Here is a 572,068-nt window from a genome sequence, read left to right on the forward strand (position 1 = left end):
AGTTTGTGATAAAGAAGTTTCGAGTCCTAACTTAGTGAAGCAGAATAAAGTAAATTAAAAGTTAAGACATAGTTAATCAAAATTTAAATAATTAACATTATATTTTTACAATATATTACCATTTTGAATCTCTCCACATATCATCAACATGAAAGTTCTACAATAACAGCCTTAAAACAGATTTTTGCAAGATGTTGCTAGTGGCTTCCTTTCTGTTTTCAATATTTTGAAAGCAGAAAGAAAGTGTTTCTTTGTTTACCCATTCTGATCTGCATAGAGAATCCTGCAGTTATCAACTCAATCCTGAGACCTTAGCTTTCTTCAGTGCCTTAATGAAAAAAATTATCATGACTTTAAGTATAAACAAATATGGAGAGATAAGCATGAAAATGAAATGGTGATATAATTTTTACTTAGTCTTCAGGAGCAATGACAGGTAATCTTGCAGTGTTTGTACTTTTTGTAATTATACAAAAAAAAACTTAATAAAAAAAATTTGCAGTAGATTTAATTTTCATACAAATTTTAATTCTTATCAGAAATAATACATGAATATACACACCTGAATTGTTTTAGACTTTTTTGTTCCTTCACTGCCAAAGTGGAATATGCATTTCTATTAACAGAGAAAATTCATGCTTGAAAAGTCAGATATAAATGAATGTATGCTCCCTATATAGTGTAATCAAACGTACTTCTGCCATCAAAATTGCAGTGACTCCCAACCAAAAACCAATATGGTATCACATTACACATAATATAAATCCTAGATGAACTATTCAGATTTTTTTCTTTTATATATTTTTTAATATTTAAAATTTAATTTTAATTTATTTTTAAAACATCTAACTTTTCAGGAGTGACTTTTCTTTCTGGATAGTATAGATAAAAAGGCAAATGCATAAAAGCTAGATTTTATGCATTTCCTGTTGAGGAATAAGAAATACAGGTTACTCTCATATAACATGATTTACAAATTGTAGTAACCCTTGTTCATGGTACTTATACAACACCATTTCGATATAACACAGTCTACAAATTGTAGCAAGGTTTTATCTTTTCATGTATTTTTCACCACGTGACTTAAAAATAAAAATTTATCTTTGTTAAATTTGTGTCAGCCCGTATTGTGCATGTAGTTGTAAGTGGCAAATTTATATTAGGGGAAATACTTTTTAGCACGCATGTACGTCAACTGTTTACTATATAGTGTTTATTGTTGAAAATTGTCTTCGTTTTCTGCCAGGAAAGCACATTAAAAATCATAAGTGTGTGTTAATTTCAAGGTGAGCACTTTATTTTCTGGTGAGTTACATACAATATGTAATGCATTTTTTTATGTAAAATATTTATTTTTTACACAAATAAAGTGAATTTAGTGAAAAAAATTTAGTGAATTAATTGATGGGGAAATAGATTTAAATGAAGAGGAACTGGTACAATTAATAGATGACGTCGAACCAAATGGCAGGGAAAGTTCTGCTGAAGATTCTGATTGTGATGAATCCATTAAAGAATTCAGTTTAAAGAAATTAGCAGAAGGATTGGACTTGGCAAGAAAGTTAGGAAGTTATTTTATGGATAATGATCCCTCAATGGAGTACTCCGGAAAATTCACAAGACAATTGGATAATTGTTTAGCTGATATTATGAACTTAATAAAAAATCAGCACAGTGGTAAGCAAGGTCTTATTACTGACTTCTTGATAACTAAACCAGCCGAAGTATGCAACGAGAATTATACAAATGATGTCCAAGAGATTTCAAGTGATGACGACATCCGGCCACTCGTAAATAAAGAACATCTTCGAAATGTTAGATTAAAATATGCACTTTATTTTATTTTGCCTAAAACATTTATGCATTATGTGTGATTGGAACATAACTACTTTTTCTATGTGATATGAGTCTTGAATAAAACGATTTATACAACGTGGCATTTCTATGGAACCTAACATCAGGTTACCTGTAGTTTCCGTATACATGTTCCATATATTTGTTATCATAAATGATTTTGGTTTACTACTGAAAATGCTAGAAACTAATTATGTTTTTACTGATTCTGTATACAACTAAAATTAATCTTTAAAAGTAGAATGTTGCGAGTTTTGATGAGTTTGAGTGGTGCACATCAAAGATGCTAGTCATTCTCTCATAAATCCTTACTTATTCAAATCAGCGTATTAGTCAGAAGAAACAGGTACTTGAGAATCTTTAGTGGCAAGAAGAAGACGAGGTCTTTTGAAATTAATGTCCTCAGAAGGCACAGGGGAAGAAGAAGAACGTTTTGGTCTTTCACTTTGCATGACTTGATAAAGTTTCTGCTGATTCAATTTACATTTACGGATTGTGCAGAATGGTACCGGGCAGTGATTTTTTTGCTGAAAAAGTAAAAGTATTTATAATAAAAAACACTAATTCTTTACATAGAAAGTATATTAAATTTCTGCTAAGAGAAAATATTTTCAAGCAAATTAATATATTGCATAAACTAAAAAGAACAAAATTATTGCATGTTCTTTTATACTTCATTTCATAAAATTTTACTGCAGAATGCAACTGTCATAATATATATACATCATCATCACACCTCCATATCAGCATGTATGTCGTTCATCATTGTATTTTTAGCCTTTCTGAACATGCATTCCGCTAGACCAGTGTTTTGTACAGTGTGGTCACTTCAGGAAACACTAAACGAGAACTGGTCCTCAGAAAATATAAAAATTCAAATAAGGAATGATCTGCTGATAAAAAAAAAAAAATTAAGCTATAAGTAATTAGAAAGAAAATTTAATAACACAATTCAGACTGAGAGCCACTTGCTTAATTGATACTAATAAAAATATCAGATATTTTTACTGGTATAACAAATCTACTTATTTAATTCATGTTGGAGGTTTAATGTAATATTTATAGCACTAGGAAAGGATTAAAAATATTTTAACGCTTCCAATGTTTTGTCTCAGTCACTGAAGCATCTTCAGGGATTACAAATACGTCTTGTAGCATGCACGCACGCACACACACACACACACAAAGACAACATTATACTAAATGAAACATGTGGGTGACTAAGTCCTATCTAAGTGGTGAGCCCTCTATGGGAATTTGTAGATGGCCTAGGATGTAAAGTGGGACCTCTGACAATTAGTGTCTCCCAAATTTTGGGAAGTTTCATGCATCCGTATTTATTCAAATTCGGTCGACTTCTGAGTGCCACTGCAGATTCTAAAAACAGTCTTTCCTTTTTGAATTTACTATGGTGGAGCAAAGTGTTTTTCTTCCAGGAGATTCTGTGGGTTGTATCCAATGCATGGTCTACAAGGCCAGATTGACCATAGTTATGATCACTGATGTATGATTTACATTCTTCTAAATGGATGGTCATTGATTTGCCTGTCTGTCCGAAGTAAGCCGCTTGCAGGAACAGGGTACTTTATATACTCCAGGCACAGAGAGGAGGAAGTTGATATTTGGTAGAATGGATAAGGGTAACAAGTTTCCAGTAGGATTTAAAAGCCATGTAGAGGTTGTACTTTTATAAAGACCTGGCTATTTTTTCTTATGTGCCACAAATGTAAGGGATAGTGATGGCATTTCTGAAATCCTGAAATGATGACTGAGGAATGGGGAAGGAACTAATTATTTTTTTAAATTCTTAATCACTGTAGCCATTGGAAAGGTAGGTGTGTATGTGGCTGAGTTCTGTTGAAAGAGAGGATCCATTGGAACACAGATTGTGGGCTCTATTGGTTAGAGTTTTAATAATGTCATATTGTTCAGAGGGGTGGTGGTGGGAGAGTTTGTGAATGTATACACCTGTGTGAGTGCGTTTTCTATATACAGTGAAGGAAAGGTCACCATTATGAAGGTGTGTTACTAAGGTGTCTAGGAAGGATAAAGTATTGGTATTTTCCTTTTCCATCATAAACTGGATTCTTGGGGTGACTGAGGAAGGAGTCTAATGTGTCTGGACCATGAGGCCAAATCAAGAACGCATCATCTACATATCTTAACCAGATAGATGGGTTGAGAGGGGCCGAGTCTATGGCTCGTTTTTCAAAATTTTCCATGTAAAAATTGGCTAGAGGAGAGAACCCCTAGCAGTTCCCTCTATTTATTTGTAAATTTTGTTCTTCCAAGAAAAATAACCAGAACTGATGGCAAAGGAAAAGAGATCAAAGATATCAGAAGAAAATTAGTTTTTTTAAGAGTGTTAATGTGTCATTTAAGGGAATATGGCAAACAGTGAGGTGATGTCAAAGCTTACCAATATATCTAAAAAAAAAAAAAAAAAAATCAGCTAACGCCTTTTTATTCCTGTATACGGGGAGTAGGCGAGTTAGTTAAAGTTAGATTTTCAATCAAGGTTTTAAATGTGTAGAGTTTTTATATAGGATATGGCAAGTCCAGTGAATGGGATAAGAGAGTTAGCCAGCTGTTTTGACAATTTGTTGTTGCATGATGCATCAGTGGCATCTACTATAGGTCTTCGGGGGGGGGGCACAGGAACCAAAGAGTTTGATTTTTTTTTGTAATGTGTGACATCTAGGAAGATACATTTTTAAGTAACTTTTTTACTTTTTTAACTTGTGGGATCATCTTGTAAATTTTCTACCACTGTTCTGACATGATTATTTTATTTAAGTCTTTCAAGGTGATTACTGAGACTTCTAGGATATCCTCCAGAACATTTTGCCACCTTCATGTTATTTACCTTCTATATTCTTACCAAAGTTTTCCTGTGACTTTGTTTAGCTACTTTTACACATAACTCAGTTATCTTACATTTTTCTCTATATTCTTTAAGAGCATCTGCAGAGTTATTTGCTAGGAACTTTTTTTGTATGTTTATATCAGTTATCAAGGCTTCCTCATTCACCCTTTTGTCTGATCACCTTTGATAAACTATACGGCCAGATTCTCGGCGGGAAGGGCGATATGACTCAGGAGCATAGCCAGAACGGACGGCATTTATTTGGTTCTTCCATCGCACGACATCTCTCAGCTATCCTAATCTTAGGAAATAGCTAGACCCTTTTCAACGCTGCGACAGGCGAACCAATGCCTTCCACGGCCAGCTAGGAACTTCTCCGTCGAAAGAAACAAAGAGGTCAAGCAAACTCCACTCATGGGGTTTGCTTGACCTTTTTGTTTCTTTCTTTCTGCTTGGCGTTTCTCGGCTATCACAATGCCCACCAATGCGGTTACGTGGGTTTACATCATGGTGTCCAGCTCCCTCTATCACATCGCACACGCGCTTGCTGTGTTTTTCTTGGAAGGCACTCTAGTTTCTCTTTCCTATAACTACCTCCCCCCTTTTTTGGTATACGTAACACAGGACGGTTAAGGTGACCCTTGGACTGTGGCTTACAGGCTTTGCCACTTTGTAATGGGGTTCTTAAATAAATTTAACAGCTTTAATTAATTTCTTTATCTGACCCACATGTATTACAGGTTAGGTCTTACAATATTTCTTGCACCTTATCTAGAGTTATATACATAAATTTACCTTTCTAGTCTATAGCCAACATGCCACATTCTCTGCCTATGTTTAACTAAAGTTGTGTCCTGAATAATTCTTGTTAAAACCTTTCTTAGTTTATTCAGGACACAACAGTAGCAATTAGTGAGACACAGCTATCAAAATCAAACATACTAACTAGTATTGAGTGTAAAGGTACAGTATATTTAGGAAAGATAGACAGGATAGGAGAGGAAGGACATGGTGCTGATGATATCGGATAACTTAAATCCAGTTAGTGTTGAGACCTATAATTGTAATACCACTAATAGGTTTCATGTGGCAGTGAGTTTGAAGGCACCTGGTGAGGTAGAATCTAATAAGATAAAATACATAGTGGGGTGTTGTTACAGACCAGGTGGACTGGTTGCTAGATGATGATGAAATGCATTACTAAATAAAGATGATGGGTGTGAAAAGAATAATCATAATAGGAGACATTAATTATCCAAACACTGATTGGTAGCATTAAAATCCCATGAAAAGAATGAAACCGAATTTATTGAGCTGTTGTGAGACAAGTTTCTCAAGCAGCATGTGACAAAAGGAACTCAAGGTCAAAGAGTGTTAGATTTGATTTATAGCGTCAGAGTGTTTCAGTTAAAGATGTTACTATTTTTCCTCTTACTGGTGACAGTGATCTTCTGGTACTCACTTGGGAAGTGACTAAATTTATGAATGTTCCATGCTAAATTACAAAGCAGGAAATTATGACCAACTGAGAAGTATACTGAGTTCAGCGCAATGGTATCAGTTGCTGGATGGAAAGAATATCGACAGTGCATGGGAAGCATTTAAAAAATACTTAAATGATGCAATATCAAAATTTGTCCAAGAGTTTCAAGAATAAATAGGGTAGGAGTCAAATGGATGTGTAATCCTATCAAGCAAGAGGATGATGTGGAAGGAATACCATGTTCATAAGGATGTCACAATTATGAAAATCATAACTAATAGGCCAGAAGAGTCATAACTGTTGTATAGAAAGCTGTCTAGTAGGAAAAGAAACTGACTCTGCAAGTTAAAGATAGTGTATCAGGGGCGAATATTCCAGGTGTGTGGTGCTCATCCACCCAATAACAATATCACCATTATTTATTTTTGCATTTATTTCTGCCAAAGACTCCTAATTGTTTCCAGACTTCGTGTGATTCCTAAAAGTAAACAAAATACACTAATGCATCATGAAGAGGACACTTTTGACATGTAAACATTGCTCTAGAAAAACTTTTATTGGGATTATATTGATCAAGTGTATATTATAAACAACTAAGTTATGCCAACTAGTTTCACCAACTAAGTCTGTTGGCATCTTCAGGGTACATAACTGATGTAAGGCACTAAAAAGTAAAAAACTGTTACAAACTAAAATCGACTGATTCCAATTATATTAAACAAAGAACAGAGCACATACAATACATTCATAGAGCGATTTTTAACATGTAAACATTGCATCGCATTCGCGTTAAGAGATGTACAGATGGCACAGCAGGTCGAATTCTTAGCATTCTAGTAGTTTTAAACTGCTCAGGTGAGGCTGGATGAGCTCTGAGACAATAACACCTAGAGGCTGTGACTGGTTATTGTGTCAACCAATCCAATTGACTGTTCATTTGTCATGAGTTGCTGTTTTTTTTTTTTTTTTTTGAGTTACATCTGTTTTGTGTGTGTGAAGTGTGAACTGATGTGGTAGACAAGTTTTTAACGTATAATTTTTGATAAATTTATAACTTTTTTCCCTATATTTACAATGGGAAACAGTATTGTAATCGAAGGAGGTAAACTTTGTCCTCCTCTTCCAAATTTTACACCTTTGAGTAATTCAAATATACCAAATAAAATATAGCATTCTCCTTCATTATTGTTTTCTAATATACAGTATCTTAAAACAAACACATTGTCTCCCACTCTTTGCAATTAATTGATAGATTAAAGTATTCAAAGTTATGCTACAATTAATTGCTTCTTCTCTTCTTCTTCTTCTTCCTATCATGGAATATAGGCCATGTGGCCTGTTCCGGTCTCATGCCAACTCTTTCTTGGTCTTCCGATTCTTCTTTTTCCACTTATTTTGTATCTGTATAATATTTTTGGTAGTCTGCTGTTGTCCATTCGATTTAAATGATCTAGCCATTTTTGTTTATACTGTCTTATGTAGTAATTAATTGGTTTGATTTTTAGGGATTGTAAGATTTCTTCATTTGTTTTGTGGTCCCACTTAGTATATCCCGCTGTTTTTCTGAGGAACTTCATTTCTGCTGTTTGAATTCGTTTTTCATCTTTCCTTTTCGTGGTCCATGTTTCGCTTCCGTATAGTAGAGTTGGTTTTGACAAGACATTATATAGTCTGATTCTAGTGTGTTTTTGTACCAGGGATGGCTTAAATATACTATTTATTATGACATTTACTTTGACAAAGTTTGATATTTTAGTGTCTATGTCTTTTTCTTCTTCGTATGATAGATCACATCCCAAGTATCTGAAAGTGTTTACTTGTTCTAGTATTTTATTGTCTATCACTATTTTACTTCTTATTGGGTTTTCTCCTTTGAATGCCATTATTTTTGTTTTTTCTTTGGATATTGTCATATTATATTGCTTTGAGATATCATTTAATGATTTTAATGATCTTTGTAAGTCATCTTCTGATGTAGCTAATACTATTTGATCATCTGCAAATAGTAGTGTATCTATCTTCATTTGCGGGGTCATTTGTATACCAAATGGGTTATGCTGTTTCCAGACAATTAATTGCATTGGACCAATTAAGATTGAGCACCTGTTGTGCTACACACACTCTTAAAACTTTCATGCATCGATAAAAATGCAATCATACGGTCAAACTGATGTGAATTTTGTAACGTGGGTTGCATAAGCAATGACAGCACACCCAACTGAAATGGGCACACAACGCCACTGATATATGTATAAAGGAGGGCTTAAATATATATACAATCAAATATATAAAAAGAATACATATAAACAAAAACCCACAAAGAAAAAAAAAATTGCATAAGCATTGCAGATACACATTACATTTTACTCCAGAATTAACACCCGACCTGCACTACCTCTACAATCTATTCTCATATCCAATATTTATCCCAATGCATGGAAGCAATCTCATATCCATTATAATCCAAAACTGGTGAAAGAAGTCTGTCCTAAAACTACTTAGCAACTGCCATGTTACATCAGTTGTCTCCAAAATAATGGAGAGAGTCATCAATAGCCAACTCCTCCACTACTAGTTTTAGTGGACCACCAATTAATCAGCAACCACAAGTGCTGATTCTGCCATTCAAGATCCACAGCTGACCTCATAGTTACATCACCCACCACTGGACCTGTGCCATGGGAATGTTCAGAGAAGCTTGTATACTGATGCTCTCGACATTTCCAAAGCTTTCAGGCATGTGTGTGGCATCATATCCTGTAACAAATTGCCACTCTTTGGTTTCCCTGCCATCTTCTGTAATTTAAATTTTTTTTTATTTTATTTTATTTAATTTTTTTTTTTATGGGTAATCCATCTACAAGAGTTTGCATCTTCTGAGTTGATCCCCCCCCCCTCTTAGGGAGGATCAACTTAGATTTGGAAGCAATATTCAATGGTCAAACAGATTTGTGATTTGCATAGTCAGGAGTTGTTTGGAATTAAAGTAATCCTTCGAGCAAAAAATAAAACAGATTTTTTTGAAGGCAGAGATGGCAATATTTCTAATATGTTTATGCTAAGAGATATTTCAGATTAATGTTATTTGAAAAAGATACATGCCATAATGCATGGGGATTTGGGCATTGTCAAAAGTAAGGCACGGCAAGAAGGGTTTCTTTTTTTGTGTGTTATAAGACAGAGTTGTGTTTTGCTTGTGCAAAAAACAAACTTCTGCATTTGTCTTACCAGAGAGTGTACCAGATTTCTTGTTCCTGCATTCTCTCCCATTGTAACGATAAGAACATCAGAACATATTGAATATATCCATTTCCTCCAAGCTGAGAAATCTGATGTTGAAGAATATGAAGTTTCTACTAGCCACTAGATCCTATGGGACAACATAAAAATTCTATTATTGTTATTATTATTATCCTAACACTCCATGGAGTCAGAATCATCTATTAGGACCTTTTGCCATACAAACAGTTCAAAGTCATAAACACATTCAAATTCTCTGCAGATACCATGCTCTCAGGCAATGCATTCTCATTCACAACTCTACATGCAAATAATCATCTTCTCACTCACTTGCTCACAACCTCCTTATACAGCTTTCAGGGACAATCTCTTGTTCTCCCCCAATCTGACCATTTTATAAAAAAGCTCTTCAACATTAATCCTATAACAACCCCTTACTAACTCGTACATCTCTATCATATCACCTTTCTTCCTATCTGCTAGACTCTACAAATTGCATCGTCTCAACCTTTCTTCATATTCAACATTCCAGAGATCAGAAACTATTTTAATCAATTGCCCCTGGGTCCTTTCCAACATCTCTTCATCCTTTTGAAAACCAGGTGACCAAATCTGTGCAGACTAGTCCATATGTGGCCTAATCAGAGCCTCATAAAATGGAACCAGAATCTACTTACTTCTACAAGTCATACCTTCCACATCATTGCCAGAATTCGATGTGTTGCCCTCACAATTTTCACAATATATCCACTAAATTTTAGATTGTTATCCACACTCATCCCCAAGATCTCTTATTTCCTCCACCTCCAACAATATACCCCCACTAAAAGAATAAATTCTACATTTCACGTTCTTCTAAATTTTAAAACTTTACATTTTGCAACATTGAACTGGCATCCCCCACTCCAGTGCTCATTCACTCAGTCTACTCAAGTCTCCTTGTAAGGCCACAGCATCTGATCTACTCCTCATATTTGTCACAACTTTGCATCATCTGGAAACAACTGTAAATCACCATTCAAATCTTCCCCATATCATTAACATGCAGGTTAAACAGCAACGGCTCTAAAACAAACCCCTCAGGCAAGGCCACCACTAGTGACTATCCTCTTCAGACATATTGCTCTCTCATATAAACTTGTTGATACCTATCAGACAGGCAATCACAATTCTAATGCACTAGTCTAATATTCAATTCCATCTGCTCTAATTCGATTATCAACTTATCATGTGGTAATCTATCACAAGCCGTTGCAAAGTCTCAGCATACTACTGTATATCCATCTCCCACATCCAATGCTGCTGTCACCTTATTATAATAAGTAAGTTGATTACTAAAACATGACCTCCAGGTAACAAAACCGTGCTATCCACCAAAGATAATACCACTGTTGGTAATCCAATTCTAGATCCTGATTCTCCAGTTTTTCCAGCATTTTAACCACAATAACTGACACACAGACAGGCTTAAATTTGATGCTTGAATTCTATCACCTCTGTTATGAAGCAGTACAATCTTGTCTTCCTTCTACTTCTTTGGAATTTGACCTGATGCAAGGATGTGTTTGCATTCTAGCAGTTAGAAATGTCGCATGTAAGAGACCGTGGAATATGTCTGCATAAGATGTCGAAAATGAAAAGAAATTCATGACCTTTATCGGTTTAGATTTAAGTAGCTGGGGTAGCAGTGTATCAGAAGCAGAGAGAGAGAGAGAAGCAGCATGATTGATAGTGATTGATAGGAAGAAAGATTATTATTATCAATGGACACTCCCATGGTTCAATGAGTCAAGAGAGTCATTGTGGGAGGTCCCACTCTCACATGCACAGCTCATCGTGACTCGACTTAAATGCATTCATTGTCCCTGCACTTACCACACTCTCCGACAATGCATTACAATCGCCTACTACTCTTCACACAAAAAACCTACTCCTTACTCTTCCCCCTTTGCTCACACTACCTTATGCAGCTTCCAGGAATGGCCACCCATTCTTCTCCAGTCTTCAGATTTTCTATGAAAAATCTCTTCCACACCAATCTAAGGTAATTCTCCCTTACCAACTTACACATCTTGATCATGTCTCCCCTCTTCCTTCTATCCATTAAGCTGTAATTTTCATTCTCTCAATCCGTCCTCATATTCCACATTCCAGAGACCAGAAACCAATCAGTCAATGGTCTCTCAACCCCTCCAACATCTCTTCATCCTTCTGAAAACCTGGCAACCAAATCTGTGCACAGTAATCAATATGCAGCCTGATCAAAGTCTGATACAATGAAATCAAAACATCCTAACTTCTATATGTCAGTGTTCTCTACATTGTTCTCATAATCTGCTGTGCAATCCTCACAATTTTAGCAAAATGTCCATGAAATTTCAACTTCCTATCCACCATAACCTCCAAATCTTTCATCTCCTCCACCTCCTCTAAAATATCACCGCCAATCCTATACTCTGCATCCCATCTTTGTTTCTCAAATTTTAAAACATTACACTTTGTAACATTAAACTGACATCCCCACACACTTGCTCATTCAAATAGTCTATTTAGATCCTTTCGCAAAGCTACATCTACTCTACTTCTCATAACTGTCCCCAACTTTGTATCATCTGAAAACAATTGTATATCACCATTTCAGCCTTTTCCATTGTCATTTACATATAAAACTAAACAACAATGGGCCCCAAAACAGACCTCTGTTTTGAGTCCAAAAAACTAGTGACTTTCCTATAATAAATTTAGTTTAATCCTTTATCCAAGTATGAGCAAACAAAGTTTGTGCCTGAAAACATCTTCAGGACTGAGGTAAGGTAGTACAACATCAGGAAACTCACAGCAAAGGTGGAGCAAGCTCTCAACTCCTTGTCTCAGTATCTCCCATAATGCACAGCACATCTCGTGGATGTGTATACTGCTGTGCATTAAGGGGGGGCCACTACCGATACCGGTTTCGACCTTTATTGAGATCTCGTCAGTGGGAGCCAGGCCCAGAGTGGAGATACTAAGGCAGAAGCAATAGGAGAGGTCATCCTTACCTACAGGAGTTGACAAAAGGTGTGCCACCTTATTATTAAATTACTCTGGATTTAGAGAAAGATGTTGAAAGTTTATTTTTCACTTGGTTAGACTATAATAAATTTAGTTTAATCCTTTATCCAAGTGTGAGCAAACAAAGTTTGCACCTGAAAATATCTTCAGGACTGAGGTAAGTTAGTACAACACCGAGCACCTCGCAGCAAAGGCGGAGCAAGCTCTTAACTCCTTGTCTCAGTATCTCCCATAATGCACTGCACATCTCCTTGGGGACGTGTATACTGCTGTGCATTAAGGGGGGAACTACCCATACTGGTTTCGACCTTTATTGAGGTCTCGTCAGTGGGTTTGGGATATCACTCCCCTCAATACACAACCTGCTGATACCTATCAGACAGTCAATCCAACTAATTAATCTACAATCCAACCCCACCTGTTCCAGTTTAACTACTAGTTTGTCATGTGGCAATCTATTGAAAGCCTTTGCAAAGTCTAAACATACTACTGTATATGACTCCCTCTTGTCCAATGTATTTGTTGCCTTGTTACAATAAGTAAGTAGATTGCAAAAACACATTCTTCCTTTAGCAAACCCATGCTGTGCATTAAAGAAAATTCTACTACTGTCCACCCAGTGCTGAATCCTTGTACTCACTAGCTTCTACAACACCATGACCTTGAACTCCAGAGCCGATTGACCTAGAATTTTTGAAGCCTTAATTTTATCGTCTCCTTTATGAAGTGGAAGAATGTTCCCATCTTTCTATTCCTTTGGGACCTGGGTTAATCTATGACACATGTTAAAAACGTACATTAAAGCTGTTAACTCTCTGGAACATTCCCTCAAGACATGTGGTGAAATATCAAGTCCCATGGCCTTGTTGACATCAGGTTTACTCGATTTCTTATATGCCTCCAAGAACATCATGTGGAAATGGGTATAGTAAATTTAGTGGTTAATGCAAGAGTAGGTTGCTTGGAGAGAGAGAGACAGAGAAACTGAGAGAACAGGTGGAATGTTTGAAGAATGAGTTCAGAAGCATGAAAGAAGGATATTTGGGTGCTGGAAGGCTGATTGGTGTGAGATGAGAAAGAGTGAGAGAGGTTTATGGGAATGATAGAAGGGGGGGGAGTAGTAGTAGTTGAGGGCAAGGGGACTGGGAGGAAAGTAAGATAATGTAGAAACTAGGAATGGAGAGATAAGTGGGAATGAGAGAGAGAGAGAGGGATGCAAATAAGCAAGAATGAATGGAGCAGTGAGAGGTGTGATGTATAAAGATTCAATGGTTTGTAGAGTGCAAGACAGAAAGCTAGAGGAATGTTTGCTTGGAGGAATGATAAAGAGTGTGACTATTGCAATTAAGTGAGGCAAAAGAGTAGATGACATGATTTTGATGATGGGTACAAATGACCTGCAAGGCAGTGTAAATCGTGTAGCAAGAGATTTGAGGTTTATGCTTGAGGATGTACAACAGAAAGGTGTGAGAGGAAAGATAGTCAGTGTGCTACCTTGATATGATAATGAAGAGAAGAGCATTAGTAATGATAGTAACATGATAGCAAGATAAAGTAGCAGCATAAATACTCTTCTATCCTCAAATGCACTCGGTGTGCATTTGAAGATAGAAGAGAGATGTATGTGAGGGATGGACTGCATTTCATTGGGGAAGGATATAGGCATCTGGAGAGAATGTTATTCTCAGAGCAAGTGGGAGTAATAGTGCCGGTTAACTCGAGTTGTCAAGGTGGAAGCAGGAGTGGCCTTATGGGAATAGACACTTAGGTGAGATGGGGGGATGTATCGTGTTATGCAGAGTCAAACAGAGTCTGATGTGAATAATAATAGATGTAGAATTACTCACAATTCATTGCTGTTTCTTTATACAAATGTCAGGAGTATCAAGAATAAAGGACATGAATTAGTGGCAATGATAGCCTCAACTGGACCAAAGATTACTGGGATCAGTGAAACATAGTTGAGGGAGAATTATCTGTATTTTGACAGGATAGGATGGGTAACACAGTGGTGGAGTATTGCTTATGATGAGTTACATCCACTCAGACTGGAGGAATTAGAGGACAATGGAACTGGTTTTGAGAGTATATGGTGTGAGGTGAGGGTGAGCAGAACAAAATATTTAGTGGAATTGTGTTGAATTTTTTCTTGACTATTATTTATAAGACTATTACACTTTTTTTATATAATGTTCAGGCATCTTCAGGGAATACAAACTAGTAAGCTATATGAAGGTAACAGACTAGGTTATAACTGATGATTCTAATTCATACAAAAAATTAGCTAACCTTCTAAAACCATATAATATCAGAGTAGCATTTAAGCCAATTAACACTATTCGGAAATTTTTAAGATCACCGAAAGATCCTCATCCATTCTACAAGTACTCTGGAGTATATAATATACCTTGCTCATGTGGTATTAGTTATGTAGGTCAGACCTCTAGAAGCTTTGAAACGAGAAAGAAAGAACACATAGAATACGTCAGAAACAACAGACAAGACATTTCAGGCCTTTCTTGCCACTTTGCCTCTAACCATCACATTGAGTGGGATAAGAGCCTTATGCCCTATATAGAAGATAACTACCATTCAAGAACCTTCAAGGAAGCAGCTACAGTCGCCCATAAAACTGAAAACCTAAACAAGAATCAAGGTCTAACCTTACCAGAAATTTGGAAAGCTTTAATCAGATCATTAAACATCAAAGAAATGAACTTTCATGACAATTACATCATGAGCCATAACGAATAAATCACGTTCCCGAGACATGCGCATTGCCTCGTTCAATACTAATTTTTTGTATGAATTAGAATCATCAGTTATAACCTAGTCTGTTACCTTCATATAGCTTACTAGTTTGTATTCCCTGAAGATGCCGATAGAAAAAAATTGGCAAAACATGTAGGACAATAAAATAAAGCTACTTGATGAACATTATATAAAAAAAGTGTAATAGCCTTATATTTAGTGGAATGTTGCTATAGGCCAGGGAATACAGAGTTTGAGGAGCAGGAAATGTTTAGACAGTTGAGTTTGGTAATTGCAAAGCAAATGATCGTTATGGTAAATCTTAACTACAGCAGCAGCATAAATTGGAAAGAGGAAACATCATGTAGCAATAACGGAATGGAATGTCTGGAATTCTTGAGGGACAAATTCCTGAGGTAAAATGCAGTAGATGAAACAAGATGCTCAAGAGTTTTAGATTTGGTCCTGGCATCAGAGGACCTGATTATAACCAAAATGTCATCCCTGCACCCAGTTGGAGAGAGTGACCATGTGGTCTTGACTTGGGGGGATGAGTAGGCATGCAAAGGTGTCAAAAAGAAAGGAATTAATGTAGAAATATAAGGAAGGTAATTATAATAATCTTAGAAGACAGCTTGGGGAAGTTCCATGGGTGGAAGAATTGAAAGGGAGAAGAGAGGCATGCCCAGTGCATAGGAACTCGTGAAGAACTATTTATTAGCAGCAATGGCAAATTGTATACCTTGATTAAAAAAAGAGAACAAGATTTGGTGTAAAGTGGATGATAACAATAACAAACAGAAACTGCAGATGAAAAGAAGGCTATGGAAAAAGTATAAAGAGATGGGTGGAGAGCAGTTGCGCAAGGAATATAAGATGCAGGCAAGGAAATTGACTAGCATGGTGATGAAGGAAAAACTTGAATATGAGAAGAGATTAGCCTGAGATTCAAGAAGAATATGAAGAAATTCTTTTGTGATGTATCCAGAAGGTGGAAAATGATTGTGGAAGAAGAGTGTGTTACAAATACTAAGTTCTCTGGATGTCAATAAGGCAATGGGATTTCACCAGGTGTTTTAAGAGAATGTGCTAAACTGACAGTTTCATTAACTTGGCTCTTTAATGAAAGTCTGGCTATTGGAAAGCTACCTAAGGAGTGGAAGGAGGTAAGATTGTTTCATTGCATAAGGGAAGTGGTAGAATCGAAGTATCAAACTATAGGCCAGTTTCTCATTGTGTAGGCTTCTGTGGAGAAAGGACATATCAGAACTAATTATTTCTGGTATTAAACCACACAAAGATGTCAAACAGAAACTATGTTTTAATCTGACTAATTTTAATATTTTTCATTAGAAATATTAACTGTTATTACTTTTCTTCTAATTTTTTTTTTTAATTATTCATGCTATTTCCTAATGAAGTGAAACAAATTTTTTTACAAAACTAGTCAAATTAAAACACGGTTTCTATTTGACATCTTTGTATGTAGTTCAATACTGAAATAATTAGTTCTAATAGAGCCCAGTTGGTATTTCTGTAGTTGTTAAGGTTTTGGAGAAATTACTTTTTTTTTTATTTCACATGGGCATTTAACAGGGTGCCATATGATAAGCCTGATAATTACCGTATATGTCGGCGTATAGGACAAGACCTAAATTTTAGGCTATTTTTAGGTTTTAAGCTTATGTCGGTTGTATAAGACGACTCCCAAATTTCTTCTTTCTTGTATTAATGCAACATTAGGTATTGTTGTTATATCCGTTATTTTTATATCTATGCATATCCGTTATTATTTTGCATAGCATAGATTTAGTATTTAAGCAAATTACCCTAATTAAAAGTGATTAGCCCCAACTTTAATTATTAATTTTGAATGTTTTTAAAATTCTATGTTTATTAAAATTGTTATCATTTAAAATCATGGACCCAGCAACAAAACAAAGAAAGTATGAAGCTCTATTTAAAATAAGAGTAATTGAAATTGCAAAGCAAACTAATAACTGTGCTGCTGCAAGAAAGTCTGACATAACCAAGAAGATGGTAAGAGAATGGAGGAAGAAAGAAGATATTTTAAAAAACTGCCAAAGAAAAAATGTGCGATGAGAACAAGGATCACCCGATGTCTGCAACTGGAAAATCACATTGCAGAATGGGTATTCGAACAAAGACAGAATGGTTATCTTGTTACAAGAAATACAATTAGAGCATATGCACTAAAATGGTCAAGATTAAATCCGGATGAAAGTATAGAATTTCAAGCTACTTCAGGATGGTGTAATCATTTTATGAACAGACAAAATCTGGTAATACGACAAAAAACGAAAATTGCTCAAAAACCCAGCAGATCTTCACCACAAACTCACCGGTTTCCATAAATTTATTGAGTTGAGACAAGAACATAAATTTCTGTGTAACAAGCATTTAAATTTCTGTGGCAGCTATTGCCAAATATTGGAAATATGGATGAAACTCCTATGAGCTTTGGTATGATAAGCAATAAAACAGTGGAATCTAAAGGTAGTAAGAGTGTGCTAGTCCAAAGTACAGATCATGAAAAATCAAAGTTTACGGTTGTGTTGTCATGTTTGACTGATGGAACCAAGTTAAAACCAATGATCATCTTCAAACGTAAAACTAAGATAAAATTTCCTTTAGGTGTTTTTGTACATTTTCACGAAAAAGTATGGATGGATGAAAACAGTGTGAAATTATGGATAAATAATGTGTGGAACATGTGACCAGGCAGTATAATGAAGAAACACAGTTTATTAGTATGAGATATGTTTTGTAGTCATTTAACTGAGAATACTAAAAGTCTTATAGAAAAAAATAACACAAAAATTGCTGTTATACAAGGTGGTTTAATATCTATATTGCAGCCACTAGACGTCTGCTTGAACAAACCATTTAAAGATCACATGCGAGAAGAGTGGAATAATTGGATGTTGACTGGTGAAAAATCATTTACAAATGGTGGATCTATGTGCGCTGCATCACTTGATATGTTGTGCAATTTTGTAATCAAAGCATGGAATAAAGTAAAAGTAGAGACTGTAATAAAATCATTTAAAAAGTGTGGTATTATCTCTAATCTTATGGATGGTATGGACGATGATCTGTTATGGGACACTCATGACAATGAAAATGAAATCAATTCACCTGATTCGAACTGGGATCTATATGACGATCATTTAAACAATGAATGTGAAGAATTATTTTCAACAGATGATGAAGAAAATTAACATGAAAATTGAGGTTAATAATTATTATTTGTTTTTTTTTGACTTACATCTTAATATTTTAAATAAATTTATGTAACAAAAAATTAATCTAATTTGTTTATAAACACTGCCTATTTTCTTATATAACGATGTATTGTAACTACCTATGTGTTCATCCAAGAAATTAAGCTTCCCTTTTTATACTGGCTGTATAAGATGACCCATGATTTCGAGGGGTTTTCTGTAGTATTGGAGTATCGTCTTATATGCCGACATATACAGTAGGTTTCAGAATATAGGTCTGGATATTAGGTTAGTGAAATGCATTGTGCATTGGCTGTTTAATAGATATCAGAGGGTTGTGTATAAGGGAGCAGTATCAAGGAGACAGAAGGTTGCGAGTGGAGTCTCTTGGGACTCAGTACTGAGACCCATATTGTTTAACCTTTATATCAATGACACACTCAATGGATTGCAGAGAGATATTCAATTGTTTGCAGATGATGTGAAGCTAGGAAAGGTTATTAGTAATAGTGCTGATGTGGTAGCCCTTCAGGAGGATATGAAGAAGCTGGGCAGATGCATATTCTGTTGGAGGAACTGTATACTAGATGAAGTGGAGGATGCAGGGGACCTTGGGGTGATGACTGATAGAGACTTGAAGTTAAGGGGACATATAGCAAAAGTGGCAAAGATAACCCAGAAGATTGCTGCAATACTGAGACGGACTGTGATTAGAAGAGATAGAAGGGTTGTGGTTCCGCTATAAAAAGCTCTGATTAGACCTCACACAGATTGTGCCTAGAATAAGGCAGAAGTGTTTGAGGAAAGCAATATCAGACTGCAACACAGCAAGTGGACATTAAATGAATAAGTAGCAATCATCAAGCAGGAGTTGCAAGAAAAGAAAATGTGGATGAAACATATAGAGAACTGCAATCAGCAAGCTCATGAACAGTGCAGACCTTGATTTACTTGCCGGTAAATCAAGAAGGTTTACCAGCAAGGTAACCATAGGAAATTAAGTGATCCAAGGGAAATTTCAAAGGATTCTTTTGTTACATGGCAAATAAAAGAAGCATTCATTACCATAATCACAATATGATTATGGTAATAAACATTGATGGCAGAGAGGTGACAGAAACGGAAGGAACAGTTGAATTAATGAGTAATTACTTTGTGAGGGTGTATTATTCCAGTTGAGGTACAGTTGACTATCACTATAGTAAACTCATAGACCACATTAATAGTTTGTTACAATGGCATGTTTGATATATTAGATTTCTCTTTTAGCATAACATTATACCTACACAAGTGGTGACACCTAGTATTTGTGTGTGTTAACACACAAATGCTAGGTGTGGTGTATCAAAGGAATAAGGACTAGATTTTCTGCTTGAGCCAGAAATGGCTGTGAATTTTCTGTCAGTGAATAAGTTTCAGGAGCAGTATGATACTGTTCACTGTGTGAATAGTATTTGGCCTCCCATGACAAGTCTATGCACTTGGTGTAAGCCCATGTAATAATAATAATTAATATATTACTACTTCTACTACTGTTGATTGCCTACCTCTTAGAAACTAGTATAGGAAGTCAACTCTAAACATATACTTTTCATTTAATTCAAGTTCATATTCAAAATATCAGACGTGTAGATAACAATCTAAGACCTACCTACCTACAGGACAGAGTACAAAATGGGGGAAAAAGGGGATTCAAAATCAGGTGGCTGCCATCTTGAAGAATAAAAAAATAATTTGTCTGAAAATGCAAATAAGAAATCAGAAATTGGACAATTTGGAAATAAGTTGATTAATTTTAAAACTTTCTGAAACTACGAATTCTGTGGATCTGCTGAATAAAATTGGTACCATAATTAATAGGATACTATATATATATATATATATATATATATAAATCCTTTGATCTCAAAGGATAGGGTGACAAATAACTTGCTTCCAACAAAAATCAAAATATGTGCATCTTTAGTGCCATGGTCATGATTTCACTTGATCACATGGAAGATGATTTTCTGTGCTCAGTGTTCTATGCTCGTAGAGGTTTCCAACCTTTTATGAATGACATCAACATAACTGTAATCCAATCTTCTTTGCCTGCAATATCTATCCAAGTTGCTGAATAAGAATCTCACATTTGAGTCATTCCTTAAAACTAATTTGTTTGCAAGTAATGCAAAGCATCATCATTAGTTGGAAATTTCCCTTCTCCCCTCTCAACCTGCTAATTCTAAATCATATTCACAAGCATATCAACAGACAAGATAAACAGAACAGCCTAAAGACAGAACTTAGTGTCGATGCACTTAACGTACTCTTTTAGACACTGCTCAGCTATATCTCCTGACTAATTACACAGCCACTCTCTTTTCTGTCCTCTTTTATCAATGCCTATCAATCAATCAATATATATAAATAATTCTAAAACTTTATTTAAATAAATTTTCATCACAAACTGATTCCTTCAGAATTATCTCAAACATAATAAAGAACTGTCATCAACACCTGAAATATCATACTAAATATAGCAAAGCATAGAATAAAATCAAAAACTGAATGTTATTTAGATGAAGATCAGTTTAGATTCCAGAATGGTAAAGGAACTAGAGAAGCAATACCAGCAATAAGAACAATAATAGACCGAAGAAGTGAAGTAAGTAAAGCTACGTGCATTGCTTTTATAGATTCAGAAAAGGCATTTGGTAATGTACAGTGTAACAAGTTTTTACAAATAATGAAGGAAACTGGAATAGACTGGAGAGATTATTATCATCACTATTTATAAGGATACTCCATAGAATCAAAATATTCATCACTATAGACTTGCACCTATCCATTATTCACACAATACTTATCATACATCTTCTTAAACTTATTCACTGTTGTGACACACACAACCACCTCTGGCAATCCATTCCACTCATTCACTACTCTCCACACTCTCAAACAACTTCCAAGTGTGACCCCATGTACTGAAAAATTTATGTTGTGTCAATCTTACAGAATCCCCTTAGTAACTTATAAGTGGCTATATTATAGACACTTATAAGTTATAAAGGGTATTATAGTGGATATTATAGACTCTATAATATCCACTCTACTCCATCTGTCAGCTACCCTTTACAACCCACAGAACCTCCAGTCTATCCTCATAGGAAACATTCCACAGACCTGTCACCAGCTTGGTCACTTGTCTCTAAATCCTCTCCGCCACTTCCCCAGAAAATCAGATGACCAAATTTGTGCATAGAAGTAAACATGTGGCCAAATCACAGCTTTGGAAAGAGGGATAACCTCCCCATTTTTGCTTTATCAATGTCAACATCCTAGTAATCCACTGTTAGATCCTAGGTGAAGGAATCTTGGAAAGAAATCATTCATTTAGGGTCTAACATATAAAAATTGCAAACATAGAGAAATACCTGCACATCAGTTGTAATTAAAAGTGAAACTTCCTCACTTTATGTAAAAATTAGTATTCTTTATTTAAGCTATTGTGATTAATTTGAGATTTCACTTTGTATGTCTTAAAAAAGAGGGATAATGTGAATTAAATTTAAGCCTTACTTAAGCTATGTAAAATCTATTGCGAGTCATCATAAAGCTGTTAAGTATTAATTCCTGGAAGGCCTAAAGCTACACGTGTACAGCATAACGCTGGTGGGTATAGCTTATTCGGAAAATCACGTAACCATGTATTCTATGAATCCGAGTATATCAGCGTCGTAGAAACGAAGGATAAGCCAAAGGGTGAAATTAGTAAGGATCGTGTGCAAAAAGGGGCTGAAAAAGAGGGCGCTCTATAGGAGTATAAAAGGGGGTTGGGCCTGGAACACAGGCATTCTCTTGATCTCTTGTCGTATCGTTTTCCTGTTGGGTGGTTCGGAAGTTGGCAGGCAGCTTCGCGTAGGGGGGGGGGTGAAGTCTGTGATGTCGGGCAGCGAGCGTTCGTAAAGAAATGAAGCTGGATTCTATTCAAAGCTGTAGGTAAAAATTCCAGTCCTAGCAGAATCAAGCCATCGCTGAAAAGCCCCATCAAGTTGTTCCTGAAACACAAAGATTTTGAGTCCGTTTCTGGCAGAAAGAATGAAAATAGCGTAACCCCTACGTTGGCGTAGAGACAGCCAAAATAGATGAGAAATATCCAGACAAACATGTGGTGCAGAACAACGCGAAAAAAGTCAGTAAGGTGCAATTGCTCTAAATTTTGTGTGAATGTTCATTAGAAGAAAGAAGATTGTTTACGATTGTGAATTTTAGAACTTTATTCTAAGGAACTCTGTGAACAGTCTCTACTTAGAAAGTTAACCTCGTTTGTGAGTGAAGAATTGTTTAGAAGAGATCTTTTGTAATTTGTATGTGATAGGATTAACTTGATGCGATAAGAAAAGTAGAATTTAGTATCTCAGTAACATTTGAATGGTTGTTAACTTTGTTCTTACGAGTAATACTACTGAAGGGAATTTGCTTAACTTAATATCATTTACTTTATATCCCAATGTGTAATTATTTAGCTTGCCTTGTAATATTTAATTAGTTTGAATGTGTTAATCTCTTAGTTCGAGTTTTATTTAGTATTGAGCATAATTAAGTGTATGAGTTTGTATTGTGTATTAGATATTTATTAGATATTGTGTATTAGATATTTCAATAAACATGTCATATTTACCTGAAACTGAGTCATGCCTGATTACGATTCCAAATTACCACTTATAAAAATAGAACCGTAATCAGGCATGACTCAGTTTCAGGTAAATATGACATGTTTATTGAAATATCTAATACATTGTAATCTAATCTAATGTAATCTAATTACGTAATCGTAATCTAATGCCTGATTACGATTCCAAATTACCACTTATAAAAATAGAACCAATTCTACTATACGGAAACGAAACATGGACCATGAAAAGGAAAGATGAAAAACGAATTCAAACAGCAGAAATGAGGTTCCTCAGAAAAACAGCTGGATATACCAAGTGGGACCACAAAACAAATGAAGAAATCTTACAATCCCTAAAAATAAAACCAATAAATTTCTACATAACACAGTATAAACAAAAATGGCTAGAACATTTAAATCGAATGGACAACAGCAGACTACCAAAAATATTATACAGATACAAAATAAGTGGAAAAAGGAGAATTGGAAGACCAAGAAAGAGATGGCATGAGACCGGAACAGGCCACATGGCCTATATTCCATGTTAGGAAGAAGAAGAAGAAAAATAGAACCTATTTTGGCGGAAAGGATTTAGAGAGTGAATATAAAATATAGATTTAGGTCACGACTGCAATAATCTGAATCTATATGGCAGTTAAAATAAGATATTGTGTAGGTAATATTCAGACTCTAGTATTGTATTCCTGAGCAAGGATCTTTTCTGCTATAGGATACTGGCTGGCACAGCAAAATATAAATTTACCAGTATCCGAAGAGGAAACAATCTTAGATATAAAAATAAGATTAAAGTAAGAGAATAAAAGAATAAATAACGAAAGATAAATATATAACACCACTGAGCTATTTTGCCAATCTTTGCAGTATGTCCTCTGAATTTCACATCTCTATCCACCATCACCCCCAGATTCCTAGCTTTATCAATTTCCTGTAATCTAGTACCATCAATATGATATGCAGTACAGTTAGGTCACAATTAATGTTAGTGCAAATAATGCAATATTCAATTTTGTGTGAATTGGGGTATGATACAAAGTTCTGTTTAATGAAAACCAAAATTCAATTAATGCAAGTCTAGCACCAGTCAAAAGTACCGAGTTACTGTTAGAGTTTTAGACAATGCTACTTCAGACTGCACATTTTTAAGCAGATATGTGCCAATATATCGGCTTTGCTTCAGTATTTGGCTGCTTCGGCATGTGAATTCGGCTGGCTCACATCATAAAAATTATTACACGCATCACAAAAATGCAACCAATCGGGAAAAACCTCCCCTTATCTTGTGTGAACATTCAAATGTATCAAATTCCTCATGAGTCATCTCTAGGTGGATGCATAATAAAATATTCAACTATAGAGCTAAGAAGCTTATATATGTCTTACATAGATACTGTAACAGTCAATATTACAAATTCATCTATATTTTATAGCAAAATGTGGAAACAAATGAAAGTAAGAAATCCAGAGAAATGTTCTTATTTTTGAAAATTTACTGGAAGGTTTGGGAGAAAGTTATGTTCTTATAAACTATCTGATAAATTTTCAAAAGTTTTATTTCTACATTTTGCTATAAAATACGGATGGATCTATAATATCTTTCATTACAATATCTCACTTATTTTAAATTGAAGCTTCTCAATGCTATATTTAAAAATTGGATAATTATATTTAGGGAAAGCAAAATTTAACATTCCCTTTTTATCAAAGAAGATCCTAAATGTCTTCATTTTGGGAAATGTAAAATAAACAGAAATAGGAGATATGAAAGCTACATTGTCCAAAACTTGGAAAGTTTTGAACAAGAAGAGGGAGGTTATGAAAATGCAGTCAGAGTTGCTTTAGTTGCACTACTTAAAAAAACTTTCCAAGTTTCTTAAGTAGTGCATGAAAACATGAATTAATCTTTTTTTCTTTTTTTAGGCTGAAATGAATATATTTAGGCTCTTCTGTTATAATTACTTTTAAGTACTGACTGCTGTTCACTAATAAAAAAAAGCAATACTCTGAAAGAGAACTGCTTTGGCATTGAATGAGGATTTATGTCATTTTAAGGCTTTTGATTGATCTCCGATGATAACCAACAGTTCACACATCTATCAGGCCAGTGAAACCTTAACATGTTTGCTGCCAACTACGAGTATACTCGTAGTTGGTATACGAGCTTCACAAGCCAACTACGAATATACTCATATGTCGACTTGTACTGACCTTGAAGAAGTGAAATTGCTTGGTGTGCGGTACCAAACTATGACCGAGGAGTGTGGCAGCAAACTAAGAGCCTCACAAGCCAACTACGAATATCCTCATTTAGCAACTCGTACTGACCTTAAAGAAGTGAAAGTGCTTGGTGTGCAGTAACAAACTATGTGCGAGGAGCGTGACAGCGAATGTGTTAATCAAAAGAATTAATAATAAATGAACGTATGGACGCATTGACAGCATACATGTGTGTGTTTTAAGTAGTGCAAGATAAGACAACCTCCAATGCTGAAGACTGTATTTTCTCATAAGCTCTATGGTCAGTTTTTGAAACTACCTGTGTAATATTTTCATCCTGAAGTTCATTACATTACATTTTGCAACATTAAATTGACAACCATTGTCCTTTTCCCACACTGCAAATTTATTTAAATCATCCTGCAGGATATCAACATTAACTTTATCAACTATTTTCTTTCCGCTTTGCATCATTAGCAAACAACTGAGTGGCCCAACTTATATCATTAATGTACAAATTAAAGAGTAATGGTTCTAGTACAGAACCCTGGGACACTCCACAAGCTATCCTCATTTGTTCCTTACCTTCTGACATCTATCAGCCACTCCCCCCCCAGCACCACCACCAACTATACCACCAGCCCCATATCCATTTCCATTTGCTCCAATTTATGTGATAGTTTACCATGTGGTATTTTGTGAAATCCAGTAGTGAAATTATCATGCAGTAGCCATTTCCTTTATCCAATTCTGTTGTCACCTTATCTTCTTCTTCTTATGGTGTCATCTTCTATGGAAGGTCAGCGACCATATTCGAGAATAAACTACATTCTTACGTTGATCTGAGCAGTTGTATGTTCTTTCCTGTCCACATCTTGATGTAGTCAAACCCAGATATTCCTTTTCTTCCTCTAGCTCCTTTGCCATCAATTTTTCCTACCAAAATAGTTCGTAGTAGCTGATATTTGCCGTTTCTCATGATGTGGCCAAGATATGATGTTTTTCGTTTCTTGATTGTTTGTATAAGAGCACTGGCTTTGCCAATGGATTTTAAGACATCTTCATTAGTTAATTTTTCTCTCCATGATATCTTTAACATTCATCTATGTAGCCACATCTCAAAGGCTTCAATTTTCTTGATGGTTGTTGCCTTTAATGTCCATATATCAACTCCATGGAGCAGAATAGACCAGACGTAACATTTCAGCACTCCACATCTGACTTCTATGTTTAGATCTTTATTGCAGAATAATGTTCCCATTTTCATGAAGGACTGCCACACAGCTTCAATTCTTGTTTTTTATATCTATTTCAGGATCCCAACTTTCATTAAGCCTTATTATAAAATGTGAATAAATTACTGAGGCAGGGCCTCCCTTTTACAAAGACATGCTGACTTCCCTCCCACATAACATATTACATTTCTATCCACCCATTACTGAATTTTACTTTTAACCAACTTTTTCAATATTAATTGCCAGTCCAGAGACACTAATTGGTCTGTAATTTTTTACTTCTGTCTTCAAGCTAACTTTGCATAATGGAAGAACCATTTTACCCTCTTTCCATCCACCTGGAACCTTGCCAGAGCTAAACTACTTTGTCAGAGGCACTGCCAGTTCACTTGCACATTCTCGTAGCACACAAGCAGACACATCGTCCAGGCCCACTGATCTATTCACACTGATATTTTTCAATACACCGTACCTCTAGTTCATCTACCTCAATGCTCATATCAGTCTCTGTGACCTCAATAACTGCAAAGTCATCATCTGGATGATATACCCTTGCAAAGTGTATATCCTCAGCACCCATCAACACTGAGTAAAGTTAACTTTCCATAATCATTCTTTCTCTTACTTGCTATGTAGCAAAAAAACACTTTTGGATTTACTCTAGCCTGCTTAGTTAATTTTCTCTCAAATTCTGATTTAACCATACTTATTACCCTTTTTGCTTGTGCTTTATGTAGCTCATGAGCATGTTGATCACCTTTTTTTTGTTTATATTCCTTCTACAATGCTATCTTTCTTTGCAGCTCCTATTTTATGTTGCTACTAAGTTTATCCTCCTGACCTTGGATATGAAAGTCTGACACTACCTTGTGCCCTTTCCTTCTTCCAATCTCTATCCCCCAACTGAGTCTCCTATGACAATTGCTTAGCCTGCAATCATTGTGCTAATGCATTCATCCACATCTTCTTCTGGACCCTCAGGTCTATAGCAGAAACCAACTATATTTTGTCATATTGGCTCTATATCACACCAGATAGTCTCGAAAGAATCATTTCCCTCAAATCTAAAATCCTCCTTAACTTCTATTTTTGTTGGTCGTAGGTCTTGAGCTATCATTAATAATACCCCTCCACCTGGTCAATTTCCTCTATCTTCTCTGAAAATACAATATCCATTATATTCTATCACAGTGATAGAATGTAATGGATATTGTATTTTGATGATGTACTCAGAGATGATGATGTATTCAGAGAATGATGTACCACATCATTCTCTGACAACGGGTCTCACTGATGCCAATAATTTTTGGCCAAGTCAAGCTGAATGTTGAAAAAAAAACTCCTCTCCTTTATTTCTGATACTATGGTTATTTGTGTACATGCATTTCAACATCCCTTTGGGTTAATTTTTACCCTTACATAATGTCCTTATCTGCATATTCAGATTCAAAACCTGAGAAACTGTACCCAGCTCTTCACAATCATTCCTGCACTCACACTCATCTATCCTAGGGGTGGCTATTTCTTCACAGTCATTCCTGCATTCACACTCATTTGTAGAAGAGGTGGCTGGACATCCTTGGTTGCCCTCAATATCTCTACTTTCCCTGGTTTTGCACTTCCAAACTCTTACTGAAAACAACACTTTCTACAAGCATCTAACTCCAAAACCATTCAAATGCAGTCCATCAGGCAAACTAGTTCCTTTGTCCATCAAATTCACTCATATATAAATTGCAATTGTACACCATTCCTCCTATACAATCTTCTCATTGACAATCATGACCATTCTTTTCATTTCTGTGCTATCATACCGAAGTGGCAAACTCGCAATCTTTACTTTCTTACTCTTCAGTTTTGCTTCATCCAACAACTTTTTCATATCATCTCAAATTAGAGATAGAAGACTAATTAAAAAATTGTATCATCCATCCATTCATTGGATATCATCAGATGCTGTATTGTCATCACTCAATTGCTCAGTGATGTGCCACAGCAGTCCTTGCCAGGTGGTCCTGTTGTATGTTTTCTGAAGGATTCGAGTCTCTGAAGATCAGTCATTCCAGACACACCATTCATCTCATTGATGGTCTACCTTTCCTCTTTTTCTAGGAACATTGCTTTCTATTACTTTGAAATTGTATCCCCCATCCCATTCAGGTGCCATCTCCTATCTAGGAGGTTGACTCATGGTTAACTACGAGCGTTACAACATATGGTGAGGACCCTATCTCTTCCACATATTGTCATAAGTATTCGTGATTGTAAATCCATGTGTGCTCATGAGGCTAATTTACCTGTTCTGGGGGACGAAAACCCTGAGTTTTCGGATGAAAAAACTCTCTAGTGTAAAAACTCAATGTTACAAAAATTAATAAAATCTCTAGTACATCGATTTTTACTGTAGGAACACACCTTAAAAACCTTGTATATAATGTATCTATGTTTTGTATGTTTAAACTTTGTATAAAGATCAAAATAAGCCCAAAGGGAATTAACTCACTCATTGTTTAAGAGCAGAAGTAGGATGTTTGAAACCAAGGGTAGTGTCTGTAAGTCGGCAGTTCCTTTTGAAACATATTTACGAGTCCTGTAGCAGGTGACCTTCAAGGTCAATATTGAAAAGGGATGGCCTCCATCAGTCAGAAAGTCCCATAGGCCAAGTAGCCAAATTAAGGACAAAGGGGAAGAATAGGATTTGTTGGCGAAAGTTCGAGAACCGCCAGTCACGTGCTGTTGTATGGGATTCTCATAACTACGTGCAAGACATGTACGGGGACATTTGGGGTCCAATAAACTTAACCCAAAGTGCAGGGGTACTGAAAATATAAGGCTTGGAATTTTGGTGAGAAGGGCTTCCTGTTTTTATCTTGCGTGATCTGTCCACAAGAGGTCGAGAAGGAGAGGTGCCGATTAGTTCCAGAGGGGAGAAATGGGAGTCAGTCCACAAAGAGTTTCCAGTCCGATGCCAAGGATAAACCAGAGGTTACAGTCTAAAGGGGAAATCTTGCCGTATTGGTTCAAGCCTTGCTGCTCTGTTTGAGTAAGTGCATGCCCATCAACCTTCCCACACCGGTTTCTTGGATTCCTTGGTGGTGCCGGAAGAAACCTACCTAGTATCCCAATGGCTGACGCGATTCTTCGATAGTGCCCTGTGACTCCCATCAAGGAAAAGAAGAAAAACACGGAACAGAGAAGAAACCCCTGAAAGGAAAAGGAAAAGTGACAAGGAGGGAAGGCATATGCAAGACATTCAGAGACCCACGTGAGTCTGATATGTTAATTATTTTATGTTTGTGATTTAAGAGAATTCCCCTCAAGGAACTGCTGATCTATTTAATATAGAAAAATAGTGGTTTAAGGTATATGAATCGCTCGTAGATTTGTGTAAAAATTATTTTTGAATTTAACGTGAGTGTAGTTAATTTCCCTAAGAAATTAACGACTCATTTATTAACGAGAAATTAATTGGGCTAGTTAAGATCTCCTTGGATTAATGTGTGTTAATTTAATTGCTTATTATCACATCATACAGCTGTTTTAATCAAAGGGAATGAAGTATGCCAATGTGATTATCAGTCACTTAACTAAGTCTTTAAAACGAGAATCTAAGAGTCATGTAATGTGTGTGTGGTGCATGGTTGATGACTAATTACGATTGTTAATGCGCACCTAGAAATTTCTTGTTCTGTGTGAATAATATTTAGTATTTGTGATATAGAATGCATTATCTGAGATTTAATTAGAGATAAAAAATGAGAGAGTTCACTAAGTATTACATTTGGGATTCAAGATTAATGAATTTCTTGTATGAATGAAGTTTTGATTTCATGTATTGTATAGTAACTATTAGATCGGTAATTAAATATTGTTTATATATTAGTACATATTGGTTTGGTCTCAATTTTTTTGTCTTTTGCAATGCACTGATTCAAAAATAATTTCGGATCTGTAAAATGGGAGCCCAAAGGTTTTTAGAGTCTTTTTGAGATAAATAGAGAGTTTTAGGCCATGACTGCAAACCGTGACAAGGTTATATAAAGTACATAAGCCTTGTTCAACTAGGGTATTAATGCTTTCTTGTGTCATAAGGGGAAATTCGGAGGCGCAGTCTTGAAAAATCAAATAAATATCCGGAGATCCCAGGCAAGAAAAATTATACTTATGGTAGAACAATAAAGAAGGGGAAATAATAGAAAACGAGTATTACGTTAAAGAATCATATATGTGATAAGAGATAAAGATATATATATATATATATATAAATAAATGATATATAAGGGAAGTATGAGGTCGTAAAGAAACATATAACATATAAGAACTAAGATAAAATATAAGATATATAACATATAAGGTAACATAATGAATTAATATATAAGAGAATATAGAGAACAACCCCCCCCCCCCCCATTTTACACTACATCCATATGAGACCAGATAACTCACCTTTGGTCAAGGGAGACCAAATAAAGATTCCTCATATAATGGGCGGAAATCAAACCCAGGTCTTTCCAACCAAAGGGCTTAGTCTATACCGACTGAGCTATGAAGGCTCTTGAAATTGTATACTAGTCAGAAAATAAATATATAAATACAGGAAAATGAAGCAACTACAAAAATCAAGAAAGGTGTAAGACAAGGTTCATTGTTACCCTTACTTTTCAACCTGTATATTAATAAAAGAAGGAATAAACAGGATATCTGCACTCCATCTACAGTTATCCCATTTATTCCTTCTTTTATTGTCTTTTTACAAATAATGCACTTTGAGGATGATATAGCTATATTAGCTAAGAATCAAGAGGATTTAAAACAGATATTATCTGGATGGATGATATTTTATCTGATTATGGAAATGCAGCAAAAACCTAAATGATGGTGGCAGATTTAAAGAAACAAAATAAGACAAAATAGTGATTACAGGTGAGAATATTGAACAAGTAAAATCATTCATATAATCTTGGAGGAATTGTTCAAGAAGACAGAACGTGTAAGCTGGAAATCCAAAGAATTGCTATGGCAAAAAAAGTATTAAAACGAGATAATTTATTACTAATAAGATAAGTAAAGAAATAAGGAAAAGATTTATAAAAATATTTGTTGAGATCATGAGATTTGGATTATAACAGCAGAAGACTGGAAAAAGAATTGAAGCATTTGAAATGTACTGTTGGAGAGTACTGTTAAGAATAAACTGGAGGGAAAGAAAAATTAACTGAAGAAATATTGTTTGAAATAAAAGAGAGCTGAACACTGAAGAAGACAATCACAGAAAAAAAGATAGATCAAATTCTTGGGACAACATATAGAGACAAAGAATGGATTATATATATATTAGAAGGAATGATACCAGGGAAAAGAAGATGGTTGAAATATGCATTCTTAGATGAGATGTTTAGTTTAATCAGAAGAGGTCATAAACCACTAAAGAGGAAATAGGATGGCCTGGAAGAGAAAATTCCCCATAGCAACAAGGATTGTCCCTCAGAATGATGATGATGATGATGAATAAAGAACTACATTTTTACTTAAAAATAATGCTAAAGAAAATTAAGATACTTACTGCACAATTTTTTACATGATAGTTGCACAGAGCTGTAATCGCAAGACAAAAATTACAACCATCAGTTTTTCCTTTTGGGCAGTTATTTATATGCTGAATGGCAATTTTCATCTTTGGACAATAAAGAACACTGCAGCTGGCATCCTGGCATTCAGCAGCATGTTCAAGATACTTAACATAGACTTGAACATTAGAACTGTGAGAGCCATGTGAAGTACTCTGACTCGAATCAACACTTGAATCTCCAATTACTGCATCAATAATTTTGGCATCATCAATTTCCTCATTATCATCTAAATCCTCCTATTCAGAGAGAAACCTTTATAAATAACCAGTTTAATTCCTAAAATAAATAAATATAAACAAATAATTACTGTAAACATTAGATTTCAAACTCAGTTATAGGCTCCAATTCTTATCTTCTAAGTTTCACCTGACACTTCCTCTACTACATTAGAGATGACCAAAAAGTTTTTGAAACTTTAACATTTTAAAACACTATAAAATTACAAGTAAAAACATTACTTCACAAAACCATTACATTTCTATTGTTTGCTCTCTCTCTCTCTCTGAAAGTTTGATCAGACTTTGATGCTAAAATAAGATCAAAGAAAAAAAATAAATTACACCTAGACTCATCTTTCTCAAGTGAAGTGAAATGCAAGAAGTGAGTCATCAATCAGAATCAAAGTGATAATCATACAATAACTGGTCTAGACTATATGTTGGATGCAGGAGAAGCTTCTTTAATTTTCCTTTTTGTCCAAATTACTTTAAACAAAATGTTTTTTTTTTTTTTTTTTTAAATCACGGTTTAATAAGAAAATAAATAAATATGGGAATTGCATGTGAGTTTAATGCTGGCCACAGAGGGCAGTTAAATAATCATATAATGAGAATAAATATGCAAAATAACACGCATTCACTGTTGTCAATGAGAACAGAGATCAACAACAATTACATGCCCTTCTGGAACAATCTCAGAGCAAATTATTGTACTGAAATTGCACCAAATGTACAAAATGACCACATTTTGAGCTGATATCTTATCAGAACCTAAAGTGCTGCTACCCAGGGCCGATTTTGTCATGACTATGCAGTAAAGGAGATGGCAATATGGGAATTGCATGCGAGTTTAATGCTGGCCACAGAGGGCAGTTAAATAATCATATAATGAGAATAAATATGCAAGTTTTTTTAAGAAAAAAAAAAAGTATTCAAATCATATTTCCAATAATTAGTGTTTTATTTGCTAATTAATTATTATTAAGTGACACCACCAAGGAATCCAAGAAATCGGTGTGGGAAGGCACTCTACTCCACACAATCTATATCTATACACTATGCCAGCTTAGCATAGCAACTCCACTGCCTCCAAATGAGATCAGCTAATAAATCGCATCAGTGAAACTTAATACACATCAAAGACTTAGCTGTTATGTTTGTATACAAATGCTAGAAGTATCAGAAACATGGAAAATTAAGTGGTTGTATTGATTGAGTTCATTCACCCAAAAATTGTTAGAATAAGTGAAACATGGTTGGATGAGGAAGAATAGAGATGGAAAGGTATCATGTCTTTCATGAAGATAGAAAAAGTAATATGGGAAATGCAGTGCTACTGATGAGAGGAAAATAGTTATATCCATACAAGTAAGAGATGCAAGGGGGAAATAATGGTCATGGTTTTGAAGCAGTATGGTGTGAGTAGAATGAAATAGAATGAAATACTTTGTTGGATGTTGCTACAGATCTGATAATGTGGAGAAGCGTAACCAGGAAATGTATAAGCAAATTAGCCAAGGAAATGAGAAAGGAGTGATAATTATTGGTGATTTGAAGTATGGCAATATAGATTGCGATAATGAGATCGCAACTAGAAGTAAAGAAATGCGCTTCTTGAGTTTTTGAGGGACAACTACCTCATGCAGTATGCAACAGAGGGCACATAAGGATTGAGGGTGTTGGATTTGAGCATCTCATTAGAGCAGTATTTCTCAACGTTTTTTGGATAATGCCCCACCTCAACGTCTCAAAGATTTTGATGCTCCCCACCAGCATAATCGTCAGCCAAGTTCTGAAAAAGTATAATATAAATATGTACATGTACATTTTCAAATTGCCCCATGTTGAGAAACGCTGCATTAGAGGATGTTATTATAAATAGGTGTCAAATCTAGTTGGTGAGAGTGACCATGACCTGATTACGTGGGTGGTTGCCAGCCATGTCAGGAAAGGTTATGTGGAACTACAACACTAGTGATTATGAGAAACTCAGGAGACAGCTTGGAGCTGTAGCATGGAATTGGGATGAGCACTTGGATGGAAAGGAGATAAATGCTGCTTGAGTGATATTCAAGAACTATCTAGTAAAAACAATGTCTATATGTACCACAAAAAGTCAGAAAGTTAAATAAGGTATTGGAAGTTTATTTTCCACTTGGTTAGACTATAATAAATTTAGTATAATCCTTTACCCAAGTGTAGGCAAACAAAGTTTGCGCCTGAAGTAGTTCATGACTGAGGCAACTTATTCGTAGTAAGTTGTCTCAGTCCTGAGGCAACTTACTGGATTGGTGCACCTTTTCTACTTATTGTAAATAAGTGTAAAGGTGCACCAATAAGGTAAAAGGCACCTTTACCTTATTGGTGCACCTTTACTACTTACTTGTAGTAAAGGTACACCAAGCTCTCATCACTCGTTGTCTCAGTATCTCCCATGATGCAAAGCACTTTTCCTTGCGGGCATGTATAAAGCTATGCATTAAGTGAAGGGCCACTACCCAGACCAGTTTCGACCTTTATCGAGGTCTCATCAGTGGGAGGCAGACCCAGAAGTGGTGATACTAATGCAGAAGCAATGTAGAAGTCATATTTAGTTATATGAGTTGCCAAAAGGTGTACCACCTTATTATTTACTCTGGATTTAGAGAAAGATGTTGGAAGTTTATTTTCCACTTGTTTAGACTATAATAAATTTAGTTTAATCCTTTACCCAAGTGTAGGCAAACAAAGTTTGCACCTGAAGTAGTTCAGGACTGAGGCAACTCGTAGTAAAGGTGGACCAAGCTCTCATCACTCCTTGTCTCAGTATCTCCCATAATGAAAAGCACATCTCTTTGCAGACATGTATAACGCTATGCATTAAGGGAAGGGCCACTACCCAGATCGGTTTCGACCTTTATTGAGGTCTCATCAGTGGGAGCCAGACCCAGAGGTGGTGATACTAAGGTGGAAGTAATGGAGAAGTTATATTTACCTATACCAGTTGCCAAAAGGTATCACACCTTATTATTAAAATTCTCTGGATTAGAGATAATGGAAATTTTATCACTTGGCTTTGCTACCAATTATATATTTGATTTAATCTTTTATCCAAGTGTAAGCAAACAAAGTTTGCACCTGAAGTATTTTCAGGACTGGGGAAACTCGTGGTAAAGGTGGTATAAGTTCTCATCACTTGCCTTAGTATAATGCATGTATAATGCATCTCCTTGCAGATGTACTTTGCATTATGGGGGATATTATGGCAAGTGATGAGAACTTATACCACCTTTACCATGAGTTGCTCCAGTCCTGAAAATACTTCAGGTGCAAACTTTGTTTGCTTAGACTTAGATAAAGGATTAAATTAAATATATAATTGGTAGCATAGCCAACTGAAAAAACTTCCTTCAACTTATCTCTAATCCAGAGAATTTTAATAATAAGGTGTGACATCTTTAGGCAACTGGTATAGGTAAATATGACTTCTCCATTACTTCCACCTTAGTATCACCACCTCTGGGTCCCATTAATGAGACCTCAATAAAGGTCGAAACCGGTCAGGGTAGCGGTCCTTCCCTTAATGCACAGCATTATACGTCTGCAAGTAGATGTGTTTTGCATTATTTGAGATGCTAAGGCAAGAGATGAGAACTTATACCACCTTTACCATGAGTTGCCCCAGTCCTGAAAATACTTCAGACACAAACTTTGTTTGCTGCACTTGGATAAAGGATTAAATCAAATATATAATTGGTAATAAACTCAGTAGTGGTGTGCCTCAGGGGTCTGCTTTAAGGCCATCTGTTTAACCTGTATGTTAATGATATACACAATGTGGACTGAGTCTCTCATAAACAAGAGCCCATTGACAGATTTTATTGCCATTTTTGTGTTCAGCACATCGAAATTAGTAAAGAATTGATATTTTCATTTCAGAGACAAACTGCGTGTTGTTCACTGTAATTATTCAGAGTTATTTGGTCTGAAAGCCACTCGTTCATTTTCTCAATTTACATTCAATTTCATGTTTCATTCTTTCTAATATTATTCTAGTCAAGATTTTACCAACTGTGATCAGAAGAGATGTTCCTCTCCTGTTTTTGCATTCTGTTGTATTCTCCTTCTTTGGTATTTTCACTCATAATCCTGTATTCCAATTATCTAGCCATTCTTCAGTTATTCATATTTCATTTAGAATGGGATGCAGTATTTCTGGAGATAATACATGTATGTCTGCTTTAAGTAGTTCTGCCTGTATATTGTCTATCACTGCAGCATTACCATTCCTGAATTTCTTTATTGCCTTAGTTATTTCTGCTTTCTCTTATTTCTCATATTTGTTTCTGGTTATCTTCCTTGTTATTTCAAAAAAGTTTCTTGCAATCAAAGTTTGCTGAACCCTTTTATTTTATTTTAATGTTCCTCCCACCAACAAAAGGTTATTTTTGCTAACCTATTGTACATTTAGCACCATATGCAAGTTATGGATTTTTTTCTATTTTTTTTTAAATCAATTTTATATTTTTCAATTTATTTGAAATCCTGGTCTAGAAACCAAATATGGAGCTTTATCAGGCCTCCAATAAGCAAGGCAGTGGTCTCACACTGGGCGATCAAATTCATTCTGGCCTAGAGGTAATCAGAAACACCCATGCCCATGACAGGATTTGAACCTGAAGCCTGTTGGGTGGAGAGTGAGTATGCTAACCAACCAGCCTGTTCTTCAATGAATTTTCTTTTATCATCTCTTACACTTTTCTTTACTTGTCCATGTTTTCTCTCTGTACATTTTACTTAATATCCTTTTCCTCTTCTTTATTTTGATTTTGGAGGAATTTTCTTCTAATTTCTCTTCTTTCCTTACTTAAAAGCATTGTTTCTGCATACTTCCACAAGTGTGTATAAATCCATTATAAACAAGTATTCATTGCATACGTTCAGCAAACGCACGATAGCAATTAATGGGAATTTGGACATTCTTCCTGTAGGCATGTAATGAGGTTATGGACAGTTATGAGGTGGATGTCCCTTGACCTCACCCAATGCTCCAGATCATTCCACAGATGTTCAGGGCTCTGTGGAGGCCAGTCGTGTGGTGATATTCATGTCTGCAAACTATGCAGTTATAGCAGACGCCTTATGACACGGTGCATTGTCTTGCTGAAAGAGAGTGGTCAGTTCCATAGAAACTCCACGAATTAGCAGGCATTGCATTGTCCAGAAACTTCAGATACCTCTCGGAGTTCAGTATTTGTGGCACTACAAACTGAGGTCAGACCAGGAAAAACAGGACCAAGCTATCACACCACTACCTCCAAATTTCATAGTCGGGATTACACACTCTGGTAAGAGACTTCACCAGGGACCTACCACATCTATCCATCTGCTCGATATAGGGTGTAGCATGATTCATCACTCCATAAACACAGCTTTCAAGCTTTCATACCCCAATGTACCACACAGCTCTTTGCAACAATGAAGACAATGCTGAATGCTGGTTTCATGTAATGAGGTGATTGCATGTTGCAGTCGTACCATGGAAACCATATTGTGAGCCTCAGTTCTGAATGTTTTGTGTAGGTTTGTGTTCCAGTCATGGCCTGACCTCCACGTTCAAAACATGTCGGGTGATGAATGCCATTTTTTACATATCCTTCGTAGCGCCCTATGGTCATGTCCAGTGAGTGAGGGTGGGTCATCCTGCAGGTAACACATTAAGTTGATGCCCTGCACTTCCATGTCAGTATGGTATCACTGATTGTTGACCTTAGATGACCCAATTTGTTCAACAGATAGGCATGCAACATGGGATCCTATCACAATGTCTCTTTCAAACTCCATCAGTTCCCTTCTCACAGCCATTTCACCTAGATACAGTTACAATGACTTGGGACCATCATATTCCTACAACTTATACCAGTTACAAACAGGTAACTCCTTTCATGGCATAATGCACCTTGCCTATTGGGGAGGTAAGGTAGATGCATCATGCCATCTGATCTAACTGGTTCCTTTCCTTGTAGTTTAGCTTAATCCTAGTACTTGTATTTTGTATCTATCCAACTCCTTTGCTATTTGATATGCTTTCCCAGATTCATCCATTGTCATAATGTTCCACATCTAATTCTGGTTGCATATTTGGGTGTGACGCTATCCTTTCCAAGAGCTTTCTGCTTGGCTTTTCTAAAACAGCTTTCATCAACCTGCATCATCTCCTCTGGTAATTAGCTGAACTAGTTGAATTTCTTTAAAATCAGTGGAGATGTTCACTTATGAGTATAAACTTATCTTAGCAGATCTTGTGGTCAGTTTTTTGGATTTGGAAAAGATACAATGAGTGAACAATCCAAAATTGATTAAAAAAAGTTGCATTAACTGATGTGTAGACTGCTAATGCACTCCATGAAGGATAAGCAACCACCACCACTGGTGGAACAAAAAAAGAAAAAAAGAACCCACTGAGTTGAATTCAGGACAGATATGCCAGGTACTTTCAGAAGGACTTGGCCTAAAATACATTTGTTTACATTTTGAGTGGGAAAGGTGGTAGAAATTTAGCAGAGATCTTCATATGAACTCACAGCTGGCAAGCATCAGAAACCATTAATTTCTTTGTCAGTGCTTTAACATTGGAATAATAAGCCATTTTTTGAATAACTGTTGGTGTGCAAAAAAATGGCTCATATATAGCAACACCAAACAGTCACTTCACTGGTTATCCTCAGTGAATACGTGCTTGAGATACTGAAGCTCTAAATTCAATAGCATAGAATTTTGTTTGTGTCTGATGGAAGAATACAGATGTGTTCATTTGATGAGAGGTTATATGATACTAATGATCATAGAGGATATCTGCTTAGTACAGCTGCAAAAACAGCTAGCATTAGTTTCACTTTAAGGCCCTGTGTTCCTTCAAGACAATGAAAAATGAATGATCCAGGACAGGTTTTACAGTTTTTTTTTTCGCGTTCCTCAGATATTCATCCCCTAATTTTCACTTTTTCTTATTCCTAAACAATCATATGAGAAAAATAAGTTTCAGAATTGAGAGCACTGGAAAGAGAGTTGAATAAAAAAAATGATTCAACTCTCTTTCCAGTGAACTAGAATTCCTATAAATCTTTCAATTTTAAGAACTCAAAAGTTCTTAAAATTGGGGATTTATAGGAGTGGTATATGCAAATTTGTTTTTAATTAGGAAAGGGTTACGATTTGTAAAGGTGCTTCTTTTTCCAAATAATTATGAACAAAAGCACTTTTCTTATGTTTTATTTTATTTTATTTCCTTTTTTTTTTTTCCAGCATTAAGCATTTGGGAATATCTTGAAGGAGATACTGCATGTCTCTACACTACAATTTAATACATGGATGCGAGGGGTCCACTGAAATTAAAATAATATCTGGGTATCATTAAATTAACATTGATAAGAACCATACATTATTGTGATATATTTCATACATGTGGTCACTTTGGGTAGTTAATGGTAAAGAGTGATAGCCACTGTCACTCTCAGCTATTAGCACTTGTGGTACTGACATCACCAGTACTAATGCCATTAACACTGGTTACATTGGCATTATTTCCAAGCTATCACTGTGTATACTTCAATACCTATCATAATGAAAAAAATTCCCTTTTATAGACTACAATTACCTATCATATTTCACTTTGAACTCATTCAATGTAAGTGTATTCACTTAGGCAACTTATTCCATGCACCTATACACCAAATTATATCTATTTTTCGTTCTCTTACAAGCACACAACTTCAAGGGGATGGCAATGTGTTCAACAATGATTATTCCCCTCTTTCCTCATCTTTCAAGTTTTTTGAAACTACACATCATCATCATCATTGGCTCAACAGCCCTGTGTGGGCCCTGGCCTTCAGAAACTTCTGCCAGCCTTTCTTATTCAATGCCGAACTCCTCCAATTTTTGACTCTTAAAACCTTTATATCTTGCATTACTCCATCTTCCCATCTTAATTTGTGTCTTCCAATTTTTCTTTTCCCTTCCAGTTTAGCATTAAACATCTTCTTAACTATTCTGTTACTATCTATGCTATAATGTGTTCAACCCAACTTAATCTATTCATTTTTATGTACTTAATGTCTGGCTCATTAAATAATCTGTATAGTTCATGATTACATCTTTTCCTCCACACACCATAGCGATAGGGGCAGATATATTTTTTATGTTCACTGAGGTGGATGTCCACCATTCTTCCTGCCTGTCCATAGTAGGTCCAATGACATGAACAGGTCAGGAAGAACAGTGGACATCCACCTCAGTGAACATAAAAAATATATCCGAAGTAGCATTTTGTGAAATCCATAAAAATCATATATGCATTATAAGACTATAATATCAACCTGAAATTAACAGGTCATATCAGCGGCAAGAAGGCTAATATTACAAGGTGAATTATTTAAAAATAATACAAACTATGTGATGGTATAAAAACAACACATTATGTGAGCTATAGTAATAAATATATATATTAAAAGAAAAATGTTCATGCCTGAAAAGGATGAGGCTTTCCAAAATTTTTGATAAGGAGAAGCAGCCATTCTGATTCAGGTCAGACTTTTTATTAATGATGCAGAACTGGTGTTCTTGTAATCTTTTCTCTACAAAAAGTCCAAAGCTTGCCCAAAAAAAGGAAAGATGACATTCATAGAAAACTCAGTAGACGCTAATCAGAAAAAGATGAGATTGTTCATCTTCAGAAGAGAGGAAACCACAAGAAGAGTTTCCTGAATGGAAAAATTTAGACATTAAGTTTATATTGAACCTGGTTTGAAGATGCCAGAGATAGATGGAACTGACAATGGTGCTCTGTGTATTGTTTTGAGGTTGTTGGAGGAAGGTTTGTAAGAATCACAAACATGTTATAAAGTGCGTTTCGAGAAGCACATTCACTTACATAATATATTGGGTGTTTAGTTCTTGTTCATGATCTTGTGGATTGGAACATACAGTATGAATTGCACAATCCATTAGAATATTTACAATTCCAATTTTTATGTATTGACAAGTAAAGCTAGGTTTGTGACAGATGGATGTAGTTTGTTCACCTAAACATAGAGTGAGAGAGCAAAATATATAGCAATACCAGTCTGCTGTCCTTATTTCCATTGTAAAATTTATCCAGCAGTGTAAATATTTCTTTTTGATAGAAAGGTTGGTAATGTATTTTCTATGGGGGACAAATGCAAAAATGTTGTCAAATGAACACAACCAAAAGGAAGGTTGAGAGAATAAAGGTTTTAAAAAGTCAAATGACTATTTTTTTCTGGCGAAGTTAATTAAATTAAGGGGATAAAAATCCCTTATTATTTTACAGCCATTATGTGAAACTCTGAGATTGAAAACTACGATCTAAGAGTTTCATGCCGAAGAACTATTGGCGAAAACAAGCATAAGTGAACACCTAGTAGTACAACACTAAGGCAACTCGCAGCAAAGGTGGAGCAAGCTGCCTCACTATCCTTGATATTTTCTCATAATGTAAAACACAGCTCCTAGGAGATGTAATACTGCCTTACATTATGAGGAGAGGTCACTACCCAGACTGGTTTCAATCTTATTTTGATGTCTCATCAGTGAATAGGTAGACCTGGATGATATCAAAGTTTAAGTGAAAAGAACTTACATACCTTCACTATACGAATGCCAGAAAGGTGTGCCCAATATTATAACTAAGATAAAAAGCCAAATGGCTATTTTTTCTGGTGAAGTAAATTAAATTAAGGGGATAAAAATCCCTTATCATTTTACAGCCAATATGCGAAACTCTAAGATCGAAAACTATGATCTAAGAGTTTCATGCCAAAGAACTTTCGGCGAATCCAAGCATAAGTGAACACCTAGTAGTACAACACCAAGGCAACTCAAAGCAAAGGTGGAGCAAGCTCCCTCACTATCCTTGATATTTTCTCATAACGTAAAACACAGCTCCTAGGAGATGTAATACTGCCTTACATTATGAGGAGAGGTTACCCAGACCGGTTTCAACCATTTTGGGATCTCTGCAGTGAGTAGGTAGACCTGGATAGTGAAGGTATAGTTCGTATAGTGAAGGTATGGAAGTTCTTTTCACTTAAACTTTGATATCATCCAGGTCTATCTACTCACTGATGAGAACCAGGTCAAACAGCAAAAAGTCAGCTACTGGAACAAATCCTAAAACCCATCCCAACTGAACATCATCAGTGTTCAAGATCGGTATATCAACTTAAGAAACCTGAATGGCAAAGAAATGGAGCTAGCTGAGGAATTGGATAAGTACCAGATCGACATAATAGGGATGACAAACAAAAAAAAAAAAAAAAAAAGGCAAAAACTGGCGAGATCTTTCTGAGCAATAAATACAAAATGTTATATTCAGGCAATGACAATCAAGGTAAAGAAGGAGTAGCCATAGTATTCAGCACTAAATACGAGGCTAATCTTCAAGAATGAAAGGCAGTCTCAAGTAGACTGATGTGAGCAAATATCAGAATGGGGAGCTGGACAATGAGACTTATTTGTGCCTATGTTCTCACAGAAGGTTCTACTACGGTAGAAGTGGAGGAATTTTTTGAGGGTTTAGAGAAAGTAACTGACACAATGAAAAAGGAAAAGTTGGTCCTTGTTGGGGGAGCTAAATAGCAGAGTAGGAAATGATTGTCAGACATACAAAAATATATTGGGAAATTTTGGAGAAAAGAGCAAGGTAACAATAATGGCAAATACCAGTTGAATTTCTGCTCAGGACATGGACTGGTTATTACTAACACAGTAGTCCAACATAAAAATGTGCAAATGGAAAGAAAATGCAAGGAACAACAAAAGTCTGATTGACTATGTTATTGTTGATAGTGATGTTTTCTCCGTGGTGTAGAATACCCAAGTGTACAGAGGATTTGAAATTGGAAGTGATCACTTTTTAGTCTTGAGCAAGATAACTTGAATTTCATATTGAAAAGAAGCACATGTAAGGAAGTTTTAAAGCTAATAAAAGTTGGGCATCTCTCAGATGTGAACTGTAGTCTAAACATCATTGAAGAAAAAATGAAAGAGTTTGAGAAAAGGAATGAAACCTTGGAGATTCAGTGGCAAGCTCATCATTGAAAAAATTAAAAAGTTTGAGAATAGGAATCAAACCTTGTAGATTCAGTGGCAAGCTCTGAAGAAAACATTGATTGATTCAGGCAGAGAGGCATGTAGTGAGGTTGTCTGTAAGGATAGAAAAATCAGAATTCCATGGTGGACACAGAAAGTTAAACAGGCAGTGAAGGAAAAGAAAAAAGCATATCAAAGTTCTTGGAAAATAAGTCAGCTTGTGCTCTTAGAGAATACAGAGACAAATGTAAGAAAGCTAACACTGTGTAAAACTGGCTAAACAAGTCATGGGGGGACTTTGGCAAGAACATAGAAAATAAATATCAAGAAGGTGGCAAGATATTCTGGAGGTTGCTGAAGCTCAGAAATGGAGGAAAGAGTGCTGTAAAAGGAACTAGGGAAGATAAAGGTGACATGAAAACTGAAGAAAAAGATTCCTTGAAGTATGGAGTAATTATTTCGAAAAATTGCTAAATGAAACAAGCAGCGATGACAGCACAATGCTAAAAAACTGACCAGGCATGCAGTCAGGAATACATATCCATAGTTGAAGTAAAGAAAGCGATCAAAAGCATGAAATGTGGAAAGGCAGCAGGAGTAGATGATATTCGACCAGAAATGCTGAAGTTTGGAGGTATAAAAATCTTACAGTGGCTGTGCTGCGTAGTTCAGAAGGCCTGGACAGAGGAGTAGAGCTCTCATAATACCCATATATATAAAAAGAATAATAAAACTGAATGTGAGAATTACAGAGGTATTTCTCTACTGAATGTTCCTGATTTATGCCAGCATACTTGAGAAGGATTGTGGAAAAGAAGTTGGTAAAGAACAAGTTGGATTCAGGCCAAAAAGAGGCTGTCAGGATCAGATTTTTGCATTACGACAAATAGTTTAGAAATTATGGGAATATAACAAAGATCTGTATTTAAGTTTTGTAGATCTGGAAAAAGTATATGACAAGGTGCCAAGAGGGAAGCTATTCAAAATGCTACAGTTATATGGTGTCAATGGGACATTATATCAAGCAATACTTAGTCTTTATTTGAGTTGTAAGTCAGCAGTTAGAATTGATGGAAGTACAGAAGATGGTTTAATGTTAAATTTGGTGTCAGACAAGGATGTACATTGTGCCCTCTGTTATTCATTATCTATATGGTTCACATTATAAAGGAAAGTGGTATTATACCTGATTGCAAATTTGAAAATATTAATCTCAGATCTTTGCTTTATGCAGCTGATGTTATACTTCTAATAAATCTGCTAAAAGTCTGCAAGATTCCCTGACTAAAGTGAATAACTGTTGTAATAGATATGGTATGAAGGTCAGCATTAAAATGACAAAGACAATGAAAATAGGCGGAAACAGTGAAAATATCAACTGTATAACCTATAGAACAAGTAAAACATTTCAGCTACTTAGGAATGATTTTTAGTGAAGATGGTAAATTAAATATGGAAATAGACAACAGAATCAACAAAGCTGGTATGGTAGGAAGTCAACTACATAAATTTATATGGAATAAGAGAGAAATTAGTCGGAACACTAAATTAGCTGTATACAAGACAGTGTTCAAACCAGTTTTAACTTATGGATCTGAGAGAGCTGGATCAGAAGTAAAACACTTAACTAAAGACTAGAGACTGCAGATATGAGAGTCCTGAGAAAAATTAGAGGGCATCAATGGCAATATCATATTAAAAACGAGGATATTAGAAAAGAACTTGACATTGTCAGCATCCCAGAAATGCATCAGCAGAGCTAATCTCAGGTGGTATGGTCACTTAAACAGAATGGGAGAGGAAAGATTAGCAAAACAAGTGTTATCTTCTAGGTTGGTAGGAAAAAGACACAGAGGAAGACCAAGAGATATTATTACGGGTATCTCCATGGAGTCAGTAGACTCATCATGGGAGACCCAAACTATCAAAACAATATCTATTATATCTGTTCTTGAATTCATTTACAGAAGAAGAACTCACAACTGAGTCAGGCAATGCATTCCACTTATTCACCACTCTCCAGGCGAAAAACCTCGTTCTCACACCCTTGTTAACCACACTTTTCCTTAATTTCCAGGGATGACCTCTTGTTCTTCCATCACTATCATACAGCTGAAACATTTTCCCTGCATCAATCTTACAAAAACCTTTTAGTAATTTAAATGTTTCTATCATATCCGCTCTTCTCTGCCTATCAACCAACATCTGCAATCCACAAGCTCTCAGTCTATCAATGTAGGGAGCATTTTTTACATCCTCACCAACTTTGTCACTCTCCTCTGAACACTTTCCACAACCTCCTCATCTCCAAGGAATCCAGGTGACCAAACCTGAGCATAGTAATCCAAATGTGGAAGTATCAATGCTTTATAAAGGGGAATAATAACCTCTTTACCTCTGGATGTTAGTGTGTTCCTCAATATCATAGTAATTCTATGTGTAATCTTGGACACCTTAGCAATGTGTCCACTGAACTTCATCTCCCTATCCACCAATACCCTTAAGTCCATAGCCTTATCAATCTCTTGGAGTACACAGCTGGTAATTTTTAATCCCAAAATGCATAACTTTTCACTTTTCCCACATTAAACTGACATCCATAACCTTTTGCCCATTTTGCCAGCTTATTTAAATGATCCTGCAAACTCTCAACATCAGCTTGATTTTTTATTGAGCTACCAAACTTTGCATCATCAGCAAACAACTGAATATCTTCCTTTAAGCCATTTCCTATATCATTTATGTACAAATTAAACAACAATGGCCCAAGCACAGAGACCTGAGGCACACCACTGGTCACCTGCCTCATCCTGGACTCTGCTCCTCCATACACCTTCTGTATCTCTCCCTTGAGCCATTCTCCTATCCATATCACCAGTTTAGTATCCATCCCATCTGCTCCAATTTGCACAACAGATTCAATGGGGGTATCCTGTCAAAAGCCTTAGCAAAACCCACAAGTACCACCATGTAGCTATTTCCTTTGTCCAACTCAGATGTCATTCTATTATAAAAAGCTAATAAATTGCTAAGGCAGAATTGACCATTAACAAAACCATGGTGGCCCTATAGAGTATTATACCCTGATCGATCCCATTCTTGAATTTTGTCTTTAACCAACTTTTCCAATACTTTTACCACCACACCCGAGATGGTGATTGGGCTGTAATTAACTACCGCAGTTTTAGAGCCACCTTTATGCAAAGGAACTACTTTGCCCTTCCTTCCACTAAATAACCAAGTAAGAGGTGTTTGACAATTCCTTTGCACATTCACACAACACCCAAACTGATATTCCATCTAAACCTACAGCACTGTTCGCATTTAAATTTTGCAATATAATAAGTACCTCTGATTTCTTAACTTCAATTCTCACATTAGTTATTGCTACAGGTACAGAGATTTATTTTCACTTGGGTGATAGACTTTCGAAAAGTGATCACTCGGTAACTCTACTACTACATCTGAATTGGTCACCTTGATACCATCAGCACCCACTAAGGTTAGCCTTCCGAAGTCATTCTTTCTTTTACTTGCCACACAGCAGAAGAACTCTTTGGAATTACCCTTGATCTCCTTGTAACGTCTCTCTCATAATCTGATTTAGCTTTTCTTACTATGCTGGTAACTTTCCTTGCCTTGTACTGCTCATGGGTGTACTGATCACCTTTCTCCTTGTAAATTCTCCGTAACATTTTCTTTCTTTGCAGATCAAGCTTGATATTACTACTGATCCATCTAACACCTACCTTGTTCGTCTTCCTGACCATGGGGACACAATCTGATATTGCCTTCCTCAGATACTCGCTGATTTTATCCAATGCACTGCTAACATCTTTCCCTGCAATATGTTCTGCCATGGGACTGCTGCAAGCTCACTCCGAAGCTTGTGATAATTGCCTAACCTGTAGTTCCATATATACCCCTTCTTAAGAGAGAAATCCACAAATTTATCAACCTCTCTCAAGTCACCACATGATTGCTCTCACCAACTGGGAGGTAACAAGGACACCTTACTTATGCATATATCCTCTGAACCAATGACCAGGTCCAACACTCTCACACCAGTAGTCCCTTCAGTTATGTGCTGTTTCAAGTAATTATCTCATAGAAGATGTATGAATTCCATTTCCTTTTTGCCACGTGATATTTCCTCCTTCCAATTGACATCACCATAATTAAAATCCCCCATAATAATCACTAACCCTGCACTCATTGCATTAATTTGCTGATACATGAAATCAATATCACCCCCTATAACCCCTGGCCTATAGCAGCAACCAACTGTATATTTGGTTGCGTTGGTCACTATTTCACACCAGATGTACTATCATCTTGATATACTACTTTCTTTGGCTGCAACTCATCAGCTATCATGAACAGTACTCCTTCCCCCCATTCTATCTTCTCTATCCTCCCTGAAAATACTCTACCCACATTCATTTCCAGTGACCACACCGTCTGCTGACAGCCAAGTTTCACTAATGCCTACAACTTTTGGTGAGATTGCACTGACTAATGCCAAAAATTCTTCCCTCTTATTTCGAATGCTTCTTGCATTTGTATACAAAAATTGCAGATTCCCTTTAGTTCTTGTACAAGCTTTAGAACTGATATACGTCACTAATTTCAGTAGTCCCATGCCCATTTTTATCCCCTCTATTCTACAATTTATTCTGCGAATAAGGATCAACAATTATACAATCACTGCTTAAGTTTTTCCCTCTTACACTCAACCTTTTCAATTTTAGTTTCCCTGCCCAATTACTTCAACTTGTTCAGAAAACAGTAACTTCTTCAATTGCTTATGACCTTCCATGTTCAGATGCAACCCATCTCTTGCATACAGCTGTCTTTTGCCTTCAAACACACTCCAGACATCAACAAATTCCAGACCTCTTTTTTTTTGCACATTCTTGCAATCATATCATTCATCGTCTACTTAACTCATAATTGTCAAAACGAGGCAGTATACACACTATCCTCCCATTGACACTTTTCTTCTTCATGATATCTAACAATGTTCTTAAATCTTTTGCTACCCGATTTATACTACCACTCAGGTCATTTGTACCCACCATAACTATCATTTTTTCTGCATCAAATGCTCTCTTTATTGCTAAAGCCTCTCTCTACTGTTCCACCAGTCAAGCACTCCTCAGGCATACCACTCTCCATACCCTTAATCATAGAATCACCATATATTTTACCACTCATAACTTCATTCAAGTCCAAACAAGAGTCACTCATGGCCTCATTTCCTATGCTATTCAGCATGACTCTCCCAGTTTAATTACTCAATGCTCTTTTACTTACTCCCTCACTCTCACGACATCTCGTTTCTTCTAGACCTCTTGTGCTTTCATTCTGTTGACTCCAATCACTCCCATACTATTTATTTCTTCATCAATCATCAGACTCTCCCATACTTAATCCTGTTCTAGTTACTTCAGCTAGAGTAATCTCCATAGTCCTAATTTCTCTATTCAACCCATTTAACTGTTTTAATTTCAAGAATCCCCTGTATTCTAACAACAAGTTTACAGAAAACCCACTTTCACTGGATGTTATATTCTCAAACAATCTGTCCATCATCCTTATCAAAAAACAGGAATCATAAAATGTTTAATCTGATGAGCTAGAACTTCTCATGAATTACAGAAAGAACTTTCAACTACTAAACATCACATAAGATTAAATGGCTTCTCTGAAAAAAAGTACACAACATCTGTTTGATTCCTACAATCCAATCCAGAACAACAAAGAATCAATATGTCGAGTTCCAATTCCATATATTTCTGGGATTTCAGAACCAATTTCAAGAATTCAGAAAAAATATGATTTAACAGCCACTTATATACCTATTAACAAAATATCCATCTATTTCCCCTCTTCTAAAGATAAACGTTCAACTATGTCTCTGCCTAGTGTGTGTGTGTGTCAAGTTCTTTGTAACTGCAATCTGTCTTACTTTGGACAAACAGGACGCTCTATAGAAAAAAGAATTCAAGAACATCAGTCATACATTCAACACAACAAATCTGATAAGTCTCGATTGGCTCAGCATGGGATAAAGACAAACCACAACATCTTCTGGTCCAAGACTCGCCTTCTACACAGATGTCGCTATAAATTTGAACGCCTATTCAAAGAGAGTATTGAAGCCTTACTTCAACACCCTAACTTGAGTAGAAATGACTGTATATCCTTATCAAAAATATGGGAAAGTTTAATCAGGATAACACATTCATTTTTTTTTTTTTTTTAAATCGAGACTTTTAATTCTTATATTATACTAATGTTATTTATAAATTAAGATTATATGAAATTGTGAATTAATAACTATAATTTCATCATCACTCTGATGAAATTTTTCCTCTCTTTAATGCTTAGCAATGTAACATCACGTGGCTCATTCTACTTTTGAATGAACAATTGTTAATATTCCACCTTGTTAAAAACTGTTCCTATGTAGCCACTGAAGATAGTCTGTTATTTTCAGACTGAAATATTTGGCAAATATTAAAATAATCTTGTGTTTATGTGTCTATAATTCTTAATCCTAATGTCTCATGTCTCTAAAGAGTAAAATAGCACTAGAACAATTAAGGTGATCTTATGATGCAAGAAAACAAATGTGTGTGTGTGTGTGTAAAATGCACCTGTGGTTGAATGCATCTATAAAAACTAATTCTTTGTAGAGTTAGAAACTTCATATAACAAGTCCAACAGGACCACTAAGTGCATATGGCTCAGCCAGATTAATAAAAACCGGACCACCTGTCTCGAGTAAAGAACACTCTAACAGAAGATTTATGGCAAGATGAGTGCTACAATATTCTTATATATATATATATATATATATATATATATGTAGAAAGTTTTTTATCTTGGGTATAATATATGTTAAAGATACCAAGCTATTTTAAACCTGGTTTTACTCCATTTCCCAAGTTGCCTGGACTTGCACTACTTTGCAGGTCACCTAGACTTGCACTACGTGCAGGCGCAAACTTGAGTTATTTGTCTGTTTGCTTACTTGGGAAATGGAGTAAAACCAGGTTTAAAATAGCTTGGCATCTTTAACACACACATACACGAGCGCACGCACGCACACACACACGCACGCGCACACACACACAGTTGACCCTTGAAAAACATGGGTTTGAACTGAGCAGATCCACTTATATCAATTTTTTTTTCAATAAGTATACTGGAAAAATTAAAAATTTTTTTTGGAGATTTGCAACAATTTGAAAAAACTCTCAGACAAACTGCATAGCCTAAAAATTTTGAAAAAACTAAGTATATCTTGAACGATTAACATATATATAGATACTAGTTAATTTTATCATTTTCTATACCATAAAATATACACAAATCTATTATAAAAAGTTAAAATTTATCAAAATATAAGCACACGAACACTTACAGACTGTACATAGTGCCATTCGCAGTCTAGAGAAATGTAAACAAACATAAAGTTGCAATATTAAATCATAACTGCATAAAATTAACTGTTATTAATTGATAAAATTTATTTAATTAATCATCATCATCAAATTCCTGACATGTACCCTCAAGGGGTGTACAGGATATGATAGTACTACATGAAAAATTTACATCATTACTAACTTCCTATCTACAATTTTCCTCCAAATCAGTCTGTTACTTGTCAACACTCCAACATTATCAGATCTTATATTTCTATTGTCTAAGGCACTTTGTACCGTATCAATCCACCTATATCTTGGTCTTCCTCTGGGTCGTTTTGCTGCCAACCTGGCAGAGAACACTTGTTTTGCTAATCTTAACTCGCCCATTCTGTTTAAGTGATCATACCACCTGAGATTAGCTCTGCTAATGCATTCCTGGATGCTGACAATATCAAGTTCTTTCCTAATATCCTCATTTTTATTATGATTTTTCCATTGATGCCATATGATCATGCCTCTAATCTTTCTCAGAACTCTCATATCTGGGGTCTCTAGTCTTTGGTTAAGTGTTATACTTCTGACCCAGATTTCAGATCCAAAAGTTAAAACTGGTTTGAACACTGTCTTGTATACAGTTAATTTAGTGTTCTGACTAATTTCACTCTTATTCTATGTTGTTGCCAAAGTCATCCCATAACTTTTGTTTAGCAAGTTTTACACAGTGTTTAGCTTTCTTACATTTGTCTCTCTATTCTCAAAGAGCACAAGCTGACTTATTTGCCAGGAACGTTTGATATGCTTTCTTCTTTTCCTTCACTGCCTCTTTAATTTCCTGTGTCCACTATGGAGTTCTGATTTTTCTATCCTTGCAGACAACCTCACCACATGCCTCTCTGGCTGAATCAATCAGGGTTTTCTTCAAGGCTTGCCACTGAATCTCCAATGTTTGGTTCCTGTTCTCAAACTCTTTCATTTTTTCTTCAATAATCTTTGTGTATTTTAGTCTACAGTTCACATCTGAGAGCTGAGACTTTTATTCGCTTTAAAACTTTCTTACATGTTATTCTTTTCAATACGATATTCAATTTTTCCTGCTCAAGATTAAATAGTGATCACTTCCAATTTCAAATCCTCTGTACACTCTGGTGTCCTGCACCAGGGAGAAAACATCACTATCAACAATAACATAGTCAATGAGACTTTTCTTATTCCTTGCTTCTTCTCTCCATGTGAATTTGTGCACATTTTTATGTTGGAACATGGTGTTAGTAAAAACCAGTCCATGTCCTGAGCAGAAATCCAACAGGTATTTGCCATTATTATTGGCTTTGCTCTTTTCTCCAAATTTTCCCAAAATATTTTTGTATATCTCACAATCATTTCCTACTCTGCTATTTAGATCCCCAACAAGGACCAACTTTTAGTTTTTCATTGTGTCAGTTGCTTTTTCTAAAGCATCAAAATATTCCTCCACTTCTACCTTAGTAGAACCTTCTGTGGGACCATAGGCACAAATAAGTCTCATTGTCCAATTCCCTATTCTGATATTCGCCCACATCACTCTACTTGTGACTGCCTGCCATTCAAGAAGATTAGCCTCGTATTTTGTGTTGAATACTATGGCTACTCCTTTTCCTTGATTGTCATTTCCTGAATATAACATTTTGTATTTATTGTTCAGAAAGATCTCACCAGTTTTTGTCTTTTTTGTTTCAGTCACCCCTATTATGTCGATCTGGTACTTATCTAATTCATCAGCTAGCTCCATTTCTTTGCCATTCAGGCTTCTTATGTTGATAGTACCGTCTTTAACTCTGGTGATGTTGAGTTTGGGTGTGCTTTCAGATTTGTTCCAGTAGCTGACTTTTCGCTGTTCACTCTGGTTCCCTGGCGAAAACAACGGGGGCCTTGTTTAACCGGGCGACGCCCCAGCCGGCATGAAATTTTGTCATGTTGTACCATCATTTTGTATATTGGTTTAAGCCAATAAGAATACAATTTGGTCGGTTAAATCCCAAATTGCCAGCCCATCTCGTTTGTTCAGTATCCAGGTAGATACCCAACAAGGTGCACCACGAGAAGGTGAGGATTGGACGTTAGGTCAGAAGCCCTAGTCGGTTCTCTGCATTCCTTTAAAGGCTATGTGGAGGTCTCCTCTCAGTTATACAGCTTTGACCCTTAAGCATCCCTGTAAGAACACAGTATATATTATTATTATTATCTAAGACCTCCAGGGAATCAAGGACTCATCGAGAGAGGCTGTAAATTACCCAACCCAGCTATCATACCTACCCTTGAATTCATTCACACTAGATGCACTCACTACCTGGCCCAAGGACTGACCCCTGAGGTACACCACTGGTTACCTTAAATCTGGCAGATTTACACCCACTTTATACTACTTTTTGATATCTATCGATCAACCATCCCCTGATCCAAGTCAATAGATTATGTTTTAGTCCCACATTCTCCAGTTTACACAACAGCCTATCGTGTGATATCCTATCAAATGGCTTAGAAAAATCCAACATTATCATAATGTATCCATTCCGTTTATCTAACTCGGCTGTAACATTCTTATAAAATATGAGCAAATTGCTAAAACATGACCTTCCTTTAATAAACCCATGCTGTTCCCTGCATAGTATAGAATGATTGTCTACCCATTTCTGTATGCGAGTTCTTACCAACTTCTCTAAAATCTTCACTACCATGCGAGAGATACTAATAAGTCGGTAGTTAGACACATCAGTTTTTGCACCACTCTTGTGCAATGGAACTATCATACATTCCTTCCATTCCTGAGCTGAGACTCAAGTTATACAAATGTGTGAAAGGCCTAGCCAATTCAGATGAACATTCCTTTAACAAACGGGCAGATATTCCATCTGTCCCTGTTGACAAATTCTTATCCAAGTTATGCAAGAGCTCTTTAACCTAATTTTCATGAACCCATAACTCTTCATCTAACATAGAAGTAGCACCATGCAACATACACCTGGTTGATATATCTTAGCAAAGTGAGCACTCATTAACTGGACAATCTCGTTAGCTTCCGACACTCGTGTACCATCTGCATTCAATAAAGTTATTCTTCCACATTCATTCTTTCTTTTGCTTGAGACATAAAAATAAAATTCTTTTGGATAGCCTTTAGCTTGCATGGCCAATTTCTTTTTATACACTATTTCAGCTTTTCTCACAATACTCATTACTTTTCTAGCCTGAGTTTCTTTATATATTTCATAACTCCTCTCACTCTTATTCTCATGATATTCTTCCCACATCAACTTCTTCTTGTGGATCTCTAGTTTAATAAGGCTGCACATCCATTTCACTCCCAACCTATTTATTCTTCGAACACTAGGGATACATTCAGATACCGTCTCATTCAAGCACTTTTTCAAAGATTCCCATGCATTGCTGACATTTTTTCTATTCAGTAACTGATACCATGGGAGGCCCAAAGATAGTATTCTTCTAAGTTGATCATAATTTCCAGCTTTGTAATTTAGCATGTAGCCTGATTTTATCAGAGCTTCAATACAAGTAGATACTTCCCAAGAAAGAACAGCACGATCACTGTCACCAATTGGTGGTAAAATAGCCATATTCTTAACAGAGATCCTTTCTGATGCTATGAGCAAATCCAACACTCTTTGACCTCGAGTTTCTTCTTTCACATGCTGCTTGAGAAAGTTATCTTGCAACAATTCAATAAATTCCTGTTCTTTCTGATCATGAGATTTCTCTTCTACCAAATCAATGTTTGGAAAATTAAAGTCGCCCATAATGATCATTTGCTTGGTACCCATAAGGCTAAATTGGCGATGCATTTCTTCGTCCCCAACAATTGAGCTGCCAGGTCTGTAGCAACACCCCACCATATATTTCATTCTGTTAACCTCCACTTCACACCAAATAGACTCAAACTAATCGCTACATGGAACATTGTTTTCTTGTATCTCTACCCTAACTGGACTTAAGTCATCTGATATCATTAGTAGCACTCCTCATCTCCTCTCCTATCTCTTCTGTCATTCCTAAAAATAGTACATCCGTTACACTCGATCCCACTGACCATATCTGATTCTGATAGCCAGGTTTCACTAATGCCAACAATCTTAGGCCGCATTGTATTCAATAAAGCAACAAACTCAACTCCTTTGTTTGTTTCTAATTCTCCTAGCATTTGTGTATAGACATAATAAATTACGACCTAGCTTAATCTTATAATTAGATATGCAATGTATTTGGTCTTGTTCTAGAATTTTCTCTTTTCCCTCCCCAGACATACTTAAAAGGTCCGAACCCATAGCATATTTTTCCACTCTTTCGCCACATACATAACCATGTTCAAAGGCATTCATATCTTTATCTCGTTCGTATACCATTGTTGAATTTTCACACACATTTTCCCCATTCCTCCCTTGATGATCTAGTTTCCCTGACTCTCTGCATATAATACATATAACATACAAAATGTGTGTTAATCAACTGTTTATGTTATCGGTAAGGCTTCCAGTCAACAGTAGGCTATTAGTAGTCAAGTTTTTGGGGAGCAAAAAGTTAAATGGGGACTTTCGAACAAAGTAGGGGTCAGTGTCCCTAACCACAAGTTGTTCAAGGATCAACTGTATGTATGTATGTATGTGTGTATATATGTGTGTGTGTGTGTGTGTGTGTATACACAGAGGATTATGGTTAATTGGGCCACATCAAGCATATCATAAGATGGTCCAATTAAGAAGCTACCCCAATTAAACAAAGTCGCATCTTAGCACTGACCTCCTTAGCTATTGTCAAGAACCAGTAAAATTTTTCTTGATTTCTGTTGTAATTTCATGTCCCAATTCATAAGCTAATTGTTAAAAAATTCCGATACCATCTATGCATTTTTGTTTACACAGTACTGAAACTGGTAAACTCTCCATTTTAATTCCTTTAAAGTAGGGAATGGCAAATATTCAGTTTTTTTTTTTTTTGGTGTTCCTATGGCCAAAGCAGAAAAATTTCCTTTACATTCTTCTTCTCTCTTCAATTATCTATGTCAGTGTTTCTCAAACTCAGATATCTGCGTACCCCTTCTTAAATTTTGATTATTACCAAATACCCACTAATTAATTAAAAAATTAATTTAAAATATTAATTAAAATTAAATATCTATTTTACTTGAATTTATATGTTCATGTAAACAAAAAATATGATTTATTTTTAAATTTTGGTTCTCTAGAGATGTCAGAAGACACACTCTTATCAATTTAATTTGATCTAGATGCAATATCAACGTTTCCTTGTTGCTTATAGCTACTTGTATTTGCCGTATTGCTCTCTTTTTGGGGTTTTATAAATCTAATCTTTAACCAATGATCCATACGTAAGAATTTGAAAGCTAAAAAAAATACTGTATTTACTCGAATATAACTAACTTTTTTCCCGAAATTAAAGATAAAAAATCGTGTTGCGAGATATGTGCGGAAATTTTCGGAAACTAAAGTTTTCAAAAAGAAACTGAAAATGGTGCGACTTACCCAGAAGAGCTCCTACTCGCTATCACTACTTTTGGCATCGAGAAGAGTTTCTTTGTGTGCATCGTCAAAGTCATCTACCCAAATAGCGTCATCTCCTTTCCCATTATTTCAAGCAAAAATTACCAGTAATTTACAAGATTTGAGATAAGTAGAGCACCGAAGAACTGCATATGATTGGTGTGGTATTAACAAAAGATGGCGCTAACCAAAGACAAATTAGCATTTCAACAGTTGAGTTGAAATGCTAATTCCCTTCAAACGAATTCTATAATATCTGAAACACATTCACTATATACTTCTTAGTTTTAACACGTTAACGACGGGGGTCGTGTCAAGCAAAACCATATGTTCAACTGGCAACATATTGTTTTGCTTGGTTTATATAGCACTTTTTGTTGGAGAGGAGATGTGTTTCATTAGTTAGTGCCGTTTTTCCTGGTTGTCTCTAATTGCACTGTTTGTTGAAAAACATAATGACTCCTTTAATTATGCATAGCCAAAAATTCCCACGTACCCCCTAATGACCTTTCGCGTACCACACTTTGAGAAACACTGATCTATGTGGATGATAATGAGGCCGAATGAACTCTTTCCACTTCTGTCTGTCCCGGCAGAATCTGGAGTAAATCAACCAAATTAACAAATGCTGCTTGAAGTTAACAAATAATCTAAAAAAAAAAAAAAAACTGGAAGCAGAAGACAAACAGGCTAAATCTGCGTATTATGTTATGGTGGAAATGATTGCATTGGATAAGAGGCCATACTCAATTGCTCAAAAAGAAAAAAAAAAATAGAATGATAGTACAACATGACAAAATTTCATGCCGGCTGGGGAGTCGCCCGGTTAAACAAGGCCCCCGTTCTTTTCACCAGGGAACCAGGATGAACAGCGAAAAGTCAGCTACTGGAACAAATCTGAAAATAAAGACCAACTCAAAATCACCAGAGTTAAAGATAGGTACTATCAACATAATAAGCCTCAATGGCAAAGAAATTGAGCTAGCTGAGGAATTAGATAAGTACCAGATCGACATAATAGGGGTGACTGAAACAAAAAAGAACAAAACTGGTGAGATCTTTCTGAGCAATAAATACAAAATGTTATATTCAGGCAATGACAATCAAGGAAAAGAAGGAGTAGCCATAGTATTCAACACAAAATACGAGGCTAATCTTCTAGAATGGCAGTCAGTCTCAAGTAGAGTAATGTGGGCAAATATGAGAACAGGCAAATGGACAATGAGACTTATTTGTGCCTATGGTCCCACAGAAGGTTCTACTAAGGTAGAAGTGGAGGAATTTTTTGAGGCTTTAGAAAAAGCAACTGACACAAAAAAAAAATGAAAAGTTGGTCCTTGTTGGGGATCTAAATAGCAGAGTAGGAAATGATTGTGAGACATACAAAAATATTTTGGGAAAATTTGGAGAAAAGAGCAAAGCTAATAATAATGGCAAATATCTGTTGGATTTCTGCTCAGGACATGGACTGGTTATTACTAACATCATGTTCCAACATAAAAATGTGCACAAATTCACATGGAGAGAAGAGGCAAGGAATAAGAAAAGTCTCACTGATTATGTTATTGTTGATAGTGATGTTTTCTCACTGGTGCAGGACACCAGAGTGTACAGAGGATTTGAAATTGGAAGTGATCACTATTTAGTCTTGAGCAGGATAAAATTGAATTTCATATTGAAAAGAATAACATGTAAGAAAGTTTTAAAGCGAATAAAAGTTGAGCAGCTCTCAGATGTGACCTGTAGACTAAAATACACAAAGATTATTGAAGAAAAAATGAAAGAGTTTGAGAACACGAATCAAACCTTGGAGATTCAGTGGCAAACTCTGAAGAAAACATTCATTGATTCTGCCAGAGAGGCATGTGGTGAGGTTGTCTGTAAGGATAAAAAAATGAGAACTCCCTGGTGGACACAAGAAGTTAAAGAGGCAGTGAAGGAAAAGAAGAACGCCTATCAAAAGTTCCTGTCAAATAAGTCAGCTTGTGCTCTTAGAGAATATAGAGACAAATGCAAGAATGCTAAGCACTGTGTAAAACTAGCTAAACAAAAGTCATGGGAGGACTTTGGCAAGAATATAGAAAATAAATATCAAGAAGGTGGCAAAATATTCTGGAGGTTGTTGAAGAAGCTTAAGAATGGAGGAAAGAGTGCTATAAAAGCAATTAGAGATGATAAAGGTGACATGAAAATGGGAGAAAAAGATATCCATGAAGTATGGAGTAATTACTTTGAAAAACTGCTAAATGAAACAAGCAGTGATGACAGCACAGTGGTAAAAAACACTGACCAGGCATGCAGTCAGGAATACATATCCATACTTGAAGTAGAAAAAGCCATCAAAGGCTTGAAATGTGGAAAGGCAGGAGTAGATGATATTCGACCAGAAATGCTGAAGTATGGTGGTATAAGAGTCTTACAGTGGCTGCACTGCATAGTTCAGAAAGCCTAGACAGAGGGACGAATTCCCGATGATTGGAGTAGAGCTCTCATAGTACCCATATATAAAAAGGGAAATAAAACTGAATGTGAGAATTACAGAGGTATTTCCCTACTGAGTGTTCCTGGCAAGATCTATGCAAGTATACTTAAGAAACAGTTGAGAAGAATTGTGGAAGAAAAGCTGGGTGAAGAACAAGCTGGATTCAGGCCAAATAGAGGCTGTCAGGATCAGATCTTCACTTTACAACAAATAGTCGAGAAAGCATGGGAATATAACAAAGATCTGTATTTAAGTTTTGTCAATCTGGAAAAGGCATATGACAAGGTGCCAAGAGAGAAGCTATTCAATACGCTGCAGTTATATGGTGTCAATGGGGCATTATATCAAGCAATACTTAGTCTTTATTTGAGTTGTAAGTCAGCAGTTAGAATTGAAGGGAAGTACAGGAAGGTGGTTTAATGTTAAATCTGGTGTGAGACAAGGATGTACATTATCCCCTCTGTTATTCATTATCTATATGGATCACATTATGAAGGAAAGTGGTATTAAACATGATATCAAAATTGGAGATGTTAATGTCAGGTCTTTGCTTTATGCAGATGATGTTATACTTCTAAATAAATCCGCTACAAGTCTGCAAGATTCTCTGACTAAATTGAATAGCTGTTGTAATAGATATGGTATGAAGGTCAGCAATAAAAAGACAAAGACAATGAAAATAGGCAGAATCATTGAAAATGTCAACTGTGTTGTGAATGGAGAACCTGTGGAACAAGTAAAACATTTCAGCTATTTAGGCACGATTTTTACTGAAGATGGTAAATTAAATATAGAAATAGACAACAGAATCAGCAAAGCTGGTATGGTTGGAAGTCAATTGAATAAATTCATATGGAATAAGAGAGAAATTAGTCGGAACACTAAATTAGCTGCATACAAGACAGTGTTCAAACCAGTTTTAATTTATGGATCTGTTAAGAGCTGGGTCAGAAGTAAAACACTTGACCAAAGACTAGAGACCACAGATATGAGAGTCCTGAGGAAGATTATAGGCTTGAACAGATGGCATCAATGGCAGTATCATATTAAAAACGAGGATATTAGGAAAGAACTTGACATTGTCAGCATCCCGGAATGCGTTAGCAGAGCTAATCTCAGGTGGTATGGTCACTTAAACAGAATGGGCGAGGAAAGATTAGCAAAATAAGTGTTCTCTGCCAGGTTGGCAGCAAAACGACCCAGAGGAAGACCAAGATATAGGTGGATTGATACGGTACAAAGTGCTTTAGACGATAGAAATATAAGATTTGATAATGTTGGAGTGTTGACAAGTAACAGACTGAATTGGAGGAAAATTGTAGATATGAAATTAATAATGATGTAATTTTTTTCATGTAGTACTATCATATCCTGTACACCCCTTGAGGGTACATGGCAGGAATTTGATGATGATGATGATGAAAAAAAAAAAAAAATTCCAAGGCTAATCGAATGCACTTATTCCAGACTACAATCTCTCAGAGAAAACTTCTTTCAGCATGTTCATGAAATTTTTTTCAGAAGGGGAAATCTCCAGCTTGTCCCACTTAAGTGGGGTTGCTGTTAATGATGAGTCTCCTCCACATCCTCCTGGCGTGGGCTGTCACCACATCCAAGTTCTTCATCCTCAAGTCCTCTTCTACCAGCTCCCTCCATCTCTTCTTGTCCACCCACACTTTCTCCTTCCTTGCACATTATCTGCATGACCTTTCTTCCCACATATTCATCCTCCTTTCTCATCACATGACCAAACCATCTCAACCTTGTTTCCTGTATCTTTGCTCCTAAGTTCGTAACTTTTCCTGTTCTCCTCACATAGTCATTTCTCAGGGGATCCTTTCTGGTCACACCGCACATCCACCTAAGCATTCTCATCTCTGCTACCTCCATCCTGCTGATGTTATTTTTCCTCAGGACCATAGCATATGTCATAGCTGGCCTCACTACTGTCCTATAGATTTTGCCTTTCAGATTGATCGGCACCCTCTTGTCGCATAGCACTCCAGCCATCTAACTCTCTCTCTCTCTCCAGTTTCTCCAACCTGCTTGTATCCTGCATCCCACTTCCTTCTCAGCTCCTCCATCTTCTTCCACTGTTGAACCTAAGTATCTAAAGTCCCTCACCTTTCTGATGACATTTCCTTCCAGCTCCAGATCTGTCTCCTAGCTGCTGTCCACTTTGCAACACACATATTCTGTCTTACTTCTGCTCAGTCTCATACCTCTCTTCCAGTACTTTCGTCCATCTTTCCAGTTTAGCTGCCACTTCTTCTCTTGAATCTGCACACAGCAAGATGTCATCTGCAAACAACATTGTCGAAGGCGTGTCTTCTCTCACCTCCTCAATCACAATATTAAACAGAAACGGACTTAATGCTGACCCTTTATGCAAGGCAACTGTTACTTCAAAACTTTCTGTTTGTCCCAGACATGTCTGAGCTCTTGTTTTCACATTTCTGTACACCTCCTGCACCAACCTGACATATTTCTCCGGTACCTTCTTCTCCCTCAGACACCTCCAGACTTCTTGCCTTGGCACTCTATCGTATGCTTTCTACAGATCAATAAACACCTGATGTAGCTCTCGTTGTTTCTCTCGAAAGTTTTCTATCATCTGCCGTAACCCAAAGATAGCATATGTCATTGATCTACCAGGCATGAAGCCAAATTGTTCCTTTGCAACCTCCTTCCTCAATCTTCCATCAAGAACCTTTTCTATGATTTTCATTGTGTGGGAGCCCACGCGGTTAGCCTAGTGGCTTTGCGCTTCGCAACCATATGCATGGGGAACGAGTGTCCTGGGTTCGATTCCCATTGCCGACGTGAGGAGCTTAAGGATCTTCCTCAGCCAAAGCCAAGTTAGCCGGTCTTGGGCGTGGATAGCAGGGTTTTTTCTCCCAGTTTATCTGGGGGTTTTCATCCCGCAAGCAGGCAAACCGGACCAGTTAACACACGGATCTACAGACATAAATACTTAACCCCCCATTAGGGGGCTCAACTCGCCCCAATAGGGACGGGGGAGAAAAGGGAGGAAAACTCCACATGAATAAATAAAATAAATTGTGTGGGACATCAATTTTATTCCTCTGTAATTCTTACAGTCTTGTACAATCCCTTTACCCTTGTAGATGGGAGAAAAGAGTACTTTCTCTCCATTCCTCGGGTATATTTTCCTGTTGGCAAACCTTCATAAACAGGTCCCACAGCAGGTCAATTCCCTCTTTCCCCCAGTGCCTTCCATTTATTTTCTTTTTATTTGTGAATACATTATTCTATTTATTCACAAATTAAAACTTTCATTTTTCATTTTGTTTTTTGAGGAAATGTGTGCAATATCTGTTCTGTATTTTATGCTGTGTTGCTTATAAAATTTAATGACCATTTCATTATATTGAAATGGCGAATGCTATGGCTCTAATAATACTTTATAACACATGTAAAAAGAAACTTAAAGTATAAAAAATTTATTAGAGCTTATGAGAACCTAATTTTTCATATGCACACTTCTGAAAGAAAAGGATAAAGGCTATATGTGGAAGTACAAGTCTGATGATTATGACAATCTCAGGAGACAGCTTGGATCTATAGAATGGAATGAGGAGTTGAGTGGTAAGGAAATATGGTATGGCACAAAAAAAAAAAAAAAAAAAACCTAACTTCCGCATCCACTTCAGTAAATGAGAAATGCCGTATTCAGTACTTTTTTTTTTCCTTTTTCCCAGCTTACTTGAAATGCTGCTTGGGAACTGACAAAGAAATACATAACAGCATCAACGTGTGTGAATGTATTCTGAAAGTCAAAAAGCTGAATGGGTAGATGAAAAATGGATGAATGAAGGGCTTAAGCATGAAATCTGGAAGAAGGCACTCTGGAGGCATTACAAGATGAATAATGGTAATAATCAGTTACATGAAGAGTGTAAAGAACAAGCTAGGAGAGTGACTTGGTAAGGAAAAAAAGCGCAAAAGCGAAAAAAAAGTATTCTCTGTGATTATCAGCATGAGTTTGTTAAAGGTAGATCATGTTTTTAACAAGGTGACAAATTCCTCAGACAGGGGAGATGCATATATAGTGGGAGAGGTATCTCCAGGAAGGAAAGGAATGAGGAGTGGCTTTATTGCTGATAATAGCTGAAGTTCAACCAAAAAAAAAAAGTTGGAGAGCATTTTAGGTTTGAGGGAGATGGTTGATGCTATCTGGTGTGAGATAGAAGCCAATAAGGCAAAATATATTGCTGGTTGCTACTATAAATCTTAAGAGGAAGGGGGGGTCCACAGAAAAATGTATATGGCAGATTAGCATAAAGAGTGCAAACCAAGCAATTACTATTAGGGACTTCAACTATAAGAGAAACATACGAAGAAGGAAAGGGCATAATGCTAAATGGAAATTATACAGCTACTAAGGGATAATTACCTGAAACGTGATGGAGAGGACCAGGGTTTGAGTGCTAGATCTGGAAACAGCATCAGAAGATGTATCCTTAACCATGGTAGACACACTGCCACTAATCAGGGAAAGTGACCATGCAGTCACTTTATTCTGGGAGGTTGCTCAACCTGTGGAATTCTCATTCCAGAAATGAGGTTTGAACTACAAAGGTGGTAATTATGAAACTTAGAAGGCAGCTCAGAGTAGGGGCATGATTGAACTATAAGAAAAAGATGTCAGAAGTGCATGGGAAGTGGTCAGTGATTTTTAGAAATGTTTGTTCACTTAGATACAAAGCAAATTATACTTGCCAAGAAAATATATTCTTGTTTAATCTTTTACTTCATGCACAAAGTATGTGCATAACTACCACGCTACTTGTATAGAGAGGATGATGACTTTACATCAATTACCTTAGTATCTCATAATGCAAAGCATGCTCCACCCTCTAGTTGGTAGATATCAATTTTATGTTTTTCAAGGCAGATGTTGACACATATGTTATTATGTTCTGGAAAAGAACTTCAGCAACATCAACAAAAATCCTACTACTGAAATCGAAATAATGAAAAAATTACGTTGTTCAAAGTACCTAGCCACAAGAATTGATCGATACACAATAAACACAAATAAAAGCATCTATTCCAACATGGCAAATTAAATGAACTTAATTTGCCATGTAACCCAAAACAATGAGAATTCCACTAATTCCAGTTATTTCATAGCTTTAACACAACTATAATTTGTGCTCTGAAGATTCTGATAAGGAATCGATTGAAATATCACCAAGTTCAATCAATTTTCTTTCTTTTTGTGGTGTTATTTAATTGTTCCAACCGAAAGAAAAAAACCAGTAGAACCGATGAAGTCAGCTTGGCGTATAAGACTGATCTGGTATATAAGAATTTTGATAATACCTATCGTGTGTGACGAATGACAGTGTGAGGATGGATGAATGTATCGGCAAAAAAGGAATGTTTTCGAAAAACAGAAAAGTGAATATTACTTGCAGAGGTGTGGATTATTAAAGTGTTCAAAAATGAAAGGCTGATGTTGACAGTTTACTACATTTAACTACAATTACTACAGTTTTTGGATATCAAGGATATCCAAAAACTGTAGTAATTCTGTCTCTGAGAGTATAACCAAACTGAGATCTAATCTATAAAGGGAAGCAAATGTCATAAAATAATTCAGAAAAACCAGCAGGTAAGACAGGACCACAATGACTCTTCTTTTAATTTTCTTGTATAATTTTTACAAAGGGAAACAACCTGTGTTTTTGATAATTTAATAAAAAACAGGTTGTTTCCCTTGGAAAAAAATTATACAAGAAATGAGGAGTGTCTTCAAATGGTATGTTGGTGAATAAGGAAACTCCTTATTCTTAGATGCCAATTTTCAAGGATGAAATCAAGAATATAATTTCCTTGCATCTTACGGTAATAAGAGTTCTGCATTACTTCAACCTTGGTATCTCTTCTGGATCTAACTCCCATTGATGAGACCTCAAGGGTTGAAACCAGTCTAATCATTATGCATGTATGTAAGGATATGTGTATTGCATTAGCCCCTATATAAAAGTAGCCCAGTTGTGAAGTGACTTCATGCACAAACATTGTTTGCTGATACTTGGATAAAGGATGAAACCAAGAATATAATTTCCTGGCATCTTTAATTTATGATATTGGATGATCTGAGTCCATTTAGGATAGAAAGCTATGACACTGCAATATGACAGGCTTTAAACTTACTGCTGCATGGAAAACTGTAAGTTTGAAGCCTGTCATCTGGTGTGAGGCGAAGCCTAACAAGATCAAATACATAGTGGAGTGTTGTTACAGACATAGTGGATCAGTTGCTAGTGATGAAGAAATGCATCACCAAATAAAGATGAAGGATGTAACCAAGAGTAATCATAATGGGGGACTTTAATTATCCAAACATTTATTGAGTAGCAGTAAAATCTAATAAGAATGAAACTGAATTTATTGAGCTGTTGAGAGAAACAGATTCCTCAAGCTGCATGTAACAGAAGAAACTTAAATTCAAAAAGTGTTGGATCTGATTATAGTGTAATCATTCTGCCTCTGGTTGGTGACAGCAATTAGGCAGTACTTATTTGAAAAGTAGTTAAGTTTATAAATGTTTCATTCTATTCTAAAAGTTTATATGCTGAACTACAAAGCAGGAAATTATGACTGCTTGAGGACTATGTTGGGATCTGTGCCATGGTATCAGTTGTTGGATGGGAAGGATATCAAGAGTGCATGGGAAGCATTTCAAAAAGCTTAAATTATAAGCAGCAGGCCAGAATAGTCACAACTGTTGTATGGAAAACTAAGTCTGAGTATGAAAAGAAACTGGCTCTGCAAGCTACAGACAACCATGAAGAATTTTATTGTTATGCAGAATGTAAAAAGAAAGAATATATACAAAAGAATAGCTCTACTGAATGTAGATGGCATATGGGTGACTGATGCAGAAAAGATTGTTCAACCAATGAGTGGCTATTTTGCTAAAGGTTATCTATCAGCCTGGTGTATGTAACATTGAGGAGCTCACTTCTACCTCTTCAGTGTATGAAGAAACTCAGGTGTATGAGGAGGTATTAGAGATGTTGCACAAACTGAATAAGAATTCTGCAGTAGGGATTGATGCGATATCAGCAAGAATGTTAAAGAGTGTTTAGCTGAACTGGCTATTTCCTTTGACCAGGATATAAACTCTGAGTCTCAAGGATGATAGTGGAAACAATGTATGGTAATCCCATTGCACAAGGGTGGTGCAGATTCTGGAAAAGTTGGTTAAGGATTGCATACAGAAATAGGTGGACAGAGAATCTCTACTTTGCAACAAACATCATGTATTTAGTAAGGGAAGATCATGTTTGAGCAACTTGCTCACATTCCACAATAATATTACCACTAAGTTAGACAAAGGAAATGGATACACCATGATACTTTAGGATTTTGTTAAGGGTTTTGACAGAATACAGCACATAAGACTACTACATAAACTGGAGAAAATTGGATTATAAAATATTAGCATAGATGGCTCACTAATAGATATCAAAGTGGTATAATGAGGATGTGACTCTGAAAGATTTAAGGATCATATCTCACTTTCTCCTACCTTGCTTTTACCACAAGTTGGAAACGTGTGGTAAAATCGAGATATATGTCCTGCTTGAAAGAACATATATCTCAGTACTGTTCCAAACAGACAGGGCTATCCATTCAGCCATAAGATCATGGCTCCAAGTGACTCGAACATGACTTGAGTCTACGCAGCTCGATGGGATAGTGATGACTCATATAGCCCAGTGTTGCTTCTGCACCCATGGGGTCAGCATGCGAAGGCATGACACTTTGGTCTCTATTCTGAACAACCGCTTTAAGAACAAAGGTTGGGAGACTGCAGTGGAACCACATTACAGGACATCCACGGGTTTGCATAAGCCAGACTTAGTGATTAAAAGAGATGGTGACGTTTGGGTAGTTGATGCTCAGGTGATGGGAACAGGGCGCCCACTAGCCTATAGCCATAATAATAAGGTAAACTATTATAAGAATAACCAAGATCTAGTTAGTAAGATACGTAAGAAGCATGGGGCAACTCAGAGGTTTACCAGCACCACCATCTGTTTACACAGCATATGGAGCACAGACAGCTATAAGGACTTAAAACAGCTTGGGCTTACACATAAGGATATAAAAGTTCTTTCCTTGAGGGCCCTATAGGGCACACTGGAGGCACAGCATTGCCACTAGAGAATGACTACAATGATAACTAGAACAGGCATAGGGTAAAACACTTGTAAAGGCTTAGGCCTATATCAAGTCTGGACGTGATGTAAGGGTAGTACTGTCTATAACCAGTACAAAGATTAATAAAAAAAATAACCAATGGAGTACCACAATGATTAGTCCTTGGTTCATGGTTATTCAATCTATGCATTAATTATATTTTGTCAAGAAAATTATGTGAAAATGGCTATCAGTTCAATGTTAGTAAATGTATGATCATGCACTTTGGTGTGATTAGATATCCAATGTTATATTATATTGATGGGATTATGCTAGAAGAAACTGATCAGGCTAGAGATCTTGGAATTTTTAGTAGACACGAAGTTGAAGTTCAAGGGTCATATAGCAAAAATTGTAAATACAATCAGAGAATAATTGCAATGTTGAAACAAACCATAATAACATGTAAATATAAGGAAGTCATTTTGCCTCTTTACAAGGCCTTGATAAGACCTCACATGGACTATTATGCACAGGTCTAGTCTCCTGGTTTTCATGGTAACTCTGATACAGTTGAGAGATGGTGCAAATGAGTGTCTTAGAAATGATAGGATTGTGGTATACTAATTACGAGGACAAATTGAGAATTTGTAGACTGCAGATGCTAGCAAAGAGGAGAGGGAGCGAGAGGTGACACGATCCAGACATACAAACTTCTGAAAGAATCTTATAGGATTTCAGCAGATTGAATTTTTCATTTTATCCAGGTGAAAAAAGGATGCAAGAGCATCCTTGAAAGCTGAGAATGAATGATGTCAAGAAGTGGGTGAGGGCTAGATATTTCTCTCATAGGGTGGTGTGGGATTGCAAGTGCAAGAAAGGTGCAAGTAACAAGTATAACAACTACTGCAGATAGTATGCCCCCCCCCTCCAACTCTAGGTATACAGTCTGATATAGCTTTCTTCAAAGATACTTTGACTATCTTCCATGCAGTGCTAAAATCTTTCCCCTCCAAATTCTAATATCATGTCACTTTTCCTGGCTGGCTCCTAAGTTTGTCATAATCAGCTACTTTGTAATTCTTTGTATATGCTTTCTTAACTGAAAATTCCAAAAAAACTGGAAATCTCTCAGGTCTTTCACCTCTCTTCTTGCCTGGTTTCTGTCAACTTTGCTTTGGAAAGAGAGGCCAGTGCTGAGATTATAATTTTAATAAAAATCGAATTCTTGGAATCTGATAAATGTGGCCTTGCCTACCACGTCACTGACACTATAATATAATTTTCTGGTTCAAACCAAAATTCTACCCTCAAAGATTTGATAATCTGTTCTTTGACATGTGCAACACTATGAGAGGCTGAACCTTAACTCTTCTGATTGCATCAGCTTTGGGAAGTAATTAACTGATTAACTGTACATATATATATATATATATATATATATATATTTAGAAAATTAATATTTGTACTGACTAGAACCTGAGAAGTATAACACAAAAAAAAAAAAAACTTTAATGAATCACGACTGGTTTCATTGGTGTCCCGACTTCTTCAGGTGAGTAAGAAATAACACAAAACTTATAAAACTAACAAGGTAAAAAAACGTGGACTTTTCAGCTTAATAAAAAGAAGAAGAATAGCAACAGTCATATTTGAAATAGTGACCGCGTGCTATTGTTAGCATGAATTGAATGTGAGTGACTGATTTTAGAGTGCCAGTACTGGATTACTGCGCAATGGGAATCAGGCAAACTGTAGCTCAGATTCTTGTTCATGTGTGAAGGGTATAGAACTATTTCTTTGATTCTACAATGCATCTTTCAAATTCATCATTGCATATATATAAATTGGTTGTGCGGTTCACACATGAACAATAATCTGAGCTACAGTTTGCCTGATTCCCATAGCGCAGTAATCCAGTACTGGCACTCTAAAATCAGCTGTCACTCACATTCAACTCATGCGGTCACTATTTCAAATATGACTGTTGCTATTCTTCTTCTTTTTATTAAGCTGAAAAGTCCATGTTTTTTACCTTGTTAGTTTTATAAGTTTTGTGTTATTTCTTACTCACCTGAAGAAGTCGGGACACCGATGAAACTATTCGTGATTCATTAAAGTTTTTTTGTTTTTTTTTGTGTTATACTTCTCGGGTTCTAGTCAGTACAAATATTAATTTTCTAAATGTATACATCCCGAGTCAATTCTAATAACAACACACACACACACACACACACACAGTCTCCAGGTTACGAACAAGACACATTCCTGAGAACGTCTTTAAATCGGATATGTACATAACTCGGATCCCTAATGGAACAGTGCATATGCTGTAATAATAACACTATAATGGCTCATATGTGGCAAAAATAATACAGTGTAATACTGTAATAACAATAATACCCCTGTACTGTAATAATAAGTTACAGAAACTATTGTACTCTTTCTTTTAATTCAAACAAAAAGAATATAAAAACAAACTCATACAAAAAGTTTAGATAGGAGAAATTTCAAAAAAGAATATTAAAGGTTGCATCAATGTCTTGCTTACTGGAAGGGGCATATTTGAGGCAAGAAGGTAGGATAACATTAATTGGAAGATGACGATGGAAATGGTGCTAGAGAGGATAGACCTGGTGACGGAGAATTAGGATTTAATTCTGTTTCCGAAGGAGGGGGCTTATCACTGAAGTCGATTTCTTGAAAAAGGTATCAAGGGTTGGTTGCACGACCCTTTTTTTTCCATCATAAATGACCTTGTAGAAGCTGATGTTCTCACTCAGCTTCTACAAGGTCATTTATGATGCTAACTGCATGGTAAACCTTTGTAAACCGCTGAATGTTAGGATCTTGCTCCTCAAGCTTAGCAAATCCTGATTCAATGAGACGAAAGGCTTCAGCTAATTCTTTTGTTGTGAACTTTGTTGGTTCTGAATCTTCTGATTCTTGTGTTTCTATAAGCTGCTTCTCTATCTCCATAAGGTCTTCATTGGTTAATTCCTGTGAATGGGACTCCAGTAAGCCAATGATATCATTTTCGTTAATGGCCAATTGCAATCACAGAATTGAGGGCACAGTTTGTCCAACACCCCTTTAAATGATGATTGCTTCACTTCTTCCAAAGAATCAGCAATGTTATTGATCGCATCATAGATGTTATACTTCCAGAACTCTCTCAAGGTCTCATCACAATCTTCCATGGACCTGCTCACAGGAATGTACGGCGTAAGTAATGTCTTAAATACAGAAATGACTCCCTGGTCTATTGGCTGCAGTAACGATGTAGTGTTGGGTGGTAAAAATACAACCCTTACATTAGGTGAAGGTCATCTAAAGATGTTGGATGTCCAGGAGCATTGTCCAGCACAAGTAGAATTTTAAAGGAAATTTTCTTTTATGAACAATAACGTTCCACAGAAAGAATAAAACAGTTCAAGAGCCAATCTTCAAACATAGCAAGCGTGACTCAGGCTTTTAAATTTGACTTCCAAATAACAGGAAGAGCTGCTTTAATAAGTGCAGGTTTGTTTACATGCACAAAAGAAACTAGTTCCCGAATTATTAATTATCCTTATGGGAGCCTTGGGAACCGTTCGTAAGTCGGGTCATAAATAACCTGGGAACAGCCTGTATATACAAGCGTGGCCTGAAAAGTTCTCGGTCAAACAATGAAAAAACTAATTTATAATTTAAAAATTATTTTTATTTTTCACCATAATCTCCCTTAAGACTAATACAGTTATTCCAACGATGCTCCAGTGCCATTATCCCATCCCTGTAGTGGTTCTCAGTAAGATCTACAAAATACCCCTCTAAGGCTGCAATCACTTCTTGATTCAAAGAAACACGCTGACCAGCGAAGAAGAAGAATTTTAGTTTTGGAAAGAGATAGACATCAGAAGGAGCCAAATCTGGGGAATATGATGGATGTTCCAACAATTCATAGTGCAGATCCCTTAATTTTCCTATTGCCAAAACACTTTTGTGGGCAGGTGCATTGTTCTGATGAAAGATGATTTTTTTTCTTGCAGATTGGCAACAAATAATTTCGCGTAATGCAAAAAAATCACATTAACCGATTAATCACTCGCTTAAAGCGATAAATAGTATCATTCCAGTCAATCACACATATCGAATTCACATTAAGCAAGGTTATCTTATATATTTAAATTAGGAGTATCCATAACTCAGTCAGTATAAATGAAGCCCTTTGGATGGAAAGACCTGGGTTCGATTTCTGTCAGTGATATGAGGAACCATTATCTGGTCTCTTTCGACTAAAGGTGAGTTTGCTGGACTCATACAGAGGTAGGGGGTTTTTTCACCTGAAAACTCTAGTTTTTTGTCTCCCAGAACAGGCAAACCGGCCCTGTGAACATGTCTATGCATTCTCAGACATAGGACACACCAGGAAGCATAGGGCTAACCACCTATCCTAAATAAGGTAGCGGTTAAGTGTAGAAAAATCCTCGATGCCGCAAGGTAAAAGAGAAAGGAAGGAATAAGAAGAAGATATTTAAATTAACGATTTTTGTAAGGCATAATCATTGTTGCTTTTGAATGCTATAGTGTGCTGTCCTATTTACTCAGCTGTAACTGAGATATAAGTAAGTAAATGTCTTTAATGACATTCAGTTTTGAATGTTATGAGCATCCAATCTTTACTTTGGTCCCTGATGATGTTCTAGTACAAGGAAGTAATGTATATAAATTAATAAATTTTACAATTGTTTGCATGTGCTAACTGTTGGTATATTTTGTATATTGAAGCATTATATTTTGTATAGTGAAGCATTATTACAGGGTGCTTAAGGGTCAAAGCTGTATAACTGAGAGGAGACCTCCACATAGCCTTTAAAGGAATGCGGAGAACCAGGGCTTCTGACCTAATGTCCAATCCTCACCTTCTCGTGGTGCACCCTGTTGGGTATCTACTTTGATACTGAACGAACAAGGATGGGCTGGCAATTTGGGATTTCGCCGACCAAATTGTATTCTTATTGGTTAAACCAAAATAAAAAATGATGGTACAACATGACAAAATTTCATGCTGGCTGGGGCGTCGCCCGGTTAAACAAGGCCCCCGTTGTTTTGGCCAGGGAAACAGGACAAACAGCGAAAAGTCGGCTACTAGAACAAATCTGAAAACAAACCCCAACTCAACATCACAAGAGTTAAAGATCGGTACTCTCAATGTAAGAAGCCCCAATAGCAACGAAATGGAGCTAGCTGAGGAATTAGATAAGTACCAGATCGACATAATAGGGGTCACTGAAACAAAAAAAGACCAAAACTGGCGAGATCTTTCTGAGCAATAAATACAAAATGTTATATTCAGGCAATGACAATCAAGGAAAAGAAGGAGTAGCCATAGTATTCAACACAAAATACGAGGCTAATCTTCTTGAATGGCAGTCAGTCTCAAATAGAGTAATGTGGGCAAATATAAGAATGGGGAACTGGACAATGAGACTTATTTGTGCCTATGGTCCCATAGAAGGTTCTACTAAGGTAGAAGTGGAGGAATTTTTTGACGCTTTAGAAAAAGCAACTGACACAATGAAAAAGGAAAAGTTGGTCCTTCTTGGGGATCTAAATAGCAGAGTAGGAAATGATTGTGAGACATACAAAAATATTTTGGGAAAATTTGGAGAAAAGAGCAAAGCTAATAATAATGGTAAATATCTGTTGGATTTCTGTTCAGGACATGGACTAGTTATTACTAACACCATGTTCCAACATAAAAATGTGCACAAATTCACATGGAGAGAAGAGGCTAGGAATAAGAAAAGTCTCACTGACTATATTATTGTTGATAGGGATGTTTTCTCCCTGGTGCAGGACACCAGAGTGTACAGAGGATTTGAAATTGGAAGTGATCACTATTTAGTCTTGAGCAAGATAAAATTGAATTTCATATTGAAAAGAATAACATGTAAGAAAGTTTTAGAGCGAATAAAAGTTGAGCAGCTCTCAGAAGTGAACTGTAGACTAAAATACAGAAAGATTATTGAAAAGAAAATGAAAGAGTTTGAGAACAGGAATCAAACCTTGGAGATTCAGTGGCAAACTCTGAAGAAAACATTGATTGATTCTGCGAGAGAGGCATGTGGTGAGGTTGTGTGCAAGGATAAAAAAATCAGAACTCCCTGGTGGACACAGGAAGTTAAAGAGGCAGTGAAGGAAAAGAAGAAAGCATATCAAAAGTTCCTGGCAAATAAGTCAGCTTTTACTCTTACAGAATACAGAGACAAATGTAAGAAAGCTAAACAGTGTGTAAAACTAGCTAAACAAAAGTCATGGGAGGACTTTGCCAAGAATATAGAAAATAAATATCAAGAAGGTGGCAAAATATTCTGCAGTTTGTTGAAGAAGCTTAGGAATGGAGGAAAGAGTGCTGTAAAAGGAGTTAGAGATGCTAAAGGTGACATGAAAACAGGAGAAAAAGATATCCTTGAAGTATTGAGTAATTACTTTGAAAAACTGCTAAATGAAACAAGCAGTGATGACAGCATAGTGATAAAAAACACTGACCAGCATGCAGTCAGGAATACATATCCATACTTGAAGTAGAAAAAGCCATCAAAAGCTTGAAATGTGGAAAGGCAGCAGGAGTAGATGATATTCAACCAGAGATGCTGAAGTATGGTGGTATAAAAGTCTTACAGTGGCTGCACTGCATAGTTCAGAAAGCCTGGAGAGAGGGACGAATTCCCGATGATTGGAGTAGAGCTCTCATAGTACCCATATATAAAAAGGGAAATAAAACTGAATGTGAGAATTACAGAGGTATTTCCCTACTGAGTGTTCCTGTCAAGATCTATGCAAGTATACTTGAGAAACGGTTGAGAAGAATTGTGGAAGAAAAGCTTGGTGAAGAACAAGCTGGATTCAGGCCAAATAGAGGCTGTCAGGATCAGATCTTCACTTTACGACAATTAGTCGAGAAAGCATGGGAATATAACAAGGTGCCAAGAGAGAAGCTATTCAATACGCTGGTTATATGGTGTCAATGGGGCATTATATCAAGCAATACTTAGTCTTTATTTGAGTTGTAAGTCAGCAGTTAGAACTGAAGGAAGTACAGGAAGATGGTTTAATGTTAAATCTGGTGTGAGACAAGGATGTACATTATCCCCTCTGTTATTCATTATCTATATGGATCACATTATGAAGGAAAGTGGTATTAAACCTGATATCAAAATTGGAGATGTTAATGTCAGCTCTTTTCTTTATGCGGATGATGTTATACTTCTAAATAAATCCGCTACAAGTCTGCAAGATTCTCTGACTAAATTGAATAGCTATTGTAATAGATATGGTATGAAGGTCAGCAATAAAAAGACAATAAAAATAGGTAGAATCATTGAAAATGTCAACTGTGTTGTGAATGGAGAACCTGTGGAACAAGTAAAATATTTCGGTTACTTAGGCACGATTTTTACTGAAGATGGTAAATTAAATATAGAAATAGACAATAGAATCAGCAAAGCTGGTATGGTGGGAAGTCAATTGAATAAATTCATATGGAATAAGAGAGAAATTAGTCGGAACACTAAATTAGCTGTATACAAGACAGTGTTCAAACCAGTTTTAACTTATGGATCTGAGAGCTGGGTCAGAAGTAAAACACTTGACCAAAGACTAGAGACCGCAGATATGAGAGTCCTGAGAAAGATTAGAGGCGTGAACAGATGGGATCAATGGCAATATCATATTAAAAATGAGGATATTAGGAAAGAACTTGACATTGTCAGCATCCAGGAATGCGTTAGCAGAGCTAATCTCAGATGGTATGGTCACTTAAATAGAATGGGAGAGGAAAGATTAGCAAAACAAGCGTTCTCTGCCAGGTTGGCAGGAAAATGATCCAGAGGAAGACCAAGATATAGGTGGATTGATACGGTACAAAGTGCCTTAGACGATAGAAATATAAGATCTGATAATGTTGGAGTCTTGACAAGTAACAGACTGATTTGGAGGAAAATTGTAGATAGGAAGTTAGTAATGATGTAAATTTTTCATGTAGTACTGTCATATCCTGTACACCCCCTTGAGGGTACATGGCAGGAATTTGATGATGATGATGCATTATTACAGGACATATCTGTTTTCAGGAAATTACGGTGATGATTAAATGCATTCAAATATCGTTTATGTTAAAACAACGTTGTGAGGGGGAAGGGGATTTAAAAAAAAAGTTCTTACAACAGAATGTACATGCATATTAGGCCAAGAAGCAGTCTCTTTGCATGTAGGACATCCTTCATCCTGGCCTTTCTGGCAATTCTTTGTATGCTGAATTTTATCTTTCAGTAAAGAGCAAGAGAGAAAATTGCAGTTTGGATCTAGGCACTCGGAAGCATGTTCAAGAGATTTAACAAAAACAAGGCTGCTGTTATCCCAAACGACATCAATCTCATGATCTTCACCTTTTCCATTTGGTACGACATCTGAATCCGAAGTTTCCTGTTTAGACAGAAATCTTTATGAAATATTAAAAGTATAAACACACAAAAAATATTCTGAAATATTTCAACATAAACTTTTGTTGTTTTTTATGTGAATCCTGCCCAAAAATGGTTGTAAATTCCCCTCTCCCCATTAGTGCCATGGTGGGCTAAGAGTTAGATACTCCAGAAATCAAACATGGATTTCTATGCAAACTGCTTTGGGCATCAAATAAACAATGGTTAATTTTAAACTGGGCATAAAATTTACTTCTCACCTAAAGACATACACAAACATCCATGCTAGCAGTAGAAATGAAACATATGACTTATTAGTGGGGGAGTAGAGACTATTCACTTGGCCAACCAAGCCAGCATATAGACAGAACAAAAACTTCTTACTCAGGGAGTCTTTTCCTGCTCCAATTCTATTCAGGTTTGAAAAAAAGTTGTTCATTTCAGAACAACTTTTTTTTCAAACTTTATTTGATGGCTTTTTTTTTTCTATAGGTTATCTGATATTCCTTTAATATATAGAATGTTTACAGTTTTATTGTAATCTAGTTTATTTTTGTTTTAAGTGAGATCTTGTGAAGAATTTTGTTGATAGTATTTTGGCTATAGCCATTTTTCAGGAAGGTATTACCGATAACTTTTAATTCATTTTTAAGTTCCTGTTCATTGCAGCAAATATTCAAAGCCCTGTTTTTTAGTGTGTTAATAACACCTAGTTTTTATGTTGGGTGGTGGTAAGTCTCTGTGCATATATTGGCCAGTATGTGTCGGTTTCCAGTAAACAGTGAAGGAAAGACTACCAGAAGGAAGACATGTGACAAGTGTATCTAGAAAAGAAAGTGTGTTCTGACTTTCAATTTCAATTATGAATTGTATGTGTTTGTTTAGGTGGCTGAGGAATGTCTGTTGGCCATGGAACTAGATAGCAAAAACATTGTCAACGTATCTAAGACAGATATTGGCTTAGAGCACGTTGCTCTAAAGCTTCTATATAAAAGTTAGCAACTGGGGGGGGGGGGGAGATACATGACCCATGGCTGTGCCTTCTTTTTGTAGGTAAAATGTGTTTTGGCAAACAAAATAGCCAGAATGTAGTACATGTGCAAAGACCACTCTGATATTGTGAGGGAATTTGTCCTGCAAAAGAAGAATTGTGTCAATGACTGGGCTATTTGTGAAGAGGGCAGAGACGTCAAAACTGACTAAAAAATCACTTTTTTTTCCCAGTGCGATGCTTTTAATTTTGTTTAAAAAGAGTTGTGTGTTTTTTTTAATATAGGAGGGGGAATGACCTGCCAACTCCTTGAGTGCTGATGCTAGTTGCTTGACTAGATTATAATTCTGGATGTCTATACCTTCAACTATCAGCCAGAGAGGTATTGTTTGAAATGCAATATAGCTTGTCTCTGTGTATATGTGTGTGTGTGTATACTCCAGATGATGACCTTAATATGAAGGTCAAAATGTTGGAAAATTAAAGTAATTTCTTCTAACACAGTTGTAGTCTCCATAATTTCATTACAAGAGTTTGATTTGAACACAGCAGTAGGAATTGATGGGAAATCAGCTAATGTGTTTAAGGAATGTGCAAAAGAATTAGCAGTTCCTAATAAATTAACAATTCCTAATGAAGAAAAGGAGGGAAAGATAATTCCATTACACCAGTATGAAGAGAGGACAGAAGCAACTGTTACAGACTATAGCACTGAAGTGATCATTATGGTGTTGGAGGTTGGTAAAAGTGCAATCTACTGTTAACATGGTATAGTTCTTGCTGTAGCAATTGTTTCACATTTAATAAGAGACTGATTACAGAGTTGGATAAAGAAATGGATATAAAAGAATATTTTAGGATTTTCCAAGGCAGGATTCCACAATGGAGGTTATTATACAATTTTAGAGGGATGGGTATGCAAAACATACTTATGATATGGCTAGAAGAGGGACTGCCCAAGAGTGAGTAATGCATGCTGGTGTCTGGTGTACAAGAATGAAAGCGATCCATGGTGAACATTAGGGTTCTTGTTTAACTTGCACATTAAAGATATCAGGGTTAGTGAAGATAAATATATACAATTATTTGCTAATGATGCAAAAATAAGAAGAGAAATAAGTCACTAAGACCTGAAGGTGATGACAGATAGAGAATTAAAGTTTAAGGTTTGCTGCTAAAATTAACTCATCACATCAAATAACTGCAATGTTGAAGAGATCACTTACCCACAAGAACAAGGAAATTATTCTTCTCCTGTACAAGCAAGCCTTTGATTAGACATATATTGATTACTATAGACCATGTACTGATTATTATAGGGGTGCTTAAGGGTCAAAGCTGTATAACTGAGTGGAGATCTACACATAACTTTAAAGAAATGAGGAAAACAGACCAGGACTTCTGACCTAATGCCCAATCCTCACCTTCTTATGGTGCATCCTTTTAGGTATCTACCTGGATACTGAATGAATGAGGATGGGCTGGCGATTTGAGATTTAGCTGAACAAACTCTATTCTTATTGGCTTAAACCACAAATAAAATGATGGTACAACATGGCAAAATTTCATGCTGGCTGGGGGTGTCATCCTGTTAAATAAGGCCCCCATTGTTTTCGCCAGGAAACCAGGGCAAACAGTAAAAAGTAAGCTGCTGGAACAAATCCTGAAACACATCCCAACTAAATATCACCAGAGATCAACATCGGTACTATCAACATAAGAAGAATGAATGGCAAAGAAATGGAGCTGGCTGAGGAACTGGTAAAGTATCAGATTGATATAATAGGAGTTACTGAAATAAAAAAGAGAAAAACTGGTGAGATCTATCTAAGCAATAAATACAAAATGTTATATTCAGGCAATAACAATCAGGGAAAAGGAGTAGTTACAGTATTCAACACTAAATAAGAGACTAATTTTCTTGAATGGCAGCCAATATATAGTAGAGTGATGTGGGCAAATATCAGAATGGGGAACTATCACCTTATTGTAGTAAATAAGTAGATCACCAAATCATGATACATTTTAGCTGATCCTTGCTGTCAATCAAAGATAATACCATTGTTGTCAACCCAATTACTGATCCTGATTCTCAACAGCCTTTCAAGTACCTGACACACAGACTGGCTTAATTTTGATGCATGAATATGTCAAGGCAGATATCAACTCCCTGGCATATTCCTTCAAACTATGCAGTGATATACCATCCACTCTCAAAGCCTAATTAATATCAAGTTAACTTGATTCCTCATATACCTTTTTCATACTCACAGCCATTCTCTCCTCCTCTTCTGCTCTCAAATTCTCAACTATGTTACATTCAGAAGGATGAAAGGACCTTTATGAACTGCTCATTAAATATCACAATTATATTCTCTGCAGCAGTTGTTCCTATACTATTTTCTCTAATCAATGATAATCATCATCATCAAATTCCTGACATGTACCCTCAAGGGGTGTACAGGATATGATAGTACTACATGAAAAATTTACATCATTACTAACTTCCTATCTACAGTTTTCCTCCAAATCAGTCTATTACTTGTCAAGACTCCAATATTATCATTATCAGATCTTATATTTCTATCGTCTAAGGCACATTGTACCATATAAATCCACCTATATCTTGGTCCTCCTCTGGGTCATTTTCCTGGCACCCTGGCAGAGAACACTTCTTTTGCTAATCTTTCCTCACCCATTCTGTTTAAGTGACAATACCACCTGAGATTAACTCTGCTAACGCATTCCTGGATGCTGATAATGTCAAGTTCTTTCCTAATATCCTCGTTTTTAATATGATATTACCATTGATGCCATCTGTTCACGCCTCTAATATTTCTCAGGATTCTCATATCTGCAGTCTCTAGTCTTTGTTCAAGTGTTTTATTTCTGACCCACCTCTCAGATCCATAAGTTAAAACTGGTTTGAAACACTGTCTTGTACACAGCTAATTTAATGTTCCAACTGATTTCCTCTCTTATTCCATATGAATTTATTCAAATGACTTCCTACCATACCAGCTTTGTTGATTCTGTTGTTTATTTCCATATTTAATTTACCATCTTCACTAAAAATTGTGCCTAAGTAGGTGAAATGTTTTACTTGTTCCATAGGTTCTCTGTTCGCTACACAGTTGACATTTTCAACGAATCTGCCTATTTTCATTGTCTTTGTCTTTTTATTGCTGACCTTCATACCATATCTATTACAACAGTTATTCAATTTAGTCAGGGAATTTTGCAAAGTTGTAGTGGATTTATTTAGAAGTATAACATTGTCCGCATAAAGCAAAGAGAAGACATTAACATCTCCAATATTGAGATCATGTTTAATACCACTTTCCTTCATAATGTGATCCATATAGATAATGAATAACAGAGGGGATAATGTACTTCCTTGCCTCACACCAGATTTAACATTAAACCATCTTCCTGTACTTCCTTCAATTCTAACTGCTGACTTACAACTCAAATAAAGACTAAGTATTGCTTCATATAATGCCCCATTGACATCATATAACTGTAGTGTATTGAATAGCTTCTCTCTTGGCACCTTGTCATATGCCTCTTCCAGATCGGCAAAACTTAAATACAGATCTGATCCTGACAGCCTCTATTTGGCTGAATCCAGCTTGTTCTTCACCAAGCTTTTCTTCCACAATTCTTCTCAACCATTTCTCAAGTATACTAGCATACTAGCTGACCTTTCGCTATCTGCCCTGGTTCCCTGGCGAAAACAACGGGGGCCTTGTGTAACCGGGTGATGGCTCAGGCAGAATGAAATTTTGTCATGTTGTACCATCATTTTGTATATTGGCGGTACAACATGACAAAATTTCATGCAGCTGGGGCATCGCACGGTTACACAAGGCCCCCGTTGTTTTCGCCAGGGAACCAGAGCGAACAGCAAAAGGTCAGCTAGAATGCTAGTATACTTGAGAAACAGTTGAGAAGATTGTGGAAGAAAAGCTTGGTGAAGAACAAGTTGGATTCAGGCCAAACAGAGGCTGCCAGGACAGATCTTCAATTTTTTTTTTTTTTGCTGGCTACATATCAAAAGAACTTCCTAGGATTTTTTTTTTTTTTTTTTTTGCTCCATGAGCTAACTGCTGCTCATACTGAACTTTTGCTATCCTTACCAACCAAATCTCCTCCTTGCCTGTTCTTTGTATTCCTCATGGAACCGATCATTACTGCTCCTCTTAGGTTGTCTCCATAATGCCCCCCCCGCATCTTTATCGCATGCTTAATCTCTTCATTCATGCATTTCACACCTACCTTATTTACCCATCTCACCTTTGGAATGCCTTTAGACATTGCTTCTACTAGATAGTTCCTGAAGCATGACCCATTTTAGGTGAATGTTCCCTGTTTGTCTTGCACACTTGTTTTCTCATTCTCTACATTCTTGTAGCATTGACCTCCTTTCCACCCAATTCCTCATTCCAAGCTGTCTCCTGAACTTCTCATAATCACCAGCTTTGTATTTCCACATATATCCTTTCCTCACATGGCTGGCAACCACCCAGGTAATCACTTCATGGTCACTCTTGCCAATTAGAAGGAGATTTAACCCTCATAACACAGGATTTATAATAAATCCTGTGTTATGAGGGTGGTCTGAAACGTTCTCTCCCTAACAATGAAAAAACGAATTTATAATTTCAAATTTATTGTTATTTTTGAACACAATCTCCCTTAAGACTAATACATTTATTCCAGCGATGCTCCAGTGCCATTATCCTATCCCTGTAGTAGTTCTTGGTAAGATCTGCAAAATACCCCTCTACAGTGTTGTGTCCTGAATAGTCAGAAATTGAAAGGTAAAATTTAATTTATTCAGGAACAACTATCCTTAAATTTTGGCATGGAAAAGGAAATGTACATTATAACTTTAAGGCAAAACTGAAGAAATGTTTAGTTTAAGAAATGTGAGACTTGACCAGTTTGGTACAGAGTCAAATAAGGAAATTTATTTGAGGTTATTATTTAATTAGAGCATCCCATTCTATGTATTGTGTGAAAGCAAGTTGAGTGTAAGCTATAGTTCAAAGGTCACACTTTAGCCGTCCAGTACAACGTATGGCCTAAGGGAATGAGAATTATAAGGAAAGCGAAGTTAGAACGCTTTCTCGGAAGAACGCCACGTGCAAGTGAATGAGTGCCACACAGTAAACAATGTGGTGTTAAGTGCGAGAATCTCCGGGAAAGAGAGGAAAAATATAAGGGTCAAGCTCCCCCCACACGAGGCTCTTTTTTTTTGGTTCCTGGCTCCTGCTCTCTTGGACATTGGCTCTCCGTCTCTGCCAACGGGATGATTCCTGGTCGGCCGTAGGAGTCATGAAAGGCTTATCGAGGTTCGCGAGGCAAAGCTAGCTATCTCTTCATAACAGAATAGCTGAGCTATATTGTGTGACCGACGATATAGATGTATTCCTGCGGTTCCAAAGAAAGACCAGAGCAGCACACTGCCTTATCGTCCCGGAGAGCCTGATCGTGTTGCTATCATATGTGACCCGAAGAATGGTAGCCCACAACGGTGCCTTGATGTCCAGACAAGGCTGAAGACAGAACAGAAAGTCATTCCATGGGATGGTAATGTAGAATGTTAAAGTATCTGATTTCTAATTAAAGACATGAGTGAACTCTATAAGTTAATTTATGAATGGACAAGTTGTAGAGAACTTTAGTGATTATCCCATTTGGCAGTAACCTGTCCCTATGTTGAAGAATATTTCCCTAGAAGGGATCTGTATGTGAAATAACTTTGATATGTTGTGAAATATGATTAGTGACCCTAGAGTGATTGATGATAAGATAGTTTAGGCTGGAAATTTGTATGTTTCTATAAACTCTATTGTCCAAGTTATGATTTATGTATTGTAGTGTTAGAATGGATATTAGAATTTTGCTAGGAAGGTGATTAAGTTATTCATGTGCCTTATATTTTCATGTATATCTCTTAGGCTTTAATTTGCCTGAGTCCAGCCGATTATATGAATTCAAACAGCCACTCATAAAATTACTACCGAACCTAGCAGGAGGGATATATGAATATAGTTTGATCCTTCAGGTCACGACTGCATGTAAGACAAAAAAAAGTGAGATTAGTTAGTTTATTGTTTGAAATTTCATTACTGTGTATTACTCTGAGATAGCCACCTTGGATAAGAATGTTATCTATCCTCTGTATTGGCTGGCACAGTATAAAAATAAATTCATCAATATTTAACAGGCGGACTGTCTCAGAGGCCATTATTTTAGGGTCCTGTCCCATACATAGACAAAGCCCTAATGAATGAAGGGGTTACATGTGGCGAAATTTGGGAGCGGCCTGAATTATAGTTCGTTTAAGAAAGGGAGAAAGAACAGTAACAAACAGTGCAGATAAGAGGACTTGATTGAATAAGGTTTTAGCTAAGAAGGATAGATTTGAGTAAACAACTATATTATATTATACAGAAACACAGATATAACGATAGAAAAGTATATAACAACAGCTGCAATCACATCTTGATTCGAAGGAATCAAGATGTGATTGCTGTAGATTCCTTGATTCCGAGGAAGAGTTTTAGTTTTGGGAAGAGACAGAAGTCAGAGGAAGCCAAATCTGGGGAACAAGGTGAATGTTCCAACAATTCATAATGTAGATCCCTTAATTTTCCCATTGGCAAAACACCTTTGTGGGCAGGTGCATTGTCCAGATGAAAGATGATTTTTCTTCTTCTGCAAATTGGGTCTTTTCTCACGAATTTTTTTGTCTAGTCTGATTAAAAGATTGGAATGATATTCCGCGGTTATTATTTTACCCTTTTCAAGATAATTAATAAACAAAATGCCCTTAGCATCCAAAACACCGATGCCATGACTTTTCCTGCTGATGGACCAACTTTGTCTTCTCTGGCACTGAACAACTGGTTTCTGACCACTGTTTTGACTGTTTGGATTCTGATGTGTAATGGTGAATCACAAGTCTCATCCATAGTAATAAATCAATGCACAAAATCAGTTTTATTCTTGTTACAACACTCCAAGCACTGTTCAGAGATGCGAGTGCATTTTTGATCTGCGCAGCATCCATCTTGCACAAAGCTTTTTCATTTGCAATTCTTCATGCAAACTATATCCTACACGTTCTTTTGAAATGCCTATAGTCTCAGCAATTTCACGCACTTTGACTCGCCAGTCATCCAATACCATATCATGCACTTGATCAATGATTTCTGGTGTTGTTACACTTTTTGGACGTCCTTCACGTGGATCATCTTCAAGGCTGGTACAGCCATGTTTAAACTCAGCAGCCCATTTATTAATTGTAAACTTTTATGAACTTCGAATGAATTTCTTTTGGCATTAAACATTCTTTTACAAAGAATTTTATAACTGCACAATACTCAATTTTATCCATTTCAAGGGATACAGACAACACCTTTGGTTCAGACAACTGTATAAAACAAACTACTTGATAGAATGATTTGCAATTTCACATGGATGCTTACAACAGATGTACCAACTTAGAAAAAAAATCTTGCTGATAGTGTTGCCATCTATGGTTGAGGCCGAGAACTTTTCAGACCACACTCGTACATAATACCTGAGGTAGTTGTCCTTCAAAAATCATTTACTTCCAGTTGCAAACTCATCATCTCAATTATATTGAGGTAATTAAAATCACCCTTAATGATCATCCTCTTTCTATTTGCTTGGGTAATTAGCTTATACATTTCCTGGTCACTATCCTCCACATTACCAGGTCTTAAGCACATCCAAGGAAGTATTTCATTCTATTCACCCCTATCTCACACCATGCTGCCTCAAAACATTCACCACTATTTCCCACTTACATCTCTACCTTGTATGGACATCAATAGCACTGAATCACCCTTTATCCTTTCTATCTTAATATTATTATTCGTATGGAGTTTCCTCCCTATTTCTCCCCCATCCCTACTGGGGCAAGTTGAGCCCCTCATGGGGTTAAGTATTTATGACTGTAGATCCGTGTGTGTTCACAGGGCCGGTTTGCCTGCTTGCGGAATGAAAAACCTCAGATAAACTGGTGGGAAAAAACCCTGCTGTCCACACCCAAGACCGGATAACTTGGCTATGGCTGAGGAAGATCCTTAAGCGCCTCACGTCGTCGATGGGAATCGAACCTACGACACTCCTTCCACAGGCATATGGTTGCGAAGTGCATAGCCACTAGGCTAACTGCGTGGACTTCTATCTTAATGAAATGCATAATACTCCTCCATCTTTATTCCTGTCAGGATGTCATCCTCATCAACTACGTCTCACTTATTCCAACAATTTTTGGGTGAGCACACTCAATCAATGCAACCATTTAATTTCCTCTGTTTGTGATACTTCTAGCATTTGAATACAAACATAAGAGCTCATCCCTAGATCTGTAATAAGCTTCACTGATACCAGTTATTAGATGTGACTTCTCCATAATTTCCTTGAGCCATTTCTTTTCTCCTTATACAACCCAGATCCTTCTTCAAATCTGTTTTCTCTACATCCCAGGTCATCCCCTTCCTTTTCTTGTCTATATATGTATTCACATCTTCTAGGTGCATCAACTTTTTGCATGCTGTGTTCTGAGTCTTGTATTTCCCTGTTTGTCTTGCACACTTTTCTCATTCTCTACATTCATGTTACCCACTTCTTTATTCATAAGCACTACTTCAACCTCTCCTTCCTTATTCTCCCACTCTTTCAGATCAGTTCTTACTTGCTCAGATTCACTCTCTGCAATCATTACTCTTCTTCAGCAGTCTCACCAAATAACTCACAGCAAAACCATTCAAATGAAGTCCGCTCTCACACAGTTCAATTCTTCCTTCAAATTCATTCCACACATTAAAAAACTGCATTTCTTTCTCTTCACACATTTATGCAAACATATCATTCGTATTTCTTGCTCTTCACCTCAAATCATCACTGTCATACTTGGGCAACACATTGACTATCTTTCCTATCACATTATCTTTTATCCTTCTCAACAATCTCCTGATATCCAATCTTATATTTTCCTTGTTTCCAGTCAAATCATTTGTCTGTACCCCCACTACCAACTCCTTTGCTTGCTTACTCTTCATATCCAATGTCTGAATCACACTATTCATTTTAAGTCCTGGAAAACAAACCTTGTGTATCTTCTTGTTTGCCACACCTCTAATAATGGAATAGCCATACAATGGTACGCAAGAGTTTTTTGCTACCTTTTACATACTAGCATCAATTCTTTACGTCTTCTTCACTCTTCCATGGATATCTCCAATTCTCTTCATTTCACTCTACATTCCCCTATCTCCTGACTCATTTTAATCAACTCAGTTTTCAAATCTTGCTTCCTTTTTTCACCATTATTCACTCATTATTTTATCGCCAGTCATACACACACACTTATTCCCCGTTAAGCTCACCACCTTACTGTTAATTGCACTCTGTTTTTTGACATCAATGTATTACAATTGTTGAGTATTCCATTAAAAAGAAATTACTTGTCACACTTTCATAATATAAGGGACCTTTAATAAGAGGTCCCCATATATCCTAGATGGGATGAACATAGGCCTTCTAACAAATAAACATCATATGATTCTCACAACTGCATTATAGCGATGTCACAAAACACAAAGTGTAAGATCAATCTTGGAAGCTAAGTAGCATATTAAGAAAGTGTGACAAGTAACTTTTTTTAATGAAGTAATCAACAAGTGTAATACACTGATTGAGGGAAAGAGTCCACTATTTCTGAATGATGACTACAGAAATGATTGTACAATGATGACTAATTGGATACCTACAACATTATAATGTGACTCCATGGCAGTTAAGTAATCATAAAAATAATAATAAAAAAAAAAAAAAAACTTTACAAATGAGCCAGTTCATATGAGGACAGCAAGAGTCCTCCTCCCAGATTCTTAACCTCATAAGAAAGAAAGAATGAGAAAATACACACACACAGTAAAATGCACAAAAACTAGTCTCATGGCTTTTAATGCTCTAACCATATTTTTACTTCTTGTTCTATTTCCCCCAAAAATACAGGATGAGAAAATTCATCTGCGGCTAATGAGCTCCTTATCAATGTGATGCCTCTTTTACTCTCAGCTATTAGCTAGTTTAACTTCTACTTCAACATATTATCACAGCTAATTCTCTTATATTTCATAGTTCAGAAGTTCTATTCTATTTCTATTTTCATTTCAGAAGCTTTTGTGGTTTTCAGCTCACTTTTATAATGCCAATCTTGTTACAAGCCCTGTGAATATTTCTCAGCTGTAGGCATTAAACTACCAATAGTCTATGTTGTTGTGTGTGGGTCGGTGTGTGTGTGTGGAGGGGGGGGAGATAAGAATGGTGTTTGTATTTACAGTTCATTTTTTAAACTCTTTCTCTAATAAAATTAATAACAAAAAATTAAATGTGAAAGCAAGGCGAAGAAAGAATGATAAAATGTTAAAAATATGCCAGTTAAGCAGTTACTGAAGAATAAAAAAAAAAAATATTATATTTAATATATCTGTTAATGATATGTTAAGCAAACTATATATTTTATTCTTAATATAAGAGAAAATAAATTGTGCTTTATTAACAAACCTCCAGAATCTTTATCGTATTATTCAACCGAGTTTGCAATTCTTCTTTTTCTTTCTTGATTACCTAAAATTAAAATGCTCTTTCAAGAAAGATTCTCATTTTGTTATGTTACTTTAGAGTTTGAAATATTCATGGCAATTACACAGAATTACCCATTAGTAGTACAAAGCAAAAACATGGTTTGTAAAAATGTATTATTATATAAAGGAAATGACAAAGCATGCACACACACAAAATACCAATACATTGGAAACAGTCTTTCCCCACTGTTAAAGGTTTCCTCTTAACCACCCAACCAACCAAGACGTATATATACATCCAAGTTATCGTGGAGGTGAAGTGTAGATTAAATTGTAATACCATTTGATATTTACATTGAAATATATGATGGATACAAAGTGTAGAGGAGTGATGTATTTTATCCATATTGACAGCAACGTAGTTAATTCACTTCCAATAGTATTATATTTCATGGTATAAATGATCACTGGTACCTGTGGCACGGACATATAATAAACACATGCAGACACAGTAGCGACAAATTATTTAATGATGCTTAAAAAATCGAACTGAATCACACAGTCCATCTTCAATGCACTGTGTGATTCACAAATTGATTCAAATAAGTAAGATAGCAATAGGCAAACCATTCAAGGCAGGTGCTGCATGCAAAAAACAGAAGTAACAGTTAAGAGACCTGACAGTTAATTTCCTCTGTAAACATGCATGTACATCTCTGACACATCGAGCTAGTTTCTGTTTAGTAATGATATAGTCAAGTATATCATTACTAACCAATTAATAAACAAAAATAAAATTATATATAAATATAGTTAATTGCTCACTACAGCTGACTATAAAAGGTTAGATATACAGAAAAGAGGTAAACATCCTTTCTAATGGAATCTCCACCTTCTTGATGTGGTAAGGAGGCTTGCATGCACCAATGACTTCAAAAGCTATGCCACCAATAACCAAGCTACTGGTAGGGTCTCCCTAACTGGACAGGTCAAAAGATAGGTGCCAGACTAAGAGAAAGAGAGAGATACCCTGATCTTCCAGGATGGGGGATTTTCATAAGGCTGGTTACCTTACCAAGTAAAAAATCTCTATAACTCAGACTCTTGAACAAGAAATTCATCGGACAGAAACAATAAATTAAGACCAGGAAAGGATAAAGATAAAAGATTAGGAATCTTGGACATTTTAAAAGTAGCCACATGGAAAGTAAGATGTATAACAACAAAGGAATTAGAATTAGTAAAACAACTTGAATTAAAAATATTAATATAGCTATGATAACAGAAACAAAAAAGAAATTAAAGGGAACAAAAGATATAGATGATTTTACTATGTTATTAGTGGAGTGAATATTTTAATCGATAATAAATGGAAAAATAGAATATGAAACTAAAATTTTGTAAATGCTCAAATTATAACAAATTAAAAACTAATAGAAGTAACTTAAATATCATAAGAGTATATGCCCCTGAAGAAAAGTAGAAGAGAAGATTCTGAAGAGTTTTATGAGGAAGTACAAAAACAAAAAAATGTAATAAAAATGACTATATATTAAGAGCAGGAGATCTTAATGCTAGAGTCTGAAACAATCCAATCCCAAAAAATGGGATTGGATTGTTTCAGAAATGTTTTAGGAAAATATGGAGAAATTTGCATGAATAACAATGGTCAAGAGCTATTACACTTCTGTATAATCAATAATTTAAAAATAATTAATGCTTTTTTTTTCTTCTTCAAAAATATAATTAAATATATTTAGAATGGCAGAGGAGCAAGATCTATACTTGACTATATCATTACTAAACAGAAACTAGCTCCATGTGTCAGAGATGTACATACATGTTTACAGAGGAAATTAAAGTGTTAGAATGTTATATCAATCATGATTAACATATTAAATAAAAAAAGCCAAAATTAATGAAGATATATAAGAATGCAAAACTTTAATAAATTCATAAAGCAGTCTCTGAAGTACAGGCAGTCCCCAGGTTATGAATGAGATACGTTCCTGAGAACGTCTTTAAGTCGGATTTGTATGTAACTCAGATCCCTGATGAACAGTGCATATGCGGTAATAATAATACCCCATGTACTGTAATAATAAGTTACAGAAACTACTGTGCTCTTTATTTTAATTCAAACAAACAGAACATATAAACAAACTCATACAAAATGTTTAGATAGGAGATAGGAGAAATTTCAAACAAGAATATTAAAGGTTGCATCAGTGTCTTGCCTACTGGAAGGGGCATTTCTGAGGGAAGAAGGGAGGCTAACATTAATCGGAAGATGATGATGTAAATGGTGCTAGAGGGGATGGACCTGGTGTTGGAGAATAGGATTTGATTCTGTTTCTGGAGGAGGGGAGCTTAGCACTGAAGTCAGTTTCTTGAAAAAAAGGTATCTAGGGTTATTTGAACAGCTTTTTTCTTTTTTTTCCCATTATAAATGGCCTTGTAGCAGCAGCAGCAGCTGATGTTTTCACTAACTGCACAGTAAACCTTTCTAACTGCTGAATGTTAGGATCTTACTCCTCAAACTTAGCAAATCCTGCTTCAATGAGATGAAAGTTTACAACAAAGAATTAGCTGAAACTTTCTTGGCTCTGGATCTTCTGATTCTCCGTGTTCTTGTATTTCTATCAGTTGCTTCTCTATCTCCATAAAGTCTTCACTGGTTAATTCTCGTGAATGGGACTCTAGTAAATCAATGGCATCATTTTCATTGATGTCCAATTACCGTGTATTGCCACTATCCACCACAGCTTTTCTGGCTTCAGCGATGTCTTCTGTGAGACCATGAAAATCATCACAGAATTGAGGGCACAGTTTATTACACACCCCTTTAACTGTTGACGTTTCACTAACTCCCAAGCATCAGCAACGTTTTTGATGGCATCATGGATGTTATAATTCTTTCAGAACTCTCTCAAGGTTATCACATCATCTTGCATAGCCCTCAATGTTTGCGGAAATGTACACCATAAGTAATAAGCCGTAAATGCAAAAGTGACTCTCTGGTCCATTGGCTATAGTAACAATCTATTGTTGGGTTGTAAAAATACGACCTTTACATTAGGGTAAAGGTCGTATTTTTGGACATCCGAAATCTTTACATCTAAAGATGTTGGATGTCCAGCACAAGTAGAATTTCAAAGGGAATTATCTTTTCTGAACAATAATGTTCCACATTAGGAATAAAACAATTCAAGAACCAATCTTTAAAGATGGCAGTGTGACCAAGCCCTTAAATTTGTCTTCCAAATAACAGGAAGAGCTACTTCAATAATGCGGTGAAGTGCAAGTTTGTTTACAAGAGGGAAAGAAACTATTCCTAAATTATTAATCATCATGATCAAATTCCTGTCATGTACCCTCAAGGGGTGTACAGGATATGATAGTACTACATGAAAAATTTACATCATTACTAACTTCCAATCTACAATTTTCCTCCAAATCAGTCTGTTACTTGTCAAGACTCCAACTTTACCAGATTTTTATTTCTATCGTCTAAGGCACTTTGTACTGTATCAATCCACCTATATCTTGATCTTCCCCTGGGTCATTTTCCTTCCAACTTGGCAGAGAACACTTGTTTTGCTAATCTTTCCTCGCCCATTCTGTTTAAGTGACCACACGACCTGAGATTAGCTCTGCTAATGCATTCCTGGATGCTGACAATGTCAAGTTCTTTCCTAATATCCTCGTTTTTAATATGATATTGCCATAGATGCCATCTGTTCACGTCTCTAATCTTTCTCAGGACTTTCATATCTGTGGTCTCTGGTCTTTGGTCAAGTGTTTTACTTCTCACCCAACTCTCAGATCCATAAGCTAAAACTGGTTTGGACACTGTCTTGTATACAGCTAATTTAGTGTTCCGACTAATTTCTCTCTTATTCCATATGAATTTATTCAACTGACTTCCCACCATACCAGCTTTGTTAATTCTGTTGTCTATTTCCATATTTAATTTACCATCTTCAGTAAAAATCGTGCCTAAGTAGCTGAAATGTTTTACTTGTTCCACAGGTTCTCCATTCACAACACAGTTGACATTTTCAATGATTCTGCCTATTTTCATCGTCTTTGTCTTTTTATTGCTGACCTTCATACCATATCTATTACAACAGTTATTCAATTTACTCAGAGAATCTTGCAGCCTTGTAGCGGATTTATTTAGAAGTAGAACATCGTCTGCATAAAGCAAAGAACTGACATTAACTTCTCCAATTTTGATATCATGTATAATACCACTTTCCTTCATAATGTGATCCATATAAATAATGAATAACAGAGGGGATAATGTACATCCTTGACTCACACCAGATTTAACATTAAACCATCTTCCTGTACTTCCTTCAATTCTAACTGCTGACTTACAACTCAAATAAAGACTAAGTATTGCTTGATATAATGCCCCAGTTACACCATAAAACTATAGCGTATTGAATAGCTTCTCTCTTGGCACCTTGTCATATGCCTTTTCCAAATCAACAAAACTTAAACACAGATCTTTGTTATATTCCCATGATTTCTCCACTATTTGTCGTAAAGTGAAGATCTGATCCTGACAGCCTCTATTTGACCTGAATCCAGGTTGTTCTTCCACAATTCTTCTCAACCGTTTCCCAAGTATACTTTCAGAAATCTTACCAGGAACACTCAATAGGGATATACCTATGCAATTCTCATATTCAGTTTTATTTCCCTTTTTATATATAGGTACTATCAGGGCTCTACTCCAATCATTGGGAATTCGTCCCTCTGTCCAGTCATTCTGAACTATGCAGGGCAGCCACTGTAAGACTTTTATACCACCATACTTCAGCATTTCTGGTCGAATATCATCTACTCCTGCTGCCTTTCCACATTTCAAGCCTTTGATGGCATTTTCTACTTCAAGTATGGATATGTATTCCTGACTGCATGCCTGGTCAGTGCTTTTTATCACTGTGCTGTCATCACTGCTCGTCTCATTTAGCAAATTTTCAAAGTAATTACTCCATACTTCGAGATTTTCTTTTTCTGCAGTTTTCATGTCACTTTATCATCTCTAATTCCTTTTACCACACTCTTTCCTCCATTTCTGAGCTTCTTCAACAACCTCCAGAATATCTTGCCACCTTCTTGATATTTATTTTCTATGTTCTTGCCAAAGACCAACCATGACTTTTGTTTAGCTAGTTTTACACAGTGTTTAGCTTTCTTACATTTGTCTCTGTATTCTCTAAGAGCACAAGCTGACTTATTTGATAGGTACTTTTGATATGCTTTCTTCTTTTCCTTCACTGCCTCTTTAACTTCCTGTGTCCACCATGGAGTTCTAATTTTTCTATCCTTGCAGACAACTTCATCACATGCCTATCTAGCTGAATCAATCAGGGTGTTCTTCAAGGCTTGCCACTGAATCTCCAAAGTTTGCTTCCTATTCTCAAACTCTTTCATTTTTCCTTCAATAATCTATGAGCATTTTAGTCTACAGTTCACATCTGAGAGCTGCTCAACTTTTATTTCAAACTTTCTTACATGTCATTCTTTTCAATATGAAATTCAATTTTATCCTGCTCAAGACTAAATAGTGATCATTTCCAATTTCAAATCCTCTGTACACTCTGGTGTCCTGCACCAGGGAGAAAACATCACTATCAACAATAACATAGTCAATGAGACTTTTCTTATTCCTAGCCTCTTCTCTCCATGTGAATTTGTGCACATTTTTATGTTGGAACATGATGTAATAACCAGTCCATGTCCTGAGCAGAAATCCAACAGGTATTTGCCATTATTATTATCTTTGCTCTTTTCCCAAAATTTTCTCAAAATATTTTTGTATGTCTGACAATCACTTCCTACTCTGCTATTTAGATCCCCAACAAGGACCAACTTTTCCTTTTTCATTGTGTTAGTAGCTTTCTCTAGAGCCTCAAAAAATTCCTCCACTTCTATCTTAGTAGAACCTTCTGTGGGATCATAGGCACAAATAAGTCTCATTGTTCAATTCTCCATTTTGATATTTGCCCAAATCATTCTACTTGACACTGCCTGCCATTCAAGAAGATTAGCCTCGTATTTTTTGTTGAATACTATGGCTACTCCTTCTTTTCCTTGATTGTCATTGCCTGAATATAACATTTTGTATTTATTGCTCAGAAAGATCTCAAGTTTTTGTCTTTTTTGTTTCAGTCACCCCTATTATGTCGATCTGGTACTTATCTAATTCCTCTGCTAGCTCCATTTCTTTGCCATTCAGGCTTCTTATGTTGATAGTACCGATCTTTAACTCTGGTGATGTTGAGTTGAGGGTGTGTTTTCAGATTATTAATTATTCTTATGGAGAACCTGTTCATAAGTATGGAACGGCGTAAGTCGGTTTGTCCGTAACCCAGGGACCGCCTGTACTTGGAAAGAAAAATAAAATATTACAAAGAAATATGTTAAAAATTTGGAACACAGATATAGAAAATGCAATGGAAGAAAAACAAATGGCATACAAATCATTCCTTCAAAATCATGCATAGGAAACAAAAAATATACAAAAACAAAAGAAACATGGCTAAAACCATAGTACAGAAAATTCACAAAGATTCTTGGGACAGATTCATTAATAAAATAAATGAAGACAAGACACAGCCTACAAAATATTAAAGAAATTAAACAATGAAGAAAGAGACATCAGAAGACACAGCCAAATTTATAAACAGAAAATAGTAATAAAGAAATTAGCACTAATATTGAAACAATTAAATTAGAAGAACTAAGAGAAGAAATAAAGGCATCAGATACAGACACTCAACAAGCTTGGTCAAAAGCTAAGGTTAGATTTTGACCAAGCTTGTTGAGTGTTTAATCCTTTATTTTAGAAATGATAGTGAAAATTACAGAGGAATACATTTAAATACATGTTACAATCCCCCCAAACGCAGAAGAGGATCCTACAGCAAAGAGATGTGATAGGGACATCTCCTTGCAGATATGTATAATGCTATGCATTAAGGTAAGGATCACTACCCAGACCGGTTTCGACCTTTATTGAGGTCTCGTCAGTGGGAACCAGGCCCAGAAGTGGAGATACCAAGGCAGAAGCAATGGAGAAGTCATCTTTACCTATAGGAGTTGTTAAAAGGTGCACTACCTTATTATTAAGTTACTCCAGATTCAGAGAAAGATATTGAAAGTTTATTTTGCACTTGGTTAGACTATAATAAATTTAGTTTAATCCGTTATCCAAGTGTGAGCAAACTAAGTTTGCGCCTGAAAGTATCTTCAGGACTGGGCTAAGGTGGTACAACACCAGGGCAACTCCTCCCACCGAAGAGACCTCAATAAAGGTCGAAACTAATCTGGGTAGTGGCCCTTCCCTTAATGAATAACATTAGACATATCTGCAAAGAGATGTGTTTTGCATTATGGGAGATACTGAGATAGGAGTGTTGGTATCTTGCTCCACCTTTGCAAGGAGTTGCCGTGGTGTTGTACCACCTTAGCCCAGTCCTGAAGATATTTTCAGGCACAAACTTTGTTTGCTCACACTTGGATAAAGGATTAAACTAAATTTATTATAGTCTAACCAAGTGCAAAATAAACTTTCAACATCTTTCTCCGAATCCAGAGTAATTTAACAATAAGGTGATACACCTTTTGGCAACTCCTATAGGCAGTGGTGAGCTATGGAAATTTTAACAAAGGGCTCACATCGTCGAGCAAAAAAAAAAGAAGCTGTATTTCACATGAAAACTTTTATTAATACAGCTTGTATACAAATTCCAATCAAAAAGTATGAGAGGACAATCAACCTCTAAAGGCTATCATTTTTAAACAAATATTTCATCACCTAAACATGAAATATTTGTACACAATCAACTGTGTTAATTTATCTTACATAAGAAAAACATTTTTAAACTATCAAAATATAATAAGCATGAAATCTTTTATAATCTTTTATAAAAAATTTGATTGGCTACTGGTTTTACCATACAATTGGCTACCAGAAGGGAGAAGGGTAAAGATAGTGCATGCGCTTATTTTATTTTCAAACTTGGGTGCATTCGTTATAGAGGAGTTGAAACAATAATTCCAAATAATCTATACTGCCGAATAGACTAATTTTTGTTAGGTTACCGTATGAGTTTGTTGCTTAATATGTTTAAAAAAAAAATTATTTTTTGTTTTGAAAAAATAAAAAAGTAAACAAGAATAAGAGGCTCGCAAATTTGATAAAAATTTAACAAAGGGCTCGTGCGAGCCCCTTATAGCTCACCACTGCCTACAGGTAAGGAGCATTACCTCTCCATTGCTTCTGCCTTGGTATCTCCAACTTCTGGGCCTGGCTGCTACTGACGAGACCTCAATAAAGGTCAAAACCGGTCTGGGTAGTGGCCTTTACCTTAATGCATAGCATTATACATATCCGCAAGGAGATGTGCTTTGCATTATGGGAGATACTGAGATAGTAGTGATGACAGCTTGGTCCACCTTTGCTACAAGTTTCCGGTGTTGCACCACCTTACCTCAGCCCTGAAGATATTTTCAGGCTCAAACTTTGTTTGCTCACACTTGGATAAAGGATTAAACTAAATTTATTATAGTCTAACCAAGTGCAAAATAAACTTTCAAGATGTGCGAGGGAAGGCTCAGGAATAGAGTAGTCTGTTGATATTCTTCTTGAACTGTTGAAGACTGTAGTCTTTTGGAAATGCTTCATGAGGGTGACTGTTCTGCAGAACCTGCTACTCTCAGTCATCAATGAAAGATGACTGGGAATAGCAGGTTTGCTGAGTATGCAGTTCGACTGTAAAAGGGATGCTGAGTGGCTGTAGCATGATTTCCTGTAGATCTGGCAGCAATATGAAGCATAATGGATGCTAGTTCTGCTGAACAATGGCCATAGAAATATAAGAAAGATGATGCAGAAACAGATCTATGGGAAAGTGGCTGAAGAGATTCTGTAGGAGAAATGTCACTTATGAACAGCATCAAAAATTTTTAGAGAGATCTTTAGGTGCACCACCCTATACATGAGAGCAATATTCTAATATTGGTCGGATTTGGGATTTATACATAGAAAGTAACTGTTTGGCAAAGAAGTACTGTCTTGAGTGGAAAAGGATGCCAAGTTTTTTGGAAACTGATAATGCTGTAGAAGTGATACATTTTTACTAAAGATTTCAAACTTCAAGACTTTACACTTTGCTGCATTAAACCAACATGCCACATTCATTTGCCCATCTGTCTAGTTTATTCAAATCCTTTCGCAGGGCTGCTACATCTACACTATTACTAATAACCCTTCCCAGCTTCACATCATCTGTAAATAACTGAATATTCCACTGCAATCCATTGACAATGTCATTCATATAAATATAATAAATTTAGTTTAATCCTTTATCCAAGTATGAGCAAACAAAGTTTGCGGCTGAAAATATCTTCAGGACTGAGGTAAGGTAGTAACAACCTTACCTCAGTCCTGAAGATATTTTCAGGCACAAACTTTGTTTGCTCACACTTGGATAAAGGATTAAACTAAATTTATTATAGTCTAACCAAGTGAAAAATAAACTTTCAACATCTTTCTCTAAATCCAGAGTAATTTAATAATAAAGTGGCACACCTTTTGGCAATTCCTATAGGTAAGGATGACCTCTCCTATTGCTTCTGCCTTAGTATCTCCACTCTGGGCCTGGCTCCCAATGACGAGACCTCAATAAAGGTCGAAACCGGTATCGGTAGTGCCCCCCCCTTAATGCATAGCAGTGTACATGCCCGCAAGGAAATGTGCTGTTCATTATGGGAGATACTGAGACAAGGAGTTGAGAGCTTGATCCACCTTTGCTGTGAGTTGCCCGATGTTGTACTACCTTACCTCAGTCCTGAAGATATTTTCAGGCGCAAAATCTTTGTTTGCTCCCACTTGGATAAATGATTAAACTAAATTTATTATAGTCTAACAGGTGAAAAATAAACTTCCATCATTCATATAAAGGTTAAAAATACAGGTCCCAGTACTGAGCTCTGTGGGACCCCACTTGTAACCGTCTGCCTCCATGATACTGCCCCACCAGACAGCCAATCCTGAATCCAGTTGACTAACCCGACATCTAAACCCATGTGCTGCAAATTAAATATCACCTTATGTGGTACCCTGTCAAATTCCTTTGCAAAATCCAAAAAAAAAATATTTTAAAAAAATTATTGCAAAAAGATGAGAATTTAATTTAGAGACTCATCTGGCCTTGAATTATGATAATGCTTTTGATAAAATACACAGAGAAAAATTATGGAATATAATGAAAAAACACCTTATGTGTTTTTTCATTATATTCCAAATGTAATGGATACCCATTACATTTGGTACAAGCTATACAAAGTTTATATAAAGATACAAATATACAGTTACAGTTAGGTAATAAATGAACAAAAATATTAAAATTTATCTGGATGAAAGAAATTTTAATTCATAAGTATTTCATTCAGATTTAACAAGCAACAGCATTTCCGGAGCTCATATTTGTATATCAGAAAATATGAAACTGATTGTAAACTACCAACAACATTCATAATTTAAGTATTTTTCTCTATACGTTATGTTGTAGTTATTCATTGTAAAATTTCCAGAAGTTAAAACTATGTGAACTTTGTGTAAATGTTTGTGTCATGGAGCAAATAAGATAATCGGATTAAGAAGTAAAGGCCTGAAGCAAATATCGTGCACCTGAGAGGAATTGCACGCAGACGTTTCCACCGAAGCACACTAGGGGAGACGGCGGCACTGAGTGCAAAGGAGAAAGAAAGTGACCTAAGAAGGTAAGCATCGTGCCTCGGATATATAAAGCATGGTGGCACCAGCTTGTGGCTTTTTTCCCCTTCGTTTGACTGGTCATCAAGTTCAGGAGATCCCACGGAGGTCGTAGGAACACGCAAAGATGTCTATCGGCAGCCCACTGGTCAAGCAGTAAATCAGCGAAGTACAGATCCTGATCCTGCAGAAGGCACAGCACAAATCGACAAGTCATACCAAGCCACTTAACCTGATAGCGGCAAGCCAGAGTTATTTACTTTGAAGGAGGCGAGTCGTGTCCGAGCCCACCAGTTGATTCTTTTAGACAAAATCAAGTAGGAGCATGGTCAATGAGATGGAAGTACTCCCGAGACAAGTATGGAGAAGGACAAGTATATCTATGGTCCCTGGTAATGTAAACCTTTGTTCTGTTATGTAATTGTGCTAAGAGGGATAATCATTGTTTGCGCAAAGGACTTTTGTTTATGCATGTTTTGCGTGAAAGGACTCTAGAGCTTATACAAAGTGAGAAAGGGGAACCTTATGTTCTAAGAAAAGGATTGTGTAGAATATATTAATACAAAAGGTGTACTCAGTCTGCTAATTCGATAACTTTTAGGAATGTTGATTACTGAGTGAATGTTTAGCTATTAATTGAAGCTCTATTCTAGATTCATGTTGTAAAATGTTAAAAGAGAGTTTGCATCATTTAATTAATTGAACTTATTCTCAAGGATAATTGTGATTCTGTGCGAGTAACTATTGTCACCTGTAAATTGTTTAATTTGATAAGTAAATGTCTTTCTTCTGTATTAATCTAACGACTTGCCTGATTTTGTTCCTATTGCACCGCTCATAAAAGTCAGAACCAAGGCGGGAGGTAAAACATAAAGGTGGCTACAACTGCAATTGAAATTTAGTTGTTGTAAGATTTTAAGTACTTAACGAATTTGTCTAGGAGTTATATAATAGTGTACTATTCTGAGTGTCAATTCTCTGATTTTTGAGTTATTCTCTTGTCTAGGATTTAGGGTGGCGCAGCATAATATAAATTTTCCCTAAATCCAAAAAGGGATTATCACCAGGAATGAAACAAAGGAATTGGCGCTACCCAAAGGCAATCCCTTTGTCTTCCTTACTTTGCACATTATTGTTAAATTAAATGGCCGCCTAGAATTGAAGTGCAACTGTATGCGAATAGTAACGTTGATAATAAATGAGAAATAAATATAAAAACAAAGAGTAAGAAAATATTACAGCGTTAACATGGATATAGCTCATCTCCAACTCCATTCAATATATATACTCATCAGATTATTAAAATATGTAAAACAACAATAAAACAAGTTAACCAGAAAAACTTATCAATACAATGCAGATGATCTTCAAAAATCAGTTAACGAATTAAACAAAATGAACCAACAATGCAATTCAAAATTTCCACAAAAGAAAACAAAAGTCATGGCATTTAAAGGTCAGGATCATGTTAGATCAAATAGTCATTAAAAAAATAAAATAATAGAACAGATGACATAGTTTAATTATTTAGGCTGCATAATAACATATAAGATAAAGACACAGATAAAAAAAATAAAGAAAGTCAAGAAAATCTGTGGAACGATTAAAAGGCCACTGAGTAAAAAAATAAGAAGAGAAACACGACTAAAACATATGGTTCAGAAATATGGACTGTTAAAAAGAAAGATGAAAGTCAACTACTGCTAAAAGTGCATTCTTTAACTGCTCTTAAACAGCAGTTAAAGGATGCACAAAATTGGACCATATAAGAAATTAAGACATCAGAAGAGAGCTAGATATTTACAAAGTAAATGAAAAGATCAAGGAATATATATAGAGAGAAATGGAAACAGCATCTATTTAGAATGGAAAGACCAGCGAAGCCAGAATAGGCAAATACAAAATCCTTGAGAAGAAGGTTAACATTGTCTAGGTGGTGCAATGACAAAAATATGACCCCAGCTGCTTCTTCTATAAGAAATGACTGTGAAATAAATTCTACACATCTAAACTTTAAATTGATAGTCACTATAGAGTAGCATGTGACCAAAGCATATTTACAAAGGTGAATTTTCAATTAATATTTGATCTAGCTTTTCCTTTAATGTTATATGATCAGCATTCATATAAATAAAATTATGGAGACTACAAACTTGTTAAGAATATTTACTTTAATTTCCTGACATTTCAACCTTCATATTAAGGTCATCATCTAGAGCATCGATTCCCCAGGAGTACGTGCTGGGCCGTTCAGGGGTACACAAAAAATAATCAGTAATGGTGGAAAAACAAGTAAAGTAAACAAAAGTGTTGGTATTTAAAAACATGGGATACAATTTATAAAAATGGGCTTAAAAGGGGTACACAAGTGGAAAAAGGTTGGAAACCACTGATCTAGAGCATACACATATGTATGCAGAGACAAGCTATATTACTTTTCAAACAGTATGTTGAAGTGACAATGATTTGTTCAACCAGTATTCTGCTGGCCTAACCTGTAGTGGAAAAAAAAAAAAAAAACTTCAAAGAGACCAAATCCCATGTTAATACAGCAACAGTGGTTGCCTAATCAATAATTTAACAAAAGTGTTAAGGGTAAGACTGGATTAAACAGTCCTAATTACAGATACCAAGAAATTATATACTTGGTTTAATCCTTTATACAAGTGTAAGCAAACAAAGCTTGCACCTGAAGTATTTTCAGGACTGGAGCAACTCGTATATAGAAGCTAATGACTTCGCATTAACTGTCTTAGTATCCCATAATGCAAAGCACGTATCCATGTGGACATGTATAATGCTATGCATTATGGGAAGGGTCACTATCCAGATGATGCAGCCTTTGAGGTCTCATCTGTTGGAGCCAGACCCAGAAGTGATACTAAGGTTGAAGTAATGCAGAACTTCAACATTACGAAATAAGAAATAATGCTAATATCCACTTGATTTTTATAAATTCAACATTAGTATTCTGCATTCTTCTTCTTCAACCTTTTGGTTCTGACCACTGCTGGACGAAGGTCTCCCCATTGATTTTCCAGACCACTCGATTTTCTACCTCTTCCATCCATCTCACTATTGCAATTTCTTCCAGTTCATCCCTACACCTTCTTCTCGGTCTTCCTCTTTGTCTTGCTCCATCCATTGGTCTCCACTCTGTTGTTTTTCTAGTTCATCTCCCATCACTGCATCTGGCAATATGGCCAGCCCATCTCCACTTAGCCTGTTTAATGTATTTTACAATATCCATGACATCTGTTTGAGATCTTATCCAGGTATTTGTCTTCCTATCTCTTAATGTTATTTTTAGCATACTTCTCTCCATACGATGTTGTGTTGTTCTCAGCTATTTGTTTAGGGCTTTTGTTAAAGTCCATGTTTTTCCTCCGTATGTTAGGACAGGAAGTATGCACTGGTCGAAAGCTTTCCTTTTCAGACTCACACGGATGTCACTTCTGAATATGTCTCTCATTTTCGCAAAAGCCATCCATCCAAGGTGAATTCTTCAATCTCTTTTCTTTGGCAATCTTCAAAGGATAACAATTGGTCCAAATATACATATGAAGTAACTTGTTCTATTTCATGGTTTTCCACTTTGAGAGTTCCATGGTTTATGTATTTATTCATCATTATTTTTGTTTTTTCTCTATTTTTAATTCAATTACTTTGGAGGCTTCATTTAGCTGATTTAGCATTTCTTCCAGATCTTCAAGAATATTTGCTATTAGGACAATATCATCTGCAAATTTCAGATAATGCAGTCTTTCTCTCATCATCATCATCAAATTCCTGCCATGTACCCTCAAGGGGTGTACAGGATATGATAGCACTAAATGAAAAAATTACATCATTACTAACTTCCAATCTACAATTTTCCTCCAAATCAGTCTGTTACTTGTCAAGACTCCAACATTATCAGATCTTATATTTCTATCTTCTAAGGCACTTTGTACCATATCAATCCACCTATATCTTGGTCTTCCTCTGGGTCGTTTTCCTGCCAACCTGGCAGAGAACACTTGTTTTGCTAATCTTTTCTCTCCCATTCTATTTAAGTGACCATACCATCTGAGATTAGCTCTGCTAATGCATTCCTGGATGCTGACAATGTCAAGTTCTTTCCTAATATCCTCATTTTTAATATGATATTGCCATTGATGCCATCTGTTCATGCCTCTAATCTTTCTCAGGACTCTCATATCTGCGGTCTCTAGTCTTTGGTCAAGTGTTTTACTTCTGACCCAGCTCTCAGATCCGTAAGTTAAAACTGGTTTGAACACTGTCTTGTATACAGCTAATTTAGTGTTCCGACTAATTTCTCTCTTATTCCATATGAATTTATTCAATTGACTTCCCACCATACCAGCTTTGCTGATTCTGTTGTCTATTTCCATATTTAATTTACCATCTTCACTAAAAATTGTGCCTAAGTAGCTGAAATGCTTTACTTGTTCCACAGGTTCTCCATTCACAACACAGTTGACATTTTCAATTATTCTGCCTATTTTCATCGTCTTTGTCTTTTTATTGCTGACCTTCATACCATATCTATTACAACAGCTATTCAATTTAGTCAGAGAACCTTGCAGACTTGTAGTGGATTTATTCAGAAGTATAACATCATCCGCATAAAGCAAAGAGCTGACATTAACATCTCCAATTTTGATATCATGTTTAATACCACTTTCCTTCATAATTTTTTTGGGAGATAGGAGATATGGTGTCCCAATACAAAAAGGCATCTGGCAAGGATGCCTTTTTGTGTTGGGAACTTTTCACTGTTTTTATATAATTTAATTACAGAAGTTGCATTATTATAATATGTTTTAGTGTTTCAATATGTGGTTTCTGAGTTCCCTGAGTTTCAAGAGCTTTTAGTATTGCAGATGTTTTAACTGAATCAAATGCTTTTTCATAGTCTATATAGGCCAGACATAAGGGCTTCTTGTAATCAATTGATTTTTCAATGAGCTGTCTTAATGTGTAAATATGATCCAAAGTATTGTATTTCTTTCTAAATCCAGCTTGTTCACAGGATTGCATTCCCTCTAGTTTAGATTTATCCTATTATTTATAATTTTTGTGAAGACTTTATATATGGTCGGGAGTAGGCTTATATGTCTGTAGTGTTTACTTTCTTCCTTATTGCCCTTTTTATTCTGTATTACTTCAATCTTATACATGTCCTTGCAAACATGTGTTTTGCATAACCTTACATTTTGCAACATTATGCTGATCCCCTTTTTATTTATATTCCCTCTGCATTGTTTTCTTTATTTTCAGTTAATGTTTTATATCTCTACTCACCCACTTAATCCCCACTGGATATGCAGTCCGAAACTGCTTCTCTCAAAAATTTCTGGCCACTCCCCATGCACTAATGACATTCTTTCCCTGTAGCTTTTCAAAACCATAAACCCTCCTCTTGACAGCAGTTGACTCAACTGATGTCAAGAGGTTTCCAGCCAAGGAAACAAATTGGATGGTGAGGTTGTGAGCATAAGATATTAGGAGAACTGTGAGGTTAATGGTGGTATGATAAGCAGAACTTCAGAGATGATTTCAATGGGATCACTAAAGTCAAACATCTTTTAGATAGAATGATAGGGCAAGGAACATTGGGAAGGAAAGCAAGATCAAGGACAAGCTATTATGTTTATACACCAACAAAATGAGTACTGATTATATAGAGAAAGAGTTTATGGCAATGATAAAAATTAGTTAATATCCAAATCACTGGTGTGTTAGTGAGATGTGGTTGATGAAGCATGCTATACTGATGGGAATACAATATGATGCATGTATAATATTTTTTTAAATTTCAGGATAAAAGATGGGAGAAGGGTTGGGATATTATTGATGATCTCCAAAGAGTTGTGTCCTTTCCACATGGAATTTAAAGGAAGAAGTAATTATAGTAGCTTTGAAGCAATTTTGCGTAAGTTTGAAATGAGTAGGAATTTTAGATATTTAGTGGACAGTAAGTCAGAAAATGCAGCAGGAAGGAAGAAATGTAACAAATGAGTGTAGGATTTAAAAATAATGTCTGATATGGTTAAAACAGAAGTCACTATTATGCCACCAGCTGGTGAGAGCAATAATGTAGTTTTGACATGGGAGGTGGCTAGGCAAGTGTAAGCTTTACTGAACAAACGAACTGTGTGGCATTACAGAGCATGGACAATTATGAACTGCCATGATATGATTAACTGCAAAGGAGAGAGAAATCGGTACACCTCAAAGATGTTTTGAGATCAGTTATTGATAACAATGTATTCCTAAAGAATGGCATGCTTCTTGAAGAATTGAAGGTTGTAGACTTTTGGAAGACAGAGTGAGAAGAATATTCTAAAGATGGGTAGATAGAATAAGAAGGAGGAAGAAAAGTTGGTTCTGTAATTTTAAAGCTGGCCAGTAAATGGATAATGGCCAGAAATGCTGAAACTGTCAAAGCTTGGAAGAAAGTGGAGGAATGATGATGGCCAGTTCAGCAAAACATTGGTCTTGGAAATACATATAGAAGAGATATAAAGGCAGCAACAGAATGCACACGAGAGAGTGAATGGGGCAATTGTGAGAGAATGATCGTCAATTAATTGCACTGCACTGTCCTATTCTAGTCAAGTAATCAGAGAAATTTTAGGTGCGAAATCCTCAAATATGTGAGCAGTATTCCATGGTTGAGTGGATTTGAGATTTATAAAATGTTAGCAATTGTACAAAGGAAATGGTGTCTTCTTCAAGACACCATTTCCTTTGTACAATTGAGATGTATTTGTGGTAGTGAGAGGCAAGAAGTGTAAGTCAGCCTAAGAAGGAAAATATAATCCTGTTGGAGATATAATTATTATCATGAGTAAAGCAACTTTTTTTTTGATAAATAAGAAAGGACCGTGCTTTTGTAGCTCTGAAGTTCACAAGGTTATCCTCACCTCACTCTTCTGAAGGAGAGCAAGTAGATCAGAATTTAAAGAACTGTTTATGGAAGAGCGTAACGCTAATAATGGCTGTGCACTACAGGATTTGTCAAAAGAATGAAAGGGTGAGGGGGGGAGATAAATTGTACTATCATCAGCATAGCTATGGATACGATTTGAGGTCAGCAGAAAAACTCATTTATGTACAGGAAATCTAAATGCAAAGAGTAGAAAGTAGACCATAAGATGACACTTGATGCAGACCTCTCTGCCAGACTCAAACACCTAAAAACAAGAGTGACCACATGAGTGGAGCATGAAATAGATTAAGCATGAAATTATGAAGCAGCTACAGAGGAAGAGAGAATATTATGAAAGAGATATAAAATACAGCATACTCATCAATGCCACAAGTATAAGGTATACACTAAGGAAAGTGATGAATAGCAAGGAAGAAGAAATGAAAGGAGATTGATTGAGGTGGCAAAGTATAATTCAGGAAATTCTAGTTAGGTGGCTAATAAAAGAAAGTTTGCCGAATATGGAAAAGGACTGACTCTTTAATTACTGAAAATAGTACACAGGTCATATCTGAAGACAGAGTAAGAATGTTCACTTAATACGAGATCTCTCAGAGTATTTTTCAAGTAAAAGGAATTAGGCACAGTGTTGAATAACACTGGAAACAAAGAGTAGAGCCTCCGTTAGCTCAGTCAATACTGACTCAGCAAATGGAGGCTCTTTGGTTGGAAAGATCTGGGTTCAAATTGTCTAGAATATGAAGAACTTTTATTAGGTCTTTTCAAGTGCAGGGGAGTTAGCTGATTTGTGAAGATGAGGACAGTTCAAATCCTTTAAGCTTATGCATATATCCCACTTACTGTGTAGATATTCAAAACCAAATCTGACAGAACAGGTTGATTAATCCTTATTCTACAAGTGTTTCATGTCTGTATATTGTGTGTGTGTGTTCTTCCGGCCAGTTTGTCTGTTTTGACAGATGAAAAACCTAAGTTTTCAGGAAGGGAAAAAAAAACCTCCATCTCCGTATGCAACTAGCTTACTCCTCACATCATAGATAAGATTTGAACCTGAATCATTCCAACAAAAGGGTTCATCCAAACCAACTGAGCTACAGAGGCTCAATCAGTTTATTAGTACTGTAATTTGTATTATTACTGGTCAGTATTATTATGCAATCAGGATTCGCTCATGCCACTGATTTTACAAGATCTCTCCTCAACTTAATGTTTGATGGGTAGTGCTACAGTACTAGGGAATAATAATATACAAGGTTTCCCATTTCCTCCCTTGTCCAGCAATAAGTATTTTATGTCTGAATATATGGGTGCTTAAGGGTCAAAGCTGTATAACTGAGAGGAGACCTCCACATAGCCTTTAAAGGAATGCGGAGAACCGACCAGGGCTTCTGACCTAATGTCCAATCCTCACCTTCTCGTGGTGAACCCTGTTGGGTATCTACCTGGATATTGACTGAATGAGGATGGGCTGACAATTTGGGATTTAGCCGATCAAATTGTATTCTTATTGGCTTAAACCAGGGGTCAGGAACCTTTTTGAAACAAAGAGCCATTCCGCCAAAAAAATTAATTGAAACAAAATTTTGGGAGCCCCAACTTCAATTCGATTTTTCCTGGTGACTCAAAGTTGCAGTTAGTTCAAACTTAGGTAAATTTGTTTTTAATTCAGTACCTCCAGATATCAAATACCACTTTTATGATTGCATATAAATTTTTTATATGTTCAATAAATAAAATAACATTAAGTTTAAGTTTTTAATCACAAAACATGTTTAAGAGTATAATATTGCAAAAAGGTCAGAATTTGTATTGCAAAAAAGAATAATATCCGAACAAAAATAATACAATATTATTTTAATAGATATTTGATTGTTTTAATTTAAAATTCACTAATGAGACTTTTGAATTTGCATCTTCTCAGCCAATTTACTTAAATCTGGATTGTCTGTCGTGCACATTAATAGTAATTCAGCTTTCAAACTTTCATCAGTCAATTTGTTCATATACTTATTTTTAATGTAATTCATTGAAGAGAAAAATTGTTTGCAATTGTACGTTGAACTGAAAAGAGTCAAAACCCCAAAAGCAACTCGCCTGGCATTTGAATAATTAGTTGGGAAACAATTCCAACAATTAAATATAATTTTCTGTAGTGTTTCTTCCATAGTTTCCTAATTTTCTTCAATTTGTGCTACCATTTCATGACGTTTTTGTACCCAGATGCTTTTATTCTGAATCTCTAGAAGCTCAATTTGTAGTTCTGCAATTGAAATGTAATGTAGTTGTCAGTTGTTCATGCAATAAAATTTCATGCGTAACACGTCACATGCATAGTAGTATCCAGCACCACGAACAGCCCGTATAAAAAAACAATATTTAGTTGTTTGTATTAATTACATATCTTTTAATTCAATATAAAAGAGCTGCACTTTGTTCAGCCAAGAGCTGCAGGTTGCCGACCCCTGGCTTAAACCAATATACAAAATAGTACAACGACAAAATTTCATTCCAGTTGGGGAATTGCCTGGTTAAACAAGGCCCCCGTTGTTTTCACCAGGGAACTAGGGCGAACAGCGAAAAGTCAGCTACTGAAACAAATCTGAAAGCACACCCCAACTCAATATCATCAGAGTTAAAGATCGGTACTATCAACATAAGAAGCCTAAATAGCAAAGAAATGGAGCTAGCTGAGGAATTAGATAAGTACCAGATCGACATAATAGGAGTGACTGAAACAAAAAAGACACAAATTGGTGACATCTTTCTCAGCAATAAATATAGAATGTTATATTAGGCAATGACAATCAAGGAAAAGAAGGGGTAGCCATAGTATTCAACACTACTTACAAGGCGAATCTTCTTGAATGACAGGCAGTCTCAAGTAGAGTGATGTGGGCAAATATCAAAATGGGGAACTGGATAATGAGACTTATTTGTGCCTATGGTCTCACAGAAGGTTCTACTACGGTAAAAGTGGAGGAATTTTTTGAAGCTTTAGAGAAAGCAACTGACATAATGAAAAAGGAAAAGTTGGTCCTTGTTGAGGAGCTAAATAGCAAAGTAGAAAATGATTGTCAGACATACAAAAATATATTGGGAAAATTTTGGAGAAAAGAGCAAGGCTAACAATAATGGCAAATACCAGTTGAATTTGTGCTCAGGACATGGACTGGTTATTACTAACACTATGTTCCAACATAAAAATGTGCACAAATTCACATGGAGAGAAGAGGCTAGGAATAAGAAAAGTCTCATTGACTATGTTATTGTTGATAGTGATGTTTTCTCACTGGTGCAGGACACCAGAGTGTACAGAGGATTTGAAATTGGAAGCGATCACTATTTAGTCCTCAGAAGGATAAAATTGAATTTCATATTGAAAAGAATGACATGTAAGAAAGTTTTAAAGCAAATAAAAGTTGAGCAGCTCTCAGATGTGAACTGTAGACTAAAATACATAAAGATTATTTAAGAAAAAATGAAAAAGTTTGAGAACAAGAACCAAACCTTGGAGATTCAAGTCAGAGAGGCATGAGGTGAGGTTGTCTGCAAGGATAGAAAAATCAGAATTCCATGGTGGACAGAGGAAGTTAAAGAGGCAGTGAAGGAAAAGAAGAAAGCAGATCAAAAATACTATTAATAAAGTACTCCATAAAACATCATCAAAAAAGAATCTAGATTACAGTAAAACCATAGCCATCCCATACATTAAAGGGTTATCAGAAAAAGTCAACAGAATCCTACACCATTATAATCTCGATGCCACCTTTAAACCACTACAAAACTTAAAAACATATTCAACTCCTTAAGTTAAGGGGATAATAAATCCCTCATTATTTTTTATTCTCATTATATTCAACTCCTCTCATTGGCACATCCTGGAGTTTATTGCATCCACTGCACCTGTAACTTACCATACATTGGTGAAACAGGACGTACAATCCCTATACGTAAGAAAGAACACATAAGACACGTTAAATATAACCATTTTGGTGAAGCAGGCCTCTCAGATCACGCTCTCAACACCTTACACCAAATCGACTGGGAAAGTACCTGCTCTTTACACCATACAAAAACCTGGTGTGAAAGAAAATTTAAGGAAGCCTGCAAAATTCTGATAAACCACCCAAATATCAACAATAATGATGGCATGAAAATTCCAAGAATCTGAATGGCACACATTCAGCCTACCTAATATTTAGTATCCAGCATACTTCGGGACTCTAGGCAACCTTCAGCTAGTATTGGAAACCATTCCATACCAACTGGTTGGAATATATATGTATAATCATGGTGTTAGTGTATATATATATATATATATATATATATATATATATATATATATATATATATAGACTTGTTGTTGCTCCCAATGTAATTTTACAACCAATAGATAATACTAATAACAGGATTCTAGGCATTGTGTTCGTTGTGTAGTGAGGTTTTTTTTTTCACCAGAGGTCAGGCCAATAATTGTTGTGACGGTTGGTCAGTAACTTTTAACATACCATGTAGATTGTAGTGCAGCTTGTTTCTCTGTGTATATAGTATATATGCTCCAGAAGATGACCTTGATATAAAGGACGAAATGTCGAATGTGGATTTTGGTTTATATTAAACTAGAGTTTTACTCAAACAGGGTAGTTGTCTCCATAATTTTCCAAAACGTCACCTGGTGATCTGTGTATTATTGATGGAAAGAGAATGTGAGCTGAGATTTCTTGTGCGAAAGAAGAGACAAGACTGTTTTGGTACATGACCAGATTGTCCCAATCCTACTGAAGGATAATTACATAGATCAGTGTTTAAGGCACTATCTGCAGATGATCTTGATGCTTGGGATATCTGTGCACTGCATGATTTGTCAAATGAGTAAGATGAATGGAAAGTACTACCAACTGCAAAGCTGTGGATAGGATTAGTGGTGATGGAGAGTAGGTAGTTTATGTACAGATAAAAAGTACTTGAGGTATTACCATTGGTGATGAAGCAAAGAGAGAGGAAGTCATCAACCATGACATGCAGTGAATGACCAGAGAGGAATCTAGCAACCCAATTACAGAGTGTGGCAGGTAGACCAAAGGATGGAAGTTTGTTTAGTATGTCTTGATGTCTGACAATCAAAAGCTCTGGAAATGTGAAGAGCAAAAGCATAAGTTTCACCAACTTTTCCATTGCACATGTCCAGTGGTGGGTGATGTAAGCTAAGAGGTCAATAGTGGTTCTTGAATCATGGGATCCATACTTGTGGTCAGTGATTAACTGATGAGCCTCTATGTGGTGGAGAAGTTGGCTATTGATGACTGTCTCCATTATTTTGGAGAGGACTGAGGTGGTAGTAACTGGCTGATAGTTCGATGGTGGACTTCTCTCTTTGTTTGGAACAGGCTGGATATGAGATTGCTTCCACATGCTGAGATAAGTGCCTGCTATATATAAATTATAAAGATAATACAGCATGGGTGTTAACTCTTTTGCATGTTTGAAAACAATTAAGAGACTCTTTTTTGTATCCAAGTTATTTAATAATATTCTGATGGTTTTTTGTCGAAAAAGTACAGGAGGCATATGGTGCTTGGATTCCAGCACAGTAGGTGGCAATTTCCCGTGGTGATCAATACAGGGGTTTGAAGAAAAGAGTGATGCTAAGAGGTCAGCTTTATCTTTGGTGAAGTAACAGTGGTGTCAGGATGAGAGAGGGGCAAAAGTCAGGTGAGTAGAAGTTGAATCCAACGGCCTTAGCAAGGGACTAGAAGCCTTTTTGTTTGTTTGGAAAGGAGACAAATTTTCTGCTTTTAGCTTTTATGAAATCAGATTTGGATCAGCTGATGAGTGCTCTGCATTTGTTGCATGCTTTGATATAGGCAAGGTATGAAGCTGCTGATGCAAGCCACCTGCATTAAGCTGATAATTGCAATATGGCTAATAATTCAAATTAGGAAGCTTTGTATACTAAATAAATTTACATTTTCTTTACTTAAACAAACATCACTAATTATATATATATATATATATATATATATATATATACTTACCACAATTTCTGAAGTAAATGCTGATTTACTAGTAACCGTTGCTTCCATGATCTAAAAAGAAATAGTTTATCTGTGAATCTTCGAAATCTAGATAGTTGGGAAGTTTCAGTTTAGAGAAAAAAAACAAAAACAAAAACATGATTAACACATTTTTAGATAATTCAGTGCAACTAAATACTGTATAAGTCCATGCACTTTCCAATTTATTTCAAAACATGACCATTTTAAACTGAGTAGGGATTGATCACTCCTTTTCCACAACTGCTTCTTTAATTTCTTAAGTTCACCATAAATTTTTAATCTTTCAATCCTACAGACAACTAACCTGCATTTTCTCTTGAATGTGTCAATGTTTTCTTCAGATTTTTGTCATTAGTATAAGGATTTTGTTCTTGTTTTCAACCTCTGTCATTTTCCTACTGAACTATATCAGATATTTGTGTACTTCACGCTGAAATGTCCTCAACTTTGATTATTTTTAAAACTTCTGTGGATATTTTTCTCTTCAATATAAGTTTATCTTACATAGAAATAACAGCCGATTGCTTTCTTTTTCAAATCTTCTGTATACTCTTGTAACCTGAACCAACATGAAGATATCACAATCAACAATGACTGCCACTAGTCATTAAGCCTTTGATTATTTTTTGTATGTTCTCTCCATGAAAATTTATTGGAACATAGTGATAGTGATGGCCAGTCCATGTCTTGAATAGAATTCCACGTGGTATTTCCATTATGGACCGGCCATTACTATCACTATGTTCCAATATGGAGAGAACATACAAAAAATAATAAAAGGCTTAATGATAATGGCAGTCATTGTAACTTTACCCTTTTCTCCAAATTTTCCCAAAATATTTTTATGTCTGAGATTCATTTCCTATTCTGTTGTTCATATCACCAATAAGAACCAGCTTTTCCATATAAAATATCAGCGCTGCTATCTCTTACGATTGAAAAATTCTTCTGCTTGTTCCATATTAAAACCTTCTATTGAAAACCAAAGGAGCAAATAAGTCTTGTCCAATTTCCAACTTTGCTCAAATCAGTTTACTTGAATTTTATTTTTATTCTGTATTTTTTGTTATAATCATCATCATTGCCCATGGATTCAATGCCCGTTGGTGTCCGATGCCTGTTTCACCATCCTCTGCCACTTCTCTCTGTCCATCACCAGATGATAACTCCTGCAAATTCTTTCCACACCACCCTTTCACGTAATCTACTTCACTCTCAGCTTGGTCATCCTCTTCAATTTATACCATCCACTGTACCAAACATCTCGGTTTCATCTTTCTACTGTTATTCAATCTACAGATATGTCCAAATAAACTTTGGTTTCCTTTGAATTATTTTGTATTAGATTTTCTTTGCAGTTTACTTTGCGATACAGTTCTTCATTTGTTATCTTTTGTACCCATAAAATTCATAGAATTTTTCTATAACATGTTCTTATGAAAGCCAATATTCATCTCATAGTCTTGCTATGACTCACGACCATAGAGAGATCTTGTGAATATGCATGTTTCCAGCAGTCCCAGCTTTATGGGAAGGCTCACTGATTTGCTTTTCTATACTTTGTCCGATGACAAGGTATGGAAAGGTATGTCCGATGTTATCTGAGATCTTACCTCTTTTACAGTCAAAATCATGCATCATGTTGCTCCCTAGGTATGTGAAGTTCCTAACCTCTTCCAGCACTTGTCCATTGACCTCTATTTGCTTTTCATCCTCTTCTCTCCAAATTCACTGTTTTTGTTTTTATCGATGTTCATTATCAGCTCATATATTTTGCCTCCTTCACTTAACTTAAGCACTGTTCTTCTTAATTACTCTTCATCTTCTTCATTACTGGCTATGTCATCTGCAAATCACAGTGTTTATTTTAGTACCTTGAATTGAAATTTCCCTTATACTATTCTTTATGGCATCTAGTTCTTTCTAAAAGCATTATGAAGATACCTGGAATTTTGGGTCTCCTTGCTTCATGCCTCTTGTTGTTTGGAACATCTTCCTACTTCTCTACAGTTTGTCACAGCAGTCTCTGCATTGTCATTGATGTCTTGTTTCACTCCATAAGATTAGAGTACAGTCCATGCCACTTTCTGATCTATACTGTCAAATGCTTTCTGAAAGTCAACAAAACAGGTATAAACATTTTTACATAGAACTTTCTCCACAATTAATCTTAGAATTAATATTTGGTGCATAGCACTTCTGTCTCTTATAAATTCCATCTACTCATCTTCCAGATTTGATTCCATTAGTTTCCTTATTCTTTCTGTTAATATTATAAGTACTTTTCTCACATGACTCATTAGAGCTATTGTTCTGTGAATTTTGTAGTTCATTTTGCTTCCTTTTTTTTTGTGAATAGGTATTAGGATTGATCTTGTCCATTCTTTTGGTGTTTTGCCTGAATCTCAATCCATGTTACACAACTGGTACAGTTCATCTATTATCACCTTTCTACTATGTTTCAATATCTCTCCAGTGATCTCATCATTTCCAGAGTTTTATAGTTTTTCAGAAGTTTTAGTGACTTTATAACCTCATCTTACAGTATATCTGTTTCTCAATCTGTGCTTGGTGGTGATATTTCCCTCAATTCATCAATTAACTTCTTTTGGACAACTCTCCCGTGTCTTATATAACTCTGAGCAATATCTTGTCCATCTCTCTCTCCTAAATCTTCTGTGTTCATCAAGATTTGATCACTTTCATTATTTATGGCTCTCTCTCTGCTTTGGATTGCATTTATTGTTGATGTTTCTGATCATCTTATATATCTCTCTTGTTCTGTATTCACCAAAGTATTCATTGATATCCTCTCACTATTCCTCTAGCTATTTTGATTTGTCTCTTCTGACTGCCACCTTCTTCACATCATTGCATTTTGCTTTATACTGTTCTTCCATTTCTCACAGAGATCTCTCTCTCTCTCTCTCTCTTTAAAGCTCTTTTTTCTTGAATTATCCTTAATATCTCCCATGAGATCCACCTCTTCTATGGCTGTCTCTGGGACCGTCTGTTGCACTGCTTTCTTGATTGCAGACACCATTTGTTGTTTCTATCCTCCAGTTTCTTTTCCGTAATGGATTTCAGTTCTTTCTTGAGCACTTTTCTATACAATCAATTACAGAAAGATGCTTAAGAGAAATATTAACTCCAGATTCTACAAAATGGCAATTATACACTATCCTGTAGGAAGTTTTATTTTTCACTTGAGTAGACTATAATAAATTTAGTTTAACCCTTTATTAAACTAAATTTATTATACACTTTACTGTAATTTCCTCACTCAGTGTCTCATATCTCTTTCTCTCTGATTCTGAAACTGTGCCTTTACTTGTCGCCTGAGTTTCAACTTGATATTAGCAATCACTAAGATATGATCCGATTCCATGTCTGCTCCTTAAAACATTCGACACTGCTGAACTGATGTAGCCCATCTCTTGTTCATGAGTATCATGTCTAGCATGTTCTCAGTTCTTCCACCTGGAAATGTGTTACATATTTCATGCTTCAAGGCAAAATCAAGCATTCTTTCTCCTCTTCCATTGCTTACTCCATATCCAATTTTTCCATTATTCTTTCTTTTATTATAATAGACAAAGTATTTTTTTTTTTTTTTTTACTTTCATTACTGTGAAAAAATCATCCAACAATTATATAAACTGATATTTAAGATTAAATGTCCAAAGCATAAGCTGCAAAGATGAATTCTTAATTAAATAGAACATACAAATTGCAATATATTTTAATATCTGAAACCATGAAAAAAAGTGAGATGCTCGAAAATAATTAATTATATACAATTTTACAGTGACATAAGCAGAAATGAGAGAAAGAGAGAGTAAGAGCAGTAGTAGTATTGACGGTACAGAGAACTCTAGAAAATAAAGTACAGTAATAAACCACTTCACAATGCTTCACTTGATGACAATCCATTCATATGATGTGTTTATATAAACCCCAATCATTTACAGAAAAATGCATAACAGCAAAACATTTAACCTAAGATTCTATAAAATGACAATTATAAATGTACATGCACCACTAATAATGCAGATGAAGAATAAAATGTAAGAATTTCATGATTATTACAAAATACGATGACAAAAAATTGCTAGAGATACAATTATAGTAATGGAGGATCTAAATGCTAAAATAGAATTGCACAGAAGGATAAATGATAATGGGAAAAGAAGGTATAGGAAATATAAATGAAAATGAAGAGATGCCACTGAATTTTTACATGGCGAACGAATTAGTAATAGGAGGATTCATCTTTAAGCAAAAAATATACAAAAATTAACATGGGGAGCACCGCATGGAAAAACATATAATCAAATCAATCACATAATGAGAGAAAGAAAATGGCAGAATCTCTTTAGAACATGAAATCAATAAGAGGAACAGATGCTTATACAGGCCATACTTTAATAAGAGGAGATTAAAATAAGTAATCGATAAAAACAGAATGTACAACATATAGATTAGAACACAGAATGTATAGACTGGAATGAAGAGATAGCATTTGGGAATAAGAAAAATGAATTTCTTGAGTTCTCAAAAGTCAACTGTCTCAAGCAGTATGTAAAGGAGGGCTAGTGGATTTTACATATCCCTCCAGTTGGTGAGAGTGATCATGACATGATCACCTGGGTTGTGGCTAACCATATAATGACTTCTGTGAGGAAAGGATGTATGGTAAAGTAAAGGCTGGTGATTATGACAGCCTTGTACTTTACTTAGGAAACAATTGCAACTATAGCATGGAATGAAGAGTGGAGCAGTAAGGAAATAAATGCTGCTTAGAAACAGACAAAGAAATACATAAGAGCATCAATGTGTGAATGTATTCTGAAGATAAGAAGGCTGAATAAGGAAGGTGTAAAATGGATAAATGAGAAGATTAAGCATGAAATCTGGAAGAAGGCGGTGGCACTATGGAGGCTGCACAAAATGAAGCATGGTAATATTCAGTTGCACAAAGAGTAGAAAGAGCAAGACAAGTGACTCAATTGGTAAGGACAACAAAATTGCAGTACAGAAATTAGCACATCAAGTGCCAAGAAAAACCCTCATGAATTTTTTCGATATGTGGCAAGAAGAAAGAAGAATCTTTATGATAAGATGCTTGCAATGGATGAAGGTGGAAGATTGGTGACTGATGCAGAGGACATAGTTATTTAATTCAATGAGCAGTTCATCAGAAGCTCAAATGTACAGAATGAAACGAGTGAAGACTTAACGGTGAACGAGCAAGTAGTACATGAGGAGTTAAACTAGATGTCAATAAGACTTCATGATATATTACCAAATGTCTTAAGGGAATGTTCCAAGGAGTTAGCATCAGTGTTGGCCTAACTTTTTAACCAGTCTTGAAACAGCACAGGTTCCAAAGGAGTGGAAGGAAATGATGGTTCCAATTCATCTGAAGTTGTAGTTAAGGCATTGGAGAGATTGGTGAAAGATGGGATTCAAAAGTGGGTTAATAACAGTGGTATTATTTGGCTTGTTAGCATGGGTTTGTTAAAGGGTGGTCATGTTTTACGAATTGGCTTATGTACTATAACAAGTTTACGAAGGCATTGGACAAGGGAGATGCATACACAGCGGTGTACTTATATTTTGCAAAGGCTTTTGATAGACTGCCCACACCACAAGTTGGTCACTAAACTGAAGCAGATAGAAAGGAAAGTTACCAGTGGTCTGTTGCAAGGCACTGTTTTGGGACCATTGTTATTTAATTTGTATTAATGATATTGGGATATGTTTAACTGGTGATATGCAACTATTTGCAGATGATGCAAGCTGATAAGGAATCAAGCAAATGTAGTGGCCTTAGAGGAGCACTTGAATAGATTGTATGAGTGGGCAACAGTATGGAACTGTCAATTCAATGTTGCAAAGCATTTATAGGTACAGCCTCGCAGTAATCAAATTGGGAAATGAATAATATTAAGTTGGAAACCAATAAATTGTGGCATCAAACAGAGCTAATCTTCACCACCATTATTCTTTAATATATATATATGTATATATATCAATGCGATTGTTCAATGCAATTGGGGACAGTTCATGGAATGTCCAATTACAAAATGATAATCATCTTAACACACTGTCATATGAAGATAATCAGGGTTTTCAGTTTTCATGTCACCTTTATCATCTCTCACTCCTTTTACAGCACTCTCAACTCCATTTCTAAGCTTCATCAACAACCTCCAGAATATCTTACCACTTTCTTGATATTAATTTTCTATGTTCTTGCCAAAGTCCTTCCACAACTTTTGTTTAGCTAGTTTTACACAGTGTTTAGTTTTCTTACATTTGTCTCTGCATTCTCTAAGAGCACAAGCTGACTTATTTGCCAGAAACTTTTGATATGCTTTCTTCTTTTCCTTCACTGCCTCTTTAACTTCCTGTGCCCACCATGGAGTTCTGATTTTTCTATCCTTGTAGACAACCTCACCACATGCCTCTCTGGCTGAATCAATCAGGGTTTTCTTCAAGGCTTGCCACTGAATCTCCAAGGTTTGGTTGCTGTTCTCAAACTCTTTCATTTTTCCTTCAATAATCTTTATGTATTTTAGTCAACAGTTCACATCTGAGAGCTGCACAACTTTTATTCGCTTTAAAACTTTCTTACATGTTATTCTTTTCAATATGAAATTCAATTTTATCCTGCTCAAGATTAAATAGTGATCACTTCCAATTTCAAATCCTCTGTACACTCTGGTGTCCTGCACCAGTGAGAAAACATCACTATCAACAATAACATAGTCAATGAGACTTTCTTATTCCTTGCCTCTTCTCTCCATGTGAATTTGTGCATATTTTTATGCTGGAACATGGTGTTAGTAATAACCAGTCCATGTCCTGAGCAGAAATCCAACAGGTATTTGTCATTATCATTAGCTTTGCTCTTGTCTCCAAATTTTCCCTAAACATTTTTCTATGCCTGACAACCATTTCCTATTCTGCTATTTAAATCCCCAGCTACCAAGTTTTCCTTTTTCATTGTGTCAGTTGCTTTCTCTAAAGCCACAAAAAATTCCTCCACTTCTACCTTAGTAGAACCTTCTGTGGGATCATAGGCACAAATAAGTCTCATTGTCCAGTTCCCCATTGTCATATTTGCCCACATCACTCTACTTGAGACTGCCTGCCATTCAAGAAGATTAGCCTCGTATTTAGTGTTGAATACTATGGCTACTACTTCTTTTCCTCGATTGTCATTGCCTGAATATAACATTTTGTATTTATTGCTCAGAAAGATCTCACCAGTTTTTGTCTTTTTTGTTTCAATCACCCCTATTATGTCGATCTGGTACTTATCTAATTCCTCAGATAGCTCCATTTCTTTGCCATTCAGGCTTCTTATGTTGATAGTACCGATCTTTAACTCTGGTCATGTTGAGTTGGGTGTGTTTTCAGATTTGTTCCAGTAGCTGACTTTTCGCTGTTCACCCTGGTGAAAACAACGGGGGCCTTGTGTAACCAGGCGATGCCCCAGCCGGCATGAAATTTTGTCATGTTGTACCATCATTTTGTATTTTGGTTTAAGCCAATAAGAATACAATTTGATCGGCTAAATCCCAAATTGCCAGCCCATCCATGTTCGTTCAGTATCCAGGTAGATTGCCAACAGGGTTCACCACGAGAAGGTGAGGATTGGACATTAGGTCAGAAGCCCTGGTCGGTTCTTCGCATTCCTTTATAGGCTATGTGGAGGTCTCCTCTCAGTTATATAGCTTTGACCCTTGGCAAGTAATATCACATATGAGAAAAACACATGATAAACTCTGCTTACAGAAGGTATCATGAATAATGTAGTTATGCTAGCTGAGTTGAATTATAGTTGTAGAGAATGCCAGTTGGGATTTGGTAAGGAATAACCGATGCTATGTTCCTATATTTCTATTCATGCCTCAGATGATGATGAAATGGATGTGGAAGATATTTATTTATTTTTTTTATAACTGCAACAATACTAATTTTTATAACTCTCATAATAATAATACTATTTAGTTGATTATCTTTCATGGTTGAAATAAAGCCCAAAACTTATAGGGCAAGAGCATGCAGCAGAGGTGAAAGACTTGTGCATATAACACCCAACATGTAAGGCTGGTCTTTAGTCAAATATCCATTATGTTGACGACATTTTTGCCATTTGGAAAAATACAACAAGAACTATATGTCTTTCTACAGCAAACATCCCAGAACCAAATTCATTCAAGAAAAAATAATCTAATGGGTACTTTATCTTTTTGAGACATTCTAATTGGGTTAAGTGTGAGAAAGTCTATCACACTTAACCCAATTTCTCACAACTACATTCACCTAACATCAGCACATAATTCTTTACAAAAATACAGTTTCATTAAAACACCACTGTTAAAGGCCTATGCTGTCTGTTCTTTAGAAATGCTGCTCTTCAACTAGAACTCTCTATTACTAAGCAAACCTCTTCTTTTATTAGATAAAATCACAATCACAAAAATCATTAACTGTTTTTTCTCCTAATTCTATGAGTAGAGATGACTTCAGCAGGATTTTCATTCCATACATATATACAAGCACCTCTGAATGTGTTTATGTTGTTACGTAATTTCAACTTGCAGTCACATACAAGCCTGTCAAAAAAACAAAGTGCACCCCTTGTTGCTTGCTACCTAGAGTCTAGAAAATTCCTGATAACTGCAACTTATTCTACTGATTCCACTGCAAAACATTTCTCTAAACACCAATCATGGACTGCAAAGAAAACCAATAAATCAGTAATAGAATAAAGCCAGATTGCTCCCTCAAAGCTATGATCATCAAGCAAAAATTGTCATACTTTGGACATATTATGCGAGCAAATAACAGTCTGGAGAAGATGATGATGCATGCATCATCATCTTCTCAAACAAAAAATAATAATAATAAATGAAATATCTGAATTTTAAATATGGTTATTTAATTTTAGACTAAAAAGTAATATGGCTCTTTAGTTGGAAATGTGAATTAGCTAGGCCAAGATAATTCACAGAAGAACAAGCAATGAGGTTCTCCATAGAAACTCAAGCCCCACCTTTAAAATAGATAACCTACCCGGAAAACATGCCAAGTTCCCTGGCAACATTAAACGTGCCAAGTTCCTTGGCAGTATTACAAAGAAGATGAACTGATTATGTAATGTTAGAGAAAGAATAAATCACTAATTCTTACCTCATTCAACTTCTTCTGTAGACCATCTTTTTCTTCAACAAGTGTCTGAAAAACAGAACAGAATTATCATTATTATTATTACTACCTAACTTCTGAGTAACAGAATTCATCATGAAAGAGCACTGTATCTTCACATTTGACAGCTACAGTACTATGCCTGCTATACTTTTTCTTAAACATTTTTTCAATATGACATTCGCTATGTGGTAAAATTATAATTTTTCTCAAGATAATGATGCAAAAGCACCCTGTCAACAATTTTCTTTCATATTACTCAGGGTAAGATTATTTGTAAAGGCACCATTAATCACTCTGATCCACCCAAATTATGGTTTTTTTCCAGAAATACTGAACAGAAATTCAAAACACTTCTTTTGACCATGTACTGCAAGAGATGTCTCACTGGAATAAAGATTGTTGGCTCTATTGGTGAGAGATTTTATTATACCAAATTACAGAGGGGGGGAAGAGATGTTGAGAACCCATTTGTATTCACCACACCTTCCTATCTAATGGATATAGCCCCTATAGAATTAGCAAAATGCTTAACACTTCCAATCCTCAATCTTCTCTTCAGGATGATTTTAGTAATGCTTTCACCAACCTCTATGTACTGGACACATCTGAAATAAAATAGCCGAAATTTAAAAAAAAATACAACCTCTGCACTACTTTTAACCTCACTTGAAACTGGCTACCCTTATCTGTTCCCTTAAGGATGAACTTCTTCCTCTATCAGTTCATAGTATGTGCAGAGTTCAATGTTCCTGCAAGTTGCCTACTATAGTCATCATTCACATGGAAGAACATAAAGGGGGCGGAATTAGCTGTGTTCTCCTACCAGGATCTTGGCTGACTAGCCATCAGTCATGCTTGTAGCATGTTGAGCACAGTTAAGCTTGGGATGGATTTCCGTGGTGGGTTGGCAACCTACGACACAGTCTAAAACCCTGATATAGATGGAAGTGCCAATATTTCGGTGAAGTCTGGAGGGCCATACCCTGGAAGTCTTAGTATCATGCCTCCATGTGGACCCCCCCCCTGGGAAACATGGTGTCGTAATGAGCCATGGCAAAGTTGATACTAAGCAAAGAGCTGGCAGAAAGCTATAAAGAGCATCTCCCAAGACGTTATGTGGCCAGCATGGGAGATGTTAGGACTGCAATGACATCTGCTGTTTCATTATTGGCGGAAGAATTCATATATCGATGGCAATGTGAAAACAACTGGCAGGCGGAAGATTCTAAATATAGATCAATGGCTGACAGAGTGAGCCAAGTTAGCTGGCTATTGCAGACGTGGAAGAGATCGGGGCCTCACCACGTTACTATCCTCTATCCTATAGTTGACCATGGAGAAACGGAAATATTTTACAAACTATGCTTTGGAAGTTGGAACCTCTGAAACGTCCCAAGCTGTAAATAGTTATAGGAAAGAAGACACTGAAACTGTGATTAAAATGAGTGCTGCAAGTGCACTCCATGACGATGTCAACTTAAATCCGAAAGGACGGTTGGCATCTGATATTCCTCATTTGAAAACAAGAAACAGAGTCTTGAAAATTGGAATGTGAGAACATTATATAAACTAGGGAATTTTGACAACCTTATACAGGAAATAAAAAGACTTAAAGTTGATGTGATGGGAATCAGTGAAACAAGATGGCCTAACATGGGAAAACTAGAAAAAGATGGCTTCCATTTGTATATTCTGGTGGAGAGAAGCATGAATATGGAGTGGGTTTCATTATTAAGAAAGACATCTTTAAATCTGTAATGGGGCTGTTGTCCATAAACGAAAGAATAATACTTATTAAATTAGCTGCAAAGCCTTTTAACATCATAATTATCCAGGTTTATGTCCCTACGATGACTCACGATGATGAAGAAATAGAAGATTTTTATGATAACTTACAAAAATCTATAGAATATGTAAAATCAAATGAAATACTCATAGTGATGGGTGACTTGAATGCAAAGGTTGGAGAAGGGGAAGAAAATCCAGTTGTTGGAAAATTTGGACTAGGCGACAGAAATGAAAGAGGTGAGAGATTGATACAATTCTGCATTCAAAACAACTTGTGCATAATGAATACTTTCTTTCAACATCCAAAGTGCAGACTGTATACTTGGACAAACCCAGATAACTCTATAAGAAACCAAATAGATTTCATAATGATAAATAATAGATACAAAAATAATATAACCAACATAAAAACATACCCAGGTGCTGATATAGGTTCAGACCATAACCCTGTTGTGTCCACTTTAAAAATTAAGCTAAAAAACATTTCTAAAAACAATCATACTGAAAGACTTGACTTCACAGCTCTGAATATACCTGACAACATAATGGTGTTTAACTCAGAAATTAGGAAGAAATTAGATCATGTAGGATATAAAACAGAAGACAATACACTTTGTAACACAGAGGAAATTGAAAACAGGTGGTCAAATTTTAGAAGTGCAATATATAAGACGGCTAACGAAGTTATCCCAAAAATTAAATTGGACAAACAATAAGAAAAAACCCTGGATGACTGAATCAATACTAGAACTTATGAATGAAAGACGAAAAAAGAAAAATACACACCAGTATAGAATACTCAGTAAAATTATAAAAAATCAATGCAGGAAAGCTAAAGACAAGTGGCTAAATGAAAAATGTAAAGAAATAGAGGAACTGGACAAGAAACACAATAGTAAAGAAATGCATAAATCAATCCAAGCCCTGTCAAATAAAAAGAAAAATTTCAACCATAATCCTTGTATAAAATATCAAAATGGAAGAATGCTACTAGAGACACAAGATATCATAAAAAGATGGAAAGAATATGGAAAAGAACTGTTTGATTCTGATCGCACAGACGCACCAGATATACAAAATATGGATGGTGAACCAATTACATATGAAGAAATAGAATATGCTCTAAGTCAAATGAAAACAGGTAAAACACCAGGCCCCGATCAGATCCCTATTGAATTGTTAAAGAAAGTAAATGAAAACACACTTAATGACCTAAAGGTTATTTTTAATAACATCTATGATACAGAATACATCCCTGATGATCTAAGGAAATCCATCTTTCTCACAATTCCCAAAATTCCAAGAACTTTTGAATGTACAGAATATAGACTAATAAGTTTAACAAGCCACGTTACAAAATTACTACTGAGAATAATCCTAGAAAGAATAAAAGGCACTTTGTCAGTAGAAATAGAAGACACTCAATCAGGTTTTCAAAAAGACAAAGGTACAAGAGAAGGAATCTTTAATTTGAAAACATATGTGAAAGAAGCCTTGACAACCAGAATAGCATATATATCTTTGTTTTATTGATTACACCAAAGCATTTGATTCAATAGATCACAAGAAATTAATACATATCCTACAGAATAATGGGTTAAAAGGAAAAGATCTAAGTATAATTACAAATATATACTGGAATCAAATGGCCTCAATAAGATATAAAAACACATATTCTGGCAACTTTGAAATCAAAAAAGGAGTAAGGCAAGGATGTGTCTTATCATCACCCTTACTGTACAATATATATAGTGAGCAAGTTTTTAAAAATATTTCAGAACTGAAGGGTGTAAAAGTCGGAGGTAGGAACTTCAACTACTTCAGGTATGCAGATGACACAGTTCTTATAGCTGAATCTGAAGATGATCTTCAAAACTTAATCACAGAAATTTACAACAGAAGCTTAGACACTAATTATTAACCTAAAGAAAACAAAGCACATGATTATATCAAAAGAACCAATAAATAAGAAACTGAACATAACTGTTAACCAAAAGAAAATTGAACAGGTTCAGTCTATATATTTGGGACAAATGTTTACAGACAGAAGAAATTCCCTTAAAGAAATAAAAAGAAGAATAGAGATGGCAAGAAAAGCCTTTACTGATATGAAAACTGTTCTAATATCCAGAGACATTAATATAGACACAAGAAAAAGATTAATAAAGTGCTATATCTGGTCAAGCCTTCTCTACAACGGTGAAACTTGGACTCTAAACAAAGAAGCAGAGAAAAAATGAAAAACGAAGATGTTTTAAAGAAAGCAAAAATGAAAAGAACATTAATGAAAATAATTAAAGAGCGAAAACTTAAATATTATGGACATCTAACTAGATGAGAAGGCATTCAGAAATTAATATTAGAAGGGAAATTGGATGGAAAAAGAGGGAGAGGTAAACCCAGGAGAATGTGGTTTGAAGACATTAAGGACTGGACTCGCTTGAATTACCATAAATGTTCACAGCAAAAGAAAGAAAAAGGTTCTGTGAATGGTTGCCAACCTCCTTCTAGGGGATGACACTTGAAGATGTAAAAAAAAAAAAAAAAAAAAAAAAAAAAAAGGAGGGAAAGGGACATGTTATGTTGACAAAACCAAGTAATACACTCTTTAATTCTCTTCTAAAGGCAGATGGTGTGAAGGTTAAAGATGCAGAAGAGGTTGTTCAACTAATGAGTGCCCATTTTGTTAAAAGCTATCAACCTGGTGTACGCAACATTGAACTCGCTGCTACCTCTTCATGGATGAAGAAATTCAGGTGTATGAGGAAGAGGAATTAGAGCTGTTGCACAAACTGAATAAAAATTCAGCTGTAGGGACTGTTGAGATATCAGCATGTGTGCTAAAAGAGTGTTCAGCTGAACTGGCTATTCCTTTGACCAGGCTGTTTAATATGAGTCTCAGAACAGGGAAGATTCCACAGGAATAGAAAGAATGTATGGGAATTCCATTGCATAAAGATGATGCAAACACCGATGTATCCAACTATCGACCAATTGGTATCCCAGGAGTGGTGGTGACGTTTTTGGAAAAACTGGTTAAGGCTTGCATTCAGAAATGGGTTGACAGTGAATCTACACTTTGCAATGAGCAACATGGGTTTACTAAGGGAAGGTCATGTTTTAGCAACTTGCTTGCATTCTATAACAATGTTACCATTCAAACAAACAAGGGGAATGAATACACCAAGATACTTTTGGATTTTGCTAAGGCTTTTGACAGAATACAGCACGTAGACTGTTGCATAAATTGGATAATATGGGTTTGGATTAAAGAATATTAGCATGGATAAGAGGATGGCTGACTGACTGACAGATATCAAAAAGTGGTATATGGGGGATGCAAGATCTAGTTAGTAGGATATGGGAGGAGCATGGGGCAACTCTGAGGTTTGCCAGCACCACCATCACTTTACATGGCGTATGGAGTGCAGATAGCTATAAGGACTTAAAACAGCTTGGGCTTACGTAGAAGGATATGAAATATCTTTCCTTGAGGGTCCTACAGGGCACACTGGTGGCATGCCGTTGCCACCAGAGAATGACTACATTGATAACTAGAACAGGCATAGGGCAAAACACTTGTGAAGGCTTAGGCCTATATCAAGTCTGGACGTGATGTAAGGGTAGTACTGCCCATAATCAGTACAAAGATTAATAATAATAAAAAAAAATAACCAGTGGTGTACCACAGGGATCAGTAATTGGTCCACTGTTATTCAATCTATACATCAATGACATTGGGAAAGATTTGACAAGCAACATGCAGATATTTGCTGCATGTTGCAAAGATAGGTAGGGTAATCAGGAATGCTGCTAATATGCAATACTTGCAGAATGATTTGAATAGGCTGGAACTGTGGGCATGGGAAAATGGATGTCAGTTCAATGTCAGCAAATGTAAAGTCATTCACTTCAGTATGATTAGATATCTATCGTAACATACTGATGGGATTATGCTAGAAGAAACTGATGAGGCTAGGGATCTTGGAGTGTTAGTGGATAGGAAGTTGAAGTTCAGGAGCTATGTAGCAAAGATTGCAAATACAACTCAAATCATCATCATCAATTTCCTGTCATGTATCCTCAAGGGGTGTACAGGATATGATAGTACTACCTGAAAAATTTACACTATTACTAACTTCCTATCTACAATTTTCTTCCAAATCAGTCTGTTACTCGTCAAGACTCCAACATTATCAGATCTTATATTTCTATCGTCTAAGGCACTTTGTACCATATCAATCCACCTATATCTTGGTCTTCCTCTGAGTCATTTTCCTGCCAACCTGGCAGTGAACACTTGTTTTGCTAATCTTTCCTTGCCCATTCTGTTTAAGTGACTATACCACCTGAGATTAGCTCTCCTCACGCATTCCTGGATACTGACAATGTCAAGTTCTTTCCTAATATCCTCATTTTTAATATGATATTGCCATTGATGCCATCTGATCATGCCTATAATCTTTCTCAGGACTCCCATATCTGCAGTCTCTAGTCTTTGGTCAAGTGTTTTACTTCTGACCCAACTCTCAGATCTATAAGTTAAAACTGGTTTGAACACTGTCTTGTATACAGCGAATTTAGCATTCCAACTAAATTCTCTTTATTCTATATGAATTTATTCAATTGACTTCCTACCATACCAGCTTTGTTGATTCTGTTGTCTATTTCCATATTTAATTTACCATCTTCACTAAAAATCATGCCTAAGTAGCTGAAATGTTTTACTTGTTCCACAGGTTCTCCATTCACAACACAGTTGACATTTGCAATGATTCTGTCTATTTTCATTGTCTTTGTCTGTTTATTGCTGACCTTCATACCATATCTATTACAACAGTTATTCAATTTAGTCAGAGAATCTTGCAGCCTTGTAGCGGATTTATTTAGAAGTATAACATCATCCACATAAAGCAAAGAGCTGACATTAACATCTCCAATTTTGATATCATGTTTAATACAACTTTCCTTCATAATGTGATCCATACAGATAATGAATAACAGAGGGGATAATGTACATCCTTGTCTCACACCAGATTTAATATTAAACCATCTTCCTGTACTTCCTTCAATTCTAATTGCTGACTTACAACTCAAATAAAGACTAAGTAATGCTTGATATAATGCCCCATTAACATCATATAACTGTAGCATATTCAATAGCTTCTCTCTTGGCACCTTGCCATATGCCTTTTCCAAATTGACAAAACTTAAATACAGATTGTAAGTGGAGGTTTCTGTGGTTTAGAAGTTCACATGGTACATTCCGGTAATTGGACCACGTTTCTTTCTTTTTTTTTTTTTACAATAAGCTATATAAAACACAATGAATTAATAAAACACCCGACAAGTTTCGTAAGTCATTCGACTTGCATCTTCAGAGGTAAAAGGTAACTGAAAGTTAAAACAACAAAAATGAAAATAACAGTTCATACTATACAGTTGTAGCCATCTGACTATTCATAAAATTAAAAATCAGAATGCAGATTCAAAGCAGTGCTGGGTTTAAACAATGCTGGATGATGCCATGTTCTGTTGTTCACGTTCATAATATCCGAGGTCTGACTGAGGTATATTTTTTATTAAAGCTGTCCAAACTTGGTGGAGAATTAATCCTTGATTTTTACTGCATTGGTATTTTAAGCATATTTGCAGATTCTTTAAATTTCCTTATATAACAGTTTTTTTCTATGTATGACATTTTTGTATTCTGCCATAGTACATTGTGGCCGGTGGAAGTGGTATGGAAAGCTAGACCTGATTTTTGTTCTCTTCTGTTTTGTACATTCTTTTGGTGTTTGCCCATGCAAATTTCTTCGGGTCTTCCTGTCTGTCCTACGTAGCAGATGCCGCAAGAAAAATAAATGTTGTAAACACCTGGTTTTTTTAAAGGATGTTGAGGAGGTTTAAGGGGATGTAGAAATCTCGAAATTTTTTCCAGCGGCAGAATGGCTACTTTGATGTTATATTTGTTAAGTAATTTAGCCATCTTGTCTGTAACATTTTTGATATATGGAAGCCGTGATAGCGTTTTTGAAATCTTGTTTCTGAGAGATGCTTGTAGCAGGTGTGTGGAGAATTTTTTTGATAGTCTTGGGGTTGCATAACCATTCTTTTGAAAGATCTGTGTTAGATATTCTAATTCTTCTTTCTCTGTGCTAGAAATGTTATATGCTCTGTCCCTTAGGGTTTTTATTATACCTATTTTTTGTGAAGGTGGTGGTGTGAGGCAGCATTAAGAAATCTTCCTGTGTTGGTGGGTTTTCTATATATGGAGAAAGAAAGTTTATTATCCTTTTCATTGACTTCTAACAAAATGTCTAGAAAAGGCAGTTTTCTAAGTTCTTCTTGTTCTAAAGTAAATTTTATATTATTATGCAAATTATTTAGGTAATCTTTGAAAGCAATGAGTTCATCTGTTGTTCCTGGCCATATGATGAATATATCATCAACATAGCATAGCCATATTTTTAGTTTTTGATGATAATTGTTTAAAGCATTATTTTCAAAGTTTTCCATAAATAGGTTAGCTAAAGCTGGAGAGAGGGAAGAGCCCATAGCCAGTCCTTCTTTTTGTTCCCAAAATTTGTCTTGAAAAATGAAAAAAAGTATTATTTATACAATGTTTATAAAGATCTACGATGTCTGGAGGAAAAAGGTCTTCTAGGAGATTCACAGTTTCGTTTCTTGGAACATTTGTAAATAGCCTGATAACATCCAAACTTGCTAATATGTCTGAAGGTCCAATATAAATATCTTTTACTTTTTCAATAAAATGTGTACTGTTCTTGATGAAAGAAAATGTTTTTCCTGTATGAGGTAAAATCATTTTGGTGAGATGTTTTGCTAAATTAGAGGTCAGAGAGTCTCTACCATCTACTATTGGTCTTAAGGGAATACCTATCTTATGAATTTTTGGTACACCATAAATTCCAAGAATTTATGGTACCAAAATGATAAATTTGGTTTACCAAGATGATAAATTTTTGTGCGAGTCTGCTGCCATGCTATGATAGAGGCAAACTGAGAAGGAGCAACGATAGCTAATGAATCAATATACAGGTTGTAAAGAAGGAATGATGCACAGTTTGTGAACCTATGGACTGAATTTGATGGATGGAAAGATTTGTACAATGCTAATGGATTGCACTTAAATAAATTTGGAGTTAGGCGTCTGGAGAGAGCTTTGTTCACTGACAGTGCTGAAGTGAAAATTCAGGAAAACTAAGCAATTAGGACAAATGCAGATTGAGTGTATGTGTGTAGTCACCTATGAGGTGAATGAGTGTGCAAATGAACAAAAATTGCAGAATTTAGTCATCCCTCATGCAACAATTGGAATGGGATAGTCAATTCAGGATGTAAAAGTAGCTGGGACCCTAACAGGATGCTACAGTTTCTACATAGTAATGCCAGGAGTATCAGGAACAAGAGAGAAGAGATTTTGGCATTGGTTAGTGCACCCATGCCAAATGTGAGACTTGGCTAACAGTAGATGATGTAGTTACAGAGATAGAATGTGATGGATTTAACATATTCAGGGTGGATAGAGCATACAGGAGAGGGGGATGGTGTACTGCTGATGATAGCAAATGAACTCCATGAAGCCAATAGGACAAAATATAAAATTCGTTGCTACTATAGCCAATGGGTCAGTGATAATGCAGAAAACATACATCAGCAGATTAGTACAACAAAAAGTCGAGTAATTATTATGGGGAAATTTCAATTTCTAAGTCATATATTGGAAGGAGGAAAGATCAAATGGCAGGAAGGAAAGGGAATTTATACACTTACTGAGAAATAATTACTTGAAGCAGAATGTGAAGGATGGGAAATCGGGTATGAAAATGTTGGATCTTGCTATAGGATCAGAAGACCCATCCATTACTAAGGTGGCTACATCGCCTCTAATTTGGGGAAGTGATCATGTGGACTTCACTAAGAAGGTAGCAAAACATGTGAAAATTACAGTTAAGAAGGGGTATATGTGGTGCTATTAAAAAGAAACTGGACTATGCTAATAAAATCTTTATAACTTATCCAATTTGAATTTGGACTCAACCCCTTTCAAAGTAGTCCCTTCTGAGTTCATGTATTTATCCCACCATTTTGCCATGCTCCAAATGCTTCTTGGAAGTCTTCTTGTTGTAGTGCATCAAGCACTGTATGAGATTTATCTTGGAACTCCTTAACAGTGTCAAACCACTGTCCTTTCAGCTTCAATTTCATTTTTGGAAACAAAAAGAAGTCACAATGGGCTAAATCTGGCAAGTAAGGAGGATGTGGGATGAATGCCATGCTGCTGGTCACTAAAAACGCTTGTATTATTAAGGAACTGTGGGAAGAAGCATTGTCGTGTTGGAGGAGACAGTTGCTGATTTGCCACAGTTCCAGTCTTTTGCAATGAGCGTCTTCTCTCAATCACCTTAAAACATTGCAGTAGAACTCTACATTGATCATCTGACTAGGTGGGACAAATTCTCACTGCACAATCTGCTTAATGTTGAAAAAGATGATCAACATGCTCTTTGTAGAACCCCTGACTTGCCTTGCCTTCTTCAGTCTTGGGGAATATACTCTTCCATTGTGATGATTGCTGTTTTGTCTATGAGTCATAGCCATAAATCCAAGTCTAGTCCCCCTGTGATGACCTTTGGGTCATCAATGGCCTTGTGACAAAGTTCTTGACAGACATTCACGTGGTGCTCCTTCTGGTCAGAAGCCAAGAGATGGAGAATGAACTTGACAGTGCCGCGATGCATGTTCAAATCTCTCGTGATGATTGCTTGAGCTGCTCCATATGAAATCCCAACTCTGTCAGCAACTTTCTGAATGGTCATGTGTCAATCTGCACAGATGATCTGTTGAATTTTTTTGAAGTTTTCATTGGTTGTGCTAGTGGATGGTCATCACAGCTTCTCATCATCCCTAAGGTGGTTCTGTCCTCCTTAAAATGCGAATGACACTTAGAAGACTGACTTTGGCTCATGGTTTCATTTTCATATGCCTTAAAAAGTAATTCAAGGGTCTCTGTGGCAGATTTCCTCAGTTGTATGCAAAATTTTACATTTGCCTTTGGTTCTAATTTCGTGTTCATGGAGAATTCATAGAACAGCACAAACATGTGATAAGAATAAAGCATTTTACATGACTTCCAGTGGACACAACTCAATTGGTGTGCACAGGGATTCTCATTAATCACACTGTGAAACTGCAACTAGAGTTGTCACCTAGTATCTGGCACAGTCTGGTTTCTTTTTTGATAGCACCTTGAAGGCAGCTTGAAGCAGGGCCGTGCTATAAAGATCTACAAGGGAAAGATGATCACAGTGCATGGAAGGGGAATAGTCAAGGGGGTATTGGGAGGAAGTAATATTGCACTGCATATTCAAGGTTAGGAGGATAAATCAAGTAGGAGCTAGATGGATGAGTAGAATCATTAAGCATGAGCTGGAAAAAAAAAAAAAAAAGGCGAAAGCAAATCCAAGTTTTTTTTTTTTGTTATGTGGCAAGTAGGAGGAAGAATTATTATTATTATATGGGCACCTACATGGAGTATAAAGACTCATCGCAGGAGATCCAATCTATCCACACAATCTATCATCTCTTTGAACCCATTAACAAACAAAGCACTCACAACTGACTGGCAACTCATTCTCTTACAACTCTCCAAGCAAAAAATTTAGTCCTCACGCCACTACTAAGTATACTTTTATTCAACTTCCAGGTATGATCCCTTGTTCTGGTCTCTCTAGCCAAGTGCTGAAACATTTCTCCTCCATCTATCATATACAACCCTTCAAGAAACTTAAATGTTTCTATCATATCCCTTCTTTTTCTCCTATCAACCAACTTCTGCAAACTACACGCCTTCAATCTATCCCCATAGGAAACATTCCAAAGGCCAAATTACCATCTTGATCACTCGCCACTGCTTCCTCATCACCAAGAAACCTAGGGGACCAGACTTGGGCACAATAATCCAGATGTGGATGTATCAGGACCTTATAAAGAGAAATAACTTACTTATCTCTGTGTTAGTGCTCTTCAATAGCCAAGTAATCTTATGGGCTACCTTAGCAATATGTCCTCTGAACTTCGGCTCTGTCTACCACCACCCCTAAAACTCTAGCTTCATCTATTTCCTGGAGTACAGTAGCATCGATGTGATACACGGCTTGTAATTTATTTTTCCCAAATTGCATAAGTTTATATTTCTCGACATTAAACTGACACCTATTAACTTTTGCTCATACTGACAGCCTATTTAAATCATCCTGCAAGTATCACCTTGATTAACTATCACTCTTTAAATTATACATATTTGGTCATAAAAGACTTAAAAAACGAGACTTTTTGAGGTTATGAGACCATAGGTTTTTTAATTAATACATAGATTAGTATAATCCTGCCTACTAGTTTCGCTAGCGACTGTCTAGCTTTGTCAAGGCTCGAACGATGCATACAAAAAAATATGAGAGAATATGAGAACTAAGTACTGCCAATTCATCGACTTCCGTTCTCACATCGGTTCCTGTCACCTCTGTCATAACAATATCTTCACTTGAATGATATACCCTTGCAAAATGATCACTCAGTAGCTTAACAATTTTGTCTGCCTCTGTTACATTTCTACCATCTGCACTCATTAAAGTTATATTTCCATATCCTTGCCAAAATTTATAGGCATCAGTGAGACTTGGCTAACAGCAGATGATAGCTACAGGAATTGAATGTAAAGAGTTTAGTATATTCAGGGAAGATAGAGAAGATAGGTTTGGGAGGGAGGGGGAGGAGTATTGCTGATAATAGCAGATGAATTGCAGCCAAAAAGAATGGGAGACAGGCAGGAAGGTGGCTGTTCATTTGAAGCAATCTGGCATGAGATTAAGGACAGCAAAACAAAATATACAGTGGTGTTGCTATAGACCAGGGAGTTTCACAGATGATCTGGAAGACATACATTGCCAAATTAGTATGATGAGTATGGGTTGAGTGATTATTATTGGAACTTCAACTATGGAGATGTAGATTGGAAGGAAGAAAGATCACATGGTAGGAAGGAAATAGAATTATATACCTGCTAAGAGATAATTATTTAAGGCATCGTGTGATGGAGGGGACTAGGAGTGGAAGAGTATTGGACCTTGTCATAGGATCAGAACAGCTACCATAACCAAGGTGACGACTTTGCCTCTAACTGGTGAAAGCGATCATGCAGTCTCGACTTGGGAGATTGTAAAATACAAGGCAGGTGATTATGACATGCTTAGGAAGAAGTTCAAATCTGTACTATGGCATAAAACACTGCAGGGTAAGGATGATAGTAGTGCATGGAATATAGTTAAGGATCATCTAGATGAAGCAGTATTAAATTGTATATCTGATATATCTAGTATGCTGTGGAGGGTATATAAAGAGAAAGGTGACCAGCAAACTTATGAACAGTCCAAGACTCAGGCTATGAGAAGAATCTAGCCAAGCAGACCAAAGGAAATCTCGGAGTTCTTTTGTTGTGGACAAGTAAGTGAAAGAGTGACTATGGAAGATTAACCTTAATGAGTAATGATGGTCATGAGGAAACAGAAGTTGGATAAAATGGTAGAATTACTGGTTGACCACTTTGCAAGGGCATATCATCCTAGTGAAGTTACTGCTTTAATCTCTGTGACAGACACTAATTTGGGAACAGAGGTGAATGAATTGGAGGTTCTTAGGATATTAGAGAATATCAGTGTAAATACAGTTGATAGGTTTTACGAGAATGTCCAAGGGAACTGGCAATGCCTTTTACTAGGCTTTTAATTTAAGTCTCAGCTCTGGTAGAGTTCCAAGAGAGTGGAAAGAGGACAAAATAATTCCTTTGCATAAGGGAGGTTCTAGGACTACAAGTAGCAAATTATAGACCAATCAGTATCTCAGGCATGGTGATAAAAGTAATAGAAAAACTGGTCAAAAAGAGATTCAAGAATGAGCAGATAAAAAAATGATAGCGTATGAGGGTCAACATGGCTTTGTGAAGTGTCAGTTATGCCTTAGTAATTTACTAACTTATTATAATAGAGTACAGCAGAGTCAGATAAAGGAAATGGCTGCACAATGAGTTTTCTGGATTTTGCAAAGGCATTTGATAGAATACCGCATGGAACTCTGTTATGCAAATTAGAACAAATGTGGATGGATATGACACTAGTTAAGTGGATAAGTGGGTGGTTGCTGGACAGATATCAAAAAGTGGTATATGGAGGTCAGAATTGAGGTGAAAAACAGGTGACTAGTGGTGCAGCAAGGTTCAGTGCTGAGTACTGAACCTTGCTGCACAGTTGTTTGCTGATAATGGGAAATTAGGTAGAGTAATAGTTAAAAAATGAGGTTATGAGACCATAGGTTTTTTTAATTAATACATAGATTAGTATGATTCCGCCTACTAGTTTCGCTAGCGACTGTCTAGCTTTGTCAAGGCTCAAACAGTGCATACAAAAAATATGAGAGAATACAGCAACGTTGCTAACTGTTAGGCAGTTAAGTTTTAAACATATGCGTGCATGTGTTGAGAAGCTTCAGTCAGTATCATGGATACGTGTTGTATGCACATGCGTTACATGATTTTTTGCATATTGTAATTCCGTTAAGCTGAGTGAGTTGATTAAGTTTTTCCATATATCCTTCAGTATGGCACCCTGATTTCTGTTGAGGTTGTTACCCATTCTTAATACCACTTGGAAGAAAATTGTTGACATGGCATTAATAATAATGTACACTTAATCATATACTACTGTCTTAGTAGCCCAAATATCCCTTGAAGCTACATATCAAGAAATTGATAATGATGATAATAATAGTTAACTGGTTTTATATTCAGTGATTGTAAAATTTCCTCATTTGTTTTATGGTCCCATTTGGTGTATCAGAGAAATTTAATTTCTAGTGTTTGAATTCGTTTTTCCTCTTTCTTTTTCAGCATCCATGTTTCAGTTATATATATTAAAGTGGGTTTAGAGAGGACATTATATAGTCTAATTCTGGTATGTTTTTGAAACAGAGCTGGCTCAAATATATTATTTATTATACTATTTGCTCTAAAAAATTTAATATTTTAATGGCTATATCAGTTTCAGCTTCATATAATAAATCACATCCTTGGTATTTGAAAGTATTTACTACTTCTAATATTTTATTATCTTTCACTATTTTAATTCTCACTGGGGTTCTCCTTTGTAAGCCATTATTTTCATTTTAAATAAATCTGAAAGTACACCCCAACTCAACATCACCAGAGTTAAAGATCAGTACTATCAACATAAGAAGTCTGAATGGCAAAGAAATGGAGCTAGCTCAGGAATTAGGTAAGCACCAGATCGACATAATAGGGATGACTGAAACAAAAAATGCAAAAACTGGGGAGATCTTTCTGAGCAATAAATACAAAATGTTATATTCAGGAAATGACAATCAAGCAAAAGAAGGAGCAGCTAGTATTCAACCCAAAATACGAGGCTAATCTTCTTGAATGGCAGACAGTCTCAAGTAGAGTGATGTGGGATAATATCAGAATAGGGAATTGGACAATGAGACTTATTTGTGCCTATGGTCCCGCAGAAGGTTCTACTAAGGTAGAAGTGGAGGAATTTTTTGATGCTTTAGAAAAAGCAACTGACACAATGAAAAAGGAAAAGTTGGTCCTTGTTGGGGATCTAAATAGCAGAGTAGGAAATGATTGTGAGACATACAAAAATATTTTGGGAAAATTTGGAGAAAAAAAGCAAAGCTAATAATAATGGCAAATACCTGTTGGATTTCTGCTCAGGAATTGGACTGGTTATTACTAACACCATGTTCCAACATAAAAATGTGAACAAATTCACAAGGAGAGAAGAAGCAAGGAATAAGAAAAGTCTCATTGACTATGTTATTGTTGATAGTGATGTTTTCTCCCTGGTGCAGGACACCAGAGTGTACAGAGGATTTGAAATTGGAAGTGATCACTATTTAGTCTTGAGCAGGATAAAAGTGAATTTCATATTTCATATTGAAAAGAATGATATGTAAGAAAGTTTTAAAGCGAATAAAAGTTGAGCAGCTCTCAGATGTGAACTGTAGATTAAATACACAAAGTATATTGAAGAAAAAATGAAAGAGGAGATTCAGTGGCAAACCTTGAAGAAAACCCTGATTGATTCAGCCAGAGAGACATGTGGTGAGGTTGTCTGCAAGGATAGAAAAGTCAAAACTCCATGGTGGACACAGGAAGTTAAAGAGGCAGTGAAGGAAAAGAAGAAATCATATCAAAAGTTCCTGACAAATAAGTCAGCTTTTGCTCTTAGAGAATACAGAGACAAATGTAAGAAAGCGAAACACTGTGTAAAACTAGCTAAACAAAAGTCAGGGGAGGACATTGGCAAGAACATTGAAAATAAATATCAAGAAGGTGGTAAAATAATCTGGAGGTTGTTGAAGAAGCTCAGAAATGGAGGAAATAGTGCTGTAAAAGGAGTTTGAGATGATAACGGTGACACGAAAACAGGAGAAAAAAGATATCCTTGAAGCATGGAGTAATTACTTTGAAAAATTGCTAAATGAAACAAGCAGGGATAACAGCACAGTGGTAAAAAAGACTGACTAGGCATGCAGTCAGGAATACAATCCATACTTGTAGTAGAAAAAACCGTCAAAGGCTTGAAATGTGGAAAATCATGTAGTACTATCATATCCTGTACATCCCCTTGAGGGTACATGTCAGGAATTTGATGATGATGATGATGAGGTCAATAGCAAAATTGCAAATAAAACACACAGAAGAATTGTGATGTTGAAATATACCTTGTCATGTAAGAATAACAAAGTCATTTTGCTTCTTTACGATGCACTAATAAGGCTATACCTCAACTATTCTGTCTAAATTTGATTTTCCAGATTCAGAGTGGATAAAAATGCTGTGAAAAGAGTACAAAGAAGAGTTATAAAGATTATATTCAGATTATGGAATGTAGATTATGAGAACAAATCATCGACTACAGACTCTGGTTAGCAGGAGAAAGAGGGATGATATGATAGAAGTCTACCAACTTCTGAATGTCAGTTATAGAATATCGTCTAATGAAAATTTCTGTTATATAGATGAGGGAAAGATAACATGGAAGCTGTTCTCTCTCTCTCTCTCTCCCCACCTTCTGAAGAATAAAACTAATCCCCTTATCTTCTCCTAAAATTACAATTAGGAAAGCCAATCTGGACAGATAATAGGCCATAAGAATATTTATGTCGATATAGATCTATAAGTTAATTTTGAGTCGGTGACTAGGGGAACTTTTTTCTAAACATGTTCTTTGAGTTTAGTGAATGTCCAGGCAAAGGATTTTCCAGCTGAAAACTTTGGTTTTTAACTCTGAAACTGAAAAAAAAAATAAATAAATAAATAAAATAAAAAAATCAGCTGCAGAACTCATCCAATTTCAAATGTAATACTAGTAAAATTAGAAACATGAGATGGAAAAAAAGTGTCTGCTGTAATCTTAGTTACTCATGTCACTAACCATGTGATGATGAAAGTGGAGGAAAACTTGAGTGACAAAAGACAAACAATTTTTTTTTATTTTAAAGTTAATTAAAAATAATTTAAGTAAAAATAAAAATGTTACCTTTATTATTTGATGATGTAATTTCAAAGCATTTAAAACAATATCCTGATGATCGTTTAAGGATTTCTCATGATTTTTAAGTTCTTTAAGTTTTCCCTATAAAACAAATAGAAAAAATAAATTTTTTGTAAAAATAAAATACACATCAGTTCCATTTTTGAATTAGCATGCCATTTTTACTTAAATGTACCTAGAGTTAAATATTTAAATATTGAAAAAAATATATATAATTAAAATAAATGAAAAAACAAAATGAAATTAAATAAATGAAAAATATATATATATACATACTATATATATATATTGAAAGACAGTTTTCAATACAGAAAAAACAAAGAGAGAAGTCCCAATCAAAATTCTATACAGTCAATATAATTCAATACAAATGTAGTAAACCAATCACTATAATATACTATTCCTGTTGTTCCTATGAGCTGTTTATAGCAAACGTAAAGCACCAGAAAAAATGTTAAGTTCAGAAAGAAAGAAAAAATCAGAACTTCATATTACAAGAAAATGTCATAAAAATAACAAGAATTTGTTCTGGATTCTGTTGAAATCAAAGTGTCTTTATATCCATGGCTGATTTCATTTTTTTTTTTTTTTTTAAATTCAACCTGGATCAATGCACTGCAAGATGAAGATCTCTCCCAATTTTCTATATGCTATTCTATTTTCAGCATTTCTCATATAATGCATTCCAGCAGTTCTATCAATTTCATCTTGCCATTTCTTCCTTGATCTTCCTCTTTGTCTACTGCCATCCACAAGTCTCCATTCTGTCAATAACTTGGACTGTCTTGTGTTGTTATATCTTGCAATAATACGTCCAGCCAATCTCCATTTTGAATGAATAATGCTGATGATGTCTTGTACACCTGTTCTCGATCTTATCAAATGGAAGGGTATCCTGTCTTTAAGTGTCACACTGAGCATATTCTTTTCTATTCTTAACTAGGTAACTTTACAACTTTAACAAGTAAGGCACACTGATCAAAAGCTTTCCCATTCAAACTAATGGAAGTATTATTTTGAAGAGTGTCACCCTTCAACCTTGCCAAAAGTCATTCAACTAGTTGTATCATTGTTTTTATTTCTTCTATTTGAATATTCTTTAATTTTTAAACAAAAACATATAAATCTACCTTTTCCACTTCTCGCATTCCAGTATAATTCTTTTAAGTGTTAAATTGTCATTCACCATCAACCCAATAGAGCCTCCAATTTAACACTTAAAAGAATTATACTGGAGGCTCAGTAGGTATAGGCAAAAAAAGCCCTTTGGTCAGAAAGAAAGTTCGGTTTGATTCCATTCTATGACATGAAGAACCTTTATCTGGTCTCTTCCGACTAAAGGTGAGTTAGCTGGTGTCTCATACGAAGGTAGAGGGTTTTTTCAATATAGAAAAAAAAAAAAAATTTAATTTCAAGATAAGGTTAAAAAAGGTTTAACTATCTGGAAATTCAGGTTTTTCGTCCTATGAACACACACACACAGATCTACAGTCATAAAATACTTTCTTTCCCTGTCCCATCTTAAGGGACAGGGAAAGAAAGTGGGGAATCACATACAAAATAAAATCAAACATTTTAATGGACGCTTGAACTAATTCCACTAATTTCATTTCTGGGTCTTCTGAATCTTTTGCCAAGAGAACTATATGCATCAGTAAAACAAATGAGTTGGAATCTTTCTGTTAATTTTAATTTCACCATTCTTCCAGTTCAATTCATGAAAAACTTCCTCAAAAAAAGGTTAATGATGTAAAGAGTTTAGAAGATATTGAATTCGCACCCCTCCCCCATGTCTTATTCCTCTACTTAATGGAAATTTAACTTTTCTTATACAACATAAATAAATCTGCTAATGCCTTTTATTTCCCTTATAAGGAATAGGCAAGGCCGTTTTAAGTTTCATCTAGCTTTTTTTTTTTAAGACTGAGTATGCAGGTAATAACAGAGGTGGCATAACTACATATATATAATATATATATATATTTCAAGGTTTCCATGCATGCACGTTTCTTCTATTCCCTGTTTTAACAGTGATTTTAAGATAGCTGATATTTTGATGGAGTCAAATGCTTTTTCAAAGTTCATATAGGCTAAATAAATAAGTTTGTTTATTTTTTTATTAATTTATTCATTAGTCTTTTCTATAGTTTTCTTAAGACTATGGACATGGTCAATGGTAATGTAATTACTATTTCTGGTGATTACAGGCCATAATATTATTAGAGGAACTGTCATCACTGTGATTGATTCATTATCCTTTTTGAAATATATAAAAAAATAAAATAAACTAAAATAAAAAAGATTACTTAAGTTTAGGTATTAGGATTGTTGAGAAGATCCTGAGATCTTCTCAACAACACTACTTAGACAACTTCCAAGTGTGACCTCTTTTTTCGCCTATTGGGAGTAAGGGGAAAACTATCTTTTGTGTCAATCTTATAGAATCCCTTTGGTAACTTATAAGTTATTATCATATCCCCTCTCCTCCATCTGTCAGCTAAACTCTGCAACCCACACACCCTCAATCTATCCTCATAGGAAACATCCACAGACCTGCCATCAGCTTGGTCATTCATCTCTGAATCCTCTCCACCACCTCCCAATCCCCCAAGAAGTACAGGTGACCAAATCTGTGCATTTTAAAATCATTAACACTCCCTGCATGTGCAACACATTCTGGTAATGTATTCTACTTATCCACAATTTTGTTGTGAGATGTTTCCATCCTCACAACAAAAACTATTTGACCAAATATGAGAAGAGCAATCTGCAGTGTAATCTTTATCATGGCAAAAGCTGAATCTTTGCCTGCTTAAACTGTAACACTCACCTGCTTAAATTCAGTCTATCAACCATCACCTCAGATCTCGAATATCCACTTCTATAAGCAGAGTTCCACCAATAGAGTACACAGTCTTGTATTCCTGAAGTCCAAAATGAAACACTTGCACTTATTAATTTTGAAACTACAACCCTACTCATTTCTTGAAATTAAAATTCTATTGAAATCTTTCTGAAGGGAATTTTATTTATTTATTGAAGGGAATTAATGTTAAGCAGCAATGCTGCTTATAATTCTACCTTTAGTTGCTTGCATCATCATCAATCAAACAACTGAAAATCTCCAGTCAATCCACATGAAATATTGTTAACAAATAAGCTGGGTCCCCAGAATAGATCCATTTGGCACACCAATAGTTACATTTCTTTTTTGAGACGCCATCATACACAACTTGCTGTAATTGGTCAGAGATCTAATCTTCAAATCTATAATTTCTATAATTAGCAAATTACTAATTATTGAGTCCTATAACAGATCTTTGGGCATACGATTACGATTACCTTCCTTTTTCTGAAATGCTGCTGCATCACAAACTTCAACATAATTTTTGTTGCAATATTTTAAATAGTAATTGATAACATTTTCTAGTTATTCTAAAATAAAAAAAAAAAATTGCCTCATCTGAATGAGGAACAAATACTGAAATACCTGTTATTTCCAATACTGTTCCACTCACTCAAAGTAAAGTGAATGTGATCTGATTCTGTTAATTCTTTAATTTTATATTTGCTCTTCTTGAGCATATTCCTGGAAGTCTAAAATTAACTGATTCTTTGGTAATACATAATTCTCCTTGGTTAATTTTCTTGTTTTATATTTAAAATTGACTTATCAAGCCCTGATTCTTTTTGAGCTACTTGAAGGTTCCATATTTTCCTTAGCCCTTCTTTTCAAGTATGATTCAAGATGCTCCAAATGATTCATCAGTCCACTAGCATGTGATTCCTTACATAAAATCTGTTTTGGACAATAATAGCACTGAGCTGATTCCTCATTTTTAGATTTCTTAAAGAGTTCTCAAACTTCATTTATTTTCATTTTGAAGCTAAATTGACATTAAAATTATGAAGTTAAAAAAAATGTATATTATTTTTTATATAATTTTTTATAATAATTTTTATCTTACCAAGTTATCAAATATCATCATCATTTAAAAATAAAAAAGAAAATAACTTTACGATACATTACAGCATGAAAGTCAGTGGGCCATTGGCAGTGATCTATAGTTTTCCTTTAACTAACGAACTGCTTGATAAGATTGATAATTTTGTGAGTGAAATATTCAGAGATGCTAAGTACATTAAAGATTACGTGTGTCTACATCTGACTCATCATCAAATTCCTGACATGTACACCCAAGGGGTGTATAGGATATGATAGTACTACATGAAAAATTTACAACATTACTAACTTCCTATCTACAATTTTCCTCCAAATCAGCCTGTTATATTTCTATCGTCTAAGGCACTTTGTACCACATCAATCCACCTATATCTTGGTCTTCCTCTGGGACGTTTTCCTGCCAACCTAGCAGAGAACACTTGTTTTGTTAATCTTTCCTCGCCCATTCTGTTTAAAGTGACCATAACACCTGAGATTAGCTCTGCTAACACATTCCTGGATGCTGACAATGTCAAGTTCTTTCCTAATATCCTCGTTTTTAATATGATATTGCCATTGATGCCATCTGTTCACGCCTCTAATCTTTCTCGGGACTCTCATATGTGGAGTCTCTAGTCTTTGGTCAAGTGTTTTACTTCTGATCAAGCTCTCAGATCCATAAGTTAAAACTCGTTTGAACACTGTCTTGTATACAGCTAATTTAGTGTTCTAACTAATTTCTCTCTTATTCCATATGAATTTATTCAACTGACTTCCTACCATACCAGCTTTGTTGATTCTGTTGTCTATTTCCATATTTAAGGACTATCTTCACTAAAAATCGTGCAAATGTAGTTGAAATGTTTTATTGTTCTATAGGTTCTCCATTCACAATGCAGCTGATATTTTCAATGTTTCTACCTATTTTCATTGTCATTGTCTTTTTAATGCTGACCTTCATACCATATCTATTACAACGTTATTCAATTTAGTCAGGGAATCTTGCAAACTTATAGCAGATTTATTTAGAAGTATAGCATCATCCGCATAAAGCAAAGAGAAGACATTAACATCTCCAATTCTCATATCATGTTTAATACCACCTTCTTCATAATGTGATCCATATAGATAATGCACATCCTTGTCTCACACCAGATTTAACATTAAACCATCTTCCTGTACTTCCTTCAATTCTAACTGCTGACTTACAACTCAAATAAAGACTAAGTATTGCTTCATATAATGCCCCATTGACACCATATAACTGTAGCATATTGAATAGCTTCTCCCATGACTTTTATTTAGCTGGTTTTACACAGTGTTTCGCTTTCTTACATTTGTCTCTGTATTCTCTAAGAGCAAAAGCTGACTTATTTGCCAGGAACTTTTGATATGCTTTCTTCTTTTCCTTCACTGACTCTTTAACTTCCTGTGTCCACCATGGATTCGTGATTTTTCTATCGTTGAAGACTACCTCACCACATGCCTCTCTGGCTGAATTAATCAGGGTTTTCTTCAAGTCTTGCCACTGAATCTCCAAGGTTTGGTTCCTGTTCTCAAACTCTTTCATTTTTTCTTCAATAATCTTTGTGTATTTTAGTCTACAGCTCACATCTGAGAGCTGCTCAACTTTTATTCTCTTTAAAACTTTCTTACATGTTATTCTTTTCAATATGAAATTCAATTTTATCCTGCTTAAGACTAAATAGTGATCACTTCCAATTTCAAATCCTCTGTACACTCTGGTTTCCTGCACCAGGGAGAAAACATCACTATCAACAATAACATAGTCAATGAGACTTTTCTTATTCCTTGCTTCTTCTCTCCATGTGAATTTATGCACATTTTTATGTTGGAACATGGTGTTAGTAATAACCAGTCCATATCCTGAGCAGAGCAGAAATCCAACAGGTATTTTACGTTATTATTAGCTTTGCTCTTTTTCTCCAAATTTTCCCAAAATATATTTGTATGTCTGACAATCATTTTCTACTCTAGTATTTAGATCCCCAACAAGGACCAACTTTTCCTTTTTCATTGCGTCAGTTGCTTTTTCTAAAGCATCAAAAAATTCATCCACTTCTACCTTAGTAGAACCTTCTGTGGGACCATAGGCACAAATAAGTCTCATTGTCCAATTCCTCATTCTGATATTAGCCAACATCACTCTACTTGAGACTCCCTGCCATTCAAGAAGATTAACCTCTTATTTTGTGTTGATTACTATGGCTACTCCTTCTTTTCCTTGATTGTCATTTCCTGAATATAACATTTTGTATTTATTGCTCAGAAAGCTCTCACCAGTATTTGTCTTTTTTGTTTCAGCCACCCACTATTACCTCAATCTGGTACTTATCTAATTCCTCAGCTAGCTCCATTTCTTTGCCATTCAGGTTTCTTATGTTAATAGTACCGATCTTTAACTCTGGTGATGTTGAGTTGGGGTGTGCTTTCAGATTTGTTCCAGTAGCTGACTTTTCGCTGTTTGCCCTGGTGACGCCCCAGCCGGCATGAAATTTTGTCGTGTTGTACCATCATTTTGTATATTGGTTTAAGCCAATAAGAATACAATTTGGTCGGCTAAATCCCAAATTGCTAGCCCATCCTCATTCGTTCAGTATCCAGGTAGATACCCAACAGGGTGCACCACGAGAAGGTGAGGATTGGACATTAGGTGAGAAGCCTTGTCGGTTCTCCGCATTCCTTTCAAGGCTATGTGGAGGTCTCCTCTCAGTTATACAGTTTTGACCCTTAAGCACCCCACTATACCTGACTGGCAAATAGTTTCATTAATAAAATTTAATAATCATCTATAATCTATGTGATACAATACTCATTTCACTGAAATTAAAAATTAATAATTTTGACACTTCTGCTTCATGTACGTAAATTTAAATTTATAAAAGGTCTCAAGTCTCCAAACATTTTTCCAGGGAATTGAAACAATAAAGATTTGAAAATTTCCTGAGAATTTCCCAGAAAGTAACCCTTTCCTGATTATGAATATACTAGGTCCCTCCAATGGAGTGTAGCAAATTTTTTCAGAAAGCAAATTATACTTGAAACTAAACTGTATTTTTGTTTTTATTCTTCACCCAACTGTGAGCAAAACAAAGGTTTGCATGGGAAGTAACCTCACAACTATGCTGGTTGTATGCATAGGCAAATGTGTAATAATATTGCCCTAGAATTCCAAAATACAGCACACTTCCATTCTCTCATCCATTATGTGAAGGGTCACTATACCAGTTTTGATCTTCAGTGGGTTCATCATAAGCATAGAGCAATATAGGGATACACGAGATCTAATAATATTAGGAGAAAGGAAAGATACATGGAGTAAGTTGTATTGCTAGCCTTCAGCCTTATAATGAATAGGTCTCAGATCCTTGAATCATTATAAGATGCTAAAGACTATCCATTTCTCTCTCGCTTTTTTTTTTTTTTTCTTTTGTGGAACTAAGTGGAACCAGGTGGTTGGCTTTTTTAAAGCCTTTCATCAAAGTCATTTTAGATAAAAAAAGCTAACCACCTGGTTCCACAGTCATGAAAATACTTCACATGCCAACTTTGCTTACATTTGGACAAAAGATAAACCAAGAATATAATTTCTTGGCATCTTAAATTTAATTTATAATTAAGTGGAAAAACTTTCAACCACTAGCTCTGATCCAGAGTATTTTAGTAATAAGATGTGATACTAATGCAAGTGAAGTGAAGTCTTAGCTTCTTTATACGAGTTGCCCCAGTCCTGAAAATAATTCAGGTGCAAACTTATTTGCTTACACTTGGATAAAGGATTAAACCAAGTATATAATTTCTTGGTATCTTTAATTTAAGGTGTGACACCTTTTGTATATGGGAAATACATATGACCTGCATTACTTCAATTTAGTACCAATTCTGGGTGATCACAAAAGATCAAAATTGGCCCTTTCTATAATGCTTAACATAATACATACTCAAAACAATGTGTGCTTTGCATTATGGGATACCAAGATAATGTGAAGCCATTAGCTTCTATATACAAGTAGCTCAGTCATGAAACTACTTTTATTATTATTACGGGCTACTCCAAGTAGTCCTTAGACAAATCCAGGGAGGCCCTAAACATCATGTCAAGAACAATCGAACATTTGCACAGTATCTATCATACTTTGCTTTGAACTCATTCACAGTTATGGCACCCACAACAGACTCTGGCAACCTATTCAACTCATTAGCTACTCTCCAAGCAAAACACCTAGTTCCCTAGCTAACTACATTCTTACTCAGTTTCCATGGATGGGCCACTAGTTCTCACACCACCAGACCTGTTCTGAAAAATTTCCTGGAAATTAATCTTGTAAAAACCCCTTCAGTAATTTGTATGTCTCAAGCATATCCCCTTTTCTGTCTATCAACCAGTTTCTGTAACCACAAATCTTCAACCTGTTCCCATAAGTTTCATTCCATAAACCAGCTACCATCTTGATCACTGGCCTCTGGATCCTCCTCATCACTAGGAAATCCTGGCACCCAGATCTGCACACAGTAGTCAAGATGGGTTATTAAGACTCGATAAAGATGAACAATAACCTGATTGTCTCTGCTTCAAGTATTCTTCCATAACCAAGTAATATGATGAACTGCCTTAGACACTTTTGCTATGTGTCCCCTAAACTTTAACTCCCTATCCACTAACACTCCCATGTTTCTGGCATCAATTTCCTGGAGTACATTCCACCAATGGTATATAGAGACAGTATTCTTTTCACGCCAAAATGCATAACCTTACACTTTGCTATATTAAACTGACATCCAGTCTCTTTTTCCAAGTCTGTCACAATCTATCCAAATCATCCCGTAAAATTTGACACCATCTGTATTATCTATTGCTCTACCCAACTTTGCATCATTGGCAAATAACTAAACAGTTCCTCTCAGATCCTTTACTATATCGTTAACGAACAAATTGAACAGTAAGGATCCAAAAACAGAAACCTGCGGTACACCACTAGCCACAGGCCTTCATTTGGACTCTACTCCTGAATAAACTACTTTCTGATATCTCACCATCAACCATCCTCCTATCCATCTCACCAACCCTATATCCATCTCCATGTGCTACAGTTTATTGATTAGAATTCCATGTGGTATCCTGTCAAAGGCATGTGCAAAGTACAACAGTATCACTGTAAACCCATTACCTTTATTTGTCATTACATGTCGCCGTATTAGAAAACGTGATCAAATTACCGAGACATTTCCTACCTTTCACAAAACCATGCTGTCCCCCTATACAATATCCCAATTCCATCTATCTATTCCAGTATTTTGCTCTTGACCAACTTGACTTGATAATTCTTTTGCCACTTCACGTAAAACTTGAGCTGTATACCATCCAATTCCACAGCTATATTTCATTTACCTCTGTTCCTGTATAAGCAATATCACTGCCTGGATGATATACTCTTGCAAACTGTTCACTTAGTAACTCGACTATTTTGATGATTCAGTTACTACCCCCACCATTGGCATTCCTTAAAATCATTCTGCCATATACATTCTTTCTTTTATTTGCTGCATATTGAAAGAACTGTTCAGGATTCTCTTTAGCCTGCATTACTAACTTCCTTTCATAATCTGCTGGTCACCTTTTTCCACAGGAGAAAGGTGACCAGCAGGCAATTGCAAAGGGGATTTAACCCCTCCACAGTTGTTTCTTTTTTTGCAGCTCCAGCTTGATGATAATATTCATCTATTTAACTCTCACTTGATTCACTCTCCTGACTTTAGGTATGCAGCATGCCATTAAACCTCCTCATTACCACTTCCCATGCACTATCAACATCCTTAACTGAAAATTAATTTAAATGAACCTTAACTTAAATCAGACTGAAACTTAACTTAAATGAACTTAAGTTTTGGTCTTAACTGAAAATTCCCCATATTTGGACACCTCCCAGGTCAAGACCATATGATCACTCTCTCCAATTGATAGCAACATGGTCATATTCTCAGATGCAATTACTAGATCAAGCACTCTCAAACCCCTAGTATATTCCATTGCATGCTGTTTCAGGTAATTATCCCTTAGTAACTGCATAAAATCCATTTCTTTCCTCCCATGTGTCCTTTCTTCCTTGCAATCTGTGTTCCTATAGTTGAAATCTCCATTTTGTCATTTTTCCAAATTTTAATAAGTTTGTTCATCATTGATGGTATGCACAACATGCAGGAGTCCCTGACTAAATTGATTAACTGTTGTAACAAATTTCATATGAAAATAAGCAATAAAAAGAAAATTAAAATAAGCAGAAACATTAAAAACATCAACTGTATTCTGAACGGAGAACCTATGGAACAAGTAAAACATTTCAACTATTTAAGAACAATTTTTAAGCGAAGATGGCAAATTGGTGTCTAGGCCATCAGGGGTAAAGATGTGCTGTTAGATAGCTCCTGAAAGATTTATGACTTTTGTTGATTTATTAAGTGTTTTCTTAAATTTAATCATGTATTTTTAGTATATTATTGTAGTTTTTAAGGGTAATTATTGTTTTTTATAACATTTTATACCACAATTTTATAACACAATTGTAGAAATATTAGTTTTTACTACTCTTAAAAATGGCACCGAAAACTTGTCGTAACTAGGCAGTGTCTAAAGCTCAAGTTGTCGCTACTGAGGAGAGCATTTGTCCTGATAAACAAAAGTACTGCTGCAGTGATGATGATAATTTATCTAAGGATAAGTTGATATTAGAAATATCTCGATTAAAAGAAATTATTAGAAAATGGACCAGGAAATTGGAAAAGGTGAAAAAACATTTAACTAAGCTTAGACAGGATAAGAAAAAGGATCAGAACAAGAACAGGCAGGAAAGTAGTGAATTTCGTAATCAAAATATTAATAACAACAAGGGAAGTCAGTTAAAATCTAAGAAAAAAGAGGTGATATGATGTGGTAACAAATTTTTAAAATTTGTGCTTGCCGAGGGAGTTAACATTTCTAGTTTCCCAGGAGCGAATATTAAAAATATGACAAACGTAATTGAAAACCAAAAAAAAAAATGTAAAAGAGATGGTAGTTCTGGTAGGTACTAATAATTAAAGCAGTAACAAATATAGTATGAGCAGTCTGTTGGAAGAAGCGAGAAAGAAATGTGAGAGAGTAAAAATTGTAAGATTACTACCAGATATGACAGTACTCAGTTATGAAGGAAGGCCACGATACCAAATGATTTTACGAGCGGGTTGTGTAGAAGATATGGATGCGAGTTTTGAGTTGTGTGTTTGATGGCAGAAAAGACGTATAAGAAGGATGACCTGCACTTGAATTCATTTGGCATCAGAAGCCTGGAGAAGTTACTCTTGGTATGAGATCTAATGCAGAGTCAGAGAAACAAGATCATCAAGGGAGGAATGGGAAAAATGTCTATGAAAGTTCAGCTGTAGTATGCAAACGTGATAAAGATATGAATGCCTTTGAACATGGTTGTATGTATGTGGCTAAGGGGTGGAAAAATATGCTTTGGGTCTGGAACTTAAGTATGTCTAGGGAGGAAAAAGAAAAAATTCTAGAACAAGACCAAATAGTTTGCATATCTAATTATAAGAATACACAAATGCCAGGAACATTAGAAACAAAGGGGTTGAGTTTGTTACTTTATTGAATACAATGTGGCCTATATTGTTGGCATTAGTGAAACCCGACTATTAGAATCAGATATGGTAAGTGGGATCGAGTGTAATGGGTATACTATTTTTAGGAATGACAGAACAGATTAGGAGAGGAGGAGGAGTGCTACTAATGATATGAGATAAGTCATCTCATATCATTAGTAGCAAGGGTAGAAATACAAGAAAACAACGATGGTAACAATGTCCCATGTAGTGGTAAGTTTGAGTCTATCTGGTATGAAATGGAGGTTAACAGAATGAAATAAATGGTGAGATGTTGCTACAGACCTGGCAGCTCAGTTGCAGTGGTCAAACAAATCCATCGCCAATTTAGACTTATGGGTACCAAATGAATGATCATTATGAGTGACTTTAATTTTTCAAACAGTGATTTGGTAGAAGAGAAATCTCATGATAAGAAAGAAGAGGAATTTATTGAATTGTTGCGAGACAACTTTCTCAAGCAGCATGTGAAAGTAGAAACTCGAGGTCGAAGAGTGTTGGATTTGCTCATAGTGTCAGAAGGTGTCTCCGTCAAGAATATGGTTATTTTACCACTATTTGTGTGACAGTGATCATGCTGTACTTTATCTACTTGTATTGATGCTCCGATTAAAACAGGTTACATGCTGAACTACAAAGCTGGAAATTATGATTAACTTAGGAGAATACTATTTTTGGTCCGACGGTATCAGTTACTGAAAGGGAAATATGTCAGCAATGCATTGGAATCTTTGAGAAAGTGCTTAAATGAGGCAGTATCTGAATGTATCCCTAGTGTTTTAAGAATAAATAAGTTGGGAGTGAAATGGATGTGCAACCTTATTAAGCAAGAGATCAACATGAAGATGATGATGCAAAAAGAATACAAATGTGAGAACAAGAGTGAGAGGAGTTATGAAATATATAAAGGTCAGGCCAGAAAAATAATGACTATTACATGGAAAGCGAAATCGGAGTATGAAAAGAAACTAGTCATGCAAGCTAAAGGCAATCCAAAAGAATTTTATCATTATGCCACAAGCAAAAGAAAGAATGAATGTGGAAGAATAACTTTATTCAATGCAGATGGTACTCATGTGTCGAAAGCTAATGAGATTCTTCTGTTAATGAATGCTCACTATGCTAGGATATATCAACCAAATGTATGTAACATGGTGCACAGTGCTACTGCTACATTGGATGAAGAGTTGGAGGTTCATGAAAATGAGGTTGAGGAGCTGTTTATAACCTGGATAAGATTTTGTCTATAGGAACAGATGGAATAACAGCCCATTTGCTAAGGGAATATTCAGCTGAATTGGCTACGCCTTTCACATGTTTGTATAAAACTTGAGTCTCAGCTCAGTAATGATACCACACGAATGGAGGGAATGTATGATAGTTCCATTGTACAAGGGTGTGCAAAAACTGATGTGTCTAACTACTGACCCATCAGTATCTCTGGTGTGATAGTGAAGATTTTAGTGGAGTTAGAACTCGCATACAGAAATTGGCAGACAAATATGCTATACTCTGCAAGGAACAGCATCAGTTTACTAAAGAAAAGTCATGTTTCAACAATTTGCTCATATTTTATAATGGTGTTACAGCTAAATTGGATAAAGGGAATGGATACATTATGATAATGTTTGATTTTTCTAAGGCATTTGATAGGATACCACACGAAAGGCTGTTGCATAAACTGGAGAATATGGGATTGGAATATGGTTTACGGACATATATCAAAAAGTGGTATATTGGGTGTGAAGCTGCCAGATTTAAGATGACCAATGGTGTACCTCAGGGTTCAGTCCTTGGGCCATTATTGTTCAACGTATACATTAATGACACCAGGCAGGATCTAACATCAGATGTGCAATTCTTTGCCGATGATGCGAAGATAGGTAGGGCAATCAGGGATGCTACTGATATTCAGCAATCAAAATTATTTGAACAGACTGGAAATTTGAGCAAACAATATCGCTGTCAGTTTAATGTTAGCAAGTGTAAAGTTATGCACTTTGGCATGATTAAAGTTCCAGCAACATAGCGGGGTTATGCTATAAGAAACTGAAGAGGCAATGCATCTTGGTATATTATTGGATAGGAATTTAAAGTTCAAAGATCACATAGCAAAAGTTGCAAATACTACTCAGAGGATAATTGCGATGTTGAAGCAAACCTTGACATGTAAGGATAAGTCATTTTGCCTCTTTATAAGGCTTTGATAAGACTGCACCTGGATTGTGCGCAGAATTGGCCTCCTGGATTCCAAGGGGATAAAGAAGCAGTGGATAGGGTGCAAAATCAGAGTTACAAAGATTATATCCAGATTATGGCATTTAGATTATGAGGACAAATTGCGAGTGTGGATTGCAGACTCCGGTTAACAGGAGAAAGAGGGATGATATGATAGAGGTCTATAAACTTTGGAAGGGATGTTATAGGATATCAAATGATGAAATTTTTCATTATATGGTAGGTCAGGAGAGAACATGGGAGCATCCATGGAAGTTAAGTTTGTTCACAGTCAAGAAAAGTGTAAAAGCTAGGTTTTTCTCCCAGAGAGCAATGAGTGGAATAATTTGTCCTTAGGGGTAGTGAGTTCATCAAGTGTTAATGACTTTAAGGGAAGGTATGATAGCTGATTTGAGTAATTTATAGCCTCCATCAATGAGTCCTTGACTCCCTGGAGTTCTCAGATAATAATAATTATAATAAATATGGAAGTAGAAATTAAAATTACCAAAGCTGGCATGGTAGGAAATCAACTAAATAAATTTGTATGCAACAAGAGTGAAATTAGTCAAAATACTAAATTACTAGCGGTATACAAGAAAGCGTTCAAACCAGTTTTAACCTATGAATCTCAGAGATGGGTTAGAAATAAAACATTTGATCAGAGACTGGAGAACACAGATATGCGAGTTCTGAGAAATATTTGAGGAATAGACAGATGACACCAATGACAGAGTATCCTTTTAAAAAAATGAGGATATTAATAAAGAACTTAACATTGTTAGCATTCAGGAATGTGTTAGCAGAACTAGTCTTAGGTAGTATGATAACTTAAATAGAATGGGAGAGGAAAGATTGGCAAAACAAGTGTTCTTTTTCAAGGCAAAAAAGACCCAGATGCAAACAACAATCTAGATGGATTGACACGGTAAAAAGTGCCTCAGAAAACAGAAATATAAGATTTGATAATACTTGAGTCTTTTATCAGATTAATTTAGAGGAAAATTGTCAATAGGAAGTTAATAATGATGTAACTTTTTTCATGCAGTACTATAACAATATCCTGTATACCCCCCCCCCTCCTGCCCAGAGAGGGTACATGTGAGGAATTTGATAATAATGATGAGGTTATAGATACTATCATATCCCGTACCCTCAAGGGCTGTACAGGATATGATAGTACTACATGAAAAATTTACATCATTACTAACGTCCTATCTACAATTTTCCTCCAAATCAGTCTGTTACTTGTGAAAACTCCAACATTATCAGATCTAATATTTCTATCGTCTAAAGTACTTTGTACCGTATCAATCCACCTATATCATGGTCTTCCTCTGGGTTATTTTCCTGCCAAACTAGCAGAGAACACATGCTTTGCTAATCTTTCCTCGCCCATTCTGTTGAAGTGACCATACCACCTGAGATTAGCTCTGCTAATGGATGCTGACAATGTCTAGTTCTTTCCTAATATCCTCGTTTTTAATATGATATTGCCATTGATGCCATCTGTTCACGCCTCTAATCTTTCTCAGAAATCTCATATCTGCGGTCTCCAGTCTTTGGTCAAGTGTTTTACTTCTGACCCAACTCTCAGATCCATAAGTTAAAACTGGTTTCAACACTGTCTTGTATACAGCTAATTTAGTGTTCCGACTAATTTCTCTCTTATTCCATATGAATTTATTCAATTGACTTCCTACCACACCAGCTTTGTTGATTCTGTTGTCTATTTCCATATTTAATTTACCATCTTCACTAAAATTCGTGCCTAAGTAGCTGAAATGTTTTACTTGTTCCACAGGTTCTCCATTCACAACACAGTTGACATTTTCAATGATTCTACCTATTTTCATTGTCTTTGTCTTTTTATTGCTGACTTTCATACCATATCTATTACAACAGTTATTGAATTTATTCAGAGAATCTTGCAAACTTGTAGCGGATTTATTTAGAAGTATAATATCGTCTGCATAAAGCAAAGATCTGACATTAACATCTCCAATTTTGATATCATGTTTAATACCACTTTCCTTCATAATGTGATCCATATAGATAATGAATAACAGATGGGATAATGTACTTCCTTGTCTCACACCAGATTTAACATTAAACCATCTTACTGTACTTCCTTCAATTCTAACTGCTGACTTGCAACTAAAATAAAGACTAAGTATTGCTTCACATAATCCTCCATTGACACCATATACCTGTAGCGTATTGAATAGCTTCTCTCTTGGTACCTTGTCATATGCCTTTTCCAGATTGACAAAACTTAAATACAGATCTTTGTTATATTCCCATGCTTTCTCAACTATTTGTTTTAAAGTGAAGATCTGATTCTGACAGCCTCTATTTGTCCTGAATCCAGCTTGTTCTTCAACAAGCTTTTCTTCCATAATCCTTCTCAACCGTTTCTCAAGTATACTGGCATAAATCTTGCCAGGAACATTCAGTAGAGAAATACCTCTGTAATTCTCACATTCAGTTTTATTTCCCTTTTTTATATATGGGTACTATGAGAGCTCTATTCCAATCATCGGGAATTCATCCCTCTGTCCACACCTTCTGAACTATGCAGTGCAGCCACTGTAAGACTTTTTATACCACCATACTTAAACTGGTTGAATATTATCTACTCCTGCTGCCTTTCCACATTTCAAGCCTTTGATGGCTTTCTCTACTTCAAGTATGGATATGTAATCCTGACTGTATGCCTGTTGAGTGTTTTTTTACTATTGTGCTATCACTGCTTGTTTCATTTAGCAATTTTTTTGAAGTAATTACTCCATACTTCAAGGATATCATTATCTCCTGTTTTCATGTTACCTTTATCATGTCCTTTTACAGCACTATTTCCTCCATTTCTAAGCTTCAACAACCTCCAGAATATCTTACCACCTTCTTGATATTTATTTTCTATGTTCTTGCCAAAGTCCTCCCATGACTTTTGTTTAGCTAGTTTTACACAGTGTTTAGCTTTCTTACATTTGTCTCTGTATTCTCTAAGAGCACAAGCTGACTCATTTGCTAGGAACCTTCCTCTGATATGCTTTCTTCTTTTCCTTCACTGCCTCTTTAACTTCCTCTGTCCACCATGGAGTTCTGATTTTTCTATTCTTGCAGACAACCACACCACATGCCTCTCAGGCTGAATCAATCAGGGTTTTCTTCAAGGCTTGCAACTGAATCTCCAAGATTTCATTCCTGTTCTCAAACTCTTTCATTTTTCCTTCAATAATCTTTGTGTATTTTAGTTCACTAGTTCTGAGATGTGAACTTCTACAGTTCATATCTCAGAGCTGCTCAACTTTTATTCGCTTTAAAACTTTCTTGCATATTATTCTTTTCAATATGAAATTGAATTTTAACCTACTCAAGACTAAATAGTGATCATTTATAATTTCAAATCCTCTGTACACTCTGGTGTCCTGCACCAGGGAGAAAACATCACTATCAACAATAACATAGTCAATGAGACTTTTCTTATTCCTTTGCCTCTTCTCTCCATGTGAATTTGTTCACATTTTTATGTTGGAACATAGTGTTAGTAATAACTAGTCCATGTCCTGAGCAGAAATCCAATAGGTATTTGCCATTATTATTAGCTTTGCTCTTTACTCCAAATTTTCCCAATATATTTTTGTATGCCTCATAATCATTTCCTACTCTGCTATTTAGATCCCCAACAAGGATCAACTTTTCCTTTTTCATTGTGTCAATTGCTTTCTCTAATGCATCCAAAAATTCCTCTACTTCTACCTTAGCAGAACCATAGGCACAAATAAGTCTAATTGTCCAATTCCCGATTCTGATATTTGCTCGCATCACTCTACTTGAGACTGTCTGCCATTCAAGAAGATTTGCCTCGTATTTTGTGTTGAATACTCTGGCTACTCCTTCTTTTCCTCGATTGTCATTGCCTGAATATAACATTTTGTATTTACTGCTCAGAAAGATCTCACCAGTTTTTGTCTTTTTTGTTTCAGTCACCCCTATTATGTCGATCTGGTACTTATCTAATTCTTCAGCTAGCTCCATTTCTTTGCCATTCAGGCTTCTTATGTTTATAGTACCGATCTTTAACTCTGGTGATATTGAGTTGGCGTGTGCTTTCAGATTTGTTCCAGTAGCTGACTTTTCGCTGTTCACCATGGTTCCCTGGCGAAAACAATGGGGGTCTTGTTTAACCAGGCGATGCCCCAGCCGGCATGAAATTTTGTCATGTTGTACTATCATTTTGTATTTTGGTTTAAGCCAATAAGAATACAATTTGGTCAGCTAAATTCCAAAATTGCCAGCCCATCCTCGTTCGTTCAGTATCCAGGTAGATACTCAAAAGGGTGCACCATAAGAAGGTGAGGATTGGACAATAGGTCAGAAGCCCTGTCGGTTCTCTGCATTCCTTTAGAGGCTATGTGGAGGTCTCCTCTCGGTGAATAAATTTAAGGTTCGATAATTTGCTCACTAAATGAGACTACTTACTCTATGGAGGTTTATTGTAATAAAGTTATATATAAAATTATATTATTATTATTACAGATACTTTCAACTAGTTCAAGGATTCATTACAAGAGATCGCTCTACTCCACTACATGCATCTCACGGTCTCTCCTACCACTTAATCTTCCAACTACATACAATGCCATCTATTACTGCCCACCACAACCACCACCAATAGTTTTTTTTGTTATTGTTGTAAACTGAGTGTTCTGATTGCTTATTTGTGTACGTGACATGCAAAACTCAAGTTTCCAATAGAAAAATCCTGCTGCACCCTATATGAGATTGTCTAACTCATGATTAATTGAAAAAGCCCATGTAAAGATTCCTTTCATCACGATGATAATCACACTCCGATCTTTCCAATCGAAGGGTGCGATGTCGTGTTGTTCTTCCAATTGTGCTATTGAGAAATTATATATAATAAAGAAGAATAAAGCAGAATAATAACATCCTGCTTTGCACTTCTGCATGTTATCTCTCTACACAGATAGCACAATATGCCTGGTGATTAAACCACAGTCACTTCAAATGGAAATTCTGATGTATTGTATGATATTATAAATCGATAAAATATCCATTCCTCCTATGCTGTTTAATGTAATTATTAATGAATAATTCAACATTCTACTTCTTTGATTTCTAAGATTCTAATCAATATTTGCGAAATCAATCATGATATGTTTAACTTCTTATTCCTCAAAATTTTTCATGTCTACTTTCTGTAAATGCAATTTTATTGATCTACTGATTTACTCTATTATTGTCAATGTCGTTCTAGCATAGCAAATTTAAGGATAAAATCTATTTGTCTTACAAACTGTTTCTCTTATTTATTCCATTTCCAAAATTACAACATAAACAATTATATAATAACACAAAATGATATTAATGGTATCATGAAAAACATGGTTATATCAACATCATTATGGAACCAAAATGCTATAGTATTTTAATTATTAGTTTTATTCTATCATATTATGCAGCAAAATTCATAAAAGCTATATGTAGCTCACTGTAAATTTACATCCAACTTCCATCATCTTGCATTCCCTGCTGATTTCTTCACACATATCATAATGGAAATCCATCTGTTTAAGAGAATTTTTGATGCATTTAAAAACATTTGTCAAAATCATGTACAAATATCATTTATGCAACTTAATATTAATTACACTATCAATGTTCATTAGTGATTGCCAATTGCTATAATAATTAAGAGTAATTTATCATAAAATGAAAGTACATTAATAAGAACACTGACGTGAGGAATTTATAATTATAATCAAACAGATAATAAATAATAAATTACATGATAACCACAGTAATTAACTTTAACGAAATAAAAGATTAGATTAGATTAATAATCAAAACAGAATCATTTCTTACATCCTTCTGCATAATGCCTTTCTTCTCACAGTGCACACATGAAACCTTTCTAAGCGGACACTGTCCTTCATGTTTCTGACAATATACAGACAAAATAAAATCATTTAATATGGAATAACTAAATATAATGCATTATACATTTAAAAGTTTTTACAAAATTATTTTCAAACATTGAACTACAAATTTTCAGCAAGTACAAATAATACATGAGAAAATAAGAAAATAAAATGAACAGTTTGGTACTCTAATAACAGCAAGCCAGTTCCGTTTGCTGAGTTCTCAGTTATCTGCTCTCCAACAGACTGCAGGTTCAAATACTGCCATGGGCACAAATGTTTTACAATTGTCTTTAGGTGGGAGATGAATTTCATCATAGGTGTGAGACCACTAACCTTATAATAGGCTTGAAGTGGCTTGAAAAAATTCCATGTTTGGTCTCTAGAGCAGAGTTTCTGGATTATGTAAAAAAGATAATAATATATACATAAAATTAATAAAGATAGAAGAAACATTCCTAGCCTACTGATGGAACCTGAAGTAGACAGATATAACCTTCTATCGATGTAAGTCATATTAAAAATAAATAAATATATTTAAATGTGAAATGTTTAGCAAGATGATTCAATGACTACTGTGATCACCTGTGATATGCTTCATTTGTGAACCAAGACAAGGTTATTCATATTAATTTTTGTAATGATAAGTACAATCTCATGCTAGGACAAAATAAAGAATGAATTATGAAGTCTGCTAATGTTTCACTACATAAAAGCCAGCAACCTCGATGCACAAAGTTATCTGAAACCTGAAACACTTCAACCAAAAGTATGCAATAAAAACTATTCAACAAAACTAAAACACACACACACACCACCTCAATCAGAAAATATGAACACAATAGGATACAACATCCAAATCAGAAAAGATAAACACAAATGCCACATTAAATACCTCCACTATGGTAAAACAGGCCTATCAGACCATGTACTCCAAACATGCCACAGAATTGACTAGAAAGGCACCAAGTCCCTACTCTACAACAAAACTTGATTTGAAAGAAAATTCAAAGAGGCTTGTGAAATGCTGAAACATCATCCAAACAAAAATGACGGATTAACTATTCCAAGAATGTGGAGGATCCATCTTCAAACCATATAGCAGCCAGGACAACCCCAAACAGAAGAAAATCTTAATACAAGAGGACTTTAGAAATTGTTTAACTTAGTTCCGTTTTTTTCTTTTCTTTTTCCCTGCCCACCACAGGTCAGGCTGGGGTAAATGATTAACAAACATTTAGATTCATCTTACTTTTGTATAGTGGTGCATCATGTAACTTGTATCCTGTACATGAGTATGTTTTCCTGATGATGATGACCTCAATAAGGAGGTTAAAATGTCAAATGTCACTTCCTTAATGTTCATCATTATCAAATTCCTGATATATACCCTCAAAGGATGTACAGGATATGATAGTACTACATGAAAAATTTACACCATTACTAACTTCTCATCTACAATTTAACTCCAAATCAGTCTGTTACCTGTCAAGACTCGAATATTATTAGGTCTTATATTTCTGTCTTCTAAGGCACTTTTTACTGTATCAATCCACCTATATCTTGGTCTTCCTCTGGGTTTTTTCCTGCCAACCTAGCAGAGAACACTTCTTTTGCTAATCTTTCCTCGCCCATTCTGTTTAAGTGACCATACCACCTGAGATTAGATCTGTTAACACATTCCTGGATGCTGACAATGTCAAGTTCTTTTCTAATATATTTTTAATATGATATTGCCATTGATGCCATCTGTTCATGCCCCTAATCTTTCTCAGGACTCTCATATCTGCGGTCTCTAGTCTTTCGTCAAGTGTTTTTTTTTACTTCTAACCCAGCTCTCAGATCATAAGTTAAAATTGAATCAAACAGAATCATTTCTTACATTCTTCCACAAAATGCCTTTCTTCTCACACAGTGCACACATGAAAACTCTCTAAGTCTTTGGTCAAGTGTTTTTTTACTTCTACAGCTCTCAGATCCATAAGTTAAAATAGGTTTGTCTTGTACACAGCTAATTTAGTGTTTTGGCTAATTTCTCTCTTATTCCAAATAAATTTATTCATTTGACTTCCTAAAATACCAGTTTTGTTGATTCTGTTGTCTATTTCCATATTTAATGACTATCTTCACTAAAAATCGTGCCTATGTAGCTGAAATGTTTTATTGTTCTATACGTTCTCCATTCACAATGCAGCTGATATTTTCAATGTTTCTGCCTATTTTCATTGTCATTGTCTTTTTAATGTTGACCTTCATACCATATCTATTACAAAGTTATTCAATTTAGTCAGGGAACCTTGCAGATTTATTTAGAAGTACAACATCATCCGCATAAAGCAAAGAGCTGAGATTAACACATCCGATTTTGATATCAGGTTTAATACCAGTTTCCTTTATAATATGATCCACATAGATAATGAATAACAGAGAGGATAATCTACAACCTTGTGTGATGGCAGATTTAACATTAAGCCACCTTCCAGTACTTCCTTCAATTCAAACTGCTGACTTAAACTCAAATAAAAACAAAGCATTGCTTGATATAATGCCCCATTAACACCCATATAACTGTAGCGTTTTGAATAGCTTCTCTCTTGGCACCTTGTCATATGCCTTTTCCAGATCTACAAAACTTAAATACAGATCTTTATATTCCCATGATTTCAAAACTATCTGTTGGAAAGTGAAATTCTGATCCTGGAAGCCTCTATTTGTCCAAAATCCAGCTTGTTCTTTGCAAAACTTCTCGTCCACAATCCTTCTCAACTGTTTCTCAAGTATACTTGCATATATCTTACTAGGAACATTCAGTAATGAAATACCTCTTTAATTCTCACATCCAGTTTTATTTCCCTTTTTATATACGAGTACTAAGAGAGCTCTACTCCAATCATCTGGAATTCGTCCCTCGTTCAAAGCCTTCTGAACTACAGTGCAGCCACTGTAAGACTTTTATACCTCCATACTTGAGCATTTCTGGTCAAATATCATCTAATCCTGCTGCCTTTCCACATTTCAGGCTTTTTATGGCTTTCTCTACTTCAAGTATGGATTGTATGCCTGACTGCATGCCTAGTCAGTGTTTTTTACCACTGTGCTTGTTTCATTTAGCAATTTTTCGAAGTAATTACTCCATGCTTCAAGGATATCTTTTTCTTCTGTTTTCATGTCACATTTATCATCTCTAATTCCTTTTATCGCACTCTTTCCTCCATTTCTGAGCTTCTCCAAAAACCTCCAGAATATCTTGCCATCTTCTTAATATTTATTTTCTATGCTCTTGTTGTTGTCTATGTTGTTGCCAAAGTACACCCATGACTTTTGTTTAGCCAGTTTTACACAGTGTTTTGCTTTCTTACATTTGTCTCTGTATTCTCTAAGAGCAAAAGCTGACTTATTTACCAGGAACTTTTGATATGCTTTCTTTTTTTCTTCACTGCTTCTTTAACTTCCTGTGTCCACCATGGAGTTCTGTTTTTTCTATCCTTGCTCACAACCTCGCCACATGCCTCTCTAGCTGAATCAATCAGTGTTTTCTTCAGGGCACGTCACTGAATCTCCAAGGTTTGGTTCCTATTCTAAAACTTTTTCATTTTTTCTTGAATAATATTTGTATATTTTAGTCTACAGTTCACATCTGACAGCTGCTCAACTCTTATTCATTTTAAAACTTTCTTGCATGGTTTTCTTTTCAATATGAAATTCAATTTTAACCTGCTCAAGAGTAATTGGTGATCACTTCCAATTTCAAATCCTCTACACTCTTGCATCCTGCACCAGCGAGAAAACATCATTATCAACAATAACATAGTCAATGAGACTTTTCTTATTCCTTGCCTCTTCTCTCCATGTGAATTTGTGCAATTTTTTTAAGTTGGAACATGGTGTTAGTAATAACCAGTCCATGTCCTGAGCAGAAATCCAACAGGTATTTGCCATTATTATTAGCTTTGTATTATATCAAGCAATATTAGCTTTGCATTTGGGTGCTTAAGGGTCAAAGCTGTATAACTGAGAGAAGACCTATACATAGCCTTTAAAGGAATGTGGAGAACCAACCAGGGCTTCTGACCTAATGTCCAATCCTCACCTTTTCGTGGTGCACCCTGTTAGGTATCTACCTGGATACTGAACGAACGAGGAATGGCTGGCAATTTGAAATTTAGCTGACCAAATTATATTCTTACTGGCTTAAACCAATATACAAAATGATGGTACAACATGACAAAATTTCATGCTGGATGGGGTGTCGCCTGGTTAAACAAGGCCCCCTGTTGTTTTCGACAAGGAACCAGGGTGAACAGCGAAAAGTCAGCTACTGGAACAAATCTGAAAGCACATCGCAACTCAACATCACCAGAGTTAAAGATCGGTACTATCAACATAAGAAGCCTGAATGGCAAAGAAATGGAGCTAGCTGAGGAATTAGATAAGTACCAGATCGACATAATAGGAGTGGCTGAAACAAAAAAGACAAAAACTAGTGAGATCTTTCTGAGCAATAAATACAAAATATTATATTCAGGAAATGACAATCAAGGAATAGAAGGAGCAGCCACAGTATTCAACACTAAACACGAGGCTAATCTTGAATAGCAGGCAATTTCAAGTAGAGTGATGTGGGCAAATATTGGAATGGGGAACTGGAAAATGAGAATTATTTGTGCCTACGGTCCCACAGAAGGTTCTATTAAGGTAGAAGTGGAGGAATTTTTTGAGGCTTTAGAGTAAGCAACTGACACAATGAAAAAGGAAAAGTTGGTCCTTGCTGGGGATCAAAATACTAGAGTAGAAAATGATTGTCAGACATAGAAAAATATTTTGGGAAAATTTTGAGAAAGAGCAAAGCTAATAATAATGGCAAATATGTTGGATTTCTGCTCAGGAGATGGACTGGTTATTACTAACACCATGTTCCAACATAAAAATGTGCACAAATTCACTTGGAGAGAAGAGGCAAGGAATAAGAAAAGTCTCATTGACTATCATTATTGATGTGATGTTTTCTCTCTGGTGCAGGGCACTAGGGTGTATACAGAGGATTTGAAATTGGAAGTGATCACCATTTAGTCTTAAGCAGGATAAAATTGAATTTCATATTGAAAAGAAAAACATGCAAGAAAGTTTTAAAATGAATAAGAGTTGAGCAGCTGTCAGATGTGAATTGTAGACTAAAATATACAAACATTATTCAAGAAAAAATGAAAGAGTTTGTGAACAGGAATCAAACCTTGAAGATTCAATGGCAAACTCTGAAGAAAACATCAACTGATTCTGCTAGAGAGGCATGCTGTGAGGTTGTCTGCAAGGATAGAAAAAACAGAACTCCCTGATGGACAAGAAGTTAAAGAGGCAGTGAAGGAAAAGAAGAAAGCATATCAAAAGTTCCTGTCAAATAAGTTAGTTTGTGATCTTAGAGAATACAGAGACAAATGTAAGAAAGCTAAACACTGTGTAAAACTAGCTAAAAGTCATTTGAAGACTTTAGTAAGAACGTAGAAAATGAATATCAAGAAGGTGGCAAGATTGGTTGTCTGGAGGTTGTTGAAGCAGCTCAGAAATGGAGGAAAGAGTGCTGTAAAAGGAATTAGAGATGATAAAGGTGATATGAAAACTGCAGAAAAAGATATCCTTGAAGTATGGAGTAATTTCTTCGAAAAATTGCTAAATGAAACTAGCAGTGATGACAGCACAGCGATAAAAAACACTAATTAAGCATGCAATCAGGAATATAATCAGGAAATAGAAAAAGACAACAAAAGTCTGTAATGTGGAAACGCAGCTGGAATTGATGATATTAATATGGAATTGATAAATGCTCAAGTATGGAGTTTTACAGTAGCTACACTACATAGTTCAGAGGGCCTGGACAGAAGGACGAATTCCAGATGATTGGAGTAGAGTTCTCATTGTACCCATATATAAAAAAGAAAATAAAACTGATTGTGAGAATTACAGAGGTATTTCTCTACTGGGTGTTTCTGGTAAGATTTATGCCAGTATACTTGAAAAACGGTTGAGAAGGATTGTTGAAGAGAAGCTTTGTGAGGAACAAGCTAGATTCAGGCCAAATAGAGGCTGTCAGGATCAGATATTTACTTTATGACAAATAGTATTGAAAAGTCATGGTAATATAACAAAGATCTGTTTGTTATATTCCCAGATCTACAAAACAAAGATATTTAAGTTTTGTAGATCTGGAAAAAGCATATGACAAGGTGCCAAGAGAGAAGCTAATGAAAACGCTGCAGTTGTATGGTGTCAGTGGATCATTATATCAAGCAATACTAAGTCGTTATTTGAGTTTTAAGTCAGCAGTTAGAATTGTAGGAAGTGCAGGGAGATGGTTTAATGTTAAATCTGGTCAGACAAGGATGTACATTATCACCTCTGTTATTCATTATCTATATGGATTACATTATGAAGGAAAGTGGTATTAAACATGATATCAAAATTGGAGATGTTAATGTCAGCTCCTTGCTTTATGCAGATGATGTTATACTTCTAAATAAATCTGCTACGTCTGCAAGATTCCTTGACTAAATTGAATAACTGTTGCGATAGATATGGTATGAAGGTCAGCAATAACAAGACAAAGATAATGAAAATAGGCAGAAGCATTGAAAATATATCAGCTGTATTGAGAATGAGATACTACAGAAAAAGTAAACATTTCAGCCACTTAGGCACGATTTTTAGTGAAGATGGTAAATAAAATATGGAAATAGACAACAGAATCAACAAAGCTGATATGGTAGGAAGTCAACTGAATAAATTTATATGGAATAAGAGAGAAATTAGTCAAAACACTAAATTAGTGTTTTGTCAAAGTTTTTCAAAAAATTAGTCAAAACACTAAATTCCAGTCATATGACCGGAAAATGAATTTACTACTCCGAGATCGAAATACTTATACAAAACTTGATTATGATCCCACAAAAAGATAGCTCAAGAAACTGAAGAAGCTACTTGATGAAACAATTTCTTTAGATGAAGAAACTGTAAAAAAATTCAAGACATACCACGCGAGACCTCGTAGAATATACGGTTTATCCAAACTTCACAAGAACAACGTCCCACTCAGACCCGTCGTTGATTCTATTAGCAGCCCGACTTACAAGTTATCAAAATTCTTATCTAACCTTCTCCGTTCCCCACATTTGTCACTCAGCCTCATCAATTATAATTTCCACAGAGTTTCACGTTAAAATAAAAGCCACTCAACTGTTGGAAAGAGACTTGCTAATTAGCTTCGACACTGTCTTCTTCTTCACTAATATTCCCCATAAAGAAACAGTGGACCTGTTAACACACAAATTTCCGTCTGATATTGCTGAACTATTCAAATTTACAATTACTTCTGGTTACTTCACTTGGAAAGAAAAAATCTACAAGCAAGAGGAGGGAACAGCTATGGGATCTCCCTTATCACCTAACATGGCAGACCTGTTTATAGAAGATCTTGAAGAAAACATTTTCGCGTTTATACCAAACCAAAAATCGATGATGTCTTTGCAGTCTGGGGTCATTCCGAACAAGATTTACATCTGTTTCTAGATAAAATAAACCTTCTTCACCCCTGCATCAAATTTACGTCAGAAAAAGAATCTCCACAGGGTATCTCTTTCCTGGACTTCAACATCCAAAGAAAAGAAGATGGTTCCATCTCCACTTCTGTCTATCGAAAGCCGATCTTTTCAAGTCGCCACATCCACAACTCTTCTGCTCATCATCCTTCTCAAAAATTTGGCATCAACAAATCACTGGTAACCAGAGCACACAGATTTTGCTCCTCTGAGGAATCTCTAAAATAAGAATTGGAAATAATCAAAAACACAGCCATGCTAAATGGATACAATCCTAAAACTACTCAAAAAATCATCAGCCACTTCTCCACACATCAACCTAGACAAGTACAAGCCCATAGGATTCCCATACCGTATGTCAAAGGCATCTCAGAGCGACTTTCAAAACTTATGAAAAAATACAATCTTGCTGCGACCTACAAACCCTTCAACCAGATCTACAACCTTCGCCTAAAGACAAACTCTCACCTCTGTCACTACCTGGCGTGTACGAGGCACCATGCTCCTGTAAACTGTCGTACTATGGGCAGGCAGGTAGATCTGTTCTTAAACACATCTCTGAACATCAAGACCACATCCGTCTCATCAAGCCGCAGAAATCCAGCCTCCACCAACACGGAGTTGAAAACCAAAACCACAGGATCCACTGGGAAAAGACCAAACTTCTACACAGATCTTCATACAAACATGAACGTTTATATAAAGAAAGTGCTGAAGCCCTACTTCACAAACCCAATCTAAACCGCAATGATGTCCTTGCCATTCCTACAGTATGGGAAATTGTCATACAAAATTGTGTAAAATAATTCAATTTTAATTTAATCTAAATAATCTAATGAATTTTTTTTTTTTTTTTTTAAACGCTAGAAAGCGCTGCTGCACGCATTTGGATTCCATTGTATTCATGCGCCCTATCTGTATATTATTCCTAGTATTGTTCTCAACTGTACTGATGATGTCCTAAGACACTTAGGTCAAAATATTTACGTATTAAAAAAACCTAATCTTAGGTGGTATGGTCACTTAAACAGAATGGGCGAGGAAAGATTGGCAAAACAAGTGTTCTCTGCCAGGTTGGCAGGAAAACGACCCAGAGGAAGACCAAGATATAGGTGGATTGATACCGTACAAAGTGCCTTAGACGATAGAAATATAAGATCTGATAATGTTGGGGTCTTGACAAGTAACAGACTGATTTGGAGGAAAATTGTAGATAGGAAGTTAGTAATGAGGTAAATTTTTCATGTAGTACTATCATATCCTGTACACTCCTTGAAGGTAAATGGCAGGAATTTGATGATGATTAGCTTTGCTCTTGTCTCCAAATTTTCCCTAAAGATTTTTGTATGTCTGACAATCATTTCCTACTCTGCTATTTAGATCCCCAACGACCAAGTTTTCCTTTTTCATTGTGTCAGTTGCTTTCTCTAAAGCCACAAAAAATTCCTCCACTTCTACCTTAGTAGAACCTTCTGTGGGACCATAGGCATAAATAAGTATCATTGTCCAGTTCCCCATTCTCATATTTGCCCACATCACTCTACTTGAGACTGCCTGCCATTCAAGAAAATTAGCCTCGTATTTAGTGTTGAATACTATGGCTACTACTTCTTTTCCTCGATTGTCATTGCCTGAATATAACATTTTGTATTTATTGCTCAGAAAGATCTCACCAGTTTTTTCCTTTTTTGTTTCAGTCACCCCTATTATGTCTTATCTAATTCCTCAGCTAGCTCCATTTCTTTGCCATTCAGGCTTCTTATGTTGACAGTACCAATGTTGAACTCTGATGATGTTGAGATGGAGGTGGGTTTTAAGATTTGTTCAAGTAGCTGACTTTTTGCTGTTTGCCCTCATTCCCTGGTGTTAGATCTTGAATGGGGACTCTTTCAACAAAAAAAGTCATTCATTCAAGATTTAACAAGAAACAAAATTCTGAGCTAGAAATGCTTGTACTATTGGTTAATGAAGAAAAATATAAAAGAAAACCTGTTACAATTAAATTATATTATACTGTATAAGAATGTAAATCTAAGTGCAAACAAAGGTTCAAAGGTTGCTAGCTAGCTGCCTACGATGACGTCACGGCGCAATGGAAGCGTTCGTGGAAGGCGAGCCGAACTCGTTTTCGGTGAAATTAGCGCTCTTCAAGGAGCAGAAGTCTGATGCAATCGCGTAGGGGCGAATAGGAGAGCACAGTGAGAGATCCTCCATTACGAAAAGAGGGCGCTAAAAAGAAGAATAAAAAGCAAGTTCACTCAAGTTTGAACCCCCCGTTTTTCTGTTCCTGTTTTCTCGTGTGGACAAGCAGAGCGCTTACCAATCGACGGCACCGGAAGTAATCTCCTTCCCGGGTGCTAGCTGAAGGAGTTGAGCATGCTATACGTGAGCTGACGGCAGACACCAACTAGGGCCATCGGTAAAAGTTTACCGATGCGAAACAGCGGAATAAGTTCCCCAAAAAGGACGGCCGAGATGACGATATCGATTCAGTAGATGAGCGTTTATACGGCAAAGTGTAAGGAATGGCGATTTGCGTCCATCAGCATAACCTCCACGTGGACGCAACCCAATAAAGCGGAAAGACATCTGACTACAAAGGACGGACAAAAAGAAGCCCGATATCCTCTCAGGACACTGGTAAAGTACGGTAAATTCCTTATTCTTGTAACGATTAGTATTGGGGGAAGAAAGAGAACTTTTAAGTGACTTTTGTGCTCAGTAACGCATTAATCTAATTATATTGGACTGGTAGTCTGAAAGCCTGAGAGTATGCAACACTTAGTTGAATGTGAACTGACCTTTGTTAGCAAGGTTTACTTAGAATTCTGAATTACTGTTTCATGATAAATATGTGCTTACTTAATCTATAGATGTAAAATTAGAGTATTTTGACAATTAATGTGTTCCTTATAGCTCAGCTAATGAATTCTGATATGACATACCTTGATATGTAAAAGTTTATTGTATGAAATTTTTATAATTAATAAACATGTTTTTTCTACGTAAGTCTGAGTTTGTCTGGGCATGAGATTGAAATTACCACTCACTCAAGTTCGAACCTGTGAATAAGGGGAAATTAAAGAAAGTTTAGGCCATGACTGCAATGTTGAAGTTTCTATAGGCACTTAATACTTTAATAAGATTAGGTAATACTTAAACTCTGGGAAAGTTTCTTTGTACAAGAATTCTTCTGTACTAGGAATCTGGCTGGCGCAGCTAAAATAAATAAATTTTTTCAGAGTTCCGAATAGAGAAGCAGCCCCAGAGAGATAAGTTAGAGATTTCAGGCTTAGTTAGTACGACAAGGATTTAAGATAGAAAATTAACAAGAAAGTGACGCCACGCAAAGAAAAAGAAAGAAGAAGAAGGAAATATAACACTGGCAAAAACAACAGGAGCACCTTGTTTAACCAGGCGATTCCCCAGCCGGCATGAAATTCTGTGTTGTTGTACCATCATTTGAAAATTTTGTCTAAGCCGATAAGAATACAATTTGGTCGGCTAAATCCAAAATTGCCAGCCATCCTCGTTCGTTCAGTATCCAGGTAGATACCCAAATGGGTGCACCACGAGAAGGTGAGGATTGGACATTAGGTCAGAAGCCCTGTCAGTTCTCTGCATTCCTTTAAAGGCTATGTGGAAGTCTCCTCTCAGTTATATAGCTTTGATCCTTAAGCACCCATTCTTTATGTTAAGTAAAGTCATTATTCTAATACACGTGTTTGTGTGTCCATAAATTCTTCACTATGAATTTATTGTTTATGTTTTCTGAATAAGATGTTATGAGCAACATCAGTGCATGTTGCTCATAACATATATAAGTACATATCATTTGGTTTCTGAAATGACTCAAGAATACAATTCGTACAATTATACAATTAATAGAAATACATGATCTGCAAAACAACTCTGCTTAATACAAAATGTGTTTTAAGAGTGTCAGAATAATATACAACAGACAGAGGTAAATTGTGTATACAATTTACTGTGTGAACAGTACAGTAAGTACTGTTCACTTTTTACATGACAATCATAGCAATGCACACAACTCCTCATTTTTATGTTTGCCCACATCACTCTACTCAAAAATTCAAAAACTATTCAAAAAGATTATTTTCACGTTTAGTGTTGAATACTACAGCAACTCCTTCCTTTCTCTAATCATTATTGCCTGAATATAACATCTTGTATAACTAATATAACAAAGCAGAGCTTATTTTCTTAAGGAGAACTCCCTAATACAAAAGCACTAGCTTTTTTCCCCTGGTACTTTAATGAATAAAAACATTATGAAACAAATAATGTAAATTCAGACATACCAGCAAGTGACATTTCACTGTTTGGTCTGGTTCTCTGATGAAAACAGCAGCAGAGACCTTGTTTAACTGGGCAATTCCCTGCCAGCATGGAATTTTATCATGTTGAACCATTGTTTCATTTACAACTGATATTAGGTCAGAAGCCCAATCAGTTTTCTGTATTCCTTAAAAGGACAGGTGGAGGTTTTCTCTCTGTTATTTAAGTTTGACTGTAAACAGATTCCAAGGCTGCTGCATTATCATCATTAATTTTGTCTCCAGCTAGTTTCCTTTTTTTTTTTTTTTTTTTTTGAGAATGAAGATCAAGATAACTCTATCATCTTTCTATGGGAGTGAAAAAAATAAAGCCTATGGAAGGATTTCTTGTGGCCTAAAATGGATTTGAACTCAATAATTACAAATACACTATGAGACAGCATATAATTAAAATTATTTTCAAAAATGCAGCAAAATAGCAGAAAGAAATGGAGGGTCATTAAATTTTATTTTGATGACAAAAATAAGTCCCATTCAATTTTTAACTTACCTGAATTTCTTTTCTACTAAACATATCATTACAGTATATGCAGCAAACTGGTGCAATAGGACAATCCTTCAAAGTATGTTCTGCAAGATTTTTAAGATGAATTTCTTTACTGCAACTTGGACAACTGATGATCTTATAAGCACAACTTTCTATGTGATCCTATGAAAGAAAATATGAACCATTAAATCAGTTATGATATTTATTATTATTATAATTAACACTTGACCTCCACGGAGTCAGAGATTTATCATGGGAGGTACACACTATCACACACAAACTCATCCAAACATGCCTTTAACTGATTCAACGTGTCTACATTCGTAACAGTCAATGCATTCTACTCACCAACTACTCTCCATGCAAAGAACCTACTACTTACTACTCAGCTGACATCATTCATATAGTTTCCAGCAATGGACTCTTGTTCTATCCCCACCTCCCATTCTATGAAAAATCTTTTCTATGTTAACCTGGTAACAACCCCTGACTAGATTATATGTCTCAATCATATTCCGCCCCCTCCCTCCTCTTCATGAGGATTTACAATTTGTCATCGTCATCATCAAATTCCTGACATGTACCCTCAAAAGGTGTACAGGATATGATAGTACTACATGAAAAATTTACAACATTACTAACTTCCTATCTACAATTTTCCTCCAAATCAGCCTGTTACTTCTCAAGGCTCCAACATTATCAGATCTTATATTTCTATCGTCTAAGGCACTTTGTACCATATCAATCCACCTATATCTTGGTTTTCCTCTGGGTCGTTTTCCTGCCAACCCGGCAGAGAACACTTGTTTTGCTAATCTTTCCTTGCCCATTCTGTTTAAGTGACCATATTACCTGAGATTAGCTCTGCTAATGCATTCCTGGATGCCGACAATGTCAAGTTCTTTCCTAATATCCTCGTTTTTAATATGATATTGCCATCGATGCCATCTGTTCACACCTCTAATCTTTCTAAGGGTTCTCATATCTGCGGTCTCTACTCTTTGGTCAAGTGTTTTACTTCTGACCCAGCTCTCAGATCCATAAGTTAACACTGGTTTGAACACTGTCTTGTATACAGCTAATTTAGTGTTCCGACTAATTTCTCGCTTATTCCATATGAATTTATTCAATTGACTTCCCACCATACCAGCTTTATTAATTCTGTTGTCTATTTCCATATTTAATTTACCATCTTCAGTAAAAATCGTGCCTAAGTAGCTGAAAAGTTTTACTTGTTCCACAGGTTCCCCGTTCACAACACAGTTGACATTTTCATTGTCTTTGTCTTTTTAATGCTGACCTTCATAACACGTCTATTACAACAGTTATTCAATTTAGTCATGGAATCTTGCAAACTTGTAGTAGATTTATTTAGAAGTATAACATCGTCCCCATAAAGCAAAGAGCTGACATTAACATCTCCAATTCTGATATCATGTTTAATACCACTTTTCTTTATAATGTGATCCATATAGATGATGAATAACAGAGTATGTACATCCTTGTCTCACACCAGATTTAACATTAAACCATCTTCCTGTACTTCCTTCAATTCTAACTGCTGAATTACAACTCAAATAAAGACTAAGTACAATTTATGTTCTCTCAATCTGCCCTTGTACTCCACATGTACCAGCTGATACATATGGAGTACCACTGACCAGCTGATACATATGGAGTACCACTGACCAGCTTTGTGAATCTTCTCTGGACCCTTTCTAACATATCCTCATCACCATGAAAACCCAGCAAACAAATCTGTACACAAAAATCAATATGAGGTCTGATCATAACCTCTTTATTTCTACATATCAGGGTCCTATGCATCATTGCCATTATCTGATGTCTTCACAACTTGTGCAATGTGCCCCTAAATTTCAGGTCCTTGTCCACTGCTACAGCGCAGATCTCTCATCTCCTCTAACTCCAATATAAAATTTGCCCACTATGTGTATACTTTGCATCCCATCGCTGCTTACCAAATTTCAAAAAACCTTACAGTTTGCAACATTGAACTGACGGTTCCACTTACCTGCCCATTCTTGCAATCTATTCAAGTCCTCCTCTAAGCCATAACATCTGCTTGACTCTGCATTGCTCTTCCCAATTTTGCATCATCTGCAAACAGCTGCATATCACTAGTTAAATCCATCCGAATATCATTAATATACAAAATGAACAATGTTCCCAAAACTGATCCCTGCGGCACACCACTAGTGACCTTCCTCTTTCAGGAAACTGCACACCATATACAATTTTCTGATACCTATCTGACATCGAGTCATTGATCAAACTCAGAAGTCGGTTATCCAATCCCATCTGTTTCAATTTATTTAACAGCTTGTCATATAGCAGTTTATCAAAAGCTTTTGCAAAATCCAAGTATATCACTGTATATTTATCTCCCCTGTCCAAGGTATTTGTCACCTCATTATAGTAACTAAGTGAGTAAAACATGATCTCCCTTTAACAAACCGATGCTGATAATCACAAAGAATACTGCTGTTATGAACCCATTTCTGTGTCCTACTTCTCACCAATCTCTCTTTAGTAACTTCACAACTCCAGATATACAGATTAGCATATAATTTGTAGCCACAGCCTTATCACCACCCTTATGCAGTGGAACAATTTTACATTCTTTCCACTCCTTTGGAACCTGTGCTGTTGTAAGATTCTTACTAAACAGGCATGCAAATGCTACTGCCAATTCCCTGGAATATTTTCTTAATATGTGTGCTGATATGTTTTCAAATCCTATAGCCTTATTGACATCAAGAATATTTACTTCCTCAAATATCTCCTGCTCACTCACAATTAAGCCATCCTCTCCCATGTCCTATACACCTAAGTTCTCTTGATTCCACCCTGATGAGGTGGAAATACCCTTAACCTATCATTGAACACCTCAACAATGTTTTCTGCAGCAGTTATCACTCTACCATTTTTATCTGTTAACGTCATCTTACCATAGTCATTCTTCTTCTATTTGCCACATATCTAAAAAACTCTAGGATTTTTCTTCACCTTATATGCTAATTTTTGATCATACTGTACTTTTGTTTTCCTTACTGAATCACTCTCCTGGCTTGTTCTTTATACTTTTCATGTAACTTATTATTACAATTATTCATCTTGTAATGCCTACAAAGTACCTTTTTCCAGATTTCATGCTTAAGCCCCTTATTCATCCATTTTACACCTACATTATTCATTATGTTATTAAAAGATCAGAAGAGTGATATATTGAAGAGACAGAAGTGCTTGGCAGTGAAAACAGTAGCGTGAAAGATAAAGAGAGAATGCAAATGCAAGAGAAACAGGAAAATGGGGGGGGGGGAGGTTTGACAGACAGACATGACATGGGGAGAGTGAATGTTAAAAGTAGCAGTGATTGTGCATGGAGACAGGAGTATATTGCAGTGTATATGGGCAAGTTGAGACTGAGCGAATATATGTGGTTATTATGTTATGCCTAATAACATAATAACCAGCCTGGTACTTCAACATATATCCTTTCCTCACAGAAGTCTGCTTATAGCTAGCCATAACCCAGGTGTGAACCCCACTCACAATTACATCCTCTGATGAAATGATCAGATATAAAACTCTTGATCCTCATGTGCCCTATTTTAGATGCTGTCTGAGATAGTTATCTCTCAAGCACTCGAGAAATTCGTTTTCCTTATTCCAAATTGCTATCTGCTGATTTCAATCTATAATGCCATAATTAAAATTGCCCATAATAATTACCCTTCCTTTGCAGACTAATCCCAGTTGGTTATACATTTCTTCATCACCAACCTCCATATTCCCTGGCCTATAGTAACATCCAACTAAATATGTCTTCCTGTCCACTTCCCACCACAGTGCCTCATAACCAGTGCCACTATTTCTCTCTTTCATGTCTACCTTATGTGGACATAATTCCTCTGCTATCATCAGTAGCACTCTTCCTCCCATCATGTGCTTTCTTGACGAAAAATACCATCTCTTTCCATTTCTATTCCTGTTAAGATTTCATTTTCAATCGACCATGTTTCACTTATTCCAATGATTTGGGGGAAAATAAACTCAATCAGTGAACCATTTCATCTCCCTTATTTCTGATACTTCTGGCATTTGTAAACAAACACAGCAGTCCAATTTTTAGGTCTATAATCAGTTGTATCCAAGCCACTTGTTTGTTGTGATTTCCCCACCAAACCTGCCCTTGTCCAATCACCTTTTATCACTACTTACCACATATATTCCCTCAGTCTCAACTTGCCCATATACACTCCCGTCTCCATGCACAATCACTGCTACTTTTAACATCCGCTCTCCCCATGTCATGTCTGTCTGTCAAACCCCCCCCCCCCCCATTTTCCTGTTCGTCTTGCCTTCTCTCTTTATCTTTCACACTACTGTTTTCACTGCCAAGCACTTCAATACCACTCTTCTGATCTTTTACTTCATCTTTTACTTCTGATCTGTTGCTTGCATCATACAAGCCACTTGTTGGTTGGTAAGAGCAATTCAAATGCAACCATCACACCAGTATAATTCCATTCTTTCCCCAAACACATGCCATATATCCATAAACTGTACTCACATAAACCATAAACTGTACATAAACTATACTCCCTTCTCCTCACAGAGCTCTGCTAGCATACCATTCATGAGTCAGACTCTCCGTCTCAACTCATGATTGTCATAACTCAGCAATTATCTTTCACTTTTTTCCTGAATAACCTCCTAATAATCACCCTTACATGCTCCTTATGTCATTTGTCCCATCACTAATTTACTCATTTGTTCCACAACCATCACTAATTCTCTTGCTTGTTTCCTCCTCATGTCCAATTCCTGAATTATCTTGCTCATTCTCTATCCAGGATAGCAGATCTTATGGACTCTCTCATTAATTAATCCTCTAACTATGGAGTATCCATACACTATAATCGTGGAATCACTCATCACTTCTTTCACCCGTTTTTCTTTCATTCTATTCTGTTGCACACTTTCATTAGTTTCCACTAAACGTCTAATATACTCTACTTATTCCTCATTTCATTTTTAATAACTGTTTGATCAAGCTTGCATTCCAACAAGTTCACTCTCTGTCACTCCTGTAGTCTCACTACCTCTCGTTCTGCTGTACCCTGCTTCCTCATTAATACTTCCTTTCACTCCCTTATCACTAACTTTTACTTCTACATTCTTGCATTCTTTCACTCTCTCAATTTCACTAGCTTTCATTTTATTTCCGTTTCTTTCACTAATGTCATCTTTTATGTTTTCAGTCTGTTTCACATTCATTAACTCATGGTCTAATAATATATCGCACTACCTACAAATCCATACTTTCTCTCCCCTTCAATTCATTCTCTCCACAAACACGTTGCTTACATTCAGCAATGCATACATATTATACTCACGACATCGAACCATTTTTAAAAAGTGTGTTGTTAATGCCACTTGATTTTCGTGGTGCTCACTTAGTCGCACCAGCAGACGCTTGTGTGGTTAACCTTGTGAGTACTGCCACTGTGTTCTATTTAAAGAAGGCAATTTCAATTAATAAATCACACAGAAATAACACCTAAAATCATGCAGACACACTATGTTATCAAAAATAAATAGCAAAATATTAAAATTCAAGCAATATTGCCAATTATTGCTCAAAATAGCACATCTTTTCTGGAGTTCTTTTCCAACACTACACACCTTATCGTCCTCTCGTGGCCATTCACTGCTTTATGTTGTTGTTTTTATATGAATCACATCCATGAAAGGTTGTAAACATACTGTAGATTCAATACCATGGGAGGCTCTTGGCTGGATAATGCAGTAAACTTTTCTGAGAAGCCAAAAATGGTATACCTGAATACTTCAACCCTATAAGACGTAGGGTAGTGGTCTCATATTCCTATTTTCCCATCACATATCAGGACAATTACCTGTCAGGGTCAAGTAATTTGCTTCTTTAAAACTTGATTAATGCTCTGATAGGGAGTTTAATCTTGTCTGTGAAACTTGTCTAACGTCTTGTCTTTAAACTTATCAGAACACATGCAGTTGACAGTAATAATAGTGTATTGTTGGCTCATGAATGAGGCCTGCCGTTACTAGACAGACTTTCATTCAGGATCCAACAACAAGAACAGAGCCTAAATCAAAAGATACCTGTACTGCTGGTGCAAATTGTACTATGAATCAAAAGAAGGGGGGGGGGGTAAAGTGTATCTCGTAAATATTAAATGAGTGCATATCTGTTTACCCTAAGAGGGAAAAACACTATAGGTTATGTTGTATGTGATATGTCAAGAAAAAAGGGATATATAAATTTGTATTGAGGCGACAGATTTGACGACCAACCCAAGAATAGGCTGTGTGAAACAGTGCATACCCCCAGTGGTAACTAAGGGCCCTGAGGTCATGACCTTGGCAAACTCATTAGTGATCCTTACAAGCAAGGTTTCCAAGAAGAGACAAACGTGAACCATTCTCTGGGAGGAGCTCTCTCACGTGTTCAAGTCGAATGTCATTAAAACAACCATGACAGAAAGTTGCAGTACAATAGGAGTGGGTGGTCGGAAAAAAAGCGAGAGAGTGTGGGGAACATGAAGCAGGAAGGAAGAAAAAAAAGCAATGTGATCAAAGCACGGAGGACAGGAAGCATCAGCCATAGAACAAAGGGGTGCCAGTGCGGACAGTCGGATGAAGTCCAACGAAAACCTTTAAGTACAGACCGACGAAGAAGCTTGGAACAAAGTGGAACCTCAACCGCAATGTCCTTCTAGAAGGGCTCATAAGTCCTGGAGATGCATGGCAAAAAATTCCCACCAACAGCAAAGTTCCAGTGTGCATTAATCCAAAAGGGAGAGTGCTCCATAAAGTGAGTAAAGTCCAACCAGGGTTTGCACGTGACTCGCAAGTGGTGATGAAGTGTGACTATATGCTGCATCAAATGGTAATGTAAACTTTGCTATATCTAAAATATGTTAAGTGTTGAAGGGGAAAGCAGCTAAGGCCTTTCATTAGCAAAGGAAGCTGAGACTATTTGTCGGTATTAGAACTTATATAGAGACCTTGGACTGGTAGTCCGAAGACCCATGTCGTGATCTTCACATCGTGCATATGTGTCACTTTAGCGATCTCTCCAGAGATCCATGTTCAGATAATTAACAATATATGCTTATATCTATAACATTCTTAGAAAATAGCAATCTTGTCCTGTTTTGAAATTGTCATGTATTACCATGTAGGGTGTTTAAATTTTGAAATAACAATTAACTGATTGAATGATTTATGTTCTATGTATCCTAATCATGTAAAAATTAACCTTTGTGTTTCTTATTAAATCCTGGTCACTGAATTGTGTTTGAGAACAACATTGCCACTCACCAACACACGAACTGTGATAAAAGGGGAAGAGTATCTAAATTAATTTAGCAAGGCTAGGAGAGGGCACGACTGCAAAATCCCTGAATCCATAAACTGTTCTACCTGACTTGGGGCAGGTAAGATAAATGTCGGATTCAGGAAGGGCCCCGCGACATTCAAAGGGTGACTCTAACTGACACAGAACAAAGAAATTTGTTAGAGTCCATGATCCGAGAGAGTTTTGGATCCCAGGTCAGAGGAAAGCACACTAATAGGCTATATACAAGGCTCAGAACAAATATTCTGCGGAGTGGCAACGTAACAATGGCGCAGCAGTCGACAGGATGTGACTAGATCACAGTGAGTAGGTCTCGATCTCAAACACAACATCCAGGCAGTACAAAAGAAATAATAGATTAGATAAGCCAAGACACATATGGCTACACCATTGAGCTTAGAACTGAACAACCCCGAGTTCTTCAAAAACATAAATCCCAAATAGATATGTCCTAAATTTTCAGGGGAAGGGAATGATGATGTGGGATCTTTCTTTTGGTACGTAGAGGAGCTAAAAAAGGCTGCCTGAACCTGAGCGAACCTCAACTCCTATCCTTGATACGAAGTGGGCTTGTAGGGAAGGCAAAAAACCGTTCTGCTCCCACCCCACCTTGAAGCGAACACTAAATTAAGAGGACTTCAAAAGGACATTGACCGCTGAATTTCAAAAAACAGAGGAATCAGCCAAACAGAAAAATTCTACAGGTATCTACAAAAGAAAGGGGAGAGGGTGACAAGTTTTTTTAACAGGTTGTCAACCCTCGCCTGCGACATATAAACCTCACCACCCTATGAGGAACACACTGAATGGCTGACACTTCAACAATTTTGGGCAGGCCTCTCCTCTGAACTACAAGAAAGCGCATACATGAAAGGAACAAACAGCCTTAATGAATGCTACACAGTGGCCAGAGAGAGAGAGAGAGAAAATAACAGCAGATGTGGCCCAAGCCTCTGAATGCAGAGAAATGATACTGAAGGGGGAAAAAGAAAAAAAAATAATAAATAAGCGCTGTACTGTTCTTCCCAGGGACCATGAGGGCATACACTACAGGATGCAAAACGCTAACATGACAGGGGTAGACCTTGAAGGGAACCTTGCCCTCATTGAGGGATTCATAGAGGAAACTCCATGTGATTTCCTGCTTGACACGGAGGCCCATATATCTGCTATCCCTAATGCGCTCTTCAAAAAACTCGACATGCCACGTGACATGTTCATTCCATTCCAACAACCCCACAAAATAATGGGAATAGCCAGAATCGAGCTGCCATCCTCCACAAAGGTGAGAGTGCAAATATCAATACCCTGCTTCCCCGTTAACTTCACGCATGAATTGATAGTCCTCCCTGAGCTTCCTACTGACACAAGCAACCAAGTTGTTTTGCGGCTAGATTTCCTGAAAGCAAACCGATTTGAGTGTGACTTTGGGACCAGTCAATATCCATCTGTGGAAAGACCTACTGCCCCAATCCCAGCCAAAAAAAATGACATCCAAGGAAGCAAAACCATTGATGCCAAATAGATTTCTGCAGATAAGCCAGAAGGGAACCATGATATTTGGAAAGAAAGGCTGATAAACAAAACCATAAATCAGCATAGCTCTGATCACACCAGACAAGAAATAAAAAAATTCCTAGACTTAGCATACGAACGACATCCTGAGGTATTCACAGAAGGGATAACTGCCCTTACCTGCAAAGAGGTGGTGGAACACACGGTGCAAGTAACCTCAGACTTGCCCATACATCTGCGACAATACTCAACACCGCTAAAACACATGGACAAACTAGAGAAGCTCATGGACGAATATGAGAAAGCGGGAATAATTGAAAAATCGGTTTCCCGTTGGAACAGCCTGTTCATACTGGTGGAAAAGGTAAATGGTGACCTGAGATTCGTGTTAGACCTAAGGGAAGTGAACAAGGTCACCAAGCCTATTGATTTCCCCGTATGTACGATAGAGGAGCTATTGGTCGGACTGGAGGGAGCAAAAATTTTTTCGAAGCTTGACCTAAACTCTGGCTACTACCAGATCCCCCTTAGGAAAGAGGACAGGCAGTATTTCGCATTTACCACAAGGTGGCAGAAATACCAACTGTGCCGACTTCCCCAGGGAGCCAGGAACTCTGCAATGAGTTTCCAGTGCCTCATGAATGACATGCTGGCTGGCCTGCTAGACAAAGGCGTCTTGTGCTTCCAGGATGACCTACTGATATACTCCTCCACCATGAAGGAGCACAAGGACACCCTACTAAGAGTACTAGACAGACTGGACAAAGCCAAACTGTCACTCAAATGTTCAAAATTGCAATTCTTCCTCGAGGAAGTTGAATACCTCGGGCATGTTGTGAGGGAGGCTGGGATAAGGCCCTCCCAAAACAACGTGAACAGCATACTAAATGTAAGACCCCCCCACCCTCTACAATCAGGCAGGTTAGGTGAACTTTTATCAAAAATTTATTCACAAATGCTCCGAACTAATGAAACCCATAGTTAATTTAACCAAAAAGGGGACAAAGTTTACTTGGAAAGGGGAATAAACAAGATGTTTTTCAAGCAATGAACCAGGCATTGACTATGGCTCCCGTCCTTACCTACCCTAGACTGGGACAGACCTTCTACCTTGCTGCAGATGCATCTAAGGATACCATCGGTGCAGTTCTAGAGCAAGTGGAAGGGGAATCTTTTAAACCAATTGCATTCATAAGCAGGAGATTATCCCTTTCGAAAAAAAAATGATTCTGTGATCGAGAGGGAGGCACTGGCAATTGAGCAGAGCCTCAGAAAGCTCCATCACATACTACTGGGACAAAACATCATCCTCAGATCAGATCACTAACCCTTATCCTTCATATCATCGAATCATCGATGAAGGATAAAAATCAAAGGATTGTGCGCTGGTCTTTGGAGATGCAGGAATTCAATATAGAGGTTAGTTATATACCGGGAAAATCTAACGTTGTCGCTGACTACCTGTCCAGGTCACTGACACCTCAGCCTGAGGAAAGCCGTTCAAGGGACTGGGAAAGGGATATCACCTGACCTCCGATTTCAGGCATGGGAGAATAAGGACATTATCGAAGCCCAGAAGACCGATCCAACTTGGGGACAGGGGCCTATGGTACTATATACATGGACGATGACGGCCTTCTGCTATCCAAGCAAGGCATCATGGGGAGGTGGAGGGAGAAAATCATTGTTCCAGAAGTCATGGTCCCTTGAGTGTTGTACACTTTTCATGACACTAATCTAGCAGAGCACCAAGGAATTCACAGGACATGGAAGAGGGTGACGGACAGATACCTTTGGAAGGGAATGAAACATGATGTGGAGGCATACGTGTCCTCATGTCAACAGAAGTCCCCCATCACGGGTAAGGCTCCAATCCAACCGTTCTCCCCTCCCCTCCCCTCGCACCTCTTTCAGGCCATGGCCATGGACATTGTGGGACCGCTCCCCACCACCTCAAAGGGAAACAAATACATCCTAGTCGAAATAGACATGTTCTCTACGTTCCCCGAGGCTACGACCAGATGGCAAAAACAGCAGCAAATAAGCTCTTCAAAATGATATTCTCTAGATATGGAACGCCTGAAACCCTGTTATCTGATCAAGGTATAAACTTCACTGCCGAGGTGATCATACAATTATGCAAATCATTGGGGGATAAAGAAACTATTCACCACCCCATATCATCCTCAGGTGAATGGGATGTGCGAGAGGATGAACCGCACTCTGAAGCTCACTTTAGCAAAACTGGCAGAAGGACAGGTCTCAGAATGGGATACTCATCTTCCCCACACCCTCTTCGCCTGTAGGACAGCCCTACCTGCAGCCACTAGGGAGGCCTCCACAGTACTGCTTTATGGCTTCAAACTCCTGTTTCCCAATGATTTAAGAGGTTCCAAGGCAGAGACCGGTTTCCCCGATATTGATGAATACCTCAACGACCTTATCAGGCACAACAAACTGGCCTATGAGTTAGTAGCAGAGTCTAGTGACAGGTGTCCCCAGTGTGCCAGACAATACGCAAACATGCTAAGAAATACCAAGGATCTCAGAGAGGGAAACTTAGTTCTGATGGAACAGAGCTTCAAATGAAGGAGAAAAGGGGGGAAATTTGGTAGGGGTGTAGCTGGGCCCTTTGAGATAATCAAGAGGATAACTCATGTAACGTTTAGAATTAAGGAGACCAACCATCGAGGAAAAGTCATTGCTGTCAATTCTGATCGCCTGAAGCTTTATAAGTGTAGATCTGAGAGATTAGTCTGCATCGGCAACTCGTTGGAAAGCATCTGGGGAACAAAAGGGAGACCGAAGGGTGGGAATAAGTACAAGAATAGGAAAAACTTGCCCCATTACCATCCGCAATCACTCCAACAACGAAGTTATAAGGAAGAGGAAGAAGAGGATCTTCCTAATGAATATTCCCCCAGCCACATCAGACACAGAGAGACCCTAGAAATGAACTGCAAAGATGAGCTCTGCTGAGGGGACCAAAGTGAACCAAGGAGGTCAGGTGAAAGGGGAATCACAAAACTCCGTGTCAAGATACATGCTGAGACCCAGACAAAACGGGAGAGCAATTCCCTGAGAGAGGAGAATCTGTTACTAACTCTCTAGACAAAAAAAATTTTCTTTTTGTAAAAGAAAAATTTTAAGGAAAAGGGGGGGCCTTTGTTGGATCGTGAATGAGGCCTGCCATTACTAGACAGACTTTCATTCAGGATCCAACAAGAACAGAGCCTAAATCAAAAGATACCTGTACTGCTGGTGCAAATTGTACTATAAATAAAAGGAAAGGGGGGGGGGTAAAGTGTATCATGTAAATATTAAATGAGTGCATATCTGTTTACCCAACGAGGGAAAAACACTGTAGGTTATGTTGTATGTGATATGTCAAGGAAAAGAGATATATGAATTTGTAGTGAGGCGACATATTTGACCAACCCAAGAATAGCCTGTGTGAAACAGTGCATACCTCAGTGGTGACTAAGGGCCCTGAGATCATGACCTTGGCAAACTAATTAGTGATCCTTACAAGCAAGGTTCGCGAGAAGAGATAAACGTGGCCAATTCTCTGGGAGGAGCTCTCTCACGCATTCAAGTGCAACGTCATCGAAACGACCGTGACTGAAAGCTGGTACAATAGGAGTGGGTGATTAGAAAAAAAGTGAAAGAGTGTGGGGAACGTGAAGCGGGAAGGAAGAAAAAAAAAGGAATGTGTCGGCTGTAGAACAAAGGTGTGCCAGTGCAGATGGTCGGATGAAGTCCGGCGAAAACCTCTAAGTGCAGACCAATGAAGAAGCTCGTGACAAAGTGGAACCTCAACCATGATGTCCTTCAAGAAGGGCTCATAAGTCCTGGAGATGCATGGCAAAAAATTTCCACCGACAGCAAAGTTCCAGTGCACATTAATCCAAAACGGAGAGTGCTCCACAAGGTGAGTAAAGTCCAACCAGGGTTTGCACGTGGCTCGCACGTGGTGATGAAATGTGACTATATGCTGCATCAAATGGTAATGTAAACTTTGCTATATCTAAAATATGTTAAGTGTTGAAGGGGGAAGCAGCTAAGACCTTTCATTAGCAAAGGAAGCTGAGACTATTTGTCGGTATTGGAACTTATAGAGACCTTGGACTGGTAGTCCGCAGACCCGTGTCATGTGAAGATCACATGACATGGGTCTCATCACGTGCATATATGTGTCACTTTAGTGATCTCTCCAGAGATCCATGTTCAGATAATTAATAATATATGCTTATATCTATAATGTTCTTAGAAAATAGCAATCTTGTCCTGTTTGAAATTGTCAGGCATTACCATGTAGGGTGTTTAAATTTTTAAATAACAATTAACTGATTGAATGATTTATGTTCTATGTATCGTAATCTTGTTAAAATTAAACTTTTTCTTGTTAAATCCTGGTCACTGAATTGTGTTTGAGAACGACATATCAACACACGAACTGCGATAAAAGGTGAAGAGTATCTAAATTAATTTAGTAAGGCTAGAAGAGGACACGACTGCAAAATCCCCGAATCCGTACTACGTTCTACCTGACTTGGGTCAAGTAAGATAAACGTCGGATTCAGGAAGGGCCCCGCAACATTCAAGGGGTGACTAACTGGCCCAGAACAAAGAAATTTGTTAGAGTCCGTGATCTGAGGGAGCTTTGGATCCCAGGTCACAGGAAAGCATGCTAACAGGCTATATACAAGGCTCGGAACAAATATTCCGCAGAGTGGCGACGTAACAGTATCACAGCTGTTAACTGCACGTGTTCTTCTAGTTGGTTTGCCTGTTTTGCAGGAACAAAAACCCTGCTACCTCTGTATGAGACTGGCTAACTATGATGAAAATCATCTAGTACCTAAAGACGTTACACATACCACAGTGGCATTCAAAGATACAACCTGTTGAGTATATAGCAGGTGTGCAATCTTGGCTAATCAAACCAGCAATATGAATTATGAAAAAAAAAAAAATTTACCGGTAACTATGTAATAGTTTAACATCACCTGTGAGTGTAATGGTATGCTGTTCCCTCATCCCACTTCCTTCTTTCCTGATTTACACTCACACATAGATCCACTCTTCACCGTGCAGGTGTTTGAAACCAAAATCCAATGGAATAAGTTGGTTAATCCTTATTAACCAACTTATTCCATTGTTATTAATTATTATTAAGGCCTCCAAGGAGTCAAAAGACTCATCGCGGGAGGTCCCTCCCAGGAAACACAAAGTCTATCATACCACTCCTTAAACTCATTGACCGTTCTCGCTCTCACCACTCTATCAAGCATTCCAAGGTTCAACTAACCTCCATGCAAAGAAACCACTCCTCACCCTCTAGCTCACAGTTACTTTTCGTAACTTCCAGGGATGGCCCCTTGTCATCACTCCTTCCCACTGTTCAACCAAGCGAAAGAACTCCCCAGTGTCAACCCTGTAACCACCTCTCAACAATTTAAAAGTCTCAAACATATCAACTCTCCTTCTTCTATCCACCAAACTCTGCAGTCCACATTCCCTCAGCCAATCCTCATAACTAGCATTATACAGTCCTGTAACTGTCTTTATTATCTGCTTCTGTACCCTTTCCACAGTCAATTTATCACCTTCAAATCCTGAGGACTAATTCTAAGAACAATAGTCTAAGTCTGATCAGGGTCTTATACAACGGAATAATAACTCTTATCTCTGCAGGTCAGCGTCCTTCTCATTATTGCAGCAATCCTTTGTGTTCCTTTCTTTTAGTGTTGCACGGTGATCAGCGTTCATATTAGAAATTATGGACTTTACAACTCTGTTATAAATAACTCTTTTAATTTCCCGACGTTGCGATCTTCATATTAAGATCATCACCTGGAGCATATACAAATATACAGGACAAGCTGAGTTACATTACATACAGTAAGCTAACAATGATTTCATCATAGGTTATTCTAATGGCATGACCTCTAGTTGAAAAAAAAAATAAATAAATAAATTAAATTATTTAGAAACTACATCAAGCAAAATTCTATTTATGATAACATGAATAAACATTTTTTCTTATAGATAGTTTTCTTTCGGCTATTTTTAGTATTATGACTGTTATTTTTGATATAGGATCCAGGATTAACTAAAGTCCTGTTTATAGTTACTCGTAGAGAGGAAGGTTCCGTGGTTCGAATATGTGCCTTCCATATGTTTGGGATTTTTAGACCATCATTATTGTTCAGATTGGGATGGTTGGGCTTCCTTAAATTTGTGTTCATACCATGTTTAGGTGTGATGTAGACAACTAGTGCTTTTCCAGTCAATTCTATGTAAGGTGTTCACGGCATTATCAGAAAGGCCAGCTTCACCATAATTATTATATTTAATGTGTCGTTTATGTTCTTTTTGTCTGATAGGAATTGAGCGTCCTGTTTCCCCTATCTATATGGTATGTTACAGGTACAATAAATACGGTATACTCCAAGGTGGGCCAGCATTCTGTAGTATTCTGTTTATTTTATCTGATGTTCCTTTAATGTAAGGAATGGTTATAGTTTAATTGTAGTCTGGTTTGTCTTTGTTTTTTATTGAAGTCTTGTAGAGAATTTTGTTAATAGTGTTTTGGCTGTACCCATTTTTTGAAAAGTATTGCTGTTAACTTTAAATTCGTCTTTCAGTGCATGTTCACTGGAGCAGATCTTCAGAGCCCTGTTTTTTAGAGTATTAATGACACCTAGTTTTTGTGTTGGGTGGTGGTAGGAGTTTATGTGTATATATTGGCCAGTATATGTTGGATTCCGTAAACAGCGAAGGAAAGATTGCCAGAAGTAAGACATGTGACAAGTGTATCTAGAAACGGAAGTGTATTCTGTTTTTCAATTGTATGCGTTTGTGTTGTTTGTTTAGGTGGCTAAGGAATGTGTCTAGTGTCTGGCAGCCATGGGACCAGGTTGTGAAAACATCGTCAAAGTATCTAAGCTAGACTTTGGGTTTTCAAGAAGAAGAATCTAAAGCATGTTGCTCAAAATGTTCCATATAAAAGTTAGCAATTGGGGGAAATAATGGCAAACCTACGATTGTGCCTTCATTTTGTAGGTAGAAAGCGTTTTGCCATACAAAATAACCAGAACATAATACATGCACAAAGAGTGCCGTAATATCTGGAGGGAATTTGTTCTGTAAAAGTAGGATTGTGTCATTGATTGGGAACATTCGTAAAGAGGACAGAGACATCAAAATTGACTAATAAATCATTTTTTTCTAATGTAATGTCTTTGATAATGTTTATGAAGTGTTGTGTGTTTCTGATATAGGAGGGGGAATGACCTACCAACTCCTTGAGTGTTGCCGCTAATTTCTTGGCTAAGCGATAATTCGGGCTATCAATCCCTTCGACTATCGACCAGAGTGGCGCATTTTCTTTGTGTATTTTCGGTGGCCTGTAAATTCTTGGGGAAAGAGCATAGTGCGAAAATAGTTTTTGACTGTATCTTTGGGACATGTGGTAATTGACTTAATATGTTTTCTCTGTTTTCTTTTTTATTCTATTGGTTGGGTTGTAGTTAACGCATTGGTATGTATTATTGTCCGAGACTAGCAGATTCATTTTTTATATTACCTTCACCACCTTTGCAATATGTCCCTTGAATTTCAGGTTTCTATCAATCATCAACCCAAGATCTCTGGTCTCCCCTACTTCCTCCAGTATATCTCCTCCAATAGAGAATGCAGCATCCCATCGATGTGTCCCAAAGCTCAAGACCTTACATTTTGCTGCATTAAACCGACACCCCCATTCATTTGCCCATGTCTAGCTTATTCAAATCCTCTTGTATGACTACCATATCTGCACTATTACTAATAACCTTGCCCAGCTTCACATCATCCGCAAAAACTGAACATCCCCGTGCTATCCACTGACAACGTCATTGATATAAAGGTTAAACAATATAGGTCCCAGTACTGAGCCCTGTGGGATCACACTTATAACCCACTGCCTCCTTGAAACTGCCCCACCATACACCACTCTCTGATACCTATGAGGCAGCCAATCCTGAATCCAATTGACCAACCTGACATCCAAACCCATGTGCTGCAACTTAAATATCAGCTTATTTATCATGTGGTACCCTGTCAAATGCCTTTGCTAAATCCAAGAAAATGGTAATATATGCCTTTCCCTCATCTACTGTTGTTGTAACTTTATTATAAAAGGCTAGCATGATACTAAAACAAGAGCACCCCCCCCTCACAAATCCATGTTGAATCTCACAGATAACATTATCCTCATCTGCCTAATGTTGTATACCAAGTATGTCAAACTCAAAGGCTAACACAGGCCAAATAAACGAGGTTTAAGTTTATGTGGGCCGCAAAAAACAAAAACAATTTTCATAAAAACGCAGGTTTATTTTGAAAAGTACAGTATAAAAAAAGAACAAGAACAACGATAAAATTAATGTTTTCTCCCTGACACTTGGCATCTCTTCTCTGCTACTATCTTTCCTACTTCGGGGATATCTTGTTCGCAGTGATTACTTTCAAAACTGATCCAAGGTGAATGTCAGTAATTCTGGATCTGACAGGAGACTTATTTCCCTTCATAATTGTAAATAACTGCTCACACCGATAAGTACTTCTAAACATGGATATAATTTCATATGCGAATTTTTGGGTATTTTTAAACCTGGCAGGTAAATATTTGTAAAATCCAGGCATGCCAACTTCACTGAATTTTGCCTTCAAGACAAAATAACTGCACAAATTAATAAGCGTAACGTAAATAAACTTATTTTTCTTGTTCACCGAAAGCGAAATATTTCCTGTTACGCACACCAAACAAGTCAGTTCAAACAAGACTGACGATTAGACGTGAGTATGGCACTGGCACGTGATAGTAGGTATATAATCGGCTGGTAGAAATAGTGGGGGAAATGGTTTGCTGCATGTAAAGGAAATGCATGCAACACAGCAATATGTAGTAATCACTTTCATTGGCAAACGTTTGGCTGGGCTGAAAAAATATTGTAAATGGTCCTTACCTAATTTCTCCAAGATCTTAACAACTCCTGATGACACACAAACTGGCCTATAATTAGATACTTCCAGTCTGCTACAGCCCTTATGCAATAGCACTATCTTCCCTTCCTTCCATTCCCTGGGCACCTTTCCTGTAGCCAGACTTTCATTAAAAAGCCAGGTCAAAGGAGCTGTCAGTTCCTTAGCACATTCTCTCAAAACTCATGGTGAAATACTAACCAGTCCCACAGCTTTACTGACATCCAGAGTAGTCAGTATTTGGAACACGTTCTCCTCCTGCACCTCTAAACCTCGAACCCGCCCTATCCCTTTAGTATTAAAATTTAATCCTCCAGGATGAAATACACCAATAAAGTGTTAATTGAACAATTCCATTATGTCCTCTGCATCAGTCACTCTATTCCCATTTTTATCCCACAATGTCATTCTTCCACAATTATTTCTCCTGCTACTGGCCACACAGCTAAAAAATTCCCTATGATTTTCTTTGGATCTTAGGGGCAATCTCTTCTCATATTCCAGTTTTGCCTTTCTTACCATACTAGTCACTCTCCTGGCCTGTGTCTTATATTCTTCATGCATCTGCTCTTCACTTGTCTCCTTATATCTCTTCCATAACCTCTTTTTCACATGCAGCTCCCTTTTAATATTGTTTGTCATCCACTTTACACCAAATTGTGTCCTCTTCTTCACTTGTGGAATACAGCTTACTATTGCTGCTAACAAATATTCCTTCACAATTTCCCAGCACTAATGATATCGGTCTTCCAATTCCTCCCTCCATGAAACTTCCCTAAGTTGATGTCTAAGACTATTATAATCACCTGTCTTATAATTCCACATATATTCCTCTCTTTGATACTCCTGCATGTCTATTCATCTTCCAAGTCAAAACCACATGGTCACTCTCTCCAACTTGTGGGAGAGATGTCATCTCACTTATTATCAGCTCTACTGATGCTATGACCAAATCCAAAACTCTCGAACCGCTTGTTCCCTCTATTACATGTTGCCTAAGATATTTGTCCCTCAAGAATTCTAGAAATTCCATTCCCTTATTGCTACATGCATCTTCCTCTCCCCATTTTATACTGCTGTAGTTAAAATCTCCTATAACAATCATTCTTCTTGCACTTGCCAAGCTCAACTGTCTAAACTTCTCCTGGTCCCCACCCTCTGTGCTCCTTGGTTTGTAGCAACACCCCACTAAATATCTCGTCTTGCCTATCTCTACCTCACACCATATGCTTTCAAAATCATTAGTGTCACTGCCTTCCAAAGCCTCCACTCTTAAAGGACACAAGTCGTCACTTATCATAAGCAGTACTCCACCACCAAGCTTCTCTTTCTATCCTGCCGAAAAATGCAGTACCCTGCTACTTCCATTCCTGTTATTATATCCTCTTCTGTCAACCACATCACAGTGATCCCAATAAGTTTTGGCCAGGCTGATGCTATCAGCACCACCAATTCTTCTCCTTTATTCTGGATACTCCTGGCATTAGTATAAGCATAAAAATGCCACTATTTCTATACCCAGCATTATCCCCTCTAGACTTCACTGGGTTAACCACTACCTGATGTTGTCCCCCTTCTCCCAAGTACCCTTTCCCACAAGACATCCCACTCAATATTTTCCATTTAAGGGAGTCTAACTTCTTACTAATTTATTATTAAGTATTCATATGCAATCGCAATACTCATAAGATTCAATTACTGTACCATTTTTTTAAATTAATTCCATACACACAAAATACTGCAGAACCTAAAGGATTGAATAAAAGGGGGAAAAGAGCAAATTCAGTACATTTGAAAGAGTATTACAAATTGACAGTAAACCACTACTCATGTATTAACCACCTTCCTGGCCATTATGGATCAAATACGCATCCTCATACGCTACTTATCCATCATATATTTCAATGTAATATCAATGTTATTAAATTTTAATATTCACTTCACATCCATGATAACCTTGACGTCTATAGACGTCATGGCCAGTAGCATGGTTAATAGGTTAAGAGAATTGCTGAGCATTCACAAGGAAGTATTAAATGAATGAATTACATGAAGACTGTACATTATGGATCATACTAAGATAAGAGGGTCATCAATTAACCGAACTGCAATCTTCTAGATAGCATTCCCATTTTTAAAATATTCTGGTGTGGGAGGGGGCACCTCAAATGCAGGAATATTCTAAGATGATTTTTTGAGTCACACAAATTCAACATAAGTTATTATCCTGTCATCATGTCAAGATAAGAAAGATATTCTGTCCCTTTATATGCCATGAATAAAACCATATCTAGACTTCTATGCTCAAATACTGTAAGGTGGATTCTGTGCTGATGAGGAACACAACCAAGATACTATTGTGATTAGAACACTGTAGTCAGACAAATATACGACATAAGAGTTATTAAAAGAATTTATATAGATACAGGGGAGATATGCCAAGAGATTTGAGTGTGAAGTCTACATTTTTTTGCTTGATGTGTGTGTGTGTTGGGGAGAGAAGCAAGTGGATTGGGTTGTCAGCAAGAACTGAGTTATTATAGAAATAAGTTCAAGGAGAGGGGTAGTGTAGGTCAAGATGCTTAAAATAAGTCTATATCTAGGGAGGTGCCCAAACAATAATAACAATAACAATAGCATGCAGAGCTTATTATTTCTTAAAAATAACAAATTCATTTATATTATCTATTGTTATTTATTTAACAATCATTTACTGCTCACGTTTCAAGTATAAATTAAAAATAAATTAATTTTTAAGCAACCAATATGTGCTATGAACAGAATGACTGCTCTTTCTTTTTAAGAGATACTTGTGCCATGAAAAGTTTCATCAATTAACATGAAAAAAACAAGGGATAAGTAATACTATTTACCATCAACCCCACTGATAATAGCCTGAATATTACAGGCCATCATCAATGATGATGATGGCCTACTTTACTGGATGCTACATTCAACAGAAATCAGCTCACTATCCATCACAGAAATCATAACTTTAATGCAACATACTTGTACTATTTGTTCTACACTTCAACTAACTATTACAGCAGGAACTCTTAAACATCAAATGATACGTGAAACTCAATGGCTTCTCAGAAAGGACGATGCAAAAGCTTTTTAATTCCTACAACCCTAATAGTAAAATCTACAAAGTAACATATGTAGAGTTCCAATTCCTTGCATTTCTGGCATCTTAGAACCCATTTCCAGAATTCTTAAGAAACAGAATTTAGTGGCTGATTTTCTTCCTATTAACAAATTATCAGCATAGTTTCCATCTTCAAAACATAAACAGTCTCCTGTGGCTCTTCCTAGTGGCTACTAAGTTCTTTGTGACTGTCATCGTTCTTACTTTGGACAAACTGGACACCCTGTAGAAAAGAGAATACACCAATCTTACAATAGCAACAGTAAATCTGAAAATCTATTAGGCACAGCATGAAATAGATAGACTACAACATCCTATGGTCTGAAACACTTGTGTCTGTATAAATTTGATTGCTTGTTTAAAGAAACTCTCTCACACGTCAATAACTTTTGAATTATCAATATTGCAATATTTCCTCAGTTATAGCATTGTCTTATGTATAACATAAAATGGGTCTTACTTTTTAAAATTAATCCACTGATGATGACCTGTAATATTCAAGCTGAAATCTTCTTTCACTATGCGTTATTCCCGCTTCCTCTGCAGGGTCCGTGTGTTACTCAGATAGATGCGACTTCTTACTTCTTACTTTAGTACCACTCCCAACCGACCTGTCGCTGGGGGGGGGATATTTTTGACTGTATAGGCGTATGTTCACAGGGCCGGTTTGCCTGCTTGCGGGATGAAAAACGTAAGATAAACTGGTGGAATAAACCCTACTGGCCACGCCCAAGACAGGCTAACTTGGCTATGGCTGAGGAAGATCCTCAAATTCCTCACGTCTTCGACGGGAATCGAACCTGCGACACTCCTTCCCGTCATATGGTTGCAAAGCACAAAACCACTAGGCTAACCGCGTGGACAATATTCAAGCTGAAATATATGGCCTTAAATAAGCAGTACTACTTATCCCTTGTGTTTTTTTTTTCATGTGTTAATTGAAGAAATGATTATTCTTATTCAGCAGGTTTCTAATTATTTTAGTTAATCTTGAAGTGCCTATCTATTATAAGTTTCCCACCCATCCCGTTTTGAATAGGAAAGTCCCACAGTTTTTACAAAAATTGTCCCAGCATCCAGACTTGCTTCTGAGACATGCCAACATGCCTCATTTTTCCATATCTGATTTCGAAGATGAAAGGTTTTACTTCGACATTCATAAAACAAGAAACTGTTGCAGAAATAAAGAGCATTATTATATTCTGATAGCTTATAAGTAACATATGGATTGAACATTATTTCTATATGGAATAACCTTATCTCTTGTGTATCAAAATTTTAGGCCTTTTCTTTTCACTGCCAACCAGTCAAGAGCCAACAGTGATATAATAGCAATTGTGGATGATAAAATCACTGTATTGGCATGCAGTGTTTTTATTATTACAGTGCCTATCAATTATCAACGTATTCTTGTGAAAATTTATCATTTTTGTATTTATACCCTAAGCAGTGTACAACCTAAATTGTTTTGCAACTTTATTGATGAAGAACATAAAACTATATTAGGACACAGCATAACACACTAGTTTTATCTTAAATGTCTACTTTGGTAAGAGTAATGCTGTTTTTTAAAGAACTTAAATCATGTTTTTCTTCCATTAATAAATGTAAAACTGTATTATCAATTTATTTTTTATGAAAATCAGCTTTCACTTATTATTATTACATGAACCACCAGGGAGTCAAAAACACTCATCAAGGTTGGCAACTACACCAACGCCATCTACTGCCAACCACCACCACTAGTATTTTCACAGACAATCACAAACATTCATACCCACAGCCTTTTGGCTGAAGAGTGGATATGCTAACCACTCAGTGAACCAGGTTAGCATAATACCAACTCTCTAACCAACAGGCTGCAGATTTGAATCCCTTACCATGGGCATAGACGTTTGTAATTAGGAGGGATATGAATGTCATCGCCCAGTGTGACACCACTGGCCTGTTTATTAGAAGCCTGAAGGGAATTGAAAAAGTTCCATGTTTTGTCTCTGGAGCATGTTTCTAGACTATGTGAAAAATAAATGAAAACAAACAAACAAACAATATATATATTAGGGGGCTACACCCCCCCCCCGGCACCCTCCTGTGTTCCAGACCAGTAGGCTGGTTCTCCTTGAATTCTGATGACTCGACACTCACGGTAGCCCCTGAGTATCAAGTCTTCAAAGGGGGTCCCCCCCCCCCCAGCACCCAATTCACCTGGGTTCCGGACTGGTAGGCCGGTTCTCCTTGAATTCTGATGACTTGAATTTTGAAGAAATAAACTGAAATCTTTGACAACATTAAAATGAAGAATACTTAATTGCCACTGTTGAAGAACTATTGCATAATTTGATTAATGATGGTTTATAACACATTCATAATTTCAGTTTTATGTAGATGAATTTTATATTACATAATAGAATGGATACATGAAAGGACTTATGCCTGCTTGGTTGGCTGAGTGGTTAGCGTATCTGCTCTCCAGCCAAAAGGCTGTGGGTTCGATTCCCGCCGTGGGCATGGATGTTTGTGATTGTCTGTGAAAATACTAGTGGTGGTGGGCAGTAGATGGCGTTGGTGCAGATGACGATGGTAGTTGTGGTTGGTAGAGTAGGTGCCCTCCTTCAATGAGTTTTTGGGCTCCCTGGAGGTGTCATATAATAATAATAATTATGCCTTTGAACAATTTTATGTCCTAAGCAATGCTAAATAAAACTGTAAAGTGGAAAAACTTCACCACTAGCTTCATCATCAATGGGACCAATGTCAGTTGGTGTCTGATGCTTGTTTCACCACTCTTTGCCATTTCTCTCTGTCTCACTGCCAGGTGACTCAAATCACGCAAACACCACACTTTCACATCATCTAGATATTTCACATAAATAGAAGAGGACAGCCTTGGTTGTACTCTTCTATTTATACCATCCACTGTACAGAATCAAAGTTTTGATATCTCTACTACTGTTATCCATTCGGTAGATATGCCCAAATTTTCTCTGAATTATTTTCTGCATTAGATTCTCTTTGCGTTTACTTTAAGATACAGTTCTTCATTTGTTATCTTTTTGCACCAATCCACAAATATTGGTTTTAAATAAACGGTATGTAATTATTACTAAAAAAGAGTCATATGGCTTCATTTTGGTGATGTAAAATTATATAGGCAACATGGATATTAGATCCAGCATTATTTCAATGCTGAATGTTTGTAGAAAATATTAAAGTTTCCTAAAACTGACCTGAGAGCTTCTGAGAATACAATCCTTGGCATCGGAGTTACCTTAACTTGCACTACATAAAAGACACAAGTGCTGCCCAAGCATCTATATGTTCGCCTTTTATTAGTGAATTTCTTCAAGGTTCCACTGGCCTGTCAGCTTTTTCAAACAAGTTGGTTCTCTTCAGAGACTAAGCTGAAACCTTAAGAGAAAAAACTCTCATGCAGTACTAAGGAATCAAATGTCAGAGAAATGTATTTTTCATAAGCAAACTCTCGTCAGTGAATAAAAGTAATTAATTATTTATCATCATCAAATTCCTGCCATGTACCCTCAAGGGGTGTACAGGATATGACAGTACTACATGAAAAAATTACATCATTACTAACTTCCTATCTACAATTTTCCTCCAAATCAGTCTGTTACTTGTCAAGACTCCAACATTATCAGATCTTATATTTCTATCGTCTAAGGCACTTTGTACCGTATCAATCCACCTATATCTTGGTCTTCCTCTGGGTCTTTTTCCTGCCAACCTGGCAGAGAACACTTGTTTTGCTAATCTTTCCTCTCCCATTCTATTTAAGTAACCATACCACCTGAGATTAGCTCTGCTAACACATTCCTGGATGCTGACAATGTCAAGTTCTTTCCTAGTATCCTCATTTTTAATATGATATTGCCATTGATGCCATCTGTTCACGCCTCTAATCTTTCTCAGGACTCTCATATCTGCGGTCTCTAGTCTTTGGTCAAGTGTTTTACTTCTGACCCAGCTCTCAGATCCATAAGTTAAAACTGGTTTGAACACTGTCTTGTATACAGCTAATTTAGTGTTCCGACTAATTTCTCTCTTATTCCATATAAATTTATTCAGTTGACTTCCCACCATACCAGCTTTGCTGATTCTGTTGTCTATTTCTATATTTAATTTACCATCTTCAGTAAAAATCGTGCCTAAGTAGCTGAAATGTTTTACTTGTTCCACAGGTTCTCCATTCACAACACAGTTGACATTTTCAATGATTCTGCCTATTTTCATTGTCTTTGTCTTTTTATTGCTGACCTTCGTACCATATCTATTACAACAGCAATTCAATTTAGTCAGAGAATCTTGCAGACTTGTAGTGGATTTATTTAGAAGTATAACATCATCCGCATAAAGCAAAGAGCTGACATTAACATCTCCAATTTTGATATCATTTTGATATCAGATTTAATAATACATTCCTTAATAATGTCATCCATATAGATAATGAATAACAGAGGGGATAATGTACATCCTTGTCTCACACCAGATTTAACATTAAACCATCTTCCTGTACTTCCTTCAATTCTAACTGCTGACTTACAACTCAAATAAAGACTAAGTATTGCTTGATATAATGCCCCATTGACACCATATAACTGCAGCGTATTGAATAGCTTCTCTCTTGGCACCTTGTCATATGCCTTTTCCAAATCGACAAAACTTAAATACAGATCTTTGTTATATTCCCATGCTTTCTCGACTATTTGTCGTAAAGTGAAGATCTGATCCTGACAGCCTCTATTTGGACTGAATCCAGCTTGTTCTTCACCAAGCTTTTCTTCCACAATTCTTCTCAACCGTTTCTCAAGTATACTTGCATAGATCTTGCCAGGAATACTCAGTAGGGAAATACCTCTGTAATTCTCACATTCAGTTTTATTTCCCTTTTTATATATGGGTACTATGAGAGCTCTACTCCAATCATCAGGAATTCGTCCTTCTGTCCAGGCTTTCTGAACTATGCAGTGCAGCCACTGTAAGACTCTTATACCACCATACTTCAGCATTTCTGGTCGAATATCATCTACTCCTGCTGCCTTTCCACATTTCAAGCCTTTGATGGCTTTTTCTACTTCAAGTATGGATATGTATTCCTGACTGCATGCCTGGTCAGTGTTTTTTATCACTGTGCTGTTATCACTGCTTTTCATTTAGCAGTTTTTCAAAGTAATTACTCCATACTTCAAGGATATCTTTTTCTCCTGTTTTCATGTCACCTTTATCATCTCTAATTCCTTTTACAGCACTCTTTCCTCCATTCCTAAGCTTCTTCAACAACCTCCAGAATATTTTGCCACCTTCTTGATATTTATTTTCTATATGCTTGCCAAAGTCCTCCCATGACTTTTGTTTAGATACACACTGTTTAGCTTTCTTACATTTGTCTCTGTATTCTGTAAGAGAAAAAGCTGACTTATTTGCCAGGAACTTTTGATATGCTTTCTTCTTTTCCTTCACTGCCTCTTTAACTTCCTGTGTACACCAGGGAGTTCTGATTTTTTTTATCCTTGCACACAACCTCACCACATGCCTCTCTGGCAGAATCAATCAATGTTTTCTTCAGAGTTTGCCACTGAATCTCCAAGGTTCGATTCCTGTTCTCAAACTCTATCATTTTCTTTTCAATAATCTTTCTGTATTTTAGTCTACAGTTCACATCTGAGAGCTGCTCAACTTTTATTCGCTTTAAAACTTTCTTACATGTTATTCTTTTCAATATGAAATTCAATTTTATCCTGCTCAAGACTAAATAGTGATCACTTCCAATTTCAAATCCTCTGTACACTCTGGTGTCCTGCACCAGGGAGAAAACATCACTATCAACAATAACATAGTCAATGAGACTTGTCTTATTCCTTGCCTCTTCTCTCCATGTGAATTTGTGCACATTTTTATGTTGGAACATGGTGTTAGTAATAACCAGTCCATGTCCTGAGCAGAAATCCAACAGATATTTGCCATTATTATTATTAGCTTTGCTCTTTTCTCCAAATTTTCCCAAAATATTTTTGTATGTCTCACAATCATTTCCTACTCTGCTATTTAGATCCCCAACAAGGACCAACTTTTCCTTTTTCATTGTGTCAGTTGCTTTTTCTAAAGCCTCAAAAAATTCCTCCACTTCTACCTTAGTATAACCTTCTGGGGGACCATAGGCACAAATAAGTCTCGTTGTCCAGTTCCCCATTCTCATATTTGCACACATTACTCTACTTGAGACTGACTGACTGCCATTCAAGAAGATTAGCCTCGTATTTTGTGTTGAATACCATGGCTACTCCTTCTTTTCCTTGTTAATTATTCACTTATGAAAAATATATTTTTCTGACATTTGATTCCTTAGTACTGAATGAGTTATTGCTCTCTTAAGGTTTCTGCCTGGTCTCTGAAGAGAACCGACCAGTTCAAAACAGCTGTCAGGCCAGTGAAACCTAAAAGAAATGCTTTAATAAAAGATGAATATATGGATGCTTGGGCAGCACTCATTTCTTTTAAGCTAAGGCAACTTCTATGCTGAAGATTGTTTCTTGTAAGCTCTCAGGTCAATTTTATGAAACCTTCGGTTTTGAAAAAATTGGATCTAATGTCCACTTTGCCTACATAAGTGTGGACTTATTTCCTTGTGTTTTTTGTTTTTGTGTGAATTGTTAAAGTCACATTTCCCCCAAGATATGAATGAATAATTCAGATTTACAGTACATGCTGGTTATTTCACATGGAAAGGGAAAATACAAAAACAACCAGAGCAGACAACTGTGGGCTTCCCATTATGTATTTTTACTGGAAATTTCACTTTATTATTAAAAAAAAACAATATCACTTTAATTTTCTGTTTTATATCTATTTACCAGTTTGGTCCTTGATTACTTATTAATTAGCTGCTACAAACAATTAAATTTTAATTTAATTTAAAATATTAAAATAAGAAAATATCTAAATTTGTTCCAGTTTGCTTTAATGATTTTTGTAGTCGAAACAGTGAATTTTAAATAGCTGAAAATAATCTAATTTTTTTTTGGGCTAAATTTCAAACCCCTATCCTCCAATATTTTAATTTATGGGCACCCTACTCTAATAACTCAGTTCCAGAAATGAGCAATATAATGATTATTATGATTCAGTAATGTGTTATGAATTATTCCATATATATGTTGAATTGGAATTAAATGGTATTGATGCGAACACAGATTGATATGAAAATAACTATTTATTAACTTAAAAGCTAATATTTCGCTGGTATTATATCCAGCATCTTCAGACATACAAACAAAGTTTGTTACAAATGCGAGACAACCACAATCCGGTGAACAGTGGGGGCTAGTATACGTAATTGCAACGTGCAACACAAGACAAAAGTCCTAATACGGCAGCATCTAAGTTTAAAAAAAAACAGAAAACAAACAAACAAAAAAAAAAAAACAGTAGTCCAAAGTTTTGAAAAAAATAAAATAAAAATAAATAAATATTAATTTGGTCTTAGGATGACTGTCTCCAAATCTTTGGTAGATTTATACAGCCATACTTGTTAAAGTTTGGAGTATGTTTAATCTCCGACCCTACGGCCAACAAAGAATTCGCTAAAGTTAAAAACCGGCACCAGAAGAAATTTGAAATCCTCCAGCAATGCAGTGCTACGCAGCAGCTGCAATAACTTCAAGATGGCGTCGTTGTGAACTTATCATTGTTAACCTTAACCAAAGAAGCCACGAGTGCATTAAGTCATGGACACAATTTTGCCATTACTCCTAAAGAAGTTGCAAAAACCAAAATAATGGCTTCCGTTGAACGTGGAATATACGACCTACCTCCAGCAATAGCCAATAATATTAGGTTAGACGCAGCCAATATTCTAATCCATTCTAAGCCTCCCAAAAATAATATCCCACATAAAGAAATAATGGCTCTAAAAGAGCTACGCAATAATAACCACATTACAATAACCAAATCAGACAAATGAAACGCAACTGTAGTAATGGATACAACAGAACATGAAAGCAAAATGCACGCACTCCTCCAGGACCGGTCAATATATCAAATTATAGATCGAGATCCCACCAACTCACAAAAGAATAAGGTGTGCAAGTTATTGAATAAAGTCACTTCCTGGACAAAAGAAACAGTCAACAAACTCAAACCCTTTCATGTTAAAACACCCAGAATATATGGAGCTCCAAAAATTCACAAACAAGGTACACCTTCATGCCCTATTGTAGATAGTATAAACAGTCCTACATATAAACTAGCTAAACATTTAGCCAAACCACTAGCCACTTGCACAAACAATTTTCCCTCTTTTGTTAAAAATTCTACCCACCTAAAAATATTTTAAAAAATCACACCTTAAATAGTTCAGACCTAATGGTGAGTTTTGATATCACCTCATTATTCATTAATGTACCACTGACTGAAACACTTAACTTAGTAAATTCACAATTTCCCCCTGATATATTTCAGCTATTTAAATTCACAGTGCAGGCAGGTTATTTTACATGGAAAGGGAAAATATACAAACAATTAGATGGGACAGCTATGGGATCCCCCTTTGCCAACTTCTACATAGAATATCTGGAAAAGCTAGCTATCAACACAGCCACTCTCAGACTTAGTCTCTAGCTATGCTATGTTGATGACGTGTTTGCTATTTGGCCACATGGTCCAGACACATTCAATACATTTTTAGTGCATCTGAACAGCCAGCACCCTAAAATCCACTTTACAATGGAACTAGAAGCCAATGACTGCCTGCCCTTCCGTGACAGAAGGAACTCAAGGTCAAAGAGTGTTAGATTTCATTATAGTGTCAGAGGGCGTTTCAGTTAAAGACATAACTATTCTGCCTCTATTTGGTGACAGCGATCATGTGGTACTCACTTAGGAAATTACTAAGTTTATGAATGTTCCAGTCAGGAAAGGTTACACACTTATCACATGTCTTCCAGAAGGTTCCTTATTTTCGGTTTACAGGTTTATAGAAAACCCACACAAACAGGGAGATATTTACACAAACAATCACACCATCACCTTTCTCAACAATATGGTATCTTTAAAACACTAACCCATAGAACTAGAGCAATCTGTTCCAATGACATTGCTCTCACTGCTGAACTTTCTCACCTATGTCACACCTTCTTAACCAATGGCTATAATCCCCATAAGATAGATAAAATACTAAATGCTACCCAGAAATCCCCCCCCCCATCTACCATAGAAGATTACAACAAAACTATCACCATCCCATACATTAAAGGCACACCTGAAAAGATATCTAGGGTGCTTAACACCAACTGCGCACCGTATTTAAACCTTATGTGAAACTGGCAACTCTCATCTGTTCACCTAAGGACAGATTCATTCCTTTATCACATCCAGGTGTCTATGAAGTGCGCTGTTCTCATCATCGAGCCTACTACGGACAGACAGGAAAAACTGTAAACATCCGCCTCAGTGAACACAAAAAATCAGGGGTGCGCCAGTAGCTTCCGGTGCCTGTGTGCAAAACATTAGTTGGTGCCCCTATCCCCCCCCCCAATAAAAAAATCACTTTAAAAAACGGGTTTTTTTTTTAAGTATTTCCTCCTCTTTGGTGACTTTACTATCCTGATGCCTGTGTGTGTTGCGCACATTGCACATATGGCCGGCACACCTCTGTAAAAAATATATCTGGCACTTTCGCTATGGCAAGTGGGTCTGGTAGACCATGCTTTGGATACTCCAGCAGACAGGATCAATTGGAAAAAAACAAAAGTACTGCACAGAAGCTTCTACAAGTCAGAGAGGTTGTTCCTGAAATCAACAGAAGCCTTAAAACATACTATAAACCTTAACAAGTATGGCAGTATAAATCTACCAAAGACTTGGGAGACAAGTCATCCTAAGACCAAATTAATATTTATTTATTTTATTTTTTTCAAAACTTTGGACTACTGTTTTTTTTTTTTTTTTTTTTTTTTTTTTTTTTAACTTAGATGCTGCCTTATTAGGACCTTAGTCTTGTGTTGCACGCCACAATTACTTATACTAGCACCACTGTTACACTGGATTGTGATTGTCTCGCATTTGAAACAAACTTTGTGTGCTCTGAAGATGCTGGATATAATACCAGAGAAATATTAGCTTTTAAGTTAATAAATAGTTTCATTAAACAGTTCAAATTAAACGTACCGCTAAGGTTGCACGTTCGCGTCACAGAGACTGAGTGGACTTATTGTTCTTAATTATTATCACGCATGCGTGTTTTTTGTAAACGCATAATGTGATTACTAGCTAGCAGTAGTTCAGATGGATTTAGAGAGAGGATGAGGTTTTTCCATGAACTGTTAAGAATAGTACCCTGGTTTCTGTTGAGGTTTCCACCAGTTTTTAACACTACTGTGGCTTCCTTGAATAAACGATGTCTATAATCGTCATCTAAATATGGCATGGAGCTATTTTTTCACTCTATCATGTGGAAAAATAGCTAATATATTTAAGCATAAAAACCTTATTCTTTAATACTGACCATATACAAATATTTTAACATTCTTTGCCAACTAGTTTTGCAATTATTACGCGGTTATTCCATATATAACAACAATGCACTTCTTAAATTTTAGAAAAAAAAATAAAAGCATAATACTTGAAGATCCTGTAAATATATTATCCTTCTACAGCTAGCTAGTAATCACATTATGCGTTTACAACAAACACGCATACGTGATAACAATTAAGAACAATAAGTCCACTCAGTCTCTGTCACACGAACGTGCAACCTTAGCTACTAGAGTGCTTACAACGTTTTTATGTTCCTTTCAATTTGCAATTTATCAGTATTTTCAATTTACTGGTATTTTTTATACTTTTCCAACAACACCCTGAAAAAGCTAGACAGTTTGCTAGCAAAACTGGTAGGCAAAGAATGTTAAAATATTTGTATTTGGTCAGTATTAAACAACAAGTTCTTTTAAGCTTAATAAATAGTTATTTTCTTATCAATCTGTGTGCACATCAATACCGTTTAAATCCGATTCAACATGTGTGACGAACACATAAACCTATCCACGCAGTTATTCCATATATAACAACAATGCACTTCTTAAATTTTAGAGAAAAAAATGAAAGCATAATACCTGAAGATCCTGTAAATATATTATCCTTTTACAACCTTCTTGAGAATTGACACAGCACACCTTCAAGTCTTTGATTCGTACATAATCCACAACATGTGATGTGAACTGGAAAGAAAAATAAATTATATATAATCATCTTAAAAAAATAAAATAAATTTATATATATCATCGTCATCATCAAATTCCTCACAAGCACCCTCAAGGGGTGTACAGGATATGATAGTACTACATGAAAAATTTACATCATTACTAACTTCCTATCTATAATTTTCCTCCAAATCAGTCTGTTACTTGTCAAGACTCCAACATTATCAGATCTTATATTTCTATTGTCTAAGGCACTTTATCAATCCACCTATATCTTGGTCTTCCTCTGGGTCTTTCTCCTGCCAACCTGGCAGAGAACACTTGTTTTGCTAATCTTTCCTCGCCCATTCTGTTTAAGTGACCATCCCATCTGAGATTAGCTCTGCTAATGCATTCCTGGATGCTGACAATATCAAGTTCTTTCCTAATATCCTCATTTTTAATATGATATTGCCATTGATGCCATCTGTTCACGCCTATAATCTTTCTCAGGATTCTCATATCTGCAGTCTCCAGTCTTTGGTCAAGTGTTTTACTTCTGACCCAGCTCTTAGATCCATAAGTTAAAACTGGTATGAACACTGTCTTTTATACAGCTAATTCAGTGTTCTGACTAATTTCTCTCTTATTCCATATGAATTCATTCAATTGACTTCCTACCATTCCAACTTTGTTAATTCTGTTGTCTATTTCCATTTTTAATTTACCATCTTCACTAAAAATCGTGCCTAAGCAGCTGAAATGTTTTACTTGTTCCACAGGTTTCCCGTTCACAACACAGTTGACATTTTCAACAATTCTACCTATTTTCTAAAACACTTTTTTTAAATGTTAGTCAAATGGGTTTTTAATTTATTGCCTACATGTTTTGCCGATTTTTGCTATCGGCATCTTCAGGGAATACAATTGTTAAGCAATATGAAGGTAACAGACTAGGTTTTTAACTGACAGTTCTAATTCATACAAAATTAGTATTGTGCGAGACAATGCTCGTGTCTGGGGAACATGATTTATTTGTTACAAGACATAATGTAATTGGCGTGAAAGTTCATTTCTTTGATGTTCAGTGATCTGATTAAAGCTTTCCAAATGTTAGACACAACAGACAAGATATTTCAGGCCTTTCTTGCCACTTTGCCTCTACCAACCATCTCATTGAGTGGGATAAGAGTCATATACCCTATATACAAGAGAACTACCATTCCAGTACCTTCAAGGAGGCTGCTACGGTCGCCCGTTCAACAGGAAACCTAAACAAGAATCAAGGTCTAATCCTACCCGAAATTTGGAAAGCTTTAATCAGATCACTAAACATCAAAGAAATGAACTTTCACGCCAATTACATTATGTCTCGTAACAAATAAATCATGTATCCGATACACGCACATTGTCTCACACAATATTAATTTTGTATGAATTAGAACTGTCAGTTTAAAACCTAGTCTGTTACCTTCATTCAGCTTACCAATTATATTACATGAAGATGCCGATAGCAAAAATCGGAAAACATGGAGGGCAATAATTTAAAAAACCCACTTGACTAACATTCAAAAAAAGTGTTTTAGTTATTAAACAAGCAGTCAAGGAAGAAAATCACTACTCTACCTATTTTCATTGTCTTTGTCTTTTTAAAGCTGACCTTCATACCATATCTATTACAACAGTTTATTCAATTTAGTCAGAGAATCTTGCAGACTTGTAGCAGATTATTTAGAAGTATAACATCATCCGCATAAAGCAAAGAGAAGACATTAAGATCTCCAATTTTGATATCATGTTCAATACCACTTTCCTTCATAATGTGATCCATATAGAAAATGAATAACAGAGGGGTATAATGTATATCCTTGTCTCACACCAGATTTAACATTAAACCACCTTCCTGTACTTCCTTCAATTCTAACTGCTGACTTACAACTCAAATAAAGACTAAGTATTGCTTGATATAATGCCCCATTGACACCATATAACTGTAGCATATTGAATAGCTTCTCTCTTGGCACTTTGACATATGCCTTCTCTAGATCGACAAAACTTAAATACAGATCTTTGTTATATTCCCATGCATTCTCAAATATTTAACTTAAAGTGAAGATCTGATCCTGACAGCCTCTATTTGGCCTGAATCCAGCTTGTTCTTCACCAAGCTTTTCTTCCACAATTCTTCTCAACCGTTTCTCAAGTATACTTGCATACATCTTACCAGAACACTCAGTAGGGAAACGCCTCTGTAATTCTCACATTCAGTTTTATTTCCCTTTTTATATATGGGTACTATGAGACCTCTACTCCAATCATCAGGAATTCGTCCCTCTGTCCAGGCTTTCTGAACCGTGCAGTAGCCACTTTTATACCACCATACTTCAGCATTTCTGTTCGAATATCATCTACTCCTGCTGCCTTTACACATTTCAAGCCTTTGATGGCTTTTTCTACTTCAAGTATGGATATATATTCCTGACTGTATGCCTGTTGAGTCTTTTTTTACCACTGTGCTATCACTGCTTGTTTGATTTAGCAATTTTTCGAAGTAATTACTCCATACTTCAAAGATATCTTTTCCTCCCATTTTCATGTCACCTTTATCATCTCTAACTCCTTTTACAGCACTCTTTTCTCCATTTCTAAGCTTCTTCAACAACCTCCAGAATATCTTGTCACCAACTTGATATTTATTTTCTATATTCTTGACAAAATCCTCCCATAACTTTTATTTAGGGGTACTTAAGGGTCAGAGCTGTATAACTGAGAGGAGACCTCCACATAGCCTTTAAAGGAATGCGGAGAACCGACCAGGGCTTCTGACCTAATGTCCACTCCTCACCTTCTCGTGGTGCACCCTGTTGGGTATCTACTTTGATACTGAATGAACGAGGATGGGCTGGCAATTTGGGATTTAGCCGACCAAATTGTATTCTTATTAGTTAAAACAAAATAAAAAATGATGGTACAACATGACAAAATTTCATGCCGGCTGGGGTGTCGCCCGGTTAAACAAGGACCCCGTTGTTTTCGCCACGAAACCAGGATGAACAGCGAAAAGTCAGCTACTGGAACAAATCTGAAAACAAACCCCAACTCAACATCACCAGAATTAAAGATCGGTACTATCAATGTAAGAAGCCTGAATGGCAAAGAAATGGAGCTAGCCGAGGAATTAGATAAGTACCAGATCGACATAATAGGGGTGACTGAAACAAAAAAGAACAAAACTGGTGAGATCTTTCTGAGCAATAAATACAAAATGTTATATTCAGGCAATGACAATCAAGGAAAAGAAGACGTAGCCATAGTATTCAACACAAAATACGAGGCTAATCTTCTTGAATGGCAGTCAGTCTCAAGTAGAGTAATGTGGGCAAATATAAGAATGGGGAACTGGACAATGAGACTTATTTGTGCCTATGGTCCCATAGAAGGTTCTACTAAGGTAGAAGTGGAGGAATTTTTTGACGCTTTAGAAAAAGCAACTGACACAATGAAAAAGGAAAAGTTGGTCCTTGTTGGGGATCTAAATAGCAGAGTAGGAAATGATTGTGAGACATACAAAAACATTTTGGGAAAATTTGGAGAAAAGAGCAAAGCTAATAATAATAATGGCAAATATCTGTTGGATTTCTGCTCAGGACAAGGACTGGTTATTACTAACACCATGTTCCAACATAAAAATGTGCACAAATTCACATGGAGAGAAGAGGCTAGGAATAAGAAAAGTCTCATTGACTATGTTATTGTTGATAGTGATATTTTCTCCCTGGTGCAGGACACCAGAGTGTACAGAGGATTTGAAATTTGAAGTGATCACTATTTAGTCTTGAGCAGGATAAAATTGAATTTCATATTGAAAAGAATAATATGTAAGAAAGTTTTAAAGCGAATAAAAGTTGAACCGCTCTCAGATGTAAACTGTAGACTAAAATACAGAAAGATTATTGAAAAGAAAATTAAAGAGTTTGAGAACAGGAATCAAACCTTGGAGATTCAGTGGCAAACTCTGAAGAAAACATTGATTGATTCTGCCAGAGAGGCATGTGGTGAGGTTGTGTGCAAGGATAAAAAAATCAGAACTCCCTGGTGGACACAGGAAGTTAAAGAGGCAGTGAAGGAAAAGAAGAAAGCATATCAAAAGTTCCTGGCAAATAAGTGAGCTTTTACTCTTACAGAATACAGAGACAAATGTAAGAAAGCTAAACAGTGTGTAAAACTAGCTAAACAAAAGTCATGGGAGGACTTTGGCAAGAATATAGAAAATAAATATCAAGAAGGTGGCAAAATATTCTGGAGATTGTTGAAGAAGCTTAGGAATGGAGGAAAGAGTGCTGTAAAAGGAGTTAGAGATGATAAAGGTGACATGAAAACAGGAGAAAAAGATATCCTTGAAGTATGGAGTAATTACTTTGAAAAACTGCTAAAAGAAACAAGCAGTGATGACAGCACAGTGGTAAAAAATACTGACCAGGCATGCAGTCAGGAATACACATCCATACTTGAAGTAGAAAAAGCCATCAAAGGCTTGAAATGTGGAAAGGCAGCAGGAGTAGATGATATTCGACCAGAAATGCTGAAGTATGGTGGTATAAAAGTCTTACAGTGGCTGCACTGCACAGTTCAGAAAGCCTGGACAGAGGGACAAATTCCCGATGATTGGAGTAGAGCTCTCATAGTACCCATATAGAAAAAGGGAAATAAAACTGAATGTGAGAATTACAGAGGTATTTCCGTACTGAGTGTTCCTGGCAAGATCTATGCAAGTATACTTGAGAAACGGTTGAGAAGAATTGTGGAAGAAAAGCTTGGTGAAGAACAAGCTGGATTCAGGCCAAATAGAGGCTGTCAGGATCAGATCTTCACTTTATGACAAATAGTCGAGAAAGCATGGGAATATAAGAAAGATCTGTATTTAAGTTTGGTCGATTTTGAAAAGGCATATGACAAGGTGCCAAGAGAGAAGCTATTTAATATGCTGCAGTTATATGGTGTCAATGGGGCATTATATCAAGTAATACTTAGTCTTTATTTGAGTTGTAAGTCAGCAGTTAGAATTGAAGGAAGTACAGGAAGATGGTTTAATGTTAATTCTGGTGTGAGACAAGGATGTACATTTTCCCCTCTGTTATTCATTATCTATATGGATCACATTATGAAGGAAAGTGGTATTAAACCTGATATCAAAATTGGAGATGTTAATGTCAGCTCTTTGCTTTATGCGGATGATGTTATACTTCTAAATAAATCCGCTACAAGTCTGCAAGATTCTCTGACTAAATTGAATAATTGTTGTAATAGATGTGGTATGAAGGTCAGCAATAAAAAGACAAAGACAATGAAAATAGGCAGAATCATTGAAAATATCAACTGTGTTGTGAATGGAGAATCTGTGGAACAAGTAAAACATTTCAGCTACTTATGCACGATTCTTACTGAAGATGGTAAATTAAATATAGAAATAGACAACAGAACCAGCAAAGCTGGTATGGTGAGAAGTCAATTGAATAAATTCATATGGAATAAGAGAGAAATTAGTCTGAACACTAAATTAGCTGTATACAAGACAGTGTTCAAACCAGTTTTAACTTATGGATCTGAGAGCTGGGTCAGAAGTAAAACCCTTGACCAAAGACTAGAGACCGCAGATATGAGGGTCCTGAGAAAGATTAGAGGCGTGAACAGATGGCATCAATGGCAATATCATATTAAAAATGAGGATATTAGGAAAGAACTTGACATTGTCAGCATCCAGGAATGCATTAGCAGAGCTAATCTCAGGTGGTATGATCACTTAAATAGAATGGGAGAGGAAAGATTAGCAAAACAAGTGTTCTCTGCCAGGTTGGCAGGAAAACGACCCAGAGGAAGACCGAGATATAGGTGGATTGATATGGTACAAAGTGCCTTAGACGATAGAAATATAAGATCTGATAATGTTGGAGTCTTGACAAGTAACAGAATGATTTGGAGGAAAATTGTAGATAGGAAGTTAGTAATGATGTAATTTTTTCATGTAGTACTGTCATATCCTGTACACCCCTTGAGGGTACATGGAAGGAATTGATGATGATGACGACTTTTATTTAGCTAGTTTTACACAGTGTTTCGCTTTCTTACATTTGTCTCTGTATTCTCTAAGAGCAAAAGCTGAATTATTTGCCAGGAACTTTTGATATGCTTTCTTCTTTTCATTCACTGCCTCCTTAACTTCCTGTGTCCACCATGGAGTTCTGATTTTTCTATCCTTGCAGACTACCTCATCACATGCCTCTCTGGCTGAATCAATCAGGATTTTCTTCAAGGCTTGCCACTGAATATCCAAGGTTTAGTTCCTGTTCTCAAACTCTTTCATTTTTTCTTCAATAATCTTTCTGTATTTTAGTCTACAGTTCATATCTGAGAGCTGCTCAACTTTTATTCGCTTTAAAACTTTCTTTCATGTTATTCTTTTCAATATGAAATTCAATTTTATCCTGCTCAAGACTAAATAGTGATCACTTCCAATTTCAAATCATCTGTACACTCTGGTGTCCTGCACCAGGAAGAAAATATCACTATCAACATTTATATATATATATATATATATATAATTACCTTAAAAAAATAATAATACATTTATATATATATATATATATATATATATATATAAAATTATCTTAAAAAATAATTTAAAAAATTAGAAGAAACACTATTTGTATTACGAATTTTGCATGCCTAACTTTAGAGAATAAACAGTTTACAAACAACACATTTCGTAACGAACAAATTAATACAAAGTACTTATCATTTAAAAAAAAATTTAATTTTGCAAGAAAATAAGCACAAAAAATTTAATTCCAAGTTTACCTAATAATTTATATGTGCTCCTTTGTTTCTAATAAGTTTATTATTCGCTCAGGCATGGATTCTACCAACATAGAACACATTTTTCGTATTTCTGCATCTCACATCCATACTTTTATAACTGACAGCATTAAGTTATCCTTTGTATCACAATTTTCCCAAGTCTTTTTTTTACTCATCATTATCATCATAGAATTCCTGCCATGTACCCTCACGGGGATGTACAGGATATGACAGTACTACATGAAAAATTAAAATCATTACTAACTTCCTATCTACAATGTTCCTCCAAATCCCTGTCAAGACTCCAACATTATCAGATCTTATATTTCTATCTTCTAAGGCACTTACCATATCAATCCACCTATACCTTCGTCTTCCTCCTGGTCTTTTTTTCTCCCAACCTGGCAGAGAACTTTTTTTTGCTAATCTTTCCTCACCCAATCTGTTTAAGTGACCATACCACCTGAGATTAGCTCTGCTAAACCATTCCTGGAGGCTGACAATGTCAAGTTCTTAGCTAATATCCTCGTTTTTAATATGATATTACCATTAATGTCATCTGTTCATGCCCTAATGTTTCTCAGAACTCTCATTTCTGCAGGTCTCTGGTAAAGTATTTTACTTCTAAACAAGCTCTCAGATCCATAAGTTAAAATTGGTTTGAACACTGTCGTGTATATAGCTAAGTTAGTGTTTTGGCTAATGTCTCTCTTATTCCATATAAATTTATTCATTTGACTTCCTACCATACCAACTTTGTTGATTCTATTGTCTATTTCCATATTTAATTTACCATCTTCACAAAAAATTGTAAGTAGCTGAAATGTTTTACTTGTTCTATACATTCTCCATTCACAATGCAGTTGATATTTTCAATGTTTCTGCCTATTTTCATTGTCTTTATCTTTTTAATGCTGACCTTCATATCATATCTATACAACAGTTATTTTATTCAATTTAGACAGGGAATCTTGCAGACTTGTAGAGGATTTATTTAGAAGTATAACATCTTCCACATAAAGCAAAGGGATAACATTAACATCTACAATTTTGATATTAGATTTAATACCACTTTCCTTCATAATGTGATCCATATAGATAATGAATAACAGAGTCAGATAATGTACATCCTTGTCTGACACCAGATTTAACATCATACCATCTTCTGTACTTCCTTCAATTCTAACTGCTGATTGAACAAATTCAATAAGCTACATAACTGTAGTTTAATTAATAGCTTATCTCTTGGCACCTTGTGATATGCCTTTTTCTGGATCTACAAAACTTAAATAACAGATCTTTGTTATATTTCCATGATTTCTCAACTTTTGATCCTGAGTGTCTCTATTTGGCATGAAACCAAGTTGTTCTTAACCAAGCTTTTCTTCCACAATCCTTCCCTAACGTTTCTCAAGTATACTTGAGTAAATCTTACCGGAACGCTCAGTAGAGAAATCTCTCTCTAATTCTCATACATTCAGTTTTATTTTCTTTTTTATTTATGAGTACTATGAGAGCTCTATTCCAATCATCTGGAATTCGCCCGTCTGCCAAGGCTTCCTCTACTATGTAGTGCAGCCACTGTAAGACTTTTATACCTCCATACTTGAGCATTTCTGGTCGAATATCATCTACTCCTGCTGCCTTTCCACATTTCAGGCTTTTGATGACTTTTTATACTTCAATTATGGATATGTATTCTTGACTACATGCCTGTTGAGTATTTTTTACCACTGTGCTTGTTTCATTCACTACTTGTTTAATTCAGTAATTTTTCGAAGTAATTACTCCATACTTCAAGATTTTCTCTTTCTCCAGTTTTCATGTCACTTTATCATCTCTAATTCCTTTTACCACACTCTTTCCTCCATTTCTGAACTTCTTCAACAACCTCCAGAATATCTTGCCACCTTCTTGATATTTATCTTCTGTGTTCTTACCAAAGTCTTCCCATAACTTTTTGTTTAGCTAGTTTGACACAGTGTTTAGCTTTCTTACATTTGTCTGTGTATTCTCTAAGAGCACAAGTTGACATATTTGCCAGGAACTTTTTATATGCTTTCTTCTTTTCCTTCACTGCCTTTTTAATTTCCTGTGTCCACCATGGAGTTTTGATTTTTCTATCCTTGCAGACAACCTCACCAATTGCCTCTCTGGCTGAATCAATCAGTTTTCTTCAGGGCTTTATTATTATTATTACCCCAAGACCTCATTGGAGTCAAAGATTCATCTAGGAGTTCCTTTTTTATCACGCATACAGCTCATCATGCCATGTCTTAAACACATTCAAACTCCTTGCAGTCACCACACTCTCAGGCAATTCATTCCAATCATTACAACTCTGCACAAAAAAAAACCTGCCTCTCACTCCCCTACTCACACCCTCTTTATACATTTTCCAGGAATGACCTCTGGTTCTCCCCATATCTTCCACTATTTTATGTAGAACTTCTCCAGCATTGATCCTATAACAATCCCTTCCAACTTGTAGGTTTCATCATATCTCCCCTCTTCCTCCTGTCCACCAGACTCTGCAAATTACATCTTCTCAATCTCGACATTCCAGAGATAGGAAATTACCTTAGTCAGTCGCCTTTAGACCTTTCCAACATCTCTTTATTCTTCTGGGCACAATAGTCAAAGTGTGGCCTAATCAAAGCCTTTTACAAAGGAACAAGAAAATCCCTACTTCTACACGTCAGTTTCCTCTGCATCATTCCCAGAAGCCTTTGTGATGTCTGCACAATTTTGGCTATGTGTCCTCTAAATTTCAGATCCTTATCCATTATCACCCCCAGATCTCTTATTTCCTCCACCTCCAAAAATATACTCTCACCAAGCATAAATTCTGCATCCCATCTTTGTTTTCCAAATTTTAAACCTTACATTTTGCAACATTAAACTCACATCCCCATTTCCGTGCATAATCACTCAATTTATTCAAGTCTTCTTGTAGGGCCACAACATCTTCACTACTCTTCATGGTTCATCCCAACTTTGCATCATCTGCACACAACTGAATAGCTCCATCCAAATCTTCGCAAATATCATTAATATACAAGTTAAACAGTAATGGCCCTAAAACAGACACATGAGGAACTCCACTAGTGACTTTTCTTTTCCTGGATATTGCTCCCCACATACACAACTTGTTGATACCTATCAGATAGCCAGTCTCCAATCCAATGCACTAATCTAATATCCAACCCCATCTGCTCTAGTCTGACTGTCAACTTATCATGAGGTACTCTATCAAAACCCTTTGCGAAATCCAAGTAGATTACTGTGTGTCTTTCTTCTCTGTCCAAGGAAGCAGTCACTTTATTGTAATAAGCAAGTATATTACTAAAACATGACCTCCCTTTAGCAAATCCATGCTGTCAATCAAAGATAATACCATTGTTGTCAACCCAACTCCGGATCCTAGTTCTCAAAAGCTTCTCCAACAACTTAACGACAACACCTGACACACAGATAGGCTTATAGTTTGATGCTTGAGTTCAATCACCTCCTTTTATGAAGTGGCACAATCTTGCCCTTCTCCACTCCTTAGGAACTTGACCGAGTGCAAGACACGTATTAAAAAAATATGTCATGGAAGGTGTCACCTCCCTGGCACATTCCTTCAGAATACATGGTGATATATCAAGTCCCACAGCCTTATTAACATCTAGTTTACTCAACTTCCCCATACACCGCTTGCTCACTTACAGTCAGTCTCTCCTCCCCATCATCAACTGCTCTCAATCTCTCCATGAAGTCACACTCACAAGATTGAAAGACCTTTATGAACTGCTCATTAAGTATCTCCCCCACAAATTCCACAACAGCTGTCTTTATACCATTTTCTCCAATCAATGGCATCCTTCCATAATCATTCATTCTTTTGCTGGCTACATATTGAAAGAACTCCTTACGATTCTTTATGGCTTCATTAGCTAACTGCTGTTCATACCTCTCTTTAGCTACCCTCACTAACCAAGTCACCCTCCTTGCCTGGTCTTTGTAGACCTCATGGAATTGGTTAATTCCACTTCTCTTCTGCTGCCTCCACAATGCCCTTTTTCTCTGCATTGCATGCTTAATCTCTTTATTCATCCATCTCACACCTATCTTATTTAACCTTCTCACCCTTGGAATACATTTAGACATTGCATCTACTAGATAGTTTTTGAAAATCCCCCAAGCTGCATTGATCTCTTTTCCAGCTAACTCCTCATCCATGCTACACCTGCAAGCTGTCTCCTGAGCTCTTCATAATCACCCCTCTTGTAGTTCCACATATACTGGTGTGTCCCAATTTATGATTATTATGCTTTATCAACTATCCTTACATGTGAAACTCTACTTGTCTTTATCCAAATCTTATCTATATACGAGATATCACAAAAATACAAATATCCAAGCTTCTTCTCCCCTTAGTGTCCTTAAATATTTATTTTATACTGCGCCTTTCAGGACATTTAGTTTAAGATATAAAATTTAAAAACAAGGAGCAATTACCAAAATATGTCTGAGTGTGAATACTATAATGCAATCATGACTGTTATCTCGTAACTTAACAAAATACCCCCCCCCCCCCTGCGTGATTAAGTTCGTACGTTGTTACAAGTGGTGCATTGAGCGGCAATCTCAGACAACTGTATTTTCGTTGAACAAAAGTTTATTGAACTTTTAAACATGGTACAATTCATTCTTTATCAAATAAAACTCAATTCAATACTAATAATATATAATACAAATTAACACTAGCTAAACACAAGTATTAGGCTAAGATCCTATATGGGAATTGTGATCATACCGCCATAACAGATTCTATACAAACAAACATATATAGTCCTAGAACTAGTTGAATCTTTATCTAACCCCTTACTGGTCTGATCACACTACAATTCTGTACTTTCTAGGACATACATAATCAGTTACTCTAATTTTCTTACTATGACAATATGGATTAAAATTATCCTATCACTGAGCTAATACACACTTTTGACCTTTAAAACTCTCTTAAATGAAATACAATGAACGTGCATAAATCTCTAGGCACATGAATACTTATTAATTAATAGTAACAAGCTTATTCTCATTCTAGTCTGACATGTACTAAAGTCCTAGTATAATTCTCATTAATCCCTTCAACTGTTCTGGTATTGAACAGTTGAAGGGATTAACTAGTTACATTAATGAGTTACAGTTACATATGATTTGAATTGACACGAGATTCTTATAGTACCTTTTTACTTGGGTCTTCTACACTGGTTTCTACCCTTTTCCGATTGTACCTTCCTAGAATGAACTCTTCTATAACTTATAACTCCTAAGTTCCTTTGGCATTAAGATGGGTGTTCACGATCTTTACTTTACATGTTACAATCAAGGACATACATAGGATCATCTATTCTATGGCTGTAAAAATCACCACGTGGGCACAGACTTCTGTATAGATTTCTTTCTCTCGTTACTATCACTGGATGATGAAACACACATTATCTTCTTTCTTTTAACTAAACGGCATCTCTCATTTCTTACAATGGGAACACGGAACCAAAATCCTGCACACTTTGTTTCTTTATTGTGTCTTTTGTGGAGAATTGCGGAAGAAAAGCTGGGTGAAAAACAAGCTAGATTCAGGCCAAATAGAGGCTGTCGGATCAGATCTTCACTTTACGACAAATAGTCGAGAAAGCATGGGAATATAACAAAGATCTGTATTTAAGTTTTGTCGATTTGGAAAAGGCATACGACAAGGTGCCAAGAGAGAAGCTATTCAATACACTACAGTATTGAATATCATATGGTGTCAATGGGTCATTATATCAAGCAATACTTACAGTCTTTATTTGAGTTGTAAGTCAGCAGTTAGAATTGAAGGAAGTACAGGAAGATGGTTTAATGTTAAATCTGGTGTGAGACAAGGATGTACATTATCCCCTCTGTTATTCATTATCTATATGGATCACATTATGAAGGAAAGTGGTATATTAAACATGATATCAAAATTGGAGATGTTAATGTCAGCTCTTTGCTTTATGCAGACGATGTTATGCTTCTAAATAAATCCACTGCAAGTCTGCAAGATTCTCTGACTAAATTGAATAACTGCTGTAATAGATATGGTATGAAGGTCAGCAATAAAAAGACAATGACAATGAAAATAGGTAGAATCATTGAAAATGTCAACTGTGTTGTGAATGGAGAACCTGTGGAGCAAGTAAAACATTTCAGTTACTTAGGCAAGATTTTAGTGAAGATGGTAAATTAAATATAGAAATAGACAACAGAATCAGCAAAGCTGGTATGGTGGGAAGTCAATTGAATAAATTCATATGGAATAAGAGAGAAATTAGCCGGAACACTAAATTAGCTGTATACAAGACAGTGTTCAAACCAGTTTTAACTTATGGATCTGAGAGCTGGGTCAGAAGTAAAACACATGACCAAAGACTACAGACCGCAGATATGAGAGTCCTGAGAAAGATTATAGGCGTGAACAGATGGCATCATTGGCAATATCATATTAAAAACGAGGATATTAGGAAAGAACTTGACATTGTCAGCATCCAGGAATGCATTAGCAGAGCTAATCTCAGATGGTATGGTCACTTAAACAGAATGGGCGAAGAAAGATTAGCAAAACAAGTGTAATCTGCAAGGTTGGCAACAAAATGACCTAGAGGAAGACCAAGATATAGGTGCATTGATATGGTAGAAAGTGCCTTAGACGATAGAAATATAAGATTTGATAATGTTGGAGTCTTGACAAGTAACACACTGATTTGGAGGAAAATTGTAGATAGGAAGTTAGTAATGATGTAATTTTTTTCATGTAGTACTATCATATCCTGTATACCCCTTGAGGGTACATGGCAGGAATTTGATGATGATGAGGTTACACCATCAGGTCTTTATGGGCAACACTACAAGAACACTTCCACAATTGTAACATCCCTATTCCCGAACATTTAAACACTAAAAAAAGCAACATCAACAAGAAAAATCGAATACAAAGCACAGTAAAAACAGAAATAGCTGTTGATGGCCTTGAACAAAAACATACCCCGTAGATCGACAACGCCATCATAGTAGACAGACAAGACAATGAAACAATGCTTAGAATATCGGAAACAATAGCCATAAAATGTGACGCGAACTCTATCAACGTCCACAGGCCCTACATAATCTCCAAGGTTTGGAAGCTTCACAACATAAAATTGAGGTCACAACCCCGACCAATAGGCGATAACACAAACACTTCAAAAGCAGAAGCACCTACCCGACCTGACATAGCATTCACTTCGTCCATGTGTTCAGACGACGACCAAGCATAGTCGAAACGGACCGCACCCCATCAACCTCCTTTCCCCCCTCCAAAAATCAGTTGCTGTTTTCAACCCCTTTCACCCTTTTCCACCCTATATAAATATAAAAAAATGCTCCGCCCACCCCTAATAATATAATATATATGTATATATTATTAAAAAAAACATGTTTTTTCCATTTCTATTTTAATTCTCCCACATTGCCTAACCCCCCCTTACACACACACAGTAGTTTGAACATCGCAGAAAGAAGAAAAAGCCACAACACCCAGAAAAAGATATGTGTAAATTTCTCTTCCTTTATGCTACATATATTTATTGGTAAATATACATCTACAATGCCCTAAAAATCCGTGAGTAAAAAAGCCAATGACATTTAAACAGGGACACTCCTAAACAGAAGCAGGCAAAATAGCAGTAAATATAATAATGTAATCAATTTCTTGAAATAGCAGGGCTTTGGTAGACAAAGAGTGAATTCAATGTTGGAAAGTCTTAATAGTGGAGATTTTTGACAAGAATGATGATGTGAAAGAGACTGCATGAATGTCAAGTCCAGCATGACTTTTATTCCTAAAATCAGAGAAGTGAATCAACCACCTGGCTAATGAAGAATAGGGTGATTGAAGAAGGCATTTCAATTTTCTTCTCCTACTTCAAGTGTGAACTGAATGGATACAGAACTGATGTCCTAACAATGTCTGCCTTGAAGAACACAAAAAATACATCTGCAGTCTTCTTTACAGAAAGTCAGAACTAGAAGACCTATTTGTTATAGGTCTGAAAGACTATTTTAGAATCAGCATCTGCTATGAAGCACTACCCCAACCTCGACACGTATGGTTAATTAACTTGCCTAAGATCTGGTAAACAATCATTATTAGACCAGATAACCTGACTTCTCGATATTAACTTGATAGTTAACTGGCCCATAGAGGGCACCTTGTTAGGACATTAGTTATGTATCAGTTACAAATGGAATTGTTTCTAATGTTTTAGTGTAATGCTTATGTGCTTAACACAGTTATAAAATGTGCTCTGATGATGGTGGGTATAAAACCATCAAAATATTAGTAAGTTCAATAAATTAATTATTTTTTCATCTCTTGGTGTTGTTTATACAATGAAGCACTAACATGAAGTATTTAATAGTTAAACCTAACATCCTTTTGATATAATGAAATGCTAACCTCAGATTTTCTTTCATTTTTTCCACATACAGTACACGCAAAAAGGTCACCAGTGGTTGCTTTTTGAATGCAGTTCAGGCACAGCATTTCACAACAAGTCTTCCACACTTCAAGGTTTTTACTTTTGCACTGGGAACATAAGTGACTCTTTGGATATGGATCTTTAAATTCAATATCATTTAGTTTTGGGAGATTCACAAGATTATTTAAAGCCACTGCATCAACTTCGGTAGCCATTCCTACCCGAGCTTGTGTTCTGAAAGAAAAAAAAAATCAAATCAAACCACATACTTTAAAAATTCATCTCATTTCTAGCTGTTTAAAAATAAATGGATTTTTTTTTTTTTTTTTTTCTTACTGAAATTTATAAAACTGTTACTGAGTAATAGTATTGGTTACTGTTTTAGAAATACTACAGCTGTCGTATGTAGCACTATAGTCAGCACCACACTTAACTGTGAGTTTAAATCTGATTTGTAAAACAATATCATCCATCTGTGACTGATGCCTGTGTATATAATTAAATGTGACGTGACTATACTTAAAACAGTGAGTGGTTTCAGAAAGTTTTTTGGCTGAAATGTTATTGAATAAGAAGTTACATTCTTGCAACAATAAATACAAAATGTTACATTCAGGCAATGACAATCAAGGAAAAGAAGTAGTAGCTATAGTATTCAACACAAAATACGACGCGAATCTTCTTGAATGGCAGGCAGTCTCGAGTAGTGATGTGGAGAGCAGAGCAAATATCAGGTGAAGAGTGGTTTCTTTGCATGGAGGGTGATTGAACCGTGGAATGCATTGCCTGATAGAGTGATGACAGCGAGGAGTCAATGTGTTTAAAGAGTGGTGTGACAGACTTTGTGTTTCCTACGAGGGACTTCCCATGATGAGTCTTGATGGACTTGTGTTTCCTAGGAAGGATCTACGGCACCTAAATAATAATAATATTATTTAGGCAGAAGGCCTAAATAATAATAATAATAATAATATGAGAATGGGGAACTGGACAATGAGACTTATTTGTGCCTATGGTTCCACAGAAGGTTCTACTAAGGTAGAAGTGGAGAAATTTTTTGAGGCTTTAGAGAAAGCAACTGACACAATGAAAAAGGAAAAGTTGGTCCTTGTTGGTGATCTAAATAGCAGAGTAGGAAATGATTGTCAGACATACAAAAATATTTAGGGAAAATTTGGAGAAGAGAGCAAAGCTAATAATAATGGCAAATACCTGTTGGATTTCTGCTCAGGACATGGACTGGTTATTACTAACACAATGTTCCAACATAAAAATGTGCACAAATTCACATGGAAAGAAGAGGCAAGGGATAAGAAAAGTCTTATTGACTATGTTATTGCTGATAGTGATGTTTTTCTCGCTGGTGCAGGACATCAGAGTACACAGAGGATTTGAAATTGGAAGTGATCACCATTTAGTCTTGAGCAGGATAAAATTGAATTTCATATTGAAAAGAAGAACATGTAAGAAAGTTTTCAGGCAAATAAAAGTTGAGCAGCTCTCAGATGTGAACTGTAAACTAAAATACACAAACATGATTGAAGAAAAAAATGAAAGAGTTTGAGAACAGCAACATCTTCAGTGGCAAGCCCTGAAGAAAACACTAATTGATTCAGCTAGAGAGGCATGTGGTAAGGTTGTCTGTAAGGATAGAAAAATCAGAACTCCATGGTGGACACAAGAAGTTAAAGAGGCAGTGAAAGAAAAGAAGATATCAAATAGCATATCAAAAGTTCCTGGCAAATAAGTCAACTTGTGCTCTTAGAGAATACAGAGATATGTAAGAAAGCTAAACACTGTGTAAAACTAGCAAAACAAAAGTCTTGGGAGGACTTTGGTAAGAACAAAGAAAATAATATCAAGATGGTGGCAAGATATTCTGGAGGTTGTTGAAGAAGCTCAGAAATGGAGGAAAGAGTGCTGCAAAAGGAATTACAGATAATAAAGGTGACATGAAAACAGGGGAAAAAGATATCCTTTAAGTATGAAGTAATTACTTCGAAAAATTGCTAAATGAAACAAGCAGTTTAAGGTTTATTTTTCACTTGGTTAGACTATAATAAATTTAGTTTAATCCTTTATCCACGTGTGAGCAAACAAAGTTTCCGCCTGAAAGTATCTTCAGGACTGGGATAAGGTAGTACAACACCGGGCAACTCGTTGCAAAGGTGGACCAAGCTAACATCACTCCTATCTCAGTATCTCCCATAATGCAAAACACATCTCCTTGAGTTTTAAAAGAGGTATACCATGAGTAGACATATCGATACAAAATTAATAATGGAAAAAACTCACGTACAAAGATTATTTATTAGTATAATTTTCGCCTGTGTGTCACAAGCATCTTCAGTACATTAAGCTCAAATTAAACAATAACTGACAATTCCAAAAAGCGCCACCTAAATAGCTCGTGTAAGATAACTAAAAAGGTAAATAACTTTCCTAAAAAAAAAAATTTTTAAAAAATCAATACAATAAAAAGTTAGGAAAGATTAGTTGATTTGTAAAGTACTATCTCCCATAAAGGGGATAGACGTAAGCAGTCGGATCTATTTAAGTTAGGAGAATGAAATAGAGTTTCACATGTTTCTTTATAAAGGCGTTCCATGAGAAACTGACTTTTGTGAAGAACTCTTGTCTTTCTCCAATGAACTCTTTGTCTAGTGAAGATGGCATGTTCTGCAAGTCCAGACTTTTCAGGTTTAAAGTATTCAATATAAGATTGGTGTTCTTCTAGCCGAATAGAGGCAGATCTTCCCGTTTGTCTGAAATAAGATAATCCACAAGAGCACGGAATCTGGTAGACACCTGGATGATTAAGATGTGGAAGCTTGTCCTTAGGAGAAGTGAGAAAGTTCATAAACCAGGCATTCCGTTAAGACCAGTCATAGATTGTGTAGGTTGCCCCACTTACAAAATCTCAAAATTTTTATCAAATTTATTCTCCTCTTCAACTAGAAGAACTGATACTTATATAAAAAATACTTTATATTTCAAAAATAAAATTTCAGATCTTCATTTGGACATTTCTGATATCATGATCAGTTTAGATGTTGTTTCTTTATTTACAAATGTGCCTCTTTCGGAAAGCATCGAATTACTACAACAGGAATTTCCTTCAGACATTGTAAACGTATTTGATTTTGTAATAAATTCTGAGTATTTTTTCTTTAAAAATAAGTTGTATCAACAAATTGAAGGAACAGCAATGGGTAATCCTCTTTCTCCTGCTATCTCCAATTTCTTTATGGAACATTTTGAACAACGTATCTTTGACAACATTTCTCCCAGACCTACTCATTGGTTCAGATATGTTGATGACATTTTTGCTGTATGGAATGGCTCCTCGGATGAATTTCAACAATTTCTCACTAAGTTAAATGCATTTCATCCTAGGATCAAGTTTACCCTAGAAGTAGAATCAAATAAGCAGTTAGACTTTTTAGATCTTCTAATTTTCTTCGCCAACCAGATGGTAACCTATATTTCTCAGTTTATAGAAAGAAGACTCATACAGGCCATTATATCCATGCAGAATCTCATCACCATCCCAGTCAAAAGGCAGGAACTATTATAACACTAGTTCATCAGGCCCACTTCTTTTGTTCTTCAGACAATCTTTTACAGAAAGAACTACAATATATAACTTCTTCCTTTCTATCTAATGGTTATAAGAATTGCTTCATTAAAAGAACTTTGAGTAGTTTTAATATGTCTTCCTCTTCAAACACAGAAGAAATAACGAGCATTACTATCCCTTATGTAACAAGGCATCAGTGAACGTATAGCAAAAGGTTTAAAACCACTGAATATTTTTGTTGCCTTTCGACCGTTTAGAAAAATCTCCACCTTTCTCACTTCTCCTAAGGACAAGCTTCCACATCTTAATCATCCAGGTGTCTACCAGATTCCGTGCTCTTGTGAATTATCTTATTTTGGACAAACGGGAAGATCTGCCTCTATTCGGCTAGAAGAACACCAATCTTATATTGAATACTTTAAACCTGAAAAGTCTGGACTTGCAGAATATGCCATCTTCACTAGACACAGAGTTCATTGGAGAAAGACAAGAGTTCTTCACAAAAGTCAGTTTCTCATGGAACGCCTTTATAAAGAAACATGTGAAACTATACTTCATTCTCCTAACTTAAACAGATCCGACGGCTTACGTCTATCCCCTTTATGGGAGATAGTACTTTACAAATCAACTAATCTTTCCTAACTTTTTATTGCATTGATTTTTTTTTTTTTTTTTAGGAAAGTTATCGACCTTTTTAGTTATCTTACATGAGCTACTTAGGTGGTGCTTTTTGGAATTGTCAGTTATTGTTTTGTACTGAAGATGCCTGTGACACACAGGTGAAAATTATACTAATAAATAAACTTTGTACGTGAGTTTTTTCTGTTATTAATTTTGTATCGAGATCTCCTTGAGGATATGTATAATGCTATGCATTAAGGGAAGGACCACTACCCAGACTAGTTTCGACCTTTATTGAGGTCTCTTCAGTGGGAGCCATGCCCAGATGTGGAGATATCAGGCAGAAGCAATAGTGAGGTGTTGTACTACCTTACCCCAGTCCTGAAGATACTTTCAGGTGCAAACTTTGTTTTCACACACTAGGATAAAGGATTAAACGAAATTTATTATAGTCTAACCAAGTGAAAAATAAACCTTCAACATTAATAAAAAGGTGACACACCTTTTGGCAACTCCTATAGGTAAATATCACCTTGCTATTGCTTCTGCCTGGTATCTCCACGTCTGGGCCTGGTTCCCACTGAAGAGACCTCAATAAAGGTCAAACCTAGTCTGGGTAGTGGCTCTTCCTTTAATGAATAACATTATACATATCCTCAAGGAGATGCGTTTTGCATTATGGAAGATACTGAGATAGGAGCGATGTTAGCTTGGTCCACCTTTGCAACGAGATGCCCGGTGTTGCACTACCTTACCCCAGTCCTGAAGATACTTTCAGGCACAAACTTTGTTTGCTCACACTTGGATAAAGGATTAAACTAAATTTATTAAAGAAACAAGTAGTAATGACAGGACAGTGGTAAAAAACACTGATAAGGCATGCAGTCAGGAACACATATCCATTCTTGAAGTAGAAAAAGCCATCAAAAGCCTGAAAATAAGGAAAGGCATCAGGAGTAGATGATATTCGACCAGACATGCCCAAATATGAAGGTTGGAGGTATAAAAGTCTTACAGTGGCTGCACTGCATAGTTCAGAAGGCCTGGATAGAGAGACGAATTCCAGATGATTGGAGTAGAGCTCTCATAGTACCCATATATTAAAAGGAAAATAAAACTGAATGTGAGAATTACAGAGAGATTATATAAACCATCTTTTTTTTGCATATATCTTACCAGGATCACTCTACTGAGTGATCCTGGTAATATATATGCAAGTATACTTGAGAAACAGTTGAGAAGAATTGTGGAAGAGAAGCATGGTGAAGAACAAGCTGGATTCAGGCCAATACAGGCTGTCAGAATTCAATCTTCATTTTATGACAAATAGTTGAGAAATCATGGAAATATAACAAAGATCTGTATTTAAGTTTTGTAGATCCAGAAAAGGCATATGACAAGGTGCCAAGAGAACAGCTATTCAATACGCTACAGTTATGTGATGTCAATGGGGCATCATATCAAGCAATATTTAGTTCTTTATTTCAGTTGTGAGTCAGCAGTTAGGATTGAAGAAAGTACAGGAAGGTGGTTTGATGAGAGGGGATAATGTACATCCTGGTGTCAGACAAGGATGTACATTATCCCCTCTGTTATTCATTATCTATATGGATCACATTATGAATTAAAGTGGTATTAAACCTGATATCAAAATTGGTGATGTTAATCTCAGCCCTTTGCTTTATGCGGACAATGTTATGCTTCTAAATAAATCCGCTACAACTCTGCAAGATTCCCTGACTAAAGTGAATAACTGTTGTATAGATACGGTATGAAAGTCAGCATTAAAAAGACAAAGATAATGAAAATAGGCAGAAACACTGAAAATATCAACTGCATTGTGAATGGAGAACCTATAGAACAATAAAACATTTCAGCTACTTAGGCACGATTTTTAGTGAAGATGATATATTAAATATGGAAATAGACAACAGAATCAATAAAGCTGGTATGGTAGGAAGTCAACTGAATAAATTTATATGGAATAAGAGAGATATTAGTCAAAACACTAAATTAGCTGTATACAAGACAGTGTTCAAGCCAATTTTTACTTATGGATCTGAGAGCTTGGTCAGAAGTAAAACACTTGACCAAAGACTAGAGACTGCAGATATGCGAGTCCTGAGAAAGATTAGGGGCATGAACAAATGGCATGAATGGTAATATCATATTAAACACAAGAATATTAGGAAAGAACTTGTCAATGTCAGCATCCAGGACTGTGTTAGCAGAGCTAATCTCAGGTGATATGGTCACTTAAACAGAATGGGAGAAGAAAGATTAGGAAAACAAGTGTTCTATGCTAGGGTGACTGGAAAAGGACCCAGATATAGGTGGATTGATATAATAAAAAGTGCCTTAGAAGATAGAAATATAAGATCTGATAATGTTGGAGTCGTGACAGGTAATAGACTGATTTGGAGGAAAATTGTAGATAGGAAGTTAGTAATGATGTTTTTTCATGTAATACTATCATATCCTGTACCCTCCTTGAGGGTATATATCAGAACTTTGATGATGAAGTTACATTCTTATTTATGAACTAGAGTAAACAGTAACTAGAGTAAAAGTACCTTAGCAATGTGATCACAATATGATCTAGAGATATATTTTTTTAAAAAAAGTTGAAAAAATTTACATTTTTTTTACATATATATATATTGTTACATCAAATGTCTAGTAACAGATCTTCATAATGTGATCCTCCTGAAGAATGGTAAGGAAAATACTTCAAAAGTGTCTACTTCATTATCTGCTGTGTTGTATAAAATTATTAAATATAAATGTTTTTAAATAATGCCTACAATATCTACTTAGAATACTACTGTAAAACAGGAAGAGCATTCAAAATCTATTTTTGAATGTACTTCAAATAATTAAATATTATTACGTGACAACTCCAAGGAATCCAAGCCTCATTGAGGGAGGGCACCCACTCTACAACTCTCAATATATAAGTTCAAAGTGTAGAACTGATTTTCTACAATTTCCTTGTAGAAAATCAGTAAGACTCCAGTAAACATTACCCTGTTCAATGATATTTCATTATAATGCTCTTTTGCAAACAATAAATAAAACAGTAATTTTCCAATTCCTTGAACTCATTGCCTTCAAGCAGCACCACCAGATAACAGTATATAATTTCCCAAATTCTAGTAGCACATCTAAGATTTCAGCACTCTTAGCAAATTCATAGCTAAGCACCTTTTATAGCATGACAATTTTGATAATTTGGAATTGGGGCAGTCTTGACAACTGCCCCAATTCCAAAGCATTCCTATGCCTCTGAAATACATAATTCAATGAATTCTACAGCTTCAAGTGATAATACTTGAATGTACTGACTCCATTAGTAATTAGATGTGTTCAGTATGAAATGCATGCCATCATTTATTAAATTCATATGGTAATGCTTTAAATGATTAAAAAAATTATTCTTCTTTCAGCCATAATATCTAGAAAAAAGCAGTGAATGTGAAAAATCAAAGATGAAAAGAAAAAAAGCATTTCCCTCAATATAAAATTACAGGCTAGGCAGTTAGAAAAAACATCAGATTGATATAGGTGCTTCTCTAAACTTAGTGACTTCTACTATAACAACAATTATAATTGTAACTTCTTGTTGAATAAAAGTTCAGTACTGTTCCATTCGTGTTCATACATTTCTCTATTTATGTAAGGTTAAAACGATTCCTTTTAGTGCTGTTTTGTTCAGCACTGTAAATTCTAAAAACATATCCTGAGCATTCAGATTTCAGAACTCAGATCTAAGTGTACTTCCATAACATTAGACTGCCAAAATAAAAGTCATATATGGTTTGATTCCAGCTATTGACTAGAGCAAACATTCTTGAGACCTTTTGTAAACCAGTTCCAAGTCAGTAAATATTTAAAACAGGAAAATAGGATTTAATCCCCCAGAAACTTGTGTGTTTAAATCTATAACTCAGTTCTATCAACTATAGAACTCATACTACTACTTCAGAAAATACCAAGGTCAGAGATAAGAACACAGGATGTAGCAAATGTCTGCTATATTGTTGCCTCCCTACAACTGCCTACTACTTTTCAAAAATTACAGCTAAAAGAGTTTGCATACTCCCATGAGATATAAAATGGCATTAGCTGATTTTTCTTATTTTAAAATATAAAATTTAATTAGTTAATGCCTTTTCCTCAAGCCTTTTTATTAGTTTATAAAATTAAAAGAATTCAATAAAATATAATTCAAATTGCTATGGGCACCTCCATCGAGTCAGAAGACTCAACTCACGAGATGCAATCTCTCATACCTCTCTTTGAATCCATTAACAGACAAAGCACTCACAACTGACTCTGGCAACCCATTCCACTCATTCAAAACACTCCAAGCAAAAAATCTAGTCCTCACTCCCCTACTAACCTGGCCTTTTTTCAACTTCCAGAGATGACTTCTTGTTCTGATCCCTGTAGTCAAGTGCATAAACATTTCTCCCGCATCAATCTTATAAACCTCTTTAAGTAACTTAAATGTTTCTATCATATCCCCTGTTTTTCTCCTATCAACCAACTTCAGCCATCCACACACACCTAGATTGCTTCCTGATTCCCAAGAAACTGAGGGGACCAGATTTGAGCACAGTATTCCAGATGTGAACGTATCAAGCCCTTATAAAGAGGAATAATAACTTCCTTATTTCTATATGTTAATGTGTTCTTCAATAGCCAAGTAATCATATGAGCTACCTTAGCAATATGTCCTCTAAACTTTGACTCTGTCTACCACCACCACTCCTAAATCTCTAGCTTCATCTATTTCCTGGAGTAAAGTGCCATCAATATGATAAACAGCTTGTAATCTATTTTTCCCAAAATGCATAATTTTACATTTTGCCACATCAAACTAACACCCATTATCTTTTAGCCACACTGACAGCCTATTTAAATCATCCTGCAAGCTCTACACATTTCCCTTGATTAACTATTACTCTACTGAATTTTGCATCATAAGCAAACAAGTGAATATTTTCTTTCAGATTATTAGTATATCATTTATGTATAAATTAAACAACAATGATCCCAGCACTAAACCTTGCAGGACACTACTAATCACCAGTTTTTGCCTCGATTCTGCTCCTCCATATACCACTTTTTGATATCTGTCCAGCAGCCACCTTCTCATCCACATAACCATTTGTTCTAATTTGTGTAACAGATTTAAATACAGTATTCTGTCAAATGCCTTTTGAGAGCAAAAATCCAGCAAAATCATTGTGTAGCAATTTCCTTCATCCAACTCACTCTTGCTTTAGTAATATGATTGAATTTCATAATAACGTTACAAGAGTGGTTGATGACGGAAAGGCTGATATTTAAGTTGCAGCACATGGGTTCAGATGTTGGGATAGTGAATTAGATTCAGGATTGGCTATCTTTACTTCAGGAACTGACTACCCTATTCAATCTTTTTACTTGACATCATTGGCTTCATGGTTGTCTTCACACAAATCACTTGCTTCCACCTTAATTGCTTGAGTTTCCTTGAATTTGTGCTTCTGCATGCATGGTGAACAAAGATTCTTCTAGACACCAAAATCAGAGAGTTGCATATGGTGGAGCAATATCAAGAAGGAAGAAGGTTACAAGTAGAGTCCCACAGGGACCAGTACTGGGACCTGTATTGTTTAACATTTATATCAATGACAATGTCAGTGGAATATACTCAGGTGCTTGCAGATGAAGAAGTTAAGAAGGGTTATTAGTAATAGTGCAGATGTGGCAGCCTTGCAAGAGGATGTGAATAAATTGGACAGATGGGTAAATGAATGAAGGTTTCAGTTTAATCCAGCAAAATGTAAAGTCTTGAAGTTTGGAATACATGAATGGAAGGCTGCATACTCTGTAGGAGGTGATGTACTAGAGGAGGTAGGGGGAGGCAACAGTGATGATTGATCATCATGAAATTCTTGATATATACCCTCAAGGTGTGTACAGGATATGATAGTACTACATGAAAAATTTACACCATTACTAACTTCCTATCTACAATTTTCCTCCAAATCAGTCTGTTACCTATCAAGACTCGAATATTATCAGGTCTTATATTTCTGTCTTCTAAGGCACTTTTTACTGTATCAGTCCACCTATATCGTTGTATAAGGGCCCTGATTAGACCACACTTAGACTATTGTTCTCAGATTTGGTCCCCAGGATTTGAAGGGGATAAATTGACTGTGGAAAGGGTACAGAGGTAGATAATGGTGGAATGATGGGAAGGAACGATGACAAGGGGGCCATCGCTTGAAGTTACGAAAGGAGGCTGTGTGCAAGAGGGTGAGGAGTGGTTTCTTTGGGTGGAGGGTGGTTGAACCTTGGAATGCAATGCCTGAGAGTGGGGACGGTTAATGGTTCAAGGAGTGGTATGATAGACTTTGTATTTCCTAATATCCTCGTTTTTAATATGATATTGCCTTTAATGCCATCTGCTTGTGCCCCTAATCTTTCCCAGGACTCTCATATCTGCAGTCTCTAGTCTTTGGTCAAGTGTTTTACTTCTAACCCAGCTCTCAGATCCATAAGTTAAAATTGGTTTAAAAAATTTCTTGTGTACAGCTAATTTAGTGTTTTGGCTAATATAAATTTATTCGGTTGACTTACCATACCATACCAGCTTTGTTGATTCTGTTGTCTTTTCCATATTTAACTTGAAATCTTCACTAAAAAATCGTGCCTAAGTAGCTGAAATGTTATGTTGTTCTATAAGTGTTCTCCATTTAAAATGCAGTTGATATTTTCAATGTTTCTGCCTATTTTCATTGTCTTTGTCTTTTTAATTCTGACCATTATACCATATCTATTACAACAGTTATTCAATTTAGTCAGGGAATCTTGCAGACTTGTAGCGGATTTATTTAGAAGTATAACATCATCCGCATAAAGCAAAGAGCTGACATTAACATCTCCAATTTTGATATCAGGTTTAATACCACTTTCATTCATAATGTGATCCATATAGATAACGAATAAGAGAGGAGATAATGTACATCCTTGAATGACATCAGATTTAACATTAAACCATCTTTATGTACTTCCTTCACTTGTAATTGCTGACTTACAACTCAAATGAGGACTAAGTATTGCTTGACATGATGCCCCATTAACACAATATAACTGTAGCATTTGGAATAGCTTCTCTCTCGGCACCTTGTCATATGCATTTTCCAGATCGACAAAACTTAAATAAAGATCTTTGTTATATTACCATGATTTCTCAACTATCTGTCGTAAAGTGAAAATCTGATCCTGACAGTCTCTATTTGGCCTGAATGCAGCTTGTTCTTCAACAAGCTTCTCTTCCACAATCCTTCTCAACCGTTTCTCAAGTATACTTGCATATATCTTACCAGGAACACTCAGTAATGAAATGCCTCTTAATTCTTACATTCCGTTTTATTTCCCTTTTTATATATGGATACTACAAGAGCTCTACTCCAGTCATCTGGAATTCGTCCCTCTGTCCAGACCTTCTGAACTATGTGGTGCAGCTACTGTAAGACTTTTATACCTACATACCTGAGCATTTCTGGTTGAATATCATCTACTTCTACTGCCTTCCTACATTTCAGGCTTTTGATGACTTTGACTACTTCAAGTATGGATATGTATACCTGACTGCATGCCTGGTCAGTGTTTTTTTTATCACTGTGCTGTCATCACTGCTTGTTTCATTTAGCAGTTTTTCAAAGTAATTACTCATTACTTCAAGGATATCTTTTACTCCTGTTTTCATGTCACCTTTATCATCTCTAATTCCTTTTATAGCACTCTTTCCTCCATTTCTGAGCTTCTTCAACAACCTCCAGAATATCTTGCTACCTTCTTGATATTTATTTTCTTTGTTCTTACCCAAGTCCTCCCATGACTTTTGTTTTGCTAGTTTTACACAGTGTTTAGCTTTCTTACATTTGTCTCTGTATTCTCTAAGAGCACAAATGGCCTTATTTGCCAGGAACATTTGATATGCTTTCTTCTTTTCCTTCACTGCCTCTTTAACTTCTTGTGTCCACCATGGAGTTCTGATTTTTCTATCCTTGCACACAACCTCACCACATGCCTCTGTGGTTGAATCAATCAATGTTTTCTTCAGGGCTTGCTACTGAATCTCCAAGGTTAGGTTCCTGATCTCAAACTCTTTCATTTTTTCTTGAATAATATTTGTGTATTGTAGTCTACAGTTCACATCTGAGAGCTGCTCAACTTTTATTCTCTTTAAAACTTCTTCTTTTCATGTTCTTCTTTTCAATATGAAATTCAATTTTAAACTGCTCAAGACTGAATGGTGATCATTTCCAATTTCAAATCCTCTGTACACTCTGGCGTCCTGCAGCAGCGAGAAAACATCACTATCAACAATAACATAGTCAATGAGACTTTCGTATTCCTTGCCTCTTCTCTCCATGCGAATTTGTGAACATTTTTATGTTGAACATGGTGTTAGTAATAACCAGTCCATGTCCTGAGCAGAAATCCAACAGGTATTTGCCATTATTATTTGCTTTGCTCTTGTCTCCAAATTTTCCCTAAATATTTTTGTATGTATGACAATCATTTCCTACTCTGCTATTTAGATCCCCAACAAGCACCAAATTTTCCATTTTCATTGTGTCGCTTGCTTTCTCTAAAGCTTCAAAACATTCCTCCACTTCTACCTTAGTAGAACCTTCTGTATGACCATAGGCACAAATGAGTCTCATTGTCCAGTTCCCCATTCTCGTATTTGTCCACATCGCTCTACTTGAGACTGCTTGCCATTTAAGATTAGCCCCGTATTTATTGTTGACTACTATGGCTACTCCTTCTTTTCCTTGATTGTCATTGCCTGAATATAACATTTTGTATTTATTGCTCAGAAAGATCTCACCAGTTTTTGTCTTTTTTGTTTCAGTCACCCCTATTGTGTCAATCTGGTACTTATCCAATTCCTCAGCTAGCTCAATTTCTTTGCCATTCAGGCTTCTTATGTTGATATTACCAATCTTGAACTATGGTAATGTTGAGTTCGGGTAAGTTTTAGGATTTGTTCCAGTAGCTGTCTTTTCGCTGTTTTTCCTGGTTCCCTGGCAAAAACAACGGGGGACCTTGTTTAACCGGGCGACGCCTCAGCTAGCATGAAATTCTATCATGTTGTACCATCAATTGAAATTTTTGTTTAAGCCAATAAGAATACAATTTGTCGGCTAAATCCCAAATTGCCAGTCCATCCTCTTCCGTTCAGTATCCAGGTAGATACTAACAGGGTGCCCCATGAGAAGGTGAGGATTTGACATTAGGTCAGAAGCCCTGGTCGGTTCTCTGCATTCCTTTGAAGGCTATGTGGAGTTCTCCTCTCAGTTATCTAGCTTTGACCCTTAAGCACCCTGTGATGATTGATAGAAACCTGAAATTCAGGCAACATATTGCAAAGGTGTTGAAGGTAACCCAGAGGATTGCTGCAATAGTGAGAAGGATGCTGACCTGCAGAGATAAAAGAGTTATCGTTCCATCGTATAAAGTCCTGATCAGACCAAGCTTGGACTATTGTTCTCAAATTTGGTCCACAGGATTTGAAGGGGATAAATTAGCTGTGGAAAGGGTACAGATGCAGATAACAAAGATGGTTTCAGGACTGGACAATGCTAGTTATTATGAGGATCGGCTGAGAGAATGTGGATTGCAAAGTTTGATAGATAGAAGGAGGAGAGGTGATATGATTGAGGCTTTTAAACTGTTGAATAGTAGTTACAGGGTTGAAACTGGGAAGTTCTTTTACTTGTTGGAACAGGGGTAAGGACCAAAAACAAGGGGCTATCCCTGAAAACTATAAAGGAATCTGTGAATAAGAAGGTGAGGAGTGGATTCTTTGCATTTAGGGTTGAACTGTGGAATGCACTATCTGTGCATTTCACAGTTCGTGCTCTCACCACATACAGTGCTGAGAGCACAAACAGTCAATGAGTTCAAGGAGTGCTATGATAGACTGTGTTTTCTAGAAAAGACATCTGTGATGAGTCTTTCGACTCCATGGAAATCTGAATAATAATAATAACTGTTCTTGTTCCTGATATTTCTGGCATTAGTATATAGAAACCACAGCATTCCTTTAGGTCCCAGTCCATCTTTACTTCCTGAACTGACTACCGAATTCAATATTTTTGCTTGACTTCACTGGTTTCATGGTTGTCTTCACACAAATCATTTGCTTCCACCTTAATTGCTTAAGTTTCCCTGAATTTGTGTTTCAGCATGCTTGGTGAGCAAAGCTTCTTCTAGACACCTAACACCAAAATTAATTTTTACAAGCAGTCAATCAGCATTGTACAAATCCTTCTGTCCATCAAACACAGACCACAGATCGAAAAATCCTATATCATTCCTTCTCCACAATCTATGTATAGACTCTGGCTATCAAAGCCCTCCTCCTCAGTTCTTCTCTATCACAGAGTGGTAGGAAACTTAAAATCTTCACCTTCTAGTTTTTCAGTTTTGCATCTTCTAACTACTGCTTTACATCTTCCCTCATAGAATACTTCTCACTTCTCAAATCATTTGTACCTACCAAGATAATCATTTCCTTCAACTTACCTTTCTGCATCCGGATTGCACAGCTAATATCGTGAATTTTTGCACTCAGAAAACACAATTTTGTCACTTTCACTAAGTACTCCCCTGATCATTGAGTCTCTGTACATAATTCTCTCCTTAACTTGTTTTTCCTGTTTGTTTGGTAGGTCTTTATTATTCCTTTGGACCACCTGCTTTCTCTTTTCAGCCCCACTAATCTCTTGCCACTTCTTCAAGTATGCAATTCTTTTATTAATGTCTGCTTTCATTCTCCTCAATTTCCATGGCTGCACATTCAACCTTAATAACATTATTCTCCATCCTACCATCTTCACTGCCCACTCTACTAATATTGGCTGCATTCTCATCACCTAAGAGACACTAAGTTTTGAAACACTTAATACACACTCTCTCTCTCTCCATTTTCAATTTCCTTAACATAACCTTTAATTTTCTCAATGAATACACTGCAATGAATAAAATCCCGCAAATTAAAATCACCTGACAATGTGGCCTTTGCTGCCATTGTTTGTCCATGCATTGGTGTCATGCCAACAATATCATATATATATATATATATATATATATTATATATATATATACATAAAATTTACTTACAAGTTAGCTACCTCAGTCAGTCCCACACCCGTTAAAAACTAACACTGCAATAAGTTAACCCAGCATTTCCCAAATGGTGGGCACCGGGTCACGAAAGCTAAATGCCGGGTCCCCTAAAAAAACTCTTGAAAACCTAGGTGTTTCATTTTTGGGTTTTCTTTTTTTTCATGAAACTCTAAAATACAAGTAAATAGGTTTAATAGGGTCTAATGAATAAATAATTTAATTAATACAGACGAAAAATGAGCTCCGTCACCATCCGTGTTGCCATTTCACAGTCCCATTTTTTATAAAAATGTCCCGAGTTAATTCTAAAAGTCCCACTTTTTTAAGTATCCTTCAGGAAAAATGGATAAACGGATTTTATCTCATTTTTAGTACTAATTTCTATTACAATATTGATAATAATAAATTTTATTTATTTATTATTTATAATAATAATCATTAGTATTATAATAACTAATAGTAACTAATGGCGATGTTCTTTTTTTCCATGCTTCTGTTATAATAGTATCTTACTTGATCAATACTTTGCATTATAATTTTTATCATTTTCTACCCCTATAATGCTGTAACGTAAGTGCAGTATTAATGATGATAATACAGAAGAGAATTTCCTTTCATTAAAAGTGTAGATGAAAATGTGGAATGAACTTTATGTAACTGAAAATTTTTCATTTCGCATGGTGGTCGGTCAGACGTAGTCAACCAAGTGAAAACGAAAAAACATAAAGCTGCTGTTCGAAGTAAGGCTTCCAACTGTAGTATAAGTAATTTTTTAATTGTGAAAACCAAGACTGAAAGGGAAAAAGAGTTATCACTGGCAGCGCAGGAAGCAACCTTTGCATATCACACAGCGGTGCATAACCACAGCTTTAACTCCATGAACTGCACAGCAACCATCGCGAAAAAAAATTTTCAACGATAAATTTGGGTGTTCGCAAACAAAGTGCAAAGCAATAATAACCAATGTTATTGCACTCCTCCTCCTCAACTGATATAAAACGAAAAGAAGTTCGTTTATCAGTACTAATCGATTCATCAAACCAGTTTGACATGAAATTAGTGCCTCTGATCATTAGATACTAACATCCAGAAAAAAATGTGAAGGTGAATGTGTTGCAATTCGTTAATTTTATTATTATTAAGGGCGATGCCAAGGAGTGCTTAGACTCATTGAGGGAGGCCCTAAACATCATGTCCATCACAGCTATTCGACATTCACACAGTATCTATCATACTTTGCCTTGAACTCATTTACTGTCATAGCACCCACAACAGACTCTGACAGCTTATTCCACTCATTCACCACTCTAAAAGTAAAAAAACCCAGCTCTAATACCCTTACTAACCACACTCTTGCCCAGCTTCCATGGATGTCCCTTAGTCCTCACATCACCAGTCCTGTTCTCAAAAATATCCTCCGAATTAATCCTATAGAAATCCTTCAGCAACTTGAATGTCTCAATCATATCTCCCCTTTTCTGCCTATCAACCAATTTCTGCAACCCACAAATCTTCAACCTGCTTTCATAAGGTTCATTCCATAGACTTGCTATCATCTTGGTCACTCGCCTCTGGATCCCTCCCCATCAAGAAGAAACCTATGTGACCAGATCTGGGCACAGTAGTTGAGATGGGGTCTTATCAAGGCTTGATACAGAGGAACAATAACTTGCTTATCTCTGCTCGTCAAGTATTCTTCAGCATCCAAGTGATTTGATGAGCTGATTTAGCCACTTCTGCAATGTGCCCAGTGGTGAGCTATAAGGGGCTCGCCCGAGTCCTTTGTTAATTTTTTCTCAAATTTGCGAGTCCCTTGTACTTCTTGTTTACTTTATTTTGTCAAAAAAAAAAACATAATTGTTTGAAATATATTGATCATTTGAAATATATTAATCAACAGTCCACACGGTTAGCCTAGTGGCTTTGCGCTTTGCAACCATATGCCTGGGGAAGAAGTGTCCTAGGTTCAAATCCTGTCGATGATGTGAGGAGCTTCCTCAACCACAGCCAAGTTAGCCGGTCTTGGGCGTGGACAGCAGGGGTTTTATTCTGCCAGTTTATCTGGGGTTTTTCATCCCGCAAGCAGGCAAACTGGACCCGTGAACATACAGGTTACAGTCATAGAAATACGGCAAGGAAGGCAATGGAAAAACCTCCTTGCATCATTATCTCCCTAGTAATGAGCTGCAACCCTCTCAAAGAGAGGAAGCCACAGGATCAGATTAAGCAACAGTCTCATACAGTAACCTAACAAAGTGATTTTATTAAATAAAATATTCTAGTTACTGTTGCTACCATTTTACAAATAAGAATTCACTTTTGGTAATCACATATAAATAAATAGGACTATAAAATAATGCCCCTTGATTGGTAATGTTGATTATAATGTAAGTATAAAAACAAAAGAGAAATATAACGTATTTCAATATCATTGTGTTTGGATAATATTTATTTATTATTTATAGATTGTTTGTCATAAAAACTTCTATCGCAAACAAAACAAATTTATTTTATTTATAAAAAATGTGGACTATTGCATATGTGCGATTACAAAAGATTGTATTTTTATTATATTTTGATAGTTAAAAAATGTTTTTCTTATGTATGATAAATTAACACAGATGATTGTGTGCAAATATTTCATGTTTAGATCATTAAATATTTGTTTAAAAATGATAGCCTTTACAGGTTGTTTGTTCCCTCATACTTTTTGATTAAGGAGTACACAAGCTGTATTAATAAAAGTTTTTGTGTGAAACACGGCTTTTTTTTTGCTCAACAATATGAGTCCTTTGTTAAAATTTCCATCGCTCACCACTGAATGTGCTCCCTAAACTTCAATTCCCTATCCACCAACACTCCCAAGTCCCTGGCCTCATCAATCTCCTGGAGTACAGTTCCACCAATGTGGTATACTGCTGCTAATCTTTTCACCCCAAAATGCATAACCCACATTAAATGCATAGCATTTTGCCACATTAAATTGACATCCATTCTCCTTAGCCTAGACCTCCAATCTATCCAAATCATCCTGCAAAATTTTGACATCTTCTGCATTCACTATTGCCCTACTCAACTTTGCATCATCAGCGAACAAATAAACCGTTCCTCTCAGTTCCTTCCATATATCGTTAATGAACAAATTAAACAGCAGTGGCCCAAGAATAGAACCCTGGGACACACCACTAGTCACAGGCAATCTTTTAGACTCTACTCCTGAGTAAACTACTCTCTGGTATCTCTCCATCAACCACCCTCCTATCCATCTCACCAACCCTATATCCATTCCCATATGTTGCAGCTTACAGTTTAGAATTCCATGTGGTATCCTATCAAAGGCATTAGCCAGGTCCAGCAGTATCACTGTAAACCCATTACCCCTATCCAATCTAATTTAGATAGTGAAACTTCAGAACTTTTATTTTCTTATGTGTTGAAAGTGTTACAGAAGTTAGATCTCCTGAAAAAGGTTATTGCTATATTAGTAGATAATACAAATACAAACTTTGGTGGAAAGAATAATCTGTACTTCAAAATGCATGAAAACACTGTGAACAATTTGATAAGTAAGCAGTCTGCACAGCATTATGTATCACATGTGCAAGGCAAACAATTCCAATTAAATTGTTCACAGTGTTTTCTTGCAATTTGAAGCACAGATTATTATTATTATTATTATTTCGGGCGACTCCAGGAGTCCTTAGACTCATCGAGGGAGGCCCTAAACATCATGTCCACACAACTATATGATTACATTCTCACAGTATCTATCATACCTTTCCTTGAACACCGTCATAGCACCCACAACAGACTCTGGCAGCTTATGCCACTCATTTACCACTCTAAAAGTAAAGAACCCAGCTCTAACACCCCTGCTAACCACACTCTTGCCCAGCTTCCATAGGTGTCCCCTAGTTCTCCCACCACCAGTCCTGATCTCAAAAATATCCTCTGACTTAATCCTATAGAATCCCTTTAGCAATTTGAATTCTTAATCATATCTCTCCTTTTCCGCCTATCAACTAGTTTCTGCAACCCACAAATCTTCAACCTGTTCTCATATGGTTCATTCCATAGACCTGTTATCATCTTAGTCACTCGCCTCTGGATCCTCTCCACCTCCTCCCCATCAAGAAGGAACCGAGGTGACCAAATCTGGGCACAGTAGTCGAGATGAGGTCTTATCAAGGCTTGGTACAGAGGTACAATAACTTGCTTGTCTCTGCTCGTCAAGGTATTTTTCAACAACCAAGTGAATTGATGAGCTGATTTAGCTACTTTTGCAATGTGCCCCCTAAACTTCATCTCCCTATCCACCAACACTCCCAAGTCCCTAGCCTCATCAATCTCTTGGAGTACAGTTCCACCAATGTGGTATACTGCTGCTAATCTGTTCACCCCAAAATGCATAACCTTACATTTTGTCACATTAAATTGACATCCATTCTCCTTAGCCCAGAACTCCAATCTATCTAAGTCATCCTGCAAGACTTTGACATCTTATGCATTCACTATTGCCCTACCCAACTTTGCATCATCAGTAAACAAATGAATTGTTCCACTTAGATCCTTCCCTATATCATTAATGAACAGATTAAACAGCAGTGGTCCAAGAACAGAACCCTGCAGCACACCACTAGTCACAGGCCGTCTTTTGGACTCTACTCCTGAATAAACTACTCTTTGATATCTCTCCATCAACCAACCACCTATCCATCTCACCAACCCTTACGTGTTGCAGGTTACTAATCCGTAAACTACAACAGGTAAACCTGTTGTAGTTTACGGATTAGTATTCCATGTGGTATCCTGTCAAACGCCGTTGCCAGGTCCAGCAGTATCACTGTAAACCCATTTCCCTTATCCAGTTCAGCCGTCACCTTGTTATAAAACTTGAGCAAGTTACTGAAGCATGATCTACCCTTCACAAAGCCATGCTGTCCTCTGTACAGTATCTCATTTTCATCAATCCATTCCTGTAGTTTTCCCTTGACTACTTTCTCCAAGACCTTGACAACGATTCCTGATATGCTGATTGGTCAGTAATTTGCAACCGTAGTCTTGGATCCTCCTTTATGCAGTGAAACTATTCCCCCCCTCTTTCCACACCTTTAGGACTAAACCAGACCTGAGACTCAGATTAAACAACATGGTCAAAGGCACTGATAAATCCTTAGCCGCTTCACGCAAGACCCTTGCCGGTATACCATCCTATCCCACAGATGTGTTCACATTAAGGTTCTGTAATAGACTAGTCACCTCCACTTCATTCATCACAATTCCCATATAAACTAATGGTTCCTTCATTTTTTCAATGTCACCACCTGGATGATATGCTTTTGCAAAGTGCGCACTCAGTAACTCCACTATATCGACTGATTCAGTGACCTCCTTACCATTGTCATTCCTTAAAATCATTTTGCCGTGTACAGTTTTTTTCTTGCTTGCAGCATACTGAAAGAACTGTTTGGGATTCTCTTTTGCTTGCATAGCTAGTTTCCTTTCATAATCCGCTTTTGTTTTTTTACCACACTCGTTACCTTTCTGGCCTGCACTTTATACCGTTCATGTGCCTGCAGGTCACCCCTTTCTTTAAATTCCCTCCACAGTTGTTTCTTTTTTTGCAGCTCCAGCTTAATGGTGTTATTTATTCATTTAACCCCTACTATAGGAATACAATCAGCCATGACCTCCTGTAAATGCTCCTTGACCACTTCCAATGCTCTATCGACATCCAGCCCTTGCAGTTGTACATGCCATGGCACTGATCCAAGCAATCTCCTAAGCTTGTCATACTTGCAGCATGGTAATTCCACATATACCCTGTCTTAATCAAAAATTCCACACCTTTAGCCACCTCCCAGGTCAAGACCTTATGATCACTCTCACCAATAGGTGGCAACATGGTCATATTCATTACAGTCAAATTCTGAGATGCTATTACCAGGTCAAGCACTCTCACACCCCTAGTATTTTCAATTACATGCTGTCTCAGATAGTTATTCATTAATAATTGAATAAAATCCTTTTCCTTCCTCACATGTGTCCTCTCCTCCTTCCAATCAATGTTACCATAGTTGAAATCCCCCATAATAATTACCCTCCTTCCACTCATTTCATTAATTTGTTTATGCATACTATCTCCACCATTTATTCCATCACCTGGTCTATAGCAGCACCCAACTGTATATTTTATTCTGCCAGTCTCAATCTCCCACCAAATAGCCTCAGATGAGCTCCTTTCACTATCCTGCGATACAACTTCAATTCTCCTTGGCTGCAGTTCATCAGCTATCATCAATAACACCCCTCCCCCCATTTTATTTTCTCTGTCCCTCCTAAACACACTATAACCTACACATTCTATCCCACTAACTATATCATCTTCCATCAGCCATGTTCCACTAATGCCAATAACCTGTGTCCAGGAAGAGCCAATCAAGGCCAAAAATTCTTCCTTCTTGTTCCTAATACTCCTGGCATTAGTATACATGAAATGCAGTGATCTCTTAGTCCCACCCCTATCTTGATGAATTATTCTAAATGTCCCATTCCCATTTTTTGTCCTTAGTGCTGGCTCAGGTACATTATATACATTCTTACACTCAACTGTCTCACTGATGTCTGCATATCCACTCTCCCCCCCCTCCTTGGTAGTTCTAGTTTCCCTGGTTCTGCACATCCATTTTCACTTCATTCAGCAACACTTTTTCCAATCTCTGCACACCAAGTCCATTCAAATGCAGGCCATCCATCTTGTATAAGTCCTTTCGCCTATCAAACTCATTCCACACCACATCGTCTGCATAACCTGCGCATAATGTCATTTGCTATTATGGCCCTCCTTCTAAACTCCTCTCTGTCATACCGCAGCAACAGACTAACCATTCTAACTCTGTCACTCTTTTCTTTCGCAACCTTTAACAATACTTTCAAGTCCTCTCTCATAAAAAATTTATCACCTTTCAATTCATTCGTACCTGCCACAATTATTAATTCTTTCACCCTCTGTTTTTGCACTCTAATACTCTCACTTACATCTTTAAATTTTGCACCCGGTAAGTACGATTTAGTTTTTCTTTCCCTTTCTCTTCTTTCCACCAAAGTTTGTATTATCTGCTAATATAGCAATAACTTTTTTTCAGGAGATCTAACTTCTGTTAGAATCTCCTGAAAAATTTCCCTACATTAAAGTCATATTTTCTTTCTATTGACAAATGTCCTATCGGTCTCAAAAATTTCTTTGAGACCGATAGGACATTACAATAGGACACAACTTCAAATTACACTCCTGCATTTCCTTGCCAGCCAGTTAAAAACCTTTTATGATACCATTAAATGTATTGAAAAGCACAATATAACAGTAATTGAAGTGAAGGATGAAACATACAATCTGGTGGAAAGGTTAAATTGTAGGAAGGCAGAAAAGTTTCTTATAACTACTGTGAGAAAACAGCTGCAAGTTTCTACTGCACCTGTATTGAATATATTCAGGAGTGGTGTACACCATTTCTCACACCTCTTCAGTCTATGGATTGGATTAATTTGAAGGGAAAGGATCCTGTGACTTGGAAGAACATACAAGAAAGCTACGTATTCATGCAGACAATGTCACCAAGTTTTACTGTGAATGAAGAGGACTTATTTGATGAGTTTGTATGTGTGAAAAAATATTGCGAAAGCAAATTTAAAGTGTGGAGTGAACATAAGGATCAAAATGTCAGTGATAAATGGTGCTAAATGTTTGCTCATTTTATAAAGTATAAATTCTGTGTATTAAATGCCTAGTTAGTTTCTGTTTAGCACTGCCAGGAACTAATGCAGCTGTTGAACGTGTTTTTTCATTAATAAATGCACTCTGAACAGATGAAAAAAACACTCTTAAAATTGAGACAGTAAAAGCTTTAATCATTGTAAAGGAATATTTTAAGAATTTCTCTTCTCCTGAGTTTTATGATCAAATATCAAAAGAAAAAAAAAATTCTTGAACAGGTCCATAAATCTGATAAATATTTTTCTAATTAAATATGTTTGTGATTAATAATCCTCTTTTAAAGTGGATTTAATGTTAATGTATGTTTATAGAAGTATTTAATTTAAAGCTATAGAGTCATTATTGAGATGGCTAAAGATCGCGATAAGTGGAGAACCTTTCTTCTTAGTGGACTCAACCCATTACCAATCGGATGAGATGGGATGAATTTAAAGTGCAACATATATAATAGTTTTATTTTTGGTTTTCTTAATTTTTAACATGTCCAGTTTTTTTACAAAATGTCCCAGGGTTTTTTAAGTAAAAATTTCAGAACGTCCCAGATTTTAGTAAAACATTATGTGAACCCTACTCTTGACACACCTTTCCACTCCTCAAATGTTAAACTAGCCGAAACACTCTTAAAAAAAACTTAAACTACCCCTTCTAATGGCATACACTTCAGCCACAAGAAATGACGATGCAACACTTTCAAAGAAGTCCCACAGTCCTCTGTCCATAAAATACCAATAAAAATGAGGTTAAATGACAGATGGGATAACTTGACAATAAACACACTTCTCAGCATCTAGATCAGGATGGCAATGAAATTTCTTTTACTCGCATGCAGCACCATTCAGGAAACTGAAGGAGACTTCAAGAGAGATCGACTAAGCTTGACGATTCAGCTCATGAAAACGTGGCACACTTGTGAAGCGTGTTTCGACAATTCTTCATTACTTATTCTTTCATTTGTCACTTCGCAAAGACCTGGCAAGTAACAAATGACATCATTATATAATAATTAAAAACACAAAGTACTTAAACAGTTGAACTGCAACTAGCACTCATTTGCAAGACTCATTGGGTGTTTGTTTTCCCTCCTGATCGAAATCAGAAAATTATAATTCTCATTCCCTCCTTGCATGACATTATGCTAAAAAAAAAAACTGATTGATCCTTGTATTTCGATAGTCATTCTGTTTCAATATAAGACTGCATTCTTATATACCACTCACTGGTACAAGTCGGCCAAAAAAAAAAAAAAAAAATTTGCATTAGTTCACTAGCCACTCAAAAATAAAAGCAGAAACTAATCCCACAGTCGAATCAGAAGACACACAGCAAGAAGTACGCACTGTCTCACACAAAGCCAATCAAAACAATGCTTCAAACTCATTAACATGTCCACATCCTTCACCACACTCTCAGGCAAGGCATTCCACTCACTGGTTAACCACTTTCCATTCAAAGTATATGCTCCTTACTGTCTCAATCTTATACCTAGACTGAACAGTATAATGTCAATGCTATTAAACAGAGAGGAGTACAGTTCTGTAAAGAACTAATAAATATCTTCAGTATAATTCTAGCTACATTCAGTATTCCATCTCAATGGAGAGAAGGCCTGATAATGCCAATACTCAAAATAGAAAATTTGAACAACCCAAAAAAAATAAGGAATCGCACTACTCCTCACCACCCTAAAAATGCTTCTAAATCAAAGTGAACCACATGCAACACCTCTAGCAAAATGCATATGCAAAATCAAGAAAGTTTCTTGAAAAAACAAGTATGTCAAATACATCCACTGTCTTGGAAGGCTGCTAGAAGGACAAGAGATTCCTTTGATCTTAAACTTCAGAGATTTCCCCAAAGCCTTTGATTTGATCAACAAAGATGTTCAAAATTCTCAGTTATGGTACCTTTAAAGCACTACAGCAGAATTATAACAGAATTACCACACAAGAGTAACAGTTAATAGAGAGATGTCTGAGAGCTTTCCTACTTTCACTTGTGTTCTTCAGGGACTCCCTTTGGTATCATATCTTTTTGTATCTTTTTGTTATTACCCTTGACTACAATTTCAGGCTCACAGGAAATTGCTACATGATAACTCTTGAAGCTCTGGCAGACGATGAGTCTCTGCTTTTGAATGTTTTGCTAATTGACTGACCTTCAAACTTCCTAAAACCACTTACAGATAAATAATCTATGTAAAAACTATTCAGGAAAAGACTGGCAGTTAGCAGTAGTAAAACTAAAATCCTTAAAACGAGAATAGAAGGAAACAAGCTAATTAACCACACTCCTGAAGAGGTAAAAGATTTTCAGTACCTTAGTTTCTACATTCACGTTTTCACTTTTTTTTTTTTACAAAAAAAACAAATTATCAGTCAAGCCATATAGACTTATGGTTCTCAGAAAGAGATTATAAGTGAGCAATTAGCCATTGTCAGCCTTGGGAGACAACATGCCTTTGATCAATATTAGCATATACAGAGAAAGAGCCCATTCTTAATACTGTCACTCTTGAAGAAAGCAGCAAAGACCTCTAACAGACACAATTCAAAAAAGTCAGCTGAGGTGGCTGAGAGACATACTTAGAGATCCACCTGTGTTCAGTGGACATAGAATAAGGCCAAGAAAACAGTTTTGGAAACACATACGCAAATTATTTTTGAAGATGAGACTCATTAACCATCATTTACCAGCTGGTACATAACAGAGCAACTATGCTCACCTTCATTTAATAGACTTTACTGCATGAATTGTTATATACATATCTCTGAATACATTTCCCTATTCATGATTGAATTAATTGTGTATGTAGTGTAAAATATTACCACAATGTTTATAACTGTGGTTATTACATGTGTTTGTTTAGTCATGAAGATTTCATCAATTAACACCTCCTCAGAAGTTTATAATCTTCTATCATATTACCCCTCTTTCTCCTGTCCACCAGTATCTGCAGTTCACATATCGCAATATACACTCGTAACCTACGTTCTGTAATTTCAGTATCACTACTGTAACTGTTCTTTGCAGCCATTCTACAGCTTCTTTATCCTCTTAACTTGGATCAAATCTGCATGCAGCAGTGCAGCTAAGGTCAATATTAAGGTCTTGTAAAGAGGCAACATAACTTCCTTATTCTTACATGTCAATGTTCATTTCAACATTGCAATTATCCTCTAAGTTTTATTTGTAATTTCTGCTAAGCGAAATTACAAATAAACCCTTGAACATCAACTTCCTATCCACCATAACTCCAAGATCTCTAACTTCATCAGCATAATTAAAAGTAATGGAATGCACAAAGGATGAGACAGGTAGGAATGAAAATCAGTCAGGATCAGGGAAATGGGAGTGGTATAATGAAAGGTGTTGACAGTGCTGCCAGCTGGTGAGAGTGATCATGAGGTACTTGTTTGGGAAGTGATGAAACAAGAAAAGTTCACTGACAAAAATGGATACATGTGAAAGTATAAAGCAGGTGGTTATAGAAGTTGTTGGTGGTTACAGGAAGCTAGAATAGAGAATATTGGTGCTGGTAGAATGGCCTCAAAGACACAGGGATTATTATGTTTACACAAATGTAAGGAGTAATCAAAACAAGAGAGATAAGTTTGTTGCACATTGATTGGATGCCAAAAGATAATTAGAATAATTGGAATATGAAACTTGGTTGTATGTGTCAGGAAAAGAAATAGAAGGATATATAATTTTCTGGGACAGAAATGTGAAAAGAGAAGGGGGGGGGGGAATGATGTTAATGACTAAAAGGAATTGTCCACAAAGTGTGGAAGTTGATAGTGCATACATAGATTTTGAATCTGTGTGAAGTTGAAATAAACAGGCTAGCATATCTGATAGCATGCTGTTATAGGCCAGGGAATGCAGAGAATACTGATTGTGAAATGTTTAGACAAATTAGTTGGGCATGTAAAAAGATGATGATCCAGATGGGAGACTTTAATTACAGGGATATAATGTATGGGAACAAGGAGAGAGAGTTTGTTGAATTTCTGAGAGATAAATATTTAAACAGCATGTGACTGAAGCAACTAGAGCAGTGTTTCTCAAACTTTTTTCGACTGCGGAACTCTTCAAGAATCCTAAAATTTTCACAGAACACCTTGGTTATTTTGCAATGTATAAATTAATAATTAATTGGTAATTTAGCTGATTTTTATTATTAATCAATAATTGATAATTAATAAATAATTAAACATCAATTAAACCATAATTAAATTAATTTGTGCTGACAAATTCCAGAACTTCTCGCGGAACACCTATTCACCTTCTACGGAACACCAGTGTGCTGGAGAATACTGGTTAAGAACCACTGAACTAGAGGCTTTAATGTTTTGGATTTGGTAATAACGTCACAAGATGAAGTTGTTAATAAAGTGTTGACAATGCTGCCGGCTGGTGAGAGTGATCGTGAGGTACTTGTTTGGGAAGTGATGAAACAAGAAAAGTTCACTGACAAAAATGGATACATGTGCAAGTATAAAGCAGGGGGTTATAGGAAGTTGTTGGTTACCATCAGTACTTTGGGTAATGAGCTGAGTGGAAATGACGCTAACAATGCATGGAAACTCACAAGGCAGTAGTATCTGACAAAAGCAAAGTATAAGTGCATATGAGGGTTAAGCAAATAAATACAGTAGGATTGAAATGAATGAATAGTGAAATCAAACATTCTGTGCTGGAAAAGAAAATGCAATGGAGGAGATACAAGACAGTTGGTGGAGAAGAGTGTAAAGTGCAGGCTAGAAAGGTGACAAGCATGGTAAAGAAAGAAAAGGTACAGTATGAGAGCAGATTGGCTGGTCAGGCCAAGGTTAACTCAAGGGAATTTTTCTGTTATATGGCAAGCAAGAGAAACAATAATTGAAATGTGTTATGCATCACTTGACCAAGTGACAAACATCAATTTGTTTTTTCCAAAAACAAATTGATGTTTTTGGGAAAAAGCTTTAAACTTGACTGTCTCATTAAAAATCGAGTTACTGTTAGTTGGAACTAATTTTTGGCTTGTTAGTTAAAAATATTATCCGAAATGCTTGTGTGCAAGAACAAAGGCAATAAAAATAAATACTTTAGCTGTTACATCAAAAAAGTCACATTTATACTAATGTCACTTGGTCATGTTTTGTAAAATTTGACAAAATTTTTTGGTTTTTTTGTAAAAAAACTGTGAAAATATAGACTCCTGCTCGGTCTCGATTATTTTATAGGTAGGTCACATAGTTATACCTCAGATGGCAAAAATTCAAAACATCAATTTGGCGCTTGGTCAAGTGATGCATAATGCAGTCCAATTATGGCAGGCTGACACTAGTGGATAGTCATGGAAGCAGAATAACAGTTGCAAAGGATAGAGAGTAGAATTATTGAACAAAACTACTGGCATAAATGATGCAGTGCAATATATAGAAGGAAAGCAAGTATCAGGAGAATTGGAAGTAAAAGAATCAGAAGTGTTCCAGGTGTTTGCTGGGCTAGATGTTTGTTAATAAAGCTGTGGGAATGGATGACATATCACCATGAATTCTTAAGGAATGTGCACCACAATTGTCTATACCTTGACCTGGTTATTTAATGCAAGTCTTGCGGTGGGAAGAGTTTCTGAAGAGTGAGAAAAAGGCAAAACAGTACCATTCCACAAGCATGGTTCTAGTGACCAATTATTGACCAGTCTGTATAACTGTAGTTGTGGTCAAGATGTTGGAGACTGGTTAGGAATAGAATATAGGATTGGGTTCATGGAGATAGCATTCTTCATTGTCAACATGGATTTGTAAAGGATAGGTAACTGTTTTAGCAATTTACTTGCATTTTATGAGTAATGGGTGTGTTAGATAAGGGAGAATCATATACAGTGATATTCTTGGATTTTGCGAAAGCGTTTGATAGATTACCACATAGATAAGTTCAAGTACAAGCTGCAGAGGATGGGAATGGATAGTATATTGGTTAGATGGATTTGACATTGGCGTCGATATTAACGAAATGACCATTTGAAAGGAAAGAGCACGATTTTCGAAATGGAATAATTCAAAATGTACTGATGAGCCCCCAGTTTTTTTTTAGTTGCGCTGTTGTAATAACCAAAATGTAAGAAACTGCATGATATACTAATTTTGATATTTTAGATATATTGAAGTCCTTTCAAATAAAAAAAACTGACATATTTGGGAAAGGATTCAACAAGATTTGTGAAAAATTATAACATTAGCTCAGCACGTCCACAACGAAAACTTTATACGAATGAAATACCTTTCCTTAAATCAGACCGTGACTGACTTCATACGGTAACTACGCTACTCCAAGTGAAATCCAAATCAAAACCAAAGTTAAACGGACAAAATAATAGTAAGCACATATTACTACGATTTGTCATTCTGATAGAGAAACAAGTGCACATGTGACAGAAATAGAGGGCGTCGTGGCAACATGCGATAAATGATAATAATGAAAGTTATTATAATAAGAAAATAGAGAACGCTGTTTAACGAGAGAACTTTATCACTAAAGCTTTCATAAAATATATGAAATTTATTAGTTCTTGAAAATAAGATATACATCGAGTAGTTTCACCACACAAAATAAACCGGTGGCTTCATCAGGGTTAAAAACATGGATTCCAAAGATGATTAAATGCTAAAAAACTTATAAGACAAATTGATAAAATTCATTCTAATCAATGCATGCAAAAACACGTGGCATGCATTAATTGTTTTCAGTTAGCGAAAGAAGGTGACGAAGTTGAAATCTCTAATGTTTTAAGATTTAACAAGAGATTTCTGTATGTCACTTAATAACAGTTCGTGGATTTTATTCGGTGACGCACAAGGCCAAAGATGGCTGACCGTCCTTTTCTCAGAAATTATAATGTCTGGTAAACTACCAAATCTGTGGTGGGAAGCCAAAATAATTGCTATGCCCAAACCAGGGAAAGATCCAAATGATGTGAAAAATCTACGACCTATCTCCTTGCGTGAAAGGAGAATTCTTTCAAAGAGCAGGCGGACTTTAAGCTCTTTGAAAGAATTCTCCTTAAAAGAATTTCGCCACTCATCGAAAGAGCACTTCCGATTGCACAAGCTGGCTTCAGGCTGGGAAGAATTTGCTGTTACCATATCTGGCATTGACAACACGGATTGAGGCAGGCTTCCAGAAGAAACTTAAATCCGGAGCCACTTTCATTGACCTAACATCAGCTTATGACACAGTCTGGATCAGAGGGCCCTCCTCCTAAAGCTAGGCAATAATGTAAGGTGCAAAAAAAAAACGTCCAGCTTTTTGAATTCATTCTCTTCAACAGAAAGATCTGGGTCCATATTGGTGGAAAAAAGAGTAGGCCCAGATTCCTCCACAACAGTCTCCCACAGGGCTCTCTGCTAGCCCCTTTACTCTTCAACATCTAAATGTCTGACTTACAACATATCAGCTCAAGCAAATATATGTACGCCCATGACCAAGCGATCCTACACCAATCTACTTCCTTTGCCAGCCTGGAATAAACCTTAAACACAGAATTGAACATACTTGAAGCCAAATCCAACAAAAACTGTGTCCACAGTATTTCACCTGAACAATGCTGAGGCGAATCAACACCTCAACCGTTTTTTCTGTGGAAAAATGGTTCAACACGAGCCTCACCTGAAATACCTTGGAGTGAGCCTTGACAGAAGCCTAACCAATAAAAGGCACATCACCAACCTATCAACAAAATTAAAATCAGAAACAATATAATTTCAAAGCTTGCTGGAAAAACCTGGGGTATTGTGCAGAAGTCCTAAGATCGTCTGCACTAGCCCTCACATTCTCTGCAGCAAAATATTGTATCCTATCTGGGAAAGAAGTGCACACACTAACATTATAGACACTCAGCTAACCTCTACGATTCGCCTAATTAGTGGTAAAATGAGAAGCGTCCCGCTCTCCTGGATGCCTGTCCTATCTAACATTGCTCCACCAAACATACGGGGAAGACAAGCCTCGATTAAAGAATTTAATAAAGCAATCAGCAACCCACTCCTGCCCTTGCACCAGTCGTTCATAAATCCACCTGGTCTTTGCCTAAAATCTAGAAAGTCTCTCTCTGGTCCATGTATGAACTTTCTTCAGCTGCCCTGCCACCAACACCTGACATGTGGAGAGAATACTGGTTTAACAATTTCCCAACAAACGGCTTCCTGGTAGAAGATCCCTGTGCTCTGCAGCCTGGTTTTGCTCTTCCTAGGAAGATTTGGTCAGCAATCAACAGGATCAGAACTACCAGGACAGATGTGGCTACCTACTACATAAATGGGGGCTGTTAGATCACCCTTATTGTGATTGTTCTCCCTTGGCTCAGACAATTACTCATATTGTGTATGACTGCCCAAGGCACCAATTTCATAGTGGTGGCCTACAAGACATCCACAAGATGACGGATGAGGCCTTGGATTGGCTCTCCATACTTTACATTGATCTATTATTATTATTATTATTATTATTATTATTATTATTATTATTATTAAGCTTTGTGTAGCTCAGTGGATGTGGCGTTTGCACACCATCGCGCTAGGCCGCACGAAGGAAGTCTTGGTTTCGAGTCTAGTCGGCGACTAGAGGAAATTTTTCTAAGCCTTTTTTCGACCGGTTCCCGAGTTAGTCGATCTCTGGCACGGGCAAGCAGGTTTTTCCTCCCGGAAACTCGGGTTTTTCGTCCTGTAAACTCAAGAAAATCGACCGTAGAACCCACATTATTTCAGACATTAAATATATTGTGTTAGGGTTAGTCACCACGAGATGGCGGCACATTTGAGCCGTCTCTCTTCACTGCGTACCGCTTAATTAGTGATAGGCTTGGGCAATCCGTCTCTGATTGGGTACCAGTGGAGATTGAACTGCCCACTCAGTCTCCAAAAGTTAGATAGGGCTAAATGGCCTCGCCTACTCCCGTATATACGGGAATAAAAAGGCGTTAGCTGATTTTTTTTTTTTTATTATTATTATTATTATTATTATTATTATTATTATTCCTGACACCTCCAAGGAGTCCGAGGACTCATCGCGGGAGGATAGCTACAACTGTCTCAACCACTACATCGAACTTCTACTACGAATCATCTCCATCAACGCCATCTATCGCCCACCACAACTACTATTTTTTGTCTGTAAATTGCGTGTGTTCTGAAGGGCCGATTTGTCTGTATGCGGGATGAAAAGCCCGAGTTTCTGGGAGAAAAAACCCTGCTACCCCCGTATGAGATCGGCTAACTCACCTTCGATTGAAATCTTTCAGATAAAGATTCCTCCCGTCGCGACGAAAATCTGTAATTGTAATTACTTTTTTTTTTTTTTTTTTTAAAGAAGGAAGACTTGGAATGTAGTTGGTGCCTTTTATGTGATGAACTTTTACCTGTTAAGATTTTCATCATTTGTTTCTGGATATTGTGATTGTACATTTCACTTGCCAGTTTCACAAAGCCATATGCGTAAATAAATGAATAATTCAGTGACGCAAGCGAAAGGTGTCCTTCAGAATTTGTATTTCGTTATATTATTCGGTGGCACAAATATCCTTTTCTTCATCATCAGTCAACCAAACTTGTAAATCATCACAGTGTTTTCTTAAAGTGTCTTCATCCATATTAGAAAATTTTTTGAAAATAGATAAAACTGAAATTTGTTAAAGTGACTTGTCAAGAAATCAAACGTTTCAGCCAAAGAATTAATAATAGTGTCCACAATTGGAAGAAAAAAATGTAACTTTATATTTAGATTGAGGATAACTAGCGCTTCGTCCTAACATTCATAGCAGAACAATCTTTTCTTACGTCTGGATAATGTACTGCTTTTGAACTCGGGAGAAATTTCTAAATCTAAAGCTAACACTTTGGCGGATTCGAGTATAACATTAAAATTTTCATAGGATCTAAATTCTTCAGTAAAGTCGATTACGTTATTTAATACTTTATAAATTCACTTAAATTTGTCTTTGGATTCTTAAGCATTTTACTCACTACTTTGATCCCACACAAAATTTCATACCAGATTATAAGTGAACAGAAAAATCCATGATCTTTAATTTTCAAAGGCTAATATCTTTGCTTCATATTTTGTAGTATTGTCAATTTGAATATTATCATAAATTTCCACAAAAGAATCTAAAACTTCTCCAATATTATATCTAAGCAAATGAAGAGCATGAATCCTTGCTTCTCATCTAGTATCAGATAGTTTTAAGTTCAATTTTGGTGTACTTTTTCAGTACATCCCATTCTTTAGTCAAAGCACTAGAGAAATTATAAATTTCATGCATAGTGCTAAAAAAAAAGAACTCACCGTTTCAGAGCATCAGCAATCACCAAATTTAATGTGTGTGCTGCGCAAGGAACAAAGAGGGCTCGACGATTAATATTCGATATGTGTCTCTGACGGCCACTGTGTTTTCGTCGCATATTCGCTCCGTTATCATATCCTAGTCCCCGCAAATTTTTAATATCTAAATTTAAATCTTTTAATTTATCTAATGAATCAAAAACTTCTAGGAATTCCAAAAAAAAGCTCTTCCACAGTAATTATATTTCTTATATCTCTATGGACAAACCTGGCAATAACAGTCATTTGTTCAGTATGACTTATGTCAGGGGTGCAGCCTAGCATTGTAGAAAAATATTTGGCATTAGTTATTACCTGAACAATGGAATGAACAATTGAATTTGAAATTAAAGATATTACTTCATTTTGAATATTTTTACCTAAATAATGGGCGGTTCTCAAATTAATCGATCTCTAGCATGGGCAAGCGGTTTTTTCTCTCGGAAATTTGGGTTTTTCATCCCGTGAACTCATGAAAATCGACCACAGCACCAACATTATTTCAGACAATAACATATTCCGTTAGGGTTAGCCACCAAGAGATGGCAGCACTTGTTTGCTGATCTCTTCATCAGTAGCCGACTATAATTAGTGATAGACATGGGCCAGCTATCTCTGAATGGCTACAATGGAGATTGAACTGCCGACTCAATCTCCAAAAGCTAGTAAGATATAAAGGCCTCACCTATTCCCTATCAGGGAATAAAATGTTTTATTTTAATGAGCAGTTTGTTTTTTTCGGTTTTGAATTTTGGCCAAATGATTTGCAGTAACAATATCAAATTTTGAAATAATTCTACTAAATTAAAAAAAAAATAGGCATTGTCTTTCTCATAAATAATATCCGATATGCCACAAAAAGCTAAACACTGCCCTGCAAGATATTTTATTATCTTGACTATTCTATCAAGAACAGCACGCTAATGTCGTTTCTCAACTTCACATGCTTGTTCAAGTTTATACTCTGTTGTGGTATGATCTTTTAATTGTTCTTTAAGTTCCATCCACTTTATGAAATATCTTAAATCTGAGACATGTCTTTCATGAGTAGTAAGAGTTTTGATAAATTTTGCCAATTAGAATAATCATCGATAGTTAATTTCTGGTTTCTTTCATTTGAAAATATTTTGCAACAAAATCAATATTGCTAAAACTTCGACCACAATCATCACGTGGATAAAAAATATTTTTAGTTTGTTTCGGTCCTTGTTTTATGAGAAAATTTCGAATATTACCATTAATAATTGCAGGCTAAGTGCCGTATCACTTGAATTAAACCTGGTTTGGAGATTTTTAGTGTTACATATGGCTAATGTTGATGGATCTAATAAATCAAAATCGGAAGTCGTATTTGATAGCTGCGTAGAAAGTTTCGCAGAATTTGTGGAATGTTGCTTCACTTCATTTTCATGTTGTTTGTTATCTTCATAGGCTGTTTTCGTATCTTCAGATTTTTTGAGAAATTTAGTTAGCTGTCCTCTCAGATTCTCTTTTACAAATTCTTTTGCAACTTTTCTTTCTTTTTTTTTTTATTTGCAGCTCCCGATAATTTTTATTTCATCTCCATTATGCCCAAATTTATTTCTAAATAAAAAAATAAACTCTATTGAACAAAACATTTGGTAAGATAAACAATAAATGTAAATTAAAGATAAAAATAAATATTTAAAGAAACGCAAAATTTTTCTTTGTTTTCTTTGAAATGTTATAATTAATTATCCTGTTTCTTTTTTAATATATCCATGCTGTTGACTTCGAAAAAGAAGTCTTGTTATCTACAAATCCTAAACCGTCACTTTGACGGAGATATATAGACGACATATTCATAATATGGAAACAGTGTGGCTGGGTTACACGATTTTCTGTTGTCTATTAACTCCTTCCAGCATAAAATTAAATTCCCTTTAGAACTTCAAAATGAAGGAAAATTACCTTTTCTAGGCGTTCTATTTACGAAAAATGCATTTCTCTTGGTGTGCACCGTAAACTCACTCAGCGTTATTTATATATTTCTTCAATTTGCACCATATTTCACAAAAATTAGGTATTGTATACGCTGAAAAAGAGGGTGATCTCTATTATAAGAAATGAAGGAACACTAACAGAAGAATTACATTATATTCTCGAACCATTCATCAACAATGGATATCCTAAAAAACAGCACAAAGAATACTATTCTCTAATCCCTCCATGAGGGCCGGTTTTATCATTAGGCGAACCTAGGCAATCGCCTATGGGTGCTAAGACTCCGGGGAGCCAGATTTTGCTACATATAAAACTATATCAAATTAACAGGAACTCCTGTATTCCATACAATTCATGTATGTAAGCATACCATTTCTTTGCTGGACGTATATATACAGGTCTAGCAAACCTGATAATATTCTGTCCATCTGCTGAAAGAACATGGATAAGAAGTGTAGTTTGACAGTCATGTCCATTAGAAGGGGCCATAATCCTTCACGCTGAAAAGAACACTTAACAAGATTATTTGGCATATGTAGTAGCTATGTTCAGCTGCCTACAGCAAGAAACGCAGTTGCTTGCCGTTTGCTCCGTAACCGAAATCTAAGTTATATCAGGCTAAATACCTATGAGTTATATTCATTTTGCTGCTTGTTTTTATCGTATAATTGTAGTTTTTTATGCCAGCGCAAAATAAGAAATCCTTTCATACTTCCTTCACTTCATATTGTATCACTATGGAAGATCAATGTCACTATCAATCTTTTGGCTAATATTTTAATCCACCAATACATTTTAAAATTCTCCCAGAACTTGATTGAAGATAATTATTTTTGTCAAACAATTATTTTATAAATTCATGAAAATCCGAATCTAAAAATGAATACAGTCTCCATCTTTTTCAAATTAAGTTTTCTTTTTTATTCATAATTTTAGTTCGAAGGTTAGTTCACAGATTGCGCGAAGGTTCGCATTTTCAAATTTTGCTTTATAGAGAATCTTATGTAAATCTTGAATCATATCATGTAATGCATAATTTTTGTAAACGTAATCTGTAGGTTTTTGCATTTCAACTTTCTTGGTTTCTTCCCTAATTACTCCCTACAAATCGAAATAAACGGCAGTTATGAAGTCAACTGTTATGTACATATTTTCAGTATTATGTGGCAGTTTTGAAGTAGTGATATTTTCCCTACACTTTATCCTTCGAAACATGTGTAGGTGCATGCGTCAAAATGAAATTTTATTTCTAAAATTTTCATCTTTAATGGCTAACACCTCCCTCCCAAAATTATGACCACACACACACCCTTTTGTTTGAATTCATTATTTTTCAAAAGTAATTGTACTGTTACAGTTTTAAGCAAAAGACAAAGGCGAAGAATCTCTGATAAAATACCATTGGATTTAAATTTTTGATATTAAAAGACTCACAATCGGAAACCCCCCGAGTAATGCAATTTAACATCATTTGTTGTTCATTAAAAAAAAAAATCGTTATTAAAATTGAAATGTGCTACCAATATAATTTTATTTTGCAAGGAAAGGAAGCAAAATGTCATATTTATTTCGATAAACGTTATTTTAAAAATATAAATATTTGACATAATATTTCCAATGTAAACAAACATTTTGATTATTTATTTTCACACATGTGAAATTCGTTTTTATTTGGGAAGAGACACAAGAAATAAATTGTGCACAAAAAAGGGTCAAATATCGTAAGACAGTAAAGAAATTCCAAGTAATACAGTGCACATAAAGACAATAATCCATTAACGGGGGAGGATAATTGCATATTAACAGATAGAATGCTGATGAAGTTTCATCAGCATTCTATATTTTTATTAGGTCAAAGGGATTTTGAGTGTATTTGCGAACAGATATATTCAACATAACTTAGCCAGTTTTGTTGTAAAAAGTGCCGCATTTGAAGAAATATTAGCGGCATAATAATAAAATAGCAAACTTCATAATGCTTCAGAATAACTTGATAATTTTGATAAAACCAATACAAAATGAGACACATCCGTAGAAATCTATTATTATTATTATTATTATTATTATTATTATTATTATTATTATTATTATTATTAGAGCCCTTTTAATTATGAACTCTATAAAGTTATGTTTAATAAATTGGTTGTATTTTTGTGTTTTTAATTAAATAAACTAGTTTCATTTTGTCACAGATGGTTTTCACTTCTGAAATACCTGGAATATTGTTCTTATTAATATTACTAAATTCCAATCTCCTTCTCTGGAAATTTTCTCTTATTAAATGTTTGACTTGTATTGACCAATCTCTGACTTAGCAGTTTAATCCAGAGATTAAATATATAGTCAGTTTAATCCATAACGATCTTAAGAATATTTCACCCTGTCATTTCCCAGAATCCTGTTAGGAAAGAACAGATCACTGAGTATTGAACTTGTGATCATTTTAAAATACGTTTCTGAGACAACAGTGGTTCTTATTTGGTGCTGCTGGCCTGCAGCTATTTGTATCAATTAGTGGGTAAGAGCAGTTTCTATATCAGATAAACAGAGTTTGATTTTCAAGTTTATTATTATTTATAAATTAAATTGATTTTTCGGTTCATTTTTTGTGCATCAAGATTCTAATTATTTTAGGGTAAAACGTAGAGTAAAAAAGTGGATGTCAGCGAGCATAGCAAGTCATCGTTACTATTGATTGCTTCTACGTTTTAACTAAAGCTGGAATTATTATGCTTATTACTGCAACTTAAAAAAAACCTTTATATATATATATATATATATATATATTACCTTGGGAATTAAGGGTAAATATTAAGCATAGTGATCAGAGCTTATTCTACTTTTACCATGAGTTGCCTTGACTTGCACTACTTTGAGGGTCAGCTAGACTTCCAATACGTGCAGGCACAAACTTGACTTGTTTGTCTGTTTGCTTACTTGGGAAATGGAGTAAAACTAAATTTAAAATAGCTTGGTATCTTTAACACACACACACACACACACACACACACACACACACACACACACACACACACACACACATATATATATATATATATATATATATGCTTTTTATGTGAATCCCAGGCCTCCAGTAAGTAAGGTGGTCTCGCACTAGGCAACAAAATTTACCTTTCACCTAAAGTTGGGTGGTTGGAAAGCAGATACGTTAACCATTCTGTCAACCAGGGAGGCATACGGTGCGTGTTACTGCAAACTGAAACGTTTTATATTTATATTTAGATCTATGTTGTAATTCCATAAATATAATGATTTTTGCTACAATTTTTATTACCATAAATTCAACATTTTTAATTTTAGTGAGAATATCTGAACTTTACAGTTGATGAAGATCCTATTTTTACCTTGATTATCAAACTTAATTTGATTGCATTTAAATTCTTTTCTTTTCTTTTTTTTATCTTATACCTTATACAATTATTTAAGAAGCAACTTGCACCAAAATAAAACAAGTGACCTGTCGTTATCATGCATTGAATCAGATATAATGGATTCGATTCATTATGATGACATTATAGATATATTTGCTAAAACCAAAGCCAGAAAAAGAAAAAACTTTTAGTTATTGATTTTTTATTTAAATTTGAACTGATTTATTTTTATATTTTTTTGAAATGCAAATATATGTATATATATTTGCATTTATAAAGGTATGCAAATATATACCAATGTTGTATTGTGTTATTAAAATTAGTTATCATGGAAATGTTGACTTTTATTTTCAGTAAAGTAAAAAAAAAAAGTGCTTATTTTTGAGGCCTCATAATGATGCTGCGCCTCGGGTCTCCAAAAGTATAAATGCTGCTCTGGACACTGCCTGTTTGTAATGCTAGCTGTGAATAATGGTTAGGTTAAGAAAATGTCAGGAAAACCTAACATTTTCTGTACATAACGCGTTAAAAATATTTACATAATTCGTGAGTCAGATGCAGTTGAGAAATTTGTCAATTATGTTCATAGAAAACGATATTGTTGAATTATTAGATTATAAATGTATGATAGATAAGTTATATAATTATAACTTATAAGGTATGTATAATTGATAAATACCTAATTAAGTAAATGTATAAATATTTATTTGTGAATCACTGAATAGTTTAAAGTCCATATTTTTTATAGTTAAGTTTATTTTTTATTTATAAATGTTTCAGTTACTGGCTTTTGAAAACGGATAAAAAGAAATCGGGTTTTCAATATCGCAAAAGTAAAGCGGAAAAGGAAGAAAGTTTGAAAAAACAAGAAGGTGAATTTTTAAAATATCTTTGCCGAGAAGATCGTAATCGCATACAAGAAGAAAATCTTCAAGCTTATTCGTTGGATAATTCGTCTATAGTTTCGATTAATGAATTGGAGGAGAATTCTACAGATACCAAAAATTGGATTAAAACATCGAAGGAGAAATCTACAGATCATATGAGTATTGTTGTTTCTGAAGCTGGTTGTTCTACAGATCCAATCATAAAAGGATTTGATTTTACAAATTTAAATTATAATGATCCAGCAACTTGGTGTCCTGTAAAATTTTCCAATATCAATCAATTACATCAACTATTAATTGAACATGGACCAGAACAAAATTCATAATTTTGATTTTCCGAAAGATAACAGCAGGGTTTTTCTCCCGGAAACTCGGGTTATTCATCCCGCATACAGACAAATCGGCCCTTCAGAACACACACAATTTACAGACAGAATACCAGTTGTGGTGAAGGTGGAGGGTAGATGGCGTTGATGCAGACGATTCGTAGTAGAGGTTCGGTGTAGTGGTTAAGACAGTTGTAGGTGTCCTCCTCCCGCGATGAGTCTTCGGAGTCCTTGGAGGTGTCAGGAATAATTTTTTTTTTTTTTTTTTTTGAACATGGACCCGAACAAAATTCATAATTTTGATTTTCCAAAGATAATAGCAGGGTTTTCCTCCCGGAAACTCGGGTTATTCATCCCACATACAGACAAATCGGCCCTTCAGAACACACGCAATTTACAGACAGAATACCAGTTGTGGTGAAAAAAAAAAAAAAAAAAAAGATTTTTTTTTTTTTTAGTTTATTATTTCTCAGATAATTACATGAATATACTAACATTTAGGCAACAATGCATCTTTTTCTTGCAAAAATGGTTCAAAGTGAATAATGTTAGATAAATACTACTACTGAGATGTAACTCAACTGCACCCTCGAAGCTTTGTAATTAGCTTATCTGAGGGTGATACTGGTTATATATACGTATATTTGTTATTGATTTGGTTGCTGTGTTGGAAGTAGGCAGATCTTTGGGAGGTCAAATGAATGATCTGAAAGGTCGGACCAAAGTGAAATTGCCGATATATCCTGTGTTATTGCATCTGTCTTGATGGTTCACGTTCTTTTTTTATTGTGGGCTTCTTTTTGAACTATTTAGGAGGCTTTTTTCTTCACAGTGGCAGCCTTTCTATGTCTTCTGTGCTTTTAATTTGTATCGGCTTTGAAGTTTGTGACTTCCTTATGAATATCTTGGCATCTCTGGTCCAAAAAAATTGGTAATTTTTTTCCATTTTTGCTTTTCTTGCTTGGTACAACAGATTCTGGTTGAATGGTGTTAAATATTCGGATAGGAAGATTGGTGTATTGTCTTGCTGTGCGTTCAAGTCCTTGGCAACTGGTTTTTTCTGCCTGCTGGCTTTTATGAGATTGTCTCTTGTGGACTTGCTTTTAAGACGAATTATGACTGGTGCAGGTCGTGGGAAGCCTTGGTTTTTGCTCTTCCTAGGAATCCGATTTACGGTCTGAATGTCGTTAAGCTGTAGGGGGATATCGATTACATGGCCTAATTTTAAAACCACGTCTCTGAGGTTTTCTGTAGGTGCAGTTTCAGGAAGACCGTTTATGACAAGATCTTTTTTATGTTGTTGCTGATTTAAACGTTCGTATTGTAGTTTTATAGAATGAAGTTCTTGACGGAGTTCGGATGTCTCTTTCATCAAATTGTGTTGCCAGTCTTTTAGTGCGTTAATGCAAATTTTAATGTTTTTTACCGTTTGCAACACTTTTATAACTGCTAAATTATTATGTTTTACCAAATCTTCATATTCGCTAGATTTTTTTTGTTATTTGTTCGTTCTGTTTCTTAAAGAGTTCTTGCACAAGATCTACTAAGCTGGCTTTTATAGTCACTAGACCGTTTTCTATTAGTATACTTAAAGAGTTTAAATTATAGAACTCACCTGCGTTTTTTTGTCTGTTCAGTTCCTCGTCTGATTTTGCCTCCGGTATAATCGGCTGCATCGTAGGTGGCTGCCTTACATGCGTTTCTTTGTTCCTCAAGCAGATTACACACTTCCATTCCCCACGTGTTACATCGGGTTCATATTTATGTTGCCCGGTTGTTTCTGAAAAGCCGGCACATTTTAAGTGTAGAATCCTACTGCATTTCGTACAAGTTATATTATTTCCGTTGGACGATAACTCCTCCAGGCATTTGATACACTTCATGACTCACCTTTCTTCCCTTAGGCAGTGAGGCGTGATTATAAAGATGGCGACGTCCTTTGTTCTTCGCTGGTTGTTGACCACGGTCCTCTCTGTTCCCTTTTCAACACTTCAAAACTTGGTTTCTTCTTAGCCGATCTCGTTGAATTTTATATCACTGTCGTCGGCGTCATAAGTAGGGTTACTTGGGAGCACTTTCAACTTAAAACAGGAGTTGGAACCACTTTAAAACTGTAAAAAAAAATAAAATAAAATAAATAAATAATAATAATAATAATAATAGAAGATTTTTAATGACTCATTATACTCGAGACTATTTAACGGCGAGACAATGCAGCATTTATGGTTATTGTATTCAAAATCCACGGATTCTGCATTTTGCTTCTGCTGTTTATTATTTGATCAATGGCGGATTAACCTTGCTGATTCTGGATTGAGGGACTGGAAAAATACTTCTTCTATTTTAGCTGCACATGAAAAAAGTCAAAGACACGTTGAAAATTACCATAAGTAGAAAGAATTAGAAATTCGAATAAAAGAAAAGAAAACCATTGATGAAGAGAATTTGCTAGCTATTAGAAAAGAGGAGAAACATTGGGTGCAAGTATTAGAACGACTCTCTGCTTTAGTTCAGACGTTAGCTATTCAAAAGTTATCATTTCGAGGAACAAATGAGACATTGTTTTTGCATGGAAACGGAAATTTTTTGAAATTTGTCGAATTTCTAGCCAAGTTTGATACAATAATGAATGAACATCTTCGAAATATAAAAGATAAAGATATGTGCATTATCTTGGAAAAGATATTCAAAATGAAATAATAAACATCTTCGCCAATGCGATAAAAAAGAAAATATTAGAATCTGTTGTTGCCGCAAAATATTTTTCCATAATTATTGACTATACATCCGACATTGGTCACACGGAACAAATGAGCATAGTACTTCGATTCGTAAACACTAGTAATAGCACGGTTTCTATAAAAGAACACTTTTTGAGATTTATAGAAATAAAAAATACCACTGGAGAATTTTTATCAAATGAAATGGTAGGAACTCTAGACAAATTTTCATTACCAATACAAGATTTACGAGGTCAAGGATACGATAACGCCAGTAATATGAAAGGTGATGTAAAAGGTTTGCAACGACGAATTCCAAATATTAATCCGAGAACAATGTATGTACCCTGTAGTTCGCAGTCATTAAATTTAGTAGTGAATTGCACTGCTAATACTTTAGATGCCACAGCATTTTTTGACGCGGTACATGGTCTATATGTATTTTTTCCGGTTGGACTCTTCGATGGGAATACCTCGAAAGACACATAAGTAATTTTACACTCAAACCAGTCTGTGATACACGATGGGAGAGTCGAATTGATTGACTCATTAAAGCCCCTAAGATATAATTTGTCCGATGTTTGCAAAACACTGCAAGAAATATCTCAAGATGATAGTTTATGTGGAAATACCACGCAATTAGACGCAAGTAGTCGTCTTAAAAGTTTAAGGAAGTTCAAATTTATCGCATCCTTAGTAATGTGGTATAATATACTTTTTGAAATAAACTTTACAAGTAAACAACTTCAGAATATGATATAAATGGTGCCATAAATTGTGTTAATGATACAAAGAATTTCTTAATGAAAATCCGAAATGAGGATGAATTTGAAAAGATGTTAACAGATGCTGAAAAATCGCTACGGTCTTAGGTGTAACGCCTAATTTTGAACAAGAAACAGACTTAGAAAAAAAAAAAAGAAACAATTTGTGTATGAAGCAGAGGATGAATTCATAACAGATTTTAAACAAACAAAAATTTAAGGTACATTTTTATTTTTCAATTACTGATACCGCAATTGCATCTGTTGATGAAAAATTCAAGCACATGTCTACAATTAACGAAAAGTTTGGTTTTCTTTTAAATATATATGAATTTTAAAAAATTACTTCAGCAGAACTGCTTAAAAATGTTTGATATTGGAAACTTATTTAACACATGATAATTCTAGAGATATTGATGGAACAGATTTATTTAGTGAATTACAAATAATAGAAAGGCGAATTCCAGAAAGTAATTCCTCATTAGATGTCCTCTCATACATATGCAAAAATAATTTAGAAAATAGTGTTCCAAATGGGTTTATTGCCCTGTGAAATTTTTCGACATTGCCAGTATCGGTAGCAAGTCCAGAAAGGAGTTTCTCGAAATTACAACTTACACTCGCTCTACGATGGCTCAGGAACGACTCGCTGGTCTAGCAATAATATCTATAGAGCATGAAATTGCATCTACAATCAATATAGATGAATTAATTCAAAACTTTGCTAAAGCAAAAGCCGAAAGATTAATTTTTCATAATTTTTGTATTTAAGATGTAATAATTTTCTTGCTATACAGATATTAGGAGTAATCAAATATGCATACAAATGTATTGGTTTTGATTAATAAATTTTATATATAAACATTTATATATAAATGTTCATAATGATATAATTTTTATAAATATCCACATTCGTAGGTGTACTTGTGTGAGTATGACAAAATATATATACAGCAATCCCTCCATTAGTGGGATTAATCGAAAATCCATTAATCAAATATAATAACCTATGGGAAAAAGTATAATTCGTTTCTCAGATTTCTTTTTTGAACCTTAATTTTTTTTATAAAATAATTAAGGTATGTCTCAGGGCCTAGTTAAATTAAAATCATGAAGCTGAAAGACTGTAAAACATATTCAGAATATGTTTTACATGAAATAATATTCAGAATAATATTCAGAAGTAGTGTAGTATGCCATTAAAAATAACTTTTTAAAATGTTTTTTAAAATCTGTAACATTTAGTTTTAAGATGTATATAGGCACACTAATCGAATTTTAGAGGCGCACTAATCGAATTTGGGTATCGAAAAAAATGACGCACTAATTACTGCATAGAGACATTGTATAGGGGCGCCTAAATCTTCTTTTCCTAGGAGCGTAAGATACTCTCGCACCGGCTCTGCCTTCCATTATGGAAGATTGGTTTCCATCCCTTTTATTAGCGAACTGTCGCTAAAAATCGCAAATCTCATGACTTTAGAGTTGCCTTCAGACCTATTAGGACGGTACGAAATCTGATAAGCTCAACCAAGGATCACAACCCTTTCAACAAACATCCTGGAGTTTACAATATTCCATGTTCTTCTGGCCTTAGTTACATAGCGCGAACATCAAGAAGTTTAGAAATAAGATAAAAGGAGCATATTGAAGACGTCAAGAACAACACAGAAGACAGTCAGCCCTGGCATTCTATTTCTCCCACACTCACCACAACATTGAATGGGATAAGAGCTCCATGCTGTACATAAAAGATTACTTCAGCTCCCTCAACATCAAAGAGGTTACAATGCATCCACTAATGAGGCACTCTCAACAGAAACCAAGGGATGATTTTCGTGACATTTAGAAGTCACTCAGATCTTTAAACACATCAGACTTTAAGTTTTTTCTTCAAACTATCAGACACACACCTGCTGAACAATGACTGACCATGCGCCAGCTTTCCCGGTTCATGCGTTTCTGTTTTACTTGTATTTTTATGTAACGGTTCCTACACATTCGGTATTTTCAGTTATGTAATGATTCACATTTAACGCTTGTTGCATATTTACGAGTATTTTTGTGTTTATCTTAACCTAGACAAAGCGATTAGTTTAAGTGGCGAAAAAATTAGTAATTTCTTCTTTTTCGACAGTTTGTCTCATTTGAATAAAATCCCGTCGCTGTTCTTCTTGGTAGATACAGCCGGTCGACATCAATTCATGGATGTAATGCATGATACACAGTCATTAATTGTTCAGTTTTGTGGTCCAAATTGTCAAATTGTAAAATCAACACCTGGCTTGCGACTAGTATAGAAACATAACCACGAAACCACCGCCATCTATTATCTTCCTCAGATAAGCTCTGCAAAGGTTCGAGGTAGAAATCAGAAATGCCTCCCAAACTATTATTATTATATTAGTTATTCACTCAAAAAAAAATCTGTATTATCATCACTGTTAATATTAGAACACGCGTTATAAATGCACAATACAGAGGCAACGAGTGTTATTAAAATTCTTAACTGAAATCCAATGTAGAAAAAGTTTGTAAAATTATTCTCCAAGATAACTATTGTATATATATATGTGTGTAATTATTTTAGCAATGAACAAAAATATTATTTATAAAAAAATTATTATTATTATTATTTAAAAATATTTAACTCACAAGTATCTGCTATTCACAATTGTAATGTATCATCATCATCATCATCATCATCATACGTATCAAGATTTAGGCCTAGCATGTCCTATTCCGGCTTTAGAAGTCATCGTTGAATCGTTTAAGAGGACGTCCTGGTTTTCTTTTTCCTAATGGGTTGTACTTTAAGGCTTGTTTTGGTAATCTTTCTGTTTTCATTCTTTGAACGTGTTCCATCCATTTATGTTCATATTTTTTAATTTTTTTCTATTACTGGTTCTTGGTTTAATTCTTTCATAATTTCTTCGTTTCTTTTGTGATCAAATAGGGTATACTTTACAGTTTTTCTCATAAACTTCATTTCTGCTGTTGTCAATCTTTGTTTGTCTTTTTGTTTTATTGTCCAGATTTCGCTTCCATACATTAAGACCGGTAAGGCTAATGTATTGTATACTTTTAGCATGGTTTGTTTTTGAACTAGGTTTGGTTTAAATATAGAGTTAATTACACCTGTTATATTTAAATATTTTATAATTTTGACGTTTATATCTTTTTCATTTTCATATGCGATCATACATCCTAGGTAGTTAAATGAATTCACCTGTTCTAAACTCTTGTTATCTATTTCTATTTTAGTTCTTGCTGGATCTTGTCCTTTAAAGGCCATAGTTTTTGATTTTTCTGTTGATATTATCATACCATAATCTTTGGCTATCTCATTTAGATCTAAAATAGCTTTCTGTAAGTTATCTTAAGAATTTGTAATTATTATTTGGTCGTCTGCAAAGAGGAGAGTGTTTAAGTTCACTGTAGGAGAAAGTTTAATTCCTTGATATAAATTTTTATTCCATTTTATTATTATTTCATTTAAGTAAATATTAAAAAGAGTTGCTGCGGTGAGACATCCCTGTCGAACCCCTTGGTTTATCCCTCTCTCGTATATGATAGCTCGTGATATAATCTTATTTGTATTTGATTATTTTCATATATACTTGTGATACCTTTTAGGATATTATTTGGTATTTGTCTTTCTTTTAATATGTTAAATAATATGTTTCATTTAACTTTGTCAAATGCTTTTTCAAAGTCAATAAATGCAATATGTGTTTCTAAATTATATTCTCTTGTTTTCTCTATTATTAATTTTAGGCAAAAGGCCGGGTCTATACATGATCGTCCTTTTCTAAATCCATTCTAAGTTTTCGGAATATTTCATTAGTTTGCTATTTAAGATTCTGCTATATATTTTGTAACAGGAATTTAGTATAGTGATATCTCTATAGTTTTTAGGGTCATCTTTATTACCTTTTTAAAGATAGGAATCACAAATGATTTTTTCCATTCTATTGGGGTGATACCAGTTGAATAAATTTTATTTAAAAATAATAAGAGTCTTTCTTTGAATCTTGTTCCTGCGTATTTATATAGTTCTGAACCTAGCTTATCTTCTCCAGGTGATTTTCCGTTTCTTGTTTCTTTCAGGCTGGTTACCAATTCTTCTTCAGTTATTTCCTTTTCATTTTCGTTAATTGTTTGTCAGTTGTCTTTTTTAACATATTTGTCTGTTCACAATTCTGTGTAGTAATTTAGAAATTCTTCTAATTTCAATTCAGTGTTTAATTTTATGTTTTCTTTGGTATTGGCATTTAAGTGTTTCAAAATTTTATATACATTGGGTCTTATTTTATATAAATCATGTTCTAAATTAGAAATAGATTTGTTTCATGATTCTCTGTCTTTTTTTGACTTCTCTTTTAGCTATGGCTCTTATTCTTTTATATTCTATTTCATCTTCTAATCTTATACTGCTTAACCATTTGTAACAGGCTTCTTTTTTCTTTTTGATTATTTCTTTGATTGTATCATCCCAGATCTTCAGTTTTTGTCTTTTATTGATTTTTTTGGTCTTTCCTAACCTTTCATTTGCTGCTGCATTTGGTATTAAGCCATTCTATTTCTATATCTTCATTTTTTTTTTAAATCTAGATATTGGTTAATTCTTTGTGCATATCGCCATTGTACATTTGTGTTATTCAATAGTCTAGAATTATAAACGAATGTTTCAAACTTTCTTTCTGTTCTTGTTAGATTTATGTCATGTTGCATATTTGTTTGGGCTATGCTTGCGTTATTATGGATGGATATTATTGCTGTATCGTCTACGTATTGGAATATCTTACCTTTGAGTGGTAGCTGATTAATATCGTGCGTGTAAATGTTGAATAGAGTTGGGGAAAGTATAGCTCCCTGTGGTACCCCACAGGTTACTGGTAGCTCTCTGCTTCGGTTTGATCCGATAAGTGTCATATGTTTTCTATTTTCAAGGTAGTTTGTAAACCTCCTGTGAAGAGGCCCGTCTATTCCAACATGCCTCAACTTTTCTAACAAGGTTTGATGTGTAAGTGTATCGAATGCTTTAGTTAGATCAATAAAGACTACCATGGCAATTTTGTTTTTGTCTAAGGCGGTATTAATTACGTCTGCGAAGTCTTCCAAGAGAGATGTTGTTCCCTTATTTTTCTGAAAACCATATTGTGTTTTGCGGATAATATGAAAGCTCTCAGTGTATGCTGTGAGTTTCTTCAGTATGATTTGCTCCATAATTTGATTGATAATTGGTAATGTTGCTATGGGTCTGTAATTGCTGATTAAATTTCTTTTTCCATGTTTGTATATGGGTGTGATTATGGCAGTCTTTAGCATACTTGGTATCTATCCCGTTTTAAATATTTTATTTATTAATTTTAGTAGGATAGGACTTAAACTAGTTGCATGTTGCTTTATATCTTTAGGTCTTATACCATCAATTCCTGGGGCTTTGTTTGGTTTGATTTGATGTATTGCAGAGAGAAGTTCTGCTTCTTTTATGGTTGGGTACCAAAATGTCTGTTTTGATTGTGGTCCAAGTGGAGGGTCATGTTTTGTGATTGGGGGAATATTTCTGTGCAGTTCTTGGATGCAGTCTGCAAAGTATTGATTAAAGTCATTTGCTAGTTGTTGGATAAGTTTTGCGTCTTTCATGAAGCTGTGTTGTATGGTTTCGGAGGTGGTGGTGTTGGGAACACAATCTAGCATCTCATTGATCAGATGCCAGGTTTGTTTCATGTTGTTTTGTTCAGAGGTTAGTGTGTCTCTGTAGCAGTTTGTTTTTGCATTTCTGATTTGTGTTGTAAGGCGATTACTTGTTATCTAATATTCAGTTTTTAAAGCTGTGTTATTTGGATATAGCTTTAATTCTTTCCATAAAGCGTCCTTTCTCTGTATTTCTAGGAATAAGTTTTGTATTATTCAAGGATTTAGTGTTGTTTTTGAACGAATTCGGACTTTCTTTGTAGCTTTCTAATATATTTCCTCCAGTGTGAGTTTAATGTTGTTGTATAGATATCTGCTGAATCTGATGGCAGGTGTTTCCAGTCTGTTTTTCTTATTTCGTGGTTGACTATTTCTTCGTCGATTATTGTTTTCTGTCGCTTTTCTTCTGTGGGACGTTGCATGGATATTGTCTTGGTGTGCAGGTTTAGAGCGGTGAAGTAATGGTCTGAAACTATGCACTTTATGACTGATGCAGTGTAACTGTTTAGTGGTGCTCGGACGTTTATATGATCTAGACAGGAGGCAGTGATAGTATTTCCGAATATTTCTTCTCTAGTACATGATGTTATTGTTGGTATTAGATTGTACATGGATAGCGTCTCTAGGTATTGTACAGTGTTGTTTTGGGGTTCGTTTGCAATATTTATGTTTATATCGCCAATTATCATTAGGTATTCGGTTGAGCATATTTCTTGGCGTGAAAGCCAGCAATTTAGTTCGTGCAAGAATTTTATCATGTTTAGGTTTGGTGGCCTGTAAATAGCATTTAGTATTATGGGATGCTGTCTATTGGTGGTATTAGTGATTTCGAGGCAAAGGGATTCGGCATGCTCAAACTGATAGACCGTTTCTTTTGCTATTAATTTTTGTTTGATAAATATTAATCTTCCACCCCCTCTTTTTGTTTGGCGGCATGATCTATGTTGTTGGAATCCTGGAATTTGGAAAGCAGTCGCTTCATCATTAATTATGAATAGTTCTTTTAGTATCAATATATCAATAATATCAGTGTAATTCCCCAGATAAGCCTGTAACAATAACCAATGTTTTCGGATGCTTCTGATGTTAATATGCAAGGTTGAGATCTCTCGCTTGTACTGTATGTTGTTTCGATGCATCAAGCGATTCGAAAATACAATTATTGATGTATTCTGGTGTAATTACATCTATCTGATGGTTCACATTCATTTTTGTTGTGTTGAGGTGTTCTTTTTGAATTAAGTTGGATTCTTTTGTTTCACTCTGGCAACCTCTCTATATCTTCCGAGCTTTTTATTTGTATAGACTTTGAAGTCTGTGACTTTCTCAAGAATATTTTCCCGTCTTTGATTCATAAAAATTGATGCTTTTTTTCTATTTTTTTCTTTTCTAGCTTGGTACAAAAGATTCTGATTGAAAGGTGTTAAATACTCAGATAGAAAGATTGGCGTATTGTCTTGTGATGCATTTAAATCCTTGACAACTGGCTTTTTCAGTCTGCTGGCTTTTATGAGATTGTCTCTTGTAGCCTTGCTTGTCAGACGGATTATTATTGGTGCGGGTCGTGGCAAGCCTTGTTTTTTGTTCTTCCTGGGAATCCAATTTATGGTCTTAATATCATTATGCTGTAGGGGAATGTCAATTGCATGGCCTAACTTTAAAACTACGTCTCTGAGATTTTCTGTGGATTCAGTTTCTGGAAGACCGTTTATGACAAGGTCTTCTTTATGTTGTTGTTTTAAAACTTCGTATTGTAGTTTCAGGGAATTAAATTCTTGACGGAGTTCCGACGTGTCTTTTATCAATTTGTGCTGCCTGTAAGTTAGTGCATTAATGCTGGTTTTAATGTCTTTTACCGTTTGTAAGACTTCTTCGACTTTTGAATTATTAAATTTAACAAACTCTTCATAGTCGCTAATTTTTTTGGTTATTTGTTTATTCTGTTTATCAAATATTTCTTGGACAAGATCTACCAAGCTGACTTTTATATTTTCTAAACCTTTTTTTGTAATAAATTTACGGAACTCAAATTTTAAGACTCAGCGGTATTTTTGTTGTCTGTTCAGTTCATCGTCCGATTCTGCCTCCGGCGTAATCAGTTGCGTCGTGGGTGGCGGCGTTTCTTTGTTCTCTCTGCAGTATAGGCATTTCCATTGCTCTCGCTTGGCATTGGATTTGCGTAAATAATAATAATAATAATAATAATAATTTTTTTTTTTTTTTAATAATAATAATAGTTTATTATCTCTCAAATAATTACAGGGTGTTCGGGATAAATTTGACATATTTATAATTAATTATATTTTTCCGTAAGTTACATGTATTAACACACACTTCTCTTCATTTAAAAGTTTGGACCCTTCTTCATTCATATACAAGATGTCAGAAAGGATGGATAGCTGGAACCCACCTGAATCATGGAAGAGAATAACTTGTATCATGATGATTCGTGCCCGCCATCAAAATAAGGATATTACGACTGCTGCCCAATGCTCCCTGAATACAGTAAAAACAATCAGGCATGAACTAGAGACTTGCAATGGTGACTACGAGGATGTAGCAAGAAGAAAGATCCCTAGCAGACGATCTGATTGCGTTCGTACAGCAGAATTCCTCGCAAATCTGCAGGAACAGGTGTTGAAGAACCCTGGCATTGGAATTCGGGCTTTGTTCGTGGAGTTGCTAACTGTAGTCAAGCCCTGGATAACAAGGGTAGCCAATGGTAGGCCGTATGTATGGCAGCAGGATTCGGCCCCTTGCCACACCTCTGGGAAAAGTCAAAAATGGTTGTCTGAAAATTTCTACGACTTCACCAGTCCAAATGTTTGGCCTCCAAACTCCCCAGACCTTAACCCCATGGATTATTTTGTATGGGGCGCAGTTGAAAAAGACACCAATCGCACTTCCAGTAATACAAAAGCCCAGTTAATGGATAAAATTAAAACAGTTTTTGCGGCCCTTCCCAGGGAGACTGTAGCATCAGCTTGTTCGAGGTTCCGAAGCAGAATTGAAGCTGTGATCGATGCTAATGGTGGTTATTTTGAGTAAATCTTGTTGATAGTATTGTAATTAACTCTGCCTGTAATGTTTTTTTTGTCAATTCATTAAATTTAATAGATACAAAGAAGATTTTCTTTTTCCTTACGAAACTGTCAAATTTATCCCGAACACCCTGTATATGATATACTAAAATTTAGGCAGCAATGCAACTTTTTCTTGCAAATGGTTCAGTAAAAATTATAATTACTCGTAATATCATTATCATTTGCAGAATTTCTCATTGACACAAGAGTTAAAAGCGTGTATTATTACCATTAATAATAATCATAGTGATACTTTATACTTAATAACTCACAAGTTAAACAATATTACCTATGTTGCAGTTTACATAATAATATTTTTTTTTAAAATTTAAATGTGTAAATTAAATATATAATTTTAAATTTAAATATATAACTAAAGTATTACTATCACATTTTCTGTTTACTACAAGTATTCATTACAGATTGTTAAGTAAATAATGTTAGGTAAACACTACTACTGGGATGTAATGTCTCAACTGCATCCTTGAAACTGTAATTAGCTTTGCTGAGGATGACACTGGTTATATATATACTGTATATATATTTTATTGATTTGGTTGCTGTGTTGGAAGTAGGCAAGTGTTTGGGTGAGGTCAAATGAATGATCTGAAAGGTCTGATCAAAGTGAAATTGCATCCTGTGTTATTGCATCTGTCTTGATGGTTCACATTCTTTTTTTTATTGTAAGCTTCTTTTTGAGCTAATTAGGAGGCTTTTTTTTTCACAGTGTCAGCCTTCTTATGTCTTCTGAGCTTTTAATATGTATCTGCTTTGAAATATGTGACTTCCACATGAATATCTTGGCATCTCTGGTCCACAAAATTTGTAATTTTTTTCTATTTTTGCTTTTCTTGCTTGGTACAACAGATTCTGGTTGAATGGTGTTAAATATTCGGATAGGAAGATTGGTGTATCGTCTTGCTGTGCGTTCAAGTCCTTGGCAACTGGTTTTTTCTGCCTGCTGGCTTTTATGAGATTGTCTCTTGTGGACTTGCTGGTAAGACGAATTATGACTGGTGCAGGTCGTGGCAAACCTTGGTTTTTGCTCTTCCTAGGAATCCGATTTACGGTCTGAATGTCGATAAGCTGTAGGGGGATATGAGTTGCATGACCTAATTTTAAAACTACGTCTCTGAGGTTTTCTGTAGGTGCAGTTTCAGGAAGACCGTTTATGACAAGATCTTTTTTTTATGTTGTTGCTGATTTAAACGTTCGTATTGTAGTTTTAGGGAATGAAATTCTTGACAGAGTTCGGATGTCTTTTTCATCATATTGTGTTGCCTGTCGTTTAGTGCGTTAATGCTTATTTTAATGTCTTTTACCGTTTGCAACACTTCTATCACTGCTAAATTATTATGTTTTACCAAATCTTCATATTCGCTAGATTTTTTTGTTATTTGTTCGTTCTGTTTATTAAAGAGTTCTTCTACATGGTCTACTAAGCTGGCTTTTATGGTCTCTAGACCGTTTCCTATTAGTATATTTGAAGAGTTGAAATTATAGGACTCACCTGCATTTTTTTTGTCTGTTCAGTTCGTCGTCTGATTTTGCCTCCGGTATAATCGGCCTGTTCCGGTATAATTATCATTCTTCTGGGGCATATAAACCAATTATTGTTAAATAGTTGTAATGTATTATATATATATATATATATATATATATATATATATATATATATATATATATATATATATATATATATATATATATATATATATATATATATATATATATTATTGCATTAATAATAATAATAAATTTGATCGTCTTTTCCCCGAGATCGATTGTTTGCATTTATATTTCCCTCTGGATAGTGAAAGGTATGAAGTTAGTTCAATCAAAATTGAATGTTTATTACACACTGGTTCATACTTGCTTCATATCTTTTAATTTTATGTACAGTCGCAATAATTGTTTACTTTGGTTCTTCAGTAACTGCAGCAATTTTTTTGTTGGCTAAATTAGATTTACTGTATTTATAAGTTTTGTTTTTGATGTTATTTTTTTCAGCCGTTCTTCTTCAAGACACTTAAATGAGGACGGCTGAAAAGTTGCTCTTAATTTGCTCATTTTATATCATCTTGAAATTTGTTAACTTTTCGTTGCAACCGGATTCTCCATAGTACAAGATGCTTCATTTTCGTCTTTTGTTATTGCAGTTTGCAATCCATCTTCATTGTAATGATGTAAGCTGTGCTGCATAAGAGCTGATTTACTTCTTTTAAACTTTTTGATGTGATTGTGTCTTATCAGAGCATTCCCATCTAAGAGGAGGTGGTTCAGCCTAGATCTATGCAGGGCTTTTAATGTTGCAGTCTTATACGATCATGTATGTGATTCATACATTGTTTGGAATGAAGTCAATGGACATCCCCATGGGCAAGGTGCATCGTGCCATGTAACGAGTCACGTGTTTGTAGCCAGTCTGAACTGGAGGAATATCACCCTTAAGGCAGGGCAACTGAGTGCGGATGAAATGGCTGCAAGATTGACGGAGTTTGAAAGAGGCGATGATAAGATGCCATGCTACAGGCCTATCTGTTCGACAAATTGTTGAGAAATTGGGACATCCCAGGTCAACAATTAATGATGGTATACTGAGATGTTAGCATATCTAGTGAATGTGGAGTCCCAGACATTGACTAGAACACGAATCTGTACAAAAACATTCAGAACCAAGACTTACAACATGGGATTTGCATGGTGGGACTGCAATATACAAGCCTCACATTACCCGAGTCAACATGCAGCGTCGTGGTCAGTAGTGCAATGGGCGTTTTAAAGCAACATTGCGATGTATTTTGTGTTAATCTCTCTGAACCAACGTCCAGCCCTTCATTAAGTATCTATATTATACCTGTCAAGAGCTATATGAGCCCTGGTAGGAAGGGCATTTATCCTATCCCTGACCAGATCCAGATATATATATACACTCCCATCTAGGTAACATTCTTGTTCCTTCACATACCCAAAGATAATGAGAAGGAATCCTTTACAAGTCACTGAAGGGAAGGACGCCCCACTGACTGCGAGATAAAGAAGTTTTCCCATGTCTTCCTTTGAAGAAAATTAGAAACAATATGCTTTCCATTATCAAAATACAAAGTAGTGTTTTAGTTAATTCTCGTGGAATCAAAGGCGTTGTAAAGACAGCTATGGTAGAAAGTGAAGATGCATTTTGGAGTAATTTAACCTTAGATATTTCAAACGAGGAATCATCCATCTCAATGCAAGAATTACTAATCCACCAGATATCTTACAGAAATTTGAATAAGTGGACGGCAAATATATTGGACTGGAAAGTTATTATTTAAGTTATTCTATGGTATCCTCAATCCGCCTTAACCGGATGGGGATTGAGAATTGATGGCATCGAGGAAAGGTCTACGCTGTATGCAAGGTGCATCCAAGGGAGTTTCGGCTATCCAGTTGAAATAAATTCAAAATAAAATGTTTAATGTTCGATAAATAAATAAAGCTACAGATAATTGTAAATAACTTTCAGAGAAACTATTTCCACCAACCATGTCGTGGTCCTCATGAAGTCGCAATTACAACAGCGTTTACACTCCTCTATTTGTAGTCAAAGACCTTATTTCCAGGTTCATATGAATTTTAAAAATGATCTAACTTCAAATATATCACACTAAAGCTTAGTTGAATCATGAATAAACATTCAAAGCGATGTTTGCAAATTCTGTGTTACAATTAAAACATTGAAAACAACAACAACCAAATTTGCTGGTTTAAAGTGACTTTTTCGGAAACGTAACTGCTGAGTTTTGTTATATTAATGATTTTATTGAAAGTGATAAAATGATTTCTTCATGTGATTATACTCACTATTAATAAGAGTAATAAGAAAAGTGATTTGTATAATAAACATTATTTAAAATTGGACATCGGGCGAAGCACCTCAGTAGTACTATCACCGAATGTTTGAAGTCACTGAGTCTTCTCAACTTCCTCAGAGGAATTGCACAACATCGCCAAGTCGTTTGAAGTGGGTGACCAATACTACTATCTACTCTGTTCCACCACATTCCATAGAATATGACTATAAGTAACAGTTCTATATCAGGATCCAGACAATACGGCTCATGAGTAAAATACTATTGATTCCTGAGTAGGAAAGAACATCAAGGATTTAGGCCTAGAGTGGCCTGTTCCGGGCTTAGGAGTCATCGTTGAATCTTTTAAGAGGATCTCTTGGTTTTCTTTTTCCTAATGGCTTGAACTTTAATGGCTTGTTTTGGTTCTTTCATAATTTCTTCGTTTCTTTTGTGATCGAATAGAGTACAATTTTCAGTGTTTTTCTCATAAACTTCATTTCTGCTGTTATTAACCTTTGTTTGTCTTTTTGTTTTATTGTCCAGATTTCACTTCCATACAATAAGACTGGTAGGGCTAATGTATTGTATACTTTTAGTCTGGTTTGTTTTTGAACTAGGTTTGGTTTAAGTATAGAGTTAATTACACCTGTTATTTTTAAATATTTTGTAATTTTTACGTTTATATCTTTTTCATATTCATATGTGATCATACATCCTAGGTAGTTAAATGAATTCACCTGTTCTAAGATCTCGTTTTCTATTACTATTTTAGTTCTTGCTGGATCTTGTCCTTTAAAGGTCATAGTTTTCGATTTTTTTTGTTGATATTATCAACTATAATCTTTGGTTATTTCATTTGGATTTAAAATATCTTTCTGTAAGTTATCTTCAGAATTTGAAATTATTATTTGGTCATCGGCAAAAAGGAGAGTGTTTAAGTTCACAGTAGGAGAAAGTTTAATTCCTTGATGGAAATTTTTATTCCATTTTATTATTCTTTCATTTCGATAAATATTAAAAAGTGTTGCTGAAAGGGGACATCCCTGTCGGACTGCTTGGTTTATCTCTCTCAGATTTTATAGCAGGAAATAGTTTTCGGCGTTTATAAATGGAAGTCTCTAGTGGGAAAGTAGGTAACTACTCTTTCTTATTCCGGCATTATATTCTTAAGCAAGAGTGTGCACACACTTATCCTTCACCTCTCTGGAGGAATGTCTGGAATATCGAATAACAGTCACTTCAGCAATATAACAACGTTATGTTGGCATTTCTGATAATGTTATACGACCTGTTATATAGATTTCTACGATTGCTACTTCTGGCTCATCGTGTTCAAAATATCACGTATTCGGGAAAAGTAGTAATGTTAGCATGTTGTTATATCTGTTTGTATACTAGTTTGCTGTAAACAGAACAAGATAAGATGCTGTCAGTGTTTCATTGAAATATGTCAAAGAAAATATAAAATCCTTTTTTATTTTGATTTCGTCATTGTTTGAAGTGAATCAACATCGTTCAACTCAGACAAGATTGTTCTATTAATTGCAAGGCGTGTGTGCGTGTGTATGTGTGAGCTCGACAATAGGAATCTTTGCACTTAATAAGTCTTCTTCTCCCAACCCACCTTCATATGTAGTAATAGTTTGTTAAACAGCGATAAACACCACTGATTTTAAGTAACATGATAGACAACTAAACGTTTCCAAACTTTATGTAGCAGTGTCTTCTATATTAAGAACATTTTCATCGAATATTTGAATGTTAATTATCACAATAAATAAATAAATATATATTTTTTAAATGCATTAATAAATTAATGCAATTTGGGATTAATGTAGGCATTTTGAAAGATTAAGATGTTCAAAATATGCATAAAAATTAATACATCCCGTATTGCGAATGAATGTCCCAGCAGTAAGGCTAATCACACACATACACACATTGACAAATTGTTTCTTGACAATCAAGAAACAATTAGAACTCATTTCATATACTCTCTGTTTACTCATTTCCATTCAAAGTTAGGACTATTATTATTATTACTATTATTATTATTATTCAGAGATTTCGTAGCTTCCCAACACTGCAAAAAAAAACAATAAATAATAACCAACTGGTGTCATCCTCAGATAAGCTTACATATAAGCTTCGAGGATGAAAGCAGAGAAATTAGTTCTCATCCAAGATGTATCTGTAACCAAGTGCATGTGATGTACGTATCACATGTAAACAAATGTATGTAATGTAAGTATCATATGTAAACGAATGTATGTAATGTATGTAATCAAATGTATGTAATGTATGCAATAACTGTAACAAAAGTATGCAATATAGCGTGATTATATCCATTGATATTGTATATATAGAGTGTAAAATTGCAAAGAAACATCTGTAATAATCATCATTATGAATATTATAATAATATATCTTGTAAACAGTTATTGTTATTATTATTATTATTTAAAAAAACTTTATGTACGAGAAAGTATTTGTCATGCATAATTGTCTTCATATAATGTATGTAATTTATCTGAGAAAAAAAAATAAATAAAAACCTCCATGGAGTCTTTTACAAAAATATTTAAGGTAAAAACTTAAAATATTCGATTTAATATATTACATATGTTTCATTGTTATTAAAATTTAAGGTTACAGCCATATATTGAAATAATTCACTTCACTTAAACCTCCATAAATTTCAGTTAAGAATTTTAAATAGTAAGGCTTACCACCTTGCACGTATACAGTTATCTCATGTACAGGGTGGCCATAAAATAACTTTCTCCCTTTGGAGGAATCTGTAGCTAAAACCAATAAACGGAATGAGACCAAATTTTATATTGAGACTTTTGAAGGCATGGGGAGATGATTTCCGCGAATAAAATATTTAGTACCAAAAGTCGCCGATAGGTGAAATTTTGGCGCTGGCGGAGCCGAAAACAAGCCAATAATTACATTAAAGGCGGATAAAATAGAATAATGACATTCCGACGGTGTAACGTCACCCATTCCAGCTGGATATGTGGCGCGTTACAATAATAAGAATAATAATTAAACTAAAACAACAACTTGCGAGAGACAGAAATTAATGTAATGATTGAGCTCACAGGAAATAATGTTTTATTCATCAGAATCAGGGTCCCCTGGACCACATACACGATTTTCAATGTGCTGACCTTTCTTGCACTGCTTTCCGTCCTCTGCCAGGTCTAACTCCTAGTGATCTAGTTTCTTCAAACTTCTTAATCAGAGCTCTCAGTGCTATAGCTGACATAGGACCTGTACTCAGGTTATGAAGCCTTCTAAATTCCCGAAGGGTCGCTACGGCATTGCACTGTTTAAGGTAAAACAACTTAACAAGAAAGAAAAAAAAAAAGAAAGAAAGCTGAGGCAAGGTAGGACGCATATTGAGCATAATTCGTTAGTCATTCGAATAACTGTCTGAACGTTCCCAATCCCTTTTTAAGTGGAATTGGTGGTGCTGTTGTCAAGTAAGCACAGTTAAATTTGCATAATCCTTTTTACCTGCATTTACTGCGAATATTTGACTGCTTTCGGCTCCGCAAGTGCTAAAATTTCCCCTATCGGCGACTTTTGGCACTAAATCTTTTTTTCTCGGAATTCATCTCCCCATGCCCTCGAAAGCCTTAATATAAAATTTGGTCTCATTCCGTTTATTGGTTTTAGCTACAGATGCCTCCAAAGAGAGAAAGTTATTTTATGGCCACCCTGTATTATGTATTGAAAAATGGGGGAATTCTTTAAAAGCAAATATAAGAAAATGAAATTGAATTCATAAATAACAGAAGTGTAGTATAATAACTCAGTAGCTTTTATGGATATTATTTCTGGGAAAACTCCCATTTTACTCCTTTTAACAAACTATTATATTTACGGCTGTTTTGCCTGCTTCTGTTTAGGAGTGCCCCTGTTTAAATGTCATTGGCTTTTTTTACTCACGGATTCTTAGGGCATTGTAGATGTATATTTACTAATAAATACATGCAGCATAAAGGAAGAGAAATTTACACATACTTTTTCTGGGTGTTGTGGCTTTTTCTTCTTTCTGTGATGTTCAAACTACTGTGTGTGTGTGTGTGTGTGTGTGTGTGTGTGTGTGTGTGTGTGTGTGTGTGTGTGTGTGTGTGTAAGGGGGGGTTAGGCAATGTGGGAGAATTAAATAGAAATGGAAAAAACTCGTTTTTTTTTTAATAATAATATATATATATAGTTGAAAATAGCAACTGATTTTTAGAGGGGTGGGAAGGGGGTTGACGGGATGCGGTCCGTTTCGACTATGCTTGGTCGTTGTCTGAAGACATGGAGGAAGTGGATGCTATGTCAGGTCGGGTAGGTGATTCTGCTTTTGAAGTGTTTGTGTTACCGCCTATTGGCCGGGGTTGTGACCTCAATTTTATGTTGTGAAGCTTCCAAACCTCGGAGTTATGTAAATTAAAAAAAAAAACCGGGTTATTTCCATTTCTATTTAATTCTCCCACATTTCCTACCCCCCCCCCCCCACACACACAGTAGTTTGGACATGGCAGAAAGAAGAAAAGCCACAACACCAAGAAAAAGGTATGTGTAAATTTTTCTTCCTTTATGCTGCATGTATTTATTAGTAAATATACATCTACAATGCCCTAAGAATCTGTGAGTAAAAAAGCCAATGACATTTAAACAGGGGTACTCCTAAACAGAAGCAGGCAAAATAGCAATAAATATAATAATCAGTAGTTTTTAGTTTTATTTCATAATAATTGCGAAAAATATACGCCCATCTTCGCGATTATATTTTCTTATTTTTGCTTGACTTAATACCACAGAGCGCTGGTATTAGAAATGAAACTCTTTGGATGGAAAAACCTGGATTCGATTGCCATCGTATAATTCATTACAGTTAATTAAATATCTTTCCACTGTTCACACGTGTATTTCATGTTTCATTATGGATTCACAGTTATTACCTCCACATGGAAGGATTCTCATCGTAGTACAAGAGGCAAATTTATATAGTACTTCAGCTAAAGGTAAGTTAGCTGAATGGCTGAAATTTTCATCGCATATAAGAATGAAAGATAAAAACAGACTCGCCTGAAAAAGGTTTGCTCAAGTAATCTAATCGTAAATGAGATTTGAACAGAATCACCTTTCTGAAGGGACACTCTCAGAGAAACTGACCCAGATAGGAGATCACGTATATTATAATATGGAAGAGATGACAGGTACTTCTCTGTAAAAGAAAGTATTCGAAATCTCTCCTTACTGCATTTTGCCATGGTTTTTTCCTCTAGTCTCAGATGATGCCTCTTCGGTAATTCCAACTCAGCAATTGATAGAAATAACATAGCGAGAAGTAATAAAGGCTATTACTCCAATGTAAGCCGACAGGATGATGTGTCGCTCATTACGGCATATGATTTTCCCCTCTGGTCCCAAAGAATTCAGATAAGCCATAATAGCCAGAAATTGAGGGAGAAAAGTAAATGACCACACCTTCAATCACGATAGGATAACTAAACTGTGCTGTTTGCAGTTTCTTTCAAGATCAACGAACAAATCACACTTACCCTTTCTTGATTTTAAGATGAGGCTTTTTTATGTGTGGTGAGGGATTCTTTTAGAAAGTAATGCGTTGTGAAGCTGCAAAATTTTGATGTTAAATATCAAAAGCTTCCACCAGTTCCCAAAACTGTTTTCAAATTTGTTATAGGAATTTTTTGTGTATTTTTAGTGGAGTTCTATATTTAACCCGTGATTTAGGAACTAAAAAAAACTACAGCAGAACAATTACTCACATTTACTGAGTGATACTCCTGGACTTTGCAAAGGCATTTGACAGGATTCCACACGGAACTCTGTAGCATAAATTGCAGCAACTGGGTATGATCCGAAACTGGTGATTTCGATTAGAGGTGGATAAATATCAAAGAGTGGTTTATGGAGGAGCTGAGTCCAGGAGAAGGCAAGCGACTAGTGGTGTACCTCAGGGCTCAGTGCTTGGTTCTCTATTGTTTACTTTGTAAATTAATGATATTGGAAATAAGTTGATCCACTTGTTTACTGAAGATGCAAAATTAGGAAGGGCGTTAGTCAACTCAGATGATGTAGATATTTTGCAGGATGACGTAAATAGCCTGACAGTATGGACTAAGGTAAATGGCTGTCAGTTTAACGTGGCTAAGTGTGAGGTGATGCACTCCGGGAGTATGAGATCACATGCTGTTTACTATATTAATGGAACTGAACTGCAAGAAGTTGACGAGGCAAGGGACTTGGGAGTTAATGTGAACAGAGAACTTAAGTTTAAAGGGCATATTGCAAAGGTTGCCAAAACATCACATCAAATTACATGGTTGTTGAAGAACACACTGACAAGCAGGGATAAGGAAGTGATTGCCCTACTTTGTAAGGCATTAATAAGCCGCATTTGGACTATTGTGCACAGATCTGGTCGCCTGGATTTCTTGGTGATGAAGAGAGAGGATTCAGTGGCGAGTTACAAAGATTGTTGCAGGTCTGTTGGATGTTTCCGATGAGGATAGATTGAAGATCTGTGGGCTTCAAAAACTAGCTGATAGGCGTAGGAGAGACATATAAATTATTAAAGGTTTTTTTTTATAGGATTGATACTAGGACCTTTTTAAGACCAGTGTAGGAAGGGAAAGAAAGAGGAGCCATCCCTGAAGATTGTGTAAGAGTGTGGTTAACAAGAGTGTTAGGACTAGATTTTTTGCTAGGAGGGTTGTGAATGGGTGGAATGCGTTGCAAGAGGTGGTTGTGAATGCTTCGTCTGTGAATTAATTTATGGAGAAGTATGACATTGGCGTCTTTGCTTTACAGTTCTGTAGACGGTGCCTCCTTAGTAAAGTCACACTTCGTACCCGCACAACATCAGTGGGTATGTGACGGGACAAGATTACTTCCAGGTTTTGAGTTTATTGATTTAATAAGGACCAGAATAAATGCGCTGCCCGATGGTGAAGTGAAGACATTAGCTGTAGGGCTGGCTGCCGTCACAGCGAGACTTACAGCTGTCGTCTCCATATTGGCTAACCGTTTTAATAACAAAGGTTGGGAGATCACAGTTGAACCAAACTATAAAACAACTTCTAGCGTTAGAAAGCCTGATATAGTAATGAGGAGAGATGGTGGTGTTTGAGTAATTGATGTTCAGATAGTGGGTACTGAGTGCTCACTTACCTATTGCCATAAGAGCAAGCTTCAGTGCTTCGAGTGAAATGCTGACCTTGCCATGCAAATAGAAGAAGAGTTTGGGTGGTTCTTCGTTTTACCAGCGCCACCGTCTCTGAACGGCATATGGAGTGCCGATAGCTATAGAGACTTGTCTTTACTTGGTTTATCCAAGAATGATATTAAAGTTATTTCTTTGAGGGGCCTTGCAGGGTACACTGGTGTCCTGGCGTTACCATCAGCGCATGACAAATATGATACCAAGGACTGGCGTCGGATGATACCCTTGTAATCTTTCTCTTTATGTAAAGACTTCGGCTTTCTTAAGTCCTTTTGGATATTATGTAAGAGCAGTACTGCTCTATCAGTACGAAGTATAATAAAATAAAATTTTACAAATCGACACGAAGAAAATAGCCGAGAAGTAGCCTTAAAACAGAGATTTTGATACTATAAGGCTGTTATATGATTTACGATAGGAAAGTGAAAATTGTTTAGGTCATAATAAGTAATCAGTAATCCTGAATTCCTTCCTTTTAACTAATTCATCCCAAACATTAATATTCGTTTCTATATCCCAGGTGAATCTACACAGTCCTGTTTACTCCATATACATTTATCAATCACATATGGGTATGGATGTATGGAGAGCACGTTTCCCATGAGATCGGTCGCACTAAAGTTTTGATGCTTATTTGAACCTGAGACTGCACCACTCATACGAGATATGTTATCACATATCACACAAATGCTTCGGTGATTAGGAGAATCGGATACAACAGTGATACAGTAGATACATTAAAAGATGTTTATAGAATCTTTTGTTGCCACCTGGGAATCAGTTGCAAGAGGTGATACAAGAGATACATGAAATGATGTTAGGTATCCTGAACTGTCTTGTGCTGTACGGCAGAATCAATAGGTTCTGATGGCATTGAAAATTCAAAACCATACAAAGGACTGTTTTCATCAGGACCGAAGGTTTTGAGCGCAGGTGAGTGTTGACTGATTCATCAGTAACTGTAAGGGACAATAAATGTATCAGACAATGGGATTGATGGTGCAGCTTTTTGATAGCATCAGGTTTTTTTTATATTATGATGTAAATCACTCACAGGCTTTCTTACTGATCTCCCTCGTGACGAATACTTATCTATGTCTTTGTACCTCTCTTTTGTTTTCTTCCCTCAGACAAGATATGTCTATTCATGTTCTATTTCCCTGCTTCTTGATATTCATTACCAGAAGCTGTCTGCTGTGCACCATCCATTGTATCATAACACGTACCTTGCAACTTCTAAGATATCTTTCGCTTTTATCACCTCTTCAGCTTTCAGCATTGACAGAAGCAAATCCCAAGAAACATTAACTTCGGCAAGGTATCGACTTCAAGTCCGTAAACTTCATATCACTGAATATCACAATCAGGGTCAGATTTAAGTTACAACCCCTAAGTTGTAACTTTTAATATATCCTCTAATGGTACATTTTAGGTTATGTATACTGAGGCGGAGACCTGTGAGATCCTAAGCTGTAGGTTGTCCAGCTTAGGCTAAATAGTGCCTTGATCGCAACAATATGTTCACATGGGTTCTCTAAAAATAGGCTGTAGAGAGAGGACTACTTGCCGACAAATATATGAGCCCTTAGGATCTTTCCCTCACACATGAATATGAAATCAACCACATTTTCACTAGCAAGGTGTAACAGTAGATTTTTGATTCCCCCTTTCAGTCCAAATTTCTCCTATGCTCATGTTTTTTATTTTTTATTTTTTTTATTTAATTAATAATGATGCAAAATTAAAATTAATAAAATTAAATCAAGATACTGTTTCTAGATAATCAAGTTAATCAAGATAATATTTCCTTAAGCTGCTATCTATAACGTACATACACCTGCAATGGCGACTTTTACAATGGTACGTAATGAAAACAAAAGTTAGGCTTATTATCGTAATCTTACTACTATATATCATTCCACCACCACCCCCTGATTATTATTAATCAGAAATGTTTCGATAAACAAATAGGCATAACAACAAACAGCCTTCTTATCAGTGAATAGCGTTTACGACATCTATTTTCACAGTAATATTCATAACCGCAATTTTATTATCAGCACCTTCAAGAAAAGTGCTATTACAGAAAGCATCCTATCCTTCTTGTGAGTATTGTTTCTTTTATAAAAATAAAGCGGATATTAAATCCAGCATTATTTCCAAGCCGAATACAGAAACTATAAAAGTTTCGTATGAAATTTAACCAGAGAGCTTATAAATTTGCATCGCCAAATTGAAGCCTTTTGGCTCTTTATTTAGTATAGTAAAAGAAATTATGTAGTAAAAGAAAATTATATAGTAAAAGAAACAATTTATTTGTATCTTCTGCAATAGTGTTTGAAAGTGCTTTTTTGTTTCATATCTTATGCGAAAAATATTAATATGTTGATCAATTTTATTTATGATAAATTGAAATATTATTATATGTAAATATAAAATTTCTCTGAGAAATAAATAAAAGATATAATATTTATACTCTACATTTTCAGAAAAAACATAATTATAATTCTGAAAATATATAATATTAATATGTTGGCTAACTTGGCATTAAAAAAAATCGTGGCGAAGATAGTGTTAATTTCATTTTTACGGAAAGAGACTTCAAGCGGTTACATTTATCGTCTGAACAGAAAGTAGGACTTTATAAAATCTTCAAGCTATGAGGAATTTAAAACATTTTCGCCAAAATAACGGTAAATGTAGTGCTTTTAAGCATTTACAAATATTTTTTCTCATCTTACCTTCCGTTTTTGGAATTTGCACTTTTATTTGTATTGTTCAAATATGACTTAAAATCAAACGCTAAAAGAATAAAGAAAAAGGAGATAAAAAGACAAATATTAGACTCCAGCACTGAATAAGACGCTTCATAAAAGCAAGTGTGGATTATGTTATATTCAGATTAATTGCAAAATTGGTTTCGTATTCTGGAACAGTTACATTCGTCAGCACATTTATTTTAATTTTTTGTGAATGAAATTAATCTATGTAAATTTAATGTATTTTCGAGGTGCTGATTGCGTATCAGAAATTAAAAAAAAAAATTTCAACAGCTAAGGATTTTTATGCTTTTCATAGGTTTCAAATATTTTGAATATTTGATATTTTAAATATTTTGAAGATTTCATCATCATCATCATCATCATGCGTATCAAAGATTTAGGCCTAGCATGGCCTGTTCCGGCCTTAGAAGTCATCGTTGAATCGTTTAAGAGTACCTGGTTTTCTTTTTCCTAATGGCTTGTACTTTAAGGCTTGTTTTGGTAATCTTTCTGTTTTTATTCTTCGAACGTGTTCCATCCATTTATGTTTATATTTTTTAATTTTTTTCCATTTCTGGTTCTTGGTTTAATTATTTCATAATTTCTTCGTTTCTTTTGTGATCAAATTGGGTATACTTTGCAGTTTTTCCTCATAAACTTCATTTCTGCTGTTGTTAATCTTTGTTTGTCTTTTTGTTTTATTGTCCAGATTTCGCTTCCATACATTAAGACTGGTAGAGCTAATGTATTGTATACTTTTAGTCTGGTTTGTTTTTGAACTAGGTTTGGTTTAAATATAGAGTTAATTACACCTGTTATTTTTAAATATTTTGCAATTTTTACGTTTATATCTTTTTCATTTTCATATGCGATCATACATCCTAGGTATTTAAATGAATTCACCTGTTCTAAGATCTTGTTATCTATTACTATTTTAGTTCTTGCTGGATCTTGTCCTTTAAAGGTCATAGTTTTTTTTAAATTTTTTGTTGATATTATCATACCATAATCTTTGGCTATCTCATTTAGATTTAAAGTAGCTTTCTGTAAGTTATCTTCAGAATGTGTAATTATTATTTGGTCGTCGGCAAAAAGGAGAGTGTTTACGTTCACAGTAGGAGAAAGTTTAATTCCTTGATGTAAATTTTTATTCCATTTTATTATTATTTCATTTAAGTAGATATTGAAAAGAGTTGCTGAGAGGGGATGGTTTATCTCTCTCTGATTTAATCTTATTTGTATTTGATTATTTTCATATATACTTGAGATAGTTTTTAGGATATTATTTGGTATTTGTCTTTCTTTTAATATGTTAAATAATATGTTTCTTTTAACTTTGTCAAATGCTTTTTCAAAGTCAATAAATGCAATATGTGTTTCTAAATTGTATTCTCTTCTTTCCTCTATTATTAATTTTAGGCAAAAGGCCGGGTCTATACATGATCATCCTTTTCTAAATCCATTTTGTACCTCTAGAATAAAGTTTTCGGAATATTTCATTAGTTTGCTATTTAAGATTCTCCTATATGTTTTGTAACAGGAAATTAGTATACTGATACTTCTATAGTTTTTAGGGTCATCTCTATTACCTTTTTTAAAGATAGGAATCACAATTCCTTTTTTCCATTTTATTGGGGGGATACCAGTTGAGTAAATGTTATTTAAAAATAATGAGTCTTTCTTTGAATCTTGTTCCTGCGTATTTATATAGTTCTGAACCTAGCTTATCTTCTCCAGGTGATTTTCCGTTTCTTGTTTCTTTCAGGCTGATTTCTAATTCTTCTTTATTTATTTCCTTTTCATTTTCGTTAATTGTTTGCCAGTTGTCTTTTTTTAAAATATTTGTCTATCCACAGTTCTGTGTAGCAATTTAGAAATTCTTCTAATTTCAATTCAGTGTTTAATTTTATGTTTTCTTTGGTATCTGCATTTAAGTGTTTCAAAATCTTATATACATTACGTCTTATTTCATATAACTCACGTTCTAAATTAGAAACAAATTTCTTCCATGATTCTCTATGTCTCTTTCTGACTTCTCTTTTAGCTATGGCTATTATACTTTTATATTCTATATCATCTTCTAATCTTTTAGTGCTTAACCACTTGTGATAATCTTCTTTTTTCTTTTTGATTCTATTCTTTATTTTTGAGACTATTCCAAATGTTTCATTCTGGTGGTCATGTTTGGATCTGGAGATTACTCGAGGTACAGTTCCGGCAGGATTGCATCATTTCAACTGCCAAGTCTGGTGTAGGCTCGGTAATGGCATGTGGTATTTCATTAGGATGGGGCTTGACCATTGGTGGACGTGCCCAAAAACATGATGTCTGATGGCTACCTGGACATCCTGGACAACTCGATACTTCCGACGTTGTGGAAGTAGTACTTTTGCAGTGACACTATATATATATATATATATATATATATATATGTGCAAAGTTTTTTACCTTGGGGATAATATATATTAAGGATACCAAGTAATTTTATAAACTTGATTTTTTACTCCTTCTTCCAAGTAAGCAAAACAGTTAAGTTTGCGCCTGAACGTAGTTCAAGTCTAAAGGTAGTACAACACCAGGGCAACTCGTTGTAAAGGTGGAGAAAGCTCTGATCACTATTCTTAGTATTTCCCATTATGTAAAACACATCTCACTAAGCGATGTATACTGTTATACATTATGGGTTGGGGGGGGGTCATTATCCATGTTTCAAATTCCATGTTGTGCAATGCTAGATTTGTGACACAAATCTGGCCTAGGTTTGATAAGAGGGATTGATAAGGGTTTGATAAGGTCTTGATGTTCAGAGATACGTTTATTTATAGATATTCATGTTTTTCCATAGTAAGACAAGTTACGTGAATGGTGCTTGGTATACGTCAGGTACGTAATTGGTAAGAGTTTGTCTTTTGGAGACGTAGCAAGTTCTGAATTTGGTTAAAAGGTTTATAAATAGCAATGAGTTGATATTTTTTCATAAGTTTTGCCAAACGTTCAGAGACACTTTTAATATATGATACAGGAGTCCTGTGAGCATCTTCTTGTCTTGGTTTATTTATAGCAGGGTGGTTAATAATTTTTTGGGTTGTTATTGTATTATATCCATTTAGTGAGGTTGTTTGTTTAATAATTTTTAAATATATTTTAGGATACTAAAGATTTTATGATGCTATATTTTTGAGATGGATGGTGAGCTGATGTATTATGGATATAACGACCTGAATAAGTTGGTTTTCGGTAGGCAGAAGTGGAAATGGACCCATCTTATTTACGTTACATGCGTACATCAAGAAAAGAAATACCTTTTGATGATTCTTTTTCTAATGGATGAACTTCATATAAGGATGTAGGGTGTTGATTTTTTTGTAGAAATGAGTAGAATTCTGGTAATATGTGATTCCAAACTGCAAAAGTGTCATCGACGTAACGTAGCCACATTTTCATGTGACGTAACTTGCTGTGATTGCACATTTGACTAATTACTCTATGCCCAGAGGAAATTTTTAGGCTAACAATACTCTTCTCTCTTTGTGAGGGATATTAGTGAAGAGAAAGAGAGAGAGAGAGAGAGAGAGAGAGAGATATTCCGTTTTTTTAGTTGACTTTTGGTATGAACATGTAAGTTGCGAGTAAGGTATTGAGAATACGAAGCAGTAAATCAACACAGTGCATCCTCTTATCAAGTCACTAGAAAACGAATAATCAAATTTCCTTACTTGATAGACACATCCAGGGTAAACAAGATGGATCAATTTCCACCAAAAACAGATCGTTATATCCGCAATGCATCAGCTCACTATCCATCTAAAAATATGGCATCATAAAATGTTTAGTATCCAGATAGCACCGGATTTGTTTATCTGAAGAATCCCTAAAACAAGAATTGGAAATTATTAAAGAAACAGCCTCACTAAATGGATATAATCCAATAACAAAAATAATTAATCACTCTCCTACAAATCAATGCAGACGAGAAACCCACTGGATTCTTATACCATATATTAGAGGTATCTCTGAACGTTTGGCAAAAGTTATGAAAATATATCAACTCATTGCCACCTATGAACCCATCGAACCAAATTCACAACTGGTTACCTTCTCAAAAGGATAAACTTTCAGCAAAGATGCTACCTGGCGTATACGAAGTGTAAGTGTAACTTGTTTTACTATGGAAAAACAGGAAGATCTATAAACAAACTTATCTCTGAACATCAAGACCACATCCGCCTTATCAAACTTCGCATTCCTTGCACAACATGGAATCGAAAACGCTAACCACAGGATCAAATGGCAAAAAGACAAGCTTCTACATAGATCCATATATAAACATGAACAGTTATATAAAGAAAATGCTGAAGCCTTACATCACAGACTTAATCTTAATCGGAACGACTGTCTCACTATTCCAAAAGTTTGGGAAATTGTTATCCTCAATTGTATTAAATAATTTATCCGTTATATTTTAATTTAATTTAATTATTTTAATTTCATTCCAGTAGATTTAATCCATGAACACATTTAAATTGGCTTCCCTCTACGTATACAGTTGTATACGTAGAAGGATTCCAATTTAAGCATGCGCACTACTCTTTTTGAATTTAATTTTTATCGTTGTTCGATAATTGCACTGATGATGTCTTATATATATATATATATATATATATATATATATATATATATATATATATATATATATATATATATATATATATATATATATATATACATATATATTAAATTGAATGACTAGAACCGAGATTTAATTAATATGATGACAAGGTTTTGGATGGCTGATTAGAGAACGGATTTTAGGAAGTGTAGTGAAAAACTTCCTAAAAACCCGTTCTCTAATCAGGACTTTAGCTAATTTAAGGACTTTTAGCTAATTTTTTAGAGACTGTGCTAATGTATGGAATGGAGGTGCTACCTTTGAATTAATAGTTTCTGTTGTGCACTGCTTAGGAGAATCCAGAAGAAATTTCTTAATCGTTTTTTCAGAGTATCCATTTTGTTTAAAAATAAGAGTGAGATGATTTATTTCTGTAAGCAGTTCATTTGGATCATCAAGAAGAGAACGGGCTCTATGTCCCAAGGTGGGTAAAGCTCTAATCACTATTCTTAATATTTCTCATAATGTAAAACACATCTCGCTAAGAGATGTATACTGCAATACATTATGGGTAGGGTCACTTCCCAGACTGGTTTCAACCTTTTTTGAGGTCTTCTCAGTGAGTAGCTAGACCCTAAATACCAAGGTGTTTTTTTTTTTTTTTAACCAAGGTTTTAGTAATACAGTCTTACAGTAATACAGCCTTAAATTATACATTTTTGGTCGTTTTATAATAGAAATACAATTTTATTAATACAGACCAGTTTACAATAAAAGCATTTATTCAAACCTACCAGTTTCGCCAGCAAACTGTCTGGCTTTTCCAAAGCAATACGGAGATATGAAAGTTAGTGAATGCAAATTAAAAGGAACATAAAAAACGTTGTAAACCAAACTAGTAGCTATGGTTACACGTTCCACGTGACAGAGATGACTTATTGTTCTTATTCATTATCACGCATGCGTGTTTGTTGTAGACTTGTAATGTGATTACTGGCTAGCTGTAGTTCAGATTGATTAAGAGAGAGGATCAAGTTTTTCCACGAACTGTTTAGAATTACACCCTGATTTCTGTTGAGGTTTCCGCCGGTTATTAGTACTATTGCGGCTTCCTTAAATACACGATGCCTGTAGTCGTCATCGAGATATGGCATGGAGCTGTTTTGCCAATCTATCGTGTGGTTAGACGTGCATAAATGATGTGCTAAGCCGGAAGAAATGCTTCTGTTGTGGTTTACATCACCAACATGTTCTTTTTGTCTAATTTCTAAACTTCGTGAAGTTTGTCCGATGTAGGCAAGACCACCAAAACATCATCAAAAAATATCTATACAATGACAACTCCAGACAAGAAGAATCCCACCATCGGCACATTTCTACTGTAGTGATACCTTTCATCAAGTCAATTTCTTATCAAATAGCAAGAATACTAAGAGCCCACAACATCCGAGTGGTCTTCAAACCAACCACCAACATCAGACAAGTTTTAGGATCTCCAAAAGATAAAGTTCCGTTCTACAAATATCCAGGAGAATATTACATTCCCTGCTCCTGTGGTCTTGCCTACATCGGACAAACTTCACGAAGTTTAGAAATTAGACAAAAAGAACATGTTGGTGATGTAAACCACAACAGAAGCATTTCTTCCGGCTTAGCACATCATTTATGCACGTCTAACCACATCATTTATGCACGTCTAACCACACGATAGATTGGCAAAACAGCTCCATGCCATATCTCGATGACGACTACAGGCATCGTGTATTTAAGGAAGCCGCAATAGTACTAATAACCGGCGGAAACCTCAACAGAAATCAGGGTGTAATTCTAAACAGTTCGTCGAAAAACTTGATCCTCTCTCTCAATCAATCTGAACTACAGCTAGCCAGTAATCATATTACAAGTCTACAACAAACACGCATGCGTGATAATGAATAAGAACAATAAGTCATCTCTGTCACGCGGAACGTGTAACCATAGCTACTAGTTTGGTTTACAACGTTTTTTATGTTCCTTTTAATTTGCATTCACTAACTTTCATATCTCCGTGTTGCCTTGAAAAAGCCAGACACTTTGCTGGCGAAACTGGTAGGTTTGAATAAATGTTTTTATTGTAAACTGGTCTGTATTAATAAAATTGTATTTCTAATACAGAGCCTTATCAACTTTACCTATGCAAGTTGCTACAAGGTGTTTTTATTTTGAATAAGAATCTCTGGATGAGATATAGATATGAAGAAGTTGTATAGTGCAGTATACATGTCTTAGTGAGATGTGTTTTACATTATAGCAAATATTAAGAATAGTGATCAGAGCTTTACTCACCTTTACAATCAGTTGCGCTGGTGTTGCACCACCTTTAGACTTGAACAAAGTTCAGGCGCAAACTTAACTGCTTGCTTACTTGGGATTAGGAGTAAAATAACTAAGTTTATAAAATTACTTGGCAACCTTAATATACATTATTCCCAAGGTAAAAAAACTTTGGTAAAGTTTGTGCCTAGAAATACTGCAAGTCTAAATCAACTGATCCCTAAGGTAGTGCCAGTCGAGGTAACTCGTACTTTCTTGTCTGTTTGCTTCTTGGGAAATAGGATTGAAAACCAAGTTCATATAAAATTACTTGGTATCTTGAATACATAATATATACCCAAGTTAAAACTTTCTACATAATATATATATAGTGAAAGAGAGATTTATATATATATATATATATACCAAGCAATTTTAAACCTGGTTTTACTCCATTTTTTCCAAGTAAGCAAACAGACAAAATGTCAAGTTTGCGCCTGCAATTTATGCAAGACTAGCTGATAGACCAAGGCAACTCGTGGTAGAGGTGGAGCAATCTCTGATCACTAATCACTAATACAAAATATCATACATCCCCTTCTTGGAGATGTGTTTTGGCATTAAGGGTAAATATTAAGATTAGTGATCAGAGCTTGCTCCACCTCTACCACGAGTTGTCTTGGTCTTGCACTACCTGTGGGATCAGCTAGTCTTGCATAAATTGCCGGCGAAAACTTGACATTTTGTCTGTTTGCTTACTTGGAAAAAATGGAGTAAAACCAGGTTTAAAATTGCTTGGTATCTTTAACACAACTATACCCAAGTTAAAAATACTTTCTATATATATATATATATATATATATATATATATATATATATATATATATATAGAGAGAGAGAGAGAGAGAGAGAGAGAGAGAGAGAGAGAGAGAGAGAGAGAGTATAGAGAGAGAGAGAGAGAGAGAGATTTCAGATTTCAGATTTTTTTACTGGAAGTATAAGCGATTCCTGGTTTCAGTAGCTTTAATAATAATATGTTAATTTGAATTTAACGGTATAGATGCGAACACAGGTTGATAAGAAAATAACCATTTATTAATTTAAATGCTAATATTTTCGCTGGTATTCTATCATGGCAGCATCTTCAGAGCACACAAACAAAGTTTGTTACAGCAGAGAGACAACAGCAATCCGGCGTAACAGTGGGACTAAAGTTCGCCCACAGTTTGTAAGTCCCTGGTTGGCGTATTGCCAAGAATAGTCGATTCATGCTGAAGGGGAGAAAGAAATGAAGGACGTACGAATTGGTCGCCAACACGCGAAATCACGTGCTTTATAGGTAAATTTTTCCAACTGTTATACAAGCAACATAGTTAACTAAAATAATCATAAAAGAGAAGTTAATTTTCCGACCTGTAATAATAAACAACTCATCCCACAATACGGAATGATTACCCTATTATCGGAATGGATTCTCCTTTTTCTGACATGCGCAGAAGTGTCGAGGGATTTCTAATCGGTGGGCGAACTATATATAGTATGAGTAATTCTAGCGTGCAACACAAAGACTAAAATGCTAATTAGCGCCATCTAAGTTAAAAAAAAAAAGAGAGAAAAAAAGCAGGTATTAATTTTGTCTTAGGATGACTGTCTCCCAAATCTTTGGTAGATTTATACAGCCATACTTGTTGAGGTTTGGATTATATTTCAAGGCTTATATTGATTCCAGGAACAGCTTCTCTGACTTGTAAAACTTCTGTGCAGTACTTTTTATTTTTCAATTGATCCTGTGTGCAGGGGAATCCAAAGCATGGGCTGCCAGACCCGACTTGCGATAGCGAAAGTGCCGGAGTGCCGGATATATTTTTTGTGTTCACTGAGGCGGATGTCAGCAGTTCTTCCTGTCTGTCCATAGTAGGTTCGGTGACAAGAACAGGGCACTTCATAGACTTCTGGATGTGATAAAGGAGTGAATCTGTCCTTAGGTGAACGGATGAGAGTTGAGTTGCCAATTTCACATAAGGTTTAAATACGGTGCGTATTTCCACACGGTTTAATAATAATAATAATGAAACCTTCAAAGCCGGCCTGGTTGGGTGACGGTTTAGAATATCTACTTTCCGACCAATAGGTTGGGAATTCGAATCTCGTAATTATAGTAAAATATGGTTAAAATATGCAGTTGGTTTAAATCATTTGTTTATATTCATTAATTTACAAAATACATTCTTTTTCCTAATTCTTTTTTAATCCTAATTTTTTTTTTTAGTATTTAAAGTAGTGAAGCGTTTTGCCATATCTGTAGCAAATAAACCTCGTTTGCTAGAATTGCCTCATAACGCAGATCGTAAAGAATACTTAAAGAATATTTTACAGCTTTATAATCATCTTGCATTACTTTTTTTTCCGGTCTGTTAATTAAAAAAAATGTGAATGTCTTTCTTATAATAAGTGAGTGTCAAAGAATTCTGTTATTTGATCACAGATTCTTCTAGTATCCATGTTTATTCTTTATCACTTCCAAGGATAAGGAGAATGTAAAAAAAAATGATAACTGTATTAACAATAAGTCATTGCTTAGAGTTTCCATCTATAATTTATAAGTTTTTAAACAGTCTGAATTATCTTCAATGCGATAATTTCGAGGCACTTTGTGGGCAGATTAGTATACCATAGCGAGCCGTGATGGACTATGTTCTTGTTTGTTAGATTAAAAATATCGGGACTCTGTCTTTTTTTATGTTTTATTTTTTATAGGCATTTATGGGTGCGAGTCCTAATTAAAGGGAATGACTTATTCTTTTGTCACATTAATAAATTCGATTTTTTAATAAATCTTTCGTAAATATCAAATAATTATTAGTAAAACAGTCTGAATAAAATGTAATAGGGTTCATTGAAATGTTACGGCATCAATAGGAATGTTCTCAGTTTTCACGTCATGTTTGTTGTATTATTCATCGAGTCGTGGATATTTTAAAATATGGTGGTTCCCTTAAGCCTCCTGGACAGTTATCAGCACTTTGTAATGAGCTATGTTTTTTTTTTTCTCATATCTTGATTTTTTAAATACCTTGACGTTTTGACGTGGTCCACGCTTTATGATAACACTTGTTTAAAAATATTCTTGTTCTTCAGAATTCTGTCCATAGGGTGCAGCAGATAATGACTTCTACGCCAAACGAAAATATTTGTTGGACGAGATTTGTCTGCTGTAGTGCATTAGGGAGAAAGTTGCAGACAAATTCAGAAAAAAGAGAAATTAGGGGATTTTTCCTGCCTGAATTTAAAATTTGAATTAACAATATCTACAGAATACTTATTTTCAGCATAAATAGGATATTTAAACCTATCATAGCCTGAATTATAAACTTCACAGAACTCAGCAGATTCAAGTATAGGCATGCGACTGCCAATACCGATCCTCTTCAATTCCCTGCACAAAGTTCGCCGAGATTTGGGTCGGGAAAAACCTTCATCAAATGTTTTGGTCAATTGCTGCACACAGGAAGTTCTGTTTGTTTCTCAGACGATGGCGATTTTGTTCCTGACAAACCGTCTTCAGACAGTTATGCCTCTTAGACCAACAATGTACTCGTAGGTTATTTTTCCACTGATTAAACACCCGGAATATTCCGTCTGTTTAGAAACTAGTCATCTCTTCTACTTACAGAATCGTGGCTCTAGTCGGACGGCTATCCAATAATCCCTTTATGTAACTCCAAAAGATCTTTCGTTTTTTATGATCAACACTCTCGACGATTACTGACCAGCAACATTCTTGAATAGTTGTCTAGAACACGTGGGGATACACGTGACCAAGTTTGCTCGTACGCTGTATAAGTAACGTGTACGTACATCTGCATAAAGGTTTCTAATTCAATGGCCGGTATATGCAGTCGATAATAGATTTTCAGATATACAGATTGACAATGAAGATTCTAAGTTATAAATACAAGAAACATTAAAATAAATACCTTCCTTCTGTAAATGATTTTAAATATTTTAAACAAAAAATCAGAGAAATGCAATTCCACTTGTTCAAATTCTGGATTCCTTCATTCCAGGAAAGCAAGAGATAAAAATGGCTACTCCCAACGTCCCTTCTCATTGGTTCTTGGGAACCATTAATGACATTGAGTTCGTCGATCCCATTCCCGAAATTCTGAGGTGCGTTTTGTGCCAAAGGTTAAGTGAAGATTATTTGCAAACTTCGTGTTCCCATTCGGTGTGTTTGACATGCGTCGAGCCATTGACAAGCGAAGGGTGGTGGTATACATGTCCCAAATGTAGAAAGGTGGAAAGAAGATCGCTCGTAAGTTATTATTATTATTATTATTATTATTATTATTATTATTATTATTATTATTATTATTATTTTTAAGATTTTTATATTATATTATTTTTATATTATTATTATATTAATTTTTCTCAATCAAAATGCCACTTCTTGTCTGTTCTTAACTACTCTTCTTCAACTAGGAAATTCAAATTTTATAATATTTTATTCAGCATTGCTTTTGTTTAAACTTTAAAACATCGCAGTTTGGTAGAGTGGAAGGCTTAGTTTTATATAAACAAGGAGTTTCCTCGGTTTTTGAAATTAAAATGTCGTATACATTGCGAGGTATTTTCACATTATAGATTGTTATATTAACTAAACATAAATTGCTTCGCACTATGGTGCCATAATCAGAGTCAGCCATCAATAATCAATTTTTGCAATTGTTTACTGACTTCTGACATCATAAAAATCAATGACACCTACTTGTAAACCATTTCAACAGCACAATCAGACAGGAAAAGCCTGAAAAGGGGTCTGAGTTCCTCTGGGTCTCTTGCACCAGTAAATTCACTCAAAAGGATACTCAAAGCTTTCTAGCTGCCGGTGTCTGTTCCAAAATATTGCATATATGCATATAAGGGTGTGCTGAAAAGTTCTGATAATAACCATGAAGGAATTGAAGTAGAACTATGTAACTCACACATTATTCTACATATTCCCCATGAAGTGTCACACACTTGTTACAACGCTGCAGCATAATCTGCCATTATTTAGAAAAAAAAGTCTCTTGTTGCACAAACCAGTCCTCACCTGCAAACGTGACTTCATCATTTGTAGTAAATTTTATTATTTTCAAGTGTTTCTTTAAATTTCAGAATAGGAAATAGGCAGATGGGGCAACGTCTAGCGAACACGATGGGTGAGCCTGACATTGAAAGCCCAACTTGTGTATTGTCTGTTGGCTTTCAGGAGCAGTGCGAGCATGTGCGTTGTCCTGCAAAAGCAACACACCTCTGCTCAATTTCCTGTGGCACTTTTCGTTCAGTACCTCCTTCAATTCCTTCAGTATTGCTGAATAAACTGATGATGCTGTGAGAGTTTCGCCTTTTCCAGGTACTTGGTAAGGATTATACCATCCATATCACAAAATACAATGGCAAGAACCTTCCCTGTTGACCTTTGGATTCGGAACTTCTTTGGTGGTGGAGAACCTTTGTATATCCATTCCATTGACTGTTGTATGTTTTCTGGGTGATAGGGCCGAAGCCATATTTCATAAACAGTCACAATACGAGCCAAAAAATGTGTACCTGATTTCTCAAAATGACCAAAAATCCCTTTAGATGACAGCACACGTTCTATTTTTTGGTCGGCATTCAAACATTTGGGCCCCACTTGGCTGAGAGCTTCTGAATGTCCAAATGTTGGTGGATAATGACGCTAACTCATTCAGAGTCTTTGCAATGTTTTTGGCTGGTTTTTGGCGTCTATCATCAAGGATCATGGCATGCGTTGATGATGATCCCATGATTCCCAGTTTTAATCTTGGCCACCCATGTGGTAACTGTTATATATGCTGTGGCACAGTCCCCTATAGTTTCTCACAAGGTTTCTTGAATCTCAGTTGCGGACTTTTCTTGCAGCGAAAAACTTGATGACGGCCTGCAGCTCTGTGTCTTCGAAAGTCATCAAAATCTCTAATATGTTGCAAGTTACAATTTGATGAAACATGGAGGTTAAAGGGCTGTAAGAGATGTTCTTTCGTGTGGTTTTATCAGTTGCTTTAATATCATTTTTGTTCTAGGTGGTGATCAGTACTTTTCAGCCCCCTCCCACGAAGTTGTTGAGTTCCCTGACAAACGCCGGTTTCAATGAAGGGGGAGACCAGCTGCGTCTTAGCTAAACATTATTCCAAACGTTTTTTCGATTTGAGTATGAGCAGCTGAGCCTTCGCTTTCTTTCGATTCTCGTCTAGAACGCGAAGAGTCTTCAACTTTTCAGCTTTTTTTTTTTTTTTTGAAGGAGAGAAGCTTTGGTTAATGACAAACTCGGTTATTTAAAATGTTCCTAAAATATCTTAAAAGCCGTGCGTGAAAAAATATGTTCAATTCTAGCTGTGTGGAAAACCCATTTTTTTTTTTTTAACTGAAACCCTCAATTCACCGTAATTAGTGATAACCATTTAGCTTTATCTTGTTTTATAGATGACACAACAGTCCCTGAACTATGAAATGATACTGCCCCTTCGAGTACGGTGCGGCTACAGACAAAGCGGAAACAGAAACGGCCAAAACGGTTGTTGCGAAGTTGTAACGCTCAGTACTCTGTTGGTAAGTATGCTTGGTATTATATCCTTTTAGAAAAACGTTCTTTATTGAATATTTTGTAATACGAAAACTTCTACCAAGAGCAGCAATTAGAAAAATAAAATAATAAAATAACGTCCAGATAAGATCTCATAACACGAATTTGATTTTTTATTAAAATACGGGTTGATTATTGTTTTTATTTTTGTTGGTGTTTAAACACTCCAATGCATTTAAGACGTACGACCTCTGATCGCTTATTGTTATTAATCTGAACTGGACAGTCATGCAGGACCATTGAACTATTTAAGGTAATTTTTCATTCTGCTTACGATCTTTCTTGTTTTGGATTTACTAATCATTATTTTCGAAATGGTAGTCCCTAAACAACAAGTTATTTTCCTTTTTCTTTTTTTTTTCATTTTGGAATGATACATACAGGTAGATCGAACGCCCAATTGCGACGACTGATATTTTACATCGATCAAAACAACCATAAATTTTTAATTGTGATTTGTAAAATAACAACAAAAATTTTCTCGTCAAAGATATGGGATTGCAAGCATTAAAATTAAATCAAATTCTTGTATAGTTATACTATTAATTTTCAAGACAATTTGAACGTACTGTGATTTTTGACATGCACTGCAGACATGATTTTACCTTGCATAATTTCGAAACTACAAATTATCCAAAGGAGATTAATATTGCAATGACTCCAACTTTGAAGTGATCCAAAATACCATTAAAGTCATTAAAACTGTAACTTTAAATGAATAAAGTTACAATTTTAATGATATTTCGGATTTAGAGCCTCTCTTAAAATTTATCGGGCAATTTCCGTTACGATTTAAACAGGATCATATCAATGTCTAAATGAAGTTTAAAAAAGTGTCTTCAATCTTGACAATGAACAATTCCCATAATATATGAATGCTCTAAGGCAGCAGTCGCCAAGGTGGTCGATATCGACCCCCAAGGGTCGATATAACATTGTTAGGGGTCGATTCGGGCTCAGGGGTCGATAGAAAAATATAAGACATCATTGTACTGGTAATATTTAATTCTGTTAACTTGGATTATCTCCATCCTGAATGACAACGCAATTAAGAGTGAATCGTTGGAACAGTGATATGAATAGGACCTGTAAGATGGAGCAAGGTCATGAAAATAGTTACGGATGCCAATCAAGTAGGCCAAAATGACGTATTTACCAATAAACGGATGTCTGTGGTTCCCGCCCGGCCGGCGCTTACATGGTTAAAGCTGGTTTCAGTCATGTTAATTCCATTTTAATAAAACAAAGAAATAAGCTAGATATAGAATTCCGTGGTGATTTAAGGCTGAAACTTACTAATTTTGAACCCAACATTGCTAATCTTCACATTGACAACGTTAGTAAATTGTATACTAAGTTAATAAAAGTCTTATTTTCATTATTTAAATGAAGGGGATATTAAATCCCACATTATTTCAAAGCCAAATAAGAAACTCAAAGATCGGAATCAAAGAGTTTCATGCCGAATCTGGGATTTAATATCCCCTTCATTTAAATAATGTTACATCGCCGAAGTGAAGCCCATTGGCTCTTTTATTTAAGTCTTAATTTCATATATATAAGTAAGATTGTATTATTGTTATTTTGTTATCTAAATTAAATTTTATATTTTACATATTATTTATCCCTCCTATCAGATATGTAATGTTAAGAAGGACGTCAAAAACAAAAACGTATCCCTTTGACGTTAAGCCAATATAATAATATATACTATATTATGCATACAATAAACACTGTAACTATAAAATAAACAATCTAAAAACTCACATAAGCGTCTTTTTTTGCTTGTCCTATTATAATTACGTAATAGTAAAATAGAGGGGGTCGATAAACAGTCAAGAAACTCTTGAAGGGGTCGACGGTCAAAGAAGTTTGGCGACCGCTGCTCTAAAGAAATATGGCATTTATAATTACCACGATCATTTCGTTACTTGTAAACATTGGCTGGTACCATGAGCATATAGATAAAACTGCTCATTGCTAAGTAAAACCAAATCTCCGAGTTTTATTTTATCAACTTTTATTTTATCCTGTGTCACTGGAAAGTGAAAAGTGTGTATGTATGATAACTTTCTATTGTTAATCTGCTTCATAAGATCTAAGTTAAATAAATATTTGAGATATTTCAGTTCTTTATGGAGAAATTTTTACCTCAGCTATTTTTCTAGATTCATATGGTGGCATGTCCATTTAAAATCATGGCGTGTCGTTTTTGTGGTGCTCAGGAAATTCCACAGGTGCAGGTAAGAATATTTTTACATCAGCTAAATATGCTTAATAGCTTATCATCATATTTTCCTTCCAAAATCTCCAGTTCTTATGCCGTAGAACTGTTTCGGACTTCAATAATACCAATTAGGATTTAAAAATATATAATGGCGGCAACTGTAATTTGTCAGAACGAATTAATTTAATGATGGTTTTATTGATGTTTAATTAATTATTAATTAACAATTAATTATCAATTATTGATTAATAATAAAAATCAGCTAAATTACCAATTAATTATTAATTTGTACATTACAAAATTACCAAGGTGTTAACGTCAAAATTTCAGGATTTATGAAGTGTTCCGTAGTCAAAAAAAGTTTGAAAAACACGGCTGTACGCTCTACCAGAAGTTTTTAAAATCATCAATCGCTATGAATCATCAGTGACAACTAAGGATAATTTTCATTAAAACCAAAAAAGTTAGGAATTAAAGTTTATAACAACTTGTATGCAACTTGGATGTATACTTTCTATATCCGAGAACCTAATATTTATTATTATTACGTGCACCTGCATTGAACTCAATTATCGCGAGAGGACATTCTACTCAACTATACACAACTCACTGGTTCTCGAACTTACTCCACCTGCTATTGCTAATATCACAACGACACTACGACCATCAACGCATAACGCCATCTACCCTCTACTACCGCCAACAATAGAAAATTTTGTCTGTAAATTGCTGGTTCGTCTGCGATCTAGCAAACAAGTTCGTAGCAAATGCGCACTTTCCATTCTTGTTTTAAATATTTCAATAAGTACATTACTTATGTAAATTAATACTTCTTATAATTTATTTTTGTTTAGTGATCCAGTGAAGCCTACGCAACAATATCCGACCTCACGCTGTCTTTGCTCTCAAAATTGAATAAAGTTGAAAAATTAAGGTTCATGCAAAATGTTTTTCGTGCCATGTTTAACTCTTCTTTTAAGATGCACGGATAGTGGCATTGCTTCTCGATTTTTAAGGTTACCGAAAGTTCACTACGAAGCGTGCTTTTAAAAGTTTTCATTGCACCTAAGTTGCCCTACTAGAAGAACGTATAAACCACATAAGGTCGGAGATTTCTCATTATCTTCCTCCCTTGCTACGAACATTTTGAACAGTTCAGATAAAATTCAGTTTAGATAAAAGTTTGTGAAAAATCGGATTATATAATCACAGTTAGCAAAGACAGAATGCAACACAATCTGTGAAACCTAATCAATGAAAAAAATAGTAAAAAATCAGTCTTAGTTAACGATCAAGTACTCACATACATTATCTGATACTTATGTTTCAACTTTGTGATATCACCTATTAGGATGCCAAAATTATATATCATGGCCAAAGTGGGAAAAAAATCTTCAAAGAGTTCTATGGATATGACATATTTTTCTCGCATTCAAACAGACTTCATACTTCTACAAACAAAACCATCTAGTAATAAAGTAATCTAGTCATCTAGTAATTACCTCAAGGGCTCACTTTAGTGAGTACAGGCATGGCAAACCCGAGGTACCAGATGCCTTACTTCATGTAATATACATCCGTTATATTATTCTGTAGACTGGTTCCTCCCCTTCTTTCTTTGCTTCTTTCTCCTCTCCTTGTTCATTCCCTCTGATGCTATTAGAGTATTCGAGGGCTAGGAGTGAATCTTTCCTATCTTGCTAAGTCATTTCGTCTTATGCAGCCACCCAAGGTGGCAAGCTAGCCTCAATATGTGCCGGTCCCAAGGACATCCGGTCGTAAAACTTCACTGCCAGCTCTAGTTATGATATGAGTCAAAGAGAAAATGATATAAGGGCTAGGGTTTACCCCTTAAGCGACGCGCAGCCACATCGCCCTACAGCTGCGAGAAGTGGACGAGGGCTACCGCATCAAGGGCGGGTGCGGTTAAAGAAGCGAGCCCAGCAGGTGGAGAGGATGTTGCGAGTGGGAACACTGAATGTTGGAAGCATGACTGGAAGGGGAAGAGAGGTGGCAGACATGATGAGGAAGAGGAAGTTGGACATTTTATGTGTGCAGGAGACAAGGTGGAAGGGGGGAAAGGCAAAGGAAATGGGAGATGGATATAAATTGTTCTACTCTGGAGCGAATCACGAGGGAAGAAATGGTGTAGGAATTGTGGTGTGTGGAAGAATGAAGGGCGAAGTACTGGAAGTGGGTAGAAGAAACAACAGGATCCTGCGATTAAAATTGGGTCTTGGAGAAAAGCGGCTGTTCGTATTATGTGTATATGCCCCGGAAGGTACAGCAGAGGAGAAAGATGAGTTCTGGAACGTGTTAGATGAAGAAATGATGGAACTGGAAGAAAACGAGATGGTGATTGTCGGAGGAGACTTGAACGGACACATAGGGAGACAGAACAGAGACTGTGAAAGGGTGCATGGTGGCCACGGAGTGGGAATGATGAACCAGGAAGGAGAGCGGGTTGTGGACTTTGCAGTAGCGTTTGATATGGCAATTGTGAACTCGTTTTTATACAAGAGGGAAGAACATTTGATATCATTTAGGAGTGGTAACAACAGTTCACAAATTGACTAATCTGGAAAGATTAGAGAGTAGAAGGAGGGTTGGTGGTGGAATAATAATGCACAAGTGGCAGTGACAGCTAAGAGGAAGGCAAATCAGAAGTGGGATGAGTCAAGAGTGGAAGAGGACAGAGAGGTGTACAGAAAGAGAAAATAAGAAGCTAACTAGGCGAAGGCCATGGCATATCAAGATCTGTATGATCAATTACAAACAAAGGAAGGGAAAAAAATTTACCAACTAGCGAAATGTAGAAATAAAGCAGCAAAGGACATCTTACATGTGAGGCAGATCAAAGACGCTGAAGGAAGAGTATTATGGAGGGATGTGGACATAAGAAACAGATGGAGAATATACTTTCAGGGACTTTTGAATGAGGAAAATGCAAGGACTCACAGAGAAGATGGGCAGCCTTCTGAGGGGATGGTGCAGAACATCAGTAGAGTGGAAGTGACGGAGGCCATGAAAGGAAGAGGAATGGAAAATCGGTGGGCCCCGACAGGATTCCAGTGGAGACATGGAAGGCACTAGGAAAAGAGGGAATTGACCTACTGTGGGACCTGTTCATGAAAGTTTGCCAACAGGAAATATACCCGTGGAATGGAGGGAGAGTATACTTGTCCCCATCTACAAGGGTAAAGGGGATGCACAAGACTGTAAAAATTACAGAGGAATAAAGTTGATGCCACACACAATGAAAATCCTAGAAAGGGTTCTGGATGGAAGATTGAGGAAGCAGGTGGAGATTGCAAAAGGACCATTTGGCTTCATGCTGGTAGATCAACAACAGATGCTTTCTTTGGGTTATGGCAGATGATGGAAAAGTTTCGAGAGAAACAACGGGAGCTACATCTGGCATTTATTGATCTGGAGAAAGCATACGATAGAGTGCCTAGACAAGAAGTCTGGAGGTGTCTGAGGGAGAAGGTTCCGGATAAATATGTCAGGTTGGTGGGGGAGATGTACAGAAATGTGAAGACAAATGCTGGAACCTGTCTGGGACAGACAGAATGTTTTCAAGTAACAGTTGGCTTGCATCAAGGGTCAGCATTAAGTCCGTTTCTGTTTAACATTGGGATAGAGGTGGTGACGGAGGAGGTGAGAGAAGATGCGCCTTGGACAATGTTGTATGCAGATGACATCCTGCTGTGTGCAGATTCAAGAGAAGAAGCGGGAACTAAACTGGAAAGATGGAGAAAAGTACTGGAAGAGAGAGGTATGAGACTGAGCAGAAGTAAGACAGAGTATATGCGTTGCACAGTGATCGGCCAGGAGACAGATCTGGAGCTGGAAGGAAATGTCAACAGGAAGGTGAGGGACTTTAGATAATACTTAGATTCAACAGTGGAAGAAGATGGAGGAGCTGAGAAGGAAGTCGGATGCAGGATACAAGCGGATTGGAGGAACTGGAGGGAGATTGCTGGAGTGTTATGCGATAAGAGGGTGCCGATCAATCTGAAAGGCAAAATCTATAGGACAGTAGTGAGGTCAGCTATGACTTTTGCTAAAGAAACTGTGGCCCTGAGGAAAAATAACATCAGCAGGATTGAAGTAGCAGAGATGATAATGCTTAGGTGGATGTGCGGTGTGGCCAGAAAGGATCGTCTGAGAAATGACTATGTTAGGGGAACAGTGAAAGTTACGAACTTAGGAGCGAAGATACAGCAGGCAAGGTTGAGATGGTTTGGTAATGTGATGAGGAGGGAGGACGAATATGTGGGAAGAAGGGTCATGCAGATGGATGTGCAAGGAAGGAGGAAGCGTGGGCGGCCAAAGAAGAGATGGAGGGTGCTGGTAGAAGAGGACTTGAGGATGAAGAACTTGGATGTGGTGACAGCCCAAGACAGGAGGATGTGGAGGAGACTTATCATCAACAGTGACCTCACTTAAGTGGGAGAAGCAGCAGCAGCAGCAGAAGAAGAAGAAGTCATCTAGTAATTGCAAAGGTTGCCAAAACTTCACATCAGATTACATGGTTATTGAGGAACACACTGACAAGCAGGGATAAGGAAGTGATTGTCCCACTTTATAAAGCATTAATAAGACCTTATTTGGACTATTGAGCACAGATCTGGCCATCTGGATTTCTTGGTGATGTGGAAATGGTGGAGAGGATTCAGAGGCGGGTTACGAAAATTGTTGCAGGCCTGTGGGATGTCTCCTACGAGGATAGATTGAAGGTCTGTGGGTTTCAAAAACTAGTTGATAGACGTATGAGAGGAGATATGATAGATTATTAAATTATTAAAAGGGTTTTATAGGATTGATACTGATAACTTTTTTATGACCTGTGAAGGAAGGGAGAGAAAGCGGGGTCATCCGTGGAGATTGTCGAAGAGTGTGGTTAACAAGGGTGTTATTACTAGATTTTTTGCTTGGAGAGTTGTAAATGGGTGGAATGCGTTGCCAGAGGTGGTTGTCAATGCTTCATCTGTGAATGAGTTTAAGGGGAAGGATGACAGGTATTGTGTGAATAACGGTTGTATGTCAATGTTGAGTCTCCCGCGATGAGCCTTTTGACTCCATGGTGCACCTTATATAATAATAATAATAATAATAATAATAATAATAATAATAATAATAATAATAACATTATAAAAATAGATCGATTGGTTCTAAAAATATTGCACTTTTAATTCATTTTAATTTCCAGTTCTTACGAGAAGTTTGGTCAAGCTCCAGAGAATATGACAATTTTTTTTTGTAATCATCGGTTATGTTCCGGAACCAGAATTCCTGTTTCCGCTCTACAAAAGAGGATTCCTCAAACCATTCCTAATTAAATATTTTACTTAGAAGCATAGTCTTTTTATAATGGCGTGCTGGTGTAAAAGGTAATATATTTAATTTAATGACATTTTTTGTCTAATAGGTTGCTCAACACAACCAGTTGTGTCCTGGAATTTCAAGAAGCTGTGCATTCAATGAATTTGGATGTCACTTTTTTAGTAAATAAGACAATTATTTGTTTTCTTTTTATACATAGCGTCAAATTATAATTCTTTATAAGTATTACTGGAGCAGGCAGTCACATAAGTTGACTAAGGCGTGAATGTGTGTGGATTTTTACTTTTTTGAACGACTCCCATTCTCAGAAAGTTCTAAACCTATACTACATTAGGGGCATGGTTAGGCTAAGAATTTTTTTATTATTTTTGTTTTTATTTCGTTTTATTTATTTATTGATATTTCATATATTTTATTTTCTTGGTTTTTGATAGGATAACAACAGTATGAATATTTAGTATATCAATTTTGGAATTGCAGTTTTTTGTTCCCGAATTAGATTAAATTTCATAGTTAAGTATTATGAGGGGTCAATGTCAAAGGGAGACTAATGGCCGAGGTCCCTTTTTGAATGGCCTCAAGAATTTTTAGGAAAGATTTCTTGCCGCATCACCACTCATGACAGTATTTTAAGGTTGGGATTTCGTTTTCAATTTGTGCAAAGTAATATAGAGAAGAGTGATGTTTCGAACTAAAAAAAAAGAGTTCACAGTTTCTTAGAGGCTGAGGATGTTATAAAAGTGATATATTTGCGACAGAAATGGCTAGGTATTGTGTTTTAGAAGTGTTAAAAGTAACTAGGTTGTCATCACTCCCATCGAGGGAAGATACGGAAATCAGTGTTTTGATTACTGGTTGTAGAAGATCTTGAAGCTTGGGATGTTTGAGCACGGCGAATTTTATAGTATCAGCAGTGATAAAGGAGAGCGTTATCATCAGCAAACTACTCGAGATGGCTAGAGAAGATCGTTTATGTGTGTGAGCTAAATCTGATCTGATTTTCCCTTTCAGTCGTTTCCGACCGAAGGTGACTTTGTAGGCATTGCCCACAAAGTATTCCTGATGAGATTTTTATAGGCTGGTTCACCATTGCTCCCCCCTCCCAGTATTATCAGGGCTCAGGACCAGCAAATGGCTGGGACGTATTCATGACTATAATTCTATGTGTGTTCACGGAGCCGGTTTGCCTGTTCTGGGGGAAGAAATACCCGAGTTTCCGGGTGAAAACCCCCCCCTACCTCCGTATGAGACCGGCAAACTCACCTTTCGTCGAAAGAGACCAGATAAAGGTTCCTCATCACTGACGGGAATGGAACCCAGGTCTTGAAAAAGACCTGAACAAATTCTTGACAAAGTTAATAAGATCAATAATAACAGAGGACTTCAGCTCAATCCTAGCAAAACAAAGATTATGGTTCTCAAAGGAAATGCAGACAGGGAAGCTCTTGAGAAACAAGTGCACCTTAATGGAGAAAGAATTAAGAAAAACTCATCAAGTTCGATTAGCTGAGATTCATTATTAATGTGAAGAAGACGTTAGAAGATGATTAGGAATTACTAAAACAACAGTCAGAGACCTGTCTAAAATCTTTCCGACCAAAGGGCGTCGTCTATACTGACTGAGCTACGGAGACTCATTGAGCTAGAGGGTGGATGATATAACAGAACCCTGAGGAACACCATTGTTAGTAAACGAAACTGAGGAAAGAATATCATCTAACATTATGCAGCAAACGACTGGAAAGAAACGGTGGAATAGAGGGCATCCCAGTGGGGATACGAACAGGACCAAAAGCAGCCCTGTATTCCAGACTTATCAAATACTTAATGGAGCAGGTCATGCTTATTTCATATCCTTTCCACGGCTGTTTTCCAGAGGTGAAAAAAACAAGCAAGAAATTCTTCTATGGAAATTGAATTGACGAAATCAAGGTCAATGATTAGCTATCGGCCCTCTCGTGGTGATAACCTTTTCCATTACATTAGAGAGTATTGATGTGAAAGCAAAAGGTTAACAGTTTGATGGTAAACATTTTTGAATATTTTAATTCATTTTTGGAAATGAATATAGGCTTCTGTCTATGCTATGGATCGATGCCAATGGGGATACCAACAAGACCAAAAGTTCTTTGGTATCTCGGCTGCTCGAGATTCTTCTTAAGTCTTTCTTGTCAAATTCCAGAACGGGAAGCAGGATGTGCTTTGTATCTGACATTTTTGTGTGTTTTCTTGGTGTGTGTGTGGTGTGTGAGAGAGAGAGAGAGAGGAGAGAGGTGGGAGAACGGAAAGATTACTGCATTTAGCTATTTCTAAGTGCTGATTTGTAAATTATTAATTCATCATTCTTTTAATCTGTTTAGGTTTATCTTAAACTAGACTCAAACTAGTTATCCTAATTTTAGTTTAGGTCTTTTGCATTTTCTGACAAAGTAATTATATTGGCTTCAGGTTGGAGATGCTTACTTTCTCCTCCCCTGTTTAGTATCTGTGCTGAGAGCATCATGCATGATGCACTGGATGAGCTTAAACAGGAATTAGGACAGGTGGTAGATTGACGAGTAATTTGAGGTATGTTGATAATACAATACTCCTTTGTAAAGACAAGAAAGAATCAGGACAAATTCTTGACAAAGTTAATAAGATCAGTAACAACAGAGGCTTCAGCTCAATCCTATCAAGACAAAGATTATGGTTCTCAAAGTAAATGCAGACAGGGAAGCTCTTGAGAAACAAGTGTACCTTAATGGAGAAAGAATTGAAGTCAGCAATTTCGAGTACCTGGGATTCATTATTAATGTGAAGACGTTAGAAGAAGATTAGGAATCGCTAAAATAGCAGTCAGAGACGTCTAAAATCTAGAAGGATGGATCTTCTCCAAAGGGAAAAAGTTGAGGATTTTGGATGCAGTTTCTTTTCCAACAGCGACTTATGGATCTGAGACTTGGAACCTACAGAACTCAGATAAGAAGAGGATAGCTGCTTTTGAGATGAAGTGTTAAATAAGGCTGTTGAGGATATCATATGCTGAAAGGCGTACAAATAAATGGGTATTAGAAATTATTAGTATAACTTTAAGGATCCTTAAGATATTGACCGAAGAAAGTTAAAATATTTTGAACACATTGAAAGGATGGATGGAGGACTTCTCAAATCAGTAATAGAAGGTAATAGTCTTGGAAAAGAGGAAGGGTAGACCGTCTATCAGATGCTTGGATGGATCGTGTGTCTGAGGTCTGGAGTGACTGATGTTCAGAGAGTTGAAAACTACAGAAAAGCATGCAACATAACCATATGGCGAGGACTGGTGTGGCACCTCACCGAGTATATGAGTAATCATACCGCATCTGTTGATGTCCACAGATGGACTGTAATTCCTTAAGCTATAAATCAACAATAGAATTAATCTATAGATTGTAAGGTAGCGTTAAGAAAACTGCAAAGGCGCTGATTAGTTAGTTATTTTTGATTTTTATGGCGCAAAGGCATCTAAGGTCATACTGCGCGAAGACACGGGTTACAGCAGTACATATGGTAAACGGTTAGTAGGACAATCATAAACATCCATGCCCTGGAAGGATTCGAACCCGCACCCTCTTGGCTGGAGATCGGTAAAGCTAACCACTTCGGCCAAACAGGCCAGTAAATAGCGCTGGACAGGTAGAAAAAGACAGTTATAGAATCGATTATAATCACGCACGTTAAAGGTGGTTAGCATTAACTCTTAATGTCTAGAACACGTTTTACTCTTTAAAAAGTGTTCTAGATTACATTAATAGCTTTGAAGACAGAGCACTGGAAGGAGAAAAACTAGAATATCAATATTGAACATCAGGTAACAGTATATTAGAACAACCATATCAAGTCGTTCTTTCATTGCCTTATGAGCATTAGTTTCTCTTTTTTGCGTATCTGAGATTTTACTGTTTTTGTTTTTTATTTTGAGCTTTCTTAGATAAAACTGATTCAACGTCAACATTGATTGTACTCAAATTGTTCTGATTTATAGCGATGATTGTACTGTTAGAGATAAGTATACAAATTTTGCAGAAATACTCTCCTTGACATTTACTATATTCACGGTTTCTTTCAGTTCTTGAGGGACATCTACTATTTTCAAATTTCTGTTTATGACTTGTTAACTGAGATCATCAACAGTTTTATTGATTAATTTATTCTCTATTATTCTCTCCATATATTGTCAATAGTTTTGTCTACTATTATGCTCTGTGTGCTTGTTATACTTCTTGTAACCGGGATGAGCTCATGCTCTTGGGTTGTACAAAGGATGTCATTGTTTTACAATTTTATCATTTTGAAAAAAATTAAATAAATTAGATGTGATGCAATGTAATGATAAGTTGAAATAAATCTGTTTCTGTTTATTTTCGCACCCATCATTGCTAACAATATTCGTTTTGATTTGGAGTAAGAAGCGCAAAAATATAAGAAAAACAATTTGGGAGAAGCGTAAACATTTTTCAGTATCTGCTTCGAGAGTAGGGGCGGATACAGTAACAATGATAGCTTTGCAATCAAGTATATAGATTATATGGAAAATATATGACTCCTGCGTGACACAGTACTATAGGATGTTTAACTCTGGTACTTGGTCTGCAAAGTATTCTTTTGATTTGGGTAGGAATGAAATCTTGCTTCTTTTCACAGTGTGAAATTTCTTACCCCAAACTAATCAGACTTGAGCCTGTGTAGCTCAGTGGATGTGGAGTTTTCGCACCACGGCGCTTGACATGCGAAGGAAGACTTTCTTTCTAATCTAGTCGGCAACTAGAGGAAAGTTTCGTAAGCCTTTTTCCGACTGGTTCTCGAGTTAATCGATCTCTGGCACGGCAAGCGGTTTTTTCTTCCGGAAACTCGGGTTTTTCGTCCCGTAAATTCAAGAAAATCAACCCACACTCTTTCAAACATTAACTATATTGTGTGTTAGGTTAGAGACCAGGAGATGGCGGCACTTATTCAGCCGTCTCTCTTCACTGCATGCCGCTTAATTAGTGATAGCTTTGTGCCAGCTATCTCTGATTGGCTACCAATGGAGATTGAACTGCTCACTCAGTCTCCAAAAGTTAGATAGGGCTAAAACGGCCCCGCCTACTACCTATACGGGGAAAAAGGCGTTAACTGATAATTTACGAATGAACATTTGGTTAGAAGTTCTGTTTTAGCATATTTCTGTAAAAAATCTAACACCCACCTAAAATTCATTACATGTTATTGTGTAATAATAAGCACACTCAAGAATATAACCTTTATAACCTTTAATAGACTAGTCACTTGATAATAAAAGCAACTTTTCTGTCTGAAATATTTAATGCCATGATACACAAAAATAAGCCTGCTCTAATAACGATATATTACAATACATTTTATTTTGTCAGATTTTCAAACATGGGAATCTTTAGTCCTAATATAATTCCACTGAAATTCATTGATCATTTTCAGGGAAATCTAACCCAAATACAAAATCACGGACGTCTTTCAGAACTTCACGTACAAATAATTCGCACTCATCTCAAAGAACTAAATAATGCTACCGAGTGGGTAAGTTATATTTGGATAATTCAATTTAATTCAACAAAGCTATGCTGGTTTGTTCGTATTTTTAATTATTTATTTTCGTATTTTTTATAATTAATTTATTTTTAGCCACTGCAATATACGAGGGTGGTCTGAAAAGTTCTCTACCTAACAATGAAAAAAAAAACCAATTTATAATTTCAAAATTATTTTTATTTTCAACATAATCTTCTTTAAGACTAATACATTTATTCCAGAGATGCTGCAGCGGAATTATACCGTCCCTGTAGTGGTTCTCAGTAAGATCTGCAAAATACCCATCTATCAGCTGCAATCACCTCTTGATTCAAAGAAAAACGCTGACCAGCGAGGAAGAGGTTTAGTTTTGGGAAGAGACAGAAGTTCGAGGGAGCCAAATCTGGGGAATAGGGTGGATGTTCCAACAATTCCTAGTGCAGACAGTGGCGTATTTAGGTATTTCCCGCCCCTAGGCCACAGAAAGTGCCGCTCCTCATATGAGAAGCGTCGCCCCTCATGACCTGCTCATAGGCAGGTCATGATCCCAAACTCCAGTGACTGAAGTTGCCGTAGAATCCCACTTGCTTCACATCGCGTAACTTTCTTCTGGGTAGTGTGATTTTAAATTTCGGACAAAGTGTAAATTATTTCCGTCCATCCCTCACTAAGACTCCGACAGGCATAATCATGAACTGACCAACGAGTAGGCGAAGGAAGGATTACTTTTGCAGAAGTTTCCAGGTTAGAACACTCCACCGATGTGTTGAAGATGTGAAAACTAGGTAAAGTTTATGAAGGACATCAAAAAATAAGAGTACGGACAGGATTCGACAGCGCAAGTACCAATTAGAGACAGAGAATATTCAGCGCACGGTGTGAATTCTACCAATGAATTAATTTCAAGAATGCTTGCTTGCAGTCCTGTGTACTTGCCGGACATGTTACTAGCATTATCATGTGCCTGCCCTCTGCAATTTGCTACATCAATTCGAAGCCCGTTTAGTGAAGTCAAAACCGCCTCTTCTAACTCTTCAGATTTGTGACTTACCTTAGGAATGAAACGCAAGAAACGCTCCACAGGAGTTCCATGTTCTTTCACATATCGTGCAATGAAGGACAGCTGATCAACATGAGACAAGTCTGGTGTTCAGTCAACACTTATGGAATAGTACTTAGCTATTTTAAGTTCTTCCACAATAAATTTGATTACTTTCTCGCTCATTATTTTAATAAATTCCTCATACGTAGCAAAGGAAACGAAGCCTTTTTCTTTTTTCCCGCTTTTGGCAATGTGCTCAACAAAAAAGGGACCAAGAAAGGGGTCAAGTTACCGACAACAATACAGTAGCTTTCCGTGCATGTGTCTCGGTCTGTTTGGTGTGCAGAATCTCATTACATGGCAATATGCTTGTAGACTAAACTTACAATGAGGAAAAGAAAAATATTTCTCTACTTGTGAGTAAATGCGGCATATAAAGAACATGTTATAATTACAAAAATGAGAGCCTGGAAATTGCCGCTCTTGCCCTGGGCCTATACCTAAATACGCCACTGAGTGCAGATCCCTTAATATTCCCATTGCCAAAACACCTTTGTGGGCAGGTGCATTGTCCTGATGAAAGATGATTTTTTTCTTCTGCAAACTGGGTCTTTTCTTTTAACCAGAGTATACGAATTTTTTCGTATAGTCTAGTTAAAAGATCGGAATAATATTCCCCGGTTATTGTTTTGCTATTTTCAAGATAAGTAATAAAAAAATGCCTTAGCATCCCAAAACATCGATGCCATGACCTTTCCTGCTGATGGAACCGACTTTGTCTTCTTTGGCGCTGAACAACCGGCTTCTGTCCATTGTTTTCACTGCTGTTTGGATTCTGGTTTGTAATGGTGAATCCAAGTCTCATCCACAGTAATAAATCGACGCACAAAATCAGTTTTATTCTTGTTAAAACGCTCCAAGCACTGTTCAGAGATTTTCATGTGAGTGCGTTTTTGATCTGCTATGAGCAACAGCGGCACGCAATTCTTCATGCAAAATATATCCTGCACGTTCTTTTGAAATGCCTATAGTCTCAGCAATTACACGCACTTTGACTCGCTTGTCGTCCAATATCATATCGTACACTTGATCAATGATTTCTGGTGTTGTTACACTTTTTGGACATCCTTCACGTAGATCATCTTCAAGGCTGATACGGCGGCCACGTTTAAACCATACAGCCCATTTCTTAATTGTCGAAAACGAAGGACAAGAGTGCCCATAAACGTTTGTGAACTTGGAATAAAATTCTTTTCGCGTTAAACCTTCTTTTACAAAGAATTTTATAACCGTACTATACTCAATTTTATCCATTTCAAGGGATATAGACAACACGTTTGCTTTAGACAGCTGTATAAAACAAACTACTTGATAGAATTACTTGAAATTTCACATGGATGCTTAAGACAGATGTACCAACTTAAAAAAAAATCTTGCGAATAGTCTTGCTATTATGGTCGAGGCTGAGAATTTTTCAAACCACCTATGTGTCAATATTATTATTATTATTATTATTATTATTATTATTATTATTATTATTATTATTATTATTATTATTATATTTGAGTAATTGATACAGAGTCAAAACAAGATATCATATAAATCAAATTTGACCCCATACGACCTACAAAAAACAGCATCACTTGGAACAGTCCATACTTTACGAGGCTACCTGACGGACTGTTCTTAGATTCTTCGGTAGAATCTGAATTGCCCTATATCCAGTCAAATTTGATTTATATGATATCTTGTTTTGACTCTGTATCAATTACTGTTATTGCTGTTAATAATTGGATACCTTCTTTGAAATTGCCCCAAGTGCACCGATAACTATTGGAATGACTTTGGTGTGTTTAAGCCACAGCCTGCTAACTTCGTTCGTCAGATCTCGATATTCAGTAATTTTTTCCAGTTCTTTGTTGTTGATGTTATTATCAATGGGTACTGCGATATCGATAATCCAAACCTATCGATGTTCGATAATTGTGATGCCAAGTCTAGTGTTCCAAATGCTGATAAATTTGTATTTTAAAGTCCCAGAGAATTTTTGCTGTTCCGTTTTCCAATACTGTCTCTATTATATGCTGCAACCAGTTGTCAGAATTATTATTATTATTATTATTATTATTATTATTATTATTATTATTATTATTATTATTATTATTATTATTATTATTATTATTATTATTATTATTATTATTATTTATATATAAATGTTTTATATTAATATATTATTATAATATATTAATATATTATTATAATATATTAATATATTAATATAATATATTAATATAAAATATTTATATATTAATATTTATATATAAATTTAAAGTACATCAGTGAATTCCGTTCTTCAAGACGAACATATAGATGTAAAAACTGTAAGTATCTGTTAAGTAATAAGTAAAATATAAGTATTCAAAGTTCGAAGTATATGTTGGTCAACTACGCGAGAAGAGAACAAAGGAAGACGCCATATTAGAAATTACAGCAAGATCGTCAAACAAGAAATATGAAGTGCTACAAATGCCAAGAAGACTTAACGGGGGAAGAAAAACCACGTAACATGTAGGAACTGCCAAAGAAACATGCATTTTCTATGTTCAGGATTGTCGAGGCTACTTGGCAGCGAAAATCAAACAAGAATCGTGACGAGTGGAAGTGTCCCCATTGCAGAGACAACAAAGGAATGTCGCCTTCGACCGCAGGCTGAAAACAGCACATGCAGAAAACAACCGCAGGCAGTAAACAGCTATCAACAACAGAGGGAATTAAAAACAACAACGGAAACCCAGGTGAGCCAACTTTAAATGCATTACTCGAAAATAGATTAAAAAACCTAAAAGACTGTTTAATCGATTTTGTTGGAGAACTATTTCAAAAACATACTGCACAAATTACAAGAAAATTCAACCAATATGAGGAATTTATTAAATTTAATAATAACTCAGTAGAAGGTGTATTACAGACCGTTAGAGAAATTAAAAACTGCGTTAAAGAGCTAACTGAAAGACAGTATAATTTAATTAAAGAGAAAACGGACCTACGGCAAGAACTAAACTCTTTAATTCAACAGTACGAGCTCTCAAACCAATAGCAGCACAAAAATGATCTCCTCATAAATGGTCTCCTAGAAATAGCTACGGAACATCTAAGAGACACCGTAATACAACTAAGCCAAAAAATTGGCTTTCCCATTGAATCAAGAGACATCCAGTCAGTGCATCGGTTACCACAAAAAAGTAAAAGAGAAAATAATACCCGTCCTTCTCCCGTTGTAGTGCGACTCATCAACAGCCCACACTTATAAAAGCTAGCAGGATTAAAAAACCAGTAGTCAAGGATCTGAAAGGAGACCACGATAATACCCCAATACACTTGTCCGAATACCTAACGTCATACTATCAGAAAACATTCTACCAAGCAAGGAAATTAAAACAGAAAACAATTACCGGTTTATAAGTATAAGAGATAGCAAAATATTCCTTAGAAAGACACAAGACGCAAAACCAGTCGAAATAAAATCCGTAGACAACCTCAACAGGCTGTCACATTGAAAGGAATATTGACAACTTCTAAAGAAGGAACAGCACACTAACCAACATGAATGCAGACCATCAAGCAGACGTAATCACCACGGAACATGATAACTGCCACATTCTGAAATCAATAACATAATTGAAACAAGTGACAATCTCAAAAAAGGACTATCTATTCTCCACATCAACATCAGAAGCATTCAAAAATACTGGCTGACCCTGCAAGCTTATCTGAAGGAAGATATAGACGAAATAGACATTTTAATACTGACTGAAGTATCTACGACAAACGAAGAGGCATCCTCCTACCAAATCCCACACTTCCAACAACACAAACACTGCAGACAAACAAAACGAGGCGGTGGTATAATAATATTTACCAAACATAAACTAGAAGTAACAGAAATAAACTATAAATTAGAATACGCAGAAAATATATGCATCGAAATTAAAAACATCAAACAAGAAAACTTCCCTAATATTAAACGCAATATACAGACCACCCAACTTAAGCACCACAAAATTCCTAGAAGAACTAAACAGATGGCTTTAAGCCACGGAAGTAGGCACCTCAGAATACTTGGTAATAATAGGAGACATTAATATAAACATTAGGAACACAAATAACAACACAGAACAATACCTAGACATATTATCGGCATATAACATAACCCCATCCATAGAGTCGTATACACGAGAAGAGATAATCGGAAACACAACAACCTCATCCTGCATCGATCATATAAATATAAGGGCCCCTCCAAACAGCCACACAGCAGCCGTCATAACATGCAAACTGGCAGACCATTATTTCACAGCATTGCAGTTACACACTGAACCAAAACCCATAAAAATCACTGAACTACAAAACAGTATTATAGCATTCTAAACGAAACAATAGTAAACGACGAAATCAAAAAAACAGACTGGATGAAGATAGCATCTTTAGACTCTGCTGAAGCTGTATGTAATATACTTAAACTTGCATTTAACAAAATATATAACAAAGCGTTAACAAAAATAAAAATACGCCCCCAAACGAAACAAAATCCATGGATAACAGACATCATACTAACAGACATACAAAGAAAAGATGCCCTATGGAAACAACTTAAGAAGTCGCCGAACAATATCGCTTTAAAAGTTGAATACAAAAGAAAACGGAATCTACTAACAACACAGATTAGAACGGCAAAAAGAAACTATTACAGCAACAAATTAACAACAGCTCAGAATGACATAAAGGAAACCTGGCACCTGATTAATGAAATGCTGGACAATATACACAGAACCACTGCCTCAGAAACAATAAAACACAGCTTTGCCTGCGACTCCAAATCCCTCAAATTAGCAAACAACTTTAATCAGCACTTCGTGAACTCTGTCCAAAAGCTACAAGAAACAACCTTTCGTCACACAAACGAACATTCTCCACTAGGTCCACGAGCAACCCAGTCGATGTGGTTCCCCACAGTAACAAAAGAAGAACTATCACTGGCAATTCAACAAATTAATCCTAACAAATGACCGGGGATAGACGGAATCAGACCAAAAGACATCAAGAAACACTCAACCAACCTACTTCCAGTTATACAAAAACTGTTAAATAAAATCTTCGAAACGGGACACATACCTGAAACACTGAAGACTACATTAATCACACCCATACACAAACAGGAAAAAAGAAACATTATAAGTAATGACAGACCCATTGCCACGCTGTTTGTAATCAACCAAATCATGGAGCGCATTGTACATCAGAAACTCTCCAAATACGTTGAAAAGTTTCAAATCATACCCAAAACACAATATGGCTTTCAAAAAAATAAAGGAACAGCAACACTCCTGGAAGATTTTACAGATCTAATAAACGCTGCACTGGATAAAAACAGAATAACATTAGTGGTATTCATTGACCTAACAAAAGCATTTGACACACTAACACACAAAACCTTGTTAACGAAACTAACCCATATCGGAATTGGAGGTAGTCTACTCCCGTGGTTTAAAGCATACACGAAAAACAGAAAGCACACCACACGTATAGGATCAGCATATAGCAAAGAGGTACATGTAACCTGTGGAGTATCGCAAGGAGCTGTCCTATCTCCCATTCTATTTAACATATACACACACGACATAAGCCAACTCCCCCCTAAAAAGTAAAATCTTCCAGTACGCAGACGACACGGCCATAGTATCCATTCACAACAATGCAAATATCGCTTACACAAATATGCAACACGACATCAATCAAATCACTAACTGGTTAACCGAAAACGGCATATATATAAACCCTGGAAAAACAAAGCTAATGGTATTCAAAAACCCCCAAACCCTGCCCATAGAAACTAAATATCTTACTATCCAACATTCATCCTCCTATACACAAAGCACAGAAACCTAAAATCACAACCATCACACAGGTGAAAACAACACGCTATCTCGGACTTCACTTCGATGCTGATCAAAGTTGGAATAGCAATATAACCTACCTACATACCAAGCTTAGTATAATAGCAAGCAAACTATACAGATTAAAAGACATTGCTCCAACCCACATAAAAATACTAATCTATAAAGCATTATGTGAAAACATTTTAAGATATGCAATCATATCATACGCATTCTGCGCAGACTACAGACTTAACAGGCTACAATGGTTGCAAGATAAAATGGTAAAACTGATATTCTGGGAACAACCCACTCTTATGCAGGAAGCACGGACAAAACACAAAATATTTAAGGTGAAACACTTATGCCACTAGTCATGTTAAAACATTACTACAGCCCAACATATAGAGTAACCAGAACAACATATCAAATAACAAGACCACAGTCAACAAACACCATAACATATAAGTACAACAATCACTACAGCAAAGCCACCCGAAACTTCTACATACCTGACATGATAAACAAACTGCCATTCGACAACAGAAACCTAGGAACATACAGAGAGCTGAAACAGGCGCTGTATGAATATTATAGCGAGAATGAAAATTAGAGCAATTCCTGTTTCTCTCCCCCCCACACACACACAAACCTATGACAAACCCCCTCTCAAACACCATCACTACAAGAATACAAAGAAACAAACACACCATGTCTAAATCCAACCCTATTTGCACAAAAAAAAAGAACAAAAAAAATTAAACTGTAATAGCAGTTGAAGTCTTCCAAGCACATACCAACAAACAGTAAAATCAACACCTGGCTTGTGACCAGTATAGGAACATAACCATGAAACCACCACCATCTATCATCTATTATCTTCCTCAGATAAGTTCTGCTAAGCTTCGAGGAAGAAAATTATTAACTTGAAAGTATCTGTTAATCACAATTGTAATGTGTTATAAATATTATATATTTATAATTGTTACAGCAACTATGTATGCAATTTATCTGAGACATAAAAAAATAAAATAAAATAAATAAATAATAATAATTATTATTATTATGTATATTCTATATTCAAAAATTCTGTATAAACTTTATTGTAAATATTAGAGAACATGTTTATACTTTATATTTTATAAATACATAATATAAAGGCAAAAAATATTTTTTAAAATTTTAATTGAAATCCAATGTAGAAAATGTAGCACTTTGTGCTGAGTTCTCTAAAATTATAAGTTGCAATGTCACTCAAGATGTTTATTGTATGTGTAAATATTTTAGCAGATCAATAAGAATATTATCATATCAAAAAAAAATTATTATAGAAATGAAAGCTGAGAAATTACATCTCATCCAAGATTAAAAAAAAAAGGGAAAAAAATCCAAACCCATATATCACATTTCTGTAGCTACAGCTTAAAGAAAAACAAATAAAAAAAATAAAAATCGAAAATTGAATTATTATTATTATTCAATTAAATCGATCTGAGAATTTCTGTTATTTCAAACAATAATATACGGCATTAAGGTTAAGGACCATGAAGACAGTTTTCTGAAAATGGTTAAAGTCATTAATGGCTTTATGCAAGCTATCTATGATTGGTAAAGGATAGAGTTTGTTTGTTCCCAGTCTTCAATAGTTAGTAGAGCTGAATGGTCTCGCTTAGGGGATTAAAGACAATAGCGGATTTATTTATTTATTTACATTTTATTATTTTAGTAAATGATTATTTTAATTAAAGTATAAAGTAACAGATATCTAGCGCAAATTGTGCTCCTGAATTTAGAAATAACTATTTGATAAATAGTATTTTTACTTATTTAATCGCAAATAATGTTGAAAACTTCCACGACACATTATAAGATTTAATGGAATGGCCTAATACAGCACATATAATTAATTAAACAACACCTAATAACTCCAATCTTTCATATTGGTCACTGAGACCTCATCAGGGTGACCATATTAAAATTGCAAAAACACCAAATTTGCACAAACAATAGCGGCACCCTCATAGGACGTGCTGTTAGTCATGTATAAATCCAATATATGCAAAAGTTAAACGAAATTGACATATAAAATGGACATGCAGTTATAACAGTTGATATGCTATAGATACAGATAACGAAAAAAGACTATAGATAAATGTACTGTAAATAAGTGAGCAAAATTTTGTACTTTTGTTTTATTATCAGTTGTATAATTGTTATATTGGCTTCTTTAATGTAATTTTTAAATGCATTTTAAATTTTCTTCAAATTCAGAATGGCCTAATACAATATTATCAACGACTCGAACTATATACAGTATATCTGGAAGTGGCGTTTGCATCAATAGCGCTATGCCAACAGAAGAAAGCCGTTCTCCGATCGAATCTAGTCCCGACTAGAGGAGCGTTTTCTAACTCATAAATCGGTTCCCGAGTTAGTCGATCCAGGCCACTGGCAAGCGGATTTTTCCTTACATCAAAAGTAAATCGCTTTAGAACTTCAGCAGAGATAAATATGCTTTCATTCATGTAAGAAAAAAAAAGCAATAATAGGTACTGTTAAAAGGTTCTGTAATCAGCCTTCATTGTATCTAAGATATCGTTTATACAAATGCATATGATTAAAGGAATCACATTTTTCTCTTACAAGTTCAACAGATGGCTTCGAGAATGTCCACCGGATCAAGAAGTGATCGCAAGATATTGAATTACAAGACTAGCATCAATCTTATTCTTTGAAGAAGCAGACATATTTAATCCTCTGCAATCAATTACTTATGTCTTCATATTTTTCTTTTTATCTTTTGCAATCAGGATGTCAAACACCCGAAAGCATGCTTTTCATAAGATAAACCTACTTTAGTGATCGCTACAAAGGATTCTGAAATGCAATCCATTATAATTTATGATGTAAGAAATTATCCACTTATATATACTATAATATACAGTCAGTGTAGTCAAAAAAATACAACTCAGATGGCTTGGGTATCAACTCAGACATCCTGAAGTCTCGCCCTTTTTGGAGTCCCTCATCCTGTTCAAACCAGAAGGTGGCAAGCGCAGTATAGGAAGACCATGCAAACAATTTGGCAATACATAAGTGAAACTATCAGTAGGCTGAACAAAACTTCACCTAACATCTACCAGTTAACTCAAGATAGAGAGACTTGGAAGATATTTGCAATATTTAATTTTTAATATGAAGTAAATTTCTTTTCCCTTTTCATATTATATCATTTTAATAATAATAATCGTATGATGGTACAATGGCTGTCAGTCCCCTTTACGGGGAGGTAGGGCACCATCTCAGTCTTCCCCAAATTTTATCCGGGCTCCGGAACCGGCATAGCTGACGAATCAGGCCTATGGCTGGGTCAGTATTGCTGACTGTAATCTGTGTGTGTTCACGGAGTCGGTTTGCCTGCTTGTGGGATGAAAAACACCAGATAAACTGGCAGAAAAAAACCCTGCTGTCCACACCCAAGACTTGGTTATGGATGAGGAAGATCCTTAAGCTCCTCGTGTCGTCGACGGGAATTGAATCTAAGACACTCCTTCTCCAGGCATATGGTTGCGAAGCGCAAAGCCACTAGGATAACCGCGCGGACTGTATCATATCGTGGATAAACTATGCATGTACATACTATAAAGATTACAATGCTACATTAATCTATAAAAGAGAAACACATCTGAATCTTTTCCGGTGACAACAGAAGTCCTGCAAGGTTTTGTACTGGCATCCGTGTGTGTTTACGGGGTATGCTGGACATCTTCCATCAGCACTGAAGATCTTGGTTTTACCATTTAAAACACCTTGGTGGATGTTTTAATAAAACAACCACCCACACCATGTATATAACTGATCTTAGCTTTGTTGACGATGTTCTACTTATTGATACAGAACCAACAAATGCACAAAAAATCTCAGTCTACTAGGGGCACAGGATAAACTTATTGGTCAGCAGATCAACATCCGAAAGTCCAAAGTATTCTCAATAGGCTATAAAAACTTTGTACTTCATATCAACAATAAACCCTTAGAAAGAGTAAAGGACTTTCAATATCTTGGATCGTACATCAGCAATACAGAAAAAAGATATAGGAAAAAGTAAACAGCTGGCTCTAGTCTTCCATAACAAACTCTAGCCCATTTGGAAATCACCATTAATATTATTAAAGACAAAATTAAGACTACACCATGCAACCAGCAGATCCATCTTCTTGTGTAGTTCTCAAACCTGGACAATAAGCACCGAGACAACAGATCTAATTAACTCTTACGGAACTACATGTCTCAGACCGATCACTGGATACACTTGGATGGAATATATATATATATATATATATATTCCATCCAAGTATATGCATATATATGCATATATATATATATATATATATATATATATATATATATATACAGAGAGAGAGAGAGAGAGATCATTGAGTTTTGACCTGGGAGGTGGTTGAGCATGTGGGATTTTCACTAAAGAAGCCTTTTTTTTTTGAAATTAGAGAGCTCAAAAAGAAGGGAAAATAATAAAGTTGGTTGGAGCGGTACAATAAAGGATATACTGTATTTCAGGAAATGGTGTTAGTAATGCATGGGAAATTGTAAAGGGATGTTTGAAGGCACAATTAGCTGACTGTATACCAAGAGTAAAGGAGTAAGAGAATTAATTAATTGGGAATTACATGGATGAGTTGCGACATTTAGCAGAGATAAAGCAATGGAAAAGCATACGGAAGAGACTCAAAGAGAAAACCAGCAAGCCCATGAAATGTATAAAGCCCAGTCCAGAAGAGAAACTGGTATAGTAAGGCAAAATCGGAGTGTGAGAGGAGATTAGCCGAACGAGCCAAGAGTCATCCGAAAGAGTTCTTTCAGTATGCGACAAGCAAAAGAAAGAATGACTAGTAGAATACATTTGATGAACAGATGATTTGTGAATAAAGAAGATGAAATAATTGAATTACTGAGTGATCATTTTGCAAGGGTGTATCATCTAGGTCAGTGCTTCCCAAACTTAAGAATGCCAAGGGCCCCTTTGAAAAATTTAAAATATTTCACAGTCTCCGTCGAAAAAAAATCGTAACATAGACATATATTATTATAATATTTATTGTATTTATATTCAATACAATTTATATTCAAGATTTTACGTTTGTAATCTTTTTGTGTTTCTTATCAATACCTTTGAAATGAAACTTATATGAATAAGCAGATATTTACTAATATTCATTAATCGCCGAAATACGCAAGAAGCAAAATTTGTGAACCAACACCAATGTCTGATTTTTTACATTAAAATAAAAAAGATCAAAAAATAAATAATAAAATTTAGATACGTTTCTTTTATGTTTAAAAAAATCTACTTAGTCTTAAAACATTTTAAATTTGTTTTCATTATTTCACGGCCCCCCTCAACAAAACGTACGGCCCACAAGGGGCCTCGGCACCCTGGGGGCGGTAAGAATGTGCTACGGAATTTGTGATGCCGCCTTTAATTAGATTTTTTGAGCGGATTCAGAGGCGAGTGACCAAGATGGCGGAAGGTCTGTGTAATGCTTCATATTAGTAGAAGTTAAAATTATGTGGGTTACAGAGGCTAGTTGTTCAGCGGATAAAGGGGGTATGATAGAGACATATAAGTTGCTTAGGGGGTTTATATGATGGTGTTTTCCTCATATTATTAATGTACCGAATAACATGAGAAAAACTAGAGGTCATCCATGCAAATTGAGTAAAAGTGTGATTAGCAAGGGCGTAGGTCTAGATTTTATATTAAGAGTGCTGAATGAGTGGATTAAATTACCAATGTCTATTGTATATGCTTTGTCCGTGAATGATTTCAAGGCTGTGAATGTTTATGTAAGACCTCCTGCGATTAGTCTACATACTCCATGGAGGTGTCCATATGTAATAATAATAGTAATATATTATGTATGCATGGTTGTAGTAATATTATTTAGTGATACTAAATAAAATTATTAATGACGTAATAAGAAATTAAGAAAAATATAGAATGATTCATTGACTTCATAAATAAAAAGCTTTTTTCACATTTATTATAACCTGCTATAGTATCATTTCTCCTATGTGCAGAGTATTTTATTTCTTTCCCGAACAGAGAAATTCAGGAACCACTCGCCAAATTTCAAATGATGAAATGGAATGGAAAGTGACAAACTACTCTGTACAGAGCTTAGGCAAAGGCTATCTTCTCTCTGACCCAGTGTATTTACGCAACTATTATGTTGGAATGTGCCTTTACTGCAATGGATTTGGTGATGGCGCCCCTACTCACCTGTCTATGGGAATGGTTATTTGGAAAGGAGAGCATGATAATGGCTTGCAATGGCCATTCAGAAATAAGGTAAATGTATTAAATGCGTAATTCTAAAAGAATTGCTCATGATACGTAGATTTATGAAAGTGTTCATGAAATTGTTTAATAAATATTGAGGTGAATTCCCCCCCCCCATTCATTTTACTGTCTAGCTTAAACAACACCTAAGAGGCGAATACTACATTAAAAAGAATTGCTAAAGTTTGTGTTAAATGCGATTTCATTGGCTGAAACATTCAAAAAATCATCAAAAACTTTGGATGATAGAATAAGGGAAAAAGTTGCATCAGTTTCATAGCCTAGGTCTTGAGGGTCTAGCAATGGAAACTTTAGTAAAAGCTAAAAGAATTCAAAACGCATTCAACTTCATACAGAGATAATGAGTTTTTCCCCTCAGGGAAACTCGGGTTTGTTATCCTGCAAGCACGCAACTGCGGTAAATGGAATAGATCGTGGATTGCATGGTTACGACTGATCTCTTGTGGAGTCCCTGGACTTCATAAAGGCATCCAATAATAATAATGGTAAAAATACTAATAATAAAAAAACTCTATTGACTAAAAGATCATAAAAATTTCACTTTCCAACGTGACAATGAAGCTAATTAAAATTAATGATAATAAATATTATTCTTTTGATGTAGAGGAAAGTTAGGCCTCAGTCTGCTGAGGTCGTTTTGAGTTTCCTAGAAATGTAATTAGAAGCAACGCTTTAAACAACTGTTATGTTGGCAAAACAAGATATGAACTCGAGCCGTACGAGCTGTCCAAAAGACCAAGGTCTCTTGGACAGTTCGTATCTTTTACGGACTCTGACATCGACAACTCATTTTGAATTGTAACCTCATAATCGATCAATCAGCTTCTGATATAATAAAGATTCAAAAGGGCCAGTTTTTTCTCTTTGTTTACCTTCTGGGTATTAAAGACGGAATTTATTGAATTTACTTTTAATAATTGTAAATTACTTTAAAATTATTAAAATTCTAATATGTGAAAATTTAAAAAGGTCAGTGGCGGCTTCTGGCTTGAAATCGTGGGGGTGCTGCAACTTTCGAAATATACATACACACTGTAAGTACAGTGTATACGTGTTTGGATAAAATATCAAAATCATCGTAAAATTTAAAAAAAAAATTAAACATGAAAAAATATTGTTTATTATCGATAAAATTATAGTTTGGTATAATTCAAAATTACTTAAAAATAAAATATATTTTTCTTGTTTTGTTTAATGAAAAAATATTGTTTATTATCGATAAAATTATACAGTTTAGTATATTTAAAATTACTTAAAAATAAAATATATTTTTCTTGTTTTGTTTCATGCACAATGTTGTTCATTATCGATAAAATTATATAGTTTAGTATAATTCAAAATTACTTAAAAATAAAATCCATTATCATAACCCCAATAATGTACTAAAATAAAAATTATAACAAATGTTATGTCTTTAATTGTAATGTCCAAATATTTAAAGAGACGGAGTAAACACAATAAACACTACGAACACTCTACTACTGGAGCAAACTGCATATAAACAACAGTGGAAATGCGCGACGGACAGTGCCACATGACGCTAATAGCTCGCATCTCACTATGACATATGCTTGCGCGCGTAGCAATATGACACTGTGGTAAGGACGCTAGCAGCACCCTTCGCCCTGCTAAGTGCTACAAGATGGATTTTTATTATTTTTTATACAAAATAAGAGAATTGTATAGGATTGTTGATGATAAAATTAAACATTACCAGCAAATATAAATAAATTAATAAATATATTTATATATCGAGAAAAATTGGGGGTGCTGCCGTTCTGCAGTGCCTATGCACGAGCCTCCCCTGAAAATGGTATTTTAAATTTCACTTATGAGTCAAATTACTTTTCATAAAGCATCAGTACTATCACTGCACTTTTTAAAATACGAAAACTAAACGTTTTCTTTTAACTAGGTATACAAAAACAATAAGGTAAGTGACACAAAAGAACGTTACGAAGACCTTGGATGGATGAACACTGAATTTCTTTATAAGGTCATGAAAAGCATACTGAAACGTCAAAAAAATTTCATCTAGGTCAAATAATATTATTCTCGTCAGTCAACTCTTACTCCAAGCTATATTTATTCCAGGAAATGGATATTGTTTTGAAAGTGAAATGCTTCTATTAATTTATAAAAATTTCAATATTTACAGTGGGGATCTCCTTCCTAGTTGCTGACGTCCCCACTAAAGTTAGTACCTTATATGATTGCTTGAGTTTCTGTTTCTTCTTCTGATTATTATTATTTAATATAAAGTTTTTTTTACATAAGAAGCACCAAGCAACCTTTTTATGGTAGGTTGTCGTGGTTAAACCCTTTAACAATCGCAATTTTAATTTAGTATATTAATTTCTGTTCCGTCTGTCCAAATCCTCTTAGATCGTATCATTAAGCTAGCTCTTCCATTAGAAGAAACGTTGTTATGCTCAAAATATGTTATAGACATTCCTGTGCGGCGATATAACCGTGAATGAAAGGTGAATATATCGACAAAAACTAGTGGAGCAATTCCGTATCAGGAAAACCCTTTCTCACTGTCACTCGTCAACCACCATCTTTAAGGTTGGTTAAATAGTTCTGATTATATCTATGCTAGTCATAGATACTGTTACAACTTGAACAGTGCATAAACTTTTAATGTATCAGTAAATCATTTGAAGCTTTCAGCACATACAAACCACATGTATGACGAGTACATAGCACTTAAGTTTGAAATGTCCTCCTTTTGCCACATGAAGTTTGTGAGGCCACATATCTTTGGCTGCAGTACAACATCCAGTGGAAACACTGGCGATGCTGGGATGTCGTTTCTTGCAGGCTACTACTCTCTCTCAAGCTCCAACCACACTTTGAACGCAAACGGATTCAAGATCGAGACTTCCACGCGGCCAATCAGATGGTGATGTTTTGTCGGACACATTCGCCTCCACTGTTGTGTGGTCCTTGTAATGTGTGCAGGGAATGAATACTGTTGGAAGGTCCACTGCTTACCGTGAAACAAGGTGTTGTTTAGGGGCCGTACCACAGGTTCCAGCACGGTGTCTTGATACATTTGGGAGAAAGTTTTTCCCCCTTTCTCGCAAAAATGGAATTTGGATATCCCCCTGTTATCCCCGCCAAACCATCACTGAAACGGGGTGATGACTTCTCCGAATCCTAGGTGCTATGGCACCTGCTGTACAACTCTTCAATGAAAATCTCATCTGCGAAGATATCTCTGAGTCTGTTGTTAGCGTACCGTCAGAGAAGTGCCTTAGATTGTAGGCATTTCTAGGCTACTGACAGATCCGTGTTTTTTCCATCCAATGAAAACAGACTAGAGAGAGATTTATCACTTCAAGGTATCAACATATCTCGTCATCCATATTCTAGTTTATGCGATTTCAGTATAATTGTATTTGTCGCTGAGAAAGTCTTGTTGGGTTCTACTCGACGAGCCGTATCAATTCAAACTGAAATAATATGGCTGAAGGATACTAAATCTTCTTTATTCCTAGAGATAAAGGAAAAAAATCCAATGTAATACCAGTTTGGTTTGATTCTCAACTACTTAACATTGACATCTCGTATGGCATCAATCTGAATGACATTTGTATACGAGACATCTGCTGTCATGTTTTATTTCGTTTTGCATTTCTGTGATATTTTTTATTTGTTTTCCAGTTTTTATTGCACAGTTATGACCATTGTTTCAAAATTGAACTATTTCAGCAAATCACAAAGCTTAAAATAAATAAGATATATTTTCTCATTCATCGCAGGTGAATATCATTCTGGTCAATCAGAGAGATTCCCGAAACCACTTTTCAGTTGAAATATATTCTGGTGAATCTGATGCAGAATATTTTCAAAGACCAATCACCGAAAGAAACGATGGACATGGTGCTTCGAGATTCATCTCACGAGATGCAGTCGAGAGTTTCAACAGCAAATATTTATTGAACGACGCCATCATTATCAGGCTGAAGGTGAGTTTATGAAGTTATTCATTTTTCCTGTTATCCAACATCCTTACTTCACTTGGCAAACCCCCCCCCCCTGCAAAATTTGAATAATAGAAGTCCGTTTTTATGAAATATGAAATGAAAACTGGTCACTAATATGGGACTATGTATGTTCCTAAAATTGTATATTTAGAGATGATTTAGAGTAGAAATAGCAAACCGCTATTTTTTTTTTTCTATGAGAGAACTCATAGAATTAAAATATATTGTTACTTCTTAGTCCTTTGGTGTGGGATTTAATAAGGTCCTGTCGCCCTGTGTAATGATGCCTGTGATAGGACTAAAACAAGTATTTGATACATAAAAATATCTGTAGATACACTTCTTGGTTACATTTTAAGAACATGTAATGAAACCAAAACAATCAGTCTCAGTTTCCTTTGGATTCAGCAATTCAACGAGTTAGCAGAAGAGCAACGAACCAATATTGCAGGAAGAAGCAAGCTCTATAAGACAAGGAAGTCCGCAACAATTTTTATACAAAACGGTGCAATTTGGCATAGTTTGAGTGGTATTAGAAGACAAGCGTGACCCAGCAGAGCATACCCAACATCCTTACAGTATCTCTGCTGGCCTGTAATGGGTCCACATACTTATGCTACTTTCTCCATATTCCGCTTCTTCTATTATTCATTTATTATTATTATTATTCTCCATATTCATTTTTTTCATAATGATGACGTGTGTTCTGTGGTTAATTTTCTCTCTGAACCTGTAATTTTGTTTGAAACTGTGAAGTATGCATCATGAAGTGATGCCCAGTAGTCAGCTCTTGTAGTTCAAATACAGTGGTTTCCAATTAGACTTAAAAGTTGAGTTAATTTATCACATGCTCGCTTCAGTGTACAATTTCTATGCCTTCTTTTGACATCGGACATGAACTAAAGATAATAATTAAAGGCGTTAACTAAAGGAGCTAGCTTAACATATTTCAAATTTTAGGCTAGTTTGTTGTTCGGTTCTGTTGCTTATGTGGCCATTTTGATAAACTCTTCATATAATTATTTCTAAAAATTAAGTTGCTTGATGAACAATTCTGGCATTCATAATAATCGCACATTTTACCACAAACACCACGTAAACCGTTTATGATTTTTGTGATAATCCTTTTACACGTTGCCTTAATACTGAAACAGTTTTTATATCACACTACTTAAGTTTGAAATATTATCCCCAACTCTGCTCCAGAGATCAAAAATGATACTTCCCTCCTCGAACTACTTCTCCATGTCTCAAGTAAATAGGTGGCGGTTACATCGGATGATGAAAATCATCTACAATCAAAAACGTTGGATATATATGACATCTCTTTTCGGCATTTTTTAGTATTGATAACCAACAGAGTAAGAATTACCAGATAAACTTAACTTTCTTCTGTTGATAGTCTAATACATTCAGGATCATTCGTTTTTCTGTTTTTTTTTTCAGATAACCGACCAATAATCAGATATTGAAGGAAAAAATCATAACAATAAGGAAACTTGAAATTTGTTATCCGTCCAACACTGATGCTTGCAGTGCAATATTCAACCACCTATCCAGGATAAACCTTGCTAGCCTGCCTTCCTCTTGAGGATCTGGGTGAACTAATAAGATGATTCGTAGTCCTATGCAACAGTTGAAATCCTTCTGCGGCTACACTAGGGTGGAATGTAGATTAATCTCACGTTCCTTCATTTTATAAATGTGATCTGTTTAAAAGATTGTCTTCTAAACACAAATCCTTCGACCTATGAATAGCTGATCCACTTGTAAGATGACTGCTGATTCTCATGAGGAGGGGTAAATTGCAACCAAACACACCACAGCGATCCTGTTTCATTCATGATGAGTGTATGAATTTGAATATTTCAGATATCGTTTAAGAGTGTTGCATTTGCATTCATTTTAGACCTCATAACAACGTCACATTCCAGCGAGAATGAACTATGAAGAATAATGAAAGCAATAGAAAGGTATACTAGTCCATAAAGGCTCCACTACTTCCGCAATTATCTCAGAATGGACTTCAGTAGACATCTGCACCTCATCCTGCAGATGCCTACATGCCAAGATGCAGTCCAGTGAATAGGAGGAACTCGCCCAATCATCACTGAGATGATTCGTATCCAGTAGCATAATCGAGCCAGTATTCAAAGACTCTACAACATGGGATTCCCAGAAAAGAGTGGAGCCTAAATCTCGTTGTTGTGTATATCAAAACGTACTACATGAGATGGCTCTATAATAAATTTGGTTCCAGTGCACGTTTGTTCCATTGCAAGATGTGAATCCTCACTTTTCTTGAAAGAAAACAAAACTTAAGTTTCAAATAAACAATAAACATAGAGTGTATAATGTACCTTGTATTGTACATTAAAGAGCTATTCAAAAAGATGTTTTGCTTGATTTTCTTTAGTTTTAAATCTTCCACCTTTTAAAAACTAATCTAACGCTTAATGTTAGTCAGTTGTGGAAGAAAATTGACTAAGATTAAATGTTCTGATATATATTGAATTGTGCCTGCCATGGTGGCTATTATTTGCTCACAATGTTGACGTGTTTAGAAGTATAATGGATGCATTGCTATTTTCCAAATATTAATAAAATTATTTGTATAGGAGTCTCAATTCTAACTGACATAGACGTAATCCCACCTAACTCTATTTGAAGGTGCAGTTAGACTGTAGTATTCAGAGAAAGAACTAAAGAAATATAAAGAGATTTAAATTATGCAAAGAAGCTCTTGTCGCGCATTACTATCACAAAGCATTGCTGCACCTGGCACAGTGTTACTACTGGTCGATTGGTGTTACCTTCAAAACTCCTGGAATCTTTTCAGTGTAAAACAACTAGAACACAGATTTATGGCAAAAGGAAACCTTTTGAATCAGCATTTAAAATGAACTAAGGGCTTCTATATCGCTCTCCTTAATTTAGTGGGATTAACTAAGGAGACGCCATAAAACCTCCTTATGAGGTTTTACTGATTAAAAAGACGTGAGTTCAAATCCCGTATAAGACGGGAAGAACATCTATTATGGCTAACATAAATGTTCATAATAAGAGAGAGAGAGAGAGAGAGAGAGAGAGAGAGAGAGAGAGAGAGAGAGAGAGAGAGAGAGAGAGATTTTATACACGAAAAACTGCGGTATTCCTTATTATCAGAAGTTTCTCTGCCACTTAATACATAATTATAGCCTAATGACAATTAACTGAAATGAAACAAAGACATTGCTATATCTTAAAATATGTCTTAAAAAACTATAGGACTTCAGAAGTTCGACGTAAAAGAAAAAAATTATTGAGTCAGCCAGTTTCATATGAAGGACAGGAAATTTCCTGCCAGAAACTCCGGATTCTTATCACCCGAGAAAATAGATAAACATCTAGAAGAACACATGAGAATTACAGGGAAAATATTCCAATGGGTATAAGACTAGCCAACTTATATTACTAAATTAAGGTCACGGAAACTAATGACTCGGCAGGTTATGGATGTTAAAGGGGTGGAAACCGACAAAGAAAAGAAGACACCCTTCGGAAACCTAGTCGCAATAGAGAGGCGATATTTTTCTTTTGGTTGGGAAGGCCTGATTACAAAATCCAAGAACCTTCATAAGTGACTTTCCGGTGAACGTCAGTTAGCGATCTGATATGGAGATGGCAGAATTTTTCTCGTCGTGGTATTTTCATATTTTTCACCAAAAACATTCCGATATTATTCTAGTTTGACTAGACTGTCATTTCCTAAAATAATAATTAATTGTACTTTAGTAATGAATATATTTAAAGAACATGAACGTACAAGCATATAGAATTAATTACAAGACTCTCAATTTTTATTTTTTTTTTATTTTAATGAAAATCATAACAGGTCAATCACTCAAAATATATTACGTACTATAATATATACGGAATGAATTTGTACCGGTCTATGGCTATCTTGAATAAAATGAAGACTTAGGCATTTATGGAAAAGGGCGCTTCTTAATCATTATTATGATTAATGCCCAAGCATTTGAGATCGTATTCCTTTTCCAGACAAGTAATGGATCGAATGGCCTGTAATGGTTTCATTAAAAAAAATGATTTTGATAGTCTGCCGATTAACTCTATACTGTTTCTTTTAACTCTATACTCTGACTGTTTCCTGATTCTCAGCAGCCACTGTAGACCCTCCTTCATGCAAAGCAATTATTTTGTCCTTTCATTCTCTCTGGACTTTGCCAGATATGAGGCTTACATTGAACAGCCTAGTAAAGGGCATGCCACTTCCCATGCACATTCTCTTAAAAACGCGAGTCGATATCCCTGTCACCTCTGTCATAACGATATCTTAACTTGGATAATATAACATTGCAAAACGTCACTCACTCGCTTAACATTTCGTCTGCCTCTGTTATCGCATTACCGCCTACACTCATTAAAGGTATCCATCTACTGTCATTCTTCCTCTTGCTTGCTAAATAACGGAAACAATTCTTTGGAATTTCCTTTCGTCTATTTGGCTAACTTTTTCTAATAATCTGATTTCGCCTTCCTTACCATGCTGGTCACCTTTCCTGCTTGTTCCTTAGCTGGTCATCTTTCTCCTTATATATCACCCATAACATCGTTTTTGCAGCTTCTTGCTTAATATTATTCATTCGTCTAACACTTATCCGAGTTACCCTCCTGACCTTGGTTATACAGCGTGATAGTGCTTCCTCCAGATAAACCTTGCCTTTCCTCTATGCACTATGAACATCCCTACTTTGCAGATCTTCATGCCATTCTACTCTTCAAACTCACTCATAAGTGTATCAATCACCTGATATGTAGTTACACATATGCTCCTTATTAACTGGAATTTACACATGCTTTCCTACCTCCCAAGTTAAGGCCAATGTCCCCAGTTGGAGGCAGTGTAGTCTTCTTAGTTAGGATAGGTCTTCTGATAATATAACCAGATTCAATACTCTCGTACCCTGATTGCAGTCATTCACATTTTGCTTCCAATAATTATCTCTCGGTAAGTGCATAAATTCAGTTTCTTTCCTACCATGTGATCTTCTAATCTATGGCTCAGAAATTGAAGTTCCCTTAGCAATTACTCGACTTGCATTGATTGTACTAATCTGCTGATGCACATCTTCCACATCATCCCCCCCCCCCACCCGGCCTATAGCAGCAACCAATTTTATGTTTCTCCTATTGGCTTCAACATACTGACTCGAAGAACTGACATCTGCTCGTGCAGCCAACAAGAATACTAGTCAGCTGCAGTTCTTCTGTATCATTAGCAGTACCCCACCCTGTCCTGTTTCCTCTGTCCTCCCTGAGTATGTTAAATCCATCACATTCTATCTCTGCAGCTATGTCATTTTCTGTTAGCCAAGTCTCATTAATGCCTATCACCTTTGGCAAGGTTGCACTCACCGAAGCTATAAACTCCGCTCTCGTATTCCTGATGCCCCAACCACCTTTACATGCTAAATTGCCTACCCCATAAAGTAAGCAATTTTCTTTTTGGCTTCTGACCTCTTGCTTCGTTATGTTCTCAGTTCGACTAATATTCTACTATATCAATCTCGCACTCTACATTCTACTGAAGTTTTGCCACAACACTTTCAATATTATCACCGATATTTACATTTTCTGGTCTTGAATCAATGCTCACTACTCTACTATCACGTAATTTGTTCTTTCTCATTCACTTTAAAAGCATTTATTACAAACTCTCTCACTAGTTTCTCTCTCCCTCTACAAATCGTTTAACTTTCGACGAATACATGTCACAAATTTTACACCAGAAAAAAATACATAAATTTAGCGTTCCCAACAATATATAGTTTAAGGAATATACCCGTTTTACTTAGGACTAAATAACTCAGTCTATCTCGCACACGTGGAAAACAAATACATACTCGTACAATAAATTAACTCGGCATTATTAGCAATATTTAAAAAAAAAATGGTTGTCTTTCGTCGGCGAAGATTATCGTCGGTGGATTATTATAGAAACGTGTTCAATGGAAACAACTTGAGATCGTGTTTGTACTTCATATACATATTATTATTATTTGACACCTCCAGGGAGTCCAAAGACTCATCGAGGGAGAGTGTGCCAACAGCATCGAACGATTTGTCTCTTTCCAACTACTAACCGCGCTCAAACTTACTTAACTGAGCCATTAGTAGCAGAGGCTCTACCAATCGACCAACCTTTGCCGGCTATATATTGTAATGATCTCATATATAATAGGTTTTTAATTATATTCAATAATCTTCTTGACAACATCGTGCGTGACAGAAACAGGCGCAACCTCTAAGGGAATGTAGAGAGTATCTAAACATGCTCACAAAAACTTGGAATGGATCACACAAGGCAGCATATTTTATGTTTGGTGAATTTGACAGGACATGCTCTTCGTCTATGAACCGATCAAATAAAGACCCGAAATATCAAAGCAACAAGTGACGCCATTACATTTCTCCATGACGCGCGCGCGTGTGTGTGTGTGTGTGAAAATCTCTCGCACAAGAGGTTTACATTTAGTATCGTAAGTTTTTTACTATTAGTATCATTTGAGTTTTGCAATATGGACAGGATTTTCTAAACATTTAATTTTCATGTTCATGAAAATAATAAAGTCAAATAGTAAGTAAAAAAATTTGTTTTGTTACTTTTTTCTTCATACTTAAATGACGTGTTTCAGCATTTCATTGTTACTTGGCAATGAAAGCATGTTCAATTTTGTTTTACTTTTTGCGTTTGTCCAGCCAGCGCTAACAAAACGATATTCGTTAGTTTTAATTTTTTTTTTTTTTAAATTCTTTCTTAAAGTGTCATGTTTTGTAAAAGAAAATTTTATTGCTTAGAACAGTGTTTCTCAAAGTGTGATACGCGTACTCCCGGGGGGAAGGGATATGTGAGAGGTTTTCAGTGAAGTGAATAAGTGAGAAGTCTTCAGGTGGGTATTAATGTTAATGATGTATAACGCATGGAATCATTATTAAGAAAAAAACAATTAATTTAAACATATATATTTCTCAATAAATTATATGCATTGAGAAATAAATATATATATATATATATATATATATATATTTGTGTCAACTTTAGCGTTGTGTCAACTGTTTATGATATTTATTTCATTAGAAGACGAGTTATAGTGCCAAGAGTGACACTGTGTTTTGACGAAAGGTCAGTTGTCACGATATTCATACCATACGCGACGAATTCCCGCTATCAATCGCTTCAAAACTTCGAGATAAAACTCACCATTGACCGTTAGGCCAGGCGGGACGAATTCTTTGTGGATAATGCCCTTGGAATCGTAGAAACAAATCAGCATTGGCTTTACTTTTGACTTCTCCAAGCTACTTTTTTTCGCATGCCCCTCTTCTGGCGGTCTCCACTCAGCAGTCTGGCGCTTTGTTTCGGGCTCATACTCAAAACACCACGTTTCATCACCATTAACGATCGTTTCAAGGAAGTTGAAGTCCTTACAAGCGGTTTCAATGAGGCCCTTGCAGTGTTCAATTCGATACATTTTTTGCTCGTCGGTCAATTTGTGGGGAAAAAATCGCAAATTCAATTTACGAAGGCCCAAACTCTCGGTTAAAATGTTGTGCAGTTTATTTTGGAATCCCCAATCCATCTTCAATCAATCTCACGGACGATTTCATGTTTTCTTTGAAGAAATCATGCACTTTTTGGATGTCAACTTCGCTCAGTCCAGTTTTTGGACGTCCCTGCTTTTCGTCGTCCTCAAGCGTCTGACGACCACTTTGAAATCGCTTAAACCACTTGTAAACTTGAGTACGGGATAAGCATTCATCACCGTATGCTTTTTGAAGCATTTGATGCGTTTCGGTAAAACGTTTACCAAATTTAACACAAAAGTCAATCGCAGCTCTCTGTTTGAAACTCATTTTCCGACCGTTCGTCAAAACACACACTGTCACTCTTGCCACTATAACTCGGCTTCTAATGAAACAATGTCACAAACAGTTGACACAACACTAATGAAGATTGTCGCTTTCGATAACAAAAAGATACAACAGGTGGCGCCACTAGCTTCTTCTATTTCCGAAAATTTCGGTTTCTTTTTGGACAGAGGGTGTACCATGCATGAATTCTCCTACTCAAATTGCGAGTTACTATCTCCTGACTTTCACGTTGGTGCGATAAATCACTCTTTGCAGTAAACAACACACCCTCCACAACAGCAACTATACCACATAATAGAAGTGCTTCCGCTATGTGTTGTGAAAAGATAGTAACTTGCAAATAACAGAAGTAGTATACATACATACATACAGTACATATATATATATATTCAAGGCCCACCTTTCCTAATTGGGTTGTGGGGGCAGAAGCTGCAAGACGAACTTCCAATGGTCACGATTCTCCACTACCAAACTCAGATGTTCTGGTGGGACTCCCAAACGAGTCCACCCAAGGGTTTGATTATAATCTATCCAGCGAGTCCTTGGCCTTCCACGTGGCTTCCCACCCTCTGGCTTGGCAAAGAGGGTCTGCTGGGTGAGCCTTTCTTGTGTTATTCTGACCAGGTGCCTGTACCAACGTAACTGTGATCTCTCAACACGGAGAAGCAATGGTTGATATTGAGGGTTTCCAGAATTGCAAAGCTTCTGACTCTGTCGAGTCTTGTCAGCCATGTAACCCCTAGAAGGAACCCCATTTGAGCTGTTTGGATTCGTGTCCGCATTCCTTCAGTCATTACCAAACTCTCTTGACCATAGGTGAGGATGGGGACATAGACTGTATTGAAGACAGCTAGCTTTGCCTTCGGGCTTAACTTCTGCTTCAATACTAGGATGGTTGTCTTGAGACCACAAATGTTTCAGTTTTGGCCACACTGATCTTCATTCCAGCTTCTGGAATGAAGATCAGTGTGGAGGTCATTCTTGGAGGTCATCTGTGGAAGAGCTAAGCAGAACTAGGTCATATGCAAAAAGTAGACGGCCAATGCTACATCTTCCAATTCTGACACACTCGCTGCCTCGGCTGTGCCTATCAATCCAGTCCATAAATATTATGAAAAGGAGGGGTGACAGAACACACCCTTTGCGGAGGCCAACGGAGACTGTGAAAGGTTCAGACTTTGTGCTGTTTACCCTGACACAAAACTCCGGACATTCATACAGGGACTTGATGGCAGCTAATAGTTGGCCATCTACTCCATACTCCTGTACTACTTGCCAAAGCTTATCCCGAGGAACCCGGTCATATGCCTTCTCCAAGTCCACAAAACATGTGTAGACATTTTCTTGGCATATTCCCAAGATTTCTCAAAGACTTGCCTTAAAGTGAAGATTTGGTCAGTTGTGCTTCTACCAGGACGAAAGCCACATTGTTCTTCCTGGAACTTTGACTCAACTATGCTCCTGCACCTTCTTTCCAAGCACCTAGCATATACATTCCCAGGCAGGCTGAGCAGAGAGAGAGAGAGAGAGAGAGAGAGAGAGAGAGATGCCACGATAGTTGCTGCAATCTCTCTGGTCTCCCTTCTTGAAGACTTGTATTATTATGTCTGTCTGCCATTGCTTTGGTGCTCGCCCAGATATCCAAGCAGCCTGACACACTCGAGCCAGCGAAAGAACGCCGTCTGGATTTAAGGCTTTTAGCATTAATTTATTTAAGCCTTGCCAGATATTAGCGATTTTATTGCTAAATGGACCTCTTCTGCTGTGAGACTAGTCATCGCCCCGATCTGCACCTCTTGGATGTCCACAACTGTTGGGCCACCCTGGTTAAGAAGGCTCTTAAAGTATTCCCTCCATTTGTGGAGGATATCCTTCTGGGATGTTGAAGTGCACCATCAGAGGCCTTAATTGGTCTTGCTGTGCACGATTTCCTCCCTCGAAGGCGGTGGATGGTCTGTCAGAATACTTTGTTTGCCCTTACATAGGATGAGTCTAATCTTTCTCCATGGGATTCCCAAGCCCTCTGCTTTGCTGTCTTATATATCTGAAGTAGTATACTATTTTATTTAATTTAGGCAAAAAAAACAGTGATAGTGTTGGTGTAATAGATTATATACGCTCATTTCTGCTTTAGATTGAATATAAACGCTGACTTTCCATCTAGTAGTATGTTTATCATATATATATACTGTCCTTTCAAGTAACATTGAATACTGGATACCATTTTGTTTCTTTCTTTTCTTGTGTCCAACTTTTTGAAATTACGATTTTTTTTGTAATTTATTTCAAACCACTTCAAAATAAACATTGCTAAACAGTTCATAATGCTTATCTGCTATTACTTTTACCTTAGTTTTCATATATATATATTTTTAATCAACAAACAACATTGCACCTGATCCATTGAAATTCGTATTTAATTTTTCGACATGAAGCTTTCCTAACGGCCATATTGAAATGTTCTGAAGACATTACTTAAATTAAGGGGATATTAAATCCCACATAGTTTTAAAACCGAATAAGAAACTCAAAGATAAGAATCAGAGAGTTTCTTGCCGAATATAGTGAACTATAAAGTATCGGCGAACACTAGCTTTAGCCAAATGCAAGTGATCCTAGTACATAGTACAATACTGGGAAGCTCGTTGCAAAGGTGGAGGAAGAAGTTCAGATCGCTATTCTTAGGTATTTTCCATAATGTAAAAACACATTTCCTAGGAAATGTATGCTGTTATTACATTATGGAGGGAGGTCACTACCCAGACCGGAATGTACATAAGTTCGCAAAGTACATAAGTTCTCTTCGCTATACACTTTGGTATTAGGTCTAGCTGCTCACTGATGAAGCCTCAAAAAAGGCTGAAACCGGTCTGGGTAGTGACCTCCCTCCATAATGTAATAACAGCATACATTTCCTAGGAAATGTGTTTTTACATTATGGAAAATACCTAAGAATAGCGATCTGAACTTCTTCCTCCACCTTTGCAACGAGCTGCCCAGTATTGTACTATGTACTAGGATCACTTGCATTTGGCTAACGCTAGTGTTCGCCGATACTTTATAATTCACTATATTCGGCAAGAAACTCTCTGATTCTTATCTTTGAGTTGCTTATTCGGTTTTAAAACTATGTGGGATTTAATATCCCCTTAATTTAAGTAATGTTTTCATTGCCGAAATGAAGCTTATTAGCTCTTTATACTTAAGTAACTTAATGGTTGCACCTGTTTGGAAAACTCGTTCGCAAAGTACATAAGTTCTCTTCGCTATACACTTTGGTATTAGGTCTAGCTGTTAAAAAAGAATATTTAAAACTCAAAATCCATCAAGGGGGTTTCTCACTTCCGAAATTAAACTGCCTATTCTATGCAAACACTCTCAGAACCATAGGGAAAGCCTTAAAATCTAACCATATTTCAGGATCCCTAATTAAATATTTTCTAGGGCATTTTCTCCCCTACTTCGGGACCACGGGACATGCTGACCCCAGCGCAGAGGTTGTGCCAGAATGGTATTATCCATTATGCCAACAACTTAAAAAATTTAAAACCGAAGGAATGGAAATTCTAAAATTGAAATCCACAAGCAAGATATTGGGAGTTCTTTCGACTTTCCGGATGTGATACGCCAAATATAGAAACTAACATAGAAACGCTATTTCAAAATATCAGAAATAGCTGGGAACAGCCATTTCACCGGGATCTGGCATGGCGAATAGCCTATGGTCAGCTACCGGTGAAACTGGTTATGTCCCAATACACTTCAAGACCGTGCGACCCCTTCTGCGACGTCTGCCAGAGCATTGAAACGGTGGGACATTTCTTTTACTCGTGCCCCCCCGCCCGATATGTCTGGCAAAGACTAAGCACAGCACTGGGAATCAAGCCGCTTACACTACAGGAGGTCTTGTACCTTCAATTTCCCCCACCAGTCAGGAAAATTCAGAAATTTACAATTTTTCTCATCAATGTAATCAAGTATCACATCTGGAAAGTGCGGAAAAAGTCCCAAATCAGCGATGAAAACACTATACAAGCCAAAATACTCAGTGGGATCTATTTCTACCTACCTAGGTTCTTCGCACAAGAAAGACATATACAAGGGAATGGGAGGTTTGTACATAAATGGTGCAAACCTCCTATCCTCTGTGTCCTGAGACAGGGCTTAATCATACCGTGTCTCTTCCTTTAAAAAGAAATATCTGTTTGTTTGTTTTTTTTTTCCTTCTCTTTTTCTCTCTGTTCTTACAGTTCATATAGGAGGGGGCAGATCTGAGAACCCGGGCTGCGAAGGCTTACAGCGAGGCGGTGCTGCTCCTTGTGAGCGGCATCTCTCGGGCCAGATTCTTCCCCCAAATCTTGCTCTTCCCGTGGTGTAAGGTTGGCCAGTTCTCTTACTGTTTATATATATATATGTTTATATATATATATATATACAGGGTGTTCGGGATAAATTTGACAGTTTCGTAAGGAAAAAGAAAATCTTCTTTGTATCTATTAAATTTAATGAATTGACAAAAAAACATTACAGGCAGAGTTAATTACAATACTATCAACAAGATTTACTCAAAATAACCACCATTAGCATCGATCACAGCTTCAATTCTGCTTCGGAACCTCGAACAAGCTGATGCTACAGTCTCCCTGGGAAGGGCCGCAAAAACTGTTTTAATTTTATCCATTAACTGGGCTTTTGTATTACTGGAAGTGCGATTGGTGTCTTTTTCAACTGCGCCCCATACAAAATAATCCATGGGGTTAAGGTCTGGGGAGTTTGGAGGCCAAACATTTGGACTGGTGAAGTCGTAGAAATTTTCAGACAACCATTTTTGACTTTTCCCAGAGGTGTGGCAAGGGGTCGAATCCTGCTGCCATACATACGGCCTACCATTGGCTACCCTTGTTATCCAGGGCTTGACTACAGTCAGCAACTCCACGAACAAAGCCCGAATTCCAATGCCAGGGTTCTTCAACACCTGTTCCTGCAGATTTGCGAGGAATTCTGCTGTACGAACGCAATCAGATCGTCTGCTAGGGATCTTTCTTCTTGCTACATCCTCGTAGTCACCATTGCAAGTCTCTAGTTCATGCCTGATTGTTTTTACTGTATTCAGGGAGCATTGGGCAGCAGTCGTAATATCCTTATTTTGATGGCGGGCACGAATCATCATGATACAAGTTATTCTCTTCCATGATTCAGGTGGGTTCCAGCTATCCATCCTTTCTGACATCTTGTATATGAATGAAGAAGGGTCCAAACTTTTAAATGAAGAGAAGTGTGTGTTAATACATGTAACTTACGGAAAAATATAATTAATTATAAATATGTCAAATTTATCCCGAACACCCTGTATATATATATATTAAAAAAAAAAATCCTGTTATTTTGCAATAAAATTAAATGAAGTTTTAAAAGAAACTTAGGCATTCTTCTTTTCCGAAAAAAAAAAAAAAAAAAAAAAAAAAAAACGATTTAAGTTTTATATTAAAACAGGTGTTAGAAGATGACCTCCAAAGACACCTGGTCAGTTAAATTGTTAAATTAAAAGTATTTTACGAGCGCATATAAGAAAAGTTTATTTCAAAGATTTTTTTTTAGAACAGGTGTAAGGAGATGATGTTTTACAGACCTTTTAGCCACAACCTCTGGGTTATACAGCTAAACGGTTTGACTGAGGCCTCTTTTTACCTACTACTATCCCACTCTACCTTTCTTTAATCTCCCCTATTACTACCTGCTGACCCTCAGCAATCTTTATACTCCAAAGGCCGATGATGAAAGACATTAACTCCCATTCTGCTCACTGATGAAGCCTCAAAAAAGGCTGAAACCGGTCTGGGTAGTGACCTCCCTCCATAATGTAATAACAGCATACATTTCCTAGGAAATGTGTTTTTACATTATGGAAAATACCTAAGAATAGCGATCTGAACTTCTTCCTCCACCTTTGCAACGAGCTGCCCAGTATTGTACTATGTACTAGGATCACTTGCATTTGGCTAACGCTAGTGTTCGCCGATACTTTATAATTCACTATATTCGGCAAGAAACTCTCTGATTCTTATCTTTGAGTTTCTTATTCGGTTTTCAAACTATGTGGGATTTAATATCCCCTTAATTTAAGTAATGTTTTCATTGCCGAAATGAAGCTTATTAGCTCTTTATACTTAAGTAAATGTTCTGAAGACTTTATAAACGATACGATAACCTCTTTGATAACTTATATGATAAACATAGTTGCACACAGCCATTACACTGTCTCCTTATTTACCCCAGCCAATCCCATGCATTGGTTATAGGTTTTGATTCTTTATTTTAATATCTCTCGAGTTTTCATATACTATTACTTGAATGGAGTCTGATATACAGAGGCATTTATATGGTGATAATCATTTATATTGTAACTTCAAGGGCATCTCGACAATAATTAACTGTATTTTTAATTAATATTAAGCTGATATTATATCTCCAAGGCAAACAAAATTCGAAGAAGTAAGCACAAAGGTAAGATATGCACTTTTTTTTTTGTTATTATTTCCTATATTTAGATATTCCAACAGAACTGGGGAATGCACGTTTTTCTTTGCCCATTGCATAGCATTCTCGCTTCACCAATGCCGTAGTGTACGCGTTAAGACTATCATAACTGGATTGATCCGATTCCAATGCAGACAAAAGTAACGGAACAAGTATACCGTGATTTTAAAGTTTACCCTACCCAGTCATTGCCAAATTATTTCCGCACCGCTAGAAGTGGTCGAAAATAAATCTTGCTTATTATTTATAATACTGACTTTTCACATTCATCAATATTTTTAGATTTGGCAAATTTAACCCGTTTAGACTGGTGACAACGTCCTGGATCAACAGTACTTCATCGAGAGAACACCCACCATTGCTGGTTCGATTTTAGAATGTTTATGTACTAGTAAAAATTACGAACATTGCTCTTTAAGAGGGAGGATTGTTTCCTACATATGATGTCCCCCCCACTCTTAGAACGAGACTACGAAGATAACACTTGCATAGTCTTCAAGAGGTCATACATGGCAAGTTTTAAACACTTTACTGTAGATTTCTTGATTAGAATGGCATGAAATAAACATTTAATGCAATTAAGCCTTGAAATGGCGCAAAATGCATCCGCAGAAATTGGTCTATGAAATACTCGTGGCGTAATGTGTGGTGGAGATAATTGCTACAGTAGATCAACTGTGACCCACGTTATCAATACTTTAAAAAACTTGGAATGGCCTTGAAACAGTCATAGAATCGAGCGCTAGAAGCTCAGCTGAATTTGATGGTTCACTTAAAGGTATGTTTCCAATTAGTTATTTTCTTCCTAAAATACGATAACATTCTCATATTGCGTATAAGATGGAGGTGAGCCCAACATTAATTGATTATTAAACAGAGATATCATATAAAAGTGAAAATATTAAAATGAACAGAAATATAAAAATGGAAATTTATAGATCGCCAGTTAGAAAAACTGTTTATAATAATAATAATAATAATAATAATATGTGCTTACTTTTTTGGGATCGCGTCTGTTAATTATAACGTTACCATCAGAAGGCAGCTTGCGGTGAAGAAAGGTTAGGCTTAGCTTCGATACCTAGACGTAGCTGTGAATGCGAAACTTCGGTTTAATGAAAATAAAGTAATAAGCGAAGTATAAAAATACAAATCTTATATTCGATATTTGAGAGAAAATAAATAAATAAACGCATTTTATTTTTACATTGTTTTCAGGTGAAACTTTGTACTTGTGATTTTTATTTCTAATCCTTGGTTAAAATAAAGATATCACAAAAAATTGAAGTATCATATTTTCATTAATGTAATGAAAACTTATTTTTCTGATTGTAAACCAAGTTTTCGGAAGTTTATATTTAAATTAAGCATTGTAGTTCATCAGTTTTCTCGCGATTATCAAGAGATTACCGAGACACCTATGCTGGTAACCTTTCTAGCCTGAACTTTGTACTGCTCATGAGTGTACAGATCACCTTTCTCCTTGTAAATTCTCCATAACGTTTTTTTTTTTTTTTTTTTTTTTTTGTAGATCAAGCCTGATACTACTACTCATCCATCCTTACATTCTGATATTGACTCCCTCAGATACGCGCTAAATCGCTAAATATATCCCATACACTACTAACATCTTTCCCCTGCAGTATTTTCTGCGATGGGACGGCTGTAAGCTCACTCCGAAGCTTGTTATAGTTACCTAACTGTAGTTCCGAATATACTCCTTCTTAAGAGAGAAATCCATAAATTTTGCAACCTCCCAAGTCAATACTACATGATCACTCTCCCCAATTGGAGGTAACGAGGACACCTATCTTATGCATATGCCCTCTAAACCTATGACCAGATCCAACACCCTCACACCACGAGTCCCTTCAGTTATGTGCTGTTTCTAGTAATTATCTCTTAGAAGGTGTATGAATTCCAATTCCCTTTTGCCACATGATAATTCCTCATTCTAATCGATATCACCACAATTAAAATCCCCCATAATAATCACTAATTTCCCTGCACTCATTACTAATTTGCTGGTCCATGAATTTAACATCACCCCTTGCACCCCCCCCCCCCCCCCCGGCCTATAGCAGCAACTAAACTGTATATTAGGTTGCGTTGGTCACTGTTTCACACCAGACCGCCTCAAATGAACTCTCATTCACACGTCTATCATCTTGATATACTACTTTGTTTTGGCTGCAACTCATCAGCTATCATTCAACAATACTCCACCCTCAGTTCTATCTCTGTATCCTCCCTGAAAATACTGTACCCATCACATTCGATTCCACTGACCACATCTTCAACTACAGTCAAAGGTGGAGTAAGCGCATCTTGTCATAGATTTTAAAAACTGATATTCTGTTCTTCAATTATTTGAAAGTAAAAAGATTTTCTAAGACCCTCCTTCCAAATAAATGAGAACAATTTCAGACTAAAAAGGGAAGTATAATAGAAAAAATATATAAATAAAGTCACAGTTAGAGAAAATGAGTTTATGTCTTGCAGTAATGAAAAAGCAACATAACTAAATGAGAATAAGAAAAGATTACAATTTGTCGAAAATGAGGATCTGGACAACACCAAAATGAAACAAATTTTAATCTGTTATTCTGAAATGCTAATATTCATCTAACCATCTGCTTGGAGTTTTTCAGAATTGTTTAGAATTATAGTCATATCAATCAATGATGTGAGACTAGTGTGTGTGATGTCTCTAAATTGCGTGTGTTCTCTGGCCAATTTCTCTGTTTTTTTGACATGAAAAACACTAGTTTCTGTAATGGGTAGTACCATTTCACTTTTTTAACTTGATTATTATGCGCCATTTTCCTCTTTACATAACAAACAAATGTTTTTATATGAGTAAAAATAAAACGCTATATAACAGCACATAAAAGAAGATTTTTTTTTCTCTTTTGATGTAACAAAAATAAACTGATAAGAGGAAAACTTCATATTTTTTATCACAACGAAAAGGATAAAATAATGAAAAAAATTTACCCACCAAATAAAATAAAAGTAAACGAATAGATTATTATATGAATTCAACTAACCTTCTCGCAAACATTTCGAACCGCTAATCTAAATGCTTAAAGTAATTACATAGTATTGTGACCAGGAATATCAAAACTAAAAACTACAACTCCATATTACGTTAAATATAAACAAAAATGAAACGAAAGATAATTAATTCCAAATTTGTTCAGGACTTAGTCCTTTCTTTTCGTTCTTGTTTATCACGAGTTACTTTTCACGATGAGTTAAATGCATTAGGTGTGAAACTAGTTAAAAAAGAAAGAAAGATACCTGTTGCTAGTTTTAATGAACAGCTGGATGTTGTAATTCTTGGAGAAAGCACTTTGAGGAAGAGAGAGATAAATAGAATGAAAGCAGAGAATAGGGAATTTGGTTCGATAGATCTGACGCTGAACTGAGTGGCTGTTGTGTGTTAAATGCTTGAGGGCATACCAGAGAAATAGATTATTATTAGGTATAGTTTCTGGGAAAATTCCTATGCTACTCCTCTTAAACACTATTATTATAATTATGGCTATTATAGCCTGTTTTTGTTTAGGAGTGTCCCTTATTTTAAATACATTGGCTATAATTACTCAAAAAAGGGTATATATATTTTAGGGTATTATGGGTGAGTATAGAAGGCAATTATAGCAGAATAAAAAAGGTGGAAAAATTTTGTACATACCTTGTTTTGATACTGGGATGTCTTCCAATTCCATGATCCTGCTGAAGGTTGTTTATAACGAGGGGGGGAGGAGGAGGAGGAAGGGAGCGTGTGTGTATTTTGACGCGGAAAAATAAATTTGGAAACCCGGGTTTTGTATTAATAATATATATATAAATATATATATTATTGTCTTTAAGGGAGCTTTTTGGGGGGGGGGGAGGAGAGAAGGGTTTACTTATGGGAAAACTGGGGCAGGAGAGAGCGTTAACGGGGTGCGGACCGTTTCGGTCGACTGATCATCATCGGAACATTTTCGGAATGAGTGTAGGGCTATCATGACTGAAAGTTGAATCTGCCAAAAAATCTGAAAGTTGAATTAAGCCACGCTTATGGCTTAATACAAATTAAGCCATAGGCGTGGCTTAATTTGTAAGTTCTGGATCGTCCAACATTCGGAAATTAGGTAGGGGCGGTGGACGTTTATTGAATTTTCATCGCATTTTATGGCAATAGTTTCGGATATTCTAAGCATTGTTTCGTTGTCTTGTTTGTCTATTGAGTAATTATAGCCAATGTGTTTAAAAATAACGGACACTCCTAAACAAAAACAGGCAACAATAGCCATAATTATTATTATTATTATTATTATTATTATTATTATTATTATTATTATGAAAGAGAGACCTCTAGGGAGTATCTTTGATAAAAGGAATGAGTCTGCCAACAGGAAGTATTCAGTTAATGTAATTGTCATCTTTTGTATAAAATACATGCGTTTCAGAGCGGGGTTTGGTACATCCCAAAAGCGAGAAAATATTCTCCAGTTAAGTTTTGATGAATTCGGACTGGGTTAGCAGGTATTCAAGAAATACGTTTGGTGCAAAAAAATCATAAATCCGCCCAAGAAGAGAAATATATTTGAAAATCTGGATATCTTATTTAGTTAGTGGGAATTAAGTGGAGATGTATCGTTTGCAAAACGAGGCAGGGCAGTGTCGTGATAGCATTTGAAATTCACTAGGTTGTTCTTATTCGATTGGAAGGAGAAACCATATGTTTGTTTTAAGGCATTGGTTATGGTAGATTTTTAAACCTTGGAGTATTTAAGCTCTGGAAGGTTTGTCAGATTTAAAGCAGGCATGTGTAAAACATGAGTTGTCAACAAAATCAATAACAGAATCCAAGTTAGTGAACAGAAACTCATGTTTGTACATGAGTTTCTGTTCACTAAGCACTAAGCACATGGCCGGTTTTATCATTAGGCGAACCTAGGCAATCGCTAGTCTTAGGGGCACTAAGACTTCGGTGCGCTAGATTTGCTACATAGTTCGGGGAAAAATTACAACTTCCGAAAAAAATTAGTAAAACCTTGATTAATAAAAAAAAAGACTGAAATAAATCAAGCCGTCCTGTTGCTCGCTGATGATCCTACATTATTTTCGCCTTTCACTATTTCTTCCACTCCCCTACTCTTTGTATACTTAACCTCAAGTGCAGAGATTTTTCTTCCTTCCGGCAACTGTCCCAGGATGAGCAGGAAAGTTCCCGGGTATCCCTCAAACTATCAGTGGTCGCGACTAACCGACTATTCTCACTTCTTATCTTCAATTCCCTATAGACTTAATTCTGTTGATTTTTAGATTAAGCCCTGTTTTTGCAAGCTCTCTGAGGTCTGAGAAGTTGGGGATTAAGTCATTCATTTTTCTCATAGAATCGTCTTGTTCGGTGGGAATTTTCATAGAATTGCAGTGGTATGGATTCTGATTGGTAGTATTCATAAAATAAGACCTATGATAGGTCTTTCTCTTCGCTTCCTTTACTTGTCATCATCCCTACTCCGGCATTCTGCTACTGATTTCAGATTAGTTCGGCCGAGCTTTTTCGTAGGTCAGAGTTGAGTCCAATTGCTCATAGTTTTGGTACTTGTGTATCTAACATTTTTACAGTGGCTGAAGAACGTTTGTGACCAAACTCGCCAGTGTTCTCCATAGAGCATTATTTCTGTAAGTAATACCTGTGTAGGTGTATGTACTTTTATGAGTATGACAAAATATATATAGAGAGAGACAATGTATACGGGCGCCTAAATTTTCTTTGCCTGGGCATCATATACTCTCGAACCGGCCCTTCCGAAGCAGCAAGTGAGTGGACGAAAGAATATTGCTCTGAGATATCGATAGAGAAAACTATAGAAAGGACACGCTCATCTTGAAGCGCAGTGAACTAGAACACAAGAGACTTGACGTCCAATTACAAAGAGTAGAAAGTAAATCACGAGATGAGGTTTGATAACTAGTTCTCTATGTCAAGCTCTGTCAAATGACTGTAACGTCAAGTGTAACAGCAACAGGTTTTCCAAACCTTTCAATAGCTTGAATTCAAAGGTGACTCATGCTAGCTAGAAGATCGACAGTTGATCTAGATCAGTGTTTCTCAAACTTCAGATATCCGCGTACCCCTTCTTAAATTTTCTTTATTACCAAGTACCCTCTTATCAAAATAATAATAATAATAATAATTAATAATTAATTAAAGTATATTTCATTGTAGATATCTATTTTATTTGAATTTATATGTTCATGTAAACAAAAAATATGATTTATTTTTAATAGAATAAAATTTGGAATAGGTTCCTCTTCATTTCCTGTCTATGAAAATCCACATTTCAAGTAATTCATGTCATACTTAAGAAGATTTTTCATATTCTTCTTAGTTGGTTCTCTAGAGATGCCAGACGACACACTCTTATCCATTTCATTTGATCCAGATGCAATATCAACGTTTTCTTGTTGCTTACAGCTACTTGCATTTGCTATATTGCTCTCTTTTGTGCATTTCATAAATCCAGTCTTTAACCAATGATCCATACTTAAGAATTTGAAAGCTAAAAAAATTACCGTATTTACTCGAATATAACTCGCACTTTTTTCCCAAAATTAAAGCTAAAAAATCGTGATACGAGCTATATGCGGGGATTTTCGGAAACTGAAGTTTTCAGAAAAAAACTGAAAATAGTGTGTGACTTATTATTCGCTACCGCTACATTTTTCCTTTTCAGAGAACAGTTTCCTTGTGTTCATTGTGTGCATTCCTAGTCTTGTAAATTACCAGTAATTTACAAGACTTAAGATACGTAATGAACAATCTTTCACAAATGATTAATGAGAAGTAAGCGCAGAGCTCGAAACAGACAGCAATGGTAAGCCAGTAGAGATAGAACAGCTATACAGCTATATATATATATATATATATATAGAGAGAGAGAGAGAGAGAGAGAGAGAGAGAGAGAGAGAGAGAGAGAGAGAGAGAGAGAGAGAGAGAGAGAGAGAGAAGTGCATATGATTGGTGAGGTATTAACAAATGATCGCACGAACCAAAAACAAAGGCAAGACAACAGTTGAGTTGAAATGCCAATAATCAACCGAATTCCATAATATCTGATTGCACTATTTGTTGAAAAATATATTACACAGACTGCAAATGTTTCTGTACCTTATTCAGTGATACAATAAAACTACTGTACTTGCTTTTCAGCGTCTTCAGTATAGTGATCCCGTTGGGGAAGGCGTGTTGTTTACCGCAGGGAGCGAGTTACTATCGCCACGACGTTCAGTCCTGGCGATAGTAACTCACAATTTGAGTAGGAGAATTCATACAAAATATATAATTTATGGAGAAATATATACATTTAAAATAATCGTTTTTTTCTTAATGATTCCATGCGTTATCCTCAAAGGGTGTAAAGGCTTCTCTGAGAGTACTATATTATTTAATTACAAACAGATGAAACTTTTTTTTTTAATTATTAAATATTTTACAACAAAATTTGGGAAACACTGATCTTGAGTGATGCAATTCATATTGGTAATCATTGATTCACTGGTCAGTGGTTGCATCAGAGAAAAACAATAAACTTTTAATACATGTAATAAGAAATAAACTTTATTTGCTCCATTTGAATTCCAACGTGTCTTCTACTTGTCGAATGGAATGGAGTCCCTGCCATTGAAAGTTGACAAACGGGAGATGTAGTCGATCAGATGAAAGAGTTTCACAATAAAACAAAAAATAAAGTTCTGTTTAATACAATCGCTTTTCTTCTGTCTTGAAGTGTCAAGGTATAGTATGGATTCATATAAAAGTATTTATTATTGTGAGAGAGCTGTTAATCCCATCTTACTGGGCACTATATCTTTCAACCTATGTGTGATTGCTCGCTGTTTTTTGTTTTGCATGAGAAAAATCCTTTTATATTTGAGATCGTCCTTCAAACAGAGTGGGGAAAAAAGTTACATAAGCGGACATCTGATTTCAGTATTCGCTTCTTTTGGGAATGGGGATCTAGCGCTAATTAACGGAATTGTTAGCGCAATCCTGCACAGGCACGCTCATATATATTACTTTTAAATATAAATTAAATAAATAAATAAAATTTATTCCAGAAAGATGTTTCAAACTTCAAAAATTTTCAATCTGTATTTCCAGATACTACTGTTACGATGGCCTTTACCAGGGAATCTCTTTCATGGATGTTTGGAACAATCAATACTCTCGAGTTTGTGGATCCGTTTCCTGAAACTCACCGATGTTACCAGTGTCGCAGAATAACTGAGGTTTCTTTATGCCTTCCTTGCTTGCACATATCTTGCTTAACATGCGCAGAATCGGCGACATGCGAAGGGTGGATCACGTGTCCCAGATGCAAGAGGATAGAGCAGAGGTCAAAGGTAAATTCGTTCGCTAAAGTTTAATAGTAATTAATTACTAGTAGGTGGCGTGTTTCATACTCTTCAAATTAATACAAGCCCACTCATGACTTTAATGGGAGATTCTTAAAATCTATTTCCTTATTCGTATATCAAATTATACAGTTTTTTTTTGTTACGCTGTAATATTTGAAATAAGAATAAAAAAAACATATTATTTTAGAATCTCGCCATTAAGTTCATGTGTGCGTTTACATTGATTTGAAAGGCTTTAATTGCTAATATTAATGATCTGTTTTCTGTGTCCAATATATGGCATGTCTATTGTATTGTACTGTTGTCTACTTATTGTTTTCCAAAGTTTTTACATACTTGCAGTTATAGTCATAAGGGCACAGTTCCGTTAAAAAAAGTTGATAGTAAACATAAAGATGAGCCTTCGTAGCTCATTCAAGTATAGACGAAGCCGTTTGGTCGAAAAGACCTGGGTTCGATTTCCGTCGGTGATGTGAGGAACCTTTATCTGGTCTCTTTCGACGAAAGGTGAGTTTGGGAAGGACATGGTGAACTTCCCTGTAAAAATTTCACCAAGAACACTTTGTGGGAAATGCCTACAAAGTCCCATAGGGTCGGAAACGACTGAAAGGGAAAAACCACCAACAAACATAAAAATAAAACCTGTGGGCATTGTATTTGAATATCGAATCCTATTGAATGAGTTCAAATTAATCTGAAAAAGGAAAATATTGTATTTTGTCTTTGATAATAAACGTTAAAGAATATAGAATAGAAATATTATTATAGAAAGCTGGAAGTAAACTCCAATTATGTTTGAAATGTAAGCAGGTATAATACAAAGGTCCAAAGTATGTTGAACAAGGGGTTAATGAGAATACTGTTTCGAGCTGATTATATATTCTATACAGTTCTGCTTATACTCAGCATTGTATACTATACTCTGCGACGAGTAGGTTCGATTGGAAAAAAAGGGCGGTGAAAAAAAATCGTGTCGGAACAAATAGGTCATTTCACTCATAGGTATGGCTTGTCATAAACTTCCCTGTGGAACAAGGATAAACATGCACGCACGAACACGCTCACACACATACAAGTAAACTTGATTTATTCATCACAAGACCAACGAAAACCAACTAGCAGTTTTACTAGATACCCAGAAAGCTTTTGACAACAGTGTCCCGTGATATTTTACTTTTTAAAAAAAACTGAAGACTGTAGGAATCAGAAGCTGTGTTCATGCCTGGTTTAAAAGTTATTAAACGTCTAAATCACAAGGCAAAATTTAAGAAAAGTTGTAAAGTTTCTTGCAGCTAAAATGCGATCTTTCCCAAGGTTGTCCTTGGGCCAGTAATATCTCTAATTTACGTCAACGACTTCTGTGACCTACAGTTATCAAGTCAAGTAAATACTTTTACATGACGGTATCGCATTGACATTCACTGCAAATTCTGTAAGTGAAATGCAAAACATGGTCAACACAGATCTGGAAACAATGACAAATTTGTTTCATGTGAATAAATTTATTCTTAATGTTGAAAAAAACCAAATTGATAATTTTTAAACTCAGAAATACAGCTGTTAGCAAAGCCAACATTTTCATCCATATATATTCCTACATAAATGGAATTGTAAAAGTAACGTCATTTGTAACTGCTGGAGATAGAAAACGTGAAGACTATAACCTACTTATGATTAAAAATAGACAGAAACTTAAGCTGGAAACCACATGTTACAGAAGTATGAAACAGAGTTAGATTATGCTATTTCGTGTCTTCTTTTAAAAAGATTCTTACCTGTATCAATGCTCGTACTCTTGGGTTATGCTTACGTTGTTTTTAATGAATTTTGTTTAATCCTTTATCCCAGTGAGAGCAAACAAAGTTTGCGCCTGAAAATATAGTATTGTACTATCTTACCCCGGTAAGTAGTGCAACACCAAGGCAACTCGTAGCAAAGGTGGAGCAAACTACCAAATCTCCCATAATGCAAAACACAATTCCTTGTGGATATGTATACTGTTATGCATTAAGGGATTAGCCATCTACCCAGACTAGTTTCGACCTTTATTGAGGTCTCTTCAGTGGGAGCCAGGCCCAGAGCTGGAGATGGAGATACCAGGCAGAAGCAGTAGCAAGTCATCTTTACCTATGGGAGTTGCCAAAAGGTTTATCACCTTTTTTTAAAAATTACTCTGGATTTAGAGAAAGATGTTGAAAGTTTATTTATCACTAGATTTGATTATTAATGAATTTTGTTTAATCCTTTATCCCAGTGAGAGCAAACAAAGTTTGCGCCTGAAAATATCTTCAGGACTAAATATAGTATTGTACTATCTTACCCCGGTAAGTAGTGCAACACCAAGGCAACTCGTAGCAAAGGTGGAGCAAGCTACCAACTCTCCTAACCCAGTATCTCCCATAATGCAAAACACATTTCCTTGTGGATATGTATACTGTTATGCATTAGATGACTTGAGACATAAAGATGACTTGCCACTGCTTCTGCCTGGTATCTCCAGCTCTGGGCCTGGCTCCCACTGAAGAGACCTCAATAAAGGTCGAAACTAGTCTGGGTAGATGGCCAATCCCTTAATGCATAACAGTATACATATCCACAAGGAAATGTGTTTTGCATTATGGGAGATACTGGGTTAGGAGTGTTGGTAGCTTGCTCCACCTTTGCTACGAGTTGCCTTGGTGTTGCACTACTTACCGGGGTAAGATAGTACAATACTATATTTAGTCCTGAAGATATTTTCAGGCGCAAACTTTGTTTGCTCTCACTGGGATAAAGGATTAAACAAAATTCATTATAGTCAAACCTAGTGATAAATAAACTTTCAATATGTTGTCTTTGTTTTATAATTCTGGAAACACTAAAGTGTAATGCGAAACTGTGAAAAAAGATTTCTCCGATTGTTATACATGTATCGGTGTATTTGAAGTATTGAATCAAATAAAGTTGAAAGTAAGAAAAAAAAATAAGAAAGAAATTGAATTAATGTCGTTTTCAAATTGTCTGTACATGGAAGTGCCAAAAACAGCACAAAAATGTTGCTGCATTTCCCAAAGAGTAATTGAAAGGTTCGCTAATTAACTCAATGCTCATACAATACTACGAAACAATAATAATAAACAGTAAAATAAACGCTTTTGCAGATGATACAGTACTCATTTTCCCTACGGACACAGCCGAACAAATGCAACCCATAGTGAATGGTGATCTTTTAAAAGTAACAAATTGGTTCCAGTCAAACAAACTCAGTCTGAATGCCTCAAAAACTAAATATGTAACTTTTAACTTGCGAAATAAAACTGGCAAAATGAACTTCACTGCACAATTAATTTTGCATGATTGGAATTGCAGGACAAAATCAAATTGCAACTGCGAGGAAAAGTCAGTGTAATAACTTACTTGGGATTAAAAATTGATAGTAATTTAAGCTGGAAACCGCATATTACCGATGTCATAAATAAAGTAGGGATTATATTAAACAGACTTTACTTCCTAAGCATGCTAAATATGCCTGGATTCAAAGTACACTACAATATAGTATATTATGTTGGGGAGGAATCTATCGCACTACGCTGAAATATTTAGTCTCGACTCAGAATAAAGTAATTCAAATCTTAACTAGAAACATATACAAGGATACTGCAATGTATAATAATAAATACACTATACTAAACACACTATCCCTTACATATTTATATGCCTATAGGGTACTATTATTCAAAAAAAAAAATGACAACGAATACGTAAATATCAAAAAAAGATGCTTAGTAGACATAAAAACCTAAAATATATAGTTCTTAAAGAAATAAAGAAGCAATACACAAACATTATACTTATTTAGCGCCAAAAATATTCAACACCCTACCTCTAACAATAAGAAATGAAACTAACTCAAACAAATAGAAAACTCGAATAAAAGAATATTTATTTTCACACAGAACTGAGGAAGCTCTGTTGAAAATAATTGTATAAATGATTGGTTTTTGGATATTGCTATTAAAAAATCTTGTTGCAGGTGTAAAACGTAAAAAAAAAATTAAATGCTATTAACTTGATTTATTTTGTTCCTAATTAATGTTGTGCAAGTTTCTCTGTATACATATTAGCATCTTTCTTGTGATTTTATTATGTTATTATATTATAATAATGTATAATATGTATATTATATGGATGTACACATGTGTATATAATGAAAATGCATTACATAACTTTTTGTAACTTTATGCATATCGTAACCTGGACGAGCTGTTGCTCTTAGGTTACTCGTATGGTTGTTCATAGTTTTGTATTAGACTATGAAGCGTACAATAAAATATCTATCTAAAATAATAATAATAATAATCATAACAACAACGACAATAAACATTTTTTGCAATTAAAAATGTACGTAAATTTCGTCGCCTAACTGTTTTATGTTGTTCTTAAACTTATTAAGCATAGTATTATTTCGCGGTTATAGATTTTTGTAATCAACTAAGATTTCGTCCCTCATTGAGTATTTTTAGCATAATTATTTTTAACATCTAGATCGATTATCAAAAGAGCATTAATTATTTCGCAGGGTCGCAATATTTCTCTGGAATATGAGGCTGTGAAGAATCTACGAGTGAAATGTGTTTTCCATTCAAATGGTTGTTATGAAATAACGGAACTGGAGACGCTGCTGGTAAGTGGCTTTATTATTATAATTATTATGAACGTTCCAAACAGGTCAATGAACCGACTGACGTTATCACAGATACTCAGCACTGTAACTAGGCCAAGAAAATTGCGCAGGGAGCATGAATGTCAAGAGGGTTACAATGAAGATAGATATAATATAACACAGTAGTATGTTTGTTATTTTAAATGTTGAAGTATGGTGAAGAAAGATGCATAAATTTATAACTACGACTATTCAGAAGACAAAGAAACTTAAAAAGATTCATATTCTCCACTAAATTTAAAGTTAAAAAGCTCATTGATTTATATCACCCGGGTTTGACAGCGAACGATCCATCCTCGGACCAGTGGCAGCTAAGTGGGGGAGTTTTAAGTAGCCAATGCATTCCACATAATAGCGGCTTTGTTTTTGACATCTGTTTGTTAATAAATGGAGGTTTAGTAAAATGATATTCATGTAAATATTGGTGGATCTAATGATACCCAAGAAAATTTATGGGAACTGACTGGATGTAAATGTGAAAAGGGATTCAATTAAAAATTGGGGTATTCTGAAAAATAATTTGCCTAGTTGATTCTTTGGCCGTGTTGGTAAAAACTGTACCAGCTTCCCAGCTCTGGGTTCGAACTCCATTCTCCACTAAATTTAAAGGGGCCTGGTATTTGTGAATTCTTTTGGGAAATGAATTTCATTGTTCGACGTATCTAACTTTTTGCTGTTCATTGCCCTAATAGACGACTGATTTGTAAGTTTTCGTAGGTCAGATTCGCATTAGAAATAACAGGAGAACAAGAGGTCATCCCTGGAAGCTGTATAAGGAGGGTGTGAGCAAGAGAGTGAGGAGCAGGTTTTTTGCATGGAGAGTGGTGAGTGATTGGAATGCATTGCCCGAGAGTGTGGTGAGCGCAGAGACAGTGAATATATTTAAGGCGCGGTATGATAAACTGTGTGTATAACGGTAGACCTCCCATGATGAGTCTTTGACTCCATGAAGGTTTTTATAATAATAATAATAATAATAATAATAATAATAATAATAATAATAATAATAATAATGATTTCCTAGACGTAGATTCTTTTTTCTATATCGAAATGCATAATAGAAATTATGATATTGTTAGCAGACACCTAATTGGGGAAGAGAGAACAGAAGGGAAGTATATTGCTTGTGTTCTCAAATGTGATTCTTAACAAGCATGTACATTGTACGTAGGATCGAAGTATTCTAGCATAGTGGAGGAAGTAATAATAATAATTATTTGAACTTGGTTACTTCCTAAGGTAACAAAAGCCAAGAATTATTAATGGACTATCAATGGAAGAAATAGGAATCTGTTGATGTGTTTTTTAACAGCTGAAGGCTTTAGTCTTTGGGAAAGACAATGTCAGAGACGCTGCTACAAAGAACGGATGTAGATGCAATAAAGAGAAGTCAGTTTCGCAAGTTTGAAGCTTGACTGTAAATGGATATTGAGCAATAGTTGCTTTTGTTCTTACAGTTTTGGAGGAAAGTGGAAGAATGCTTATGTCAGTTCATCAGAAGGTTGTATATGGCCACTGAATTAGAAACTTTCATTTTATGTATACGCATGCGACTGCCACTACCAATCCTCTTCAATTATCTGCGCATAGTTCGGTGAGGTTATGGGTCATGAACTGCATTCGTTAAATGCTTCGGTCAGTTGCTGTACACAGGAAGTTCTGTTTGTCCGTATGTTTGTTCGTTTGTCCTATCCATTAAACACACGCGTATCTCACTCTTTGAGAAATCAGTCAGCTTTGCTGTTTTCAAAATCGTGGCTCCAGTCAGACAGGCACTCACAATTGATATCATCATTGAAATGTACAAGGTTGCTCTTTCCCCATTGAAGAAATGCATGGCAATCGGAGATTAGTTATGGTATGGTAGCTTGATTATAGTAGATCTGGCGTTTCTAATAACTGGGCGCTAATAGATTTGTCAAATGTAAAAGAGCAATGTTCATCAGTAAAGTTTGGGACAAGATTTGAACTCAGTAAGAGGTCATTTTTGTATAGGAAGCAGAGAGTGGGTGAAAATGCCGAGCCTTATCTTAGAACAGGGGTGGCCAACCTATGGCGCCTTGCATGATTAGAAGTGGCGCACTGAACCCCAGAGAAAACATTTTTTAAATGTTGTATACGATTTATATATATATATATAAACACACAATTAACCTACCACTGAATTCTAGAGTGCGCACTTACTATACTTGTTTGATCTTGAAGCAACAGGCACCGGCAAATGCTGACATGCGTCACCAGTTACTCATTCAGTTTACAGCTGACTCTCGTGTCATAACGTTCGATGTGACTGAACAATCCCGTGTTTTCGAACTTATATGTTTTTATTAGCAGTTCTTTAAGTTTAAGATAAGATTTCTGTTTTCATGAAGGTTTAATACAGTTCTGTAAATTTAAAAATAATTTTTTTCATTTTGAACGCGTATGTCAAGTTCTTGCCCGCTCCCTTAATTTGCTGATACTGAAACTGCAATTATTCGATGTATTTGTATGTGTGTGTTTTTATGTTTTTTTTTTTAATACAATATCTTTCCTTTTTATTTACGTATAGTAGATTTATTCCTAAAATTTAACTGATCATCAGCAAAGCTTTCGTAATGAGGATGTTTGGGTTGTGTGTGTGGTTGCCAGCTGATCGACTGTTTTATGGCAGGAAGCGATCTCGTATTTCATTGGACATAATACATTACAAGAGAGAGACGAAAACACTCTATGAAAAAATATATAAATAATATTTTTAAACTTATAGAACTGCATTAGGCCTTCATGAAAATAGGATTCTTATCTTAAACTTGTAGAACTGTTTTTTAATGTTCATAATGTTTAAAACCATACAATAATTTAAATAAATTATTTAATAATAAGATTTACTTTTTTAAATAAATTTTTTACAGTCAGTTACCCATTACTTTGCAAAAGAAAATGAGCAGAAGAAAAGCAGAAGGTGATAGCAAACGCCAGTTTAATGAACTGTTGGAAAATGAGTTCTTATTTATTGCGTGTCCTTCAGGAAAACCGTTGTGCATTGTTTGTGAAAGCACTCTCTCTCAGATAATAGAAGACATGATCGTAACAAACACTATAGAAAACGTCAAGCTGAATTAGAAGAAAAACTTAAGTTAGTTCCTGTGTCTGAGTTACGGAAAGAATAGGTGGTTAAGAAAAAGGAAGAAATAAAAAAGAGACAAAATATATTTGTGAAACGAAGTTGTGAAAGTATAGCAATGCTGGAGGCGTCTTATGAAATTGCCTTTGTGTTGGCTAAAAAACAAAAGCCTTTCTCTGATGGAGAGGAAGTTGTTAAGCCCTGTCTCGAAAAATTTGCAAAATGTCTTGGTGATAAGGATGTTGTAAGAAAAGTAAACCAAATTGCTCTGTCCAAGCAAACAATTACAAGACTCCTCGAAGAATTTTCCCATGATGTTACTGAGCAATTAAAAGACCATGCTCATGCTTGTGCTTTCTCTTTTCTTTAGCCTTAGACGAATCCGCTGACAATTAAGCATTTTTAGAAGAGGAATTGATGGTAATTTTAGCATCTTTGAAGAACTTGTCGGTCTTGGGTCACTTCATGGAAAAACCAGAGGGTTTTTTTTTCTATGAAGAAAAAACTAGATTCTAGTAAGCTCATCAGTGTGTGCACTGATGGAGTACCGTCAATGGTAGGTAGAGTTTCTGGGACTGTAACTTTACTTGAAAGGTTTTAGGTCGTTCTCTACTAAAGTATCACTGTATTATACATGAAGAATCTCTGTGTAGAAAAACTAAATTTGAGGCATGTTATGATACCAGTTGTAAAGTGTGTGAATAAAATTAGAGCAAGAGGGTTAAACAGAAGAGAATTCAGAGAATATTGTGAACTGCTAGATATGTAATATGATGATCTCATCCTTCATTGTGAAGTGCTCTGGCTTTCTAAAGGACAAGTTCTCAGTAGATTTTGGAAGCTGAAAGAAAGTGTTCGTAATTTTCTGGAAGAGAAGGATGAGCTGCATGAGGAAAAAGCCCTGATGAGAAATGGCTATTTGATGTAGCATTTTTGGTTCATGTTACTAGCCACCTCAATGATCTAAATTTGAAACTGCAGGGCAAGAACAAATTGGTTCCTAGCTTAGTAAATGACATCAGTGCATTCAAAATGAAATTAAAACTGTTCATCTCCCAGTTAGAAAATTGGGATTTAAGCCAATTTCCACATTTAAAAGAACATAGTGAATCTGTTGAAGATAATGGCAACTTTACAGAATATACTGAGAAACTCAGATTTTTACAAGAGTCCTTTAACATTCGTTTTAGCGACTTTGCGGAAGAAGGAGACTGCATACTTGCATTTATAAATCCCTTTTCACTTGCTGAACAAAAAATTTTGACGATGCCTAATAACATACAAATGGAACTTATTGATCTCAGAACCAATTCTTTATTGAAAATGAAATTTAACGAACTTCCATCACTCCCAGATGTTTCTGATATAATTAATTTCTGGGGATAGTTGCCCTGTGAACATTTTCCAGAACTGAGAAAATTTGCTCAGAGTTATATCTGTCGTTTTGGAATACACACAGATGCGAACGAGCATTTTCATCAATGAAAATGATTAAGAACAAACTATGGTCGCGACTGACTGATTCAAATTTGAAAAACTGTTTGATGCTTTCTGTAACTGATTTAACTCCAAACATTACAAGCTTAGCAAAAGCAAAGCAATTTCAAAAGTCAATAAAATAATTAATGTTTATCTTGTCTTTATATGAAATCCTTTTATTTAAAACTGCTAAAAGTGTCTATATTGCCATATATATAATAAATCATTTTATGCATAACTGTTAAATATATCCATATTACCATATTTTAAAAGCGCTGAAAAGTGGTATAAGTTTGTATGGCGCATCTTAACTAAAAAATGAAAAAATTGATGCATGAACTATAAAAGGTTGGCCACCCCTGTCTTAGAATAAAAACCCATCTATCATGATGGTTTCCATGATGGCATAATTTCATTTGTGCTTTATTATTTTTATTCACTAATTAAATTATTAATTCCGCTAAATTAAAATTAATCACATGTAAGAGTTAAACAAAGAGAATTATAAGACAACCAGCAATTAGGTTTGGCTAGGTTCAGCTTCTGTGTGCAACTTTGGAAGTTGCACATAGGGACTAGTTCATGCTGTTTTCTAGCTGGTGTCAGCAATCATCCTCGAAGCTTGTATTAAGGAATTAAGGAATAATTATATTCCTTAATATATAGGAATAATTACAAATTAAATGTTTTGAGGCTGCTTCCACAATACACACAGAAATGTGTATTCCTAGTTTAGCATGAATGAGCATATATACACACGCTCTTATAGAAAGGTTATATATATGTATTTGTAAATTGCTTACTTTGAAACTACTGAAGTGCTATCAATACTGCATTGGATAGATGGTGCTCTGGTTGCCTATGCATAAACATTACTGAAATTCATTAGGCTCATGACTTTCCCTTTGGTTGTACTATTTAAGCAAGTGTGTAATGCGTCTGTTATGGAACAGTAGTTTATTTATCATGTCTGTATATATATATATATAAACTCAGGATTTTTTTGATCGTGATTAGCTGCTTCATTGTTATTCGATGCAGCCATTATAATATTTCTATAATGATGGATCGTTTTTACACTTTAAGGTTTATATATGTCCAGTTTCGATTTCTTATTTACCACAACTTTAGCAATTTTTCAGGAATTTCTTCTTATGAATAAGTCGAATACCCTTGATAAAATTATGAAATCAACTACAACTTGGGTTTTATTCTAAAGCGATATTATTCAATTTCCATAAAACCTTCCTGAGGTAATTTTTTGTTGTTGTTGAAATCTATACTGTTTTAGAGATTATGTGGTCGCATGTAACTGATAAGTTTCTGGAGAAGTAAGATCAAAATTTACTTTATAATCTTTAAAATTGGAATATATCTAAATTTGTGTATCAATTTTTTTCTTTCCTATTTTCTAAATCGGCATGATCAATGTAGTTTTTAATACGTGCGGCATCTCTCCAGATTCAGATATTTTATTCGTTAGTTCAGGCAAGTGGTGTTTTCTCCCGGAAACTCGGGCTTTTAGTCCCTTAAACTCAAGAAAATCGACCATAGTACACACATTGTTTCAGACAATAACATATCCTGTTAGGATCAGACAATAAGAGATGGCAGCACTTGTTTGCTGGTCTCTTCATCAATAGCCGCCTATAATTAGTGATAAACATTTGCCAGCTATCTCTGATTGGCTATCGGTGGCGATTGAACTGTCCACTTGGTCTCCAAAAAGCTATATACTGTATAAAGGCCTTGCCTACTCCCTATTAGGGAATAAAAGGCGTTAGCTGATTTATTTATTTATTTATTCGAGAGCACCTGATGCTATGGACGAGAATGTTATGGACGAGAACCATCGTGTTTGATTTACACGTGTGGTCCTAATGCGATGTCCTACTTTCTTCTAGGAGATTAGCTTATTTATTTTTTCCTCCTGTAGCTCTATAGCAGAAACGAAAAGTAATGGTGGAATTTATTTGCTGTTTTAGATGGTTTGCTTCTTTCACAAAATTCTCTTTAATGGTTCCAAAGGCGTTGGCTTTGTGGGCAGAGTCCAACAATTCCGTTAATCAAATGCGAGGCTTTTAATGTCATTTGGCGCAGACATTAGTTTGTTTACTGTAATAGTGTCCTTTTTGCTTTCTTATCTGTGTTGTATGGCGATTCAGATGCTTCTGTATTCAGCTTTTAGTACTGTATTTTGTTGATCTCTTGTTTTTACAAGGCGTCCTTTCTTTATATACCACTTATAGTTTGTGTATTCGAGAATTTTGTCTTGTTTGAGTATGTGTGTACTTCACTTTTTATTGTTGCATCGACAAATTCTTAGAAGAAATATCAGCTGTCCTGCTGAAAAAAAACTCTGTCCTGCTGAAAAAAAAACTCTGTCCTGCTGAACTTCTGATTATTGGGGCATCCTCTCCACTTTTAGAACAAAAAACGTGCCGATTCCTGGTGTGACACTCTCTTAGAGTAGGCTATAATCCACAGACTCAATAATGCATGGCGAAAAACAAGGAACGCGCTTCGAAAAAAAAAGTATTAATATTGAATGAGGGATCATCCTGAATCTTTTGCTGATTATATGATCGAGTGTAGACGTGGCAGATGCATATCCATTGTCTTTCATCCTCGAAGGCTGTATAATTCGGGTGTGAATAATACCTTCTGAGTCAAACAGCTTCTAAGACATCATGCCTAGAAATCTATATGCCAGAATACATCACCAAGTGTGAAATTTGGAGTTCAAGGTATAATGATTTAGATCTTCATTAAAGCTCCTGGAAGGATGAATCAAAGATTTGTCACATACTTCTGGATGTTGCTATACCTCTTATACTCTGGTAGTATCATTAAACCGACTCATGTCTCTTTCACATTGCAAAAAGTATAGACATGATATGAGAAAAATTATACGGTAAAATTTAAACCGGATCTCAAACCAATAGAACTCTCTCTCTCTCTCTTTCTCTCTTCATGTAGATTCTTCAGTGAGATGGTGCAGCACCATGTCCTTCCAGTTCTCTGTTGGTGGCTTTCCTTTTTGTTTCTGCATAGCCATCTGATCCTGTCCATGATCTTATATCTTCAGGCCATATCCTTAGTTTTTTGCCTCTTGATCCTTTTCCCATAATTTTTCCTTCTACAACTGTTAGTATCCTCTGTCCTGCTGAACCTATAAGTAAAAGTCATGATAATCTCATCTTTCTCTGTATCATTTCCTGTAATAAAGATCTATGTGTTCTCATTTCCCGTAGGATATCTGTATTTGCCACATGTTCTGTCCATGAGATTTTCAGAGCTCTCCTCTAGCACCGCATTTCAAAGGCCATTATCTGTTGCCTTGCTCTCTTCTTGAATATCCAGGTCTCACTTCTATATGTGAAAATTGGCCACACTAATGTTCTTATCATTCTTTTCTTTGTCTCGATACTCACTGAACTTCTGAGCAGATCTTTATTTTTCCAGAATGCATCTTTAGCTATGGCTGTTCTGATTTTTATTTCTTTATCTTGCTTTCCATCTGCAGTAAAGTAGATGCCTAAATATTTGTATTCTGTTGTATGTTCAATTTTCATATTGTTTATGAATATTTCTGGCTCGGATCTGCTTTCTTTTGAGATTTCCATAAATTTGGTCCTTTTTGCATTTATATCTAATCATTTAATCCAAATTCTTTACCTTCTTCAATCAGTAGCTGCAGTAATTTGATTAATCTGTTTTCTGCCATTAGAATGGTATCATCAGCATATCTAAGATTGTTGTATTTTATACCATTGATACTAATTCCTATTTTTTGTTTTTCAATCTTTTTCATCACTGGCTCACTATAGATATTAAATAGATTTGGTGAAAGGATACAACCTTGTCTAACTCCTCTTTTTATTTTCACTACAGAAGTCTCAGCGTTAAACAACTGCATTTTCTGTTTGGTGTAAATCGTTTTTATGATCTTAAGTACATGATCTTCTATGTCTAATTTATCTAATATATTGAACATTTTATTATGTTTTGCCCGATCAAAAACCTTCTGAAAGTTTATGAAGCATACGTAAATGTTCCTATTTCTTTCAAGTAATCTTTCTATTAGTATTTTTAGTTCCAGGATAGTATTAATGGTCCTTTCCTCTTCTGAAGCCTTTCTGTTGTGCACTCAATTCACCGCTTAAGGCTCTTTCAATTTGTTTGTTAACAATAGTTAAAATAATTTTAGATGCATGGGCTATTAGGCTCACAGTTCTGTAATCCCCGCAAGTTTGTGCATTATTCTTCCTAGGAACTGGTATGCAGATAGATGTTGTAAAAACTTCATGTAATTGTATTGTTTTATAGATGTCCTGAATGGATTCCACTAAATAGTTGTTATAATTGCCAGTCAAAACTTTCAGCAGCTCAGCCGGGATATTACCACACGCAGGGGGATTTATTATTAGAAAGATTCTTAATTACGTGTTCTACCTTCTTTCTTGTGGGTAGAGTGGTATCTGTAGTTACGTTTAAATTAAGGCGACGTGAATCATCTAACATGTTACCATTATCATCATACAGATCTGATAAATCTTTTAGGAGGCATTCTGTATAACCAATAGAACACCGTACGTATAAAGTGTAACGCCGGTTATAGGTAGAATGAAAGAAGAATGGTCTAAAATCATCATTATCGTACTTTCTATCGGCATAAGGTGGGTTGATGCTATTATGAATAATAGCCTTCGAATCCAATCTATCTGCAGCCAAGTTATTTAAAATTTTGTAAGAATTCAAACCACTTATAGGCTTGATGTTTGTGTTCATTTTTCTTGGATATCCCAGTGGTGCATCTTCCTTTCTGTTCTTCCGTTTTGGAGGCAGGTGTCCTTATTCGGATACCCAAGGAATTCTGCCGAAAGAGGTACGAATTCTTATACCGAATTTTCCTAACGCCTAATTTGAGGAAATCTTTTATGAGGCATTCTGTATACGTGCCCATAAAACTATAAAGGTCTTCTTTGATTCTTGTTATTATTGAAATATATCAGTATAATTCTTCTCTAAACTCCTGAAAATGGTTCAAATTACCTGATATTATCACAAACCGATAGCGACATGCCTAGAAGGGTACGAAGTGAGTAATATCAATTTAAAGACCACACGCTCTTGGAGTTATATACAATTTTGTTTTCTACGAAATATAGGACTGTCCCAATAGGAATTTAAAACACCACATTTTCGTAGTGTTTTTTTTTTATTTGAATTACTGAAATGGAGAAAACGGATTTGTATAGCCTAAGCAATGTTTTCAGCAAAATGTTCATCGATTAATAAATCAGTGCGGTGCATATCTCAGTGTTCCCTGTTTCTTGAATGGAGTTTTTTAAATCAACCTGAAGTCCATTTCTATTGAAAACCACTCTTGTGCTTTGAATGAAAAAAAAAAAAAACAGATCAGTTAGATGAAAATATACTCCAAGGAAAATTTTTATTATGAAGATCTCATCGGATTATTGTAAGTTTCTCAATGACTGTCTTTGGCACCGAAAATTAAGTAAATGTGTTTCTCATAAAAATATTTATTTTTGATATATTTTTAGGTTCATATGGCAGTATGTTCGTATAGATTCATCGTTTGTCCTTATTGTGGTCACGATGGAATAATGCAGAAAAAGGTAAGAATTCTTATACCACATTCTCCCACTACTTAAGAAACGGGTTAAAATATATAAATTAGTATAATTGGCCAGAAATGCACCTAATTGTTGTTTGCAAAATCCCTGCACGATTGAAAAACAACTTGAATTTAATATAGCTGATATAAATCTGTACTAAACGAACTAAATAATCTGGAACCTTTACTTTACTTTACAAAGCCACATAATATTAGGAGTAATAGATATGCTGAAGATGTTGTTGCTCATCGCTTGGAGCTTTTACTTCCTTCTTACTTTGATGCAAACGTCTTTCCAATTCTATGGTCGATGAGTAATGGTTTGGATTCTGTGTGATTTTGTAAATTTTGTTTCAGTGATTACATAGTGAAAACGATTATTCTACTTTAAAAAAATAATACTGCTGTAGTTTCATTTGGTACTGTAAGCTAAGCGTTGTACAGCATTTAATTAGGAAAAAATTACAAAGTAACACGTGTTGTCTGTTAAATAGATTGGCGATCACAACAAGGTATGTCCACGGATTATAAGAAGCTGTAAACTGAATGAATTCGGATGCGATTTCTTGGTAAGTCTCATGATTTTATTTTAACGCCAGCTAATTGAAATAAGTTGGATATCTATTTTTATTACATACAAAAATCATGCCATTGTTTCTAAAGTTTTAATATCCAATTTGAAATATAACAAGACTTGTAAAATCTTTTCTTCAGTAAGAAATATCAAGCACTCAGTTTCTATGTATGGTAGTTACATTTAGAATAAAAGTAAAAAATACTGAAAACATAGTTAACGGTATTTCAACTGCTTTTATTTATTAAAAAGAGTTTCAATTTTCTTTCGTCACATACGTATGCAAACTGAAAAGATTGTGGCAGCTTCAGCAATGTTAAATCATCAAACATTTAACAATGATTGTTTAGAAAGTTACGAAACAAAGTATTTTTTTTTTCGTTACTGATCATTTCTCACCATCAGTTTACAACCCTTTCTTGAGCACCAGTACCTGCCTAATTTCTCAATTATTAACAGATTAAAAATACCTCTGTTACTTCAGATGAGACTTCTTATTGTCACACCTCGTGACAAAAATGATACTTTCAAAAATACTTCAAGCAAAGTATGGAGTAGCCCTTGCTGAAAATTAACAGTACTTTAACTGGATTGTAGGCCCTCATCTGAATTTACTTTAGCACATTATTGAATCATAGACTATTCATGCTTACAAATCTCAGCTAAACCTGGACTTACTGAAATCCCTTTCTCATCCTTCAGGGAGCCAAGAATGAAGTACAACAACACGAACATCCACTGGACAATCATCTCGAACTAATTCGTACCAATCTGCGAGTTCTAAAGAATACTTCCATCCAGGTAAGCTACGATGAATTTGTTTTCTTGTTATTTTCATTCGATTTATTGTGAAGATTTTCTATGCAAATTTCTTATTTTGAGACTGGTTATTTAAGAAACTATTCGAAAATGCTTTTTTTTTTCTAGTTATTCAATCATGAGTGATTGTCGCTGCTATGCAGTGTCATTATTATTATTATTATTATTATTATTATTATTATTATTAACACAAGTAACAAAAATATGTACATGTCACGGTCGGGGTATACAAATAAAATACGGTGTACCTCAAGGTGCCATATTATCATCCACTCTATTCAACATATACATTAATGATGTCCATAACATATCCATAAGAAGTCAAATATTTCAGTACGCAGATGACACTACACTACTAGTAATCCATACAGACATCAACACGGCTCTCTGCAGAGCACAACAAGACCCAATGAAATCACAACATATTTCCCCAAAACGCAATTCTAATCAACGGCACCAAAACACAGATGTTGATAATACACAACCCAAGAATCATATGCCCCGCATCACTATCGATACACTGTCACACATACTGCTGCATTAACAACAAAAATACCTGCCAATGTTCGAAATCAAACCTGTGACACATGCAAAATACCTCGGTCTCTATATAGATTCCCACCTTAAATGGACAAAACATATAGAATACCTACACACCAAATCCGGATCATCGCAGCAAAACTCTTCCATGTTGAAGACATTATTCCATCCAACATAAAAAAACTTCTATATCATGGTATTTGCGAATCCCTACTCAGATAAGAATAACAGTCTATGCAAACACATCAAACAGCCACCTAACAAAATTAGAAACATTACACAGGAAAATCGTGTCAACAGTGACCGGACACCTTCCATGCAACAACCAATATCCGACAAGCACATGGCGATACATGGGATTCTGAGCATTAAAAACCTGAAACACTACATGATATTAACAAGGAATTACTTCAACATCACCTATCAAAACAACAGCGGCACACATCGTATAACAAGACCTACAACAACTCTACATCCCTACACCCTTCAGTGATTCATACGGTTCTTTTGTGAGATCACATCAGATACCCACGCAACTCAACAACCTACCAAGAAATTCAAAACGCATAGATAACTACAGAACATTAAAACACGAAATCTGGAAAATATACCCTCAAAGTAAATATACCATTAACACTAATATACACATCACAAATCACCAGCATCCAATGCCAACATCCCATACATAAACAGTAGCAACAACAAAAATAGTGAAGCCTAAATCCTACTCTCTTCACAAAAAGCAAACCCAAGCTTCGAAGTAGGTGGGATTAACTCGCCTCATTCAACCACACCTAATCCTTATAACCAAAGAAGCAGATTATGTAATAAAACAGTTAGTAAAGTATACAACAATAAAGAAGATACTGATTATTATGTGATAATATCATTCATATAATACTCTATGTAACATGAAAAAATAATGTAATAAATTATTCTTATCATTAAAAAATTATATAAACAAAAAAAAATTATTATACAAAAAATTCTGAATAATCTTCATTGTTAACATTAGAAGAACATGTGTTGTAAATACGTAATAGAGGCAAAAATACTATTAAAAATTTTAGTTGAAATCAATGTAGAAAATGCAGCACTTAGAGCTGAATTCTGTAAAATTATAAGTTGCAATGTCACTCAAGATGTCTATTGTATGTGTAAATATTTTAGCAATCGATAAAAATTACTATTGCTATATAAAAAAGGAAAAAACAATTATTATTATTATTATTATTATTATTATTATTATTATTATTATTATTATTATTATTATTATTATTATCATCATCATCATTATCATTATTATTTGAGACCTCTGGGAAGTCAAGGACTCATCGAGGAAGGCTATAAATCACCCAAACCAGTTGTCATACCTTCCCTTAAATCCATTCACACTAGATGAACACTCACTACCTCTAAGGGCAAATTAATTTCACTCACTCACTCACTGCTTTCTGGGAGAGAAACCTAGCTCTTACACCTTTCTTGACTGCAAATAAATTTAATTTCCATGGACATCTCCCGTGTTCTCTCCCCACCTTCCATATAACGAAAAATGTCATCAGTTGATATCCTATAACACGCATTCAAAAGTTTGTAGACCTGTATCACCCCCTCTTTCTCCTATTAACTAGAGTCTGGAATCCACATACTCGCAATCTGTTCCTCATAATCTAAATCCCATAATCCGGATATAAACTTTGTAACTCTTCCTTGCAAATTTTCCACAGCTGTTTTATCCCCTTGGAACCCGGAGACCAATCTGTGCACAATAATATATGTGTGGTCTTATAAAAGCCTTATAACGAGGCAAAATTACTTCCTTTTCCTTACATGTCAAGGTTCTCTTCAACATCGCAATTATCTTCTAAGTTGTATTGCAACGTTTGCTATTCGACCTTTGAACTTCAAATTCCTATACACCAATACGTATGGCAAGATCTGTTGCCTCCTCAGTTAATTGTAGCATAACCCCGCAAATATAATATGATTCCGGAAATCTCATTACTCCAAAGTGCATAATTTTACACTTTCTAACATTAAACTGACAGCCATTTTCGTTTTCCCAAATTTCCAGCCTACTCAAATCATTTTGTAATTGCTGAATATCAATGGCGTCCCTCATTGCCCTGCCTATCTTCGCATAATCGGCAATCTTAAATCTGACAGATTAACACCCAATATACCACTTTTTGATATATGTCTCTAAACCATCCCATGATACAAGTCAAGAATTTATATTCCAATCCCATATTCTCCAGTTTATGCAACTGGAGAATATGGCCTTTCGTGTGGTATCCTATCAAATGCCTTAGAAAAATGCAACATTATCATAGTGTATCCATCCCCTTTAACCAATTCGGCCGTAACACTTATAAAATATGAGCAAATTGCTGAAACATGACTTTCCTTTAGTAAACTCATGCTGTTCCTTGCAAAGTATAGCATGTTTGTTTACCAATTTCTGTATGGGAGTTCTTACCAAATTCTCTAAAATCTTCATTATCACACGAGTGATACTGTTGGGTCGATAGTCAGACACATCAGTTTTTGCACACCCTTGTACAATGCAACTATCATAGATTCCTTCAATTCCTGTGGCATCATTCCTGAGCTGAGACTCAAGTTATACAAACATGTGAAAGGCATAGCCATTCATTTGATTTGTTCCTATAGACAAATTCTTATTCAGTTTATGCAAGAGCTCTTCAGCTTCATTTTCATGAACTTCTAACTCTTCATCCAATGTAGCAGTAGCACTGTGCACCGCGTTACATACACCTGCTTGATATATCTTAGCAAAGTGAGCACTTTGCTAAGATATATCTAAGATATATATTAACTGAACGATCTCATTATCTTCTGACACTCGAGTACTTTACATTCAACAAAGTTATTCTTTCACATTTATTCTTTCTTTTGTTTGCGGCACAACGATAAAATTCTTTAGAATTGTCTTTAGCTTGCATAGCCAATTTCTTTTCATACTCCGATTTAGCTATCCACGCAATACTCGTTACTTTTCTGGCCTGAGCTTTATATATTTCGTAACTATTCTCACTCTTAATCGCAAGATATTCTTTCCACATCATATTCTTCTTCTGGATCTCTTGCTTATTTAAGGTTGTACATCCATTTCACTCCAAACCTATTTATTCTTCGAACATTATGGATACATTCAGATACCGCCTCATTTAGCACTTTTTTCAAAGATTTCCATGCATTGCTGACATTTTCCTCAGTAACTGATACCATGGGACCAAAGATAGTATTCTGCTAAGTTTATCATAATTTACAGCTTTTTAGTTCAACATGCAACCTTTAATCAGAGCATCAATACAATTAGATACTTCCCAAGAACGCACAGCATGTTCACTGTCAACAATTGGCGGTAAAATAGCCATAATCTTGACAGAGATCCCTTGTGACGCTATGAGCAAATCCAACACCATTCAATAAATTCCTCTTCTTTTTTATCACGAGATTTCTCTTCTATCCAATCAATGTTTGTAAAATTAAAGTCACTCATAATGATCATTCGTTTGGTATCATGCATTTCTTCGTCCCCTGCATTTGAGCTGCCAGGTCTGTAGCAACACCCCGCCATATATTTAATTCAGTTAACTTTCACTTCACCCCAGATAGACTCAAACTCACCGCTACATGGAACATTGTTACCATCATGGTTGTCTTGTGTTTCTTTTCTAACTGCACTAAAGTCATCTGATATCATTAGTAGCACTCCTCCTCCTCTCCTATCTCTTCTGTCATTCCTAAAAATAGCATACCTATTACACTCAATCCCAGTTACCATATCTGATTTTGATAGCCAGGTTTCACTAATGCCAACAATCTTAGGACACATCGTATTTAATAAAACAACAAACTAAACCTCTTTGTTTCTAATGCTCCTGGCATTTGCGTATAGACATAATAAATTACCACCTAGCCTAATCTTATAATTAGATATGCAATCTATTTGGTCTTGTTCTAGAATTTTCTATTTTCCTACCCCAGACGTACCTAAAAGTTCCGATATTCCAAAGCATATTCTTCCACCCCTTCGCCACTTACATACCCATGTTCGAAGACATATCTTTATCATTTTATTTTATAAAATAAGAAATGAAATATCCTCTACGACATCTTCATGTACCAAACACTTCAGAACAGTTAATTACCTAGTAGCGTGCTGGATCTCCTTTGGTCGAAATAGCCACTTACATCTGTATTGCCATTTTGAACCAACTAGATGGAATAACGTCTTGGAGATCAATGATCGACAAGGCACTGAGGTTGATCGACGCTTACTGCGTCATTCTCTTGATCTGAATCCCAGACATTGGTGGGATCATGTGGATATGATCTCACAAATGTTTGAGATTCAAATCAGGAGAATTAGGCACTAGGGATCACATGATTGGATATCCTCTGCGAACTGTGCTTGCACATTGCAAGCGTTGTCACATGAGGAATTGTCTTTCTGGAAGAGTCCGAAATCATCGGGTGACATTGTCAACACATACGAAAATACGTCAAAAAATCACTAGGTAAGAATTAGCGGGTAAAGTGTGTTTGACAGAGATCAAAGGATCCAGTGATGCCCATAAGAACAAACTCGATACCAAGATACCGCAATCACAGGTCTGTTTCCATCCAACTGTGCAGTCTGATTAGCTAGAAACAAACCGGCGTCCATAATGTTTTGACTTAGAAGTCTAATTTTTCTTTCTATGAATCAATGTATTAATATCTTAATATATGTTAATCTATCAATGTATTAATATTTTAAAATATTCATTATTAAGCAAATGAATAAGAGAAAAGCGTTTTAATTATAATAATAATATTGAATAAGAATCTTTGTTCGACATATACCATCTCAATATGACGTAGATGAAACAATGAAGGCAAAAACCATTAAATTTAATACTAGATAGGAATATCTCTAAGTTTGAATTTTTGTAAAGACAGTATATAAAGGTACGAACTTCTTTTTTCCACAACAACTATAGATTTTGGGTTTTAGAATTAAATTATGAATGGGTGTTCACTATTTACGACATGTTGTAACGGATTTAGAGGAAAGTGAGAAGAAATGAAATTAGGTGATATGATTTTCCCAGGGGCTTCCGTCTTGGGAGTACGTGGTTAGCGGCGACGGGGTCCCGAGCTGAGCCTGACATTGCTTCCACTTACGTGTGTCAGGTTCCTTCTATATTCTTTCCTAACTGGCCTCACTTGGCTGACTCTTGCTTACTTCGACCGCGAGGGTATTAGAGTACTCGAGACCCGAGGGTGTCTCCCCTTTTCCCAACTTCTACTCAAGCTGGTAGAGGGCAGCAGCTCTACTAGTACTGGAGCACTGCGGTGGAGAAGGCAACGGGAAACTACTCCACTAATATCTCTAGAAAATTTTAGTAGCAATGAAGAGAACTTATAAGGGGGGCAGCTACCATCCCAGCAAACCAAGGTGGCTCTTGACATAGAGAGGAAAAGAAGGTGCACACTGCAATGGATACAATATCGGGAAATAAGGACGCTTCAAGGGCTGATGTTCCTTCCGATCAAACCTCTGAAAGTGACTTAAAACAAGCTATAAACAAACTGAAAATGAAAGATCGTCAGAGAATCAAAATTGCAACATGGAATGTGAGAACAATGAACAGATGTGGAAAATTAGAAAATCTCAAACAAGAAATGGACAAAGTAAAAATTGATATCATAGGGCTCTGTGAAGTCAGATCGGAAGGAATGTGATTTTATAGTGACGAAGTAAGAGTCAATTACTCAGGTGAAGATAAAAAGGAAAAGGAGTTGCATTTGTTTTTAATAAAAGAACAGCAAAGAGCGAGCATTGTTAGCATAAAATGTCTGAATGACAGGATTATGGTGATAAAATTGAAGGCTGAATCAGTGGACATAACAGTAATGCAGGTAAATATGCCGATAAGTGACCATTCAGATGAGGAAATAGAGGAAATGTACGAATAACTACAAGAACTAATTAAGGAAGAAAAAGAAAAGACTATATGATTATAATGGGAGACTGGAATGGAGTTGTGGGAGTAGAAGAGGATGGGAGTGTAGTAGGAAAATACGGACTAGGTAATAGAAATGAAATAGGGGAACGTTTAGTGGAATTCTATAAAGAAAATAAGCTAATAGTTACGAATACGTGGTTTAAAAATTCGAAGAGAAGACTATACACATGGAAAAAACCAGGAGATATGGAGAGGTATCAAATTGATTACATTTTACTAAAGCAAAGATAAAATAGTGTAAAGAATGCATGCACGTATCCTGGGGCTGATATTTACTCTGACCACAGCCTACTATTCATAGAAATAAATGTGAAACTAAAGAAAATAAAAGAAGCTATGAAAAGGGGAAAATGGAAATTAGAGAAATTAAAAAATATCAAAGAATTTGGAAACAAATTTGAGAAAGAATTAGAGGAAACAAGCTTTGTCAAAACTGAAGATCCAGAAAAGAAATGGGAATAAGTTAAAGAGAAAATAAAGAAGATTGCAGAAGAAGAAATTGGATATGTAAGAGCTAAAAGAATAAAAAAAAACTTGGATAACTAATGAGATGATTTCTCTAATGGAAGAAAGAAGAAAATGCAAAAATAAAGTCACCCCAGCAGGGAAAATACAATATAGAACCCTGAATGACAAATCAAGAAGGGAAGCAGAAAGAAGTAGAGAAGATTGACTTAAAAACATTGTGAAGAAATGGAAAATTATAAGAGAGTGGGAAGGTATGATCTTTTGTATGAAAAAGCAAGGAGAATGAATCACAACAGGAATGGAATTCGAGCTAGAGGCATAGAAAATAAGAATGGAGAAATCATAACTGAAGAAGATAAAATCCTGATGAGATGGAAGGAGTATATTGAAGATCTATATGAACAAAGAAACCAGACCAAATGAGTTGCCATTAGAAGATATAAAGAAGATAAATGAAGATGATCTAGGCCAAGGGATTTTGAAGAACAGAAGTAGAAATGGCCATTAAAGAACTAAAATGTGGAAAGGCAGAAGGAATAGATGAAATACCTGCAGAATTCCTGAAACAACTTCAGAAGAAAGGAACTGAAGAAATAGACAAAATAATAAATTTAATTTATAACAAAGGAGAATTAGCAAAAGGTTTTATGACCTTAATACTTATACCTACACCAAAGAAAAGTAATGCAGTGAACTGCAAGGATTTTAGGACAATAAGCCTCATTTCCCATACATCAAAAATACTTATGAGAATTTTAACACGAAGAATTGCATCTAAGGAGGAAGAATTTCTTGGAGATCAGTTTGGTTTCAGGAAGGGTAGGGGAACAAGAGATGCGATTCAGCTGTTAAGAATAGTAAGTGAAAGAAGTCTGGAAATGAATAAAGAAGCTAATATCTGTTATATAGATTTTGAAAAAGCTTTTGACTTTGTAAAATTTGATAAGATGGTGGAACTAATGGAAAAGATTGCTATAGATTGGAAATACAGAAGGCTAATTATTTCACTATATATGGGACAAGCTGCCATGGTGAGATACATATATGGTACTACAGAACCAGGTATCATTCTACGAGGAGTAAGACAAGGCTGTTCTCTGTCTCAAATTTTGTTTAACATGTATTCTGAAGCAATGTTAAAAGAAGTACTGGAGAATTCAGAAGAAGGAATAAAGATTGGAGATAGAGAGATATTTGCAATAAGATATACAGATGACAAGGCATGACTATCAAACACGGAAACAGCAGGACTACATCTGTTGAACAGATTACTGGAATCCTGTATCAATTATGGAATGAAAATTAACATCAGAAAAACAAAGATAATGAAAATACCAAGGAAAGAAGCAAATATGGATATCAGAATACATGGGAAGACATTAAATCAAGTAAAGACATTTAAATATCTAGGAAGTGTTATTAGCAGTGATGGGAGATGTAAAAGTGACATAAAAGCAAGAATAGCGATGGGAAGAGATGCCTTTAATACAAAATGGAATTTATTCAGAAGTAAAATGGATAGAAACCTAAAGAAAAGACTAATAAAATGTTATGTGTGGAGTGTTGCCCTCTATGCAGCTGAAACTTGGACATTGAAGAAATAAGAAATTAAGATTTTGGAAAGCTTTGAGATGAGGATTTGGAGAAGCATGGAAAAAATCAAATGGGCAGATCAAATAACTAATTAAGAGGTCTTAAAAAGAGTAGTAGAAGAAAGAAGTCTGTTAAGGAGGATAAAAAGAAGAAAGGGAAACTGGATTCGACATATTCTGAGAGGGAATGGAATCATCAAAGATGCCACTGAAGGAAAAATAGATGGAAAAAGACCCAGAGGAAGAGTAAGGAATTCTAGATGACATGCTGAATGGAGACAGGTACACAACCTTGAAAGAGAAGGCTCAGACCAGAAGAGAGGGAAAGGAAAGTTTTTGCTTCTAAGAGAACCTGCTCAATTGCAGAATACTCAAGAAGAAGAAGATGATGAATTCTGATGAATAATGAACACGAAAATATCAGCAGTCAGATTATTCTCTTCTATACTGAGCCAAGAATTAAAAGGGAAAGTTTAAGAACTAAAGGAAGCTTAAGCATTTTGGAGATGCTCTGGATGAAATGAATCTGGAATATGCTTTTAGACAGAAGTAAAAGTTACTCCAAAAGGAAAAAAAAAGAAAAAAGAAACTTCATAAATGATTCAAAACAATTTTTGTTTTGCCTAGAAATGAAACAAAATTGAGTTTTACTACCATTGAAGTAAAAGAGAAAAATTACGTAAGCTGCGCGAAGAATGGCTTTGAGACCGTACTCAATTAGATATCGATATGTAAGCATTTGTGGATGAAGTTCATTGGCAGAGAAAATAAAGGAATCTTTACTCTAATGTTAGAAGATAAAGAATTGTACACATGCATCCAGAAAAGCATTAGAATCTGCTTTTATCCTTTTATTTATCCTTCCTTTGGAATAGTCTATGGCCAATACTTAAAACATCAGTTAAAAAGGAAAGAGAAAAAAGGATGACACAAAATAGGAACAGGTTTTCAAATTGCAATTGTGGGTGTCATGACATAAAGGTAACTTAGGCTTTGAAGGTGCAATGTTATGTCCATTAACTGTGTAACTTATTCGGTCGTTTGGTCACTTTGGAGATGCAAAATCGTCCACCTTGGTATGAGATCGTCTAACTAACCTTCAGTAAAAAGACCTTGGAACGGTTCTTCGCATTAGAGATGAGATTTCGAAGTGAGGTCTTTTCATCCGAAGGATACGTGTATACGCCACGTTCCTTTTCGCAACTGCGACAAAATTCTAAGTTTAGAATAATGGAAGAACTGTGAATAAAACAAACAATGTTTAATATCCTAATGACAATGGACAGTACAATATCAGAAAGGAGGTAGTATCCAGAATGGATACAACATGTCAAACGAGTGTTTTAATGCATGGTAACCTGCTTAACGTAGTATGAGGACTGCAAATGCTGGATGATGAGTGTACGTAATTTAGTCCTCTGTTCCTGTTCGTAACGTTGAATCAGATCAAAAGAAATGAAAACACGATTGTTATTGAAAGGGTGATGCAAGTCTGATAACAATCTGATAAAAAAATACACTTTGTTGACGGCCATCGGCAATCCTTTACGGAAGGCCCAACTTAATTTTCAGAAAGAGAAATAATTAAAAATATAAAAATTGCAGTAATAAAGTTTATCAGTATAGAAGTTTCATATTAAATTAAGTTACATAAGAACTTTATGATATGTTTGGTAATATATGAGGGGTGATTAAGGAAATTAAAGCACGTTATAGACGACCAGAGAAAGTTCGTCTTGTAATGCGTCTCTGATAGAATAATATAATTCGGGAATGACCTGAAGCTGCCGTGTCATGTTTATTAATCACGAAATCATGCAATCGTTTCATGTTAGGAAATAATTAAAGACTTCGCAGAATCCAAGATTGCCACGCCTTTTGTTTGTGGTAAGAATTGTATTCTAAAAACCAATGATGTTTCTGATGAACTGTCTTGAAGATATCGAAGATGGTTCCTTAGACAGTTTCATTCGTGATTTTGCTTGCGATTTAGATCACTTTCACGGCGTTAAGCTTGCACTACTTTTTCGTGGTAAGAGTGGTGTATGGAGGTAGTGCCAAATAACCTACTTCATTGCCAGTTTGGCTTATTTTGTATTTATTAAAAAAAAAAAAAACACTGTCCATGATATATTTGATCGACTCATAATAGAAAGAATAATTTTTTACAGCAATTAAATATTAATGCTGGTTTTATTTTGGTTTAGAACGTCAGCCAAAGAATAGAAGAAATGGACGAAATAGTTCAAGTAAGTTTGCTTCAAGTAATAGTCGAATTATAAGAAATTGTACATGTTGAAATATAAGCTTGCTTTATAAAGTACAAAATCACGGAAAATTAAATGAAACAGAGTTCCATTATGCATTGACTAATTTTTGGCCATACATCACATACACATACACACGCACAGATTCGTATTTCTCTAGCAATTTCAATTTTCCATTGCATGCATTTCCAACTCATTCACACATATTCCTGTCAGTTAACACTGGATTTGAAATCCCGCTTGCCTATCGACAACATTTTGTTGTCATCAAGGCACATCGTACCAATGTATGACGTGTGATGTAAGCCTTTTTATTATCGCGCTGTTGAAGGGATTATGGAAAGGCTTAATTAATAACCATTAATATAATTAAATGTATAAATACCAGTCATTTCCGAATTTAGTTTTGTCTTGTAATCACATTAAGCTTCCATCTTGAACATTTAATAGCATCACTAACAACTCTATATAATATAAATAATATAAATGGGAGAAATGTAGCGATAGCATGACCTAATAACTTACGTCGTAAATAATAAAACTAAAATATCGGCTGCTTTTTCACTCACCAGTTACGCCACCTGTAGTTTGCTGGTGATTAAACAACATAAATACATTAAATACATTATACAATATAAAAAAATTACAATAAATTTTAATAATTTTTCTTTCGTTATTCTATATTCGATTACACATTTATTTCATTTTAATCCTTCACTGATAGCAATTGTATTTCCTGTTTGTATTTTATGCCATCGCGTGTACTTTTAGACATTGCTCGCTATTTTCTGAAAGCCGTGCAGATAATTTTGTAACCAAAGCGTTGAACTACAGCGCATTTGAAATAGCAAACCAAAGACACTCCAAGACAATAACGTAATCCTTGGAGCTACGAACGATTGTAATAAATATTTTAAGTAAAGTTAGAAACAAAATCCTTATTTTATTTGTAATGGAAGCGTTGTGGTCCCATTTTATGATTTTTATTCTATCTAGTAATTTCCGCTTATCTATGTTCTACTATTATCTATGCTCGAGATATCACCAAAATTTTTTCTAATATTCAAGTTATTTCTCCCCTTAGTATCCCTAATATTTGTATTATGCTGCGCCTTTTGGAATATTTAGTTTAAGATATTATTTACAAAAACAAGGAGAAATAAGTAAAATATGGCTGAAAGTGAAACTATGTTGCAGTCGTGCCACTTTATCTCGTTTCTTAACATAATAATTTCCGGCGTGATTAGGTTCGTAATTTTCAAGTGGTGCATTGGATAGGCAATTTCAGACAATTCTTTCATCATTGAACAAAAGGTTTATTAAATTCCTTAACATGGTACAATTCAAATTTTTAGTTATTACTCAATTCAATGCTATACTAAATATTTACAAACTGAGATTAGCTCATCATAAGTATTTAAGCCATGATCCTATAATGGGTATTACGATCATGCCGCCATACACATTCAACACATAACTTCATATGACATGGACATATAAGATTAATTCACACTATTTAACTATCCAAACTTAAGTAGCTTAACTAAACCTTTTACTACACTAACACATAACTATGACATTTAAACTTTCTTATACAATATAATAGACATGCAAAATTCTCAGGACACTTAATTACTTATATAACATTAATTAATTACTTATATAACACTAGCCAGCTTACTTTCAATATATTCTGTCAGATACTAAAGTCCTAGTATTGTTTTCTTGGTCACTTCAACAGTTCAGTATTGGAATAATGATAACTAATACAGACGAATCTTAGTTAACACGAGATATAATTTACAGTACCTTTCTTTCCTGAGTTTTCCATCTGGGCCTCTATCCTTTTCTGATTGAAGTATCCTGGTATAACCTCTCCGATAATCTGCTTTTCCTATGTTCCCTTTTGAATTGAACTATGCCTATGCGGTCTTTACCTTTCGTTAATCAGGATACACTTTGAATCGTCTAAATAACGGCTGTGCAACTCGCGAGACGTGGATATCGATTTCTTTACAGCTTTCCCTTTTTCGTGGTTGTCACTGAAGTTGAAACACAAAGAATACGCTTTTTTTCCCTCAACTATATGGCATTCTTCGCTTCTTACATAGGAAATACGGAACCGAAATTCCGCTCACTTTTGTTTCCGTGTTGTGACGACGGAGATATAACTCCAATCTCGCCACTCAGGAAAACACCGTGAAACCCATACGAAGGAGCTCGCGAAGAACTCTCCTGGAACAGAACCAAAAACCAAAACCCCAAAAAAGGTCTAAAAGCCCTAAAAAGTCCAAAAGATTCGTGGGGGGGTTTCCAACCCTTTTATACCTGCTCTCCTAACGGCACCCTCTTTAACTTCTTTTCTCCGCCCCTACTTGATTTTTCTTCACCGACCAATTAGGGTGGCGTTTTCTGACAAACCTCCTTTGGTCGGCGAGCCCGTAACGATGTCTCAACCCGGGAATCGGCCCTGAGTGATAGTCTGTTGTTTTTCTTTTGCTAGCCTCTAACTTAATCCCGTTTCCAAAATTTCTCTATGAATTCACTTAATATTTTAATCTCTAGCCTCTCACATACCATCTCTTATGACTAATCCTTTTCTGTCATATTTAGTTAAATTTTCTCTTTTATATCATATTACAACATTAATATATTCTTTCTTTTTGTTAGTTAGTCCAACAAACACCTTTATATTTTATATATTTTATTGGATGCAAGAATATTTCCTTTTCTTTTAAATAATTCATCTATTATCTTTCATGCAGGGTTTTTAATTTATTTATTCTTCACGTTACACCATGATAGCTGAGAATTCTACATTCTTAAGATATCAGGTGTAACAGAAGAATATCTTAATAAATTTTAAATCATCTAATATTTAGTGAACTGTGATTTTATTTTAGGAGTCACAAAGGAAACAAGAGGATTTGACAAGAAGTCTTGAAGTAAGTATATTCGTTTAATATTCTGCTTGAATATTTCTGAAAAGACTCTCATGTAGCTGTGCAGAAAACAAGAGATGTTATACATCTCTTGTGACAGTTAAACACAACAAACAGCTAAAATATTACTTCGATATTTTCCGCGAAAAGCATAAAAGGAATGGTAATGGGAAATTTTTATTTATTGTAGGAAATCCAGAAAGAAAGGGAAGAACTACAAAGGACACTTCAGGTAAGTGTGTAGGAATTAATAAAACTCCTTCATACAAAAGAGTATTGGAATAATTTTATAGCATACAACATCCAGCAAGCAACTTGATTAATGTTTAATTTAGTACATTTCATTCATGGATAAACACCAAATTACATTTTGCTATTAGATGTGCGTTGAAAGTGTTTCTAATTAGAGTTTTTAACTTCTACAATATGGACACATGAAGCAGAAAACAAATATAACTTTTTTTTTTAAATATGACAACTTTTGCACAATCATGATGACTGATTATAACATAAAAGCATGACAATGTTCCAGAAAAATCTAGAAATAAACTGGTCATTAACTGATATTAAATACTTTTCTATAAATACTATAATACACATAATGGCCATTGAATTAGAAACTTTTATTTAATATCGTGCTAGACCTCCTTTAGCCCGAATTAGCACATATGCTAAAGAGCCAAGAGGCCTGGAATACCAAGGTTTAAATGAATACCAAGGTTTAAGTGAACCGAACTTACATATATACCCCTACTAACGAATTGCCAGAGCGGTGTACCCATATATATTATTATTACTACGATAAAGAGCCAAGAGGCTATTTTTTCCGGCGGCGTAATGCTTTTTCGTATAGATTCCACGAGTTGTTGGATTGCATCCACGTCTACAACACACCAGGGGTTCACCACTTCTTTAACTGGCTCAGATTAGACGAAAGAGTACTTTGCTCCCGGATCTGTTTGTTTAACATATATCCCATACATTCGCATTGGGGATCATATCCAGGCTTTGTGGTGGCCAGCGAAGTGGTGGAACTCGCGGTCGTGCTTGCTGAACCATTCTTGCGTGATGGACAGTAGCAGTGTCGTCCATGAAACAACTCTCACCTGCTGCATAAAAAGTCTATGCATGATGGATAACCGACTTGTCTAAGATAAGGATGGACCTTATCTTAGACAAGTCGGTTATTTTTCCACTGATTACACACCCGGGATATCTTGCCTATTCAAAAAAAAAAAAAAAAAACAGTGATTTCTGGTCTTTTGAGAAACATTTCTGCTGTTTTCAAATTCCTGGCTTCTCTACTGTCCAGAAGGAATTTTAAATAGTTGCTGAGAACACGTGGTGATGCACACCATGCATTTTGCATATATGCTGATTAAGAGACGTTCACATATATCTGCGTAAAGATTTCTAATTCAGTGGCCGGCATGTGTATGCAATTGTAATATCCATTTGCTACATAAAAGTTACTAAAAAATACAAAATCGGAGTAATTTCTTGTTTTTTGTTACTTCAGAACCGTGCTGTGGTAAATGAAGAATTGCAGCTCGCACTTCAAGTAAGTCTCTTTTTTTTTTAAAAAAATACTTCTTTTTTTTTTGATATTTAGTAACGGAAAAAGAATGTATTTGAATATCAGTGTAGTAGAACGTTGTATATTTTTTCTAAGGGAAAGAAATTTCATTCTTCTGGCTTCAAGGAAGTTATAACGAGGCAACTTAAACATGAACTTATAACAATCATTACAACAGCCTACTCTATATGCTCTTCCTTTCTCTATGATCTCTCCCTTTTCCTAACGTATTTTTCTACATGTTGTTTTATAGTTTTTTTTTCCTGTTTGTCCATAATATGCGACACTGTAATCACACTGAAGGTGATAAACACCTGTTTGCTCCAGACTGCTGAGGTTTTGGTTTCACTGGATGAAACAGAAATGGTAGTTTAGTGAGGTGTGCGTGTGTTATCAATTGTTCAGATTATATACATTCCAAGCGATTAGGAATGTATATAGTGTTAGCAGTTGTACAGACCAGAAGTTGGGTTTTTTTCTAATTCAAGCAACAAAAGAATTCTTATACTCGTTAACCAACCCACTTGTCTGTTCATAGTAAATTAATTCGCAGGGAGGTAAAAAGCACTTCATGCACACATGGATGTGATTTACGATGGCTTTTTTCCTTAGACGAACGGATGAGGATTGTTAGTTTGAATGTGGTATGGATTTTATATTTATTAAGAACGATGGCTATCTTTTCTTATGTGCTTGGGATATATGAGATAGTGATAGTTTTCCTGTAGCCTTGTGTTCTGTCAGGAAGATCTGTTGCTACTCACCCCGGAGAACATAAAAAAATACGAGATTTCGTTTGCCTTATTTTGATACTTTTGAAGTTATCAAAATAATGACATCTTTATTCTTACATTTGTTTGGTTAATTAGAAATAGCAACTAATCGTTTTGTAATGCTAGCCCATGGAAATACTTCACATAGTAATGTATTTTTTTTTTTTTTTTACTTTTGATTTAGACCTGTCAAAGAAAATGCGAAGAACTGGAGAAAACACCTAGCGTAAGTAAGGTTTCTTAAATAAATATTTACCACAGTATAAGGAATAGATACCACTTAGATATCATAACCACTATTAAACATAGAATATTGACTGCATGGTCATCATTTAATAAGCTAGGAAAAATTTGGAAAAATAATAGAATCTCCAAACTGCTTAAAATAAAATTATATAATGCAATTGGGATATCCATTGTGCTATATGCTTCAGAAACTTGGACACTCAAGAAGATAGAGATACGAATACTGGAGGCTTTCGAGATGAAACATCTCAGAAAAATAAATAAAACAAAATGGACAGAAAAGAAAAACAAATGATCTGTAAGACAAGACCTAAACTATACAGACTCATTAATAGAAAAGATCAAAAGAAGACAACTTCAATGGTACGGACATGCCAAGAGAATGCCATGAAAAAGGCTACCCAACCTTGCTCTGTATGCAAGATTAAAAGAAAAAAAATAAGACCAAGAATTAAATGGATAACATTAATAAAGGTCAACTCCGGATTACAAACCTATAGACAGTTCACCAGCCACGCAAGAAACCGAGACTCCTGGAAATTGTTGTGGAAACACAGAAGACTCAACCCGTCCTCGATGGAAGAGGACAGCAAGTAAGTATAAGGAATTGTATATAGAGTGAAATTTTAACTTTTTAGAAAAGTATTTTGCACATACAATGAATGGATGATTTTTAAAGTACCCAATTACCATTAGCATCAGTTCCTTTTTCACCAGTTGAACAAATTCTATTCGTTGGACCATGACACTAAGAGTAACGGAATGCAATCGGACTGTGTATCACAGTGAATTAGAATTACCAGAGCCTGCACATACGGCGCTATTTCTGACCAAGTAGTGTCACAGGTGCATGTGTGGGCACTCGTAATCCAAATGTTGGCAGTCATCATTTATTAATCTTTGCTGAAGGAATTACTGTATACTGCCTATCAGTGCCTAACAGGTATGTACTTCTTTAGGCAATTACCTTTTGCAGTGCAGTAAATTCAAGTGGACATGACTACTGGCAGTTTATGTAAAACTGAACAGATACCTTATAATCATCATCTGGACACAAAAGAAATGTTCCTTTCTCTTGTACATAAATTTACACAAAGGTCCACGCCACTATATTATTTTATTCAACTCTGGCATTCAATTCGAATGCACTGGCATTTTAGTACAGATTTAAATTCATCACAATATGGATGTTTCTATGATCATTATCATGAAAGATGACTAAGAACCCTTAGTTCCCCACCAAAAAAAAAAAAATCACCAACAGTAATTTAAAAAAAATTTAAAAAACGAGTGTTTTATGATAACTTTTTAGGAAAAACACGCGTTTTTTATGATAACTTTTTTGGAAAAAAAAAAAAAAAAAGCGTTTTTTTATTTTTCTCCTGTTAGAATTTTCTCCTGAAAATCCTACCTGTTAGAATTTGGTGATTTTACAGAGAGAAAGCAGATAATTTTACCCAAAACATAACTTAAACTCTTAAAGTTTAGTATAGAAAAAAGGTTTGTACTCTCCCGATAACACAAATACAAATTTTACCTTTCCCCACACAAAGTAAGATAAAAATTTGGTTATTTTACAGAGTGCAGATATTTTAACTCATCACGTTATCAAACTCTTAAAAAAGCTTGATGTAAAAAAGAAAAGAAGGTACATTTTCTTTTCATTTCAAATATTTGTACATGATAAAAGTTTAAAAACATATCACTGCCAGTCGAAAGTTTTTCTTTTTTTCAAAACTTGACAACACATAGTTGTAGTTTGGTGAATAAAGTACAAATGAACTGAAAAGTGACAATTTTGTTACTATATCTGTAGATACCTTCACCAGACTAGAAAAAACAGTCGTACCAAATTCAAACAATACCACTGTTAGAATTTGATTATTTTGCAGAGACAAACAGCTGATATTTTAGCCAATCACGTTACTTAAACTCAAAAAACGTTTGTTGTAGAAAATAAAAAGGTATCGTAGCGTGCAGATAACAAGGAATCACCATGAATTTATCAAAAAAAAAAAAAAAACGACAGCCATTAGAAGAGAAAAATCAATAACATTAACAAAGTTTATAGCCAGAACCGTTCTTCATTTAAATGATACCAAATGATGAAAACAATATGGGTAGGAATTTCAAAACTTCGAAAAGGTGATGAATTTCTTGCTTGCTGTGATTCCAAAATAGTTATTTGAAGGTAAACATTTTTTTCTTTACAATTTTCTTTCTTTCTTTCTGAGCTATATGCATTTGAAATAAGAATACATAATTATTTATTTGTGTTGGAAAGAATATCTAATATAATAATTGTGTTAAAATATATAAATATCCCTACTGTGAAAAAAAAAAAAAAAAGAGTCGGGGTGAGAGGACAACAGTCAAAATACAAATTTAAGTAAGACCATAACATTTTTTTTCTTTTTTTTTTCTTTTTTGCCACTAACTAACCAGAGACTTTTTTGAAAATCCACTCAGCGAATTAAATGCCACAAACTACACAGAGACTTTTTTTTTTTTTTGATTCATTGAATTAAAAGTCTTATTTGTTCATACAAAGTATATATTAGAGCTAATATTCATTTGAAATAATAAGAAATAACTATTTATTTGTTGTGCTGGCAAAAGAAATTTCTAAAAGAAAACGCAAGGGCTAGTTCAAAAATCTTGTTTCTCGCCAATATCCGTTACTTAAATTTACTAATGCTAAAGAAAAAATAATAAATTGCAGTTACAGAAATAGGTTAAGAGCACAAGAATCACAGGTGAAATTAATAGTCAATATTGGTTTTAAAATTAAATGTAAGCATTAATTTACTACACGAATAAATTCCGACGGTAACGAAGAATGAATAATTTTAGGATATGTATCATCGCTATCATTATGAAGACTATAATCCCTTAGTCATATGTAAGTATTTGAGAAATATCCAAACTTGAGGAAATACTACCTTTTGAACAATACCGCAATTTACGGATGTGACTTGTCATCTTCATGAAAGACCCTTTGAAGAAAACCGCTCGCTGGGGGATACTGTAACTATTTCAGGCTACAGTATTTACAGAAATTTCGTTCTTTGTGGTTTTTGTGTTTGTGTTGTGGTGTGGATATAAAATTCAACTATTTTGGAATATTCGTATTTAAAAGAGCCATTCTGGAAACTGTAAGTAATTTTAAATTATCATTAGAATTTCTAGAATACATACAAAACGTTTTGTAATCCATTTAACTGTCCGTTTATTTTAATCTATTTATTTTAAATGCCGTAGAGACACTAGCATATAATTAAATTATTCAGAAAAGCATAGTACCGAGGTGTTCCCATTTTGGAAAGAAATGTAAGTTAATTTTTTTTTTAACTTAAACATAACAATTGATAATATAATTTTAATACTCAATGCTCGTATGTTTCGGAAAGCGTAATTCTAATACTGAATAGTTTTTATGCATTCGTGATATCTGTAAATTCCTATTTCAGCATATTGCCTTGTAAATAATACCTGTGAAATAAATATGTAAACTTAAAAGAACAAACATGATGTGTTATGTATGTTTAAGTAAGATCACTTTCGAAATCACCGTGAATTCACACACGATTTGTTTATTTATTTATTTATTGAACTTTAAGATCTTAATTTAGAAAAATCAAAATATTCGGATGAATTATGAATAAAATATGAACTTGATTAGAATATGAATATAGAAGAAAATACGGATGAGCTATGGAGAAAAAAATAAGTGTGTGTTTAAGGACACCAGTATAATTAAATTATTCAGAAAACCTAATCACACCCGCCATCACGACATACTCTAAGAATTCCCACCCTTTAACAGTAAAGAAATACCCCAAAATGTATTGGAAAATTAGTACAACCATCTATAGAAGAAAAACAAAAAAAAATGTATGTTTGAGTGACATAGCATAGAATTAAATTATTCCGAAAACCTAAACACTGACGCTATCACGACATACTCTAACAATTCTCACCGTTAACAGGGAAGAAATACCCCATAATGTATTGGAAATTAGTACACCCATTGTTAGACAACCAAACAAAACATGACGGATGTGTGTCACCCTGGGAAAATTCCAAGATATCTTATCTCAAAAACATCGCCCACAATTCCATAGCCAACCAAAACACCATGTGATATCACAGAGAGACATATGTTCCCCAGAAATTTCCAAACACATAACGTCACTATTCTTACCTCTAAATATCACCAAACACACCACGTGATGTCCTCGACAGACGAGGGCCCCAGCGAAATTCCAAACTTTCTAAACTCAATAACAACAAACAATCACGTCACGATTCTTATCTTATCTTGATCTTGATCTGGTCAGAAGTGTCCACCAATCACGACACGAATCCTTATCTCTAAAATATCCCCCTTTCCATTCAAAACAACAACGTCACTTATTTACAACTAACAAATTACGTCACTGATATTCATCTGACAACAACAAACATTCACGTCACGATTCCTTATCTTATCTTGATCTTCATATGGTCAGATGTGTCCACCAATCACAACACGAATCCATATCTCTAATATATCTCCCTTTTCCATTCACAACAAGAACGTCACTTATTTACAAATAACAAATGACGACATTTATTTACAAATAACAAATGATGTCACTTATCTACATCTGATAACAACACACACCCACCACACGATCCCTTATTTTATCTTGATCTCCATCTTGTCACTAGTGCACCACCAATCACAACAGGAATCCTTATCTCTATCATCACCCATAATTCCAAACGCGAACCAAAACACAACAACTGAAGCCATTGACACATATGCCCACAGGGAAATTCCTAACATTCCAATCCCATGAAGCCACGCCAACAATGACGTCATCAACCAATGACGTCACGATTCCGTATGTTATCTTGATCCTGTCACTATTGACACCCATGCCACTCACATCCTTACCTGCCTTCTTGTGCTGACATGCCATTATATGAATTCAATCTAAATCGAAATTAGAGCCAACAAAACTAGGCCGTCTTGTGATTTGGTGGGATAGCATAAAATTAAATGCCTGGCTGAGTTGAAGAATGCGAACAAAATTTTTGCTTCATGGTGTACGTAATCGAAACACAATCATTTTAAAAGGTTACAAGATCGATAGTTATATGCCTAATGGTTACATTTACTGATATGCAATCGAATAATTTATTTTCGACTTTAAATTATACTTTTTTTATATATATACTTTAGCGATATCTGCTAATAATATTAACCAGCCAGAATGAAGAGACAGATAAATTCACAAATATTTTGGTATTCCATAAAGGAGCTCGTGCAATTCTTTTAGCGCCGACTTTCTTCTTCTTCTTTTTTTTTTGTTGTTGTTTTGAAATCGCTAAGCAGCCGTTCTCCATCCTTAGCTGTTACAGATAGAGATAAGTTCATAAATGGCGATAATTTTGATAACTTAGCACCTATATTTTCAAATTGCTACCATATTGTGTTCCTAAACACTAACTGATATTATTGACTGAAACAATATGAGTCCTACGTCCATTTTTCTGATTTCTGGTGTTAAAAACCTTTGATCCTGTTTGGACATATTTCATATTAACTGATCAATTGTTAATAGTAAACAGCAGATTATAATAAGGATTATTTATATCCGCCATGCTGCTTGGTGTTCCACTAATGATCCTTATGCATGTGTTCAGTTCAGTGCAGTGGCTAGGAGAAGTGTATCCAGTGTTCTCAAATACCATAAAGAAGTTGTTTTTCAGAGAGCTCGCATCCCAATTATATGTATAAATATGAATATCCGTATGTTTGTTTGCAATGTTATTTCTAGTCGTGTGGTATAGTGGTTTTCTTCTAATGTCAGCTCTCTTCCTGTTTTACACCTAAATGGTTGAGTCAGCATGAAAAATTTGGATGATTACGAACTCAAAAAAGTTGTGGTTTGTTTTCGAAACTCCAAAAATTACTTAAATCAGCATAACTTCCTGAATTCACTAATTGTGAATATTAGTAACCGAAACCATTCTAAAACCAAACCAGAATGGTATAAGATTCGTTATTTTAATTGTACATAATTCGCATGTAATTATTGAATATATCTGATTATACGCCCACAAAGACTATTATTTATATATTATGCGGAAATATGTTTATAAGTATTGGCACTTCACAAACATCAAGTTCTCTGTTGAATTGCTTTATAACATTCAAACATTTTCACTCATATCCACATGTGCAAAGAATCCGATACACCACTTGGGGTCAGGATCGATTTTTAACTGTTGATGAGTAATGATTTCAGCCAATAAAATTTTCCTGCTTGTCATCAAGTTGTAGCACACGCTGTTCTAAAAACTGAACATGGAAAATTTTAAAATCACTTTAAACCTCCAGAAAGCCTTAATAGTGATTTAACACTGCGCATCTTCTACTTAAAATGCTATCCAGATAAGGCCGACTGAAATATAGTAAATATTTCGGTTGTTAATTATCCAGGTGTGTCATAACAAAAATATACTCAAGGTTGTCGTCAGGATATTTAAAAAACGTAAAATATTCAAACCACAGAAGCTTAAGGTTAGTAATCCTAAAATGTACCACAGTACAGACAGTTTACTTGGCGATTACTTTTTTAATTAAAAAAGTAGTTCAGTAAAGAAGCAAACTCTTGTATTGAGAGTCGCTAGGGGATCGCCACTTGATACCGTTTTCTCTGAAGTCAATGGTATCGATATCATTCCGTATAATAAAACCAATTGCTGGAAGTTTATTTTGCACTTGGTTAGACTATAATAAATTTAGTTTATTCCTTTATCCAAGTATAAGCAAACAAAGTTTGCGCCTGAAAATATCTTCAGGACTGAGGTAAGGTGGTACATCGTTTGGCAACTCGGAGCAAAGCATATCTCCTTGCAGACATGTATACTGCTATGCATTAAGGGAAGGGCCATTACACAGACCGGTTTCGAGTTTATTGGGGTCTCGTCAGTGGGAGGCAGACCCAGAGTAGTGATACTAAGGAAGAAGCAATGGAGAAGTCATTTACCTATACGAGTTGCCAACCGGTGTACCACCTTATTTTTAAATTACTCTGGATTTAGAAAGATGTTGGAAGTTTATTTTGCACATGGTTAGACTATAATAAATTTATTTTAATCCTTTATCCAAGTGTAATGGATAAAGGATTAAACTACATTTATTAAAACCACTTCCATTTACATTCAAATAGCAAAATGATTTTAATCTCAAACCCAATACAGTAAAACCAAAATTGCAGCGTAAACTTAAAAATATGTAATTACAAAAATGCAAATATTCCTTATTTGCCGGCCAATTTTTAATTAAATCTAATTAATATGCTTGTGTTTAATTGAATTAAAATTAATAACATTCTAATTAAATTAATTAACAAGTTTATGTTAATTTAGCGTATAATTTATTATAGGCTTTGACGCAAGCAAACGAAGAAATGAAAACCACTCTCGAGGTAAGTGTGATCCATTAATTTTTGCTCGCGTTAAATAATACTATATAAGTAGAAATTTTGTGCTAAAGTTCGGTACGACTAATGCACCATTAATGTATTGCAGAATATGAAAAAGGTGCAAGAGGAATTAGAGGCTGCAATTTCAGTAAGTGTGTAGCATTTATTATATATATATATTACCATAGTTTTTGGAAACAAATTTTCCTTTATTTACAGAAGTTAAATTCCATTTTGTGTTTGGCCTATTTATTTATTTAGGAATTACAGCCGAAGCAACTAGGGCTATGAGATCGTGTGTTATGCACACAAATTGGATTTTTGTTTTGGTATTTCTCAGAGTGATGGAAATATGATTGTGTTATAGAATTTTTTTTATGATTATTTTTTTATAAAAGCTACATTAGATTTATTTTGTCAGCAAATGTCATTTTTTACTTTCATTAGTTGTCTAGTAATAAAAGGGTTAGCCAGTACTCCTCGGATATTCACATCCAGCCTGTTTTTTTTTTTTTAATTTTTTTAAAAATTTATTATCAATTACTATCAGGTTGCATATAAACTAAATTGACTATTTGTCCCTTGAAAAAAAAATGTCCATTTAAGTTCTGCATGATCCTTTCGTGAGAAGGCTGGAACCGATGCATTTGAACCCATTATAATCTTTAGCTTATGATTTCCTTGCTCACTTTTCGCTGTCTACCTTTACTGCTCTCCGAATTCCAATTACCCAAACTGAAAGTTCTTCAAGATTTCTATGTTTAAACAAACTGGCTTCCCCAGTTTAATTTAACGGAGGAAGCCAGAAGAGAAGCCGAATTATTCCAGTCAGTAACTTATACGAATTTTTCACCTATCAGTTCAGAATTAGGGAAAATCTTCATTTTCCCAACACATTGAACCTTTTTTTGTTTTTAATATCCATCTGCACGTATGTTGTAGATATAACTTCTCCGATCCTAGTCTGTTATGGTTTTGACACTACGATGACCTCTGTGATTGCCATGCTTCTTTTTCATGGTGTTGTCTGGTTGCTGTTTTCACTCTTCTGGTCCAAACACCTTCTCTGGCATAATAACTGGCATAATGAGTGCTGGAATAAATGAATGCCTACATTTCCCACTGCAACCAAAACCTGACTGCTAGTTAAGATTTGGTTTTCCAACTATTATACCAAAGCAGTTCAAAATAAAAATTAAGTATATCGCAAATAGATCAAGCCCAAAACCAGCTTCACATTCAGACTATACTACATTTGGCAATATCACTACATATTATTAACAAATCTAAATCTGAAACTGAAAAGGCAAATGAACACAAATTACACAGGTCTGCAAAATTTGAGTCATGAAAAGTTGTCTGGAAACTATTAACTGTTTTCTGATTTATTTTTGATGCTGATTTCAAATATCTCTTCCATTTTTCTCTATCACGTAAGGATTTTTAAGAAAATGGATCTCAATATTACAATAATATAGCTTTAAAAATCATTATATTAAGTAAAATAACAGTATTTAAAATTTTTCGTAAACATTTTTGGAATGAAAGTATTAGAATTTTTTTTTTAATTGAAGTAATTAAAGATAAATGTTTAGTATATACTTTATATTTCGTTGTGGTGTCTTTTTCTTTTTCCTTCAAAGCTTATTTTTTAACTTTTTCTGTGAAATTCTTTTCCCGAGTCGACTCTGTGCAACATCCAACAATAGTCCGCCATCATGTTGACATTCCACCTGCCCTGATACCTTCTTTCCATCCCCATGATGTCTTGGTGGAATCGTCCTCCTTGCTTTTCGCTGACAGTTCCCAAATTCTCAGGAAAGAAGTCTAAATGAGAGTTGCACTTTTAAGCTCATGGAGCATCTCAAATCCTTGAAATTCTGTAGCATGTCTTCCGCAATCATTTTATACTTGGGATCCTTGTGATTTCCTCAGAATTTGGTCACCACCTCTTTCACAGCTTTCCATGCTTCTTTTTCAACAGTTGCCATTTTTGCTTCAAACAGTATATCCTTCATAAATTTCCTGATGTTCGGACCGATAAAAAATACCTTCTTTCAATTTTGCTGTAGATAATCCCGGAAATTTTGCACGGATGTATTTAAAACACTCTCCTTCTTTCGACAAAGCATTGGCAGATTGCTTCATCAATCCCAGCTTTATGTGAAACGGGGGTAAAAGGATTTTTCCGGAGCAACCAAAGTTGCGTGTAACACATTTTTACTTCCAGGTTCTAATGTAACTCTTTATGGGTATTCCTTCTTGATCCAATGTTGCTCTCGATCTCAGCTGTCCCACTCGCACAAAAAGCACGGATATTTGGTGTATCCTCTTTGTTGTCTCAAAATACATGACACCACATAAAACATTAAAAAAACAGCAAACATATTAAATTAAATCTTTACACTACACTGCCTTTTTATGGTAAATAAAGAAAATAAGCCACCTATCAGAAATATGATAACCCTAGCAGTCAACGACTATAGTTCAACTAAAGAATCACACAAGAAAATGTGTCTGTGACAACAAGAAAGTCATCCGTTATTTCGGCGAATCAGATTCAAAGTAGCCACCTGCAGTTTTATCTGCATTCCTCCCTCCCTCTCCTATCTTAAGAATGGGAAGTTTCGTGGAAATTTCTTTATTTACCATAAAAAGGCACTTCAAAAAGCGCTTATACAACTAATTAGCTGTAAATAAAGGAGAATGAAAATAAATACCAATGCACTGAATTTAAATACAAATACTAGTAATAAAAAAGATAGAATTAGAAATTGGGTAAAATTTGGGTGATGGAATTTTTTTACTATTTTATCTGAACTCAGCACCTAAAAATATATAAGATTCAATTATTATTATTTCTCAGACAACTTCTCCATCGCTGGCCTGTGTTATCTACTCAAACGGCATTCGAACCTCCTTGTTCCTTGCTAAGGCCAGTAAGTTTCAAATTTTGCACTTCTATGCTTCCATCATTCCCCCCTCTCTGAGGTTCAGGTGTCCCCATTTGAAATATCACCATAAGATAAATAAAACTGATCCCTTGCCACCGGTCTTTTCTTTCTGCATCTTTCTTGGCAGATAACCAATGCAAATCATGTCCCTCTATATCAAGAACAACTCACCGCAGCCCATCTGACCATTCTTCAGAAAGATATCAGAAAATTCCTCAAAATTCTAAATATTAATGTCTTCTGTTTCAGTGGTATCTCTTTAATTGTGCTAAAATTTCTATTTCAGAATTAACATCAACCCTATTAGCAAGTACAAGTTTTCATAATCCTCTGGGCAGTGGCGCACTCAGGATTTAACCTTTTGGGGGGGGACGAGTTGAGTACACGTTTTGCGAATACACACTACACATCTCATATGACCTATAACTGAGCATCTGCAGTGATCGCTAATTCATAAGAAGCAAACAACATAAATAAAAAAAATGAATTTTAATTAGGAAAAGATTTTTGGAAATTTTTCTAGTGTTTTTTCCTTTTCTTTGGGGGGGTACCCGGGCCCCTTGCCCCCCCCCCTCTGGGTGCGCCACTGTCTCTGGGGGTCTACTTAATAGAATCGAAGCAAGCTTTTATCCATCCTGTTCGTAAAAAAAGTGAGATAAAAATCATTTGTCAAACTATCATCCCTCGAAAATAGTGAAGAAGTTTGTTACCAGTATCGATTCGGCCACCAACATTCCACAATTAGGACTTCTAATCAATCGTCCAACTTTGAACATGAGCCAAGTTTGGAGAAACTAATGCGGTCGTTCTCAACATTTCCAAGACATTTAATTGAGTCAGAATGCGGATATGTTGATCCTGGGTTTCCGTCTACCCTTTGAAATTCGATAGAATGAATATTTTCATCTTCAGAACTTTCACTCAACCTCTCCTTTCAAATATTAGTAGCCTTCCCTTATTGAACTCATATTCTGTTGTTAGTTTTACTGATAACAGTTCACTTCATTCTTCTTTATGCAATAAATTTTGTAGCGCTGAATAGCTTCAAGAGTTTCAAGCACCGATCTCGTCAAAACTGATCTTATCACCATTCTCCGGTGATGGTGATTTACTGAATTTCAATGATACAAAAATTCACTCTTCCCTTATTCTTCACAACAGAGACCTCTCCCCCCCCCCCTGCTCACACACACGCATTAAGCAACATTTCGATCTCAAGTAAAAATTAATTTTCTCTTCCTGGATTAACTTTGTTATGTAACCAATCCTGGCATAAAAAAAAGAGAAAAAGAAGCCTATCGTGCCCATGTCCTCCTTGGATGAAACTACCACTTCTCGCCTGGACAACACTTAATAATCCCAAATCAACGTACCAGAACTCCATTGTTATATTTGTTTTGTGCTCCAGAATCTCTCTGATAATCCTTGGAACTTCTAGAATAGTTAATTCTTCTGCTTGAAGATAGCTTATCTTCCATAAACTTCCTCGAATTACTTCTCCAGAGATTCTGCATTACATGTTTTTTTTTTTTTTCCATACACATTTCATCAGCGCTGACCCAGCTAAAGTTGCCATCATTCACTTTTATAGTACTTGTAATTTCTTCTAGACTTGCAAGGCCGGCAGATGGAAGCATCTTCTAGTTAACTTCTAGTTAGGGGTATGGTCCTTGACGTTTTCATCATAACAGCGGTAGTGGATGAGAAATTCTAATGAATACAATCCTCAGCTGTTCAAGTAACACGTCAGTGGATACCTTCTTTTTTCTCAAATCACTTGTCCCTCAGGAGTAGGTGGTTCAGGTTAAAAACTAGCTAAATAAATAAAATAACAATACGTAGCTTACATTCTTAACAGTTCTTTGAAAAAATCAACAACGAACTTTTTTGAAATTTATTTTGTTTTCAAATCTTATATGTGTTACTTTTTATTTCTAGTATGTTTTGGATTAATATAATACAGGATTGCAGGTATATTTGAAATTGTTTTCAGGTTTTGCCACTCTTTTAATACTGTTGTTGTGGCTATTTTCTCTAATTTTTGTGAATGTTTTTAAAAAGCATTGAAAACGAATGCTAACTACCTTTCTTTTATTTTGTTTAGGGCAGCAAGGCAAAAAATGAGCAGATTCAGAATACGATGGAAGTAAGTTTGTTTTCTTATTTTACTAATATTAGCGAACAGGAGACTCCACCGAGAGACGTCGTGAGGAATTTGGCGCATATGTCCAGGAAAGAAAATTGCGCCGTTCTAAAAAAAAAAAAAAAAAATCTCAATTTTTGCGCCTATGGCCGGGGCCACATTGGCCATAGCCTCACTACGCCTCTTCCTCCCCCCCCCCCCACAGAAAAAAAAAAAGAAAACAGATACCATAGCTTTATATACAAGCAATAAATTGTTTAAAAATTTTTGTTATTATTATTTTATTATTTTTTGTTTTATTTTATAAACGCCCAGCGACAAACATTCAAGAATAATCTACTCACTTTCAGTGTTACTAAGAGGAAGATTTTTTTCTTACTGCTGTTACACTCTCGTTACCAGTAACGTACAATTCGATTGCTTCTATGGCGACGTGCTTGTATTTCAATACACGGGCAACGGATAATTTGAATTGCGATATGATTCTTAAATACAGCCATATAATACACACAGAAATCGGAAAAATTAACCACTTGGGAAATTATTATTTTTCAGAACAAAACCAAAGAAAGGCCGAAATAACTCGTTTTACTTACTTATTTATACACAAGTTCCAACCTCTTTCGACTATAATCATACAATTCGCGAAAGCATTGGCAGCAAACGGGACATTCAGTAGATCGTCAACAATGTTTCCCATTGTAAATATTGGCAAAAAAGTTATAAATTATTTACATAAATTTATATATTAAAAGCTTGTCTATATCGATGTCCTAACACGTCAGTTGACATTTCACCTACGCAAAACAGATGAAACTCAGAAAATTAAAAATAAATAAATAAATAAATAAATAAATAAATAAAATAAAATAAAAAAAATAGCAACTCAGGACAAATGACAACATTCAATTGGATTGGCTGACACGTTAACCAATCACAGCCACTGAGTTTTGGGTGCTATTGTCTCAGCGTACATCCTTCCTCGCTTTCTGGGTGGTTTAAATTCACTAGAACGCTACGAATTTGACCCACTGCGCTATCTGTACGTCAAATTAGCTCAGAGTTGTCCGTATTTGTGATCACACACCAGGGCTATTGAAGCGAATGTGATGCAATGTTTACGAGTCGAAAAGTGTCCTCTTCATGAAGCGTTAGTTGGAAGTGGAGGGGGGGCGGTCCGGAAAGTTCTGCTAAACACTTAGAACAAATATGATATTAAAGCAACTGATATAACCACAAGAAAGAACATACTAGTAGCAGAGTTATGAAGGTAATTTATGTTCTTATATCCTCGTATGTTCTTTCATGTGGTTATATCAGTTGCTTTAATATCATTTTTGTTCTAGGTGTTTATCAAAACTTTCCAGACTCCCCCTCCGTATACAGTATTTAATTTTAGGAATTACGCGAAGCCAGGAAGCAATTAGGGAAGTCTTTAACAGGCGAGCAAAAATATAATATCGAATATTGCTATTTCCGTGGGTGTGCACCACACAACTAGCACACCCTGAATATGCGTCCCTGGTGTTTATGTTAGTAAATGCAGCTTTTACAATAAATGAAAACAATAACAATAGATATTGTACGGTTCAAACATCCACACTATCTGATTTTTTTTCTACATTTGGGTAAGTATTACTCCTTCTGACAGAAAATATAACAGACACATCATACCCTGTAAATCAAACCAAGCTGCTTCTACTAACAAATTATAGTTTAGTTTTTGAGAAGGCAGCTTTGGCTTACATAAAATGTAGTTATAGTCCGACCACATAAGGGAGAGCTGTCGTTGGCAGACTGCCAAGAAGAGCCAATTCATGTTGAAGGGGAGAAAGAAATAACGCGATGTACGAATTGGCCACCAACACACGAAATCACGTGCTTTATTTGTAAAATTTTCCAACTGTTATACAAGCAGAGTTACCACTTTAAAAACGACAATGATCATAAAAGAGAAGTAAGAGGGACGGCTGTCCTTAGTAGTATCACTACCAACTGTGATACTCATAACGATACCAATAATGAACACATTTCTGACAGTGTTATGAAAGCATACAAATGCATAACATATGACTGAAGAGGGAGGATGCAGTTGGAAGAGAAAGAGAAATAAGGACGATCAGATATCGGAGTCATTAAACTGTAAACCCCATAACCTGCAGGAAGGGCATGATGTCGATGGTTCAGTTGCTCGTGATAGACTTTGATAAACAGTGTTGTTACAGCAAGTATTATTTCTGTACGTCAAAGAATCCGAAACATTATCAGTGCATGCAAGAGTCGTTAAGACAATATCTTAACTGAGAAAATTACGTTTGAAGATGACCCAATGAACTACAAGAAAGGTTTCGTCAGCTTAAAAGATCGGTGTATCCATCAAAAGGGGTGAGTTGTCTGGATTTTCCAGGAATAAAAAGACAGTGGATGAATTATTATTATTATTCCTGACACCTCCAAGGAGTCCGAAGGCTCATCGCGGGAGGACACCTACAACTGTCTCAACCACTACACCGAATCACCACTACGAATCAACGCCATCTACCGCCCACCTCCACCACAACTAGTATTTTTTGTCTGTAAATTGCGTGTGTTCTGAAGGGCCGATTTGTCTGTATGCCGGATGAAAAACCCGAGTTTCCGGGAGAAAAAACCCTGCTACCTCCGCATGAGATCGGCTAACTCACCTTCGATTGAAATCGTCCAGATAAAGATTTCTCCCCTCGCGACGAGAATCAAACTTAGGCCTATTCCAATCGAATTGTGTAACTTACTCAGGCATCATGTGAAACATCCGAGGTAGCCAGAATTTTATCTTTATATTCCAGGTGATTGTGTGCAAAGATTTTGAGATGGGACTATTCTCGAAATTCGTTTCAACCTGGTCTGGCCGTAAAACGCATCACTCGAGACACCATTCCTACTTCTAACACATGTCCGAGGGACTTTTTCTCTTTTACTTCCAACTTTGAACAGACCCTTGAAGGAGGAAATATTTCATAACATTAACCTAAAATACGACTCTGGATACTGAAAAGTGTCCAGTCGAAAGTGCTTCAAGTAGAGCTAATTCTTCAAAATAAATAGAAGTTAATTTTGAAGAATTAGCTCCTCAACCAATTGCAGTGAACCAAAATGAAAATATATTTTGGTTTCGAAAGTTCACTCTCAATACATTGTTTGATCAAATTCAAATGTAGTGAATCTGAGACTCTCTCTCTCTCTCTCTCGTTTCTCCTTTTCTTCATTCAGATGACGAAAATCTTCCTCATCTGTTTTGCATATGTTTCTAAAAATTAGATGGCGCTGACTTCAATTCTAATGACAGTAATCTGAGATGGAATGTGTAGCGTGAGGTAGTAGTGGGAATTTTGACTGTGAAAAAAGTGAGGTGTTTTGGTTTTGGAGATAGCAAAATGTAGTGTAAAAAATTAAGAAAATACGGTGGGTCCTTTAAAATCAGATATGTAAAAATTGTTCACTATTTAAAGTTGCATGTTTGGCTTCTAGAACGGAGCTCCCAATTTATTTAATTCTAGCTTACATATGGTGCTAAACATGGAAGAACTTACCAAACTTTACCATATATAGTAGTACTGGTTGAAAAATAAAATAACCAGTTACAATTAAAACAGTTAATTCGATATTTTGGATAATGAAATCCACTTTGACTGCATAATTTTTCATTAGTTGTATTTGTGTTTGGCCTATAACTTTTCTTTTTCTTAGTAACTGCTTGAATTTCTGTTGTTTACTGCTTCTTTCAGACACTGCTAAGAAGATATGCGGAATTGCAACAGCAAGAAGGAAATGAGGTTGGTATTATATTCTCTTGAGGGTGTCTTCAGATTTATTAAAAATATAGAAATATACTATAACTGTTATTTCCGGAAATTTTTCATGTTACTCTTCTAAATTGATATTAATATTTATGGCTATTTTGCCTATTTTCTTAAGGATTATAGCTTGTATTACATCATTGGCTTTTTTACTCTATTTATCATCATCATCATAATGCTAATTACGGGTTTAGACCAGTCTGTTCCGGTCTCGTTATCCATCCAATATCCTTCTTGAGGTCTACCCTGCCTTCTTTTATATTTTAGTATTTGTTTAAGATGTCGGGTGTTGGCCATTCGGTTTACATGTTCAATCCATTTTTGTTTATAATTGTTTAGTTTTTCTTCTATTGATTTTGTTTTTAATTCTTTTAAAATGTCTTCGTTCCTTTTTTTGATCTAATAATGTGTATTTTGCAGTTCTTCTCATAAATCTCGTTTCGCTTGTTTTTATTCTTTGGTATTCTTGTTTGTTTATTGCCCAAATTTCACTGCGATATATAAATGTGGGCACTGCTAAAGTATTGTATATTTTCAAGCGTGTTTCTTTCTTTCTTTTTTGTACTATATCTGGATGAAGTGTTCTATTTATCAGTCTTACAATCTGTAAAAATTTTGACGTTTTTAATTTTATGTCTTTTTCTCCTTCATATGATATTTAACATCCAAGATAACTAAAAGCATTTATCTGTTCTATTATTTTATTATTTACTCTATTTATTAAAGTATTTATGTATTCTATTTATTTAAGCCATTAGTCATATTTTAAAGACATGGCACAACGAAAATTATGGAAGAAATAATTTTTGACATACCTTTGTAGAATCCTCGAGATTATCTTTTTATGAAGCAGAATCACAAATATATTGATAAAAATTATGAACCTGAATTTTAAACCTTTAGAATGAACTCGGGATGATGGACTATAACCATTTAGGACTATCATTTCGATAGAGCTTTCTTTCAAAAACAAAAACGTGGGGGCAGCGGAAAATATGGGGATAAAAATACATGGGAACTAAAATGCGGAAATTAAAGATATGCTAACTATAATCCGAAATATACTCGTACATATATTAATTTCATAATGACCTTGTATCAAGGATTAACTACATAAATTCTTTTGAAAAAGAAGAAATAGAAAATATAATACATAGAGATTAGTAAACGGTACTTGACCATAAAGAAAATAGGCAAAATAGTTATAAATATTAAAAGGAATATACAGTGACATTTCAAATTTTAATATAGTACAACTTAAATTAGACACTGTTGATATGATTAGCTTAAACTAGAACAAAACGATAAGAAAAGTTCAAACTAATTTTTCATTTTAGATTTTTTTTATCACAAATGGTTTCAGCACAAAACTTTCTGATAACGTGCCTCTATCCATTTTGGAACCAATCTGTTTCTTCGTAACTCATTTTGTTTATATAGTTCAAAATCAAATTATAATCAAACCCTTCTCGAAAACTGTCAAAAACAAACCTGTTCTCTCCCCTTTTCCATAAAATAATCCCCAGAAAATGAACAAAATAACAGTGCTAGGCATCCCAATTACTTTCTGGAACGCTTCGCTAATGATAAACTTATTCATTAACTTATTATTATTATTATTATTATTATTATTATTATTATTATTATTATTATTATTATATGGGCATCTCCAGAAAGTGCGAAGACTCATCGCAGGAGACCCAATCTCTCCTACCTCTCCTTGAACGCATTAACAGACAAAGCACTCACAACTGATGTGGCAACCAATTCCACTCATTCACCACACTGAGCAAAACATCTAGTCATTATATCCCTATTGACCACACCTTTATTCAACTTCCAGGAATGACCCCTTGTTCTGGTCCCTCTAGCCAAGTGCTGAAACATTTCCCCTGCATCTATCCTATAAAATCTTTTAAGTAACTTAAATGTTTCTATCATATCTCCCCCCTTTTTTCTCCTATCAAAACCAACTTCTGCAATCCGCATACCATCAATTTATCTATTATATATATATATATAATATAAAATATACAGTATATATATATATTTTTTTTTTAATTTTTTATTTAAAATTTTTTTTTTTTTTATGAAGAATTGAATGACTAGAACCGAGATTTAAGTAAAAAGGTTTTAATATAAAAACACTACTAGTTTCGGCCTGTAACAGCCTTCTTCAGGTGACATTATAAAAGAAGAAAAAACACTAAACATTGAGGGTTAAAAGACTATGAACAACATAGATAGTCTCTATACATAATTAGCATTAAAACGTTGTATTTGTATTTAAGGTATACATTTTTGGTCGTTTTTATAGATAGAAATACACTTTTATTAATACAGACCAGTATTTTACAAATAAACATTTATTAAAACCTACCAGTTTCGCCAGCAAACTGTCTGGCTTTTTCAAGGTATTACGGAGATATGAAAGTTATTAAATGCAAATTAAAAGGAACATAAAAAACGTTGTAAACCAAACTAGTATCTATGGTTACACGTTTCGCGTGACAAAGATGGCTTATTGTTCTTATTCATTATCACGCATGCGTGTTTGTTGTAGACTTGTACTGTGATTACTGGCTAGCTGTAGTTCAGATTGATTGAGAGAGAGGATCAAGTTTTTCCACGAACTGTTTAGAATTATACCCTGATTTCTGTTGAGCTTTCCGCCGGTTATTAGTACTATTGTGGCTTCCTTAAATACACGATGCCTGTAGTCGTCATCGAGAGATGGCATGGAGTTGTTTTGCCAATCTATCGTGTGGTTAGACATGCAGAAATGATGTGCTAAGCCGGAAGAAATGCTTCTGTTGTGGTTTACATCACCAACATGTTCTTTTTGTCTAATTTCTAAACTTCGTGAAGTTTGTCCAATGTAGGCAAGACCACAGGAGCAGGGAATTCTTAATATACTTCTGGATATTTGTAGAACGGAACTTTATCTTTTGGAGATCCTAAAACTTGTCTGATGTTGGTGATTGGTTTGAAGACGACGCTGATGTTGTTGGCTCTTAGTATTCTTGCTATTTGATAAGAAATTGACTTGATGAAAGGTATCACTACAGTAGAAACGTGCTGACGGTGGGATTCTTCTTGTCTGGGGTTGTCATTGTATAGATATTTTTTGATGATGTTTTGAGGGTATCCATTTTGTGATAATGTGTTGGCTATTAGTGAGAGTTCATTCTGTGTATCCTCCTCTTCTGATATAAACTTTTTGGCTCTATGTTTCAACATGTGGATAATACTCAGTTTGTGTGACTTGTGATGGTTTGAAGTATAGTGACGATATCTTCCAGTATCTGTGGGCTTTCTGTAAATGGATAATTTGACACTGTTAGGTTGTTTTTTTATCAAAATATCTAAAAAATGCAGTTGGTTGTTGTTTTCTACTTCCAGAGTGAATTTTATCTTGCTATGTATTGAGTTGATTTTATCCACAAACGATTTAAGGTTGTCTAAGCTGTCTTGCCATATGATGAATATATCATCCACATATCTCCACCATGTAGATGGTTTCGGAGAGATTGCAGAGGGAATTTCTTTTTCAAGTTTTTCCATGAAAAGGTCTGCACAAGATGGCGATAGTGGGCTTCCCATTGCTAGGCCTTCTAATTGTTGGTATATGGTGTTGTTAACTTTGAAGAAATTAGATTGAAGGCAGTGTCTAAACATCTGTGTGATGTCTAGAGGAAAGAGGTCTTGGATGATGTTTATTACCTCTTCTACTGGAACATTGGTGAAAAGGGATACAACATCTAGGCTGGCTAGCATGTCAGTTGGTGCAATCGTAATGGCTTGGAGTTTATTTACAAAATGTTGACTATTCTTGATATAGGATTCTGATGATCGTATTTTATTATTTAATAAGTTTGCAAGATGTTTTGCCAAAAAGTATATTTAGGATCTCCAAAAGATAAAGTTCCGTTCTACAAATATCCAGGAGTATATTACATTCCCTGCTCCTGTGGTCTTGCCTACATTGGACAAACTTCACGAAGTTTAGAAATTAGACAAAAAGAACATGTTGGTGATGTAAACCACAACAGAAGCATTTCTTCCGGCTTAGCACATCATTTCTGCACGTCTAACCACACGATAGATTGGCAAAACAACTCCATGCCATATCTCGATGACGACTACAGGCATCGTGTATTTAAGGAAGCCACAATAGTACTAATAACCGGCGGAAACCTCAACAGAAATCAGGGTATAATTCTCAACAGTTCGTGGAAAAACTTGATCCTCTCTCTCAATCAATCTGAACTACAGCTAGCCAGTAATCACATTACAAGTCTACAACAAACACGCATGCGTGATAATGAATAAGAACAATAAGCCATCTTTGTCACGCGAAAAGTGTAGCCATAGATACTAGTTTGGTTTACAACGTTTTTTATGTTCCTTTTAATTTGCATTTACTAACTTTCATATCTCCGTAATACCTTGAAAAAGCCAGACAGTTTGCTGGCGAAACTGGTAGGTTTTAATAAATGTTTATTTGTAAAATACTGGTCTGTATTAATAAAAGTGTATTTCCACGTTGTATTTGTATTTGAAGCTGTTCTTTCGTTTGTTGCATTGTTGGGCGAGTGCGTGCTTGCTGCATCACGTGAACTCCCGTACATGATTACAGCTGAATGACTATCTGGGAGGTTGTAGCTCAAGTTGTTATTTAGATGAACAGGATTGAAGATGATTTCTCTAGATTCCACAATTTTTCTCTCTAGTTCGTCACTGCAACAGAAGATGTTAGTAGATTTTTCCCAGCAGACTTTGTAACTTTAGTTATCATCATTAGGATTAGCCAAGAAAAGGATATGACTTTATAATGCACTGGCTCGCTGTCTCTTGTAATGTCATGTGTTCTTCCATACGCAATTAGATAGATTTGTCTGTCTGCCCAGAATAAGGAATATCACAATCACACAATATTTTATATACACCAGGGTATTTGAGTTGATGATGACAAGGCTTTGGGTGGCTAATTAAGGAACGGATCTTTGGAAGTGGAGTGAACGAGGTTCTGATATTGTATTTTCTTAGAACGTTTGCTAATTTATGTGAAACAGTACTTATGTAAGAATAGATATATTGCCTTTGAATCTATTTGTTTCTTCTGAGAGATGTCTAGGAGGATTAATAATGAATTTGTCAATGATTTTCTTGGAATATCCATTAACTTCGAAAGAAGTTTTCAGATGGTTTATTTCTGTAAGAAGTTCATTTGGTTCATCAAGAAGAGAAAGGACTGTATGTCCCAAGGTGGAAATCATTCCACGTTTATGAGGAGGGAAGTGATGGGACTGACTATGCAGATATCTGTTGGTATGTGTGGGCTTTCTATATATCGATATTTTGAGTTTACCAGAAGAGCGAGTCAGTTTGACATCAAGAAAAGGCAAGGAATTATCCGTTTCAAGCTCGGCAGTAAACTTAATACTTTTATGTCGGCTATTGAGATGTTCGAGGAAAACCATAAGGGATTCATGTCCATGGCTCTAAACAATGAAGACATCATCCACATAAGGTTTCCAAACTTTAGGTGTTAAAATAAAGGAAGAGATAGCCTTGGTTTCAAAATCCTCTAAGTAAATATTTGCGAGAACAGGAGATAAAGGATTACCCATAGCCAGTCCATGATTTTGTTTGTATACATTATCTTGAAATTTGAAGTAACCGGACCTGATGCAATGTGTAAGCAAGGCTAACATTTTTTTGGATAACTTGTCCTTGAGTAATGTTAGAACTTCATCTGTTGGGACATTAATGAACAAAGAAGGTATGTCCAAGCTAGCCATGATGTCATTTTCATCAACTGTAATAACCTTGATGTATGTAACAAATTCTGTAGTGTTCTTGATAAAGGATGGCGACTTTCCTGAAAAACGTTTTAGGTATTTGTCAAGATATTTTGAAAGATTGTACGTAGGAGAATCGATACCTTCTACAATTGGACGTAATCGGGTGTTCTCTTTATGAATTTTAGGAACACCATATATGCGAGGAATTAACGGATGGAGAGAACGTAGAGATAAACGAACGATTCGGGATAATACAGTTGTTGTTTTTAATAAGCTGTTTGTACGATTTTGAAGTTTACGAGTTGGATCTCGTAAACTATATATATATATATATATATATTAGGATAACCAAGTTATTTTAAAAACTTGGTTATTTTACTCCTAATCCCAAGTATGCAAACAATTAAGTTTGTGCCTGAAACAAGGTTCAAGTATAAAGATAGTACAAGACCAAGGCAACTCATTGTAAAGGTGAGTAAAGCTCTGATCACTATTCTTAGTATTTTCCATAATGTAAAGCACATCTCACTAGAAGATGTATACTTCAATGCATTATGGGTGGAGTCACTACCCAGACCGGTTTCAACCTTTTTTGAGGTCTCCTCAGTGAGTAGCTAGACCCTAAATACCAAGGTTATAGTGATACGGAGCCTTACCAACTTTACCTATAGAAGTTGCAACAAGGTGTTTAACTTGGTTATCCTAATATACAATATCCCCAAGGTAAAAAATGCTGGTGTATGGTAGATGCTCAGGTGGAAAACTAGCCTTTGGATATATATACTGTATATACAGTATATATATATATGTGTGTGTGTGTGAACTGTGAACACTGGAAAATTTATTTGTTAAGACTGTGCCACCAGTATTTCTATATCGGCATAAGACTCAGTAAAACGTGCAGTAGATCTCTCTCTCTCTCTTACTATCATAAATTCCTTCAATAAAGTTTACATAAACACTCATGGTTCTTAAGTACTTAAACTACACTTTTAATGCCTTAGTTGTTTCCCGCTCACGGATCGGAATTTTTTTAGGAACAGTGCATTGTAAAATAAAAGATCAGGCAGCACTCTTTGACATATAATTAAAACGCATTTATTTGCATTAATAACAAAGTACATTAATTAAACTATAGGGAGTTTACTCTCTCTACCTATCCGTTAGACTTTTAGCATAAAGAAACAAACTTTCCCTTTTCAATACTAAATGACTATACAATATATTTACTCTATTACTTCTCTGCTTATTAAATCAAATTACTGAAACTAATTTACTCACAAAGAGGTTAGCTAGCTATGCCAAGTTATCTGACAAGTTACATTTCAATTAATAAAAAATCAGAGGACTCTCTTATAGATACTTATTATTATTATTTCTTATCAGTCCATCTATGACGTATCTCCTAGATTACAAAAGGAATGTGCAGCAAAAGATGGAACAAACTTACAGAGGCTCTGTGTCACACACTCATCCAAAGGTCCTGCACTAAAGTCCCTATGCTTTTCCTTTCATCTCGGGCCTTAGGCTTCCATCTGGAGAGTCTTGCTTCAGGGGGCATTTTGTCAGGATATTGGGGGGCTTTCAACTGCAATTTTCTGGTACACGAAAAGTTCAAGCAAGAGGTTTCAGCATACGGGCTTGAAGATCGTTCAGCGGCTTTTGTCTTCAGTTGACCTCCCGCGGCAAAAGGACATCCGACCGATACTTTGCTCGGGTATCTACATCGGCTGTTCTCTCGTCATCCCCATTCTTCTCCTCTGGCGTAGGTTCGCTGTAACGTCTGGTCCTCTGGATCTTACTTCTGGAACTTCTGCTGATTCTCTGCCGACTGCCTCTGGTTCTAATTGCCGACTCTGATAACTGTGCATGCCGAGTACCTGGTTCTCTGCCAACTGCCAATGACTGCCCACGATGTTCGGCTCAGTCCCTTTTTATTTCACGTTCTCTGGGACCTTGCACCAAGGATTGTAACCCCGAAGAATTCAGCACGTCTCCTTGATCTTCTTTTAAGACCGACCCGTTCTTTCTTCTGCTCCGTGCTCTACTTTAATCCTATCTTGTCAGGCAGCGGAAACTTGTCTGAAACTTGCTGATCTCTTTGACATTAACTGTTGAAGGTGTTTATACGCAGAGCTCGCAAACAGCTTTCTCATACACTTAAATCGTAAACAACTTTCTTGTGTCTTTATAATTGCCATTATACAAAGTTCTGGTGACAAACCATTGCCTTTGTTTTTTACATTCTAAAATTTTTATTTGTTAAACAAGTAAGTACAGTCAATTCCCATAGGGTTATTTACATTAATATTTAGCATAAAATATATAGAGACAAACATGGTTATTTTTGTAACAATCTCACGAGACTTGACCTCTGTAAAAATCGATGTAAAGCGCTTTGGTATTTCCAAGATACATCGAGTTTCACAAGATAAATAGGTATCTATACACAAGATAAATAGGTATCTATAAATAGATATCTATTTATCCCTCTGAATTTTCTCCACAGCTTCCTTATTCCCAAGAAACCCACAGCTTCAGCAGAATCATCGAAATTTGGGCGTATCAAGGCCTTATAAAGAGGAATAAAAACTGCCTTATATCTACTTATTAATGTGTTCTTCAATAACCAAGTAATCTCTAAACTTTAACTCTCTGTCTACCACGACCCCTAAATCTGTAGCTTCATCTATTTCCTGGAGTACAGTGCCATCAATGTGATACACTGCTTGCAATATATTTATCCCAAAATGCATACCTTGACACTTCTCGACGTTAACCTGACATCCATTAATTTTTCCCATACTGACAGCCTGTTTAAATCGTCCTGCAAGTTCTCCACATCTCCTTAACTATTACTCTACATAATTTTGCATCATCAACAAACAACTGAATATTTCCTTTCAGGTTTTTTCTATATCATTTATGTATAAAATAAACGGGAACGGTCCCAGCACTGAACCTTGTGGCACATCACTAATCACCTGTTTTCACCTCGATTCTGCCTCTCCATATACCACTTTTTGATATCTGTCTAGCAACCACCCTCTTATCCACTTAACCAGTGTCATATCCATCCCCATTTGTTCTAATTTGCGCAACAGAGTTCCATTCGATATTCTGTCAAATGCCTTGGTAAATTCCAGCAGAATCATCGTGTAGCCATTTCCTTTATCCAACTCAGCTGTTACTATAAAAAGTTTGTAAATTACTAAAATCTCTTCTAAGCTGTACGAAACTTTTCACTTGGAAAAATTAGCATCCTATTTTAGATATTGGATTCTTGCGTAGCATCGTAGCAACTTCCAGACATGACGAAGGTCTACAGATTTTTTAGACATTTACATAATTGGTTAAATTTAGTGAAGGGGTGGGAAGAAGTAGGATTTTACTGTCCATTCTCTAGTATTAAAAACTCAAGATTTTGAATCCGCAAATCAGAGTGGTAACTCAGAATCATCCTATAATAAAATATATATACTGTATATTATTTCATTATTGATATGTCAATGCAGTCCCGAGACCGCCCTACTACACTATCGATTGACTATCTACTACATTACATCATCCGCTTCACACTACGCGGCAATTTCATCTGCTTAACTCGTATGTTGTTTAACCCTTTCTTATTCATAATTTATTAAATGTATTATGCTATTTTTGAGGCCTGAAAATCGAGATTTTCTCGAAACAGTTGAGAACACTCCGTAGCACAGTTGGAAAAACGAAGGGGCATGCGCTTTTCGAATGGAAAAGTTCTGAGTTCGATTGTCATTAAAAATTGGGGAATCTTTGTGTGGACGTTTTTCAACAGAAAATGAGTTATCCGTTCTTATACGAAGGTGACGGAGATTATCTATAGAAAGTCAAGTTTTCGTACTGCAACGTCAAGTTCGCCAGTCTTGGGCGTGGACAGCAGGGTTTTCCCCCCCAGTTTATCTGGGGTTTTTCATCCCGCAAGCAGGCAAACCGGCCCTTGAACACACAAGCTGCAATCATAGGATATAGTACTTAATCCCTCCTTAAACCCGTCCCTTAGAACTGGCTGAGCCCTCCTAATGGACGGTCGAGGAAGGTGAGAATCCTGCACAGCAACAAGCAGACCAATGAACACAAGCAGGTAAGCAGACGAAATTGCCGCGTAGTGTGAAGTGAATGATGTTGTGTAGATAGTTAATCGATAGTTTAGTAGAGCGGTGTCGGGACTCCATCGCGATATCATTAATAATAATAACACATCAACTAAAACTGTATTTTATAAGTATGAAATGATAATCTGGAATGAAAGACATAATGATAACATTCTTCTGTTAGTTGAAATTGAAGTCGATCTGTTTGTATTTCAGCGACTAGAGAATATGATTCAAGTTTTCAAGTGTGGCCACACAAAGGTCCATCTGGAAAATCTGGTGAGTATAAAAAATATTGACCTGTTTTACCCGACTAATACCAATATTATTCTGGACGTTAAGATATTCCATGAGAGAAACTTCAATCTAATTAAATCTCGATAAACCCCGTCGTGTGTCTCAGTTTTGAAACATTAAGCCTAATCACATATTAAAACCTGGCAAAGCTGTTCAAAGATCACAATTGCTAATCATACAGATTTTTATTATATGAAATAAAAAAACAACGAAAAAGTCTATTTATAAATGCACTTTTCTAAGAATAAACAAGCTAATTTCACAAACAGAAGTTGCATTAACACAATACCCATGGAAAAACGTGAAATTTCTTATTATACTTATAATTAAGTTACAATCCCTTCAAATACAAGACTGCCATCGTATTAAAGAATTTTAATCTATAATCACCATATTTGATCGATGTCTGACACCACTTTTAAACCCAAGGTATTCTGCATCTATTAGCTCTCAACTTCATGGGTTATACCTTGAGCTGATGAAGTGTCCTTTCGGATAAAACTGCTCTTCCAACGTAGGACAACCATGTATATGCCACGTAGGAAACCTCTTTAATTTATACTCATCGAGCTTAAGGTTAGACTACTGGATTCAGTCTTGTGATCATAACACATGCTCTGATAATGTTATCGAGACAATACTTAATAGAACTGAAGGCCTTCATCCTGTAATGAATTTCAAAATTCATTTCGTCATCAAAACCGTTAGATTTTGATAATGAAACTGTATGGAGGAAGAAGTTAAAAATGTAGCACTAGCAGGAGACAAAATTCTACTTTAATGCTATGCATATATACACCATCTGTCCAAAAAGAAACCGAACTTTTTGAAAACTGAAGAAACTAGGGGTGCCACCTGTTTTATCTTTTTGTTGTCGAAAGCGGCAACCTTTGTTCGTGTCGTGTCAACTGTTTATGACATTTGTTTCATTAGAAGCTGAGTTATAGTGATAATGTTAACAGTGTGTTTTGACGAACGGTCGGTCATGACGATATTCATGCCATACGCGACGAATTCTCGCTATCAATCGCTTCAAAACCTCGAAATAAAACTCACCATTGACCGTTTGGCCAGGCGGAACGAATTCTTTTGGATAATGCCCTTGGAATAGTGGAAACAAATCAGCATTATCTTTACTTTTGACTTCTCCAAGCGACTTTTTTTCGTATGCTCCTCTTCTGGTGGTCTCCACTCAGCACTCTGGCGCTTTGTTTCTGGCTCATACTCAAACACCACGTTTCCTCACCGGTAACGATCGTTTCAAGGAAGTTTGAGTCCTTATTAACGGTTTTAATGAAGTACTTGCAGTGTTGAATTCGATACCTCTTTTGGTCGGCGGTCAACTTGTGGGAACAAATCGCGAATTCAATTTATGAAGGCCCAAACTCTCGGTCAAAATGTTGTACACAGTTGATTTTGGAATCCCTAATTCTTCTTCAATCAATCTCAAGGGCGATTTCGGGTTTTCTTTGATGAAATCACACCCTTTTTTGGTTGTTAACTTCACTCATTCCAGGTTTTGGAAGGCCCGGGTTTTCGTCGTCCTCAAACGTCTCACCACCACTTTGAAATCGCTTAAACCACTCGTAAACTTGCCTACGAGACAAGCATTCATCACCGTATGCTTTTTGAAGCATTTGATGCAAAATGTTTACCAAGTTTAACACAAAAAGTGAATCGCAGCTCTCTGTTTGAAACTCATTTTCCGACCGTTCGTCAAAACACCCTGTCACTCCTGGCACTATAACTCGGCTTCTAATGAAACAAATGTCATAAACAGTGACACAAAAGAGGGTTGCCGCTTTCGACAACAAAAAGATACAAAAGGTGGCGTCACTAGTTTCTTCAATTTTCGAAACGTTTGGTTTCTTTTTGGATAGTGGGTGTATATATGTTCTTTTTATGAATTAGATTCCTTTCACATATCTATACACACACACACACAAATCCACTAATGCCTTTTTGTTCCCCAAAGGCAAAAGGAGAGGTTTTAGCCTTCACTATTTTAAAGACTGATGGCCAGCTCCATCCATCACAGATAGCTCTCCCAAGGCTATTAATGATTTTAATTTGTACCCGGAGAGAAAACTGCGATAGATAACTTATGCCATCTCGTGTTCCTAATCCTAACACTATATATTATTACTCGGAATAGCTTGAGTTACGTGGAATTAAAAACTTAAGCGTTCATGGGATAAAAACCCTACTTTATTAATTATTTATAATTTTTTTGGAATTATATGAGTTAGATATTTGAAGTGAATAAGAAGGGATATCAGCGGTCAATTGTATTCATAAAAGAGAATTAGAAAAAAAAAAACAAATAAAATTTCTCAGTGTACACCTCATTATTTGCCCCTCTTTCCCAGCATAAAAAACAAATCTGATTCTCCTCTGGATGCTCCACTGACTGGGAAGAATACTCAGAGCTCTGGCATGTACCACTAAATATGCACTTTCAGTTTTTGTTCGTTAATGTTTTGCAGTTTCTTCCTTGTTTAAATCGATGACTGCTATAACTGTAACTGTATGTTGAAGATGCTTTATCATGCAGGAACACGTGGTCATCACCAAGTACTTCCATCCTCTACCAGTCGATTATCAAATTTTTGGTTTGAATTCCCACTTGTGAAAGGTGATTGGTAACTAACTGCTCATGAATACATAGATAACCCCAAACTCCAGCTGTTCCAGAACAAAGGCTTCCAATGATCAGTATGGTGCGGCATCACATCACACAATGAAAATCATTTGTAATGAAAGTAGGCAAACATCCATGATAAAATCAAAACCACAGTTCCATGAAAATTCATCGAGAAACAGTTAATAGAAAGACAATTCATCGAAAAGGCAATTCATCGAATAAAAAATTCATCGCATGACAACTAGTCGAAAATGTAATTCATCGAGAAAACAATTCACCGAAAATTTTAACTAAAATTTCATTAAATTGATCTAGCCAAAGAGGAAATCCTAATATCATTTCGAAACTTTTTTTCGAAAATGTTATGATAAAAGTGATCCACTTGAAACATTATCTGATCCGTGCAGACAGCTTCTTACTGCCTGCACGGTTCAGTTTTTGTAGTGGAACTAACAAAGTTGTCGGTACTTCTTGTACACTCTCCTAATTCCGCTAAGTCAGAGAGTTATTGTAATACATAATTTGCACACATTATTTCTTTGTTGCTGCGAATATAACTGAACTGAAAACTGGAACGGTTCGACATTTTCTTGTAAAAGTTTCAAGCTGCGAATCTGAGTAAAATTCATCCCATAATAATTGCTGTATTGAAGTCGTATTTTACAACTAATAATAATAATAATAATAATAATAATAATAATAATAATAATAATAATAATAATAATAATAATAATAATAATAATGGAGCCTTTCGTACACTGAGCTTTTCCTCCCGGAAACAGGCAAATCAGTCCCATGAAGAGATATGAAACAGTCATCGGACAAGAAAGACAATAAGAAACCATAATGTTCTCTAATTATTCCCTATTAAATCGTTATAAATATCGAGTTTTACCTCGATATTTATAACTATTTAATTTATTTCTGTTTCCATTTCAGCGAGCAACAGAACCCACAGAACATCGCCATGGTGCAGTCGAGTGGAAAGTGGAGAATTATTACGCAAAAAAAAGGTACAGCGACGACTGTCCCTACCTGATTTCATCGCCCACTTACAAGTTACTGTATAATGTAGGAATGTGTCTTTATCTCAACCGATCGGGCAGTCGCTTAACTCACTTCTCAGTAGGGATGGTAATTTGGAAAGGCGACTACGATGAGAGACAAGTGGAGTGGCCCTTCAGCAAAAAGGTAAATTGGTGTCCTCATTTCATTCAGTTAACAAGCTTTAGATAAATGTTCATTGTTGATTAGTTTGTATTTGTTTTGATTCTTGTTTATTTGGGAACTACGACCAATCTAAAATCTGTGCGATCTAATATTTGAAAGAAGACTTCATTTTTGAGGCAGTAGAGGAAAATGGTGTGCGTAAGAAAAGATATAACTATGAACCCTATGAATTATTTCATGAACCACATATTATGAAGACATTAAAACGAACAGAATAGGTTCAGCTGGTTATGATATACGTATGGACAAACATGACATTCAAGGTGTTCAATTCCAGAGAAGATTAGAAGAGTAAAGGACAACTGGGAGACCGAACTTGAGATGGAGTGATTGAAAATATTAAGGCTCTGCGAGTAGAAACTGGAGGAGCTTGACAATCGGGATATAGTGTTTTGCTGCTGTCTCGCGTCCTGGTGCCTTTAAATTCATCGCTGGTCATGTGCTCGGTGATAGGTGACTAGATGAAGACTGTCCGTCCATCGATATTCAATCCAAACCGCAGAATTTTTTCAACTAATTCAAAAAAAAAATTTTTTTTTTAATCCCATTTCCACAAAATGTATTTAGAAATAAATTAATTACTGGAAGAATAATTTATTTTACATCTTTCATTATTTCTTGATTATATCGCGCAGGTCACGATTATCATGCGAAATCAGATTGACGGCCGAGCCGATTTCCAAATTACGATGGATCCGACCTCACATGGGTTGGATAAAGAATATTTTCAGAAACCTACGAGTGAAAAGAATGATGGATTTGGTGTTACCAAATTTTTGTCCAGCGACCAAGGTGATGAGTTTAGTATGAAATACATGGAGGGAAACTCCATCATCCTGAGACTTCGGGTAAGTGTTGAATGCTAAATGCTTATGTTTTCCACTTATGTTTGAGTTCAGCATAACAAGTTAAACTAGATAAGAAGTTTTCAAAAATAGTATATACATGTATATATATATATAGCTACCCGGTATATATATATATATATATATATATATATATATATATATATATATATATATATATATATATATATATATATATATATATATATATATATATATATATATACCGGGTAGCTAAAACCTATAAACGGAATGAAACCACATATTAATATTGAGACTTTTGAAGGCATAGGGAGATGATTTTCGCGAAAAAAAGATTTAGTACCAAAAGTCGCCGATAGGGGAAATTTTGACGGTGGCGGAGCCGAAAACAAGGGATAATTACATTAAAGGCAGATAAAATGGAATAATAACATTTCGACGGTGTAAGCGACAGTCGCGTCACTCATTCCAGGTGGATATGTGTGCGTTACAATGATAATAAGAATAATAATAATTAACCTAAAAAAACAACTTGCGAGAGGCACAGAAATTAATGTAATGATTGAACTCACAGGAAATAATGTTTTATTCATCAGAATCAGGGTCCCCTGGACTACATACACGATTTTCAATGTGCTGACCTTTCTTGTGTACAGCAAATTGCATCCGGTGTGTGACATGCTCTGCAGCTTGCACTGCTTCTGAACTCTGCCAGGTCTAACTCGTATTGATCCAGTTTCTCCAAACTTCTTAATCATAGTTCTCAGTGCTACAGCTGACATAGGACCTGTACGCAGGTTATGAAGCCTTCTAAATTCCCGAAGGGCCGCTACGGCATTGCACTGTTTAAGGTAAAACAAGTTAACAAATAAAGCACGCTAAGGCAAGGTAGGACGCGTATTGAGCACAATTCATCAGTCATTCGAATAACTGCCTGAACGTTCCCAATCCCTTTTTAAATGGAACTAGTGGCGCTGCTGTCAAGTACGCACAGTAAAATTTGCATAATCCTTTTTACCTGCGTTTACTGCAATATTTGCTTTCGGCTCCACCATCGTCAAAATTTCACCTAACGGCGACTTTTGGTATCAAATCTTTTTTTCGCGGAATTCATCTCCCCATGCCTTCAAAAGTCTCAATATAAAATGTGGTCTCATTCTGGGTATTAGTTTTAACTACAGATAATATATATATATATATTATCATTTTAACTATATATATATATATATGATTGTTTTAAAATTAACAATTTTGTTTACATTTTATATATTTCCATTATTTAGTTATTTGCTTGATGTAGTCGTCAATAAAGCATTTTTTCGTTTCAGATTCACGACACATGATGGGAAGAATCTGAAGCTGATACTGTTTGTGATTTTTTGTTTAAAAACATGATGATCAGTTCGACTAGACTGAAAACATCTGTTCAGTTGGTTTAATATACTCTTCTTGGTAATAAGTGTTAGACTATATATGCAAAAATAAACTAAAGCAAAACAGGTATTTGAAGCAACATTAATAATAACAGCAAAGCTTTTTTTTTTTAATTTGTATGGAGAATTATAATTTATTTTTAAACTGCTTTCGAAATACTAATCAAAACATTTAATCAGGGCTATGCCCGATCCGTATCTTACCTGAACTGAATCGGACAGGTATTGGTAGTTGCGTGCCTATAAGGAAACTACTGTATTATGGAATGTTTCTTGCAATGTTTCTGTTCAGCAAATTCACCCCCAGTTTGTTTTTATTTATGCAATAGATGTCTATGTAGCATCCTATCAGATATCTTTGGAAATTTTCATTTGTTATTTTTTGTTTTCAATTGTTAGGATGCATCTCTGGAAGTATATTAACGAAACAGGAATATGATTAAAGACACTTATAAAAAAAAAGTTGCATTTTGTGATCATTAATTTTCCCACCAATCGAAAGATCAGTAGTTTTTGGCATTCTTACTGAAGATGTCCTTGTGGTGCGAATGAACTTCCGTAAATTTCAATAGGTACGTTTCATTCTAATATCATCATATTACCAATGAAGGGCTTGTGTGAGGAGGGGATTGTGAGAGTACTTTTATAATGTCTGTCCGTATTAAGTCACACCAGAGTTCCCATCCGATGTTCGGAACCACATGAAAATGTTATCGGGCCAGAACGGGAAAAAGATGCCCAAATTATATACAGTAATAACTCCTTCCTGGCTGAATGAGATTTAATCAAGTTCGAAATTGTGAATGTTCGCTAGGAAATGTCCATGTTGTTAGATTTACTGGCAAAATGACCCACAAAAAATTCCGCGCTCGTTGAATGGGATTCTTTTTATCTTTTTTATTTTTATTTTTATATTTTATTTTATTTTATTTATTTTTATCATGACATAGCAAATGTGTGGTCATTTTTCTTTACGTCTGCATTCCAAATTCACGACATAAAAGTAGCCTTCATCCAAGCTACAAGATCTTCACATTCTTAAAGTCTTTTGTTGCCACCTGGGAATCAGATACAAGAGATAAATCAGGTGATGTTAGCTATCCTTAACTGTCTTGTGCTGTATGGTAGAATCAATAGGTTCTGATGGCATAGAAAATTTAAAACCATATATAGGACTATTTTCATAAGGACCCGAGGTTTTGAGCGGCAGGTGAGTGTTGACTGAACCATCAAACTCAGACAATGAGTTTGATGGTTCAGCTTTTTGATAGCATCAGGTTTTTTTTTTACAGGTTTTCTTACTGATCTCCCTCGTGGGCGAACACATATCGTTTTACCTATCTGATATTTTCTTCCCTCAGACAAGATATGTGTGTTCATGTTTACAGTATTTCCCTGCTTCCTGATGTTCATTATCAGAAGCTCCCTGCTGTGCACCGTCCATTGTACCGTAACACTTGCCTTGCAACTTCTAAGACTTTCGCTTTTAGCAACTCTTCAACTTTTAGCATTGCCAGAAGCAAATCCCAAGAAACATTAACTTCGGCAAGGCATCGACTTCAAGTCCGTAAATGTCATATCACTGAAGTTCACAATAATTATTGTGATCTGTGATTATTCTGATCAATAATAATCAATGATTATTATTGATCAGAAATGTTTCGATAACCAAATAGACATAACAACAAACAATCTTCTTATCAGTGAATAGTGATTGCACAATTAATCTCGTTTACGAGATTAATTCTGCGTTTACGACATCCAGACCCCGGTATTGTGCTACGTGGTGATGACTTTTTCATTTGTGGTGGTTTTCTATTTTCACAGTAATATTCATAACTGCAATTTGATTATCAGCACCTTCAAGAAAAGTGCTATTACAGAAAGCATCATTCTTGTGAGTATTGTTTCTTTTATAAAAATTTAGTTCATATTAAATCAAGCATTATTTCAAAGCCGAATATTGTATTCCCGTAAGCTCTCTGGTCAAGTTTCATACGAAACTGTTATAGTTTTTATATTCGGCTTTGAAATAATGCTGGAATTAATATCCACTTAATTTTTATAAATCTGCATCGCCGAATTGAAGGGTTTTGGCTCTTTATTTAGTGTAGTAAAAGAAATTATATAGTAAAAGAAAAGTATATATATATAGTAAAAGAAACAATTTTTTTTTATCTTCTGTAATAGTGTTTGAAAGTGTTTTGTTTCTTTTTTATATCTTATGTGAAAAATATTAATGTTGATCAATTTTATTTATGATAAATTGAAATATTATTATATGTAAATATAAAATTTCTCTGTGCAATAAATAAAAGATATAATATTTATACTCGAAATTTTCAGAAAAAAATATAATCATAATTCTGAAACGATCTAGTATTAATATGTTGGTTAACTTGGCATTAAAAAAATCGTGGCGAAGATAGTGTTAATTTCATTTTTACGCAAAGAGACTTCAAGCGGTTACATTTATCATAGCGCTGTATAAAATCTTCAAGCTATGAGGAATTTAAAGCATTTTAGCCAAAATAACGGTAAATGTAGTGGTTTTAAGCATTTACAAATATATATATATATATATATATATATATATATATATATATATATATATATATATATATATGTAGCAAAAAAAAGACCTCGGAGACAACCGACACTCACTGACCGAGGTCAAAGAACTATCTCGGAATGTCGCGCATCTCGCACATCATCGGGGGACCTCGCAATCAATCTGGAAAATGCTGCAGGGGATTCTGTAAGCACTAGAACTGTCCGCAGTGCAACACTTCTGCCGTGGTAAATCTAGTGCTGACTTACCACGCCAGAACTGCTTCGAAAAAGCCATCCAACCCCCCCCCCCTCAATAAAGGATTCTAAGAAGAGACGAATCACTATTCCAAATGTTTCATTCGGGTGATCGTGTTTGGATCTGGAGATTACCCAGGCAACGATTCCAGCAGGACTGTAGGCTCGGTAATGGTATGTGGTATTTCAGTATGATGGGACTTAGTCCATTGGTGGATGTACCCAAAACATGAGTCGCGTGCATACCTGGAAAATCCATGCTTCTGTCGCTGAAGTTTACTTTGGTAGTGACCTTGCATGTTTCTGGATGACAGTATGCTCTATGCCACACTGCACTGCATGTCCGAGACTGGTTCCCACAAAACAACGTTGAAGTGTTGCTTCGACAAGCTCAAAGTCCACACCACAACCCCATCGAATATCTTTGAAACGATTAGAACTCCGAATTCACTCTAGACAACAGCGGCCATCATCAGCTTCAACAATGGGAGTAGCTTTGCGTGAGGAATGGAAGAATATTGCTGTTGCGAAGTATATATATATAACTACAGAATAGCACGTACGACACAGTAAGAAACTTTTTTTATTATGCAAATACTTCGTCTTATGTCTCATAAATTATCATCAGTACAATTATCGAACAACAATAGGAATTGAATTCAAAAAACAGTCGCGTGCATACCTGAATTGGAATCCCTCTACGTATACAGTCGCGTGTTCATGGATTAAAACTACTGGGCTGAAATTAAAAAATTAATTAAATTAAATTAAAATATAACAGATAAATTATTTAATACATTGAGGATAACAATTTCTGAAACTTTTGGAATAGTGCGAAAGTCGTTCCGATTAAGTCTATGAAGTAAGGCTTCAGCACTTTCTTCATAAACGTTCATGTTTATATATGGATCTATGCATAACTTTTACGTTTTCCCATTGAATCCTGTGTTTAGCCTTTTCGATTACATGTTCTGCAAGGCTAGATTTGTGAGGTGTGATAAAACAGATGTAGTCTTGATGTTCAAAGATACGTTTATTTATGGATCTTCCTGTTTGTCCATAGTATGACGAGTTGGACGAACTTGGTATTTCGTATACGCCAAATAGCATTGGTGAGAGTTTATCTTTCGGAGAAAGTAGCAACTTGTAAATTTGGTTGAAGTGTTTATAGGTAGCAATTAGTTGATATTTTTTCATAATTTCTGAAAAAAAAAAACGTTCAGTGGGCTTATTCTTGTTTGGGTTGATTTCTAGGAGAGTGGTTAATAATTTTTGGGATTGTTATTGGATTATATCCAATTAGTGAGGCTGTTTTTTTAATAATTTCCAATTCTTGTTTTAGAGATTCTACAGATAAGCAAATCTTATGCGCTTTGATTACTAAAGATTTTATGATGCCATATTTTTGAGATGGATGGTGCGCTGATGTATTATGGATATAACGACCTGATAAAGTTGGTTTTCGTTATACAGAAGTGGAAATGGATCCATCTTGTTTAAGCTAGATGTGTGCATGAAGAAAGGAAATAAATTTTGATTATCCTTTTTCTAGTGGGTGAACTTCATATAAGGATGTAAGGTGTTGATAGAAATGAGTAGAGTTCTGGTAATGTGTGATTCCAAACTGCAAAGGCGTCATCAACGTAGCGTAGCGAAACTCTATCTTCTAGGTGTTCAAGGAAAACGTTGGCCAAGTTAGGTGATGAGGGTGAGCCCATTGCTATTCTTTTCTCTTGTTTATGTTTTTTCTTTCCATGTGAAGTAACCTGATGTGACTGCATATTTAAATAATTCCCCTGTGCCCAGAGAAAATTTTTGAGTTAATAATTCTATTGTCTCTTTGTGAGGGATATTAGTGAATAGTTTCTATGGAAATTTTTATCGAAGAAGTTGGATGGCCAATGAGGTCACGGAGAAAGTTAAAGAGAAATCTTGATATTTTATACGTGGGACTGCCTATAGAATCGATAAGTTTCTATGGGAACTTATCGATTGTTAATGTAATTGTGGTGAACTATATATTCTAGGAGGTCTTGTGTGTATGTTTCGAGTCTTTTGATGGTTTCTTGATCTATGGATGTTGCTTATTCCAATAACTTGTTTCAGTTTCTTTTTTTTATATGACTTTTGCATCTTCATGTCAAGTTCACAATAGAAAAAGAATCATCAAAAGGTATTTCCTTTCTTGATGTACACATCTAGCGTAAACAAGATGGATCCATTTCCACTTCTGTCCACCGAAAACCAGCTATTTCAGGTCGTTGAGATAGACCAAACGATGGCAGCTTGCTTAGTAAGCCCTTGTGACTGACCCGGTCAAACGCCTTGGAGATATCAAGTGCAACCGCATGAGATTAACGAAACTTCTCCATGGCATTTGTCCAGAGGTTGATCAACAGCGACGAAATTCATACTGTCGGTCGTTTATTAGACGTGTAGCTTCAAGGTAGTGTAAGAGTTGGAAATTGATGATTTTTCCATTACTTTGAATAGGACTGAGGTGAGCGAGATGGGGCAGTACTTGGACGGCAGTGACTTGTCGCCCTTCTTGGGAATGAGTTACATATAGGCCAGTTTCCAGGCTGTGGAATACATACCAGTGGAGTAAGACAGTATATATATGCGACATAGGACAGGAATCAGTTCTGGTGTACAAACCTTCAGGACAAGTACAATATTTTTTATTTGGACAGTATTTTACTGATCTCTTTCTGCCAAAAGGATATAGCGGGCATTTGAATGGTTGGGCGACATTCGCCATTGTCAATTATGCATGCATTGGAAGCAAAATGTGAGGCCAGTAAGTGATGACGGGTATGATAGGGGTGTAAATAATGTTGGGCAGAAGTTACAACCGATTGCTCTTTCAAGAGACCAAAAGGCTCGACTACGGTTTGGACAGGCTGCTAATTTCCTGCTTTTTTACTTTTTCTAACTCTGTTTTGGAAGCATTGGTTGTTTTCTTGCATTTATTTCTGGCTTGGGTATAAGCTCTAAAGGAGGATGGAGTTCTTGATTTCAGAAAGTATGGTTTGGTATGTTTGATTTTTTATTTGTACAGCCTTGGCGCATTTTTTGGAAAACCAGGGTTTAGTTAGGAAGTGGCAGGTCAGAGTAGCGTGGGAATGTATGTTTTCCATGCCAGTGTAAATTACTTTGGTAATACATTCGGTGCATGTGTTTGGAAGGCCGGAAGCAATCGTCCAACTATGAGAATGATGCATAGAAGTTGCGGAGGCTGTCCCATTTGGAACTTATAATGCCAAAGTACTTTTGTATGGGGGTGGTTGTGTACGTGTGTACGGGGAGGAGATGAGCACTAGGTTGTGGTCAGAATTGCCTAGGGGGCCCTCTACATTCACTATGTATTTGGAAGGGTCATTGGTAAGGAAGAGATCTAGGGTATTTGGAGAGTGGTTCGGGTTATCAGGTATTCTGGTTGGTATCTCAACTATTTGTGTAAGGTCATTAGTGGTGCCAAATGTTTCAGCATCTCTGCATGCAAGAGCTGTACAGCTGGAGGAGGAAAGCCAGTTGGTGTGGTGGACATTAAAATCTTCTAGGAGGATGATTTCGTTGTTCGGGAAGTGAGAGTGAAACTGGAAAAAATCAATTTGAAAGCGCTCCTAATGCTTGGTGGTATTAGGAGAGCGATAGAGACAGCAAGTGAATTTGAGTGAGTTGGGAAGGATATTTTCATCCAAAGAAGGTCAAAGTTGGACGATTCTAGGTTGGGTGCTCTCTGACAGGGATCGCTAATACTTGGAGTATAAACGATTCCAGGTTTCAGTAAATTTAATTATAATAATAATAAAACCTTCCAAGCTGGGATGGTTGGGCGATTGGTTGGAATATCTACTCTCCGACCAATAGGTTGGGAATTTGAATCTCGCTATGGGCACGGCAGAAATCACGTAAAAAAAGGGATTTTCTTTTTATGTGTAAATACTTTAACTTTTTTAAAAAATTTTAACTTATTGCAATTATAGTAAAATATGGTTAAAATATGCAGTTGGTTTAAGTCATTTGTTTATATTCATTAATTTACAAAATACATTATTTTTCCTAATTCTTTTTTATTCCTAATTTTGTTTTAGCATTTAAAAGTAGTGACGCGTTTTGCCATATCTGTAGCAAATAAACCTCGTTTGCTAGAATTGCCTCCTAATGCAAATCGTAAAGAATACTTATCATCTGTACAGCTTAAAATCAGCTTGTATTACAATTTTTTAAGGTCTGTTAATTAAAAAAAATGTGAATGCCTTTCTTATAATAAGTGAGTGACAAAGCATTCTGTTATTTGATCACAGACGCTTCTGGTAGCAATGTTTATTCTTTACTACTTCCAAGGATAAAGAGAATTGTAAAATGAAACATAATTGATAATATTAACAATAGGTCATTGTACAGAGTTTCCATCTGTAATTTATAAGTTTTTAAACATTCTGAATTATCTTCAATGCGATAATCCGAGCACCTTTGTGGGCAGATTAGTATACCATAGAGAGTCGTGATGGACTATGTTCTTGTCTCTTAGATTAAAAATATGGGGAGTCTGTCTTTTTTTATTATTTTTAGCACTTCTGAGTTATGGTTCGCAACCAAATGAATATGAATATTTCTGGTATCGTTTAAGAGTGTTGCATTTGCATGGAATTTTCGCAAAGTAACTTCATCCTTATTTTAAAAAATATCGACAGAAATCAAAAACAGAACTGCAATGGAAATGTAGAGGAAATAAATGGAGACTACACTCAAGTAATAGGTTATTGTTAAGGATATCTTCCAAAAATCACTAGTATTAATTTTAGACTTCATAACAACGTCACATTCCAGGAGAATGAACTATGAGGGATAAAGAAAGCAATAGAAAGGGATACTAGTCCATGAAGGCTCCACTACTTCCGCAATTATCTCAGAATGGACTTCAGAAGATATCTGCACCTCATCCTGCCGATGTCTACATGCCAAGATGCAGTCCAGCGAATATGAGGAACTCGCCCAATCATCACTGAGATGATTCTTATCCAGTAGCATAATCGAGCCAGTATTCGATGACTGTAAACATGGGATTTCCAGAAAAGAGTGGAGCCTAAATCTCGTTGTTGTGTATGTCAAAACGTACTACATGAGATGGCTCTATAATAAATTTGGTTCCAGTGCACGTTTGTTCCATTGCAAGGTGTGAATCCTCACGTTTCTTGAAAGAAAACAAAAATTAAGTTTCAAATAAACAATAAATTGACAGTGTATAATGTACCTTGTATTGTACATTAAGCAGCTATTCAAAAAGATGTTTTGTTTGATTTTCTTTAGTTTTAAATCTTCCATCTTTTAAAAACTAATCTAACGCTGTATACTTAATGTTAGTCAGTTGTGAAGAAAAGTGATTAAGATTAAATGTTCTGGTATATTGAACTGTACCTGCCACAGTGGCTATTATTTGCTCACAATGTTCACGTATTTAGAAGTATAATGAATGTATAATGCATTACTATTTTTCAAATATTAATAAAAATGTTCGCCACTGAAGTAGTTAATAAAGTAAAAATAATTTATTTCCTGAAGCCAAATGGGTATTTGTAGAGGAGTCTCAATTCTAACTGACATAGACATAATCCCACCTGACGTGGTTTGAAGGTACAGTTAGACTGTAGTATTCAGAGAAGGAACTTGAGCAATACAAAGAGATTTTAAATTATGCAAAGAAGCTCTTGTTGCACATTACCATTACAGATCACTGCTGCACCTGGCGCAGTTACTACTGGTCGATTGATGTTACCTTCAAAACTCCTGGAATCTTTTCCAGTGTAAAACAACCCAGATTTATGGCAAAAAGAAATTTTTTTCTATTCTTCAAATATTCAATATCAGAGTGCGTATGTAAATTGAATAATCAGAAAACGTCACGTTCGTTTTCCAAGGGTACTACTGAACCATTTGAAAACTCAAGTATTTTTTACATCAAATGATGTAAAAATAAAGTGTGGAGATGACATTAATGAAAATCCCAAGAAAATTCGTTTCGCAACATTTTAACATCAGATTTGAGTTAGCATTTAAAATGAACTAAGGGCTTCTTTATGGCTCTCCTTAATTTAGTGGGATTAACTAAGGAGACGCCATAAAACCTCCTTATGAGGTTTTATTGACTGAAAAGACTTGAGTTCAAATCCTGTATAGGACGAGAAGAACATCTATTATGGGCTAACAAAAATGTTCTTTTAGGCGAGGAACTGTGGTATTCCTTAATATCAGAATTTTCTCTAGTAGTTAATACATAATCATAGCATAATGACAATTAACCAAAATTGAACAAAGACATTGCCATATCTTCAAAAAATTTAAAAGAACACAAGGGACGACTATCTTCGGAAGTTCGGCATAAAAGAAAAAATTACGGAGTTAGTCAGTATTATATGAAGGTAGCAGGAGATTCCCGGAAACTCCGGATTCTTATCACCCGAGAAAATAGACAAACATCTAGAAGAACACATGAGAATTACAGGGAACATATTCCAATGGGTATAAGACTAGCCAACTTATATTACTAAATTAAGGGCACGGAAAATAAGGACTGGGCAGATTATGGATTTTAAAGGGGCGGAAAACGACAAAGAAAGGAAGAAGACTCTCTTCGCAAACCTATTCGCAATAGAGAGGCGATATTTGTCTTTGGACTAGAAAGGCCTGGTTACAAAATTCCAAGACCCTTCGTAAGTACTTTTCCAGGGAAAGTCAGTTAGCGATTTGATATGGAGATGGCAGAGTTCTTCCAGTATAATACTCGGCATGGTACTTTCATATTTTTCGCCAAAAAAATTTCGATATAATTCTAGCTAGACTATCATTTCCTAAAATGATAATTGATCACCCATGTGGGGATACCTGTAACCTCCATCGGGCGCGCTCCCTGGTGGCGGATGGGGGAATGCTCATCATAATTTACTATGAAGAGTAGGAGGGAAATAAAATACCTCTCGCGGACCAACAGGATAGCACTTCTCTCATAGGCCGGTCTGGACGCCTCGAAGGCGGCAACCCCACCACCAGACTCGGGTGCTGTGGGCTAATCCCCTGCACACTTTCATTAAAAGAAATAACAAAGAGATAGCTGAACTGCCTAAATGGTTAACGACAAAGCGATGAAAAAGGCGCATGAGATACGGAACATGGAACATTAAAAGTCTACATGGAAAAGAAAACGAATTAATAGATGAATTTAAAAAATCGAGATTCGATCTGCTGGCAGTCACAGAAACAAAAAAAGAAAGGTCAAGGTTGCCAGAAAATGAAAGATGGATATATACTTTTGTATTCAGGGGTAAACCCAAGAGAATGAGAAAACAAGGTGTAGCATGCATAATTAAGCCAGATCTCAAAGAATATATCTAAATGGCAACTAATAAATGAAAGGTTGGTGACAATCACTATAGATTTTAAATCAGATAACCACGTATTCACTATAATCGTTGTATATGGCCCAAATGATAATGCTAATAAATAAATTAAAGATGCATTCTTCAAACTCTTACAAAAAACAATCGAAGAAGTTCAAGGGCATATTATACTACTAGGAGACTTTAATGACCGGGTAGGGAATTAAGTAGACGAGGAAATAAAACAAGTGTAGGGATCTCAAGGAGAAATAACCCGAAATAATAACGGAGAAAGAATAATAAATCTTTGCCGTATAAATAATTTAGTAATAGCGAATACTATGTTCAAACATAAAGAAATCCATAAGTTTACCAGGGAAGAGCCCAGTAGAAACGAAAATCCTATACTTCAGTACGATCTGCTTATGATGACTACGTCATCATAAGCAGATCGTACTGAAAGTATACAAAAAAACGCAATAGTCTATAGAGGTCCTGAAATAGGCAGTGACCACTAATTATTAGTATTGGAAAAGATTCATAAACTAAAAGTTGAAAAATGTAGAAAAAGTAACAAGGAAATATGCAAAGTAAAGAAAGAAGAAACAGCCATTGAGTATAAAAGTAAAATAGAAGAGAATATGAAAGAAATAGAAAAAGATATATATGAAGACCAAGATGGAAAGCCTATGGTACAGGTTCAAAACACTTCTAGAAACAAGCAAAGAAATTTGTAGTGTATCATTAAATAATAAACAGAAGAAAGATAAAACACTCTGGTGGACCGAAAAACTAAAAGGAGAAATTAAAAAGAAAAAGCAATTGTGGAAGAGATATATAACATCAAAGCTGCAGGTTGATAGAGAACTATACAACAACCAAAGAAAAAAGTTAAAACCTTAGTGAAAGAAGATAAAAGAAAATGCTGGAAAGACTTCGGGCATACTTTAGAATAAAATTTTAAAGGAAACTAAAAACTCTTCTATAATGTTTTAAGAAGAAAGAGGTCAGAGAAAGACTTCCCCATAAAGTTTATCAAAGATAAGGATGGAAAGTTACTCACAAATTCCGAAGACATCATGGAAAGGTGGAAACACTGCTTCCAAGAATTATTGGAAGATGCAGGACACGGGAAAAATAGAACCTTAAGAGCAAGACATGCAAACAAAATAGAAGATCAAAGTGAGAAAATTCATGCAAATGAACTGCTAGCAGCAGTTCATTTGCATGTATCCTCTATTTGGTTCACTTAGGAACCAAATAGAGGATACACTGGACGAAATGCAATATGTCTTTCGAAAAAATAGAAGCAAACAGGATCTTATCTTCAGTCTTAGACAAACCAGAGAAAACATTGTAATATGGAAAAGAACTGCTTGCATGTTTTATAGATTTCGAAAAGGCCTTTGACCGAGTTCCCAGACACTTAATATGGCAAACATTAAAGAAAAACAAGATATAAGATTACTTAATAGCAGCCATACAAAGCCTCAACAAAAGTAACAGAAATTATGTAAGAACCTGTAATAATAGATCAAAAGAATTTGAAACAAATGTAGGAGTGAGACAAGGCTGTATCCTCAGCCCTCTTCTCTTCATCATAGTAATGGATGAAATTTTAAAGGCATGCCAAACAAAAACAAAAAACTGCCACCTTGGATACAGGAAACTGAAAGAAACCAGGATTTCACACATGGCTTTTGCAGATGATATAGTGATTCTAGCAAATACAGCTGAATATTTGCAGTATACAACATCAACATTTGGTATGAAGAAACAAAGAAAAGGAATATGATCATATCTAGAAACCGACCAAAACATATAATAAAATAGAGAACCATCAGCTGGAACAAGTTCACTCCTTTCAATACTTGGGATCATATATACAAGAAGATGATAGACTAGACACAGAAAGATAACTGGCGGAACAAAGCTATTCTATGCAATGAAAGGCCCACCCCTAGATAAACCCAAAATACCAAAATGGCAGTGTACCGTTCAGTGCCTGTACCAACATTAACATACATTTGCGAGTCGTCTTGGTGTTTAATAACAGGAAACACAAATAAACTGTAAACAATTGAAATGAAATATCTTAGGAATGTGGCACAAAAAACAAGACGATACCCAATAAGAAATCAAACCATAAGAGACATCCTTCAAGTTGCATCTCTGAACCAATTCATAACACAAGCAAAAAGAGGTGGTTTGGACATCTTATTCGAATGGAAGAAGGAAGAATAGCAAAACCTGTATATGAAAGCCAGGAAATAGGAAAAAAAAACATAGACAGATCCTGGAAAGGTTGGCAAAAGGAAATTAAAGAAAAATTAGTAAAGAATGGAATTAACTGGAAAGAAGCAAAAGAACAAGCCTTGGTCAGCACGGCATGGAAATCTCTTTGGCAAAATCTCCAAGTTTAAAAGCACAACAGATCATAGACGAAGAAGAAGAAGAGGTTAATTGATCACACAATAATAATGAATATGTTTAAAGATGGCTTTTTTAATTAACATTCGTCATTCCCTTCCAGCAACTCACATTCAATAAATGCAAGTACGAGCATATAGAGCCAATCGCCAGACTATCAAAATCATTTTTTTATTTTAATAAAAATCATAACAGGCCATTTGATCTAATACTTATGAAAAGAGGAAAAGGAATACTATCTCAAATTTCTGGGAATTAACCATAATAATGATTATGAAGTGCTCTTTTCCATAAATTCCTAAGTCTTCATTTTGTTCAGGATAGCCATAGACCGGTACACCAAATACAAATTCATTCCATATATGTTATAGTAATGTTCTGCGTGAATCAATAAACCAAGACACTACTGATTGTTTCCTGTTTCTCAGCAGCCACTGTAGATGATGCTTTATCTTCAAATTATGCTACATATCACGATCCGTAAAACAAAATCCACCTGACATAAAAGCAATGAAGAAATCTACGTGTGGTATGCTTTGATATGGTCGAAGTTTTCTTACATTGATTTCCACAGTATTTTTGAAAAGAAAAATGGATCTTACTGTGCGTCACTTTCTTCGTTCTTCAAACACAGACTGCAGATTCGAATTTCACTGGATGTTTGTGAATATATTAAGATTGTCGATGAATTTCGTTGCCTAATATGAAACCATCATTCTGTTTATCGAAGACATATCGGTTTAAAAAAGTTTGCGTTTGGTCTCGAGGACAAACTTTCTGAAAAACCCAATCCAAACAAATCAGCAATCTACTAGAATAACTTCAGTTTGAAAACTTCTATTATTATTATTATTGTTATTATAGTACGGGCACCTTCATGGAGTCCTAGGACTCATCGCGGGACACCCAAACTATCACCACAATATCTATCGTACCTCTCCTTGAACCCATTAACAGACAAAGAGCTAACAACTGACCCTTGCAACCCATTCCATTCATTCACCTCTCTCCAACCGAAAAATCTAGTTCTTACGCTCTTGCTAACCAGACTTTTACCCACCTTCCAGGGATGACTCTTGGTCTGTGCCCCTCTAGTGCGATGCTGAAACATTTCCCCTGCATCAATCATATGAAACTCTTTAAGTAACTTAAATGTTTCTATTATATTTTCGCCTATCAATCAACTTTTGAAATACACAAACCTTCAATCTAACTCATAGGAAGCATTCAATAGACCACTCATCATCTTGGTCACACGCTTCTGGATTTTCTCCAGCACTTCCTCATCCCCAAGTGACCAGACCTGAGCACTAATTTAAATGTGGACATATCAAAGCTTTATAAAGAGCAATGATAAATCTCTTATCTCTGCTTGTTAGCATGTTCTTCGATAGCAAAGTAGACTTTTCCACATTAAACTGCCACATATTTTGTCCGCACTGTCAGCCTATTTACATCGTCTTGCACACACTCTCCTCTCCACATTATCTTGATTAATTACTTCCCCACCCAACATTGCATCATCGACAAACAACTGAATAACTCCCTTCCAATTAGTTCCTATATGTCCGTTGTTTACAAGTTAAACAGCAGTGGTCCAAACACAGAGTCCCGCGGCAAGGGATTCTCACCTGCAGTCTCCTGGATTCTACTCTTCGATATAGTAATTTTGGTATCATTCCAGCAATTAGCCTTTTATCCAAATCACCACTTGCATATCCGCCCCCATTACTTGCAGTTTGTATGACAGAGTTCCACGTGGTATTTTGTCAAACTCCTTTGCGAAATCCAGTCATCGTGTAGCCATTCCTTTTATCCAACTCAACTGTTAGTCTATTATAAAATATTAGAAGGATAACCTAATCCTTCACAAAGCTGTGCTTTCCCTCACAGAGTATGATACTCCGTATCCCCAATTCAGGAAATCTCTTTTTGACCAACTTTTCTGGTACTGTTCTACTGCTCCTGAAATACCGATGGGTCTATATTGTTTGCTGCCACAGACTTAGATCTTCCTTCATGGAAAGGAATTATTTTGTCCTCCTTCCACTCTCTTTGGACTTTGCCAGATATGAGGCTTACATTGAACGGCCTAGTAAAAGGCATTTTGCCATTTTCCCTGCACATTCACTTAAAACGCGAGTCGATATCCCTGCCTCTGCCATAACAATATCTTCACTTGGATGACATAACATTGCAAAACGTCATTAACTCTCTCAACACTTTCGAGTGCCTCTGTTATTGCATTACCATCTGCACTCATTAACGTTATCCATCTACCGTCATTCTTCCTCTTGCTTGCTAAATAACGAAAAACATTCTTTGGAATTTCCTTTCGTCTATTCGGCTATTTTCTTATAATCTGATTATGCCTTCCTTACCATGCTGGTCACCTTTCCTGTCTGTTCCTTAGCTGGTCACCCATCTCCTTACATAACTCCCACAGAATCGTTTTTCAGATCTTACTTAATATTATGAATTCATTCATCTAACACTTACCCTCCTGTCCCTGGTTATATACAGCGTGATAGTGCTTCCTCCAGATACTCCTTGACTTTTTCCCATGCACTATGAACATCCCTACTTTGCAGATCTTCATACCATTGTACTCTTCAAACTCGCTCCTAAGTGTGGAGGCAGTGTAGTCTTCTTAGTTATGGACAGGTCTTCTGATAATATAACCAGATCCAATACTCTCGTACTCTAATTGCAGTCAGTCACATTTTGCTACAAGAAATTATCTTTCAGTAAGTGCATAAATTATATTTCTTTCCTTCATGTGATCTTCCAAACTATGACTCAGAAATTGAAGAACCCTTAGTAATTACTCGACTTGCATTGATTGTACTAATCTGCTAATACACATCTTCCACATCATCCCTCGCACCCCTCCCCGGCCTATAGCAGCAACCAATTTTATGTTTGTCCTATTGGCCTCAGCATACTGACTAGAAAAAACTGCCATCTGCCCGACTGACTAGTACTTTTGTTGGCTGCAGTTCATCTGTTATCATTAGATAAAATACTAAATCCATCACATTATATCCCTGTTGCAATGTCATCTGCTGTTAAGCAAGTCTCACTAATGCCTATCACTTTTGGCAAGGTTGCACTAACCGACGCCAAAATCTCCTCTCTCGTATTCCTGATGCTTCTAGCTTTAGTATATAGAAACTGTAGTATAGCATCCCCTTATACCCCAACCGTCTTTACATCCTGAATTGACTACCCCATTCCATATTGTTGCCTTCATGGGTGCCTTCACACATGTGCTCGTTTGAGTACCCACTAATTTCTTTTATTTTGCGCTTCCACATTATCGGGGAACAAAGCCCTCTCTAGACACTTAACTCCGAATCCGTTTAGGTGCAGTCCGCGCGCATTGTACAGATCATTCCATCCATCAAACTCAGGCCATAGGTTCACAAACTCTACATCATTCCTTCTTCACAACTTGCGTATTGATTCATTAGCTATCATCGCTCTCCTTGTGAGTTCTCTCTCACAGGATGGCAGCAGTGACTCACAAACTTCATCTTCTCGCTACCCTTTTTTGCTTCTTCCAGCAACTCTTTGTCATCCTCCCTAATACAATACTTATCACCTCTCAGATTATTGGTTCCAACCAAAATAATAAATTCTTCCACCGTCGCTTTCTCCATTCTGATATCATTATTAATTTATTAATTTTCTCACCAGGGAAACAAGATTTTCTAACGGTTCCATGAACAACTCCCCTTATCATAATCGCGGTAAATAATTATTTGGTTACGCTCATGTTGTTGATTATTCTTACAGTTTTCTTTTTGGCTTCAGACCTCTTGCTTCGTTCTGTTCTCAGTTCGACTAATCTCCTGCTATTTCAATCTCGCGCACTGTCCTGTGAAGGACTATACTCAAGCGCGCTATTTCTTTATTCAGGTTCTCTACGTTCTCGTGAACTACCGCCACAACACTTTCACTATTATCACCGATATTTACATTTTCAGGTCTTGTATGAATGCTTTCTGTATTCACTTTCAAAGCATTTATTATAAACTTCTCTCACCAGTTTTGCTTTCAACTTTCGACGAATACATGTCACAAATTTTACACCGGACAAAATCACATAAATTTAGCTTGTCCAACAATATATAGTTTAAGGAAATATACACGTTTTACTTAGGAATAAATAACTCATTCTATCTCGCACACGTAGAAAGCAAATAAATACAGTAAAATAACTCAGTATTATTAGCAATAATTTAAGGCATTATTTATTTTTTTAAATTTAAGGCATTCAGGAAATGCAGACAATTTCTCAAGTTGTCTGCATTTCCTCAATGCAGACAACTCGAGGGCGTCTTTGCGCTTCATATATATTATAATAATCTCATATATGATGGGTTTTTCACTATATTCAATAATCTTGTTGACTACATCATGTGTGACAGAAACATGCGCGACCTCTAAGGGAATGTAGAAAGTATTTAATTCAGTTATCTCTAAATATGCTTACAAAAACTTGGAATGGATCACACAAGGCAGCATATTTTATGTTTGTTGAATTAGACAGGACATGCTCTTCGTCCATGAACCGATCAAATAAAAACCCGAAATATCAAAGCAACAAGTGACGCCATTACAGGTCTCCATGACGCGCGCGCGCGCGTGTATGTGTGTGTATGAAAATCTCTCGCAAAAGAAGTTTAAATTTAGTATCGTAAGTGTTTCACTATTAGTTTGATTTGAGTTTTGAAATATGGACAGGATTTTTTAAACATTTAATTTTCACGTTCATGAAAATAGTAAAGTTAAATAGTAACTATTTTTTTCTTCTTCATGCTTAAATGATGTGTTTCGGCATTTTATTGTTACTTGGCAATGAAAGCATGCCATTCATTTTTGTTTTACTCTTTGCGCTTGTTCATCCAGCGCTAACGAAATCATATTCGTTAGTTTAATTTTTATTTTTAATTCTTTCTTAACGGTGTCGTGTTTTGTAAAAGACAATTTTATTGCTTAGAACAGTGTTTCTCAAAGTGTGGTAAGCGTAACCCCGGGAGGTATGTGAGAGGTCTTCAGGAGGGGGGGGAGGTTAACGTTAATGTGTAACGCATGAAATCATTATTAAGAAAAGAATTAATTTAAACGTATGTATTTCTCAAAAATTATATTGATTGTTTGTCTGTTTGCTTACTTTGGAAATGGAGGAAAACCAGGTTTAAAATTGCTTGGTATTTTTAACATTTATTATACCGAAGGTAAAATACTTCCCTGCAGTAAACAACACGCCCTCCACAACAGCAACTATACCACATAATAGAAGTGCTTCCGCTATGTGTTGTAAAAAGATAGTAATTTGCAATTAACAGAAGTGGCATACTATTTAATTTATTTAAGCAAAAAAAAAAAAAAAAAAAAAACAGCGATAGTGTTGGTGTAATAGATTATATTCGCTCATTATCTGCTTTAGATTGAATATAAACGCCGACTTTCCATCTAGTAGTATGTTTTCCATATATGTTTTCCTTTCAAGTAACATTGAATACTGGATACCATTTTGTTTCTTCCTTTTCTTGTGTTCAACGACTTTTTGTAATTTACTTCAAACCACTTCAAAATAAACACTGCTAATCAGTTCATAATGCTTATCTTCTATTACTACTTTTACTTTGGTTTTCATATCTTTTTTTAATCAACAAACAACATTGCACCTGATCCATTGAAACTCGGATTTAATTTATCAGCAGGAAGTATTCCTATTCAAATGTTTCGAAGACTTTATAAACGATGCGATAAACTCCTTGATAACTGATATGGTAAACATAGTTGCACACAGCCATTACACTCTCCGCTTATTTCCTCCGGCATTATTTATGAGTTTTGATTCTTTATTTTAATATCTCTAAAGTTTTCATATACTATTACTTGAATGGAGTCTGAGATACAGAGGCATTTATATGGTGATAATCATTTATATTGTAACTTCAAGGGCGTCTCGATAATAATTAACTGTATTTTAAACTATTAAGCTGATATTATATCTGTAAGGCAAACAAAGTTCAAAGAAGATAAGCGCAAAGGTAAGATATGCACTTTTTTTTTTGTTATTATATTCTATATTTAGATATTCCAACAAGACTGGGAGGATGCAAGTTTTTCTTTGCCCATTGCATAACATTTTCGCTTCACCAATGCCGTAGTGTACCCGTTAAGATTACCACCATAACTGGATTGATCCAATTCCTATGCAGACAAAAGAAGTAACGGATCAAGTATCCCGTGATTTTAAAGGTTTACCCTACTCAGTCACTGCCAAACTATTTCCGCACTGCTAGAAGTAGGCGAAAATAAATCTTGCTTATTATTTATAATACTGACTTTTCACATTCATCAATATTTTTAGATTTGGCAAATTTAACCCGTTTAGACTGATGACAACGTCCACAGTACTTCATCGAGAGAACATCCACCATTGCTGGTTCGATTCTAGAATGTTTATGTGCTAGTAAAAATTACGAACATTGCTCACTCTAAGAGGGAGGATTGTTTCCTACATATGATGTCCCCCCCCCACTCTTAGAACGAGACTACGAAGATAACACTTGCATAGTCTTAAAGAGATCATACATGCCAAGTTTTAAACTTTATACTAGATTTCTTGAATTAAATGGCACGAAATAAATATTTAATGCAATTAAGCTTTGAAACAGCGCAAAATGCATCCTCAGCATTTGGTCTATGAAATACTCATGACGTAATGCGGTGGAGATAAATACTACAATAGATCAACTATGACCCACGTTATCAATACTTTAAAAAACTTGAGATGGCCTTGAAACAGTCATAAAATCAAGCGCTAGAAGAAGCTCAGCCAATTTAATTGTTCATTGAAAGGTATGTTTCCAATAAGTTATTTTCTTCCTAAATACAATAAAATTGTCATAGTGAGTATCTTTCAATAATAATAATAATAATAATAATAATAATAATAATAATAATAATAATAATAATAATAATAATAATAATAATAAAATGTGCTTACTTTCTTGGGATCGCGTCTGTTAATTATAACATTACCATCAGAAGGCAGCTTGCGGTGAAGAAAGGTTAGGCTTAACTTCGATACCTAGACGTAGCTGTAAATGCGAAACTTCAGTTTAACGAAAAGATAGCAATAAGCGAAGTATAAAATACAAATCTTGTATTCGATTTTTGAGAGAAAATAAATAAATAAATAAATAAATGCATTTTATTATTACATTGTTTTCAGGTCAAACTTTGTACTTCTGATTTTTATTTCTAATCATTGGTTAAAATATAAATGTGTATATTATAATATAAATAAGTGCAGATATTAAAACATACAAATCATACTTCGATATCCTACTTATCATAAATTGAATTCTCATTTTGAAACTTAAATATGCTAATGAAAACTAATCTTTGTTCGGATTTTTGTGTCGTTTCAAATTAATTAATGAATATCTGACGCATTCAAACTTTATTACCAAGTAGGTTCCAGTGCTTATACTCGAACTAGACTAAGCATGAATCCAAAAATTAGCTAAATGAAGTTTAAATTGCTTTAATACTTAAAAATAATCCTATTTATAATAAATAAGAGTTTAAATATTCCATTCAGTTTAATATTTACCAGTTGAACTTTTGCACATGCGAAAGGCTACAGAATCTGTAGCCTTTCATGTATACATCAGTGCTCGTGTGCAAAACTAGTTTAAAGGAAAGAGAGATACCTGTTGACATTTTTAATGAACAGCTGGATGTTGTAATTCTTGGAGAAAGCAGTTTCAGGAAGACTTTACAGAGGGTAGAGAGATAGAGAAAATGAAAGAAGAGGATAAGAAGGTTGGTTCGATAGATCTAAAGCTGAATTCTGATTGGCTGTTGTGTAAAAGCTTGAAAACATACCAGAGAAATAGATTATTATTATTGTGAAAGAGAGACCTCTAGGGAGTATCTTTGATAAAAGGAATGAGCCTGCCAACAGGAATAATCAGTTAATGTAATTGTCATATTTTCGATAAAAATCATGCATTTCTGGTACATCCCAAAAGCGAGAAAATATTCTCCAGTTAAGTTTGAATGAATTCGGACTGGGTTAGCAGGTAATCAAGGCATATCTCTGGTGGGAAAATATCAAAAATATTCTCCCAAGAAGAGAAATATATTTGAAAATCTGGATATCTTATTTAGTTAGTGGGAATTAAGTGGAGATGTATCTTTTGCAAAACGAGGCAGGGCAGTGTCGTGATAGTATTTGGAATTCACTAGGTTGTTCTTATTCGATTGGAAGGAGAAACCATATGTTTGTTTTAAGGCATTGGTTATGGAAGATTTTTAAGCCTTGGAGTATTTCATCGCTGGAGGGTTTTCAGATTTAAAACAGGAATGTGTAAAAATGAGTTGTCAACAAAATCAATAACAGAATCTAAGTTAGTGACAGAAACTCATGTTTGCACCTAAGAACCAAGTGCATGGACGAAGGAAGACTGCTCTGAGATATCGATAAAGAAATCTATAGAAAGAACACATTCATCATGAAGCACGGTGAACTAGAAGACAAGAGATTTTAGAGACAAGATATATATTTTATTCGCATACATGAATAATTATAGAGGTATTTATTATTTAGCATTTGCATTTTAATAAATTAAGAACACAAACTTTTTGATATGTACCCTCAAGGGAGTGTACAGATTTCTTTGAGAGTACTACATTATTAAATTACAATAAACTTTGGGAAAACACTGATCTAGAGTGATGGAATCCATATTGTGATCATTGATTCACTGGTCAGTGGTTGCATTAGAAAAAAACAATAAAATTTTAGTATATGTAATAAAAAAATGAACTTTTTTTTGCTTCATTTGAAAGCCACCGTGTTTCCTACTCGTCGAATGGAATGGAGTTCCTGCCATTGAAAGTTGACAAACGGGAGATGTGGTTGATCAGATGAAAATAGTTTCAGAATAAAACAAAAATTAAGTTCTGTTTAATACAATCGCATCTCGTCTACCGTTGAAGTGTCAAGGCCTAGTACGGATTTATATAAACCTAATTATTACTGGGAAAGAACGATTAATCCCATCTTACTAGGCAGCAATATCTTTCAATCTATGTGTGATTGCCGGCCATTTTGAACTGGGATCTAGCGTTAATGATCACGCAATCCTGCACAAGCACTCTCATATATAATATTTCTTTGGAAATCTAAATTAAATAAATAAATGAAATTTATTGCTTGAAAGATGTTTCATACTTCAAAAATTTTCAATCTGTATTTTCAGCCTCTATTGTGACGATGGCCTTTGCCGTGGAATCCCTTTCATGGCTGTTTGGAACAATCGATACTCTGGAATTTGTGGATCCGTTTCCTGAAACTCACAGATGTTACCAGTGTCGCAGAGTAATTGCGGTTTCTTTGTGCCTTCCTTGCTTGCACATATCTTGCTTAACATGTGCAGAATCGGCGACATGCGAAGGGTGGATCACGTGTCCCAGATGCAAGAGGATAGAGGAGAGGTCAAAGGTAAATTCGTTCGCTAAAGTTTAATAGTAATTAATTTCTAGTAAGTGGCATGTTTCATACCCTTAGAATTGATCATTAATATCAGTAATTAACAACCGTCCAAATTAATGCAAATCCACACGTGAACGTAACGGGAGATTCTTAAAATCTATTTCCTTATTCTTATATCAAATTATACAGTTATTTTTGTTATGCTGTAAAATTTTAAATAAGATTAAGAAAGAAGATTATTTTAAATCTCGCAATTACGTTCATGTGCGTGTGCTTACATTAATCTGAAAACTTTAAATTGCTGATATCAATGATCTGTTTTCTCTGTGCAGCTTATAATAACGCCTTTTCCAATATATGGCATGTCTATTGTACTGCTGTCTACTTCTTGGTTACTAAAGTTTTTGCGTACTTGCACTTACTGTTATAAGAGCACAGTTGCGGGAAAAAAAAAGTTGGTAGTAAACGTTAGGGTTTATACAAAAACCGACTTTTGAAAAAAAACCGGTTATCGAATTTTCACACAAAAAAATAATAAAAATACTCTCTCACTGAAGTTAATTCCAATTTGAAGAAACCTTGAATTGATTTTTCCATGGCTCCTTCTAGAACATTGCCCTGATTAATAGTTTCTCCATCTCTGATATATTCATCACCGGAATCTGTTTCCATACAAGAATTTGGAGATATTCTAGACAATATTTTTCCAAATAACTTAATAATTTCGAGTATTGAAGTTAGTGGAAATACTCTAGATTTCTTTGTTGAAAAGTCTTGTGAATTTTGCAAATATAGCAAAAGGGTTACTAATCCAACTTGTCTTTCTTGAATTCGTACTTCTAAAGCATTTAATAATTTTGAACTAATTTCAGTCTTTAAATATTTTAGTTCATTTAACAGAAATTCAAATATGCCTTCACTTGTTAATAAATTGGCATTTCGCCGCCCTAAAACCTCAGCTGCTAGACCGAGGTACTGGTACTGGTCCCAGCACTTTAAGAATCTCCATGATTTTAGGATATTGAGCTTCAGTCCACATATGAGAATCACCAATCTCATTCAAAACTAAAACAACACATTCTTTTAATGTTATAAATCTTTCACTCATGGCCGCTAAACTATTCCATCTCGTTTGGCAGTCAAGAATCAGACTTAATTCCTTTCCTTTTTCTTGTTTTATATAATTCTGCAGAATGCTATCTCTTACGGGAGATTTTCTAAAAAATTTGCAAATTTTTCTAATTTGGGAAATTGATTGTAATTGTTAGAAAACTTAGGGAATTCACAGTCTTTATCTAGATCAAGAGACTTTAAAATATACTCGCCATAGTCATCTTCACATTCTAAGTCATCTTTCGAATCCTCGCTTGTAACATATATATCGGTTTCAAGTCAAAATGTTAACGTTCTTAATTAAATAATTAATTAATTTTTACATAATAATTCTAGTATCTAAAACCAGTTTTCTAAATTGAAAAACCAGTTTCCAAATTTTACAAATTTATCCCAAAAAACGGCAGTTTTTCAAACCGACAAGCCCTAGTAAACATAAAGATGAATCTCCGTAGCTCATTCAGTATAGACGAAGACCTTTAGTTAGAAAGACCTGGGTTCGATTCCCGTCAGTGACTTGAGGAACATTTATTTCACGTGGAAAACCGGACGCATGAACACATGGATATACGTGGATTACAGTCATGAATACGTCCCAGCTATATGCCGGTCCCGAGCCCGGATAAAAGTGGGGAGCGGTAAACTAATGGTGAACTACCCTGTAAAAATCTCATCATGCACACTGTGGACAATGCTTACAAAGCCACCTAGGGTCGAAAACAACTGAAAGGGAAAAACCACCAACGAACATAAAGATAAAACTTGTGGGAATAGTACTTGGCTACCAGATTGTGTTGAATGAGGTCAAATGAATCTGAAAAGGAAAATGTTGGAATTTGTCTTTGATAATAAACGTTAAAGAATACAGAATAGAAATATGATTAAAGAGAGCTGAAAGTGAAGATCAATTATGGTTAAAAGTAAGCAGAATATAATACACATCGAAAATATGTTGAACAAGGGGTTAATGAAAAGACTGTTTCGTGTTGATTATAAATTGTGTACAGTTCTGCTTATACTAAGTACATTGTATACTATACTTGTCGACGAGCAAGTTCGATTTGAAAAAAGGGCTGTGAAAATAACTTGTGTCGGAACAAATAGGTCATTTCACTCACAGGTATGGTTTGTCATAAACTTCCTTGTGGAATAAGGATGCACGCAAGTGCGCACGCACATGCTCACACACATACAAAGTTCATTTGATTTATTCATCACGAGACCAACGCAAACCAACTAACAGTTTTACTTGACCCCTAGAAAGCTTTTGACAATAGTATCTCGTGATATTTTATTTTAAAAAACAACAACTGGAGACTATAGGAATCAGAAGCTGTGCTCTGTTATTTAATGTCTAAATCACAAGGCAAAATTTAAGAAAAGCTGTGAAATTTCGTGCAGCTAAAATGTGATATTTCCCAAGGTTATCCTTGGGCCAGTATTATCTCTAATTTACATCAATGACTTCTGTCACCTACAGTTATCAAGTCAAGTAAATACCTTTGCAAGAAGGTATCGCATTGATATTCACTGCAAATTGTGTAAGCGAAATGCAAAACATGGTCAACACAGATGTCAAAAGAGTGACAAATTTGTTTCATATGAATAAATTTATTCTTAATGTTGAAAAAGTAAAATTTCATAATTTTTAAGCTCAGAAATGCACCTGTTAGTAAAACCGATTTTTTTTTCATCTACATTGTTATGTGATACCTCTAGGAAGTCCAAAGACTAATCGAGAGAGGACACCTACTCCATGGCTCTCCGTCTCCCCCACTCAATCCACCAACTACAACTATACCAACGCAATCTACTGTCCACCACTATCACTAGTATTTCCACAGACAATCACAAACATCCATACCCACAGCGAGATTCGAAACTGCAGCCTTTTGGCTGGAGAGCGGATACGCTAACCATTTGGCTAACCAGGCCGGCTATATTCCTACATAAATGGAATTGTAAAAGTAATCTTAATTGTAATAACTGCTGGAGATAGAACACGTGAATACTATAACCAAAATTAGGGTTGAAAATAGACAGCAACAGAAGCCACATATTATAGAAGTATGAAAACGAATACGTAAATATTAAACAAGATGCTTTCCTTAGTAGACATAAGGACCTCAAATATATGGTTCCTAAAGCAAATAAAGAAGCAATACACAAGCATTTTACTTATTTAGCACCAAAAATATTCAACACCCTACCTTTAACAATAAGAAATGAAACTAACCCAAACAAATGCAAAACTCGAATAAAAGAATATTTATTTTCACACAGAAATAAGGAAGCTCTGTTCAAAATAATTGTATAAATGATTGGTTTTTGCATATTGGTATTAAAAAGATTCTGTTGCAGGTGTAAAATGTAAAACAAAAATAAAAATATTAAATGCTGTTAACTACGTTGTTTTATTTTGTTCCTAATTAATGTTATTCAACTTTCTCTGTATACATATTAGCATGTTTCCTGTGATTTTAACAGTTTTTTTAACAGTTTAATATCATTGACATCACATATACAAGATATTTATATTAAACAATTCAAGTTATACAATTCAATTCACAATATTTTACGGTATTCAATGTACAGTATTATACAATACAATTCAAGAATTACTATAATTTTCTGTTGGTACTTACACTTATTTTTGACTATTTATTTTGTTATAGTTAATAAAACGTTTTCTCATATATGCAAGTCGAGTAAAAATACATTTCGGATGGTGTTCGTAGTTTATAATAAGTTACTTGTTTTAATGATAAAGTAAGTTAGTTTGTGTATTGATGTGTAACCAATGGAATTAGCATACTGGTCACTAGAGAAATAATTAGTGCTCGAAACAATCACTGAGAGTCGAGTCCAGTGACCATTTTATTACGTTATTATATTAGAATAATGTATATTATATGGATGTACATATGTGTTTATAATGAAAATATATTATATGACTTTTTATAACTGTATGCATATCGTAACCTGGACGAGCTTTCCTCTTACTGTAAGTTATATATGATTGTTTATAGTTTTGTACTATAATACGAAGTTTACAAATACAGTTTACAAAAATAATAATAATAATCATAACAATAATAAACGTTTTTTTAAATTAAAAATGTACGTATATTTCGTCGCCTGACTGTTTTATGTTGTTTTAAAACTTATTAAGCTTTTCGATGATTCGGATTAAGATGATTTTGTTGAGTATTTTAGCTTAATTATTTTTAACATCTAGATCGATTATCAAAAGCGCATTAATTATTTCGCAGGGTCGCAATATTTCTCTGGAATATGAGGCCGTGAAGAATCTACGAGTGAAATGTGTTTTCCATGCAAAGGGATGTGATGAAATTACTGAACTGGAGACGCTGTTGGTAAGTGTTTTTTTTTAAATTTATTTATGTTTCGAAGAGATCAACAAACTGACTGATGTTATCACAAATACTCAGCACTATAACTAGGCCGAGGAAATTGCACAGGGAGCATGAATGTCAAGGGTGGTACAATGTAGATATAATATAACGCAGTAGTATTTTTGTATTTTTCTTTTAAATATTGAGGTATGGTTCTAGGAAAAAGATGCATAAATTTAAAACTACAGCTATTCAGAAGACAAAGCAGCTTAAAATAACAAAACTAATACGAATAGCAACGTCGACATTGAAGGGTACTTTGAATACAAATGGTTCTTATACACTTATGCACAAAGTTCAAGAAATAAGCTTATATGGGGTAAATTATATATACAGTATATATTATTATTATATATATGGATATCTCCATGGAGTTAGAAGACTCATCGCGGGACACCCAAGCTATCAAAACAATATCTATCATAATTCTTCTTGAACTCATTTTCAGACGAAGCACTCACAACTGAGTCAGGAAATGCATTCCAATCATTCCCCACCCTCCAAGAGAAAAATCTAGTTCTCACACCCTTGTTAACCACACATTTCCTTAATTCCCAGGGATGACTTCTTGTTCTTCCATCACCATCACACAGCTGAAATATTTCCCTTGAATCAATCTTATAAAAACCTTCAAGTAATTTAAATGTTTCTATCATATCTCCCCTTCTCCGCCTATCAACCAACCTCTGTAATCCACAAGCTTTCAATCTATCAATGTAGGGAGCATTTTTTACACCACTTACCAACTTAGTCACTCTCCTCTGAGCCCTCTCCACCAATTCCTCATCTGCAAGGAATCCAGGCGACCAGACTTGAGTACAGTAATCCAAGTGTGGAAGTATCAATGCCTTATAAAGAGGAATAATAACCTCTTTATCTCTGGATGTTAGTGTGTTCTTCAATAACCAAGTAATCCTATGTGCAATCTTGGACACCTTAGCAATGTGCCCTACGAACTTCAATTCCCTATCCACTAATAACCCCAAATCCCTAGCCTCATCAATCTCTTGAAGTACCGTTCCATCAATATGGTACACAGCTAAAAATCTTTTAACCCCAAAATGCAAAACTTTACACTTTTCCAGATTGAACTGATATCCATTAGCCTTTGCCCATTCTACCAGCTTATTTAAATCATCGTGCAAACTTTCAACATCAGCTTGATTTCTCATTGCGCTTCCCAACTTTGCATTGTCAGCAAACAACTGAATATTTCCCTTTAAGCCATTTCCTATATCATGTATGCAGAAATTAAACAATAACGGCCCAAACACAGAGCCCTGAGATACACCACTGGTCACCTGCTTCATCGTGGACTCTTCTCCATACACTGCTTTCTGGTCTCTCCATAAGCCAATCTCATATCCATAACACCAGTTTAGTATCCATCCCCATTTGTTCTAATTTGTGCAACAATATTCCATGGGGTATCCTGTCAAAAGCCTTTGCAAAATTCAGAAGTATCACTGTGTAGCCATTCCCCTTGTCCAATTCAGATGTTACTCTATTATAAAAAGTTAATAAATTGCTTGCGGGACCGACCTTTAACAAAACCATGTTGGCTTTTATAGAATATCATATTCTGATCCACCAAATCCTGAATTCTGACCTTAACCGACTTTTCCAGTACTTTTACTACCACTCCAGAGATGGTAATTGGTCTGTAATTTACAACCAATCTTGGAGCTTTCTTTATACAAAGGAACTATTTTGCCTTCCCTCCACTCCCTAGGGACCATACCAGATTTCAAACTCAAATTAGATAACCAAGTAAGAGGAGTTGACAATTTCATTGCACATTCGCGTTACACCCACGATGATATTCCATCTAAATCAAGAGCAGCGTTTGCGTTTAAATTCTGAAATATTCCAAGTACCTTTGAATTGAAGTTAAGAAATCAGTATTCCATGGGGTATCTGTACCTCTGTACCTCTGTACCTCTGTACCTGTAGCAATAACTGACGTTATTGCTACAGGTACAGAGATATCCTGACTTGGGTGATAGACTTTTGAAAAGTGATCACTCAGTAACTCTACTATTACATCTGATTTGGTCACCTCGATACCATCGGCACCCACTAAGGTTATCCTTCCAAAGTCATTCTTCTTTTACTTGCTACATAGCGAAGGAACTCTTTGGAATCACCGCTGATCCCCTTAGCTAAGGTCTTCTCATAATCGGATTTTGCTTTTCTTACTATGCTGGTAACCTTTCTAGCCTGAACTTTGTACTGCTCATGAGTGTACAGATCACCTTTCTCCTTGTAAATTCTCCATAACGTTTTCTTTTTTTGTAGATCAAGTCTGATACTACTACTCATCCATCCTACCTTGTTAATCTTCCTAACCATGGGAATACATTCTGATATTGCCTCCCTCAGATACCTGCTAAATATATCCCATACACTACTAACATCTTTCCCCTGCAGCATTTTCTACGATGGGACGGCTGTAAGCTCACTCCGAAGCTTGTTATAGTTACCTAACTGTAGTTCCGAATATACCCCTTCTTAAGAGAGAAATCCACAAATTTTGCAACCTCCCAAGTCAATACTACATGATCACTCTCCCCAATTGGAGGTAACGAGGACACCTTTCTTATGCATATGCCCTCTGAACCTATGACCAGATCCAACACCCTCACACCACGAGTCCCTTCAGTTATGTGCTGTTTCTAGTAATTATCTCTTAGAAGGTGTATGAATTCCAATTCCCTTTTGCCAGTGATAATTCCTCCGTCCAATTGATGTCATCATAATTGAAATTCCCCATAATAATCACTAATTTCCCTGCACTCATCACTCTAATTTGCTGATGCATGAATTCAACATCGCCCCTTGCACCCTCTGGCCTATAGCAGCAACCAACTGTATATTTGGTTGCATTGGTCACTATTTCACACAAGTCTGCCTCAAATGAATTAGCATCCACACGTCTATCATCTTGATATATTACTTTCTTCGGCTGCAACTCATCAGCTGTCATCAACAATACTCCTCCTCCAGTTCTCTCTTCTATATCCTCCCTGAAATTACTGTACCCATCACATTCAATTCCAGTAACCACATTGTGCTGACAGCCACGTTTCACTAATGCCTACAACTTTTGGTGGGATTGCACTGACCAATGCCAAAAATTCCTCCCTCTTATTTCGTATGTTTCTTGAATTAGTGTACAAAAACTGCAGATTCCCTTTACTTCTTATACCAGCTTTAGAACTAATATTCATTCTACTAATTTTAGTATTCACAATAGTCCAATGCCGAATTTTATCCACTGTATTTTTAAAATTATTCCATGAAAAAGGATCAACAAACACACATTCACTGCATAAATTTCTCTTTCTTACAGTTAAAATATTCAAATTTACTTTCCCTTCCCAGTTACTTCTACTTGCTCAGAAAACAGTAACTTCCTCAAACGCTTATGACGCTCTAAGTTGAGATGTCACCCATCTCTAGCATAGAAACACACTCCAGACATCAACAAATTCCAGACTTCTTTTTTTTGCACATTCTTGCAATCAAATTATTAACTATACATTTGAGGATCGAAGTATTCTAGCATAGTGGAGGAAGTAATAATAATAATAATTTGTCAGTTACTTCCTGACGTAATAAAAGTCAAGAATTATTAATGGACTATCAATGGAAGAAAGGAGGAATCTGTTTATGTGTTTTCTAACAACTGAAGGCTGTAGTCTTTGGAAAGACAAAGTGAGAGATGCTACTACAAAGAACGGAGGTAGATGGAAGAAAGAGAAGTCAGTTTCGTAAGTTCAGCTTGACTGTAAATGGAAGTTGAGCAGAGTTGCTCTTGTTCTTAGAGTTTTGGATGAAAGTGGAAGAATGGTTATGTCAGTTCATCGGAACATTGTATATGAAAGTACAAATACTGACCACCGAATTAGAAACTCTTGTTTTACATATAGGCATGCGACTAGAATACCGATCCCCTTCAATTGCGTGCGCATAGTTTAGTGAGGGTATGGGTCGTGAACAGCCTTTGTTAAATGCTTTCGTCAAATGCTGCACACAAGAAGTTCTGTTTTTCCATACAAACCTACTCAGACGACGGCAAACTGCTTTAGGACCACAGTTACGCTTCTTAAACAAGCAATGTGGGTTATTTTTGCATTGATTAAACACCTGGCATATCTCACCCTTTGAGAAATCAGCCAGCTTTGCTGTTTTCAAAATCATCACTCTAGTCAGAAACGCACTCACAATTTATATCATCATTGAAATGTACAAGGTTGCTCTTTGTAACCTTGCAACATTGAAGTATTGCACGGCAATCGGAGATTAGTTGTGGTATGGTTGCTTGATTATAGTAGATCTGGCGGTTTCTGATAATTGGACGCTAATATATTTGTCAAATGTAAAAGAGCAATGTTCATCAGTAAAGTTTGGGACAGGATTTGAACTCAGTAAGAGGTCATTTTTGTATAGGAAGCAGCGAGCGGGTGAAAATGCCGAGCCTTGAAAATCTTAGAATAAAAACCCATCTATCATGATGGTTTCCATGATGGCACAATTTCATTTGTGCTTTATTATTTTTATTCATTATTTAAATTATCAATTCAGTTAAATTAAAATTAATCACACGTAAGAGTTAAACCAAGAGAATAAGAAAACAACCAGCAATTAGGTTTGGCTAGATTTAACTTCTGTGTGTAAATTTGGAAGTTAAACATAGAGAGTGGTTCATTCTGTTCTAGTTGGTGTCAGCAATCATCCTCGAAGCTTGTATCAAGCTGATTCAGTAATAATTACAAATTAACTGTTTTGAAGCTGCCCCCACAATACATCAGGCGTTTTTGTTGGCTGTGTATTTCCAGTTTAGCATGATGGAGCATATATACACACGCTTCATAGAAGGGTTATATACGTGTATTTGTAAATTGCTACCTTTGAAAATAGTGAAGTGCTACGATACTGCACTGGATAGTTAGGCTTATAAGTATGACTTTCCCTTTTGTTGTACTATTTAAGCAAGTTGTACTATATTAGCAAGTGTGTAATGCGTCTGTTATAGAACAGTAGGTTATTTATGATGGCTGGATATACGAGGGTGGTCTGAAAAGTTCTCGGCCTGGAGCATAGATGACAACACTATCGGCAATATGTTTTGTTCTAAGTTATACATCTGTCATAAGCATCCATGTGAAATTGCAAGGTATTCTATCAAGTAGGTTGTTTTATACAGCTGTCTGAAGCAAAAGTGTTGTGTGTATCCCTTGAAATGGATAAAATTAAATATCGTGCGGTTATAAAATTCTTTGTAAAAGAAGGTTTAATTCCAAAATGAATTCATTTGAGCTTCATAAAATTTTAGGGTACTCTTCTCCTTCGTTTTCGACAATTAAGAAATGACCGGCCGAGTTTAAACATGGCCGTACCAGCCTTGAAGGTGATCCACGTGAAGGACGTCCAAAAAGTGTAACAACACAAGAAATCATTGATCAAGTGCACGATACGGTATTGGATCACCGGCGAGTCAAAGTGCGTGAAATTGCTGAGACTATAGGTATTTCAAAAGAACGTGTAGGATACATTTTGCACGAAGAATTGCAAATGAAAAGCTTTGCGCAAGACGAGTGCCTGGCTTGCTCACAGCAGATCAAAAACGCACTCGCATGAAAATCTTTGAACGGTGCTTGGAGCATTTTAACAAGAATAAAACTCATTTTTTGCGTCGATGTATTACTATGGATGAGACTTGGATTCACTATTACACCAGATTCCAAACTGTAGTTAAAACAGTGGACAGAAGCCGGTTGTTCAGCACCAAAGAAGACAAAGTCGGTTCCATCAGCAGGAAAGGTCATGGCATCGGTGTTTTGGGATGCTAAAGGCATTATGTTCATTAATTATCTTGAAAAGGATAAAACAATAACTGGGGAATATTATTCCGATCTTTCAACCAGACTAGGCGAAAAAATTCGTGAGAAAAGACCTGGTTTGCAGAAGAAAAAAATCATCTTTCATCAGGACAATGCACCTGTCCACGAAGGTATTTTGACAATGGGAAAATTAAGGGATCTGCACTATGAATTGTTGGAACATCCACCCTATTCCCACGTTTTGGCTCCCTCTGACTTGTATCTCTTCCAAAAACTTACAATCTCTTCCTCGCTGGTAAGCATTTTTCTTCGAATCAAGAGGTGATTGCAGCTGTAGAGGACAGACTGAGAACCACTACAGGGACAGGATATAGCGCTGGATGATCGCTGGAATAAATGTATTAGATTATGTTGAAAAATAAAAATAAGTTTGAAATTATAAATTCGTTTTTTAATTGTTAGGCCTAGACCTTTTCAGCCCAACCCCGTGAACTCAGGATATTTTGCTATCGTGATTAGCTGCTCCCTTGTTATTCGATATGACAAGCAGACATTACAATATTTATACAATGATTGATCGTTTTAACACTTTAAGATTTATAAACGTCCAGTTTAGATTTCTTATTTACTTCAAATTTAGCATTTTTTTAAAGCAATTTCTTCTTATGAGTACGTTGAATACCCTTGATAAATTTATGAAATCAACTACAACTTGGGTTTTATTGTAAGAAATATTATTCAGTTTACTTAAAACTTTCCTCAGGTAATTTTCTGTTGTTGTTGTTGAAATCATACTGTTTTAGGATTATGTGGAATTTATTCGCGTGTACCTGATAAGTTTCTGAAGCAGTGAGATCGTAATTTACTTTATAATATCTAAAATTGGAATATACCTATAATCATGTATTAGGGTTTTTTTCTTAACTAGTTTTTAAATCGGAGGGATCAACGTAGTTTTTAATACGAGTGGCATCTCTCTAGATTCAAATAGTTTATTCGTTGATTCGAGGGCACCTTAAGTGATGTTTGGTCCTTTTATGGATTGATCTGGTCTATTTCAGAATAGTTCCTCTTTTGTTATGGCCGAGAACCATGGTCTTTGATTTGCCCGTGTGGTCCTAATGTAATGTCCTATTTTCTTCCAGGGAGATTGGAAGAAAATAGGACATGGTGAAGAAACAAATCATGGTGAAATTTATTTGCTGTTTTAGAGGGTTTGTTTCTTTCACAAAATTCTCTTTAATGGTTCCAAAGGCATTGGCTTTGTGGGCGGAGTCCATAGTATCCTTTTTTGTGTTCAATGGCGTTTCTGATTCTATATTCACCTTTTAGTAGTTGATCTCTTGTTTCTACAAGGCGTCCTCTCTTTATATATACCACTTACAGTTTGTGATATTCAAGAAGTATCACCGGTTCCTCATGTGATACTTAGAGTAGGCTATATTCCATACACTCAATAATGTATGACGAAAAACATGGAATGGGCTTCGAAAAAAAAAAGTATTAATATTGAACGAGAAATCACCCTACATCTTTTGCTTATTATATGATCGAGTCTAGGCGTGGAGGATTCATGTCCATTGTCATTCATCCTGGCAGGCTGTATAATTCGGGTCTGAATAATACCGTATGAGTCAAGCAGATCCAAGAAATCATGCCAAGACCTCTATGCCAGAATACATCACCAACTGTGAAGTTGAGTTCGAGGTATAATGGCTGGAGTTGAAAGACACAGACGGTATGACTTGGATCTTCATTAAAGCTCCTGGAAGAATGAATCAAACGATATACAGTACTTTCTATATATACAATACCTTCGAATCCTTTCTATCTGCTGCCAAGTTATTTAAATTTTTGTAAGAATTCAAACCACTTATAGGCTTGATGTTTGTGTACATTTTTCTTGGACATCCCAGTGGTGCATCGTCCTTTCTGTTCTTTCGTTTTGGAGTCAGGTGTCCTTATTCGGATACCCAAGGAATTCTTCCGAAAGAGGTAAGAATTCTTATACCGAATTTTCATATCGCCTAATTTGAGGAAATCTTTTAGGAGGCATTCTGTATATGTGTCCATAAAACTATAAAGGTTTTCTTTGATTCATGTTATTGTTGAAATATATCAGTATAATTTTTCTCTAAACTCCTGAAAATGGTTCAAATTACCTGATATTATCACAAACCGATAGCGAGCATGCCTAGAAAGGTATAAAGTATGAATAATATCAATTTAAAGACCACATGCTCTCGGAGTTGTATACAATTTTGTTTTCTATGAAATATAGCACTGTCCCAATTGCTGAAATGGAGTTCACGGAGAAATCGAATTGCTGAAATGGAGGAATCTGATTTGTATAGGCTAAGCAAGTTTTCCAGTAAAATGTTCATCGATTAATAAATCAGTGCGAAGCATATCTCAGGATTCCCTGTTCCTTGAATGCAGACCTTTAAATCAACCTGAAGTCAATTTCTATTGAAAACCACTGTTGTACTCATCAGATTATTATAAGTTTCTCAATAGCTGTTTTTGGTACCAGCATTCAATGCAATTAAGTAAGTAAATTCATTTCTCATAAAAATATTTATTTTTGATATATTTTTAGGTTCATATGGCAGTATGTCCGTACAGAATCATCCAGTGTCCTCATTGTGGTACCCAAGGAATAATGCAGAACAAGGTACGAATTCTTATACCACATTCTCCCACTAGTTAAGAATCAGTTAAAATAAATAAATTAGTATAATTGGCCAGAAATTCTCCTAATTGGTGTTTGCAAAATCCCTACACGATTAAAAAACAACTTGAATTTAATATACACTATCTGATCAAAAGAATCTGGACACCCTCTGTAATTCTTAAACTGACTTGTAGATGTCACTACGACCTCAACTACCGGTATAAAAGGAGTCATGCAGCCGTGTGTTGTTAAGTGATAAGAAGTACGAGCAGAATGGGCAGGTCAAAAAAGCGCAGTGACTTCAAACGTGGACTAGTTATTGGTTGCCACATCAGTAAGAAATCTGCCAGAGACATTTCAACCCTCTTCAAGTTACCCAAGTCAACAGTTGATGACGTGATTGTGAAGTGGAAACGTGGCCTACCACGGGTAGGCCGCGTTTAATGACAGACAGAGACCGTCAAGCGTTGAAGAAGGTGGTTAGCCAGACTGTCCAGCCAGCACCGTGACTGTGCGTCGAGAGTTAAGAGGAATGGAGTTCCATGGTCATAGACCAAAAATTCTTCCTGTGAACGCTAAGTGCCGCCTGCAGTGGTGAAAAGAGCGACGCCACTGGACAACTGGAAACGTGTGATTTGGAGTGATGAATCATGCTTTACCATGTCGAAGTCCGATGGGAGGGTTTGGATCTGGCCAATGCCTGCAGAACGATTCCTGCAAGCGTGTGTAGTGCGAACAGTGAAATTTGGAGGAGGTGACGCTACAGTGTGAGAGTGTTTTTCATGGAATGGGCTTGGCCCTCTCGTAACACTACGCTGAAATCTAAATGCGGAAAGGTACAAAGACATTTTGACCCGTTGCGCACTGTCTACGGTAGAAGATCAATTCGGGTGATGATTATTGTTTGTATCAGCATGACAGCGCTACCTGCCATAAAGCAAAATCTGTGAGGGAATGGTTTGTGGAAAATAACGTTCCAGAAATGGACTGGCTGGCTCAGAGCGCTGACCTGAATCCCATAAAACACCTTTGGGTTGAATTAGAACGCCGACTTCGCTCCAGATTCCAACGACCCACATCGAACTACTCTGGTTACAGGTCTTCTGGAAGAATGGGCTGCCATTCCTCCAGAGACGTTCCGACACCTGGTAGAAAGTCTCCCTGGCAGAGTTAGAGCTCTCATAGAAGCAAAGGGTGGACTCACCCTATATTAATGTCTACTACTAGAAAGTGTCACAGGGAAAGTCTGGTTACAGTTTTGAGTAAGTGTCCGTATACTTTTGATTAGACAGTGTAGCTAATATAAAACTGTAATAAATGAACTAAATAATCTGGAACCTTTACTTTTAATTGTATGAGGTAGTAATAGTTTGACAAACCCACATAATATTAGGAGTAATGGATATGCTGAAGATGTGGTTGCTCATCGCTTTGAGCTTTTTTACTTCATTCTTACTTCGATACAAAAGTCTCTCCAGTTCTATGGCCGATGAATAATGGTTATGGATTCTTTGTGAGTTTTGTAAATTTTGTTTCAATGGTTACATAGTGAAAACGATTATTGTAGTTTAAAAAGTAATACTGCTGTAGTTTCCTTTGGTATACTGTAAGCTAAGCGTTGTATAGCATTTAACTGGGTAAAAATTACAAAGTAACACGTGTTGTCTGTTAATTAGATTGGCGATCACAACAAGGTATGTCCACGGATTAAAAGAAGCTGTACATTGAATGAATTCGGATGCGATTTCTTGGTAAGTCTCATGATTTCATTTTAACGTCAGTTAATTCAAATAAGTTGGAATATTTGTCTTTATTACATACAAAAATCATGACACAGTCTCTTAATTTTTAATATACGATTTGACAAATATCACAAGACGTAAAATCTTTCATGCAGTGAGAAATATAAGCACTCACTTTCCATGTATGCAAGTTACATTTAGAATAGAAGTAAAAAATACTGAAAACATTTGTAACGGAATTTCAACTGCTTTTATTTATTAAAAAGAGTTTCAATTTTCTTTTGTCACATACGTATGCAAACTGAAAAGATTGTGGCAGCTTCAGCAATGTTAAATCATCAAGCTTTAACGATGACTGTTGAGAAAGTTACGAAACAAAGTATTTTTCATCCCTCATCATTTCTCATCATCATACTTTCCCAAATGCTTAAAGCAATGTTGGAGTAGCCCATACTTAATAAAGACTAACAATATTTTATCCGGATTATAGACCCTCATCTGAATTTACTTTAGCACATGATTGACTCATGATTAAAAGCTTACCATATTATTCATGCTTAAATCTCAGCTAAACCTGGACTTACTGAAATTCCTTTCTCATCCTTCAGGGAACCATAAATGAAGTACAACAACACGAATATTTACTGAGTAATCATCTCCAACTAATTCGTACCAATCTGCGAGTTCTAAAGAAAGCTTCCATCCAGGTAAGATACGATCAATTTGTTTTCTTGTTATTTTCATTCGATTTGATGGGAAGATTTTCTATGCAAATTTCTTATTTTTAGACTGGTTATTTAAGAATCTCGATTCGAAAATGTTTTTTTTTCCCTAATTACTCAATCATGAGTTATTATCGCTGTTATGCAGTGTCATTATTATTATTATCATTATTATTTTTTATTCATATAATTTATACACAGTCAAAACAAGATTTAAACAACATTATTTAAACAGCAATTTGACTGGTGATACAAATCAATTCAGATTCTACCCAAGAATCTAAGAATAGTCTGTCAGGTAGCGTTGTAAAATATGGACTGTTTCTCAATAATGCCAGTGTTTTGTAGGTCATATGGGGTCACTTCGTTGATGTTTACTTGCTGTAAATAGTTGGATAGCTTCTTTGAAATTGCACCGATAACTATTGGGATAACCTTCAGTGTATTTAAGCCATAGCCTGCCAACTTCGATGGCCAGATATCGATAGTTAGTAATTTTTCAAATTCTTTGTTGCTAATGTTGTTATTTATCACTGAGTACTGCGATATCGATTACCCAAACCTGGATGTTCGATAATTGTGATGTCAGGTCTATTGTGTTCCAAATGCCGATCAGTTTGTATTCTCAAGTCCCAGAGAATTTTTGCTGTTTCGTTTTCCAATACAGTCTCTATTTTATGCTGCCACCAGTTATCAGAAGAAGGAAAGCCATATTTTTGCATACATGGCAATGAATTATTTTGGTCACTTAATCATGGTGGTATTTATAATCAGTTTGAGCTATCTTGCTGCTCGCACTTATTAGATGTTTTACAATCTCATCTTTCTGATCGCATAATCTGCATTTGCTGTTATTATTGATGTTCTCAATTTTTGCTTTGATTGCATTAATTTGTAATGCCTGTTCTTTAGCTGCTAGAATAAATCCTTCTGTTTCTTTTTTAATATATCTATATTGTAGTCATTGCCACGTCTTGTTCGGGTAAATTTTGTGTTCAGTATCTCTAAGAAATTGGCTATTCAAAGGTTTATTTTTACAGCGCACAAATCAATTATTTTGCTGTTCCTTTTTGTAATCGCATTTGTTTCCTGTTGCTATCAGAAGACCTTCTTGTGTAACTGCTTCAAGCATTGGCTCAGAATCATTGTCGATGTAAATTTTCAAGCTAATTTCTTCTTCTTCCACAGTTTTTCTCACTTGCAGCAAACCCACGTCCACCTGTTCTCCTTGGTAGGTACAAACGGTCACCATCACTTCGTGGATGTAATGCATGATGCATAGTCATTAGTTTTCTAGTTTTGCGGTCCAGTGTGTCCAGGTCTTCTTTTGTCCAATCTATTTTTGCCAGCTGTGTATCGGATCACTGGTATAGCCCAACAATTCATTGCTCTAATTGTGTTTAATCCATTTCGTTTTGTTTTCAGAATATTTCTAACTCTTTTGGTGTATTCCACTGCTGCCTGTTGTTTAACGTTCTAGTGGAGAATATCAGCTTGTAATATTCCTAGGTATTTATAGTGTTCGACAGCTGAAATTGCTTTTATATAGTTCTCTTGATCAAAATTAAAATTGCTAGTGTCATTAATGTTTCCTTGTTTAATAGATAAAATTGCACATTTATCTAAACCAAATTCCATTGTGATGTCCAGACTGAAAATACGAACTGTGCTCAATCAAGAGTCTATTTGCTGGACAGATTTTCCATACAGCTTCAATTCATGCATATAAAACAGACGGGAAATTTTAATATTACAATTAGGAATTTCTTATCCAAGTTTTGTTTGTTTTCTTCAGAATCTTAGACAAAGGTATCAAAGAAATGTTAAAGAGTAATGATGACAAGGAATCACCTTGAAAAATTCCACGTTTAATGCTAATTCTGATGTCTCCGAATCGTTCATTATTCACTATTAAAGTTGTTTTCTATCATTTCATAGCAGCAGCCAGAAAGAAACATGTTTTTGCTAAATCCAAATATTTGTAGTGATTTTAGGATCCAGGAGTGTGGGAGGGAATCGAATGCTTTCTTATAGTCTATCCATGCCATGTTTATGTTTGTTTTTCGTCCTTTTGAATTTCTGAGAATCATTTTATTAAGGATCTGGTCTTTTGTTCCTCTGGATTTTTGAAAATTGCCTTTTTGTTCAATCGAATAAATCTGATTATCTGATAAGTGTTGGTATATGAAATTTGCTATGATTGCAGTGAACAGTTAAGCATAGTTGGTAGGCATGCCATTGGGCAATAGTTACTTGGGTCTGCACCTTTATCTTTCATGAAGAGAAAATTCGCCAAGATATCATCTAGTCTTCCACTGAGCCTGACCTGTAACAAATAATTAAATTGTTCTGCCATCGATCATGTAGACTGGTTAGATGCTTTAACCAAATCCATGTAGTTCGTCTTTGCCAGATGCACTGCTGTTTTGTTTTTAATTTTCTAGCTTGTGCACTGACTATTTCTTTAATCAAAATGACAGTTTGCATTTGGTTTTGTTTCATTTCTGATACTATTTCCTTAATCCATGAAGCATCTTTATTGTGTTCAATAGGATTTTCCCAGATTGACTTCCAAAATTTGAGTGTTTCTTCTTTTTTCTTTTTTTTTGTTTGAGTGTGTCCATTATTATTATTATTATTATTATTATTATTATTATTATTATTATTATTATCTGAGACCTGCAAGGGAGACAAAGACTCATCTTGAGGGAGGCTATAAATTTCACCCAAATCACCCAAACTACCTGTCATACTCTCCCATTACTCCATTCACACTAGATTCACTCACTACCCCAAAAAGCAAACTATTCTACACACTCACTGCTCTCTGGGAGAATAACGTAGCTCTCACCCTTTTCTTGTCTGCAAATAAATTTAACTTCCATGAATTCCCTCCATGTTTTCTCCCCACCTTCAATATAACGAAAACTTTCAGCAGATGATATCCTATAAACACGCATTCAAACGTTTGTAAACCTGTATCCTATCACCCCTCTTTCTCTTGTTAATCAGAATATACAATACACATACTAACAATCTGTCCTCATAATCTAAATCCCATAAACCGGATATATTTTTCTCTTCTTCACACCCTTTCCACAGATTCTATATCCCATAGAACCCGGGTGACCAAATCTGCGCACGATAATTTAGGTGTTTCTTATCAAAGCTTTATAAAGAGGAAAAATGACTTCCTTATCCTTGCATGTCAACATTCGCTTCAACGTCGCAATTGTCCTCTGAGTTGTATTTGCAACTTTTTCTATGTAACCTTTGAACTTTAAATTCTTATCCACCAATACACCAAGATCCCTTGCCTCTTCAGTTTCTTATAGCACAACTCCGCTAATATAATATGCCCAGGAACTATAATCATGCCAAAGTGCATAACGTTATACTTACTAACATTAAACTGACAGCCATTTTCATTTGCCCAGATTTCCAGTCTATTCAAATCATTTTGTAATTGCCGAATATCAGTAACAACCCTGAGTGTCCTGCCTCTCTTTGCATCATCAGCAAACAATTGTACATATGATGCTAGACCCTGCCTGATTTTGTTAAAGTGTAGATTAAACAATAATGGCCCAAGGACTGAGAGTTCAGTCCTTGGGCCATTATTGTTTAATCTATTAAATCTGGCAGGTTCACACCCACTGTATACACTTTTTGATATCTGTCTGTGGACCATTCCCTGATCCAAGTCAACAGTTTATATTTCAATCCCATATTCTCCAGTTTATGCAACCACCTTTCGAGTGGTATCCTATCAAATGCCTTAGAAAAATGGAACATTATCATAGTGTATCCATTCCCTTTATCCAACTCAACCGTAACATTGTTATTAAATATAAGCAAATTGATTATATTTAATAACAATTCTGTATGCAAGTTCTTAATAACTTCTCTAAAAACTTCACTATCACACCGGAGATACTGATGGGTCGGTAGTTGGACACATCAGTTTTTGCACCACCCTTTTGCAATGGAACTATCATACATTCCTTCTCGTGAAAACTTGTGAAAAACCTAGCCAATTCGGCTGAACGTTCTTTTGGCAAACGGACTGATATTCCATCTGTCCCTATTAACAAATTCTTATCCGGGTTATGCAACAGCTCTTCAACCTCATTTTCATGAACTTCCAACTCTTCATCCAATGTAGCAGTAGCACTGTGTACCACGTTACATACACTTGTTTGATATATCTTAGCAAAATGAGCACTCATTAACTGAACAATTTCCTTAGCTTTCGAAATTCGAGTACTTTGCATTCAACAAAGTTATTCTTCCACATTCATTCTTTCTTTTGCCTGTGACATAACGATAAAATTCTTTAGGATTGCCTTTAGCTTGCATAACCAATTTCTTTTCATACTCCGATTTAGCTTTCCGCACAATACTCGTTATTTTTCTGGCCTGAGTTTTATATATTTCCTAGCTCTTCTCGCTCTTATTCGCACGATATTTTTCCACATCATCTTCTTCTTGTGGATTTCTTGCTTATTAAGGTTGCACATCTATTTCACTCCCAATCTATTTATTCTTCGACCATTAGGGATACATTGAGATACCGCCCCATTTAAGCATTTTTTCAAAGATTTCCACGCATTGTGGACATTTTCCCCATTTAGTAACTGACACCGTGGAACCAAAGATAGTATTCTTCTTAAGTTGATCAAAATTTTCACCTTTGTAATTTAGCATGTAGTCTGATTTAATCGGAGCTTTAATACAAGTAGATACTTCCCAAGACAGAACAACGTGATCACTGTCACCAGTTGGTGGTAAAATAGCCATATTCTTGACAGAGATCCCTTCTGACGCTATGAAAAAATCCAACACTCTTTGACCTCGAGTTTCGTCTTTTACATGCTGGTTGAGAAAGTTGTCTCGCAAAAATTTAATGAATTACTCTTCTTTCTTATCATGAGATTTCTCTTCTACCCAATCAATGTTTGGAAAATTAAAGTCACCGATAATGATTATTAGTTTGGTACCCATAAGACTAAATTGGCGTTGTATTTCTCCATCCCCTACAACTGAGCCTCCATGTCTGTAGCAACACCCCACCATATATTTCATTCTGTTAACCTCCACTGCACACCAGATAGACTCAAACTCATCGCTACATGGGACATTGTTATCATCATTGTTTTCTTGTATTTCTACCCTACTGGACTTTAGCATCTGATATCATTAGTAGTATACTCCTCCTCCTCTATTATCTCTTCTGTCATTCCTGAAAATAGTATGTCCGTTACACTAGATCCCACTTACCATATCTGATTCTGATAGCCAGGTTTCACTAATGCCAACAATCTTAGGCCAAATCGTATTCAATAAAGGAACGAGCTAAATCCCTTTGTTTCTGATCCTCCTGGCATTTGTGTATAGAGATAATAAAGTACCACCAGCCTATTCTTGTAATTAGACATGCAATCTGGTCTTGTTCTAGAATTTTCTATTTTCCCTCCCCAGACATACTTAAAATATCCGAACCCAAAGCTTATTTTTCCATTCCTTCGCCACATACATAACCATGATTGGAGATGTTGTATATTATAAAATAAGAAATGAAATATCCTCTACGATATATACTTATAGACCAAACACTTATGAACATTTAACTACCTAATAACGTGTTGGATCTCCTTTGGCAGAGATAACCGCTTACATCTGTATTGCCATTCTGCAGCAACTAGATAGAATAATGTCTTTGAGTTCAGTGACCGAACAAGGCACTCGGGTTGATCGGCGATTGTTACGTCATTCTCCTGATTTGAATCCCAAGCATTTGTGGGATCACGTGGACATGATCTCAGAAATGTTTGGGATTCAAACCAGGAGAATTAGACGGCCAGGGAGCACATGATTAGATATCCTCTGCGAACTGTGCTTGCACATTGCAAGCCTTATTGTGATAATTGTGATAAGTATGTCAACACATACGGATATATGTCTAAATAATCACTAGGTAAGAATTAGCGGTCAAAGTGTATTCAGAAGAGATCAAAGGACCCAGTGATGCCCATAAGAAAATCATGATACCAAGATCCCGCATCACAGGCCTATTTGTATCCAACTGAGCAGTCTGATTAGCTGGAAACAGTCCGGCGTTTATAATGTTTTGGCTCATGAGTTTAACTTCGCTTTCTAATAGTCAATATTGGTCATTACAAAACATTAAATTCCATTACTAGATAGGAATATCTCTAAGTTTGACTTTTTGTAAAGACAGCACATACGAAGGTACGAACTCCTTTTCTCCCCAACAACTATAGATTTTGGATTTTGGAATTAAATTATGAATGAATATTCACTAGTTACTACATGTTGTAACAGATTTAAAGGAAAGTCAGAAGAAATGAAATTAATTGGCGATATGAATTTTGATGAACAATGAACATGAAAGTTTCAGCAGTCAGATTATTCTCTTCTATACTGAGCCAAGAATTAAAAGGGAAAGTTTAAGAACTAAAGGAAGCTTAAACATTTTTTGGAGATGCTGTGAATGAAATGAATTTGGAATATGCATCCAACTTTTAGATAGAAGTGAAAGTTACTCCAAAAGGAAAACAAAAAAAAAGAAACTTCATTACATAAATGATCCAAGACAATTTATTTGCCTAGAAATGAAACAAGACTGAGTTTTACTACCATTTAAGTACAAGATAAAAATTACGTAAGCTCCGTGAAGAATGTCTTGGTGACCCTGCTCAATTAGATGTCGATATGTAAGCATTTGTGGATGAAGTTAATTGGTAGAGAAACCACAGGAATCTTTAGTCTAAAGTTAGAGGATAACGAATTATCGCCATGCATCCAGAAAAACTTTGGAAACTGCTTTTATCCTTTGATTTATCCTTCATTAGAAATATAACAGGTTTTATAGGAACAGGTTTTCAAATTGCAAATGGGGGTGTCATGACTTAAAGAAAAACTTAGGCTACGAAGTTGGAAAGTTATATCCATTAACTGTGTAACTTCTCCGGTCGGTTGTTCACTTTGGAGATGCAAAATCGTCCACCTTGGTATGAGATTGCCTAACTAATCTTTAGTGAAAAGACCTTACGAAGGTTCTTCGCATTAGAGATGAATTTCGAAGTGAGGTCTTTTTTCATCTGAAGAATACGTGTATACGCCACGTTCCTTTTCCCAACTGCCACAAAATTTCAAAGTTCAGAGTAATGGAAGAACTTTGAATAATACAAAGAATGTTTAATATCCTAGAACCAATGGACAGTACAATATCAGAAACGTGTTGTTGTAGCCAGAATGGATAATCTTCTTGGTCTCTTTCTCGTGATCTGTCAAACGTGTGCTCTACGAGTAATGCGTGGCAACCTGGTTAATGTAGTATGACGACTGCAAATGCTGGATGATGAGCAATACGTCACTTAATCCACTGTTCCTGTTCGTAACGTTGAATCAGAACTGCTTAGATTCAAAAGAAGTGAAAACACGATTGAATGTAATGCAAGTTTCCAACTTTGAAAAAAAAAGACGTCTGATTAAAATCTGATAAAACGATCTATCTATCTCTCCCTTCCATCTATTCAGACGGATTGGGTCTCCTCCTAATGAAGAGTCAAGGCGAAATATTGCAGCCGACACGCCACTCCTCTGCTGCATTCCTCTTGGAGGTATTCATGGCTGTAGTCCGCGTATGTTCACGGCGCAGGTTTGCCTGCTTGCGGGATGAAAAACCCTAGATAAACTTGCGGAAAAAACCCTGCCGTCCACGCTCAAGACAAGCTAACTTGACTATGGCAGATTCTTAAGCTCCTCACGTCGTCGAAGGGAATCGAACCTAGGACACTCCTTCCCCGGGCATATGGTTGCGAAGCGCGAAGCCACTAGGCTAACCGCGCGGACGATAAAAAGATACTCTTTGTTTATTAAGCCATCGGCGATCCTTTACGGAAGGCCCAACCTAATTTTCAGAACAAATAATAAAAATATAAAAATTGCAATAATTAAGTTTAGCAATGTAACTAACTGTATGATGTGTTTGGTAATATACGAGGGATGATTAAAATATCTAGGACAGAGTTATCAGTAAGGACATTAAAGCAAGTTCTAGACCAGTGGTTCCCAAACCTTTTTCACTCGTATACCCCTTTTAAACCCTTGCAGCTGCTGTGTCATATTTATTTATTATTCACGAAATCATGCAATTGTTTCATGTTAGAAAATAACTAAAGACTTCGCAGAATCCAAGATTGCCACACCTTTTGTTCGTGGTAAGAATCGTGTTCTAAAACCCAATGATGTTTCTGATGAATTGTCTTGAAGATATCAAAGATGGTTCCTTAGACATGATTTTGCTTACGATTTAGATCACTTTCACGGCGTTAGGCTTGCACTACTTTTTCGTGGTAAGAGTGGTGTAGGGAGGTAGTGCCAAATAAACGACTTCATTGCAAGTTTGACCTATTTTGTGTTTACTAAAAAAATAAAAAATAAAAAATCACTGTCCTTGATATTTTTAATTGACCTCATAGTAGAAAGAATAATTTCTTTGCAGCAATTAAATATTAACGCTGGTTTTATTTTGAATTAGAACGCCGGCCAAAGAACAGAAGAAGTGGACCAAACCCGTCAAGTAAGTTTGCTTCAAAAACACAAATCCGTATTTCTCTAGCAATTTCTATTTTCCGCCATGGGTTTTCGACTCATTCACACATATTCCTTTCAGTGAACATTGGAGTTGGAATTCCTCTTGTCTACTGTCAACATTTTGTTGTCATCAAGACATCGTACCAATTTACGACGTATGATGTAAAAGTTTTATTATCGCTCTGCTGAAGGGATTGTAGAGAGGCTTATATACAATACCATTAATTGTATTAATGGTATTGTAGAAAGCATTAATACAATTAAATGTATAAATAACAGTCGTTTCCGAATTTAGTTTCGTCTTGCAATCATATTAACCTTCCATCTTAACATTGATTAGCATTTCTAACAGTCCTATATAATATAGATGAGAAAAACATAGCAGTAGCATGACTTAATACATGAAGTACATTGTAAATAATAAAACCAAAATGACGAACGTCAGAAGTAGCTATTTATTTACCGCTAGTGAGAGAGTGTGTGTTTAACTGCTGCTTTTTCACTCGCCAATTACGCCACCTGTAGTCATTATGCTGGTGACAAGCCAACGAAAAAAATACAATATAAAAAAGCAAAATAAATTTTTATGGTTTATATATATATAAAAGCCTGTGTATCTCAGTGGAAGTGGCGCTTGGCCGCTCGAAGTTAGACCTAGGATCTAATCTAGTCGCCGACTGGATGAACCTTTTCTAAGCCTATCTTCGACAGGTTCCCGAGTTAGTCGATCTCTGGCATGGGTAAGCGGGTTTTTCCTCCCAGAAACTCAGGTTTTTCGTCCCGTAAACTGAAAACCGACCATAGTACCCACATTATTTTAGACAGTGACATAGCTTGTTAGGGTTAGGTACCAAGAGAAGGCAGCACTTCTTTGCCAGCCTCTTCATCGGTGGTGCCATAATTAGTGATAGACATGGGCCAATCTCTGATTGGCTACCGGTGGAGATTGAACTGCCCACTGAGTCTCCAAAACCTAGCTAGGGTATAAAGGCCTCGCCTACTCCCTATTAGGAAATAAAAGGCGTTAGTTGATTTATATATATATATATATATATAAAAGATACCAAGAAATTTCATAAACTTGGTTATAGTCCTTTTTCTCCCAAAGTAAGCAAACAGGAAACCTAGGACACTAGCAAGTAAGCCAAGTTTGTGCCTAAAGTAATTTCCGGTCTGAGGCAACTCGTGATAAAGGTGGCATAAGCTCTTATCACTTGCCTAAGTATCGCATAATATAAAGCATACATCCTTACGGACATGAATAATGTTATGTATATGGGAAGGGTCACTACCCAGACCGGTTACAATCTTTATTGTGGTCTCGTCAGTGGGAGCCACACTCAGAGGTGGTGATACCAAGGTTGAAGTAATGCAGAAATTAGATTTATCTATACGAGTTTTCACAAAGGTGCTAAAACTTTATTAAATAAAAATCTCAGAATGAGAGAAAGATGTAGAAAGTTTTTTACCTTGAGTGTACTGTACTATGCGTTTAAAAACTTTCTACATCTTTCTGTCATCCTGAGATTTTTATTTAATAAGGTTTAAGCACCTTTGTGGCAACTCGTATAGGTAAATATAAGTATAGATAAAAATATAAATATGTAAATATAAATATAGTATATAAATATAAATATATAAGTATAGGTAAATATAATATTAATTTCACAAGATATGTTATGCATCTCTTTTGAAAGTAGTGAAAGTTAAACACAACCAACAGCTAAAATATTACGCACGCATTTTTCTCAAAAAGCATAAAAGGAATGGTAATGGGAAATTTTTATTTATTGTAGGAAATCCAGAGAGAAAGGGAAGAACTAGAAAGGACACTTCAGGTAAGTGTGTAGGAATTAATAAAGAGCCTTCATAGTACTGGAATAATTTCGTAGCATACCACATCCAGCAAGCAACTTGATTAATGTTTTATTTAGCATATTCATTCATGGATAAACACAAAATTACATATTTTACTATTAGATATGCGTTGAAATTGTTTCTAATTAGAGTTTTTAACTTCTACAATATGGACACATGAAGTGGAAAACAAATGTAACTTTTTTTTCAATTATGACAACCTTGCACAGTTTTGCATGACTGATTATAACATATAAAGATAACAATGTTCCAGAATTCTAGAAATAAACTGGTCATTAACTGATATTAAGTACTTTTCTATAAATATTATAATACACATACCAGCCATTGAATTAGAAACCTTTATTTAATATCGTGTTAGAATTCCTTTAGACCAAATTACTTGCGGTTTAGCATAGATTCCAGAAGATGTTGGATTGCATCTACGTCTATAACATACTAGGGTTTAACCCCTCTTACTAGCTCAGAGTAGACGAAAGAGCAACATTGCTCTGGGATCTGTTTGTCTAACATGTCTAATTTTTATGGTTTATATATATATAAGGGAGTTAGTGGATTAGAACTGGAAGCACTGAAAGCTCAGCCTGTAAAAGGAGACTGAACTGACCAATAATATGAATGAGGCAGAACCAGATTCCAATCTACAGAATGCTGAAATTCTTGAAAATATACAAATAGTTGAAAGGAAGCTATCAGAGAAGGAACAGGAACTCGCAATAAAAATTATCGAGCAAATGAACAGCAACCTGGAACGAGTTAGGCTTCCAGTATTGAGACAAGTACCTCAACGAAAACTGAACGAACTCTTACAAGAGACCAATAAAGCTGCAACCGATATTTCTGCTGGAACTATTGGACAATGGAATCAGCTTATGTACTCAATAGCCTACGCCGCAGGAATCAAAATGGAAGCATCGACTGGAGAATAAAATTCTTAAACTCAGAACAGACATGAGCAAATTGAAAAATCTTAAGTAAAAGAAGCTGAAAAGCACGAAAATCCGAAATTACCTCATAAAGAGATATAATATTGAAACACGACCTACTGATGAAGTATTAGACGAACTGAAGCAAAACAAATAGTTGCAGTTGCAGCTAAAATAAGAATATGCAGTGGCGCATTGAACAGTACAAGCAAAATTCGATGTTTCTCGCAAATCAGCGCCAATTTTACAAGAAAATTGATTGCTGCAGGAATGATAATTTTAAATAAAATATAAAAATACCGAAGAAAATACACTTAAATTTAGAAAAAAAACCTATGGGACAATCCTAAGAAGCACAATAACAAGGCAAAGTGGATTGAACAAATTACGAACGAATCTCAAGAATGAAAAATGGACCAATTGAAACTAACAACTGAAATGGTTCAAAAGCAAGCTAAAAAGATAGAAAACTGGTCAACACCCGGGAAGGATGAATTACATGGCTACTGGTTGAAATATCTAACAGGCTTACATGAAAGACTCGCTAACCAATTTTATGATGTTTTAGAAGAACAAAGCAAAGACGAGAGGCTCACGGCAGGGAAATCTTTCTGATCATAAAGAATAAAGAAAAAGGTCCAAACCGACCAATAACTTGCTTGCCAACAACTTTTAAACTGCTCACAGGCATGCCAGCTGACAAAATATACAGCTATTTTAAAGCAAATTCTCTTTTCCCAATTTAGCAAAAAGGAAACAGCAAAAATTCGAAAGGCACAAAAGACCTATTGCTGATTGATAAAATGATAATTCTGAAAAATTGAATACGTAGAAAAATCAACCTTCATATGGCTTGGATAGATTATAAAAAAGCGTTTGATTCGGTGCCTCATAGTTGGATTTTAAAATGGAGTGGTAAACATAAAAAGGAGTATCTTTCAAGGAGATTGATTATCTCCTCTATCGTTTATCTTGTCATTGATCCCCTTAACTAGAATTTTAAATAAAACTGTTCGTGGTTATCGAACTGCGCAGAAAAAAGTTGAAAGATATCTCATCTTTTATATATGGACGATGTGACGTTGTACGCAAAATCAGAGAATTAACTCGAATCGTTGCTTAATAGTGTGCATATATTCAGTCAAGACATATAATTGGTTTTTGGCTTAGACAAATGTGCAATTGCTGGAATAACAAGAGGAAAGTTTGAAGATCTGAACGAAATCGAGAGCTGCTCAAAGGTGAAATAATCAAGGCAATAAAATTCGAAGATAGCTACAAATATTTGGGAATTTTAAAAGCATCAGAAATTCTGCACAATGAGATCAAAGAAAGAACTAGAACAGAATATATAAGACGACTAAGAAAACTCCTTAAGCCAATGCTTAATGCTGGAAATTTGATAAAAGCAATTAACATCTGAGCTACCTGTTCTGAGATATTCAGCAGGCATTAGTCAATGGGCCCAGTTAGAGATGGAAGATTTAGACCGAAAACCTCGATAATTAATGACAATGCACCATACCCTCAATCCTCGCAGTGACATTAATAGGCTATTGATATCTCTCACCCAAAAAAGAAGGCAGGGGATTATTACAAGTAAAGCAAGTTATTGAAGAAGAAAACGAAATTTGAATTATTATCTGCAACAAACAACGGAAAATTTTTTAATTGAGGTAAGCAAAGAGGGTTTCTTTAAACCCAAGTAAAAGTGAGAACTAAAAGATGGAAAAATAAGGCATTGCATGGAAAATACCTTCACAGCATAGAGGACAACACAGCAACATGACCTGGGAATGGTTAAGAAATGGAGCACTAAAGAAAGAAACAGAATCGGTAATTTTTGCGGCACAAGAACAGGCCATTAAAACCAACGTTATGAAGACAAAAATACAAAAAAATTCAAGAAGACAGTAAATGTAGATTGTGCAAAGAAAAGGAAGAAACGGTAGACCACATTATAAGTGGGTGCAGCAAAATCGCACAAATTGAGTACCGTAAAAGGCGTGATAACGTAGCTAAGATAATCCACTGGCATTTATGTAAAAAGTATGGGATTAAAGTATCTAAAGACTATTGGAAGTATAAAGTTCACCAGAAAGTGGTTGAGAATGAAAAAGTTAAAATACTCTGGGATTTCGAAATCCAGACTGACAACAGCTTGGAATGTAATACACCCGATATAACAGTGGTTGAAAAAAAGTGAAAACAAGGGTGTTACGTTTATCGAAATATCAGTACCAGGAGATAGTTGGATTGACGACAAAGAAACTGAAAAAATTACAAAGTATCACGATTTGCAAGTCGAAGTTGAACGAATCTAGCAAAAGAAAACGAAACTTGTTCCCATAATAATAGGTGCTTTAGGCGCCATCCCTAAAGCATTGAAAAAAACACCTAGAAGAACTCGACTTACATGAAGTAAAAATTGGGCAGCTGCTAAAGGCCGCTTTGTTCTGCACATCTTTCATTTTCAGAAAGTATTATCTATAATATAAAAAAGTGTGTGTGTGTGTGTGTGTGTGTTAAAAATACCAAGATATTTCATAAACTTGGTTTTAATCCTTTTTTTCCCCAAGTAAGCAAAAAAGCATGTAAGCCAAGTTTGCGCCTAAGATAATTTCAGGTCTGAGGCAACTGGTAATAATGGTGGCATAGGCTCTGATCACTTGCCTAAGTATCCCATAATACAAAGCACATATCCTTCCGGACATTTTTAATGCTATGTATTATGGGAAGGGTCACTACCCAGACCGGTTTGAACCTTTATTTAGGTCTCGTGAGTGGGAGCCAGACCCAGAGGTGGTGATACCAAGGTTGAAATAATGAAAAAATTATATTTATCTATACGAGTTGGCACAAAGGTCCTTAAACCTTATTAAATAAAAATCTCAGGATGTGAGAAAGAAGTAGAAAGTTTTTTACCTTGAGTGTACTATATGTTTAAAAACCTTCCACATCTTTCTCTCGCCCTGAGATTTTTCTTTAATAAGGTTTAAGCACCTTTGTGGCAACTCGTGTTGGTGAATATAAGTATAGATATAAATATAATATATAAATATAAATATATAAATATAAATATAAGTAGAGTTATAAATATAAATATTTAAATATAAATATAGGTAAATATAACATCTATTTCACAAGAGATGTTACGTATCTCTTGTGAAAGTTAAATACCGCAAGCATCTAAAATATTACTTCGACATTTTTAGAAAAAAGCATAAAAGGAATGGTAATGGGAAATTTTTCTTTATTGTAGGAAATCCAGAGAGAAAGGGAAGAACGAGAAAGTACATGTCAGGTAAGTGTGTAGGAATTAATAAAGAGCCTTCATAGTATTGGAATAATTTCGTAGCATACAACACCCAGCAATCAACTTGATTAATGTTTTATTTAGTACATTCATTCATGGATAAACACAAAATTACATTTTGCTATTAGATGTGCGTTGTAATTGTTTCTAATTAGAGTTTTTCACTTCTACAATATGGACACATGAAGTGGAAAACAAATGTAACTTTTTTTTCAATTATGACAACCTTGCACAGTTTTGCATGACTGATTATTACATAAACACGTAGTTCAACATTAGGGCAACTCGTTGCAACGGTGGTGAAGTGAAACCTATTGGTTGTTTATATTTAATTAATTAATTTCGGTGCACCTTTTTGACAATTCTTATAGCAGAGTATATAAGTTCTTTTCGCTATAACCTCAGTATTAATTTGGTCTACCTACTCACTGATGAGACCTCAATAAAGGTCGAAACCGGCCTGGGTTTCGACCTTTATACAAGTGACCCCTTCCACCATATTGTACAACATCATACATTTGCTAGGAGATGTGTTTTTCATTATGGAAAATACTAAGAATATTGATCAGAACTTTCCCTACCTTTGCAACGAGTTGCCCTAGTGTTGGACTACGTGTTTTGACTTACGCTAGTATTCGCCAATAGTTTACTATATTCGTCATGAAACTCTTTGATTCCGATCTTTGAGTTTCTTATTCGGTTTTGAAACAATCTGAGATTTAATATCCCCTTAATTTAAATGATGTTACATCGCCGAAGTGAAGCCCATCGGTTCTTTATATTTAAGTGATATTAAGTACTTTTCTATAAATATTATAATACACATACCGGCCATTGAATTAGAAACCTTTATTTAATATCGTGTTAGACCTTCTTTAGCCCAAATTACATGGGTTTCTCATAGATTCAAGAAGATGTTGGATTACATCTCCGTCTATAACAGACCAGGGTTTAACCACTCTTACTGGCTCAGAATTGACGGAAGAGCACTTTGCTCCGGGATCTGTTTGTATAACGTATCTCATACATTCGTATTGGGGATCATATCCTGGCTTCGTGGTAGCCAGGGAAGTGGTGGAACTCGTTGTCCTTGCTGAACAATTCTTGCGCGATGGAGAGTAGCATTGTTGTCCATGAAATAATCGTCACTTGCTACATAAAAAGTCAATATTACATGATGGACTTGATCGGAAAGAATGTTCAGATATTCCTTAGAGGAGCTCGATCGTCCAGCAATATCAGGGAAGCCGTTTCGTACCAAGAGAACACGCCTCACACTTTGACACCTCATGCAGAACCTTGAGTTATCCTTACATGATACGCTAGGTTTATTGCTTCACGTGACTTCGCTAAACTCTCTGCTTACTGGTTGTACAAAACAAGGTGTGCCGTGACTCGTCAGACCACATTACGTTTTTTCTAGTCTTCCAATTTTAATCGCAGTATTCCTGACACCACTGTAGACGAACTTTCCAGTTCTTCGCAGAAATCACTGGTTTCCATATGGGCTTGCGACTCCCAATACGGCCCCCTCTTCAATCCCCTGCGTATAGTTCAGTGGGTTGAGAACAGCCTGAATTAAATGCTTCGGTCAATTGATGCCCAAAGGAAGTTGTGTTGGTACACATAAGCCTTCTCATACGACTGCGATCTCGTTCTTGACAGACTTTCCTAGAACCACAGTTACGTCTCTTAAACAAGCCATGTGGTTTATTTTTTCACTGATTAAATAGCGGGGTATCTTACCCTTTCAGAAAAACCAGTGATTTCTCATGGTTTGATTAAAACAGTTCTGCTGTTTTCCAAATCCTGGCTCCAGCTAGACAGGCACCCATAAAGAGCCCTTTATCGAACTTCAATCTTCGTTTTTACCATTGTGGTCAACACTATTGACGATTACTGACCAGGAGAATTCTTACATAGTTGCCTAGTACACGTGACCAAGTATTTTACATACATGCTGCGTAAATGACGTTTACATATATCTGCGTAAAGATTTCTAATATAGTGGCCGGCATGTGTATGCAATTGTAATATCCATTTACTACATAAAAGTTACTAAAAAATACAAAAGCGGAGTAATTTCTTGTTTTTTGTTACTTCAGAACCGTGATGTGGTAAATGAAGAATTGCAGCTCGCACTTGAAGTAAGTCTCTTTTATTTCAAAAATGCTTGATAAATTATTTTGACATTAAGTAACAGGAAAAGGATGTATTTGAATATCAGTGTAGTAGAACGTTGTATATTTTTTCTAAGAGAAAGAAGTTGCATTCTTCTGGTTTCAAGGAAGTTATAACGAGGCATCTTAAACATCAACTTATAACAATCATTAGAAAAGCTTACTCTACATGCGCTTCCTTTCTCTATGATCTCTCCCTCTTCGAAACGTATTTTTCTACATGTTGTTTTATAGCTTTTTTTTTCTGTTTGTTCATAATATGCGAGACTGTAATCACCTGCTGAGTTTTCGGTCGGTTTCCCTGCACGAAGCAAAATTGGTAGTTTAGCCAGGTGTGTGTGTGTGTGTGTGTGTGTGTGTGTGTGTGTGTGTGTGTGTGTGTGTGTGTGTGTGTGTGTTTAGTTCAGTTGTTCAGACGAGAAAATCGGACTTTCCGCTAATTCAAGCAACAAAAGAAGTAGATATACAAGATTCTTTTTTTTTCTGAGATGATGTTGGTGGCTCTATTATTGAGCATATGTATTATGCTAAGCTTCTGGGAAATATGGTGAGTTGATTTGAAATGAAGGTATTGTCCAGTGCGTGTTGGTTTACGGTGAACTGTTAGCTTGAAGGGTATCCAAGAAATAGTAGTTGATTATCTTTGTCCAGTTCCAAAGTGATTGGTATTTTTTGATGGAAAGAATTAATTTTGATTAAAAAGTCCAAAAGAGCTGTTTTTGTGTCCGTCGAAATTATGAAGTCATCATCTAGATACCTCCACCTAATCAAGAAACTCGCAGATGGACCCACACACTGGACGCTACCTTCATTTCAAATCAATTCACAATATTTCCCAGAAGCTCAGCATAGTACATGTGCTCAAAAATAGAGCCACTAACATAATCTCAGAAGAAAAGGACCTCTATGGTGAACTTACTCATATATCAGAGACATTAATAGATATATAAGATATTATTTCACTTCTTTTCTACCCAGTAGATAGCGAAAAATCACATTTCTTATATTCCCCTGAGGGACGTTAACAAACTCGCCTGTCTGTCCATAGTAAGCTAATTCACAGGCAGTCAAAAAAGCACTTCATGCACTTTTGGTGATTTAAGATGGCCTTTTTACCTTGGGCGAATGGATGTGGATTGCTAGTTTGAATGGGATATGGATTTTATATTTGCTAAGAACGTTGGCTATCTTTACTGATGTGCCTGGGATATATGAGACATTGAGAGTTTCCCTATATTCTTGTGTTCTGACAGGATAAACATTTAATTTGCCTTGTTTTAATACTTTTGGAGTTATCAAAATCGTGGCATCTTCATTCATCCATTTCTTTGGTTAATTAGAAATAGCAACTAACGGTTTTGTAATGCTAATCCATGGAAATACTTCACATATTAATGTCTTCTTCCGCACATGGATTTTAGACCAGGTGGCCTGTTCCGGTCTCATGCTATCTCTTTCTTGGTCTTCCGATTCTTCTTTTCCCACTTATTTTATATTTGTATAATATTTTCAGTAGTCTGCTGTTGTCCATTTTGATTTAAATGTTCTATCCATTTTGGGTTTAAACTATCTCATGTAGTAATTAATTGGTTTTATATTCAGAGGTTGTAGAATTTCTTCATTTGTTTTATGGTCCAACTTGATATATCCACAGCTATTTTTCTGAGAAATTTCATTTCTGCTGTTGGAATTCGTTTTTCATCTTTCCTTTTTTATTGCCCATGTTTCGCTTCCGTATAGTAGAATTGATTTTTAACAAGACATTATATAGTCTGATTCTAGTATGTTTTGGTACTAGGGATGGCTTAAATATATCATTTATTATGCCATTTACTTCGACAAAGTTTGATATTTTAGTGTCTGTCTTTTTCTTCTTCGTATGATAAATCACATCCCAAGTATTTGAAAGTATTTACTTGTTCTGATATTTTATTATCTATCACTATTTTACTTCTTGTTGGGTTTTTCTTCTTTGAATGCTATTATCTTTCTATTTTCTTTAGATATTGAAAAGCAGAGGTGAGAGGGTACATCTTTGTCGTACTTCTCTTAATATATCTTTCCATTCTGAGATGTGTTCTAATTTAACTGCTATTTTATTTCCTGTATATATTTCTTGAATGGATTGTAAAAGTTGGTTTGGTATGTTTAAATCGGTTAATATTTTAAAACAATTTTTGTTTACTAATTTTGTCAAAGGCTTTTTCATAATCAGTCAAGGCCACGCGAAAATTATTAATAGAAAAGAGAAGAGAAATTCTCTTTTCTTTTCTATTAATAATTTTAGAGTAAAACATACACATTACATTATGCATACATATTAATGTAATTTTGTTTTTACTTTTGATTTAGACCTTCCAAAGAAGATCTGAACAACTAGAGCAAGTGCCAAATGTAAGTAAGATTTGTTAAATGAATATTTACCATATTCAAGAAAGAATCACACTGTATCACAGTAAATTAGGATTACGAGAGCCCGCACATGCACATTCCGACGCAATTTCTGACCACGTAGTGCCACAGGTGCATGGGTGGACGCTCGTAATCCAAATCTTGACGGTCATCAATTATTAATCTCTCTTGAAGTAATTACTGTATATTACTGCCTAACAGGCATGTAGCTCTTTGGGCAATTACCTTTTGCAGTGCAGTAAATTTAAGTGGAATGACTACTGGCAGTTTATTGGAAACTGAACAGATACCTTATAATCATCATCTGGACACAAAAGAAATGTTCCTTTTCTCTTGTACGTAAATATACAAAAAGGTTCCACGCCACAATCTTATTTTATTCATCTCTGCCACTCAATTCAAATGTACTGGCAGTTTACTACCGATTTAAATTCATCACAATATGGATGTTTCTATGATGATTATTATAATATGTTGTGACAGAGGACTAAGAACTCTTAATTCCCCCCCCCCCAAACACACACACATATACATCAAAAAGGTCATCAGCAGTAATTTGCATGTGATTTTCTTTTGTTTATTTCTTTATTTGTCAACAGGAAGTTACTTTTACATAATCAATGCCATGATTCTTCAAGCCTTTATAATATAGTTTTGAAAAACAAATTACGAAATAGGGTAGTTCTGACATTGCTCTTTGGACCATTACAATGCACCGGCACATTCGACTTTCGCATTCGGTAATTTTAACAAAACAAAACCCACTTCCTTACCTGCCTTTTTCTGCTGACATGGCACTATATAAATTCTATCTATTCTCCAAATCAAAATCCTGTGATCTCGTAGGGATATAATAAAATTAAATGCATGCTGAGTTGAAGAATGGCAACAGAATTTTTGCTTCATGGTATATGTAATCGAAACACAATCATTTTAAAAGAGTACAAGAACGATAGTTATACGTTAATCGTTAAATTTTGAAGTTAAATTTGATCATATGTAATCGAAGAATTTAGTTTGGACTTTAAATTATACTTTTCTCTGTTAGAGATATCTGCTAAATAACCTTAACAGCCAGAATGAAGAGACAGATAAATTCTCAAATATTTTGATGTTCCCTAAGGGAGCTAGCGAAATTCCTTTAATGCTGACTTCCTTGTTCTTCTTCTCCATGGTTTTTTTTTAAATCGCTAAGCAGCTGTTTTTCATAGTGTTACCGATAGATGAGTTCATAAATTGCGATAATTTTGATAACTTAGCACCGACGTTTTCCAAATGCCACCATATTGTGCACCTAAACACTAACTGATATTATTGACTGAAACAATATGAGTTCTACGTCCATTTTTCTGATTTCTGGTACTAAAAACCTTTGTTCCCAAATGGAAACATTTCGTATTAACTGATCAATTATTAATGATAAATAACAGACTATAATGAAGATTATCCGCCATGCTGCTTAGTGTTCCGCTAATGATCCTCATGCGTGTGTTCGGTTCAGTTAAGTGGCTAGCAGAAGTGTATCCAGTATCTCACCATACTAGAAACATATCGTTCTCTGTTGAATACACATGTCATAAAGAAGTTGTTTGCAGAGAGCTATCATCCCAATTATATACCAGTATGTTTGTTAGAGATGTTATTTCTAGTCGTGTGGTATAGTGGTTTTCTTCTAATGTCAGCTCTCTTCTTGTGTTACACCTAAATGGTTAAGAGTCGACAAAAAATTTGACATTAATAACATGAGCTCAAAAAAGTTGTGGTTTGTTTTAGAAACTGTAAAAACCACCTAAGGCGGCCCCCGTCCCTGAACTCACTAATTATGAACATTAGTAACCAAAACCATTCTGAAACTAAACCAGATGGTATAAGATTAATTCATTTAACTGCATATAATTCGCGTGTAATTATTTAATATATCTGATTATACGCCCACAAAGATTATTATTTATATATGATGCGGAAATATGTTTATAAGTATTGACACTTCACCAACATCAAATTCTCTGTTGAATTACTTAATAACATTCAGAAATTCTCACCCATATCCATATGTGCAAAGAATCCGATACACCACTTGAGGTCTGACCCGATTTTTACCACTGGGCATGAGTAATGATTTCAGCCAATAAAATTTTCCTGCCTCTCATTAAGTTTTAGCACACGCTGTTCTAAAAAATGAACATGGAAATTTTTAAAACCACTTTAAAACTTCCAGTAAGCCTTAATAATGATTTAACACTGAGCATCTTCCACTTAAAATGCTATCCAGTTAAGGTCGACTGAAATAAAGTAAAATATTTCGGTTATTAATTATCCACGTGCGTCATAGTATAAATATACCGAAGATTGTCGTCAGGATATTTTAGAAAAGTAAAATATTCAACCCACAGAAGCTTAAGGTTAGTAAGCCTAAAATGTACCACAATATAGACAGTTTATTTCACAGTCGCATATTTTTTACTTAAAAAGTAGAGTAAAGAAGCATACTCTTGTATTGAAAGTCGCCGTTGGCTCGAAGATCCACTCGAGGCCGTTGTCTCTGCAATCAATGGTAATACAGTCTGGTATTGCTTCAACTGGGAAGAAATATTTCGAATGACGAATTAAAAATAAACAAAAAAACTTAATAACATTCACGATAACAAAATGAGTCAACTGGATGAAAAAAATAAGGATATTATAATAAAAATCAATATCATTCCGTGCAACAAAATAATTTGCATTTACATTGAAATAGCAAAATGAGTTTAACCTCAAACCCAATACACTAAAAGCAAAATTTGCGAAGTAAACCTAAAAATATTTAATTATAAAACGGCAAATATTTCTTATTTGCAGGTCAATTTTAATTAAATCTAATTAATATATTTGTGTTAATTGAATTTAAATGAATAAAGTTCTAATTAAATTAGTTAACACGTTTGTGTTAATTAAGCGTATAATTTATTATAGGCTTTGACTCAAAGAAATGAAGAAATGAGAATCATTCTCGAGGTAAGCGTGATCTACTTAATGGTATAAATCCTATAATTCAAGAATATTTGAACATAGAGTTATATTATGCAGAAATTTTGTACTCAAGTATACGATACTACGATACGAATAATGCACAATTAATATATTGCAGAATATAAGGAGGGTACAAGAGGAATTAGAGGCTACACTCTCAGTAAGTGTATACCATTATATATATATATATATATATATATATATATATATATATATATATATATAGATAGATAGATAGATAGATTATTTATTTATTTTTTTTTATTAAACTTGATAAAATATACATTGGAAGATAGATAAGAAAAAGGACTATTTACATATTATAAGAATGCATATTACATACAAAAAAGGATTTTCTTTTTAGAAGTGGTGGACAGGATTTGTTTTTTCAGTAAGAATCAATATTACAGTTCAGTATCACTTTTAGTTATTTTTCAGCTGAAGTCTGTTGTCGTCGGCAATCCAGAACAGGGTACCAGTGGGATTCCATTCCTCTATGAATTTCGCGACAGTTCCTGTTTCTTTGTAATAATCAAATTCCAGTGAAAGCCTGCTTTGTAGTTTCCGACGTAGGCTACGTATGAGGGTTTGTTCCGATTCGGTGATGGATGGGTGCTGGTTATTTCTTGTGTGCTTAAGGTAGAAACTGTAAATGACGGCCTTGGCGCAGATGAAGAGCAAATTGCATGTTCTGTGTCTGTTCTCTTGTGTGTGTACTAAATTCCAGTAGTCTTCTTTGCTGTGTGCGAGTTGCAGGTGCTTGAGGCTGTATTCAGGGCGTAGATGATCATCGCTTGGTTTGCAGGACAGGTTAGATATGTGTGTTCCAAGGTGCCTGAAACTTCGCAGAATAGACACTGATCCGTTTGTCTTAGATTATATATATATATATATATATATATATATATATATATATATATATATATATATATATATATATATATATATATATATATATATATATATATATATATATATATATTTATTTATTTATTTATATATATATATATATATATATATATATATATATATATATATATATATATATATATATATATATATTAATGTTCATTATTTACTCGGTAGAACTGTATATAAAAAAGGAAACTAAATGACTTTATACCGAGAATGACAAATTTATTGTTAATATAGAACTAGTTTCGTTGAAATACAACTTCTTCAGGTATCACAGGTAAAGAATAAAATAAAAAATAACAGACACATGAAAAAATACATTAACAGATCTAGTATGAAACAAGTACATTTAAAAGGAATGCGTGCTAGAGTTCCAACTGAAGTTGACTACGTGCGTGAACTGGTATTAGTGCGCCAGTATTGGACAGTGGCAATGTGCGCATCAGAAATATTATAGCGAAGGCTGTTATTAATATGAGACGAATCAAGTGATATTTCTTTAGATTCAATTATTCTTCTTTCAGGTTCATCATAGCACACATAAATATTAGAGTTTTTTTGCCAATCAACGATGTGTTGGCTGCCATCATCTGCGTTGACGGAGAAGAGAACGTGGCTAGAGAGAGCGCTGGCTCTGGTTCTGTTGTAAGAAATGTCTCTTTGATGTTCCTCCATGCGTAAAAGGATGGATTTAGCAGTTTGGCAGTAATATGGCTTGCTACAACCACACAAAATTTTATAGACTCCTGGATACTGAGTAGGAAGATGTTTCATTTTAGGTCTACTTAGTATGGAGCGAAGTTTAGGGAACGTAGTGAAGCAAGTTCTAATGTTGAATTTCTGAAGCATTCTTTCCAGTTTCGGGGAGAGAGAGCTGATGTATGGTAACAAAATAAAACCTCTTGGTGGAGAAGACTCTTCAAGAGCAGTTGAGTAGTGGACAGAGAGAAATTTATTAATCTTTTTAAGAGAGAATCCATTGTTAATGAAGACTTTTTAAGAAAATTGAGTTCATATTCAATTTCGGTTTCATCTGTTAATAAAGATCTGGCACGATGTGCCAGGGCTGAAATAATACCAAACTTTTGAGGAGGGTAGTGATGGGAAGAAGCATGAAGGTATCTGTCTGTGTGAGTGGGTTTTCTAAAAATGGAGATTTTGATGTTCTCAGCGCATCTCGTAAGTTTTAAGTCCAGAAAGGGAAGACATTCGTCGGATTCTAGTTCACAGGTGAAGTTGATTTTCTGATGAAACTTGTTGAGGTTGTCCAGAAAAATGTTGAGGTTGTTGATACCATGTTCCTAGATGAGAAATATCGTCAATGTAACGATACCAAACTTTAGGTTTAAGAGGTGAGGAAGTAATAGCTTTTTCTTCAAAATCTTTAAGAAATATGTGAGCAAGAATCGGAGAGAACGGACTGCCCATAGCTAAACCTGAGTTTTGTTTATAAATCTTGTTATCGTATTTGAAGTAACCTGAGTTCGCACAGTGAGAAAGTAAGGAGAAAAAAACTTTCTTGGATAGTTTCCTCAGGAGAAGGTATAGAACTTCTTGAGTGGGGATATTCGTGAAGAGGGAAACAATATCGAAACTTGCCATTAAATCTGATGTGTTGAGTTTGATGTCTTTAATTTTTGAGACAAAATCAGCTGAATTTTTTCCATGAGAAAAGGAAGTACCACAAAGGGTTTTTAAAAAGGATGCGAGGTATTTTGAGAGGTTGTAAATAGGGGAGTTTATGCCTTCAACGATAGGTCTAAGAGGAGAGTTTAATTTATGGATCTTAGGGAGTCCATATAACCTAGGGATTAGAGGATGAAACGACCTAAGAGAAAGACGGATGTTTCTAGGTAACTCTGAGATGGCTTTCAGTACATTGTTGGTCCTATTGTGCAGTTCTTTAGTAGGATCACTATTTAGTTGAGAGCAAGTGTCAGTGTTTAGTAGTTCTAAAATTTTGTTTGCCATCTGATCTATGATAATCTGATCTATTTAAGATGACAGTAGCATTCCCTTTGTCTGCAGGGAGAACAATGATGTCATTTATTGTATCTCAAACTTTTAATAGCTGATTTCTCAGAATGAGAAATGTTATCAGAAGGTGGTTTTGCATGGTTTATGGTGAAAATAGCTTCCATACGAAGAAGGTTTGCCTCTTGGATTGCTAATAGGGATGCAGCTTTTTCTATCTTTGTTAAGAATAGTTCTTTAGGTATTGAAGTAGGAGCTATAACAAAAGTGAGACCTTTAGCAAGTACACTTTCTTCTGTCGTTGAAAGTGGATGGGAAGAATTATTAATTACAACTTTTTTAAATAGGCATAATTAAGATTGGAAGTGCGACGATCCTGCATACATTTTAGAGAATTGAATTTTCTGATGAGAATAATTTTGTTAGAGTTCTGGATATTAGAAGCTTTTAGAGCGCAGAAATCTTTTAAATTGTTCCAAGATGAAGAGTCTAGAGAAGTAGATAAACGGACTTCAAGAGCGTTCTTCTTAGAAAAATAAGCAGCTAGACTACGTTTTGTATCAAAAATTCGTTCCGATAAAAGCTCTAGTTTAGCTCTGTGGAAAATTCTTTGAGCTCTGGCGATTGTAATGGATTCTTTAAAATTAAGAAATCGGGGAATAATAGAATGGACATTACATCTTTTCAGAAATACTAGCCTGTTAATGAATAATCCAATGGACCCGAGATTTTTCTGATAATCTTTGATAAGCAGCTGTACTTCCTCGTCATCAGGAAAATTGATATTAATGTTCATTATTTACTCGGTAGAACTGTATATAAATAAGGAAATTAAATGACTTTATACCGAAAATGACAAATTTATTGTTAAGATACAACTAGTTTCGTTGAAATACAACTTCTTCAGGTATCATTGGCAAAGAATAAAATAAAAAATAACAGACACATGAAAAAATACATTAACAGATCTAATACAAAACAAGTACATTTAAAAGGCATGCGTGCTCGAGTTCCAACTGAACTTGACTACGTGCGTGAGCTGGTATTAGTGCGCCATACTACGTATACCTAAAATGAAACATCTTCCTACTCAGTATCCAGGAGTCAATAAAATTTTATGTGATTGTGGCAAGCCATATTACGGCCAAACTGCTAAATCCATCGTTTTACGCATGGAGGAACATCAAAGAGACATTTCTTACAACAGAACCAGAGACAGCGCTCTCTCTAGCCACGTTCTCTTCCCCGTCAACGCAGATGATGGCAGCCAACATGTCGTTGATTGGCAAAAAACCTCTAATATCCATGTGTGCTATGATGAACTGGAAAGAAGATTAATTGAATCTAAAGAAATATCGCTTGATTCGTCTCATATTAACAACAGCCTTAGCTATAATATGTCTGATGCGCACATTGCCACTGTCCAATACTGGCGCACTAATACCAGTTCACGCACGTAGTCAACTTCAGTTGGAACTCGAGCACGCATTCCTTTTAAATGTACTTGTTTTATACTAGATCTGTTAATGTATTTTTTCATGTGTCTGTTATTTTTTATTTTATTCTTTGCCTATGATACATGAAGAAGTTGTATTTCAACGAAACTAGTTGTATCTTAACAATAAATTTGTCATTCTCGGTATAAAGTCATTTAATTTCCTTTTTTTATTGTAAACATAACAATCTTATGTACAGGATTAACCGGTTTTTGGTTCTCTCCAGTCAGGCATAGAGGTTACACGCTCACACTCTTGTTGAGGTATGTTACATCGAAATATCAGTTATAAGGTGAAATACATTTTTTTTTAAATTACAGCCATTAACAGTTATTTTGACGATACTCTATAAGAACAAAATCAGATATGTATGTGTAAGAACATAACATTTACTATAGGAAAATATTGTCTATTTACATGAGGTTGACAGCTGATTAATATTCGCACTGTTAAGCACAAAAAATCTTTCTTCCCCCTTCCTTGGGAGGGATGAGTCACTTCTCTGCTGGAAAGTAGACTATGATACAGTCGCCCTGCTCAGCCAGGAGTTGATTCCGTGAATTCCAGTCTTGGTGGAATAGATCTAAGGTGTTGTTTTGTCTGTGGTTGTGGTGATGCTTGTGTAGGATCCGACTTCTCACCTTTTGTTTGAAGGCTGCAAGGAGACACGGTCAGCTGCCTCTCTCTGTAGAGTTTCTGTGCTATCTGGTCTTGTATGTCTGAGATAGGAGCTGTATATTACTGCTTTCGCGGTGATGAAGTGGTAATTGCAGAATGAATGATTATAATCATTCAAATAATTATTTGACTCCACATGGATAAGATTGAAGTTTTCCTCTTTTGTATGAAGACTATCACAGGTGAGAGCTGCCGTTTCCCGAGACAAACTGATTAATGGGGTGTTGACTGGGCATTCCAAATAGATATGCCGGACTGTTTCTGATTGGTAGCAGAACAGGCAGTTATCTGAGACATCTGAGTTAACTTTTCGAAATATAGTTGGAGTGGGTAGTAGGTTGTGTACGTAATACTACTATATATATGTTTTTTTTTTTAATTTTTTTTTTTAAATTTAACTTATTAAAATAAACATTACACGATAGGTAACAAGGACTATTTACATATTATAAGTATATAAGTATATATATTACAGAGAAAGAAACATTTTCCTTTCGGGTGTACAATAGAGAATGCAATAAATGAATTCAAAATTTACAGTTCAGTTTCAGTCTGAGTTATCTTTCAGATGAAGCACATTGTTGTCGTCAATCCAGAAGAGGGTACCAGTTGAATTCCACTCCTCTATAAATTTCGCGACAGTTCTTGTTTCTTTGAAGTGCTCAAGTTCCAATAAAAGCCTGCTTTTTAGTTTCCGACGGAGGATGTACACGAGGGTTTGTGCAGTTTCAGTGATGGATGGGTGCTGGTTTCTTCTTGTCTGTTTTAGGTAGAAGCTGTAGATGACGGCCTTAGCGCAGATGAAGAGGAAATTGCATGTTCTGTGTCTGTTTACTTCTGTATGGACTAAATTCCAGTAGTCTTCTTGGCTGTGTGCGTAGTTATAGGTGTTAGAGGCAGTATTCAGGGCATAGGTAATTATCACATTGTTTGCAGGACAGATCAGATATGTGTGTTCCAAGGTACCTGAAACGTCACAGAATAGACACAGATCCGTTTCTCTTAGCTGAAATTTGTAGAGCTTAGAAGGAGTTGGCAAGATGTTATGCCATAGTCTCCACTGTATGTCGGAATCTCGTTTGGCACATTTTGATTTATATGGCAGATCCCACTGAAAACTGAGTGGCATATGCAGCCTTGTAGATGAGAGTGTTAAGGATGAATATAAGAAGGGCAAGGATGGGGACACTGACATGAGAAGTGGTATATTTTCTTGTAGTTTGAGGGAAGAATTGGAAGTGAGGCTTCAGATTGTACAAGATGAAATATCGGCCCCGAGCAGTTTCTAGAAGGAAATCGGATTTCCTGAGGTGTAGCGATATCCGGATAGGCTTTTATAATGGAGGCTTTCAGCTGTTGATATTGTTTTTCAGTTTTTGGGTTCTTCATTGGTAGGCTTGTGAATGCTTTCTACATTAGGGTGTGGGTTAGGAGGTCTCCTATGACTCTTATTCCTGCCCAGTTCCATGTAGGGAAAAGAAAAGGTTGGCCAGTTGTGAGACTTGTGATGTTTCTGTTCGAAAATAGTGGTTCTGTAAGTAAAGCTGACTCTGTTGATCCTGTGAGTGTGTGATGAAGTTCTGTGTTTTTCCATCGCTGTAGAGCATCTTTGTAAAAATGAGGTAGTTTAGGAGGAGATGGTGTAGGACTGGCCATTCGGAAGATTGTGGAAAGTGTAAGTCCTCTGGTGGATGATTTCATGACGTAATCGAAGGTGGTTACATAAGTGTGATTGCATTGAAGTGTCTTTAGGAGGAGGATTATCCTGAAGGATCTAATCTTGTTTTCAAGGGAAATCAGGCCTTGACATCCCTTGCTGAGTGGCTTGCAGAGTTGAGGGTATGTTGTCCAGTGAGTTTTGTTCCAGAGGAAACGTTTGATTTCCTTTTGAATGCGGTAGAGAAATTCTTCAGGAGGTGTGAGTACTTTGAGGGTATGCCATAAGACACTAGTAGCCATCTGGTTACTATTAGTACTCTTCCTCTATGTGAAGACATGGAACGAACGCTGTTCCATTTACCTAGCACTTGTTTAAAATGGTTGTGCAGCTGTGTCCAGTTCAGTGTGTTATATATTTTGGTGTTGCCAAGGTGCACACCTAAGTAACTTTGTCCTTCGCTTGACCAGGTACATTCGATCGGAGAATCATTTCTAGACTTCCATCTGCCTGACCACAAGCCCGTGGTTTTGGCAGAATTTAATTTGGCCCCTGAGGCTTGTGCATACAGTCTGTGTGCTTCCTCGGTTACTGTCATTTCTTCTTCATTTCGGACTATTACAGTGACGTCATCGGCATATGCTGATAGGGTAATTTTTTGATGTGGCTCTATTATTCTGGTTCGTTTGGAGATGATGGTGTCGTGTACTCTTTTTAAGAAGGGTTCTATGGCCAGTGTGTATAACTGACCGGAGAGGGGACATCCTTGCTTGGTCCCTCGAGAGTATGACAAAGTGCGAATGAGCCTGTTGTTGATTTTTAAACAGAAGTGTGCATCTCTGTAAATCAATTGCACTGTTTCATTGATGAGAGGACCATAGCCAAACGCCTTGAGAACTTCATAAAGGTACTCGTGCTCTACCCTGTCGAAAGCCTTCACCTGATCAATGCTGACGAGTGGTAGATTTTCATGTTGGCTGTTTGCGATGTGGATGAGATATCTTATTAAATGATCATGTATCGATCTTCCTGGGACAGAGTACGTTTGACGTTGGCCAATAACTTCAAGCAGTGTTGGCTTTATTCGATTTGCTATAACGTTGGAAATGATTTTGCAATCGGTATTAATTAGGGAGATTGGACGCCAGTTTCCCAGTTTCGAATATCCGTGTGGTCTCCCTTCTTTGGTATCAATCGTGCTACTGAGGTCGTGACGGAGTGTGGGAGCCCATTGATGTAGGCTTCTTGCAGTGTTTCGAGGAGAAGTGGTCCGAGTTGATTCCAGAAGGCTTGGAAAAATTCTGACGTGAGACCATCAAGGCCAGGAGATTTGTTCTTTGGCAAGGATGTGCATGCGGTTTTCAGTTCATGTAGAGTGATTTTCTTTTCTAAGTAGTTCCGATCTGTTGCAGAGATTTTTTTTGTTTCTTTCAGTATTTCGTGAATGGCATGATGGGATGTTCCTGCAGTGCTATATGCATTCTTGTAGTATTGCAAGATTTCAGAGGTGACTTTACTTGGATCTTCTGTGATGCTGTCATCTTTGCCATCAAGTTCCATCTCTGCCATCAAGTCTGATAGCAGAGATGGAGTTTGCTGCATGGCATTTTTTTTCCAAAGAGAAAAAATAATTTGTGGGGGCGTCTGAAAGATTTATTTGTGTATGCCGCAATCTAAGTAGGGCACCTTTTTCCAATAATTTCGACTGTCTTTGCATGGCTTGGAAAGCAGAATGATGTTCAGGGCTTTCTTCTTGGAGATACTTGAGCTGTTCTTCAAGTTGTCGGATTCTAAAGTTCCTCTGTTGATTTTTCTAGTGACTGTAGATCTGCGTAAAAGATTTTATTCGTGATTTTAAGTGGGCCACCATGTTTTCATTGGTTCTGTATCCACTTTCGAGTGAGTGAGGTTGGTTATTAAAGCCTGAGTGTTTATTATATAAGCTGGATCTTTCAGGAGAGTATTGTTGAAGATCCAATAGGCACTTCCTGATTTGGATGCTTGAAAAGATAATGAAAGTTGCAGCTTGACGAAGCAATGATCTGAAACGTAGGAAGGGATGTGTGAAATGTTTCTAACTAGAGGCAAGGTGTGTTTGGAAATGTAGTATCTGTCGAGTCGTGCTTGGTAGAGTGGCCTATTTGTCGCTGTGATTGCTGACCTCCATGTGTAGGATTTCCTATCAGGATGTTGATGCCGAAAGACGTCGATGAGTTCATTATCGTTTACCAGTGTTTGAAGTGTGTTTATTAATTGGCTACGATGTTCATCACACTGAAGTCTGTCTTTTTCATGGTCAAGAGTGCAATTAAAGTCTTCCGCTATTATGACATGTTCTTGGTCTATACTAGAAAAATGGTTTTGAACGAAATCCAGGATTTGTGATGCCAGAGCATCCTGCTGTGGTATATAGATGTTGAACACATGCAGGGTATTATGTGAGCATACAAGACATATCCTGGTATATCAGCAATCACTTTTAGTTTGTAGGGAGATCTATGATGTACACCTAAGCTAACTCCTGCTCCATGATGTTGTTGGGTTGCAGAGTGCTGTAAGTCAAAAGGCCACTCTGCCCATCTTCTGGATAAATTGGATGAGGAGTTGATGTTTGTTTCTTGCCGAAGTATTAGGTCTATATGATATTTTTGTAATTGGTCATGGACTATTTTGCTGCGTTGAGCAGAGGAACATCCTCTTGCATTGAGAGAGAAAAGGCTTATAGACATTATGATTTATGAAAGTTTAATTGTAAGTTTAATCTAATATTGGTCCTGGTACTGTGTTTGTAGCCCATTAATTAGGTAGTAGATTCACTTACTCCTGTTAACCTCTGCTCTGCTCTTTTTACATTTCAGTTTCTAGTGTAGGTCCTGAAGTTGAGATATTAGTTCCGGGATTCTTGTGGTTTATTTAAGGGCTATAGTTAATTTGTGAGGAGAACCTCGCACTTTCTGTATGAAGGATGACAGCTACTTCATGGTTAGGGGACCCTCAGTGTGGGTAAGTTCGCCCTTAGCTTCCTCTTCTTCTAGGTCGTCATTGTGAAGTACAATTTCCTCATCGTCTGGGAACTTTGTTTCTCCTTGGCTGGCTGCAGGTGATTAAAGGCCATTTTGAGTAGTTTCTTCTGTAGGGTGAGGTTTTGAATTAGTGGTAGGCAGGGTTGGTGATTCTGGTTGCTGGGTCTGGGGATTGCTTTTAATTAGTTCGCTTTGCATCTCTGTTGGGAGGATCTGTGTTTTCGTGTTGTGAGACTTCATTATCTGAGCCTTGGATCTCATTACTTGGCAGGCGTTCAAGAGCAACATGAACGTTGTCTTTTCCAGTTCGGGATTTTCTTTCCTCTGAAGTTCGTGATGAGGAGAGAATTTTTGGTTTACTTTTTCCTATGCTTTGATTTTCTTCATGTACGATGTTATTCTGTTCAACTGGTTTGCTATTCTGGTTTGTTGATGAACTGTTGGTAATATAGGGAGATTGTTTCCTAATGTGACCATCTTCATGACAGAAGAAGCACTGTGATGAGGAGGATAAGTAGAAAGTGTAGGTTATTCCATTTATGTCCGTGTTGATTAATTTTGGGAGGTCGTGTAGTGCGTCGTTGTTTGGAAAGTGCATTAATGCCTGTCTTCGAAAGCTTTTGACATGGGCAAATTCGGGCTTCTTCGTGGCAGCTGACAATGTGCGTATTTTTCCTGTGACAGAACCGAATATTGATAACATGGATCTGATGAGTTGATGAGAAATTTCAAGGGGAAGCATTTGATATTGTTACTTTTGTCGGGGCCAGTGCTATTGGGGCTGCTTCGAAGTGATAATCGCCGATATCGACGCCTTTTTGCAGTACCGTTTGTGCCCATGAGATATGGCTAAAATACACCTGCAGTACCAGCTACGGGAAACTATCAGTAATATTTTTTGCGGGTACAATTTTGGCGATCGCCGTCAGATAATCTTCTAATGGGATGTTTTCTTTGGTGGCGAAAATAACAATCCCATTTTCTCGGGAAATGACGTTCGTAACAGTGGTAGTTATTTTTGCGTTAATCGGTTTATTGGTGGCTGATGTGGCATTCGTGTTTGAGATCAGTGTTTTGGGAGACGATTGGATATTTCCATTAGATACAACATTAGCATAAGATTTTGAATTGACTGACCTGTTTTTCATGTTCATAGCTCCGGTGAACTTTGCTTTTCCTTCCGGGTCCGAGGTCGTAGGGGTCTTTGAATTGTTAAATCCTTGGTAGTATATGCATGTGCAGTTGCCATGGCGGGTAATCCTTCGCTGGCTATAGCCTCAGGTGAGGGGTGCAGGTGTCGGAGAAGGAATTATGGCGTCGAAATTGAAGATATATAGGAACTCGTACACCAGGAGAAGAACACTGTCATAAATCACTTATCACTAAACTTACGCGTACACGACTAGTATGAGTAGATAGCTCTCAGAGTGGAGAATATACCTATATAAAAAATTTAGTCCTTCCTTGCGGATTAACGTATAAAAGGTGGGGGAAGGCAGGAGCGGTATGAACGCACGCGCAATACCTTGGCCACCTAGCGAGAAGATAGATTTGAAATGCAGATGACTTAGTTATCTTTACTTCATCTGCGCGTGAATTACAGACTGGTATCCATGAACTCCAAATTGCTAGAAAAACAGCAGGCCTAAAGATAAATCTAAAAAAGACCCAAGTTATGTTCCATACCTATGCCCAACCAGAAATAATAAAAACCAATAATAAGGAAATTAAACAAGTAGATCATTACATATACTTAAGACAACAGATATCAATGGATCAAAATATCATGGACGAAATTAAAAGATGCACGATGCTTCTTGTGGAAAGCATTTGGAATATTATATTGAATATTCAAAAGCCAAGTACCATTATGTCTGAGTTTTCAACCAGTGCATTCTTCCTATATTGACATATGGCTATTTTGAATTTCTTTTGCACTGAATGCAAAAGAAATTCAAAAATTAAGAACAACACAATTTATTATGCTTGGTATCACAAGATTGGATCTCAAAAGGAATGGTGGATAAGAAATCAAACCAAAGTCTCTAACATCATAGGAAGAATGAAACATCTGAAGTGGCAACGGGCTTGGCACATTGCTCGAAGACAAGATAAACGATGGGCAAAAGAGGTCCTGGACTGGATTCCACGAGAGGAAAAACGACCACGACGTCCACCTAAATCACGGTGGATTGATGACATCATCAGATTTGCAGGAGTGACATGCGAAAGGAGAGCTATGGATAGACAATTTTGGAGTAATCTTGGAAAGGCCTTCATCCAGCAATGGATCGACAATGGCTGCTGCTGCTGCTGATGATGATATATATATATATATATATATATATATATCAGTGACGTCGCGTAACCATTTCGAATTGGTGTGCTGTCATCTGGGTTATGCAACACACGCTACAAATTTGAAGTCTATTTGACCCATGCACTCATCTGGACACGCATGGGCGTGCGTCCGCAGAAAATTTGGCAGGGAAGGGGGGGGCAAAGCTTGGAGACAAATAATTGCATCAATAAATTTTTATAATTATTGATTTATTAATAAACGTCAATAAATGTCTTTTAGCATTTTTATGTAATTATTTATCGATGTAAACTATAAATACAATACATTATTTCCATTTTACATCGATTTTAATGATCTTTAATTCTTGAGAAAAAAAAGTATTCAGAAGTAATACAGTTTTAAGCACAATTTCATATATAAAAAAATTGGCCGGCATATTTTATTAAAAATCAACTAATTAATTAATCCCAAATCGTAAATTAAATTAATTCAGTTTAAAAGCAAAAAAAATCATAAAACTAACAAGTAAAATAATATTAAATTACATACAATTACCTTTTAAAAATGTAATTTTTTTTTATTTGTTTCATTATAAATTTACAATTTACACTTCACTCAGTGACTCACTAGACACATAGGGCAAACGAACTGATCTAGCCGTTCACAAATCAGATAAAGATGAACCAAAAACAGAAACACGTGTTTTATTGCTTCAATAGAATATGTATTCTAGGCTACCCTCCTGTGTGCTGAAACAGGCCAACTCATAATAAAATTTTAAGACAGACAAAGCTTTCCATGGTCGAGTGTTTAAGGTTACATATCTCAATCACTTTTACGATTATAATTTGGGGCATTTTTTACTCGAGCCTGGGGGGAGTTTCCCGTTTCCTTCCCCTCTCCCTGCAGACCCCCTTGACCGTATGATTACATTTTTATCGATGTATGAAATTTTTGAGAGTGCATAGCATCAACTTAATTGGTCCAATGCAATTAATTGCAGGATAATGTTGAATACTTCTGCGTAGAGTGGGGGAACAATCTGTTTGTTTTAAGATTTATTATCAAACAAAATGAAGGAGAATGCTACAGTTGGTTGGTATATTTGAAATACTCAAAGATGAAAATATGTGAACCATCATTTATAAGACATGTTAGAATAGGAAATAAAAAGAAAGAATAAGTGTGAGTAGAAATACTTCCATTAATGAATTATTAATAATTAACATTTGTGATATGTGTCCTATAAGTTGCTAGGTAGAGCGAATAACATAAATAAGTGAATTTAGGATGGCATAATGGAAAAAAAAAAAAAACTTCCGAGGAGACTCCATGATATCCAGGAGCAGCAAATGGAGGAGACTCCATTTGCTGCTCCATGACTCCATGATGGAGCAGCAAATGATATTTGCTGCTCCATCAAATATCATTTGATGGAGCAGCAAATCATATCGTAAAATTTGTTGTCCATGTTATGTGTATTTCTCTGGTTTGTGTATATTTCGCTCCGTTTTCCAAGAATTTTATTTTGTTTACTGAGACTCAGTAAACATAACATCCAATTATTATCGGAATTATCTTTGGAGAATCCTACATTCATCATTTTTTTTTTTTTTTTAGTATCAGCGGTTCTTCTGTCTTATCAATCTCACATATGCTGGTGTAGAAGAACAACGTCTTATAATACACAGAATATTCATTTTTATTCAGGAATAGATATTTTTTGCTGTCTGTTGTTTCCAAGAACTAGAATAAAAATTGTCCTCTACACGAGGGTAATAAAGCACTATTGCTTTATTACCCTCGTGTAGAGGACAATGAAGCATTAGTATATTGCTTCTAACGGGAATAAATACAAAAATATAATATCGGTGATACTGATATTTCGTGGATGAGCACCGTACACCTAGCACACCCGGAATATTCGCCCGTGTTATATATACGTAATACCATTGTTTTTGGAATCATTCTTTTCCTTCATTTACAGATGTTAAATTCTGTTTTGTGTCTGGCCTATTTATTTATTTTGGATTTACAGCCGAAGCAACAAGTGCTATGAGACCGTGTCTCATCCACGGCGTGTTTTTGGTATTTCTCAGAGATGATACAAATATGATTATGGGATACAATTTTTTTTTAAAGCCACAATGGATTTATTTTATCTGCAAATGTCATTTTTACTTTTATTGGTTGTCCAGTAATAAAAGGATTTGTCAATCTTGCTGGGATATCCAAATCCGGCGTGTTTTTTTTTTTTAATTTATTATCAATTACCATCGGGTTGCATATAAACTAAATTGACTATCTCTCCCTTGAAAATCAAAAAAGTAATTGTCCATTTATGTTCTGCATGATCCTTTCGTGAGAGGGCTGAAACCGATGCATTTAAACCCATCAGTATAATCTTCTTTAGCTTACGATTTCCTTGCCTCACTTTGTTGCTGTATACCTTTACTGCCTTGCGAATTTTAATTACCCAAACTGCAAGTTCTACAAGATTTTTATGTTTAAAGAAAACTGGCTTCCCCAATTTAATTTAACGGAGGAAGCCAGAAGGAAAGCCGAATTGTTCCAGTCAGTAACTTAGACGAATTTTTCACCTATCAGTCAGAATTAGGGAAAACTTCATTTTTCCAACACATTGAACCTTTTGTTTTAATATCCATCTGCACGTATGTTGTAGATATAATTCTTCCGATCCCGGTCTGTTATGGTTTTGACACTACGATGAGCTCTGTGATTGCTATGCTTCTTTTTGATGGTGTTGTCTGGTTGCTGTTTTCACTCTTCTGGTCCAAACACCTTGCTCTGGCATAGTAACTGACATAATGAGTGTTGGAATGAACGAATGCCTACATTTCCCACTGCAATCAAAACCTGACCGCTAGTTAAGATTTGGTTTTCCAACGATTATACCAAAGCAGTTCAAAATAAAAATTAAGTAAATAGCAAATAGCTCAAGCCTAAAACCAGCTTCACATTCAGCCTATACTATATTTCGCAATATCACTACATATCAGCAAATCTAAATCTGAAACTGAAAAGGCAAATACAAAAAATAATCTACTCAAACGACATTCGAACCATTTTGTTCTTTGCTAAGTAAAGCCCTAAAGTTTGCGTTCAGGTGGCACCGTTTGAAATATCAGATAAAGTTTGAAACCATCAGATAAATAAAGCCGATCCCTTGGCATCAGTCTTTCTCTTTCTGCATCTTTCTTGGTCCAGAGTAGTCTTGACAGATAACCTAGACAAATCATGTCCCTCTATATCAAGAACACTTTACCCCAGCCCATCTGACCATTCTTCAGAAAGACATCAGAAAATTTCTGGAAATTCTAAATATTAATGTCTTCTCTTTCAAATGGATGATAAATGGTATCCTTTTAACTGTGCTAAAATTTCTACTTCAAAATTAACAACTCTATTAGCATGTACAAGATTTCATAATCTTCTGGCGTCTACTTAACTGACTCCATCCTGTCCATAAAAAAGTGAGATAAAAATCTTAAAAGAAAGGATTGAGATAAAAATTATTTGTCAAACTATCATCCCATTACCCTCACCTCTCGAAAATAGTGGAGAAGTTTAGCAACAGCCAATTTCTTCACCAACTGAAGCCACCAGTTAACTAATGGTTACCAATATCGATTCGGCCACCAGCATTCCACAGGACTTCTAATCAATCGTCCACCTTTGAACATGAGCCATGAGCCAAGTTTAGAGAAACTAATGCGGTCGTTCTCAACATTTCCAAGACATTTAATTGAGTCAGAATGCGGGTATGTTGATCCCGGGTTTCCTTCTACCCTTTGGAATTCGATAGAATGAATATTTTCATCTTCAGGACTTTCACGCATCCTTTCCTTCCAAATATTAATGGCTTTCCCTTATTGAACTCATATTCTGTTGTTAGTTTTACCGATAACAGTTCACTTCATTCTTCTTTATGCAACAAATTTTGTAGCGCTGAAAACTTCAAGAGTTTCGTACACCGATCTCGTCAACACTGATCTCCTCACCATTCTCCAGTGATGGTGATGATGATTTACTGAATTTCAATTATACCAAAACTCAGTCTTCCCTTATTTCTCGGAATAGAGATCTTGATTCCCCCCCCCCCATACACTCACATTTGACAACATTTCGATCTCAAGTAAAAATCAATTTTCTTTTCCTGGATTAACTTTCTTATCTAACCAATCCTGGCACAAAAAAAGAGAGAGAAAAAAGAAATCCATCACGTCCATATCCTCCTTGGATGAAACTAACAGTTATCGCCTGCATAACACTTAATAATCCCAAATCCACGTACCAGAACTCCATTGTTATGTTTGTTTTGTGCTCCAGAATCTCTCTGGTAATCCTTGGAACTTCCAGAATAGGTAATTCTGCTTGATAGATACCCACAAACTTCCTCGAATCACTTCTCCACAGATCCTGCATTGTCTTTTTTTTCCTCATAGATATTTCATCAGCCTGACTCTGCTGACCTGCAAGACTGGCAGATGCGAGGATCTGCTAGTCAACTACCATACATCGCGGTATGGTCGTTAACTTTTTCATCCTAACAGTGCTAGTGGATGAGAAATTCTAATGAATACAATCCTCAAATGTTCAAGTAACACGTCAATGGATACCTTCTTTTTTCTCAAATCACTTGTCCCTCATGAGTAGGTGGTTCAGGTTATAAACTAGCTGAATAAATAAAATAGCAATACGTAGCCTACGTTCTTGACAGCAACATGGCAGAATTTTCCTTTAGAAAATCAACAACGAACCTTTTGGAAATTTATTTTTTTACAATTCTTATTTGTCATACTCTTTTATTTCTAATATGTTGTATGTTTTGGATTAATATAATACAGGATGGCAGGTATATTTGAAATTGTTTTCTTTGTTTTTAGGTTTTGTCACTCTTTTTAATATTGTTGTTGTGGGTGTTTACTCCAATTTTTGTGAATGTTTAATTAAAAAACATTGAAAACGAATGCTAACTACCTTTTTTTTTTATTTTGTTTAGCACAACAGGACAAACAATGAGCAGAATCAAAATATAATGGAAGTAAGTTTGTTTTCTTATTTTACTGATATTAGCATTCAGGAAACAGGAGACTCCGCCCCCCCTAAAAAAAACAGATATCACAGCTTTATATAGAAGCAATAAAACTTTAAAAATGTTATTATTATTATTATTATTATTTTGTTAACGACAAGTAACTTAAACATGGAGTTTAAGTAAAAAAGTGTTCATTTTTTTTTCTTAGAAAATGTCTGCTGTCACATTCTCGTTACCAGTAACGTACAGTTCGATTCCTTCTATGGCTACGCTCGTGCTTGCATTTCAATACATTTTCAAAAAGTTATAAATTATTTCTAGAAAAGTATATATTAAAAGCTTGCCTATATCGGTGTCCTAACACGTCAGTTGACGCTTCGCGCACGCAAAACAGATGAAACTCAGAAAATTAAAAAAAATAAAATAAAAATAAAAAATAGCAACTCAGGACAAATGACAACCTTCTGTTGGATTGGCTGATACAATAACCAATTACAGCCACTGATTTCTGGGTGCTATTGTCTCAGCGCACACCCTTTCTCGCGTTCTGGGTGCTTTAAAATCACTGGAACGCTAAGAATTTGACCAGCTGCGCCACCCGTACGTCAAATAAGCTCAGAGGTGTCCGTATTTGTAACCACACACCACGGCTATTAAAGCGAATGTGATGCAATGTTTACGCGTCAAAAAGTGCCTTCTTCATGAAGCATTAGTAGCATGGGGAGTCTGGAAAGTTATGATATACAAAAATGTGAACAAGTGGTGTTAAAGCAACTTATATAACCACAAGAAAATAACATACTAGTTCGAGAGTTATGAAGGTAGCTTATGTTCTTATATTCTTATAACCTCACGTGTTCTTTCTTGTGGTTATATCAGTTGCCTTAATATCATTTTGTTCTAGGTGTTTATCAGAACTTTCCAGATCCCCCCCCCCCGATTGTATATTGCGTTTAATTTTAGGAATTATGCGAAGCCAGGAAACACTTAGGGTAGTCTTTAAGAGGAATGAAAAATATAATATCGAATGTTGATATTTCCGTGGGTGTGCACCACACACTTAGCACACCCTAAATATACGCCCCTGGTGTTTATGTTATTAATTGTAGCTCTTACAATAAATTAAAACAATAAATTATATATTGTACGGTTCAAACATCCAGACTATCTGACTTTTTTCTACATTTGGGTAAGTATTACCCCTTCTGATAGACAATATAACAGACACATACCCTGTAAATCTAAACAAGCTGCTTCTGCTAGCAAATTATATTTTAGTTGTTGGGAAGGCAACGAGAACGTTTAGCTTTGAGACGTGGGTATTGATATACTGTCTCTGATAAGTTCGTAGGATCGACAGGATCCTCTTGTAAAATGTTAGCGAAAGACGCTATTTTTCGTTCAATAGCTAGTAATGATGCTAGGATTCAGAATAAAAATTTATCAAAGAGCCAAGAGGGACGACTGTCGTTATTAGTATTTAATAGTCCTGATTGAAAAAAAAAAAAACAGTTGCATTTAAAACAGTTAATTCGATATTTTGGATAATGAAATCCACTTTGATTGCATAATTTTTCATCAGTTGTGTTTGTATTTAGATTATAGCTTTTCTTTTTCTTAGTAACTGCTTGAATTTCTATTGTTTACTGCTTCTTTCAGACACTGCTAAGAAGATACGCCGAATTGCAACAGCAAGAAGGAAATGAGGTTGGTATTATATTCTCTTGAGGATGTCTTCAGATTTATTAAAAATATAGAATTATACTATAACTGTTATTTCTGGAAATTTTTCATGTTACTCCTCTAAATTGATATTAATATTTATGGCTACGTTGCCTATTTTTTAATGATGTATTACATCATTGATATGATACATTTCCAATGATGTATTACATCATTGGCTTTATTATTCTATTTAAGCCATTAATGATATTTTAAAGACAGAGAAACGAACACTATGGAAGGAATAATTTTTGACATACATACTGTTGTAGGTCCTTACTTTTCCTTTTATTTCTTTTCTCTATCTTACGCTGCTGGTCTTTATCTTTAATCTCGTCTAATATATTACTTTAATATATACTTATTTATCTCTATTCGTCTAAGTCACTTGATATAACGTTCTTTTCCCCCTTTTTTCTACTATATACCCTTAAATAAAATATTTACTAATTAATATTCTCACAGCTATCTTAATTCTCTTACATGCAAAAAAAGCGTTTACTTCCTACTAAGTATTCTTTTCAATAGTTCTTTGCAGTCTCATTGGCCTCTTTATATCTTGTTTTATCTAATCATACAACAATCTGATAGAGTTCACCCGATAAGTATCAACAAAATTTATTTTTTTCGCTGCGGCAGCTAATACCTTGGATAAACGGGATTCTTACCCAGGGCGACCCTCTCTGAGAGATACATGAAAATTAGATCGAATTTAATCTTGTCCCTCCGTTTTCTTATTTCTTCCTCACAGTCGTGGCTCGCTTCAGGAGTTTATATACAAGGGTTTTACCCGATTAGTTCGTTATTATTTTATGAGCGGTAGTTTTGAATTCATAAGACAAAAGCAGATCAGGCAGGTACTTGAATGAAACATTTTAATAAGCTTGAGAAATTATGCAAATATCCATTATAGACCTATTATTAGGAATGCTCTCAAGGAAAATCAAAGGCTCAAATTTCAATACACTAGACACACATACAAACTTCCATTGACCACTATTACACGCATCTTCAGCATAAATTCATAGGCTGATATCATACCATCCTAATACACGTGGTCATAAATTAACACAATAACAGACTCCTTACATTAAGTTTAGCTAGTTCAAAGATATTCTTGGCCTCATAGGGCAAACAAATCTTAACACAACCTTGGCTCGTACTAAGTCATAGGCTAATCTTACAGTTCTTTAATTTTAGTTCATTACAAAATACTCTCTTAGGGAATCACACTCTTCTATAGCTGGAAATAGGAATTCAAAGGTCTATCTTACCGTCTCTGATCTTGATTTTTTTTGACCTTCTTCCTGCCTTGTCTGGTCATCAAGGCCTTCTGTTTCAGTTTCTTATGAGGATATCTCCAGTCGGACTGTACGAGTGGAATCTCAGTGGGAGAGATTGAAGGTGACATGGTAATGTCACCTTGACTGGACGGCTCCATTTGGTTCCTCCGTCGCACGACAACGCACAGCTATCCTAGTAAAAGGATATAGCTTGGTACATTCTTAACGCTGCCACAGATGAACCAAATGCCTTCCACCACTAGCCAGGAACTTCTCCGACGGCGAACTCGACCACTGTCTGCAAGATCTGGAACCAGGAATAAGAAAAAAAGCCAGTAATGGTGCTTGCATGGCCTTTTTGTTTAATTTTCTCCTCTCGGTATTTCTCGATCTTCGCGATGCGCTCCAACGCAGTCACGTGTGTTTACGTCAATCTCCTTAGCTCCCTCTATTTAGTCGCACGTGTACCTGATTTCTCTTCCTGGAAGGCGCTTTGGTTTTTCTTTCCCTCCCTTCTTATGCATAATACAGGATGGCAAAGGTGACCCTTGAACCCTGACTCACAGGCTTAGCTATTTTAGTACAAGAGACGGAGTTCTTAAGTGGATTTGTCAGCTTACATTGATCTCTACATCTGGCCCTTACTTAATACAGATTATTTTTCACAGCTCTTTATACAATTTTATACTATTCCTAAATTTTAAATTGATTTGCATTTACAAATAGTTTATACTTATTCTGTAGCCAACGTTCCATATTCTCTGCCTAAGTTGTATTAAAGTTGTGACCTGAATATTTTATAATAAACATTTCTTAGCCTTTTCAGCACACAACAATACCTTTGTAGAAACCTAGAGATTGTCTTTTTAAGGACAGTGTCAGAAATATATTGATAAAAATGATATAAATGAACTTTAAACCTTCAGAATGAACTCTGCATTATGGACTATAACCATTTAGGACTATCATTTTGATAGGGCGTTTTTCAAAAAAAAAAGCAGGGGGAAAAGTATGGGGATAAAAATATATGGGAGCTAAAATGCAGAAATTAAAGATGTGCGAGTTAAAAACCGAGATATATACATAGTAATTTCACATATAGTAATTTCTTGAAAAAAGGAGAATGAGAAAATATAATACATAGAGATTAGTAAACGGTACTTTACCATAAAGAAAATAGACAAAATAGTCATAAATATTAAAAGGAATATACAGTAATATTTCAAATTTTAATATAGTACAACTAAAATTAGACACTTTTGATATAATTAGCTTAAACTCATGAAAAATGATAAGAAAAGTTTGGAATAATTTTTAATTTTAGACTTTTTTTTATCACAAATTGTTTGAGCACAAAATTCTTTCTGATAACGTGCTCCTTTTCATTTGGGTCCTAATCTGTTTCTTCTTATTTTCGAATATTCTCAAAAACAAACCTGTTCTCTACCCTTTTGCACAAAATAATCCCAAGAAAATGAACAAAATAACAGCACTAGGCATCCCAATTACTTTCTGGAACAGCTTTGCTAATTATTATTATTATTATTATTATTATTATTATTATTATTATTATTATTATTATTATTATTATTATCCCAGATCTACTCAGCTTCCTGCATGAGTTAGAAGCATGGTGCGAACCCCGTACCACACATCGGCTCATCCTAATAGGAGACATTAATATAAATACTCTTGACCACGCTTCTTCAACCACCAACACATACCTTGATATACCAAGTCAGTACAACATAAACCCTACCATTAACTCCCCAACAAGAAGAGAAGAAATACTCAACAATTCACTAACACAAGCATACATTGATCATATTGTTGTGTCCCAATTTATGATTATTATTCTATCTAATGAAATTCTGCTTATCTATATTCAACCTTTATCTATGTATGAGATATCACCCCAAAATACAAATATTTAAGCTATTTCTCCCCTTAGTGTCCGTAATATTTATATTATACTGCACCTTTTGGGACATTATTTTGAGATATTAAATACAAAAACAAGGAGCAATTACAAATATATGTCTGAGTGTGAAAACCAATATTGCAGTCGTGACACTTTATCTCGTAAAAACTCATTTAAATATTCTCCCCTCCCGCGTGATTAGGTTCGTACGTTTTCAAGTGGTGCATTGGGCAGCAATTTCAGACAACTGTTTTATCAATGAACAAAGGGTTATTAAACTCATTAGTTTGGTACAATTCAATTTCTAATATAATTCAATTCAATACTAAGAAAAAATTTACAAAATAACATTAGCTAACCACAAGTACTTGGCTAAGATCCTATATGGGTATTGCGATCATGCCGCCATAACAAATTCAACACATACAATCATATGTATAATCCCAGATCTAATTAACACTTTAGTTAACCCTATATTAGTCTGAATATATGCTATATGCTGTAGCACACATGGACATATGTGATCAATTCACTCTATTTAACTATCCAAAACTATGTAGATTAAATTATCCTTTCACTGTCTTAACACATAACTTTGACATTTAAAACTTTCCTATAAGTTACAATACACATGCATAAATCTCAGGACAGTTGAATAGTTATATAATTAATATTCACAATCATACTCTCATTACAATCGGTCATGTACTATAGTCCTAGTATAATTTTCCTTAGTCTCTTCAACTGTTCAGTAATAGAACAATGTTCACAATTATCTACGATTTCAATTAATATGAGATTTTTACAGTACCTTTTGACTTGGGTTTTCTATATTGGCCTCTACCGTTTTCCCGATCATACTATCCTGAGATGAACTCCTCTATAATCTGTCACTCCAAAGTTCTTTTGGCATTAAACTGGGCTTTTGCGATTTTAACTTTTTGTACTTGAATTAACGACACACTTAGAATCATCTATACAATGGCTGTGAACTCACCACATGGGCACTGACTTCTTTATAGATTTCCTCTTTTCGTTGTTGTAACTGGATGATGAAACACATAGACAATATCTTCTTTCCTTTAGCTAAATGGCATTCCTCGTTTCTTACCATAGGAACACGGAATCGAAATCCCGCTCACTTTTGTTTCCTTGTTGAGTCGGATGGAGATTAACTCCAACCCCGCCACTCAGGAAAGCCACGGGAAAAATTCTATGCCAAAAGCTCGTGAAGAAACTATCCCGGAAAAAGCCCTGTGGAGGGGGTTTCTAACCGTTTTATACCTTGAACCCTAACAGCACCTTCTTTAATTTCTTTCTCTGCCCCTTACTGGATTCGACTTCACCGACCAATTAGGGTGGCGTTTTTCTACCAAACATTCTGCGGTCGGCAAGCATGCAACGACATCTCAATTCTGGAATTGACCCTGAGCGATAGTCTTTTGCTTTTGCTAGCCTCGAATTAATCCCCCTTCCAGAATTTTCTAAGAATTTACTTAATATTTTAATCTCTCATTTCAAGTGTAAAAACTAGACTCTCACATACAATTTCTTATGACTAATCTTTTCTGTCTTACTTAACTAATTTTTTCATATAACAACTGTAATATATTCTTTCTTTTATTATTTAGTTCAACAAACACTTTTTTTATATATTTTTTACTTGGATGCAAGAATATTTTTCTTTCTTTAAACAATTTATGTATTAGCTCTTATACAGGGGTTTTATTTTATTTTCTCTTCATGTTACACCATGATAACTGAAAATTCCACATAGTGAAGGTATCAGGGTGTAACAATATCAACATGCGGGCTCCCATCCATACATATACTTCATCAGTAATTAATGCCAAAACTGCCGATCACTACTTTGTCTCAACTTTGTTTTATTACGCTACCCCCCCTTCTCACCACCACAAAAATGAACAAAACTCTATCATATTAAAGAGCTTTGTCGACAACCTTGTTAAAAATACAGACTGGAATTGCCTACTTAAAGTAAATGATCCTATAACATTAAACGAGAATTTTCAACTAAAGTTCACAGGAATATACAAAAAAGCAGCAAAGCCTACACAAATGAGGTGACAAATAGACAATAATCCATGGATAAATGGCGACATACTAAATAGTATTACTGTAAAAGAAAATCTATGCAAAAAACGAAAAATAGTCACCCAGTAACACACATTTACAAACATTATACAAAAACACAAGAAATTAACTAACAACAAAAATTCGTAGGGCAAAAGGATACTACTACTTCCAAAAATTCATGGAATATAACGACATGAAGCAAACATGGGATACACTCAATGAATTAGTAACTCGAATAAAGAAAACTTCAGCACAAGATTTTATTGCAAAACGTTTCGGTCAGGACATAAACCAAGAGGAACTAGCAGACTCATTCAACTATGCCTTCCCACAAACAATATCACACATCTCATAAAGGACAATCTATCAACAATCAACAAAAAAAAACTACCGGTACAAAGTCAACAACAAACTATGTATTTTACAGCTGTAGCAAAACAGGAATTGAAAGAAGCCCTCTTACAGCTAAAACCAAAGACCACTCCAGGAATAGACAAAGTAAGACTCACAGACCTTTTAACACACTATGAACATATAAATCCAATACTTTTGAGACTCGTGAACATAATATTCGACACTGGCATTATTCAACAACAACTAAAAACTGCAATAATTATGCCAATTTCAAACAAACTAAAAGAAACAATACTCAGAACTACAGCTACCCTACCTGTCATTTCAAAAATTCTCGAAAAAATAATACACACGAGACTACAGAACTATTTACAGAAGTACAACATCATCTCACAAACCCAATACGGATTTCAGAAAACAAAAAGCACCATCACTTTATTAGAAGACATCGCCGACGCAATAAACAAAGCTCCGCCGTCCTTATACTGCTTGACTTAACCAAAGCGTTTGATACACTTGAACAAGACATACTACTCATCAACCTATACTCAATAGATAGAAGAGGAACACTGCATACATGGTTCAGGAACTACCTTTCAAACAGAACACAAGTAACAAAAATAGGTACATGTCACAACCGGGGTATATAAATAAAACACGGTGTTCCTCAAGGCGCCATACTATCACCCACTCTGTTCAACATATACATCAACGATGTTCATAACATGGCCATAAAAATCAAATATTTCAGTACCACATGACACCTCACAGACATCAACACGGCTCTTTGCAAAGCACAACAAGACCTAAATGAAATCACAACATACTTCTACCAAAATGCAATTGTAATCAACGGCACTAAAACGCAGATGTTAATAATACACAACCTGAGAATCATGCGCCCCGCCCCACTATCGATACACTGTCACACATATCACTGCATTAACAACAAAAAAAACATCGTAATTAAACCTGAAACACATGCAAAATACTTTGGTCTTTACATTGATTGCCACCTTAATTGGATAAAACATATAGAATACCCACACACCAAACTCCGGATCATCGCAACAAAACTCTTCCAAGTAAAAGACATTATTCTATCTAACATAAAAAAAAAACTCCTATCACGGTATCTGCGAATCCCTACTCAGATACGATATAACAATCTATGCAAACACATCAAACAACCACCTAACAAAATTAGAAATATTACATAGGAAAATTAATAACGGTAAAAACTCACGTACAAAGATTATTTAATAGTATAATTTTCGCCTGTGTGTCACAGGCATCTTCAGTACATTAAGCTCAAATTAAACATTAACTGACAATTCCAAAAAGTCCCACCTAAGTAGCTGGTGTAACATAACTAAAAAGCTCAATACCTTTCCTAAAAAAAAAAAAAAAACCAATACAATAAAAGTTAGGAGAGATTAGCTGATTTATAAAGTACTATCGCCCATAAAGGGGATAGACGTAAGCCGTCGGATCTGTTTAAGTTAGGAGAATGAAGTAGAGTTTCACGTTTCTTTATAAAGGCGTTCCATGAGAAACTGACTTTTGTGAAGAACTCTTGTCTTTCTCCAATGAACTCTGTGTCTAGTGAAGATGGCATATTTTGCAAGTCCAGACTTTTCAGGTTTAAAGTATTCAATATAAGATTGGTGTTCTTCTAGCCGAATAGAGGCAGATCTTTCCGGTTGTCCGAAATACGATAATCAACAAGAGCACGGAATCTGGTAGACACCTGGATGATTAAGATGTGGAAGCTTGTCCTTAGGAGAAGTGAGAAAGGTGGAGATTTTTCTAAACGGTCGAAAGGCAACAAAAATATCCAGTGGTTTTAAAGCTTTTGCTATACGTTCACTGATGCCTTGTACATAAGGGATGGTAATGTGCGTTATTTCTTCTGTGTTTGAAGAGGAAGACATATTAAAACTACTCAAAGTTCTTTTAATGAAGCAATTCTTATAACCATTAGATAGAAAGGAAGAAGTTATATATTGTAGTTCTTTCTGAAAAGTTCATCTGAAGAACAAAAGGAGTGGGCCCGATGAACCAGTGTTTTAATAGTTCCTGCCTTTTTGACTGACTGGGATGGTGATGAGATTCCGCATGGATATAATGGCCTGTATGAGTCTTCTTTCTATAAACTGAGAAATATAGGTCACCATCTGGTTGGCGAAGAATTAGATCTGAAAAGGCTATCTGAAAAGGCTTATAAATAATCTTTGTACGTGAGTTGTTTCCGTTATTAATTTTGTATCAATATTCAGTAACGTTTGCGAACTGGTGCAAAATCACTTTCATCACCAGAAGAGATAGTCAGCGCATCAGATCTGTATGGTAAAGGCAATGGTTCTTCACAAACAGAATTAGCTTCGCCCTCGTTCTGTGCTGATTTTTTTCTTCTGACAATCTAATCAGTGATTAAACTTGCGATGATGATTTCACTAATTTTTTATACAGCTCGCGATATCCATACATACAGTTCTTCAGCTCACATTGGAATTTAAAGGCTCATCCAGAATTTGTGTCAATAACAAGCAAATGATTTTCCAATTTATTGCACAGTTCAAGACCTTCTCGAATTATATTTGCAGTGAGGGAGACAGGTTTTTCTTCCACTTCACTATCGTTTTCTGGATCTTCGATGATATCTAAAGTTAATCGATGTTCAATAATATCATTGTCATTTAAGGCATTATCCACAAGTACTTCGTCTACATCGTTATAGCTAAATGGAGGGAAACCTTCTCCACTAATTTCATCTGCCAATGTAATGATTTCAGCTGATAATGTAGATGTTTGCATGGTTGCACTGTTTGCAATACAGTTAGGCCAAGCTGGTTTCCAGCAGGCATTTAAAGTCTGTGGTTTTATTTCAGCGATAGCAGATGCAACATGATTTAAGCAAATTTTTTTCCAAACGTCAGTTACTCTTAACGATTAATTTTCTAGTTTATCCAATATAAATTTAAAAGTGTGCTTAACGTAATATTTTTAAAAGTAGCAATTATGCCTTCATCTAATGGCTGACTAATGCTTGTTGTATTGGGTGGAAAAAACACTACCTGCACATTTGGATGTTCTAAATGCGTTTGACTTGGTGCATTGTCAACAATTAATAAAACTTTAAAATCGAGAGCTTTTTGCTTCACATATGTTTCCACTTCTGGTACAAAGCAATTATTGAACCATTCAGTAAATACAGCAGTTGTTACCCAGGCCTTTGTGTTATCCATCCAATATACTGGTAGCTGTTTTAGATCTTTGCCTTTTAGAGCACGTGGTCATAGAGATCGATTTACTAAGAGGGGTTTCAACATTCTATCTCTTGATGCATTGCTACAAAGTAACAACGTTACTCGATCTTTGCTTGCTTTAAACTCACTTGCTTTTTTCTCAGACTTTGTCCTCAGACTTTGTCTCAGACTAGGCATTTTCTTCCAAAACAATCCTGTTTCGTCAGTGTTAAACACTTGATCGGAACAATAACCATCATCTTCAATAATTTTGACTAACTTCTCTTGAAAACGTTTGGTTGCTTCTTCATTTGCTGCTGCAACCTCGCCTGTAATCTCCACGTTATGAAGTGCATTCCTTTTTAAAAACCCGGTTAATCATCCTTTGCTACCAGAAAATTCTTTATCAGGCTGGGAAGCGGAAGTAGTCGGCTCCAATTGCTCCATCCGTTCATAAAACCAAAGAGCTTTTTGTTTAATTAAATAACCACTTATAGGAATTCTTTGAGTTAATTCTTCAATCCAAATTACGGACGCTCATTCCGTTTTCTAATAAAGCATCTCTTGAGTACGATGATAATTTGGCACTTAGTTTTGTGCCAGAAATGACAGATTTTCTTATTGCGACTTCATTCTTTTTACTTGCTCTTATAGTAGATTCTCCTAAATTAAATGTTTACCAATCGCTGTCGATCCCTCTCCTTTTGCTAAGCGATCTAAAGCAATTTTCATTTCCAAAGAAATTTATTTTCTTTGGTGCTTTTTTTCTCCATTGGGCCAAATTTAATTAATTATTAATTAATAATAAAAAATGAAATAAATTAACAATTAGTTATCAATGAATACATTACAAAATAACCAAGGTGTTCCATGAAAATTTCAGGATTTGTGAAGTGTTTCCGTTGTAGGAAAAGTTTGGGAAACGCTATTATCAGAATGGATTCTCCTTCTGTTGACATGCACAGAAATGTTAAAAGGTCTGTTATCTGTGGGCATTCACTGCATATTGGCATAAAAAGAGACTTGAGTGTATATAGAACTATAATTAAAAACTCTTCCAATGTTCCTTACCATAGAAATGAATGTAACACATGTAACATATATAATAAAAATTATTGGTTACACGTATCAGCTGTGAAAGTTATTTTATTATTATTATTATTATTATTATTATTATTATTATTATTATTATTATTATTATTATTATTATTATTATTACCCTTAGACCTGATGGTCCCTTTGTCATACACACAGCTCATCATACTGCTTCTGAATGAAGTCCTGAAAGACTTCATTCAGAAGTCTGCATGCAAAAAAAACCTGCTTCTCTCTCACTTGTTCACACCCTCCTTATACAGCTTCCAAGGATGACCTCTTGTTCTTCCCTGATCTCCCACCATTTTATGAAAAATCTCTCCAACATTGATCCTATAACAATCCCTTACTAACTTGAAAGTCTCTATCATATCTCCCCTCTTCCTCCTATCCACCAGACTCTGTAAATTGCATCCTCTCAATATTTCCTCATATTTCACATTCCAGAGGTCAGAAACTACCTTAGTCAGTCACGTCAGGAACCTTTCCAACATCTCTTCGTCCTTTTGAAAACCAGGTGACCAAATCTGGGCACAGTAGTGCCTGTAGTCCATGTGTCGCCTAATCAGAGCCTTATGCAATGGAACAAGAATCTCCTTATTTCTACAATCAGTGTCCTCCATATCATTCCCAGAATTATCGTGTGTCCTCTAAATTTTAGATCCTTATCCACCATTACCCCAATATTTCTTATTTCCTCCACCTTCAAAAATATATCCCTACCAAGCATAAAATCCACATCCCATCTTTCTTTCGCAAATTTTACAACATTACATTTTGCAGCATTGAATTGGCATCCCGACTTTCATGCCCAGTAATAATAATAAAAATAAAAAAAAGCTAACGCTTTTATATTCCCGTATAGGGAGTAGGCGAGGTTGTTTAGCCCTATCTATCTTTTGGAGACTAAGTGGTAATTTTAATGGCAGCTCATCAGAGACAGTTGGCCCAAGGCTATCACTAATTAAGCGGCACGCAGTGCCGCCATCTTGTGGTCCCTAACCTTAACATAATATATTTAATGTCTGAAATGATGTGGGTTCTACGGTCAATTTTCTTGAGTCTATGGGACGAAAAACCCGAGTTTCCAGGAGAAAAAACCTGCTTGCCCGTGCCAGAGATCAATTAACTCGGGAACCGGTCGAAAAAAGGCTTAGAAAAATTTCCTCAAGTCAACGACTAGATTCGAAACAAAGTCTTCCTTTGTGCAGCTAAGCACTGTGGTATGCAAACGCCACATCCACTAAGCTACAAAGGTTCTACCAATAATATTAATAATAATAATAATAATACTATAGTAATCTACTTACTTATTACCATAAGGTGACAGATGCATTGGATAATGGAGATGGATTAACAATGGTATTCTTATATGCATTCCAGTTTGACAGTCAAATTGGAGTGGATGGGGTTGGATATTAGACTAGTGCATTGGATTAGAGATTGGCTGTCTGATAGGTATAAACAAGTTGTGTATGGGGTACAATATCTAGAGCATTCATGACCCACTCTAGAAATGCATTCCTCTCATTCGCCACCTAACAAGCAAAAAATCTCCTTTTTGTTAGGTGGCGACAGAAAGGAATGCATTTCTAGAGTGGGCCATGAATGCTCCAGATATTGAAATTTTTCCGGATGACCTCTCATTCTTGCATCACCCATTATCGCTTTTATAGACTTCTCTCATCTTCTTATACATCTCAATTATATCACCTTGACTCCTCCTCCTATCTGCAAAGCTTGGAAGCCGACAATTCCTCAATCTTCCCTCATACTCAATACTCCAAACTCCTGAGGCATTCTTAATTATTTACCTCTCCATCCTCTTTATAATTTCCTTCTTGCAAACATAGCCAGGTGACTAGATCTGTGCATAGAAATCTAAACGAGGCTTAATTAGTGCCTTATACAGTGAAATTATCACCTATTTATCCATCGTTAGTCATCGTTTCTATCATTATATTAGCAATTTCTTGATGACCCTTACAACTTTTACAATGTGTCCATTGAACTTCAGTTGCCTATCAACTAGGATTCCCAGATATGTTGCCTTCTGAAACAAAGTTCCTCTAATATGGTAAACCTCTCAACATCTCCCCTGGTCAAGGTACATAATATTCATACTGAAAAGACATCCCCATTCTTTAACCCAAAGTACCAACTTGTTCAAATCCTCTTGTAACAACATCACATTACATCACATCAGATACTGTACAGAAATGGAATCCCAAGAATAGGAGAAGAAGAAATAAGGATTTTTACTGATTTTATTATTATTATTATTATTATTATTATTTAGGTCTCCAAGGAGTCAAAAGACTTATCACAGGAAGTCCTTCCTAGGAAACAGAAGTCTATCAAGACTCAACGTTGGAGGTCCCTCCTAGAAAAAGCAAAATCTATCATACCACTCCTTAAACTCATTAACAGTTCTCGCTCTCACCACTCTATCAGGCAATGTATTCCACGGTTCAACCACCCTCCATACAAAGAACCCACTCCTCACCCTCTTGTACACAGTTTCCTTTCGTAACTTCCAGGGATGGGCCTTGTCATTATGTCTTCCAGCTATACAACCAAGCAAAAGAACTCCCCAGTGTCAACCCTGTAACCACCTCTCAACAGTTGAAAAGTCTCAATCATATCATCTCTCCTTCTTCTATCCACCAAACTCTGTAGTCTACATTCCCTCAGCCGATCCTCATAACTAACATTGTACGATACTGAAACGATTGTTATCTGCATCTCTACCCTTTTTACAGTCACGTTATCCCCTTCAAATCCTTGGAACCAAATCTGAGAACAATAGTCTAAGTGTGGTCCGATTAGGGTCTTATACAATCGAATGATAACTCTTTTATCTCTGCAGGTCAGCGTCCTTCTCATTATTGCAACAATCCTCCGGGTTACCTTCACCACCTTTGCAATATGACCCTTGAATTTCAGGTTTCTATCAATCATCAACCCCAGTTCACTCTTGTCTACCCAATTTATACTGCTGTAGTTAAAATCTCCCATAACAATCATTCCTCTTGCACTTGCCAAGCTCAACTGTCTAAACATCTCCTGGTCCGCCACACTCGGTGCTCCTTGTTTTGTAGCAACACCCCACTTACTTCCTCCAGGATATCTCCTCCAATAGCGTATGCAGCATCCCATCCATCTGTCCAAAACCTCAATACCTTACATTTTGCTGCATTAAACCAAGATTTTCCCCCATTCATCTGCCAATCTGTTTAGCTTATACAAATCCTCTTGCATTACTACCACATCTGCACTATTACTCATAACCCTTCCCAGCTTCACATCATCTGCAAACAACTGAATATCTCCCTTCAATCCACTGACAATGTCATTGATATAAAGGTTAAACAATATAGGTCCCAGTACTGAGCCCTGTGGGACACCACTTGAAACCCTTTGCCTCCTTGAAACTGCCCTACCAAACACAACTCCCTGATACCTATCGGACAACCAGTACTGAATCCAGTTGACCAACCTGACATCCAGATCCATGTGTTGCAACTTAAATATCAGCTTATCATGTGGCACCCTGTCAAATGCCTCGCTGAATCCAAGAAAATGGCAGTATATGCCTTTCCCGCATCTACTGTTCTTGTAACGTTATTATAAAGGGCTGACATATTACCAAAACAAGAGCAACTCCCACTTACACATCCATGTTGACTCTCACAGATAACATTACCCTCATCTGCCCAATGCTGTATATGGTCCCTCACTAATTTCTCCAAGATCTTAACAACTACTGATGACACACAAACTGGCCTATAATTAGACACTTCCAGTCTGCTACCACCCTTATGCAGCAGCACTATCTTACCTTCCTTTTCATTCCCTGGGCACCTTTCCCATAGCCAGACTTTCATTGAAAAGCCATGTCCAAGGATCTGTCAGTTCTTTAGCACATTCTCTCCAAACTTCTGGTGAAATACCATCCAGTCCCACAGCTTTACTGACATCCTCGAACCTCGAACCTGCCCTATCCCTGTAGTATTAAAAGTTACTCCTCCAGGATGAAATACACCAATAAAGTGTTCATTGAACAATTGCACTATGTCTTCTGCGTCAGTCAGTCACTCTATTCCCATTTTTATCCCACAATGTCATTCTTCCATAATAATTTCTCCTCCTACTGGCCACATAGCTAAAAAATTCCCAAGGATTTTCTTTGGATCTTAGGGCGAATTTCGGATTTGGATCTTAGGGCCAATCTCTTCTCATATTCCAGATTTGCCTTCCTTACCATACTAGTCACTCTCCTAGCCTGTGTCTTATATTCTTCATGCATCCACTCTTCACCTGTCTCCTTATATCTCATCCATAGCCTCTTTTTCACATGCGGCTCCTATTTAACATTGTTTGTCATCCACTTCACACCAAATTGTGTCCTCTTCTTCACTCGTGGAATACAGCTTAATATTGCTGCTAACAAATATTCCTTCACAATTTCCCAAGCATTAATGATATCCCAGCCTTCCAATTCCTCCCTCTATCAAATTTCTCCAAGTTGATGTCTAAGACTATTATAATCACCTGCCTTATAATTCCACATATGTTCCCATCTCTTTAATACGTCTGCATATCTATTCATCTTCCAAGTCAAAACCACATGGTCCCTCTCTCCACCTGGTGGGAGAGATGTCATCTCAGTTATTATCAACTCTTCTGATGCTATAACCAAATCCAAAACTCTTGAATCTCTTGTTCCCTCTGTTACATTTTGCCTAAGACATTTGTCCCTCAAGAATTCTAGAAATTCCATTCCCTTATTGCTACATGCATCTTCCTTTCCCCAGTTTATACTACTGTTGTTAAAATCTCTCATAACAATCATTCTTCTAGCAACTTGCCAAACTCAACTGTCTAAACATTTCCTAGTCCCCACTCTCTGTTCTCCTGGACCTGTAGCAACACCCCACTAAATATCCTGTCTTGCCCACCTCTACCTCACACCATAAGCTTTCAAAATCATTAGTGTCACTGCCTTCCAAAGCCTCCACTCTTAGAGGACATAAGTCGTCACTTATCATAAGCAGTACTCCACCACTACGCTTTCCCTTTCTATCCTGCCGAAAATGCTGTACCCTGCTACTTCTATTCCTGTTATTATATCCTCTTCTGTCAACCACGTCTCGGTGATCCCAATAATCTTTGGTCTGATGCTGTTAGCACTACCAATTCCTTTCCTTTATTCAGGATATTCCTGCCATTAATATAAAGCATAAAAATGCCACTATTTCTATAACCAGCATTATCCCTTCTAGACTCCACTGCACTCAGCACTACCTGATGTTGTCTGCCTTCTTCCAAGTACCCTTTCCCACAAGAGGCCACCCATGCTTCCATCCACCTTGGGCATTCTAGTTTCCCTGCATTTACACACCGACTCGTTCAGGAAACAGCAATCTCTCCAGATGCCTACGTCCTTTCTCATTGAAATACAAGCGGTCTCTCGCATACAATTCCTTTCTGTCCTCAAACTCCTTCCAAGCATCTACATATTCCAATCCTCTCTTCTGACACATTCTAGCTATTATGTTACAAACCTCTCTCTCATTCCCTCTCTTGTACTGTTCCCATATTCTTCCCCTCTTCTATTATTCCCATACCTCCTTCTCATTCCCTCTCCGCTACTGCTTCTATACTCTCCTCTTCTATCATTCTCAAACCTGTCTCTCATTCCCTATCTCCTACTGCTTCTATTCTCTCCGCTTTTGTCATTCCGAAAACTTTCTCTCACTCCTACTCTGATTGACCTTGCATACATCTCTTCCATTCTCCTAATCTCATCTTTCATACTTCTCATCTAGTTCACAAGACATTCCACCTCCTCTTTCAGCTCATCTATCCCTCTCTGCAAGTTACTCACTCTTACTCGCCATTCATTTACCATTCAAAACCGTCTCCGTAAACTTCACAGTCATTCAAGCCTTCCACACTCCCAACTCTTATTTTCTCATACATACTTCGCTCGTCATTTGTTCTTATCACACTACTCGTCTCCGCTCATCATTCTCTCCTATCACACTACTCATCTCCAGACATTCATTTCCCTGAAGCAACTAGGTCGGTTATCGATATATCTAATTCATTAATATCCTCCCACTGTCTACATTTTGCGCATATTCGCACTCCTCCTTCTATCCCCCCACATATACAACTCCCGGTAAGCATACATGCCGCAATCACTGCATGCCACAAAGTCTTTTATTATATTAAGTATAATGGAATTCTTAAATGGCAGAGGACTCGGTGATATGCCATTTGTGATTGCAGTTGAGTTCAGCATCATTCCTTACTGCCAAGTACATAACTACTAAAGTAATCACTAAAAAATATGTATAAACATTGTATCACAGATATATATATATATATATATATATATATATATATATATATATATATATATATATATATATATATATATATATATATATATATATATATATATATATAGAATATAATGCTATATTCAATGCTATATACTATACTAGATAGCGAAAACGTATCTTCTCTTCCACCGCAGTGCTGCTGACTGTGACCTCGCCTTCTCGGTAACCAAACGAAACTCCAAAAGCAGAACCACTAAATAACACTTGTGTTACTGAGAAAAAAAAAAGAAGCACAATTCACAAAAAAATTCACACTATACACCGTTTAAAAAACACTTTTCCCTATCACTGCTCAAATCACCCGCCACGTCTATGAGTAACTGCACTTTATGAATATTGCTTCAAAATAAGGAAGATTTGAATAGATGTTGAAAGTTTATTTTTCACTTGGTTAGAGTATAATAAATTTAGTTTAATCCTTTATCCAAGTGTGAGCCAACAAAGTTTGTGCCTGAAAGTCTTCAGGACTGGGGTAAGGTGGTACAACACCAGAGCAACTCGTTGCAAAGGTGGAGCAAGCTACCAACATTTCTGTCTCAGTATCTCCTATAATGCAAAACACATCTCCTTGCGGATATGTCTAATATTATGCATTAAGGGAAGGGCCACTACCCAGACTAGTTTCGACCTTTATCGAGGTCTCTTCAGTGGGAGATTTGAATAGACTTTTAGATTGGACAGTTGAGTGAGTTGTAGTTTTAATATTAATAAATGCAAGGGGTTGCACTTTGGTGTGCAGAGGTATAAGGCTACATACTGTACTAATACTAGACAGTGAGTTAAAGTTATGTGGATGCGTAGCAAGTGTTGCAAAGACTACACATCATATTGATTCAATGATAAAAAACACACTGACATGCAGGATAAGGAAGTGGTGGTGCCTCTATATATATGGCACTGGTCAGACCACACATGGATTATTGTGCTCATGTTTGGTTGTCGAGTTTTCATTATGATGTGAAAACACTAGACAGAGTCTAAAGATGAATGATCAAAGTGATATTGAGACTCTGAAGTGTTGGTTATGCAGAGTAGTTGAGGGAATGTGGATTATAGGGTTTGATGTATAGGGGTAAAAAGAGGAGATATGATAGAGACCGTCAAGTTAAGTTCTATATCAGTGCTTCCCAAACTTATGGATTTAAAGGCCCCCTTTGGAAAAATTAAAATATGTCACGCTCCCCCCCAACCCCAATCAAAAAAAAATCGTAATACAGACATATCTTATGATATTTATTGTATTGATGTTGAATACAATTTATATTCAAGATTTTGCATTTGTAAGCTTTTCGGTGCTTCTTATCAATACCTTTGAAATGAAACTTATATGAATAAGCAGATATTTTTACAGTTCTGTAAAAATGAAAGTGAGAATTCTTGTGATGAACCCAGAGCTTCCTGCTTTGAACCCAGAGCTTCCTGCCATTCTGCCCCATGTTTGCACCAACAGGCACTGCAGGTCACATAGAGCTATCATTAATATAATCTGTAGCGAACATCCCCCTCCCTTCTGTCTAACTTGCCACTTTATCAACCCTCTGGGTAATGCTGGTGTATGGTAGATGCTCAGGTGGAAAACTAGCCTTTGGATATATATATATATATATATATATATATATATATACGTAGAAAGTTTTTTACCTTGGGTAGAATATACGTTAAAGATACCAAGCTATTTTAAATATAAACCTGGTTTTAAGGTCGAAACCGGTCTGGGTAGTGGCCCCTTGCCTTTAATGCATAGCATCATACATCTCCTCAAGGAGATGTGCTTTGCATTAAGGATAAATATTAAGAATAGTGATCAGAGCTTATTCCACCTTTACCACGAGTTGCCTAAGACTTGCACTACTTGCAGACGCAAAGTTGACTTACTTGTCTGTTTGCTTACTTGGGAAATGGAGTAAAACCAGGTTTATATTTAAAATAGCTTGGTATCTTTAACATATATATTTTTTTTGGGGGGGGGAGTGTTCTGGACTGTATGGGTCAAAAGGCTGACTTATTTATGAAAAACCCATAACTATTCTCATCTCTCTCTCTCTCTCTCTCTCTCTCTCTCTCTCTCTCTCTCTCTCTCTCTCTCTCTCTCTCTCTCTCTCCATCTATCTATCTATCTGTATGTAAAAATCTATTCCTCACTCCCTTCATCACCACATTCTTACATAACTTGCAGATGCCAATTATTCTTCTCATGATAAAAGTTTAATTGAGTAAAATGGCACTAGGAAATTATTAAAAGTAGTATTTAATGCTTCCAGTATTTGGTCTAAGTTACAGAGACATCATCAGGGAGTACTATGGCTCTGTTGAAATATTGGAAATATTAAATACTACTTTTAATCGTTTCCTAATGCCATTAAACTTTTATCATGAGTTTTTCCCAGTACTTAAGACTTAACATGCCACTTATTCTTCTCCTCTTCTCCATGTATAATACCCTCTGTATTAATCCCTTAAAATCCCCCTCCTCCTATCAACTTAAAAGTTTTTACCATGTCAACTCTTTCAAATGCTGCTAAACTCTTCCGTTTACATTTTCTGATCCTCTTGTAATAATTAACATCGAAGATTCTTAATGTTGCTTAATATTATATCAGAACTGCTTAAAGAAGAACCTATTGTTTGTGCACTCCACAGAATTTACCAGCAGGTGTGGAACACTGAAATCTAGCCAAAAGAAATCTGGTCACCACAATTATGTTATTTGTGGCATAGTTGATGATTTCATCGCTTGCATAGGTATGCACACATCCCGTAGGTTAAATATGTGGCACGGGCAATGTATATGTATGCATGAATTGAAAACAGTGAGAAGCACTAGGAGACATAAGTATTTCGATCTCAAGATTTAGAAGCAGTGGAGATTATGTATCAAAAACAGTGAATGCTAGTTTGTGGGCACCAATAGCATGTTGGAAGGTAAAGAGAATGCAAAAGATGGACATATGGATTTGACCTTGTATAGTGTGGTGGAGGGAGATGGATTTTGTCTAATGGTCATGAATGTGTGTTGTGTGTGATTGTCAATTGAAAGCAGAATGTCAAAAGAGAAATATAATTGCTGAGAAAGGAGATGGAAGGGATGAAAACATGAGTTGAGGAAGGTAAAGGAAGAGGAGGTTGGCTAGTGTGAGAAAAACAAGAGAGGGTGTCAGAGAGCAAGGAAGAAACAGGAGAAAAGAAGAAATTGGAGAGCCAAAGGTGTATGAAAGCAAAGGGGAGAGAGGGAGAGAGAGAGGAAGGGTGGAAGTGGAGAGAAAGTTGAGAGAGAGAGAGAGAGAGAGTTTCAAAGTCAGAAATTCCAAAGAGAGAGAAGGATGAATGAATCTATTTGGAATATTATGCATGGAGATCTGATGATTCATGGTGTGCAGAGTACAGTGCCAGAGGAGGTCTTGCCAGGTGGAATGATAGAGTTTGGCAATGGGAGTGAAGAGAATTGAAAATGTAGAGGAGATGATACTAATGGTTACTACAAATGACCTGAGAGGTCATGTAGATTGTGTAGCTTGATATTTGAGGTTCATGTTAGGGATAGTGCAGCAGAAATGCATTCATGAAAATATATGAATGCATTACCTTGGTATGATAATTCAGAGTGAAGGAGATGAGCAGTGATAACAAATGAGATGATAGCGAGAATATATAAGAAGAGCGATTCAGAACATGTGGATGACTAAAGTATATTCGAGAATGGAAGACAGCTGTATGCAAGAGGTAGATTACATTTGAATGCAGAAGGATGCAGGCATTTGGGGAGACTGCTCTTTTCTAGACAAGTAAGTGTGTTAGAGCAGGGAAACTAGAACTACAAGGGTGGAACATAGAAGGGATGGCCTCATGTGGGAAATAATAGCTTATGAAATGAGAGGGTAGACTATATTGCATACTAGGTGGAGTATGAGGAGCAATAATATCTATAAGAATACTGGCAAGGTGCTAGATTTTCTGTATACATGATATGAGCATTAAGAATAAAGGGAATAAGTTTACTCATTCTCCAAAGTTAAACCTGAAAGCCTGAGGAGGATGTTCTAATAGGGATAGAAATAAATGGTATAGCATATGTTGACAGGATAGGGAAGTTAAATAAATTAAAGATACCCAGAAATTATATACTTGGTTTAATCCTTTATCCAAGTGTAAGCAAACAAAGTTTGCGTCTGAAATATAATCAGGACTGGGCAACTCGTATATAGAAGCTAATGACTTCACATCGCTTGCCTTAGTATCCCATAATGCAAAGCACATATCCTTATGGGTATATATAATTTGCTGCCTGGTTGGCCGAGTGGTTAGCGTGTCCGCTCTCCAGCCAAAAGGCTGAGGGTTCGAATCCCGCCATGGGCATGGATGTTTGCTATTCTCTGTGAAAATACTAGTGGTGGTGGTGGTCGGTAGTAGATGGCATTAGTGTAGATGATAAAGGTAGCTGCGGTTCGTTCTGGCTGGTGGATTTGAGTGGTGGAGACGGAGAGATGTAGAATAGGTGCCTTTCCTTGATGAGTCTTTGGACACCCTAGAGGTGTCATGTAATAATAATAATAATGATGATGATTCTATGCATTAGGGAAGGATCACTACCCAGTCATTTTGACCTTTATTGAGGTCTCGTGGGAGCCAGACCCAAAAGTGATACTAAGATTGAAGTAATGCAGAAGTCATATTTTCATATATGAGTTGCCAAAAGGCAACTCATATATGAAAATTCTGTGTCACACCTTATTATTAAAATACCATGGATTAGAGATAGTTGTTGGAAGTTTCTCCACTTGGTTATACTATAAATTAAAGATACCAAGAAATTATATACTTGGTTTAATCCTTTATCCAAGTGTAAGCAAACAAAGTTTGCACCTGAAATGTAATCAGGACAGGGCAACTCATATATAGAAGCGAATGATTTACATCACTTGCCTTAATATTCCCATAATACGTGGTGCTGACCCTTCACATAATGCATAGCATTATACATACCCGTAAGGATATGTGCTTTGCATTATGGGATTCTAAGGCAAGTGATGTGAAGCCATTAGCTTCTAGAAATGAGTTGCCTTGTCCTGATTATATTATATCTTTAATTTATACTATAACCAAACCTTCCAACAACTGTCTCAAATCCAGAGTATTTTAATAATAAGGAAAGTTAAATGTGGTGGTGGTGGTAGAGCATTAGTATTGATAAGTAATTCTCGTAGAAAGGCTTAGATGTTGGTGTTGTACATGCTTACTAAATAACTTAAGGAAATTACAACGTACAATAGAATATACATTAAAATAAACTTTAATAACTTAAACAAATTATATGTTGCCGAATTGAAGCCTTTGGCTCTTCATATGTCTAAAACTTTAATATATTTCCAATATTTCGGAAATATAACGTTGCCATCTTCAAAAGGAACTTACAATAAATACATGTGCATGCAGGCACTAAGCACAGTAAATGAGATCGAAGTGAGGTAGCTATGGTTTTCCTAAAAGTCCTGATGGTGCCCCCTAGTGGGCTATGTAGGTATTCTTGGCCATTGGGCTGAAGGTCTCCTGAGGTAAGCCTTCCAAATTTGGGGCAGTCTCATGCAACCAAACTTGTTGAGGTTTGACATGTTTCTTAGGGCTGAGGCTGATTCCATGAATAGTCTTTAATATTTGAATTTGCTAAGATGTATTATTATGGTTTTCTTCCACCATATTCTGTGGTGTGTATCCAGAGCATGATCTGCAAGACCAGAGTGGCTGTACTGGTGAAACCGGATGTAGTCCTTGTGTTCTGAAATTCTGATATTCGCTGTCCTGCCTGTTTGCCCAAAGTAGGACAACTTACAGCTACAAGGGACCTGATATACACCAGATAGGTCTAAGGGGAGTTGTTGGTCTTTAGTGGAGCTGATAAGGGATGCCAATTTTCTGTATGGTCTGTAACAAGAGGTCAAGTCATGTTTTTTTAAGATTTTGGTAATTTTTTCTGAGGTGCCTCGGATGTAGGGAATGGTGATGGATTTAGAATAATCCTTGTTGTGAAGGGGAGGGAGGTTGTGGTTTACTGGTTTCAATATTTTTTGGATTTTTTTGGGGGAGGAGAGTAGTATTGTAAGTTCCATTGGTTGAGAAAGTGTTGAGGGTGTGATTTAGTCCATTGCTTAGGGCATTGTCACTTGAACAGTTTAGTTTAGCTCTGTTGTATAGTGTCTTAACAACTCCATATTGTTTAGAGGGGGAGGATTGTTGGTGAATGTATCTGCCTGTATGAGTGGATTTTCTATAAACTAAGAATTGATTTATTTTATTATTGATTATTGAAACAACCAACAGCCCAGGACTTGATTCTGGGGTGTTGGTTGTTTAAGTATGTTAAGAAGGAGAGGAGTGTATCAGAGCCATGTGGCCAAATAGCGAACACCTCATCTATGTAGCGAAGCCATATGGTTGGTTTTTGTGGGGCAGAGTTTAAGGCTTTCTCTTCAAAGGTCTCCATAAAGAGGTTGGCCAAGGATGGGGAGAGTGGTGAACCCATGGCTGTCCCCTCTATTTGATTGTAGAATTTTCCCTGCCAAACGAACTAGCCTGAGTTCATTGTGAACTGAAATAGGGCTCTAATATCGGGAGGAAATTTAGCTTGGATTAGGTCTAAGGTTTCTTTGAGTGGGACATTTGTGAATAAGGAGGAGACATCAAAAACTGACCATTGTGTCAGTATGTTGGAGTGTAAGGTTTTCTATAATGGCTGAGTGGGCTGAGCTTTTTATGTGTGATGGTGTGCGAAAACCATAGCTACCTCGCTTCGTTCTCATTTACTGTGCTTAGTACCTGCGTGCATGTGTCTTTATTGTAAGTTCCTTTTGAAGATGGCAACGTGATGTTTTCGAAATATTGGAAATATATTAAAGTTTATTTTAATGTATATTCTTTTGTACGTTGTAATTTCCTTAAGTTATTCAGTATGCATACTATTGATAAGAGATGAACTGTGCTCTTTCAGGGGGGGGGGAATCTCAGTGGAAATAACACTAATAGCTTTCAGAGTATATGGTGTGAGATAGTTTATAATAGGAGATATTTATGGGATGTTGCTATAGACAGTGATGAGCAGGAAATGTTTAGGCAAATTAGTTTGGCAAGTGCAATGCGAGTGATCGCTATTAGGGACTTCAACTATAGCAGTATAAACTGGGTAAAGAAGACAGTATTCATTGCTAAGAGAACAGGATCAAATATGACAACTGAGATGTCATATTTGCCTCCAGTTGGTGAGAGTGACCATGTAGTCCTGACTTGAAGGATATATAGGCATGTAGAGGTATCAAGGCAGAAGTAATTTGTATGAAATTAGGCATAGACATAGAAACTAGCTTGCAACAGTACAATAAATGAAAGAATTTGAAAGAAGAGAAGTCAGTAGTGTATTGGAGATACTTAAAAAAATTGTTGATAGCAATGGTAGGTCATCAACCTCAAGTTTTAGATTCAATTTAGAGTCAAATGTAAGTCAAATAAGAGTTATTTTCTCTTTAATCTGCAACTCTTCTTTAATTCAAAGGAGTTGCAGATGGGAAACAGATTATGGAAGACATAAATGAGAGTGGTTAACAGTTGCATGAGGAATATAAGGCTCAGGCTGAGAAAGTAACTAGTATCGAAAGGAGAGAAAAATTAGAATAAGAGAAGGGATAGAATGAGAGGTCACCCATGGAAATGGTGTAATAGTGTGATTAACAAGGATGTTAGGACTAGATTTTTTACTTGGTGGATGGTGGGTGAGTTTGAATGGGTTTGCCAGATGTGGTTGTCAGTTCATCAGTGAATAAGTTTAAAGAGAGATATGATAGGCACTGTGTGAATAATGGATCTCCGATGATGAGTCTTTTAACTCTATGGAGATAACTTTATAATAATAATAATAATAACATTCCTCTTTTGGATAATACTGCAACTTACACACAGCTTGCAGATGCCTATTAGACAGACAAATGCCTTTCCAACTCGCTAATGTCTGTTAACACTAATCTGTCAAATAGAGCGCAAGACAAATTTCTCATGTTATATATACTTGACCTTGGGATGGGACTTGCGGCTCATGCTTCATGGTTGTTCATCAGTTGCACATGCCACAAATTATGGATATGCTTCCATCAAAACTAAAATAGAATCTTTCAGGATATTTAATTACTTAATTTTTTAATTAAATAATAATTAAATATTAGAGGTAAATTATTATTTAATTTAAATATAATATTTAATTATTTCTTCTCTTCTTCTTCTTAAGCTTCACAAACCCTTAAGTTTCTTAGCTGCAAGCACCACAGTTCTCCATTTTATCCTATCTTTAGCCACCTTCTTCCAGTTTTGCAGCTTCAGCTCTTTCATGTCCATTTCAATGTTATCCATCCATCTTCTGCGGAGTCGTCCTTTAAGATGTTTTCCATTTGGGTGATGTGAAAAGGTTCTCCTCACTAGCCTGTTATCCTCCTTTCTTTCCAGGCAACCTAACCATCTCATACGACTAGCTCTGATTTCATTTACTATTAGTGGCTTCTTATAAAGTTCATAGAGTTCTTTATTTGTTCACCTTCTCCATTCACCTGTCACAGGATCTTTAACTTGACCAAATATTTTCTTTAAGATTTTGTTTTCAAAGTGTTGTAATTGATCTTCATCAGCTTTTGTTATATTCCATGTCTCTGAGTCATATAATACGACTGGTCTAATTAGCATTCTGTAGGTATTTATTTTAGACTCATATGACAGATTTTTAGATGAGAGGAGGTGCTGAAGTGAGAAATATGATTTATTACCTCCTTGGATACTCATCTTTATTTCTGTTTGGATCTTATTATCTTTAGTTATTATAGAGTCAAGATATTTAAATTATTTAAATTGTATTTAGTTTTTCAATGTCATGTCAGCAAATTGAATAGTTGATGGCTTATTGAGATCATTATGTCTAGACACCTTTAAATATTCTGTTTTATTTGGGTTAATATTAAGACCTATTATTTCGGAAGAGGCTTTACTGTTTATAAAAGTTGCAGTTATATCATCTGCACTTTCTCCTCTGATATCAATATCATCTACATATCCCAGGAATGATGCAGAGCATGATACAGTGCGTTTTGTTTTTTCTTGAATTACTTTTTCTAAAGCTATGTTGAATAGTATAGGTGATATCGTATCTCCTTGTTTTAGACCTGTGGAAATGTTGAATGGCTCTGACAATATATTGTTAGCGAGGACTCTGCATTAATTTTCCTGTACACACATTTTGACCAATCTGATTGTTGTTTTCTGGTATTCCAATTTTCTTTAAGATATTTCATAGATTTTCTAATGTATGCTATCATATGCTTTTTGGAAGTCAATGAAGAGATTATGACTTTCTTTATTGTATTCCCAATTTTTCTCTAGAATTTGTCTCAAGGTAAAAAATTGATCAATGGTTGATCGATTTCTTCTGAATCCTGCCTGATATTCTCTGAGAATCTCCCCTGCATATGGGATAATTCGTTTTAGGATAATATTAGACAGGATTTTGTAACTAGTATTTAAAAGTGAGATGCCTCTATAGTTTTCAAATTTCCTTTTATCACCTTTTTTTGTGGATGGGGATTATTATTGATTCTTTCCAGTCTTCTGGCAGTTTTTCATTTTTCCATATGAGTTTAATTAGTGTGAAAAGTTTGTAAGTTAATTCTTTTCCTCCATATTTAAGTTGTTCAGATGTAATTTTATCAATTACTGCAGCTTTATTATTTTTAAGAGTTTTAATGTTTGTTTCTATTTCACTAAATGATGGCTCTTTGAGTTCTGGTTCACAAGTTCTTGATTGACAGCCTATCTTTAGTTTATTTATGCCTTGAAAAAAGTTCCTTGCATTTTTATATTTATTCTCTTTATCAGTTGTATCAATTAATTCTTTAAGATATCGTCGTTTTCTTGCCTAATAATTTTGTTTGTTTCTCTGCTAGAAGATCTATAGTTTTGCTAGTTATTGTCCTGCTGGTTCTGAAACCATTTAAACTTAGCTTCTTTTTCATTCTATTGCTTTTTTGCATCTGTTATTAAGCTATTTATTATGGTATGAAATATTGTGGAACCCTAAAACTTTTCAGATGCGCTGTTTATTTAATTATTCAGGATATTTAAATAAATATTTAAGGGAAATTCTATATTTGCTTAGTATATTTTGGACGGCTCCAATATATCTGTTGTTGGTAAAGAGCTCAGGAAAAGACAAATGCTATTTTGTGTAATAATTAGTGATATTGCTTGTATTTTAGTATAATATTATTTATTTTTGATAGCTTAGTTTACCTGCATGATTTTTGGACTTTGCAGATTTGCTACTACTTTCTTTCACTGTACCGAATATTTGAATCTTGCCTTGAACTGAACACGATGTATGTACAAACTAATCTGCATGCTGTGTAGTGTGAAGATCAAATGCTATCAGTAACATAGACTCTTTGGAAATGGTTTGGTGTCGAGAATTTAACATGAATGCTTTGAGAAATGCGAAATTTGTGGAGAGACTTAACAGGAGATGAGGTATTGATGTGTAAAAAGTGTTGGTATTTTGTTTTTTGCATTCTCAGTCTATTTCATAGACTGAGAATGCAAATTTTTTGCAATCTTCAGTCTAAGAAATAGACTGAAGGAATGAAAGTCGGCATAAATGTGGGTGCAAAAGACTGACTGAATCACAGAATGAAAGCCAGTGAGACTGAGGGATTGAAAGAATGAAGAAATGAAAGTAAGTGATATGAAAGCGAAGATATGAGGAAACTGAAGAAAAGTGCAGTAGAATGAGGAGTACAACTACACGAGTGACAGAGAGTGAAATTGCCATATTGCAAGATTTGAAGAAAGAAATGCTCAAAATGAAAAATGAAATAAGGGATATGTGAAATGATATTAGACATTTAAAGAAAACAAATTAAAGTGTGAAAAAAGGATAAAATGAAAGAAAAAAGATTAAAATAGGTGTTTAATGATTCAATCTTCAAGGAACAGCAGTGCATGAAGATTCCGTTATTAGAGGTTTGATTAATGAGAGAATACATAAGGTATGTTTTCCTGGAGGAAGAATTTTCATTGTTATTATTATACAAGTATCTCCATGGAGTCAGAAGACTCATGATGGGAGATCCATTTACTCACACATTAGCCATCATACACACAATACCCATCATACTTCACCTTAAATTCATTCACTGATGAAGCACCCACAACTAGGCGGTAGATGGCGTTGGTGTAGTTGCGGTTCATTGTAGGTGGTGGAGACAGAGAGTTGTAGAGTAGGTGCCCTCCCTCAATGAGTCTATGAACACTCCCTGGAGGTGTCATGTAATAATAATAATACCAATAATAACTACCTCTGGCAACTCATTCCACCCATTCACTACCCTCCAAGCAAAAAACCTAGTCCTAACAACCTTGCTAAACACACTCTTATACAATTCCACTGATGATTCCTTTTTCTCTCCCTTCTTGCCATGTATTGAAAAAAATCCTTCATTGTCAATCCTATAAAAACCTCTTTTATAATTAAATTCTTTATCACTTCCCCTATTTTTAACATATTAGCTAATTTTTGAACACATCAATCTGTTCTCATAGAGAGCATTCCACAGACCTGCCACAATCTTTGTCACTCACTCACCTCTGGATACTCTCCACAGTTTCTTCATCACCATGGAAAGTGGGTGTCCATATATCCTTATTAAAGCATTATATAGGAAAAACATAACCTCTCTATTCCTACTTGTTAGTATTCTTCAACAACCACATAATCTGATATGATGTTCTGGTTACCTTTGCAATATGCCCTCCGAATTTCAACTCTCTGTACACAATCACATTCAAGTCCCTGGCCTCATCAGTTTCCTGTAGTTCAGTATGGGAGAAAAATGTCTCTTTTACTTCGCGACTATTCAACTTATAGGCCTCTTACATCGGATCCTACCCGGAGTCAATTGAAGAGACTTAATTTTCTTATAGATAATGTATCTACATGGAATGAAGATCAAAAGAAAAAACTTAAAACCTTCTTCGGTCGTCCACCTAGATTGTATGGTCTTCCGAAAATTCATAAACCAGGCATTCCGTTAAGACCAGTCGTAGATTGTATAGGTTGCCCACTTACAAAATCTCAAAATTTGTATCAAATTTACTCTCCTCTTCAACTAGAAGAACTGATACTTATATAAAAAATACTTCGGATTTCAAAAATAAAATTTCAGATCTTCATTTGGACGTTTCTGATATCATGATCAGTTTAGATGTTGTTTCTTTATTTACAAATGTGCCTCTTTCGGAAAGCATTGAGTTACTACAACAGGAATTTCCTTCAGACATTGTAAACGTATTTGATTTTGTAATAAATTCTGATTATTTTTTCTTAAAAATAAGTTGTATCAACAAATTGAAGGAACAGCAAGGGGTAATCCTCTTTCTCCTGCTATCTCCAATTTCTTTATGGAACATTTTGAACAACGTATCTTTGATAACATTTCTCCCAGACCTACTCATTGGTTCAAGACATGTCGATGACATTTTTTCTGTATGGAATGGCTTTTCGGATGAACTTCAACAATTTCTCACTAAGTTAAACGCATTTCATCCTAGGATCAAGTTTACCCTAGAAGTAGAATCAAATAAGCAGATAGCCTTTTCAGATCTTCTAATTCTTCGCCAACCAGATGGTAACCTACATTTCTTAGTTTATAGAAAGAAGACTCATACAGGCCATTATATCCATGCGGAATCTCATCACCATCCCAGTCAAAAAGCAGGAACCATTAAAACACTGGTTTATCAGGCCCACTCCTTTTGTTCTTCAGACGATCTTTTACAGAAAGAACTACAATATATAACTTCTTCCTTTCTATCTAATGGTTATAAGAATCGCTTCATTAAAAGAACTTTGAGTAGTTTTAATATGTCTTCCTCTTCAAACACAGAAGAAATAACGCGCATTGCTATCCCTTATGTACAAGGCATCAGTGAACGTATAGCAAAAGGTTTAAAACCACTGAATATTTTTGTTGCCTTTCGACCGTCTAGAAACTTTCTCACTTCTCCTAAGGACAAGATTCCACATCTTAATCATCCAGGTGTCTACCAGTTTCTGTGCTCTTGTGGATTATCTTATTTCCGACAAACGGGAAGATCTGCCTCTATTCGGCTAGAAGAACACCGATCTTATATTGAATACTTTAAACCTGAAAAGTCTGGACTTGCAGAATATGCCATCTTCACTAGACACAGAGTTCATTGGAGAAAGACAAGAGTTCTTCACAAGAGTCAGTTTCTCATGGAACGCCTTTATAAAGAAACATGTGAAACTCTACTTCATTCTCCTAAGTTAAACAGATCCGACGGCTTACGTTTATCCCCTTTATGGGAGATAATGCTTTACAAATCAGCTAATCTTTCCTAACTTTTTATTGTATTGATTTTTTTAAGGAAAGTTATTGAGATTTTTACTTATCTTACACCAGCTACTTAGGTGGCGCTTTTTGGAATTGTCAGTTATTATTTAATTTGAGCTTAATGTACTGAAGATGCCTGTGACACACAGGCGATAATTATACTATTAAATAATCTTTGTACGTGAGTTTTTTCCGTTATTAATTTTGTATCGATATGGTATCCCTATTTTAAAACTTATAGGAAAATTGTATCAACAGTGATTTGGACACCTTACACACAACAGCCAATACTCGACCAGCACATGGCGATTCACAGAATCTTGAGCATAAAAAATCTGAAACCCTACATAATATTACTAAGGAACTACTTCAACATCACCTATCGAAACAACAGTGACACATATCATATAACACGACCAAAAACAACTGTGTACATCCCTATACCCTTCAACAACTCATGCGGTTCTTTTGTGAGATTACATCCGATACTCACGCTACTCAACAACCTATCAAGAAATTTAAAGAAAACACATAGATAACTACAGAACATTAAAACCCGAACTATGGAAAAGATACCAACAAAGTTAATATATCATTAACACTAATATACACATCACAAATCACCAGCATCCAATGCCTACATCCCATCCATAAACAGAAACAACAACATAAATAGTGAAGGCTAACCCTCTTCATAAAAGCTAACCCAAGGTTCGAAGAAGGTGGCATTAATTTACCTCATTCATCTGCACGTAATCCTCATAATCAAAGACTGCAAATTATGCAACAAAACAGACAGTACGGTGTATAATAATAATGAAGATACTGATACATAAAAAAACATATGTGAATTTGTATACAAAAAAAATATATTGAAAAGAAATAATGTGCCTTAAACTACGTACAGAATATTGTACAGAGCATCAAGTATATATGCATTAATTGAAAATATGTAAATAATCTGTAGGATGAAAATAGAAAAATTATTATTTTATACATAATGTAAACATGCAAAAATGTCTGTAATAATAATCAATGTTAATAGTATAATAATATACATTGTAAACAATTGTTATTATTTAAAAACTACTATGTACGTGTAGGCATCTATGCACCCTACAAAATAATAGATTAATGTCGTTACAGTACAAAATGATAAAACTGATCTTTTGGGAACAAAGAGACAATAACGATTTTATGTAAACTGCAATGTCAGAACACAAAATACTGACAGCAAAACATTTATGTCACTATGCAGCTTTGCTGAAACATTATTTCGATGCCAACTACAGGACTAATCAGAAATACATACCGTATAACAAGACCTCAATCAACTAATTATATCACATATAAATACAATAATCACTACGGAAAGGCCACGCGAAACTTCTACATCCTAGACATGATAAACAAATTATCTTTTGAATATAGAAACCTTGCAAACTACAATAGCCTGAAAAGAGCTGCTCTAAAAACATACTATGAACAAGAAACACGCACCCAAAATACCAAACTTCATGAAACACAATATATTCACTCAGGCTTCCAAGTTCAGCAACGCATCAATACATTCCAAGTTATTGTGTGCGTGCGTGTGTGTGTGTGCGTGTGCGTGCGTGTGTGTGTGTGTGCATGCGTGCGTGCGTGTGTGTGCGTGCGTGTGGAGGTATTGAACAGTGTTGTTCTGATTTTCGTTTGCAATATTTATGTTTATATCGCCAATTATCATTAGGTATTCGGTTGAGCATATTTCTTGGCGTGAAAACCAGCAATTGAGTTTGTGCAAGAATTTTATCATGTTTAGGTTTGGTGGCCTGTAAATAGCATTTAGTATTATGGGATGCTGTGTATTCGTGCTATTAATGATTTCGAGGCAAAGGGTTTCAGCATGCTCAAACTAATAGGCCGTCTCTTTTGCTATTAATTTTTGTTTGATAAATATTAATATTCCACCCCCCTCTTTTTGTTTGGCGGCATGATATATGTTGTTGGAAGCCTGGAATTTGGAAAGCAGTCGCTTCGTCACTAGTTATGGATACTTCTGTAAGAATCAATGTATCAATAATATCAGTGTAATTCCTCAGATAAGCCTGTAACAATAACCAATGTTTTCGGTTGCTTCTGATCTTAATATGCAAGATTGAGAGACCTATCGCTTGTACTGTGTGTTGATTCCATGCATCAAACGATTCGAAAGTAGAATTACTGATGTATTCTGGGGTAATTACATCTATCTTACATCTATCTGATTGTTCACATTCATTTTTTTTTTGTGTGTTGAGATCTTCTTATTGAACTAAGTTGGAGTCTTTTGTTTCACTCTGGCAACCTATCTATATCTTCTGAGCTTTTTATTTGTATAGACTTTGAAGTCTGTGACTTTCTCAAGAATATTTTGCGTCTTTGATACATAAAAATTGATACTTTTTTTGTTTTTTTTCTTTTCTTGCTTGGTTCAAAAGATTCTGATTGAAAGATGTTAAATACTGAGATAGAAAGATTGGGGTATTGCATTTAAATCCTTGACTACTGGTTTTTCAGTTTGCTGGCTTTTATGAGCTTGTCTCTTGTAGCCTTGCTTGTCAGACGAACTATGACTGGTGCGGATCGTGGCGAGCCTTGTTTTTTGTTCTTCCTGGAAAACCGATTTATGGTCTGAATATCATTATGCTGTAGAGGGGATGTCAATTGCATGGCCTAACTTTAAAACTACGTCTCTGAGATTTTCTGTGGATTCAGCTTCTGGAAGACCGTTCATGACAAGGTCTTCTTCATGTTGTTGTTGTTTTAAAACTTCGTATTGTAGTTTCAGGGAATTAAATTCTTGACGGAGTTCCGATGTGTCTTTTATCAATTTGTGCTGCCTGTCAGTTAGTGTGTTAATGGTGATTTTAATGTCTTTTACCGTTTGTATGACTTCTTCGACTTTTGAATTATTAAATTTAACGAAGTCTTCATATTCGCTAATTTTTTTTTTTGTTATTTGTTTATTCTGTTTATTAAATAGTTCTTGCACTAGATCTACTAAGCTGGCTTTTGTATTTTCTAAACCTATTTCTAGTAATAAATTTACGGAACTCAATTTATAAGACTCGCCAGTATTTTTGTTGTCTGTTCAGTTCATCGTCCGATTCTGCCTCTAGCGTAATCAGTTGCGCCGTGGGTGGCGGCGTTTCTTTGTTCTCTCTGCAGTATAGGCATTTCCATTCCTCTTGCTTGGTATTGGATTTGCGTTGCCATGTTTTTTCTGAGAATCCGGAACATGTAAAGTGAATATTCCTAAGGCATTTCCTGCAGGTTATATGACTTCCATCGGACGATAATTCCTTCAGGCACTTGTTGCACTTCATGGCTCACCTTTCTTCCCTTGGACAGATGTAAGGATGGCGACGTCCTTTGTTCTATGCTGGTTAGTGACCACGGTGAACTCTGCTCAATTTTCAGCACACTCGAAATTTGAGTTTCACTTGGCCGATTTCATTGAATTATATATCACTGTCTTCAGCGTGACAAGAAGAGTTACTTTGTGACACTTTTAATTAACAACAGGCGTTTGAACCACATTAAAGTAGAAAAACTGGACCAGCGATACAACCATGCAACCGTTCGTATGATTACACAGTGCCCTCCTGTGTATATAATAATAATAATAATAATAATAATAATAATAATAATAATAATTTTTAAACATTTTTATTATTTCTCAGATAAATTACATACATTATAGGAACACAATTATGCATAACAAATACTTTCTCGTACATAAAGTTTTTTTAAATAATAATAATAACAATAACTGTTTACAACGTATATTATTATAATATTCATAATGATGATTATTACAGATGTTGCTTTGCCATTTTACGCTCTATATATACAATATCAATGGATATAATCACTCTATATTGAATACTTTTGTTACAGTTATTACATACATTACATACATTTGATTACATATGATACATTACTTACATTTGTATACACGTGATATTTACATTACATACATTTGTTTACATATAATACATACATTACGTACATTGGTTTACATGTGATACCTATGTAACCAAATCATATGTAACCAAATGCATTACATGCATTTGGTTACATATGATGCATCTTGGATGAGAACTAATTTCTCTGCTTTCATCCTCGAAGCTTATATGTAAGCTTATCTGAGGATGACACCAGTTGGTTCTTATTTATTGGTTGTTTTTTTTGCTGTGTTGGGAAGCTACGAAATCAATGATTGAGAAATTGGCGCGCATGCACACCCACACACGCACGCACGCACAGACACACACCCACATCATAATAATAATAATAATAATAATAATAATAATAATAATAATAATAATAATAATAATAATAATAATAATAATAATAATAATAATAATAATAAAAGTATGTATCATATGTAACCAAATGCATGTAATGTATGTATCACATGTAAACTAATAATAATAATAATAATAACACTCACTTAAAATATATATATATGTGTGTGTGTGTGTGTGTGTGTAATTTAACGATATTTTCATATTATTATTATCCTTTATTCAAATATTAGGTTCAATCTTCATTGTTAATATTAGAAGAACACGTGTTGTAAATATAGATGCAAAAAGGTATTATTATCAAAATTTTAATTGAATTGCAATGTAGAAAATGCGCCACATATGCAGCACTCAGTGTGAATTTTGTAAAAATTACTAGTTGGAATGTCACTAAAGATGACTATTGTAATTATGTAAATATTTTAACAATCAAATGGAACAAATCATTTTTCTTCTTCTTCTTCTTCTTATTTTGTTTTGATTATTATATATGTATGTAATTTATCTGAGACATAATAAACTGTTAAAAAAACTATTGTTATTATTATTGTTATACCAGCACCTCCATGGAGTCCGAAGACTCATTGTGGGAGACCCAACCTATCTGCATAATCTACCATACCTCTCCTTGAACATTAACAGAAAAAGCACTCACAACTGACTCTGGCAACCAATACCACTCATTCACAACTCTCTAAGCAAAACATCTAGTCCTCATATCCCTGGATTTGAGGACTAGATTTTGTCTTCAAATCCAGGGATGTGAGGATTTGAAGTCAGAGATGTCCTCAAAACCCTTATATCAAATCCTCATTTGTCAAGTTATGATTTGATCACACCTTTATTCAACTTTCAGGGATGACCCCTTGTTCTGGTCCCTTAGCCAAGTGTTGAAACATTTCCCCTGCATCTATCCTATAAAACCCTTTAAATAACTTAAATGTTTCTATCACACCCCTCTTTTTCTCCTATCAACCAACTTCTCCAATCCACACACCTCCAATCTATCCTCATAGAGCACATTCCAAAGGCCAATCACCATCTTGGTCACTCACCTCTGAATCCTCTTCACCTCTTCCTCATACCCAAGATACCCAGGGGACTAGACTTGAGCAGATTAATCCAGATTTAGGCGTATCGAGGCCTTTTAAAGAGGAATAAAAATTCTTGATCTCTACTTATATTCTTAGCATCCTTAGCAATATGTCCTTTAAACTTTAACTCTCTGTCTACCACAACCACCCCTAAATATCTAGCTTCATTTATTCCCTGGAGTACACGTACTGTATATCACATTGAAATCAATGTGATGTACGGCTTGTAATCTATTTATCCCAAAATGCATAATTTTACACTTTTGACCATACTGGCAGCCTATTTAAATCGTCCTGCAAGCTCTCCAAATTGCCTTGATTTACTATTACTCTAATTTCACATGATCAGCAAATAACTGAATATTTCCTTACAGCTTATTTCCTACATCATTTATGTATACAAATTAAACAGGAATCGTTCCAACACTAAACCTTGTGGCCCACTAGTCACCTGTTTTCACCTCGATTCTGTCCTTCCATATATACTGTACCACTTTCTGATATCTGTCCATCAGCCATCCTCTTATCCACTTAACCAATGTCATATCCATCTCCATTTGTTCTAATTTGCGTAACAGTGCTTAATGTGTTGTTCTGTCAAATGCCTTTGCAAAATCATCGTCGAACCATTTCCTTAATCAAACTCAGCTGTTATTCTATTATAAAAAAGTTAGTATATTATTAAGGCATGACCGATACATCTAAGTTATACGAAACTTTTTGCTTTGAAAAATTAGCATCTATTTTAGATATTGGCTCTGAAAATTGAAATTGAAGTAGATCTATTTGTATTTCAGCGGCTAGAGAACAGGATTGAAGTTTTCAGGGTTGGCCAAACAAGGGTCCAACTGCAAAATCTGGTGAGTATAAAACGTACTAACCTATTTGACGCAACTAAACCGACTGCAATCATAGTAGGATCCCATGTAAAATACTTAACTGTAGCTCCTTTGAAGAACTGAATACCAATATGGACGTTAAGATATTCCATGAAAGAAACTGTAATATAATTAACGAAGGATAATTATATCATCAGAAGGATACACGTGTATCCTTCTGATGATGACCTCAATACAGGGGTCGAAACGTCAAGTTATTATTTTATTATTAATCAGTAAAATAATCTTTTCAGCACATGTGTTTTGTGTCCCTAAATTCATAAATATGAATGCTGATCACCGTGTAATCTTAAAAGAAAGAGATAATTAAATCTCGATAAACCCTGTCGTGTGTCTCGCTTTTGAAACATTAAGCCTAATCACATATTAAAACCTGACAAAGGTGTTTAAAGATTGCTAATCATACAGACGTTTAGAATATGAAAAAAAAGAGGAAAAAGTCTGTTTATAAATGCACTTTGTTAAGAATAAACAGGTCGAATTTCACAAACAGGTTACATTACAGTCAATACAATAACAACCCGTGGAAAACGAGAATTTCGTTATTTTGTAATTAAAATCCCTTCGAATATGAGAATGTATTAAAGAACTACGTGTATTTTAATATAATGGAAAATATGATTGAAGATTATGAATAGATTAAATGATGCTTACTGCAGTTGAACTCTGTAGTATGATTGTTTCTAGATTTCGTGTGATGAGTATAAACTTTACAAAATGAATTCAATACCAACTTCAAAAATTAAAGCAAATGATCGTGAGAAGTTACATAATTATTTCACCATCTTACGTGAAAAGATAATAAAATTATTATATAACACGATCATTATTTTATTGTCGTTAAAAGGAAATAATCTTACCTATTTGTATATATTTACCAAGTCATTTTATTGCCTCACTTCATGAATCGGTAACGTAATTAGAATTAATTAACACACTAATTGCGTTGACTAGGATTAATCAATATAACTGATTTTATTTTACGATGCTGTTTATTGCCCAAGTCAAATATTATACTCGTCGAGTATAAATTATGGTTAGACTACTGGCTTCAGTCTTCTGATCATAACACATGCTCTGATAATCTTATGGAGACGATACGACTGAAGGCCCTTGATCCTGTAATCAATTCAAAATTCATTTCGTCATCAAAACCATTAGATTTTGATAATGAAACTGTATGAAGGAAGAAGCTAAAAATGTAGCACTAGCGGGAGTCAAAATTCTACTTTCATGCTAAGCATATATATGAGTCACTTCTTCAAATTTGTGCTCTCGAAGTAAACACCATCGTATGTGTGTCCTGATGTTTAGGAAGAAATGAGCTTCAAAACATTCGATTTATTGCTTGTCGGTTCTCTCGAAAATAATGAAAGTGACAGTTGACTCCTTCAGTATCGTTTGCATCACGTCACACCTCTCTCCATCCACGATTGATCTCCCTGCTGTTTCTGCTTCAGACACGTGCCATGAAATGGTTCGGAGAAATATTTCCATGATAATTATTATTATTATTATTCCTGATACCTCCAAGGAGTCCAAATACTCATCGTGGGAGGACATCTACAACTGTCTCTGCACCTAACCTCTACTACGAATCATCTCTATCAACGCCATCTGCCGCCCACCTCCAACACCACCACAACTAGTAATTTTTGTCTGTAAATTGCGTGTGTTCTGAAGGGCCGATTTGTATGTATGCGGGATGAAAAACCCGAGTATCCGGGAGAAAAAACCCTGCTACCTCCGTATGAGATCGGCTAACTCACCTTCGATTGAAATCGACCAGATAAAGATTCCTCCCGTCGCGACGAGAATCGAACTTAGGCCTATTCCAATCGAAGGGCGCAATGTACCGTCGTTCTTCCAATTGCGCTACGGAGGCGCTTAATGATAATGTCTGACAAAAACTCCTCAGGATCGTAGTTTTCTATCATCTCTTTTCCGCACTTTATAAATGGATGACAAACTTCCTCTCGGTCTGTCCTCCGTTGGATAGATTTCTATCTTCTTTACTTTCCTATTAGTTCCTACTAGTTTCAGGGCCCGTTCTCTCGGTTACATGCTTTATCCATTATACAAATAATTAGGTCTAAGAATAGCACCTTTACTTCCAGCCCATCTTAGTAAAAACGCAGTCTGTCTTTCGCATCTCCTAAAATATCTCGAGTCTCTTTTCACTCAAATGTTAATTCTCTCTGGTACAGCTGCTAGCTTTACTAAATAATAATATTGTTTCTATCGTATGTATTTTCCCGAAATACTTTTATGATAAATGTTTTTACTCTTTTCACATTCCCTCTTCCATAAGGTTGTAATGCGCACACATGCAGGGATACGCACGCACGCACGCACACACAGAGAGAGGGAGAGAGATGAGAGCAATCGATCCTTTTTCAAAAACTCTATGCAAAAGTAAAATAAATGGGAACGAACAACGTCGAAATATGTAATCGAGTATCAAATATATGTAGCAGTTTCATTTTATGTTCTTTTTATAAATTAGATTCCTTTCACATATCTACGCGTACAAATTCACTAATATGTTTTTGTTCTCCAAAGACAGAAGGCGAGATTGTTGCCTTACTTAACTATATTAAAGACTGGTAGCCACCCAAATCCAGCCTCATCCAGGTTAGACAGCTCTCCCAAGGCTACTATTGATTTTAATTTCTACTCGGAGAGGAAACTGAGTTGATTTCTTAACCCTAGCACTTCTTATTCTGCAGATTGTGCCACTTAAGTGGGGTCGCTGTTTGCAGTGAGTCTTCTCCTCCACATCCTATTGTCTTGGGCTATAACTACATCCAAGTTCTTCATCCTCGAGTCCTCCTCCACTAGCTCCCTCCATCTCTTCTTTGCCCGCCCGCACTTCCTCCTCCCCTGAACATCCATCCGCATGATCTTTCTTCCCACATACTCCTCCCTCCTCATCACATGACCAAACCATCTCAACCTTGCCTCCTGTATCTTTGCTCCTACGTTCGTAACTTTCACTGTTCCCCTCACATAGTCATTTCTCAGACGATCCTTTCTGGTCACACCGCACATCCACCTAAGCACTCTCATTGTCGCTACCTCCATCCTGCTGATGTTATTTTCCCTCAGGGCCACAGTTTCCATAGCATACGTCATAGCTGGCCTCACTACTGTCCTATAGATTTTGCCTTTCAGATTGATCGGCACACACTTATCGCACAGCACTCCAGCCATCTCTCTCTAACTCCTCCATCCTGCATCCCACTTTCTTCTCAGCCTCACCATTCTCTTTCATTGTTGAACCTAAGTATTTAAAGTCACTGACCTTCCGGATGACATTTTCTTCCAGCTGCAGATCTGTCTCCTGGCCGCCGCCCACTGTGCAACACATATACTCTGTCTTACTTCTGCTCAGTCTCATACCTCTCTTCCAGTACTTTTCTCCATCTTTGCAGTTTAGTTCCCGCTTCTTCTCTTGAATCTGCACAGAGAAAGATGTCATATGCATACAACATTGTCCAAGGCGCATCTTCTCTGACCTTCTCCATCACCATCTCCATCACAATGTTAAACAGGAACGGACTTAATGCTGGCCCTTGATGCAAGCCAACTGTTACTTGAAAACTTTCTGTCTGTCCCAGACAGGTTCGAACTCTTGTCTTCACATTTCTGTACATCTCCTGCACCAACCTGACATATTTCTCCGGTACCTTCTTCTCCCTCAGGCACCTCCAGGCTTCTTTCCTCGGCACGCTATCATACGCTTTCTCCAGATCAATAAACTCCAAATGTAGCTCCCGTTGTTTCTCTCGAAACTTCTCCATCATCTGCCATAACCCAAAGATAGTATCAGTCGACGATCGACCAGGCATGAAGCCAAATTGCTCCTTTGCAATATCCACCTCCTTCCTCAGTCTTGCACCAAGAACCTTTTCTAGGATTTTCATTGTGTGGGACATCAACTTTATTCCTCTATAATTCTTACAATTTTGTGCATCCCCTTTACCCTTATAGATGGGGGACAAGAGTACTTTCCCTCCACTCCTCCGGTATATTTTCCTGTTGGTATATTTATCCCTCTTTCCCTGCAAAGAAAAAAAAATCTGATTCTCCTCTGGATGCACACCACTGCTCTAACTATTTGTTGAAGATGCTTTATCTTGCAGGAACACGTGCCATCACCAAGTAGTTCCATCCTATACCGGTCGATTATCAAGCTTTGGTTTGGATTCACACTTTGGAAAGGTATTTGATAACTAACTCCTCATGAAATTGAACACATAGATAACCGGCTGTTCCAAAACGAAGGTTTCCAGTGATCAGTGTGGTGCGGTATCACATCAGACAATGAAAATCATCTGTAATGAAAGTTGGCAAACATCCATGCTAGAATAGAATTGAAACCCACAGCATATGGTCTAGGACATTTTTACTCTGATATTTATAATGATTTAACATTTTTCTGTTTCCATTTCAGAGAGCAACAGAACCCACAGAACTTCGCAATGGTGCGATCGAGTGGAAAGTGGAGAATTATTTCATGAGAAACAGGTACAGCGACGACGATTGTCACTACCTGATTTCATCGCCCACTTACAAGTTACTGTATAACGTAGGAATGTGTCTTTATCTCCACCGATCCGGCACTCGCTTAACTCACTTCTCAGTAGGGATGGTAATTTGGAAAGGCGACTACGATGAGAGACAAGTGGAGTGGCCCTTCAGCAAAAAGGTAAATTGGTGTCCTCATTTCATTCAGTTAACAAGGTTTAGATAAATGTGCGTTGTTGATTAGTGTTTGTTTTGATTCTTGTTTATTTGGGAATTACGACTAATCTAAAATCTGTGCGATCTTACTTCTTAGATGCATTTTTGAGGCAGTAGAGGAAAATGGTTTGAATCATATGAATTATTTCATGAACCAGATATAATGAAGTACATTAAAACGAACAGAACTGGTTCGACTGGTCATGTTATGGACAAACACGACATTCAAGGTGTTCAATTCTATACCAGATTAGAAGGGATAAGGACAACTGGGAGACCGAGGCTTGAGATGGAGTGATTGAAAGTATTAAGGCTCTGCGAGTAGAAACTGGTAGAGCTTGACAATCGCGATATAGGGTTTGTTGCCGTCTCGCGTCCTGATGCCTTCAAATTCATCGCTACTCATGAGCTCGGTGATAGCTGACTAGATGCAGACCATCGGTCCATCGATATTCAATCCAAAACGCACAATTTTTTCAACTAATTCAAAAAATGTTAATCCCATTTCCACAAAGTGTATTTACAATAAATGAATTACTAGAAGAATAATTTATTTTACATCTTTCATTATTTCTTGATTATATCGCACAGGTCACGATTTCCATGCGAAATCAGATAGACGGGCGAGCCGATTTCCAAATTACGATGGATCCGACCTCACATGGGTTGCATAGAGAATATTTTCAGAGACCTACGAGCCAAAAGAATGATGGATTTGGAGTTACCAGATTTTTGTCCAGCGACCAAGTTGAGGAGTTTAGTAGGAAATACATGGAGGGAAACTCCATCATCCTGAGACTTCGGGTAAGTCTTGAAATGCTTCTTGTTTTCTACCTATATATATATATATATATATATATATATATATATAGGTGGAAATATTTTCTACCTTATATATATATATATATATATTTTTTTTTTTTTTTTTTCAAAATTCATTTTTACTCGGTTGGAATATTATAAAAAAGATTTAATGACTATTACCGAGAGAAAAGATGGCAAGATATATTTAACAAGATACTACTAGTTTACTAGTTTCGTTACATGAACATCCTCAGGTATCACATTCAAAGAAGTATATAAAAAATTACAGAGACTTAAAATTGTACTAACAGAACAAGTATAAAAACAGTAGCGTGTTTGAAAAAAAATGCGAGTATGAGTTCCAAACAAACGAATACTACGCGCTGCCGCCAGTGCGCCAGTACTGAACAGAAGCAACGTGTGCGTCAGAGAGATTGTAACTCAGGCTGTTGTTGATATGAGAGGAATCTAGAGAAATTTCCCTAGATTCAACAATCTTTCTTTCGAGTTCATCGTAGCACACATGGATGTTAGCAGTTTGAGTCCAGTTTACAATGTGCTGGCGGCCTTCGTCTGAGTTAGCAGAAAAGAGAACGTGGCTAGAGAGAGCGCTAGCTCTAGTCCTGTTATAGGAGATATCTCTACGGTGTTCATCCAAACGTAGAAGGATGGATTTAGCAGTCTGTCTATAGTATGGCTTTCCGCAATCGCATAAAATCTTGTATACTCCTGGAAACTGAGTAGGAAGATGTTTCTGTTTATGTTTGCTAAGTAATGAACGAAGTTTTGGAAGCGTAGTGAAGCACGTTTTGAAGTACAATTTTAAGTCTCTGTAATTTTTTATATACTTCTTTGAATGTGATACCTGAGGATGTTCATGTAACGAAACTAGTAGTATCTTTTTAAATATATCTTGTCATCTTTTCTCTCGGTAATAGTCATTAAACCTTTATGTGTAGAAAGTATTTTTACCTTGGGTATAAATATGTTAAAGATACCAAGCAATTTTAAACCTGGTTTTACTCCATTTCCCAAGTAAGCAAACAGACTAAAAGTCAAGTTTGCCTGCAATTGATGCAAGTCTAACTGATCCCACAGGTGGTGCAGGATCAGGGCAACTCATGGCAAAGGTGGAACAAGCTCCGATCACTAATCTTAATATTTACCCTTAATGCCAAAACACATCTCCAAGAAGTGGATGTATGATGTTTTGTATTAAAGGCAAGGGGCCACTACCCAGACCGGTTTCGACCTTTATTGAGGTCTCATCAGTGGGAGCTAGGCTAGAAATACCAAGATTTAGTAATACAGAGCTTGTAAGTATTTCACCAAAACAAGTTACCATAAGGTGTTTTAACCTTATTAAATAAAAATCTCTGGAGGAGATTTCGACCTTTATTGAGGTCTCCTCAATAAAGGTCGAAACCGGTCTGGGTAGTGGCCCCTTGCCTTTAATACAAAACATCATACATCCCCTTCTTGGAGATGTGTTTTGGCATTAAGGGTAAATATTAAGATTAGTGATCGGAGCTTGTTCCACCTTTGTCACGAGTTGCCCTAGTCCTGCACTACCTGTGGGATCAGTTAGACTTGCATCAATTGCAGGCGCAAACTTGACTTTTAGTCTGTTTGCTTACTTGGGAAATGGAGTAAAACCAGGTTTAAAATTGCTTGGTATCTTTAACATATATATATATATATATATATATATATATATATATATATATGTGGCGATTAGTTTTTACTCGGTTGTTATACATTTCAAAAAATAGATTTAATGACTCCAAGACCGAGATAACATATAAAGATTTTAATGATAAATACTACTAGTTTCGGCATATAGCAGCCTTCTTCAGGTATTTATAAAGGAAAGGAATACTAATAAACATTGAATTATTTAAATAAACAAACTGGAAATTACAGGTATAAATTGCCTCACATAATCGATACATAAAAACGTTGTATTTTTCAAGTTGTTCCAACTGGCGTGCCATTGTTTGTTGCAATTGTGCGTGCAAGTTCACGTGAACGCCAATATTGAATAACTGCAGCATGGCTATCTGGGATGTTATAACTTAAATTATTATTTAAGTGGACCGGGTTCAGTAGGATTTCCCGTGATTCTACGATTTTTCTTTCAAACTCATCTTCACAGCGAAAAATATTTTCTGATCTATTCCAGCATACAGAGTGGCTTTGTTGGTCATCATTAGGATTATTTGAAAAAAGAACATGACTGGATAAAGCAGTTGCATGAGATCTTTTGTATGAGATGTCTCTCTTATGCTCTTCTATGCGTTGTTCAATAGATTTGTTAGTTTGACCAAAGTATGGGATATTGCAATCACACCACAATTTATATACTCCAGGGTACTTAAGGTTGTGATGAGTAGGTTTTGGATGGCTGATTAGAGAGCGGATTTTTGGAAGTGTGGTGAAGAAGGTCCTGATATTATATTTTTTAAGGACTTTAGCTATTTTCTTAGAGACTGTGCTAATGTATGGAATAGAGATGCTACCTTTAAAATTAATAGTCTCTGTTGTGCACTGCTTAGGAGGGTTCAGAAGAAGTTTCTTAATTGTTTTTTCAGAGTATCCATTTTGTTTAAAAATAAGAGTGAGGTGATTCATTTCTTTTTGTAGTTCATCTTGTTCATTTAAGAGAGAACGTGCTCTGTGTCCTAAGGTAGATATAATTCCAAGTTTTTGTGGTGGAAAATGATGAGAAAGATTATGCAGATATCTATTGGTATGCGTAGGTTTTCTGTACATAGAGATTTTTAATCTTTCAGAGTATCGTGTAAGCATAACATCCAAAAAAGGTAAAGAGTTATTATTTTCTATATCAGCAGTAAATTTTATATTAGGATGTTGGATGTTTAGATGACGAAGAAAATCTGTGAGAGCTGTGTGCCCGTGATTCCAAATAATGAATATATCATCAACATATCTTTTCCAAACTTTTGGTTTAAATGAGAAGGAAGATATGGCTTTCTTTTCAAAGTCTTCAAGGAAGATGTTAGCTAGCACAGGGGACAAAGGGTTGCCCATTGCCAGGCCTTGTTTTTGTTGGTAAATGGAGTCCTTATATCTGAAGTAACCAGAATGAATGCAATGTTTTAATAAAGTGAACATTTTTTTGGATAATTTATCCTGTAGTAATGTAAGTACCTCGTCCGTAGGAACGTTAGTAAATAAAGATATAATGTCCAAACTAGCTAGAATATCATTATCATCGATGGGAATATCTTTAATATGAGAAACAAAATCTGTGGTGTTTTTGATGAAAGATGAAGATTTATTGGAGAAACACTTGAGGTACTTTGCTAAATATTTTGAAAGTTTATATGTAGGTGAATCAATTCCTTCCACAATTGGGCGAAGAGGGATGTTTTCTTTATGAATTTTTGGAACTCCATAGATGCGTGGGATAAGAGGATGTAGAGAGCGTAATGAGAGCCGAATATTATGAGGAAGTTCACTCGCAGTCTTTAACAAGTTGTTTGTACGGTTTTGTAATTCTCTTGTAGGATCTTCCTGAAGAATTGAATATATTGAACTATCTTCAAGTAATTGAAGCATTTTGTTGTGGTAATCTTCAGAGTTGAGGATGACCGTAGAGTTGCCTTTATCTGCAGGTAAAATAATAATGTTACTGTTCTGTTTTAGATTTTTTAGGGCTTTTCTTTCAGCCACTGAAATATTATCTGTTGGAGGTTTGGCATTATTTATAATGAAAATCGATTCAATACGAAGAAGTTTCGCCAAATGATTAGGAATGAGTGAACATGCTTTTTCTATTTTTGTAAGAAGAGATTCTTTAGGGATAAATTTTGGTGAGGGAATAAAATTGAGACCTTTGCTAAGAATATTCGTTTCTGCATCCGTTAACATATGAGAAGATTTGTTCACTACAACCTTTTCAGGATTAATACGGGCATCACTATGACCAGATCTGTTTTGTATCCTTATTAGATTATCAAATTTCTTGATAAGGGTGTATTTATTCTTGTTTTGTATCCGTGTGGCTTGTGCTTCACTGTTAATGATAAAATCATGTAAGTTAACATTATCCATAATTTCTTCAAGTTTTTGAGTTAAACATCTTTTAGTGCTGAACAAAAAAGCTAAACTACGTTTTGTGTCTGTAATTCTTTCGCTGAGGAGATCCATTTTAGCATTACGATAGATTCTTTTAGCGCGTTCCGTTGTTATCTTTTCTTTAAAAGAGATGAAATTGGGAAAAACTGCATGGAACTTACAACGTTTGAGGAAAACTAACCTGTTTATTTTCAGTCCTATTTTCTTCAATGTTCTTTTAAAATTCCTTTGTATTTTCATTAGAGACGCCTCGTCATTTAGGCTATAGATGTGGCGATTAGTTTTTACTCGGTTGTTATACATTTCAAAAAATAGATTTAATGACTCCAAGACCGAGATAACATATAAAGATTTTAATGATAAATACTACTAGTTTCGGCATATAGCAGCCTTCTTCAGGTATTTATAAAGGAAAGGAATACTAATAAACATTGAATTATTTAAATAAACAAACTGGAAATTACAGGTATAAATTGCCTCACATAATCGATACATAAAAACGTTGTATTTTTCAAGTTGTTCCAACTGGCGTGCCATTGTTTGTTGCAATTGTGCGTGCAAGTTCACGTGAACGCCAATATTGAATAACTGCAGCATGGCTATCTGGGATGTTATAACTTAAATTATTATTTAAGTGGACCGGGTTCAGTAGGATTTCCCGTGATTCTACGATTTTTCTTTCAAACTCATCTCTGATTTCCATCAAAGCCACTCTGTATGCTGGAATAGATCAGAAAATATTTTTCGCTGTGAAGATGAGTTTGAAAGAAAAATCGTAGAATCACGGGAAATCCTACTGAACCCGGTCCACTTAAATAATAATTTAAGTTATAACATCCCAGATAGCCATGCTGCAGTTATTCAATATTGGCGTTCACGTGAACTTGCACGCACAATTGCAACAAACAATGGCACGCCAGTTGGAACAACTTGAAAAATACAACGTTTTTATGTATCGATTATGTGAGGCAATTTATACCTGTAATTTCCAGTTTGTTTATTTAAATAATTCAATGTTTATTAGTATTCCTTTCCTTTATAAATACCTGAAGAAGGCTGCTATATGCCGAAACTAGTAGTATTTATCATTAAAATCTTTATATGTTATCTCGGTCTTGGAGTCATTAAATCTATTTTTTGAAATGTATAACAACCGAGTAAAAACTAATCGCCACATCTATAGCCTAAATGACGAGGCGTCTCTAATGAAAATACAAAGGAATTTTAAAAGAACATTGAAGAAAATAGGACTGAAAATAAACAGGTTAGTTTTCCTCAAACGTTGTAAGTTCCATGCAGTTTTTCCCAATTTCATCTCTTTTAAAGAAAAGATAACAACGGAACGCGCTAAAAGAATCTATCGTAATGCTAAAATGGATCTCCTCAGCGAAAGAATTACAGACACAAAACGTAGTTTAGCTTTTTTGTTCAGCACTAAAAGATGTTTAACTCAAAAACTTGAAGAAATTATGGATAATGTTAACTTACATGATTTTATCATTAACAGTGAAGCACAAGCCACACGGATACAAAACAAGAATAAATACACCCTTATCAAGAAATTTGATAATCTAATAAGGATACAAAACAGATCTGGTCATAGTGATGCCCGTATTAATCCTGAAAAGGTTGTAGTGAACAAATCTTCTCATATGTTAACGGATGCAGAAACGAATATTCTTAGCAAAGGTCTCAATTTTATTCCCTCACCAAAATTTATCCCTAAAGAATCTCTTCTTACAAAAATAGAAAAAGCATGTTCACTCATTCCTAATCATTTGGCGAAACTTCTTCGTATTGAATCGATTTTCATTATAAATAATGCCAAACCTCCAACAGATAATATTTCAGTGGCTGAAAGAAAAGCCCTAAAAAATCTAAAACAGAACAGTAACATTATTATTTTACCTGCAGATAAAGGCAACTCTACGGTCATCCTCAACTCTGAAGATTACCACAACAAAATGCTTCAATTACTTGAAGATAGTTCAATATATTCAATTCTTCAGGAAGATCCTACAAGAGAATTACAAAACCGTACAAACAACTTGTTAAAGACTGCGAGTGAACTTCCTCATAATATTCGGCTCTCATTACGCTCTCTACATCCTCTTATCCCACGCATCTATGGAGTTCCAAAAATTCATAAAGAAAACATCCCTCTTCGCCCAATTGTGGAAGGAATTGATTCACCTACATATAAACTTTCAAAATATTTAGCAAAGTACCTCAAGTGTTTCTCCAATAAATCTTCATCTTTCATCAAAAACACCACAGATTTTGTTTCTCATATTAAAGATATTCCCATCGATGATAATGATATTCTAGCTAGTTTGGACATTATATCTTTATTTACTAACGTTCCTACGGACGAGGTACTTACATTACTACAGGATAAATTATCCAAAAAAATGTTCACTTTATTAAAACATTGCATTCATTCTGGTTACTTCAGATATAAGGACTCCATTTACCAACAAAAACAAGGCCTGGCAATGGGCAACCCTTTGTCCCCTGTGCTAGCTAACATCTTCCTTGAAGACTTTGAAAAGAAAGCCATATCTTCCTTCTCATTTAAACCAAAAGTTTGGAAAAGATATGTTGATGATATATTCATTATTTGGAATCACGGGCACACAGCTCTCACAGATTTTCTTCGTCATCTAAACATCCAACATCCTAATATAAAATTTACTGCTGATATAGAAAATAATAACTCTTTACCTTTTTTGGATGTTATGCTTACACGATACTCTGAAAGATTAAAAATCTCTATGTACAGAAAACCTACGCATACCAATAGATATCTGCATAATCTTTCTCATCATTTTCCACCACAAAAACTTGGAATTATATCTACCTTAGGACACAGAGCACGTTCTCTCTTAAATGAACAAGATGAACTACAAAAAGAAATGAATCACCTCACTCTTATTTTTAAACAAAATGGATACTCTGAAAAAACAATTAAGAAACTTCTTCTGAACCCTCCTAAGCAGTGCACAACAGAGACTATTAATTTTAAAGGTAGCATCTCTATTCCATACATTAGCACAGTCTCTAAGAAAATAGCTAAAGTCCTTAAAAAATATAATATCAGGACCTTCTTCACCACACTTCCAAAAATCCGCTCTCTAATCAGCCATCCAAAACCTACTCATCACAACCTTAAGTACCCTGGAGTATATAAATTGTGGTGTGATTGCAATATCCCATACTTTGGTCAAACTAACAAATCTATTGAACAACGCATAGAAGAGCATAAGAGAGACATCTCATACAAAAGATCTCATGCAACTGCTTTATCCAGTCATGTTCTTTTTTCAAATAATCCTAATGATGACCAACAAAGCCACTCTGTATGCTGGAATAGATCAGAAAATATTTTTCGCTGTGAAGATGAGTTTGAAAGAAAAATCGTGGAATCACGGGAAATCCTACTGAACCCGGTCCACTTAAATAATAATTTAAGTTATAACATCCCAGATAGCCATGCTGCAGTTATTCAATATTGGCGTTCACGTGAACTTGCACGCACAATTGCAACAAACAATGGCACGCCAGTTGGAACAACTTGAAAAATACAACGTTTTTATGTATCGATTATGTGAGGCAATTTATACCTGTAATTTCCAGTTTGTTTATTTAAATAATTCAATGTTTATTAGTATTCCTTTCCTTTATAAATACCTGAAGAAGGCTGCTATATGCCGAAACTAGTAGTATTTATCATTAAAATCTTTATATGTTATCTCGGTCTTGGAGTCATTAAATCTATTTTTTGAAATATATATATATATATATATATATATATATATATATATATATATATATATATATATATATATATATATAATATATATATATATATATATATATATATATATAATATATATATATATATATATATAGAGAGAGAGAGAGAGAGAGTTCCAACTGAAACTAGAGTTCCAGTTGGAACTCTAGCACGCATGCCTTTTAAATGTACTTGTTTTATACTAGATCTGTTAATGTATTTTTTCATGTGTCTGTTATTTTTTATTTTATTCTTTGCCTGTGATACCTGAAGAAGTTGTATATCAACAATAAATTTGTCATTCTCGGCATAAAGTCATTTAATTTATATATATATATATATATATATATCGGGGCGAATATTCTGGGTGTGCTAAGTGTGCAGGGGTCATCCACGGAATATCAGTATCACCGATATTATATTTTTTCATTTATTCCCGTTAAAGATCCCCACCCCACTCCAATTGTTTGCAGACTTTGTTCGATTGCTAAAATTGAACACAATATACTAATACTTCATTGTCCTCTTCACGAGGATAATAAAGCAATAGTGCTTCATGAAGGGGCACTTTTCGCCGTGTAAACATAGCGTCATATTCGCGTTAATTGCCTGGGTGTGCTTGCAAAATGCATACACCTTCGAGTCCTTCGAAAAGATGTAAAGAGCGGCAGCGAGTCAAATTCTTAGTGTTTTAATATTTTTAAACCTGAGCTAATCCTTGTTTAAACCTTGTGCTAATCTGAGCAGTGCACAACTGCTCAGATTAGCACAAGAGCGCAGTTTGTTCGCCAAGATGGTCGCTTACCTTCGATAGAAGATAGCACAATAATAATAAGAAGAAACCGCTGAGAAGGCGAAAAGCTGGTTCAGCTAACATTTTGACCTCACCCAGCACATAGCGGCTGTGATTGGTAATTGTATCAACCCATCCAACTGAATGTTGTCAGTTGGCATGAGTTAAGCGCTTACTGTATGAAGGCCGTATTTTAAGCAGCTGTTACACGTTTTCTGGAACTGAACATTTGAAAGTGGATGGTAGGAGAAAAACCTAAATGCTTCTCTTGCTATGCGGTAAAGCATCTGTTGAGGTTGAGACATTTTAATTCTAGCAGTTGGAAACAACAGACAGTAAAAAATATCTATTCCTGAATAAAAATGAATATTCTGTGTATTATAAGACGTTGTTGATCTACAACAAAATCCCAGAATATGTGAGATTGGTAAGACAGAAGAGCCGCTGATACTAAAAAATAAAACTGATGAATGTAGGTCTCACCAAAGTGTGGATAATTCCGATAATGATCGGATGTTATGTCTACTGAATCTCAGTAAACAAAAGAAATTTCTTGGAAAACGATGCGAAATATACACAAAGCAGAGAAATACACATAACATGGACAACAAATTTTACGATATGATTTGCTGCTCCATGAAATGATATTTATTACTGCCATTCTCTGTCTCCTCGTAATTTTTTTTTAATTATACCATCATAAATTCACTTATTCATGAGTAGACTTTGTAGGATCGTGCTATTTGCTCTACCCAGCAACTTATAGGACACACATATCACAAATGTTAATTATTAATAATTCATTAATGGAAGTATTTCTACTCACACTTATTCTTTCTTTTTATTTCCTATTCTAACATGGCTTATAAATGATGGTTCACATATTTTCATCTGACCTTCGATAGATTTTCATACATCGATAAAAATGCAATCATACGTTCACGGGCGTCTGTAGAGGGAGGGGGAGAACGAGGACTCCCCTCGGGCTTATAATCGTAAAAGTGATTGAGATATGGAAAGCTTTGTCTGTCTTAAAATTTTATTATGTGTTGGCCTGTTTCGACCCACGGGCGGGGTAGCCATAGAACACGTGTTTTATTGCAGCAAAAAAACACACGTTCCTGTTTTTGGTTTATCTTTTTCTGATTTGTGAAAAAAATGTTCATTACTGTTGTGAACACCATCCAGTTCGTTTTCCCTCTGTGTCTGGTGAGTCACTGAGTGAAATGTAAATTTATAATGAAACAAATTTAAACAGAAAAATAGATATGTAATTTAATGTTATTTTACTTGTTAGTTTCATGATTTTTTTGCTTTTAAACTGAAATAATTTAATTTAGGGTTAAATAATTAGTTGATTTTTAATAAAATATGCCGGTCAATTTTTTTATATATGAAATTGTGCTTAAAACTGTATTAATGATGAATACTTTTTTCCCAAGCATTAAAGATCATTAAAATCGATGTAAAATGATAATAATGCACTGTATTTATAGTTTACATCGATAAATAATTACATAAAAAAATGCTAACAGATGTTTATTGATGTAATTATTTGTCTCCAAGCTTCCCACCTTGTGGCATGTGTGTATACTGTATATATATATATATATATATATATATATATAACACACACTTACACACACTCACAGAGTCCATCAAAAACATGTATACATACTTTAACAGATGTTATCTACGGATGGTCTTTTTTCGAAGTTGAACGAATGACGTTCTCTCCAAAATTGTCGTTACTCAATGCTAACATCAACGCGTAACCGGTAAGATAGGACAGTCAAACAAAATGGCCAAGGCGCGATTGTCGTTCGAGGAACGCAAGACCATTTTAAAGTGGTATTTCAAATTTGAGAATGTTGTTGAAGTGGAACGACAATGGAGGCGATGACTGTTACTGGTCAAGTGTACTTGGATATGCTATGCACATCCATTTTACTTGCCATTCAATTTCTCTTCCAACAAGATGGCGCCATTTTGTTTGACTTTCCTAACGGTCACGTGTTGATGATAGTATTCATGTGAGTAACGACATCTTTTGAGAAAACATCGTACTACATATTGCTACCGTGATTCGACACAACTTCGAAAAGAGACCTTAGATGACATCTGATAATGTGTGTATAGATTTTTTTTGACGGACTCTGTGTATATATATATATATATATATATATATATATTATACATGTGTGTGTGTGTGTGTGTGTGTGTAGTGGTGCACTCCGGATTTAATCTTGGGGGAGCCGAGCCGAGTAGACGATTTGAGAATACACACTACACACTTGATAATATCGCCTACACAATTTTCATGCGAAATCAGATAGATGGGCGAGCCGATTTCAAAATTACGATGGATCCGACCTCACACGGGTTGGATAAAGAATATTATCAGAAACCTACGAGTGAAAAGAATGATGGATTTCGCGTTACCAAATTTTTCTGCAGTGACCAAGTTGAGGAGTTTAGTAGGAAATACATGGAGGGAAACTCCATCATCCTGAGACTTCGGGTAAGTGTTGATTGCTTATGTTTCCCACTTCTGTTTGAGTTCAGCTCAAGAAGTTAAACTTAATAAGAAGTTTTCAAAAATAGTATATATATATATATATGATTGTTTTTAAAATTAACAATTTTGTATACATTTTATATATTTCCATTATTTAGTTATTTGCTTGAGGTAGTCGTCAATAAAGCATTTTTTGGTTTCAGATTCACGAAACATGATGGGAAGAATCTGAAGCTGATACTGTTTGTGATTTTTTGTTTAAAAACATGATGATAAGTTCGACTAGACTGAAAACATCTGTTCAGTTGGTTTAATATGCTCTTCTTGGTAATAAGTGTTAGATCATATGCAAAAAATAAACTAAAGCGTAACAGATATTTGAAACAACATTAATAATAACAATTTTTTTAAAAAAAATGTATGGAGAATTATAATTTGTTTTTAAACTGCTTTCGAAATACTAATCAAAACATTTAATGGAGGCTATTCCCGATCCGTATCTTTCCTAACTATACACAGGTGACTGAATCGGACAAGTATTGGTAGTCGCGTGCCGATAAGGAAACCACTGTATTAAGGAATGTTTCTGTTCAGAAAATTCACCCCCAGTTTGTTTTTATTTATGCAATAGATGTGTATGTAGCATCCTATCAGATATCTTTGGAAATTTTCATTTGTTATTTTTTGTTTTCAATTATTACGATGCATCTCTGGAGGTATATTAACAAAACAGGAATATGATTAAAGACAGTCATAAGAAATATGCATTTTGTGATCATTCATTTTCCCACCAATCCAAAGTTGAGTAGTTTTTGGCATTATTACTGAAAATGTCCTTGTGGTCCGAATGAACTTCCGTAAATTTCAATAGGTACGTTTCGATCAAATATCATTATATTACCAATGAAGGGTTTGTGTGAGAAGGGGATGGTTAGAGTACTTTTATAATGTCTGTCCGTATTAAGTCACACCAGAGTTCCCATCCGATGTTTGGAACCACATGAAAATGTTATCGGGCCAGAACGCAACAAAGCTGCCCAAATTATATACTGTAATAACTCTTTCTTGGCTGAATGAGATTTAATCAAGTTTGAAATTGTGAATGTTCGCTAGGAAATGTCCATGTTGTTAGATTTACTGGCAAAATGACCCGAAAAAATATTCCGCGCTCGTTGAATGGGATTCTTTTTATCTCTTTTTGTTTTTATTTTTATCTTTTATTTTATTTTATTTTTTATCTTTTTTATTTTTTATTTTTAACATGACATACCAAAGGTGTGCTCATCTTTCTTTACGTCTGCAATCTTATGGCTTTTCTCCAAAGTCACGACATAAAAGTAGCCTTCATCCACTCTACAAGATCTTCAGATTCTTAAAGTCTCCTTAATCTCATCATCTTCCACACAAGAAACCAGGTCTTAACAAAATTCGCTGTTCGTGCGGCAATTATGTTGATCAAATAGACCATTCTGGAGATACTGACATGTCCTCACATTTTAAAGATGTCGAAAATAAGAAAAGTCAGATTTGCTTTAGCTTTTCACAGATCAATGAGGGAAATCCCATACTTTGGCAGCAAGGAAAAAAAAAAAGAAAGAAATGCCGTATATTGACCATTTTGGCAGAGAAGCTTCCGAAGTGCGATGCACTGATATTCAATACAGGAGGAGCTAAACATTATCTTGCGCCACGACTGGTCTTCAGTCATAAAAGTTCTACCATTTACAGACCCTGTCATACTTTTTACGTCTCCAGCTATGAATGCTTATGTAAAGTAAGCACACTCACTAGGAAGTGCACCTGTCGCCACAAGAACCTAGTCAAGCGTTTGTTGGTTTAGAGTTTATCGTGACTGGAGGAAGACCAAACATTGTGGTTGCAAGGAAAACTGTGGAAGTCACGTATGGACAGGAGACCGAGTCTTCTATGTGTGGGCGGTATGTTTGTAAGTCTGTCACCTGTCGCAGCATGCCCCACTTCCTCACCAAACACAATGAACCACAACCAAAACAAATGCAACTTTATTGCGGATCTCAAAAATTCTCTACAAAAAGTAGCTCAAAACAACACATAATAAACAACAAAAAACAAATCCAGCCATAAAAAACACGTCAAAAATCAAACAAAAAATTATAAAAAATAAAAAAAAAACAGAAATCCAACCAAACAATCCACCAACACTAATCCTTGCCAAAAAAAAAAAAAAAAAACAATTCCACATCAACTTCATCCATCCGTGGCCTAAACAGCAATATAAACGATGTGAACCACCACTTACAGTCATCTCAACCAGAACTACTATTCCTATCAGAACCCCATCTAACAATCTGGCAACCTCAACAGCCACTGTGCACCTCAACTGCAAAATTACACATTAGACAGCCCTTTCCACAATAAGGGCGGCACTTGTGCATTCATTAGAACTGACATACCATGAAGCTGCAAATCCTTCAATACCCACTGTTGGATCTGCTCTGACTCAAAGTTTCTCTACCAAATCAACCTGCCCTTTTCATATGCATCCTTATCGTTTTCCAAACTCCGTCAACCACTCTGACCTCTTCAACTATCTCTCTCTAAAGCTGAACTTTCTACCGTCAAAATATCCCAATAGCGAGGTCATCCTTTTTGGGAACTTCAATATCAAAACCCATATTGGCTCCCCTTCTCCAGTTTCACCAATCAAGCAGGTAGGGATGCCAAGGTGTTTGCCATCAGCAATGATCTATCTCAGATCACCAATCGTCCCACCAGAATATTTGACAACCCTCTCCAAATTTGCCAACACACTTGACCTCTTCCTAACAAGCTTCCCTTCCAGGTATGCTGTGGTTGTTGGTTCTCCTCTTGGTAACTTGGACCACAATCTCATACAAGTCTCTTTTACCAAAAAAACAACCTTCACCCACCAGTTCAAAATATCCTATACTTCGAAACCAAATGGGCCAACTGGGAGGACCTCAACGACTTCTATTCCTCCATCTCATGGTTCCACTAGATTCAGTTCTAATCCAGACACCTACTCAGACCGAATAACAGAAGTCATTCTCACAGGCTTCATCCCTCATTCCATTCTAAATTCTCAGCTACCGTCCAAGCTCTGGTTCTCAAAAAATTGTGCCAATGCTGTAAAAGAAAAAAACTTCTTACATGAATGGCTCAAGACCAAAACTCCAACTTCCCACTCTGCCTATACTGCAGATCACAAAAGAATCATCATCAAGTCCAAGTCAGACTTTGAAAGGGCCAAATGCTGCAAACTCGCTTCCTGCTCCTTAACAAGCTATTGTATGCAACCTTTGCCCACACAGGTTTCTACCACTCTCACATCTGGATGGTATTGCAGTTACCTCACCTAAAGACAAGGCCAACTTACAGGTATCACCTTCTCCTCCAATTCCTGATTTGATGACTTGGACAAAGTTCCCTCCAATTCACTAAGAACGGCTTCCTTCATGCCTCCCATACTCTTCGGACAAAAATAAATTCTAAGAATCCTTAATATTCTGAACACAAACAAGGCATCTGGTACCGATGGTATCACAACTATTGTGTTAAAAAATTGTACCCCCAGAACCAACACCCATTCTGTATCGTCTCTTCAATATATCCTACTCAAGTGTCGTCTACCCAGCAACATGGAAACAGGTCCACATCCAGCCCATCCCAAAGACATGTAATAAAACTCAACCAACAATCTACCGTCAAATTACTCTCACTTCTGTTTCTCTCTAAAATTATGGAGAAGGTCATCAACAACCAACTCCTGAACCACCTAGAGACATACCAACTAATCAGTGACCAGCAGTATGGATTCCGCCACTCACGATCTATAGCTGATCTTGCTTTCACCACCTACCTCTGGACTCGGGCCATGGAGAAATATGGAGAAACTCCTGTGTTTGCCCTCGATATTTCGAAGGTATTCGATCGGGTTTGGCACAGGGGGGAGCTACTTAACAAATGGCCAGTGGTCTGCCTTCCTCACTCTTGAAGTGGATTGCCGACTTTCTCACTAGCCACTCACTAAATATCATGGTGGGTGGTTTACACTTCTCAGATTTCCCCATCAATGCAGGACCACACCAAGCTTCTGTTCTTTCACCCACTCTCTCTTCCTGTTGTATATAAATAGCCGCTCTCGCAGACTTCCAATCCTATCCGCAGCTTTGCTGATGATAGTACACTCCATTCCTCCTTTTCATTTGGCTAACCTTGTAGTGTTCAAGTATTAGAATCCTCAAGAGCTTTCATAACCAGGGACCTGAACTTAGAACTCTCTTAGCTTTATCCATGTGAGACAAGGACAACCTTGGAAAAATAACCACCAAAAGCAGTTCTGTCTGATATCTTGCAAGAAAGAACTTGCATGCCTCTCTCCTTACCTTCAGTAATACTGAAATATCCAAACACGTTGACAATTTCTCTTCTTGGACTGACCTGCACATCTGATCTTTCTTGGCACATCTCCATTTCAATTATCGCTTTTGCAGACGCCAAAAAACTTGGTCTACTTTTTTTGCAGAAGACACTACTTCACAGCTAGTAAGCTCTGAAGTAGTCTTCTTAGAATATATATATATATATATATAAAATATCGTTTGGTCATTACCACAGAATTCTGAAGAGTGTCTGTACAGACACAGAATCTAAAACTTTGAAATTATTTATTTTTTTGTATTATGTAGTGAAACACACACTCATTATTATTCTTTTATTATTATCATTATTATTGCAAGGAGTCCTTTGTTTTCATTGAGTCAAAAGACATATTACAAGAGGCCTATTTCTGCATTTTCCTCTGTAGAACCATTCTAGTAAGTTGTACATTTCAAACCTCTCATCTCTGTCCCATTCATCTATGAATTTTGAAAAGCACGCACACACGCACACACACAGATGGTGGCAGGATGGTAGACGGTTCCTATGACGACAGATTAGAACATTCCACCATATAAGTTTTATAAAATTGGAAAACAAATTCCTTATCTCGATGCCAGTTTTTTTTTTTTATCAATGTTCAAATGATCAGCTGTGCTATTTCTGTCTGCATTTCTTATAGGTGACCTTTGGCTTCGACTCCCTACCGATAATTATCTTCATTTTGTTGCTGCTTAGTCCCATCAGTGTGATACGTGTGTAGTCAATTCATTCGAAAGTAATGACAAAGCCACACGGAACTGACAACAAACAATTCAAAGATAATATTAGGGCACACCTTCAGAATCTAGGATAGATATGTAGATGTGCTTGACAACATATGTGCTGACAAAACTGTCGTTATCCAGAGGGATAACGATACTTTTGTCATGATAAGAGGGGTTTACCTAGGAAGCAGAGACAGCTGGTTAGTAGGCAATCCTCCTACTCTGGCCTTCACCTGTCATCCATCTGATATCATTATCACTTTAATGCCAAACTGACTGGCATTGTTTATATCATTACAAGCGTATCGTTGGTAGATAATTAGGAATTATACTGTATATATATATATATATATATATACAGTGCACACACACACACACACACACACACACACACACACACACACACACACACACACACACACACACACACACACACACACCTACCAATAATTGTCCTAACATCCCTGTTATTTGAAGTTATGGAACATTCCAGGTTGTTAATAATATGATCAAAACCGGTGTGCAGATAGCAGGAAGCAGTATTTCATTGTAGCAATTGAATACTGGTGGTATGGCAACACGACGTGAACTCGGTGACTTCGAGCGAGGTATCATCGTGGGCTGTCACATTGGTGGCATGTCCATGTGTGCCATTGCCGCTCATCTGGAGCATCCGAAAACAACGGTTGGCGATGTGATCAACAAATGAAGATGTTCTGGCATCACTGATCCAGGAAAACACGCAGGATGGTCGCCGAAAATGACTGACAGGGACAAGGACAGGAGCGTGTTAAAACGGGTGGCAAGAAAAAAGGTTTCCACGGAAGAGCAGAGGCACACCAGCCGAACAAGGCGACTCGTCTAGCCTGGTGCAAAGACCGCATGAAATGGACAATTGACCAGTGGAAAACGGTACTCTGGAGCGATGAATGAAGGTTCACCTGTTAGGTTCACCAGTCTGATGGCACAGTGTGAGTATGGAGGAAGCCTGGTGAACGTTTGTTACCACACTGTGTTGTACCCAGTGGCACACCCAGAGGGGGGAAAGGGGCCCTGTCCTCCACTACAAAAAGGAAAAACACTAGAAAATTTTCCAAAAACCTTTTCCTAATTAATTTTTTTTTTTATTTATGCTGTGTCATGTCTTCTATTTCTACGCTACTTATGAATTAGCGATCATTGCAGATGCTCAGTCATAGGTCGTATGCGATGCGTAGTGTGTATTCTCAAATCGTGTACTCAACTCGGACCCCCAAGATTAAATCCTGATTACGGTACTGGTTGTACCCTCAGTAAAGTTTGGTGGTGGAGGAGTAATGGTGGGGTGTGCATTCAGTTGGTTTCGATTGACACCACTGGTCGTTGTTAGTGGTTCAATGAAGGCAGCTCAGTAACTGATATTCTGGATAATCAGGTGCTGTGTACACTGTGGAGATTTTATAGAACGGACCTGTGTTACTATCAAGACGACAATGCCCCATGCCACAAAGCTGCAGCTGTTATAGAATGGTATGAAGAGATGGCTGATAAACAACTGCCGTGGCATGCGCAGTCCTGACCTCAACCCTATCGAACACATGTAGGACGAATTGGAGCAACGATTGAGGTCCAGAGCAGCACGTCCTCGATCTGTCGCTGAACTCAGTGCTGCTTTGATGGTTGGTTGTTTGGTTGGTTTATAGTTTATTCCGCACAAAATCCCTCAAAGGTCATATTGTGCCATACTAAGATTACAACTATACATAAGCAGTTAACGAAAATTGTAAACAATATGCCTGTACAAATATTAGGTTCCAAGAAGCATCTACATAGTAACAGAATTGCTGCAGAGGGAACAGCAACACACAAAGTTAAAGGATACAGTAGTATAAAAATTGTTAACAATCATCATCATCATTTTTCATCATCATTTATTTATAATTTTACAATTATAAATAGGGAAACCAATCAAAACAAATAAGTAGTCTGTGTACAGTAAGATAGGACTTGGAGGTTGTTATGACGTGAAGGAAAACCAGGCTTCTCTGTCATATGCTAATTGATGGATCTCTGATGTAGAGAATTCGGGGAAAAACGGGAAGAATTTTGCTGATGTATTTCCAATATAGAGTTTGGGTTCTGGCTCTTTTTCTTTTTCCATCTGTAGGGGCGTAGAGGACCAGAGCATAAAAGGGTACAGAGGGTGGATGTCTGAGTTGGTGGCTGAGCCATTTCATTTGGTTTCTTTGAACAATACTGACTAGAGGATCTTGCTGGGTTTCATCTGAAATAGTAGAGATTGGGAATGTTTCTTCCCAGGAGTAATCCAGGATATTTCTTGGACAAATAGTTCCAAAGCTATTTATAATATTGGTTGCTGCTTTTGTTGAGATGTTCCAGGTCTGGGAGCCGTGCAGAAAGATAGACTGGCTGGCTGGTGCACTTGTAAAGACGAATCTTCGTCTTCTTTAAGATGAGGCTCGACTTCCATACTTTATTAAGACTTCTGTGGAACTGCAGTGCTTTCTGTTTTCTTGTTTTAATGTCTGTTAAGGAATCTGAGATGTGGGCTCCAAGGTACACAAAGTCCTCTACTTCTTCAAGGTGATATCATTTTGTGTTATATAGATGTGCCCATCTATCTGATGTTTTAATATCTTTTTTTTTTGGGGGGGGGGGTATTTTTAGTCCAAATATTTCTGCAGTTCTCCTAAGGCTGTTGAACTGGCTTTGGGCATCTGCAATGTTGGAGTCAATGAGGACTATATCATCTGCCAAGCTCAGGTCTTCAAGGTTCATCTGTATATATCAGTCTTTGACAAGGATTCAAGATTTAACTTGCATTAATTTAAAAATATAGTCAATCACTACGATGAAGAGATATGGGGCCACAGTATTTCCCTGTAGGACTCCTATGATGATGGGAAAACTGTCTGTTTTGTCTCTTTTAACTAGTACTTTGGCTTGATATCCCTGGTAGGGTGCCTTGATTGCCCCGATATGTTTAGATGGAATGCTATAAAGTTTGAGCGTTTCCCATAGTCTTTCCCTGTCAACAGAATCAAATGTTTAGTAAAGTCAATAAAGTTCAAAAGCAATGGTAGATTTTTGTCCTTTGAACCTTCTATTAGTCTTCTGATGCAGTGAATGTGTACTAGAGTATCACGTTTACTGAAGAATCCAGCCTGGTTTGTACGAAGTAATGGAGCTATATGTGGTTCGATTCTATTTAATATCATTCTATTGTAGATTTTAGTGAAGTAGAGAGGAGTGTGATTCCTCTGTAGTTTTCAGGTTTGTTCAAATTACCCTTTTTTTGGAATTCGTATTCTTAGACCCACTTTCCACTGTTCAGGAAATTTCTCAGAAAAAGTGCAAAAGTATATATGTGTAGAAGTTGTTCTTTGATATCTGTAGAACAGTGCTTTAAAGCCTGAACTGTGATGCCATCTGTTCCTGGTGATTTTCCTGCTTATTGTTGTTCAAGGACCATTGTGAATAGTTGCATGGTGAAATCGTTGATGCTAAGAGTTTCCAGTACTATGTTTTTGGGATGAAATCAATGTTTGGGGTTGGCATGTTTGGAAATGTGCCTTCCATTCATCAGTTCTTCGGTCTTGTTTTCAAACGAGGTTCCATCTTTTTTCTTGATTCTCAATACTCTGGGTTTTCTTTCTGCTGTGCTCAGGACTTTGCCATTTTGTAAGTGTCTCTTGTTTTGTGCAATTTTTGACAGTTTTCTAGCTCTTGACAGACGTTCTGGATGTAGGCTTCTTTATCTTTTGAGAGAGCTTCAGTAGTATGGTAGCCACTAATAACCAGATCAAGATCAAGATAAGATAAGGAATCGTTACATGATTGGTTGTCCATCTGATGACATCATTGTGTGTGTGATTTAATTGGTTTGAAATGTTTGGAATTTCCCTGGGGAGTTCTTGTGTTTTGGATCACATATGGAATTATCAGTGATGGTAGAGATAAGGAATTGTGTCGTGATTGGTGGGACACTTTAAACCAGATCAAGATCAAGATCAGATAAGGAATCATGACATGAATGTTTGTTGTTATCAGATGAAGATAATTGACATCATTTGTTAGTTGTAAATAAGTGACATTATTGTTTTGAATTGAAAGGAAGATATATTAGTGGATAAGGAATCGTGTCGTGATTGGTGGGACACTTTTAACCAGATCAAGATCAAGATAAGATGCGGAATCCTGACATGGATGTGTTATTGTAGAGTTTGGAATGTTGGAATTTCACTGGGGCCCCACTTCTGTCAGAAATAGCATGTGGTGTGTTGGGTTCGCATTAGTATTGTGGGTAATATTTAGAGATAAGAATAGATAAGAATCGTGACGTTATGTGTTTGGAAATTTCTGGGGAACACATGTCTCTCTGTGATATCACATGGTGTTTTGTTTGGCTATGGAATTGTGGGCGCTTTTTGAGATAAGATATATTGGAATTTTCCCAGGGTGACACACACGTCCATCATTGTCATTATGTTTTGTCTTTGGTTGTCTATAGATGTCTGTACCAATTTTCCAATACATTTTGGGTGTTTCTTTCCTGTTAAAGGGTCGGAATTCTCAGAGTAGAGTCGTGATGGCTCTGATTAGGCTTTTCTGAATAATTTAATTATATGCTGGTGTCCCTCAAACACACATACACATTAGACATGAAAAGTCGCTAATGTATCCATGTTGATACTCTAATATGTACCCTATGATAATTCTTATGAAAAAAAATTATTCAGTATTAGAATTATGCTTAGCAAAACATACGAGTAGTGATTATTGAAATTACAATTATCAATTGTTATGTTTAAGTTAAAAAAAAATACTTACATTTCTTTCCAGAATGGGAACATCTTGGGGACTAGCTAGGTTTTCTGAATATTCCAAATTGTTGATTTTTAACATATATTCACAGCACAGAACACAAACACAAGTCTGAAAATGCAGTTAACTTTTTCATTATAGGTTAAGGGCTAACATATATTCACAGCACAAAAAACACACAAAACATAGCAGTTGAAAGATATTTCTGTAAATAACGAGAAAATATAGTTGACACATGTTAGATTACCACCTTTGGTTCTGTTCGTTTTCTTGGAGTTGGCTCATTAATTTCCGTTCTTAGTTTTTGGTTCTCTTTTCAGACTGTGGAACTATAGTCACTCATTTAGTATACAACTAATCACATCCTGTTAGATGATGTTCGAAAAGTATAATTTCCCACGTTTTTTCCCAACTTCTTTAGCTTCTCTGATTACCGACGTCATGGAAGAAAAGTAAACTCAGTGCTTGCCTTTCTGTTAATGTCATTTATTTCTGGCATTAGTCTGTAGTTTAGTCTGTTTGTATTAATCACATCCTGTAATATATGAGTTGCAGTACTGTTCAAAAGGTATCATATTCCTACAGTTGGATCTTTCTCAAACACTTACATATGACTAAGTGATTAGCATTCACATGATTGTGAAGACACATATCCTAAAATTATTCATTCCTGATTAAGGATTTTATACACTTATTGTTTTCAAGTAGATGGCTTGTTTGTTTGTTTACATTTTGTGTAGCCAGGAAACTGGAATTTATTTCAAATGAATATTAGCTCTGTAATATATATACTTTGTTAATTTCTATGTTACCATTTATTTGACTGTAATATTATTAACAAATTGTATTTACTGAATCTAACATACAGAAATTAAATAAAGTGAAAAAGACAGTATTTTTTTCTTATTCTTCTGATTTCACTTTGCACTGATGTTCATAGTGTATGATTTCCCACTGGTGCTTAGATATAATTCACGTGATTTTGAACTATGGTTTTTACATAGTTCAGCTATGTAAAACTCATTTCCATTAGTCCCAATTGATTGTCCTCTCAGCCCGACATTTATTTCACAGTAGCGATATATATAGGGATATATATATTTTACCACGATTATTATTTATTCATACAAATAAATAATTATTTATTCTTATTTCAAATGAAAATTAGCTCATAAAGAAAGAAAGAAAGAAAGAAAGAAAGAAAGAAAGAAAGAAAAAAAAATGTTTACCCTCAAATAAATATTAATGATCACAGCAAACAAGAAATTCATCAGCTTTTCAAAGTTTTGAAATTCATGGAAATATTGTTTTCATCATTTGATATCATTTAAATGAAGAATGAGTCTGCCTATTAAGTTCGTTAATGTTTTTTTTTTATTTTCTCTCAATGACAAGTATTATTTGTTATATGCATGTTGATTCACTTGATTTTATCTGAACACTACGATACCTTTTTTCTACAGCAATCTTTTTAAGAGTTTTATTAACGTGTTGGTTTAAAATATCTAATGTCCCTCTGTAAAATAACCAAATTCTAACAGTATTGTGACTTTTCAGGTGAAATCTTCTCCACTAGAATTCTGGCTATTAATCTAATACCCGATTATTCCTTTTGCTTCCAAGACTTGACCGTTTCTTGAAATATTTGAGGGCATGCATGAACAAATAAGACTTTTAATTCACTGAGTCAAAAAAGTCTTTGATTAGTTTGTGGCATGAAATTTCCAAAGGAAAAAAAATATATATGTTATGGTCTTACCTAAATTTGTATAACACATCAACGACACCCAATTTGTTCATTTAAATTTACACATTTCATCTGAGTGAAATATTATTTACAAATTGTATTTACTGATCTAACATACAGAAAATAAATACAGTGGAAAATACAATCTACTTTTTTTTGTTCCTGAATCATCTTATTGTTAAATTTTCACTGTTGTTCAAAGGTGCTTCCCATTCTTGTGAAATCGCCATCATGTGGTGTTTGACAATGTGACTCTCATCTGAATGTTAATTTTCATTTGGTGATCATTTTGAATTTATTACTGTAGTAAAATTAAGGGTTGCATATTTATTGTTTTGAAACCAATAAATATATTTCTGAGCATTATTCAAAGCACAGAATCTTTTGTCATGTTTCCAAAAGCATTAAAAGTACATGTTATGTTTTCACGTTTTAGACATCCAATTTCATTTAAATCAAGAACAGGCCTCCTTATTAACCTCGTTAATCTTTTTGATTTTTCTCTTCCTTTGGTGAGTAATATTTGATATTTGCATGTTGAGTCTATCATCCAATTTCTTAGTTTGTTCAGAGATAGTGAACCAATTCCCAACTTCAGCTGATGGTTATATTTTATTATCATTATTATTATTATTAGACACCTCCAAAGACTCATCGAGGGAGAGTGTGCCAACAGCATCGAATGATCGTTCCCCTTCAAACTACTAACCGTGCTCAAACTTACTTAATTGAGCCATTAGTAGCAGAGGCTCTACCAATCGACCAACCAGGAATTCTGTTTTTCAACTCTTTCAGGTAATTCTTTCCAACTTCAAGACGATTTCGTCAATGCATATCTTACAATAATTCCATCAGAAATACAAATTTCTTTAGGAAATAAATTTGAAGTCTTATTGAAAAGAAATTATACATCAATTATAGCAATGATAACCGAAAATTCATATTTTTCACCCACTGTAGATTTTGCATATTCGTTTTTCTTCATTCTTCTTCTTGCATTACTTCATTTGGCACCATTTACTTTATAATAATTATATTATAATAATGGCACAATATAATTATAATAAATAGTTATTTATTATAATTATTATAATTATTATTATTTCACTGATTATTAGCTCTGATCTTATATTTTATGTTAACTTTCTGTTACAAAATTCTGAACAATTAGAACTTTTCACAAAGAAACTTTCAAAGAATTTTGTGGCTTGCCCATTATTTTTACATTACCGAACACAAGACACCACAACACAATACAGCAGCTGCAATGGATGAATGATTACCTTAAGTCCAAAGTCACTCGACTATATGGCTGTTTATCCTTTCTGTGCCCTACCCTGCCGATTCTTTCAAAAATGAACCTTTTGCACAGATGACTCAATGACATGTTTTCGCATGCTGTTGGATATAATGTTGGTGTGTTTTTACCTTACTTTGGGTGGCGAAAGGTAAAATTTGTATTTGTGTTATCTGGAGAGTACAAAAATTTTTTCTATACCAAACTTTAAGAGTTTAAGTCAGGTTTTGGAGTTAATTATCTGCTGTCTCTCTGTAAAACAAATTCTAACAGTTCAGATTTTCAAATATGTGAATGAATTGTTTTCAGATAACTCAAATAATTCAATAGGTAGCATTAGACAATTTCTAAAATAATCAATTACATGGATATCAGTTTTGAACACTTTTGTTTTTTCCCCATTCCTGGCTTTAATTTCACAGTAGTAATTTTTTTACAATAATTAAACAGAATTGCATTGAGGTATAAAGTTGTGGATTTAATTATCAATTTCTAATCAGAATAACTGAGTAAAAAATCACTATGGAAAAACACAACAACAACAAAAGCACACATCTTTGTTCATTTAAGGTTACAAATGCACATATTTTGTTTTGCTGAAATACTATTTACAAGTATATTCACAGAGAAAAATTCTAAACATGTAATTACCTAAAAATATTACACAGTATTTAGTTTACACTCAACATTTTCCAAAGCGTTCAATTAATAAAATTTTTGTTACTCACTTTTTCTTGTTTACATTACATCAAAATAGCTGGTCACACAAAAGAGTTTTTAAATGAGATACCATGGTAAGCACAGCTCCATACATTTGGTATTGTGTCAGTCTGGAAATGACACCATGCCTCACTAAACATTCTGTGTATTCTTTTGTCAGCAAATATACACAAACAGTTTTTGTAAAATGTTCGTGTCCCAAAATAAAGAATCTTTATCGAATTAAATAAAATCTTGAAAGTCTAATTTTACCATTGGTGAATTTAAATGATTAGCAATAGTTTTAATCATGAAACAAATAGCTGGTAATTCAGTTTCCAAAAATAGTAAATGATTATCAATGTCATACATTTTTGGTGAAAATTTCTCAGCTTCTTCACAACTAATAGAAAACCTTTACTTCCATCAGCTCCTGTATCATCAAGTATTAGTTCCCCATCTTAACATTTCAGAAAATAACAATCACCGAGGTCCATTTCATAGTCAACTGCAAGTAGCCGAGGATATCAGCCACTTCCTGCATAACTTTTCCCAAGTGGTCCTGGATAAATACATCACAAAATACATAATAATCATATCGTCCTGGATAAATACATCACAATATACATAAATAATCACAATATATTTTCCTGAAGAAAGAAAATTTCAATGACTTTTGTGGCTCACCCATTATTTTACTTTACTTTCCTGAACATAAAACACCACAACACAATATGATAGCTGCACTGGACGAACGAATTGACAAAACATCAAAGACACTTGACTCATTTGTTTTTCCTTATAGTACAGTTTACCTGACCCTTAACCCTGACCGTTCCTCCAAAATGAAACTGTCATGCAGATGATTCACAGACATGTTTCTACATGCTATTGGATATGATGTTGATGTGAGATTATCTTACATCATTTTTGTGATGTGTTTATGTGAGATTCCTTATCTCTGTGGCTTGAAGGGTATTCTATATTATTTGTCCTTATTATGTTAAGTATTGTATCCTCAAAAAGTGTTTTTGAAGTTAGTCCATGTGACTAGTTCTCTTACTCATATGTCCGAAAATGTTGGGATGGGGAAAAATAGCATTAGGTGGTGGAAGTGAAAAGGTAGTCAAGAGGGTGACAGAGGTCTTCCCTGCAATGCTCTCCCACTCCACCTTCCTAACCCCATCATTCCCCTATTCTCCTCCCTCTCCTCCAGAAGATGCCTGCTCAGACTAGTGGAGATGAGTGAACTCATCATTTGCAGATATCTTTTAGTGATGTCACCTCCAACTGATACTGATAAATGCAGAACGAAAAAAAAAGAAAGAAACGCTTCACTGCAATGCTCTCCCACCCCATACTCCAACCCCTCATCTCTCTCTCCTCCAGAAAATGTCTGCTCAGCCTAGTGGAGATGAGTGAGCTTCCCATTTGCAGACAACTTTTAGCAATCTCACCTCCAACTGATACTGATAACTTTGCAGGAAAAAAAAGCGTTTTCTTTTTTTTAGAACCGAAAATTAAGACCAGAAATGAATGACTCATCTCCAAGAAAACGAACAGAACCAAACGGTTGGTAATCTAAAATGTGTCAACTATATTTTCTCGTTATTTACAGAAATATCTTTCAACTGCTATGTTTTGTGTGTTTTTTTGTGCTGTGAATATATGTTAGCCCTTAACCTATAATGAAAAAGTTAACTGAATTTTCAGACTTGTGTTTGTGTTCTGTGCTGTGAATATATGTTAAAAATCAACAATTTGGAATATTCAGAAAACCTAGATAGTCCCCAAGATGTTCCCATTCTGGAAAGAAATGTAAGTTAATTTTTTTTTAACTTAAACATAACAATTGATATTTGTAATTTCAATAATCACTACTCGTATGTTTTGCTAAGAGTAATTCTAATACTGAATTTTTTTCATAAGAATAATCAATCATAGGGTACATATTAGAGTATCAACATGGATACATTAGCAACTTTTCATGTCTAATGTGTGTGTGTGTGTGTGAGGGACACCAGCATATAGATAAATTATTCAGAAAAGCCTAATCACTGCCGCCATCACAACTGTACTCTAAGAATTCCCACCCATTAACTGGAAAGAAATACCCCAAAATGTATTGGAAAATTAGTACAGCCATCTATAGACAACCAAATACAAAAACATGACAACAATGACGGATGTGTGTCACCCTGGGAAAATTCCAAGATATCTTATCTTAAAAATATTGCCCACAATTCCATATGCAAACCAAAACACCATGTGATATCACAGAGAGACATATGCTCCCCAGAAATTTCCAAACACATAACATCACGATTCTTATCTCTAAATATTACCCACAACACAATACGTGAACCCAACACACCACGTGATGTTCCTGACAGAAGGGGGGAGGCAGTGAAATTCCAAACATTCAAACTTTATAAAACACATCCACGTCACGATTCCTCATCTTATCTTGATCTGGTTAAAAGTGTCCCACCAATCACGACATGATTCCTTATACACTAATATATCTTCCTTTCCATTCAAAACAATAATGTCACTTATTTACAATTAACAAATGGCATCACTTATTTACAATTAACAAATGGCATCACTTATTTCAACTAACAAATGATGTCACTTATCTTCATCTGATAACAACAAACCTTCACGTCATGATTCCTTATTTGATCTCGATCTTGATCTGGTCAGAAGTGTCCCACCAATCACGTCACGAATCCTTATCTCTACCATCACCCATAATTCCATACGTGAACAAAAACTCAAGAACTGAAGCCATTGACACAAATACCTCCAGAGAAATTCCAAACATTCCAAACCAATGATGCCACACACACAATGACGTCATCATATGAACAATCAATCATGTCAGGATTCCTTATCTTATCTTGATCTGGTTATTAGTTGCTACCATAGTACTAGCTTCATAAGAAGAGATATCAAGTTCTGAGAATTGCAAAAGTCCGCAAGAAGATGGCCATTTCCATTGGTTGAGTCATGGTAGGTATATTTTCCTATGTTTTTTGTGTTTACCGATACATCTTTTCCGATTTGTGTATTGAAGTCCCCTCCAACTATGTGCGTAGTGCGTGTAGGTATTTTGATAATGTAGTGGACTAGATTTTGATAGAAGGTTTCTTTGTCTTTATCCTCTGCTGCTTCTATAGGTGCATATGCACATATAATTGTTATTTTGGGGTTTACCAGGATTCCGGTTCTGTCATTTCCAGATTGATCTGCAGATGAGTACACAATGGTTCATTTATGATTATGGGACCTGATTTCATGCTCATATATGCAGATTGCGTCCACGTGGTTTGCCTCTGTTCTCCTGCAAAGTTCATATAATTTTCCACATTTTAGGAGGGCGAACATTATAACTTGAGATGATTATGGGTTTCCTCCAGAAATAGTGTTTAGAGCGCTTCTTTCCTTCATCAGGCTGAAGGCTTCCCTGTGGGCTTTGACTGCCACCACCATAGGGGGAGGATTGAAGTGTGCTCTGCGGTTTTGTTTTGGATTGTTGTTTCCTTTCATAATCTAAAGTTATCCACATATCGGGTGATTGGCCCTAATATATTTCACCAACACATGTCAACAATGCAAGTTAAATAAACAAAATGCATGTACAAGACACCAAACCAAAGAATGCAGTATCTACATATAATTAAAATTATAACAGATGTTTCTACAGCCATACATAAATAGGCAAAAAGGAATTACTATACAACATGCATGCATAAAAATAAAATTTGGCAATGTGGTATCTACATATAAACAAAATTACTGCAGCATTTAAGACAGTACATAATTAGACAACAATATAAGTTAATAAACAAAATGCATGTACAACACCAAGCCAAGGAATGCAGTATCTACATATGAGATTGCTACAATAAGATTACAACAAATGTTATTACAGATAGAGTTAAAGAGGAATTATTATTCGATATGTATGCATAAAAATTAAGTTTGGCTGTGTGGTGTTTACATATGAACAAAATTACATCGAGGTAACACAAGGCTACAGAAATACATGATTGGTCAGAAATTAAACTAACGAATAATATACATATTAGTACTCAACTCCTGCACATATACATCACAAAACATTATTACATATTTTGTAATATATACGTAGAAAAGTAAAGCAATTATAGTGAAGCATTACAGTATTTACATATAAACAAGATTACAGTCAAATGTGTTTGTATAAATTAATTATTTGTAAAAAATTAAAAACATCGTGCAATCTTTTGTCAACATCTGTCTGAGTGTATATGATCTGGCCAGATAGGAAAAAATTTCATTTCTCTCTTGCAAAATGCTGCACTCTACCAGTATATGATAAACAGTAAGTTGTGTATTGCATTTTTCACACATGGGAATGTCATTAGCTCTCAGTAAATAAGAATGAGTAAGATGACTGTGACCTCTGCCGAAGCCTAATGAGAACAACTTCCTCTCTTCTCTTTATTCGTTGACTAGAATGCCAATGCTTAATTTCCGGTTTAGTATCATATAATTTGTTTCTTAATGCTTCCTGCCATGATGAACGCCATTGAGCAATTAGCTTTGATTGTATAAACTGTCTGTAGTCTGTATATGGTACTGTCAAACGGTATGTGGAGAAAGTATGAGCTGATTTAGCAGATGCATCTACAGCCTCATTTCTGTTAATTCCAATATGGCTGGGAATCCAGCACAACTCGTCAAAATTAAGGATTTTCATTTTGTGAAACAGATGTAACTCATAAAGTAACCTCATAAAGTACTGGATGTGGATTATACATAGGAGAGGAGATAGCCTGCAAAGAGCTCAATGAGTCTGTATAAATTATACACTTTTGGTACCAGTTTTCTTTTATTTGAACAAGTGCAAGCTGAATGGCATGTAACTCTGCTGTATAATTACTGCAATCAGCTTGGATCTGGTTGAAGATAATAATGTCAGGACACACAGCAGCACAGCCAACTGAGGTGTTAGTTCTCGAACCATCAGTATAGATAGGTAAGAAATCGGAGTGTGCTGCTCTGTGTGCATTAAACAATAGGAGGTAGACAGATGATGGAGTATGAGATTTCTGTAGCTGACAAAGTGAAAGGTTGCAGGATGGTGTGCAAACCTGCCATGAAGGAATGCTGTTATGTTTAGTGTAGGCAATGTTGTCAACATTTATACCAAGAGCTTGCATAATCTATTAAACACGCATACCAAAAGGATGTATGGCAGTTTGAAGTGTGGGGTATTGAGTTTCCCGGTGCAGAGAAAAGAGACTAGTCCATGTCGGATGATCTAAGAGAGACTTTATCTTTAGGGCATAATTAAGAGACAACAGTTTCCGTCGAAGTGATAGAGCTCGTTCATTTGCTTCAACATAAAGACTGCGAGTGGTGATGTGTGAAAAGCACCAGTAGCTATCCGTATACCTTAATGATGGATGGAATCCAACCATTGCAGGTTACTCTGTGTTGCAGAACCATAGACTTGAGACCCATAGTTCAGCTTTGAACATATAAGTGCGCGATAAAGATGGAGCAATAAAGCTCGATCATCCCCCCACTCATTAGAGGATAGAGTGCCAAGGGGTTCAACGCTCTCTTGCACTTTTCTCTTAGTTGACGAATGTGTGCTAGAAATGTAAGTTTACTGTCAAAGATCAGTCTCAAGAATTTGGCTTCTGTAGCTACTGGAATAATAGTGCGTCCCATTCTTAATTCAGGATCTGGGTGAAGAGTGCGTTTTCGACAGAAGTGTACACAGACAGTGTTTTCTGTTGAAACCTAAACCCATTACTAAGATCCCACACAGAAACATGATCAATTGCTTGCTGAAGTTGTCTTTCAATTACCTTCAGGTTACGGGAGTGGCAGTGAATTGTGAAGTCATCGACATATAGAGCATTGTCTACAGGGGGAGGAAGCTGTTCGGTGATTGAGTTAATTTTAACAGCGAAAAGTGTCACACTTAAGACAGAGCCTTGGGTAACACCCTGTTCTTGATGATATGATCGAGATAACTTATTTCCCACTCTGACTTGGAAAAATCACCTGGAAAGAAAGTTTTTAATAAATACAGGAAGGTGTCCTTTAAGACCTAGGTTATAGAGGTCTTTTAATATGCCATAACTACAGGCTATGTCATAAGCTTTTACCATGTTAAAAAAATAAACTGAAACAAGGTGTTCTTGCTTCAGAAATGCATCTTTTATACAAGTTTCTAAACGAACTAAATGGCCTAAAGTTGAGCGATGTCTACGGAACCCACATTGGATATTGGAGAGAATATTATTGCTTTCTAAATACCAGAGAAGTCTGGCATTAACCATTTTCTCTAGTATCTTACAAAGACAGCTGGTAAGAGCATAGGTCAATAATTATTTACTTGTTTTGGATCTTTTCCTGGTTTTAGGATAGCAATGACAATTGACTTATGCCAAGAATTTGGAAACTCTTCCTCTGCAAGCATTCTATTGTATAGTAAGAGAAGGAGATCCATAGAGGATGACGGTAGATGTTTTATCATTTCATAATGGATGTCATCAGGCCCTACTGCACTAGGGTGAGATAGCAGGAGATCTACGTTTAGTTCCTCCTTAATAAATGGCTGATTGTATGGTTCAAGAACATTGGTAGAAACATTTAGCCTTTGTTTCTCTTGCTGTTCTTTCAGAATTAAAAATTCAGGAGGATATGAAGCTGTTGCTGAGATTCTGGCAAAATTTTCTCCCAGAGTGTCTGCAATGGCTTTGGGATCAGCAATAACATTTCTATTATGGTCTAAGGTAGACAAACAATGTGCTTTATATCTGCCTTTAATTTCCCAGATTTTATCCCATACAATTTTTGAACTGGTCATTTGATTAACTCATGTAGTAAATTGGATCCATGATTGTTTTTGGCTCTGAAGCCTCACTTAGCGTGCTTTGGATCGAGCACGCTTGAAAGCTCTAAGGTTTGATGTGGTGGGATATGTACGAAATATATCCCATGCTCTGTGTTGATCGTTTTTGGCTGTCTGACATTATGGGTTCCACTACGGCTTTGGATAGAGTGGAAACCTAGATGATGTTTTGGGGATGGAGGCTGTTTCTCTGGAAAATGCTGACATAGACATACATATATATATATATATATATACATTCATAATGGTTTGATATATATATACTTCAATTATATATATATATATACTTCAATAATATATATATATATATATATATATATATATATATATATATATATATATATATATACACTTCAATTATATATATATATATACTTCAATAATATATATATATATATATATATATATACTTCAATTAAGCATTCTTGCAGATCAGGCTGGCGCGCGCATGCACAGAAGTACGCAATACACCCCTCCCCCCCCACACACGTGTATGCAAATTAGGCAAAGTAATTATTAAATAATAATTATATATATATATATATATATATATATATATATATATATATATAATAACTTGAGCTACAACCTCCCAGATAGTCATTCAGCTGTAATCATGCACTGGCGTTCATGAGATGCTACTAGCACGCACTTTCCCAACAATACAACAAACGAAAGAACAGCTTTAAATACAACCACAACATTTTAATATCATTATGTATAGAGACTCTGTATGTTGTTCAAAGTTTATTTTAGCTTCAGTGTTTTAGTGTTTTTTCGTTTTCTTTCTTTTATAATGTCACCTGGTGAAGGCTGTTACAAGCCGAAATTAGTCGTGTTTTTATATTAAAACCTTTTTACTTATATCTCGGTTTTTAGTCATTCAATTCTTTTTAAAAAAATATGTATGTTAACCGAGTCAATGATCATTCTTTCATCTATATATATATATACATATATATATATAGATATTAAAGATACCAAGCTATTTTTAACCAGGTTTTACTCCATTTCCCAAGTAAGCAAACAGACAAACAAGTCAAATTTGCGCCTGCAAGTGTTGCAAGTCTCGTTGACCCTGCACGTAGTGCAAGACCAAGGCAACTCATGGTAAAAGTATAATAAGCTCTGATCACTAATCTTGATATTTACCCATAATGCAAAGCACATCTCCTGGAAGAGATGTGTGATACTTTGTATTAAAGGCAAGGGGCCACTACCCAGACCGGTTTCGACCTTTATTGAGGTCTCATCAGTGGGAGCCAGGCTAGAAATACTAAGATTTTAGTAATACAGAGCTTATACGTTATTTTACCAGAACAAGTTACTATAGGGTGTTTTAATCTTATTAAATAAAAATCTCAGGAGGAGATATAAATGTAGAAAGTATTTTACCTTGGGTATAAGGGTATAATAAATGTTAAAGATACCAATCTATTTTAAACCTGGTTTTACCTTTGGTCCAAATTAACCAATATTTTGTATGCGTGGGTTTTTTTTAACTATTTTATTTGGCAAAAAACTGTCTACAAACAACTCACCGGATTAGACATGGGTAGCCCTCTCTCTCCTCCTTGTGCTGACTTATTCATGGAAGATCTAGAGGATAAAATCTTATCCCAGATCATTCCAAAACCGAAAATTTGGTACAGATATGTGGATGATATCTTTCTCATTTGGGATCATACGAAAGAAGAACTAATGGTTTACCTCAACCAAATCAATAGTTTCCACCATACCATCAAATTCACATTAGAAATTGAAAAAGATGGAAAACTTCCATTCCTAGACATCCTAATAAAGAAACAAACCAATAATAGTATCACCCTATCTGTGTATAGAAAACTTACAAATACTGGACGCTACCTCCATTTCAACTCGTCTCATCATATAGCTCAGAAACTTAGCATTATCCATATGCTCAAGAAAAAGAGCTATGCAGTACACAACAGACCAAGATGACCTACAAACGGAATTAACTACGATATCCAGAGAGCTATCTTTAAATGGCTATCCAAAAAGACTCTGCAACAAGATTCTCTTGACTGATATACCACAAAGACAACGTGATGACGTCCAATACATCAGTACTATTACTATTCCATTTGTCAGCAGCATTTACAAAAGAATTGGCTAACCTTCTAAACCCACATAATATCAGAGTAGCATTCAAGCCAGTCAACACTATTCGAAAATTTTTAAGATCACCGAAAGACCCTCATCCTTTCTACAAGTATTCTGGAGTATATACTATACCTTGCTCATGTGGTATTAGTTATGTAGGTCAGACCTCTAGAAGCTTCGAGCCACTTTGCCTCTACCAACCATCACATTGAGTGGGATAAGAGCCTTATGCCCTATGTAGAAGATAACTACCATTCACGAACCTTCAAGGAAGCAGCTACAGTCGCCCGCACAACTGAAAACCTAAACAGGAATTAAGGTCTAACCTTACCAGAAATTTGGAAAGCTTTAATTAGATCATTAAACTTCAAAGAAATGAACTTTCCTGACAATTACATCATGAGTCATAACAAATAAATCACGTTCCCGAGACACGCGCATTGTCTCGCACAGTACTAAGTTTTGTATGAATTAGAACCATCAGTTATAACCTAGTCTGTTACCTTCGTATAGCTTACTAATTTTGTATTCCCTGAAGATGCCGATAGAAAAATTGGCGAAACATGTAGGACGATAAATTAAAAGCCACTTGACTAACAGTATATAAAAAAAGTGTAATAGTTTAATATTTTGTATGTTTGTATGCAAAATTATACCCGAGTTACACGAATTCGACTTGCTCGCTTTTTGTTGGTCCCACCTACCGCTAACTTCGGGGTATGACTGAATATAAATATTTGCATCACATTTGGTATATCACTCATTTTTTCTAGTAATAAATGCTTTATATTCGTGTACTAGGGTTTGTTCGGCTTTGTGTATTCCATTTTGCAACCGAAGATTTGCATTTCAAGGCATTCTATTTTTAGATCTAATTTTAAAAGTATATTTTCTGAATCAATGTCACTCTTTATTTGGTTAAACTTCCTTCTTATTCCCCCCCCTTCCTCTTCCAGAAGCAATGATTTATAGCTTCAAAGGAGTTCTATATTCCAATAGTTCTGTGTTTCCTAACTTTAATAATAACACGGACTATTCTTATATTCAATATGTATTACTTCAGTGCAATTGAAACCAAGGCTATTGGGGGGATGATTGTTAAGGAAAATAGGCTAGTACTTCAGTATAGCAGTGAGTGTTTGTAGAGGTTCCCCAGTTGCTCTTGGCTATATTCAATACCTCCAGT

General features: G+C 35.7%; 4 protein-coding genes and 1 long non-coding RNA gene across 12 annotated transcripts; 3 read left to right on the forward strand and 2 right to left on the reverse strand.

Annotated features, from left to right (window-relative positions):
- Positions 1-512: 512 nt before the first annotated feature.
- On the reverse strand, positions 513-247,251 carry LOC150106127 (TNF receptor-associated factor family protein DDB_G0285149-like). 2 transcript variants are annotated; one of them, XM_090393875.1, is made up of 13 exons: positions 247,124-247,251; positions 217,655-217,910; positions 202,225-202,329; positions 169,986-170,144; positions 157,496-157,570; positions 157,123-157,197; positions 137,761-137,856; positions 120,314-120,358; positions 111,086-111,136; positions 87,278-87,340; positions 75,413-75,673; positions 32,181-32,483; positions 513-2,381 (listed from the first exon to the last, which is right to left on the reverse strand). In XM_090393875.1, the coding sequence occupies exons 2-13, from the start codon at positions 217,889-217,891 to the stop codon at positions 2,184-2,186; spliced, it is 1,668 nt and encodes a 555-aa protein (XP_090250001.1). In that variant the 5' UTR covers positions 217,892-217,910; positions 247,124-247,251; the 3' UTR covers positions 513-2,183. The 2 variants fall into 2 exon arrangements, with proteins under 2 accessions (XP_090250001.1, XP_090250002.1); XM_090393876.1 differs by lacking the exon at positions 75,413-75,673.
- A 45,133-nt stretch (positions 247,252-292,384) lies between these two features.
- Positions 292,385-330,313, forward strand: LOC150106128 (TNF receptor-associated factor 5-like). 2 transcript variants are annotated; one of them, XM_090393879.1, is made up of 8 exons: positions 292,385-292,430; positions 294,874-295,121; positions 297,296-297,421; positions 299,624-299,698; positions 310,489-310,587; positions 323,678-323,923; positions 327,703-327,909; positions 329,374-330,313. In XM_090393879.1, the coding sequence occupies exons 2-8, from the start codon at positions 294,891-294,893 to the stop codon at positions 329,386-329,388; spliced, it is 999 nt and encodes a 332-aa protein (XP_090250005.1). In that variant the 5' UTR covers positions 292,385-292,430; positions 294,874-294,890; the 3' UTR covers positions 329,389-330,313. The 2 variants fall into 2 exon arrangements, with proteins under 2 accessions (XP_090250005.1, XP_090250004.1); XM_090393878.1 differs by lacking the exon at positions 292,385-292,430 and adding an exon at positions 292,438-292,840.
- An 11,949-nt stretch (positions 330,314-342,262) lies between these two features.
- On the forward strand, positions 342,263-417,098 carry LOC150106129 (uncharacterized). 2 transcript variants are annotated; one of them, XM_090394496.1, is made up of 19 exons: positions 342,263-342,366; positions 350,567-350,808; positions 355,382-355,486; positions 365,678-365,752; positions 366,246-366,320; positions 367,028-367,126; positions 377,996-378,037; positions 380,959-381,000; positions 381,188-381,229; positions 382,517-382,558; positions 383,531-383,572; positions 391,035-391,076; positions 391,180-391,221; positions 396,132-396,173; positions 399,935-399,982; positions 410,160-410,222; positions 413,824-414,075; positions 414,750-414,962; positions 416,270-417,098. In XM_090394496.1, exons 2-19 carry the CDS (start codon positions 350,581-350,583, stop codon positions 416,282-416,284), a joined length of 1,509 nt encoding a protein of 502 aa, XP_090250622.1. In that variant the 5' UTR covers positions 342,263-342,366; positions 350,567-350,580; the 3' UTR covers positions 416,285-417,098. The 2 variants fall into 2 exon arrangements, with proteins under 2 accessions (XP_090250622.1, XP_090250621.1); XM_090394495.1 differs by lacking the exon at positions 342,263-342,366 and adding an exon at positions 343,047-343,177.
- A 1,072-nt stretch (positions 417,099-418,170) lies between these two features.
- Positions 418,171-548,885, forward strand: LOC150106130 (uncharacterized). 4 transcript variants are annotated; one of them, XM_090393881.1, is made up of 19 exons: positions 418,171-418,271; positions 438,285-438,526; positions 442,903-443,007; positions 451,492-451,566; positions 453,243-453,317; positions 453,917-454,015; positions 462,597-462,638; positions 464,449-464,490; positions 468,719-468,760; positions 470,878-470,919; positions 473,305-473,346; positions 476,320-476,361; positions 476,495-476,536; positions 493,445-493,486; positions 495,140-495,187; positions 531,266-531,328; positions 535,824-536,078; positions 536,705-536,917; positions 548,329-548,885. In XM_090393881.1, exons 2-19 carry the CDS (start codon positions 438,299-438,301, stop codon positions 548,341-548,343), a joined length of 1,512 nt encoding a protein of 503 aa, XP_090250007.1. In that variant the 5' UTR covers positions 418,171-418,271; positions 438,285-438,298; the 3' UTR covers positions 548,344-548,885. The 4 variants fall into 4 exon arrangements, with proteins under 4 accessions (XP_090250007.1, XP_090250006.1, XP_090250009.1 ...); XM_090393880.1 differs by lacking the exon at positions 418,171-418,271 and adding an exon at positions 435,172-435,870; XM_090393882.1 differs by lacking the exon at positions 418,171-418,271 and adding an exon at positions 435,880-435,920.
- Positions 419,786-436,797, reverse strand: LOC150106131 (uncharacterized). 2 transcript variants are annotated; one of them, XR_016548466.1, is made up of 3 exons: positions 436,731-436,797; positions 436,019-436,112; positions 419,786-419,921 (listed from the first exon to the last, which is right to left on the reverse strand). It is a non-coding gene; the product is annotated as an uncharacterized LOC150106131 (long non-coding RNA). The 2 variants fall into 2 exon arrangements; XR_016548467.1 differs by having other exon boundaries at positions 436,631-436,769.
- Positions 548,886-572,068: the final 23,183 nt, after the last annotated feature.

The sequence above is a fragment of the Typopeltis vanoorti genome, chromosome 6 (assembly GCF_054136105.1).
Source record: "Typopeltis vanoorti isolate ZY-2024b chromosome 6, IOZ_Tvanoo_1.0, whole genome shotgun sequence".
Taxonomy (NCBI): Eukaryota; Metazoa; Arthropoda; class Arachnida; order Uropygi; family Thelyphonidae; genus Typopeltis; species Typopeltis vanoorti.

Bases quoted from the DNA above. Each gene is read 5' to 3' on its own strand.
- LOC150106127 (XM_090393875.1), bottom strand. From the start codon at position 217,891: ATGGCTACCGAAGTTGATGCAGTGGCTTTAAATAATCTTGTGAATCTC. The intron at 157,571-169,985 runs GTAAGTTAAAAA...GTATATTGTCAG, and splicing joins TTAGTAGAAAAGAAATTCAG to AAACATGAAGGACAGTGTCC. The intron at 111,137-120,313 runs GTAAGAATTAGT...ATTTCTTTTTAG, and splicing joins TACAGAAGAAGTTGAATGAG to ATCATGGAAGCAACGGTTAC.
- LOC150106130 (XM_090393881.1), top strand. From the start codon at position 438,299: ATGGCCTTTGCCGTGGAATCCCTTTCATGGCTGTTTGGAACAATCGAT. The intron at 454,016-462,596 runs GTAAGATACGAT...ATTTTGAATTAG, and splicing joins TAAAGAAAGCTTCCATCCAG to AACGCCGGCCAAAGAACAGA. The intron at 476,362-476,494 runs GTAAGCGTGATC...AATATATTGCAG, and splicing joins AAATGAGAATCATTCTCGAG to AATATAAGGAGGGTACAAGA.
- LOC150106128 (XM_090393879.1), top strand. From the start codon at position 294,891: ATGGCTACTCCCAACGTCCCTTCTCATTGGTTCTTGGGAACCATTAAT. The intron at 297,422-299,623 runs GTAAGTATGCTT...CTATTTTTCTAG, and splicing joins TAACGCTCAGTACTCTGTTG to ATTCATATGGTGGCATGTCC. The intron at 310,588-323,677 runs GTAAGTTATATT...TTTCCCGAACAG, and splicing joins TAAATAATGCTACCGAGTGG to AGAAATTCAGGAACCACTCG.
- LOC150106129 (XM_090394496.1), top strand. From the start codon at position 350,581: ATGGCCTTTACCAGGGAATCTCTTTCATGGATGTTTGGAACAATCAAT. The intron at 366,321-367,027 runs GTAAGTCTCATG...CTCATCCTTCAG, and splicing joins AATTCGGATGCGATTTCTTG to GGAGCCAAGAATGAAGTACA. The intron at 391,077-391,179 runs GTAAGTGTGATC...AATGTATTGCAG, and splicing joins AAATGAAAACCACTCTCGAG to AATATGAAAAAGGTGCAAGA.